The 576,716-nt window shown below is 44.1% G+C and overlaps 1 protein-coding gene across 16 annotated transcripts; it reads right to left on the bottom strand.

The window, feature by feature from the left end:
- Window positions 1-168,818: 168,818 nt before the first annotated feature.
- Window positions 168,819-458,116, bottom strand: LRFN2 (leucine rich repeat and fibronectin type III domain containing 2). 16 transcript variants are annotated; one of them, XM_039532847.1, is made up of 8 exons: window positions 457,932-458,116; window positions 457,544-457,610; window positions 457,281-457,413; window positions 428,363-428,464; window positions 368,367-368,438; window positions 236,955-237,177; window positions 223,818-225,210; window positions 168,819-170,537 (listed from the first exon to the last, which is right to left on the bottom strand). In XM_039532847.1, exons 7-8 carry the CDS (start codon window positions 225,188-225,190, stop codon window positions 169,619-169,621), a joined length of 2,292 nt encoding a protein of 763 aa, XP_039388781.1. In that variant the 5' UTR covers window positions 225,191-225,210; window positions 236,955-237,177; window positions 368,367-368,438; window positions 428,363-428,464; window positions 457,281-457,413; window positions 457,544-457,610; window positions 457,932-458,116; the 3' UTR covers window positions 168,819-169,618. The 16 variants fall into 16 exon arrangements, with proteins under 16 accessions (XP_039388781.1, XP_039388779.1, XP_039388782.1 ...); XM_039532845.1 differs by having other exon boundaries at window positions 236,969-237,177; XM_039532848.1 differs by lacking the exon at window positions 236,955-237,177.
- Window positions 458,117-576,716: the final 118,600 nt, after the last annotated feature.

The following is a 576,716-nucleotide window of genomic DNA, read 5'->3' as shown; positions in this document are numbered from 1 at the left end:
CACCCTACTCCATCAGGTTCCGACCCAAGGCCCTTCAAAACCAGTTACTCTGTTACAGGGCTCAGGTCTCCATACCCTCAAGCACATCCCCATGGCCGCTTCCTGCCCTTTATTCTGTCTCTGGCAGTTCACCTGCTGGTTGCGGCGCATCGTCCCCTTCTGTTGCTGCTGTCAACTGGCTTCCCCCACCATAGTCACAGTGCTCAGCCTTGGCAGTTTGGAGACCCAACGGCTTCTGGGAAGAGCCTGCTGCACACAACCAGCCGAGACTGAGCTGAGATGCTTCCTTTTGTATACTCCCTCCACTGTGAGCATGCCCAGGAAAGGTGAGTGGGCGTGGCTTCTTGGGCCCAAATCAGTTTGTTAACCCTTGCGTTGCACCCTGTCCCAAAGAGAGCCTAGCTTTATTGTTGGCTAATGAGGAGGTCCTGGTTGCTTATGAACAAGAGATGATCTGTAAATGTTAAAGGCATCCCTTTATATCCCCTACATCGGTGTTTCTCAAACTTGGAATGCTGCTTGTGTAGGGAAAAACAAACCGGCCCGACCAGCCAGGGGCTTTCCCTACACAAGTGGCGTCCCAAGTTTGGCAAACACCGCCCTACATGGAAGAAGATGGATTGGTATGAAGGATATTTATTTGGTACTGGGGGACTTGACATACCAAAAATGATGTCAATTGGCCTTGTCCCCTAATGCGCATCAAAGAAAGGTCTTCCACGTACTTCAATAGGCTATGGATCAGGGTCTAGATGATGGCTGGACTTGATCCATTTTATGACCATTGCAATAATCATGAGAGCTCACCAAAAAATGTAAGTATGTTTTGTGAAAAAATCAAAATAATCATTTTTGCCTTGTTTCATTCAAAATTTTTCATTTTCAATGACAAATTTTAAGAGTTTCATTTTGTTGGGGGGAAATCTCTGCATTTTCTCTCACTTTTTCATTTTGTTCTACATTTTCCCATTGGTATTGATTCCCTTCCCTGACTGAGTGAAAACTGACCTTTATAAACTATGTACAGTTCCCCCAAAGTAAATTTAAACACCAAAAAATGTTTGTGATTATATGAATTTGAGCAGCAGGCCTGACAGTCACTTTCTGTGAACCTTGGTGTGAACAGAACTTGGGCTGCATGGATGTTAGAGAAAAATGAATGGAACGGGATGCAAACACAGTTGCACTATAATCCTATTGAAGTGTCACCAGAATGTCTATGAATCATTGTGGCAGTATTCATCCAGTTCTGTTAATAATTGTCCTCCTCTTCACATGCACAGCTTGAAGTAAAACACATGCTTAAGTGCTCTGCTGAATCAGGGCCAGTGGATGGGGTTTCTGATTTAAAATCTTTAGCGGCACAAGTATCTTTGAAATAATCCTTTTTCCCCACCCCATCAAAAACTCCTTCAGACATCACATATACTTTCAAAACTTTTTGCTGAGAGAAGGAAAATATTGTATGCTTTAAAAACATGGAAAAACTCCAAACAAATGATTAGGCAGAAAACTACTTCTAAGCACTTTCCAAATTTTGGTGCATTATTCAGAAAGGAAAAACAAGAACACGCCTTTAAGGCATTGATTGTTACATATAAACTATCCATACGGTACTATATACTCATGCACATACAAATGTTATGTTGGAAGATGAAAGTTGGCTATAGTCACTGAAATAAGTTGAGTTTTGTTGACAGAAATTAATGGTGTTATATTTGCCTCCCCTCCTATCCCATTGTGTGATTGGCCCATTTGATGACAGCAAATTTATTTCATTATGTAGCTGTGGTTTTGGTGGAAATCAAAAATCAAATCAGCAGCATGAAAATCAGAACAAACAGGGGAACTGGATAGCGCAGCGAAGCGGGATGGGGAATGCATTATTTTACGTACAGATCAGTGCTTTGCACCTGGCTCAGCTCAAGGGCAAAACAAAAGTCACTGTTTTCTGTAAGCTGGTCACTGGCCTATGTGAACTATTTGTAGTGGGGCTCTGGTTTCTAGGTCAGCTGTGAGCCATGCAAAATGATGTTGACCTAACTTACATCAGCCTACAGCCACTACAGTTGTAAAATCGCTTGTGTGTGTGCACCTCTGGGCCCTTGTGTCGGTGGTGCACGATCTCACCAGGAGCGCTTGTATGGATTGTATTGTCAGTGTGGGGCATTGTGGGATGGCTCCTGATAGCCACTACCAGTTGATGTAAGCAGCATAGTGTCTACCCTGATTCTACATTGCCCTAATTACACTGACTGTGACTCTATGCCGCTCGGGGAGGTGGGGTTTCTAAATCGTTGTACAGAGGCACTTATGTCGACGGGAACCAAATTTAAGTGAAGACACTTCCACAGCTAGGTTGACGCAAGGCAGTTTACGCTGACCTAACCATGTAGTGTAGACCGTGCATTAAGTGGTATCCTCAGCAGAGTCCATACACTGAATGGGCCAAAGTGACTGAGCTGCCTTCTCAGCAGTAGAAGATGGGGTCTTTCCATACCAGGGCTGAACACCCTACTGTGACAAGACTGCCTGATCTCACTATCCTACCCTTTATCTACCCTTAACAACTATTGGAATCAGTTAACTATACACCCCTACTCTGATGTCAGTTCACCACCATGCCACTGACTCTCCTTCCCCCATCATATTCCTCCTCCTTTCGCAATGTTGCACTTCAGAACAGTCTCAAAGAGCCCTAGGCAGCTTTGGGAACTGTTACTTTGAGAAATAATGTCATCCTTTTGTTAAGACCACCAGCCTTGAAGGCTAGGTACTCATTTGCAGTTGGTTAATGACCTACCTGGAGGTTTGAAATTGTGTCTCGCCTAAGGGCTAAAGGAAAAATAAGTTTGATGATCTGATCCAGGTCACATCAGAGAGCCACCATGCAGTGAGAGTCTCATTTTGTCACAATAAATAGTCGCTGCGTAGGCGCAGCCCAGGACTGGAGTAGCAGGAGATGTGTGTGGGCTGCGATTGATGTGTATTTCAAAGCTGTATGGAGCCCCAGGACTAGAACAGCAGGGTCTGCTGCAGGTCACAGGGTACATTAGCAATGCTACAGTACAGGAGATTTGCACAGCACCTTCCTGCCCTACAGCTGACTCTAGTCATGGTTTGCAATCCTTCCCTCTCATAGGCACCAAATTCACACTGCAGTTTTTAAAAATATATATAAACCACAGTGGTGAAATCCTGGCTTCACTGAAGTCAGTGGCAAAACTCCCATTGACTTCAGTGGGGCCAAGATTTCACCCCAGCTTTATGAATCTAAGGCCTGGTCTACACTACGGGGGGGTGTCGAACTAAGGTACGCGACTTCAGCTACGCAAATAGCGTAGCTGAAGTCGAATTACCTTAGTCTGAATTTCCTACCTGTCCAGACGCCGCAGGATCAAACTCCGCGGCTCCCCCATCGACTCCGCCACCGCCGTTTGCGGTGGTGGAGTTCCGGAGTCGACGGGAGCGCATTCGGAGTTCGAACTATCGCGTCTAGATTAGACGCGATAGTTCGAACTCCGAGAAGTCGAACTCTCCGCGTCGACCCGGCGGGTAAGTATGGACCTACCCGAAGGAGAATCAGCATATTATAGTGTACTGAATATGGGCCTGGGAGGCAGGAGTATCTGTTCCCATCCCAGGTTTGGCACTGAATTCTTCCATGAATCACTTCACCTGTGTGTGTCTCATTTTTCCGATCTGTAAATTATCTATCTTGCAAGGATCTTGTGAGGATTAAAGAGTTAATGTTTGTACAGTGTGTGTAAAGGTAAAGTGCAAGGGATCAGTATAGACTACTTTGAATCTTTCTTGGTAATCCAGCATAAGCTTTCATTTCTTTATCTTTTAACCAGCTACCCACTCAAATTAGCAATGGTCTTTTGCTCCTATCTGTTCAATGAATGATGCTCAGCAATCTATAAATAATTCAGTCAGGAATGGCCTTCATCGGGAACACGATGAATGAACATCCCTCAAACGCTATCAGAAATCAAAATGTAAAAAGAATCGCAGGGAAAACACACATGTTAATAGACACTGGTTAATAACATTGTCAGCGCAAAATAGCTGCATATGCCTGACTATACAAATGGGAAGCAGCAGGAGTCTAGCTTTCAGATGGTCAATTTTATCTTATCTAAAACACCCAGTCCCATAATAACAAGCAAAGAACATTCTTTGGTGTAATAAAAGCCAATATTCAAAGCAACAATTTTTGTCCAGTCCTTAAATTGCAGTCACTGTCAGAGGAGCAATTTTGTCAGATTTAGAAGTGAACTAGTATTGGAACCATTTTCCTGTCATCTTCCCTTGCTAAACTTTGGGATTCAGGTTAAATGGGATGGGGATTTAAACTACATCAAGTTTAGAATTAGATTTGCCAAACCTAAAATCACCTCCAGTTTTGCCCATCTCTGGTAGAAATAGTACCTTCTTATTCAGCCTGTCTGGCACCTGGATCCATGTATGACTTCTCTACTGGAGGACACTCAGGAAAATTAATCTGAATTAACTAAAGGTGTAAATTTAAAGTGGATTAGTTAAACCGCATTCAATCCCTGTGTCAATACTTCCAAAGTGAATTAAACTAAACTGGATTAAGGCCACCTTAATTTGAATGAGAGTGTCCACCCAGGGGTTGAATGCAGTTTAACTAATCCACTTTAAACTCACATCTTTTGGCTTGGTCTACACTTCAAATTTATATAAGCATAGCTATGTCAGTAAGGGGTATAAAAACCCCACACCCTTGACTGACATGGCTGTGCTGACAAAACCCACAGTGTAGACACAGCTATGCTGACAGAAGAGTGCTTCTGTTGACATGGCTAACATCGTTTGAGGAGGTGGTGTTCCTACACTGGCAGAAAACTGTGTGAATAGGCTCTCTACATGAAGTTGCTATGTCTACATAGCTATGCCAACCTAGCTATGCTAGTATAGGTGCTGTAGTGCAGACATAGCCTTTATTAATTTGGATTAATGTTCCCAAGTGTCCTGTGTAGACAAGCTCTAATAGTTAAAAATATGTCTCACAAGTCTGGCAAATTTCAGAGCTCCGCCAGCCTAGGAGGTATTCAGGAAGGCGAGCTGGAATCTAGGTCCACCTGAACCAGTCACTTTGGATTTTGATGAACCAAATTTGTGTAAAGAGCTCAGATTACCAGACATCATGTTACCACCTTGCAGATGTATACATGGAAGTGCTATCCCATGTCACTGTAAGAGAGGGAAAGGACCGTTCTACTTTCTCTGATCTTCTGTGAGTCCATATGTACCTAGGGCTAGATTCTGGTCAGGGTTATGCATCTATAAATTCAGAGTGATTCTATTGACTGTAACTATGATCAAAATCTGGCCCCTAGTCTTCAGTGTCCAGGTTGGTATTTTTCTTTACTTTTGGTTTTCCTCTATTGCAATGGGCACCACCCATTTCAATGCTGTAATTTTCATAGATACCATCCATCGCCCGCACACACACACACATGTTGAAAGTAGTAATTCCAAAAATGACATCAAACTATTGGACAGTTTTGAATATCCAACAGTATGAGTGGCACCAGCATCCTTGAACAGTGTTTCCAGAGTTTTTGAGGGAAAAGTTCAGTGCCCCTATCAGTTCAGAGTGCTGTGGTGATGGGGCAGGTGCAGCAATTGGATTATACACACAGGCTATGTCTACAGTATGAGCTAGGGATGTGATTCGATGAAAGCTAGCACAAGTATAAATGGTAGTATAGCCATGGTAGCATGGGCAGCAGTAGCACAGCTTAGCTGTGCCAAGCCCGCACCCTCGGGATTCAGGCGGGTTTGTACATGGCACAGCTAAGCCATGCCACTGCAGCCTGTGCTACAGCCAGGGGCGGCTCTATCCATTTCACTGCCCCAAGCACGGCGGCACGCAGCGGGGGGCGCTCTGCCGGTCACCGGTCCTGCGGCTCCGGTGGACCTCCCGCAGGCTTGCCTGAGATGCTCCACCGAAGCCGCGAGACCAGCAGACCCTCCGCAGGCACGCCTGCGGGAGGTCCACCAGAGCCGCCTGCCGCCATCCCAGCGACCGGCAGAGCGCCCCCCGCGGCATGCCGCCCCAAGCACGCACTTGGCGTGCTGGGGCCTGGAGCCGCCCCTGGCTACAGCAGCTACACTACTGTTCAGACTCACACTAGCTCTCTTCCAGCGAGCACACAAGCAAGTGTACGTGAGCTGGGAATCACATCCCAAGCTCCTAATGTAGACATAGCCACTGTTACCCATTTGGGTTGGTGGAATCCCCGTTCCCTCGTCACTAGTAACGGTAACAAGACCGGACAGTCTTATTGTAAATTTACTTACCAAGAGACTAGATTTTGGCTGGTTCCTACACAAGTGCTCCGGGATGGGAAGCAACAAGAAATGTCTTCCTACACTTTCTTCAGTGTAGCCAGAGAGCTAAGATCCCACTAGACCCCCCTCAATACTAGCTGCCTGAAAAGGGGCAGGGTGAAGGTATAGTCGTGTAACCCCTTCCACCGCCATCCTAAAGAGCCAGTGGAGCCAGCTGGATGTCGAGTGGGGAGCACAGAGAGAATCCTCTTGGATGCAGAGCAGCCGTTCGGTACCCTTCCAGCTTGCCAGGGGCACCCTCTAGCTCCAAGTGTGCCCTCTGCTGGATGGATTGTCAGACTTGCTCAAATGTGTTGCCTGCCTGTGGCTGTAAGGCCCAGTGCTACAGCTAAAGTGAGATGCTCCTTATAAGAGATTGGAAACTGTGTTTTTTGGAGCCAACAGTGCTGTGTCCTCTCCCCACAAACTTGCACACTGCAGATTAACTGAGGACCATGATATCCATGGTGTTTATGCAACACTCACATTCCTAAAATGTGCCAGTGATATTTAAGGGCTTTCTGTCTCACACTGGAACCCCAAGTTTTACCCACATGCTTCACATCTATTGTTCACCATGGTGGAAATTCCTTACCAGTTCCCAAGCAACAATACTGTAAAAATTGTGCTTATTTTGTCCTCTCTGAGTATTAGTCCAAGAAACTTGCCTTGAATTCCTTGATTCCTTTTTTCTGACACTTTTGCTGATAGTGTCTGGCAGGAACATTCCCCAATGTACATTGTTTCCAATGCTCCCTGTAGTTCACATCCTTATCCCTGGAATCAAGATTAGAGACCTGCTCCATCCTAATGCCTAGTGGAGGTCAAGGTCAGTGAATGTCAGAATGCAAAGATCTGTGGCTTTATACATAAAGGCCACAGGCACCACATTCAGCCACTGAATGTTTAATATGCAGCATGGGACAGAGTGTAGGAAGTTTTACTCCAGAAACAATGGTCTCCACCTGAGGAGTGAAAGGTGCAGCTTTACCAGAGGAGAGACTCACAATCAAGTGTGCCATCCCAGACTTTACAGAACCATGATACAAAAAGCTAGCTTTGAGCTTAATGGAGCATATTTATGATTCAAAGGAATTTCATGTAAGCCTCAGTCACCAGTCTATAACTGTACATCTGTATCCCGTGGCAATTAGCTGACTGTATAGCCTAGGCCTGATTTTGTAAAAGGTTTCCTGTCCCCCATGTATTTGAGCCTACAGTTTTGTAATTTTCTTAATTGTGTACAAAAAGCCTCAGACGTCCAACTTCCTAACTGTCAATGAAACCTTTCCATTTACTTCAATGAGCATTGGATCATTCCCCAAACCAAGCAGCTGGACATCAAAATTTGTGGGTAGACAGGCCCTACCATGTAGCCTGCTCCAGGAGCCACTAGGGTGGTTCTGTGCCACGTAAAGAGACCTTTACAGGGAGCAATTGGCATTACGTTTGCTTTGTGCCACTGGCATCACCCCTGATGCACCAGAGAATTGGGCCCATGATATTCTCTGTGGATAAAAACTTCAGCTGGTATATTTTAGTGGTGAAGTCAATGAAGCTACATTGTTGTACACCAGCTGAAGATTTGACTTTCTCTTCTCTTGTATTATCTACAGGCAATTGCTTGAGTCTGTTTATTTTATAAGACATATTTTTAAGGTTACCCAGAGCTTGGGATGAATGTCTTAGTTTAGTACAGCACGAGTTTGGATACATAAATAATTAAAGAAAGTAGGAACTGGATAAAATTTTGTACTATGAAAATAATCATAGAATCCTAGAAATATAAGGCTGGAAAGGACCTTAGGAGGTCCTCTAGTCAATCTGCCTGCACTGAGGCAGGATTAAGTATATCATCCCTGAAAGATGTTCGCAAGGACAAAAAACGGACAGGAAATTTCCTGGGAACAGGCTATCTCTTGAGAATGTTGGTACTTCTTGATTCTGGTTGGGAGAGAAACACAACCTTTCTTGTGGTTCCAGCATCTGGTCCCTTCCATACCCTTAGTAGTTACAGAAGTATGGTGGAATGAAAATTAATGAAAACATGAATGTTAATGGTAATTTCAAAACAATCTATAAAGCTTTTAGGCTTATCTGGAATGAAGGTCTGGGTCTCATTTATTGGCACCATTTCACCCAGGGTGACTTGATAGTGCAAAGAATAATTTGATCATTGCTGCTAGGCGCTCGATATATGTTGTCAAACATGGCTTTTCTATCAAGGACACTGCCTTAACAAATGACATGCCAATGGGCGATGAGCATTTGACAGTGCCCGCTGTGATAATAAATACTGCATGCTTTATAATTGCAATAGCTGTGAATTGTCTTCAGAAAAAAAATCTTCCTCACCAATTATAACTTGTGTATTAAGTATTGCAGTTATTAATTACAAGGTATGGGAGAAGGAAAATGTAATTATTCCTACCTTCTGTTTATGTGTTCGCAAGCTGAGTCAAAGAGCATAATTTAAGTAAACTTGTGCTGACTGCAGAAATCTTGTCTTCTGAGACGCGGTGTGCCCAAGTGGTTAGCAAAGGGTAGTAGGAGTCAGGAAATTTTGAATATTATTCCACTGACATGCTGCATTCCCTTGTACAAGTCGCTTCTCCTCTTTTAACCTGCCACTTAAATTGCCTTGACACGGGCAAGAAGATGCAACTAGATCATTTCCTAGTTCTTGTCAGCCTCTAATTTCTATATTCTCTCTGCAACATTTCCCCCATAGGTGAAATGGAGATAGTTCTATTACTAATATGAAAACCTTCCTGCTCCTCGGAAGATTTAGTAAGAGGTTGGAGTGTTTTTTGGTAGCAGATTAAATTTTTTTTTATTTGACAATATCTTGAAGACTATGCTGCACAAATTAAAAACAGTTCAAAGTTCGGTTTCAACAACAAATCTAGCAACCAGGCCAATTAACACTGCAGAATTTATGCAATCTGGGTCAAATTCTGCCTTCACTTGCACAGGTGCAACTCCCATTAATGCCAACAGGATCTGCATGCATGTGAATGAGAGCAGATTTGTCAGATCTGATGAGTGCTTGGATGGGAAACCTTCAGGGAAGATGCAGGTGCTGTATAAAGTCGTATTAATAATTCACTAGGGTGACACTCTTCACTTTAAATCCTGCTCTTGAAGACGTTTCCTCATGTGCATAACTAAGTCCCAATAAGGTCAATGACAATCCATGTGAGCAAAGTTACCTATGTGAGTGTTTTCAGGTCACTACCTAAGTCACTACCAAACCTATCATGTATAGCTGTTATCATTAAATGTTCAGGCTTGCCATGGCTATGAGGCCTGTGTGGAAAACCATGCCTTTTCGGGTACTTTCTCAAAACATCCTATGCCTTTGTCTCCCTGGTCACCCATCACATGTTTACTTTCTATGAACATTTAGGGCCTTATTCTCAATTAAACTAAGGCCCTTTTATACCACTCTGTGTAAAGGGGCATAAAACCAGGTGCAGATTACACTTTTGCCCATTTTAAGGTCCCTCTAAACGTCCAGAACAGTGTAAAGAGGCCTGAGAAAAAATGAGAATCAGGTCCTTACAAATTTAACTCTCAGTCAATGGACTGATTCTCATTTATCTTCAGTGGTATCTGGATCAGGCCCTATTAGCCAGCGTAAAGGAGTATGGAAGAGTGACCTGTTTTTTAAAATATTCTAAACTAGTACTGACGTCTTGCTCAATGGTTTTAAACATGTTTAGTTGCAAATAAAGGATGGCTTCCTTACAACAACTTGTGACTTTTCATACTGTCTCTATTACAGTTGGGACTTTTGCCATTTCCTCCATTATCACTGCATGACTTCTTCTCATAACTTCCCAAGACTACCACCCAGCCTTCATTATGATGCTCAAGCCTAGGAATAGGAGGCACTGGGACATCTCAGAGGAGGGCAGGTTAGGTTAGGTTAGGGGAGATCCCTCTTTAAGGATGAGATGCAAAACTGAGCTTCTCACAGTGCTGAGCATTAAAATCTCCACAGTATTTTTTGCAAGAGTACATGTGTCAATCTGGGTGGCCTGCTCAAATTCAAAGACAGGTCATTACATTCCATATACCTAAATTCTTCCATCAGTTTCAATGGCATGTTTGGTATTCTTCACTGCCTCTCCTAAACAGTTTAGTAGTGTCGCTGTGCTGGGTGTTCCAACAAAGAACTGGATGCATTTCAGTGCTGGAGGAAAGCAGTTCTTTTGTACAGTATCTATAGTCTGTAAAGCTCGCAGTGATCCCTGTATCTATTATCAGCAAGACATGGCATTGAATCAGTTTGTTTTCAGAAATCAGCATAGCAGTATAGAAGGGCCTTTGCAGCGTATCACCCATTCTCTTGACCCTACACAAAGGTATAAAAAGGCTGATGTGTTTTGTAGCTGCTGGAACCTGTATCAAGTTTCATATGAGTGCCAGATAAGAGTCAGTTACAATGTTCTAGCCTGCAGGTGACAAAGACACTAACGACTATAGTGACTTCGACAATAGAGACAGGAAGGTGGACTTACCTAGGTCTAAAAGGCACCATGGGAGCTTTAATGACCACAAGGGGTCGGGACCTTAGTTTCATTACTGGTATGAAAGAAGGCACTTCTCTCAGCACCAAACCACCTAGCATGAAGCTGGAGCACTGGTTCAGTACTGCCTTGGAATGGGAAGAGAAGAGCGCCGCCCACTGCATCACTGACATAACAATTATGTAACATTATGATGATGATGAATCTGTTATCTCCCGGGAGCACTTCCACCTCATGTATTAAACAACTTACAGAGAATAATGTACAGCAGGACACAATAGCTCTAAGGAGAATACAATTAAATTTGTTCCTCTCTCTAGCTACATAGCAGCAATTTAGATTCTTGTGAGTTTGGTGCTGGTGCTAACTGCCAACTGGTTTGAATCTAGGACTGGTGGGCAGAGCCCCTCAAAATGATGAAAGGCCCATCTCCTCTGATGAGGGAGAGGCTTCAGAGCCCAGAGCTCAAGCAATTATGGGGATAAAGAATGTAGGACCAGGAGTGAGGATGCAAGTCACAGGAAATCCCAGAGTGACAAAGTTCCACTATTCATGTAGAGAACAAGTGAAGACATGGCAGCGGCATGACCGGACCCATGCCCTCTATGGGTAATTTAGCTTTATCTCCATGGCCCATTCATTTCTTGGCCCCTCTGCTGAGGACCCCAAGAAAGGAGTCACCTGTGGTACAGGGAGGACAATTGGCTGCGAGGAACCAGACAAACATCAGACTCATTTTATCACAGGTCCCTAAATAGCGTTCAGATCATTATAACTTATGGTCACTATTGATCTGGCCTCAGTTTGAACTGGCACCCCCCGGCACAGTAGCCTGTTTGGAATCCCATGAGCCATCCATCTCCAATGCCCCTTCCCCCCACATTGCTTCCCAAGTTGCACCGGCTGAATTCCACTGGCAGGTGGGAGATGAACAGAGTAAGGAGGAGGAGGCAGAAATGCCTGGCTGTCTTTTTCTGGAGTGGATTGCAAAATCAAAAGCTGCTCAGCAAGCAGTTGTACAGCTATAGCCACACCTGGGGTCTCCCTGCTGGCTGATATATCAGTTGCCAAATATATTATTTTTGCCTCAATAAGTCTGATTTTACAACACTTATTGGATTCATCTTCCTTCCCTTCCCACTCTCACTCTCTCCGAATGCACCTGAATACATTGCAGCACAGGGACTCCCATCAGAAATATGTTGTCAGATAATTTTTCATATACATTCAATGTTAGTGTAAGATGCTGGGTTGCCCCCACCTTGTGTCCAAGGTCCTGTATCCACAGAAGAGGAACACTAAGAGCAGTGGCAGTGCACGGCTTCTCCTCTCACTATCTTATGCTTATGTGCCCCACCCTTGACTTGATAGGAACAGCTCTCAAACATTAGTGCATAGTTCAGTCTCTACGATCCATTCAACCCCTGGTCTGTCTGCTTAGATTGCAAACAAGTGAGCCAGTTGTGGAATAGTGTTTATGTGCTATGAATACTTCCCATTTAAGAACTTGGCTGAGAACCACTAACTCATTTCACATAGGACACACAGTAGGTGGCCACAATTTGGGGTTATTCACTTCCAGCCAGGGCAAGATTGAGACCAGTGACTAAAGGTGGAAGGCCCAGAATCCCATTACACTGCTCTACAGCCAAAATGCTTCTGAATTCCCACTTTAGATAACCCTTTTTTTTTTTTTTTAAAGTGTTATAAACACAGGAGGTGTATTATTATCATGTAAAAAAAAAAAAAACACATGAAAAGACCTTTTTTTACAATTTTATAATTAAAAACTCTCTACTACACATAATACATACAATAAAAAAAAAAAAAATAAATATCTTAGAAACAGTAGCCAATCCGTTGTTTTAATTGTCATATTTGAATTCAGCACATCAAAATACATAATAAATAGCACATTTTATCTCTGAAGCAGACGACTTCTCAAAAATTGTAGACCAGTGTTATTGAAGTTCTAGCAATGTTAATGTAAAATCAAACTGGATATTGTTCCTTTTAATTAGCTCTGATTGTCATTTATGGCATAATCAGCTAGGAGTTTCATTTGCATAGTTGCAAGTGTGTCTGAAAAGTTCCCCCCAACCTGCCACCCATGAGACACCTGGACAACAGCTGTCATGCGCAGATGGTGTTTGTCAGATCTAAGGAGGTGAGAGGCAGATGCATATTGAATATTATGAGCTAAATGCTGCATATTGACTTTCTATATGAAAGGTGATGTTTAAGAGCACTTGAAACAGAGTATCCTGCTGGGATGCATTTATTATATACTCTTCATGGCAATATTTTAGAATGATGATGATAATATCAAGCAAATCTTACATTTTATAGGCCAGGTAAAGACTCAAAATTTTGAAGAATGAGTTCCAGATGGAGTCTTACAGCTATATGGACATTTTTCTCAACTGTCTCAGTGATGGAAAGGGTTGAGGTTCATATACTAGGTACCTAACTCTGGACACCTAGGGCCAGATTCTGATCTCAGTTACTCTGGCAAAATCAGTGGAATTACTCTGTATTTACCCCCAGTGTAATAACTAACAGCAGAGTCTGGCACCTAGTGATGACATAAATTATCACATGGGAAATTCTGGCTTAATTCTATGTATAATTTCTCTATATATTTAAGCTTGTCAATTACATTTCTGTAGTGCCTCTCAAGGATTGAACTGTATTTATTATGGAGCTGCCACTGCACCCAGGGGAGTCAATGGCAAAACTCCATTGGTTTCACAAGGACAAGAGCAGGTTCGCTATATGCTACAATCCTGATCTAATGCCCATTAAAGTCAGTGGGAGAATTTCTATTAAGTTCAATGGGTGCTGGATCTGGTCTTACATCCAGAAAACACATATACAAATCACCATCTGTGAAAGAACATGAGTGATTTAATACGTCATGGTAACAGTATAGTTTAGGAGAGGAACTAAAGAATATTGCATCTGATAGAAATGGCATGAGCTATCTAGCAGAATGTGGTTAATACCCAGGTAGGAATTGAGCCAGGATGTTGGAACCAATCTCTCTAAAGTGCTTTGATGACCACAAATAATAAGGTGGCTCCCTCTACATATCTCATCTGCAAGATATCTCAGACATAAAATGCCTTGCCAATTCAGCACTGATGCAGAGGAAGAGCACCATGTCCTGAATCTCTGCTCCATGCAGTGCTTTCTTAGGGTGGCTCTCGTGCAGGTTGTGACCAGACTTAGTCCTGTACAGCTTGAGAAGGATGATGTGATCCCAGCCTTAAGTGCTATTGCAACAGCCCGAAGCAAAGCTCATCCTCTGTCTATAATTTATGATAGTCACATATTTTAAATACCCTTTTTAAAATCTCTACTCTCCACTGGATTTTACCAGCAGCCTTTAACAAAACAACCATGTGCTGGTAGCTTCTAACTGATCCCAGAGGAAACTTTAAAGGAGAGATTTAGATCAAGAAAAGAGATAAAATTCAGGAGGATCCTCAAGTAAACATCCCCATTCCATGTAATGACTATCTGCTTAGTACAAAGGACATGCATAGAAGCCCTTTATCATTTCTATATAGATTGCATCTAGATGTGGCTTTATTTTTAAGTAGACATTTAGAATTCCCCTGATTTCTTTCTAACTCTGCAAAACAAGGTTACTTCCTGTAAATGTCATCAGACAATCAGATCAGCGTGTGAAAACAAGGGAAATAAAGCCTTTGGCTTCATATGTTGTAACTCCCTTTCACTATTAGCGTGTCTAAGAAGTGTGCAGCATGGTTCTTGAATTAATCATACGCATACACACACAGGGCTAGACCGGCAGGTCCAAGCAGCCCAGCCAATGTCTTTTTATCAAGGCACAAGTTGTCAAGGGCCAGATGATGCCCTCCAGCAGAAATATCCACCCAGGGGCCAGGAATCAGTGTGAGGCTCGCCCTTCAGAGTGTCTTCTGAATTAGTCCAAGCAAGAGCAATGGGGGGTTTGCTGTCCTGTCAAAGAAAACAAGGCCAGCTGCCTGGACATCAGGGATATGTTAGGAGCACAGGCCTATCTGTGCAGAGACCTGATGGCTTGGCCCTGCCCTGCCCTGCCCTGGATCCGTAACTGCTTCACTTCCTCCGTACTTCAGCGTTAGGGAACTCCCTAACTGATGCTTGTCCCTGGTGCCACCTTTAAGTGCTGTATTAATTCCCTTTGTTGCTTGGGATGAGTACTGAGGATACACATCACCCATCACTACTCCTCATTCCCCGCTTACTGACCCTTCTGCATTGCCTGGGAAATTGCCTCCGGACCCTCATTCAGAGTAGAGAGTGGGAAATCGGCACATGGAAGGTCCCTTCTGCATGTGCATGTTGTTAAGGGAATGATCTGGTCCTGAGTCATGTTTGGGAAGGAGCTCAAACCCTTGCAGCTCTTCCCAGGGGCACAGGGGTGACACTGGCTAGAAATGGTTTGGAAAATAGATGCCATTTTGTACAGTCCAAGGGAAATAACTGTCCTTTAGAAGCCAGAGATAATATTTCTGGCTGAGAATAGTCCATGCTCCCCATAGAGGGGATAAACTCCACCAAGAACGGAGTTCTCATCCACTTTCATTGTGATAACAGGTCTTTACTTGCATGTTTTTAGTTGTAACCTTGTTGTCCAATTTTCTGATGAATATATTTTCAAAGGTAACATATTAAATGGCTTTCCCTTCTCCTTTCTGGTGTTTCTATTTTGTTTTGGGGGGGGTTCCTTCCTTCCTTCCTTCTTTCTCTGTCTCTGCTTCCACCTTTATCTTTCTAGATTATCTATTGGTCCCTTCTGGCTGTAAAATCTATGAATATACTACCAGCTTCCGGACTTCCCTGACGTTGCTTTACTGAGGGATACAAAATTTTCATCCTAAATTATTAAAGGTTAAAGTTGTTTTCCCAGCATTGGTGGATGGTTTTAGAGAATGGTGATTGTTTATAGCTAAATAATTTCCCCTACTCCCTCCCCCACAACACGGATGCCCTAAAAAAAGTGTGATTAATTTTCAGTTTGCCCTTTCTTTAGCATAGCAAACTTTCACTTTTGAGGTTTAATTTGACTCTGTTTTAGGATGCAACAAAAAGTTAGTGGAAGATAAAAGGGGCATATCAAGAAAAAATATTCAAAGTGAATAATTTAAGATCGTATCCATAATTAATGGCATTTGGAAGGCTTCCTCTGGTGCTCTAATCATAGCTCAAAATGTGCTAATTAGAGCAGTTTGGTGCAAATCAGACCATGCAGGTGTTGCACAGCAACTTCTGTTCTTTCTAAGAAATGCTCCTGTAGCTGGATCTCCCCACATCAGCGTTCACATTTAATAAATGTTTCTCCATTTAAAATATATTTGACAGCTGCCGAGCTTGCTTGTAATTATTACCTTGTTAAGCTTGGTTTGATCATGGATGCTGAACAAAATCAGATGTTTTTAATATAGAAGGTTGGTGAATATAGTAAACGTTGAAGCATCACGTAGCAGCCACTGGGGATACAATTAGTAGTGACGGGATGAAATTAAGACACGGAAGATCCTGGCCCTGATTCAGTAAAGCACCTAAGCACATGCCTGAATTTACGCATAGGAGTAGTCCCACTGACTTCAGCGAAATCACTCCTATGCTTAAAGTTAAAGACATACTTAAGTACTGTTGTCCCTGTGGTAGCAAATGTCAGGATTTTGGAAGCCTTCTTTCCCATTTGGAGCATAAATGCAAAGCTATTCAACCAGCATCACATGGTATTGGAAAGAATAGGTCACCAGTCCTCCTTCTGTGTTGTTCCTGTGCAACACAAAGGAACCTATAAAAGGTTGCCCCCCCTATCCCTGCATAGAGAAGAACGAAGATGCTTAAACACTGATGACTTACTGCATACATCACTTTTCCGTATATCTTGCTGAACTGATGCCTCTGTCAGAAAATTTCCTGGCAGTAAGCTCTATCAGGCTATGGAATGGTCTTCAGGGGGTAGGTATGTGAGCCCAATTACTTGGGGCTAGAGCTAGGTGAAGATTCCAGAAGTAGTCTACCAGCCCAGACCCATTTTGGGCACTAAGGGGTAACCCATCAGCTAGAAAAAAATTCATTGCTACCACATATTAGGCACATATCTGGTGGTCATCGCCTGGATGGCTGTACATGCTAGAAGTGATGCAGGTTTTCTTTATAACAATGTTTTTAAGCTTGCATCCAATCTAAAATATAAAATCAAAAATATAAAATCACAAAAGGGGCCATAATTCACAGAAAGATAGTTTAATTTTGACCAAAATTGACAGAAAGCTTCCAAATACAGTTGATAATGCAGCTAAGTACTACAAATAGTACTGTTTTGGAAAGTTTGGGAAATATTTAGCCTCAGGTGTTCTATTTTATGCATTTCCCCAATTTTTTTCCCCTTGGGTTAAAGCAAAAATCTGTAGTCACACGACAGTATAAGCTTGTTTGTACCATGTACTACATCAAAATATTTGCCATTATTTGTAGAATGGACTGATTTGAGAAAAAGATTTTCTGTCTGCTATTTTTATGAAGCAATGCAGATAATAAGATCCCTTCTCCTGATTAGAAAACATATTTTTGATGTTATCTGCTTGGCAGGAGACATATTTCTAAAGCACACATGGCACAACTGTGATTAACTTTTTACTGTCACCGAATACAATGACAATACATGTAAACTATTTATACAACAGTAATGACTTTTAGTAGAAAGGCTATAGAATGTCTTGTATGAATATATCATGTAAATAATGAAGTATAACCCTGTACACTTATGTAACCCCTACATATAACTAGGAGCTACTGACTGTCTAATGCAACAACCCTTCAAGATATATTAATTTGCAGATAGTTGAAACACCTCGTCTCCCCAGAAGCTGTGTCTGATGTGTTCAGTACTGCGTTGCAACACTTGTCACTGGCACCGTTGCATGCATGGCAGGGATTGGCAGCACACCCAATTTTCCCTGCGGCATTTGCATCTCCTTGTTGCACAGGCACTTTCCCAGCCACACTGCACAAAGGTGAGGATGGCTTCTGGAGCACATGACAGCCCCATCACATTAGGAACAAGATGTCCCGTTCTATATACATCAGCCATCCATTACTGACAGAGGACATTTGAAAATACTGAACTGTGGCATGATGCCATATGTATGACTGACAATTTGCACATTTCAGGTGCTGCCTGAAGAAGTCTATTGTTGGTGGAAGTTTCTCACTTGTTTTGTTCTTAGCAAACAACTCATAGCACACATTATCCAGAGATGCTTGCATCTTACTACAATACAGCGAAGGTACCAGTGAGTCATAGGCTTTTCCTGTCTCTTCCTCTATCTGAGATGGACTTCTCCCAAGACGTTTCAAACTCTGCATGAGCTCTGGGTGCTCAGCTGCTGTCTCCAGCCATTTCTTTTTTTCCATGCCACTGAAAGCTGAAGTAGATTCGCATACACTGAGAGCCTGGATGTTTGGCAGCATAAGACGCATGTCCATTCCCAACTCCATAGCCACTCTATATATGGGAATGAATCTCTTCTTTTGGTCAAAACCAGTTTAGAATAGAATTCATCTGGCCCAAGCATAAACAATATCTTGGGCATATAGATGCAACATCTGAATCCAAGCTCCACATTTGCACCCTGCTTTCTCTGAGTGTTTGCTTTGCGTTGGCAACATGCAAGAACGTGCATGAATCTGCTTCCTCGTGTTCTGCCTTAAATTCTGGTGTTGCAGAATGGTTGCCAGGCACTACTTTTACTGCTCATGTGCTGTTGTGAAACTGACTGGCAAGGTATACTTCACAGCCAGGTAACAATCTCTATTCACACTTCACGTTCCAGTCACCGAGGAGAGAGTTTGCGTTTGATTTGTTCTTTGAATTTGAAATCATCTTCAAGTGGTGCTTTGATAATGGTGTTTACACAGTGGGGTTACAAACTTCTTGCATTTGCACGTTTCCCCTGAGGGCTCTCTCACCAGATTTGATTGATTCTTTGTTTGCCATAATTGTCATCAATAGCAGCAGTGTATTGACATTTTCGGCCTAGGATAATGTTCAGCAGCTGGTCAGATAGCTCCCCAAAAGGTTTGCACTTGGTAGTTTCAGTGCACGCCATCTGCAGAAGCATCTTGAGAACAATAATAGCTATTGTTGGCTCACTGGACACTGGTATCTCAACTATTGACAGATTTTTCTCCAGCCAAGACAATGTGTTGCTTAGAGATCCATCCAAGTTGAAGAGGGAAAGGATTGAACCTGGGGCCTTTGGAGTTTAATGCATGAGCCTCTACCGCATGAGCTAAAAGCTAACTGGCTGTTAGCTAAGGCTGTAGAGCAGACTCATTTTATCTCTTTCTCTATGTGGTCTCGGTACCACTAGATGGGACAGAACACCACACCCAGAAGGTGTGTGGGTGACACCAGCTCATACTTCATCAGACCCTGGATCTCACCATCTCTGGATGGGCAAAAACTGTCAGCTTGCTGAATATCAGATAATCAGTAGTTATTTCTTGTGCTTTCTGCTTCTTCTCTTGTTCAATTGTTTTGCTGAGAATACCACATGATTTAAAATTATGCCTTTTTATGGGGTCAAAGAGGTCTACTTCACCACTTTGCAGGCTACTGGCCACAAACTGCTTCATTTCTTGTGTGTCATTCTCTGTTACAATGCACAAATTTTCTGCAGTTTCAGGTGGGGCTACAGTAGACGTTGCAATGTTCATAAGTGGCTGTGTGTTGTCTGGGTTTGTTCCAGGTTCAGTGCTAAAAGGATTTGTCATTCTTTTACTCACAACTTTTAAAATCTCTTGGATAGCAGTTTCATCTGCAGCCATGCGCTTTATGGTAGTTTCTTTCTGGTGATCTGTTGCTGAAGGCTGCATTCTACACGTTTGTTTTTGACATAGCTGTCTTAAAATGTGCAATCAGATACACAAGGTACTTGGTCAGAGCCTTATTATTTGTGCAAAGATGCTGATTCTTCCATCAGTCCTTGCTGACAGATTGCTCAATGGCCATGTTATGGCATATACCATTGAAGGGTCTGGCAATCTGGTATCCCTCTCCCTATAAACTAGGACACAATATAGATCTGACTTCTCAGAAGGCTGACTTCTGCTACATTTACACAACCCCAACTAGCATAATTCACATGACCACACTGGAAGACAAGTGGAATCATCTCTTCAAATGTCTCAAGATCTATGGATTTGTTATTGTCTCTCTTTGCTGCTATGTAATCCATCAGTAATTGGGAGAAATCCGCTACATACAAACTTTTCAGGTAGTTTTCCCAGAATAGAAATGTAAGTGTCCATGAGCTGGTGGAGTGACTGGACACTATTCATGAAACCTGTCAGAGCTGTTTAAACATCAAAAACATTTTATAATTAGGAGGTAGGGATCCTATTATTTGCATAAGTTTTTAAAAATACCAGACAAGAATTTTTTCCCCCAAATCAGTCCATTCTACAAGGAATGACACATATTTTGATGTATTACATGGTACAAACAAGCTCATACTTTCATGTGACTAGTCTTTTTTACTTTAACTGAAGGCAAAAAAGTAGGGGAAAATGCATAGGATATATCACCTCAGGCGAAATATTTCCCAGACTTTCCAAAACAATACTATTTTGAGTACATCACTTCTTATCAAGCTTTTAGAAGCTTTATGCCAATTTTGATCAAAATTAAACTGCATTTCTTCGAGTTACGGCCTTTTTTGTGATTTTTATTATTTTTTCAGACTGTATGCCCGATAGCATTTAAACATTACATGATATAGAAAAATTGCACCACCAGATATGTGCCTTACATGGGATAGCAATTAAATTTTTTTCTAGCGGATGGGTTCCTTAACTCATTAATAAAACTTCTTTTTAAATCTAGCTGCTAGACTAAAGAGTATTCAATAAAATTCTAAAATTTGTTATGACTGTTTAGCATTTGCTTTCGGTTAATATTCTAATGAACAAGCTTCCCTTTGTGGAAAAATCTATAGGATTTAGCAGTCTGAAACCTATCAGATATTTTATTTATAATTGTAATGCCTAGTTGTCCAAGGTGAGAGGAGAGCTTTTTTCTTCTACATGCTGTACATAACTATAGTAAAAGACAATTCCTGCCTTCGAATCTATGGTTTTGATCTTGTAAAGACTAACACTCACGCTTAACTTTACATACTCAGAATAGGCCCAGCCTTTCAAGAGGTGAAACACATACTCTAGCCCTTGTTTCTCAAACCTTCCAGGGACCTATTCTAGCCTACAAAACAGACTTTGTGTTTCCTGCCTTACTTCTTTTACCCATCTAGTATTTAACTCTTTCCCTTCTGAGACCGGTTGAATTATTCCCTGAGAACAAATCAGTTGACAATTGTTTGTCTTTGTTTGTGATTTATCTGTGCACAGATCATAATTTGTATTAGTTTATTAATTGAAATTATTTGACAAATTTGTTCTAAATCATTTCAACCATGCAGCAAATATTCATGTGAGTGTTTTCTATTTGGAACTTGCTACTTGAGCTGCGCCACATGGTAATGTTTCTGTTTCCTGTCTACATGACATAACTAGAACTGGACAAAATGTTGTTGAAAGAAAGAAACAAACAAAAAATTATTTGGCTTGAAACGTTCTACAAAACTCCATTTTTTTAATTTTAAAAAATGATTTGAGGAAATGCTCCCCAACATTTTTACTCTCCCCCATTTTCCAGGGGAGGGAAAAAGGTAAACAAACCAAAACAAACCCCTTTTCTCACAGTTCTTTATTCACTCCCCAGGAGACAAATAAACATTGACAGAGATTTTTCCCACCAAAACAAAACAATGTTTTTTTAAAAAAAATTAAACCTTTTTTTTAGTTAAAAAAATCACCCAACATTAAAATGTTCCTTTTGGTCAAAAAGACATTTTTTCAATCACAAAACCTCTACAATGAAAAAATTGTGACCGTTTATAGACATAACCTCTATAAACAGCTTCTACTTTCACCTTGTGTGAAATATGATTCATCATGAAAAAGAACATCATTCTTTTATTCAACAAAACCTTGCTGTGAGCTCAAAACTTGCATTACTCGGTCCATTTGTTTGAATACAATATCATTTAGCAATAAAAAAGAAAAGGCACAACATTGGTGGGGTGGAAATGGGATTCAGTTTATCAAGCATATTTGCAAATAATGTTTTTCTACTCTTTGCTAGGTTCTAGTCTCTTCACCCAATGTATTTACTGTTAATAATCTTTGAAATCTTCCTATTTCTGTCTGCCTCAGCTGACTCTTCAATTCTGCTCAAATCTCATCTGAAAACATCTTTCAATCCTGATACCAAATAGGCAAAAGTACTCAATAAATATGTATGTTCTGTATTCAGGGTATCCTGAATCAGAATGATGTATTCATAGTGTTCATGAAATATTTTCTATTCCATCAGTGACAAGGGAAGATGTTAAACAGCAACCATTAAAGTTAAACATTTTTAAATTTGCAGGACCAGATAACTTGTACCTAAGAATATTAAAGGAATTGGCTGAGGAGTTCTGTGAAATATTAATTTTGATTTTTAACAAATAAATCTGGGAATGCTGGGGAAATTCCAGGGTACTGGTAAAACTCAACATTGAAACAATGTTTTAAAAGGGTAAGGGAGGTTGACCTGGGATGTCTGGTAGCCTGACATGAAGCCTGGGCAAAATCATGGAAAGGTAGATATGGGATGCAATCAGTAAAGAATTAAAGGATGTTAGCATAATGACTTAATCAATACAGTTTTATGAAAAATAGGTCTTGTCAAACAAACTTGATAACATTTTTTGATGCACTAACAAGTTTGGTCGATAAAGGTAACTATGTTGACATACTATACTTAGTCTTCTGCAAGGCATTTGATATAGTCCAACATGACCTTTGGATAATAAAATCAGCACTATACAGAGTTAATGATAATGGAGCAAATAATTAAGTAATCGATTTGCAAAGATCTAGAAGATAATAAGGTGATATGTAAATGTCAGTATGGATTTGTCAAAAACAAATCATGTCAAACCAACCTGATAGCTTTCTTTGACAGGGTAACAAGCCGTGTGGATAGGAGGGAAGTGGAAGATGTGGTATATCTTGACTTCAGTAAGGCTTTTGATACTGTCTCTCATGACCTTCTCATAAACAAACTAAGGAAATATAACCTACATGGAGCTACTATAAGGTAGGTGCATAACTGGTTGGAAAACCGTTCCCAGAGAGTAGTTTTCAGTGGTTCACAGTCATGCTGGAAGGGCATAATGAGTGGGGTCCAGCAAGGATCGGTTCTGGGTCTGGTTCTGTTCAATATCTTCATCAATGATTTAGATAATGGCATACAGAGTACACTTATAAAGTTTGTAGACAATATCAAGCTGGGAGGGGTTGCAAGTGCTTTGGAGGATAAGATTAAAATTCAAAATGATCTGGACAAACTGGAAAAATGGTCTGAATTAAATAGAATGTAATTCAATAAAGACAAATGCAAAGTACTCCATTTAGGAAGGAACAATCAGTTGCACACATACAAAATGGGAAATGACTGCCTAGGAAGGAGTACTGCAGAAAGGGATCTGGGGTCATAGTGGGATGAATTAGCAGGAGTGTTGTAAGCAAAACTTGAGAAGTAATTCTTCCGCTCTACTCCGTGCTCACTAGGCCTCAACTGGAGTATTGTGTCCAGTTCTGGGTGCCATATTTCAGGGAAGATGTGGATAAATTGAAGAAAGTCCAGAGAAGAGCAAGAAAAATGATTAAAGGTCTAGAAAACATGCCCTATGAGGGAAGATTGAAAAAAATGGGTTTGTTTAGTCTGGAGAAGAGAAGACTGAGAGGGGACATGATAACCGTTTTCAAGTACATAAAATGTTGTTACAAGGAGGAGGGAGAAAAATTGTTTTTCTTAACCTCTGAGGAGAGGACAAGAAGCAATGAGCTTAAATTGCAGAAAGGGTGGATTAGGTTGGACATTAGGAAAAACTTCCTAACTGTCAGGGTGGTTAAGCACTGGGATAAATTGCCTAGGGAGGTTGTGGAATCTCCATCATTGGAGATTTTTAAGAGCAGGTTTAGACAAATACCTGTCAGGGATGGTCTAGATAATTAGTCCTGCCCTGAGTGCAGGGGACTGGACTAGATGACCTCTCTAAGTCCCTTCCAGTTCTATGATTCTATGAATGCAATCTATATGTAATTGATTAGAAATTGATTAAATGTTAAAGAGTAAAAGTAATTGTAAAAGTAATTGTAATACAATTGTAAAATTGTATTCATCCACTGGGGATGTTTCAATCAGGATCCTGCGGGGATCTGTTCTTGACCAAATGCTATTTATTATCTTTATCAGTGATCTAGAAGAAGAAATAAAATCATTACTTGTAAAATCTGCAGATGTCACAATTGGGGAGTGGTAACTAATGTTGGGGCACCTCAGTTATACAGACTGACTGAATCATTTGGCAACGTGGGCCTTTTTTGAACAACATGTATTGTAACACGGTCAAATGTAAGGCCAGACTTCTAGGAGCAAATAATGTAGGCCTCCCTTATGTTACCTATCAGCTCTGTGTTCATGGGCAACTAGGTCGCAGTACCCAGCCTCTCTGACTCATGAAAAATCTTCCCCCTTCCCAGCTTCTTCTTGAACGAAAGCTGATCAGAAGAAAGACTTACAAAAAGCAATGAAAAGGCAGTGGGAGACACACCTCCGGACTAGGGTGACAGGATTAAGGAAACTCCCCCTAGCCTCATTTGCATCGAAGATGGGACAGGGAGGCACCCCCATTAGCATACAGAATGGAGAGCAGAGATTCCAAGGCAAGAACCGCATGGCACTCTGGGACCAGAAAAGCAGGGAAGCACTGCATGATGGGGGGATCTCTGCTCCAGATGTTAATGAACCCACACCTACACACACCCAGCTCAGTAGTTATGAGACCAATTCTAGTAATAAATCCTTTATTGGTATCCAAAATACTGAAGCTGCCTAATTGCACGGTGGGCTCCTCAAAGAAACACCACCCATAGCCAGGAATGAGCAGTTCCTATTGTCTAGCCTGAACAAAACAACTTTGGTATATTCCCTTGAGCCATCAGTTTACCCATAAACAAATCTAGTGTTCTCCCCTGAAAAAACCCCTAATCATGCTCAAGTAAGTGCTCTGATGCCTGGATCCAAAATCTGCATCAGTTCCATTGGGACTTCATCTTCTCCTGACTGATTGGGCTGGGGGCTCTGCCTGACTCCTGCACTCCAGACCCTCAGCTACCACCACTACCTGGGACCCCGATCGATTCAAGTTTCATGGAGGGGTGAGAACCCGTCTCTCTCTCTCTCTCGCTCTCTCTGTACAGACTTCTGACCCTGACTTGTGTGATCACGTATAGTTTTCTAAACCTGACTTTTATAATCAAATTTAAGTTAGATTTAAAATTATAACTGTTTTGTTTGTTTGGCTCCCCTTGTATGGTTATTACCTGGCAATAAATAACTTTCATGGTTAAGCTGGTTGCCTCTCTCTCCCCTCCCCCCTCCATGGGTGTTTTTTGGCTTCCCCATTCTCTCTGCAGCAACGTTTCTCATACCTAAGCTAAAGATCCCTGCAGTGCCCAAAAATCCTGTGGGGTTTGCTCTTCCAGTGGGTTACTGCCAGAACAATTGTGATGTGAAAGTGGGGATAGGGACATGCTGAACCTGGGGCATATGAGGGTGGCAGTTTGGAAGTGCTGCTCGACCCAGCCTACTGAGTCCAGGGACATATAAGGGGTCAGCTTGGGAGTGCAGATTAACCCAGTCCTCTCAGGCGTGCTCTGTTAATGAGTGTGTGTGTTCGTCTGATTCTGAGGCTGGAGGAACCCAGCCCTGGGCAACCCAGGTCCTCCTGGATAGCTCCATTGGGAGGAAGCTTGCAGAAGGAAGAAGTAGAGCTCTGTATGAGAACACAAGTGACACAAGCAGTACATTGATAAAATTACAGAAACCTCCCCCAGCCAGAAGAGTAACCCTAATAAATGAGCATACCCCAAAGTAACAGGCAAATCTGATAAGACTTATCAGAAGGGGAACTGTATCCTGGAAAGGATTTAGAGGGCATAGAAGATAACCTAATGAAACTGAGCTTCCACTGTGGTGTTGTAGGTAAGAGGGAAAATGTGATCCTTGGGCATATAAATAAGGGAATAAGAAGTAAGAATAGACCATTATGAATGAAATTCTGTGTCCAGTTCTGATGCGCACACTTCAAACAAAAACTGGAAAGGGTTCAGAAAAGAGCTACTATAAGGATTCTAAGTCTGGAAAACGTGCCTTATATGTGAAACTGAAGAAGCTCGTATTATTTAGTTTATTCAAGAGACGGTTTATAGTGACTTATCACAGTGTACAAGTGCCAACATGGGGAAGAGATTTCTATAGTAGGTGGCTCTTAAATCTATAAAAAAAATAAAATAAAAAGCATAAGGAAATCCAGTGGTTGGAAGCTGAAGCTAGACAAATTCAGACTAGACATAATTTTTAACAGTGAGCATAATTAATCAATGGAATAACTTACTTACGGATATGGTGGATCCACCATCTCCTGCAGTCTTTATTTAAGGTCTGGATGTCTTTTTGAAAGAGACACTCTCTCTCAAACAAAAGTTATGGTCTTCATGCAGAAATTATTGGGTAAATTCTTTTGGTCTGTGTTAGGCAGGATGATCCTAAGATCATCTGGCTTTAAAATCTATAAATCTATGACTCTTTTCTCTCCAGGCCACACTTCTTAATCTCTCACTTCCTCTGCTGTTATTATTATTTAACTCAGTGTAAAGTATTTGGGAACACTCTGTGTTTGAAAGACAGTGTGCTATATAAAGGAGAATTCAAAGTGAGCTTGAAAGCAAAAGAGACATTGCTGCAGTTGCACAGGCAGCAAAACTTTCTAGATATTCTGGATCTTTTTTCATGGCCAGCGCTGAAGCCAGGCTTCCCTCTTAAGCAGACAGACAACTCACTGGACGGATTATCTCACTAAATGATAGACATGACCATGTCATCCTTTCCTTGAGCACCAGAACTGTCTGCTGCACAATCAGTCTTTCTGGACCATTGGGGAGTTAAGGAGACAATGAACAGTAACAGCTATAGTGAAAATATTGGCTGTCGCAGGGCAAAAATAATAACACAACCCATTGTTGTTAGAATGCTCTGCCATTTTCTGAGTGCTGTGGAGCATATGGGTCATTTAGACCTATTGCTTATTGTCTGCAAGGTGGGCAGGATTGCCTCAATAAACTTGATCTACCTCAGTGATGGGAGGAGGATAGTTCTATGATAAAAAGCCCACAGATGTCAGGGATGACTATTTAGTGTACTGGGAAATAACAAGTTGGCGGTGGCCAATCCTGGCAATGCTTACTGACTTCCCCTACCACCTGTCACATACTCAGTGCATATGTTCAGTTCTGCCTGTGCTAGAAGGGCTTTAATTTATGCAGTTCATGCTGAGTGTCTTAGTTTTGTTTTTAACCTCTTTAGCCTCTTTCTTGATACTGAACGTGCTAGTTTCCACTGTTTCACTGGAATGCCCATGGAATGGGGAATGAAGGATCAGCAGTGATGCAGTTAAGGATGATAGGAAAAGATCCTAAATGGTGCATCTGTCTCTGTGATTTACATCTCAGAAAATAAATCTGAGCCTGGTGGGGAAGGTGGGCCCAGGCAAGTTTAGATTTATTACCAGTGGGTGGGTAGGGTTGCCAACTTTCTATTGGCACAAAACCAAACAACCTAGCCCCATCCCCTTCCTGCCCCTTGCCCGAGGCCCCACCCCCCACTGACTACATTTCCACTCCCTCAGTGGCTCGCTCTCCCCTAGCCTCACTCACTTTCATTGGGCTGGGCTGTGGGAGGGGGCTCTAAATTGGGGTGCGGGCTCCAGGGTGGGGCCAGAAATGAGGGGTTCGGGGTGCAGGAGGGGGCTCCAGTATGAGAAAGGGAGTTGGGGTGAGGGCTCTGGCTGGGGTTGTTGGCTCTGGGGTGAGGCTGGGGTTGAGAGGTTTGAGGTGCAGAAGAGGGCTCCAGGCTGGGGGGTGGAGCTGAGGGATTCATAGTGTGGGAAGGGACTGCAGGTTGAGGCAGGGGGGTGGGGTGCAGGAGGGGGTGAGAGCTCTGGTATGTAGCCGGCAATAAGGGGTTCAGGGTGTGGGAAGGGTCTCTGGTTATTACCTGGCTGGGGCAGGGGGTTGAGGTGCAGCGGGGGTGAGGGTTCTGGGCTAGGGGTGTCGGTAGCGGGGTGCAGGAGGTGGCTTTGGGTTTGGGGAGGCTCAGGACTGGGGGTTCGGGTGCAGGATGGGGTACAGGCTCTGGGCTGGGGGTGTGGAGTCTGGGGTGGGGCCAGGGATGAGGGTTTGGGTGCAGGGCTCTGGGTTTGGGGGGGCTCAGGGCTGGGGCAGGGGGTTGGGGCTTGGGGTTGGCGCGCAGGCTTACCTTGGGCTGCTCCTGGGCGGTGCTGCTGCGGGGCCAAGCCAGGCTGCCTGCCTGTCCTGGGGCACCACGCTGCGCCCCAGAAGTGGCCAGCAGGTCCGGCTCCTAGGTAGGAGTGGGGGACAGGAGGCTCTGTGGCGCGCGTTGCTTTCGCCCACAGACACTGCACCCCCCCAGCTCCCATTGGCCGAGCCGGTGCTTGGGATGGGGGCAGCGCGCAGATCCCTGTGGCCTCCCAACCTAGGAGCCAGACCTGCTGGCCTAGCCTGCCATGGCTCCGCAGCACCACCAAGCAGACTTTTAATGCCAGGGTCCTTTTTTGACCGGGTGTTCCGGTTGAAAACCAGACACCTGGTCACCCTATGGTGGGGCTGCTTGCTCGCTTTCTTTCTTAAATCACTGTGAATTTTTTTGTGATTTTTTCCCTTTTAAGAAAGAAAGAAAAGTATGTGGCTTCTGGCTAGCAAAAATTCTGAAACATCTCGGTGCCAGATTTACACAGCTTTACATGTGCCACTGCTGATCCAGCTGTGCAGCACATCACAGTGGAGCAGTGATAGGTGGATGCTCCAAACTAGGATCTGAGGTCCAGTTCAGATAATTAACTCAAAGATCAGATGTTAATGTGTCATGTTGAGTCTCCTCTTGGATGTGTAGGAATGGGCTAGAAATCTCTGATAAGCAAGCAAATGAGTCGATGAGGCAGAGAAATACAGGACACCTCCTCCATAAGGTAGGCGAGGTCTAGAGAAAACTCTAGAAGGCTCTTATAGGGCTTGTCTAAACTAACACTTAGTTCTCAGCAAGCTGGGGTGTGAATGCACCACATGTTAGCCAGCCATGCACTGCATCTTGGTGGATCCCTGCTGCCATGCATTCAAAGTTCCATAGTGCTCTCTGATCTATTCCCATTTCAAAGCAGGGTAGATCAAAGTACACCAGGAACTCTTAGTGCATTGCAGCAGGGTCCACATGGACACTTAAGAGTGGGCTCTCACAGCCCAGCTTACAGTGAACAAAGTGTTCATTTACACAAGCCCTTACACTCACACTACAGCTATGTCTACACTACAGATCCTATCATGGCATAGCTATGCAGGCATAGCCCCCAAGTGTAGACACAGCATACACTGACAGAAGGAACCCTACCAGTGTAGGAACTCCACCTCCCCAAAGAACATTGGCTATGTTGACAGAAGCACTTTTCTGGTGGCATACTTGCATCTACACTGAGGACTTTTTGGGCATAGCTGTGTTGCTAGGGTGTGTCTATTTTTCATACCCCCAACTGACATAACTATGCTCATATAAGTTTTAACTGTAGACCAGGCCTACATCTGATATTTCTCTTTTCCAGATATACCACAAGAGCCAACCTGATTGTGGTGCACAGGATTATATGATGCTATTTTATAGATACTGTTTCTTAAATAAAAGAATTCCGCCTACCTCTCTGCTAAGAGTCAGGGCTATGAGGAGATTCAACTCAGATGATCTTTGAATGAGAAGTACATTCTGGTCTTTCATTCTCCTGAGGACACAATGTTCTTCCTTTATTTGTCATGCAGCCTGAAATTGCATCTTTCGCTCTTTGTGCACAGGAAACAAACAAGAAGGAAAGACAATGGCTCTTGGCAGTTGTGATGTGGCGGGAAAAGGGCTGAAATGCAGTGGTTTGATGGAAAGCCACAGCAGGTATGTGCCGTGCTGGGTATACAGCTAGGAGGTGTGATTCCCAGCCTGGGTGGACAGAATTGTGCTAGCTCGGTTCAAGATAGCATGCTAAAAGCAGCAGTGTGGACATTGCGGCTGGGTGGTGGGGTGGCTCAGGATAGTCGCCCATACCCAGGGGGTCATGTGCGCTTGGACTCAGGCCTCGATGCAACATCCACCTTGCTGTTTTTAGTGTGCTAGCTCGAGTCTGTCTGCCTGCACTGAGCATCACACCTCCCACATGGTGTGAACTGACCTTGATGGAAAGGCCAAAGCACTATAACAAGAGCATGGTGTAACCCAAATAAAGACGTTTACATTTTGCCTGTTTGTGCTGCGTCTTGCTACACCCAGTCGGATTCACCCCTCCATATGTAGCATGCCATTTTTTTCATGGAGACCCAGAAAGAGAAAGTAAACGGCACAGTCTGAAACATATTTGCTTTCTCACTGCCCTGCTTTGAACTCTCCGGCTTTTGCCTGTTACAGGGAGGAGGCTGGAAAACTGGAGATGGTACAGATTAGGGCAGCCAAGCTGCTAGAGGTTGTCAGGAGTTAAAGCTATGAAGAGAGTGGGGAAGGAAAAGACTTGCACTCACTGGAAAAGATACGAAGCCACTGTGATGTGCAATGTTTCTGAAGGGTTACAGAGAAGGTGAATGTCACAAAACTATTTGAGAGGGTCACAGGCTCAAAAATAAGACAGACAGAACGTGAGGTGAAGAACGAATCTACAGTGTGAAGGAAGCTCAAGTGACCTCTGCTTGCCAAGGGAAATGAATGTGTGGAATGGATAAACCACAGCAGTGTGGTGGGGTTTCTACGCCACACAGGTGAACACAAGTTAACAGGATACTGAGAGATCAATTCACCCGGTTTGCTGCATCTGGAGGGTGTGTCAGGCTTGGCTTGTTATTAAATCCAGCTGGGGAGGCGCTGTCTCTTCTTCACAAGAGAAGGAAGTGAGAACTATGGGACAGGCCCAGAGGGACCCAGGAGAGAAGAGCCCAGGAGAGATGAGTTAGAGAGTTTCCTCTTTCTAGGAAGGGCCTGGAGAAGACAGAGTGAAGAAAGCCACTGGGAGAGAAATAATCCCTGTGCTGGGTCTTGGAAAAGGGAGAAGGCACAGAGAGGCAGTCCTGAGGGGCTGGCGTTACAGCAGAGAAAGGAGAAGCAGGAAGGATGTAGGGAGAAGTCAGAGGCCTGGGAACCAAGGTAGAGGCTGTGTTATGCTCAGGCTGCAGGAAAGCAGCACTAGCGGCTTGGAGGTTGGAAGTTGCCCAGGGAAACAGCAGCAGGTCTGAAAGAACAGACCTTGCAGATTAATACAGGGTCCCTGGGACAGAACCCAGAGCAGAGGGTGGGGCTGGGTTCCCCTACCAAGCATGAAGCAGAGCTGCACAAGAGTGACATAAGGACTATTGAGCCGAGGCTGAAGATGGAGCCTCAAGGATGTGCCAAGGAGTAACCCAAATGGAAACAGAAGGATCTCTTGTGTTGGGATGGTTTTAGACTTTGAGGGTATGTCTACACTAAAATTCAGAACCTGTGGCTGGCCCGTGCCGGTTGACCTGGACTTGCAGGGCTGGGGCTTGCGGGGCTATTAAATTGTGGTGTAGATGTTTGGGCTCATGCTGTAGCCTTGGCTCTAGGATCCTGTGAGGAGGCAGAATCCCAGGCTCAGGCTGCAGCCTGAGCATCTACACCACAACTAAACAGCTTCTTAGCCCAAGCCCTGTGAGCCTGAGTCAGCTGCTGGGCGAGCCCTGGCTGTCTAACTGCATTGTAGACATACCCTTAGCAGGACCTCGGTTGCTTTGCAAGGGGTGGAAATAAATCATGATCTGTGCCGAGGGCTGAGGAAGAGGCAGAGCACCACAGGACCAGCACGACTGTTGGCTGGGGACATTAAAGAGGAGAGAGCCTGCTACACTACACTCGGCCATGTGGGCACTCCCGCGATGAGTCTACTCTTCACCAGGCAGCCATGGAATCAGGGAATTGAAACAGGGCTATACAGCCACTGATAAAGGAAAACTCTATAAAGTACAAATGCTAGAAAGATTGATATCATGGTGATAGATCAAGATAAATTACATTCGTCTCCATTCAGAGTGTGTGTGTGTGTGTGTGTGTGTGTGTGTTTTACATGTTTTTTTTCCTGTCTGCTGTCTAGGAATTTTATTACATATAACACCATGGCATTCTTGAAAAAAATTGGATTTGTTTCTTCTGGAGAAGAGAAGACTGAGAGGGGACATAGCAGTTTTTCAAGTACATAAAAGGTTGTTACAAGGAGGAAGGTGAAAAATTGTTCTAGTTAACCGCTGAAGGTAGCAGTGGAAACAAAGGGGCTTAAATTGCAGCAAGGGAGGTTTAGGTTGGACATTAGGAAAAATGTCCTAAATGTCAGAGTAGTTAAGCACTGGAACAAATTATCTAGGGAGGTTATGGAATCTCCATCATTGGAGGATTTTAAGAACAGTTTAGACAAACACCTGTGAGGAATGGTCTAGTTATTACTTAATCCTGCCTTGAGTGCAGGGGAGTGGACTAGATAACTTGCTGAGGTCTCTCCCAGTCCTACACTTCTATGATTCAATGATTCTCATGGCCTACCCCTTGTCCAGGGGTGGCCCAAATGTGGTCTATGAAGCTCCCTGAGCTCTGCAATGTTACCTTGGCTACCCTTATCTTTGTTACAGAGTTTGTGGTCCTTGGAGACCAAAGGGCCCAGCATACTATGTTCCTACTTGATCCCAGCAGAAGCCTACACACTCCATGTCTGTGTATTAAAGGACAAGGGTGGTTGCAGGTTGCTCCATTTTATATAAGTAAGGTGAAGCTCTGGCTCTTGTGACATTGCCAATGGCTAAGTTTGATGGTGTGATCACCTATGGTGTAGTGCAAACCCGGAGAGTTATCTTAGGTTAGCATTACTGGCCTCTCAAATTCAGTTTTGTTGGGTACTACCAGCCAAGCTGATTCTTCCAACTTCAGCCCATTTCTCTTAAATTTGTAGCCACAGTTAGTAACATCCCCTTTTCATTGACATCAAATCTAAAGAGACACAGTTGTGCACAAGGTAACACATAACACAGAAAAGTCAGTCATAGATTTTTCCCATTTCCATCTACCACCTCAACCTATACCTACACAGTCAAGATTGGCGGGGGGGGGGGGGGAGAAGGAATCAGGAGGCAAGTGTCAAGGTGACCAAGAGCAATGTGATTTGTCTTTAGAACCTGCAGAAGCTCAGTTGATCCAGCCCTCTTACATAGGAGATGCTCTTATTGTTTGAGAAACAGAAAGCACGTTCTGAAGCTGTAGCATTCTGTCTTCAGGAAAATCTATAACAGTTACAATAATCTGCTAAAGAAAAAAGAATAACCCAGGAACCTGGCAGAATCCTTGTCCCCAACCATGAACATTGTGTTCTATTTAAAAATTCAGAAGGCACATTGGCATCTAATATTAGTTCCACTCTTTTACTAAAGAGATTTAATGATCCACAATTTAATTTGAAGTGAAAGTATCCCCCACACAACTCCTGATAAAGTCTTTTGGAGACCAAAGTCAATATCTACGGGCCTTCTGAGAAGCAGCTATTGATTACCTGTCTAAGCCAATGATCATTAAAGGCCAAGGAGATTCAGCAGTACATCTCACTATTACAAAACCTTGCACCTAATAAAATTGGCATATATTGACTGGTCCATGGTGAAGCCCAGAATGTAAATAAATTATGTCATCTTCTTCTGAGAACTAATTGAAATGTTGTAGCATTCAACAACCTGTAAGCTATTAACATTCACAATAGCATTAGTGTTCCCTGATCAGAGTGGAGAGGCATTTCAGGCCGTGGGGAGTGGGTGTCTTTGTACACGATGGGCATAAACATGCCAGATTGTAGAGCACACTGACTCCTGCCCATTAACATTCTGATCTTTTGTCTCCTTGAGATTGTAAAATAATGTCATCTTGTGTTTTCAGATCTCCTGTCATCTGAAAGAGCTTGGGAAACTGCATATAGTATTTGCATACACAGGAATCATTGCATCTCTCTCGAAAATGAAGCCACTCACACAGTTATTTTGTCCCTCTCTGGAATGCAGTAGCTGTTTAACAGTACCAACAGTTCAAGGCAAAAAGCGAGGGAGAATAGAGTATCCAATTGAAGCTGCATGAGGCACACGAGCTGTACATGACACAAGCTAGAATTCAGTCGGGGATGGACCTAGCTTCTCTACTTCTGCAACAAATAATACATTTTAAAAAAAATCTAGGGTCTTTAATGACTCCATGTGTGCAGGACCTGGTATCTCGTCCGACAGACAGCATCCACCAGCACTATGGTAGGACACTACTTCAGGACTGACTGAGGTGGAAATGTGTCATTTTCTGAATCACCAACACCATGTTCTTCAATACCTTGGAGTGGGATGGGGTGGTGGGGGTTGGGGGGTTTGGAGGCCTTCCACACAAGCACTGATTTATTTCATTCTTGCTGATCATACGAGATTTGATTAGGTGATAGGCCAAGGTGGCATAGCAGCAGATTCATACCTTGACTTGATATTTCAAAAGGTAACAAGCCTTCTTAGATAAACATAAGGGTTGGATGGGGGGGAGAAGGCTGTTCTGGGAGGCACAGCCTTCCCTACCCAGCCCTTAATACAATTTTGCAACCTCAATGTGCAGGGCTGGCTTTAGGAAGTTTGGGGCCCAATTCAAACAGTTTTGATGGGGCCCCGGCAGGGATGACTAAAAAAAACCACATTAAAAAAACCACGTGGGGCTTGTACTCACTCGGCGGTGCTTCGAGTCTTCAGCGGCACTTCGACGGCAGGTTCTTCGCTCGCTCCAGGTCTTCAGCGGCACTGAAGGACCCTCTGCTGAAGTGCCGCCGAAGACCCGGAGCAAGTCAAAGACCCACCGCCGAAGTGCCACCGAAGACCCGGTAGGGAACTGGTTGTTAAGATTTTGGCAGCTCATCACTGCCTGTGGCTGATTTTATTTCTTAAAGTTTCAGAAAAAATTGTTCAGCCATTTCTGGGAATGAGACATGGGAGGGAATACATTACACCTCTACCTTGATATAACGCTGTCCTCAGGAGCCAAAAAAATCATACTGCATTATAGGTGAAACCGTGTTATATCAAACTTGATTTGATACGCCGGACTGCACAGCCCTGCCCCCCCGGAGTGCTGCTTTACCACGTTATATCTGAATTCGTGTTATATCGGGTCGCGTTATATCAGGGTAGAGGTGTATTTTGTTGATGTTAAAAAAAATCTTAAAATTGTTTAATTGGGGAGCGCTAGTGCTTCTGTATTTTGGACCATGGACATGAAATTTGGCAGGGAGTTATTCTGGTGTCAGGGATATGGCTTCGCCATGCCCTTGAAAAACTGACCATAACTGTGGCCAAGTTATGAGCCTTTGAGAAATTGCAGTTTTCACATGCTCAGTAGAGACTGTTAAGAGTTCAGCAGCTAAATTCTCAGAAGAGTCCATCTGCAATGAGCATGCTCCATCCCTTCACAGCTCCTAGGTACCAACCAGATTGCACATGTGCCGTCACCACAGAGTGACTGAGCATGCTCCATGCTGAGAATGCATCTTCTGAGCAGGGCTTTCCCTGCAATTGCTGCTCCCAGTTGCTGTAGGGTGCTGTGGCACCAAGCACCAGAACTGAGAGTAGGGAGACTGTCAAGCTTTAATCTTCCTTGCTGAAAGTTTCCATGCAGAGACCTGGGAGAAAAGAAACCTCTTTTTGAACTCATTGGCTGAAGGAAACCTTTCCTTTTTTCCTCTTTGTTTTGGCCATGCCCTAGAAAACCTCAGTAACTCTAGCTCTGTCTCACATCAATCTTGATTCAGTAAGATACTTAAGCACATGCCAAACTTTGAGCGACTAAGTAATCTCATTGACATCAATTGTTTTATTTGTGTTTTTTTAAATTAGTCACATGCATAGGTGACTAGTTGAGCAGTGGCCATAATCTGTCACAGGGTGTTATGAAGCCAATTCAGCAACGGGGCTTTGAGAAACACTGGTGTCTGGGCATTTACCTAAAAACACATAAAAGTCTTGAATCAACGTTGTCCCTGCTCTAGTTTTACTGATAATAATTATAGCTATGGAGTTTTACCAGCAAGGAAGCTGCCCAATTACTCTCAAGGGAAGAAGGACCCTATATTGAAACTCCTTAGCCTTATTCAAACATGCTGAAGCCTCTCCTTGTGGGCTACTAAAAAGCTTATTTCTCTACTTTAGTTTTGAACATTAATCCAGCCCAGAGAGAACTGACGATGGCTTTTTGAGATTAGAAATATCAGCAGAAAATGTATTTACTTATTTAGTATTTTGATGTGGAACAGGAAAAGCTCATTATGGAATCAGGCCCTGAGCCTCATAATCTGATGACATTTTATCTCTTCTAGACAGTTATTCTGAACGTTTAAAATGTAACTGTTTGTGTGCCACAGGGAATTACAGCGTGGCGGTGGAAACAGGGTTTACTCAATGGAAAATGTTTCGAATCCAGTTCCTGTAGTCTGAAGAGAACTTTTGGAGGGCTAGAAAACTCATGTTGTGACAAATAAAAGTGCTAACTCCTCCTGTCACACCTGGAGAAATGGTCTTTTCCAGCAAAAGCAGAAATCTAAACAATCAACCCCTAAATGTACAATTAACAGCCAGTTTTCAGACTTTGGGAGGGGCCAAAAGAAAGTGGGGTCAGCTGATTTCAGGAAGCCAATGAAAACTGCAGGGACAGGGATGAGGTAAGAAGTACAACAAAAGCATACCAGTGGGGGACACTGATCAGAGAACCCCATTGCTCCAGAAAGAGATCAGGGGAATTGGTGGAGCCAAGGGTACTGGCCTATGTGACCACTGATGATGGAGTGGGCCCAAAGGGACCCTCCCACACAGACAACAGTGGTCCGGGCACCAAGAAAGGGAAAGTCCGAAAAAGGAAACGGGGTTGACTAATTACGTGGGAAAATGTAAGAAGGGCAGGGCCAATGGTTGAGCAAAAAAATGCCAGAGATAGACACTGGGTAGAGAACCACAGACAGCACCCACTGCTTGATGAAGAGAACGGGATGAGTGGAGCTGAGAGGATGAATAGGACCTTGAAGGGGGTTCTACACACAGAAAAAAACAATGATCTGCTGAGGACACAAAGGTCAATTAAATGGTGGAGGACAAATAAAAAACAGTAGCAGAAGTGAGACTTTAGGGACAAAACAAGGGAACCATCAGGGGTCACTGCTCAGAGAATCCCCAGCAACATCCCCTGCTCACAAAAGAGACTAGGGGGAGTCAGTGAAGCTGAAGGTGCAGGACTGACAACCCCAAAGATCAATATCCTCTCTACCCACAGCCCAGGCAACAGAAGTGCTATCTTTCCCATGCTGTGTTCCTAAAGCTCTGCTCCACCTGCTGACGGGTCTCAACCTTGGCCTGGAGAGAACAGCTCCAAGGGTGAGAGGGAAGTGTCTACCCCCATTTAGTCATTAACATCTTTGCTAAGGTTCCAAAAAGAGGAATAGCTAGTACCAATTGTGGTGCTTCTTTAGTGTCTGTCTATCTTTGGTATTTCTATGGCCCCCATCACCATAGCATCTGAGCACCTCACAATCTTTAATGCATTTATCCTCACAGCCCCCGCTGGGGAAGCAGGGCAGTGCTATTATACCCATATTACAGATGGGGAGCTGAGGCACAGATATGTTAAGTGAGTTGCCCAAGATCACATAGGAAGTCTGTGGTAGAGCACGGAATTGACCCTAGGTATCGCAGTCTTGGACTAGTGCCCTAATCACTATTATCCTGCTTCTCTACATGCACCCACCCATTACAAAGAGCATGCAAATCACGGATATGTTTCATACAGCATCCTCCAAACAGCAATCAGAAGGTAACAACTTTTATTCATTGCTCTTCTGGGCACTTGATCAACCACACTTGATCTGTGCTCTGGGCAAAATAGAGATGCAAGACTCTGTCAAAACCCAGTTACCCAATCCATGAAGTCATCCAGTCCCCTCTTTACCACAAATCCTGTTTGTTACTGAGAGAAAGGTATGACACAGGGTAGGACTAGGATGAGAATGAACTTTATTTCCAGGCCCTAGTCACTTGACCTGGTTGGTGTTATAAAGATTAATTAACCCCCCCCCATAATGTGTAGTAGTTACCATAGCAGTCACCTTATAAAAGTGTGAATCTCAGGTTGGGTGATCATTATTTGCTTGTGGTAGACTTTGTTTTTGAAAAAAGAAAGCAATGAAAGAAAGGCTCAGAACAGCAGAAGTCAGTAACAGAGATCGTAATTGTTCTGTATCTCCCATCTGAGCTGCACGGTGACTCATGGGAAGCTGAGATAAGGTTGGTTTGTGCAGTAACCAAGAGTCTTTCAGGATCTCAGTTAAGGAGGCACACAAACATCCTGTGCTTAATTGAAAGCAAGCGTCTACTGCAGGAAGGCTGCACTCAAGAGATGAATCTGAAAGGTGAAAAAAGTAATTTCCAGATAGTGCGAGTTGTTTAAGCCAAAGTTTCAGAATGGTCTGCTGCAGTGATACAGCTCCAAATCCAAATATTCGTGGATCCCATTATCTTGGTACTCACTAGCTTTGTTCCAGTGTCATAGCTCCCCTGGTTAGAGACCGCAAATGGCAGCCTTTCATCTTGAAAGCTATGTAATTTTGATAACACCAGGACCAACTTATTTCCAGAGGTACAGTCATGCAGTACCTACTGTCTTCTGCACAGTGCCCATTGGCTTTGCTTATATAGTAGCTCTTAATTTCTTCCTCACCAAGCTAATTTTTTTTATTTAAATCCATGCTGTATAACTCAGTAAAGTATTTTTGGGATACAAAATTAGGGCCAGCTGCTGCAAATCAATGGGAGTTGAGGATGCTTAGCACTTTGCGTGATCAGGCAGCAAGATTGTATTGTCTGGCCCAGGGAAATGCCACATCAGTGCCTTGGCCTTCAAATCAGTGAGGAACCAAGGTTGCAAAGGCAAATTAAAGTTCTGAGGAAGGAGAACCCAAGGGATTTCAGCTGCTTTCCATCTTCCTATTGAGTTGCATAAGTGATGAGCCCCCTTCTGAACTGCTGCCATTAGGTTGTGCAAGATGGGCATCCACCCATCTCCAAGCATCTGGGCTTAAACAGGCTTTAGTAGTTAATGGTTCTCCACCTGTATGCAGGGGTGAAAGTAGAAATAGGGACTTACCGGTACGGGGCTGGGTTGGGGCTGGCTCTGGCCCCCAGAAGGAGTGGGGATGGGGGGCTCAGAGCCAGCCCCAGCCCGCCCTGTACCGGTAAGTTCCCTTCCCCCACTCCCTCCCCCGCCAGCATAGCAGCGGCAGCTGGGGGCTCCGGCAGCTGTTTAAAGGGCCCAGGGCTCGGCCACCGCTATCGCCCCAGGCCCTTTAAACCGCTGCCGGAGCCTCCAGCTGCCGCTGCTACTCCAGGGCTCCGGTGGCTATTTAAAGGGGCCAGGGCAGTAGAGGTAGTGGGAGCCCCAGCCCTTTAAATAACCCCCAGAGCCCCACTGCTGCTACCCCAGGGCTCCAGCTGCGGGGCTCTGGCGGCAATTTAAAAGGCCTAGAGCTCCAGCTGCTGCTACCCCAGGACTCCGGCAGCAGGGCTCCGGCAGCTATTTAAAGGGCTGGGGCCATAGAGGCAGTGGGAGCCCCAGCCCTTTAACTAACCCTTGGAGCCCTGCTGCTGCTACCCCAGGGCTCTAGCAGCGGGGCTCTGGCGCCAATTTAAAGGGCCTGGAGCTCCAGCCGCTGCTGGGAGCCCCAGGCCCTTTAAATTGCTGCCTGGGGAAGCCGGGCCACCCCGGTACGGTGCACCGGCTCTTGCTGGTACATTGTTCCGGGGCGTACTGGCTTACTTTCACGTCTGCCTGTATGGATCCAGAAGAGCAGAGCAGCCCCCATTTGCTTCTGCGCAGGATACGAGCACATCCCATTGACTTGAGTGGGAGAAAAAGGCCCCAGAAGTTAAACAGAAAGGAAAGGTGCTTGTACATAGCTGTGACAGCAACTTCTGAAGAGGAAAAAGTGAAATGTCATCACAAGTGTGTCAGAAACAGAGTGCTGCTCTCCAAGCTGTGGTAGAAACTGATTTTATATTGAATTTTCTCTCTCTCTCTCTGGTAGAATCAATGCAGACTTTTCACAAGGTGAGCTCTGAAATAGAGATTGTTAAACGATTTTCTGCAATGCTTCAAACCTAAAAAGGTCTAACGAGTGTAGAGAAATAACAGGTCACAACTGCCTACACCCATCGGGGTTTGATTTCTCAGTCTACTTTGCTTGAGGACGTGCATGCAAGTAAGGGATTTGCATATATGTACAGCTAGGGAAACACACATTACACAAGGTGCCAACACTGTGGCGTATGTAGGTCTGCACATGCAAAGTAAGCACTCAGTTGTACACCAAGTGTTTCTTAACCAAGCATGGGCCTTTGAAAATGTGAACCGGGTTATAGGCCTAGTAGGTCTTTTCTATCTCTGCCCCTGCAGTTCTCTAATTATTTGTAAATCTGACTTTAAATTCTGTATTCTCTTCTAGTTAGAGTCTTATAATGCCCTCAACCCCATAGTATCTGAGGACCTTCCAGTAGTGCGTTTAGTAACGTGACTAACACCTGGCAAATGTGGTTCATTCTTTTTCACCTCCTTTTACCTCAGCCGCACTTGATCTGTGCTCAAGAACCTTTCTTCTCCATTTCTATTGCAGTCCAGCCTGCTACTGGCTGAACCCTCAGCCTGTGAACTCATCCCATCAGGAATCTTCTGACTTCCTCCCCAGTATCGGACTCTGCTCCTTTATTTCCATGTTCACCAGGGAGTTCAGGAACCATGATGGTGACATTTTAGACCCCCCTCATTGCTCCTAACTTCCTGGATGCTTTTTATGACCAATTGTCCCTTCCAATCCAGGCTTTACACCCTCACTCTGGGCCAGATTCTAATACCGTCTCACTTACACGATTGAAAATTCACAGTATTGCCATTGAAGACACCAGATTTATTTGGGCGTAACTGAGATCTGAATCTGGCCCCTCTCTACCTCTGATCCTGCCACATGAAAAAATACGTCTTCAACTTTGTTTTCCCTAACCGGCAACCCTGTTTATATACATCTAATATACATACCAGGAAACATGCTCCCCGGATGCTACCCAATAGACCCAGTGCCTTGTGAGATTCCAGCTACATGAGCACAACTACATTCCTTTGAAAGTTGCTGATGTTTGGTCAGCCATCAGTAAGGTATCAGACTAAGGATATGTCTTCACAGCAAAAGCTGTGCACAGGATACCATACCTGAGCTAACTTGAATTCAGCTAGCATTGGTAACACTAGCAGTGAGGACAGCTCTGTATGGCCTTGAGAATGGGCTGGTAAGCTGACCCAGGGTCCATGTGGTGGTTTTACTAACTGTATATAAAAAACACGCTGTACTATCTTCACTGCTATTCTTATCCGCACTAGCTGGATTCGAGCTAGCTCAAGTAGGCATAGCTTGTGCATAGCTTTTGCTGTGCACATGAAACTAGGCATCCTGAGTCCTAAGGCATATCCTAAAGTAAGTCCTTGCTCAGCCACTGCCTTCTTTTGTGACCTTGGGCAACTCACTTAATCTACCCTGTAGCTCAGCATCCTGCCTGTAAAATGGGGATAGAGCTTTCCTACCTCAGAAGGGTGTTGTGAGGATAAAATCCATTCATGACTGTGAGCCTCTCGGATATTACAGCAATGAGGACCATATAATTCGATAGACAGGGCTAACAGTGATTTACAGACACAACAATGATATCCTGACAACTTCAGGGTTTCTCTTTTACTACGCAACCTAATATAGTTCATGACAAAGATCCAAGCCCCACAATGAGCCATATCATGTCCTTGCTTCTTTATTACACTGGTTCCAGAAAGTCCTTCGCTGCACTGTTTGACTCATAAGACAACTGACATTTGTTATGGCTGGCTTTGATAAAAGTGTGTTAATACCAACTGGTTCCCAGCAGTACATAGAGGCTGCTGCATTGTCCAAAATTATATGCTTGCGTTGTAACATTGGAAGCTAAGTTGATTCGACTGCAGGCAGCTCACGTAAACAATCATGAAAAAAAGCCATCTTAGGGAGCAGTGGGCAAATTGTGTGGGGTTTTATTTCTCTATCCAGGTGGAGATGAGGTCATAGTTAACAGCAAGATGGCTCACGAAGTTAGCTGCCTGCAGGAATAGATCAGGGGCTTACCGTGCTGCCAAGCTACTTCATTGGGGATTTCAGAAGGGAGAAGAATGTGCGTGATGCTTGTCCAGCAATTTACAGAAGAAAGCCAGTTCTAGCTCAATTAAGCTCACACAATATTTAGCAACAAAGATCTAGTTCCACTTGGGTGCTGGGACCCTAGCTTCTGCTCAAGCAAATCCCTCCTAAATTCAGTGTTTCTGTGAAGCCTACAAACAAAACAATAGAAAATATTAGTGCGAAAGAAAGGGAAAATAACACCTTCTGCTCTGGATCTCCCAATATGTCTTGTTTTTCTGTGTTCTCTATGGCAAGGACTGTTTCCTGCATAGTATTGAGCACATTGGCACTGACGATCCAATAATAATAATAATAATTAAATGCATTACAATTTGCATGCAATGAACCCTATAGATGAGGCTGAGAATGCTTTTTCATTCTAACTGTCTAATCTGCATGGCCTCTTCTTAAGCAAAAGAGCTGGATTTGTTCTGAAATTTCTGTGCAGGGTACGAGTTAATCCCATTGACTTGAGAGGGAGAAAAGGGGCCCAGAAGTTAAACAGAAAGAAAACGTGCTTGTACATAGCCAGTTTCATCCTTAGTAGGTATACAGTATGAACTCGATTGAAGTCAGTGGAATTACACCAGGGATTAATTTGGTCACCCATGCTCACTCAGTCATAGCCCAAAGGTGTAGTCAAATAACAGCTGTTAAAACAGCTAGAGGATACCATTATGAGATAGTTGTGATTTGCAGGGAATTCACCTTCTTCTATGACTGTTTAGTCCCTATTGTAAGGTTACCCTTTTATAGGAACTGTTTTGCTCAGCACACTTTTCTGGGGACTGCCTCTCTATATTTGGCAGAGGGAAGTGGCTGTAGCTTTAAAGCATGACCTAGCAAATTGTATGCTGGACATAGATTCTGGAGAACTGAGTTCTCCTCTCAGTTGTGCCATGGGTCTTCTGGGTGACCTTAGGCAAGTCACTTCCCTGTTCTTTGCCTGTTTTGCTGTCTGTAAAATGGGGATAATGGTACTGCCCTCCTTTGTAAAGCACTTGGAGACCTACTCAGGAAAAGTGCTCACATTGCACTCAGGGAGAAAAGAATTTTTGATTACTCTTTCAGTACATAAAGCTGTGTCCCTGACACAAAGGCCAGCCTCACACACACCACATCTCAAACTTTTGCATCAAAACAAGGGGGCTTCTCAAAGAAAAGGACACCAGAATTTTTTTAACCTGGGCAAAACAATGTATTTTCCCAAACCTTGTTCTCAGAAATGGCTGAACTGTTCTGGCTGAAAATTTTCAGATATAGTCAACCTGAGGCAGACACCTGGCATAGATATTTTCAGGCCAAATGGTTAAAGTTTGGCTAAGTTATAAGTAGATCTGCTCAAAACTCGGAATTTCCATTCCAAGGGAAATGCTGATATTTCAAAATATCCTTGTGAAATGAACATTCAGAAAAAGTTCGAGATGACCTTATTGAAGCCCTTCCAGAGGTCCCAGCAAAACACAGGCAAAATGCTAGGATGTGATAACCCCGAAAGATGCCATTCCCAAAAAGGAAGGTTAAAGAACGCAAAGGCAAGTAGAGACAGCCATGCAGCCAGAGATGATAGAACAGGAAAACTCGATTAAAACTTCCCATTCAGAAGGCCAAAAATGTATAAATAATCCAAAACACTGGAGCAATGGGGCATTGTCTTGTTGTTGGTGCTGCATTTATTCTTATTTTGTTGCTGTTCCAAGTACTAAGGTGATAATTAAAGCTCTGGCTCTGGCACTTCTCAACAGAATAAAGATGCCAGCAGTGAGGACAGATGGAGGGAGAGAAATAGACAGATAAATTCTCAGGCTATAAGGAAGGCTTTGCAAAAGCCAAGTTAGTGAGACTGACACCTGACAGAAGGAGACTTCTAAGCAGGATGATTATAGGGACAGTATTTTGTTATGAGCCACTTGGAACCAGAGACACAACTCATTTCACACAGGTCAGCCATCAGATGAGAGATATTATCTGTCTTTATCTGCTAATTATTCCAACTAATGACTTCCAGGATGTATCCCATTACTGTTCCCGAATTCTCCGTCTCCCACTGCTCAGGACCCCTTTGAAATAGCAATCCTTAAGGTAAGCTGTGACAGGCTTGAAATTCAGTGCCATTTACCTGAACAAATGAGTATCTTCAAGTGTTTGTTCTTCATCTGTAGATCAAAGAGATCTTACCAGGGCTTAAGCTTCCCCCCAACAAAACCCACCCTCCCTTAACAATTAAATAATAGTTTGTCCACTTTCATGTCTGATCTCAGCATCAGTCAACTGGGTGCATATTCACATAGCTAATACGGTCACCCCAAACTTGTGGCGACAGCAACATCACTTATTCCCTCTCATTCTCTGTATATCTATGCATCTGTCTTCATCCCTTCCTGCTGCTGTTATTTTGTTTTTCCTTTGCATTTTGTGACCTGCATGTGGCCAAAGTAAACATCTCTAATTGGGAACTGCCTGGATGTTTGCCATTTGCCTCTCTTCAGAGCTGTCTCTCCCTTGACAAGTCCTGCTTAATATATTCAGCTGCACATTTTCCACATGATCTCTCCGCCCCCCCCTCTAGATATGGCTGTTTCTGCATACGTCTGGGAATTGATTTTCCTTTGATTTACTGGGTACGAGGGGATTTGCCCTCTTATTGGTACCTTTTTTCTTGTGAGTCTGGCACATTTCAGCAATTCCAACACTGTATGGTATATTATAGATGCTGCTCATTTAGTCCTGTTCTCTTTAGCGTCTTGGCTATTTGGTCTAATTATCTCTGTAATAACTCTGTCTTTAGGGCTTTTTGCCATTCATTTTTTACTGAGGTGCTTTATTCTTTATATGCTTTTACACACCTGTTGGTCTCCCATATGTAGTTTCACAGCTGTGTACAATTAGCTTATTCACATGCATTACAGGGGACCTTCACAAGAGGAATGAAAACGTAGCTGTCTGGGTGGTGTGTGAGTGGCATTTGAATAGTGTGAGAGGAAGGTGTATTTATGTGAGAAAGAGTGGGTGTGTGTGTGGGGGGTGCACATTCACGGTAAAAGGTAAATGAGTGTATGCGAGAGAATGGTATGTATGAGTTGTTTATGTGAATGGGGGATGGCATCTCAGTTTAAATGACACCTCAGGAGATCCACTGATGCTGCAGGATTTGGCTGGTGCTTGGTTAAAAATCTGTCATGCTTCTCTCACAAGAATACTAGTAATACTAAAATAGCAGCCAAAGAGGGCTCTTGCATTCCTCATCCCCCATTAGCTGCAGCCTGTGATAATACCTAAAGCCAGGCGTGGGTTTATTGTTCCTATAATGTGTTGACAAAGCACTTGTGTCCAATTATTAAATGTGCTCTGCAATTGTGTTGCTTCTTGCCTGAAGCTTTGCTCTTTGAAGAGTGTCCGTGGGTTGCCAGCAAGGAAGCTCACCTTGCATTTCTTTGTCTGAGAGGAAATGGGAAGCCGTAGGATGCTGCTTTATTCCTCCCTTAAAGCCTTGTGTTGGGCTGTCTCATAAAGAGAGTTGGACATGGTTTTCCATGGTTCTCAGCAGGGTCTCTCCTTGGATGGCCAGGAGACAGGGTTTAAAGTCAGGAGGTGCTGGGTGAGCACAGCTCCCCTTTCTCTACTAGAAGCAGTGGGAAGCTCCCACTTCTCTTCCGGTCTTGGGAAGCAGCACCCCCCAGCTTCACCCTCTCCTTTATCTGATATGGAGAGAGCACCTTCTCCTGGTCTAGTCTAATTTAACCATGGCCAGAATCGGCCAGTTGAGAGCAATGCGGAGCACACCCCTCCACCGCTGTCCCAGCAGGATGGCTATGCACCTTCCTTTTCTATTGTCCATAAGAAATGAGTTCTGTATTGACTCTTAGCTCCCTCATTATTAGCCCTCTGTTCTCAGAACTTCTCACCTTTTTTTCTCCCCAAAAGAATAAAACTTCTCTAATCTTAGAGCATGGTCTACAGTTAAGTCTGGGATTGAGAGCAAAGAGAGCTGGGTTATTTTCCCAGCAATGTCAGTAGTTAGTTGTGGGACCTTGTGCAAGTCATTTCACCTTTTCGTGCCTCTGTTTCTCTACCCTCTACAGAAAAGAAAATAATGAAACTTACTGCCTCACTAGGCTTAACTTGTTAATGTCTGTAAAGCTCTTTGAAATTCATGTGCTGAGATGGGCTTATGAAACCAGCTGCAAAAGTTGGATCTGGGCTTTGAATTTGTATATGAGGTCATGCAAGACGGTATCAGAGAGAGGATAAGAAAATTGGCCTCAATAAAGGAGCCCCCCATTCCTGGACTGAGCTTCTCTCAGCTGGAATTGGCTCTTTGTTGAGTTTACTTGCTGCTGCTAGGACTGAGGGTTGGAGAGACGTAATGGTTTGGTGAGCTTGCCTTGTAGTAATGCAGAGAGCAACAGCATTTTGCTGTGAATGACAGCACTTGAATGCTGTTTATCAGTTTTATGGTAAGGAGATATAAAACATGTGGCTTCATCACTTCCATGGGAGTGAGGAGCTGGTAATATTTGCAGTTAATAAAACATGTCTGCCAGAGCTTGATGTATATCTTGTAGCTATAGGTCGTGACCACTAATTTTGCCTGGAGGCCTGTATAGGGCAGAGAGCAAACTGGAATCATCGGGATAAAACATCCGGAATAGGCTTTTATAGGTGATTAACCTAAGCAGAGGGACCAAGTTTTGCATGTCGACTGACAGCATTTTCCAGTGATTACAGTGGTGACTCCAGTTGCGTGAGCAGTATTTTCTGTTTCATCATTTTCATTCTGTGAACTATTGGGTAAAACACTGACTCTCTTTGTGGCTCAGTTTACCCACCTATGAAAAGAAGATAGTATTATTTACCTATCTTGCAGGGTTGTTGTGACTCTTCATTGTTCCCAGAGCAGTTGAGACCTTTGGACAGACGTTTCTGTGGAAGTTGGGTTGCCTACTGTCTAATCGCACAAACCCAAACACCCTTGCCCTGCCCCTGCCCCTTCCCTTCCCTGAGGCCTTGTCCCTGGCCTGCCCCTTCTCCGAGGCCCTGCCACCAGCTCACCCCCTCCCCCCTCCCTCCATCACTTGCTCTCCCTCATCTTCACTCACTTTCATTGGGCTGGGACAGCAGGTTGGGGTGTAAGAGGGCGTGCAGGCTCTGGGCTGAGGGGTGGGGCCAAGGGGTTCGGAGTGTGGGAGGGGGCTCTGGGCTGAGGCAAGGGGTTGGGGTACTGGAGGGGGTGCAGGTTCTGGGAGGGAGTTCGGGTAGAGACGGGGCTCAGCGCTGGGGCAGAGGGTTGGGCCATGGGAGGGGGGGTGAGGGGTTCAGGCTCCGGCCGGGTGGCGCTTACCTTGGGTGGTTCCCAGAAGTGACTGGTATGTCTGGCTCCTAGGCTCAGGGTGGCCAGGTGGCTCTGCGCACTGCCCCTGCCTACAGACATGGCCCCGGCAGCTCCCATTGTCCATGGTTCCCAGCCAATGAGAGCTGCGGAGTTAGCGTTCAGGGTGGAGGCAGTGCTCAGAGATGCCCTAGCCACCCCTACACCTAGGAGCCAGAGGGATGTGCCAGTCGCTTCTGGGAGCCGTGTGGAGCCAGGGCAGGTAGGGAGTCGTCTTAGCCCCACTGAGCTGCCCACCTGACTTTTAGTGGCCTATTAAAATCTTCCAGATTGGTTTCAGTAGCCTCCAGGAGATCGAGGCTGATTCCAGGAGACTCCCAGCCAATCCAGGAGGGATGGCAACCCTATGTGGAAGTATCAATAATTATCTGGGGAAAACCACAGTGCAGTGTCATTCCGTTCAGTGAGCTCCATGGCTCACCTCCACCTGCTGCTGAATGTCAAACAATATGAAGAGATGTCAACCTGGAAAATGAAAAAGTAGCCAGCATGCTGTAAATTCCTGTGGTCAGAAAGGATATATCCAGAGTCACAAACCATCAGCTTTGCTCACCTCCATATCTTCTTGAGACTCTATTCTCTTTCTAGCCATCACAAGTGTCTGAAAATGTGATCATTCTCCCGCTTTGTAGATGGGACATGCCCCATGATTTGTGAGGCCTCAGGCCACAAGGGGTGAGGAAATCAAGCTGTGACATGCCTCCCCTTCTAGACCCATTGCCAAAAGGGAAGAACCTATTAGCCCATGCTGAGTAAGTGCATGACCATGGAGAAAGGAGTCAAAGGCATGGCAATCCCCAGCAACCATTTCAGAAACCCATGCCTACAACCAACTCTGTCTGTAGGAGATCAGCAGCTCTTTAGCAAGTGGGCACTGGATAGCCCCAGAGAAGGATTCCCAGGTGTAGCAGCACCAAAAGAAATAGCAAGGGATCCCACTTCCCTGCTTGGCAAAAGTGTAACTGGGAAGATTTGCTGTCGCTAAGAACTTTGGTAGCTGGTGACAATAAGAGGGAAAACTCTGAACTGTGCGCACCCATCCTCTTAAAAAATGCAGGGCTTTAAATTCATTACAGGCATGTTCTACAGCCTGGGGAAGTTTACTGAATTGCTGTTATTCAACCTTTTTTTGTTAGCTGTAGATCTTTTGATCCGGCTGTGCCAGGAGAAGTGTCTGAAGGATGAGAGCCGAAGAGGGAAGGTAAAATTGAAGCAATGTCACTAAGCAACTGATACTATGTAATGTAAAGAAAGAGGTCAGGATTAATCAAAAAAGGATAGAAAAGGGGGAGCATGTAACAGACACTGTCAAATAGTTACGCAATGGTCTATAATGAAGGATGACAAAGCACAAACTTGAACCTCCTAATAATAATAATAAAAAGAGCTTCTCTGTTATGAGAGAAAAGAGATTCCAAGGAGTAAGGGATCCAAATATTCATCTAATCAAATTAGAAGCCAAAATATAAACAAACAACCAGGTGTTCTCAGAAGAAGAGTCAATGGGATCTATTCATGTTCCAGGATTTTAAGTGCCTGTAGTTCCAGGGCTTGTTTACACTGTCACTTCACAGCGCTGCAACTTTCTCACTCGGGGTGTGAACCCCCCCCCCACCCCGAGCACAGCAAGTTTCAGCGCCGTAAAACACCAGTGTAGACAGTGCACCAGCACCTCTCGTGGAGATGGGTTTTTTAGAGCGCTGGGAGAGCTCTTTCCCAGCGCTGTGCCGTGACTACACAAGCTACGTTAAGGTGCTGCCACAGCAGCGCTTTAGTGTTGCCAGTGTAGACTAGCCTTTAGGCTGAGATTTTCAAAGGGGCCTAAGGAAAATACAGTCAGTTGGGCACACCCAACTCTCATTGTATTTCCCTTAGTCTCCTTTGAAAATCCTATTCTTCCATTATTAACAAATTAAGGGCCCTATCCTGTAAAATGCTCCACTCCCATTATGTCAATAGGAGGTGAGGGAGCTCAGCACTTTGAAGGAGGCAGTTAGCACCTCACAGGATCAGTCACTTGGTAATTAAGGTCTAGGATGTGCTGTTTGCATGCAGTCCCTCAGAACGGGAGGTGCACAGAAGCACTGCCCCTGGGGGAGCGCTGGGAGGCATTGTGCTTCAGAGATTAGGTTATGCACTGAACATAAGAACTGCCATATTGGGTCAGACCAAAAGTCCATCCAGCCCGTATCCTGTCTACCGACAGTGGCCAATGCCAGGTGCCCCAGAGGGAGTGAACCTAACAGGTAATGATCAAGTGGTCTCTCTCCTGCAGTCCATCACCACCCTCTGACAAACAGAGTCTAGGGATGCCGTTCTTTACCCATCCTGGCTAATAGCCATTAATGGACTTAACCTCCATGAATTTATCCACTTCTCTTTTATACCTTGTTATAGTCCTACTCTTCACAACCTCCTCAGGCAAGGAGTTCCACAAGTTGACCGTGCGCTGCGTGAAGAAGAACTTCCTTTTATTCGTTTTAAACCTGCTGCCCATTACTTTCATTTGGTGACCCCTAGTTCTTGTATTATGGGAACAAGTAAATAACTTTTCCTTATTCACTTTCTCCACATCATTCATGATTTTATATACCTCTATCATAGCCTCCCTTAGTCTCTTCTTTTCAAAGCTGAAAAGTCCTATCCTCTTTAATCTCTCCTCATATGGGAACCATTCCAAACCCCTAATCATTTTGGTTGCCCTTCTCTGAACCTTTTCTAATGCCAGTATATCTTTCTTTGAGATGAGGAGACCACATCTGTACGCAGTATTCAAGATGTGGGCATACCATGGATTTATATAAGGACAATAAAATATTCTCTGTCCCCTTTTTAATGATTCCTAACATTGGCAAACTTTGCCACTTCACTTTTTACCCCTTTCTCTAGATCATTTATGAATAAGTTGAATAGGATTGGTCCTAGGACTGAACCTTGGGGAACACCACTAGTTACCCCTCTCCATTCTGAAAATTTACCATTTATTCCTACCCTTTGTTCCCTGTCTTTTAACCAGTTCTCAGTCCATGAAAGGACCTTCCCTCTTATCCCATGACAACTTAGTTTACATAAGAGCCTTTGGTGAGGGACCTTGTCAAAGGCTTTCTGGAAATCTAAGTACACTATGTCCACTGGATCCCCCTTGTCCACATGTTTGTTGACCCCTTCAAAGAACTCTAATAGATTAGTAAGACATGATTTCCCTTTACAAAAACCATGTTGACTTTTGCCCAACAACTTATGTTCTTCTATGTGTCTGATAATTTTATTCTTTACGATTGTTTCAACTAATTTGCCCGGTACTGACATTAGACTTACCGGTCTGTAATTGCCGGGATCACTTCTAGACCCCTTTTTAAATATTGGTGTTACATTAGCTATCTTCCAGTCACTGGGTACAGAAGCCGTTTTAAAGGACAGGTTACAAACCATAGTTAGAATTTCCGCAATTTCACATTTGAGTTTTCAGATCTCTTGGGTGAATGCCATCTGGTCCCAGTGACTTGTTACTGTTAAGTTTATCAATTAATTCCAAAACCTCCTCTAGTGACACCTCTAGTGACACTGGGGAAGGAACCTTCTGTCAGCACATCCTCAGAGACACAGGTCCTCCTGCACATCCCTGGTTGTACTTAGGTGGAGGGAGTAATTTCTGACAGTCTTATGGGGCACAGAATATTCTCCCCTCCCATCCTGTGTGGCCAGTCAGTCCTGCTGGTTGGGTTGTGGGAAGGCAGATTCATGGCTCTACCTGCTTCCTGTCCCATGAGCATCTCAGCTTGCTGCTCCTCAGAGGCCGTGTCTGGAAGACAGCCCCTGAACTCTCCCAAATCCAGGAGCAGCAAATCAAGTAGCCCTTATGTGGCCATATGTGGTGGTGGTGGGAGGAAACCTTCCTACCTAGCTGAACAACCATTTAAGGATGAGGCACCATTTAGTCCCAAATAATTACTGCCCAAGTTTGCAAAGACTCAGGCAATGTGAATAACTTTATTTTCCTCATAGGAGTTGTCCCTTTGATGTCATTGGGATTACTTTGGTGAGTAAAGTTAATCACGTGCTTCAGTCTTTGCAAGATCATCTCCTAAAAGCAGAAGAATGGATCTATTAGGGATACCCTCAACCCTAGAATCATAGAATCATAGAATATCAGGGTTTAAAGGGACCTCAGGAGGTCATCTAGTCCAACCCCCTGCTCAAAGCAGGACCAATTCCCAACTAAATCATCCCAGCAAGGGCTTTGTCAAGCCTGACTTTAAAAACCTATAAGGAAGGAGATTCCACCACCTCCCTAGGTAAGCCATTCCAGTGCTTTACTACCCTCCTAGTGAATTTTTTTTTACTAATATGCAACCTAAACCTCCCCACTGCAACTTGAGACCATTGCTCCTTGTTCTGTCATCTGCTACCCCTGAGAACAGTCTAGATCCATCCTCTTTGGAACCCCCTTTCAGGTAGTTGAAAGCAGCTATCAAATCCCTCCTCGTTCTTCTCTTCTGCAGACAAAACAATCCCAGTTCCTTCAGCCTCTCCTCATAAGTCATGTGCTCCAGTCCCCTAATCATTTTTGTTGCCCTCCAGTGGACTCTTTCCAATTTTTCCACATCCTTCTTGTAGTGTGGGGCCCAAAACTGGACACAGTCCTCCAGATGAGGCCTCACCAATATCAAATAGAGGGGAATGATCACATCCTTTAAATCGACTTCAGTACCCACCTGCTGAAGTGAAAAAAACAGATTGACAGAGCCAGAAGAGTACCCAGAAGTTACCTACTACCAGACAGGCTCAACAAAGAAAATAACGGAACGCCACTAGCCATCACCTTCAGCCCCCAACTAAAACCTCTCCAGGGCATCATCAAAGATCTACAACCTATCCTGAAAGATGATCCCTCACTCTCTCAGACCTTGGGAGACAGACTGTCCTCGCTTACAAACAGCCCCCCAACCTGAAGCAAATACTCACCAGCAACCACACATCACAGAACAAAAACACTGACCCAGGAACTTATCCTTGCAACAAAGCCCGAGGCCAACTCTATCCACATATCTATTCAAGTGACACCATCATAGGACCTAATCACATCAGCCATGCCATCAGGGGCTTGTTCACCTGCACATCTACCAATGTGATATATGCCATCATGTGCCAGCAATGCCCCTCTGCCAAATACATTGGCCAAACCAGACAGTCTCTACGCAAAAGAATAAATGGACACAAATCTGACATCAGGAATCATAACATTAAAAAAACAGTAGGAGAACACTTCAACCTCTCTGGCCACTCAGTAACAGATTTAAAAGTGGCAATTTTGCAACCGAAAAGCTTAAAAACAGACCCCAAGGAGAAACTGCTGAACTTGAATTAATATGCAAATTAGATACTATCAAGTTAGGCTTAAATAGAGACTGGGAATGGCAATTAAACACATTGAACCTATTTCCCCATGTTAAGTATCCTCACACCTTCTTGTCAAACAGTCTTAAATGGTCTATCATGATTATCACTACAAAAGTTTTTTTTCTCCTGCTGACAATAGCTCATCTTAATTAATTAGCCTCTTACAGTTGGTTGGGCAACTCCCACCTTTTCATGTTCTCTGTATGTGTATATATATATATCTTCACTATATGTTTCTATGCATCCAATGAAGTGGGCTGTAGCCCACGAAAGCTTATGCTCACATAAATTTATTAGTCTCTAAGGTGCCACAAGTACTCCTGTTCTTTTTGCAGATACAGACTAACACGGCTGCTACTTTGAAACCTTTAATGAAATGATTTCAAAAGGAGAGAGAGAAACCTTCCAAAACTCAAGCTGTTGCAATTGGCTTTGCACTGAAAGGAGGAATTCTGGCAGCTATGATCTATCTGATTTCATTAATGAATGTGTAATTGATGTAATAAGAATAATCTATTTGTTTGCATCAGGGATGGGGGGGAGGAGATGTATAATATGGGTATTTATAAAGCCACTGAAAATAAAATTAATATAGGCCTGATTCTGCTTCCTGTACTTGCACTGACTAGTACCTTACTCTGAGAGCAGGGGGAACACTGCAGAGTTACGTGCTATGCCACATGAGTAAGGGGGGCCAAATGTAGCCTTAAGAATTCAGGTTTGGTTGGACAAAATTTCTCTTTTCTCATCCATTTAAACTGAATAAAATGAATATACTTGTAGAGTTTTGGAAGCCGACTTAGTCTCTGGACTCACTTAATAGAAAAATGTAGATTCTCCTCTTACACCCAGTGGAATTATTCGGCATTGAGAATGATGGAAGTGATTGGAGAATTGGACACACAGAGTCTGTAAGACAGGACATTTACATATACTGTTGCTCACTGGCTTAGCCTCCGAAGATACCTCACTTTCAGGTCTTACTCCAGCACAATATGTAATAATACTAGTTATACTGTGCAGCATCTTTCATCTGAGGCTCTCAAAGTGCCCTACAAACATTAATTAATGAAATCTCACAGTCCCTTAGAGTGTTATATCTATTTTACAGATGGAGAGACTGAGGCACAGAGACAGCTGGGGAGGGGGGTTAGGCCAACATTATGAGGAGTGTCCACTAGTTTTGATTACCTCTGTGTTTAGGTGCCCAACTAGAGCCTGATTTTCAGAAGTGCTGGGCATCCATAAAGCTTTTTGAAATGAATCAGTGCTCAGCACCTCTGAAAAATCAAATTGAATGTGTCCCAAGCTGGGCATGCAAATACTGAGGCACTGAAAATAATGACTTGCTTGAGTTCCCACAGTGAGTCAGTGGTGGAGCTGGGGGGAAAAAAGAAGCAAGGAGTCCTGAGTAACCATTGGGAGACCCTGCTAGACACATAGCCTGAATCGCAGACAACAGCAATAACTTGTTCCCACTTTATGTCACTGAGGTTTCTTATAATGAAAGACTGAATGTTTCTTGAGAGCAATGATAAAATAGGTTGGGAATTTGTATGGTCAAATTTAATCCCCAGAACACACCAAGTAATAGAACTCCCTAAAAATAGAGGTTTACATTTTAATGGAAATGCTTAAAAGCTCTTACCTGGGACCGATACTGATCCCAATTACTCTAGTGTAAATCCTCAGTAATTTTTTATTTCATTGGAATTACTCCTGATCTTTACCAAGATAACTGAAATCAGAGTCTGACATATCCATAAATTACTGCCATTCCTTGCTTCATATAGTGAGTCCCTAATATTCTCGTTGCTTTTCCTGTTTTGTATTTCTCCAAAATTATGTAAGGATTTTTTCCATTATCCTGAAGCTTTTTTCCTGGTCACAATCCCAGTTAGCGGAAAACACCCCTGCTGTGATTCTTTGTTGGTATTCTCCCAGAACATGTTGCCATGTTTGAAATAGGCTGGCATCTTCTTGTGCCACAGATGCATTCCAACTACTGAACTGATTGAAACTGACAGAACATTTGCAGATAGCTAACCCAGAATATTATCCCTCACTGGTGCTGTTCGTCCCTGGGTTGTGCCAGAATTGCCAGACCTGTTTGGAGTACACTTAAGCCTAACTGAGTTATGTTTATCCACCTGGATATGAAAAATGTGTAATCCTCTCCACTACCTATGTTGTGACAGTGCTGCACTTGGATTGTCGGAGAGATTCCACTGTCCCAGGCAAGAAAGTGAAATCAAATGGATATGGCTGTAAATGGATATGAGAGGGGTGTAGGTTTGGCTGCTTTGATTCTCCCTCCTACTTTCACTAATGCTTATTGCGCACACACTGAAAACAACTGACTATGTGCCTTATATCAGGTGGTGGTCACTGGTTTTGAGTCTTCCCATGGTTCACACCACTAGGTTCAGTCACCAGATCCTGGAACTGGACCAATATAATCCACAGAACAGTGGTATGGATCTTTCATTGGGAGTAATGAGTTTTCTGACAGCCATATCTGATCACAGAAGCGCTCCTAGTATGACCAGCTATGGGATACCCACCCTAGTTGTAGGGTAAGATGTTTTGGGGCTTGGGAGGAAGCAGGCTAGGCTCATTGAGTTTTCAGAAAATTAAGGGAAAGCCAGGGATAAAGTTGTGTTGGGACAGGCCCCTAAAAGTGTCCAATAAAAGGGATTCATTGCTTATGTTATCCAGGGCAGATGCAGGGAAGTATAAATTATACCTCCTTGTGCCAGCTAGGGTCACTGCGGCCTGTGGCTGATTTACCAGGAGGGAGGGCCGGGACCCAACTTCTGCATTACTGATGAAGATGGGACACATCTCCACCTTATAGCTGGGGCTCAGCAGGCTTTTCGCCGATGGAGAGTGCTAAAGAGATGCCATAAATCAGTGCTTCTTGGCATTTTCCTCATCATGTCCACATCCTGGCCAGTGTTACCTATATTTTGGGTTGCTGCATCTGTCTTCTGGCAGGTTTTCCTCCTTTTGCCCTAGTGAATTGGTCCCTTCTTTGCAACCCAAAAAGTTTATATCTAATTTCTATTCACTTCTCGTGATCCGAATATCAGCATTGTCCACAGTGGAGAAATTCTATAGGCTCATGAGAACATTGTGTATTGATGTACCAGACTGCTTTGGCTGGGGAGGTGACCTGTTCATTCTGCTCTAGCTACTGGTTTCAACCATTCTCTCTGAACCCTGACTGTGCCATTCCTGGTGGCAGGTTTTATTCCATCCCTTTATTACCTTTTCTTTGGAGCTCCTTGTGCACAGATTTTAAAGATGTCACCAGCCCTTTACTTCTCAGGTCAAGCCTGAGAATTCCCTTCTTTGTCTCATAGCTTATGTTTGTTGGCTTGGCGTTGCCGATCAGCACTTGGCATATACTTGCGAAGTGCCTTAACAAAGATATCTTAGCATGATGCAGTATTGTTCTAACATTTGAATCAGTTCTGGTCTTGATGATTTTTGGCCTACTCTCTAGTGGATGTTTATCCAATTTCCCATTACTGGCAGCATCCGCTCAGGAGAGACCTAATGCTGGAGTAGAAGAGGGGACAATTACAAATCAGGGCAGGGTGCACTGGCATTGCTATGTGTAGGGAGGCTAGGATGGGAATAGTAGAGATTTTAAAGAACTGGTACAGCTGTTGGGGGATAAATGGTGGTTGAGTAGTCAGGAACTGCAGAGCGTGGCAGGGCCAGAACAGCTTGCACTGGCAGAGTTGTGTTGAGAAAGAAGAGCATCTTCTCTCATTATGCCTGGCTTTTGACATGCTATCAGACCCTCACCAAAATTGCAAAAGCAAAATGAGATGTATTAGCAAGCAGCAAATTTGGGTTTGAGCCCCAGGTTCAGTCTCTCACATCCTATGGTGGTGAAGGTCTGAGAGAGCTTTCTTGCCAGCATTTGTTCCTGCAACAGACCGTCACCACTTGAGGAAGTGAGAGACTTGTTTGGCAGAGACAATGCTTTGAGACCGAAAGGGATCCAAGCTGTAGTATCAGTGTCCTCAGGACTTTCCCTCTGAAAAAGACAAATCTACAGAGGCAAGGCAAGGGAACTATCTGAGACTCATCCAAGGTGTCTTGCTGTCTCCAGTGTGACAAGCCGCAGGAGAATCAGAACACATACCAGACCCAGAGGCAGCTCAGCAAAGAGGCTGTGTTTCTGGAGTGGAGCCTGACAACCCTTGTGTGTATCAATGCTCGCTCATTCGAGCTGTTTCAGCCACATTTCTGGTAAAGGTGTTTCTCCATCCTGACATCCCATGTGAGACCAGGGAACATCTGTGCCCTGACAGAATGCCAAGCCACATGGGTTCCTCAGAAAGAAGCTGCCAGCTCTGTCTTTGTCCACGCTAGAATGCCACAATGATTGAGAAATGCCAGGGCTCATTGGCAGCAAGGATACAGGCTATGGATGGCACTGTGTAGTGGGGTGACCACCCACTCCAGCCTGGAAGGGATTGGAAAAGGCAGAGGGCAAAGTAAAACCCTGGTTGATTGGGGGAAGTGGCTGCAGCTGGGGCCACGCCCCAAACTGAGCAACAAGGCCTTATAAGAAGGCCAGGGAAGCCAGAAGGAGGAGTCTGTCTCTGCATTTAGAGAGAGATGGGCCTTGCTGCAGGGAGCTAGAGACGAAGTACCTGAGTGGAGCAGGGCTGGGGACAGGTTGAGGAGCTGGGGAGCTCCAGCTTGGAAATCCCCAGGCTGTGGCCTAGCAGAAGGCCAAGAGGTATTAGGGGTTGCAGAGGGCAGCCCAGGGGTAGGCCAAGGCAGCAGGTCCAAACCCTCCTTGCCAATGATGAGTAGGCTGATACTGCAGTCTGCCCAGGGCATGGGGCTAGATGATGACTGGCAGTAGCCTGATAAGAACATAAGAACATAAGGGCACCAGGGTCCTGGGAGGGACATGGGGGCCAGAAGACAGGTGGATCACTGGCCTGCAGAGGGTGCTCCTGGCTGGAAGAAGAGCTAATTCCCAAGGACAACCAGCAGGAGGTGCCACAAGGGTGAGTCTGAACATCTACACACAGCAAAAGAAAGAGCTGGGTCCTTAAAATCTCAGTGATGAGAGTGAATGGTCAGGAAAGCTGAATGTTAAGATACCTTTTATATAGTGTGCTAGCTGGGACAGTTGAGAGCCCTCAAAGAGAGAAATGCTGCATCAAAATGACTGGACTGGCATGTTGAGTATTCTGCATGTTGAACAGTCTGCAAGAAGCTGCAGATTCCAGGAAGGGCTCAGACACAAGGCTGTGGGATGCTTGTTGTGTTCCAAGTCAGCGGATGACTTAATTCACTGGTCAAAGTATTGACCTACTGAAATGTGGACAGCCATCCATCTCTTCAATATAAAGGTGCAGCCCACAAAAGCTTTAATGTTCCAGCACACAATGGTCCATCTTGATTGAAGATGAGGCACTGTTATGAGCATCCAGTAATTTATCTTATCTCCACCTCTTTGCTCTAGAAATTAGGGGTAAGTGAACTTGTTCATATAAAATAGGACCTGACCTGAAATTTCACGCAGAACTCAAGCCATCCCATCTTTTAAAGTACTGGTAACTCTTTTCTTATTTGTTTGCTTTTTCATAGGCTCTGTACTTAGAGGTTTTAGCTTTCTCCTCCCACTTGTGCTCACTGGATGGATTCCTGGAGCACAAGCTCTTCTGGGCTGGCCCTGAGATTCCAACATCATCATGTTGGGATGAAAAACCCACAGAACTGAAGCTTGTGATACTGAGTGTCTCTTCTTCAAGATCAGACACAATCAGATGAGAGGAGTTGGGATCTTTTCTATTCTCTTCCCACAGCTTTCCCTCCAACCGTCTCTTCAATCCTGAATACATTTGAACATTTTTCTGGGAAATGTAAGACTTAATAATCACAGGTTATTTATTTCTGAAACAAATGGAAAGAATAATTAAGGGACAGACTAATATCTGATGGAGACCTTCTACTGGAGATCCCAATGTCTCATCAGAATGAAAGCTGCAGCCAAATTCCTTTAAACTTTAAAGCGAGTAATTTTTCAGTCTACTACACGTTTTCTCTCTTCTTTCTTCTGAGATACCTGACTTCTGTGATGCCTTCTAAAGTCTAGAGGGCTGATATTGAATTCTTGCCACAGCAGCAATGTACACAAGTAGCTAAGCCATGTATATTTGTACAAAGTTATTTGGAAGCTAGCTGGGCCAGTGTTGTTTCCTTATGGTCTTAATGCTGCGTAGAGAGCAAGGATGCAACACCGGGGAGTCTAAGCTGTATATTGGATCTGCTCAGATACCCTCTAGATTCCCTTATACCTAGCACACAGATGGCTTTAAATGTACTTACTAAGGGCCTAGTTCTGATTACCTTACTTATGATGAGTAGCACCTTGATACACATGTGAGCATTTGTATAAGGTAGTATTCAACAAGATCCAGCCCTTGCTTAGAGCTGGGTTGTGAAACCCTGACATTAATGAGTATTCAGTCCCAAGAGTAGACACATAGCCTTCAAAGGCTCCCCAACACACAGCCTTCAAAGGCTCCCCAACACATGTACAAGTTGGCTGCACAATCCAGTCTGTAGACACACACCAACTTCCCAGTGTGTAACTGACATCCTCCTCGTGTAAGCATCACCTTGGAATTTAGCGGGCTGAGTCTATCAAAGCACAAGTGAGTCTAAGTTCATGCCGAGGGGCCAGAAGAGAGAAGTCTGAGAACATAAGTGATTAAACACTGGGGGAGGGGAGTAGGAAGGTGTGAGTTAGCATAGATCAGTTCTGCTCTTTAAAGGGTAGTTTACAGTAATTTAATGACTCCATTGACCTCAGTGGGCTTTGGATCACATCCTAAGATTCCTTTAAACTCAGGTAGATAGTAGCAAGTGGGTGTGGCCTAGAGAAGCATGAATCTATAGGAGCTAGACTATTTAGTCATCACCTCTGAATTTGTCCCTAATACTGATGTAATACACACACACTCATCTCCCTATATCTATCTACACACTCATATCCCAGTCCTGCTACCCATACACGCATTTATGTCTAGAAACCATGGTTGAGCCATGTGCCCAACTACAGCACCTTATTAACTCTAACATTCCCAGAGAGCCTTGTATCCCCAGCAATGACATGAAAGCTGCGGGGGAAAAAACACCCTCACAACTGTATGTCACCATTAAGCATAAAAAAATCCCACAGAGACATTCAGCTTTTTATTTAAACTTCAAGGAAAAGCTACCTGGTGGGGGGGGGATCAAAATGGTGAAATAAATTACAGATTTTGCTAGGTTTTGTGATTCACTTTATATTTAGGTTGCTGTTGGACAGCAGAAATTATTACTCACCAACTTGCATAGCAAGGATCTTGTCTGACTTTGACTCTAGTTAGGATTTCATGTAAGCAGCTGAGAGATTAATTCTCTTGCTAAGCAACTGGCTCTGGGGTTTCAAGGGTTGTCTGCTGAGATGAAAATAGTGAAGATCTGAAGGAATTTATCTGAGTTATTCATCTTTCCCTATCAGTTATTTTTTATAAATTATTTATATTATGGTAGCATCTAAAAGTCCCATTCTTAATGGGGGGCCCATTTATGCCAATGTAATACAAAAGACAGTCATTGCCCCAAAGAGATCGCAGTCTAAATAGACAAGGAGAAACAGAAGCATAGAGAGTTGCAGTAACTTGACTAATGTCACACTGCAGGTCAGTGGAAGAGCTGTCAGTAGAGCCCACAGCTATTCCCAGTTCTGTGCCTTCACCACTAGACCATGAAAAATTGTATCATACAATTGTTTGCTTAATGTTTGCTTAATGTTGCTAAACAATCTTAATGTTTGCTTTGTCTCTGCCAATCTCATGATGATGCTGCTTCCAATGGCAACAAAGACAACTCTCAGATCCCCTTGGCCTTGGGAGCACCTATGGAGAACCATTTTACAGATTCATAAACTGTTCTAATTAGTGTTCATTTTCATTCTGTTCTAGCCAGGAGCTGAAGCAAATGTGCCCAAATCCCCTAGGAGAGGCTGTGTTTGTGTTAATTCTGTCCCAGCTGGGAAATGGGAAGTACTGGGGAAAGCCTTTTCTTGTGACATCTCCAGTCAGATCATCTGAGAGGTTCAGATGAGCATCCTCGTCACTGCTGGGTGCTTCTCTGAACCTCAAACGTTTTGAGGTTCTCATCAATACATGAAGGCATGGAACATACTTTCTCTCCTGTTAAAACTGGGATAAGAGTAGAGAACGAAGCCATCTTTATGATGGTCTTAGACAATGAAGTAGACACTCCAGTGTATTTATTGGTGCTCATGCACATGTGCTCTTTGCTTCCCTGTTGCTTCCCCTTATCCATTCACAGCAACAGCAACTTCTTCATGACACCACTACACAGAAAATTCATTGTGCATTCTCCTCGCTGGTGTAATTATCCCCTGTAATCATCATCATTTCCAGGCATCACTGCTGGTTTCAGAAATGAAAAAGCCAGCACAACTTTCATATAATCCTCCATTATTAAATAATGACCCAAGAGGAACGTGCAGGCCAAAGAGGCATTGTGCTGAAAGGAATGCACAGCCAGTGAAGGGGCAGAGGCCTGAGATATGCACAGGCTGTAATTGTAAAGGTCCTGGAGCAACACATAAGCAAAAGGGGCCAGGGGCCTTAGAACCATAACATCTGAGAAGCAAGGGCCAGGGCTTGTGACAATATGTGCGCTGTTTCTTCAAAGCTGTAGCAAGATGCCAGGCAGCAGAGGGCTGGGAAAGTAGAGCAGTAGAGGGCTGAGGAAGCTTCTAGGTAGAAGCTCTGCAGTGCAGCAGAGAGGGAGAGCAGCTTTAGGGATTATGCTGTTTTTCCTTATTCTCCAATAGGTCATCCTCATTCCGTGTTCAGAAAAAGCCGCGTTCCCAATGATTCTTCAATGGTTTCACGCTGAAGGGGCTCTTGGTTCACCCTCAGCATTCAGAATTGCTTCCAAGTTTAGATTCTGCAGACTTTGGTGTTCATAACTAGGCTTTCAGTTTGGGACCCTCGCCGGTGAGGTGTTAGCTCTGTGCTTTTCCAAGAGAGGGAGGGGTGAGCTGGAGATCTCCATGCCCTAACAAAACCACTTGTGGATTTCTCTCCCTCTCTTCTTTCTCTCTCTCTCTAATTGGCTACTGATCTAGCTGTCCTTCCCTAGGGCATTATTTTTCCCCATCTACAGTAATTGCACATATACCCTTGTTCATTACCTTAGTGCAGCACTTCCCAAACCTTTTCGGACATAGAAAGATTGCCTCGTGGACACCATCTCCTCTCCCTTTGTCAGCCACATAACGTCCCCATGGCGCTTCCAGCAATTACTTACCTAGAAAAACTAATATTAGTAAGGTGCTTAATATGTTTTGTGTCTAATATTATTTAGCAGCTGGAAACAAGGAGGTGGAGCCAGCACCATGTGACCAGGCTGCTCTCTGCAGACCGCTAGCCATGGCTCTGTAGTCCACACATTTGGAAATGCTGCCTTAGATAGCTAAGTAAAATTGCCCTAGTATTTACAGCATTCCCTGTCCTACGTGTATGGAAGACAATGTTGTTATTGTTTTACCCTTACACTCTGGCTCAGATCCTCAAAGAGGGGTGGAAGTTAGGAGCTGAAATACCTTTGAGGATCTGAGTCTCTGATCCCGTGATGATGGGTACCACTTTAAAAACCTGGATGAATGGCTGCATAGATAGGAAATGCTGCAAATACAGAGGAGGAATGATCAGCCTCTAGCTATCTCAGGGAGAACTGGAAAGTTTCAGAGCATGGTTAGCTCGACCTCTGAACTTTGTGTCTGTTTAAAACAACCTAAATAAATAAATAAATACATAAATATTTCAACTCCAGGCAAGAGCAGATTGAAGGAACTGTGCTGATTTCAGGGAAAGAAGTTGAAATATATCATGTGGAGGAGGGCTTTGGTTTGAAGCCTACAAACAGGTAGAGACTAATTGTTGGCAAACTGTGCACCTCTAAAGAAATAAAGCATGGGGACTTTTAAAATATAATAATCTTCTAATGTGTTATGTTGAAAGGGGACACTGACAGGTACTGAGTGTATAGAAATAAGTCTCGCTGCCAGGACAACTGGTGCAAAGAGACCAGACTTCATTTTTAGTCCTTTTTTTGTTTAGTCCTATATTTGTGATGGGTTTTGTCTCAAAACGTTCCCTGTTTTCCTACGAAATAAGAATGGTAAGTTCACACAAACACTTAAATATGCAGTTTTACCGCAAATGCAGTGACATTTCTCTGCAACAGTTGAGATTTCTTTGGTTTTGTTTTTACCTGTATGACATGTGTAAACATTTTCCTATTAGTTCCAACATGGGATTTAGCCTAATTTTTACCCTGGCAAACTGGATTCATTGATGATAAATGTCAGCTTTGACAAAACTTGTGAATTCTTGTGAAAGCACACCCAGACTTTCACTTCTTCATGTTAAAATTTGCAGAGTAAAATTCAGTTTTCTGCATCAAGTCAACTACTCTTTAAAAAACTACAGCTGTGTTTATAATTTCCATTATTTGTAATTATAGGACCACTTAGAAGCCACTAAAGCAACTCTGCAGCAATGCTGCGAACAATATTTTAGAGATGCTCTATGCATATCCTCATCTTCATTCCCTGCGGCTCAGGGAGCTCCACACTTTAAGGATCAGGCTCTTTATTCCCTTAACGTATAGCAAATTATTTCCCCCTATATTTCAACTGGAGCTTGAAATTTAGTGCCACTTCCTTGGGGGTTTTTTTGGTTCATCTTCCTCCTTTGGCGCCTAGGTTGCCAGTCAGAGTGGTGCATAAGAGTGCAGGGGTAGAAAGGAAGAAATCCCCCCCCCAACCGACTGAAGCAACCCACTGTGGCCCCACCAGGTCCCTACCAAAATGTGGGGGCAGTAGGGTTGAAGGATCCTACTGTGGCAGAACCTCTGAGCTTGCCCTGACTCCACCCTCACAGCAGTGTGCAAAGGAAGCTCTCGTGGATCTAGGCTCCATGCCATGGCGGATGCACAAATCCAGCTCCCCCTTGTACATTGAACTGCACCAGTTCCATCACCAGGGAGACATCCATAGTTAAAGAAGTGGGGGCTAGGTTTTCTCTCTAATGTCCTCAGTCACGTCAGCTCAGGGAAGAGATGCTAGCTTTGCCTCTCTCTGCCAGCTTCTTAAGCCCAGAGCACAAAGCACTATAGCTCCTACCTAAACAGTGGCAATGGGAGGCTGCAAGAAATTTTCCAAAGCTGAAGTGCATCTCAATATGTAAATAGTCAGAGCAAATAGTTTGTGGGAGATCGGTATGTGAAAGTATATATCATCATTATAAAAAATGATATATTTTTAACATGAGAGGGTGAGACCCCAGGGCTGGAATAAACTAGATTCCACTGTTTAAACTACATTATGCGAAAGTGAGGAGGTGGAAAATGGGAGAAGAAATACAGTAATAAAACTGTTGTGGAAAGGGAAATCGTATGAACCGAGCCAATCATTTCCCCATGTGCATCAGCAGCAACTATTCTCGGATACAGACTTCATTTTGGCTTCATTTTTTTTTTTAATTATTTGAATTTTAAAAAGGAGTTTAGTTTTCTGTTTCAAAAAATCAAGTCAAAATCTAAATAACCATAGCAAAAGAGACAGAGAAATCACCACAAATGAGAATGGATATGGAGAATTTAAATTACAATGGGATTTGGGTGCCCAATTCCCTTTGGTCCCTTGGAAATCTTTACCTAGAGCTCTCTCTCTCTCCCACACACACAGATGTTTTACTTCTGATGCATTGTATCTGAGGTACATCTGCTAATGGTGTGCTGTGGTTTTTTTCTTTTCTTTAAAAACAGGTGCACAGGGGTGAATTTCATCCTATGTAGAGGGCTGGCACAAGCCCACTTAAGGGGTGCTTACATTTTTTGCTGGCCCTCTGCATAGGGGTGAATCTTCTTGCTAGGTTTCAATAATTCTGTGCATCCACATCTGTAGGTTACAAACAGTGGTGTATTTACACTCCTGTGAGACATGCATCAGTATTTCCAATTTACAGGTGGGGAAACTGAGTCTTGGAGAAGTTAAGAGTCTGGTTCTGTTACCATTGAAATCTATGGCAAATCTCCTTTTGTATATCAACAGGAGGGCTGAATGAGGATGTGATACAACTGAGAACAGGTGCCAGCTCTGCAGAGTCCCAGGCCTGTGCTGTCAGCACAAGCCCACCTTTCCTTTGACATACTGTCATAGGGCTGGGGCAGAGGGTTGGGGCACTCCAAAATCCTGTGTCTCACTGTTACACGTATGTGATGTTTCAGAAGATGGTGACTTCACTCCCTCCATAATACTCCCAGCCAGATTTGCAGTGCTGCCCATTGAAGGGGCAGGAGGAAGAAATTTCCTTCCTGACCTCCTGTGGCAATGGAGTTATGCCCTGACACATGAGCATACACAATTGCAAAAGTTATTAGCGGTGATAGAATTATCCAGGCTTCTTAAAATCCAGATGCAGTGTTTGTTAGGTCATCATCCCATGGCATAAAATCTCACAAGCCTGACTACACATCTCTCTCTTGGTCAACAGGTGCTCTACAGAGGCATGAAAAGAAGCTGCTGCATCAGAGCACTTAGAGCCTTTCTCTTCTTTCTCTTGATTTCTGGTATTGGGGGGAGGGGTGTATTTCACATTCAGTGATTAGCAGGGAGAGGGTTAAACTGTCCTGGAGCAGATTATCTAGCACAGGTGTCTGCCCTCATTACAGCGGTTGCCAGGGAACTGAGCCATTGGTAAGAGTGGCTGGGCTCAGCTATGCCAATGACTGTGTATCAGGAGAGGGCTACAACATGAAGGTATCAAGGCCATTCTGTCTTTCTGTGGATCAGGTCAGATTTTAGTTTAATCTGCTGCTGATTATGCTCCGCCACTTGCCACAGCAGCAGTAGCAATGCATGACCAATACAGCAAGTGTGATGGAAGTAGGTCACCAGTCTTAGCAGTAACTTCTATACCTGCCGGGGGACACAGACATCTATCTGATGGTTATAGTGATGGGGAGCAATTTGTTCCTCCCATCGGCAGGGGACACTCAAATCTGAGTGGTAGAGAAAATGTAAACATGCTAGAATAACCAACAGTAAATATGCATGTGTACTGAGGGGGTTTGGGTGCTCTGGAGCCTAATCCACCCTCACCTAGCATACATCTGAAAGGGAGATGGATATTTTGAGTGGGTCTGAGAGGCACTCCTTGCAGGGGAACCTCCAAAGTCATAAAACCACCATTGGTGGAACAGTATGAAGATACAAGCATGGGTGATTCTTCCCTTTTCCCTGCCTCTCTAGCCTAGGATTGCAAACCCTCCACGATTGTGCTGGAGTCTCCAGAATTAAAGACTAATCTTTAATTAAAGATTGTCATGTGATGAAACCTCCAGGAATACGTCCATCAAAACTGGTAACCCTAGTCTAGCCTCACTCATGAAAAAATTAGTCCCAAATGGTGGGTGGCCACGATGCAATGACTTTACATCGGACAATATATGACAATACAGATAGGGAGGAAATGGAAAACATTTTTTAATCAAAATTTTTGACCAAAAAAGTTTCAAGCAGCTCTATATAACATTGCATCAGGAAATGGGGATGCAACATCATGATACAGCCCCACAAAAAATGGACTAAATTATAGCCAGGGTAGTAATAGTTAATACTAACAAATTTTGGAAGGGATATTAAACTTCAATATTCAAGGTTTAAACCAATCTCTAACTGTTAAGATATCATAAGACCTTATGTTGGGGTCAAACTCTGAAATATCTGATGCTGACCACTGTCAGGGACAAGGTACTGGACTAGATGGACCTTGAGACTCACTGTTCCCATGCTCCTAATTATGACAAGGCATGGATAAACCAGTCTGGATAAGTTTCAAGTGAGAACCCAAGAGCAGTTTCAACCCTAGCATAAGAGGGTTCAGGCCAACAGGAATTCTGTCCACTTCCACCAGGGCTGAATTTGACCAGTAAACTTTATTGTTCTTATTTGAACTAAACTGCCAGACTTTCAGTGGTTCTTCCATAACTATTCCAGGCTGCTAACAATTTGCCATAATGTTTAAAACTGGTGGGGCATGGATGGCAGCGATCTGGATAAACTGCAGTTGCCAACTGAGTTTTCACCGTCGGTTCTTTAAGCATGGCAAGAAAGATCAATATGAAATGCCCTACTGAGAATGAAGGACTGTGGGATTGTTTGTATCAGTGTTCATAAAATTCAGTCATTATTCTCACATTGAAGAGGCAGAGATATGTCAGTAAATTGCACATTTGGTGGGTAGAAAGTGTAATGGGATGATGAAGGGATGATGTTTCAGTTTCCCTGCAGTCATAAATGACGGGTGTGGATGTCATAAGATGCTAAATCAAAGTATTGAGCAAGGGTTGGGGTTTTCACAGATGAAAGTTATTAAATCTGTTCTGATGGCAGACAAATTATAGGGTTACTTATAGAAAGGAGGCTGAGGGAAGAGAAAAGAAGACAAATGCATCTGAAATGCACATCTCAAGCCTCTCAAAGCTATATCAAGGAATACTCAATTTCCAGCTGTTGAGCTACTCATTGTGAATAAATTATCTGATGGGTTTAGTCCTTCTTTCTGCTTCTGAATCATTTGTGGTCCAGTCTTGGTTGCAGGGAATGTTTTCATTATTCACAGGTATTACCCAAATAATCCGAATGAACATTGTACATGCCATGGGATCTTCACAAACTATTCATTTTGACTATGATCTGTGGAGGTGTCTGATTGGTTACCTGACTCACATGGTATTGTTTCATCTGCCTGATTGGATTAATTAAAATTTACAAACAGAAAAAGATGAATACTTTGGTTTGCAGCAAAAATACCCTTGTTTACCTGTGAATACATCTGTATGAAGAAAAATCTCACCTGCCCTCCCCAAACTGTGTGCAGGAAAGAGAAATCGGTCATGCCAATAGCAAACAAAGAGCTTGAACAGCTGTTTTGAATTTCAATAAATGTTTGAGAATGCTGAGCTTTCATACCAGTATTATGTGGATACATGCACGGATAATAATGGGAAAGACTCTGAGCTCCAGAGCTTGGGTTTGGATAAGCACCTAAAAATTGTGGGGTCTGAGTCCACTCTTTTATATCAGTGTAAATCAGAAGCAACTCAATATATGCCAGTAGAGTTACACTGCTGTAAAACTGGTGAGAATCAGAGGCATATCTGGAGCTTTTGGGTCTGCAACACTGGGCTGAGTGTTTCACAAGACCAGACTTTCCCTTCTGGTTGAACCAGATATACCACAAGATCAGTTCTGCTCAGTGGGAATCTGACACTTCCACTCTCCTCCTTACCACAGAAGTGTGCAGAAATAAGAGAATATGGGGTATTTCTGCATCTCATCATCCATGGAAATGCTGCCTCATTGACTGCTTTTAATGTATTGGGCCCTGGTTCAGCAAAGAACTTAAGCTTGTCCTTTAAGTCCCATAGAAGTTAATAGGACATAAGCAAAAACGTCAAGTTAAGCAGACACTGAGGTGCTTCACTGAATTTGAGACCTTGTTAAATAAACTGTGATGCTACCCTTTGTATATCTACCATTAGTTCCATGTTTTATTTGCTGAGAATTATACACAACTGTCTGTGGATTGCATTTGAAAATCACCTCAGTATTATGAAGAGCCAAGGGAAACAGCATGGTAATAATCATAATTAATGGCCTAATTCATCCTTGGTTTAGCTCCATAGAAATTCAGTGGAGCTACACAGAAATCAATTTTCCCTATTATTCTATATTAGACCCCCCCCAGCAGATATGAGATGTCATACAACCACTTAAAATAGAATAGAGTATTATTATCCTGCCAATTGTGTGCTATCTAGACAAATAAGATTATTAGCGAAGCAGTGTGAAAGAGGAATAACTTCACTGAAGTCCATGGAGTAATTTAAATCAATGTAAGCACAACTACAGCCAAACTCCCAGCCCATGTTCCAAAAGTTTACCGTATAGCTCAGACACAGATCAAACACAGATAAAATAATACATGTTGTGCTGGCATGAGCAGCAGGTATAAAAAGGGTGCAGAGGTCATTATTGAAAGGCTTAGCAGAGGAAGCTTGTGCTGAGTGGGAACTGGAAGGCAGAGAAGGACAATACAAATAAATAAGGCTGCTTCCAATTAAATGATCAAAAAAATTCTTCATTAGGATCCATTTTTTCATGCATATCTGCCAGGTCTGGCTGCATACTCTGCTGATTTGCCTCGGGTATATTTGTGAGGTAGTAAGAACTGAGGCTGGGGCCAGGGAAAGAAAAATCCTTACAACATGCTCTGATTTCTGAGCAGTTTCTCATGGCTGTGAATACTGTCATCAGAACAAAAGATTGTCTGAAATCATGAAACACATTACTGTTGACTGCGGCAAAAAACAGTCCGAGAAACTGCCAGCAAGGCTGAGCAGAGGACCAGGTTCCTATCATACCCAGAGGTGACTGGGAGGGATGTCAAAATGTTTTGGTATCAAATGTCTTCATTTAATTAAAACAAGGGGAGGAGGAATAGGTCTAACTAATAAAGCCTGCATCCTCCCAGCTTCCACGAGGCCAGCTGTTTCTACAGACAAACTCAAATGCCAAGCCAATTTTTCAATAATGAAACTTGCTGTTCTGGCTTAGCTGATCTAAAGGTTCCCGCTCGCAGGCTTCTTGCTGTGTCTCAGAACTTATTATTAGGTATAATTAGTCTGTCCCGATTCCAGGGATCAGAGCTGGTCTGTAGCTACTTTAAGAAGCAGACTTACCAACAAAGTTTATTGAGGGGCGAAAATAAATAAAGCAGCAAACACAACAATTTTGTGTAGTGTGTTTTGTGCAGGTTGCCTGCCTAATTCAGCTCTCGTGCCGATGTAAATCAGGAATAAGGTCATTGAAGGTGGACTCGACCGGTGCAGAGCAGGATTGTGATTAAGGAAATTTAAAGTCACATCCCTGGTCCTCTGCTCAGTTGATCCCGAACTTCTCTCTTTTGCTGACGATATTGATGGCTGTAAAATGCTACCTAATCAGAATTCTCCACTCATGGCATGGATAGTGTTTACACTCACTTTGCACAAGTGGCTATGCAAGATTGTACAGAACCTCACCCAATAGGGCCTGGTCTATGACTAGGGCTCCTGGGCACTCCGGTAATACAAACAAATAACAATCATGCAAAACAGAGAAGAATCACCCCCACCCCCACACCTGTGTATCTAAAATTGTGACAAGAGAGCAAGGAAGCCAGTACTAGAGAAGCAGAAAGAACAAAGGGAATGGAGAAAGAGACTGAGCCAGTCTGATCTCAGTTACAGCTACGTACATCTGGAGCAGATGATCTCAGGATTAGGCCCGAGAGCAGTGGCATGTACATTATGGGTGAACAAACCAATTCAGATAAATTAGGAACAATCACAAATCTTTGTCCTTTGAGGGTTTAAAAAAAGTCTGGTTAATGTTTTCATATTAATTCCCATGTACTTCTGTCCTTCTCAATGTTTGTCTAGAGGTAGAAGTAAGTGTGAAGGCCCAGATCCTCAAAGGCTCCTAACTTCCATGGAAGTTATAAAATACCAAGGGTAAGACTATTCAGATGTTAAGCTGGCCAGTTAGGGGAAGGACCAACAACAGCAAGTTTCTCCACTGCTGTTATAATTTATGTGCATTACAGGAGCACCTTGAGGCCTGGCCAAGATCAGGTCCCATTCTACTAGGCAGTTCTCAAGACAGTCCATGCCCCAAAGAGCTTACAGTCTATGTAGGTAAGGCAGACAAGGGGTGGGGGAAAGGAAGTATTATCTTCATTTTTACAGATGGGAACCTGAGATAGAGGAGAGGCTTATGAGACTTGCCCAAGGCCCACAGGAAGTCTGTGGGTGAGGAAGGAATTGAACCTAGATCTACCCGAGTCCCAGTACAGTGCCATAATCATAAGACAATCTACCAGCTGTACTCTTGCATATAGTTCTCTCAATCAAACCAAAAAAGGTAACTTTTGGCTCAGGCTCCCATGTTTTGGCTGGTTCTCTGAACTAAACTTTCTGAGATCTGTTTGTATGTCCTAATACGGGCAGTGCAGTGCCACAGGCAAAAGCTACTGTATGTAGGAAGTAGCTATGAAAGTAGTCACTGCTGTTTCCAGCAAAGGGAGATCTGGGCATCTGCCACTTTTCAAGTCCACAGATTTCTCAGATTATCCTTTGAGGGCATTCCCTTTCAATAGTGTACTGCAAAATAAGGTGTACAGAGATCTTCCATGGAAAAGTCCCTATGGCAAAGTCTTAACTTTTTTGCTGCTTAATTGTCATCAACAATTAAGAGTCCATTGAACTCAATGGAGCAATAAGATGTTCTTGGAACATTTAACACCATTGCAAATAGATAATTCCTTTAATTATTGATAAAATATTTGGCAATATTTGGGGAGGGATTATGTGTGTGAAGGCGGGGAGAGGGATGAATTTGGAGCTCCTACAAGGGGGTCTGATTAGAGCTGGGTAGGAAACAGTTTTCCTGATCCACATGAATTTTAGAGATTTTGAACATCTTTCACATGCTGAATCAGGACAAAAAGTCAAAAACTAGAAAATTTTCATGAACCAAAAATCTGAATTTTTGGGAGGGGGTTCAATCATAATGTTTCATTTTGATAATTTTGAAATGTGGAATTATGATTTTGATCTCTCTAATTTTTTTACGATAAATTATCAAATGTTGAAACAAAAAGTGATTTCGACACAATACTAAAATGTATTAATTTTGATTTAAAAAAAAATCAAAACTTTTTCAAAGTTTTCTTGAAATGGGAAATTTGTCAAATTTCCCCTAACAGTTTCTGTTTCATGTAATTGGCATTTTCTGATTTAAAAACATCTTGTTGAAAAATTCCCAACCTGTTCTCACTCTGATACAGTGATGGCTGTTTAAGGGAACAGTTTTCTTCTCCGGCTTTTTAGTCCAGGAGTAACATAATGAAAATATATTTCTATTCCATGATTCATTGCAAATTGCAGTATGCTAGTCATTTCAATCATGCAAATTGCAGAATGCTAGTCATTTTGACATTCAGAATCAAAACCTTAACTGATTGACTGGTGTAAATCAATGTAGTTGTACTGAAATCAATGAAGCAGACCTGATTTACTCCAGCTCAGAACTAACCAAATATGGGTAATGTGATTTGGCTCTGTGCAAGCTTCCTCCACATCTCTTTGCCAGTGATGCTCACTCCTGCCTTTCCCCCACTACAGTTGTGTTCCTGTGCATCCAAATGACTGCCAATGCATCTCACTGTTAACCTGCAACAAGCACCCTCCAGTAAGAGGTTAGTAGGATTTGCCCTGTATAAATTAGAGCAAAATTTGTCCCCTAGTCTACACAGTGCTGCAACTGTATCCTTATCAGCATCCAAAAGAATGAAAATAAATAGAGAGATGTTGTCACATAGTGTATATTGTCCAGATCCTCAGCTGCATAAATAAAATCTGTTCTCCCAAAGTTGTTTTCCTGCTAAGCTTCTCCTGTGTTCCAGGTATGTACATTATAATACCGCAGAAAACTGATATGAGACAAAACAAATTCATTTTGAGTTGAATGCCACGTTTCATTTCGGAACTTATTTTTCCATTTTGTTTCACGTCATTTTCGGGTATTTTTTACCCTTTCTAAAAAATTTAGCAACATTTTGAACAAAAAGTGGAAACCTTTCAAAATGGTTGAAATGAAACATTTTGGTTTTAAAATGGTCAAAATGAAAAGAAAAGTCAAAATGTCACATTTCAAAATGACTGAAACTAACAATTTCAACATTTTATTTTTTCACCCATTTTTTGAGGTGGAAGGGGGTAGGGGCTAAACTATTTGATGTAATGGACCCAAATTCATGAATAATTTCAGTGCACCCAAAATACTTTTTCCACCAAATTTACTATTTGCGGAGGGAATTCATCCAGTTCTATTGCTGAGCTCTGAACACTTTAGAAAATCTCACCCTTATTTAGGTGCTTAAATGGGAGGCGAGCCCATATGAAAATCTGGCCCTACATGACTTGATCCACAGTCTGTTTTTTTCTGTATTGATGGTGAACTAGGACTGTAATCCTCTCAGGACTCTTGGACTCTGTTCTCAGCCCAGCTCTTATGTGCCAGCTCTCCATCTCCCCTACTGTAACAATCACTACTCATCTTCCTCTTAGTACCACCTTCTCCAATATCATCGGTGCTACAGATTATTTTCTGCTCATTGCACAACTTTTAAAGGCACACTCAAGATGGGGAGTTTGCAGGGCTGTATTTTGGGAGGAGTTAGGACAAAGCAGGGTGAGCGTTTGAAACAAAAAAAAATGCTGGAGAAATCCATGGTTTAAAAAAAAAATGTATCCATTTTATTTAACAGCAATTGCACTCAGAGCTGCTCTTCTCCTTGAAAAGAACATTAAATAGTTTGGGACATTGATTCTTATAAACTTTTCATAGTTGGTAATTCTTGTAAGTGGGTTTCACTGTATTACAATGCCTGAAAATGCTCCCAAGTCTCATTACGGTCCCTGTTAGCTGAACAGAGTCTGCTCTCCAGAAGCATAGTTGGAGGTAGCTCTGTGTAAATCACAAAGTGCCTACAAGCTGGGCCTGCAGCATAGGTAGCACTTGCAAGCACATGTGAATTGAGCAGTCTAGGTACCCCATTGGTGAGCAAAGTTATTTACTAACAACTTATTCCTACACTGCACTTTGTGATAAAGTGTGGCGAAAGCCTAAATAGCTATTTAAAACATGGTGACTTTTTACTCAGCATACCTGCATCCTTTGTGTGGTTGAGTCGCATCTGTGAGATCTACTGACAAAATCCCTGACAAATCCTGAGAGATCCACATAGCCAGTGAAGTTGTTAGGAGGGTCAGTTGAATTCTTGCCTTCCTCGTGCATCATCAATAGACATGTCTGATAAATTCTGACTGAAGTATTTCTATGTCTAGTAGTTCCAGAGGGAATGCAGATTGATTCTCAGAACAGTGATTCCTGCAATTGGAACAGACCTGATCTGAAAGCAAGCAAGAGAAAACAAATATGGGAGCTCTCCGTGTCATTTTTTACAGTCACTTTGCTGACCATGCAGCGCGTGAGGGAAAATTCTGTCCCAACTCTGTGACACAGGACACTGGTAATGTGGTAGCAGGACTGCTAAAGTGCACTCCCAAGAAGACTCTTCAGAGAGATCTCAAGTGAGAATTAAGCCATGTGGAGATGCCCACAGCTCCCAGATTTTCAAAAGAGCTGCTCTCTGATTAGGTGTAAATAAAGGCCAGATGTTCAGAAGTGCTCAACACCCTGCGTACTGAGATCCTTTGAAAATCTGGCCACTTATTTTAGTGCCTAACTGGGAGAAGAGTGCTCTTGAAAATCTGGCCTCCGTGGAGGGTGCTGAGGTCTTTAAGGGCAGGTTCTCAAGAGTCCAGCATGTCCCTGTCAGCTCCAACAGACTCCTCACCCAAACTCTTTTCCCTCAGCACTGAAGTCACACAGAGAAAAATTATCTGAAGGAATGAACACTGACATATCCTGTGTACACCACCCCACCACGACATTTGAGAACATGCACATTTTTACAGGTCACCATGTTTTCTCTACAAGGTATTGATTTACTTAAGATGACTTTAGTAGATTAAATTACCTGTAGACAGAGGATTTTAGGGAAGTTTATAGGAATAAAGAGCAGAGTGTCCATAGTAGAACTTCTCCAAATGTCACAAGAATTAAAACAACCCTCTCAGACTATGCTCAATGCAATATTAATAATAATTACTAATACTATTACCTCCACAAGACTGCTAGGTGCTTCATGGAAAATATTTAAAAGACGGATTCCTGCCATAAAGTTCTTGCTATCCAAATGGTGGCACTTGACAGACAAGTGAGGAAACTGGTCTGCCCATCCTTACGCCACATGCTTCTGCGCCTCTTTCTGATGTCCTAAGCTCTTACCAAACCCAACATAACAAATCCTTCAGTTTTAATGGCAGTGACTTGAAGGCTGAAGTTTTATTGCAAAGTATTGTACAAACTGAGCGACAAATTATCCAAAGCTTCTTATGCAATAGCAAAGCACCACTGCCAGCTTATCTGGAATTGGCTAAGGAGCCTGTCAGAGGCTGTCAGAGTTTCATCTCCAAGCTCATTTGAAATCTGTATTCTGTATTTGCAGTAATTTCACCTGTTTGATTCTGTGGCTTTTTACTTTCAGAGTTGCTTCAATATTGTCTCTGTGGTTAGCATACTGGCTGTTGAGTACCAAGTATCAGAGAGGTAGCCGTGTTAGTCTGTATCCACAAAAACAACAAGGAGTCCGGTGGCACCTTAAAGACTAACAGATGTATTTGGGCATAAGCTTTTGTGGGTAAAAAACCCACTTCCATGCATCTGAAGAAGTGGGTTTTTTTATCCACAAAGCTGATGCCCAAATAAATCTGTTAGTCTTTAAGGTGCCACCAGACTCCTCGTTGTTTTTGTGGGTGTTGAGTAGAACTGAGGAAGCTGTGGTGTATAAGAAAACTGCAGTGATTACTTATAATCCGGGAAGTATAGATACATATTTAGTCTATAAGAACACATATTCCTATTGCTTCATCCTGAGTTCAAGAATCTATCTATCGATATATTCTTCATATACAGAGTCTGGTGCTCAAAGCACAACCATAGGAGTCAGGAGATCGCCTAATTCTCCTACTGACTTTAGAAGTGCAAGGTATTATAATACCAAATAGTGATATTTCAGGGGACCAGTGGCACAAGCAGCCCCAAAGCTGGAGGAATCAGTCATTTCCTCCTTCCTAATCCTTAGGTGGCTCTTCTGCCACTCCCACTTCCCCTGTGCACAGCCATCAGCTGTTGGCACAAGGAACATAGCTGGTGGAAATCCCTGCATCCAGTTGATTCCTAGCTACTGTAATAACCACTGAGAGCCCATGGCAGCAAACACAGGAAAGAGAAGCCTTCTGGCTGCTCTAACTTCTGCTGGGGGCCATGCCAGTGCCAGGGGACCTATGGCCAAAGAAAGGTTACTTAGAGTGTGTCTACGCTGCAATTAGACAACCGTGGCTATCCCATGCCAGACTCCTGGGACTCAGCCTAAGGGGCTGCTTAATTGCGTTGTAGATGTTCAGGCTCAGGCTACAGCCCGAGCTCTGGGACCCTCCCAACTCATAGGGTCCTAGAGTCCAGGCTCCAGCCCGAGTCTGAACGTCTACATCAGAATTAAAGAGCCCCTTAGCCCGAGGCCTACGATCCCAAGTCAGCTGGCCCAGGCCAGACAGAGGTGTCTAACTGCATTGCAGACATACCTAAGTCACCCTTGCTCCCACCATCCTCCTCCGATTTGCTCAGGGGCATAGTTGCGGGCTTGTCTACACTTAAAACGATACAGTGGCACAGCTATACTACTGCAGCTGCCCTGCTGTAGCACTTCAGTATAGACAGTACTTACACCGACGGGAGGGACTCTCTCACTGCCTTGCGGCCCCTCTGCACATTAATGAACTTCATTAATTAAGGTAAATAGGAATGCCCTAGTGACTCAGACTAATGGTCTGTATAGCCCAGTATCCCATCTTTGTCAATAGCCAGTTCCAGATGCTTCAGAAAAACAAATCCTGCCATAGGGGACAACCTGCCTTAAGGAAAGTTTCTTCCTAAACCCCAACAATTAGAGTTTGGAATATACCTGGGAGCCTAATGATTTAATCCCTTCCAAAGCTCTCGTTTATTTTTTTAAATATTTACTACAGTGACTTTGGATATTCTTGGATACAAATATCTAACCCATGTTTGAAGTCAACTAAGCTTTTGGCCTCAGTGATATCTCATGGCAATGAGTTCCCCAGGCTAATTGTGCATTATGTGAAAAAAAATCTTTTTATTGGTGTTGAATTTGCCCATTTTCATTGAATGTCCCATGTTTTTCTGAGAGAGGATTAATGGAGGTTCAATTGATTTTCAATATACCAAACAAGGTGATTTCTTGCCCAACGTTGCAGATTTAGATAGTATGGTTAAGCACCTGGACGTTTAGGTTCTCTTTTTCTATCTAATGAATCTCTCAACTACAGCTGGTCAAAATGTTTCAAAATTCAAAAAAAGAAAGTGGGATTGTTTCAAAACAAACATTTGCAAAGAGCTCCTCTTCAAGCCTTTTGAGTTGCAGCCTCCATGGCTCCTGGCCATAGTTAGTGATAAGATTCTCTCACTTCCCTAGGTACTAACAAACATGCAGAGATTGGGCCAGATTCTCTTGTCTGTCTCAGGCCTGGTGTACACTAGAAAATTAGGTCAGTTTAACTAGGTCAGTCAGAGATGTGAAAAATCCATACCACTGAGCCACGATGTTAAGTTGACCTAACCCACAGCATAGACAGTGCTCGGTCGACAGAAGAATTCTTCCATCGATCTAGCTATGGCCTCTAGGCTTTGTTTTTCCATACCAGTGACAAGCAAAATGTCCATCTAGTTTTACTTCGATGCTGCAGTGTCTTAGGTGGCGTGATCTGCATGCCATGTTGCCCTACATGGCAATGGTAACCATTAGGAGAAGTTACCCCAAGGAAAACAACAGTGGCTGGAAATCACAACTATCAAAAGTGGCAGAAACACAACTGCCTTTAATTCTCAGCATGTGGATTGTGCTGCCAATACTCCTGCACTCTACAGTCTTTACAATACATATTTCTGAGGCTGGCAACAAAATACCAATGACAAGTGAACATGTCCTTAATATGCTGATTGCATGCCAACCCAACCTTCCTCAGAAGAGTCTCCATTCGTCAGAGGCACCTCTGTGCTTCGTCAGTTTTAAGTTGAGGCACGTGCATCACTGTGGGGAGAAAAAAGGAGAGCAAGAAAACCATAGCCATAGAATTTTATTACATCAAAGCCTATGAAAAAGTCACCTTGCTTTAGACTCTGGTTCCTTCTTCCCGCCTTGTTCTAAAATTAGACAGATCCATTTCAAAGGGAGCCATCTGGGTAATCCTGAGTAAAGTGAGAGACCAGACCTGACATTCTCACAAGTTCAGTCAGTCTGAACAAGAAAACCATTTATCTTTTTCCTCCCTTGATATGAAGAAGAAAATATAAAACAAAGAACAAAAATGTCTGGGTCCTCTTGTGAGGCAGAGCGGGGAGTACCATTGTCATTTTTCGCCTGTGTTGCATGGAGGCTGTTTAACCAGCAAAGGTCTGATTTTTTTGTATTTACAATGAGATATAAACCACTGGCATGGCAGACATTCTGCACGTTATAAAGAACTGATTCAACAGTACCTCTCTATTCAGAAACACACATAAACACACGTTTAAATGCTTTCCTGGACTGGAATCTAAAGAACCCAGTGTAGGTGATGTTTTCCAGAACTCTACATCTCATATAGAAATGGGATCCACACAGATGTCTTATTGCCCCAGGAACAGGGGAATCTTTTGTTCTCAAGTTTTCAATATTTACACCAGAATGATTCCACTGAAGCCACTGCCGTTGCTCTGGATTAACACTGGTGTAGCTGAGAGCAGATTTTGGCTCTAGGGTTGCCAACTTTCTAATCGCACAAAACCAAACACCCTTGCCTCGCTGCCTGCCCTGCCCCTCCTCTGAGACCCCTCTCATGTCCCAACCCTTCTCTGAGGCCCCCTACCCCCAGCTCACTCCATCCCCCCACCCCCTGTTGCTCGCTCTCCCCTCCATCGTTCGTTTTCACCGGGCTGGCTCAGGGGGATGGGGTGTGAGAGGGGCTGAGGGCCCCAGCTGGAGGTGCGGGCTCTGGTGTGAGGGGCTGAGGGGTTTGTAGTGTGGGAGGGGGATCAGGGCTGGGGCAGGGGGTTGGGGCACAGGGGATGAGTGAGGGCTCTGGCTGGGGGTGCAGACTCTGGGGGGGGGGTGGGGATGTGGGTTTTGGGGTACAGGAGGGGGCTCCAGGCTAGGGCTGAGGGGTTCAGAGTGTGGGAGGGAACTCTGGGCTGGGAAGGGGGTTAGAGTGTGTGTGTGTGTGGGGGGGGGGTGATAGCTCTGGCTGGGGGTGCAAACTCTGGGGTGGGGATGAGGGGTTGTAGGATGGTACTCCAGAATGGGACCAAGGGGTTCACAGTCAGGTGGCTCCTGAAAGCAGCGGCATGTCCCCCATCCCATTCCTACTTGGAGGCATGGCCAGGCAGCTCTGCATGCTACCCCATCTGCAGGTGCCGCCCCTGCAATTTCCATTGGCTAGGAATCATGGCCAATGGGAGCTGCAGGGGTGGTACTTTGGGTGGGGGCAGCGTGCAGAGCCCCCTGACTGCCCCTACGCATAGGAGCTGGAGGGGGGACATACTGGCTGCTTCCCAGGAGCCACATGGCATGGAGGCTAGCAAGGAGCCTGCCAACCCTGCTGCATGGTGCTGCCAACTGGATAGTCAGTGCTGACCGGAGCTGCCAGGATCCCTTTTCGACCAGGTGTTCTGGTCAAAAACCAGACACTTGGTCACCCTATTTGGCTCTGAAGTGTTTTCTGTGCCAGAGCAGAGCTTTGGTCCATCTAGGACAGAAGTTTTAATAAACATTTACTATTCAGTTCTGCCACCCTTATTTAAGTAGCATCTTACTCTGTGAGTAGGCCCACTGATTTTAATGGGAGTATTTGTAGAGTAAGGTTCTGCTCATTGCCAGTAGCTGGCAGAATTAGACCTTAAGGAAGGAGGGGAATTGATTAGAGCAGCTCAGGGTGGGAGGATATAGCTAAGAGTAATAGGCAGTGGTGCAAGTGGAATCCTTTTCTTACTGGTATGGGGGGAGAGGGCAGCAGCTAACAGGGGCCACATGTCCCCCTCATGTGACACTTCATGTGACTCCTCCCTGCCCCACCCCCAGCCTAGGGCCCCCACACTCTCCCCATCCCCTTCCAATGATCCATCCCCTCCCGCTTTGTCCTCCTCCTGCTGTGCCGGAGACTTCAGAACTGCAGTGGCGAAAGGAGCAGAAAGTGAGGCCACTGGGCAGCCCCAGGCCCGCAGCTCCTCCAGCTTGCCTGTACCACCTCAGCCCTTCCACACAGGGTGTCCTCCGTCTGTACAGAAGCCAAATAGGGTGGGTGAGGGTCACAGCCAGTAAAGCTGCCCTCACATGCAGCCCCATAACGGGTTGCTTGTGTCCATGCTGCCCAGAATCCTTGGAGGATTCCTTATGACTGCATAATACCGGCTGGATCTCCCACAGGGGGGTAGCCCACCTGTGCACCTAATACCACAGGGCTGTGTCTTAAAAGCACATCCCACCCAATGGTCTGTGTCCAAATGGAAAATACCCGCAATCATGAAAAATAATATCTGCTGCCTTGGTGGTTTCTTCTCTTTCCCAAGTGAAGGTGCTTGTCACAGGTGGAAGGCGCTCCTTGCACACCTTCCAAGCAGCTTTGTTGTCTGCCGAGGGGAGTTCAGCTGAGCTGCCCAGCAGAATGTTCTGTGGATGCTAGTCTGGGCCATGCCATTTCAGCTGGGAGCAGCCTGAATGCCGTGTTTTGTAGGCGCTTTACCCAGAAACACAATGCCTGTGTTCTTCTGAAACATTTCAAGCAACAGATGTCTGGTTTCACCTGGGAACAACACTGTCTCTTCCTATTGACTCCTCTTACTAGAAATGGGCAAACTGCTTGGGTTAAAAGAAGAGCCTGAGCAGAACTCAAAACAAACCTGAGGTGTTCTGGACATCTGAAAAAAGGCAGTTAAAAGTTGTTTCCTCTTTTTATTTTTTAAATATTTTTTTGTGTCTGTCTCAGTGTGAGGGGGAGTCCACCCCTCACAAGGCCTGAAGGGGTTAAGTGGGCCAGTTAACTGCCTATGCTGCACCTGGAGGAGGAGCCAGGGAACAAGGACTAATTAGAGAGAAGGCTCAGCTGGACAGGAACAGGAAAGGACTATATTAAGCCCAGTAGCTAAGTGCATCTGGGGGCTGCACAGAGGGAGTTAGTCATTGTCAGGGTGAGCAAAGAGACAGTAGAAAATAGCCCAGGGGATACAGCAGTGAGGTTTAGGATGGTGCAGACTTTGATTGCTTGTTGTAGGGTTCTGGGGCTGGAAACCAATGTAGAGAGCAGGCCTGGGTTTCCTGACCAGCCAAAGGGGAAGTGGCACCATTAAGGGGCAGTGAATGGGAAGACTGTCTGGGATAGTGGGTCCTGAAAAACTTTGATGCCCTGAAAGGGGAGGTTTACTGTGACCTGGCTGGCAGGCCAAGCCACAAAGTGGGAGCAGTTGAGCCCTGACAGAGCAAGACACAGAGAGTGATGGAGTGCATCTGCAGGAAGAAGCCTGGCAGATCTAATCCCTGGATATGGCCAGGCGGAGACATCACCCAGCATGAGCAGAACAGCCTTGTAACATTGAACTTCTTAGTTTTGGAGGTGAATTGGTGTGAACTGCTGCAGGTAAGGAGTAACATGTTTTGGTAGAGCTCCTTTGGGGCTCAGGACTAAAACAGCAGAGAATATTGCAGCTTGGAATCGAGGTTCATTGGCAGAGCTGGGCAGAGGCTAACAGTGGAATAGCAGAGTTTGCAACAAGATCAGGATTCTGTGGGGAAACTTGCTCAGCAGGACACCTGCCTGCTCTATGCCTGGCTGGAGCCAATTCTATCATTCCCTTGAGTACTAAAGCTTCACTCCAAATTGAATCTCTGTATAATCTGTCCTTTTTTTTTTAAAAGGATGTCCACATTTTTTCCAAACAATTTCCCAAAAGCTTATAATAATCAGAAGCTTGAGTGTGACCTTTTTCCTTACCAAAATGATTGTTCATTGCTTTGTAAAAATGCACACTGGTATGTTATTGTACAATTGTGCATAGTACATGTCTTGTTCCAATAGATTTGGTTGTGGTTAGTGCTGGACTGTGAGCACCTGCTTATAATTATAGGTTGTTCAGCTGTATACACCTGTTTGTTATTGTTGGGGCATGTTGGGTTCTGTGTAGTGGATTGTTTTTATATGGTGGCTCCTGAGCTTTGCAGACCTGTTTGTTGTTGTAGGGTTGTTCTTGGTGCATGCTGGGTTCTGTATGCTGGTTTGTTTTTTTTATAGGGTTGCTCATGAGCCCTATGCATTGCATGCATGATGATTATTGCAAGGGCAGCAAAGAATCCTGTGGCACCTTATAGACTAACAGACGTTTTGCAGCATGAGCTTTTGTGGGTGAATACCCACTTCGTCGAATACCCTCTTGCATCCGATGAAGTGGGTATTCACCCACGAAAGCTCATGCTGCAAAACGTCTGTTAGTCTATAAGGTGCCACAGGATTCTTTGCTGCTTTTACAGGTCCAGACTAACACAGCTACCCCTCTGATACTTGATTATTGCAAGGTTGCTCATGTGAGATGGACTTTGCACTGCTCTGTTTCTATAGGACTGGTCATGAGAGTATTACCCACTTGGTGTGGGGCTGATGTTTACCAAGTACATACAGCTATAACATTTTTGCTTAACAGCTAAATAGAGCAGATACTCCACAACATCCCATCAATTTAAATGCACCATAGATGTAGGGGGGGCACCAGTTACAGAAGATGTAATACAAAGTATATATTTGTAACACACAACTGGTGTCTACTTCACAAAGGCTAGAGATTTGAACTGTGGAAATGACATGCATGGTTAAGCCAATTGAGACTCTCTGTTCAAAGTGCTACTGAGCAACTATGGTAGTAATATGGATGTTATGACTGAAAATGCAGATCATAGGACAGGCAACCTGGGGAAAACAGGGAATACATGCATAGATACAATTCACGACAAAAGGAGGAATGGAAACGACTGGAGGAGACTGCCCTTGAAGGGCATGGAAAGATTACACTAACACAACAACAGTACAGAAGCCTGCTGAGAATCAATTAGATGCTGCACTTGTTAGAGCACCGGTGGCATTTCCACTTGAAGCTTGCATTCTGGGGACAGCTCTAGCCAGAGGGAAATGGCTGGTATTTCAATGCTGAACACAGTTAAAACCCTCAGTCAGAACTATGTTTAGCTCTTTGAGTTTTTCTTTGTTGGAAGTAGAAGCGAGGGAGGCAGAGGAAAGGGGAGGGGAAATGGGGGAAGGAGCTCAGATACTATGGTGATGTGTACAGAACACACACACGACTCCCATTACTAGAAGCATCAAACAGACCAAGTCCCTCCAAGCTAAGAGTAAATTATCTCCGCCTAGATATTCCAGGTGCTATCTTGCCATTATGAGATTCCTTTAGCCTTCATTTAAAAAAAAAAGTAAGTTATTTCCAACACCCCTGTCCCATGATGAGCATATCTGAATGACAAGCCAGAAAGGCAATAACCATCTTTCACAACTTGGACATCTAGGTTTATTCATAAATCATAGTAATCCATACTGAAGCAATAAACTTTTTAGATTGGTAGCTTCCTGGAATAACCCATCTCTGCAGAGGCCAGAAAAATCCCCTCTGCCCAGCACTAATAGAGCAGAAGGGAATGGTCAACAGCTCTTTCCTCTCACCATCACAGAGGAAGCTGCACCAAACCTCCTCCACAAATATGACTCTCTAAATTGTACAGAACTGTGTGCCCTCCTCCCATTTCATTTGACAGCTCCTTCACAAACAGTTGTTCAAGTCAGGGAAAGAATCATTTTATATGCAGGGGCTCCACATTGTTTCCATATTTATCCTCGATTCCTATTCAAGGGTCTGGTCTCCGCTGTTAATCACTGTATTTCTTCATAAAGGAAAAGAACGAGGAGTCCTTGTGGCACCTTAGAGACTAACAAATTGATTTGGGCATCAGCTTTTGTGGGCTAAAACAGGTTTCTCTGCCACAGGTGCCCCTCACAATCTGCCACAAACTTCCTGTGTGATCTTGAGCAAGTCACTTAACCTTTCTGTCCCTCAGTTCCCCCATGTACGTATCCGGGGTAATCCTAGGCATAATAGGCCAGGAGAGGCTAAGCCTCCCCTGCAGCCACTGACCTGCCGCCTTGGAGCGTGTGGATGCCTGCGCTGTGGTGGCCCCTCCTGCACTCTACTCCTGAGGTCCCCTCCTGCTTTTCCCAAGTGCCCTTCCCATGCTCCACCTCTTCTTATCCCTGCTCTGCCCCTCCCCCGAGACCCCCATTGCCCACTGCTTCTCACTGAGTAGTCCCTCCCCTCTTCCTCCAGAGGCACCCATTACTTGCTTGCTGTGTCTCTACCCTCCACCTTCCCTCCCCCATGGATCTCCTTCCGCTGAGGCCTGGAGAGGAGGGATTCACAACTCAGCGAGTGCCTTGGCGGGTGCGGGGGGGCATCGGGAGTGAGGGTGGAGTAGAGGAGGGAGTCAGGACTCAGCGAGTGGGGGAGGCACAGGGAAGGGAGTGCAGGAGAGGAGGGAGGTGGCAGGGGGAGTAGAGGAGGGATGCAGCAGGCAGTGGGGTCTTGCGAGAAGCGGAGGGACTTGATGGATGGCAGGGGTCTTGGGGAACAGAGGAGAGGAGGGACATGCCCATGGACTTTGGGGGAGGGGCTGTGCATGGGTAGGGCCTTGAGACAGAGCAGGGGGAGCTTCTGGCACTGAGGCCAGCCTCCCCAAATACTAGAGCCACGTGTTGCCCATGCTTAGACATATCGTGAAGATAAATTCCAGGACTGACTATGAGGAGCTGAGATACTGTCATAGATTCCACAGACATGCCTTGATTGGAAGACAGTTGCTATCTGAGAAACTATTGCTATTACCCTGGATTTAGAATGGAAGATAACATCTGGGTTTTATATACCATAGTGTGGTAAATGCAGATCGCGTTACTTAAATATTACTTTCTCCAAATCCATAAAAAGAGGTATGTGGCTTGCTCCACAGAAGCAGGGAGGATTCGCCTGGGGCCACCCATTGAGTCCGTGTTAAAGCTGGGATTAGGACTCGAGTGCATAGTTTCCAGTCCTATGCTCAGTCTACTATGTTTCTGATCATTCTGTTTCCACTCCCGAGTGAAATACTGAGGTGCATCAAAAATGGAAGGCAACACGCAAATGTTAATGGAAGTTTTATGAACTCCAATAATAAACAGGGGCTCAGTTTGAGGTGAAGGTTCGGTTCAATTTTATTTTTATCCAATCCTGTTCCACCCATCCCTGTATCTACACAGTACCCCGAAGAGTCTGTTACTCTGAATCTGAATATTGTGCATTCGGAAACATGCCGTGCTCTAGGAAAGACATTCCAACAGTACCCACATGATTAAGAGAAATGCCACCACAAACCACCTAACATATTCCTCAAATTACTGAAGCTAAGTGTATACACAATCCATAATTAATGAGCCCATTTCCTGTGTTAATGGTACAGAATTCAAGAGAGACTAGCCTGCATAATGGAGTTAAAGTCAAGCTAATTTGTTTGTGAGATTATTGCCAACTCAAAATCTCCTTCCCAGTTTTGTTATGAAGAGGGGGTGGGGAAGAGCAGTAGACACTAAAGTAATCAATTTAACTTTATTCTTGTCGATCTCTGGCCATGCTGGGGAAACTAAGCAAGTCTGTGGCTGCACAGCTGTACCCCAGGTTGGGTCAATATGTAGCACAAATGTCTGCAGGACTGGGTCGATGGAGAATGTCAGTGCTCAGGTTGGGGTGGGAATGGAGGGCCTGAGCAGCTCTGAGGCTGAATCAGAATTGATGAAATGTTAATGGGAAAGCAAAGACCACAGGGCTGGTATGCTGTGTGAATTCTGCCGGGCAGTATTTAAGGGCTAATAATCAGCTGTGGGAAATTGGTGTATTTTAGATTCTGGATCTTTTTAAAAAAAAATATGAATGGCTCTGTCCCATCCTTCTCATTCCTCCCTCCTTTCCCGTCTTCTTCCCATATACTCTGTCCTGTCAACCATGTTCCCTTCCCTCACACATACAGTGGGGCACAATTTTGTCAGCAAATGCTTTTTTCAAGGCTTCAAAACTGTTAGTAAATACAGGTTAAATTCAGTGCATCATTTTGTTTGAAAAAACCTGGAAAAAATAACTGGAAAGGTCAAAACATTTTGTTTTGACATTTCCAAAATGAAACATTTCAAGCTGAAACATTTTGTTTAGACAGTTCTGAAATGAAATGTTTTGACTCTTCATTTTGAAACAGTATTCTATTTTGGAATTTAGCTATTTCTTTTAAACAGGTGAGAAAACACCCAGAAAATGACCTGAAATTAAACAAAAACCAAACAATTATTTAAAAATCAGTTGCATTTGAAACCAATTTTTTTCCACTTCAGCCTCCTATCTGAAACATCCCTTATTCACTCACCTCTACTCCTACTCAGATTTTCCTGCTAACACTCCACCATCCCTTCTGCTCTTCTTTCTTTCGCACATGCTCTCTCCTCAGAGCCTTCCCTCAGTGCTTTCCCTTCTCACATACATCTCTGCTGCTTGGTGCCCTAATTCACACTCACACCCCACTTCACTCTTTGAGATTTGAGAAGGGCACATTTTGTACTGAATTCCAGTTCCTAGATGTGTGTGGGCAAATTTTGCTCTTGACTTCAGTGGGATCAGGATTAAGTGACGTGCTAGTGCAAGGTTCACAGGGCTGGTGACAAAAGTCCTTTCTTTAGCCACAAAAAAGGCAGGTGAACTTCCCTCAGTGCCCTGCTAATATTTCCCTGCTTTGGTGAGAACTGGAGCTAGTTGGAAGACTGGGGCTTTTACCAAGGAGAGATTTCTAATAAAAAGCCATTGAAAATGTTTTGATTCTCCCATGGGAAATTTGGAACCAATTTGAAACAAGTTTTCATTTCAAATCAATTTTGAAACAAAATGACAATTGTTGTTTTGTTTCAGCTGAAAGTGTCGTGTTTTTCTTCAGTTTAAAAAAACTGAAACAAAATGATGCTTTAAATCAAATGAGACAAATTGTCATTTTGATTCAGCATGTGAAACTTTTTTTTTAACTGGGAAAAAACCCAACATTTCTTTCAACTTAATGTTGGTTTTGTTATTTTCTTTTGACATTTTCCACTGGAAAAGCATTTTGTGTGTATTGAAATGGACACTTTCCTGTGAAAAGTTTCAGTTTTTGATGAAACTGCATTTTTGGCAGGAAAACTTCCCGCTTGAAAATTGGCGACTAGCTGTGCCTGGACCACTGGACTGAAGGAGTAGTTAAACTCCATAATCCATTTTGTCTTTCAGGTCTGTACCAAGACAGTCCTCATGGGGGGCCAGTTTGTGACAGTTGTGCTGGTGGTTTTATGACCTGTCCACTTGGCTGAGAACGACCAATTTGTTTCACATCTGCTCAAAAACTATTGTCAGATGGGAATAACTTCTGGTCACTACTGACCCAGATTAGATTTGCACCAGAGTCCTAAAAGTGAGAGACTCCATATCCCATTATCAATCCCTTAAGCAAAAATGGTTGTGTATAAAAATGTTTTTTTCCTTACACATGCCTGCCAGAAAGCACAACTATAACAAACTGCCTCAAACTGCATTGGGAGGTGGTGGTAGATGGAAATGTAGCCATAATGGACCTCTGACTCTTCTAGTACAGAGAGATTACATGGTTTTGAAAGGCAGGAAATAAGGTGAAGTACAAATATTGGTGTTACTCCCAGTTAACACTAATTGCTGACTATGAACAGCCTCCCTATTCATGTTTGCTGGTGGACAGAGGAATTTTGCCGAACACTTAAAATTACTTTAATCACAGGCTTTGAAAGGCTCACATGGTAATTATTTTCTATCTACTGTGAATTTCTTTTGAGCCCCATAATTGCATGACAGATGACTAAGTAGTTTTGAAACTTAGCTCACATCCTTCATGTTGACCAGTAATAAACCTGAAGATAATATCCCAGAGTGAGGCGTAACCATAGCTCTGTCTGTTAGTCCATCTACTCCTCTTACATTTGTGCATTTAGAACCTTTGCCATTTATCTTTCCCAACTCAGATCAAGTGGACTTAGAGAAATCAATGCTTCTGTGCTGTCTCTGAACCAATATTTTTTTCTGTGAAGTAGAGTAATGCCTCTAAAAATGGATTACAAACTAAGGGGCAGGGGCTCAATCTGGATGTCATTGGAGTCAATAGCAAATATTGCATTGGACTTCAAGGGGAGTAGGATCAGTTGCTAGATCTGTGTCCTATTAGCTAGCATCACTTCACACGGGTCTTGATGAACTTTTTCATCCATCTCCAATCCTATGGTATTTTCAACCTTTCACTTCTCATCTAAGTTTCAGGTTCAAATCCTCTGGTTTTGAATTTTCAAATAATCATAAACTGAGTTTCATTAAGCTCTCTGTGTTGGTTCAGTCTCCCCAGAAAAATAACCCTCTGAAAAAATGAATTGGAAAACACAGCCTAAAACTGCATGCTCATCCAGAAAGAGCAAAAAATTTCATTTGAATTGTGCTCTAGGAACTCTAGTTGTGTAGACTCAGTGGAGGGAGGGTGAACTCGTTGTGGATCGTACAACAAAGGCCTAAGCATGTGTAGCGTATTCAATATGAGTCTTAACCATGATGAAGTCAATTTACCCTTATTGCTATATGAAGCAGTTTATGAGTGTACTAGGTGGCAGAAGCAGCAGCTGAAGGTAAACCTTTGGATGCTGATGGTGCTGACACTGTTTTGTGCAGTTTTTCTTTTCTGTTGGTGACTGACTGACTTACTCCACCGACCTCTGCTCACACCTGCTCTTAGTCTCTTCATTCAACCAAACTCATACTGCCCTCCATGCTCCTCTCCATCCAAACTTTCTTCTATCATCCCCACATCAGTGTCCCAGTCTCCTTTCCTTTGTTTTCTTTTAGCTCCTCCCCATTTAAGATCCCCACCAAGAAGAAAAAAAACTATGCAGAACTTAAACAATGCTTGCAACCATCATGTGAGTTCTGCTTCCATGTTATATCCTTCCCCCCGCCACCCCTCCATGCAGTGATGAGCTGCCAAAGTCTTAAGAATTGGCTCCCTACTGGTTCTTCAGCAGCAGGTCCTTGACTCGCGCCGGGTCTTCGGCGGCACTTCGACAGCAGGTCCTTCAGAGCCACTGAAGACCTGGAGTGAGTGAAGGACCCGCCGCCAAAGTGTCGCCGAAGACCCGGTAGGGAACTGCCCAGTGAGTACAAGTCCCCTGTCCTCCCCCATCTGACCCCCACCCACATCCTGCCCCCAACTGCCCCCTTCAGAACCTGCAACCCATCAACCCCCCCTGCTCCTTGTCCCCTGACCACCCCCTACCCAACCCATCCCCTGACTGCTCCCCCAGAACCTCCGCCCCTCCAACCATTTGCTGCCCCTTATCCAACCCCTCCTCCGAGCCCCGGCCTGGACCCCTTACCATGCTGCTCAGGGCAGCGTGTATGGATACCGTGCAGCCCGCTGGAGCTCACAGCCCCACCCCCTTACCATGCCGCTCAAAGCAGCAGGAGCTGCAGAGCTGCCCAGAAGTGATCCAGACGCTGGTGCCTGCGGCACGGCACGCTGGGGGGGAAGGTGGGGAAGGGGCCAGGGGAGCCTCCCCAGCTGGGAGCTCAGGTGGGCCAGATGTGGCCCGCAGGCCACTGTAACAACAGAAGAACCTCCCTCTCCCAATTGCCCACCCCTTTAACAACCAGTTCTAAACCAGCTTAGAATCTGAATAACTGGTTCATGCAAACCAGTGCAAACCGGCTCCAGCTGACCACTGTCTCCATGCCTCATCATTTGCCAGTCTAGTTTAATTAGACTGTAAACGCTTTGGGTGGGGACTGTTGCATATTCCATTTGGACCGCTTGGTGGTAATGACCATAATTAAATTTAAACATCCCTGTGGCAGGGAAAACACCACAGCAACCCATTGCTGTAGCATTTAATTTCAGAAAGGGGGATTACACAAAAATGAGGAAGTTAGTTAAACAGAAATTAAAAGGTAAAGCACCAAAAGTAAAATCCCTGCAAGCTGCATGGAAACATTTTAAAGACACCATAACAGAGGCTCAACTTAAATGTATACCCCAAATTAAAAAAAATCATAGTAAGAGAACTAAAAAGTACCACCTTAGCTAACAATAAAGTAAAAGAAGCAGTGAGGCAAAAAAGGCATCCTTTAAAAAGTGGAAGTTAAATGGTGTCCCTGGCCTCTGTTTGCCAGAAGCTGGGAATGGGCAACAGGATGGATCGCTTGATGATTACCTGTTCTGTTCACTCCCTCTGGGGCACCTGGCATGGACCTCTGTCAGAAGACAGGATACTGGGCTGGATGGACCTTTGATTTGTCCCAGTATGGCCATTATGTTATGTACTGTGCACAGCACATTGGTGTCCCATTCTTAGCTGGTGTTTTAGGTGCAACCATAATAATAAATAAGCATTTGTCAAGGTACATGCTGTAGAAGTGCAAGTACTAGACTCCAAGTGGTATGTAGTTCTTGAGGTCCTTCATTTCCTACAGTGTGTCATGTGGCTTAGGTAAAGATGTTTCTTAGCTCATCAGGAAAGATGCTTGAAGAGCTAAAAGCACATATTTTAAGACGTTAAGTACCCAAAAAGGCACATAATCAAAAACTTAACATTTTTATTTGTTTAAAGTATTTCAGTTGCTGCTCTGACTATAATAGAAATGGCTAGAGCAACTTAGTATGCAATTCTTGAAAATGTTACCCTTATCTGTCAGAATGTGGGAAATTGAGTGATCTTTTAGATGGGGCTGTTTTCCCCCTTTTTCCACCAAAGGACCATGAAACAGTGGTGACATCACTTCTTAATGACACCAAAAGTGAAGGTGGCCACTCAAAGATTAATTCATTGTAACTGATGTCCATTCCCCACTTCTTTTTTGAATATATTCAATGAAAAACTTCCCCTCTATTTAAAATTTTGTCAATTTGTGGCTTTTGGGTTTTTTTTTTAAAGTTGACAGGCTGTACTCATTGCTCTCAATGCAGCCAGATCCCTCTCCCTTTGCCTGACCCCAACTCCCTCTCCATCCTCCAAAGATGACTACGCTCCAGGTCGCCTTTGGTGACAATCCATGCCATCTCAGGTCATTGTATTGTCTACTGAGCTCTTTCCAAAGCTTCTTTGGCTCCGATGCTATCTCCTGAGGAAGCACAGATAAGTACTGTATGAGTTTTGAAGATGACAGACAGCCCCACACAGAAAGGCAGATCTGCTGAGGTCCAAATATGATTATTTCAGAGAAATTAGACAGCATGTTAGGGTTCATCTGGGGAGCTATTAAAGCAAATTGATCTATAACTTTAAAAAAAGATTCAGTCAAGTATGTCTTGAGATTTGGGCTCATTCACCCATATATAACAAAACCTAGCAATGGGCAAAGCTCCAGAGTTCAGGCTTTTAGATGCCAACCTGAATTATCAACATTTTTTAGACTAGCCCCAAATTCCCCAGTTCTGGGCCCTCGCTCCTCAATCCCTACATAAAACTCTCTCCCTGAAACAGTCTTTGGATGCCTACCATCTGATGGCAGTTCTTCTGGGGGGCAGGCTGAAGACGAGAGGCCCAGTATCCTTCTATAACAGTACTGGGACAGTTTTGCACTTCAAAAGGTGACCACCAGTCATTCCACTCCTTTCCCCAGAGTCTTCAGGGTGCCGTTTGATGAACTACCTTTACCCTGAGGCTGACCAGCTAGCCCACTCCTCTTTTATTTAGCAGAACCCAGCAAATCATGCTGGGTCCCACTAATCTGTCCCTGTAAAGTTAAAAATTCACACAGGCGCAAACTGGCTTTCAATCCCTCGTAAAGATGGACTCTCATCGCTTTGCCATTGTCTCATGTCTGACAAGGGCTAATTAGTAACCACTATGCATCCCTAGTTTATCTGTGAGAGACACTGCATCCATCTTGGAGCTATTATCTGTTTAGTCTTTGAGAGAAATAGTTTGGCTGTCAGCCCTGGATGAATGGGGTTTGGCTATAGGAACTCAGACTGTTGTTCATAGCAACAGCATAATTAACAATGCCTGTTCCTTGTCATCCAAGAAGCACAGATGCACATCCTCCAAAACTATTATTGGAAACTGCAATCCCTTCCCCATCTTGGTAAACATCACCCTTGGGAGACAGGCACCCCATTCCTGTCTGGTTCTAGAATTAAATGCCATTTTATTCTCTCCAGCCTTTGCTTATTTCCAGGCTCTGGTGGCTTTGGAGACTCCATCCCCTGCAAAGGATGACGATCACCAGAAATTTAAAATATACAGCAGAAGTACAGCCTAGCTCATTTGCAGCTGCTCTGGCTCAGTCCTTCTCTCTGTGCAAAGTTGGTTAGTTTTAGTTATTATTTTATGTTGTTTGTTTACTTCTGGCTCTGAGCTGTTCTTGAAATTAGACTCATTGTAGCAGTATTATGTGCAGACTGTCTGCTGACTGTGTCAGACTGAACTACATAATATTTTATGTTGATTGAAAGAGCATATACACTGCCAGTAATAAGTATTTGCTGCCCTTGGGCCCAGCTCCTGCAATGTATTACAAATCTCGGAAACGTGGTCATTACTTTGTCTTAGCTGCAAAATTACTTTTATTGAATTGCAGTTAAGGAAACCTATTTTTTAAAGAGTTTTGCACATTTCTCCAACCTCCTACATAGGACTATAACAATGCCATTTAACCTCCATGAAATTCTGGGGCTGGATTTTTCAAATAAGAGTCTAGAGGTGTGACTTCTCTTTAGGACTATGTGCACTAGGATAATGAAGAGAAGAGCAGGTTGAATTATTGGTTAGGAATTTTGCCCATGTACAGGGTAGAAAATCATTCGTGAACCAATTCTGAATTTTTTCTATTGCACCTTTTATTTGTGAGTATTTGCTGTCTAGTTTGGACAAACAATTTTCAGCCCAGGAGTTGTTCATGATTTATTTTTCTACAACCACTTGTTATATAGTCAGGTTTTGTGACTGGTCACTTGAGTTCCATGGGATTGTTTCTGCTCCATAACTGTGTAGCAGTTTGTGTTTTGTGATATGTCACCTAAGTTATCTGATGTGTTGTGCCCTTGTTGGCTAAATGAAACATTTTTTAACAGAAGAATAACAAACAGTGAGCAGGGCACTTTTCAGAATACATTTTTCAGATGAATAACTCTTCTTGGTAAATTCATGAGCACCAGGCAAATGGTCTGAATATTCGTTAATTAATTATATGGGTGCACAAATTACAGCAAGCCAATATTTGCCCCTCCTCCGTGGGAACATATTGCAAACAATATTGTTTTTACTATTTAACCTGATCTAATGAAGATACAGGAAATCAGTTCATGCTTCTCTGAAGAGACTAATTGCCACAAAGATTGGCAAGCCATGTCCCTTCTGATCAGAACTTGGGGAGTATAGGTGTAATGCCAACAGACCCATTTAACTCTGTCTCTAGGTGGTCTCAGTGCCACAAGATGTGACAGAACACCACACCCAGAAGGTGTGTGGGTTACATACTTTCTCTAGCTGAGGAAGTCCCGAGCTTCAGAGGCTTCCCAGTTGAAATCCTGGATGAGCCCCCACTTGTAACGCTGACAGACCCTGGTTGTCAGTGGGTGGTATTGAACTGGGGACCCCTGGAGCTTAGTGCAAGAGCCTCTACCACATGAGTTAAAAGCCAACTGCCTGTTAGCTAAGGCTGTAGAGCAGACTCATTTTCTCTCTCTATGTGGTCTACCGGTGCCACTGGATGGGACAGAACACCACATCCAGAAAGTGTGTGGGTTACATAGGTACATGTGAAATGGAAAAATAAGAAATACAAATATTATTGGAATGCTTTCAAAACTCCCCAAAGGATCTGATCTGTCAAGCACACATTTCCTATACAAGATAAACCAAACATTAAAAGCCGCCATGGAAAGATCATCTTTGCTATGTGTGTTGTGAAGTTCTCCCTGTGCAGAAGAGCAGCACAAGACCACTTCAGATGCCTTGGGATTTAAGTGGTGTATATAGTCCTTTAAATAAGGTGTAAGTGGGAATTTCACCCACAAAAAGGGACATTTATACAAACTTTGCCTTGAAAAGAAGCCATTTCATGTTGGTAAATCTCAGTTGGAGACCATGCCAGTGTTGTGTTTTCTGAGTACCGCGTTTGCTTGATTGGTGGTTCTGGTTTATTGCTCTGTACACTGTTCTTAATGGGTTCTTTTAACAAGATTGATTCCAATAATAAAAATGAACTGGACAAGTGAGATGGCTCTTGGTATTTTTTCCAACCAGGAATTTGTTTCCAAATTTGATCAAGAGGAACTGTAACTTAATTACGAGGCAAATAATTCATCCTTCGGCCGGCAAGTTGGCTTTTTATTTTCTTCCATGTCAAACAAAATAAATGAAAGAGGTTTCTGACTGAATCATATCACTAAAATAACAAAGGCTGAATCCTAAGAGGTGCTGAGCAATTGACTTCTGTGATTGGCGCTTACCCATACCAGTAGTTCCATTCTAGTCACACAGCTAGCCAATGGCAGAGCTGGGAATAGTGCCCAGGAGTCCTGGCTGCTAGTCCCCAGCTCCACCACTGATCTGTACACACTCTGAATAAGAAGAGTCTTGAATAGTTTTTAAAAGCTGTACTTCCACTCCTATGAAAATTCATAAGTCTTAAATTTATTTTAAAGCTGTTTTATGTAGATTAAATGTGTTTTGTTTAGCAACTTTCATTATAAGCTCAGTGTTTTATTATTGGTGTGATAGAAATAATGTCTTTTTTGTTACAAAAGCAAAGATTATAATAACAAAAATGTTACTAATTCCTTACATCAATACAATAATAAATAATCCCTTATTTTCCTCCAGCACCTTTCCTATTGCACAGTCTGAAAGTGCTTTCTGGGCTGTGGGTCTGGAGCCTGATCCAAAGCCCATTGGAGTCAGTGGAAAGGCTTTCACTAATTTCAAACAGCTTCAGTACAGGCCCTTCATTCTGTTACCTTGTTATATAAACTTTACACCACTGTGACACCTCCGCTATTAAGGGAGTTACCCTGTGATGTGAAATCAGGACTGTGACCTGGGGTGCAAGGATCACTTTAGCCACCCCTGAAATGCACCATCTCTGGGGTGGACACATAACGTTCAATACAACAGGGGAAAGTGACAAGTAATTCAGCCACCTGAGACTACAGTTGAGCTGGTGGGGGATTAGGTAGGCGGCATAAATCACGGGAGTTGGATCTTGTAAAAATAGTCTAGCATCTTTCTCCTTCATTACAACAAATAATACAAACCCTTTAAATGCTCCACTGCATTTATAATCCATATCTCTAGCCCACTGTTGTCACTTTTTTTCCCCTCCTCCCCACTTTGGCTATGGCTTTTGAACAGCACAGGGTCAGCAAGATTACAACCTAAAATGAAAAGGAGAAGAATAGTTGTATTTTAGGCACTTTCTCTCTTGCCATTAAAATTTGTATACAGTCCCTTTAACAAGGCATAAACATTATCCATAGATTATAGAAGCAGGCTGCTGCACTGCCATACTTTGACCTTTTATACAATTTATATCCATGTGGTTATGAATTTTAATGTACTTGCTCTTGTGTTCTCCTGCCCTAGTGTTTATGGCTCCTTGCTGGCTGTTAAGGACAACAAGGGAGCACAAGAACTAGCCACTTAAAGACCTGGAACTCCAGTTAAATAGTACTTGGGCCGATGGATTTCTTTGATCAAACACTGCACCAGATCCTGTTTGAGATGGTAGGATCTACTTGCTCAGTTCCTGAAACACAACAAACAGCCTCCTCAGCTGGGAGGACTCCCAGAGAGCATGTAAAGTGTGACACATTTCAATAACCAGGGAGTAACTGGCATACAGAGCCCATTTTACGTGGCACGCCTACTCCTGTCTGCAACCTACTCACACAACTTAACATTGGCAAATCGTTGTTTGCCAGTATAAATTTCCCACTGTGTGGCCTTTTGTTCCATTCAGGCTGCTTCCCTGCTCTGTTACAGCTGCTAAAGGAATCAAACTGGTTTTAATAGAATTATTTTGTTAATGTTTCAGAATTGTGCATGATGCTTGTTTCTAAAGCAGTTGATGAAATACAGGTGGCACTATGTATTTTCATGAGCATCTGAGAACAGGGGCCATCTCTTCAGTGGAAATATAGAGGGTTTAATTCTCCACTCCACGATACCACTCTTATTCTCTGACATCAGGGGAGTTACATTGGGTAAATCTGATATAAAAGAGTGCAGAATCAGTCCCTCCATCTGTGCCCATTTGTTTGATTTGACTGTATAAACAGTTATGGCTTTAATGCCATAGGCTTGTGCAGGGCTGGCTCCAGACCCCAGCGCGCCAAGCGTGCGCTTGGGGTGGCATTTTGCCGGCAGGGCGGTAGCCGGCTCCGGCGGACCTTCCGCAGTCATGCCTGCGGGAGGTCCACTGGACCAGTGGACCTCCCGCAGGCATGACTGCAGAGGGTTCGCTGGTACCGCGGCTTCGGTGGACCTCCCGCAGGCATGACTGCGGAGGGTTCGCTGGTACCGCGGCTTCGGTGGACCTCCCGCAGGCATGACTGCGGAGGGTTCGCTGGTCCTGCGGCTTGGGTGGACCTCCCGCAGGCATGCCTGCTTGGGGCGGCGGGATTCCTAGAGCCGCCCCTGGGGTTGCGATAGATACTAATTCAGTAGTGAGGGCAATTCCATGGGTGTGTCGCATATACAATGTGCTATCTAGTCGTGCATATCCTGGCAGATCCACGGATAGAACTCCATTCTCTTTAACCCCTAGCCTCTAAAGTCTCTCAGACCCATACACAGGTGCTGGAACTAGGGGTGCTACTGCTTGAGGTGGTTTCCATTAGATACAGGGTTTACAGTTTTGGTTCAATGGCTCTCAGCACCCCCACTATACAAATTGTTCCAGTGCCCAGAACCCCATTGTATGCCGTCTTTCTCTCTCACCTTCTGGTTTCTTCTCTCACCCGCACTCACTTTTTTTGCCTACTCAGACACAAACCTCCCTTTATTCTTACCCCACCACACACCTTCCCCTCTCTCTCACTCTCACTCCCACACCCACACTCCCTCTATCTACCCTCTTATCTTTATGCAGTTGCCTGGCTCACAGTCCCCTCCTGTCACCCTTCATTGCTTCTCGATTGGAGACACCGTTGTCTAATTCTGAACCTCTACTTCTGGTACCTCTTGTTTTGAAGGGAAGGATTTTTCGATCTCAATGGCTTCTTTATAGCATGTACTGGAATTGAAATATTCACACTTTTAAAAAGCTTTTGCAGTTGTAATTATTTCACTCGCCTGCCAGGGGGACTGCAAATGCCTTTTTTTCCTCTTGGGTTCGTTCACTCTTAATCTGCTGTTTGTTACCCACAGTAGAATTTGACCCAAGGCTTCCTGTCTCATAGTGATTTTGACATGGCTTGCACATATGCCAGCTTCACGTATTCCGCCTCAGTACAGAGGAACCATATAGCTTTCATACTTTAGCTTTTTTTTTTTTTAAACTAGCTGTGCTAGCGTAGGCTCTTGTTGGTGCCTAGACAACATGGGCTGGTTTCTCCAGTCTGCCAACGCCTTTGTGCCTCACTAGGGGTGAGGGTGCTAAAAGGAAGGAGGGGTGAAGAGCTGGGATGCCCTGGCAGGGGAAGGAAAGGAGAGAGGAACCAAAAGCTGCTATTCTGATCCTCCAGTGCTATAAGATAGAGCTGCCCCTGTGCACCTCAAAGTTGCATTGGAGGTTGGTGTCTCAGGGTCAGGAAGCCACAGCTTGGATGGCATGGAGAGCTGAGTACTGTGGTGCTGGAATCTAGATGCCCAAGGGATGGGCATCTTAGAAATGCATCAGAAGATGAGTTGAGAGAATCTCGTGACCCAACTGTTTAGTCAACTTAATATGTTTGGATGTTCAATTCGGATTCCCCAGTATGCTGAAAGTATGCTTCCTGGATTGAAGGTTATTTTATAGGATATCCTGCTGTAGAGTTTGGGACAGCGATTCTGTGACAAGTCAAAGAAATTATACAGGTCCTTTCAGCTCTTATTAAAACTCAGTTGTTTTACCCAACGATCTTCCAGAATTAGTTACCTTTGCTTCAGACATGTCTGTCCTTCACGTAGTTGCTTATTGCAAGCCAAGATTAATAGTTCTAACTAATATCCTACTGTATGCAACAAACACCTAAAGCATATGATGATCAATGGCTACATAAGGCTGTCAGTATGTAGCTGGATGAATCAGTTGGTTTCCTTATTTTCACACAGTCATGGAAGTTAAGGTGACAAAGCTGTTAGGTCATTCAGTCAACTTGATAGTGCAGAAACACACATCCTTTGGTGTTTTGTCAAGTTTATGTGTAAGTGTCCCAAGGGATGGCCCTTCTTCCATCATTGATCACGTGCATTCACCTTTCCTGGCTTTTGGTAGGACAAGAAACCTGAAATGTTGAAAAATGACACTATTTCTGGCCTGGTTGGAAGCAAAAAGTAGAAGAAATCTTGGGTGAAAACCTGTTGTCATGGAGTTTCCAGGAAAACAGGTAAAAACAGACTCAGAAAAATGGGGTGGCCCAGATAACATCAATCCTACCACCATTAGGCTTGATTCTCGTTTATGCTAAGACTTCATTTATGCTAAGACACCATGCTGGCCGCATAAAATTGGACCATAAAGTGGTCCTAAATTATATTTACATGCACTTTAAAGTTCCTTTACACTGCCAGGGTATATCTACAGTGGAACTGGAAGGTGTAATTTCCAGCTTGAGTTGATATACTCTAGAACTGAGAGGAAGGGGAAAGGAAGAAGGTCATTGCCCCTGCCCCCTGCCTTTACTAGCAGGGCCAATTTTTGCCCCAGATCCTTAAGTGGCCCCCTCAAGGATTGAACTCACAACCTTGGGTTTAGCAGGCCAATGCTCAAACCACTGAGCTATCCCTCCCCCCTAGATATCCCCATGTTGATATCCCCATGTTAGTTTTGATCAACTAGTATACAAAAAATAGCAATATACCTGTGGCAGCATGAGCAGAAGGATGGGCTGGTTGCCCTGAGTATGATCCTGTCAAGACCTTAGGAACACAACTCACATGGCAAGCCTCTCCTGCCACTCACACAGTCATAGCTACACTTCTGGTCAAACCCATGTGCTAAAAAACAGAGCTGGTGTGGGTATGTCTATCTGAGCTGGAAATTCTACTGTCTAGCTCCAGTGTAGATATACTCTTAGTGTAAACAATCAGCCCCAAAGGAATTTTTGGCTTTGACTTTAGTGGGATCAGGATTGAGCTCAAAGATTGGATAAGTGTTCTGGGGAATCTGAATTGAACATCCAAACATATTAAGTTAACTAAACAGTTGGGTCACGAGATTCTCTCAACTCATCTTCTGGTGCATTTCTAAGATGCCCATCCCTTGGGCATCTAGATTCCAGCACCACAGTACTCAGCTCTCCATGCCATCCAAGCTGTGGCTTCCTGACCCTGAGACACCAACCTCCAATGCAACTTTGAGGTGCACAGGGGCAGCTCTAACTCACAGCACTGGAGGATCAGGAATAGCAGCTTTTGTATCGCCAGATCAACTCTCATTGGATGACTTAACCAGAGGCACTGGGACTATTCCTCTAGCATCTGCTGGCTTCAGCCTTTTCCAGATCAGCAACACCAGTGTTCACGAAGGGTATACCTACACTTTATTGGGAAGCGAGCCTCCCAGAGTGGGAGAACAGTCTCATGTTGGCAGGGCGCAAGCTAGTGCACAAAAAATAGCAGTATGGACATTGCCTTGGGTTGAAGCTTGGGCTTTCAAGTTTAGGGGGTTGGGTGGGCTTGAGAGCCTGTGCTCCAGCCTGAGTTGCAATGTTCATACCTCAATTTTTAGTGCAATAGCTTAAGGCCACTAAAGCAAGTCCTGTCTATCTGCAGATATACCCTGAAGAGGAATCTTAGAAAACTGCAAAAATGCAGCATAAAAATGATGCCAGTAGCTACCCCAGGCAGAGAAGGGTATTTGGATTCTGGGCTTAATTAATATTTTGCCAAAATGCTAACCAGCATGTAGCATTATAACTGTAACAGGGAGGACATGCAGAGGACAATCCACAGTATGCTAATGTATACGAATTAGGACTCCTTGAAAGTACACTATATTGCCTTCACAGTGCCTCAGCTTTTTGCTATTAGCATTTGTCAGATTGGTTTGGGAGCCTTGTTCAGAAATACTTTACTCATGCTGTTTACTCTGTAATATTTTTCAGAGGCTGACAGTTAACCTTGCCACTCAAAACTTCCTTTCTCCACTCTGCCACAGGGCACCTCATCTGCCCACATTTAACCCATCCATCTTATGTTCATTTGTCCTAAAGTATTTTTACCCCAGGCCATGTGTTGCAGCCACTTCCCTGGACAGAGGAGGGCTAGAAAAGACATTCTTAACAGCCCATCAGTAGCACCCCATATTTGACCACAGGAGTGGGGCACTGTAGATTCTCTATAGGGCCAATCTGCGGAGTGAGAGACCCACTCAAGAAACTGAATCCCTATCTCCCAGGTTGCTATAGAGTGCAAATCACTTGGGCAGCATAGATGTCCCAAAATTTGGGGCCAGTCCAGCTTCCATTGAAGTCAGAGGGAGATGTGCCATTGATTCCAGTGGGAGCAGGATTTGACCCTTAAGATATTTTTCACTTCCAGTCCTGATTACTGGGTATTGTTAATATAGGCAGAGTAACAACATCCACAACACACCCCAGAGGTAGCTGAATTTGAGTAATGGATGAATTATTTGGGATGAAAAAGATGGTACTAGATTTGGACAATCAGTTTAGATCTAAATTCTGCTCCATCCCATACAGGGCTGTCGTCTCACAGCTTATCTCTACAGATCATTTATATCAAAAGTGCATCATCAGGGAGCAGAAGTTATAGCGGATGTGATTTATGACAGTGAAGTTAATCCCAGCATTTAGATCATCCTCCCCACATCTTTATTTTTCTTGTCTCGCTCCCTGGTTGAGGTCCCAGATGACATCCCATATTTGGACCTTAGATAAGCTGAGAGGCGTGATCAAGTGTCCACCTGGGAGGAGAACACTCTAGCCTATGCTCACCCCACCATCCACAATAAAAGGTTTGATAAGAAATGAACTCTAATGATCAATGGCTCCATGTCTAGTTGGCAGCCAGTATCAAGGCGAGTGCCCCAAGGGTTGGTCCTGGGCCAGTTTTGTTCAATATCTTCATTAATGATCTAGAGGATGGTGTGGGCTGCACCCTCAGCAAGTTTGCAGATGACACTTGTCATAAACAGAGAGTTAAGGGTTAATGTCTTTTACCTGTAAAGGGTAAAGAAGCTCAGTAAACCTGGCTGACACCTGACCAGAGGACCTATAAGGGGACAAGATACTTTGAAATCTTGGTGGAGGGAAGTCTTTTGTTTGTGCTCTTTGTTTGGGGGTTGTTTGCTCTTGGGACTAAGAGGGACCAGACGTCAATCCAGGCTCTCCAAATCTTTCTGAATCAGTCTCTCATGTTTCAAACTTGTAAGTAATAGCCAGGCAAGGCGTGTTAGTCTTATTTTTGTTTTCTCAACTTGTAAATGTTCCTTTTTGTTGAGAGGATTTTACCTCTGTTTGCTGTAACTTTGAACCTCAGGCTAGACGGGGGGGGGGGGGGTTTCCTCTGGGCTATATGAATTGGATTACCCTGTAAAGTATTTTCCATCCTGATTTTACAGAGATGATTTTTACCTTTATTTCTTTAATTAAAAGCTTTCTTTTTAAGAACCTGATTGGTTTTTTTCCCTTGTGTTAAGATCCAAGGGGTTGGATCGGTGTTCACCAGGAACTTGGTGAAAAAGCCTCTCAAGGCTGCCCAGGGAGGGGAAGATTTTGGGGGGACAAAGTGATCCAGACACTGAAATTTCTGGATGGTGGCAGTGTTACCAGATCTAAGCTAGTAATTTTAGAAGTGTCCATGCAGGTCCCCACATCTGTATCCTAAAGTTCAGAGTGGGGGAGGAACCTTGACAACACTAAACTGGGAGGAGTGGTAGATATGCTGGAGGGTAGGGATAGGAAACAGAGGGACCTAGACAAATTAGAGGATTGGGCCAAAAGAAATCGAGGTTCCACAAGGACAAGTGCAGAGTCCTGCACTTAGGATGGAAGAATCCCATGCACTGCTACAGACTAGGGACCGAATGGCTAGGCAGCAGTTCTGCAGAAAAGGACTTGGGGGTTACAGTGGACGAGAAGCTGGATATGAGTCAACACTGTGCCCTTGTTGCCAAGAGGGCTAATGACATTTTGGGGTGTATAAGTAGGGGCATTGCCAGCAGATCGAGGGACATAATCATTCCCCTCTATTTGACATTGGTGAGGCCTCATCTGGAGTACTGTGTCCAGTTTTGGGCCCCACATTACAAGAAGGATGTGGAAAAATTGGAAAGAATCCAGCGGAGGGCAACAAAAATGATTAGGGGGCTGGCGCACATGACTTATGAGGAGAGACTGAGGGAACTGGAATTATTTAGTCTGCAGAAAAGAAGAATGAGGGGGAATTTGATAGCTGCTTTCAACTACCTGAAAGGGGGTTCCAAAGAGGATGGATCTAGACTGTTCTTAGTGGTAGCAGATGACAGAACAAAGAGTAATGGTCTCAAGTTGCAGTGGGAGAGGTTTAGGTTGGATATTAGGAAAAACTTTTTCACTAGGAGGGTGGTGAAGCACTGGAATGGGTTATCTAGGGAGGTGGTGGAATCTCCTTCCTTAGAGGTTTTTAAGGTCAGGCTTGACAAAGCCCTGGCTGGGATGATTTAGTTGGGGATTGGTCCTGCTTTGAGCAGGGGCTTGGACTAGATGACCTCCTGAGGTCCTTTCCAACAGTGATATTCTATGATTCTACAAAAGCACAAGCTTTTTTTTAGTAACCCAGTCAGAAAGGGAAATAAGCAGTTTGGAGAAGAAACAGTTACTTTGCTCCCTGGCTGAGTGCAGGTTTTATTCATTGGCATGTTGTGTCACTTCCTAGTTAACAAAGCAAATCTTGGCCCATAGAACCTGCCATGGCACGTGGTAGGTACATATGCTGCTGCTCAGTCATAAAGTATCAGGCATCCATTCTTGGGCTGTTCCATAGTATTTTTAGCCAAGAGAAATAATTTTAAGAAGCTGAGAGGTTTTTTGATTCTCCCATAAATAGTCCATACGTTAATCCACGGTTTTGGGATTGCATTTGCATTTTCAGATTTGTAATCCCCACCCCCCTGAACTGTCTCCTAATGATTGTCTAGTACTATTGGGGTCCTGGTCTATGAGTAGGGCTCCTTGGCACGATGGTAATTACAATAAATACTGTTGCTCACACCCAGGCCCCATTCAACAAAACACTTAAGCACGAGTTTAAAGTGAGGCACACACTGAAGTGGTTGGCTGAATCAGAGTCCATGTGCTTAAAAGGGTGGGGGAGTTTAGCAAAAATTAACTACACTAGCCTATTGCATAAAAGCTCATGCGTTAATTAAGTCAAGTTGCATTTTTGCCACCCATGCTGACTGAAGTCCTTCTAGGTGCCTGATTATGATGATTTTTTTTTTACTTACTAAGTGCCCTAGATGTGCATGGTGCTTTGCAAAATAAATAATGAAGTCCCTGCCATGACAGCCTTGCAATATATGGCTGAAAGTGACTGGTGATTTGGGGTGCCTCAGTTCTTAGAGGCCCAACTTGAGAGATGCAGTAAAGGGGCCTGATTTTCAGAAAGTGCTGAGCACCTGCCCTCACAAAATTAAGATGTCTCAAACTGAGGCACCCAAATCACTAATTACGTCTGACAATCTTAGCCATAGTATGGCCCTAATCTTGCAGTTGGATTTGTGCAGGCATATGGGCCTGCCTGAGTGGATCGAATGGAGGACCTTTTGAGAACAAGAATGCATGGAAGAGATAACAAATATGAAGGCCCCTCCCCTGCCATATTTTGGGGCCTATCAAACACCATTGCATCACAATGTTGGCTTGTGACATCATGGGGACCTTTTCTTGCCCAGATCTAGTCACAGCTTGCCGATGGAATAGTTTGTCCTGCTAGGATACACTCAAAGAATGGCAAACCTATGTTTGCTTGGAGTTAAGAGGTCCTCTTTAATTTGTAAAACTAGTTCTGCCATTATCCTCCCTGCTGTTCTGAATGCTCTGTGTAGATAATGACTTACAAATAAAATATGCTCCCATTAACAGAATTTCTACAAATGAGCAATGAGACTTGCAGGAACTATCCTGCATTTTGTTGGTCCAGGAGGAGCCATAGAATTTATAACTAGCTTTATTTACACCTGATCAGTGGCCGGTACCCAGAGTAATTTTTTTATCCTTCTCTGGTAATCATTCTCAACGAACTACCTGCAGCCTTGTGCATGTAAGCATCTCTGACAGGAATGGAATAATGTATTACTAATATCAGAAATGCCAATAAATAATTCCATCACCTGGAAGCCACCAACACTAGCAGGCAAATTGCAAAAGCTGATAAGCCTTTGTGATTCTTTTCCTCCTCATAATAATGTGTCTGCTCTAGTTGGAGGTTCAAGGCAATAAATGGTGTTTGCAGAGAGTCTTTTAATTCTTGACAAGTGACACTGTTTCCTAACAAAGCTCAGCATTGTCAGTGGAAAGGAACATACTGAAGAGGCTGGCAGCATTAGTGCCCCATGGGGTCCTTGGAGCTCGGCAGAGCTCCCACTGGTTTGATCTAGTTGCCGTGAAAAGAGAGTGAAAATGAGATGGAAAAAATCCTATGCAGACATGAAATAACCATCAGACTGAATTAAAAATGCACAAACTCTCTCACTCACATGCATACTTCTCCTCTTCCCCATCCTGCCTCCTTCCCCACATCCAAAATCTTTGCACACTAGGTTAGCCGCACATGCTGGGAGCACTTGGATATTTTTGTTTGTTCCATCACTACCTTCCTTGTGAAAGAATCCATCTGGATCTTGCAAGGAGCTCTGGAATGCTCAACTCCTACTGCTCTCGCTGGGAGTTGAGGGTAAGCAGCCACCTCTCAGGCCTGGTCCACACTAGGACTTTAATTCGAATTTAGCAGCGTTAATTCGAATTAACCGTGCACCCGTCCACACCAGGAAGCCATTTAATTCGACATAGAGGGCTCTTTAGTTCGAATTCTGTACTCCTCCCCGGCGAGGGGAGTAGCGCTAAATTCGACATGGCCATGTCGAATTAGGCTAGGTGTGGATGCAAATCGACCTTAGTAGCTCCGGGAGCTATCCCACAGTGCACCACTCTGTTGACGCTCTGGACAGCAGTCCGAGCTTGGATGCTCTGACCAGCCACACAGGAAAAGCCCCGTGGAAATTTGAATTCCTTTTCCTGTCTGGCCAGTTTGAATCTCATTTCCTGTGTGGACGTCGTGGCGAGCTCAGCAGCACTGGCAGCGATGCAGAGCTCTCCAGCAGAGGGGTCCATGCAATCTCAGACTAGAAAGAGGGCCCCAGCAGGGACTGACCAGGAAGTCTTGGATCTGATCGCTGTGTGGGGCGAGGAGTCTGTGCTTTCAGAGCTGCGCTCCAAAAAACGGAATGCAAAGACCTACGAGAAGGTCTCCAAAGCCATGACAGACAGAGGATACAGCCGGGATGCAACGCAGTGCCGCGTGAAAATCAAGGACCTGAGACAAGGCTACCAAAAAATGAAAGCGGCAAACGGACGCTCCAGAGCCCAGCCCCAGACATGCCGCTTCTACGAGGCACTGCATGCCATTCTCGGTGGGTCTGCCACCACTGCCCCACCAGTGTGCGTGGACTCTGAGGATGGGATACTGTCGACGGACTGTTCCTCGGAGATGTTCGCGGACGGGGAAGATGAGGAGGATGAGGTAGTTGACAGCGCTTACAACGCTGATTTCCCCGACAGCCAGGATCTCTTCATCACCCTCATTGAGATCCCCTATCAACCCTCCCCAGCCGTTACCCCGGACCCTGAATCAGGGGAATGATCAGTCGGTAAGTGCTTTAAACATGCAAACATTTTTTCTAACAGAACAGGAATATTAACTATGCGAAAAGAAGGTCAATATATATGGGGATGGAACAGAAATCCTCTTGGGAGATTTCCAAGAAGCTCTCCTGCAGGTAATCGAAAAGCCTCCTCATGAGGTTCCTGGGGAGAGCTGCCTTATTGGGTGCACCGTGGTAGCACACTTTTCCGCGCCAGGCTATCATCAGGTACTCCGGGAGCATTGCCTCCACGAGCATGGCAGCATAGGCCCCTGGTTTGTGCTGGCTTTCACGCAGCATGCGCTCTCTATCTGCCTCAGTGACCCTCCTCAGGGTGATCTCGCTCGGAGACTCCTGCATTTAATTACAGTAATTTGTGTACTATTAGTATTGGGAGTGCTTCACTGTTCCTTTGCATAACAATGAGCGTCACTTTACAGCCACGTGGTGGAGGCTGCAGAGTGGCATTATACAGGGATCTTTCCCAGGGAACAGACGCGAGGGGGTGCAACAGGGGCAGAGTTTATGCTTTCAGGATTGCCTGTAGCAAGAGGACAGTGGTATACATTGACTTTTAAGCAGCCAAAAGTTTTTGGCTTACCATGCCTGGCTGCTCCACGGATTCTGCTGTCCCGCCCCGCTTGTCTGGTCTGCAGTGCAATCCCCCAGGCAATGAAAGCGAATTCTGAAAATTCGAACTTTCCCTGAGTGAGTGCTGTGCATGGTCTTGTTCACAGAGACTGACTAGACTGTTTCCTCTTTGCGGAAATGTATCTTTATAAGGAAGTCAATCCCTTTTTCCCATCACACAGTTGCACCTGTATCCTGACCTGCTCCAGTATGCCCCTCAGAGAGGCTGGCACAGATTAGGCGGCGCAAGAAAAAGACACAGGACGAGATGTTCGCAGAACTTATGGGCTGCTCCCGAGCCGAGGCAGCCCAGCAGAGCCAGTGGAGGGAGAACCTCTCCCAGCAGCAGCGCTCACACAGCGAACGGGAGGACAGATGGCGTCTGGAGGACCAGCAGGCGACTCAAACACTGCTTGGACTAATGAGGGAGCAAACGGACACGCTCAGGCGCCTTGTGGATGTTCTGCAGGACCGCAGGCAGGAGAGAGCCCCCCCCTGCAGTGTATCTGCAACTGTCCTCCCCCGCCACAAAGTCCCATACCCTCCTCACCCAAAATAACAAGAAGGAGGTGCGCCAGGGGCCGTGAAAACTGTCACTCCACCCCAGCAGAGTGCTCAAGTACCAAAAAGCTCTCATTCGCTAAATTTTGAGAAGTCCTTCCCTTCCTGGATCACCCAAGCCCAAATCCCAGTTTCGTTCCCTCACTGTGTAGTTGATTATTAAAAATAGTTTGCTGTTCATTACTGTTTCCGTCATGTTTCTTTACAGAAGACTTTGTGTGAAGGGGGGGAGGGGTTTGGTAATTGCATAGGACGGTCACCATTACCTGGATACATACACGGGGGCAGGATCTACAGCAGGTCACACACACATAGTGCAGTCACTAGGCACCCTGGTCAGTCTGGGAGGAGTTTTTCATGTTCTACGCATAGGCGGAAGGTGCCCTGCTCCAGCTATATTTGGAGCTGGGTCTCTCCCCCGCTCCTGCCTGGATCGGGCCCTGGCCCCCACGGGTCTCCCCCCCCCGCCCCGCCGTGCTCCGTACCTGCCTGACAGAGCGGCTCCCCGCAGAAATGCTGTCTGGTGCCCCAGGGTCCTAGCGCCTGCCATACAAAAATGGCAAGGCAGGCTGCCCTTACCCTGCCCTTCCACCATAGCCCTGAGCCTCTCCAATGCACCAAACCCTCAGCCCCAGCCAGAGCCCTCATCCCCCTACACCCCTCACCCCTTCCTACGCCCCCAGCCCAGAGCCTGCACCCCTCACCCCTTCCTTCACACCCACCTGTAAATGTCCTGCCCCCAGTCCTCCCCCGCCACAAGGCCACATAGCCCCTGCACACAGAGTCCCGAAAAGGAGGGATGGCAGTCTCCGTTGAAACAACCAGTCCGGCAGTGCAGACCGCTCTAGGGGCAGGAGCCTGTCATTCCTCGAGTGTAGAAGTGGTCTGTACATCACTGCACACCCTACCCACCACAGTCTGCGTCCCTGTTTCAACCCTTTAACGCGAATTCATTAGTAAAGAAAACGTTGCTAATTAAAAATATTCCATTAACTTTATTTTTAAACGTGTGTTGGAAGGGGGGAAACGTGGTGAACGGGGTATGTCACCGCAGAAGAAAGTCAACAGTAACTGAAGCAGGGGCAGGTTCAGCTTCTCTGTAAAGAAACTGAACAGTCACAGGTTACCCCGCTCGCTGAGGAACCTAGCTTTCAAAGCCTCCCAGATGCACAGCGCTTCCCGCTGGGCTCTTCTAATTGCACGGGTGTCTGGCTGAGCGTAATCAGCAGCCAGGTGATTTGCCTCAACCTCCCATCCTGCCATAAAGGTCTCCCCCTTGCTCTCACAGAGATTGTGGAGCACACAGCAAGCAGCAATAACAATGCGGATATTGCTTTCGCTGAGATCCGAGCGAGTCAGTAAGCTTCGCCATCTCCCTTTGAGACGTCCGAAAGCACACTCCACCATTCTGCACTTGCTCAGCCGGTAGTTGAAGAGCTCCTTGTCACTGTCCAAGGCGCCTGTATAGGGCTTCATGAGCCAGGGCATTAGCAGGTAGGCTGGGTCCCCGAGGATCACTATAGGCATCTGCACATCCCCAAGAGTTATTTTGTGGTCTGGGAAGAAACTACCTTCCTGCAGGCGTCTAAAGAGACCAGAGTTCCTGAAAACACGCGCGTCATGAACCTTGCCCGGCCACCCGACGTTGATGTTAGTAAAACGTCCCCTATGGTCCACCAGTGCTTGCAGCACCATTGAAAAGTAGCCCTTTCGGTTAATATACTGGCTGGCCTGGTGGGCCGGTCCCAGGATAGGGATGTGAGTCCCATCTATAGCCCCACCACAGTTTGGGAATCCCATCGCAGCGAAGCCATCTATGATGACCTGGACGTTTCCCAGGGTCACTACCTTTGAGAGCAGTAGCTCAACGATTGCGTTGGCTACTTGCATCACAGCAACCCCCACGGTAGATTTGCCCACGCCAAAGTGGTTCGCTACTGACCGGTAGCTGTCTGGCGTGGCAAGTTTCCAGAGGGCTATGGCCACTTGCTTCTGCACACTCAGGGCTGCTCGCATGCGGGTGTCCTTGCGCTTCAGGGCAGGGGACAGCAAGTCACACAGTTCAAGGAAAGTGCCCTTACGCATCCTGAAGTTTCGCAGCCACTGTGATTCATCCCAGACCTGCAGCACTATGCGGTCCCACCAGTCCATGCTTGTTTCCCGGGCCCAGAATCACCGTCCCATAGCATGAACATGACCCATTGCCACCATGATCTCCATGGCGCGGCGTACCATGCTTTCTGAGAGGTCTGTGCCACTCTGAGACTTCATGTCCTCACCACGCTGCCAGAGCCTCCTCGCCCGATTTCTCAGCATCTGACTGTTGAAGAGGTGGACGATAAGGTGCGAGGAGTTGACAACTGCCATAAGTGCAGCGATGATCGCAGTGGGCTCCATGATCGCAGTGGAGTGCTGTGGCGTCCGCGCAGTCACTAACAGGAAAAGTGCACGAATTGATTTCCCGCCGGCGGGAGTGACGGTTGAATGCTGACAGTTACCCAAGACCACCCTCGACACAGTTTTCCCCCCAGCATGCATTGGGGGGAAATCCCAGAATTCCAATGGGCAGCGGGGAGTGCGGGAACTGTGGGATAGCTTCCCACAGTGCACCGCTTCCAAAGTTGACGCTGGCCCTGTTAGTGTGGAATCACAAAGTCGAATTAGTGTCCTTAGTGTGGATACACAAATTCGACTTCGTAAGGTCGATTCCACAAATTCGAATTAAATTGAATCGAACTACTCTTGTAGTGTAGACATACCCTCAGGATTAGGCTCTTAGATTGTTAGCTATTTGGTGCAGGAGCTGCCTCACTATATGTTTACATGTTGCCTAGCACAACATGGACCCTTCTCAACTGGCCCATAGACTTTACCACAATAAACATGATAAATAATAACATAAATATCAAGTATTTAAGATGGTTAAATAGGTTTGGATAAAAGAACTGACCCAAATTCCAACCCTTTTTGGATGTTGGTTGGGACTGTCATTAAGCAAAATCAAACTTATGCTGTAAGTTAAAGTTCTGTGCCCCTTGATTTGATGTTCCCTGGTTTGTAGCTGGAATGGGAAGAGGCAATGTCCATATATAGCAAGAGAGGATGTTGTTGTTCTAGTATTTCTGACTCAGTAAAATCTGGATCATACTGGACAGTTTGCAAGAAAGTCTGCTCTAGAGAGATTTTAAATGGGACTTGGCACATGTTTCAGGGAGAAATTCAAGTCAGCCCAACTTAAGGAAGAGCCCTTGTTCTTAGAAGCAATCCACAGAGGGTAAGTGGATGGAGATGACTCCCCTACTGGGGAAAAAGATGATTAAAAGAGCCCTGGACTTTAGAAACCCAACTCTGAAATACCAGGAGGAAGAAGGTGCCACATGCATGTAGAAATAGCCATTCAAGAAGCACACACTCTCCAGAGCTCAACCACAAAGTGCGTTGAGATGAAAGGGGCTGGGTTTTCTTCTCCTAATTCCCTGAACTTTGTACTTGTCATCAGAACCCAAACCTGATCTTCTCCATTCTCATCTACCCCAAGTCCCTTCCTACTCCAAATAGGGATAGAAAAATTCATTTCAGCCTCTAAACTAATGTAAGGGGTAGATTTTTGACTTTGTGCACAGCCCAGGCCAGTGGGTCGTGCATGAAAAACCCATTGCTCTAATTGCAGTACAGGAAAGCGATTGTTCACTGTGTTTACATTGTGGGACATTTCTTCTCTGCCAGTTGACATTTTCTTGTGCATTTTCTCCTCTCTGGCTCATTATCCAGGAATAATAACAAATAATAATTATCACATTAAATTCATTTGTCTTTTTCTCTTTGCCTACTCACACTGGTCTCTGTTGCTCTGGGTTGTTTTTTTTTTAATTTACAGCGGGAATTTTGATTGCTATGCTAATACTATCTTACATTTAAATACTTAAGACTTTTCATCCTGAAGCATCCCAAACCGCTTGGCATATAAATGAATCACTTCACCTGCCTCTGAAAATGCAGCCATCTGGGGGGTGAAATGTAGCAGCTGTTTAGCAGTACCTTCCATCACCATGCCACAGCTTAGAGAAGGACAGAAAATACAATTACAGGGGCTAGATTTGGATCTAAAATTTCCACCACTGATCTTTGTGCACTGATAAATTCCCACTGATTGTGTGCAACTGCTTTCACATTCTGTCATACCATGTCTTTCTAATGTTCTATGTTTTGCTACTGTCCTCTGCTCTTAGTATTTTGAATCCACTAGTATTGTGATCATTAAGTTCAAGTTGTTCTCCTAACTGTTCTTAGGTCCAACATAACATTTGACCTTGTTGGGTTTTCAACTTGTCTGATTTAAGATCCATTACACCAAATCCTATCCCTGCATGTTTGTAAGGTAATGGAGAATCAGGTGCCAATCCTATCTTAGGGTGATAGGTGCAGTACCAGCACATGAAGAGGGCAGAATCAGACCTTATAACCTTTTAATCAGAGACGTTTTCAACAGGTGCTGTTCAGATCCATATTTGGCTGGGGTTTGGGTTTGAAGCTGAATTAGGCCTGGAGTTCAAGTGCCACAGCAATGAAATGTCATGAACCGTCTCTTAAAATTTTGCTCCAAAATCATGTAATGATCCAAGCTCCACTTTTTCAATTTGAGATTTTGGTCATCTAGTGATGAAATCTGGTGGGAATGGCCTTTCCTGTGCATTAGAATCAAATGAAAAACGGGCTCTTTCTGCTCATTGGAGCTGACTCTGAGTATGAGTGTGGGAGCTTGAAATTGAAACTCTCCTCAATCTGAAATTCTAAGGGTAGCCTAATTAGAGTCCTGGTTTTGGCCCATTGCCATTTTCAGTCTCATATTTTTCTCTGGGCAGGGCCTTAGTTTAAACTCCTGTCAGGTTCACTACAGCCCCCTTGCCCACACTCCCATGCCGCAAATAAAATATACAAATTAGGATTTACAATGTGATAGGGTGCAAAATTGCTCCTAACCTTTTCTCACAGGAAATAAATGAGACTGGAGCTAAACAAAAATTGTATTTGTCATTTGATTAAAACCTTTCCCAGTCCATGTAATCCAAATGACTTTATGAATTACTGTCATCAGGGCTGAGGTTTGGAGGAAAGATTCCCAGAAGTCAGAAAAAGCAAGAGAGAGCAAGGATGAATGGTAAATCTAAAACTTAGTGGGGGAGGGGGAAATAGGTTACCATCATCTCCCCACCTGTGGCATTTACAGAATTAGACAATTGTCTGTAAGGAAATGGGTTGTTCTTATCTACAAATAGCAAATGACAGCACCTGGGAAAATGGCCAATCTGCCAACCTCCCCTTTGTGCTTTTTCAGAGTGAATTTAATGCTGGCAAAAGGTGCTAAACCAATGGCCCTGGAGACCCGAGGTCCTCTGTTGGGCCACAGAACAGGTCCAGAATACACCGTAACAGTGCCAGCTTCCCGCAGGCCACCCTGCAAACATGCCTAAACCCTAAGATGGTGCTACCACCTCAGTGCATCAGGGAGGATCTTAGTCATCTTGGTCCATTCTATCATGGGTGTGTCTTCTCAAACTGCCAACAAAGGGGAGATGATGGTATTTTTTGTGATGGAGACTCCTGACCCACTGGAGGGAACTGGTATTAACTAGCCCCCTTGCTACCACTTTCAGCAGAGGCCATACATCCAATAGGTCACAAAGCCTGACTTAGCCAGTTACCCAGAAGTGGGCTTCGGGGTCTGAGTTGAGATGAACGGCCCTGGAGATGCTTACATGAGCGAATGGATAACTTCAATCGCCAGTGATTGGCTATGGTTGGAGAGGCATTTCTATGATGCTTGTCATCGTCTGAGCCGTTCACATGTGTTAATCTCTGCAACTCTTCTGGGAGATTGATCAATATGCTGCGCATAGAAAGACAATGTGGTCCAATGGAGATTGTGGTTTTAAATCCCAGCTCTGACCCTGACTTCTGGAGTGACCTTGGACTTGTCACTTCACCTCTGTTTCCCCTCCCATCTTTTGTCTGCCTTGTTTATTTAGGCTGCAAACTCTGCAGAGCAAGCACTGTCTCGTGTGTGTGTGTGTTTGTGTGTGTGGCGGGGGGTGGCTGGCACAGTGGGGCCTAGAGATGTTACTGGGATACAAATAATAATCCTCATTTTCCAGGTGTGCAACTGAGAAAGAGGCTAGGGGGCTTGCCCAAGGCATGCAGGAAGTTTTGGGCAGGATCAGGAATAAGACCCAGATTCCCTAACACATAGTCCCATCCCTTGCGCACAAAAATATCCTTTATCCTAATCTTGCACCTTTTACCAATGCTAAATACTGTACAAAAAATTTATAACAATCCATACAGCCTTAAACTGGTGAGAAAATATGGAAGCTTAGTGCTATAATCCCCAAGTCATTTGCCTTGGCCTTGATTTGTATGCTCCGATGTCCTGTCTGTTTGAATTCAGAGCGTTTATTTGGTAGAGCAGGTTCATTTCTCGTTTTTTCATGTTCTCAAACTGTTTGTATAATGACATTTGCATAACAGAGATTTTTCCTTGCTTCCTCTTCTTCCCAAATTCTTTCACTTCTCATGAAATGCTATTTTGCCTCTACACCTACGATTGCCTTTCATGTACTGATGTGTTTCTAACTTAAGCACCCATACTGCTTACAGAGAACCCTAGCTGGTTTCTAGCCAGCACTATATGATATTGGCTGTAAGCCTATTGCACTTAACAAAACCTGTTCTTGATGTGAAATCTAAACCACAGGGTGAATCTTGCTGGGATCCCACCGGTCACCTCCTTTTATCCAGCATTTCAATGTCTTTTAGCTGCTGATTTAACAGCTAGCAGGAATGAGGTCATTCTTTTTTATTTCCCAGGTTTGACGATGGTTTAAGCCTGCAATTTAGCAAAGGGCTCATGCCTTTTTCTTTTTTCAGTGTATTAGCATTGTCTTTATAGAAAGAAAACAAACTGCTTGGAGGGAGAGATTGTGGGTGGGTGGTTGAAGCAGAGGCTCGGGAAACAAAAAAGCTCTGGGTTCCAATCCTATTGCTGCCACGGACATGCTGGATAAGCTGGGAGGAAGTCACTTAAACGTCTGTGAAGCAGACATAAAAACATTTTCTTCACGGGGTTGTTGTGAGGCTTAATTAGTACTTATAAAGTGCCTTGCACTCCTGGAATAAAAGTGGCTACATAAGTTGTGTATTTTATTTATTTATAATTTTACTTTATTTTATTTCTAAACCCTCTCCCTCAGTTAGGAGAGGCTTTTGGGTAGCCAGGCAAATAATTAAAAGCAGCAATAAACACCTCTTTTAAACAAAAATCCACACCGTATAAATGTGGTCAGATTACAAAACAGCTGTGAAAATAACATGAAATCTAGGACAGCTTTGATTTTTCCAAAACCAAGGTTCTGTAACTGCCTGTTACCTAGGGGCTTGGCTACACTTACAAATTTGCAGCGCTGCAGCAGGGTGTGAAAACACACCCTCTGCAGCGCTGCAAATTGTGGCGCTACAAAGCACCAGTGTAGTCAAAGCCCCAGCGCTGGGAGCCACGCTCCCAGCGCTGTCCGTTATTCCCCACAGGGAGGTGGAGTACGGACAGCGCTGGGAGAGTTTTCTCCCAGCGCTGGCGCTTTGACTACACTTAGCGCTTCAAAGCGCTGCCGCGGCAGCGCTTTGAAATGCAAGTGTAGCCAAAGCCTGAGACAAAATCATGTCTCCTGATATGTAGTCAGTTCTTTAAAAATATCCTTGATTATGCGAATGCATAATCAAGCTTTAGCTAACACCTATAGGGTTCTGCATGACATTTGGATAACCAAGACTGTACTGTAAGGGCCTGATCCAGTGCTCACTGATGTCATTGGAAGGACAAGCAGCAAAGAGTCCTGTGGCACCGTATAGACTAACAGACGTATTGGAGCATGAGCTTTCGTGGGTGAATATCCACTTCGTCGGATGCATGTAGTGGAAATTTCCAGAGGCAGGTATAAATATGCAGGCAAGAATCAGGCTAGAGATAACGAGGTTAGTTCAATCAGGGAGGATGAGGCCCTGTTCTAGCAGTTGAGGTGTGAACACCAAGGGAGGAGAAACTGCTTTTGTAGTTGGCTAGCCATTCACAGTCTTTGTTTAATCCTGAGCTGATGGAAGGACAGTCATTGAATACAATGGACATTGGATCAAGCCCTAAAAGAACAGCTTATGTAGGGATTTTACGCTTCCTAAGCATAATGGGGGTAGGAAAACCGCCCCCTATCATAAAGCGGCTGAAGTGGTTCTCCCCCCCCCATACTTGGTCAGGAGACACACTGATTAAGCGCCGACCAGGTGTTTACCACTGGAACACGCTGTGCATAAAGCACCAATCAAGAGAAGGGGCGAGAAGTTGGACTGAGTTAGTACATGCGCATAATAGGATGATTTATGTAACCAATTATAATAAAAGGACGTGGAAAACCCCCGTTCGGGGCGCTCCACTGGAACAGATTGACTGACTTGGCTTCGTTATTGCTGCAAGCTTAAGTCAGTATTTCCCAAAGTGTGGGTGCACCTCCTCAAGTAGAATCAAGCAGTAGCCAGGGGACGTGGGTACCACTCACAGATTTTCCCTAAAATCTTAGTTTGTTTTTGTTTTTAAGTCCCTAGCCATCATGGTGGCAAAGAAAACCTTGAAAATGTAAAGCATGTGTAACGGATGCAGCATAGTACGCCTGAGTCTGCAGAGAAACAAACTTGCCCCCATCGAAATTCTCTGCTCCCTGTTTCTAAACATTCAGTAACTCCCTAGTCAAGCAATGCATTTTAACACTCCTCTAACTTTCTATTATCCGATCTGCATGTTAGAATCATGGGAGTTAGAGTAGATGCTCAGACAGCAAGGTGATCAATTCCTTAGAAATCCTAGGGACAGGTAAGCAGACAGATATGTAGCCAGCTAGCTCCGGTAAAGATCTGTTCTCGTCCAGTCTAGCTCTATGCCAATGCAGGGCAGTTTTCTTAAGGGTTTTTATCTAATATTTTTGCCAGTCAAACTTTAAAGTAGAGGCCGTAGCCGTGGGTGAGCCATGGCTCACCCACTTAGCATCCAGGCCCACCCAAATCTGAGCAAGAATGTAGTGCTGCCACACCGGCTCGGAGCATCACTCAGGGTGGGCCCCTGAAATCTGGGGCGGAGCTATGCGCCCACCCTTCAGAAAGCTACGCTCCGGCAGCTCTGCCTTGCCATGTTCTGAGCCGCCCCCTGCACGTGCCCAGTTTGGCAGGTGAAGCCCTACGGCTGGGGGCACCAGGGCTAGGAAGAGGGCCTGGCATGAGGGAAAAGCTGAGCTAGCCCAGTCTGTCATTGCGCATCCACCTGAAAGTTGGGACCAACCCAAATTTCCACTCCTAGCTACACCACTGCTTTAAAGTCCCAGGCAATAGATCTATCTTGGTTTCCCTTGAAACTAACACCACTCCTCTCTGAAACACTGTTCAATGCCATTCTGCAGCTGTGACATCTGTGTGGCTTCCCATTCGTCCCCATCCCCTAGGAATTTCACATCAGTGGCACAGATAACACTCTGACTTAGGCCCAGTGATCTGGATGGGTGAATGTTTTTCACACTGTTCGTACTCCAGGTACTGGATATAATCAGAGAGGGGCCTGAACCAAAACCCAGAGAGCAGAGCATTCCTGAACCTTGAAGGGGCTGAGAATCCAAACCCAGATCCAAATGTCACACTCTGGATCTGATTCTGACTGGTACCTTAGACCTTCAATTACACCTGTGCATAGTGAGTGCAAAATGCTACCATACCAGAATGAGGCACTTGGCTCCTTTCTCTGTAATGGGCTGTGCCTAAACAGTTGGATATATAGAATCATAGAACTGGAAGGGACCTCGAGAGGTCATCTAGTCCAGTCTCCTGCACTCAAGGCAGGACTAAGTATTATATAGACCAGTGGCACTCATGCTTTTTTACTGGTGACCCTTTTCACATAGCAAGTCTCTGAGTGTGACCCCCCTCCTTTATAAATTAAAAACACGTTTTCATATATTTAACACCATTATAAATGCTGGAGGCAAAGCGGGATTTGGGGTAGAGGTTGACATATCACGACCCCCCCCCATGTAATAACCTCGTGATCCCTTGAGGGGTCCCAACCCCTAGTTTGAGAACCCCTGATATAGACCATCCCTGACAGGTGTTTGTCCAACCTGCTCTTAAAAATCCACAATGATGGAGATTCCACTACCTCCTCAGGTAATTTATTCCAGTGCTTAACCACCCTGACAGTTAGGAAGTTTTTTCCTAATGTTCAACTTAAATCACACTTGCTGCAATTTAAGCCCATTGCTTCTTGTCCTGTCCTCAGAGGTTAAGGAAAAACAACTTTTTCTCCCTCCTCCTTGTAACAACATTTATGTACTTGAAAATAGTTATCATTTCCCCTCTGTCGTCTTCTCCAGACCAAACAAACCCAATTTTTTTCAATCTTCCCTGTAGGTCATGCTTTCTAGACCTTTAATCATTTTTGTTGCTCTTCTCTGGACTTTCTCCAATTTGTCCACATCTTTCCTAAAATGTTGCACCCAGAACTGGACACAATACTCCAGTTGAGGCCTAATCAGTGCGGAGTAGAGCGGAAGAATTACTTCTCATGTCTTGCTTACAATACTCCTGTTAATATATCCCAGAATGTTTGCTTTTTTTTTTTTTTTTTTTGCAACAGTGTTTCACTGACTCGTATTTGGCTTGTGGTCTACTATGACCCCCAGATCCCTTTCTGCAGTACTCTTCCTAGGCAGTCATTTCCCATTTTGTATGTGTGCAACTGATTGTTCCTTCCTAAGTGGAGTACTTTGCATTTGTCCTTCTTGAATTTCATCCTATTTACTTCAGACCATTTCTCCAGTTTGTCTAGATCATTTTGAATTGTAATCCTATTTTCCAAAGCACTTGTAACCTCTCCCAGCTTGGTATCATCTGCAAACTTCATAAGTGTACTCTTTCTGCCATTATCTAAATCACTGATGATGATATTGAACAGACCGGACCCAGAACCGATCCCTGCAGGACTCCACTCATTATGCCCTTCCAGCATGACTGTGAACCACTGAAAACTACTCTCTGGGAATGATTTTCCAACCGGTTATACACCCACCTTATAGTAGCTTCATCTAGGTTGTATTTCCTTAGTTTGTTTATGAGAAGGTAATGTGAGACAGTACCAAAAGTACCAGACTTACTGAAGTCAAGATATACCATGTCTACCGCATCCCCCCTGTCCACAAGGCTTGTTGCCCTGTCAAAGAAAGCTATCAGGTTGGTTTGACATGATTTGTTCTTGACAAATCCATGCTGACTGTTTATCACCTTTTTATCTTCTGTTTGCAAATTGATTTGCTTAATTATTTGCTCCATTATCTTTCCGGTTACAGAAGTTTAAGCTGACTGGTTTGTAATTCCCTTATTGTCCTTATTTTCCTTTTTCTAGATGGGCACTATATTTGCCCTTTTCCAGTCTTCTGGAATGTCTCCCGTCTTATCCATGATTTTTCAAAGATAATTGCTAATGGCTCAAATATGCAAATACAACATCTGGCTCCAGAGCTAGGAGTGAGTGGTTCTATGGTAAAAGCACTAGCCTAAGCTACAGCTCTAGCACTAGCCTAGAGCTGTAGCTTAGGCTAGTGCTTTTACCATAGAACCACTCACAGTCCTCTTGTCTGACCAGAGGCAAGTCACGTACGTATCTGTAAAATGGTGCTGAGACTTCTCTACTTCGCTGTGATGCTGTAAGGGTAAAATCCATTCGTGATTGTGAGGCACTCAGATATTATTGTGATGAGGGATATTTAAGTAGGTAGCTTCCAAATTTTCAAATTGGACATATTTTTAGAGACCATTTCCAATCACATCTGCAACAAATTGCTTAGAGTTGGAATTGTTTGGGGGGTATTTATTATTTTAAATGGAGATCCTGTTATGTCTCCTAAGCCCTCAGGTATTTGCATCAAAAATGCTATTTGAAGGGATTTTCCCCTCGTTTCTCGAACAATGTCAATTTGCAATTGCTTCTGATTATTCCTCATCAAAAGGCTCATCTTTATCCTAGGACTGTGTTCCAATTCCTTATTTTCCCCCTTTCTCTCTGACTCTGCATACATTTAAAGCCTAATTTCAGCTCCAAACATCATGCTAAATGTTATCTGTTCCTTTAGATCCCTATTTAACTGTTCTTGTCTTAATTTCATCTCTTGCAATTGTAACTCATTATTCAGGTTATTCTCACAAGATTGATTTGAGTATTAGGGGACCATTTACTTTTCTAGTATAACAGCCACTTCAGGTTATAAATTCTGACTGTAAGGAGAAAATGTGCTTATCAGTTTTGTCATCATTTGTGAGAGACAGGATTGGGTTTGTGCTGCAGATACTTTCATAGCTGGTATGAGCTCTGTTCCTTTATTTTCTGTGGATAGTCCTTTGCTGCTGCCTCTGCTGCATATTAAAAAGTAGATGAAGTCAATGGGCCTTTACTGCTGTTTTCTGATGGGATTTGACTGTATGCCTGAACTGAGATGATCTTCCTGTTACAAACCAACTTTCAGACTGAACTGCTACTTTAGGGGATCAGATGGCTCAAGTGGCTGTAAACTGTGGTTTATGCAGCTACTGTTTGGAAATGTTATGATTTTGTTTTGTGTCCTGTATCTTTAAATTTCTGAGTCTGCTGGAGGCAGCTGCCATTTTATTTTCAGTTCAGCTGCAGCATGTTCCTTAGGAGAGGCATACAGTGCTCTCAGTTGTGGAGATCTTATTGTCTTGTTTTCCCTTGGTCTACATCGTTAAGATGCAGTTACATAATTGTCTATGTGGAAATATGTAACCATAATGTGTTATGGAATCTCACTAGGTCACTGAGTTGAATGCAGTTCAGTTCCAGATACTAACATCAGTCGGTGCTGTCAGGGACTCGAACCCCGACAGCGAAGTTCGTTGTCTGACCGCAGAGAGACAGGCAACACCAGCAAGGTCCGATCAAAAGTTCTTTATTGACAAGTGCACGTGTCAGTAAAAGAACAGCTCGTATCCGAAGAGAACCAGCCGCCTCTTTTACAACTAAGTATAGGTTATATAGACAGTTCCGTCACGTCACAAATTATTCATTTCACACAACCCCCCCTTTGGTTAGTAACAAACCCTAATAACAAAGCACATCTGTCTTTCTTTATAATGTAAGCAAGGTGTGATGCCCTAGCAACTTTCTTATCAGCATGGTTGCCAAGCACCAGAAACTGGAAGACAGGAGTTAACGCAGCTGGTAATGTGAGGAATGCACCTCCCTCTCTTATCTCACTTTTTCCCAGGGCTTTGTGAAACATGCTGCTTCTCAGTATTTTTCCACGCTGGGATTACCCAGAAACCTCTGTTAGCCTGACTTCAGTCAGGTTGGCATAACTGGTTTTGTGCTACATCTTTATTCAGGCCTAACAGTGCTAACCTAGTGTGAAATGGGATGGTAGGAGTCTCAGTCCAGTTCCCAGTAAGCTGGTGTTATACTGCAAAATCTCTCATCAGAGAGGGCACCTTTGCTAGCAGCCTGCACTTTCAGGGCATGGAAAGTGAAGTTCTTTCTTACTCAAGAGAGGTGATCTTGCCAGGTCACAGCTGAAGCCCAGCAGTAGGGCAGGATGGGGAAATCTCTCTCTTCCATGGATCAAATAAGGACTTCAGCCTCCAGGGCTGCTGATGCCTCACCATCCTTTCCTCGGCATGCTCACAATTTATAGTGTCAATTGCACGTAATGGGTGAGATTCTGAGAACAAATAGATATGGCCCATGGTGATGGGGAACAAAAGTGGCTTAACTCAGGCAGCTCAGAGTGTCCCTCTAAATCAGGGGTCCCCAACGCAGTGCCCGCGAGCACCATAGCACCCGCGGGGGCATCTAAATGCACCCGCGTCCTGGGCGGTGGATGCTCGACTGCCGCCATGGTCCTTCGTCTGGCACCTGCCAGACAAAAAGCTTGGGGACCACTGCTCTAAATTAAGACCGCCTAGCCTGGCCTGCATGGCTCAGAAACCAGGGGTGCTGCTCAGAATGGGCATAGCAGAGCATAGCTTCAGCCCTTCCCAAACCCGGTTTCTTCCCCCAGCACATTGCTTGCCAGGACAACTAGCCAGTGCAGCCTACAGCTGTTTTATGCAGCGCCTGCTCTAGGGGAATTCTTCATGGACTTTACAAGGATCTTTTATGGCTCCTATATAGTGCCACAGCTGCAAACAGGGTGTGCCATGAGAGTAGGGTAGAGAAGTGCTTCCAGTAATGGGCCAAAAACCTGCAGGTTTTTAGTCAGGTAAAACTGCCATGGGCCCATAGCTTGACAATGCAGGTAGTGAAGCTTCCATCACTTGCCTCTTGCTCTTTACATGATAGGTTTGTCGTCACTGGCAGCAGAGTCTTAGCAGTTTTATGAGGTGCTTAGACTGATTCCAGGAGGTGAACTCCATAGAAACATGTATCCTATTTAATTGTATATTGTTATAACTGACGTGCTCACACCATTCAGGCCCTAACAAACCCTTGAGGAAAGGCTTCCTTTGGCTATTGCAGTACAGTTATGCTGCAGTGTCATGCTCATGCAGCGCAGTGCCATGTCATGTCATGATGCAGTGTTGTGTTGCAGTGATGTTATCTCAGGGCTCAGGGTCATTGCATGGTCATGCAAATGTCACATTGCAATATAAGGATATTAGAACGGGACCAGGACAATACTTGATGTTTCAATGGATACAATGAGGCTCCAACATCCACCCCTCAAGGTCAACAAATAGTTATTTGTAGTTTTCATTTGCAGGTAACACTGTACATATACACAACACTTTATGGGAAGAATAGAGACAAAGGGCTTGATCACACTCCATTACTCCCGGTTGACACCAACATAAACTGGAATAATCCAAGGGTGAATCAGGCCCATTGTGTCAGCCCTGAAAAGATTTACAATCTAGATTGGCCATTGTCTCAAGGTTTCATCTGACCCTCAGAATCAGTTGAGAGATCCTAAGCAACTCTTACTCTGGAGATGTCTGCTGGAGGCCCTGGTAAGATTTCTTGTATGTGCCTTCTATTTAGACCAGGGTGAATTTCACCCCCATGCAGAAAACAAGCACAAGGCCTATACACGATGTAAGTCCAGCTTAAACCCTGAATTCATCACATGTAGACCGGGCCGGCTTTAGGCCAATTCCCCCAAATCAGGCCCCGCACCCTAAGGAAGAGGGCCTAACTTATTAATTTTTACTCACCTGGCGGCTGTCTGGGTCTTTGGTGGCAGGTCCTTCACTCACTCCAGGTCTTCAGTGGCATTTTAGCATGGGCCCTTCAGTGCTGTGGAAGACCCAGAGCGAGTAGGACCCACTGCCGAAGACCCAGATTGCAGCAGAATTGGACCCCGGAGTTCTTAAAGCCAGCCCTGCATGTAGAATATCAGGGCAAAGGCCACATACCACATTAAACCCACTGATGTCTTTAGGCTCTTTGCACAAGAGTGAATTTTGGAGCTTGTGTGGGCATTAGGTGGTGCAGTAGGCCTTGTGCTGCCCCTCTGCACAGGGTGAATTTCACCCATCTGTGAGTCTTGCCCAATTTTGGCCTCGCTTTCGTATCAGCACCACCTTTCTGCAGCATTTTTTCTCCTCAGTTTTGTCTGTTTTCTGTGGGCATTGAACCTAGCCTAGTTTAATTTTTGTTTATGATGCACAGCATCCCAGATACTGTTGAGAGATTGGCATGCTATAAATTAATAGATAAAAATGTATCCATGTTTACAGCTGAGTGTCTGGCACTTGCCAAGCAGATAATCAAGAAGCTCTCTGCTTCCAAGCCTTCTATTCTTCTAGTGGATTGCAGGAAGGACCCTGGTGGGGACTGAAGACCATTGCACAGGGAATTTGAGAAGGCTGGGTGCAGCTTTTTTACCTGATTTTTGAGAAGCGGCCTGTGATTTTTAGTTTTATTTATTTTTTATTTTTTTGTGGACATAACTTTGCATCTACAAATTAGTGACTCCAAATTCATTGTGTGTATATACAAATGTTGCTGTTACTGGGGAGCAGAACACAGGCCTCTCTCACTTGAACTAAAGGGGTGACTCCAGTAATTGTAATTGGCAAGCTTTGATCCAGTCACTGGGGTGTGACCTGCTCTCTCACAGTCAACTAGTATATCACAATAACGCTTAGATGTTTAACTACCTGGTGTGTGGGTGCAATCAGGTATACAGATAGCTAAGTGTACATGCAGTTGAACCACAAAATTGGAGGCTGGTTTTGTAGCTCCTTTTTAAAAACCTGGGCCTTAGAATTGCCCCAATTTGTAAAAGGCTCCAATAATTTTCTAAAGTAATCCCCTCTATATGGTTATCCACTGCGGTCTTAATTGAAAAGCTGGTTTTATGTGACTGATTGCTTGAGAACAGCTGACACTCATAAAAGGAAACATTGAAGATCTTGTTAATGACTTGTTGTCATTTTTCCCCTTACGTTCTGGGGCTGGGGAAAATAAACAGTTACTTGGTTCTAAACAGAAGGGCCCAGCAGCCTTCCCCAGATTGCTGATGCCAAACTGAAATTGATTAATTGGAATGCATTACATTGGAAAAAAGCTGTGCACATTTACACTGTGGCTGCATTTGGAAATCCACTGAGTATGAAATATGACATCTCTGGAAGGGAAGGGCAAAGCAGCAGAAATGACTTTGCCCAACACAGCTCTCTTGTCAATTATTTACAGGATCTAACTCTGCTCAGGTCTTGTCAACGTAGTGCTTGCAATGCCAATGGCGGCCCAGCTACCCTAGGGCTCCCAACGTTGCTGATGCTGCTAGAGCTGAACCTGTGTTAAGGATGGTGGGAAGATATTGCAAGATATCCCTGGTGTGGATGAGATCTAAAAGAGAGGGTCCCTGGAGTAACAAAATTGCATTAAAAGGAGCTGATGAGCTTATTTGCTGACCATCTGATATTATTCCTTGGAGATATTGGGGCAGATTCTCATTTGCACTAATGCTCTTCACATTGCTGTGCCAGTGTAAGCTGCTTTAAAGTAGGTATAAATGTAATACAGTTCCCAGCTCTCTTTACACTGCCAGAGTGGTGTAAGTTAAGGGACGTTAGTGTAAATGAAAATCTGTCCCATTTTCTCATGAGGATGTAACGGGAATTTGTATGATCTTTGGGACAAATTCAGAGGTGTACGCCAGCGTCCCCATTGCATTACTCCAGCGTCACACTGGGGAAACTTCAGAGTAACACGTATGCCAAATGGGAGTATTGCAATGGCTAATCAGCTTCTGAGGGAGCAAAAAAAAAAAATGCTCAAGCTACAGTGATTTAGCTTCAATGAGATTCAGTTGGTCTCCAATCAGAATAAGAACCTATAAGCCACAAGGCCCTTTGCCCTGCTCTGATGAGACAAAGGGGCTATACAGCTGACCTAGTTACAATGAACATTATGTAATATTTGTATTCTGGTAGTGGTAGAAGCCTCCACCTCTCTCAGGGCCCCACTACATGTACATACACAATAATAATCTCTGCCCTGAAGAGTTTACAATTTAAATAGACTAGACAGAGAGAGGAAATATTATCCCCATTTACAGATGGGGAGCTAAGGCATAGAGAGGCTAAGTGGAGTGGAAGGAATCTTCACGTGCTGTAAAGCCAGTGTAGCTGGCTGTCCACTATCCCTTTAATATCCCTCAGAGCAGGGGGCATACCTGGTAGCGGAGTGAGGGCCAGAGTGTGCTGTGCTCCAGCAGTTCCTGGCTTGTGGATGGTCACCTTGTGGCTGTTATAGTCCGGTTATGGCATAGAACAGCCCTCTCATACTGCTCTGAACTATGGCCCCCAGGCTCAGGGAGCTGTAATCCGGCTGCAGCTGCACCACCTCTACTATGCCCAGTCAGACTGGGTACAGCAGAGGATTGAGCCAATAGTTTTTTAGGTGGTCATACGAGAAATCATGGCCCTTGGATACTCCCATGCCAGTTCAGCTACACTTTTAAACATGCTTTGCCTAAAATATTTGGTTTATCCAGTTACTTGTGAGAAACTGTAGCCTGGTGCAAAGTCATTCACCTACCAGGTGAGGTGGGAGTGGAGGAACGACAAATGGGCTGTCATTGTCAGCAGCTCTGCTCTGAGCACAGCACTGGGAGTCGGGAGACTTGGCCTCTGACACTGATGTATTGTGTGACCTTGGTGCAAGTCACTTAACTTCTCTGAGCCTCACGTTCTGTACTTGGGGAAACCTTCCTAATTTTGTAACGCTCTTCCTTGAGCTCTCTAGATGAAAAACACCTAGAAAAGTGCAAGGTGGTGGTGGTGGTGTTTATATGTGCCTCCTTAAAATGCCATTGATCTAGGCCACCACCAACAAATGCATTTATTAGTATTCTTTATAAGTATTCCTAGGGCATTTATCACCATAGTACCTGAGATCCTATTTACTCCTTTGAGGAGTGAGGAATTTCTCAGAGTATTGAAAGAAGATTAATGTTAGGAGACACACCAGTAAAAAGCCATCAAATTCAAATTTGAGGCTGATCCCTCCGGGGGAAATTTTCAGTGTGGTGGGTGAGGATTTTGCTACATGACTCTCATTAATGAACAGCTAGATACCTGTACATTGCACTGTAACTGTCCCCTCCTTTCTCAATGTGCAGAGCTGCAGATACAGGGCACAAGGCATACACTGAAGATGGAGGGTGATAGGCTTAACTAAGGACTTGTATGGTTTTAGATCAATTTTTGTCAGTCTCAATTTTCCCTTATTCTAGTATAAAGAGATTATTCTACTGTTGTTCTAATATGAAGAGATATGCTAGAGATTGAAAATTGCTGGGTTGGCATCTCCAGAGACTGAAGGCTTCTATTTTTCCCACCTAAATGAGTAGCAGACGTATGAGTATAATGATGTACTGCATGGGTCATCAGTAGGGATTTTTAGTGCTGCAACATAGACCTCTACCACGTAAGCACGAAGTAGGCTCTTATCCTCAAAGGAACTGACCACTAGAGGGGGATGTGACGTATAGTTTGCCAATGCATTGTCTTCACTTTTCCAAGTATGTCCCGTCCCATCCCTCTCATGGCAGGACCATCTTTAGGGAGGTAGATCTGTCTGCAAGTCCCCTTCAGTCATTGGCCAAACAAGGCCGAATTCAAAGCAGTGATGTAGAGGAGAAAGCCCTTGTGTCCCATTACCAGTCATCTGAGTCTATGTAGCTCTCTAGTTTGCTATAGAAAAACAAACCGTGTATGGCAGTTTATAAAACTTGTATATTATTTACATGCTAGATTGGAACAGCACCTGAGGAACCATGCTGTTCTCTTGGGTATAAAGAAGCATTCAGGCAGTCATTTAAAAAACATACTGTGTGCGCAGTTAAGAGCTGTTCCAGTCTATCAGTTAAATCTGCAGTTATACTTTTAAACACGGGTTATTTACCCATTAAACGTGAACTGCTGGTGCTATCTTGGGTAAATACTTTGAGGTGAGGTGGCAACACTATCTCCACCTTGTGGTGAATGTGGGTATTGTTGAGTTTGCAAACAGCCACATGCCAGATTCAGGAGTCAGAAATGTCAAATCTCACTCATTAGGTGTGTGAGCCTCACTCATTAACATGCTATCTCACTCTCACACATATTCCTAAGCTTACCTCACTCATTTTGAGTAAATATATAAAGATTTAAAATATTTTTACTCAGGCGCTGCAATAGACAATACATCTAGAGGCTCAAGCATGGGGCTTAGGAGCTTGGAAAGACGCTTGTGTACTGTGGTAACTATGGGGACTACTGCCCACATTCTATATGTGTATGAAAGGAAGCTGGGGGGTGTGTGTGTCTGTATCTGAATACTTGGCAACAGTCCAAAAAAATGAGTTCACCCAAAAAACAAGCAAGACTTGATCGACAGTTTGTGGGTTTTGCAAAATACAGTTCAAAATTTAGATCACACTGGACAAATTCATGTGCTAAGGGATCCCCATCCATCCAGGTGTTTGTTCCAATCAGCAAATAATTGTTTTTATTAAAATCCACTAGTTTGCACTTTATATAGAATTCTCACGTGCCCTAGATTTTAGAATGAATTAGGACATTGAAGTGTTTCCTATGCAATATTAAGCAGTGTACATTTTAAAACAAACTATTAAGTGCTAGTTGGATTAAAAACCTGGACTACTGGGTGTTGCCAAGGTCCAAAGATGAGAGTCCCTGTCTTAAGCAATAACCTAACACACCACCAGGAAAGCCTCACTCTTTGGCCTTGTATCTCTCTCTTTAGGGCTGTAAATCTCACTCTTAAGGACAGTCCATCCTTAGCATCTCTGAGAAGTGATATGTTAAACTAATTTAAAGTTCACTTAGATTCCCTTATCCTTCTACTTATATCCATATATTGATATATACATGAGGGTATGGGAGCCTAATCTGGTGCAACTACTATGCTGATGATATAGCAAGAGGTTTAAGTTAAATGAGGGGTGACCTATGTAAAATAGCCAATGGAGTCTGGATATTAACCCCTGCCATGTGACACAGAACATTTATAACCCTGAAGCATGTCATGTGATGTGACTAGAACCAGGAAATAAGGATCAGGCCCTTACTATGGCTTCTGTTTGTCAGGGATATCAGAAGTAAGCTACATCTTTAGGAAACTGGAACCAGTGAAATCACCTGAATCCCTCAGTCTGGCAGAGAGCTTGGCAGACACCTGGAAGAGGTGGCTGCAGACCTTCCAGCTGTTCCTGAAACAGAAGAGAAAACGGGGGAGGTGAAATCCTACCCATTGCTACATGTAGGGGTCCCAGAGGCATTAGAGATCTACCATGCACTCCAGTGGGAGTATTCAAGGGCTGAAAAATGCTAGACAAAGTTATACCAATACTTTGATCCACACAAGAGGATCACTTGGCAAAGACAACTTTTCTTTACAAGAAACCTGCTGCTGAGCACATTGACCATTGTGTTCCAGCCCTGCATAGTAAAGGTAAGGCATATGAATTTGGAAGGTAGCAGATGAACTAATTATAGGCCCAGTCATTGCTGTAGTTGATGATCAGTTACATAATGATAGTAAAAAATCAGTTGGAAGAAGAAATGTTTAACCCAGGGGGCATGAGAGAGAATGTTCCAGGTTACCCACATACCTTGGTAGTCTAGTGTTTCAATCCACAGTTTAAGGATACTTGCAATTAACATTACAAATCTTTCTTAGCATGTAAACTGTGTAAATTGATGTCAGGTTTATTTTAACATTAAGATTTGCATGAACCAAATTAAAACTTGGCATTGGTTGCATACATTATATACCTGATGTCAACATACTTGAAATTGTGGCTTGTGCGCATTTTATCTAGGGCCTGATTTTCAGAGGGACTGAGCAACCACAGCTCCCACTGAAGACAGCCCCATGCATATACTTATTACCTGGGACAGGGGATCTCAACCTGGGGGTTGTGACCAGGTCATTACCACTCTGTCCTTTCCATAGTGCTAAACGGAAGGGGCTACATCAGGGGAAGGCAACCTATGGCACGGGTGCCGAAGGCGACATGCAAGCTGATTTTCAGTGGCACTCACACTGCCTGGGTCCTGGCCAGTGGTCCAGGGGGCACTGCATTTTAATTTAATTTTAAATGAAGTTTCTTAAACATTTTAAAATCTTATTTATTTTACATACAACAATAGTTTAGTTATATATTATAGATTTATAGAAAGAGAACTTCTAAAAAGGTTAAAATGTATCACCGGCACACACAAACTTAAATTAGAGTGAATAAATGAAGACTCGGCACAGCACTTCTGAAACGTTGCCAACCCCTGGGCTAGATCATGGCTAGATGTAAGGGGTATTCAGTGAGGGCAGTCTTGGTATACAGAAGAGTTCAGAGGCATTAATCTAGGAAATAGCATGGTCTAGTGGCTAGAGGACTAGCCTCAGAGAGGACGGCTGGTTTCTAGTCCCAGCTCTGCTTTTCTGTTTGATGTCTCAGTTTTCCCCACCTGTAAAATGGGAATAATGATAATTACATCCCTTTGTCAGGACCTTTACAATATGGGGAGGAAAAATGCTGCATTGTCAAGTGGTATTATTGTATAGTGCCATGTACACTTGTGGAGCCATGTAAATAAAATAACTTAGATCCTTGGGATCACAGATAAGTCAACATAAATCACTAGTTCAGCTACCTAATAAAAACTTTGTAAAGCTTACATTTTGTCAAGTGGAAAAATAAGCTCTTCGGGAGAGTATTTCATGGGTTTTTTCCCCATACAAACAAAAATGTTCTAGCTTTTAATGAAATTTAATTGGATAACTGAATAAAAAGGAAAGGGTGGAGTCTAGTGTTTTCTAGTAACTTCCTATTAATATATTGTTTTTAAAATCCTGCACACACCAACAAAATCTAAAAATCCTTCCCCTGCAGGGGGATGGACAGGCTGAGGGAAGGGAAAGATGGGTTGGTGGTTAAAGTATAGGCCTGGGAGTTGGGGTTCTGGATGGTATTCCTAGAAATGCTACCACCTTCCTGTTTGACCTTGAGTAAATCACTTCCCCCGCTCTTCGCCCACCTGTAAAACAGTCAGTAACACTTACCTATCATTAATTTCTGTAAATCTCTATGAGATGGAATTGCTTTTGAAATGCAAAGTAGTATATTGTTACTGTAATTGTTTATAATATCGTAGTCGTTCCTTTCTACCTGCCATGGTCCTACATGCCTTTTCCAGAAGTATCATCCTTTGTTTTGTTGTTAAAATGCAGTTGGTGTGTACTGGTAAAAGCAGTTACCCAGGAATTGTGACATCTACATCCACTACAGTTAGAATTTATTGCTGTAGAGCTGTTTATGCTTTTGTTGTCTTTGTTCTGCACCTCATTAAGTCTAGAAGTTTGCTGTTTGTTGGAGGCAGCTACCATTTTATGTTCAGTTCAGCTGCAGCATGTTGTAGAGGAGAGACATATGCTGTGCTCTTTCCTGGCATTTTTGTATTTTGCTTATTTCTTATGTTTCCCCTTTATCTATAATAATAAAAATAATAAAAATTAATTAATAGTCATTAGGGCTGAAAGTAGAAGGATATTTATGCAAAAACACAGCACAAATGTGCATCTCTTCTTCTCTGTATTTTCTTTCTGATCTTTTAGCAGGCAAAGCAGTTTGCCTCCTAATTCATTTAAAGCTGCTCTTGTGGGCCTGCTCAAAGCCCCACCAAAATTGGCAATCATGCAAACATACCATTTGGAGGGTGAATGGAGAGATTCCAATTAAGGGAGAGATGGGCCAAGTTTGCATTTGGAATTGTGACAAGGCAGATCTCAGCTGTGGTTAACATTCTGATCACTTGGGGTGAAATTCACCCTAGGGCAGAAGTCCAACAGCGCAAGGCTTATTATGGGTGGACTTAAGTAGCGCATAGCCTTCACACAGGGTGGATTCAACTCTCAGGACCTGATCCTGCAATGTGCTAAGTATCTTTGAAGAAGTACACAACACCCTCGGTTCCCATTGAATTTGCTGGGAATTTGCACCTCTCAAAGGCACTCAGCCTTGTGCAGAATCAGGATCTATATTCCTGATTATAAATGTGTATATTCTGTCTGGCTTTGCAGCATCTTGCCTTCATTAAGTACTCCTCAATAGCTCTGTTTTCTGGATACTATCTCTGCAGGATTTTCCTTCCCCCTGCTTGCTCCAGGCTGTGATGATTGATTCATATAGCACAGAGCTGTGCTTTGCAAGCTCAGTATTAGCAGCATTATTACCATGTGCATAGTATGTAATTCTAACAAACTTTACGTAAACATTGAGCGCAAGGGGATGCAGTGTCTGCTAATTGGAAATCTCCAGGTATCTCTTTTTAATGTATTATTAAAAAGGAAACACTCTTTCTTCTTAGAGGCTGGAGCCAGATCTTATTTGCATTGTGCATCCACATCAGCTCATGGTTGGTTAAGTCGATTCATTATTGATGATGGCTGAGTAGGTTTCGTACAACTGGAGACACAGTTAAGATCCTCTCCCCCCAGTAAAAGCCTTTGTTAATGCATGGCTAAGGATGAGAACTTGTATCGCTTTGTAAAATGCGGTGGGACCCTTTGGAAGGAAAGGGCTCTAGAAATATACGATATGGGGCCTCAGCCCTCCTCCCAGGTTGAAGTTCACTCCAAGTCCTATAGAGAGCCAGCCAAAGGCTTATTCACCACATAAGCCCCCTTAAGCCCACAAGGGCCTTAAGTACTGCACAAGCTTTTTTGCTGCCCCTCGGCACAGGGAGGAATTCCTCCCCCAGTGAAGTCAGTGACAGTTTTGCCATCACCTTCAATGGAAGCAGAGTTGGTTCAATTATGTTCTTCCCCACTGTGAGACAGAAGTGAGACACTGTGAGGCAGTTGTTTGCGTTCTCCTCTCTGGGGAGGGTATATGAATTATGGAGTGGGTGAATAAAAAATGTAAGTACCCCTCTGCCATTCAAACGGCACCTCAGGTGGCCCAGTAGGTCTAATGCAGGGGTGGGCAAACTTTTTGGCCTGAGGGTCGCATCGGGTTTCATAAATTGTATGGAGGGCCGGTTAGGGGAGGGGGTTGTGGCTTGGCCCCCACCTCCTATCTACTCGCCCTGGGACTCCTGCCCCACCCAACCTCCCCTGTTCACTGATGGACACCCTCCTCCCCCCGGACCTCTGCCCCATCCACACACACCCACTCCCTGTCGCCTGACTGCCCCTGGACCCCCGCTGCCCCATCCAACCCCTCCTCTCATTCCTGACATCCCCCTCGGGACCCCCTGCCCCATCCAACCACCCCTTCTCCCTGTCCCCTGACTGCTCCCAGAATCCCTGCCCTGAGTGCCCCCTGCTGCCCATCCAACTTCCTGTTCCCCCTGACTGCCCCACCCCCCAGAACTCCCCTGCCCTCTATCTAACCCCCGCTCACGGCCTGCTCGGCAGGCCTGCGAGCCAACGAGGGAGGGAAGAGGAAGCGGGGACCCACCGCGGAAGAAGCGGCGCCGCGCTGGGGAGCGGCCAGGCAGCCTACGCCCCTGCCCCGCGCCTGCCCCCTTACTGTGCGACCGGTGGCTGTCGGCGCTACATGCAGCACAGACACCGCGTCAGGCTGGGCTCTGCAGCTGCGCTGCCCCAGGAGCTCACAGCCCCGCTGCCCAGAGCATAGCGCCTTGGCGGAGCGAGCAAGCTGGGGCTGCAGGGGAGGGGAGACAGCAGGGGAGGGGTTGGGGCTAGCCTACCAGGCCAGGAGCTCAGGGACCAGGCAGGATGGTCCCGCAGGCCAGAAAGGAAAGACGAATAGAATCAGAAGGGCTCAAAGAAAAAGATGGAAGCTAGATATAACCGAGATACAAAGAGTAAAACAGGGCTGTGGGTCAGAGGGGAAGAGTCAGAAGAGAAGGGTGAGTAAGTCAGGATGTGAGGCCAAGCCTAAAGCTGCAATCCTACGGAAAGCTAAAGCAGGCTCTACTGTATGGAGCTACAAAGGGAAATACAAAGTGAAAAAAGCCTCGTCTGGGAAAGAAAAAATATTTCCAAACTGTTCAGTAGAAGGTTGAAATTTTTCACAGAGTTTTTTTATTTAGAAAATGTGCTTTTGTCAAAACCAATTTCAACTAAAAGTTTTTCTTTTATTTTTCTGATTAGGAGAATCAAAAAAAGTGTTGTTTCCAGATGTCATTTTGTTTAAATTTCATTTTGAAATGAAAAAAAATCACTTCAGCACATTGACTTGTTTCAGTCAAAAAAGAACACAATTTTCCGTTTTGACAGTTCCAATTCAAAACTTTTCAGAATTTTCCTTTGTGAAGAATTTTCAGTATTTTGACTCTTCATTCTAATTTGAAATGGAAAATTAGGTCTAATTTCTAGATAAAGGAACATGCCATTTTTGGAGCCGCTATACTATTCAGTAAAAGCAGAGAACCGGCAACTCTGTACATTGAGGCACAAAATTACTTCTGAGTTAGGGAGAAAGAAATCTCTACTCAAGAGGATAATTCCGATAGCCATACCAGTGAGCCTGTACCTGAGGAGGGTCGGAAGTGAGGGCAGGACTGAGCTGAGCTGTTGGAGAAAAGAAACTGATAGCTCTGTTTCCAGCCCATAGATTTTGCTCTGGTTTTACAGTATTCTATAAAGTGTTTTCTTGTTCCCATAAACTATCACAATGCTTTGAACTCTTAGCACCTTTCATGTGAGGTTCTCAAAGCATTTTGCAAACGCTGATTGATTCAATGGCACAACTCCCTGTCAGGTTCTGTAAGGGCCAAATCCAAAGCCGGCTGAAGAAACAGAAAGATTCCAATTAATAATAACTGTATTACCATGGCACCTAGGAGCCCTTCCTCCAGGCGCTTGCAGTTGATTAAGCTTTTGACTTTGATGGGCTTCCGCTCAGGCCTTAAATGAGTTTCATTATCCTCATGTTACAGCTGGGGACACTGAGAGGTTAGGTGACTTATCCGAGGTCACACAGAATTCACTGCAGGATCTGGGGCTATCTGGACACGGGTGTCATTGCAGGCTCAAGGTCCTAGTGAGTCATTGCCAAAACTCTAAGCAGAACCCAAGGCTCCCAAACTCTGGTCTCCTTATGTTACCACTGGACTGTGCTCCCCTCTCTGAGCCCAAACTAAAGAACAGGCAACAGGTGGTAGAGGCCTCATGAAGTGCCTGGTTCTACTCCCTTTGGAGTCAGTGGGAATTTGGCCAGTGACTTCAGTGGCAGCAGATCTAGTCTTAATTCCTTGGTACCTGTGTGGATGCTAAACAGGAGATGCAGGTGCTGGTATTCCAATGGCAAAATATGCTAACGGACTCAGCTTGTAGACTTTCCTAGGCTTCTGCCCTGTGGTCTACAACCTTTCCTCACCACAGCTGTTCTGAAGATCACACGGGCAGAGTAATTATGCAGATTTCTTTGTTTCCTCATCTTAAACCATCCAAGAATGGATCATTCTTATAAAGTGGTTGCTATGCAGGGGACAGAAATGGAGCAGCATTTCATGCTGATTGGGCACACCTCATTAGGTCAATGACTGCCGTTGGCTTGGCCTCTCTACAAAGGATAATTTGTACTGACAACAGTTTTGTTTTGCCACTTACCAGTCAGCAGTGGCATCAACAACAAGGCCAGTGAAATAAATGAGGAAGGAAAAAGAGAGCTCAGACACAAGCAGCTTAAAATCATATAATATCAGGGACCTCAGGAGGTCATCTAGTCCAACCCCCTGCTCAAAGCAGGACCAATACCCAGACAGATTTTTGCCCCAGATCCCTACATGCCCCCCTTAAGAATTGAACTCACAACCTTAGGTTTAGCAGGCTAATGTTATCCCTCCCCCAAATATGTATAGATATACCTGGCTCATAGAGCTGGAAGGGACCTTTCAAGCTCATCAAGTCCAGCCCCCTGCCTTCACTAGCAGGGCCAAGTACTGACTTTTGCCCCAGATCCCTAAATACCCCCCCTTAAGGATGGAACTCACAACCTTGGGTTTAAGCAGACTAATGCTCAAACCACTGAGCTATCCCTCCCCTGCAGAAGTATTAAGAAAAATACCCACAGAGCTGGTTTTTAATTTTATTAAGTGCCAATGATGGCAATTTTCTATCTTAAGTAACAGATGACTGAGCAAAGCATTATGAAGCACTACTTAATAAAATTGGAGACAGGCCACAAATGCTTTTCATGCAGTCTGAAGACAGAGTTCAGTGGAAAAGCCAGAGACCAATATCTCTCTCCTTTTCCATTGTTTTTTTTTTCCCCACTGTATAAAGCTTATGATGGGGTCCCTCCTGTTGACTTCAGCAGGAGCTGAGGCTGCTTACCACTTTGTTGGAAAGGGCCTTATATTCAGAAAGAAGATGGGAGTTAAATTTGGTTTGCAATGATCGTGAAGAATAGAAGTTGGGACCTACAAAGATAAGGTACTAGAGTAAATAGGCCATTGCTCTGATCTGGTATGATAATTCCTGTGTTCCTTAAATATTTCATTTGAGTTCACTTAAAATTTACTTGCTCCAGGTATTGGTAGGTGCCCATTGTCATTCAGTCTGGGTGCCCCATTTATGCTGTTTAAGAAATATTGGGGATTGTTGCAAAATAAAGGGGGATCTTTGAAAAGCTTAATTGTTTCACTTGTAAGTACAGGTGCCAAGTGGAGACAAACTCCAAAAATATTTTGATCCATATTTCCAGGATATGTAGATAGGCTAAGACTTTGATAGGAACCAGAGGACAGAACTTTCTCCAATACTTACTATTGTTGTTATTTCATTTGTATTGCGCTAATGCCTAGGAGGCTCAGTCATGGACAACGTTTCCATTATGCTAGGTGCTGTACAAACTCAGAACAGAAGACAGTCATCACCCCAAAGAGCATACAGTTGAAGTAAACACAGAAGGCTTGTCTACACACACAATTTGCACCAATTTAACAGAACTGGATAATTTGGTGATCAAATTGTGTATAGCCCAGTGCATACAGTTCACAGCAAATTTTACACCATAAAACAATCAAATGATATATTGCAATATAGTATCTGTCAAAAAGATACCATATGGCTATTGTTCTTTTAATGGAAGTGTAAGACTAACATTGGTTAAAAACCGTTAACTTCTTGTAATGGGAAATTAAAAAAAAATTGCATTGTTTCAAAAATTCCCACTAAAATTTTAGGCATTTTGATGAAATTCAAAACAAAAAAAATCCTGGTTTAAAAAAAAATGGGTTTTGAAAACCAAAACCTGAAATTTATTACCAAACCCCAAAACTTTTACGGTAAAATATCAGTTTTGGGTTTCTATTCTTTTGTCAAAAAATTGGGAAATTTTGACTGAAATGTTTTTTTTTCCCCTGGGGAAAAAAGGGTTTGACACAAACATTTCAACCAGCTCTATGTATGCTATGTGCAAACTGTGGGCCAGATCCTCTACTGGTGTATAGTCGTGTACCTACTTTGGCTTCAGTGGTGCTATATTGATTTATACCAGTAGAGGATACCTCTCTCAGCTGTAACAATAAATGTTTATCTTTATGGTTGGGGTCTGAGTCTGCATACGCACACACCAACGAAGTAAAGGAGAAGAAAGGGGATGATATTTGGGGGGCAAAGAGGGCTGTATACAGATGTCATTATAATTAAAGCTGGCTGAAAAACAGACCTTTTGTGTTTGTTGGTAAGTTTTTGAAATGAAAAATAAGTAGTTTTGGATCAGAATGAATATCAAAATTTTCAGTGCATTGAAAATTCAGAAAAAGGTAGTTTCAGGTCAAATGTTTTGTTTCGACAATATTCAAGTGCTTTGTTTTGATTTTGAGCTTTTAAAAAATTGATTTAAAAAAAAATGGAAATTCATTTCAAACTGAAATAAAAAAAATCATTTAGAAAATGTCAAAACAGGCTTTTTGGAAGCTTTTTAAAAAAAATTTCTTTTAGTTTTTTCCAAAATGAAAACTTGGCTAATTGACGCACACCCACAAATCATTTCAATGACACCAAATCTCTATCTTTTTCAGAGGAAAAAATTGGTGCTAAAATTTCACCCCCTCCAATTATAATGTATATCCTGGCCTAGATTTTGCCCTCTAGAGCAACAGAGTAAATTTGCAATACCTCCATTATCCTCTGCTACTTCACGTTTACACCAGTTTAAGCAAGATTAGGATCTGGTCTCATAATCGTTGCTTGAAACTATGCAAATGTTTAACCCAGTTTACATCATGGTTGTGATATGTTTCAAATCTATTTTTGTATATAATCCTAAAAAGAGAAACTTTTTCCCCTCATTTGTGCCATTTCTGAGCCTTTTTATTTGTCCTAGTCATCCCAGTGTTTGTTTCCTTTTTTATGTTCATTTCTCCAGACTTGCCCAAGGTTTAACTTTTATGTCAGTATCTGCATGAGCGAACCTCCGCCCCCCCGCCTTTGTTTTTTATAACTTACCCATGAAGAAGGCATGGAAAGCTCTCACTCTAAAAGCATAATTTGACTCACAGTTTGATAGCTATTGCCATCTCAAAAGCAATCTCCCCATCACCTGTATAGCAGGGGGGGGGGATAGCTCAGTGGCTTGCGCATTGGCCTGCTAAACCCAGGGTTGTGAGCTCAATCCTTGAGGGGGCCATTTGGGAATTGGTCCTGCTCTGAGCAGGGGGTTGGATTAGACAATCTCCTGAAGTCCCTTCCAACCCTAATAATCTATGATTCTATGTGTGTGCTCATATAGGGCTGGATTTTTTTTTTTCCACAGGCACTGAGCCCCCACATTGACTTCAACTGGAATTGTGGATTTGTAGCATCTTTGGCAATCAGGCCTATAGTGTATGTGTCAACATTGGGCTAACCTGGCTCAGTCCTTATCGACTGTAAAGCCTTCACTCACCAATGAAATGCAGTCACCTCTGTGATGGAACTAGCAATAGTGCTACAGTGCACCAGGGCAGAAGATTGCTGCAACTGAAGCTTGTAGGGGAATTTAGGTAGAGGAGTGTGTGTACACCCACAAAGACTCCCTCATAAATCAAAGTATTTAGGAAAGCAAAACTGTTACTGCTAGATCCTGCACACCTGCGGTGTGGAGTGCTATGTATACACATGTAAGGTAAAAAGGGGTGAGCAGGATGGGGCATGCACGGGATCCCACTCTCGTAGTAACAAGAGAGCTGCTAGTCCTGCTACTAGGCAAGCACTGAGGAAAGGAAAGTGGGAGCAGGTAGCTATGTGCTTTATCGGCATGACAGGAAGTGCTCTTAAGCCCTTCTCTGTGCACGTCCTATCCTTTTTGTGCGTGTAAGGGAGAGGGAATCTAAGACATACGACTGCTAAATATAGCTGGCTGGCTACGCTAGTGCTAGAGTTGCCAACTTTCTAATCACACAAAATTGAACATCCTTGTCCTGCCCCCTGCCCTGCTCCTTCTCCGAGGCTCCACCCCCACTTAATCCATCCCACCCTCACTAGTTCATTTTCACCATCCTGGGGCAGGGGGTTGGGGTACAGGAGGGGGTGAGGGCTCCGGCTGGGTGAGCAGGCTCGGGGAGGGGGCAGAAATGAAGGGTTCAGGGTGTGGGAGTGGGTTGGGGTGCAGGAGGGAGTGTGGGCTCTGGCTGGAGCTGGGGCTTTGGGGTGGGGCTGTGGATGAGGGGTTTGAGGTGTAGGAGAGGGCTTCAGGCAGAGGCAGGAGGTTGGGGTGTAGGAGGGGGTACAGACTCTGTGCTGGGGGTGCAGGCTCTGGGGTGGGGCCAGAAATGAGGGGTTCAGGGTATGGGAGGGGGCTCTGGGATGGAGTGCAGGGGGGTGAGGGCTCTGACTGGGGATGCAGCCTCTGAGGTGGGGCCGGGGATGAAGCATTCAGAGGGGGCTCAGGGCTGAGGCAGGGGAGGGTGTGGGAGGGGGCTCAGGGGTGAGGCAGGGGAGGGAGTTCAGGGTGTGGGCTCTGGCTGGGCAGCGCTTACCTTAGGCGGCTCCTGGAAGTGTCCAGCATGTCCTGCTCCTAGGTGGAGGGGCTGGGCGGGGGGAGGGGGTGGCTCTGCATGCTTCCCATGCCCGCAGGTGCCACCTCCACAGCTCCCATTTGCCATGGTTCCCGGGCCAATGAGAGCTGCAGAGCTGGTGCTCAGGGTGGGGGTAGTGCGCAGAGTCCCCTGGCTGCCCATTCGCCTAGGAGCCAAACGTGCTGCACACTTTCGGGATGCTGCATGGAGCCAGATAGGAAGCCTGCTAGCCTCACGCCAACTGGACTTTTAACGGCCCAGTTGGTGGTGCTGACTGGAGCTGCCAGTGTCCCTTTTCAACTGGCTGTTCCGGTTGAAAACTGGATATCTGGCAACCCTAACTAGTGCGTATCCTTTTTTGTGACCACATGATGCCTCCCCCCGCCCCCCCCAACTGCTCTGGTGCTGTGCGCCATCCAAGGGCTGTCAGGCGCAAGGGCTTCCTGTGAAGTGGCGTTACCCATCCACGTGGGATCATAGGGATTGTCTTTCCTCTGCTCTTAGAGGCTCTCCTCATTGCTTGAATGTTCCTAGCATGTGAGGAGGGCACTCTCTAAGTTACCTTTCACAAGGAGTAAACCGACATCACACAAACATCAGAGAGGGATTGGCCCTTATCATATCAGTAATCCTGGCTAATTCACACCAGATGGCTCCAAAACACCCACTGGTGGGAACAAGCCAACTTCCTCCTGTGCCAGTAGGGCACACCCTCACATGCCTGTCTGGCCTCTGAGTGTCGAAGTCCCGGGGGTGGCAGAGGCGAAGCCAAGCTGCTCCCATTCAGAGGAGCCCAAAGGCCATTGTCAACTGGCGTGTCTCATCGCATTACTTGTAATCTCCTTGAAGAGGCTAGTTAACCTTAAACCTTTTTCTGTCCTGTAAAATCCTGTCTCCTTAGCACGGAAGGCAAGATGCTATCTAGTTAATGGCTTAGAAGATAGGAATACAGGGGATGTCACACTGGCGCAGAACAAAGGTGCAATCTATTATACTAAGCTAAGAGGTGAGGTCTAACAGGCAGTGGAAAATGATGGGAACACCAGAGTTTGAGTCATTTAACACTGGATTGCACAGAGCGCCAGAAAAGGTACTATGGGGTACCACCCGGCACTGTCCTAGAGATGGACTTTGTGATCTAGCAGATCTTAAAATGTCTAATTCCATAGATTCCAAGGCCAGAAGGGACCATGGTGATCATCTAGTATGACCTACATAGCACAGGTCCTAGAACTGCCCCCAAAATAATTCTGGGCAAAGCATGGGTGGGCCATGGCCTGGGTTAGGGGAGGCATAGCCTTCCCTGGCCTATTATGCCCGTCGCCTGTGGTTCTAGAGATGCTAATAGATTGAATTGCTTTGTTGGAAATCATGTTCAAAGAAATAGGATTTACATTTGGACCTGAAGGTGGTCAGGTTGATGGTCACCCTTAGATCCTGGGAATCAACTGCCCACAGTCAGGCCAGCCCCCAAGAAAGTCCTGTCTACTTCAGATTCACCTTTGAGATAGACTAGTCCCTTTTTTCGAGGAGCAGAGCTGCTGAGGGCAGGCAAAGATCAGGAAGGCAAGGCAGTGCTCTAAGGATCCTGGTCCCAGAACATTGAGGGCCTGGTGAAAAGGACACCAAAGGCCAGATATACAGAGATGTTTATGTGCCTGAGTGCAATTAAGTGTCTAGTGAGGTTTTCAAAAGCACTTTAGTAGGTTATACAATGAGGAATTTGAAGGTCAATGGGAGTTAGGCATCTACAGTACTTCACTTAGGTGAAAATCCCACTAGGTGCCTAATCTTCATCTTTAGGAGCCAAATACCTCTAAAAAGCTGGTTCCGAGATCACAAAATTGGAATGATCTTCAACAGGGAGACTATGCCGTACAAAGGGGATACAGCCAGGAAGACGGTTCCTGGGCAGTGCACAAGCTGCTGCATTGTGAACCAGCTGCAGCTTGTTTAAGCTGATGCTCTGAGCCCAAGGTAAAGGGCATTGTGTTGATCTGGTCTGGAGGTAACTAAAGCTTGTGTGAACAAGGCAAGGCCATCACTGGACAGGATGGGATGTAATCCTCCAACAAGCAATATGGGGTTTGTGAGCAATGCTTTGTTGAAGAGCCAAGGAGTACTCTCAGCCAGCGACTGTTTTAACAGTTTGGGGACATGCATCTTAAACTGGTGGACACATCGACTCCCATGATATCTTTGCAATTTTAATACATATGCTGTGCACATGGGCTCCAGCAGTTACAGTGCCTGGCTATGGACCTTGAGCCCATCCCTCAGGGTAGGGTTAGAACCACTACCCAACTAACTGCTCCCGTGGCAAAGTTGATCTGCTGTCTCTTGTACCAGGTTCATCACCTTTCCCAAGGCCCAAGCACTGCTGCAGTGCGCAAGTCACTGCAGTGCGAAACAGTAGCACAGGGGCTAATATTGACATTTCTCAAGACTAAGTAAATCCTCATTCCTCTGCTCCAGGAACTAACCCTCAGAGCTCTTGTGCAAGCTAATGCGCTGAGCGATTGGGCTGGACAATCCTATTTTGCTTCCCTCCATTCAGAGATCAAAGGCAGCAGTACAATGCTCTGGTATTTAATACGTCAAGCCCTCCTGCTTCAGTGGCATCCACTTAAAGGAATATATCAGCTAGTGGACTAGACCTGTTTAAGAGATTATTTTCCAGGCAGCAGAGCAGAAGACAGAGTGAAAAGCAGGGAAGCCCACTTAAAAGGAGTACTCGACAGAGGGATACATTTGACACTCAGTTATCAAATGCACCAAACAGGGATGATTCACTGGGTGTAATGTACTCACTGATATTGACTTGACTTTAGGGCCAAACTTTCTTCTCCCGTGCATAGTGTGGAGGAGAAAATCCATATAAATTTAATCGGAGACACAACCATAGAGGGGAAAGGTGCAGGGGCGGCTCTAGGAATTGCGCTGCCCCAAGCAGGGCGGCACGCCATGGGGGGCGCTCTGGCTGTCACCGGTCCCGTGGCTCTGGTGGACCTCCTGCAGACGTGCCTGCGGAGGGTCCGCTGGTCCCATGGCTCCGGTGGACCTCCCGCAGGCACGCCTGCGGATGCTCCACCGAAGCCGCGGGACCAACGGACCCTCCACAGGCACACCTGCAGGAGGTCCACCAGAGCCGCCTGCCGCCCTCCCGCAGCACGCCGCCCCAAGCGCACGCTTGGCGCGCTGGGGTCTGGAGCCGGCCCTGGAAAGGTGGCTACCAAGCAGTAGCCTGCCACATCACAGAAGCTGAGCTCCATGCAGCCATGGCATCTTGCCCTGTCAGGGAAACAGGGAGCGGGAAGAGATTGTAGGAGGCTCTGTAGGGAACAGCTGCCCTAGGTGGCATGTTCCATTCCCAGAGCAGTGGACCTTATGATGGAAGTTGCATAGTACATTTCTGCCCTTCCACTTCAGCAAAGCAGTAGCAACTTGCTTTTGGCTCCCCCTTGTGTCTTCATCATGCTGATGCCTAGAGGTGTAGTGATGGGCGTATTAGCAATGTCACAGGCCAGAGCTGTGATGAGAATGTGAGTGGGTGGAGATGTCTATTGGTAGCCACAGGTCTTGCCTTCCTATAAAAACTGCAGCCCAGATCCTGCAAGGAATTTAGACACCAAGCTCCTATTTAAATCCTCTCAGCAGGCCTGCCTTGCCCTTCTGCTGCTGTTCTTCTCTTGCACTGGCCCTGCTTCCAGCAGAAGACCATGCAGTGAAGTAGAAACAACTTAGGTCTGTTTAATGTCAGATGTCTGCCTTCAATAGGAAGGGGCGATTATGGGTGATAAAGATTTGGAGGTTAACGGGACTCTTGAAATTCAGCCAGCTCTGATATGGAAGGCACGTGGGAACTGTTTAACCATTCAAGCAATGTTAAAGAGAGAGGGAGAGATTAGCATATCTGAGCCTAAGACTGGCATCGAGGAGCTCCTGCAGTCTTCTCTGATCTCTGGCCCTGATCTCTGTGGTCCCCGGGCAGTTCATTTAACCTCTCTTTCCTCTGCGGTAAAAATGGTGATAATACTTAAACTGGCTGACAAGGTTGTCCTGAACACAAATATTTACGATGCTGAGGAGAAGCCCTCTTGGCCTCTGGCTCCATCCTGTCATTTATTTATATTTATTTGGATTTAAATAATAAAAAGACACTAATGCAAAGGCTCTAAGGGGCTGGCGGTGTAATTGACACTACAGCGTGATACCCCAGCAGCATTAAAAGGTGAACATTTAGACAAGAAATCAACTCAATTTGGCTCACTAACTAACTACAAAAAAGCTGCTTTCTATCACACCCACATTGTTCCAGGACCATACTCTACACCTTCTCAAAACCCCCTATCAAATAGATGGTTTTTGCAGCATGTCACCAAAATCAAGCTATTTTGATCCAAGGCCTGTTCCAGCAATGCAAAGGAAATCACAAGCGTCTCTAACAGGCATTACTGGCTACTTCTCACCTATTTCTTGTCCGTATGCTGTGGGTGTGTTCCTAGGTGGGCTGAGGGCATGGCTAAGGGCACAAATGAGTGGTAGTGAGTGTTCCACAGCTGGCAGAGCAGTCCCGATGGAACTACTGTAGACAGCACAGAGGACTGCTGTAGCTGGTTCACCCTTTGGTTGGGCTGAGATTCAGAAGCAGCCACCTTTTCCCTCCACATCCCCAGTCCTGTGCTAACTGCTAAGCATGGCCCAACCAGAGCTGTGGATGTGGCTTTCTCTGTTGTTGTTGTTTGTTGTTATGATTATTATACCAATTCCATCGCAGCCTGTTTGCATGTTTGCTATATATAGATGGTATGGTGTAGAGTCCTAGAAATGCAGGACTGGAAGTAGCCTTGAGAGGTCATCTAGTCCAGCTCCCTGCTCTGAGACAGGACCAGGTAAACTTAGACCATCCCTGACAGGTGTTTTTGTCCAACCTGTTGTTAAAACCTCCAAACACAGGGATTCTACAACCTCCCTTGGAAGCTTATTCCAGTACTAAATTATGCTTGCAGTTAAGTTTTTTTTTCCTGATATCTAACCTAAAGCTCTTTTGCAGTGGATTAAGCTAATTATTCTTGTCCACCCTTCAGTGGACACTGAGAACAATTGATCACTGTCCTCTTTATAACAGCCTTTAACATATTTGAAGACTCTTATGAGGTCCCCGCTCCCTCACTGCTGCAGGATATTTCCTTTTGAGTAGTAAATATTATCCCCTCTTCAATACTTAACACTGGGGTTTCTGTTGTTTTCTTCCCTTTGTCATATATTGGTGGGTTGGGGTTTTTTTTGGTTTTAGGAAATATATGGATGAATTTGGAATTTACTGAAATAAAACAAAGATTTCTTCATTAGAAGAGTAGCTCAGGAAAGACATTTTCTTTGTACTAGACACCTCCTATCCTCCCTCAAGGTTCTCTTAACAGAAAATAGCCCTCTGGAATCTGTCCGTTGTAATTAAAAGAATAAATCCACTGCCAATGTATGGATGAACATGGTCATGTATTCGACTGGTGTCTCAAAGCCTCCATCCCCTGGAGAGGAATCTGTAAACCTGATATGTGAATGAAGGGGAGGTGGGGTACCCCCTTGCTGCCAGTTCTCACTCTAAGCATGGTCAAAAATCCATGGAAATCAATGGGATTTGTTTTATTGATTTCAATGGGCTCTGGACCAGGATACCTATATGTAAGTCATACCTTGTGAATACAGGGAGAACGTGGAACAATACTACAGGAGTGGAATCATTTCCATCTTACTGTCACTTCACTGTCTGTCTTGTATGGGATTTGCATCACAAGTTAGGGTTTGATCCAATGCCCACTGAAGTCAACAGCAAGGCTGCCATGGGCTCCGAGTCACATCTTTAATTTCCTGAAGTCTATTTCTTTCTCCAGTGAAGTCAATGGAATTTTGGTAATTGACTTTAATGGGAATAGCCGTGGGCCTGTAGTACCGAAGATGTGTAAGAACGTAACTCTGCTGAGTAAAATTCAGTTTCACCTCACATCCCATGATGCAATAGCATGTTACAAAGTACAAATTCTTTCGTAAGTATTGTAACGTCACTTATGTTAGAATGAATGCTGGGCGAATCTCAGTAGGTTCATTGGTGTGGTTAACAATTACAGAGTTGGGATAATATGTGGTCAGAGCTTTTTGACACACCAAAATACAAACTGGATTGTAAAAACAGGCTCTCTTAAGAGATTCCTGACATTCTCTTTCCCACTCGGGTTGGAAAAATAGCCCCTCTCTCCATATTTCAGCACCACTGCTGTGCCAGCAACCAGAAACACATAGATCCACCAGGACAATTAAGACAACTTTATCATATCCATTTTGGGCAATGTTTTAGGGCAGGTCTTATTTTATCCAAGCCTGAGGGTATGTCTCAGCTCACCCCATACATACCCAGTTCCATCACACACACATATGTATTCTGCAGGATTCATCTTTTGCTCGGTGTGTCATATATGTGGTGTTTTGTTGAGGTGTTGGGGGGTGGGGAAAAACATTCTGGGATTTTTTTTTCAAAAATCTGAAAAATATCAAAATTTCAAAATGTGAATGGAAAACTTTTGAGAGACTGTTCAAGTGGCCAAAAAAAACCCTGAAAATTTTACAATAACTCCCATTTCAGGAAATCTTGATGAGCTCTAATGCTGTGGTTCTGTTTTGCTCTAGACATTTACACCTCCCCTGTCTGAGTGGTATGCGACTTCCTAACACATTCTGAAAAACAATATTGGGGTGGATTTTGCTTTCTCTCTCTTCCTCTCACTCGTGCTATCTTTTGGTTATTGTGGGATAGCTAATTTGGAGAAGTGAGACTCACAGTTCACTCTCCCTGTAGTTGCGATGCGTGGTGGCTTGAGTTTCTTGTGAGGCACAAGTTCCACAGGTGTGGGCTAGCTCCCAGATTCTGTCACACACAGTCACAAATCTCTCTGAGTGTGCCTACTGGATTGGGCCCTGCACAGCTGGAGGAGGAGGTAGTGCCTCACTTAAACACAGGGATTATAGCACTTAATACTCAGATGTTCATTGGGCCAGAGGGAGAGAAAATGATTCTGTGGGCTAGTGGTTAGGGCAGTCTCCGGGGAGCCCCAGGTTCCAGTCTCCGCTGCAATGATTATGTAAGTATTTTATACAAAGTGGAACTGCTTCAGCAGGAGATACTGAGAGCCCCTCCCTAGAAGGCGGGATATGTGTATTCAAAATCTCTGATCCTCATCAGTCAGAGTGGGGATTAGTGAGTGCTCTAACCACTGGGCTATTGGGTTGAAGGAGACCACCTCCACTTCCTCTGTTTTCTTCTGAGTAAAGAGCGACCTGGCTTAGGCACCTAACTCCAGGAGAGGGTACATGGCGCTGAATCCCACACACAGGAAGGCACCTCCCATTAAGCACCTAGTTCCTTTTGAGGGGCGAGGGCTAAACCCCGCTGGTCTCCTCAGCATTTGTTATTGGCTAGTGTAGGTGGCTTCCTGTTCAGCTTGCTGGCTGTTTGTGAATTTCATTCTTAGGCATCAAAGAATCCTGTGGCACCTTATAGACTAACAGACATTTTGCAGCATGAGCTTTCGTGGGTGAATACCCACTTCTTCGGATGCTTGCACCCACGAAAGCTCATGCTGCAAAACGTCTGTTAGTCTATAAGGTGCCACAGGATTCTTTGCTGCTTTTACAGAACCAGACTAACATGGCTACCCCTCTGATACTATTCTTAGGCATCTAAATCTCCCCATAGCTTGTGTGGGGAGCCTGGGTATCTAACTCAGGGCTGTGGATTCCACTAGGTGCCAGGGCACCTAAAAGTTAGGCATTGCAACCCTGGGTCTGTCGTCTTTGTGGATCTATCCTTACTGACTTGTTTTTTCTGCTTCTAAGTCCAACTGGATTTTTCCAGGGTCAGCATTTTCCTCCCTATGTATGATGGGCCAGATGCTGCAACTGGCATAAACTGGCCTACTTCAATTGAGGTCACACCAATTTACAGCAGCTGAGGATCTGGCCTGATGCCGCTATTATTGCTGATGGTATCGTAAGAGAAGCCTGCCTTTGAAGATGATGAGACACAGCCAGAAAAACAGAGAGTGACGCTAAACTCAAATACAGCCGAGTTTGGATGTTTTTATAAAGTCTTGCAGAGTTCCCTCCACAAACCATTATGTCCTAATTGCCATGCTAATGTTATTTTATATTGTAAGTGCAGCTCCAGATCCCTGTTGTTACAGCACCCAGCGGAATTAGAGCAGGCACTTAGCTTCACCACGTTCCTTGCTGTAACCTTTTCATTCCGTGATTATTATTCTGCCGGTGCGTGCTTGTTCATTATTACTTAAAGGTATCGTCTCTTTCGCCAAGATGAGTTGCAGTTGTGTAAATTAGAGCCATAACTAACCTGGTTCAGTGCTGAAGCAAGCACCTTTCTTCTGACAAGTTATGAATTAAGGGCTTCTTTTTATTCCCAGTGGAAGGAGCCTTTCTCCTTCATGTCTAATAAGGGCAATGCTGAGGTGGATTTAAAAGGCTCTTTTCCATGAAAGGGGTTTGATCGGTGATGATCTCCTCTAATCTGAGAATAGCAACAAACTGAGCATTAGGCCTGGATTACAGATGCACGGTTGGCTTCCCCCCCGGTTTAAAAATTCATTTAAGATATGCACCCTCATGGGATGACAGCAAGGAAATGCCTTTCCAATTAGAATTTCAATTTGATTAATTATTAGGTAACCCTATCTCTGGTAACTACATTCCTGCTGCAGAAATTTCCTCTGCATGTTAGAAATGAATACAGTATTGGGTAGTGTTGCTGTGGCTGCGTTTTGGCAGCCCAGATAGTGGTTTTTTTTTTTCTCTTTTGAGTAGTGCAGTACTGACCATTACAATTAAGGAGCCATAACTGCTTCTCTTCTAACTCTCCTTCAAAAGATGGTGGAATTCTTTACTGCAGATAAATTAGCCAGTGAATTTAGTCTCTTTTTTTAATTCATGAATCGGTCACTGACTAATCCTAGTTTTAGCAAATGTTTTCATTATTTGCAGGTAATCTGGATGAATGAATATCAGCCCACGGGTCGTTCATACTCTGCTCACTTTGACTGTTGCTCTTTGCTATTGATGATTTGTGATTGATCATGTTGCTGTTTCTACACCCTTGCTGGATGATAGATACTTTTTAAATAGGTGGAAAGCACAAAAGAAATGGTGACTAATAATGACCATTCTTTCTCATACAGCAGTTCTGTGACTTGTATGCAAATATACATAGTGGTAGGAAGAACAACCATTCCCCTGACATTCCTATCAGCAAGAAGCATTTCACATGAATGTTTGTGAATAGAGACTAACAAGGGGTACACTAGAACCAAACAGATGTTAGGAATCTGAGTGATTTTTCACAAACACTGGAGGCAAGATCCTCTACCCTCTTGAACCCCTTTGCACCAGGTAAAAGAGCAGGCAGGGAAGAACTGCACAGTGGAGTGGGAGTAAAATGCTGCCCTCAGTGGAGAATTTTGCTCTGGAGGTGTTTACATCCACTTTCCACTCACTTGACTCAGATGTAAATGATGGCACAAGGTGCAAAGAAGTGGAGAATCAAGCAGCCCATGCTTTTGCAGTGTTTGACCAGTTATTCTCCCTGGGAAAGACTTTGGCACTAGTCCATCCCCTTTGCCAATCAGTGGCAGCTGGGCATTCATGGCATGAAGCTGGCATAGCAGCTCTGTCACCTGCTCCTGGCACCTCTGGTGCATGCCAGGTGTGGCAGGTGTATGGCTAGACATGTTCTGTTCTGGCAGTCCTGGACCAGCTGAATGGTTTCTATGTGGCTGCCGTAGTGGATATAATTTAGAGCAGTCCTGTATCTACCCCAATTTACACAGGGCGCTTGTTACATTAGTATAAATCCAAAGTAACTCCAGTAGAGTTACTCCAGATTTCAACTTGTATAGCTGAAAGAAGAATTTGGGCCCAATTCTAAGCATCAGAATGGCCCATTTACACTGAGCCCACTGGAAAGTTCCTCTAACTGAAGCCAATGTTCTAGACCTGGCGCAAGCTGGATTTAGGCCAGGACATGGAACTGACAATTCTTTAGCAGCACTGATGGATGGTGTCCTCTTGTCAATGCGTAGAGGACAGACATCCTTTCTCATCCTCCTGGACTTCTCTGCAGAGTTGAACACTGTTGATCATGAGATGTTGCTGTCTCACCTGAGAGAGATGGCAGGAGTCCAAAGTAATGCACTAAAATAGTTGGAGTCGTTCTTGGAGGGATGCACCCTAATAATAGTGATGGGAAACTGTACCTCCACCACTGTCCCCTCACTTGTAGGTTCCACAAGGATCTATTCTCTCTGGTTCTTTTCAACATCTACATGCAATCACTAGGTGAACTGGTCAGACAACATGGACTCAAGTGCCAGCAATATGCAGGCGACACACAGCTCTACCTATCCTTCACCATATATGACCACAGCACTACCACCAAGATGGCCCAATGCTGGGATGAGATCAACTCATGGATAAAGAACAACCGGCTGAAGCTGGACCTGAGCAAAACAGTGACACTGGTGGGCAGAGGAAAGTATTTGGAGAAATTTGCAGCCATGGTGCAGTTTCCTTTGATTGAAAGTTCACATCCACAATTGGTCAATTCAGTCTGAAACCTAGAGGAGTATTATTGGATTCTTCGTTGATGCTGAACTCTCACATCACAGTGGCCCTGAGTAAAGCTTTCTACCATCTCCAGTTGGCTGGGAGACAGTGTCACATTGTGGCGGATGAAGACATGGCCTCAATTGTTCATGCTGTCATCACCTCCCTGCTGGACTACAGCAATGGCATTGTAGCTGGGCATGAAACCATCAGTGCTTAGGAAATGCCAGTTAGTACAAAACGCTGCAGCACATCTCCTCTGCAACACAGGCTACTGTGAGCGTGTCACACCTGTCCTCTGCTTTCTACAATGGCTTCCCATAGAATTTTGAATCAAGTTAAAGGTCCCAGTCCTCATCATCAAAGCTCTCCATGGACTGGGCCCAGGATACCTATCAGACTGTTTAAAGCTCTGGGATGAAGACCATGGTCAACAATTCCATTCCTCTGGCCAAGTGGAACTCTCAACAATAAGACTAAAGCTGGGGAGCGAGAACCTGCTCTGGTGGTGGTCTGAGACTGTGGAATGAACGCCCCAGAGAACAAAGGTCCATTACAAACCTCACCACTTTGCACTCCAAGTGCAAGGTGCCTTTCTTTGACCTTGTCTTCTCTAATATAAATGCATAGCAATAAGTATATATAAAACATAGAGAGAGAGAGAGAGAGAGAGAGAAACCACCTATCACAATAAGTCATTCGACTGCATATGCTTGTTCTTCTGTGGAGGGGATGAGAGAACTGATCCCCCATGACAGATATATAGTTTTGTTGCTTCATGCACTACTGGAAGGTACACAGATGCTGTGGTGATAAGTGAAGTATAAACACCTGAGTAGATTAGAATAGATGATGATTTTGGAAACTGTCCATGAGCGGATGAGGCCTCAGAAATACATGAACGCCTCACCTTTCTGAAATGAGATCCAGGTCACCTACTCAGGAGACTAACCTGGAAGTGCCACAGCAGTTGTAATCCATATTAATGCCAAGTGCAATTTACCTGCTATTGCTTTAGTTGTAAATCTACCTACCTGACACTGCTGATGAACCTTTTGGCAATGTGAAAACTAGGGCACAAGACAGATGATCCTTCAATAAATATAAGGTGTGCATGTGGCAGTTTGTACCCTCTATGCTTGCCCCCTTTTAAAGACCATGTTAAATGTTGTACAAAGCATACTGTGCAAGGTATCATTTGAAAACTCATGATTTGCTGAAAGAACTACTTGTGGCACCTTAGAGATTAACAAATTTATTTGAGCATAAGCTTTCATGGGCTACAGCCCACTTCTTCGGATGCACAGAATGGAACACACAGACAGGAGATATTTATACATACAGAGAACATGAAAAGGTGGAAGTAGCCATGCCAACTGTAAGAGGCCAATCAATTGAGATGAGCTATCATCAGCAGGAGAAAAAAATCTTTTGAAGTGATAATCGCGATGACCATAGAAGGTGTGAGGAAAACTTAACATGGGGGAATAGAGTCAATTCGTGTAATGACCCAACCATTCCCAGTCTCTGTTTAAACCTAAATTAATTGTATCTAATTTGCATATTAATTCAAGTTCAGCAGTCTCTCTTTGGAGTCTGTTTTTGAAGTTTTTTTTTGTTGCAAAATTGCCGCCTTCAAGTCTGTCACTGAGTGGTTAGAGAAGTTGACGTGTTCTCCCACTGATTTTTGAATGTTATGATTCCTGATATCAGATTTGTGTCCATTTATTCTTTTGTGTAGAGATTGTCCGTTTTGGCCAATGTATATGGCAGAGGGGTATTGCTGGCACATGATGGCACATATTACGTTGTTAGATGTGCAGGTGAATGAGCCCCTGACGGCATGGCTGATGTGATTAGGTCCTATGATGGTGTCACTTGACTAGATATATGTGGACAGAGTTGGCATCGGGCTTTGTTGCAAGGATAGGTTCCTGGGTTAGTGTTTATGTTGTATGGTGTGCGGTTGCTGGTGAGTATTTGCTTCAGATTGGGGGGCCATCTGTAAATGAGGACTGGCCTGTTTCCCAAGATCTGTGAGAGTGAGGGATCATCTTTCAGGATAGGTTGTAGATCTTAGATGATGCGCTGGAAAGGTTTTAGTTGGGGGCTGAAGGTGACGGCTAATGGCGTTCTGTTATTTTCTTTGTTGGGCCTGTCCTGTAATAAGTGACTTCTGGGCAGGGCCGGCTCCAGACCCCAGTGCGCCAAGCGCGCGCTTGGGGCGGCGTCCCGCGGGAGGGCGGCAGGCGGCTCCGGTGGACCTGCCGCAGGCGTGCCTGCGGAGGGTCCGCTGGTCCCACGGCTCCGGTGGACCTGCCGCAGGCGTGCCTGCAGAGGGTCTGCTGGTCCCATGGCTCCGGTGGACCTGCCGCAGGTGTGCCTGCAGAGGGTCCGCCGGAGCCGCGGGACCAGCGGACCCTCCGCAGGCACGTCTGCAGGAGGCCCACCGGAGCCGCGGGACCGGCGACCGCCAGAGCGCCCCCCAGGGCGTGCCGCCCTGCTTGGTGCGCCGCAAATCCTAGAGCCGCCCCTGCTTCTGGGTACTCTTCTGGCTCTGTCATTTGCTGATCATTATTGGCCTGGTAAAATGTGTGGCAACATTGTTTGTTTGTAAAGATATAAGCTTCCACTGTATTATATTACCCAGGACAGGTTCCAGAGGGCAGTCACAAAGTTCCACAGAGACAAAAGGCTACCTAATGCCTCACCAGGTGTGACCGCGTTCAAAGGGACCATCACATGATTAAGTGGCCACTCTGACAGGCGAGAGGGTGTGGGCAAAAGATCTACATTTTGACAAGGAAGCAGCTTAAGGTTCCTGGCCACACTGACCTTCTGTCTCCTGAACATTAGCTGGAGATGAATCTTGCACGAGAAAAGGGCTAAAAGAAAGGGCAGATGCCCCAAACCATCTCTCCCTTGCTCTCTCCCCACAGCATTATCAACTGCTGAAGAACAAAGGAAGCAGGATTGGACTGGGGAGGGGGAGGCGGGGAATCCTGCCTGAAAGAGCTTCAGCCAGTAAGACTGCTGGAACATGTGGTGTGAGAGACCTTTGCTTTGTATCCATTCAGCCTGTAAAGTTAGGTGTTGGTTGTATTTTACATTTTATTTCCTTGTAACCAATTCGGATTTATATGCCTCATTACTTGTAGTCACTTTAAAATTTATTTTTCTGTAGTTAATAAATTTGTCCTGTTGTATCTAAACCAGTGTGTTTAGATTGATGTGTTTGGAGAACTCCATTTGCGATAACAAATTTTGTGCATATCATTTTCTGTTAATAAATGATGGACTTTATATGAGCTTGTATTGTCCAGGAGGGTGCTGGGCAGTACAAGACCCACATTTCTAGGGGCAGTCTGGGACTGGGCATTTGCTGGTGTTGCCCTGCAGTGTAATTCAGGAGTGGCTGGCTACATCACTCATATTGTATAGCCAGGAATGATTTACATCCTGGAGTCTGTGTGAAAGCAGACCAGGAGTGGTTGCGCTCACAGTGAAGCAGTGTAAAAAGCACCCTAGGCTGGAGAATTGAGGGGACACAGCTGTCCATCAGTCCAGATTGTACCTTAGGTAATGTCACAGTGCACTTTTTCTCTTGAACTTTATACATTCCTCCATGAAAGGACGTGGGTGAATGCTAAACCAACTAGGCTGTTTTGTTCACCAATTTGTAAAGGTATATTGTTGTCCTCAAAGTGTCCACAGCTGGACTTTTTAAAGCTACCAATCGAGAGTGAATAGCTTGAAAACACCCCAGAGGCTGACATTTATTCACACCCAGCTCTTTGGGGAATAATTATGGATACCAAATACATTCTCATAAATTGGGATGGTTTATGAATGATAAAAGGGCTCAATTCACTTGATCATTTACTTGCCCTGAATAATTCAAACATTTCTAATTGAAACCATCAGTCATCGAAGTCAACAACGGAGTTGCACCAGGGTAATTTAGAGAGCAGCGTGGCCCAGAGTGAGAGAACTAGTCAAATTCAGCCTGGCTGGATTCTTGACTAGGTACGTATAGAACTTTCCTAACCCAAAAGCATGAACTGCTAAAGCTCTCTAGCTCGGGGTGGGAAAACTGCGGCCTGCAGGCCAAATCCAGCCTGTCAGACCTTTCAATCTGGCCCTCGAGCTCCTGCCGGGCAGCTGGGACAGGGGCTTGCCCCCCTCCAGCCAGGGAGCGGGGTTGGGGGGGGCTTGCCCTGCTCCATGCTTACTGTGGCTCCCGGAACTTCCTGGCTCATCCCGGTGCCCCCTCCCATACTCCAAACCCTCTGCTTCACCCCCAGCACGCAGCCCCCTCCTGCACCCCAAAACCCCTCAGCCCTGTCCCCACTCCAGCGCCTGCACCTCCAGCCAGAACCCTCACCCCTTCCTATATCCCTGCCCCAGCCCAGAGCCCCCTCCCACACCCTGAAAGCCTCATTTCTGGCTCCACCCCAGAGCCTGCCACCCCAGCCAGAGCCCTCACCCCCTCCCACACCCCAACCCCCAATTTCATGAGCATTCATGGCCCGCCATACAATTTCCATATCCAGATGTGGCCCTCAGGCCAAAAAAGTTTGCCCACCCCTGCTCTAGCTAGAGCTGTAACAAGCCCATAGCCTCTGTGAGCTGCACCAAGGGGGACCTGGCGCACACAGCTACCGATGGGTTATACAAGCCTGGCCTCAATTTCATGCAAACTTGAGCTTTAAGATTGTTTCTGATGGAAATTAAAATTGGATGGGTCTTACTGTCAAAATTGTTCAGCTGAGCTGAAGCAAAATGTGGTGATTTTGGCTCAAAGCAAACCACATGATTGCACACAAAAGCAGCCATATTTTGCCCACCTGTCTCTTGGCTGCTACCCTACACTAACAGCTAGGCAGCACTCTGGTGCATGTGGACAGTTACATTTTGCTCACTGGCATCTGCTTAGTCATTTCACGTTTATTGCTATGGCAGGGCAACAATGCCCGAAGCACTGGGTGAATGTGTCTGGGCTGTGTTAAGCAGGAGGTCAGACTAGATAATGTCCCGGCTGGCCTTAAAAATCTGCAAACGCTAGTTACACAGTAACCTACTCATACTGTGTGTATCCTTTATTCTGCCAGACATTAACATCTATACCTTCTATTTCTATAGTGCAGTGAAGTCTCCTGTTAAGCAGAATCATTCTTATTCATGCCTGGTCTACATGCTCATCCTAAACGGTATGGGTGCATGCAGCATGGAGAATATTTGCCCTGGTTTCTTACACTCTGCAAAGCCATATAAGAAAGGTACTTGCTTTGAGGGCTTTTAAAAAGACTGAATCTTCAAATGTGATGTCTTTCCCCGTCCCCTCCTCCCCCCGGTACATTTGACTTCTGTGTCCCATGACTCCAGGAGCCACACAGAAGACACTGCATGGACTTAAATCAGAAATGTTCTCATGTCTCTGCACACACTCTGCCATGTGCTACATTTTTTATCTGCTCCGGCACTCTACTCCCAGGAGGCAAGGCCTGGTTTTTCAAAGCGAGTCTTGGCAAACTCTGAGGCAGAAAACGCAGAACAAGATGAGTCACTCAGTGCTCATTTTAGTTCCATGTTTACTGCATATTTACTTTTTGTTTGAGTACAGATTTTGAAGGGAGTATTCTGCTTTTTCATGCCTGTGACATGCCAGACGTGCAGGATCAGGAGGGCTGGCTAGCTTCTCTGTAACGCTTTGGGCGCGCAGGCATTGGGGATATTCTGTAACAGTCCACTGCAGGCTTTCTTGCACCTGTGTCTGAAGCATCTGGTGCTGCCCCCTGTTGGAGACAGGATATTGGGCTAGATGGACGTTGCATCTGAGCCAGTCTGGCAGTTCCTATGTTCTTTTAATGTCCGTGTTTCTCTCTTTGACCATAACTCATTCGGTGCAGGGCTGGCTCCAGGCACCAGCCAAGCAAGCTCCTGCTTGGGGTGGCAGGGGGCAGCATTCTGTCCAATTCTTTTTTTTTCTCTGCTTCGCTGCTTCGGCCGCCCCACAGGTTTTTTCTTTTTTCTTTTTGGTTTGCTGGTCTGGCCGCCCTGTAGGGGGCGGCAGCGTGGAGGAGGGGAGCACCCTGCTGGGAGCAGTGCCAGGTCTGTAGCAAGCCCGGCAGGGCAGCCTGCGTCCTTCCCAGCAGGCGGTGTGGTGAGTGCCCTGCTGAAGGAAGCCCTGGCTGCCCCCCTTCTCTCTCTCTCTTTCTCTCTCTCTCTCTTCCCCCCCCACTAGCCAGGGTGTGCACTCCGCTGCCCGGGGCATGTCTGCAGGGCTGGGAGTCCCCCTGCACCAGCGCTCCAGCTGGCCTGTGGGTGTGTGTGTTTTTGTTTGTTTGTTTTTCGCTTGGGGCGGCCAACAGCCAGAGCCGGCCCTGATTCGGTGATCAAGTTCTGGGGCTACCACTTTGCCATTTCTGTGATGTGTTGGGTACAGGCTCAGGGCATCCCTCTTCCATGCAAACAGAGGTGTGTACATAGTCTCATTTTTTGGTGCAGCGGCATGTTGGATATATATAGTGAAGTTCTGCTTCCTGGTGTATTGGGTTTACCTGATTAAGGATTCATACTTCTCTCTGTCTGTGACCTGTTCCATGTACAGGTTTGAAGGAAGGAAGAATTGTTACCTCAGCATGAGTATGGATTGTAGTTCTAATCCATAAATCAGGATCTCAGCCTGATGCTAGCTGGAGAAGGGAAAGTATGTGCATTACCCCAATGGTAAGAAGCAAATTTAGCAGAGTGTACGTCTCTGTCTCTGCCTTCTCAGCATCTTCGTTTTTACATCAAGCTAGTGACAGCGTAAACAGGGCCAATGTCCCTGTAAAAAATATAATCTCGTCTTCCTTCTCAGACACCTGTCTTGTAGCCTGACTCATAAAACATTACAACTGGTAATTAATTGCACGGTATGAAAATATTCCAGTGCGGCTCGTTCCAGGGAAGAGAAGTGGGACTATTAATAAATTATAAAGTGATGACTTTTTAAATGTGCTAACCACAATGGAAGAGAACTATTTATTTCTGTGAACGGAATTGTTAAAGGGATACATTCCATGAGTAGTGGCATGGAACGTATTAGAAGTATTAAACAATAGCACTGCCTGTTATTAAGGTTGCTCAGTACTTCCTATTATAAGACCATGTTTTCAGTTGCTTATAACTTTGCCAAACATTACCCATTTGAATTGAAGTTGTACATGCTGGGTGTCTGCCTGAAGCCGAATATTTTTGGGAAAGTTCAGCCAAAATGATTCAGGCATTTCCTGAGAATGAGGCCATGGGAAAATATGGTGTGTTACCCTGTTAAGAAATTAAGACCTTGTTTAAAATGTTCTAGAATCTCCCTGCTGTGGAGAAGAGGTGTGAAATTTGGCAGGGGATGGCCTTTGGGTCAGGGATGTGACTTTTGCTGCCCCTGTGAAAACACATCCAAATTTGGCCACATTATAAGCCTTTGAAAAATCACTTTTTTTAAAATCATGGTTCACACATGCTCAATAGAGGCTTCTTCAGTTTTAGCAGCTAAAATCTCAACACTGAGGTTGGACAAAGGGCAGGGAGAGAATGGATTGGCTGGAGAAGGAAACTGAAAGTGCAAACCTGTTGGAGAGGGTAAGAGACAAATCTCACAAGGAGCTGGGATGCAGGAGACAACTCGGATTGGTTTTGCAAAGAGAAATGGACAAGGAGCTGGGGCATAGGGTAGGGGAAGACAGGTTGGATGAGGAGCCCAGGAAGGGAGGCTGGGACTAGAACCAAGTGGCGAAGGAGGGGAGAGAGAGAGAGAGGACCAAGCACTTGAAGTGGGGGAACTGAGATTGTCTAGACAAGGAGACTGGGGACAAGGAGTTGGGGTGGGAGGAAGGGAACTCTGATTGTGCCAGGATATTGGTTTTGGATGAAATGGGGGAGAGATTTGAGATTCGGACTTGGACAGTGAGCCGGGTGGGTGAGACTAGGATTGGCTGGGCAAGGAGACGATGGCCATGTCTACACTACCAAGCTTACAGTGGCACAGCTGTACCGATACCGCTTTGTTGCTGTACGATCGCTCGTGTAGCTGCTCTATGCCCATGGGGGGTGAAGACAGAGAGAGAGAGCTCTCCCATCAACATAATAAAACCACCTAAATGAGCAGTGGTAGCTATGTCAGCAGGAGAGCATCTCAACCAACATAGCTCTGTGCACGTGAGTGCTTATGCCAGTGAAACTTACCTCACTCAGGGGTGTGATTATTTTTTACATCCCGGAGCAACAAAAGTTTTGCCAACATAAGGGGTAGTGTAGACATGGTCTAAGACTAGGATGAGAAGCCTGAAGAAAGGTGACTGGAACTGAGTGAGTAATGAGAATGGGACTGAGGGCTTGGCTACACTTGAAAGTTGCAGCGCTGGTGGAGGTTTTCCAGCACTGCAATTAGTAACTGTCCACACCTGCAAGGCACATCCAGTGCTGCAACTCCCTGGCTGCAGCGCTGGCTGAACACCTGGTCTGCTCGGGGTGTAGCGAGTGCAGCGCTGGTGATCCAGCGCTGCTCATCAAGTGTGGACACACACCAGCGCTGTTATTGGCCTCCAGGGTATTAGCAGATATCCCAGAATGCTTTTAACTAAATTACTGTCTTTGTTTTGTTATGCAGCCTCTCTTTGTTTTGTTGTGAACTCGGAGCTCCGGGAGCTGCTTATCAAACACCTCCTGTTTGCTGTGATCAGTCCGTACCTGACTGAACAATCAAATGAGATAACCCCTGTGAATGAGGCAGGCAGGGAGTGAGTGTTTGCTTGACAGAAACAGCGGGGGCAGAGGGGAGAGAGGGAGTCCGTTGGATGCAGGCTGTTTGCAGTTAAGAGTTAAGGGTAAAGGATCGGGTACATTTTCTGATTTTTCAAGGCAGGAAGCTAACACACAGTGTTGGCTCCAAAAATCCACTCTCTCTCTCTCTCCCCCGCTCCCTGTCACACTATGCCCCACCCCACCCCCCTCTTTTGAAAAGCATGTTGCTGCCACTTGAACGCTGGGATAGCTGCCCATAATGCATCACTCCCAAAAGCGCTGCAAATGCTGCAAATGTGGCCACACACCAGCACTGTTCCTACACAGCTGGATGACCAGCGCTGTAAACTCCCAGCGCTGCAACTCTCAAGTGTAGCCAAGCCCTGAGATAAGGAGCTAGAGTAGGGAAGACAGGACTGGGACAGGGACAGCCAGAAGAGGTGAAACTTGGGGCAAACAGGGAGAAGAGTCTGTGCGCACTAGACCACACTCCCCTTTAGAATCTGGAGTGGAACCCAATATTCCTGAATCTTGCCATTATTTTAGGATATCTTTGTAACCCACTGGCAAAGATTGTATCTCCTCCTCCTCTAGTGCTGGTCCACATAGAAGATGACAGCTGCTCTTGCTATCAGTTCCTCTGTTAGCTCAAGTGACAGAGGTTTGCACATTGGATCTAAAGGTTCCACCCCACTACTGACCCAGGTCCGGGTCAATTTGATGCCACATGATGGAATTTCTGTTTTTTTTCTCAGATTGCCTTTTTGAAAAAATCTAGAAAATTACACACACAAACTGTGTTAAAAGAACACTGTGAAAGTTGCAAAGTCAAGTACTCAACAGTTCACAAACACTAATATTAAAAGTGCTTGTGGAATTTTAATTCACCTCCACAGACATGCCTGTTGTGTATGCATTACAATATGGTTTTTAGTTACATGATCACATATTTTCTTTTTTTTTTCCTGACAAGACCTCTGGTTCTTTCAGCACACAGGATGAATTTGGGACTGGATGTACTATTTTGTGGGTATTGGGACAGGCAGTTTGAGGCCAGCCCCAAATTAAAGGCCTGCCCCCACCCCCCACTAAGGCGGGGGCAAAATCACTAGACCCAGTTCACAAGTGAGTACATGCTCAATGGGGAAAAGAGCAACCGGGGTGAGGTCAAAGTTTAAAAACCAGGGAAACAGAGAGGGGCACCAAGCAGAGAACTCCTGCCAGTGCCCATTGCTCCTCCAAGGTGTCCAAAGAGTCAGTGGACACTGCCCAGAGGAACTCTTCCTGGTCACATGGGACTAGAAATAGGCTCCACAGTCACAGAGCCCCCCCCCTTCCTTCTCCTGGAGTGATGGATCGCCAGTGGCAGGAGGAGGTTGACAAGGAGCTCCCTTGACTTTGTGGGGCTAGGGCTAGGGTGTAAGTAGATCAGGAGGTGTACAGAAAAGTGGTACCACATCCAGTGTACTAAATGCCTCAATAACACCAAGGAGGGGGAAACCAGAGAATCACTATTCTCGCAAGAACTCACACAGGAAAATGATAAAAGACAAAACCATGATATCACCTATGTGTGAACACAAAAAGACTCCAAACTTCAGCATTGGAATTGGTTTGCAAACTTGACACCATTAAATTAGGTTTTACTTTGTGTAATGACCCATCCACTCCCAGTCTTTATTCAAGCCTATTTCCCCATGCTAATTTTTCCCCCTACTGTTACTCACACCTTCCTGTCAACAGAAGGGGACGGGCCATCCTGATTATCATTAAAAATGTTTTTTTTCCTCCTGCTGATAATAGCCCACCTTACCTGATTACTCTCGTTATAGTTAGTTTAGCAACACCCATTTTTGTGTGTGTGTGTGTGTTCCTACTGTATTTTCCACTGCATGCATCGCATGAAGTGGGTTTTAGCCCATGAAAGCTTATGTTCAAATGAATTTGTTAGTACTTGTGGCACCTTAGAGACTGCTTGTTCTTTTTGCTGATACAGACTAACATGGCTACCACGCTGAAAGCGATTACTCTATCTCTGACCTATCAATCCTCATCCTCGAAGGAAACCTGCACAGCACTTTCAAGAGACGAGCCTGGGCACTTAAATTCATACTTTGCTAGACACTAAAAATCATGAGCTTAATTAAGACCCTGGATTTATGGCTTGTTACAACAATCTGTAACCCACTAAACTCACCTTTTGTCCTATCCCTACAGGAATGTTAATGGGCCACTTCACCTTGTAGGCTCCCCCTAGTTTTGCATAGACTATGTGCTAACTGCTTACCTGTTTCATCTTATATTTAACTGTGCCACTCTCAGTATCTTTCCCAGAGCTGAAGAAGAGCTCTGAGTAGCTCAAAAGCTTGTCTCCATCACCAACAGAAGTTGGTCCAAAAAAAAAATTACCTTATCCCCACTTATCTATCGAGTGTAATGGTTAAGGCAATTGATTGCTGCCCCAGAGAACTAGATTCTATTCCTGTCTCTGCCCCAGAGTTTGTTTGTGATGCTGGGCAACTCACTTAAACCAGACATTTCACAGGTAGCCATTTCTGTGTTCCTCATTTTCTGGGTGCCTGAATTCAGACCTTGATGTCTGATTTGAGGAAGTGCTGAGAAGTCACTACTGTAAATGGGAGTTGTGCTTTGAACATACAAAGTGCTTTGTAATACTAGTTACTATGGAAAAATCAAGTTCCAAGTTGGGCACCCACAATTAATGGATACTTCTGACTTTTATCTCTCTGTTTCTCATCAGTAAGGTAATACTGTAATACTCATTTCACAGGAGTGTTTTGAAAATAAATTATTTTAATATATGTGATGCACTCAGGCCCTACAGTAATGGGTGCCAAAAAAACTCATGAGGAAATTCATAATTGACATCAGAGCAGGGTTTGAATGGTGCTCAGTAAATAAGGCCCATGGCCACACCTTGAACAGTGAGACTAATCCATACTATTGAATAGCTGTTCATGAAATAAGCAGTGTCTATCCTCTGCACTCAATAAAAGAGGGGCCCTGTGGGAAAAAAATAGTATGTGATAATCCAATTAAAGTCTGTATCATAATGCATATACACAATGGGCCCAAATTAAGGTTGCACAAGCAACCATAATTTTGGTATTTCCTAACTTGTGAATGTTTGACTTGCAATGTTAATAATGTCCTGTTAAGTTTTTTGTATGTAATACAAAAATCAGATTGCACATGAATAATTTCAATAAATACATTAAATCTAAAATAAATTATAGTGAAGTGTTAAAAAGGATAAATGCTTCATGCATCAAAAAGGGAAGCTTTAAAAATTGTTTTATGGTTATTCCCTTCAAAATGAATAAATAATGCAAAAATAAAACTCCTTTACAAAGCCAGGGGACTTTATATACCCACACACACACACACACACACACACATTATATATATATAGTGGGTTCCTGATGTTTCAATAATGTCTCTTTCGTGATTCTTACATAAAATACAGATGTAGAGCAAATGTTTTTTTAAAAAAAAAACACTAATCTTTCTTCACTCCAGGGGTGCTGGAACAATTTGTATAGTGGGAGCACTGAGAGCCGTTGAACCAAACTGTAAACCCTGTAGATGATGGAACCCACTTCAAGCCAGGGGTACCCCCAGAACCTCTCATTCCAGCACCTATTCTGCTCTTCCCTTTCTAAATTACCACCACAGATGGGTGTCATTTGACTAATACAAAGAAAGAGCCCTCTGGAGCTAACAGTACAAAGGGAACTAGAAGTACAAGTTTGTTTTCTGGTCAATTCTCCCCACCCCAGTAGAGTCCTGTTTTTCTTGCTCTTTCTTTTCCCCAAACAATTGGTTTGGGTTGTTTTTTTTTTTTAAAAAGATGCCTAACACTTTATCAATACAAAGAGTTCAATTGCTGCCAAAGTTAATACAGTTCATTCGCTGACTACAGGACCCTTCCCTGGAGAATATGCTTTCACTGGGATTTACTTGTATCCTGGGGTGGGGGAATAGGTTACACAGTTGTAATGATGTTTTATACAGCAATGGCCCAGACTGACACCCTGTATCCAAACATTCCAGTGGTTGCTGTCTCCTGGCACACAACATGAGCACCTCCCAGTGATTGCAATGGGCATCATGTGAAAAAGGGCCGGGGAGCTTTGGGTAAGTTCATATCCAAACCCAGCCACTGGTTCTTCAATTTATTTATTTATTTTATTTTTAATTCAGCCCATTATATCAAAATGCTGCAGAATAGTGGGGAAATTCATCCCTAGAGCTGTACTCTACAACGCTAGACAATGTGTCCAATTGGTATGATTGTCAATTACTGATCCACAGACCAGCTGCTATATAGATAGAGGATGTTTCGGCCATCTCTTTCTCTCTCCCCTAATATTTCATCACAGAGTAATGTTCCTTTCCCAGCAAGACCAAAAGAGAACACACAGATCTACAGCAATTAGTCAGAAGGTCAGAGAGCTCCATACATAGAGTGGTGGCACTTGCCAGCTGTTGGCAGTGCAGTTCCAGGCATAAGCACCTTCCCCTCTTTGATCTATTAGGGCCTAGTGACAGCTGATGCTGGGGGATACTGTACCTTTGAGGATTCAGGCATAATTAACTAGGGCTAGACAAACATACCGGGAAAAAAACAGCACTCTTTTATTGCAATGAACAACTTCAAGCTATTGGATTTCATTTGTCTTAAGAACTAAAAAAACAGCCTTAACTAAAAGGGTTTAAAGATGAAGGATGAAGTATCATGTTTAGGGCAATTTCAAAGCAAAACATGTTGGATCTTAATAATAAGGATTGTTAATTTCATGTTTGGCATGTTATTAAATATATAGCATCACTCAAGTAATAATTCGTAAGTGCACAGAGGAAGCAGCTAGAGCAAATGCCAGAAAAATACATTGAAACAAGTAGCATGGGGTACAGTATACACCATATGGTGAGTTGTATATTACCCATGGGTTAATGGGTATAAAGCATTGGAAACAGATGTGACATTCATGCTATTCAAAGACTAAGATGTTTTCTTTGTTATCAGATGGAATTATTCATTAGCCCCCCAGGTTTGAAAGTGCTCAAATCATTGCTACTGGAGTGATTTACATCACTTGGCCAGACAACGCTCAGGGCTCTGTTTGGTTAGCTGGCTTTGGAGCATGTCTGTTGGGATACAATGGGAAAAAGAATTGAACAGAATCTGTCTGAATATTCATTTGAACACTCTGGAGGAAAACAGTCTCTGTAGCAAGATGTAACAATCTGAGTACCAGGATGCTAGTGCCATTCAGTCTTGAATCATGCAAGACCGGGATGCCTTTAAGTTTCACCTGTGTGTTGTTATGGGCGCTGGCATTGCTTACGACAAGGTCACCCAAAGTGGGGCCCAAGCACTTAAATGAAGCTTGAAGAGTTCTAAAACGCTTTCTCCCTATAACTGCAGGGCAAAGGGAAAGCAAGTCCTCTGTAATTTTCTATTGCTGGGGAACTTATCATTCATCAAGGAAGATACAGTCACAGTTATGCTGTGATTAAAAAAACAAAATTATATATAGCAATAAGAATATTATGTACAGCTCTTGGGTTCCTGTCAAGGTTCCAGTGAGTTCTTCAATGGCACAAATTTTGGGCATCTGTGCTTCTTGTGTTATAGTATAAGACTACCTTGTTTTTCAGCATGTCAAAACGTGGGCTCCATTTCATAATGGAATCTTGCCCTGTTCTTTGAAATAAAGGGCATGGTACATTTTTAGAAACAATGTCTATATTCCCACCATACACGATGTCAAAAAAAAATGTAACTTCCACGATTTACTTACATACACGCACTCATACGCCCAGCTGTCACTTAGCATTTCCAAAGGCATCGCTTTGGTGTCTGCACCTTTAACTGTCCAAGCTGTCTTCTATGGAAAGCTCTTCTCAGGCTGTGATGTGTATTTTACTATCTAAACCAACTGACACTTGTATTTAGAATACAGTTGCTCATAACATATTCAACACTCTGCAGCCTTAAGTCATGTGCTACTTTGTGTGACAGTATTATTACCTGAGGTTTGTAAAGCTCAGTCTCAGTTTAGGGCTGTGGGAACAAGAGGCCAGATTCAACTGCCCCAAACCCAGTGGGTATTGTTCCATTGACTTCAGTAGCAGCTGGATCAGGTGATCCATGAAGCGCTCTTTCAACCCAAATAAGTTTGTGTGCGTATATAACTTCACCCACCACTGAAACTGAGCCACTTCAGAGGTGGAACTTGGCCGTTTTAACAGCAACAGTACCCAAAAATATAGATCAAGCAGTGCAGAATGAAGTATTCAACTGAAAACTGCAGTAAAGTAGGGGTATGAGGTCAGAGTTGGGCTAGGATGTGCAGCTTAAAACCACTGATGTCGTGAAAAGTGCTATGTGATCTTTAATGTACATAAATCATTAGAATGTTGATTCTACATTTCATCCAAAAGACAGGTCTTCCAGAAACACAGTGTTCCCTGAGTTAGCACACTGGAGCATTACTTTAATACTGAGTCAGGGAGAAGAGTGCCACCTGTTGCATCATCAGCGCTACTTCATTCAGCACTTGAGTGTTGCTTGGTGGTGTCCCAGCCAAATATTGTCCTATCCCAGCCTCATAAGATCGGACAGGGTTCTGTGGGTGCCTAGCGCTTTGGAGCTGTGCTCTGGCTCCACTCCAGCTCCAGACAAAAACCTGCAGGTCCACTGCGCCGGAGCTGCTCCGCGCTCCAGCTCCGCTCCATAGCCCTGCAGGTGCGGATCTTGTTTACCTTTCAATCAGCATTTGCAAATATGTTGAGCCTCAGCCTTTAGTGGTAAATGAATAAAAATAAGAATTAACAATAATCAGTGCTCTTCTGGTTGTTACATTGTGGATCTTAATACCTGGCTCTTTTGGCATGCATCCACTTCTTCAAGACAGCATCTGTTGAGTTCTTTTCTCTGATCTTCTGCAAAAATAGAACAGGGTTTTTTTCTCTTTAATAAAGAGGAGTGCATTGGATACTGCTTTTGAATTTTCATGAGGGTGAACACTATTAATATTGCAAATGAACTTGACAGCTGAATTCGAAGCACCCCAGCTGCCATGTTTAAAGGAAAACGCAATGTAATAAAAAATAATAGTCTTACCACTGCATATAATAACGAAGAAAATTAAATTACTACACAAAATTCTTTAAGTGTCTTAAATACAATTTAGAATTAAGTATAATTAACAATAATGGGAAGCTGTCATCTGGACAGCTGGCTTATATAGATTAAAACACAAGAAATGCAGCTCCCATTTGAATGCATGAGAAAAGCAGAAACTTTCAAAGCCGTTGTAAAGTTATATTAAACATTTTTTTGTTATGTGAACATTGATAACATAGGGCATGATCCAAAACCTATTTAAATGAGTGGAAAGACACTGGACTTTGGATCAGGCCCTTAGACCACTGTTAAACTACATTGGTAAAATTAACCCTTAGAAAAAATAGGGCTTAATTTATCACTTTTTCTTCCTCCCCTCATACATGCTAAAGGAATCTGAACTGCTTGATTCCTAATGCCTGGTGAAATTGTGGCCCCACTGAAGTCAATGGGAGTTTTGCCATTGACTTCATTGGGCTCAAGATTTCATCCTAAATCTTCATCAGAATGGCCTTCCTTTAGGAAGTGGAACTAAACAGTCAATTCCCAGTTAGAGAAATACGAATGCTAATCACTGATATTGAGACAGGGAAATGGCAACTTGTTTCTGAAATCTGTTCTGGAAATTCATTAACAATCTAGCTATTAATAATAAATAGTAATAGATCAGCTGGTGTCAATTGGCATAGCGCTATTGATGTGGATGAAGCTATGCTAATTTACAGCAGCGGAGCATCAGACCCACTGTATATCTCATATTTGAGGCACTCTGTATACTGGGGATCGGCAACCTTTGGCATGCGGCCTGTCAGGGAAATCTGCTGGCGGGCCAGGACGGTTTGTTTATGTGGCGTCCGCAGGTTTGGCCGATCGCAGCTCCCACTGGCCGTGGTTCGCCGTTCCAGGCGAATGGGGGATGTGGGAAGCAGTGGCCAGCACATCCCTCAGCCCACACCACTTCCCGCAGCTCCCATTGGCTTGGCATGGCAAACCGCGGCCAGTGGGAGCTGCAATCGGCTGAACCTGCGGATGCTGCAGGTAAACAAACCGTTCTGGCCCACCAGCGGATTTTCTTGACAGGCCGCATGCCAAAGGTTGCCGATCCCTGCTATATACATTACTTAATCAACTCTCACAACACACCATGAAACATCAGGACGTTAGCTATTAGTCTTGTGCACCGAACACTACACAGCAACGCACAAGCTGCCTAGTGTGTTCAAGTCAGTGGGAGTTTTCCTACAGCAAACAGTTCAGGATTGGGTCGATACAAAGTATTATTATTAATGACTGTAGCTTTTCTTTTAAAAGGCATCTAAGGCCTTGTCTACACTAGGAGGGTTTTGCTGGTATAGTTATACTGATAATAACTGGCAAAACCCTCTAAGGGTGGATGAAGTTATACCAGTATAACTGTGTTGATATTGGTATAGCTTATGGGGAATGGCATAAGCTATACTGCTCTAAGTACAGTTATACCAGCATAACTGCATCCAGGCTAGGGCCTATACCAGCATAACTGTGCATGGGTCTGTCTACACTGCAATCAGAAGGTGTGATTGCAGCATGTGTAGATACACCTGAGCTAGCTAAATCAAAGCTAGCTTGAGCCACAATAGGAGGGAGCACAGGTAGCAGCACAGGATAGCCCTGCTTGCCCAGGACCTGAGTACATGCTCAAGAAGCTAACCTATACCACCCCCTGTGCTGCTGCAGCTTCATGCCTATTGTTACTCAAGCTAGCTAGATCAAAGCGAGCTTGGGTACATCTAACATGAAATCATACTTCCCACATGCCGTGTAGATACATCACACTCCTAACTGATATAGCCAAGTTTAGATCAGGTTCTCAGAGCATGATATTCATCCTTATGCAAAGGGCCTGTTCACCACTGAATACCTCTGATTAGAGATGAATTTCACCCAGAGAAAAATATCTTTCAGCACACAAAACAACAAAGAGAGAAAATGTTTCAAGGTCTTTTTCTTTCTTTAAAGATATTAATGCTTCTTATTTAGGTTTCAAAGCAAAACACAAGACATTAAAACAAATGAAAAGAAGAAAGTGGTTTTTTTCCCCAGGAATGTTTTGTTTTTACTGTACATTTTGTAGCAAAAAAATAAAATAAAATAAAAGGAAAATAATATTCTGATCACAGGGATGTCATTGTCTAAAACTCCAAGTAAAAAACATGACGAATACAAGATCAAGTACATAGCCATGTCACAATATATCTCTGAATCTTTAAAAAAAATACATAGAGGTTTTTTTGTGGTTTTCCTCTGTGCCTTACAACCTTTCTCCATATGCCTGTTATAAAATAATAATAATAATGATGTGCAATTTCAAAATGCTTCCCAGCTGACAGATCACTGGGAACAAAGAAATAAATAAACAAATTAAATAAAGACAGTTGCTGTAGCCACCAAAATATTGGAAATCACATTAAAGTCACTATGGACAATGGAGCCAGGTGGATGGACCACGTGCACCCACAGCATTCCCAGAACCGCAGCAATGCTTCCCCAAAAGGAACTTGAAAATCAGTTTACAAGCCATAAAGAAGAACCACTGGTCTCAGGTAGCAAGTACTTTTGCAAGGGATGGGACAGAGGTCTGGGAATAGGTGAAGGGGCATGATGCAGGTGACACTTGGGAGACCATCTATTCTGAGACATCCAATTCTAACTTGTTTTCCGTGGCTAAATAGGAACATCCCCGCCATTACACTTACAATCCCCTTAAATGCTCAGAGACCTGCACTTCCTGCAATGCTACTGATACAGCCACGCCCTGTTGTGGCAACTGACTGGACAAAGAGCTTTCTGTTGCAAACGAGCTAAAGTCTGCATTTTCTTTATCAGTTGAACATAGTGACAGAATAACCTTGGCCAGCAGCAATTTGTATTAATAATGTGTAGAGTTCACCAGAGCAGCGTTTGTTTTCACCTCTCTCTTGCCTTTTATATGAATTCTTGAATTTCCCCCCCCCTCTGGGATAGCAACCCCCCCACTGATATGAATAGCTGTTGCAATCTGCCTTGACAAGCAGTGACCATGAAGGAGATGGAAGAAAGATGATTATTTTTAAAATTTATTAGCCCCCTAGATTTCATTTTCCTAGGACATAAAGGGTGGTGTTGAAGGCGGGTTATACAGTACACATCAAGAGTTTAATCTTTGTACATATCCTTGGTTTCATCACAGGGATTTGATGAGAGAATAAAAACAAAAAGGAAAAAAGAAACATCCCTTTTTCCCGCAAAAAACCACCCCAACCAAAAAACCCCTCAGCCCAACAATGGGGGGCGGGGGAGAAATCTCCATATGCTTTTGATAACACCAAGAGATTCAGCTGAAAAATTGATCTATTCTGTCCCCATAGATGCCCTTAGTGTAGTTCTGTGATGACATGTTCAATTACAGCCAGTGACATACTTGCATCAGTCTTCTATCCATGGGAGTGTATTTCACAGGTTACCAAAAAGGGAAGGGAAAAAACCCCAAACCCTTTGAATTAAATATGTGCTGCTAAACCCACTTTAATCCGTGTTTAAGCTTGTTTGTCGGATCACCGGGAGACCAGGCGACTTTTGGAAAGCAACGCTAAATACGACTGGTAAATTCCTTGAAATGTTCACACTCAGTTTTGTTGGGACCGGACATTAATGGGGCCACACATGCTTATTAGCATTTCATTACCTTTTTTCTCTTTTGTTATCTTATTTTTTTTATTTACCTCTCTCTCTCTCTCTTTTCTTTTCTCCAGTGTGGTTGAGCATGTTTCCTCCCCCCCTTTTCATTTCCATGGCTTTTCAACAAAACCAAATTCTATTACATTTGATGTAATTAGGGAGAAGCGAGGAGGGAGAAGCTGTTATTTACACTGTGCTTTCCATTACCCATTCTGAACTCCCATAAGTCCCTTTCGTCCCTGCTAAGTCATTGTCATCATACTGCAAGAGCATGCCGTTCACCGAGAGGCTGCGCTTTGTCCAAATGTTCGTTATCTTTTTTGGGTAGGTGCAACATTGAGATGTGGCAAAGTCCCCCATGTCAAAAGAATGGCTACGTTTTGTTTTCCCCTCCAGTGGTAACATGAGGAGACTACGGAATTTTGACTCCTGTTGGCCCAGAAGCGGCTCTTTGTCCGAGTGGTGGGCCACTGTGGAAGTTCTGGAGTCTACCGTGTCCTCCTTTTTCTGACATTTCAGTTCCAGGGAGGCAAAAGCTCCCATTAGCCGATCAATGTTATGTTTTGACCTAGAAGGAGGCCTCCACTTACTGGACAATGTGCCTTGTTCACTTTGGAGGCTATAATCATCACAGTCGCGGCTATTCACTGAACTAGAAGAGGAGGAGATGCTGCTCTGTACAGATTCACAGTTAAACTCCATGAGTTCATTTCTTACCACCACTTTGGGGTTGACTTGGGGCAGGACCCCATTTTGAACGGGTTGAGCTCCATTAGTCTGTGAGTAGACATTGCTGACATTGGCCATCTTCCCCTGGGAATTGTTACAAACTTTATACCGGACCATGAGTATGACGATGAACACCAGTAGAGTCGCCACAATGATGCCTCCAATGACTAAGATCATTGTCCCACCCAGGAAGTGGCTGTGCATGGATTGGCACTGAGGATAGTCCTCTTTGGTGAAGAACTGGGCACACCCCACGACGTTGGTGGCTGTGAGTGTTGTGGCAGTGTCATCCCACATGGCCAACACACAAAGGTCATAGCCCGTTCCAGATACAAGGTTGTTCACCACAAAGGCTTTGTTTGTAGCAGGGATCATCCTTTAAGAAAAAGAGAAAATTAGGTTAGGGTTTAATGGGAAACAGATACACCATTTGTTAATTACCAGTGGAGATGGGCCTGATCTGTAAAGTTCAGACCTAGATCCAAACTTCCTCAAAGGTCAGGGGTGCTCAGACATACGGTTTTTCTTCAGGTCCATCTCTCCTGTACTTACAGAAGGGAACAAGAGTAAATAAAACCAGTCTGGCCTGATCTTCCCAAAGTATTTGTATCCAAACTCAGAGTGTACATGGTGTAACCAAGGCTGGGTGAACAGCTCCAGGAACATAAAGCTCAGCCTGTATGAACCAACCCTGACTGAGTCTGCCAAATGATCCTCAACTTTGCTCTGCTCAGGACCAGGAGCCTTGACATTGTTTCATGAGGGTCAGGAAATTTGCATTGTGCTATGATGATGATGATGTTTACATTGCAATACCAACCTACAACAGACTGCTTTTGGTGCATATAGGTGGCAGACAGCCATCTTTCTCCTTCTCCCTACACTATGAAGGATGGATCCTTGAAGTGCAGAGATCTTATCTGCTGGAAATTTCTGCATGTGACCACCTTTCTCAGATAGGGTGGAAAAGAAGTATCTGCAATAAATGCAGAGGCAGGGTGAGAAGGTGTGAGACTGGATTAGAAGAGCAACTTTTTTTTTTTAGTAAATCCAGCCAAAACCAAACAGTCCCAACCGTGCAACAAATGAATAGGATATAAAACCAAAATATATGCCTGAGTTGTGTTTGTAAAATATGGAGTTGTGAATGGGAAAAGACAATGGGCTTTGCAATATGGGTGGTTGCTAATGGGTCTAATCCTCTGTTGTTGTGCATTTTAGGCAGTAATTTACACTAATGACCCTGGAGCAAAAGCACCATGAAATCAGGATGGTAGTGTTCTACCTACAGCCACTCCGCATTCACCGTTACACTGGTATACACGATGGCACAAAGTGCAGGGCAGTGGAGAACCAGGCTTATGCCCGGTTTACGTGTTCTACATGTAACTGAGAAGCAGCCTTTACATTTTTTATCATTGTCTTCAGACAGCATCCTGATGGTTTAGAAAAAGGCAAATTAAATATAATCAGCTTGAGTCTCATTTATATCTCAGGCAACTTAATGTCACTGTAGCGCCCAATGCCTGCGCCCCCCTGCTGGCCGCCGCCGCGCGTGGTTGTCGCGCTGGGGTCTGGAGCCGGCCCTGACTGTAGCTTACTCCCACTCTAAGGCCCATTTCCACTGCTAGAGTATTTCTAAAGTGGCTTTAGACTTAAAGAGAATCAGATCCAGCCATTCAAATCTTGCAGTCTTTCTACAGGCAAAATCCCTATTGACTTTTGCCTGAATAAGGCCTGAGTGGAAATTGAGAAAGAATTTCAGGATTTCACCCAGAGTAACCTGAGATTTGAAATATAAAACTATGGAGCCAGAAACCATCTAGTTAAGAACTGCTGGCCGAGGTTTGTTGCTGACAGTTGTGTATTGATATACTGTCATATTGTATGACTGGGTCAAAGCTAAGACCTTCAGCAGACTCAGATATAGACAGGAAGTCTTTGCCTACTGCATCCCTCTCCCCTTTGTTCTGCAGCTTCAGCAGATTTACCATACTGGCAAACAACAGGAGCAATTATGTGTAAGGTATTTACTTTGTAGCTGATATTCAACAGACACAGCTGATGGCATCAAGGCACCTCATTACCTACAGTAACAACCTTTGTGTGACTCTCCACCCCCCAGATCTCTAGCATTTGGTCACAGAAGACAAGGTTAAAATACAAAATGATTGAGAAATTCACACACAGCTCTTTCCCTGGTGGCATTCCTTCACATGTGCTGTGCTGTCATACCTCACTAGCATTCCATGGATGACAATGGTATCTGCAGAGTATTCCTGGAACATTAAGTAATAGTAGATGTGTTCAACCAGACATACCGGTACATGTAATAATCGCCCGGATGGCATGTGGATAATGCCTGAGCCTGGCTGTTTACATAGCAGTTCAGAAAGGTGTGTTCTTCCTGGACATGCTAGACCAGAATCTCAGGTGCAGTATGGCTGCTTTGCACTACACTGCCAGTGTAACCTGTCTCTAAAGCCAGTGTAACCATCTCAGGGAGGATCATTTCCATGTACAAGTGACCTTCCAGCAGTAGAGCAGACACACAGACACTTACACCACTCAATCATCTGTTGCCAGGGTAGCAGGGAAAACAGCATGGCCAGAAGAAAGATGGTGTAGTTGTCATGCGCCTAAACCACGCCAATCCTTCAGGTGTATTTTGGGCTTGGGTAGCCATTGCAGTCAGCACAAATTAGAGCCGCCCACAGGCTGTTCTATCACAATGCAGGGGCACCAGCCTGCACAGAGAAGCAGCAATATCAGAGCAGTGTAAAGGTGAACATTAAGCCACCTTTGCATGCGTGTGCACGTGCACGCGCGCACACACACACACGTCACAACTTGGGTCTCTACAGTTTGGCCACAGCTGAGGATCTGGCTCATTGCTTTTAGAACACTGTAGGCAAAGTAAGTATTGCCCAGAGATGCCTGGAAAATTGGGCCACCCAGCAGGTGCATTCTAATTTCTACCTAGACATACCTGGTACATTTAGTATCAGAGCGGATGTGTTCTGCACAGACACAGGCAGGATACTCAGGAGCACCTCAGGTACATTCAGTAGTGCATCAGGAGTGCTGTACCTGCCATCTCTAGAATGGTCAATGACAGTCAAATGTTCAACCTAGAGCCGCTTCTGAATGCGCTTCCCCCCAGTGGTTCTAGAGGCATTATACCTCCAGCCACCACAACTTGGGCAATGTTCCTCTTCAATGCATGTTCCACACCACTGCCTGGGATAGCCATACTTTAGTCCTTAGAATACAATGCCACTGGGGCAGAGATCATAGCATCTTCTGTGTTTTGCAGATTGCCAACCACCCTATAAACAATAATAGTGAAAAAAAGCACAGCAAGAAATGGGAGATTGCATTTGTTCAGATTTTACCATTGGAGCCCTCTGCTAAGTAACCCAGTTTGCACATGTACATTCACGTTGGCCAGTTACTCTTGCTGGCTAATACTGTATCTGTCCTTCTGTGGAGTCTGTGTCAGTGATTAATGTGCTTCTCTAAAGTATTCACACGCCTCACTCCCACACTTTCTGGCCTATGTGGAAGCAGGGACATAGTACAGGTCTCATAGACAAGCCTGGTCTCATGAGATTTCCTCCTCAGCTTGCAAAGACATTATGATAAGTCTAATTTCTGAATGCTGAGGGGGTGAGGCACAGAAATCAGTTAATGTTTGCAAAGTGCCTTCAGCTCCTCCAGTGAAATCGACTATTGCTATTGCTGTCTAAACCAAACTGTAGCCCGTTAGTAGCCTGAACATAGCCCTAGGGATGCTGCCCAGCTGTGGTTTTAAAGAGCCCTTTTGGGTCTGAGCTAACTCCCCTTCCATTGAGTGCAGTGTTCCGTGATTAACAGTGCTCAAAGTGCAGAGCAGCTGTGAAAGACTCCTCCACGTGATGGAGCAAAGTAAAGATTGAAGTGGCATCTCACAGCTACCCGTGTTGTGGATAATCAAAGAGTCATCAATATCCCAGAGTGAAAATGTGTCTACATTGATTTTAGGTATGGGGACTCTTAAGTGCTGCCATCAATCACAGCAGACTAGTAATAAGTTTGAGGGAGGGAGGATTATTTCAAACAGAGTATCATGAAATACTTTAAAGATTGGGTAACTTCATGAAAACAAGATCATCCTCTTCAGATGCAAGAGAACTGGTTCTGAGTGTAGTTGCTTAACCCCTACAGTGCTTGAACCTACTACTTATTTCCACGCTGAGCTGTTCTATTACAGGAATATTCATCTGACTGTCATGCAGGGTGGGACATCTGAAGTACATTTATAGAATCTTACGTAATCCTTGGCTTTAGATGCATTATGGAAAGATGATCACCTTTCCATAAGTAAGGTTGCAACCAGGTTCCATTATAAGCCTATTATTAGCCTTGATGCAGCTACAGCTGTGCCTAGCAAAATTGACTGAGCTTAAAAAATACTAGATATCCCCTGAAGGCTATGATTTTTTTTCTGGAAAGTTTGAAGAAACTTAACCAAACTGCATTTGAGTTCCAGGTCATTAACAAATCGCCCTGCATTGAAATTTTGATTAGTTTCTCATGTTTCTTTGTGCCCCTCTTGGTGAAATAGCTAATTGCTGCCTCTTCAAACATTTCGCACAGTTAAATCTCCAGGAAATTTCCTGTCTGGTCCATATTTGAATACCATAGGTTATAAATGAGTAAAGCTGTTAAAGCTTGTTATATGTAACTGTAATGATTATGGTCCCTTTAGATGAAATTCCCCTATGTGTGCACCTGACAAATATAAGCCTTATATACCATTTAAATACCATTTTGAGGGTTTAAGTGGGACTTAAATGGTGCATAGGCCTTGGGATGACCCTGTTGATCAGCTACTCTCTGGTGGTTTAGAGAGAATATAAACATCCACTTTGGCTATGTGTACACTCACGACAGAATGTAGAGTACAGACACTGCATGCTCAGCTGGCACGGGTACAAGCAGCAACATAGATGGTGAGATATGGCTTACGCAAGTGCTCTTCATGCCCACGGTGTTTATCCTGCCCAAGCAACTGCTGGAAATTTCCCCACTGCCAGAGCCTTTCACTACGACGTGTAACTACACACATAGTACCTATTCGCTACATGCCACCCTAAGTGTAGACATCACTCGGCTTGATAAAGAATAGTAGAGGGAGTCAGTGGAATTCTTCAGTACCACATGCAGTGGTGTCTGGGGAGGGGGGGGAAATCTGGACATCTTTAAGTGCTCCTAAACTCTGCAGAACTGGGTGAGCTAGGAGGAGTTACAGATCTTGCAGAGCTCCTGAGATCCACTTCACAGAAGAGGAATGGAGGACCCTGTAGAGCTCCTGAACTCTGCATTGGCCCCATTTCAGAAAAAGCCAGCAACCGTACAAGGAAATAAACTGGCAAAAAACTATCAATTTTAAGCTAAGGTTGCTACTGTGCATTTCCTTTTACAGTTAAAGGAGTCGAAGCCTTTAAAAATCTGGTCTGGAAATAAACACTCTGGGAAAGGCAATAAATACTCAACTACACTAACAGTTCAAACAGTCTCTTTCACACCGAATAATCCAAAACCAACCTTACCTCATCCCTGCCTAGACAATCCATTTTATAGGAGTCCACTGGCAACCTAATTATAACAAGCACAAGTTTGGAAATTATTGCCATTAACCCATTCCCTGCCAACTCTTGGCTATGAGCCAGACACCGCAAAACACCTCCTCTGGCCAAATCATTTCTATATTTCTTCCCTTGCCCTTTTCCCTCTGGGTAGGAAGAGCAGACAAATAACTCCATCATGTTAATGCAAGGATTCAGATAACTGATACTGTACTTAAGGCTACTACTAAAGTCTCTCACTAGAGATTAAAAATGTCCCAGGAAATTAGGAGATTCTCCCACATAGGAGTCTGCCTGCTACGCATTTGCAAATGCTGTCTTTCCAAAATGAAATGAGTTTGCAAGTCTCAACTTCAGGATTGTAAAAGACTGGAATCGCAGGAGGTTTTACACGTCAAGACTGAGGCACGTTGGAAGAGCTTTGTGGGAGCCAGAAATGGAATAGCAAAGGTGCTATAGAAGAAGACTGAAGTGCATTGGTAGATCTTTGAGGGGAAGAGGAAAGCATGCATGGCTCCCGTATGGTTTATGCCTGCCTTGGTCCAATGCTTTTAATCTCTTATTTTGCACGAGCACTAAAATGAACGCATCACAACAAAACAAAATGGCATCTCACCTCCCAATGGTCTCAGCTCCCCTTTTTGAGTTCAGCCCTGACTTGCCCCCAGCACTCTTTCCTCGCTGAGTACATACCAGCCAATCTTGTAGCCACAGCATAGTGCAAACAGCTTTTGTGATATCTTAGCTAGTCCCGTGGCTTCGTTTAAACAAATTAGGAAATAAAAGACTTTGAAAAGCCAGCAGCAACGGTTAATTCCCAGGGCTTCTGTGGACCTCACTTTCATTCCTGGCTAGCAGGGACATGTGTGGAGGGGCATGTGGCCTTTTGGATGGAGCACTGAACTGGGACTCAGAAGACCTGTGTTCTAGGTCCTACTCTGTCAGTGACCTACTGGGTGACCTTGGTCAAATCTCTTCAGTTATATGTGCCTCATTTTTCTCATCTGTAAAATGGGGATAATGATACTGACCTTTTTAAAGCACTTTTCTACATAGTGTTTTTTATCAGTAGATCTCATAGGTATGTATGTATTATTATAACATAATATACAAATGTGCCCATCCCTTCTTTTCAAGCATTAGGGAGTACCTGTGGGGAACTTAGGGGTTAACATTCCAGCTGATGTGTGTGTGGAGCAGATGGATTAGGGGGAAGATAGATCAGACTTGTTGAGTAGGTTATTTCATTCCAACTTTCCGTCTTTCTAGGGATAAGATACCGATTATTCTTAGCCTGAAGTTGGCTGCAGTAATCAGAGAACTTGAGCTCCAACATCCAGCCCCTGAGTATGATTGAATGTTAAGAGGGAGAAGCATTTAATGACTAATTGGATCTTTGTCAAATGGAGCTGCAACATTTCCCAGGGCAAATGCTGAGGGAATGCAAGCTAGCTTGTGTCAGGGCAAAAGGCTAATGAATGCAAGAAGGCTAAAAGTTTGGCCAAACATACATTTGTCTCAAAGCTTTACCAGTTCTTGCTGTAAAGACATCTCTTTTTAAATAGCCCATCCCTTGAGTCCTAGTTTAGTGCCCTGTTGATATCTCCCATGTGACTCTTGTGTGTGTTAGCCATAGAGGTCCACTCCCTGCATTTCAGTAAGATTCCCTTTAAGATCTTATATTCTACCATCGAAACTGGAGAAGAAATGACACAGTAGATCATTTAGTGTAATAGCACTAATAGCACCACACCTTCACCTACCCCATCTTCACTGTTCTTACATACACCCACACACACACACACCTATTCTTTCCCTCCACTTTTCCTTCTCCCCTTCCTAAGTGTGTGGAGGAGGCGGGTGAGAAAGAGAAAGGGAAGTTGGAGGAGAGAGATAAGGGAGAGAAAGGAGTGGGGGAGCCCAAAATAAAAAGTAGAAATTTTTCTGTTTTTGAGAAATGAACCAAAAACATATTTGAACTGAAATAACCATTTTCAGAAAGAAAGAAAGAAAGAAAGAAAGAAAAGCTTTGTTAAATGACAGTTTCACATGAAAAAATTCAGTTAAGCAAAACCCTATTTTTGGCAGGGAAAAAAATTCAACAAACTCTACTTGGGAGCATTGACGAGGGTATAAGCAGGGTGGGGTGCTGCACTATAGATGGAGTTCCCAGGACGAATCTGGGCAGCATTAAAGTCGGAATGAGCTAAAAGGGGAACGGTTCAAGAAGAAGATATGATAGGAATAAAGTTTTTGGGGTGGAAAAAGACTGGATTAATAGAAATTCGGCTGAGGTAGTGGGAGAGCAGAGAATGAAATTCACGCTTGCACAGCGGGCCAGTACAAGGCCTTTAAGCCCTATAGAACTTCAGTGTTGCACAGACCTCGCGGTGGCAGACAGAGATAGGAAAAGGGTGAGAAAGTGAGAACAGGTAGAGCAAGAAGAACCTGAAGAAGGAGCAGGTGAGGTGAGTGAAGATGAAAGAGGGTGAAGCAAAGAAGGTGATTAGAGTGGAGAACATAGTAGAGTCAATGCAGTGGGAAGCTGCAGAAAGACAAACAGACATAATGTAGCAATCAGCGGGGTAAAAGCATGCAAACGTGCACGTGAATAGCAGCACTCAAAATGATGGAAACAGATCAACGGGCAGCTGAATTATGATCAAGGTCACAGAACCTGATCAAGACACAGGTGAACCCCAGTCAGTGCAGGTGAAGTAGCTTTGTGTGCAAATATGAGACTATTAGGAAGGCAGAGGACTGAAACAGTGCAGTGGAAAGGGCCTAGCTCGGAGCATGCCAGATATTTTAAGGAGCATGGGGATAATGAAGATCAGAGGGGGACTGGAGAGATCTGGGCCCCAGTAGGAGTGGGTGAGTCAACTTTTCGCTGCACCTCCAGTGGGATGGTATTCCTCATTGTTGCCAACTCTTGTGATTTTATTGAAAGTCTCGTGATATTTGGTGTTCTTCAAGCCTCAGCTCCTGGAGTCATGTGATAAGGTGAGAATTTCAGCTAGCCTTTTAAAAAAAAATAAAGTGTGTTTCTAATTTTTGTGGCTGCACAGAAAACATGACCTGACTTTATCCTAAAGGATCAAACCCCAGCAGAAAAATAAAGAAAATACCAACTTTTTTTTCCCAGTTGCATTATTTGGGGGCCTGACATGATTTTTCAGTACTAGCAGTTGACATTACTGATGAAGTGAGAGAGAAAGTTGCTTATAGGAGGATGCTAGGACTTGGAGCTTCAGTAGTGAGTGGTACAAGAAGCACTGTACATAAGGGACGGGACAAAGTGGGAGCTGGGTCCACTTCCCTCTGGAGCCCTGGGGAAGAGATAGTTGGTATTATTGATGATGGGCCCAATTCTTCTGCCATCTACAGCAATGTAAGGAAATATCTGGCTGAATGTTGAGTGGTGTACAGTGTTCCTAAACGGAACAGTGCACCCAGAACCTCTCAGCAAACATTTGCCCAGCCACTCACCAATAGACTCGTGAAGTTTCTCCTTTTAATATTTTTCCTTATTTTACAACAGCCTTAATTTTGCCTTGTGATGGAACAATCATCACAAGAGCCAAAACCCTCCCCACCTTTCTGAATCCTGTCTCCTCATCACTCACACATCCAGCCACTCTTCAGAGAATTCATCTTGTCAGATTAGCCCCACAGTACATGTCATCTCATTATTATTTCCTAATTTGATTATGCTCTCTTTTGCTCACTTGGTAGAAGGCGGGGGGAGGGGGTGGTGGAAGGAAAAAGTCAAAGACAAGTTATAAGCCTGGTGTGAAATAATGAACCAGAGCAATACACCCCCTGAGCTACAGGGAGGAAGAAAGACACATCTGATACTGTATTTTAGGGAACATTAATTAATGGTTAAATCTATTAGGTGGTTGGATAGTGTTCTAACAGAAGGAGATAGAACAAAGCACTGGAAGAACATAACCTAGGCCTGTAGGGAACAATCCTGCACTGGCTGGGAAACAGAGTATATATAACCTGGTGAGTTCCTTCCATCTCCAGGTTCCTTTGTTCTATGATACATTTCTTCCACTAGAATTTTCTTCAGACTCTTGCCTAGAGCAAGGAGCCACAAGCCAGCTATGCTGGAGAGCCACTTCTGACTGAATGGAGAGTCACAAAACTCACTATGTAACAACCTGAGTAAACATAAGTCTGGGGAATGGTGTTCAGCTCCTTGATGTGACCCGTCCCCAAGTTTAGGTGTTTGTGTTCTGGGTTTTGGTTCAGGCCCATTATAGAGATGGGTCCAAGCTTCTACCACACAACCTAGTCATTCCGAGCTTCTCCGAACGTCCTGGTTTTGAATGAAAATCGAGCTTCTTGCCCTTTCCCTTGACACACCTGGCGCTGGCAACTGTTGGAGATAGAATGCTAGGTTAGATGCAGCCCTGATCTTATCCAGTATAGCAATTCCAGTGTTCCTATGTGGAAGTATGAAAATACCAGAGCGGTTGCCCTTAGGGGGAAGCAGAATTGCCAGAAATATCACAGAACAGACTGACCTCAAGATCTCCTCCAGCCTCACTTAGCAAACCAAATTGCCTCGGAGACGCTTGAATAAATAGCTGACTATTTGTATACCTGTGTGAATTAACCTGTAATTCTGACCTTTTTAAGGTTCTCCTGTAATGCTCCCATGAAAAAATAAGCTTTCTGGAACAGGAAATGTAGCAAACTCATCCCTGCCTAGGAACTTTGTGGCTGTTACTGTACTACAAACCTTACACACACACAGAACTTCAAAGCAGCATGGGGAAGACACCTTGGGCTTTCCCATTTTAATACCACCATTTCATGGCACTTGAACTAAAGGAGAATCTCCACTAACTGTGAGCAGCATAGGTGCTGGGACATGGAATTGAGCAGTTCTGATTCCATCCAGTAGAGGACAGCAGAGTACACACACACCAACCAGTTCATCTGAGAACGCTCCACTCAGGTAGGGAGGCTAGCAGAGTGGCTAATAATGATTCAAAAAGTGTTTACATTAAAAATACTGGCAAAGCATTTAGGTTTTGTTGTCAGACGCAGGTAAGCTACAGGTATGAGAATGATTTCTGCATGAGTGCCCAAAACATGGTCTGGAAGATAAATTAGCCTGCAGAGTCCTAAAAGGAGGCCAGTAGCTGCTCCTTTTCCTGTAGCCACAGGGTGAGGATAAAACTGACCAGCTGCAGGTTTTTATTCATTGCTATTGAACTCAACAAATAGTTTTAATTGATCTATTAAGTAAGATTTAAGGCTAGACAAATATTAAGGCTGTGCATGTTTTACTTCGTATACAGCTGTATATACTGTCATATACACACAGCGGGGGACTTGTGCTGAAGCCCTCAACTCCCACTGTAGTCTATAAGTCATAGCCCATGGGCTAAACATGCATCCTGTGACATTAGGGAACTTTTCCTGAGGCCAGCTGAATTCATTTTGGCAAGGATTCCTCTTGCACACTCAGACTAGCTGTCTCCCTTTAACTCGTGAGTGAAATGGTTATTTATCACAAAGGCAAGAGTAGACCACTGGGAGGAAGGGCCCTGTAGGTATATAACCAATCGTTCAAATCAGCCACTGTGCCAGACGACTGGCAGATAGCTAATGTAACACCAATTTTTTTAAAATAGTTTCAAGTGGCAAACCAGGCAATTACAGGCCAGTACGCCTAACTCCACTACCTGGCAAATTGGTTGAAGTGATCATAAAGTACAAAATTCTCAGGCCCATAGATGAACATGATATTTTGGGGAAGAGTCAAGATGGCTTTAGTAAAGGGAAATCATCACTGACAAATCTATTAGAATTCTTTGAGGATGTCAACAAACATGTGGCCAAGGGTGATCCAGCTGATATAAATGTACGTGGACTTTCAGAAATTCTTTGACAAGGCTCACCAAAGGCGCATAAGAAAAATAAGCAGTTATGGGTTAAGAGGGAAGCTCCTCTCATGGATCAGTAACTGGTTAAAAGATATGAAACAAAGGGTGGAAAGAGGTCAATTGCAGCCCCCCCCCCCCCCCCAAGGATCTGTATGGAGACCTGTGCTGCTCAACATATTCATAAATGATCTGGAAAGTGGGGTAAACAGTGAGGTGACAAAGTTTGCAGATGATACAAAATTACTCATATTAGCTAAGTCCAAGGTTGACTGTGTAGAGTTACGAAAAGATCTCACAAAACTGAGTGACAGGGCAACAAAATGGCAGATGAAATTCAGTGTTGTTAAATGTAATGTAATGCACATTGGAAAAAATAAGCCCAACTATACATATAAAATGATGGAGTCTAAACTAGCTGTTACTGCACAAGGAAGAGATTTTTGAGCAATCCTGGATATTTCTCTGAAAATATCTGCTCAGTGGCAGTCAAAAAAGCTAAAAGAATGTTAGGAACCATTAGCTGAATACCATGTGCAATTTTAGTCACCCCATTTCAAAAATTGTATTAGAATTGGAAAGTGTACAGAGCGGGCAACAAAAATATTTGGGGTATGGAACATATGAAGAGAGATTAAAAAAACCTGGGACTTTTCATCTTAGAAAAGAGATGACTAAGTGGGGATATGATAGAGGTCTATAGTCAAGAATGATGCAGAAAAACTGAAGAGGGAAGGCATTATTTACCCCTTCACACAGCACAAGAAATTAACAGGCAGCAGGTTTAAAACAAAGATAAGGAAGTACTTCTTCACACAACTCAGTCAACCTGTGGAACTTGTTGCCAGGGGATACTGTGAAAGCCAAAAGTATAACTGGGTTAAAAAAATTAGATACGTTCATGGCGGATAGGTCCATCAATGGCAACCAGCGAAGACGATCAGGGACACCACCCCATTCTCCATGTGTCCCTATCTGACTGCCAGAAGCTGGGACTGGACAACCGGGGATGGATCACTTGATAATTGCCTTGTTCTATTAATTCCTTTTGAAGCATCTAGTACTGACCGCTGCTGGAAGACAGAATACTGGGCTAGATCTGGGTTGATCTGACCCATTAGGGCTGTTCTTACATAGACACATCAAATTTGGATATTCTCTGAGTAAGTGCCTGAATACAGTTTCATCCTTTTACTCTGAGGTCTAATAGTTAAATAAAGCATTTCACTGAAATCTGAGACGCTGTCCTTCTTTGAGAATATATTTTAAAGCACAGACTAATTGGAAAACATAGCATGGGGGCGGGGGCAGGTAATATATATTATTGAAGGGAATATTGAAGCCCTGCTAGGTCAGAAAAGCAGCTTTGATTTACACATACTGTAGGGGGGAGATAAGGTGAATTAAACACCTAAGGCTAGTTTAATGGTCTTGTCCAGGAATATGTTCTTTTATTCAAAAGTCTCAGACAGATTAACAGCTATTCTCACAAGGTTACAGTAAATTGACAAAGTCACACCAGTAGCCCAAAGACTGTGACATATTCCTTACCCCATGGCACTGGGACAGACATGGAGGCTAATGGGAGAGACAGGAATATAGCCCCCCTGAACCTCAGTTTGGTGCTTTATCACTAGGCCACAATGCATTGCGGGGAAAAATAACATAGCCAGTGCTTGTCAAGTCCTCTACTTCCAGATACTGACTATATATATCTATACCTAAGTACTTACATGGTCCTCCTCTGACCCAACAGCAGAAGACAATGTGCAAAAGATAATTTTGAAGTGTACAGCAGATTTCTCAGCATTAATTGTGGACTGACTCTTGGCAGGATGAGCTCAAGTGAGCTTTGTCAAATTGTATGGATGGGAAAATGGCCAAATCAACACTGGACAAAAACTCATTCTATTTCAGAGTTTCAAATCAACTGGCTAGCCTGGATGACATTATATTAAGAGGAGACTGAATCATGGTTCCAATCTCTATGATGGAAGAGTACTGCTTCGTGAGATTCACCCTGGTGTTGTTCAAACTAAACACATTTTGCAGAGTTAGTTTTGAGGCCTAATATGGATACAGGTGTTGAACAGCTGATCAGAAATTATAAAGAATCACCCTGCACGTGATGATCAATCACTGCAAAATTTAGATATGCCTTGTAATCTGTGGATAAAATTAGACCCGGCTCTGGTTGGTCTCTTGATTGACTTCTAGTCTCGATACCCCGAGGCATTCAAAGTCACAGCTATATCCTCATCCAACATTAGAGGGAAAGTTGAGGAAGTCATTTTGCACATTATGGATATCCTTTTGAAGTCCTTACAGATAATGGAGAAGTTTGTGAGTAATTTCATTGAAAGATTCTTTACAGACTGTGGAAGCAAACACATAAGAGCTTCCCTGAACTCTCCAAAGAGTAATGTAAAGAGAGAGAGTTTTCATTGGTACTTGAAACAAGCTTTCAAAGCCACTAATAGTGAGGGAAGGGACTGGAAAACAGTTGCCAAAGATACCAACTTGGGTGAGGTAATATCTTTTATTGGACCAACTTCTGTTGATGATGGAGACAAGCTTTCGAACTACACGGAGTTCTTCAACCTGAAGAAGAGTTCTGTGTAGCTCGAAAGCTTCTCTCTCTCACCAACAGAAGATGGTTCAATAAAAGGTACTACCTCATCCACCTTGTCTCTCTAATATCCTGGGACTGATATGGCTACAACAACACTGCCTACAAATAGGGTTGCCAACTTTCTATTTGCAGAAAACCAAACACCCTTGCCCCACCGTGTGCCTACTCAGAGGCCCTGCTCCTGGTCACTCCATCCCCCCTCCCTCCATCGCTCACTCTCCCCCACCCTCACTCCTCGCTCATTTTCACCGGGGTGGGCCAGGAGATTGGGGTGCGAGAGGAGGTGAGGGCTTTGGAGTGGGGCTGGAAATGAGGGGCTTGGAGTGCTTGGCTGAGGGTTTGTGCTAAGGGGTTCGGAGTGTGGGAGGGAGCTCCAGGATGGAGCAGAGGATTGGGGTGTGGGAATGGGTAAGGACTCCACCTGGGGGTGCAGGCTCTGGGGTGGGGCTGGGAATGAGGGGTTTGGGGTGCAGGAGGAGGCTCCAGGCTGGGGCAGGGGGTTGGGGCATGGGAGGGAGTGTGGGGTGCAGGGTCCAGGTGGCACTTACCTCAGGTGGCTCCCAGGAAGCTGCTGGCATCTCCCTTTGTCTCCTAGGCAGAGGCGTGGCCTGGTGCCTCTGTGCTCTGTCCCTGCCTGCAGGTGTTGCTCCACAGCTGCCATTGGCTAAGGTTTCCAGCAAATGGGAGCTGCGGAGCCAGCGCTGGATGGTGGAGCAGTGTGCAAAGCCCCCATGGCCATTCCTAAGCCTAGGAGCCAGAGGGAGATGCCGGCAGTTTTTTGGGTGCTGTGCGGAGCCAGATAGGCACTCTGCCTGCTCCACTGTGGGTGGCCAACTGGACATTTAACAGCCTGGTCAGCAGTGCCAACTGAAACTACCAGGGTCCCTTTTCAACTGGCCTTTTCCATACATACAAAGTTACTAAGGGTGTACTGCTCAACTATACATAGAGCTTCCGGTGAAATGCCTACAAAACTAATTCTCTTAAAGGAAATCTGCTGTAAGGTTCCCTTCCCTAGCTCCAGATTGCATAACTGAAAACAAGGTGCAAAAACACCATAAAGAGTGTAAACAGAAAATGAAACAAAATGCAGATCAAGTACACGATGATACAAAGACCACATTTTCCAAGTTGGAGGATCTTGGCTATATTGCCAGCCCTAGAACCAGGGTTCGGACAGCTGGACGCATTCTATAAAAATGAACACTATGTCATCCTTAGAAACTTGTCAAAAAACTCATTTATGCTGAGGAGCAAAGAGGGTGGGTTGTTCCTTGATTCGCAATACTAAGCAGCTAAGACACATACTATCAGAACCTAGTTACGATGCCTCAGAAATTGCTTTGGACTTTAAGCTAGACTCTCCCATTTCTAAGGAGGAGAAAAGAATACCCAATCTTTTCATTCTAGCTCTAGATTGGATGCTAATTTGGAATTTTGAATAAAGAAGATGATCCGCATATTCATACTAATACTAAAAGTGGAAGAGTTGTGGACGCTTGTTAGAGTTGACACGTTTTATGTTAAAAAAATAAAGTGAAGAATGGGGAAGAGTGTCATCTTGTTGGCATTGCATGGATCTGTCAGGAAATGCAGAGACAGGAGGATGAAAGTTAAAGAGGCACAGAGTTTAGGGAGTTTCTGAATAAGATATTGAATATGGTTGTTGGTTATATCCATTTACATGCTGGTGTAAGAGCTAAACAAAAGCATTAAATTGAAACTCAAGCCTCCCTGCTTCTTCATGAATACATCAAGCAGTGCACTTTAAGGTTCTGATGGTTTAGTTCATGGTCTAGCTCTATGATCCAGCTTGCCATCGGGTCTTTTGTCAATAGGAGCATGTGATCCATATTAGGCCTTGGATTCATCAGATCCAATAGCCAGTAACAATCCTTTAGGTGAAAGTGAAGAACATCCCTCCCTGCACATTGATGGGGGCTGAGGTGAAGCCTGTGTCTTGCAGTTGATGAAGCAAGAGTTTCTATTACCTTTGCCAATGGCGACAGTGAGTTGGGAGGAGTGAAGCCCCATACCCCCAACCCAGCCTCCACACCAACTGGTGTTGGATAGGAGCAGAGGGTTGCAGATGATGCATCTTCTTTAATGGTCACTCAGGAACCATGCTCCCCCTGTAGTTCTTGGGCCCAGTTTTCCATTGCTCCACTCTTAACTTTGATCATGTCTCAAACACAAGTGTCAAAGGTGACCACCTCTGCTCCCTGTATTGGGGGCTGTACAGGGCCTGCCCAGTTCCTGATGTAAATGAGAGCAGCCTGCTCTGATTTGTATTCTGCTTTCAAGGCATCTTATGAGCCCTGGGAAACAAATAGCTGCAGCTCCGTGCACTCTGGCTGTGCCCCCTCTTCACCCTTGGCCCCCTATGCCAGGCCAAGGAGGCCCTGGTGCAAGCATTTTCAGACAGCCATTTTCACTCTTATTAAGGCCCATTTATGCTGCTGCAGTGGCACAGAGAGGCCTTAGGATAACTGAGAATCAGACCTACTGTGTCTGCACCAGGCATCTCAGAGCTACGGCTGGGGTGATATCGCCTTCAGGCTACCCCTAAGACTGCCTTATAAAAGTACCATACAGCCCTCTGTGTTTAAAGAGAAAATAAGCGTTAGAGAGTTAAAATTTAGACAGAGCCTTTCATTCCAGTTGATGGAGTAACCTTTCCCACTTCCTTACCAGGGATTTCCTTCAGGGTTTGGGGGGTTTTGTTTCTAAAAGTTTAACTAATCCTTTTCTGTTCTCATGCTTCATCAGTGTGACAAGGGGAGGCAGACAAACAATCAGCAGAAATGGAACCTGCAAAACTGCTGAATAGCAACATTTGCTGAACGGGGAGAGGAGAGTGGGGGCTGGGTCCAGGCCTCTAGGATTGGAACACCCGGGTTGTTGTATGGCGAGCACAGCAAGGGAGCGAAAGTGGGAATGGTTAAGTACAAGACTCCTGCTCTAATCACAAGTAGACCCGCTGCCTCCACGTAGAATCGACGGCTTGGTACCAGCCTTTGAAAGTGGCTGTATCTGTTTCCAGGTTAATTGGTGACACCATAAGCAAAATACGTTTTATTCATGATGCCTTCACAAGCAGAATATATATGTGGATAAATCTGGTGTCCAAGCAGAGTGAAGTCTGCTTCTTTAACAAACTGCATACAACAGAGCATAAGTGTGTGTGTGTGTGTGTGTGGTTACACACATTGTATGTATGCATGTGCATTTGCACACTTTTGTGTGTATGTTCAGTGAGAATACTTTTCTCTACATAGCACCTTCTGTGACATTGCTACTTACCCTTACGCTGTACGCCTACAGCCACCATGTAACAGGCATAAAACAACCAGTTCAGGTATTGTGTAAGCTTATTATGGCTGCTGCCTTTCCCACAGATGTTACAGATCAATGTGTTTTGTGTGTTCATTGTAATTAATTAGTGTCAGGCAGAAGAAACTACACTTAATACAGACAAAGCCAGGCCCTGCCCAGAATGCCTCTATTCCTCTTTTATCAGTGCCAATAAACCACAAGCAAGTATCCAAGGACAGAATTTGGGCCTTAGTTTCACTTAGCTACACACTGAATGAAGGTATAATTCTGATTCACGGTGATTAAATACCAATGAAATATTAAAAGGATATGTAATTAGTGTTAGCACCTCCACAGGGGAAAAGGACTTGTTCTGTAATGGCTAAACTTCACAAGTATCTTTTAGAAAAAGCAATTGCTTTTTAAGGAGCATGCTGGTAATTTGTGTGTGTGGTAACACTGAAGAAGGGAATGGACAGAAACACTCTTACCACCACAACTGCCAGTTTCCCAGACATGTGAAGATGTGCACAAATATTCAGGAATACGCTTAAACGTCTAGGGCTCCCCCACAAGACTTTCTGGTGAGTTGCTCAGTGAAACTATGGCCTATAAACTCTTCAGTCCTTATCTGTGGCACTTCCCTTTTATGTGCCCTTATGGTTTTGCAGACTGGGATTGTGGGCCTGATCCTGTCAGCTCCCGTGTGCCTCGAACAATGGGATGAGTGCCCTGAACAGCATTGATTTCAGTGGGAATGATTATGTCCAGAATGACATTGCATTAATTAATTAATATTAGTCCCTTAATATTCTATTCTGTTTTTTAATACTTCACCCATCACTGTGGTATGTGAACACCTTCTAAAAGTGCATTAAGTGACATGACTAGCATCTGTCACATAACCACATTAAAGACCATAGGATGCTCCGACACTATGCAAAGGATGTTCCAGTGGTTAGTGCACTAGCCAAAGACTTGGGAGACCTGAGTTCCAGTGCCTGCTCTGCCACAGACTTCCTGAGGAAAGGAGTTGTTCTGTATGTGAATCATGACTGGAGGACATCAGTAACTGAACCAGAGGTGAGGGTCTGCAGCCTGCATTGTGTAGGAGGTCAGACTAGATGATCATGATGGTCTTCTGACCTTGAAGTCTATGAGTCTATGTCTGCTCCTGCTCTCTCTGAAGTTAGCGGGAGATTTGCCATTTTCTCCAGTGGTAGAAGGATCAGCTCCCTAAACTTTTGGATGCAGTTCAGAACCTTTCAGGGTTTACTCAGTACTATTCAGCCTACAGGATAAACCTGAAAGCTCTATGAGCAAATCCTCTAAGTAGTGCCCAGCCCAAGAAGCCAGGCTGAGCAAATACACAGGGGCTGCATTGAGTAACTCTCTCCCACAGTTTGTGGAGCCGCTCTTTGGAGGCCATTACAGCCCAATAGCTGGTGTAGGAGCCCTTATGTGCCACTCCCCCCTCAACTCCCAGGGGGTGGAGGACATGAAAGCTTTGTAGCAAGCAGGGATTCTTCCCCTTGCCCAGCCTGCCAGCACTGGGCACCTTCCTGTCCCCTGCATTCCAACATGCATGTGATTTGTACAGAGCTCTCCCCCAACATGCAGCCTTTTAACCCTTGCTCAGCAGAACTACACTGATTCGGTTCCTCTGCAGCCACAGTGCAGGGGATGGACTCACAAGTGGCAAGGAAACAAGCAGTCTCTTTTTCCTGCCCATCATCCTGGATTTGTTCAGACCCATCTCGCATCAGAATTAAACTTAGGGAGACGGGTGCTCAAAATGCTTGTTTCTGAAGAGCTTTTGTTTTCGAAGTTAGGAAGTTCTGCGTGGCTGCTGGCTTGAGACATGAGATGGACACTGGGCCGGCTCCAGCTTTTTTGCTGCCCCAAGTGGCAAAGGAAAAAAAAAAAAAGACAAATCTGATTGAGCTGCCGCCGAAGTGCCACCGAAGTGGAAGAGAGGGTTTGAAGGACCTGCCGTCGAAGTGCCGACGCCAACTGAAGCGCATCAATTGAGTTGCTGCCAAAGTGCCGCCGAAGAGGATGAGAGGGACTGAAAGATCCGCCGCAGACCTGGACGTGCTGCCCCACTAACGGACAGAGTGCCGCCCCTTTCTATTGGCTGCCCGAGGCACCTGCTTCCTTTGCTGGTGCCTGGAGCCAGCCCTGGATGGACACAAACTATTTGATCCCAGAGCACATTTCTCAAACTGTAAGACTGGTCTCTCCAAAGAAGCTCCAATCTCTTTCTGGGAGCGCCTAAGTGGCCATAACTTCAGAAGAATTAGGAACAATCTTATAAGATATTTTAGAAGGTCAAGCTGCTGTGCCCAACAAGTAGTGATCAAAAAATCAAAAGACTGTTACCCCAATTCTGGGCTGTCCTCTGGCCACTCTGTTCCATTCCAGCGGTGCAAAGAAAGCCCTAAACCTGGTGGATTTGGCTCCCGAAAGTTCTCCTTTGTGTAGGTGGATCATTGGCTGGCACAGTGTCCATGCTGCAGCTCTTACTCTAATATCCGTGTTACTGCTTGCATAAAGGGCATGGCTGGAGGAAAGGGTGCAGCCAATGTTTCCCTGCACCCCATTGATCCCCAACTGCCATTGACTGGATAGCACAGAGAATCTCCAGGAGTGGGGGGAGAATAAAGAGCACATTTACAACCCCTCCCCCTTAGCTGCACCAAAGACTCCTTGGCCTCAGCAAAGGATCTTGCCCTGTGTCTAAATTGCAAACACAACAAGAAATATTCTGTGCAAGTTGGATCTTAGTTTGCTAGGATCCACTTAATGGGCCTCCTGAAAAAAAGCCTAAGGCCTGGCTTAATAGATTGCTACATGAATAGCTCTACCCAATTGATAAATGATACAGCGCGTATCTGATCTTGCAAGGTGCTCTCTCCTCCCCATGCTATTTGGTACCCTGCTTCGTATTTTGCAGGATCTAACCCCCAGTCCTTGTAAATGCCAATGCCTGATGTTGTCATCAGTCCCACTCAAAGCAATTTTTGCCGTGGGTGGGACATGAAGGTATAAGCGTATTGGCAATTTTCTATTATAACTGTGTCAGCTATGATGATTTTGCTGTATCATCAAGTAAGGAAAGGTCACGTGATACTGGTATTTGATCAGGACTAATACGACACATTAGCTGTACAATTGCTGTGGCATAAATGTCATTTAAACTAAGGCTACGTGTACACTATGAGTAGGGGTGTGATACCCAGCTTGTGTGCACACACTTGTGCTAGCTGGATGAGAGCTAGCACAAGTGTAAATGGTAGTGTAATCACAGTAGCATGGGCAGGGGCAGCAGCAGCAGCATGGTTTAGCTGTACTGAATACAAACCTGCCTGAACCTCATAGGTACCCCTAGTCAATAGTGTAGACATAGTAGCCTAATAGTCACTCCTATTCACACAAGATTAGGAAGGTGAAGTTTCAATACAGAAGGTTGTTCCATAAAAGTGCAACCTTGTATGAGATGTTCACTTTCACTGAATCTGTTAACTTCAGGACATGTCATAGATTGACAAGCTGACTAATACTAAGTTTTCACACTTCTGAATGGCTGATTCATAGATTTTAAGCCAGAAGGGACCATTATGGTCATCCAGTGTGATCTCCTGTATCTAAACACAGGCCAGAGTATTTCACCCAGTGATTCCTGCATTAAGCCCGTAACTTCTGGTTGAGGTACAGCACATACTGTAGAAAGACATCCAGCCTTGGTTTCAAGACATCAAGGAATGGAGAAACCATCACATCCCTTGGATATTTGTTCTAATAGTTACCCTCAATGTAAAAAAAAGTGGCATCTTGTTCCAATCCTCATTGAATTTAAGTAACTTATGTTCTTGCCACTAGATCATTATGTTTATATCAATAAAAGTATTTTGAGACTAGGAATGGAACAAAATGGAGTTTAAATAAGGGGAGGGAAGAACTAGAGACAGTGAATTGTGCTAAACAACAGTAGTTCAGCTGATTTTTTAAAATTATTATTATTTTGTCTTCCGATTACTATAGCAATGAAGACCCCAGAAACACCTAACATGAATGGATAGCTAGATAGAGGGAGTTTAGCAGAGACCATGGAGACTCTCAAACTACTGAGAGATAGCACTTAACATAGCTTAAGGAGGTCTTAGGCAGTCTGGAGGCAGACAAGAGGTACAGAAAAACGGGTGCCCAGGCATAAGTGCCGTTAATTTGCAGATAGCACTCTCAAACCCAGGGATGGCTCTGTCTTCGGAGCTTATGCACTTAACTATTATATTATTATTATATTTATTATTTGTTGTGTAATGCCTAGAACTCCAGACATGGACCAGGACCCCACTGGGTGAGGCATTGTACAAACACAGAACAAAAAGATAGTCTTTGGTGTTTTAACATATTCATTAAAATTAATTAGATTGTGGGGCTAAGTTTTAAGGTGCTGTACCACAGTTCTGCATGCTGGGGAAATCGGTATCACTCAGCACAAGAGTCAGTGCAGTAGACTCAAACGCCTTCAAAATAAGAAATGACATTTCAAAGATCTTGTTGCTTTGATGAAATAAAAGATAACCTTTATTCTTCACTTTCCTTGAATCAAGGTCAGCAGCATAACTGTGATCTATTGACGATGGCCTAGGTTGCTCATTGAGCAAGAGATACCGCATGGTTGTCAATGATTAATATCTGTATTTCACTCACCTCAGAGCCATAACTCACTCAATGCCAGGGGCGGCTCTAGAAATTACGCCGCCCCAAGCAGGGCAGCGCGCTCGCCGCCCTTCCCCGGTCCCGCGGCCGGGGCAGAAGTGTCTGCGGCGGGTGCGCTGATTCCGCGGCTCCGGTGGAGCATCCGCAGGCATGCCTGCGGGAGCTCCGTCCGAGCCGCGGGACCAGCGCACCCGCCGCAGTCATGCCTGCGGGAGCTCAAGCGGAGCCGCGGGAAGAGGGGACCCTCCGCAGTCATGCCTGCGGCAGGTCCGCTCGTCCCGGGGCTCCAGTGGACCTCCCGCAGACATGACTGCGGAAGGTCCGCCGGAGCCAAATGCCGCCCTGCCGGGACAATGCCACCCCACGCGCCTGCTTGGCGCGCTGGGGTCTGGAGCCGGCCCTGCTCAATGCTTCAGTGTTTGAGAATGATGGAGCATCCCTGGAACAGATAAACCCATAAATACTCTCCAGCCACCAAAATATTGCTAGTTCTCTAGGGGGTTCTTTAAGATTCAGACAATAGCTTTCTGTTTAACATGTGCACATAGGGGGATAGGAGGATGGACACAAATCTCACACTGAAAATTAAGGGAAAATTAATAAGGGTGCATTAGCAGAAATGACTGATTAGTGTCACACACCTTCATTATTAGTCACTTTTAAGGAGAAGAAATGCTAGACAGAAGGACATCATATATATTCAGCAGCATCTGTGACTGGCAAGATACAGTTTTTTGCAATTTTGCTAAAAATCATACTTTGAAGTGTGGTACTTGTCTGAAAAAAAGCATCTTTATAAAAAAGATCACCTTCTTAGGTAATCGAACTGACTCCTGAGAGGCCTACTATCAATCACATCATTCAGAATCATATCTGCTGACTGTAGTGACTAAAATAAACTTTCAGCTATCAGAGAGTACTCTGGATTCTCGCTTGACTCAGGTGTCATCAAACAAATTGTTAACTATGTTGCAACTGCAGAATATTTATTGCAGTTGATGCATGAGCCAGGAAGATCCCAGCTTGACTCTCAGATTCTGAGCAATGAATTAGTAAGGCTGGTAGTTAGAAGAATAAATCATAAACAGAGCAGATTTAATCTGGACTCAGAGATAACAACATGGAATATTAAAATTATATATTTAAAGTCCCTTTTCAGAGTAGAACTGCTTTTACTAGAAGATTCTCTTTTGGTTCTAGGTTCACTAGACACACCCCAATAATACCTATACATAAAGCTGACTGGGAAAAGTATTTCATTTTCCACAAAACTTTTTTTTGTTTCCATTTAATTTTTTGTGGTATTTTTCAGGTTTTCTTTAAGAAACTCAAACCTGAAATATTTTCAGTTTTCAAAAACCAAAAATTAAAAAAAAATTGTTTTCAGATTTTCTATTTTTAATGAAAATCTGAAAAACATTAATGAAAATTTAATCAAAAAGACTTTTTTCATTTAAATATAGTGATTTTTTTAACCAACTCTACCTATAGATATTTAAAAATTAGTGATGGATCAACCATGAAAAGTTTGATGATTTCAGCTGGGTAATTTCTCCAAAGTTTGGGTGCTTATCCAATATCATTCAAGCTGCTTTCCAGACTTTCTGGGTCTGCAAAATAGGACAAGACATTCATAGATTCTATGGCCACAATGGACCATGATGATAATCTAGTCTGACCTCCTGTACATCACAGGCTATAGAACTTCCCCAAAATAATTTCTAGGGTAGATCTGCCAGGAAAAAACCTCCAATCTTGATTTAAAAATTGTCAGTGATGGTGAATCCATTGTTCCAATAGTTAATTACTCTCTCTTAAAAATTTACTTGTTATTTCCAGTCTGAGTTTGTCTCATCTTAACAGGTTCTTTTGTGAGATTTCTAGTAATTCTTACTTCCAGAGTTGGCCAATTATACAAAAAGAAGTCTCTCTCATACTATTTCTGTACAGGAAAAGAGCAAATACTGACTTGTTAGAGAGCCATGTATATTGAAATTGCCCTTGGAGGCAGTAGGTGTTATTATTTATAGTACCAGAGTGCCTAAGAGCACTAGCCATGGGCCTGGCCCCTACTGTGCTAGGTGCTGTATGAACTCCTCCTGAGAGCTGGAGGCACTGCACTGAGACCAGTATTGGGTATCAGAGTTGTAGTTGCCATTCAACAGGCAACAAATACATAGATAAAGTCAACATCCTCCTGAGCAATGAACCCAGATCCCATATGCACATTCAGCTAGTACTGCCTAATGGAGATGGGGTGAGCATAAAACAGCATCCTTACCATCCAGAACTATTTGTCCCAGAAGAATTTGGGTGCTCATCTAATCAGGTAAAAAATGACAGCTAGAGCCCTGCATGGATACAAAAATGTGTATCCGCATCTGATCCACAAAAATTGTCTGTGGATGATACAGTGATACAGGGCTGTGCCAAGCCCCCGCACCCCATTTCTCCCCAGAGACCTCCTGCCCTGCCCTCATCGTACCACCTCGTGCCCCGCTCCAGGTAGGAAGGCTACAATGCATGCAGACACAGCCCAGACAGAGAGCAGCAACAACTACGCTCTTCATAGAATGCGCCCTTGCTGCCCACTAGTTTAAATCACAGCCACACCTCTTTCAAAGTGGCACTTGGTCAGTCCCTTCTGGGCGTTGAAGTTTACCTCCTCCATCCAAGCAACCGGGGGACTACAACTCCCAGAATGCCCAGAGTGCTATCCACGCTGCTGCTTGATTCAGAGTTGAGCTGGAGCCTGCAGGTTGGGTGAGTGTGTGCTGCAGAGCCCTGTGAGGATACAAAATTTGTATCTGCAGCCGAGCTGCGATCCACAAAAATGGTCCATGGATATAAAGCGGATACCCGCAGATTTGCAGGGCTCTAATGATAGCATGTGATAGATCCAGCCAAATGCAGCTAACACATCTTGAATAAAGACGATCTGTGCTGAATTGTCAACAGTCAATCCATAATTAAAATAATTGTTCAAAATTATCTGACTGATTTTTTTGGCTAAATAATAAATCTGGGAAAATCAAAATCTGGACATGGATATAAACACAAGCAGAAAAAGAGGCTCAGTTACAGATACATGATTTGCTGTGACTTATTGGCTCAGCTGTATCAGCATCTCTGCTGATAGCCAAAACCCAGAAGGGAATGAGATAAAAATAATAGGAAGAAAGTTAATCAAACTTACTTAGATTTGGTTCACATTTTGTGAGGGAAATGGGTTTTTTTGTAATGCTCAAACCAGTGCTCCTACTTGTATGCATCCCTTTTTGTGTCCATATAAGCATCCTTTTTCTGAGCTTTCAATCTTTATTCCTCTTTCTTTAGCTAAGTGCTGTGTAGTTGTGTTATCTTTTTGTTTTTTAAATTAGCATTAGGACAACACAGAGCATACCGGATAAACAGCATGCGTGCCCGTCTCTGCACTAGCTATATGGGATGTACACTGCATGGAAAAAGGAGAGAACATTGTGCACTGAAAATAAAAAGACAGTCAAAGTACAAAGAGGCACTTCATGTTCTGCTCATATGCAACCCTCAATGGGAGGAGAGCAGCTGGGATGGAAGAGGCTGAAGATGTGTAACACCATCCTTCCCTGACTTACTGCTGCAAATGGATAGTGCTGAGAATGGTGATGGCTCCCTGAATGTAAATCCTAGCAGGAGATCCTGGCAGCCAGGATTATAGCACTTCAACACATAGTTGAGCAGCTCTGATCCTCTCCTGTAGAGGGTAATGTTACTCATTTCAGTTCATGGCTTTATTTTTGTAGACTTGTGTAATACAGTACAAGAAAAGTATTTCACATTTATATAATGATCTTTTTCAGGGATCTCAAAGCACTTTGCAAGCATTAATACCAGATGGAGCCTCAGAATACCTATGTGTGGTAGATAAATATACAGATAATAGGATCGGCTGAAAATTTTGAATGAAATATTTTCCTAGTGGAAAATGGGGATTCTCTAAATCAAAATATTCTAAGGGAAAAGATCAACCTTGGTTTGATTTTCCTGACAGAAAATTCCATCACAACATTTAAGTTTGCGTCAGCTTTAATTTCTATGTCGACCTGAATCTTCACAGAGGTAGTTGTATTTGTAGGTCCCTTGTGCCCCGATTCTGCACTATGATCCTTTCTCCATAGCTAGACAATATTTCTCATTATGTACTGTAGTCTCTCCCTCTCCCATAATGCACTATAACAGCTCAACCGTGACATGAGAGAGAGAGACACACCCCCCCACATGCCATGGTGCATCATGGGAGATGTAGTCCAGCTGGACAGAATGGCCCATAGGGGAGAATAGAGGCATGAAGAACGTGGTACTACAACTCCCATGAGGCCCTGTACTGGCTCAGGGACAAAGATTAATGCTGACCCAAAAGGACGTTTCCAAAAAACCATATTGTTTTGACATTTTCGTTACATGAAAAAAAAAATGATATTTCAACTTTTTATCCTCATTCTGGACAAAAACAAATGTTGCAACATTGGAATTTCCCCTGGGACAAAAATTCCAATTTTTATCAGTTCAAAAGAATTATGAAACAAAAAGATTGTGATATATGTACTGTTTCTTTATAGCCATTACAGGAAGCCAGACAAGAGGTATCTGGCCGATGGTTCTAGGCAAATGCTCTATAAGGAAGCAGAGGGAGCGAGACAGTAGCTTTAGGAATAAGACTATATTTTGTTCTGTTCCTTGTTCAGTGTTAGAAGAAACCAACTCCTGTGATTATTTACCATCACATGACAAATCTCTCTTCTTTTGGTGGCTGAACTGAGGCTCCAAAGCCAGAATTTTCAGATGGGCTCAGCACCTCCAGTCAGGACCAGATTTTCAAAAGAGCTTAGCTCCTGTTTAAGAACCAGAACAGGAGGCCTGATTTTTAAAAGGTCTCAACATTTTGGGTGTGTGATGGGTGCTGTGCTATTTGAAAATCTAGCTCCACAGATCAACAGACTTACCCAACATCACACAGGAGTGAGTTTGTGGCCAAAACCAGGAAAAGAGGCTGGGGTTTTGATTCTAAGTCTCTTGCATTTAATGTCCCTCAGCCATGTCTTTAAGCAGAAAAAGAATATTGTCTTGTTTTGCTATCTTCAGATTCTCTTTCTTCCCTGAACATATTTAATCCTTCTGAATTGGAGTAGTACAAGTAATGGTGAAAACTGGGCATGTTGCAGGCAGGTCCTGTGCAAACTCTGTATCCCAGCTAGCCCAATACTGACCAGAGAGTGTCAAAGAACTGCCACAAGAATGGCTCCGAATAAGATTCTCAGGTGCAGAGGGTAGAGCATCTTCAGTGGCAGGATGGGAAACATTACCAGAAGAGATCAGATGGAATTTGATACTGAACACGTTCAGGTCTAAGTGCAATCCCAACTCCTCTCTGATAACTCCTTGGCATCTTGCCAGCACCAAGTCACAACCAATGAGATTGGGGGCAGGAAACAGAAGGAATAAGAAAAAACAAAAAACAAAATCCCTCCCAAACATGCATACTGGGAACAAGGGAGACAGGAAGAATGCTACCATTAAGGTCAGGCTCATTGTTGTCTTTAGTAATCGTGTGATGCTAAGATACCATGTTGGCAGGCACCTTAGAAAAAGCTAAGATAAACTGCTACATGGGTAGTAATGTAAATGAATGGGGATCGTGATATACTAACAGAATTAATTTAATTTAGAGCTGGTCAGGAATGGTTTTCTGATGTAAAATTCACTTTCTGCAAAATTGAGATTTTCTGCAAAATTTTGGATTTTTCCATTGGAAGATCATTCCCAGTGTCACAGCTCCCCCACTCCTTGGCAGGTGCAGCTGAACTGACAGGCTGCTGGGGAGTCCCAATGTCCAGGTTCTCTGGTTCTGGGACAGCCCCCCAGGTGGACTGCCTCAGGGCTGGAACTATCAGGGGTTCCCCAATTTCCCCAATGCTCCATCTGGAGGGCTGCCAGGGCTCTGGGAAGTACAAGGAGCCTGGGGAACATTTTGAAAAGTCTGAAGCAAAATGCCATTTTGACTTTTTCAAAGTGAAGTTTTGAATTTCCCATTTTATAGAAAACTTTGATTTTTGTTCCATTTTTTTTTAAATGTTGGAATTTCCCATGCAATGGGAATTCCAATTTCTGGCCAGCTCTACCTGAATTATAATCTGATCTGGAATTTGAACTCAGGTTGCCAGAAATTAAGCGATGTAGCTACCACTTGAGACAGCTTATGTTGTGCCTCCACATACTACTGTGATGGGTACCTTAGAAATGCATGTAACAATCAGCCCAAAATAATTATGTTGAATGCATGGCTGATTCTCCATAGCTAGTTTCATGTGTTCCTTTCCTCTCACTCCTCTTATTCTTCAGGCTTTTGAAAGAAGACCTGGCAATAATGATGATACAGCTATGATAACGTTTGCCTATAACCTCTAGTTCAGGTGCCTCAGTATTTGTCCGAATCTGCCTACGGTAGTGGTAGCAGGATTTATATAGTGATGGCCTAATGCACGTAAGGAAAATGCTAGCTCTTTTCATTTGAGAATACAGTGGAAAAGCTCTTATTTATTTAAATAAAACTTGTCCCTTAAAGTCATAAAAAGGTTAAAATCAAAATTATTTATATTATTTATTAGAAGGAAAGCTGTATTGTTCTGCCTTGTAGCAAAAATATCTATCAGCTTTTGCACAGTGCCTCTTGTCACTTTTTCTTCAAAAATTACCCATACCTCTGACCTTTCAGGTGTTCTTCCGTATGCACCACCCAGCTAATGAACACATTAATAAACATCAATTAAACTTGCTACAAATACCTGTAGCGGCTGTGACACAGAGATCCCTCAGCAAAAGTTCTCTTGTTCTTTACAAACTCTTGTCTCAGACTTGACAAACTCATTACACAAAACACATATCTTGCAGGGTATTAATCCATAAAAGGTAACATGCAAGGTGCATACAGAAAGTTTGTAACTTATCAAGGCTCATAAGCATTGCAAAATGTATGTAACGATAATATTTAAGGAACAATGTAACTATACTGAAAGTTTGCCTTATGGTCTTGGAGTAAAAGTCACCAGGGATAATATGTCTTGGGATGGCCCATTCACGCGGAAGGAAGTTGTCACTCTTCCCTGGTGAGCTGGTGATGTAATGAAAGGCTCAGTTGTCTAGCCTTGCTCCATCTCAAGATCATCAATGGAAAACTATCAGAAACAACTGCAACAATCAAAACTACTTGGAGGTAAAAACAAACAAACCAACCAACCAACCCCACAACAAACATTACAACAGACAGAGGATCTCCCTGACTATGAATAGAGACAAAAAAAAACCTATTTCAGTATAACGCAGAATGGGGAGAGGCACCGTGGATCCATTCAGTGAGGAAACATCTTGTGGAGCTGGGGTGTTTTCATGAAAGCTTGCATCCTGGTTCCTTGGAAGCCAGCCAGCTCTGCAGCAGACTGAACTTTGGGGTAGGAATCTACTTTATTAGCTAGGGAAATTAATTTTTAATATGTATAGGCCTTAGTTCGCATTTTGCAATTTTGTTTTATATTGAAATCATTTGTGTCCATCACACTTTCTTGTTTCTAGTCTATCTCTACTCTTTCTTAAATAAACCTACTTTTGTTTTATTATAAGGGCTCATACATACTATGTGTCATACAGGAGCAGTGGTTTAATGTAAAACTAGTAAGCTGGGGCACACTACTCTTTTGGGGGCAGCAAATCTTTGAGTAGACAGTGTCAGGGGCTGGATATCACAGGAGAACATTTCAAAGGGATCGGGATGCACCTGTTGCTAACACATAAGGCAAAGGCAGGTCTGGCTTGGCCTGGAGGAGAGCGCTTGAGTGGCTGACAGGCTGATAGTGGTAGGGCGCTAACACCCAATCACCACAGGCAAGGCTACCTCTCACTAGAGGCAAGAGGTGATAATGAGAATTCGCAGTCCGGGGCACCCAAGAAGTCTCCCAGCACCACGCAATGCAGAAACCTCCAAGAGAAAATCCCAACAGAAAGCACTTAATGATGACTAAATAAAATGATTTACAGTCTGATAATACTCCAGAACTGGCCTAACTATCTGATTAAACTACAGCCAATATAACTATCCAATACAAGAGGGACTGGATGGAGAAAACAAAGCAAAAAGGTATGAACAAGGTGATTCCTTTTTGACCACTATAGCTTTGACTGGCCAGCCTCCATCTTGCCACATTCTCACCAAATCTTTGTTTTTTAATTGTGGAAGCAGTTGTGATACTGTATGATTGAAATGTGACTCTTTATATAAATTATATTGCCACTGTTTGACAATTGCAACAAATCTTGTACAAAAAGTGTGTCATGTAAGGTGTCAATGGAAAAGTTATGATTTGCTAAGTATGATTATCCTATTTATATGCATGTATCTTTTTTGTATCTGAAGTTATGAATATTGGCTATATACCTGTATCACCATTGTGTTTGTTCCTGGGGTAACACCCACAAGGTAGTTTACATCCAGCCTAGTTAACACAAGGTGCAACAACTTTTCAAGCTTCATTTCCCATTAAGGACACTTAACTCTCACAATGGGCCATAGGAGAAACTCATCCCACTCAGCAAGTCTTCTTGTGGATGCCTGAGCACATATATGGCCAATGGCTACCCCCCGTGAGACAGCAAGACATGTAAGGACATGTGCTATGCTCATGCGACCCTGGACTCCATCTTGTGCCAGTAAGTTTCCACAGACAGGGGCTGTAGGCTTTGTTGAGGACAGTAAAATTCCAAGCACATGGCAGAGGATATAGAAGACCCCTGAAGCATCTCCATGTTGCCTCTTTCCTGCTCTCATTCTCTGGATTATGGACTTACAACTAAAAGAAGAATTCTGAACTATGGACTGAGGCCCTTCCAATCTTTTGGAAATTACCAGAGAGACTTTACAAGCCAACAGTCTATAACATTTCTGCTACAAACCTGATACAAGGACATTGCCAGTACTGTGTGTATATAGTCTATTAACCATTTCTAACTCTCTTCTTCTTATCTCTTATAAATCAACCTTTAGATTGTAGTTACTAAAGGATCGGCAGCAGCATGATTATTGGGTAAGATCTGAGTTACATATTGACCTGACTATGTGGCTGATCTCTTGAGATCCGAAGAACCCTTCGTTTGATTAAACTGGTTTTCAGCTCATCAGAAAGTCTAGTGTCTGGGTGGCGAAATAAAGTGCTGGAATGCCATTTTTGACTTCTTGATAACCAATGTGGTGAGACAGAAGTTTACTTTTGTTACTGGCTGGTAAATCTAATGATAGAATAACCACCACTTTGGGGCGAGTCTGACCTATTTCTCAGCAGTTTGTCCTGAATCTGGTATTCTCAGTTGTGACACAGTGAGGCACAGTGATAGAGCTCTTAGTGCTTTATTATAATATTCTGTCTGACTTCCCATTCATTCTTTTGTTCCCTATCCCAGACTCCTTTGTCATCCTATGTTTTTGTCCCATACCTGGTAATTGAGTATTTATGTGTGTGTTGTATAGGAGTTCAGCGGGTGACTTTCCGCAGTTGAATAGTGCTAAATACAGATCTTCTCTTGCATCCATTGCTTTTTTGAGTAAGTTCTTCTCTATACATACTCCACATTCAGCTAATCCATTACCTAGAGGATATCTAGGACTTGATGTCTCATGATGAAATTCAGACATTTTAGCAAAGTCCAGGAACTCCCTATTTTTGAACTGTGGTCCCTTGCCAGTTATTACTGTCCGTGGAATTACATGATGTGCACATACAGATTTAATGTGCCTGACAACTGTTGCTGCTGTGGTATCTTCAAGGCTAACTACTTCTGGGAAACTGGAAAAGCAGGTCCATTATAACCAGGTGGTCATGTCTTCTGAGGTTGAACACGTCAGTTCCAGCATTGCCCCATGGAGCGGCAAGTTGTTTGTGCCATATCATTGGTTCTTTCTGTTGGGAATCTTTCTACTTCTGTCACATTCCACACCTGCTCAAAGACATTTCTTCAATGTCATTATTTATCTTTGGCCAAACCACAACTTCTCTAATTCTCCTATTTTATTTGGTCATTCCTAGGTGCCTTTGTGTATGCATTCCATTCTTTCCTTTCCGGTCACTATGGGAACCACAATCTGTGTCCCCTTCAAGAACACTCCTACGATCACTGAAAGCTATTTTTACAGTGGGAATAGGCAGGTGGGAAATGCTATTTTTCCCTTCTTTACTTACTGCTTGTACCACAGCTTGCAGCATTTCATCTTTAGCTGTTTCTGTCTCCACTTCATCCCATATGCCTAGAAATACATATGGCACTTTTATCAAGTTCACATGTATGTTTACTGCTTTTTCCAGATCAGGCTGCGTATTATCAGATGGAGGATATGCTTTTGAGATTGTCTACCATTACTAAGTGGCATCCACGTTGGAACTCTAGGGTGACATGCTTCTGCATTATCAGTAGTAGTCACTGTATCACGGGTGGTGCTTCTCCAAGTCCCATTTTGTGTATTTCGGTCAGTGGTTTGTGATCAGTTTCTGCTTTGAAGTTACGACCAGAGAGAAAATTGTGAAATGCCTTGTCTCTTTTTCAATTTGTGCCTACATCATCTCTGCAGCTGTCATAGCTCTGGATGCATACAAGCCTGGCAGCCAATCAGTTCCATGACACCGTAATAGTACAGCTCCGAGCCATCCTTTTGAGGCATTTGTCGAGAGTTTGATGTCTTTCAATGGGTCAAAAAAAGTGCAGCACTCAAGGTGACGTCAGAATGTGCTTTAAATCATTGAACTTTCTTTCATGGATTGGCATCCATGCCCATCCAGTGACTTTGTGGAGGAGATGTCTTAGTGAGCTGTGCAAGCTGTATAGTTAGGTATGAACTTGTTGATAAAAGGCAAGTAGGCATGTTGAATTACAATTGCCTTTTTATGTTCAATATTGTCTGAATCTTTGATTCATTGGGCAAGGTTCCCTTTGAGGTCAGTCTCTTTCCTAAGTATGTTATTTCTGTTGTTTGAAATTGACATTTGGCCTTATTCAGTTTAAGGTTATTAGCTCATACAAATTTCCAGTACTCTCTTTATGGTTCCTGATGTTCAGTGACAGTGCTTCCTCAAATTATTATATCATCAGTGAACATTTTCATGCCTGCTAGACCCTTTAGCATCTGGTGAAATACTTCTGAAATGGAACATATTTCAAAAAGCAATCTTAGAAAGCAGCATCTGCCAAATGGTGTGTTGAAGTGCAGATCTTGGAGCTCTCATTGTCCAAGGGGATCTGCCAAAATCCTGCTGATGCATCTAATTTGTTGAAGAATTTGGCTCCTGCCATCTCAGGCAATAGTTCACTGCTTGTGGGCAAGTGGAACTGTTCCTTTTTATGTTGTTATTCAGCTCCTCAGCATCCATACACAGCCGTAAGTCCTCTCCTTTTTCTCTGTGATCACTAAGGCATGAACCTAATCTGTTGGTTCTTCTATTCTAAGTGCCATTTGTGCACATTTTATAATTTCCAATTTTTGAGTTTTCAGTCCCCTCCATTATTGTACTTAAGAACAAAGACAAGGAATCCAATTTTGCCCTTCATACATACATTTTCCTGCTTTCACTGCACATTTTAGTATAGTGGCTAGGCTAATTACAACTTCTACATATTTGCCTGAATGCTGAGAATTTCCTATATTCATTCAGGTGGCCACATCACTGGCATTATTTTCTGCTTTCTGTTTTAGTGTCACTAGCCAATTTCCTTTCTGTGAACTTTTCCCATGCTGGTTTAGTTATGGTCCTCACAATCATACGCTCCGTGCCTTTTTCTAGGCTTTTCATTTGTGTTTCTGTTCTGCTGTTTTGCATGTACATCTTGCCCTTTCTAGCGTCACATCCATCTCTCTTAGTAACCACTCACAGACTCTTTTTTATTGTTACACCACAAGGACAATCTCGTTTTTAAGGAGAGTCTCTTAATATACCATATTCATAGGATGGACTTTTTAGTTTGAAGTCTATGACAAACTCCTCTATACTCTCCCCTTCATTCTGCAGTCTCATCCTGAACATCTCTCACTCATAAGTAACATTTTTTCTGGGGGGGGGTGTTCTTTATTTTTTTGCACTGATCCACAAACATTTTCATTATTCCTGCAAATTTTTTCTCTGTCTCCCCACCAACCTCACTATGGAATGCATAGTACAGTGGAGTCACATCTTACGCAGGGGTTAGTTTTTAAGTCAACGCATAAGGCGAAAATCACATATAGTCAAAATTACCCTTGAAAATCCCTTAAATCGCCCATAGAGTACAGTATACTGTACATGGTTTTGTGTATACAACCCTGTACAGTAATATGTATAAATGTATAATGTATACAGTAATGTACAGTATATAATAAAGAGTACATATGCAAAATATAATTTTACAGTACTGTATTTTTAATTACAGTGGGTAGTCAGGATTTGATGTCGATCCAGGAAACGGAGGTGACAGAGAGCTTGGGTGACGGAGAGCGAGTAGTAGATGAAGTGGTTGGCTCTGATTCAGCTCGAGAAGTTGATTGCGTAGGCTCATCTGCTGCTGGCTGTTTTTCTTTGAAAAACATGGCGATTGGCAACTGTCGCTGTTGTCTCTTGAGCTGCTCAAACATTTCTTGATACAGTCTCAAATCGTCCATAATACGACGTGTGATTTTGAGGCTTCATTCCATAGAGGGATCATATTCAGAAATTAAATCATTCAAGTGTTTCGCTGCTTGGAACACTTCAGCAAATTTATGAAGATTCCAACTTGCTGGCTCTTCCCGTTCGTCGTGATCATCTTCATCTTCTGTAGACGATTTTATCAGTTCCTCTAACTCTTCGTTAGTCAATGTTTCTCTATGGCTCTCAGTTCTTCAATTTCTTACTCAAGAATGTCAACGAAGCCATCACCACTCACTTGCCTGGCCACTTGAAAAATGCATTTCACTTCTTTGTCAATGGTCGGGAAACCCTTAAAATCATTCACACATTCTTTCCATAGGTTTCGCCAACATGCATTGACTGTTTCAGGCTTGATTGCATCCATTGCCTGTTTAATAAGTGATGCAATCGGCAATGTTGAAGGACTTCCAATACTCCATCACATTAAGATTGGGATCAGCATCCACAGTGCTACGTATCCGTGAGGACGTAAGTCTTTTGTATGTGGCCTTTAAACAGCAAATCATGCCTTGGTCAAGAGGTTGGAGGATGGAGGTGGTATTCGGGGGGGGGGGGGGAGAAAGACGACTTCAACGTCGTTATGTGCAAACCAGAGTGCCGCAGGGTGGCCAGGAGCATTGTCTACAATCAACAACACTTTAAAGTCAAGTCCTTTCTCTTAGAGGTACCGCTTGACGTCCGGAATAAAACACTTGTGGAACCAATCCAGAAATAATGCTGCTGTCACCCAAGCCTTTTTATTTGATTGCCAGAACACAGGCAGGAGATTTTTGTTCTTGCCTTTTAAGGCATGGAGATTTGCAGCTCTGTAGAGCAAGCCCGGCTTTATTAAATGCCCAGCCGCATCGCCACAAAGCAACACAGTCACACAGTCTTTAGCTGCTTTGAAGCAAGGGGCTTGTCTTTCTGATTTCGAAATATAAGTGCAGTTGGGCATTTTTTTTCCAGAAGAGCCCAGTCTCGTCAGCATTGAAAACTTGTTCCGGAAGATAGCCCTTTTCTTCTATGATTTTCTTTAATTGTTCGGGGTAGGCTTTTGCTGCCTCTTCATTGGCAGATGCAGCTTTACCAGTAGTCTGCACGTTTTTGAGGTTGAAGTGGTTCCTAAAACTATTAAGCCAACCGTGGCTGGCTTTGAATTCCTTTCATCAGAAGGCTGTCCCTCTTCGGCAGGAGGTTTGAACAGTGCGTAGAGGCTAAGAGCCTTTTCTCACAACGTGTTGCCATCGATGGGCACACGTTTACGATTCATGTCTTCCAGCCATACGTTTAATGCCTTTTCAGTCTTCACTAAAGTCTTATCATGCACCTGGCTCGTCACCTTAGCAGTTATTGGAACACTTGATGCCACAGCTTGACGAATTTCTCTCTCTCAAATCTTGATCACATAGATGCTAAATTCATTGCAGCCATATTTACGCACCATGTTGGAGACCGACATACCATCTCTCAATAAGTCCAACACAGCCAGTTTTTCCTCCAGCGTTGGAACAGATCACTGTTTCTTCGGTTGAGCACCAAATGAAGTAGTTGGCTTGTATTTAGGGGCCATGTTTAATGAAAAATACATATCTTTAAACACTAGAATCACACTCAGCACAGCAAGATGCTCACACTATGAAAGGCAAGTGGGAACTGAGACCGACTGAGGGAATAGCAGATTCATGTCTCCCATCTCACACTCACTCTGGGGCATACGCTCATTGGATGGAATTGCCCGCACTATTTACAGGTGTCTTCTTTTTTTTTTTTTTTTTGCTGAGCGCTTGTTACGTTCCAGGGAGGCCCCGGCCCTCCCAGGGTGCTCTGTAAGAACGAGGCCCACACACACTGTGAGTTATTGGCTTTAATGAAGGTAACGTGACATATCTGCAACGGGGACTCCAAGCGTTGCTGTCACGGAGGCGGGGAACCCAGCGCCCTACAACTCGGCCTGGTTCAAAGTCCAAAAGCAAACACAAAGTATGCTCATATTTATACAAACAGCAGCAAACCAGCTCATACATAATGCAATAGGAACTCTCCACCCTCCGGGGCCGCCCCTTTGGCCAACAGCCTAGGGGCTTGCCACGCAGCAGTTCCAGCCGGTTACGGCAGGTGAAAACTAGCATGCTGTGTCCTACAATAACCGGAGGCTGAGAAAGCGGAACTGCCTAAGCTAGGCCGTAACAAAATCTTCTGTGGTTCCCATGCCTCCTACAGCGCTTATCGTTGAATTCGCGTAAGTTACATGCGCGTATGATGCGACTCGCCTGTAGACACCTATCTGTGCCTATCACTGTTAAGAGAAGAGGAATCTTTTGCTCATTCTCAGTCTATTTGCCCCAGTAAGTTTCATATACTGCTCAAATCGCTGTATGAACCATTTCCAGGCACATTCAACATTTCCAGGGAGTCTCAGGTCTGGTGGGGGAGTTGCTTGCAATTGCATGGGCTCTAGAGTAGCCATTGCAATGTTATCTTTCATGGATCTACCAGCACGCTGTGTTTTCCACTCCTGGAACCATGTAGTATCTTACTGACGAGTGAACCAGTGTCAAGATAAACCCTTTATTGGGAATGGAAAGCATGTGCAGAATAAGGTAATAAAACTCCCTACTGTTCTGTGTAGCTGTAGACTGTGACTGCCCTATCAGGAACTTCTTTGTTTCTGCACCAGCAGCAAGCATGTGACAGGAAACCAAGGACTGCATGAAGAGTGTACAAGAAGCTTTACATCATTACACGTTCTGGAGGACTTTTCTAGAGCACAGGCTCCTTTCCTAGGAGCTCAGTGAATGATGCCACACAGATCCCTCTCCTTGGGTTAAACCATCATATACTTTCCCCTATTGATGCAGTGTACATTCTGCAAACCACTTGTCCTAGCCAATGAAACTACCTCCATTTTCATTTTTAGTCACTGTCACTTTCTGAGGCTCTTACCCTAGCAGTGTGCTATGGGGCCATATCAACCCCAGCTGCATCTCTGCAAGTCAATGGAGCCATTATACCAGGGCTGAATTTGAGCCATTGTATTTGGCTTTCCAAATATGCCAGAGGATGTTTCCTTCCCTTCCCCCACACCTGCATGAAAATGGTTTCATTTTATTGTAAATATGAAAATGTTTCTATAGTATTATTGTTATTCATTATTTGGATTACAGTAGCACCGAAATGCCCCCAAATCAGAGACTGGGGTCCCTTTGTGCACGGTGCTTCCACGCTTACTAGGCTTACTAGGTTATTAGTAGATCGTAAGACAAGAGACGACAGATGGCTACAACAACTACATGAGAACAGGAATAATCTATATTGAGCTTTAGAACCTTCCAGCACCCTCACCTATTTCTTTCTTCACCGTCTAAACTTTGGGCCACCTTTTGACTTTAGTACAATATAGAACAAATGTCTTCTTTGTCATAAAACCATTCACTGGACATTGAAGCATGCCCCCTGTAACAGTATGTTTAGCGTGAATCTTTACTGCTTCAAGATTTAAGCTCCTCATACTGGGTGAAATTCTCCCCTGTGCAGAGCATTAACACAAAGCCTATGCACCAGTAAAATCTCATTACACCCTCAAAATAGGGCTTAAGGCATATGTGGTGCACAGGCCTTATACTGGCCCCTCAGCAGAGGGGTAATTTTCACCCATTCTGAGCAAGCACACTTTGCCCTTGAAATTGGCATTCCCCATCTCAGCTTGATTTTTTTTTCTAGGGCTTTGTCCTGTCTAATTTTAAACCTTTCAAGTGATGGGGTTTCAACCATTTCACTTGGGAAATGAATTCCACCGTTATTATTTGTTAAGCTCCGTCAATGTGCTCAAGGCACAAAATAAAAACAGGTTCTGTCTCCAAGAACTTATAAGTCTGACACACAGGATACACCAGGGAAGCCAGAATGAGGAGTTAAAGGCTGTGTGTTCTGACGGATGGGGCACTGGACTCAGAGTTAAGGTCTGGGTTCTGCTCCCAACTCTGCCACTCATCTGTTGTGTGACCTCTGGCTAATCACTTCCCCTCTGTTTCCCCGACTAGCCTTTATCTGTTTTGTCTATTTAAATTGTAAGCTCTTACAACTGTATGTCCCTTAATATAATTCTATATTAAGGAACTGCCTCTTAATATAGAATTGTCCAATGCCCAGAGTCACAGAGCCCTGATCATGGTAGGGGCCTGTAGGCATTACTGTAGTACAAATGATTAATAATAACTTGGAGCCACTAATGCAGTATATGCAGCTCTTTTGCTACAAGGCAACCTGTCTGCATTTTGTGCTTTGTTTCAGAAGCAGAATGTTAGAGCTATTTGCTGTGCTCTCTCTCTAATGTTCATTTTACGTGGAGACTTTATATTTGTTCTTTCCTTGTTTTCCTTCATCTGAAATAAAAGACATCTAGACTGAAAATGGTATTTTCTATTAATTATCCTATTCTTTTAAACATATTATTTGTATTTCAAATATCACTATATTTTTTCTACATATGCAGACTAAATTTCCATTTCCCCTCCTATTTTAGACATAGGTTGCACCTCAGCATAAATTGAAAGAAACGTCCCTTTCCTTTACTTTGGAAACTTTTATCACACTGTGGCTCAAGATTCTTCTCCCAAGGACAGTACCAAAGATGGCATCCCAAGATAAGGAATATAAATTAAAGCTTTGCATGATCCCAGCTAATTCTCAGTTATTCTTGTGGCGGGGGGGGGGGGGGTGGAGAAACACATTTGTCATAATTCTGCCTCTTGGAGTCTGTTCTGATAAATGTTTGGTCACAGATGTTTGACAAGTCTCTTAGAGACAAGTGTTTCTGATTATCCCTCAAAATTATAATAAGGATATTCGGGCTACTTAACTTTCTCTCTGTCCCAATGGCAGTGGAAGAAGTTTCTGATCCCATTTGTTTTCACTCTCTGATTTGTCTCCTGCCCTTGTGTCATTCCTCCCCCTTTCAGGCAGACCGATATGACACTAGGCACCCTGTATTCACACCCTACACACTACTGTGGTAAATATTTGTGCACCATCTGCCTTGTGAGGTCTCAGATGAAAGCTAATAACACACTGTTTATGAATATCATTGTAAAATGCATATGTTAATGTTATATGTGAAGTTATGAATTCCCTCTGTTTGATGTTACTAGAACATGTTTAAAACAAGACAGCGTAGCCTAGTTAAAGGCAAAAAAGAGATCTGTCCTAGACAAAAGACTGTGGGTTTACCTCGATTTACATATTAGCTATAAACAAAGCTATCAAGCAAATCAGTGGGTATTATCCTGATCCTGAACTCAAGGGACAGAGAATTAACATCCTTCTGTACCCCAGAGAGACACAGGAAGCCTTCCTGACTTGACAAACAAAAACAATAACTTTGGAGATATAAGGAACAGAGAGAGACTCCATCTTTATCCTTCACCTTAGGAGACAAACAAACCAAGCAGTTTGACCTCTATGATGGGTCCAGGCCAGGCTAGCCAGTAAAAAGCTGGAAAGGAGACTGTGGGTGAGAGAAACCATCTTGAACAAAGACTGTAATTTGCTAGATTAAGTTTTACACTTTTAGATGTGTGTTTTCACTTTTACTTGCTTGTAACCATCGCTGCCTTTATCTCTTATTTGGTATCACTTAATACATGCTATTTTGTTAATAAACTTGCTTTAATTTTACTGTAAACGAATTCAGTGCTGTATTTGAAGGGAAGGGTGTATTTACCCTAGTTAAATTAATAAACTGTGAGGTACAGGGCAACTTAATAGCTTCAGTGACTGCACAGTGATAGGGGCTGCGAGGAGTTTGGGGACTGGAGTTCACAAATTGTTACCTCCTAGGCGAGGTTTGGGCTAGGAGGGCCTTGAGGAGTTTTCTAGTGAGGAAGACAGACTGGTGTGGCAGGGAGCTGACACACAGCCTACTCGCCAGCAAAACTTATTCTTGCTGAGGCAGAGAGGTAACACAGTGTGTGCTCAAACTCTGCGTATCCCCAGCAGCATGTTACAATTGACTCTGTACACTTCAGCCTTCCCCGCAGCAGCGTTATTTTTTAAAATATTCTTTGTGCACCACCTAAAAACCCCAACTGTGATGGGGCTTATTGCTTTGAATTCGTCTGTTGCATCCCGGAGATGGAAGCTGTTATCTGTATTACTTTTTTATAAATTATCTGTATTACTTTTTTATAAATGTTATGTAGCTATCTATCTGTGGGTTTGGTGGTTAAGGTATTGCTGGTTAAAAGGTAGCTAAACCCTGCAGATGTCTACTAATAATGGTTGTATACAGAATTCAATTCCCTGGCTCTCAAAGGATCAATACTAGGAATCCACTGTGTGAAGAGGAGAAACTCTCTGGAGAAACGCATAAACTAGTCTGGTCAGCTTTGGTTGCCCTGCTCAGAACACTAGGGGATCTTCTGGCATGAACTCTGAACAAAGGGATATTAGAATGGATAAGAAGGCTATCTTAAGGTGGCTTCAGGGAAGAGAAATGCTGGCTGGGGACTGCTGAAACATGATGCTGCAGTCAAAATGTGAGGTGAGCCACAGAGTCTCACTCTGAGAGATGTATTTCAGTGTCATATAGGAGAGTTATAAAAGAATCACCCACTTACTGGGACCTCAGTTTACAGATAACTATAGTTCAACCTCAGAGATGGAATTACAATGATGGATCACTGCAGAAGGCAAAACTCAGGCTTAGTCAGACATCTAGCAGAGCTCCTTGCATGTTTAAATATAAAATGTGAAAATCAAACACCTTGACTTTCATAGTAAGCTCTTTGGGGTAGTAACCATTTTTTGTTGTGTGTGTGGACACAGTGCTTGGCACAATGGGGCCCCAATCCCTGACTAGGGCTGATAGGTGCTATCACAATTCAAATATAATAATTGTTTAGCACAGCATGCTGAATTACTCTCAAGCAGTCAAAAGTATGAGGAGAAATCGGCACATTTGGAATTCATTGACAGCTGCACAATGGTACGCCTGGGTTCTCCTCCGAGCTGTGATTCTCTGGGTTCTGTTCCCAGCTTTGTGCCACTGACTCACTGAGTTACCTTGGGCAAATCACTTAACCACCCCGTGCCTCAGTTTCCTATCTGTAAAATAAGAATACCCACATCACAAAAGTTTAAGGCTGATTGAAAACCCATTGATTTCAATAGGCTTGGGATGAGGCAGTTAGTAAGTAGTTAACATTTGTAAAGGGTTATATCAGTGCCATGTATTATTATTTTATATGCATATGAATGGTATGAAAGGTGGTTACCAGTAAAAAGTCAGCATTTTGCAATAGTTACCACATAGAGCAGCCTATGAGATGCCATAGCTCTTTCCTATATTTAGAATAGGAAAAACTGTAGTAACTATGTAGCTGTGGGCTGGCTTATTCATATTCACAAATCCTAGGTATACGTTAAAACTTTTCACTTAGACATGAAAATGTTGAATCACCTGAAGCTTAATCAAAATGGCTCATTTTAGCATCAAATGTGTAAAACACTATTATAGGTGTGGACAGCTCCCGTCACTTGGGTTCAGAACAGCTAAGAAGGGATATGACAGATGTTGTGGGCAAAAAGAGTCTCCTCAATTCCCCCCCAAATAAAAATGTTGAGCCTTTGATGAGCTAAATAAATAATTAGCCACCGAGCTAAAACAGAATCACCTCAGTCTTATAACAGTCTGGAAACTAATTCTGATTTCACTTCCATCAGTGTAACACTGGCTTTGGTGGAGTTGCACCTGAGTAACACTGCAGTGACTGAGATCAGAATCAAGCCCTTTGACTTTTTGTTCAGCTCCCGAGGCAGAGCTCAGAGGGACCATAGTAATGTACTAAGTCTTGATATACATCCCCCAAAGTTGCCAATCGTTACACTTTAAAACAAGGGCTAGTACAGTAGGGTTTAAATATTTGGAAAACCAGAGAAATGTGCCGGAGAAATGTGAAGTCTTCTCTATCTGCCTGCCTTTCTCATACTGGTTCTTAAACTGGTGACCATCACTGCAGTATCAGAGTCCTCCGTCCACAGACAGCTGCCATGGGTAGCAGTAACGCAAGCTTCCCCTACTGTACTCTGTGTGCTTAGAATTGTCTCCTCTGGGGATAAGAGCGGAGTTCGGTCTGTGGCCCATTCAGTCTTGGGTCTTGCTGCTGTGACTGACCCCCAGGAGAGTTGGTTCTTGTAAAGTGGACGCTTGTCGTTATGAACTGGACTGAGGTTCCAACAACTCATTTCACACAAGCCACTGAACAAACACTAGATGGTCACAACTTCTTGTCACTAGCAATCTGGAGACTGCTTTGATGATGATGAGGTGTGGGCTTTCCCTGGATTCATATATGTGCTTATTTATTTTGGCAATATCTACCAATCACCTGTTAAATGCAGTGATTCCATTGCTGACATAATAATGCAGCATTTGCCATCTCTGAGGTATTTCCCTCTTCTTTTCTCTTCCTTTCAGATTTCTTTGTAGTACTGTGTCCTTTTCTAGGCATGAGACAAAACTTGTGTGGAGAGGGGGAAAAAAAAAACCAACCCTAAGATCTAACAGATATGTCCCTTTGAAGCACCGTAATGTGGCATTTAATACCCCAGAAAACCTTCAGCAAACCCTCAGCATACTAAAGCGCCACTGGAAATTAGCCCAAACCACTTTTTGAGCTACTTTGAAGCAACCTCCAGAGGTCCCCGGCAGGCTTCCTCCTGTCCTGATTTATGAGGATCTCACTTCACCTCAAGGATGAGATTCCAGGAGAGGCACATTATTATTATTTTATAAACGTACTACCTCTGCCTGTCAAGGTGAAATGATGAATACTGTGTCTTCATCTTGTTGGCTCTAGGTTTTTAGACTATTCGTCCCTCACCAACTACTTTTGCTAGCAGTTCCTTTGTCTGATGCTTAGATGTTGGAAGTTGAATGGTTAAGGGGAGAATCTTCTGATTCAAGAAAGGGCCACACAGTGCAATGGGATTGGTGCGCATCAACTCTGGATGGAGGGGAAAAGTGAAGAGGTCCCACCATGCTAGCTATGGATGCTAGAGGATAGCTTGGTGGCTAGGCACTATGGCAGGTCCTGGGGACCATGGGGACACTCAGGTGGGCTAGAAAAGGGAAGAGGTGCAGCCAATCGGTCCACAACTATAAAGAGCCACTGTCCACATCCACCATGTATAGAGTGGTCTGGCCTCAAAGAAGGATTCCATCCTTCTATCACCTGTGGAACTCCTCTGTGCAAAGCCACTTGCTCATGATTTGCTTAGGAGAGAAAAAAACATAGCTTAACTAACTATAGCCAGTGCACCTCACCTGTGATCTTAGGTAAACAGAGTCAGGCATGCTTAGGCCTTGGATGAGAGGCCTCCATGGAGTAAGCATGTGTCACACAAAATGGTGTTAGTATTTGGATGCTAGCACTCTTTTCTGGCATTGCCACTCCCTGGTCCTGAGGGTGCTATGCTGTTGGATGGCTGAAATGCAACATCAAGTTCCTACATATTTTCAGTATTCTAAAGAATCCATCATCCTAGTCTCTAAGTGCTTGTTATTAACAATCCATCAAATGCAAGAATAGATGTATTAGTCTCATTGTGCTGTGGAAATTCTAACTCAGTTAATTACTTCCTGCCTAGCTACAAGTTTCCATAATTGCAATTGCTGAAGTTATTCTTTGCTTTTGAATTTTAAAACATTGGTGCATTGGGTTTCTGGTGCAGAGTTGCTGCTATGACCTAACAGAGATGTGGCTGGGTGTCAGTGATTGGTTTAGTGAGCTCTCTTCTCCTAACCTGTAAAATGTTTGCAATGAAAAGAGCTGTGTAAATGTAAAGCATTACCACATTGTTAAAGTAATCCAAACCACTCCACTATTGTTTAAACAGGAGAGAGATGTGGAGCCATTTATTCATATTTTAGAGCTTAAACTGCCAGGTGGGTAGGTAGGTAGGTAGATAGGTAAATAGAAAGAAAAAGTGTTCAGGACTGTATACAATAAATTTCTCAGTCCTGAATGTATAGGTTAGAGTGCAATGCTACAGAAATCCATAATTTGTACTGTTGTTTATATCACCCTTTATATTAAATACTGAAAAGTAAAACTGGCCTAAAATCTATCATAAATGTAATGGTTGTGGAGTGTTTTTAAAATGCATGTGTTTTAAGCAGGAGTACTGTCAGTTTCAGGATAACTGCACCTGTATTCCCCTCTCATGGTCCACCAAGGTCACCCACTATAACTATAGACTTCCGGCTCCCAGTCATCACCTCCCTTAGGTAGAGACCTGCATCTCTCTTCCTCTTGACTTGGGTTTTCCCAGGCTGCACTATACTGACTACACTGTGATATTCCCAGCAAGCCAGACTGCCTAAACAGGCCAGTGTCTGTGCTTTGCTTTCTCCCCGGAGGCTAGGAACAGCATAATAGCCCACAATTATAAGTTACCACACAGCTCTTTCTAAGCACATTTATTCTTAAGGTGAAAGCATTACAGAGAAAACAAATTAAAACAACAAGTGCTCCTAAACCCGTGCTAACAGATTACCAGAGATCACCCATCAGTCTTATGGGGCCCTGGTAGGTCAGGTTCTTCTAACACTTCCGCAAGGGTTCCCCTCTCCTCCCCTCCCCCACCCCACCCCACCCCACCCACTTGGACAGAAGGTCCTGTCTGTTTGCTGGATCAGAAGGAAGATCCTGAGTCAGTTTGAACTCAGACTATTTATCCAGAAGTCCTTACTTTGTCAGTTGGTCTCTGGAGAATCTAATCTGAACTTGCATATGCAAGCCTCCCCAAGCAGTGATACTTCTGTAGGGACAGGGTTACAACCTGACTGATTTGCCTTACTACTCACCCACTGCTTTTGGTTCCTAGAGGAGCAGGCAGCCTTCCCCCATGGAGTAGAACACAATCATACATAAACCATGGAACAGTGGACCACAAAGATACTGCGGGAGGATGCAATATCTGTCACCTCTCCCCACTCTAGAGGTTACATTACAATCCCAGCCCAGAGTAATATGTAACTTAGTACATTAAGGGTTTTCAGGGATATTGCAGGAAGTTGCCATATCTGTCACATCATCATTGCTTTAATCCAAAATACAACCAACAAGCTAAATGTGGCCTGAGAAGTTCTACAGCAATACTTGCAAATATTTTCATCTTTTGTAGTAGTGGTAATAGTTAATATATTACATTATGATGGTGCCCAAAGTCTCAAATCGGAATTGCGGTCCCCATTGTGCAGGGTGCTGCACTAACATAGAAAAGAACCCAGGTCTCCCAAGGTCTAGGCTAGTGCTTTAACTGTTGTGTCTGGGTAGGGAACTACTCTGGAAACCTGGGTTCTAGTTCCAGCTCTGTCACTGCGCTGGGTAAATTGTTTCCCTCTCTGTACTTTTATTTGCCCTCTCTCCCTCTGTTTGCTGATTGTAAGCTCTTCAGGAAAGGGCCTTGTGCAATGGGGCCCTAATCTCGGCTCAGTGCACTAGATTCTACTGTAATACAAAACCACATAATGGTTCCTCCGATCTAAGTTTGCTTTAGTAATGGAGCATATTTAAATGTGCTTCATGTTGTGTGCATGCGTGTGGGGAAGGACCAGACTGCTGAACACAGAATCACATAGCTTTCAAAACGTCCCCAAATTCACCTGGCTCCTGCCCTCGTAATTCCCACTGGCTTTCTCTGATATGACAATTACGAAAATTCCTGCTCACTTTTCAAATAATTAGCTGTCAGAACGGAAGCAAGCAGCGGCGCCAGCTGCTGCTACCTTAGCTCACCCCTGGCTGCTGCATGGAACACCGTCACACGGCCCAGTCGGGGGCACTGAAGCCCCAAAGCAACGATTATTTCCATCTCACTTCCAGCCAGCAGGTGCCATTCTGCTTGTTTACGGGGTTATAGAGGATTTCCAGCAGAAGGCGATGCCAGTTTCACAGGAGGGAAGGAAGGAGGGGAAGTGTAGAAAGCAAAAAGCACCAGAGCTATAATTATTCTTACAGTTAAAAACATTAATTTGGTAGGAATCAGAAAAGGAATTGTGAGCAACCCATGTGGCTCTCCTAATCTATACAGCCTGTGTTCTTGGATGCTGTATGTGTCAAAGGGGGTCTTTGCTAGTTTACATGCTATTGGGATACTTAGGTAGCAGAGCTTCTCACAGCATTCCCTACTTTACTATTCTTACGTATAGAATGCAATAGGGGAGTGTTGCACTTTGTGGACCTCAAGAAGAGCTCTGTGTAAGCACTTCTCTCTCAAACACACAGCAATAGAAGTTGACCCAATAAAAATATTACCTCACCCATCTTGTCTCTCTAACATCATGGGACCGCCATGGCCACAGCGCCACTGCATACAACACTTGGCAGATGTGAGACAAGGGGCCAGATCCTCAGCTGGGGTAAATCAGTGCAGCTCCATTGACTTCAGTGGAGTAACACCGATTTACACCAGCTGAGGATTGGGCCCAAAGTCTCTGCCCTTGTAAGGTGTTGAGCAGCTTTAGAGGTGGGGGACAGAGGAAAGAAAAAAAGATAGAAAAGATGTGTCTTGAGACCATTTTGTTTCGTTTCTCTGGCATCCTGTATTTCTCTCCTCATTTGCTCTGCTTGGTAAAGACATTCAGGTGAAAACTTAGGTCTTTTCTTCCTATGACTTCTGCCATTTCTACTGGCATATTCCCCACCTGACATCACAATTCCCCCTTTTGGGCTGTTGTCTCAACAGCTTCAAGCTGTGGCCATAACAAGGTTGTTACGAATCCAAGCTGGGAGAACTGTGAAGGGCAGGAGACTGGGCGTCCGGATTCCTGTGTTCTGTGACGCTGCACTGACTGGCTTTGTGACTTGGGCCAAGTCCCTTAAGCTCTCTTGCCTTAGTTTACATAATTTAAATATGTGTACGACACAGATTACCTAGGGAGGTTGGTTGTAGAATCCGCATAATGGCAGTGGGAGAGGGGGGGGGGTTAAGAAAAGATTAGACAAACACCTGTCTAGGCATACTTAATACCTGTCTCAGTGCAGGGGGATGGACTAGATGACCTCGAGAGGTCCCTGCCAGTGTTAAATTTCTATTATTTCTGTGATTGACTATAATAAGCAGGTGGAACTGAAGAACTCCTAAATGTGTACTGGAATCCACAGTAAAAAGTATCTCTAACTAGGCCAGTGCTAGTAACCTCTACTGGATAGATGTTTTCTGTTGATTATCAAATGGCATAACAGTAGTATGAGGCGTAGAAGTGGAGAAAGAAAATCCGGTTTCCTCAGGAATCTAGTGTGGTGTGGCACCTAGGGGCTCAGGAATGCAAGCAGAGTTTAGGCTGCTACTTCTCAAATGCCAGAGCCACAGCATGCAACACTGGTCACTTGGCATATTTCATAAAGATCTCTTTCCTACAAGTCTGCCTATCTGCTGCATTATTTATTGCTAATGAAACACCACACAACAGAGATCTTGTGTCCAACAACAAAAAAATCCGCACATAACATAAATGTGAATTAATTAAAACACTTAACAACAAGGGAGGAGAGAACTTCACATTATTTGCTTCCCTTGTAAGATGATGCACCTCCCTCCCCATTGATTGAGTTGGTGTTGGTCCTGCTTTGAGCAGGGGAGTGGACTAGGGGTACCTCTTCACTACTCGCCATATCAGTGGGTAGCAATCGATTTCTCGGAGTTCGATATATTTCACGTCTAGATGAGATGCGATATCGAACTCTGAATGCGCTCCCGTCGACTCCGGAACTCCACCACCGCGAACGGCGGTGGTGGAGTCGACGGGGGAGCCGCAGACGTCGATCCCGCGCCGTGAGGACGGGTAAGTAATTCGAACTAAGGTACTTCGACTTCAGCTACGCGAATGCGTACCTTAGATCGAACCCCCCCCCCAATGTAGACCAGGCCTAGATGACCTCCTGAGGGCCCTTCCAACCCTGATATTCTATGATTGGTTACTGTTGTATCTTTCCATCTGCCTTTCTCTACCCACTGTCTGTTGCCATAATTCACTTTGGAGGGCAAAGTAATCCAGGAGACATTAAGTACAATGTATCCCATGCTGAAGGACAGGGCCAGCTCTACTGTTTTCGCCACCCCAAGCAGCGTGCCGAATTGCCGCCACTGACTGCGGGGGCAGTCCGTGTGCCGTTAGGGCGGCACACACGTTTCCACGGCGGTGGCAGTTTGGCTGCAGCTTCTGTCTTCAGTCAGAAGACAGAAGCTGCACCGCCACGGACAGCTGAACATAGAAGCTGCTGCCGAATTGCCGCCACCGCGGAAACGCACGTGCCGCCCTAACGGCACACGGACTGCCCCCGCTGTACACGGTGGCAATTTGGCGTGCTGCTTGGGGGCAAAAAACACACAGACTGCTGCCCCTTGCAGATTGCCACCCCAAGCACCTGCTTGGAGTGCTGGTGCCTGGAGCCAGCCCTGCCAAAAGAGTCTATCCTAAAGGGGAGACACCTGAATAGTCCAGAGACAGAAGAGGGGAACTATGAGATAGCTATGTGATTATAGATCCATCCGCCCCCCAAACATCCCACTGCAAATGTGTCCTGCGACTGTGCATAAAGCAGCAAATAACTCCTTGAAAGCCCCCCCCCCATCTTCCCTCCTTGTTTCTGTGCTGCTCCCTACAGTATCCAAGTGTGGGGAAAGCCCTAGTGTATATGGGCTTCAGGCACAGGCAGCAACCTGCCAGGCCAAGCTTTGTTTCCCTGCTCCTGTGGCACCAGCTGGCCATGACAACACATGGCAGCCTCATGGCTCCAACAATTAATGGCCTCCAAACAGCATGTATCTGAGTGGGGAAATGGAGAGCTGGGGGGAGAGGGTCTATAAGAGAAAGGGGACCAAAAAAGGAAAAACATTAAATGGAAAAAGAAAGCAGAAAGCGAGAGGAAGACAAAGCAAAAACCAAGACCAGTGAAGCAGAAGCAGAAGAGGCCACGCAAGAGAGACAGAAAGCTTTGTTCTAATCAAAATATATCAGAGTAACTCCACCAATTGACACCAACAGAACTAAGAGCAGTCAAGGTAAAAGAGGAAGACAGTGGCCACTGCATCCAGGCATGGAGTAATAAGCTAATGGTGCCCATCTGCCAATCTATCACAAAGCAGGGGCTACGACATATAACCCGTGTGTCAGGGTCTCTTTAAATACTACCGCACTTGCAAGGTGGCAGGTAGCTGAGTGCAGAGCCAAAGAAGAGACTTTTTGGTGTTAAGAGTTATTTACAAACGCCATTGACACAAAGGAGATTTGGCACAATGATCACAGTGATGCAGAAAGGGTGGCATGTGGTCTTACATCAGGGAAGGCAGGTTGCTCTTTAAATGCCAGAGGTAATGCCCAAGATCATCACTGCAAATTAAGACTGATCAAGTCACCTGTGTCTGTAAACACAAGCACTGTACAATACCCTTACCCAGGTGTCGGGCCATTCTTTCAACCTTGTCCTTATATCACTCCAAGGCAGTAGAACACAGCTAATGTACTGTTGAGCTAGACCTAGGTTCGCTGCAGCTGTGCATCAGAGGCCTGATCCTGTGTTCATTGAAATCAATAGGATTTTTGCTGTTGATTTCAATGGGAGCAGAATCAGTCCCTGGGCAGAAATTACAGGTGCACATACAGATTACTGGGCTGCCACTTCCATTAGTCCTAATAACGCCAGCACTAATGAATCAAGAGCTGAGATTCGGATTTTGATAACCTTTTGCTCCATTCAGTCAGGAGAGTTGATGGGAAACATTTCTCATTACTTCCCAGGTCTTTTAATTTTCATGAGGTCATTGGAGCCCTGCTATCCCATTTGCACAGCCTGCAACATGTGCAGAGTGACCCTGAGAAGACAGCGGAGACCTACAGGCCAGAAGAAAGGCATAACATGATCAGTGTTGTATGCAATTGTCATTGAGATCAATCAATAGTTTGAACTTACAACAGAAGGCTGGAGTCCCTCACTCTTTCTGTTTGAAAATGAATTTAATGTTAATGAAAAGGGCTGAGTGAACAACGCAGCAAACTTGTCCTCAATGCATATAGCATTCACAGCAGCAGGGCAAGCTTCCGCCTTTCAGAGCCCTGCCAATGCGTGTCAACCCTGTCTATATATCTTAGATGATTACAAAGTGCCTATCGCTGTGTTATTTAAACACTGAAATATTGTTTAGCATTTACACAACACTTTATAGAGTCCAAATACTGTACAAAAATTGTATTTTCCAGGCTTTACTACCATGCTCATGACTATGACCTATGAGTACCTGTTAAAGAAAAGCTAACTAATATTAGCAAATTAACTATGAGAAGTAGAATGGGCGAATAGACAGGTTACTGAACTGGAGCTCAGGAGGCCTGGGTTTGGTTCCTATCTCTTGCACTGACCTGCTGTCTGACCTCAGGCAAGTCACTTCACCTTGCTATGCCTCAGTTGTCCTCTCTGTAAAGTGTGGATAATGACACTTACCTTCCTTTATTAAACACTTTGAAATCTATGGACAAAGTGCTAGGTACAATTAATTCCTCCTCACAGTGTCTTTGTCAGATAGAAAGCAAAGATCATTGTCTCCATTTTACAGATGGGGAAACTGAGGCACAGAGCAGCAAAGTGACTTGTCTAAGGCCACTCACCAAGTTGGCAGCAGAGCCATTATTAGAATTCAGGACTCTGACTTCTAGGCCTCTGCTCATTCCTTCAGGCCATGCTGAAGGGACCATTTCTGACATCTTCCACTCCTTCTATTCTTACCACATCACCCAGTCTCCTCCAGTCTAACCATTAGATGGTATTTCTTGCATCATTTTTATTTTTTCTGGACAGTCTTTTCTTCATAATCATCATCAGACAGTCTACATGGCTAGCTCTTGCATTAAAAGACAATCTTCTGGCCCACCTGTTTTCACAGCTGCTGCCTCAGACCTCCAGGGAAATCAAGAACTTAAACACCACTAGGCCTTACCTCTAGAGTTGGTCCTCAGGGGAAATTGGGACTATCATATGTTGATCCCTTCTCTTCCTAATATTCTACTGCTACTTAGTTTATTATTCCCCTTTCACTCTACCCAGCTTCACCTGGTGGTGAAACCCAAGGTGAACACCAGTTCTACAGTACGTTAGCCAGAGCAAAGCAAATAATGTCCATCTAGTAATTGATCTGATTAATTTAACATATTTTTGTTTGGATAAAATATATGATCAGATAGTGATTTCCTCAGATTTATTCGGTATTTGAATTTTTCCACATTTTTTACTCTATGGATTTGATTTCCAGTATTCAAATTCTGAGCTGTGTCACTTAGTTGTGAGCAGCCTGATACATCACATGGTAATGTTTCTGTTCTTTGATTGGCTGAGCTCATAAGAACTTCTGGCTCAAGTACTTGCATGTGTTAATTTAAAATTCGGTTTCTACAAACATTGGCATTTGCCATTTGAAATCAAAGATGAATGCAAGCGGGACGTGAGCATGAACAGAGTGAAAAGGCCAAGTGAGCACTCACCAGATATTACAGTAGCTATCAGCAGGCAGGTGAGGATTCAGCCTAAAAGCAAACACCCTTTGCTTTTGGGGAGTGCCTCCTCTGACTCTAAGAGTGCCCCAACTCCCACTGAAGTCAGGCCCAAAGATAATATTCACAACCATCATCATAGACAAAAAATGCATAGCCCCTGTGTTTTGACAAGGGATTTCCCATTAGGTACCATTTAGCCCAGTACACCTGCTATTGTGGTCTTTGCAGCACAAGGCAGAAAGGAGTGGTTTCTAAAGATTATTTGTTTTCATCACTAGTGTAAACATACTACATCAATCTTACATTCTTTCTTCCCAGAGACGAGAAAAGCAATAACACACAGCTATTTTTCCTATTTTGTTAAGGCATTTCCTACTACTTTTTTAACACCTCAAATTTACAGCATCTTTCCTTTTCATGTGCTTGCTTCCCCCCTGATTTATTCCTGTTTTATACCGATGGAATGCCACTGAAATCAAAACTGGTGTAAAGCTGGAGTAGCACTGTTGGTTTATCAGGCCGTACATTTTTGGAGTGACGTTATGAGTCTGGTTCTTCTTTCCATGAACATTAGTGTAAATTACAAAAAGCTCTAGTAACAACATCAGTGACAGAAGTGTAAAACTGGTGTAAGTGAGAGGAGAATAAAGCCCCAATATGGTTCAAGGTGCCAGATTGAAGAACTCAATGGATATCACTTATTCCTTGGAATAAGTAGAACATGGGCTGCAGACAGACAGGACAAGCTTTCATCCACACCACTTCCCTCCATACCAGAATGCTTCAAACCTGATCCTGGTTGAGGGTGGCGGAGTGGCAGGTGGGCACCTCTACATGTGGGAAAGGAATTTAATTTTCAAGCAAAGTAATTTTTGCCTTCTTTTCCAAGAGTACCAACAAGGGTGTCAACTGCAATGATGATTTTTTTCCCCCCAACATGGATGTCAATTAACTATTAAATGGTCCAGTCAGAACCTAGATACTGTAGTGATCAGTACTGTATACAGGTAGATAGATTAGATAGACAGACCTACCAAATAGTAAGGAATTTTTGTCACCAGCATATTGGGTCAGATTCAAACCAGTGACATAACAATGACAAGCTACATCATCCATTATTAACCCAATCCCCTTCCCCCCATATGCCCATCATCTCAAGTTTCAAAGGAAAAACTGGCAGTCACATTTACCTGTAAATTAGAACTTCATCATCCGAGCAGTTATATTGCAGCTGATACATTTTAACCCTGGGGGCTGACTTGCTCACCGTCCACTTGACCAAAGCTGAGGTAGTTGTCACCTCTGACACCAAGACAGTCCTTTCTGGTGGACCTTTCGTCTCCCCTCGATTGGACTTGCTGGAGCTAGTGATGTCAGAAAGCCTGGATTTGGGTGGGGCAGCTCGGCCCGTACCGTTGCTGAGGTGTGGAAGCTGCACGATCGAGAGCTCAATGGTCGCGGTCGATTCTCCAGCAGCATTGGCTGCGATGCACGTAAAAGTTCCATAATCCTTGGATGTCGTGATAACGATATCTAAAGTACCATTATCGTAGACTGCTGTCCTCGAAGAATTCCCAATGAGTCGGTCATCTGGAGCCACCCAGTGAATGACTGGGGATGGGTCCCCGATGGCTTTACATTTTAATGTGGCAGTTTGCCCTTCTAAAACCAGCAACTTGTGAGTATGCTGGGTAATGAGAGGTGGCTCACAAACAAATTCCTCTTCCCGTACATACCAAAAGTATCTTCCCTTTAGATTTGGAGGAGAAGCACAAGTTTCCATATCATCATCTCTTTCAAGCCGCCTTAACCACAGCAGCTCACAGTTACAATGCAGCGGGTTGCCTCCAAAGCTAAGAGACAGAGGTGGAGAAAATGGAGTTGCTTCTAATGGAGATATTTGGGACCTGGCAAATATGGGATCTGGGGGGAGCTTTTGAAGTCTGTTAGAGGTTAGATCCAGTCTGGCCAATTTCTGAAGATCTGCAAACGTCCCCTCTGTAATATAATCTATCAGGTTATGATCCAAGCTAATCTGGTGCAGGTTTACCATCTTCCTTATAGATTCCCAGGGGATGCCTTGGAGGTTATTGTAGGAAAGATCCAAGTCTTCCAACGTCACCAGAAAATCCTCAAAGGCTTCGTCCGAGATGCTGCTCAGCTGGTTGTTATTTATTATCAAGTGCTGAAGGTTAATTAAGCCTCTCAAAATATCCTCTCCAATGTTGGGCAGCCTATTGCTGTCCAAATGCAAAGACCGAAGGCTTTCTAGATCAGCAAAGGAGTAGGGTTGAATGTAACTGATGGTATTCCTGGACAAAGTGAGGTCAACAAGGCCAGACATGTTGGCAAAGTCCTGTCGGCTGATGTTAATAATGAAGTTACCCCCGAGTCGGAGTTCAACAGTCCTTCGGTCTATGTCTAGTGGTACAAAAAGGAGGCCCTTGGAGGGACACAGAGTCCCCAGCGACTCTGACAGGTTCTGACACACACAGTATTTGGGACAAGCATTGACCGCAACTGCCATTCCAAACACCAGGATGCTGCAGAGCAATTTTTCCATGGTAAATCACGCAGCAGTACCTGCAAGAAAGGAAGAATTACAATTGAGTCAGCAGCTTTTCCAGTCATGCTTTTTAGCTAATATCTTCCCCAAAGAACCAGCTGATGTGCAGTTTCTCCCAGTCATGTGGGAAAAGCTGGGACTGGACAATAGGGGATGGATCACTCGAAACTGCCCTGTTTTGTACATTCCCTCTTAATCATCTGACAATGATAACTGTCAGAAGACAGGATACTGGGCTAGATGGACTATTAATTTGACCCAGTATGGGTCAATTTCTCCCCCATAAAACACTTTTTTCTTTTTCTTCCAGATTCTGATGGTGATGTTTCAAATTGGAGTGGAATAGAAGTTATCCAAAATGACTATTCATATTTACAGACATAATGGTTTATGTCTGCTCATGAGTTTTGATGACTAACTGCTCTTTAGCTATATGGTAACATAACAGGGTTTACAGTTAAATATTAGGTAGCTGGATGAGGACATAACCTATTGCTGGGCAGTGCTCTCACTTAAAATCAGCGTGACTTCAGTGGGAATTATGCATACTTCTCTGAGGGCAGAAGGTGCCCACTAGTAATTACACGTCCCTGCATAATAATGTGGAGTTAAACTTAGGGTCAAAAGTTATAATTTAGAGGATAAAAATAGCCACATATTTCCCCTTCAGTTATATGATAATTATAGTGTAATTATCTGGCCAGTCCATGGGGGAGGCTAGTTCATCCCCTTCCATGGCTAAACCCATTGGAGGCAGCTCAGGGAGAGGAAGTCTCCTTTAAAACTCACTGCATGGAGAGTCCCTTCAACCTCACCCTGCCATCTCACCCAGACGTCACCCCCATGGAAAAGGCTGCAGATCCCAGTGTAGCAGATCCCCAGGGATCTGTAGGACATCTGTGCTGGCTCTGGCCCGTGGCAAACCTCCCATTACCCTGATTTCCTTGCAGTTCAGACCCTCTGGGGTTGGGATTGCCCACTGGGTCTGAATGGAATGATGTGCATCCTCCCTGACCTGCCCACTCCCCCTTGGCCAGCCAGTCTCTACTCCCTTCCCCTGTGCAGTTTCCAGACCCACAGAATGGTCTTTGTGGGGACTTGAAGAAGGGGAGCGGTGCTGTGGAGACAGTTGAGTGCCCTTCCATGCAGGAAAGGAGAGAACCACATGCATAGATTCCTCTCCACGTGCAGAACTTGTTGGGGGGGAAACTATCTGGACCTTGGTAATTAACATGGGCAAAGGTTACTGTATAAGTAAAAACGGGATCTGAGACATTGGTGCCTTGAAATTTAAAGTGCTTCTAGAGTATCTAAATTATACAGTAGCTAGAACTTGATTTCTATTCTAAAACACTTCATAGACTCATTCCGACTTTCTGTGTAGACCTAATCTCTTTCTCTCTTCTCCTGTCCCCTGCCCTCTTTTCACATTCATAGTCTAGAATCATCTTCCTTTCTATCCCTTTGGTCTGTTGATGTCAGTGCCTTCTCCCCTTCATCTTCTGTTGTCCCTAACATCTTTCTTGTCTCTCCCTGCCTCATTGCTTCCATCTGTTTCGCAAATCTCATGTGCAAACATATCTTGCCATCTTGATCTGCTAGAAGCATTAATTCAAAGAACAAACAAAACACACTTACAGGAGATTGATTCAGAGGGCTAGATCGTGCCTGGAACCACATGCCTCTGCAGGGGAGTAAAAACACCCCCAGATCCCTGCATGGACTATCTAACCCTTGGGTCTGGATGCACATGCCATATGCCTGCCTACTCCCTTCATTCCTCCTCACCCCATAGCTAGGGAGGGATAAGGAATGGGCAGTCCTCCCTCTACCCCAGGCCGAGAAGCAAGGGGGAAGACGGGAGGGAACTGTTTCTCCGAGAGGTGTCCACGAACTGTGAAGTCACCCAGGGTTAACTCCCAGGGAGGTGAAGTTTACACACCTGTCCCCTGCTCAGGGCTATGCCTTAAAGCACAAGCCAGCCCTAAATCACTGACGGGAGGAGTTCACCTCCATTTGACCTTCATCACCTCTATTACATAACCTCACACCACTATTTGTGACCGTAGGGGCATGTAGCGCCCCTTCCTGATCACAAAGATGCCTCATGCTTTCAGTACTCTTTAGTAGCATCCTTTGATAAGGAAACCGTATAAAATAAGAAAGAAGACATACTCATGCTATATTGGTTCCTTTTACAGGCCCACGTTTCCAAGGTGGCTTCATCTGATTTAATGAGAAGACATCTCAGAGGTTTGCTTTTGGTAAGTGATTGAAGTATTTATCTCCACCCCTGCAGCTCATCATCTTTTATACTGAGTAACATCAAGCCCTTTGTTACATTGTCTGCTCTGAAGGAAGAAGTAAACAAGCTTAACCAAGGAGGGAAGAGTCCACTCAAACATTTACCTAGAGTAATTCTGACCCTGCATATTTGTAGGTGATAAATAAATCATTTGGGTCTAAAAATGGCTTGGAGAGATGTTACCACTTCATACGCTGTGATTTCACACAGCACCCTACAGAGCGCTGCAGTGTTTATTAGCACTGGAATGCCATTCGCCCCTGAGGAACCATCTGACACCAGGAACACTTTTCAACAAATACAGCTAGCTATGCATTTATATCTACTTCATCCAACAGCTGAAAAGACCATTGTCCACCTACTATATCATAATGCAAAGAAGAGATCCAGGTTGGTTAATAATCCTCTGGCATAGGAAACCAAAGTCTATCACATCGATGAATGTTTTCCAATTCTCGCTCAGAGAAACAGCTCCTGCTCCCATTACAGTCAATGAGAATTAGGGCCCAGAGTCATTTGTTATTGTAGGACTGCTTTCACTGTTTGTATAACAGGACTCAAATCCTGACCACTTGGGTGCTAGAGCATTGGGAGGCATTGCCAAATTATTAACTGGGTTAAGTACATTCTGACTATCCTGTATCTATGCAGATTTTATTCCACTCTCATCGCCAAGGTATCTGAATACCTGAGTTTCTCCTTAAATTGTTTCTGCAGTTTCAACTGGGTACAGATTCTTCTGCCCTAAATTGTAATACAGTGTTCATGTGCACCGAAAACAGCTGTTGTACTCTGCCCAGAGGTGGCTGCATTTCACTAGTGGGAAAAAAATTTCTGGTATACTGCCTAATACAGCATGTATACCAGTAGAGAAAGAAAGGAGCTATACAAATGTAAAAGTATCCCATGTGCTGAGCTGTACACAGTAGGGAATTTGAGGGAGGTGTGAGGGGGAGGGGGCATTGGGATTTTTTTCTTTAATGGCGGGGTTGATCAGCGATGTTAGGATACTAGCATTTATATAATATTATTTTATGGGGGGGAAGGATTGAAGCATCAGTAATTGCTGAGCTTTACAAACAAACATGACTGATGGTTTTTTTAAAAAGGACTCAGTGTCGTTTTGCCTTATATATTAAATAAGGAACTAATAGTTAAAAGAGGTTTGTTAAGACTTAGCAACTATGTTATTGATGCAAATCTATGGCATAGTTAGCAAAGCTCTATAAATATCCTTTATATTATCATCAATTGCTAGTTTTCTACAGAAAATAGGCTTTTTGAACCTTAATTATAATTGTGCTGTGAGGCCTTAATTTTGTACATTGCCCTACCAGCTGAAACAACAAACAAAAAGCAGCTTAAAAAACAATTTTGGGGAAGATCAATACAGTTAATTAATAATAAGCCCTTCCCCAGCTTCTCTCTTCCCCCACATCTCCAATCCCCAAACATATATTTGAAAATATAAACGCGCACTTAGGAGCAATGTTTCCTTTAAGTATCCCAATTACCTAACTGCCTTTTTTCCTTTCTTTTTTGGATGCTGCTAAATATCATAGCAATTTTGGGAGACAGTCGACTGAGAGCATCAGAGTGAAACAGGTTTGCAAAAACAGGGGCAGGAACAGAACTTAATTATGGAAAACAGGCATTGATACACAGAGAGGAGGCTGTGAAACAGGAGCTTCTAAATGGCAATGCAAACCCCAATGGAGAAACCATCTGTGGAAGATTTGACAGCTCATCTGCTGTGTGTCTATGTGTTTGAGAGAGAGAGAGAGAGAGAGCGCAAATGCTTTTACCAGCAGAAGGATCAATAGCATCTTTAGCAGGAGTGGCATATCATGGCAGCTGTCATTCTGACTGTAGTATGCTATTTGGAAGTATGACTGTATTAATTATTTTCAGTAGAAAGTCCCAGCCATTATGATATATCACCAGCACTGGTATTTTGGTACCATAGACTTCCTTGTGATGCTCTACCCTAGGGCCCATTTATGTAATTTTTACCGAATAGTACCTTACCCGTAGGAATAGCCTCATAGACTTCAGTGGAGCTGCTTGTGAGAGAACAGTGAGCACTCATAATGATAGTGGCAGATTGGGCTCTTAGTGATGAGCTGCTAAGCTGGAGCCCAGTGCATTAGCATTCATTCAGTCCTGTGCTGGCTAATGGAGCTTAGACTGCTCTTGCAACAGCAAGGCCCAGCAACAAGCTTGTAGGGTTTCAGGACATGTGCGTTTGCTCTCTGCTGAGCACTAGGAATCCATGGTACATGCAAGCTTTTTTATTCAGGTTCTGTATAAGGCTAGAAAGTTAGTCAGTTAAGGTATGGATAAGGCTCCTCAAGGACAGAACGTTGTGGGGTTCCCAGTGCAGTTTCTTCCCCCATGCCTTAGATTTTTCCCGCGGGAGGAATGGAGACTTCCAGCCCAACGTTTGGATGAAAATTCAAAAGTATGAACAGTAACCAAAGCTTATTGAAGATCTCCCAAGATCTAGGCTCTCTCGTGATGCCCTTGGTACTTCCTGGTTTCAGACGGAATGGGTATAACAATGAGAACTCCCTTCTTCATGAGATATGGTGATTCCACTTCTGGTAGCAAATGGGCTTGGGTAAACTAATAACCACCCCAAATCAGGAGCAGCAGAAGGCCCCTAAAAGTGGGAGGGCCACAGGTGCCCAAACCATGGCCCTGCCCCCTACGCTGCCCCTTCCCCTCAAGACCCTGCCCCCCCCCACCCGCTCCTCTCAGCCCCACTGCTCGCTTGCCCTTATGGACAGTAAAAAGGGGAGGCATGGCCCCCTGGTTGCGCATTCTGGCGCCCCTACCCCAAACTTTAAAACCTAGTTGACCCTCCCACACTATATATAGATTTTGGGATTCCACTTCCATTAACATTAGATAGATTCAATCAATCTAATCTTACTGGAAGTGGAATCCGAAAATCTATATATATTGGAGGTGTCAGTTTAGGCTTTGGGCAAAATTTGGCCTGGTTCTTATTTTACTCAAGCCTGTTTGCTTATCCAAAAGGTGCAGACCCTAAATATCCTATAACCCCCAGCTCCACTCATATCCAGCAGCAACCATTTCATAGAATGTTGATGGGATCCTGGTGATATCTCCCTCCACTGATTTACATGTAATAGATATCTATCAGCCAGCCAAAGGGGCAGCCTCAACTGCAAGTCTGTAAATCTGACAAAGCTCCTGTCTCAGCACAGGATGAAAAATAACCTCTTTAGTACTCTTATGACACGTCTCAGTATGAATTAATGTGAGCACAAGGCATATAAACCTTAGTGTTTTGTATTCAGAATTCCCTTTTAAAGACAACTCTTGAGATTTGGCATCTCATTTTAGGACCGTCTCCAAGGCACTTGTTAATTCTATATTCATTGAATTTTGCATAGAAATTCCAATCACCTTTGCATACAGTGGCACCAGTTCATGACAAGGTAACTGCCTATTCATAGCTGTGGCTATTGTATACATGTAAAAAGAGAGATGGAGGGAGAGCAAGTTCCAGCCTGCTACTTGCTAGTACTGTGGGACCCAAGGGTTAAGGAGTCTAAGGGCAAGATTGGGCCTAGCTCTATGCAGTGACAGGGCTAGGGGGAATGGGGAGGATGCAAGGAACCATCCCTTCACCCTCTTTCAGCTCTGCACATGGGCAGGTGTAACCTCTGTCTTTGTGATGCGGGGATGTGATTTTCAATACAGCTTGGTATTGGCTCAGCTCAGTGTGATCAAAAGCACCCCTGTATTCACACCCTATGCACCATGGGCATAATCTTTGGACAAAATATGCCATGTGAGGTATCATTTGAAAACTAATAAATAGCTGGTCAAGAATATGATGAAATGTATGTAGCACCATTTAGTTATGGCACCCCCCTATGTGATGTTATTAGCACATGTTCAAAACCACACAGCCCTGCCTAGGGAAAAGTTGTTAAAACAGGTCTGTCCTAAACAAAGGAACGTGTGTTTACCTCAGTTTAAATATAAGTTGTAAACAGGGTCCTCAGACAGCGAGAGGGGAAGACAGGAGACAAGGAAAATCTGCATTTCAGGAAACAGAGGAGAGAAGAAACAAACTCACCACCAAACACCATGTTGCCTTCTCTACTGTTTGAATGAATTTTAACTAGGGGCAACCCTCAGGAAAATGCATTTCAAATGGTGACAACTATACAAGTGAGGGGAAAAAACAGCAAGTTATGTCTCCCTGTGCATCTCTTTGTTTTCCACCTAAGATGACAAGTAAAACAGCCTATGGACTTTGGGAGCAGATCCTGATCTGAAATTTGGTCAGCAATGTTACTGGGAATTTGTGGTAAGAATTTCACCTTGAACCAAGTCTAGTTTTTTTTAACGTTTAGAAAGTGTTTTCTTTTTATTTGTCTTGTAACCATTTCTGACTTTAAAGCCTTATACCTGTACGCACCTAAAATCTCTCTCTTTGTAGTCAGATAAACTTGTTTTATTCTTTAATTTAAACTAATCCAGTATTGTGAACCATTTGAGTAACTACATTTAAGGTAGCTTACTGCTGTATATTGATCCCCTTAGAGAAGCAACAGACCTAATAGGTCTGTACTGTCCAGGAGGGGTCTGGATAGTGCAGAACATGCTTTTTGGGGGGAAAATCTGGGTTTGGGAGTGTATTGGGGAAGTGTGCAGGTAGTAACCAAGGCTGCGGGAAGCCAGAATGTGACCGGTGTTTGATGACAGGCTGCTGGGGTCAGAGTTGCTGGACCAAACCTGTGGCTATTCACAGATGCTTAGGGTGGGACCTGCATGCCGTTTGCAAGGAGCCTAGAGTGGGAACTACAGCAGCAAAGCAAGGTGAGGCACCCCAGGTTGCAGGGCAGGAGTGACACAGTTCCTCACTGGTCTGGATTGAACTTTGGAATGTCATACTCTGCTCCCAGTGACTTCAAGGAAGCATCGTTAGGCCAATGCTGAACCCTTTAGAAAATTCCACCCCACAATGCAAGGCCTGAGGGAATCTGGCACTGGAAGTGGTGTGAGGAACACCATATGATGCAGAACGGGTGGGACCCTGTCTAAAGGTGTAGAGCAGTGGTTCTCAAACTTTTGTACTGATGACCCCTTCCACACAGCAAACTGATGAGTGTGAACCCCCCTTTAATAAATTAAAAACACTTTTTTATATTTAACACTATTATAAATGCTGGAGGCAAAGCGGGGTTTGGGGGTGGAGGCTGACATCTCACGACCCCCCAGCTCATAACCTTGCAACCGCCTGAAAGGTTATGACCCCCAGTTTGAGAACCCGTGGTGTAGAGGATGCTGCCACTTGCTGGATTCCCCTAGTGCTCATAGAAGCATTTCCTTGCTTCAGACACAATGGGCCAGATCATCGGCTGCTTTACACCACTCTAGAATGGTTCATCTATGGGGAGATAAAGCCTATTGCAAATTACTTCAAATAATGAATAAATCTGAGAATTACATGAGCCGCTCCAGAATGCTTTCGGAAAAGAAAAAAAGGGATAAAATCTGGCAGACGAGTTATTCATTATATAATGACTGTGTGCCAGATGTCTGCAGCTTGTGTGGGTGCACAAAGGTGGGAAGGGGGCTGACAGGAGCCCCAGATACCTGTGCAGGCACCAGATTCAGTCCTAACTATTGTGTTCAAAGAGCACAAGGACTTCTGGAGGTTTGCACTGGTGTTTGGGGAGGACGGTGCCACTAAGGATGTGGTCATGGCTATGCCCTCCCTCTGCACCGGACAGCACAGCTGGCCCCACCTGGTATGTGTGTGTTGGGGGAAGTGTGGTCTGTACTTCCTCAAAGCATGCAGCAGATACCACTCTGGCTTGTGCTCCTCTAGAGTCTTCACAGAAATGGTGTCTGAGTTAGGCACAATGTCTCAGAGAGCTCCCACTGGGGTGTGTGCAATTTCCCATCCCCGCCTACCATAGCCTTATGTCTTAAAGGCACAATCTAGCCCCTATGTATACTAATAATTCTGTGTCCTAGGAAGCAGAGACTCTCTAAAGGCCTTAGGGTTCATGGTAGATAACTGAGTTCCCAGTGTGATGTGGTAACCAAGAGAGTAAATGCAATTTTTGGACATATAAGCAAGGGAATACCAAGTAGGAGTAAGAGTTGGTGTTACCTCCTTATACAGCATTAGTGGGACCATAACCAGAATACTTTGTCTAGTTCTGGTGTCCGCACTTCAAACAAGATGTTAAAAGAGTTTAGAGAAAAGCTACAAGAATGACACAAGGTTCTGGAAAACCTGCTTTACACTGAGAGATTAAAGAAGCTCAACCTAATTCAGTTTGTCAAAGAAAAGGTTAAGAGGTGACTTCAGCATACCATATAAGTACCAGTCTATAAGTACCAACATAGGAAAAGTTTTCTGATAGTGCTCTTTAATCTAGCAGACAAAGGCATAAAAAGATTCAAAAGTTGAAAGCTGAAGCCAGACAAGTTCAGTCTAGCACCAAAGTGCAATTTTTTAACAAAGAAGGTAATTAGCCATTGGAACAAATTGCCTAGATGTGTGGAGGATTCTCCATCACTTGCAGTCAAGACTGGATGTTTTTTTTCTAAAAGAGATGCTATAACTCAAATGGAAGTTATGTATTTGATGCCAAAATTACGGGGTGAGGTTCTTTAGTCTATGTTATACATGAGATCAGACTAAATGATTATGATGGTCTCTTCTGGCTTTAAAATCTATTATTCTAATTAACTAGATTTCCAACAAAATACCCAACATTTAGGAAAATGAAGCCCTTTATTTGTATAAGTTTAGTCCTAAGGTTTATTTACTACAGAATAATGTGTGTACATGTGCATATTATATACACCCCCCCCCTCCAGCTCTATGGATCTGTATAGATATATGGACATTTTCCTACCACTGCAGAGGCCTCAGGCACCTCGGTCATTCCTATTCTCTTCCTATGGCACACAATGGTTGAGTCTCCTGTGGGCTGTAATACTTTGATGGGGGAGGTGAGGGATAGCTTAGTGGTTTGAGGATTGGCCTGCTAAACCCAGGGTTGTGAATTCAATCCTTGAGGGGGCCATTTGGGGAGTGGTCCTGCTTTGAGCAGGGGGTTGGACTAGATGACCTCTTGAGGTCCCTTCCAACCCTAATAATCTATCTAATCTTGGTTGTTGGGCTTAGTGCACAGGTGCTGGTGGCCTGTGATATACAGGAGGTCAGACTTTATGACCTTCTGGCCCTAAACTCTATGACTATGCCACCATGCAAAGAACATGACCACTTTTTCATGTGGGAGAGGAGGTCTTGTGATTAAGAACAAGAACTTGACACAAATTTTGGTTAGCTCCTGGCACTGCCACTGAATTTGCATGTGATCATGGCAAGTCACTTAGGCTCCAATCCTGCAAATACCTAAACACATGCTTTACTTTAAGCCTGTCAGTAGTTTCACGGACTTCAAGGGGACATCTCATGTACTTAACGTTAAGCATGTAAGTAAGCATATTTATGTGGCTCAGTTGCCCAGATGTAAAATGGAGATAATAGTTCCTTTCTCCCACCCATTGTCGGCCTAGCTTATTTAGACTATAAGCTCATTGGGACAGGGGCCGTCTCTTACTATGTTTATGTGCAGCACAATGGAACTCTGATTTCGGTTGGGTCTTCTACGAGCTAGTATAATACAAAATAACTAACAGCGTTAATTGCATGAACTTCAGTATTTCTCCAATCTCTGTATAATCCGCAAATCATGGAAAAAATATGTTCATGCACTTGTGGCTGTCACTGCTATGCTCTGCCCTTACCAATGTGACTGATGTTTCCATAGTAACTGAAATGTGTCAAATAGAAATGGAAAAAAAACCAGGAAGGGTCTGGAAACCTCACAAAAACCTATGAAAAGAAGAGAAATCAGTAATGTTAAACTGCCTGGTGGTGCATGGGGAGGACCGCAAAGTTTATATTGTCACCTGCACGACTTGCTCATGAAAAATGTAGCCATAGTATACTCGTGACCATAAAACTTTATAGCTGCCCACACTGTCATGGGACTCATTCATGCCATTTGCTTCATTTGAATTTTGTTCTCTTGTTCCCATCTTCCTGCAACTGTTCCTCAGTGAAATACTTTAGTTACTACGGCCACAGCTGAAGACATTTGGGATTCTGCCTGAGTGCGGGCATCAGGACTGGAAGCATCTAGGGATGCAGTGATCAATCTGGGCAGAGTATAGTGAAGTGCACGCAGAATAATAAAGTTAGTTCATGGGGTGGTCTGAAACATAGGACAGTTTCTGTGACAGTTATTATCAGGACTGTAGCGGGTTGGTCAAGGCTTAAAACAGCCCAGGAGAGGGCGGTGGCTGGGGCAAGCAGCTCCCAGGCTGATTGGGGAAGCAGGCACAGCTGGGGGCCACACCCCAAACAGACCTCAGCTAGCCCTTGTAAAAGGGCTCTTTGAGCCTCTGGCTCGCAGAGTCTCCTCTAGCTGTGGAGAGAAACAGGCCTGGCTGCTGGGGAGCGTACCAGGGTGCCTGAGGTGGAGCAGGGCTGGGGAAAGGCGAGAGGAGCTAGGGAGCTCCTGCCTGGCAACTCCCCAGGCTGCTGGCCTTGTGCAAGGCCAAATAGGTTCTGAGGTTGCAGGCGGCAGCCCAAGGGTAGGCAGAGGCAGCAGGTCCAAGCCCCCCTTGCCTGTGATGAGTGGCTTGTACATTGCAGTCTGCCCCAGTGAACGGGGGCTAGATGGTGACTGGCAGTAGCCTTATACAGAGGCGAGGTGGGGGTAGTGGGTGGGGGTTCCCCTGGGTGGGGAGACCAAGAAACCATGGGGGTACTGCCAGGAGGCAGCTCGCAAGAGAAGGGGGCACCGTGGTCCGGGAGGGACACGGGGGCCAGCGAAAGGTGAGACACCAGCCAACAGAGGGTGGTCCGGAGGCTGGAAAGCTCATTCCCAGGACGACCAGCAGGGGTGAGTTGTCACCTTGCTACAAGGACCTAAAATGGGTTTACTAGCAATAGAACCGAGTCATTTAGTTCAGAGCCAGAACCAAGTACGAACTTCAGCAAAGTCTGGGTGTTTAGAACAGGCGTTCGGTTCAATCCAGCACAAAGATGGGGTCAGCTGCCAAGTTCAGGGGTGTTCAGATCTGGGAAGCCTGGTTTGAATCCATAAGAACACAACAAATTCTTAAGCACAAGTAACTTACAAAATAAGATTCTGGTCTCCCCCGCCAGCCTAATACTTGACAGAGCTCTGTGTATGCTGTCCCTAGCTATGATCACTGGCTTTTATATGCCCTAAACTCACCCCATTTCTACCACCAAAACCAGTGCAATACATTCAAAAAGCTCATAATCATGCGGTTAGTTGCAGGGATGGGTCAGATGTAATTCAGATACAGCTAGACAGTCCTAAAGCACCAGGCTATCAGCTTGGTGGAACATACATTATTGTACACACCACAACGTCCTCGGTGCCGCAGGCTTTCGGCTGGGGAAGCTGTGATCTGATAGTAGCTTTTCTACTGGAATATAGGAATGTGTAACACTGAGAGTCTCTGGCAGGGAAGCCGCACAGTTTTAATGCAGACAAATGGTTTCAGCCTTCTGTGTCTCCCAGTCTATTGAGACATCACGTTCTCTCCATCTACTTTAGCACGTTCCATTCACCTTAAAAGAATGAATCCATTTATTAATGGGCTGGCACAGTTAACTCTTTCCAGTTAGGTGCCTGGTCACATTTAAAATACAAATAGAAACCTAGGGCACTTCACCTATGGATGATGAAAGTGGACAACACTTGAAACACAGCCACAATACTGACTCACACAGCACAAGATACCGTTTGGTTCAGCTCAAACACCAGCACAGCATTTTAGTCACACACCTTCAAGCGCTGTATAAGTGACCTCCAGAAATGCACACTGGAAGCGGCCCTCATTTATGATGTTCCTCATTGTGATGCATGGGGATCTTATTCGAGGGGGATATTTTTGGTAAAAGAGTGTGTGTGTGCGCGTGTGCGTGTGCATAACAGGGCACTGCAGAGAGGTCATTCAATTTAGTGGAGGATTTCAATAGCTCAAAGTTTTGTTTTGTTACAATTCAGAATGAAAACCAATTATTTCTAAATTTTCCATGAAAGGGATCGGAGCATTGGCTCCAGGGCAGTGTACATGGCTAGCTGTCTCAGAGACATCCAACACCGAGGCAGCTCAACAGGAGGGCTGCTGAGAAGCCAGGTGGGTGAGCTGAGAGGAAACCTGCTTTGCATCGGACCTCTGTCTGGTTTCCATTGGAATAGCATCAAAATTGAGCCATCGCCACAAAAAATTGTGATTTTTGATAAATCAGCTAGGGCTGTCAAGTGATTAAAAAGTAATCACAATTAATTACACAACTAAAACAATTAATTATGATTAATACTAGAATACCATTTATTTCAAAATTTTTGATGTTTTCCACATTTTCAAATATATTGATTTCAGTTTCAACACAGAATACAAGTGCACAGTGCTCACTTTATATTATAAATATTTGCACTGTAAAAATAAAATATTTTTCAATTAACCTAATACAAGTACTGTAGTGCAATCTCTGTCATGAAAGTTGAACTTACAAATGTAAAATTATGCGTAAAAAATAACTGCATTCAAAAATAAAAATGTTGAACTCTAGAGCCTACAAGTCCACTCAGTCCTACTTCTTGTTCAGTCAATCGCTTAGACAAACAAGTTTGTTTCCACAAGCAGGAGATAATGTTGCCCACTTCTTGTTTACAATGTCACCTGGAAGTGAGAACAGGAATCCGCATGGCACTGCTGTAGTCGGCGTTGCAAGATACTTACATGCCAGATATGCTATAGATACATATGTCCCTCATGCTTCAACCACCATTCCAGAGGACATGCATCCATGCTGATGATGGGTTCTGCTTAATAACGATTGAAAGCAGTGCAGACCAACATATGTTCATTTTCAGCCTCTGAGTCAGATGCCATCAGTAGAAGCTTGATTTTCTTTTTTGATGGTTCAGATTCTGCAGTTTCCGCATCAAAGTGTTGCTCTTTTAAGATTTCTGAAAGCATGCTCCACACCTCATTCCTCTCAGATTTTGGAAGGCACTTCTGATTCTTAAACCTTGGGTCGAGTGCTATAGCTATCTTTAGGAATCTCATGTTGGTACTTTCTTCATGTTTTGTCAAATCTGCAGTGAAAGTGTTCTTAAAATGAACAACATGCTGGGTCATCATCTGAGACTGCCATAACATGAAATATATGGCAGAATGCAGGTAAAACAGAACAGGAGATATATAATTCTCTCCCAAGGAGTTCAGTCACAAATTTAATTAACACATTTTTTAACGCACGTCATCAGCGTGGAAGCACGTCTTCTGCAACGATGGCTGAAGCATGAAGGGGCATACGAATGTGAAGCATATCTGGAACATAAATACCTTGAAATGCTGGCTACAATGGTGCCATGGGAACACCTATTCTCACTTTCAGGTGACATTGTAAAAAAAAGTAGGTAGCATTAATTCCCAAACATGTAAACAAACTTGTTTGTTTTAGCAATTCACTGAAATAGAAGTAGGACACAGTGGAATTGTAAGCTCTAAAGTTTTACATTGTTTTGTTTTTGGGTGCAGTTATGTAACAAAAAAATTCTACATTTATAAGTTGCACTTTCACAACAAAGAGATTGCACTACAGTACTTCTATGAGGTGAACTGCAAAATACTATTTCTTTTATCATTTTTACAGTGCAAATATTTGTAATTAAAAATAATAATATAAAGTGAGCACTGCACACTTTATATTCTGTGTTGTAACTGAAATCAATATATAGTCAAAAATGTAGAAAAACATCCAAAAATATGTAATACATTTCAATAGGTATTCCATTGTTTAACAGTGTGATTAAAATTGCGATTAATCAATTAATTTTTAATCACTATTTTTTTCAAGTTAATCACATGAGTTAACTACGATTAATTGACAGCCCTAAAATCAGCAAATTGCAAGCACAACAACGAAATGTTTCTTTGGAATTTTTTTCAACCACCTTTTATACACTAAAGTTTAGGCTGAACTTTTCAAAGCTACTTATGGCATATAGATGCTCAATTCATGTTAATGAGTATTGGGCATCCAAATCCCTTAGGACGTTGAAAGCATCAGCCCTAAAGAGTAGCCAAGCTCTCTGTGTCCAAAGGGTTACCTTTGTTTGTACATATGTGTATTTGCATAGTGAGAATGAGTGGAGGGGATTGAATTGTTGCACTAAGTTCAGGGGCACCTCTAGCTGAATTGCCACTGAATCCATGGGACAGGCTGACCTCCTATAGGCAAGCTGCCGAAGGCAGCCTGCCAGCCGCCCTCGCAGGGATTGGTAGGGTGCCCCCCGCGGCTTGCCGCCCCAGGCACGCGTTTGGAGCGCTGGTGCCTGGAGCTGCTGCTAACTAAGTTGCACTGTTTATTTACATTCAAACAAATGTCATGTTGCCCTTGGGTTTCCCTTTTAAATATATTAAAGGCCAAGAAAGTTTGTTAATGCAGTTAAGGTTGCCAAGTGCTACTTCATGCCCTTCCTGAGTGTTGAAAGTGGCTAAATTTAAACTTCTGTAAAACAGGTAATACCAAGTTAAGGTAATGCCAATGGCGGCTGCTCCATTCATCTCAAGGGGTGTTCTTTCCCATCTAGGGGTATCAGCACTTGTGGACCTGCACTACATACTGAGCATGCCTGTTCTCAGCTCCTCCCCCTAGTCTCAGCACTGTGTCCTTAATGCATGCACGGAGCATGCCCACTCAGTCCCCCACCCCAGTCTCAGCAGTGTGTGTCTGGGCCACGCACCAAGCATGTCCAGCACAGACGTATGACCCCGAGTTTAGACTCTACCCCCAAACCCAAGGAGGCACAGCAGATTTCATGGCACTCTGAATATGCATGTGACTCAGAACATTTAGAAAAATCGGCTACAAGCCACTGCCCCACTATAATTAATGTTCACACCCTGTATTCTCTGCAATGATACCGCTTAGAACTTGGACTTTGACTCCGGGAAACACAGAGGACAGAACAAAAGAAATATGAGCTTAAAATTGTATTCAGCACCTTGCCTCTCTTTCTAATGCTGCAAAAGATGGAAAACTTTGTTAGAAGGAGATTCACCTTCAAAGTCAAAGGCGGCCTCACCAATCCCTCTCCAAGTTGTAAAGTTTAGTGTTTAAATCACGGATGTTATTTATCGCTATGAAGTTAATTCAGCCCCACAGCATGACTAAGCACATATATTGTTCCCCCAACAGAGGGTATTTTAAAATAACAAACCAACCATAACTGGTTTCCCTCTGAATGACAGGACCCCTTCCTAGGTCTGAAGGAGCTGACTTTTAAAGCCATGCATAGGAGACTGCAGTGCTAAGCACACCACCAAAAATGTGGGTCAAAACCAGGGCCGTCCATAGGATTTATAGGATTTATTTATTAAACTGGTGCCCCTATGCCCGACAGCAGCCCGGGCTCACATGTGTATTTTAGGTAAGGGTGGTCTTTTGAAGGATTTATTTAAAAAACCTATATGTCTGAAAATCTAAAAATCTATGCAAGGATTTTTTAGAGATGTGAGTTTATCATCTTCAGCAACACACTAATGAAATATTTTTAAAGCAAATTTTAAAGCAAGCTCCTGTAGACTAACATGTTCTGAGTAATTACAGCAATGCACAACTGTTTTTATCAGTAAATTCAGAAACTGACAGTATATACCTGCGGGTTGGCAAATGCCTGTTAAATGGCTTCAATGTTGTGCTAACAGGTCTGGCAGGCTGGATGGCTCTCTTACTTTTAAGTACTAGATCCCCTTCGGAGGAAGACTCACCAGGCTGCAGCATCCAGTTGTGATGGGAGCCTGCAGGAAGGGTCAGAACAGGGATAGGAAGAGGAGGGAGGGTGGACACTCAGACCCAGAGGTGCCCCAAATTTTCAGGTGCCCTATGCAGCTGTGTATGCTGCGAATGCCTGGGGACAGCTCTAGTGAAAACCTAGCTAGCAAGCTGGACCTCACAAGTGACACCTAGATGTGGAAATGATAGGCGCGCTAAGGCCCCGATGATCAGAAACAGGCTGTTTCAACAGGCATGATTTTGCAGATAACTGTATTCACATTATTTCACCTTCCATGAGCAGAGAGCACAATCCTTAGCACTTAGGCCTCCAATTACCTGACTTGAGGGTGCAACGAGGTGGTTAGCTGTCCAGTGAGTAATATTTGTGCCTGAAATTACACACAAGGACAGCTATTTGCGGGTGTGCAGAGACAGAGCAAAGAAAGAGGCCGTTTCTAAAAATCTGGGTCCATACATACATTTGTTGGGGGAGAAAGAGAGAAATTCAGAATTTAAGGCAAGAAGGGACCACCAAATCATCCAGTTTGACCGCCCATAAATCACAGGCCACCAACACCACTCAGCACTCCCACATTAAACCACTGAAATTAGAGCAAAGTATTTAAGTCCTCAGTAGGCTAACCTATTATATGCCAAAGGCAGATGAATGATAGGCAGCATCTCTAGACCCTTGCTTATACATCAGGCTTCCCGTCAGATCCACCAATTACAAAATGCTTGTTCGTGATACCAGGGAACTGACCACATCAGTCTTCATTGTGGTTGCCTTTGCTAAACTGATTGGACAGCATAGACAGAGTAGGGCTGCTGGTAGTCTCTGGCCTGGGGACAGAGGATTCCATTCCCCCAGTTAATGCAGAGAATCCCTCAGCAAGGCCTATCATTCAAGCTTAGCATAAGAGTAGGGTTGCCAACCCTTCAGGATTGTCCTGAGGTCTCCAGGAATTGAAGATTACTCTAATTAAAGATTGTGTCATCTGATGAAAAGTCCAGGAATACATCCAACCAGCACTGGCAATCCTATATAGGAGCCAGGATTTGACAAGCACAGAGATCCTCCAGTGAAAGAAATGCAAAGCCTCACTTTCAAGAGTGTCAACTGCAAATGAATTGATTTTGTTCCCAGACCATTTGCAAGTAAATTCTCTTTGTTACTCTCACTGCTTAGACCTCACCCCCTAGCATATGTTGTTGGCACCTGTGTTTATTACTTCATGTGTATTACTGTGCATCTACTGTATCTTCATCAGATTTGTATTTGAGGTCTCATGAATCAGCTTGTCTGAGCCCCTTTTACTTTCATTTATCCATTTCATTTATTTATTTGGTTCTTTATCACTATCCTGGATCTTGCTTCATCAGCACAGTAGAAAAGTGGCTACTGTGGCCCTTATTCACCTACACAGATAAATAAATAGCGAAGGCATCAAGTGGATCCCTCAGAAACATCCCCCACCGAGTGACGTGATTACTCATCAGCCAGACCTTGTTTCCTCCCTTGTAGCCAATTCAGAGCCTGCTCTCATCATTTGAGCCCTAATTCCCTGCTGTTCTGAGCAGGAACAGCAACTCCACAGGCGGCCCTTTATCATAGGCTTGCTCTAATTCACATAAATGGCTCTATGTACTGCGATTTCCAAGCCACTTCAAAGAAGGAGAAGATTATTAAGGTTGGGGTCCTTTCTGATATCTGTGTTTGCTATTTTTTCTTAGCCCATGGCTAACCCCTGTGGAAAACTCCAACAGAGTTTCTCAAAGGCTGTATTTGTTCTTTTCCCACAAACTGCATTACAGTTTTCCTTTGCTAATGTGTAAAAAATATTTTAAATAGGCACTGTCGAGAAAAATAAATCATACATTAGAGGAGTTTTCTTACTGGTATTGCTAATAAATAAACCTGCTTTATAGTTCTATAGCTTCGTTTTATCCATAGCTCCCAAAAGCACCTTAGAAAGACAGGTCAGTATTATTATCCCCATTCTAGTGATGGGAAAAACAAGACACAGGGAGATTAAGGGCAACATTTTCAGAAGTAGTTGCCTTAGGTTTTTGAATGCCAGATGTAAGACCCTTAAGTGTCTCCCCATGAGCACCCGAGAACCGAGGCACCTAAATAATTGTCCTAAATAATTATTTGCTCAAGGTCACACAATATATCAGTGGGAGAGCTGGGAATAAAACACAAGTCTCCTGATTCTCAGCCCTGTGCCCCATCAGTGGACCAAAGGTTTCTCAAGTCTTTATCCTGAAAAAAACCCTTTAAATACTCACAGAATCTTTTCTGATTCTTAGGCACTACCCTAATAACAAGACTCCCCTGGCTTTCTAGGGGAACTCCCATCTCCTATATTTCTAACACCTGAATAACTTATTCTTAATGCTGGTGACCATCTCACATCTATTTATGCTGTTGCATTTTACACTGTGATGTAGAATCACATCGGAAAGGGAAATGAGGAGTTCTGGATAATAATACCACCTAGCTGTTATCTAGTGCTTTTCATCCATAGATCTCAAAGCATTTTACAAAAGAGGCAAGTATAATTATCCCCATTTTACAAATGAGGAAAGAGAGGCACAGATTGCTTAAGTGACTTGCCCAAGGTCTCCTAGTAAGCTGGTGGCAGAGCTGGGAAAAGACCCCAGCTGTCATGAGTCCTAATCTAGTGCCCTCTCCAGTAGTCTGCACAGCCTCCTTGCATCAGAAATGTCACTACAGTTGGAGTTGTCACCTAGACAACCAGCAGCACATACAGTTTTCCTTTAATTGTAGTAAAAAAAAAAGAAAAAAAAGAAAAGAGAGAGAGAAACAGTGTAGCCGAGGAACCTGAGCAAGGGCTTAGGAATTTAGACTCAGTCCTGACTCACTGTATGGCATTGGGGAAGATGATTTAATTGCTCTGTGCCTTGGTTTCCCTATCTGTAAAACAGGGGTCCTCATACTTATTTACTTCAGAGGGATGTATTGAGGACTAATTAGTTAATGTTTGCACAGTGCTATATAACTTAAGTATTATAGGACAGGAAGTATATTACACCACCAAGAACATGAAACTGGGGAGTCAGGACTCCTAGGTTCTCACTTTGGCGCTGCCATTGTCTTGACATGCAACCTTGGGCAAGGCTTACTTACTTCTCTGTGTCTCATTTGCCCCATTGCCTCTCCTCTAAGATGGGGATAAATATACTTACCTACCCTCCATTAAATACAGCTTTGTCAAGTACTTGGAGATTTTATATGCAAGGTGCTGTACACTGTAAGTACATAGTAAAACACAGTTATATAGAAAGGAGGATTAAGTATAATTAATGGATTCTGGAGCCTTTCATCTGCTAAGTCATCAGTTCCAAATCAATGCAAGGTTTGTGTGAACAAAGAAGGCATAGTCTTCTGATGGCTATTACAGGGCTTAGGTAACATGAATTGCCGGTTTTCAGTCTAGCTGCTGTGTGATAGGTGCGTGCATCACAAAAGCTACCATCCTAATTACAGTGTTGCCGACTCTTGTGATTTTATCTCAAGTCTCATGATATTTCGGTGTTTTTCTTAAAGCCCCATCTCCTAGAGTCATATGAATATGTGTGAATCTCAGCTTACATTTTAAAAAAGGTAAGTTTCTGTCCCTCCTGGTTGCAGAGAAAAGATTGAAACATGAACCGAGTGCACCTTGAATGCTCAGAAACCTGACTGCAAATAAAAAGATGAAATTAAATTATATAAAATCTCACAATTTTTGAATGCTCAGCATTGGCAGTTCTGGAACTGGTACTAACAATCACCCTTGCTGGTCCATGGAGTCACAACTACCCTTCTCCAGCAGAATGCCTTCAGGTGAAGGTAGAGGAACATTAGCAGCGGGCAGGATGAGGGAAGCTTGCACTGCTGTTACAAATGCTGCACTACATACTTCACTCCCTAGAGGTCTCAACATGGCACAAAAGGTGGGGTGGGGGAACCACTCCTCTCTCTCAAGAAAGGAAGCGAAAACATGTGCTAAAATAAAACACATAAAATCACCATATTCCAAATAACAATTCTACTTCACTTCGCGGTTCCTGCCCACCAGCCACAGGATGACAGTCTGATCAGATAAGACTGGCCTGCCGCTGTACACTGCATTAAAATGTATATTACAAACAACAGGCTCCATTACCCAGGGATTTTCTTGCTGCATTCCTAATATTGTCTTTCTGCATGTTTTATCGCTCCTCATTTCTCCGCGTGCTGTTTGCTTTCTAGTGCATGCAAACACATCCCTTTATTTGTTTCAACCCTTATCCGATTCCATCTACCTTCAGCTAAGTAACCTGGTTTATATCTCTGTATATGCATCAGTCCCTGCTTCCCAGCTCTGGAGCTGCTTTCTGATTGCCTCTTACTGGCTTCCTCCTCCACACTTTTTGCATCTCACCACCAGCACCCGCCATCGCTTGATCACTGATATCTTTGAAGTGTGCCATCAAACTTAAGCCCAATTTAATTATGTTTAGACGACTGACCTCTGTGGTCCCAATTTATGAGAGATATTTCCTTAACTGATCCAGGGCCACATCCACATGCTGCCTGTTCCTAACAGGACACCTGACAAAACAGGCAGTCATGTATTATCTGTCCAGGCTGCTTCCCACATATCAGTGGTTAATTGCATTTATTTATTCACTTGTTTCAGTGTATAAAATGCACCCAAGCTGATCCCTGGATTTATGTGCATGATCAAAAAATGAAGACAACCTAAATGAAAAATCTCATTTCAGAAGAGCTGCCCAACTTACAACAATAACTCCCATTCCACCACTCAAGTGTGGCCTCAAAGAACAGATTGCGTCAGAAAAATTGCAAGGTGCCCTGAAGATCAATACACTTGTGCTCTGTCAGACCAATTAGAGAAATAAATTCCAGAGCTGTGGGACACTTAATATCTTCTGGCATCATCTCACAATCTGGGAACTTTCAGTAAAACTGTCCTGGCTGCTCTTATCTGTTTCAATGAAGCATAGAGAGATGGTCTCTAAGGTAACCAGGATCCAAACCATTTAGAACGTTTATGGATCAAAGTGAGTACCTTCCACTGCACCTAAAACCAAACTGGAGGCCAGTGCGGTGTATGAAACATGGGTTTAATATGCTTGTGAGAGAAACTCCTGTAAGCAAGTGTGCAGAGTATGAAACATGGGTTTAATATGCTTGTGAGAGAAACTCCTGTAAGCAAGCGTGCAGCTGCATTCTGTGCTTATGGAAGTTGCTGAGTGTCCTTCGAGGGGAGTCCTACTTGGAGCAATCCAATATAGAAGACATCCCATCTGCAGCTGGGAGCACCCCAGAAATCTGAGGTGGGAACTACAGCTCTGATAGGAAAGGCTGAAGCCTTCTAGGCAAGCAATGGTGGAAAAAAAAGGTGCACTTGGTGACCAGTGAATTCTATGGTGTCTAAGAGCAGCCAAAGATCCAATAGGATACAGACTAGAGCTGTGTGTCAGCATATTGGTGATACTGTATCACTTACATCCTTCTGTCTCACAGCAGCCTCCAGGGCCGGCTCTAGGTTTTTTGCCACCCCAGGCCAAAAAAAACAAAAAAAACCCTTCCATGAACACAACTGCCAAAGCAAAAAAAAAAAAAAAAAAGGGTGGCGAGAGTGCTGCCCCTGGAATTGTGCCACCCCAAGCACTTGCTTGGTTTGCTGGTGCCTAGAGCCAGTCCTCACGTGTACAATGAATAGGAAAGGGGACACAGCGGATTCCTGTAGTGCTCCAAATAAGAGCCCTTGAGATCTCTTTGAGAGAAGAGTGCAACTCCATCTTCCCCTGCCAGGATCTGCAAATGCATCAACAATGTATTATGGTCAGCTGTATCCAGGGCAGATGTGTCCTTCCTGATGACTCATCCAGATTTAAGGCAAGATTTAAAGGGGACAAGAGAATCTAAGGATTCCAGATAAAGACCAGGAAAGAGATGGGAGGTATCGAATCATACTTAAGAAATGGAAAAATAACTCTTGGATTACCTACTGCATTCCTGGCTCCTATATTCTCCAGTGCTTTGTTCCATCTATTTGTAAATGACCACGCAATGGGGCTCCCATCTCTTCTCTTCGGGAGACAGTTCCAGAGCATAATACCTCTCAGAATCAGGAAGCATTTCATGACATTCAGCCTAGATGTTCTTTTGATCAGAGCCACCCCATTACACTCACCCTGGACCAACCTAAAGATTTCACCCGCTTTTGAGTTCACACTCAAATACTACACTTGAGTTTATTCCTTTTAGCTGCCACTTAGCAAGTCAAGCTGAGGTGGGTGGGAGGGAAACTTTCACCCTGCAGTGAACAGCTGCTGCTTCTCCTGATCATCTTCGCCCACTCATAATGCCTCTTGCCAATCGGCCTTTGGAGGATGTTACTCATTTGTTCTCTCTTCTCTGGGCCAAACCCCAAAATCCTATTAATCTCAAACTGGATGGGAGTTTTGCCTGAGTAAAATCCGAGCACGGTCTTGAAGGTTTGGCCCTCAGTCACTAGCCCCTTTTAAAGGTCACAGAACCCAAGAACAACTTCCAAGCTTCCCTATGCGGTTGTGCTAAACTGGAACCATGTAGCACAAGCCTCTCTGTTTTCCTGTACGGCAAGGCTTGGTGGTGCTCACGGACACTGAGAACGTGGTCAATGAATATAGCTTCTACGGCGGTAGCTGGTGTCATTGAGAGGATTCCAGTAAGTAATTTACACATGCATGCACAAACAAGCTTCGTAAATCTATGAGCCAGCTGCATGCCACTAAATCATCACAGAAACGAAGCCTTTTGTGAAGATGAACTCTGCATTACTTGGCTTCAGAGACGATTTTCCTTCCCCCGCTCCCCACTGAATTGTTTGCTTTTCCTTCAGGATTTCTGGCATGCACTGGAGCGTAATCCTGCTTCCTGACCTAGTCATCCTCAGCAAGGTGTTATTGCCAGAGTCTTTCACCTATATGGTGGTAGTGAATAGTTACTAAATTGGACCAAATGGAAGGCAAATGTGGGTAAGTCATTGGGCGGAGAGTTAGGTGATCTGGACTCCATGCCTGGCTCTACCACTGACTTGTTGTGTGATCTCAGGTAAGTCACTTCCCCTCTCTGTGCCTTATTTCCCCTATCTGCTAAATGGGCATAATGTTACCCTTCTATGTAAAGTACTTTGAGACCTACAGATAAAAAGTGCTATGTAAGACCTAATGCTCAGATTCTCAAAGGTATTTTAGATATATAACACCCATTGATTTCAATGGGAGTTAGATACCTAAATACCTTTGAGATTCTTGGTCCAAGTACATGACTATTATCAATTAATTCTATTAATGCTTCTGCCATCTATTCAACAAGAGCTGTATTTTCTCCATGTAATTCCATTCCTTCTCCCCTCAATCTCCCACCCCACTTTTTAAATCATGGACAGACAGGCTGATTTGGAGCCTGCAGGATCTTTCCTGGTTCAGCCACTATGGGCACTAGAGTGGGACACTGAAACCATTGCTTCTGTGATGGTCCCATCCCCGGCTAGCTGAAGAAGGAAGACACAAAACGTGATGCCTGAACCTGGGTCTCCCAAGGCACAAGGGATAATGATATCCAGAGGTCATGGAATGAGCCACTTCCCCTAACACACCGATTAACAGGAAGTTAATCTTAGTCTCAACATCAGTCCTGTCATAAAATACAACACAAATCTGGAAGCAGCAAGGGCCTTTGGTAAAATGTGATGGCATAGGCTATTTTGTGCATGCCATTCTAAAAGGGATCAGGTTTCTGTCTCTGAATGAGAAGTAAAGTTTGCATATGTGGGTAAAATCACGGAAAAGCCATGAACATCGTCTGTTCTCACACACACACACACACACACACACACACACACACACACACACTTTTCTTGGCTTTGTAAATATTTCCAAGCCATTTAGCTTAGACGCACAGCTTATTTCACCAAAAATGTAGCTAAGACGGTAAAGGGTGTGGGTGAGTGTGTAAACTAGTGTTAACATCCCAAGTTAATAGCATACAGACAAGGTGGCCATGACTGATTATGTAGGGTCTCAGATACCAGTGTGATGGTGCAGTACAAGAAGCTAGAAAGGAATGAGCAGAAGAGCAAATGTCAGGTTTCTGCCAAAGTTTACACTATTAATTAAATGAAGACTTTAAAAAAAACAAAAAAACCCACAACTCTCACATTATGCAAACTGATTTAAAATCTTAGTTCCTTCCATTTAAGGGGAATTCTTGACCCCAGTGCAGAACCAGAGTATCTGGGCTGTATAGTGTCTCCTTGGACTTAGGCAGTTTATCACTTTCACAATAGACTTGGAAGGCAATGGAGATAACAGCTAGCCCAGTGCATCTGTAATAGCAATGAACCATATTACAAAGGCCATCCACTTCTAGTGAAGATCATTAAATCAAAACATCCCTCATTATTGCAAGCAGCCCTCCTAAGAAAGTAAGCTAGTTACTTTCCTCATCAGTCATATTTCACAGCTACAAGATTAGGTTCCAACAAAAGGTAAAGAAACACAATCTCTGTATCTTCAATATTCCACAGATCAAGATGAGGTCCACTTGTGCTAGTTGGTGAATTATGGTAAAATTATTGTCAGAAATCAATCCTCTGTCAAGATGACAGCGTGACTGCAACCAAGCAACAGTTTGGAAAGCTAGGATCCCAGATTTGTGCTTATTGCCCACTTTGGAAATCAACTTAAATTGTGCAATTTGTTTGCAATTTAGGACAATACTGGCAGTTAGTGAATTGCCATTGTCTCACTTCTCCACAAGCATGGCTTTGATGGGAGGGGTGCAGATTTCCTCTTGCTATTTTTAGCAGAGAAGGTGGGATCAATGAGAAAACAAGCTTTTCTCCAGCTAGGAGATAAATAACGAGTGTCGAGTTCCACCAGACTTGCTGGCCTATCACAGGTCACTGTCTGTATTTCCAATGGTAGAAGTTCAGCCCTTCTCCTCATTGCAGAAGCATCCTATGCCTCAACCAGGTAACTTTCAATGGTGGGGGGTGGAGAATGAAGCTCTTTTCTGGGATGAACGGAGGATATTGCCCTCCTGGGAGAAGGTTTGGAACATACACTCCATTATGTACCATCTGATTTTTTTTTTATGGGTAGGAATTCAACAAAACAAAACGAAACAAAAAACACTTTTTCAGAAGTACCTGTGAGACAGGGTTAAAAGCCAGTCATGGCAGGGATGATTAAATGATATCCAGACAACAGAATGAACCCAATCAGAGGTACAGGATGATATCCCCTACACACAACCCCCTTCAGTTTGAGCACAGCCAACGTCAAAGCAGGTGCTCAGATAATACCCCGATGAGGCCCAGATTGATAGAAAGAATCATTTGAGAGAAAGAGAAAGAGAGACAGATACCAACAGAGTTAAAAACCAATATACTGTACAGTTGACATCACTTGTAAGAGTACACATTAACTGCTTCATTGCTGCCTAACATATAAAGTCTGTTGTAATAATTGAGCGACAACAGTTACCTAATTGCATACTTAACTGTAAGAATTGAGTGAAAGGTCATAAAGTGTCACAATAACCTATACTAAAATGTTGATGGGAAAAGGTGCAAAAGGGAGACTGAAAGACTGAATTAATCCAAACAAAAAAAAAGCCTACCAAAATAATTCAAGAACAGTGTTAAGATCATGCCTGCTAAACAGTAGAATTGTGGGACTGGAAATCAGTGGACCAAAACTGATGCATCGGAAATGAGGCCTCATTGGTAAACAAACTAATGAGGGAATGGGCTCTTCCATCCACCACTGCCTTTTGGGAGTCTTAAAAAAAACACTGTAGGGGCAAGAAGGACTGCAAGCTGTCTAACTACAACTACTGTCTGGGAGACAGGTCAAACAGAATCACGCTTTACCATCATGGCTGTCACCCCCACCATAGCTTGGAACTCCAGGATCCACCGTAACGTCATTGGGCCTTCATCATCCTGATCCTGAGAGATGTCCTCACCAGACTGGGCCAGACGGAGGAACCCAGATGACAATGACTCCTCCACAGCCTTTAGCCACTGTCTTTGGCTAAATACCAAACACCATCTGGCATGGGAACCTTGGATTCCTACAGTCGGCCCCCCTGATCCTCCTGATGTGTCCTTTTTCTTTCCCATCTCTCCTTTTTCCTTCTAATGACAGTCTGGCTTAGCCAGAAAAGACTATATATTTTGCAAAACTGCTGTAAGCCTGTGAGCAAAGACCAAAAGCAATGCCCTAAACAGCCCAACTCTGGTACAAGTTTGCCAGGTCTCAGTGTAGCTGATAGACAATGTGCCATGGCAATGTTTCTCCAGCAGTGAGGTTGCAAGTGAGAGTCAACACCAGAGACAGAAGATGTATTTTCTATCTTTGCTGTTCTTTTCTCTCCCTCTTGTGTGTGTTTGTCTTGTTTTGTCTTCTAGGAATTTGAATTGGACTTTAAAAAAACAGTAGCAGCAGAATCAGCTCCAGCTTATCTCAGCTAACTTCTCTTTTCCCCAAAATGAACAATTATTACCATCTTTAATACCATCTAGAGACTATTAAATGGGGATGGGCTCCTTCTAAAAACTCTTTATAGCTAAAGAGAAAACAAACAAAGCCTATTGTTAAAATGAAAGCATTACTTAATACTTTACATGCTTTAATACTTTAATGCTTGAAATGTTTTTTCTTTTTTTCCTTTATCTTTAATGAAAGATTAAAGAGATTTTTAATGGAGTGTTTGCCATCATACTAAGCAAGCTAAGGTCTCTGTATATCAAATCTCAAACCATGTCTAAAGCTGGATAGTGAAAGGGTCATGTTAACACGTTTGACTCTTTGGGTCTATTTATTCCATCAAAATTAATGCAATGGGTCCCTGGAAGCAAAACAGTGCTGCCTCCTGTACTAGGTACTTCAACACTGAAGTGTCAAACAATCCCAGAGCATTCACAACACATTTCATTTCATGAATGCAGTATGGGTAGGTCTGCATCTAGCTGTCTTGCAGCCAAAATATGTGTTTTTCCACTTTCTTTTCTTTTAATTCAAAACCTAACCTCTTCAGGTGTTTTGCTGAAGAATAAAAGGAAATCAAAGTTCTCAGAACAAATTGTCTATGCCTTAAGGCCAGGGATGTCCAGGAATATACAATCCTTAAAGAAAAATAAAAGAAGGACGTACTTCTTTATCAGTACAAGTCAGATGGTTTCCAGAAACTGCTGCCCACAGCATCAAATATACTGAAACACTATGGGCTTCTTAGGGCTCAGGAATGCTCACAGTCTGGAGACTGGATTTATGTTTCAACATATCCCCTGTTGCTTATCAAGGGCATGTGCAAGATTAATCACAGGGCAAAGAGCTGGAAGGAACTGCAAAAGCTCTCCGCCATACTCCTCCCAGTTCTGCCGATGTGCCTAATTCACTGACTTCCAACACTCCCTGATCCTTCAGTGCTTGCTGCCTCCTTGTGAGAGGCAGCTAACTGTGCAGTGAATTGGTGGTATAGAGTAGGAATTCACTAAGGACTGGACTGATTTTGCCAAACTGTTTTTCTTTGGCTAAATCCTGAAATGAATGAGAGTTTTTGACTGAGTAAATATAGAGGAAATCTGTAAGGATTTGGGGGCCCCATTGATTTCAGTGAAAAGTGAGCCTTACTAAGGATGCAGCTAGGTTTTCAGGTTTCAATGCCTTGTTCATCAATCTACATTTGAAGCCATGTCTCACAAAATGAAGTAAACAATCCCCTGGGCCAGCCTAACAAAGTTTGATATCTACAGTTATGCTTAGAACATGTGTCTCAGCCTTGAGGTCATAACGAGACTGTCAGGCCATTGGACCACCCTGTCCGCCCAATATTGCAAAATGGGTGGGGAAAGCCATCTAGATAGGGTGGGAGTCCCGCAAAGTGGGTAAGGACCCAGTATTTAAAAGGTTGAGAACCCCAGTTGGAGAATATATAGGGGAATAATAACTGGTTCTACTTCCTCTTCATTTATTTAGTCAGACCTGAAAAAATCAAAAATAAATATTTGTTAAAATAGTTGCCAAAGGACTGGTTTACAGAGAGCAGAGTTCTTGGGGAAAATGAACATTAGGAGTCCCAGAGGCATCAGATAAATGCTTAACCATTCATGGACTCCTTTGGGGGCATTTTCCACTGGTCTGCCTTGAGGTGGAAAAACACTGGTCACTATCCATGGTGCTGAACTAATGCCAGGCATCTTAATACCTGCCAGGTCTGCTCTCACTGCTGTTGTCTGCAGTCAGTTACATAGACTGTGTAGCACTGGGGCAAAACGGACAGTCTTCAGTGTTTTTAAAAGAGTAATTTCACAGATGGATCCAAGCAGATTTAAAGAGAGGCTGATGGGATTAATTTAGGAGGGCAGATTAAAAAAAACCAAACTCTAAATCTGTATAATGTGGCTAAGCAATAACTAAGAAGGGAACAGATTACCTGCCTGCAAATAGTTGAAAGCTGTAAACACCAAAACACCAAGGAGGTAATCATTATCCTTACTCATTATCTCTTAAATCTTAGCCTTGGAAAATAAACCTATGATTGTTTTCACTATAAATTTATCTCAGTGTGGTGATGTTATATAGGCACTGATCCTGAACTGAATCAAACAAGGTACAGAGGAACATTTCAAAGGGGCTCAGGGACTGGGGTACCCCTATTATTAATCTGAAAGGCAAAGTAAGGCCTGACATAACCCAGAGGAGATTGCTTGGGTGGCTAATAAACTGATGGTTTCAGGGAGCTGACACCCACTTAAGCACAAGCAAGTCTCCCTCTTGCTGGAGGATATGGGGGTAAACAAGGTCCTGGGCATCCTGAGAACCATCATAAAATGTCTCCCAAAGAAGTGATGGAAACCCCAATACTAAGACATTTACAAATGGGCTGGACAAAAACACTGAAGACTATGCCACAGGACACAATCCTACACTAGCAGAAAGATAGACTTTATGACCTAATAGGTCTCCTTAGTTGCTCATTTCAATGATTCTTTTATAAAGCATATTTTTCAATGGCCAAAACATCAGAAGAAATCTTTCTTTAATACAACTTCACACTCATGCTGTTCATTCTTTGGGGCATAACCTCCCCCATTAATGTAGCCTACACACTCATGCACACATCAAATAACATGTCAAAAGATAAGAGGAAAGTGGAAGAACTTCGGTGACATTTGACATTTTCAACACAGAAGTAACAAACAAGTTACATTGTAGCTGAATGTTAGAAAGGCCATGGAGAGCATGTTTCTTCTCACCAGTGTGGCCCTGAGAGTAAGTTTAATGCAGCCGGATATTATGTCCTCTACTAATATCTCCTGGAATGACAGGAGATGGGGATGACACTTCTCAGCTCTTTGGAGACCTCAATAAAAAGGTCATAGATCTTTTAATTTATGATTTTTAAAAGATCAGGGTCAACTTTTAAAAGAGAATGGCAAGATGGCCACCCGTGATTTTAACAGTATGTCATCTCCAACTGGAAATGAAAATGGCAATGTGGCCATTTACTTTACTTTTTAGAAAACATTTTGAGATCCCTTTAGAGGCTGCAACCAAGAAACATAAAAAATCTTACTGTGGCCTGAGGGTGGCTCACTACAAAGCCATGTGCTAATAAAACCTTACATTTATAGTTCTTTTCAACCAGAAGAAATGGATCCCCAGGCACTTTAGAAACTATATATACAGGAATAATTTCACCTCATACCCCACCATGGAAATGCACCTGCCTCTGGGGTGGGATAGGGTATATGATTTGCCTGCACTAGTGTTGTTGCACAGCATATAGGGTAGGTAAGTAGGTAGGAACATAACATAACATATATTGAAACTGCAAAGTGAAGCAGAAAGTAAATACCCAAGTTGGGCTTTAGGCAGGACACGTGAGCTAAAACAACCATATTCTTGCAGAAGGTGTCATTAGATCATCAGTGACTCATTGAAGAGACAGCACATCTGCAATAAATTATGTCCCAGCATCTCCTTGAGGCATTGGTTCAGTATAGATACATAAGGAAAGGAAAAGTTCAACCTGTTATCTCACCAAACACCACTTCCTGCACCACCCTAGGTTTCCCCAGGAAGGTCTCTCAACCCATGACTAGGACCAAGCATTCTCTAACATCATCAGAACAAATTTTCACTGAAAGGATAACAAAACACCACCACCACCACCACACATTATTCAGTGATGATAATCCTTAATATCCCAAAGCACTTTTTAAACTATAAGTACATGGTAAGAGATACTCGCATACAGAAGAATTACTTCACCCATCACTGACAGTGGACCACCTCTGTGGTTAACTGTGGCAGCTGTTCGGCAGTGCACAGCAACACTAACCGATGGTTTAGGGTAGGAACTGCTGAAGAATCTAATTGAAACTACACAGGGAATTTTGGTTTGGTATGATGGAAATACCAAAGTGGAACATAGATAGGACACCCGAGTTAATTCTCCAGCACTTGTGGAAAGAGCCATGGTAATTGTTCAAGACTTCAGATTTACATCTCACAGCACCAGGCTGGGATACTGCTTTATTCTAACCCAATCATCTTCTACACAATTTTGTCTTGATCTATGCTGTGGTTTTCCATTAAGTGAGTTGTCCATTTTCGTCTAACTTGAAAAATATGAAACAACTCTCATAAATCAGCTTATCTGTTGAAAGATAAAGTTTATTGAGAACCCATAGCTGGTGTAACTTTTAAAAATTCATTTTGGAGGCTTCCCTTTTGCAGTTCTAATTTTAACAAACACTGCTTCCTGCAGCAGCCTGAATAACCAACCAGTCACCCCAAGAACAGATTCATATTTCAGAGATTACAGTCAGTAATATTGTAACTCCAAAAACGTATTCATCAGTAATTCCATGGCTTTACTGTCATTTTTCACACGGAGTTTGGATAATGCCTGATATTGTACATATCCCATGTCATTTAAATGTGTAATGCAATAGCTCATTTATTAAAGTATGCCATTACCTCCTGTAATGTGCTCATGGATTACAACTAGTATTTGTGAGCTCCACGTACTACAGATTTCACATCTTTCCTTTGCAGGTTTCATTACTCCCCTCTCCCTCCCTCCAGCCTTCAGCCCCGTAACCTAGCATATTCACTTCATTTCGTTCAACAGGTAGATCCATGCTACTGAATAACAAACAGAATTAATTCCAAAATTCAGCTTTATGTAAATTCCAAGGAGACTTTAATCAAATGAAGGGATTGGTATCTGAATCTCAGTTAGGTGAGATGGAGAAAAAAGGATATTATTGTCATTCATCGTTAAAGCCAGTCACCATCAATTCTATCATGACATAACAGAATACTTGATAAACCCTATCTGTTAGTGGGGCCAGTTTAAGCCTGTAGCTCTCATTGTGTGCACTGGATGATAAAATGTACCCAAGAGACATGCTGCTGCCAGGTTTGGTTGCCTACAGTTACTTTGTTCAAGTTTATTTTCTATGGGCTTTCACTTCCACGAACCATCTAGCATTAAAATACATAATCTTGGACTGGACTTTTTTTTAAAAGGATGGATGCATTGTAAATTTAGATGTGCAAACCATAGTTAAACACAACTGATCTTGAACCTATGGTTACTGTGATAACTCTCTCGTGTATCTTTGCTATATGTCAGTAATCTTAAGGAAGTGGCAGCTAGTAGTTAAGGCAGAGGACTCAGAATAAGGAACTAGGGTCCATTCTGCTGTTGATTACCGTATTTTCCGGCGTATAAGGCGACTGGGCGTATAAGACGACCGCCTAATTTTACAGTTAAAACATAGGTTTTGGCCTATACTCGCTGTATAAGACTACCCCCAATTCCGAGGGGGGGAGCCCAGAGCCTTTTAAATCCCAGCCGCGGCCGGGAATCAGAGGGCTGTGGGCTGCCCGCTGCAGTGGGGAGCCCAGAGCCTTTTAAATCCCAGCCGCGGCCGGGAATCAGAGGGCTCTGGGCTGCCCGCTGTTTATACCCAGCATATAAGACGACCCCCGATTTTTAGGGGTTGTTTTTTTTAGTATAAAAAGTCGTCTTATACGCCGGAAAATACGGTACATGTGTGATCTCGCACAGAAAAGATAGGACTTGGGAGACCAAAGCACCGTTCCCTGCTCTGCCACAGACTGCCTGTGTGACCTTGGGCGAGTCCCTTAGTCTCACTGCCTTAAATCCCCATCTGTAAAACAGGGATAACAGCCCTCCCTGTCTCATGGGGGTGTTGTGAGAATAAACACATTAAAGACTGTGAAGCACTTTGAGTCTACTGATGAAAAGCTTTGCATAGGAGCCAGGTATTATTACTGTTATTTTGTTTCTATTCAAATTGTTTTGTTTGTTTCTATTCAATTTTTTCCTCCCTTTCTCCCTCTCCCACACCTTTTCCAGTGGCAAGAAATTGGGGAGGGGTGAACCCTAAAGCTGAAATGAAGCAAAAAAAACCCCATTTAGAAACAAAACCATTTTTGCTTTGATTCATTTAGTAAACATAAAAACAAAACAGAAACCCATACACCCCACCCCATGAAAATTTATGAGCCAAACATTTTTTTCCAAACATTTCCATGGAAAATACTTACTATTTTTCCACCAGCCCGACTGAAAGGCAGTGGGCCCAGTGGAAAGAACGTTGGACTAGGATTCAGGAGACCTGGATTCTATCACTGTCCTTCTGGGTGACTTGAGGGAAGTCACTTCACCTCTCTGTATCATCTGTAAAATAGGGGTCATGATTCTGACCTCCTTTGTATAGTGCTTTGAGATGGACTGATGAAAAGCCCTATCTAAGCGCTAGGGAGTGGTGTTATTATTATTCCTTACACAGGCAAATCTTCAACTGAAGTTAATATGAGTTTTTCCTGAGTAAGGGTGGAGTAAATGCTAGGTAGGAGCCCGAGGATTTGGACCACAGTGTGGATATGAAGGTATCACAGAAGTCAATACTACAGAAGTCACTCTAATACATGGTTCCAAGTTATTGCCACCTTTCCCTCTCAAAGGATATGGTTTCCTCTCTCAGCTCTGGTTTCGCAAATGGTAACAAGTCTTAGAATGGAAATGGTGGGCTCATCTTAGAGCCAACCTCAGCACTCACAAAACCATTGCATGATATCACTACAACCAGCGGTCTGTTTCAGGGAGGCCTAGAGGCAGCTGCAGGCCAGATTGATGCTTATGTGATTGTATCTTGAACAGGAGCAGGAGGAACGAGTTCATTTGGCGGAAGCCTGGACAAACAAGAACTGGTCAGTGAACCCTAGAGGATCCCACTGAAAAACAACAGAAACTCAACATAAAAGGAAAGTTTGACCTTTATACCTAGCTCCCCTGGAGAAGTATTAGAGTAATTCTTGCTCCTCTACAATGTCAGTCAACAGCTCCATCTGCTTTAGATGCAAGACAAGCCCGTATCCCTCATTGGGAGATAAAATAAGGAGGAAAAGGCCAAATGCTTTGTAAATGCTTCTGCTCTCCTGGAGAGGATAAACAAATGTCAGGCTGACACACCTGACATGCAATTTTTATCCATTAAATAAATGTTAGTACATTATTCCTTTGGTCAATTTGGATGACACACAGAACTTGCTCCAGCTGGGAGGTTTTAGTCTTTGATCCAGATTCACTCTTCAAGGCTTAGAGGGCTCACATTACCGACACCTGCACCCACTGGAGCTGCTGTACCTAAGGTGGGAATCCAGTTCACTTGCAGAAATAGCACTACCACCCTCTGGCAAATGTTCCTCTAGAGAAGCAACTTTGAAATCCAAACAGGACCCATATGACCCTCACCACTGCAGGCTGCCCAGGATAAGTGCTGGCTGAATCTCCATCATGGTTCTGCTGCTTCCTGGGCCACATTCTCCACTTTTGAGGCTGCACTGACTGGAATGGAGACTGCAGGTGAACTCTGCCAGCACATGCTGGTGGAACTCAAGGGGTAAAATGGGATTTGCCTGGTTTCATTGTTAAATGTGGAAGGTTTGCATCATATTAAAATCGTGTATAGGAAGATGCGGCCATCCATAAGGCTGCACCTGAACAACCACTAAGAGGCCTGTGGTTGACAACACAATTCAGGGCCTGACTTTGTGGACTAATGGTCAGGCAATGGGCAGCCATGTCACAATTCTGGATTCCAAGACGAGGACTCAGTCCCTTGCTCTTGGAACAGCAGAGGTGAGGAGCATACAGCAGACAATACTCCCAATCCATAGGGAAAGGACAGTGCATGTTCCACTGCATTACTCTTCAGAAGATGACTCAGTTTCTACTCCCCAAAGTAGTAGTGGCCTGGGGCAGTCATACTTGACTGTGGGCAGGATGCAAGGATGCTCCTGCCAAGAGAGTATCCTGTCCAAGGTGCTTCACATTGCCACTCAGTTCTTTGAACAGAAGTCAAAGAATTTTAAAGTCCATGCAGTGTTAATATTTTGCATTAATAAAAATATTGCATCCAAGGATCTCAAAGCAATCTACAGTCAGTCATTAACTAAGCCCCAGATTCAGCGTATGGTAGGCAGGTTCTACTATACTGGTTGTATAGAAGGATGAACTGGGCTACCTCCTTGTAATTTCACCCTTAACTCCTAAATGGTGCACAGGACTTGTTCTGGCCCTCCGCACAGCTGTCAATCTCACCCTTAGTGACCTGAACCATGACACACAGTAGGGATGGGTACATTTGGGAATAGAATCCAGAAAACTCCCACTCCTTTACTCTACTCATCACACCACTCTGCCTCTTTGTGTAATAAGGAAAAAAATGGATCATTGTACATTTTCCTTTGCATTGTTTGGCACGTTAAATGAAAGTTGCACAGTAGGGCATAGTGAGTAAGAGCAAGAGTGTATTGCTACTTAGGTAGTCAGTGATCTCCTTAGGGAATGTCTTAAAAATTAGGCTGTCAGGTGAACAAAACCCTCCTAAGCTACTTAACTCTACTCTTGCTCTGTAAACATATTGTGAAACCACGGACGACCTGTCAGATTTACTTTGGAGTAGCTGAGAGTCAGTGCTCTTTTGATGACATCTTTATATTAGAAGTTGGCATTAAATCTTCTTTCAGAAAACACTTATTTGGAAAGATATGAGGAAAATATCTATCTACGTTCACTTTTCCACTGGTGCCCCTACAATCTTTCTGCCGGGCCCACCGACACCAAATTCCGGGGCCCAGGGCAGAACAGTCAGTGGGTCCCCACACACGCATAAGCTGTGCCCACATGGACGTGTCCCCCTGACATTTGGACAGTGCTGCGCCTGCGCTGGCTGGTGCCCGGCAGTGCTGCCGGCTATGCTGGTGGGCATCCAAGGATAACAGGAGAGGTTCCAGAAGACTGTAGAAGGGCTAATGAAGCACCCATCTTTAGAAAGGGGGAAAGGAGGAGCTGGGGAACTAATCGACCAGTCAGCCTGACTTCAATACCAAGGTCCATTGATCTGTCGGTTTCACTCAAAATAAAATTCCCTTTAAGGAGAGAAAGAGCTAATGAATTCTAGCTTCAATAGTCGATTATCTACCTTTAATGTCATGTCATCAATGGTGAAAATCTGATCCACAGCACTGTTCTCCCCTCCCCACGGCACACCGGCATCACTTGGCGGCCCATTCAAGCTGTCTGTTTCCTGTCCAGAGCCAGAAACTTCATCATGTCATAAAATACCAGGATCATCATAGGCCATAAAGCTGCAGCTCACTCATCATGCCAGCTGCCTCTTCAAGGCAGTCCACAAAAGCCACCCACCTGCTGCTACTGCTGACCTTGATTTTGATTGATATGGATGTTGGTTGATTCTAGTCAACATACTTCCAGAGGGAGAAGAGACCTTGAACAGAACACTCAAGGAGGGTTATTGCACGGGACATATTATTTCTCTCTCATCTGAGAGAACGGAGTGACTAGTGGTTACGGCAGAGAACTAAGAGTCAGGACTAGAGCTGGTTGGAACACTTCTACGAAATATGATTTTTCATCATAGCCAAAAACATTGCAGCAACATATCAGTGTCAATGACATTTTTGATGGTTTCTGAGATCCAGGGCGCTCTGGTAACTTCTGATGAAAGAGAGGGGAATGAAAACCTGAGCTTTCTGCTCCATAAATAGATGTTTCAGTGATGTTCTGCAAAAAAAAACTTTCAAGAGGGTTGGGTTTTGTTGTTCATCAGAAGAAAAACAAATTTAGAAACCATGAAAGCCTTCACAAAATTGAATTGTCAGTCTTCAGCCAGCTCTAGTTAAGACTCCTGCATTCACTCCTGGCTCAGCTGCCCACTTAGTATATGATACTGGGTGAGTCACTTACCTTCTCTATGCCTCAATTTCCCCCATACATGAAATGAGGTTAATAATGCATCTTGTGCTTCCCTCCAAGTATTGTTGTGAGGTTTAATTAAGTCAGTATTTGCAAAGTCGCTTCAGATCTTTCATATCAGTTCTTAGCATTTTTCATCTTTTTAGCTTTTCAAGATGAGACAGCAGACAAAAAAGCACACAGAAGTTGCAGCAGCTTTTCCTTTGCTTAAACTTTCTGGCTTTTACACAAAAAAGTCCTTTCCAGCCAGCATTTAGCACTCGCTATTTGGACCATTCTCACTGCATTTTCACAAAGAAACTCGAAAGCCGACATAAGGCTCTCCCGTGAACAGGCTCATGGTTTTCTGAACACCGCTTGCTTTTCACAGTGCCCACAAGAACAGCCTCTCTTCTGGTGTTTTGGTTTTGGATGCATCAGGAAGCGCAGTGGCGCAGAGATGAGGGAAGACAATAGGCAGGGCTGGGGGACTTAATCCATTGTTCTGAATCTCAAACAATGGTCATCTCAAATTCAGTTCAGGTGTTATGGCAAGGATACACCAGGATGGAGTGGTGAATGTGAGGGTTTTAACTTTACCAAATTTGGGTCATGCATCCCTCATCATGTCACACGCTAGGCAGGGAGCTGACTTTTCCGTCAGGCCCATGGAGCACCACATTTTTCAGCACATCCATGGACATGCCTCTAATTGGATCACAGACCCAGCCCCACTGAGCAAAAAATGTGTGTGGAAAGGGTTCAGGGTGGGAGAGCATCTCTCAAAAAGATTAGTATTCCCCAAGTTGTCATTCCCTACTGCTTGCAGCCTCCTCCCTCATGATTTGGCCTCTGCTCTGCTCCCTGCATTCCTGCTGTGCTGCTCTACTCTTGGGCACAGGAAGCAGCTGAGTGAAGGATCTTCATTTCTGCTGCATGTGCACAGGGCATTTCAGGTAACAGGATTCTAGTCAATTTCAGCTGGCTGTTAGAACACGTGCACTGGAGAAGCTCTGTCTCAGTCAATTATCCCAGAGAAGAAATGGGGAAAGCACGTGTCCCCTGGTCTTCTGATAGTCCACGTAAGTAGATGCTAGGGCTGCAAATGACCTCATGGCTCATCTAGTGAAGGGGTTCTCAAACATCATTGCATCGCGACCCCCTTTCGACAATAAAAATTACTACATGACACCAGGAGGGGGGACCGAAGCCTGAGCCAGCCTGAGCCCCAGGTCGGGGATGGGGAGGCAAAGCCAAAGCCCAGGGACTTTAGCCCTGGGTGTCAGGACTCAGATTACAGGCCTCTGCCTAGGACTAAAGTCTTCAGGCTTCAGCCCTGGGTGGCGATGCTCAGGCTTTAGCTTTGGCCCCAGGCCCCAGCAAATCTAAGTCAGCCCTGGAGACTCCATTAACATGGAGTTGCGACCCACTTTGGGGTCCCGAACTACTGTTTGAGAGCACACATCCAATCTAGCCTGTAAACACTCTTTCCCAGTGCAGGGGAACCTCCAGCAGTACAGTAACCCCTAACGCTAGGCTGTTCAGTATGGACTCTGGACAGCTGAATGTCACACACTAAATCACCTAAACCACTTGCTAACAATCCCTAGCACCACTCTTTCAAGGAACTGCAAGTCAGAACCAGCTGAAGTCCTGTTTAATGTGTCAAGCCAAGATCCTTACAATATGGTCAAAAGAATCAGTTCCCTGGGTTTTCCTCCCCTCCCCCCAACTTGGCTATGGTATCTCTCTGTTCATTTAGAATTTGATATTTTAAACCTCAGGATATGGGTGCTGACTAAAAAGTCATTGACACTGCGGGACATTTTCCCTATGAGGGGAACCACATGAGTCTTCCCATCACAGAGCTAGGCTTCCGCATCTGACCTCTTAGAGTAAAAACATTGTATATTATTGATAGCATCCAATTTAGAAGAATAACCAGCTGCCTGCAAAACACGCATGTAACATGGTTTTACATTCATTATTTCTTCCAAAAGACATTTGCTAAAGAGGCCTGACAAGAGGATATTAAACATCAAGGCAGCTTGTTCCCCATCTTTGGGGACAGAAATCGTTCATCTCAACCCTAGGGAAAAAAAGAATGTTTAATTTATCAGACAACACTGCAAGATGTTATTTACTAGTATACAGGATGTACAATTTATTCAACAAACCGTGAACATTTTAAACCTGTTCACGCTCTTCCGCAGCATAATAATTAAAAAGACAGCTTGGATCACATGTACGAGGCAACAGAGCATCTCAAGGAGAATCACAGGGGCCAGTTTGGTGGGCTTTCAATTTATCGTCTTCTTTTCTCTGCGTGGAGATGGAAAACATAACTCTGGACCAGCTTTCTTCTCAACACACCAGAGCATCTGGGGGTGGGTGGGTAGCATATTACCCAGGAGGGATGGAATGGGAGGAAGTAATAACATCCACTGGTGTGGAAGAGGAGGATATTATCTTAGAGAAGATAGAATTGTCTCACAGGCCTAGGACTCAGAAGATATGGGTTCTGTTCCTGGCTCTGTCACTGACCTGTTGTGGGACCTTGAGTACCCTGTTTTCTGCTCTGCTCATTCCTCCCACCATTAGTCTCTGTCTGTTTAAATTGTATCTGTGCACAATGGGAGTCTTGGTCCCAGTAGGGACCTCTTGACTTTACCTTAATATACACAAATATATAAAGGCTCGTGGGGGCATATCACCAGTGCAGATTCAAATAGAGTAACAGTGGTGAGAGTGAGATTTGGAAACATGTCCTCCATAAACAACAATACCACAACAGACTACGAGCTGTGCCCTATTCACTAAGTTGTGCTAGATAAATACACACAACTAAACCCCATGCCACCAGAAAAAACATATCCAGTGTACTTGCTTCCTGTGTTATTAATACAAATTACAAGGCATAGCCAAGTATGTTTAGTTTGACGCAGGAGGTTGAACTGAGACTGTCTCTAAGGGTGCAGCAATTTTCTGAGGTATCGCTCTTCTCAGGTTACCCCTTTAAACATTTGGGGTTCAAACGATCTTCCCCCCCTGCTAATTATCAAGTAGCTGACTGATTGATTGCTTATAACTGGCAGGTGTCTAACTGATGACAGGAAATGAGACTGGCACTGCAGGAGTTTGATGGGTTAAGAGGATTGAAGCAGGAAAAGCAGAGCTATTATGCTTTCCCTTCATTTAGAGGTGTGTGTTTGCTAATTGAGGAGTGCCAGCTTTATGGTGTCTGCAAGGAGTCAGATGTGGGGACTGTGAAGCACAATGAGCCTGATTCACAGCAGGCCCTCAGTGCCTTTGCACAGAGGAAAGCAGCTGGACAGCTCTCCCCAGGAAATACCCCAGGTACAAGAGACACTATGTAGAAGCCTCAGAACCAACCCTGCTGGCTCTGTGTCCTCCCTCCATTACAGGCAGACCCAGTAAAGGGGCTGTTGCATGGTGGGCCAGTAGCAACAGAGGAAGTAGCTGGTGTGTTTGTATGGCTTGGTGCTTCTGTGCCCTTAAGGTTACCTAATCTGAGGTGGGGGCCAAATTGGCTTCTAGCAGCCCTGGAACTGGAGAGATGCCAGCTGCTTCCCATCTGTCCTTGCACAGGTGCCAGTGCAGCGATGAATCAGGGCCCAGAACATGATGTTTAAAGGATTTTCATCCAAAAATTGGGTTCTGTTTAAAATAAAAAGTCACTCGGTGGAATTTTGCCAGTGCAAAAAGGAGTCTTGAAAACAATTGGTTTGGATTTGAAATACCCCAGCATTGTTCTGGGAACCGGAAAGTGAAAATGACTAGAAACACAAAGAGCTAGGTTCCTAAGGAGAACTGAGGCACCTAACTGCCCCTTTCGGGGTCTAAATCCAACATTTAGGCACCCCTGACATTCAAAGAAACCCTGCCCAACTGCCGCCTAACTCTATAGGCACCTAAACTCAATATGTGCTTAAGTTTTTATCAGTTACAGTCTCTTAGGTGCCGGTATTTCTGCCGCTGGGCACATGCACAGCCACCTAAGTCCTGACAGCACTGAGCAGCTTGGCATGAACTTCACACCTACGCCCTGGCAGGATTCCCAGTATAGACATTCCCCAACCTATTTCATGTACAGGGCCCAAGCTATAGGTGTGTCAGGTTAATTGGCCACCAAAAATTCCACCTACCGTATTGGATCCTGCACAAAACTCAGGGGTTAGCGCACTTGGGATGTTGGAGACAAGGGTTCAAGTCCCCAATCTAGAACTGGGATTTGAAGCCAGGTCTTCTACCTCCTATGTGCGTGCCTGCCCCATTGGGCTATGGGATTAGTAGGGTGGGTCCTTCATCTTGAAGCCATTCCACTTTGCATAAAATACTTAAATATTCATTGAAGCACAGACTGGAATCTGGGTCTCTCAGGTGAGTGCCTTAAGTACTAGGCCATAGAGTCACACTCACTCTCTGGACCAATCAATATTTTGTTATTTATCCAAAGTGCAACAACTTCAGAGAGATTGAGCGACACCCATAATAGAATATCCCATTGGTAAGGGAACTTACCCAAGATGTGGAAGACTTCAGTTTGAATCCCTGCTCCCCATCAAGCAGAGGTAGGATCTGAACTCTGGTGAACTGGATACATGCAAGGGTGAGGTCACCATTTCATCCTGGATTTTTCTTGAGAAAGAGTTGACCTGGTTTAGGTACTTAAATCCAAGAGAGGATTCACAGCTGTGAATCAGGGCCAGAGATAGGCACCTAACTCCCTTTGATGCGTGGGGTTTCTTAAGCCCCACACCACTCTCCCCAGTATTTCCTACCAGCTAGTTTAGGTGGCTTCCCACCTGCAATGCTGGCTTCTGTGAATTCCATTCTTAGGCACCTAACTCTCCCCATGAGTTGCATAGGGAGTCTGTGGACATAACTCAGTGCTATGAATGCAATAGGTTGCAAGGCATCCATAAGAACATAAGAAAACCAAAGGTCTCAGACCCATCAGATCCAGTCTCCTCACTGTCCCAGCCAGTGCCAGAGGGGCCATGAACCTGACAGGCAATGATCAAATGATCCATCTGATCTCTCTGTCATCCATCTCCATCTCCTGATCTCCAGAGGCTAGGGGACACTCCTCCCATCCTCCTCCTGGCGCCACCAGCCTTTATGGACTTAGCCCCCATGAATTCCTTTAGTCCTTTTTTACCAGTTTTATAGTCCTAGCCTTCACAACCTCCTTCCTCCTGGAGTTCCACAAAGTGACTGCACAACCTGTGAAGAAGAACTTTGTTTGTTTTTTTTTTTAATTTTATTTAATTTAATTATTAATTTTTTTTATATATTATTATTCTAAGTAAATAACTATTCCTTATCCACTCTTTCTCAACATCACTTTCACTTTTATCTCTATCATATCCCCCTTTCCCCTCCCCTCTCCTTTCCAAACTGTCCCTCTCTCCCCTCTTTCTCCCCTCCTCTCATCCCTCCTCTCTCCTCCCCCCCTCATTTTTTTTTTTTTTCTTTCTGAACCTTTCTAGTTGCTATCTTTTTTTTTTTTGAGGTGAGACCCACACTCTGTACAGTATTCTAGATGTGGGGGCGCATTATATATTATATATAATATAATATATTATTCTCAGTCTTATCCCCTTTTTAATTATTCCTAACATCCTGTTTGCTTTTTTGACCGCCTCTGCACACTGCGTGGACATCTTCAGAGAACTATCCACGATAACTCCAAGATCTTTTTCCAAACTTTAGGTGCACAACACTCAGTATTGTAAGGCCTAAGTCCCTCTTGCGACTAGAGCTGTACAAAGTTTTTCAGACAAAAATAGTTTAGTCACAAAAAAAAATAATGTAGCTTTGGGTTGACCAAACCTGTTTGTGAATTTGAGTTGAATTCAGTGAATCATTTCATACAGAAAAAATGTAATTTTTTAAAAACCCAAAATGTTTCATTTTGACATTTTCAATAAACGTTTCAACTTTACATTTCAAAATGATTTTTATTTCAAAATGTAGCTAAATTTTTTTAAAGGGTAAACATGAAATCTAAATGAAATAAAATGAGAAAAAAAAAGTATTTGGGCCACACAAAACATTTTGTCCAATCCAATTTTTTTTTGTTTCAACAGAAAAATAAAATTGTTCTGGATTGACCTGACACAGTTTTTTTTTTTTTTTGGTTTGGCCACTGAACCAACAAAATCAATTATTTGCTCAGCTCTACTTGTGAATCTAGCCCGAAATGAAAATGACCCATCTAGTTTCACTGTTCAGGCTGAGTGAAGTGCAAAGAAAAAAAAAAACAGCATCAAAGGTAAAAAAAAAAAATAATTGGATTTTATAATGCCCACTGATTAACAGTCTCAAGTGTCGTCAGGAGCACAGGTAAACAATTTTTAATTTTCTATACAGTGGTACTGTGAAGATATTGTATCAAAGTCTGCTCGAGTTATTCATGCATATCACCCAATTGAAGCCCACAGGATTACTCATCTGAGTAATGACAGCAGAAGGTGGCCCTTTATTGGCATGACTTTCGGATAGCTGCATTACTCAGGAGTGCCAGTAAAACCCACATACCACAACATCAGGTATTCCATTTACCTCACATTTTAGAGAGAGAAAAAGTTATTCTGGAAATATTTTAGAGTTGTAAAAACTTGATTACTACTATTTTTCGTGTCTTCTCTGCCTGTAAAACCCAGTGTTTTAGTTACTGTTCACAGCTCTTGGAGTGATAGAAAGTCAGTACTTATGCATTTTGTATTCCCATAAAAATTATTTACACTAGAGTGTCTACAAATCAGGATGTTGCAGTTTTAAGGTCAGATAGCTCTCACAACCTGCCAGAGCTAAAACACACATGCTGTGCATTTCACAGCCTCACATCCCTTCTCTCCAATGGGACACAGCAGGTGTTTCTAGCCCTGAGAAGGGACCACTCAGACCTGAAAAGCTGTCACTGGTACAGAATTGAAACCTGTCACTTTACCAAAAATCACTGGCGTTAAGGTAGAAAAGAAATTACACTGAGGGAAAGAAAAAGTGGGAAGTGCTCTGGGCCGGTTTTACATATATACACACACGGGTATCACAGTGATATGGGGCCTGTGTATGAGAGCAGAGTTACTCTCTCAGGACTTGACATTGTCACGATACAGATATACCGCTGGATTATCTGAAATGGTTAGAATCCCAAAGCAGCAACTTCTTTCTTAAAATTCAACATATATAGTAATAAATGAATTGCCCAAGTGCACTATGTGCACCCCAGACACCAAACCATGTAAATATTTCTTGGATTTTTGTTCATTAAAGCATTACAGAGCATCATTGGGAATAGCACTTTTTTACTCTATATATCTACTCCCTGCAAGGCTTTCACTCCTATTTGCTGCATTTGCTGACACACACACACACACACACACCCACCCCAGATTTTACTCCTATTAGCCCTGCAGAGCCAATATCATTAAAGGAAAGTGAGCAAGATTCTATTTTGCTTCGTGCATCAATAAAACTGTCAACTAAATTCTGATTGCAGAGTCTTTACTGGTGGCCATGTAAGGGAGGTAGAAAGATACCAGCATGATTTTCCAATCCAAGGCTAAGTTTGCAGTACTGTCAGGTAGAAAAATCATCTTTTGACTTATAAACTGAACAATAATGTCTCTGACAATTGCGTTCCCATCTATAACCACCCTTTACAAAGGAAGCCAACAACGTTTGGAATAAGATAGTTGCTTTAGCAGCCAACAGCAGTTAACCAAACAATAAAATGACAAGACTCTGTGGTTATTTAATTATTTAGGACATAATATGCTATTTTATTTGACAATCTGTTTGCTATGTGGATAAACTGTAAGGCTGAGTAATTTTTCCTGATGAAAGAACCAGAGCATCTCCTCATTAAACAACCTCACTGGCATAACAGCGGCATGATGCAACAAACAGAAATGACCCATTGAAAAGAATGGAGCACAGATGACTGGAAGTTACAGAAAATACAGTGGAAGATGAGCCTTTCCTGAGATGAGCACAAAAGGCGAGAGGGAGAGTATTAGGGAACAACCACAGCACTGTAGTCTGAATGGCCAGAACAAATTAGATTGATGGAGAATAACCGAGTGGTGGCATTGCATGTTCTGACTGGTTGAGACAATCTGCCTGTGACACCAAATGGAGGCCAGGAAAATCACCACCGACACTGGCTGAGTTACTCTGGTTTCAAGCTGGGTCAACATCAACCAGTGATTTTCTGGTATGTCCTGGAGCAACTATGCCAAATGTTTGTAGAGCTGACCATTGCCTCCGCCCCCACCCCCACCCCCTCGGAAATAGTAAATTCACAAAAAAATATATATCTATATCTTTCTATATATCTATCTATCTCCATTTTTCAGGGAACCAAAATTATTTGGGTCAAATTTGGCCAAAAATTTCAGCTGGGAAAAAAAAAAAGACCTTGAAAACAAAATATCAGAAACGTTGAAATGGAAAAATTGTCAAAATGCAGCAGTGAGCTATTTAGTTTGGAATGTTGATTCAAATAGACATTAGAATCATTCATTTTGTCTGAATGAATATTTTTAGATTTTCATGTTGGAAAAAAAAATCTGTTTTGGCTCAAAATGAACTGGTTGTTTCTCTGAATTTTTCATTTCAGCCACCAAACCAAGAAAAGCCATTATTTGCTTTTGCATCTGAAGAAGTGGGTATTCACCCACGAAAGCTCATGCTGCAGACTTTGTTGCTTTAGATCCAGACTAACACGGCTACCCCTAGATCCAGACTAACACGGCTACCCCTCTGATACTTGACATTATTTGCTTAGCTCAAATAGCTGGCCACCCATTGCTAAATCCCAGTTATAGACAAGGGAGTAGGTTTCCACAGTGTGTTCTTTCCCTTTGTAAAGTGCTTTGGGATCTTCAGCTAGAAAGTGCTACAGGAGTGCAAAGGATTATATTTATATATATAAATGACAGCAGACATTTCATGTCTCTCTGGTTTGCCATGGCCACATTGTACATAGAGACAGTAACACACAATAATATTTAGCTATATTATAGTGGCTTTCATTTGAATATTTCCAAGTGTGTTACAAAGCTGGGTAATTATTGTTATCCTCATTTTACTGTGGAGAAACTGAAGCACAGAGAATTAATTTGCCCATGGTCACATTATGAGCCAATGGCAGATTTGTGATTAAGAGCTAAGTCTTTTGCTTCCTTGTCCTGTTTTCTAACCATACATCCAAACAATAAACATGCAGTGTTATATTGCAGTGTAATATTGCATCATTCTCTTCACTTATGCAGGTGCAGCAGTAACAATAACATGAGTTTTTATTAACTCACATTTAGAAGTGGCCTGAGGCTTTGTCTATGAATAATGAACTTGTGTGGCCAAACTAGTCTCTGGGGTAACTCCCCTGTAACCAATGGAGGCACACCAAGGATGAATCAGGCCCATTATATCTAGATGATCTCTTGAGGTCCCTTCCAACCCTAGTAATCTATGATTCTATGTCATTGCTGGGGAAAGTACCACACTGAGAGGCCCTGGAAAATGAGGTCTACTGTTTATCCACAGAACTGGGACAGCATGGCCAGCAGCAGTGTGAGCCTTCCACACACTGACCAGTGTGGTGTGGTGTGGTGTGTTCTGGATGGGACCCCATTAGGGACGTCTGTTTTAGGTACAGTATTTCTTAGGGTAGGTCCATACTTACCGCGCGAGTCGACACGGTGAGTTCGACTTCTCGGAGTTCGAACTATCACGTCTAATCTAGACGCGATAGTTCGAACTCCCCACACGCTCCGGTCGACTCCGGAACTCCACCACCGCGAACGGCGGTGGCGGAATCGACCTCGGAGCCACGGAGTTCGACCCCGCCGTGTCTGGATGGGTAAGTCAGTCGAACTAAGCTAGTTCGACTTCAGCTACGCTATTCGCGTAGCTGAAGTCGCGTACCTTAGTTCGACCCCCCCCATAGTGTAGACCAGACCTTAGGCGCCTATTACTGTGGTATTTAAGCAGGTGAAAGGATAGCTCAGCTTCTCTACTCCTTTAATCTTTGCCTTTGAGTGACAGGATGTCCTATTATTATTGGGACCATCCCAATATTAGGGGCTGTGTCTTACATAGGGCTTTATCTCCTCCATGGGACCCCTATTATATCACCCCTTCCCAATGTTTTACACTTGCTATGTGGTCACCCTAGCCTTATCTGAGACTGCCAACAAGGCTTCCACTTGGTATCAACTCTGACATGGACACCTGTTTGTTAGAACTTGACCAAGACCCCACCAACTCAATGCACATAGACCAGGCCAATAGCATTGACCCAGCACCTACGGGTATAATGCTGTTGGTCCCATTCTCAAGCTCTCTAAGTCACCCAATCAACCATTATACACGTCTTAAAAGGTCAGATCCATCTGCTTCAGCACAATTCTCTAGGTCTCCTCCAGCACTCTCACCCTGGGGCTTCGGTAAGCCTCATGAATGCAGCCAGACAATCAGTCCGAATGAGCAACATACAAAGAGTGCCTGGGGTCCTGCTGCAAACTGTGATCCCTGCAGCTAGTTTATGTCTCATGTCACGGCAACAAAAGATGTCTCTTCTTTGTGCCGCGCCAGGAGTGTGCTGCCTCTATTATGTGGCCAACTGCATAATATTCCTTGTGAAGATATGGCTATTCTTTGAGACCTTAAATTTCCTATTTCTCTCTGCTCATGGGAGAAGTCAGTACACAGTCTTCATTCTGCTTCTTCCAACTGAGAGCATCTGATGTTAACCCTGCCCCCCGCCACACACACCACATTATTAGGCAGGGCTTATACTGATGCTAAGATTAAACAGTCAGGCACATGGGAAGGATCAGGATTTTGTTTAAATTTGGATAATTTTTTACAAAAAAAATTTGGGTAGAAAGGCAATTTGCAAATTTAGGTAGATAATGTTGTCTAATGGCTGAGGGGGTGTGGTGTCTGGGAGTGAGGACTTGTTGGTCGTATTCCCAGCTCTGACAATGACTCACTGTGTGGCTTTGGGCAGTTCACTTCATCAGAGCTTGAGCCTGAGCTCACTAAAGTCACTGGTGAAACTTCCATTGACTTCTCTAGAGCAGGGTCAACCCCCGTGCCTCAATTTACCCATTTGCAAGATGGAAATGTTAATATTTATGTTTCTTCCAGGGCTGACGTGAGCCTTAATATTGATTGGAGTGCTTTGCTGTCCAAAGATGGAAGAAGTTTAAGTGCAAAGCAGTATTTATTGTTATTAGTAATATAATTACTAATAAAATTAATCAAAAGTTGTCCAAGAACTAGCCAATCATCTTCCAAAGCTCTCCTTAATGCAAAAGTCCTCACAAGAGGACAATAATTCTATACTGCAGAACGTTAGGCATGTTTGGCTTAAATGTAATCAGTTGATTAGCAATCATCCAAGGAAAACCTCCCTTTTTAAAGAAAGTGACAAAAACCCACCTACAGTTGGTTCGTACAAGAGGCAAGAATATCAGGCTGTGACGTTACTGGGACCATATAGAATATGGTTTGCAACCAAGGTCCTGTAGTGGCACCAAATCTTATGTAAAGGGGGTCATATAATGTGTCTAAGACCAGGTTATGGGTTGCTGGTTATGATTATGCTGTCTGTGTGCATGTATTATTTTTAGTTGAAGTTATGAATATTGGCTCTATACTGTCTGTATTTCAAGTTGGTGCTGTGCTTCTGGGAAACATCCCAGACAAGTTGGTGTTAGCTCTGCATAGCCTGCTTGATGGCCCATTAAGGACCATCGGCTACACAATTGACCCATGGAGAGAAGGCAGACATGCCTTGTGACTCAGCAAAGTATGCAGGGACTGGCCCATGTGACTCCAGACTCCATTTTGCTGTAATTTTCCACAGTAAGGACAAAGAGGTTCTTACACCTGGAAGAGCCTATATAAGGCTGATGCCTCATCTCCATCTTGTCTTCAATCCTGCTTCTTACCTCTGGAGGGACTTTGCTACAAACTGAAGCTCTGCACAAAGGACTGATGACCCATCCCAGTGGGGGATGTACTCCAGAGACTTGATTTGAACCTGCAGTTTATGCCATCACTGCTTCAAGCCTGAACTAAGAACTTTGCCATTACTGTATGTAATTGATTCAATTTAACCAATTCTACCTCTCATCTCTACCTTTTTTCCTTTTATGAATAAACCTTTAGATTTTAGATTCTAAAGAATTGGCAACAGCGTGATTTGTGGGTAAGATCTGATGTGTATATTGACCTGGGTCTGGGGCTTGATTCTTTGGAATCGGGAGAACTTTTTTCTTTTATTGGGGTGTTGGTTTTCATAACCATTCATCCCCAGGACGAGTGGGACTGGTGGTGATACTGGGAGACTGGAGTGTCTAAGGAAATTGCTTGTGTGACTTGTGGTTAGTCAGTGGGGTGAAACCAAAGTCATTTTTGTCTGGCTGGTTTGGTTTGCCTTAGAGGTGGAAAAACCCCAGCCTTGGGCTGTGACTGCCCTGTTTGAGCAATTGGTTCTGAATTAGCACTCTCAGTTGGGTCCCACCAGAACTGCATCGTCACACAGGCATAGGAAATTTGTACAGTACATGATGTCCTCTGACCATGTTCAAGGAAAATACAGTATACTTTAATGACGATACCTGAGCCATCATCCCTTGGGCACTGAGCTGCCAACGGGATGAAGGCCATATAAAAACCTAGAGAGAGAATCTTTTAAAATAAAACCACACAGATGTTGCCTACAAATCACCACAGGATTATTTGCATTGTAATGTGGTGTTTTGAGTGTGGCAGGCAAACAGTTAATGGGATTAACCGGAATTGTTTGTTCAAGCCAACTCAGTGAAATGGAAGATCTACTACAATCTTGATTCTGCTTCTATTCTTTCCCTAACTAAGCTCCCCACGAGTCCCCAAGTACACATTGCATCTACTCATGCCCGCTCTGTTATGCCAGGACTAGCTACTATACTTAATATTAAGTATACATAATAAGATCCATCAGCTGGAAGCTGAAGCTAGACAGTTTTGGACTAGAAAAGAGGTGCAGCTTTTAATAAAGAGGGTAATCCACCACTGGAACTATTTACCTAGGGTTGTGGTGGATTCTCCATCCTTTGTAGGCTTTAAGTCAAGACTGGACATTTTTCTAAAAGATAAACTATAGCTCAGATGGAAGCCATGGTCTTTATGCAGAAATTACTAGGCAAGGTTCTATGATCTGTGTCAAGCAGGTCAAATTGGATGATCACAATGGTCCATTCTAGTCTTAAAATCCATGAATCTGTGTTCCCCCAACTGGGCACCACACTAATTGAACTGATACAGTGCCACTACGCCTCTGCAAAAATATCCTGGGAATAGTCAGATGAAGAGTTAGAAATGTGATAACATACAATAATTGCTAATTAGTAAAACAATCAATACAGCCCACATCTCTTTCACCTAAGCTTTTATACAGAGCTCCCGTCGGTAGTAGCTGAGTGCCAAATACCTGCTGAAACAAACTCTGACCTTCTCAATCCAAGGGGAATATTCTAGGCACATTCTCTGTTTGGGACTCCTAGCGATGTGAAACCATACAGATATTAGCTCTAGCTGCAATAACTCATTAAATTCTATATACTGTGCTACCTTGAGCCATGTGGATCAAGGGGGATTATGGCCATAAGTGCCAGACATTCTTCATCAGATTTAACATTCTACTGTGTGAGGGTTATTCTGGGCCCTGTCAGCGCATCTCTCCTTATATAACTCCTGTTTCCTCCTCCAGTTTCGCCCTTCTCACCCAATCTTAGAAGAATTAATTTAATGGCCAAACTCTGCCTGGATCACCCCAGTGAACACCCCATTCCAATCCCCTACACCAGCTGCCAAATCTTTCCCTAGGTTTCCTCTTGCTTTCAGTGACACCATCGCAATTGGCAACGCCTGCCTGCAACTCTGATGATAAGTGCTTCCAACCTGCCTCTCTGCCACAACAGTCTCTATTCTCCAAACAGTATGCAGGGTACTGGACCGTCTGGGTACTCACACCTATCACCTTACACAGGAACCTGCCCAATCTAGAGGTGTCTCCAGTCTTCACATTCATCAAGTGTTATAATGAATCTCTGAACCCACAACACAATGGATGATAACATATACTTATTACACTTCATGCAACACATTACCTCCACTGCTCACAGTAATTTACACAGATGGAAGTGGATATCTGTTTCTCCGAACATACCTACGGCCCTTGGTTACAAGGGAGTTTCTTGGTATTAGGCCTCTTCTGGATGCGCATGAGGAAACAGTCCCTGGAGCTACCCAGCCAGGGACAGATTTCTTGAACTGACACCAGATGACAAAACAGAAGAGTGCCTTATCTGGCAGCGTAAATCCCTTCTGGCTGCAAAGTAGGTGACAGCAGGAACTAGGGTGAGGAAGGGGATTAATTGGTGTGTGTAACACTGCAAAAAATGAGAAGTCATCCTGCTTTGCAGACAGGAACTGGGGGTGGGGAAGAGATACAAGGAGAGAAGAAGAGTTCAAAGCAAGGACTTAGTACTAGACATGCTGCTGCATGATAGAAACTTTAGTGCACCAGAGCTACACACTAATACTTAGCTCTGATACAGATGATTAAAGTGAGGCTCAGAGGTGAAATGCATTGCCCAAGGTCACCCAACAAGGAAATGTCCAAGCTAGGAATAATAGCCAGGTATCCTGACTCCCAGTGCAGTACCCTAACCACTAGACCATCCCGCACCAAAATAAACTAATTTATTTGGGACAAAACCACTCTTGATTTAGGGCTCACACCTACAAGATGGTGAGAATCCCTGTGAGGTACTGAGCATCCTCAATGCCTATCAGCTCCAATGGATTAAGTTACAGGGGTGATCCCTTTGTGTCTTGGACATCTAGTGAGGATGGAACCACTGGTGCTATCCAGACAGCAAGGAACAGTGGAAAACCCAACAAGCCTTCCTAAGATGCTCTCCAAGAGGGGGATTTTCTGTTTTGGAGCCACCTTATGGCTTCTTGAATATTTAATTACTGCCTCCTTTCACAGAGCCCTCCATGTAGATCCAGGCCTCATCCCATTTCCTTCCACACACATATATTGCCAGAAAGTTGTTTGGGGGCTTTGTTGCCCACTTTCCTTCACTCTACTGTCTCAAACTTAGGACTTCCCACTTTGAATCCATCTGTCTAGGTCATTGTATATCTTGCTCTGATCCCTAGTGTTGCCTGGTCCACCGTTATCTTAAGAATTATATATGCCGCAAGTAGTGATGCCTAGAGTCAAATCTGCCCAACACTGTCCACTGCCCAAGACAAAAAATTGTTTCAGTTCTCTACAACTTTGACAAAAGCCAACTGTTCAGATTGAAGTTTCTCAACCTGGGATTCTGTCTCAGGTTGAATTTTTTGGGGGGGAAACAGTTCAGCTGTGCCAGAGAACAAAATACAGGGAAATATGATGCTTTGCTCATGTCCATATAGATTTAAAACAGTTTCATTGGGAAGCTCTACCATCTCCATGCTTTTGGGAAAGGGCTTGAAATCGGCAGGGAGGTTGTCCTGCTATCAGGGATGGGCCTTTTGTTGTGTATGTGGAAAGCATGAAGGGGCATATGAATGTTTAGCATATCTGGCACATAAATATCTTCACATGGCACTTCTGTAGCTGGCATTGCAACGCCTCTTCTCACTTTCTGGCAACATTGTAAATAAGAAGAGAGCTGCATTATCTCTTGTAAATGTAAACAAACTTGTTTGTCTTAGCCAGGGGCAGCTCCAGGCCCCAGCATGCCAAGCACGTGCTTGGGGCGGCATGCCGCGGGGGGCGCTCTGCCGGTCGCCGGGAGGGCGGCAGGCGGCTCCGGTGGACCTTCAGCAGGCACGTCTGCAGGAGGCCCACCGGAGCCGCGGGACCGGTGACCGGAAGAGCGCCCCCTGCTGCATGCCGCCGTGCTTGGGGCAGCGAAATGGCTAGAGCCGCCCCTGGTCTTAGCAATTTGCTGAACAAGAAGTAGAACTGAGTGAACTTGTAAGCTCTGAAGTTTTACATTGTTTTGTTTTTGAGTGCAGTCATGTAACAAAAAAATAAATCTACATTTGTAAATTGCACTTTCAGGATAAAGAGATTGCACTACATACTTGTATGAGGTGAACTGAAAAATACTATTTCTTTTATTATTTTTACAGTGCAAATATTTGTAATAAAATAATATACACTGATTCAAATTTCAACACAGAATATAATATATATGAAAATGTAGAAAAAACATCCAAATATTTACTACCTTTCAATTGGTATTCTATTGTTTAACAGTGATATTAAAATTGCGATTAACCATGATTAATTTTTTGAATTAACTGCAATTAATCTACAGCCCTACAAAATTTCAAAAATTCCATATGCACTAATTGTGCTCCAGTCCCTTACAGAGCATCTACATGCAGAATAGACTCTGTATGCAAAATCCCCACGGAGGGACTGAGCATACTACAGCCCACAGCTGCAAGGGCTGAGCGGGGCCTTCCATGCAATTGCTACTCCAGGCTACCAGGGCTGCTGTGGTGCCAGGCACCATAACTGAGAGCAGGGAAACTGTCAGTGACCCCACGGAGGCAGTGAGGAGGAGGAAAGTACAGAGGGGTGAGGAGCAGAGGAGAGAGAATTGGGTGAGATTCAGGTTGGGGGCACAGTCAGGGCCGGTGCTTCCATTAGGCGACCCTATGCAATCACCTAGGGCACCAGGATTCGGGGGGCGGCATTTTGCACACTCCCCACGGGGTGCACACGAGCTTCGGGTTCCACTCCCGTCGCGCCGCCGAAGAAGGACCCTCCGCCGACGTGCCGCGGAAAACAGCGGCAGGCAATTGAGCTACCGCCGACTGCCGCTGAGTATTTTTCAGTTCACCTCGGCAATGACTGCCGCTGTCACCTGCGGCATTTCGGCGGAGGGTCCTTCTTTGGCGGTGCAACAGGAGCAGAACCGGAAGCTCCCACGCCTCGTGGGGTGTGTGCAAAATGCCAACCCTCTCCCCCCGAATTCTGCCTAGGGTGCCAGAAACTCTGGCACCGCTTCTGGGCCGAGTGGCAGGTGCCGAGGTGAGAGGGAATTGGGGCATGAGCAGAGGGGAAAGAGGGGTGTGTTAACAAGAGTGGGGTGGGAGCAGAGGGAGGGTAAGAGAGGTGTGGGGGTTGTGGCTGAGAGACATTGGCAAGAGTTGGAGACAGGGCAAAAGCCCAAGGTGGGGGGAATATCATCAGGGTAGGAGATGGGGAAGGAGGAATAGGAGCAGGATGAGACAGCAACAGAGTGGTGGGGGGAACAAGGGCAAAAGGGTCTGTAACCACTGGAGAACACTCTCCTACTGAACCTGGAAGTGGACCTATTATTCCTAAATCTCACCATTCCTTTGCTGTCAGCAAATAGTTGTGAAACCCACTAGCAAAGTGTGTCCCTCCATCCCCCTTGTGTGGTAGACCCATGCAGAATATAACAGCCTACCATTACTTCCAGTAATTCCATTAGCTCAAGTAGTAGAAGACTGTGCTGTGGATTTAGAGATCCCATCTGATGGCCCAGGGCGGGGTGAGGGGAAGGGGAGGTTCAAGAGGATTCCACAGGGTGAAATTTGTTTTGTTTTTACATCTTATGAAATTACATTAAAAAACCAACACTATTTTAAGGTTGCACAAGCAAGCACTTAAAAGTTAGGAAATGCCAGAAGATTGCTTGTGCAACCTCAGTTTCACCCCCTTGTGCCTATGCATTATGATTCAGACTTCAATTACATAATCCCAGACTGTATTTCCACAAGACCCCTGCCTCATTCAGTGCACAGAAAAACCTGCTCTGGGCATAAATCAGAGCTGTGAAGGAGGCTGTTTTCTGTAGCCACCTCATTTGGAGCAGAAGTTGGATGGTGTGTAGTGAACGAGGCAAGAAAGTGCAGAAAGAAAAAGGATAGTTTCATGGTTAAGGCAGTTGAATGTTCCCCTAGAGAACTGGATTCTATCCCTGCCTGCACCACAGCTTTCCTCGGTCATACAAACCAAATTTTTTTACTCATGATTATTGTGTTCCTTAGTTTCTGGGTGCCCCACTTGAAACTTTGGGGGTCTGCTCTGCAGAAAAGCTGAGTGCTCACAACTGCAACTGAAGTCAATGGGAGCTATGCTTTGAACATACAAAGTGCTCTAAAATGCCGATTACTCAGAAAAACAGTCTCAAATTGGGCACTTTATAATAGTGGATACTTTTGACAACTTTGCCTTGATCTCTGTTCCCCCGTTCCCCAGGTGTAAAATGGGAAGAATAAAGAATTTCACCTCTGATTGTGCTTGTGGCAAATATTCCTCCTTAGTTATGATAATCTACATGGGAGACTATGTGCATGCCTCAATTATCCCCTCTCTTAAATTGTGCATTGCTCACTGAAGTCAGTAGGGGTTGTGCCATATAGTTGGGGGCAAGAGAGAGCCTTGCTTTAAATGGCATACTAATTTACTCTCAGAAAGCTGAGTGAATGGAGGGGAGGGGAGGAATATCTGCAAATGTACATGATTACATTTGTGAGAAATTATTCCTCGTGAATTATTTACTTGACTTTGGTCATAAACCAGATGTCCCCAACCTCAAGAGATTCTACTCAATTCACGAAGAAAGGAGGACGACGATAAAAGAAATATCCTATCTACAGCCATCACTGACTGACAATGTTAGGCCAAGAGGAGCAGCATCCCAACCTCTCTGGACAGCCAATAAAAATCAGCAGAAGCAGTGGTGGTGGTGAAAAATATATCAGAGCTTGCTCTAGAATCCAGTGAAACCCGTGGGAGTCTCTCTGTTTACTTCAGTGGGCTCCGGATCAGGCCCTAGCTGTGCTGATCATTACTGAAAGCTTATTATCTGCTTGGTGAGTGCATTTTCTAAGCGGTTGCTGAAGTGTATCTTCCTTGATAATTGCCAAATGAGGGCTTTGCGCATTACTGTCACTTGCTGCAGATGGTCTGGATTAATGTGTCTCCACTGATATCTGTGTCTTCCTTCCAAACCAAAGACAAAGATTTCTTTTTAAAACATTTTGAGGTTCAACTGTTGCTATGGCAACAGATGCTTATTTTTGTGATGTGGGAAACAGAATAATTTTCATGGTGGCCTTAACAATCTGCTCCAGTCTCCTTCATGCTGCAGTGGCTGTTCCGTGGCCATTGCGAAATCGGTTGGTGGATCTCAGTCCCTTTCATAGGGGAGAAACATCCAAGATGCAAAAACTATCAGGATTATTGACACAGACTGGCCAGTGTCCCAGCAGAGGAGTCAGTGACTGCAGAGGATCGTGGCGATTAAGACATCCTTTCCCTACTAGGATTAAACCCTTCAGGTCAGAGTTGAGGCAAATGGATGAGTAGGCATTGTCACTTCCAGTGCTGTTCCACATACTGTAGATAAACAAAGGATTTCTGCTTCCAGGGCTGTCAAGCTCGCTCACCTTTCATGATCACTAATGGGAAATCAGTTGAGATTTGCATGTCCTCAGTATCACCAGTACACTTCTTTAATAATAAGACCTAACTTTTATATAGCATTTTTCATTATTCAACCTCAAAGTGCTTTACAAAGGAGCTCAGTATAATTCTCTTCATTTTACACATGGGGAAACTGAGGCAGAGGTAAAATGATTTGCCCAAGGTCACCCAGAGGTCAGTGGAAGATAGGGGAATGGAAACCAGGTCTCCTGAGTCTCAGTCCACTGTTCTATCAACCATGCCTAGATACAGATTTAGGGGTGAAGTTCAACCCTGGGCAGAAGGCCCCCACTTGGATCATAAATAAACCCTATTTTGTGGTCTTCAATGAGACATAAATGGTGCATGGGGCAGGTGTTGCCCCTCTGCACAGGGGTGAATTTCAACTCTAAGGGTGAAATCTTACTCCATTGAAGTCAAGGGGAGTTTTGGCATGAACTTCAATAGGCCAAGCACTTCTCCCTCCGTACCTAACTTTAGATAAATGTGTTTGAAAATTCTGGCCTAAATTTACTAGAAAATAAACAAACCTGTGCTAAAAATTAGAAGCACAAAATATACTTTCATAGGTTAATTTTGGAAAAATTCTGCATTTTACTCTTTGTTTGTGCAACAAACCCCCTCTAAAACCAAGGTGCCCATGCCAAGATTTAAAACCCAAATTTAAAAAAAACCTCACCGTTGTTTTTTTTTAATGATTTTTTGTCTTTGATTAAATCCCTGGGTTAATTTTAAAGAGTGACACTATAAGCCCAGAAGCCATAATCCCTTTAGTAGTTCAATATGGTTATGAGGGGAGAGGATGTTAAATGTGGCAGCTAAAATGCTAAGCTGAGTAATCAGTTCATTAGGAATTTGCTCAATATGTTTGCCGTCTGCAGCTGAAGCATGCAAAACCAGACTTGGATAAGTCAGCAGGTAGTATAGTGCACGGACAAGATAAACTCCTCAAACACTGATTGACGACCCTAGGATTTCAGTGGCACAGATGAATATACACACACAAATGTATATATTTTATCTGCACAGAACACCCCATAATAGAAATACTTCTAGCAGACAGGCTGTTGGGGTGCAGGGATTCTGTCCTCAGACAATCTCAACAGTGGCAGTAGAAGCATGCAAAGGTTTGGCAGCATTGGGAGAAATCCAGAGAATTGCTGAACTGGATTTCAGAGCTGGGCAAATAATGCATTTTCCAGGTCACTGGCAATTCCAAAAAAAATGTGTAAAGTTTTGTTTTTGGTGCAACCCAAAACTATTTTTTTTAAATTTTCAGTGAATCAAAAAAGTCAAAAAAAAATTTTCAAGCCAGACTGAAATGAAATGTTTCATTTTGAAATTTCTGAAACATTTTAAAGTTTTTTGGTTCAGTTTCAAAACTATTCCCTGAAGTCAACTAATTTGTGAATAGTTTCGCATTGACTGAAACTGCATTTTTTGGGGGAAATAAACTATTTGCCCAAAAATCTGTGTGCCCAGCTCTGCTGCATAGCCCTTGAGGCCTGATCCACAGCACCGTGACATCAACGCGAGTCTTTCCACTGACTTCAGTGGGTACTGGATCAGCTGAACACCTGTTGTTAATCGCAGTTGCAGGTGCTCAGGTCCTCTGAGGAACTGCCTCTGTTTGGAGGAACCTCCCCCTTTGCAAACAAAGAAGTGGTTGCTTCTCTGAAGCCTATTCCATGCCTTTTGAGATCACCCATCTTCCTCCTTCTCAATCCAGCAGGTGTATCTCTTCCTGACACCCTGGGGACCTTCCTTCTTTCCTCTGACCCAAGTTCCCTCTCTCTGGCCCTCATCTCCCTGACTCCAAGAGGTCACTATCTTTGCTAATATCACATTGTTGATATTCACATGCAGGGCTAGGAATTCTGTGCTCTCATCCTGCTGGGCTCTTGTTACTTGCTCTGTCTAGGGGCAGGTCTACATTTTGAGCTGGAGGTATAATTCCCAACTGGAGGAATACCTGTGGCTAGCTCTGATTGAGAGAGAGCGCATGCTAAAAATAGAAGTGTATCCATGGCAGCACAAGGGGCTCATCTCCCCAAGTACATACCCCATCCAAGACACTACGTATGTACTCGGTGTGGCTAGCCCCTCCTGCTACACCTCCAGCTCAAAGTGTAGACACACACTAAATGTGCAGACTACACCCAATAAGAGCCACTCCTCTTTTTGACCCTTAGGGAAGCCCCGGAAATAGTGAAATATAAAGACAACAGTCAGACCAGCAGGAGTGGCTGGACCTCTTGGGTCCCTGATGAAGGAACAAGGCTGGGTGGGAAATGGAGAATGGGACTGCAACAGGGAGTTATAGATCTATGGGCCAGAAAAAGGGTTTTGTTTGAGATTTGGGGTAAGGTTCAAGACAGTTCTTCCTTGTTCCCAATCCCATATCTCTTTGCCCATTTTTAAGGGCTTGTCTACACAGCAAGTTCGTGAGCAGCCAGCTAGTGCATTTAGATTCACGCCCTGGCTTGCCACACATTAAAGTTGTCATGTAGCCAAGCCCTTAATCTCAGTTCTCTGTATTGTTTTCCACTTCACCATTGCAGAAGTCCATCACTGTAGTATCTGGGAGATGCCCCTCCCCCTGCTCACACATGCACGAGTTCTGCACACTGCGCTAGCTCCATCTCCCATACCAGCATCACCTAAGGTTGTGATCCTGATCATCCTGGCCCTTGGTGGGTCGGGCCCTGGCTCTCTCAGAGATCACCTCTCGCTCAAAGACCTTGCCCTACTACCACAATTAAATTCATTAGCGACGCTGTGTGCACTGTAAGAGTTGCATGTGCAGGGAATCAGGTATTCTCAGCAGCAATGGAACTCAGCTTCCTAGCAGCTGTACCAAAATGATCATAGACCTTCTCCCACTCCATGCAAGAGGCACCCTGCCCATTAGCCAAGCCACCACCCTGTCTTCAAGTCCCTTTTTTAAACCTCAATTGAGGCCCACAAGGAGTGATCTTACAATTAAAGTGAAGTGACTTGCCAGTAGTAGACACAGGAATAGAGCCCACATCTCCTAGCCCTAGCCACTAAACCATGCGGTCTCCATTTCTGTTTCAGAGTAGCAACCGTGTTAGTCTGTATCTGCAAAAAGAACAGGAATACTTGTAGCACCTTAGACTAACAAATTTATTTGAGCATAAGCTTTCGTGGGCTACAGCCCACTTCATCGGATGACATGCATCTGATGAAGTAGGCTGTAGCCCACAAAAGCTTATGCTCAAATAAATTTGTTAGTCTCCAAGGTGCCAAAAGTACTCCTGTTCCATTTTCTGTGTCCCCCTTCACTGACTTCCTATTGGAGATGTGACAGCATTGGCCATCAGTAATTACTCTAGAAAGTCTTGTGATGTGCAATCCACCATCTCTGTGTCTATAATCTTTGTCAACATGAAAATGAGCCAGCAGCAGAGCCTCTTTGTATAGCACACATGCTCCTCCATTAGCATTCATCTAATTCTTTGCTCTTGTCCCACTGTGTGGAGTTAATTTAGACTCGTAATAGCTGGAAAGGTCAATCTATAAAACTCCCCAGGTGTTTCAGTGATCAAACCCCTCTGGAGGCTTTGTTTTTGTAACCAAGATTAATGAAAGAAGCTATGAAGGGGAAATCGGAATGAAATATAAAACTCAACGTCATTGCTTAGCATGATACACAAGGGTCATAAAGAAAGGATGGATGGGTTGTGGGGAGAGAGAGGAAAATGGTGATTAGGTGGCAGCAGCACCGCACTCCTTAGCGCAATGCCTCTGGGGAGGAAGAAAAGAAACATGACAATATTATGGTCTCACCAGGACACAATGACCCTTCAGATCACCGGAGGGAATCTCACCGAGGAAGATAATTCCTCTGAGGTCTCTGACAACTTGGCATTTCCAAATCCCATTTGCCTCTCTAATCACTCACAGTGAGTCACTTGGACAAATTCTGCTCTTAGTTACATCAGTATAAATCTGGAGTAACTCTGCTGACACTAGTCTGCACTGGTGCAAATGACAGCAGAATCTGACCCTCTGGTTTATAATTTAAATAGTATTTAAAAAAAAGAAGATGTTCACAGTTTGTTTAAAGTGTGACCACAGAAAGCTACATCGGCGCCTCGGGTGGCTAAAAACATACCTGTGGAGGTAACTATGTAACAAGTCACTTTCACGGGTATGGTTATATCGGTTTGTAAGACTCAGGCCTGAAAAGGAGGCAGCGCACAGCTATGTCGTCCCAGGAGGAGCCCTGGGAAGAAGCTGGTATTCAGAGATACAGTTCTTTCCCTGCTCATGTGGGAGGGGGAGGTAATGTACTGCCCATCACACTCACCCAGCACATCAGGGGTCAGAGAGATAGCTCTACCTCTTCCCCTCTCAAAGTTTCTCCATCCCTTTCTACCCACTGATCCTGAGAGACAGCCTCTGCTCTCCCCCAGCAACCAAACTCAGGATCCTTGTGTGACGTTATGTGTGACGTTGCACCCCATAAGGCTTCATGGAAATGTGCTTATGAATGTATATAGGATATAACTGGAACATGTTTTAGGCTACAAATGCCATGTAACATATCTATGTAAAGGTTAGGATCCACTGAACATATTCATCTCATTTGTATGCATGTGTCATTGTTGTATTGGAAGTTATGAATATTGCCTGTGTACTTGCTTGATTTCTAAGTAGCCTTAGTAAAGCATTTGGTCAGCTTCTTGAGAAAGGAATGTGCAAATTAAGTGCCCAATCAAGAAACATTTAAAGGACAATGAATCTTGGAAGGCTCCAATAAGAAGTCTACCTGAGGACGTTCAGGGTAGCATGTAAATAATGGCTGTTGCCGCTTAAGACTGAGGCATGCATGGACATGTGACTTGCCCATGTGACTCCAAAATGCCATCTTGGATCTGTACTTGGCATAGGAGGGAGGAGGGAGTCTGCACATACAAGAGAAAGTCTATTTAAACCCTTGGGAGACCTCTCCGTTTTGTCTTCGGTTGGCTCAAGAGATAGCCTCTCCACCCCCAAGGATACCTGAGAGAACCTGGAACAAGGGACAGTAACTACAAGGGGTGTGAGTGATTGCTAGAAGGAGACTAGTCTGTAAAAGGAAGCTTACTGGAACACTACTGAGGGTGAGATTTTGTCTGTATTCAGTTTTCTTACTGTATTAGACTGCTACTTGCGTGTTTTATTTTATTTTACTTGGTAATTCACTGTCTGTTACTACTTGGAGCCACTTAAATCCTACATTCGGTATTTAATAAAAACACTTTTTACTTATTAATTAACCCAGAGTATGTATTAATACCTGGTTGAGGCAAACAGCTGTGCATATCTCTCTATCAGTGTTCTAGAGGGTGAACAATTTATGAGTTTACTTTATACAGGGTAAAAGATTTATTTGGGGTTTAGACCCCATTGGAAGTTGGGCATCTGAGTGTTATAGACAGGAACACTTCTTAAGTTGCTTTCAGATAAGTCTGCAGCTTTGGGGCACGTGGTTCAGACCCTGGGTCTGTGTTGGAACAGACTGGCGTGTCTGGCTCAACAAGACAGGGTGCTGGAGTCCCAAGCTGGCAGGGAAAGCAGGGGCAGAAGTTGTCTTGGTACATGAGTTGGCAGTTCGCAAGGGGGTTTCTGTGATCCAACCTGTCACCCCTTGAAGCTCCAAGGGAGAGATGGGAGAATCTGTTACCCATTACTTCCCTATGCAAACATGTAGCACCAGGACGCAAATCTACCCATAATTAGGTGCCATTCCTAATTAGTCTAGTAGTCCATCAAGTCCTGCCTCTAACAATGGTCAGTAATCAGTGCTACAAAAGAAAACATAAAACCTTCCTCATTCACCCAGTAAATTGTGCAGTGTCCCTACATGGGTGGAAAATTTGCTTCCTGACCTCTCAGCCCCACAGGCAATCAACTTTCACCCTGAAGCATAAGATTTTATTACATTTAGCATGCATAACAACAGCTGATTTTATTGGGAAGAACAACCGTTATTACAGTTCAACAAATGTGTCTCAGTCAATTTGTGTTTATGGAACACACTGTATTCAAGAATTAGGGCAACTAAATGGAGCCTAGGTTTAAAAAGAGAGTGGAGTATTTTGGGATTTCACACTTTTTTATTCCATCATAATGTTCATCAAAATCTGAGAGTTTTGCATGAGAAAAGACTCAATACAAACTAAGATTTTGGTGTATGTGCTGCATTTATTTTTCATGTAATATCAGTGGGTTGTTAACAGTTGTTAAACTGAGGGCTAACCCTGTGAAAATAGAGCATCTTGTATGTAATGGAGAAGTTTGTGATCTCAGTTGCACCAGGTGCATCTGGAGTAACTCCACGCGCAGGCACTTGTACTGTTTTAACAGAGATCAAAATGAAGACCCTAGTCACTGGAGTGGTGGTGTACTCTGAAAAATAGCTCTGTATAAACCAAGAAGTTCTGTGTTTCTCTCTTTCAATGTATGCATATCAAATTTGCTTAATTTATAATAGTTCTGATCACAGGCGCCAACTTTCCTTGGCGCCAGTGGGTGCTCATGCCCCCCCTGCCCCAACTCCACCCCCTCCCTGCCCCTATTGGCCCCCTCCCCAAATCCCTGCCCTGGCCCTGCCTCTTCCCCAAGCACGCCACGTTCCTCCTCCTCCTCCTCCCTCCTGCTGTTTTGCAGCGCAAGCGCTGGGAGGGATGGGGAAGAAGCAGGACTCGGCGGCGCGCTCAGAGGAGGAGGCAGAGTGGAGGCGATCTGGGGCCCGGGGTGGGGCAGGGAGCTGCTGGTGGGTGCAGAACACCCACCAATTTTTCCCCGTGAGTGCTCCAGCCCTGGGACACCCACGGAGTCGGTGTCTATAGTTCTGATGAGGAATCACTAGAAATACGGAAACAAGATCATGGTCTTTAAAAAAAAGCATCTACCGGTACTTCCCAGCTAGAGTTAGGTAACTTAATGGGGAATTTCCCCTGTGCTACTCCAGTAGCTCCAACCTGACCTGCAGGAACCATTTCTTTATTAGGCAGTGAGAAATAGTTAATCCCCTCTCAGTCAGGAGGAGACTGGTTCAGATCAGAGGAGAACCAGCACCCAAACTGCTACCCAAAACCCAAACCAAATCCAAATTGAACTTTACATGTTTAGGTTAACCTTGCCTTCCCGCAGTGTTTTTCTTCAGACTTCCAGGGGGACCTGAAATAGAGGTACTGTCAATATCAGGAGCAAACTTCTTTACAAGATTTCCAGCCCAGTTTTGTACACTCCGGGTTTGGATAGTTCAAATAAGATTTACAGAGTCACTCAAACTTCCAGATGCCTATCCAAACCAAAACTCTGAACCACTGAGTTTTACCCATTGCTAGTCTCCATAGTCACTCAGCTCTAGTTCTCTCCTGAGTAAAACAAGCCAGCTATGCTTAGTTGTGAGGTATTTATGATGTGAACTCTTGAGCAACAGGGATTGAGAACATACCACCAACCCATTTCACTTGAGATATTCCAAATGGATCTGAAGTCAGTTCTTAAGTGTGAAAGACTGATGCAGTCACCCACCATGCAGCCCACCTGCTGTGCCTCTTAAAAAATCCACAGTCCTGAGCAAAACACATGGCATTTTTCACTATTAAGCTGCAATGGACTAGGAGCTAGATTGTGTAGTTTTATTTGGCTGAAGGGGGAAGTAAAGCTCCTACTACCCCTGGTTCAGCATTCCCAGATCTTGGATCCAGACCTGATCTGAAGAATAGGCCTTCCTCTCTGACAACAACCTATTGTGAGCAAGTGGTAAAGGGGCAGAGGGAGGGGTGAGACGACCTTCTATTCGCTGGCTCGGGTGACTGACCAGACATGAGGGAAGAAGCTTGCACTCCTTCAAAGACTGCAGTAACTTACTCTACCATCCCCAAGCAATAGGGGATCAAGGAAGGAAGTGTGCTGCACAAGGGCACCTCCCCTCAGGACTATTTCTTGGGTAGCACAAACTATACCTTATTCCTCATCAGGCCTAGTGGTGCTGGTGTATAGCTTCTGCTTGTGTTTGTGGGTTCAAATCCCCCTGTGGCTATGGCAGGGGAAATGATGATTGATCCATCTTTAAGGGTTTTTTTGGTGTGGTTGTTTTGCCTGTGTTATGCAAGAGGGCAGAATAGATGATCGCAATGGTCCCTTCTGGCTTTTGAATCTATGAATCTATAAATCCTTGCTTAGGGCTAAGGGTAAAATTTTCCCTAAAGACATTGTGAAGAGTCTGTCTTTCCCCACTGAAATAGTAAGACAAATGCATCTCTGTCAGTCCATGAAGTCAATGTGGATACAGCAGGGATGAATTTAGGCCACCACTGCTCAGGCAGAAAAGACAAGACTAATTTCCCCACATTTTGGATTGCATCTTTATGATGGAGTGTTTCTGAAAGTCTCTGTGCCCTGCTGAATCAGGTCAGGAGAAGAAGTGCATCTCTCTTGTCTCAGCTGGGTGCTGGGAGCATTTAGACTGCAGCTATGGGCACGTGCAGTGTCCTTGGGAACTTGTTTTGTTTATTGCCTAGAAGGACAGTCCCTAGGACTTTCAGATGATCTTCTCTGATGGAACGACAAATTATTTGATTTCCATACCATTGGGAACATGCAGCCAGCCCAAGCGAAGCAGCTAGTGGTGGCATATCAATACATCCAAACAGATTAGAGGAAGATAAGGGAGACATTAATATGAAGAATGATATCACCTTGGATGTGTTCAACAACAGAATGGCTTCTTCATGGAAAGTTAGATGATAAACTATGAGCTTCCAAGAATATATTCTCCCTCAACAGTAGGAACACAATGGCTTCACATAAAAACAATGCTATTGATAAATATCAGCAACGTGAGCATTTAAAGTCACATTTCCCACAATGCGGGATATGCACGACTAGTTGGGGAAACTGACAAGAAGACCTTTAACAATATGTCTGGATACAAGGGTGAGTGTGGTTGATTTATTTTCCTGAAGGGGGCTCAACTTTCAAAAGTTTGGAAAATGATGATCTAAAGGTTTGGATAATGGCAGATACCTTAAATTTAAGAGTTACCTAGAATAATCCCAAGCTATATAAATGAATAAATCTTGCCCACCCAAGAAATACAACCCTGTACTTTTAACAATGCATAAGAGCACCACATAACATTACAGCAAGTGACAAAGAATACAATACCCAATGGAAAATGATGGGGGAATTTTAGATACAACTAGGCTGAATGTAATAATTACTCATCTTGGACTTGGCCCAGGACACAAGAGGTAATGCTCCAAGTCTTGCAAAAAAAAAGTCATGACAATTGTGGACAATAATTTGAAGACCTTGGTTTTGATGAGGCACCTAAGAGTTCAAGGCAAGGCAGTTTAGTACCCCTTGGAAACACTGGTTTTCAGGAGGGAAAGTGCCATGCAAAGAATCAACAGAACCTTGGTTTTCCCTGGAGGACACTCCTCCCTATAGTGGTATAGATGGACTCTGCTTAGTTTATAAAATCTGATAAGCTCCAACATCTCAGTGAGGTAGGACTGCTTAATGAGAGCTTATCTGGATGTATCAGGTCCTCTTATCTGGAAGCTATGCTAGACATGTAGCAAGAACACATTGTGATATTTCTAGGACTTTCCAACTGCAATTAGGAAAAACAAGTTTATGGTAAAAGAAGTGTATGGAAAATAAGGGGGGGTGGGAGAGAGATAGAAAGAAAGAAATAATGAAAGACCCATCACTTGAATAATCAAAGCTAAACTGAACAAAATATTGAACAAACTAGTCCAGAAAAGCACTGATCAACCACTGCAGGGAATGATAACCCTGGATTGGCCAATAGTGATGGACTTGATGATCTAATATGGCCTTGTCATCTCTAGTTTCTACTATTAACCCAATTGCTCTATAATTAACCTAAAATACATGATGTAGCATTATCTCCTGAGCACATGAAGCTTAGAACAGCGAACTTAACCAAGAACCAAACCAAGAACTCCTGAGTAATAGTCCTAGCTTTTCCATTGACATGTTCTGTGACCTCAAGCAAATCAATTACCGGTACATCTCATGATTCCTGTTTTCCCATCTGTAAAATGATTTTAATCTTACTTGCCTAAATCATCTAGGTGTTGTGAGGAGTTAGTCGGGGCCAGATTGTGAACCCCTGATACATGCTGGTGAGCAACTATTGAGAAGGCTAATCTTATTGATTTTTATGACCTGTGTATTTAACTATCCACCAGTGTGGGCAAGGGGTTCACATCTGGCCCCTTATGCTTGTTCAAAATGCTTCCAAAAAACTGTACAGCAATTCCTAGGACTGGACTCTTTTTCAAAACTCTTGTATTTATGAGAAAGAAGAGGTATGGGATTAAGTAATGCCATTATAGCATAAGGTGCATTACTGGACTCTCTTCCCCAGTCCCTTGGGCCATACTCAAGCAAGCTGGATGATGGAGAAAGATTCTCCCTGCAAGGTTGTGATTACAGCTGTTTGGAAGTCAACAATTATCAAACAATTTAATGGAGTGATGAGTTCCAAAAACATTTTCATTTGGAAATGATGAAATTACAAAGGTTGACATTTTCAACCAGAGAAAATGTCTACCTTTGAAATATCAGCATTTTTAACCTTTCAAAATGTCAATCTGAAATGACACGTTACTTTTCAAATGTTCACATGGTCTGAAAATTTCATTTCAAACCCTCTGTCCATTGGGCAAATTTTTCAGACTTTTTTTTAAAATAACTCCAGCTGTGATTTTGGGATCTGTGGCACATGGCTGGCCTTATAGCAGAATGGAGGAGAAAAGCACATCAGAATGATGGCTTACTGTATCACAACTGTGCCCACAGGCCCCACCTGTGAGCAAGACTCCATTGTGCTAGGTGCTGTACAAATACATATTACAAGACATTCGCTACCCCAAAAAGCTCCCACACTAAATAAACAGAGAGCAGGAGAAAAGATGCAGTATTATCACCATTTTACTGACAAAAGAACACAGACAGAGATTACACAACGTAGACATGGTCACATAGGAAGTTTGTGGCAAAGCCAGGAATTGCACTCAGATCAAGCAAGTCTCCATCCAGTGCCTTAAATAAAAGGCCACCCTTCATCTCTTGAGAGCTAAGATTCTTTTGAGCAACATAATGGGAGGGGAAAATAAAAGGAGCCCCGTATTTCAGAGGTAACTGTGTCTGTGTGATATTAGAGATCCAAAATGAGATTACACCAGCAATTAGACACCTAACTAGTTCCATAGAACTACACTGATAGGACAGAGTAGAACCCCCACTGCCCAACCATTAGTGAACACAATGTCAACCCTTTAAGTAGCCAAAGACCAAGTGAATCATGTGATGAGTACTTCACCTCTGCCTATAGTTGACCCAATTCTTCCCACAGTCTGCCCTGGATTGCTGTGCAGTCCAGGCAGCACTGGCATTCATAACCTTTCTGGTAAGAGGACACTGATGCCGCCGCAGTGTTCATGCCCTTGGAATACCCAGCCTACCAGCTGTTGCTTCATTCATATTACATGAAGAGTCACAGGCAGCAGGAAACAGTGAAATTAATCCTGACAGAGGCATGAATAAAATGTAAATCTCTCTCTAGAAGGAAACATTTGCAGGAGAATACGAAAAAAATAATCAAAGACAGGGAAGGGAGGGGATTAGGGAGCAGAATCGGCAGAAGGCACACCTGGCTCTGCTAGCTTCCTTTCCTCCTACTGCGAATCAGGCTCTGCAACAGCTACCAACACACACAGCAAGACACCACAGCTGGGAGGGAGCAGAAAGAGGTGAGAACAGCTCAGAGAGTGAAGAAGCAGGGCACTCGCAGCAGAGAAGAATTGAATACTAGCATTGCCGAGCGCAGCACGCTGGCTTGCTCTATTTGTGGATTGATGGGAGGGAACATGATCTAAGTGGCCAGAGCAGTGGCCCTGCAGGGATTTTATTCCTGGCTCTACCATACACTCACTGTGTGATGGTGGGTAAGCCACTTACGCGCTCTGTGCCTTAGTTTACCCATCCATAAAACAGAGCTGATAATATTTTATATACTTCACAGGGACCGAGGCAAAATTAAGTGATCTGGTTCAGGATCCTTGGATAAAAGTGGTTCTATATTTGTGAAGAATGATTATTAATTGATAATAATGAATTAAATTTATACAGTCCCTTTGAATCTCAAGAATCATCACACTTCTTGGAACATGGGCCAGATTCTGCTCTCAATTGTACCCATACAACCCCAGTTGACTTTAGTATAGATGAGAGCAGAACTTGATCTTATAATTTACAGGGGTCAATCATCCTCCTCTGAAATGTGCAGGGATGGCCATTCTGTGACAGCCATACTGCCTACCAAGCCGAGTACAGGAGAGGGAAGCGAAGAATTGCTTTTGCAGTGGAAACTACAGGGGGGAATTTTAAGTAGGCAGAATGTAATTACCTGAAATAGAATCATACATTATATACATCACACCATTCCCCATTAAAGTTTAAAACCTGACTTGCAACTGAGGAAGCTAGAATGAATTTCTGTGTGCAATTAATTTTGCCCTTCTCTTTAACAGAATACTGAGAATAAGGGGCAGATTCACCTTCCCGGAGCCGTGGTACAATCGGTCCATAATCACCTCTCCCCCTGCCATGTCCAGAGCTGGCCAGTGCAGCCACAACCTGGGTGGGGGAAGCCTAGATAGGGTCAGGGCCAGGCTGGCTGGGAAATATGTGGAGTCAGAACATTTCCTGTTGGCAGGTCATCCCAGGGCTTATCTAGAGAAACAGTTAGAGCACAGCAGGCTAGTGCCAGGGGGAGTTACATCCCAGCTTACCACACATTAACTATCTGTGTGGACGCTGCTGTCACACACTGAAGTTCCCTGATGCACTGTTTTTTCTAGACAAGCCCCTAGTGAATTAAGTTGCAGGCCTTCACTCATCCCATACTGATTTTTTTCCACACCTCCACCGCCATAACTGTATTATTGTAGCCTTCCTGGTGCTATCAAAGGTCCTTATTATTTGAGAACTTCATTAGCTCAGACATAGGTTAGGGGTTTGATACAGGAGTGGTGAGATTCTGTGGCCTGCGTTGTGCAGGAGGTCAGACTAGATGATCATAATGGTCCCTTCTGACCTTAAAGTCTATGATTCTATACTTCTGGGGGAATTTTGTGCCACTGCGCAGGCGCAGAATTTATGTTCCCCACATATTTCTTTGCTTCCCCACAGAAAAATGACTGACAGGGAAGCAAAGGAAAGCCATAAGAGTGGTCATGTGACCCTCTCCAGCGGTATGTTTCAGGTGCCCAGGGCAGCCAGCAGAGAGGTAAATCACGGTGGGGCAGGAGGCAGGACTGGGGAAGACCCGGCTGGTGGCTCCTACCCTGCACTGGACTCAGCTGCTAGTCCTGGCTGGGCTGGGGAGGACGGGATTTCCTCTTCCCCTGCACGGCATCTGGGTCCAGGTCAGACCCATGCCCAGATTTCTCCCCCAACTGCAGGAAGCTCTGCAAACTCCTCCCTCCCACCACCCCCAGCTTGCTGCACCCATCGCTGCAGGGGGAAGGATCCCTGTGCAGGGAGCTTCTCCCCCATGTGCCAAACCCCTGTGTATCCAGACCCCCTCATACCCAGACCCTCCCACCGAGTCTCACCCCCACCACTCAGAACCCCTCTGATGAGCCCCACTCCGCCTGCACTTGGACCACCCCGATGAGCCATCTGCACCTGGATCCTCACCCCACGAGCCCCAACCAGTTGCATTTGGATCCCCCCACTCCCCAAGCATCTGGACCCCGCAATGAGCCCCTCACACCCAGACCTCCCTGCCGAGTTCTATCCTTCCCAAACCCAGGTGACACTCCTCCCCCCACTGAGCCCCAACCACCTTCACCTGGACCCCCCTACAGAGTCCTATTACCATTGCACCTAGAACCCCGCCCCCAACAAGCAAGCCCCTGTGCATCAAGATCCCCACTGCACCCAGATTGCCCCCCACAGAACCCTCTCGACCCACACCTGGTTCTCCCACACTAAACTCCTCCACACTTGATCCTGTGCTGAGCCTGCCTGCCCAGACCTGGTGCACCTGACACAGAAGGGCAGGGCCCTGGGGTGTTATGGCAGGCCCGATCCTTGCACTGTGTCAGGGTTGGGTGCAGCCTCACCACTGAGTCCATGTCCTGGGGTGGGAGTGGGGAGCTGCACAGTGATCTCCCACCTCTGGGCAGCCAGTGATCTGTGCTCCCCAATGCCATGCTGGAGCCTCCACATTTGTCAAATTTGAAGAACGTTAAAATATTGTATGCAGAATTTTAATTTTTTTGGTGCAGAATACCCTCAAGAGTAACTTATATTGACCCCTATTACCCAGTGTCTGAGACCCTCACAATCTTTAATGCATTTATCCTCACAATGCCCCTCTGAGGCAGGACAGTGCTATTATCCTCATTTTACAGATGGGGAACTGAGGCACGGAGAGGCTGTACAGGAGCAAGGACTTGACCCCAGTAGCTTAAATTGTAGGATACTACCCTGACCACTGGATGGTCCATCCCTTATTCCTGGATAAGGACATAAAGCTATAGCTCTACGTATATCAGGGACCCTGCATTCAGCCACTCTTGAACATCCCTCATCAGAGGTGCCCCACAGTCACAAAAATGTAAGGCTGGTAGGGAATTCGAGAGATCATCGAGTCCAGCCACTTGGGCTGTGGCAGGACCAAGTAAACCTAGACTATCTGTGACAGGAGTTTGTCCAACTTCTTTTTAAAAGCTTCAAATGTCGGGGACTCCACAATGCTTCAGAGGAGACACTGGACCCTACAGCATTTCATAAGAGGCAAAGAGCATCCCCTACAATGGGTTATAAGGCAAAACTGGCATACAAAGTGGATGGGACTGAACCAATAGAAATCAGGAACCGACCTGACAGGAAAATGGGATCAGGCTTGTGAATCCCTACAGTTGGTGGCTACCTTTCCCCAGCCTAAGATTTGATGCTCTAGAAAGTCAGCAAGAAAGAGATTAAACAGGGGAAGCAGATAAGAGAACGACTCATCTTGCTTGTAATTTATACACTGCAGCAAAAACAGGGATTAGTAGTTGAAAGAGGAGAAATCTCCTACGTGCCACATCAAAATGGATCCTGATACCTGCTCTAGCAGTGCAGAGCAGCCAGAAAGCCAATGAACAAGGTCTCTTCACAACTGTTCGGGGAGGGTAAAGGGAACCTCAAGTCCCGTAAAGCCGCCACAGCAGTTACTAAACCATGCCTTGCCCAACCCCATGAATAAGGGGTGGGACCAGGAGAAAGGGAACATGGATGAGCCAACTCTATGCCCACCAATCCCTGACTCCTGGAGTAGCCCTTTGGAGCTTTGGGCAGCCAGTGTCAAGAAGAGTAGCCTCAGTACCCTCTTTACATCGGAGACCAAACTGCTTGCTGGCTAGTCCCATGATGGGGGAGGTCATAGCAGTAACTTAATGCCACTTTTCTCCTTATCCTTCCAAGCTGCAGTGAACATTTTCGGGTTGCTGCTCAGCAATAGGTCTGAGTGTCTGCAGGGAATGCTGATACTTCTGTTTTCTGAACCGGTTCAAAACCTGCCCTACAAAATACTATCCTTATATAAAAGGATTGTTACTTTAGAGTAAGATATTTTCCCCCAACTATTGATACATACTGAACAATCACAGTTCAACCCCTAAAGAGCCAGAGGTTTGTTTCATTGATAACTATAAAAAAACAAAACAAAAACAACAACAAAAAAAAAACTTTGAAGGCTCGTCTGAAACTTAACCAGCAATACTATGTGTTCTAGAAGTTGGGCAGGCCCTCTTCCAGCAAGAGAGAGTCCATTCTCATATTGCTCACACACCCTGCTTTCCAAAAGAAATCCAAGTGTTTTAATACTGTTTCAACATTTTCTGAATGAAACTTTTTGATTTTTCAATTCAAAATGGCTTTTCCTTGTGAAATTTACCTCACATTTATTGAAAAAAAAAAAAGGTTAAACTCGAAAATGAAACAAAAATGTTCACTCGACTCAAAATGAATTTTCTTCAACTTTTTTGGTTCACTGGACATTTTTATTTTTTTTAATTTCAGGACCACCCCAACTGAACACTGTTTCCAATTTTGAGTTATATTGAGTGAATAAAAAGTTATTCACACAGCTCTAATCAGAAATGGTCCAATAAGAGCTGTTCTTTCAGTATACTGGCACAAACCATGTAGCTGAGGTGCATAATGGGTGAAAAAGTTAACCAAATGGATCTATCTTCATATGAAACAGTTTTACTCATCCACAGTATAACTGGCCTGATTCTCCAGCACCCTATACCTTGAAGTCATTTGCACCTACCAAATGCTACTACATCAGAATGGTAGTGTTTGCACCCAATGTTACACAGATGTAAATTACTGATCCAGTGTTTTCTGCAGCTCCTATTACATTTTAGATGTGGAAGACAAGGCAGAAAAGGTGTCCTATTCACCACCTTTTCCTACTTCATCAGGGCATTAAGTGAAGCTGGAAACACTTGCACAGCCCTACAGAAGGGTTCGGGAGATGCAGGACTCCTCCACACCTTTGGCCTGGTTTAATCTGAAGAAAGATCTACATTGGACTTTATTCGCAAGTTGTGGCTTTGAGCTGAATAGGAGAAGAACTCCTCTAACAGGGAAAACAGAGCAAAACTGAAGGACAAGTCATAAAGTCATTGAGATGGAAAATTGGAAAGCAGTATAAATAGGCTCTTTAGAGGAAAATAGGTCTTCCCTGCTATAGAGAGAATGAACAAACAATAGAAACTCATGTCACTAAGGAAAACACACTTGTGGAAAAGAGGTCTCTTTCCTTTTCAGTTGCAAAGCTTTCATTGGGAGGCAGTGGTGCACAGACAATTAACCATACTAGGCTCTTCAAATGTTTTAATCTCTTACCAGATTTGTCATCTTTTTTTCCTCCACTACAAACTAGCGTGGCATCATTTTCGGTGGTGAACATTCAACATTTGCAACCTTATTCACACTTTTTTTTGGTTTAAATGTAGTGGGGTTTCATGTGTAATTTATTCTTGTACAGCACCTTGCACCTAAGGGTCTCAAAGCGCTCACTACATCAGCTAGTGCAAGTATTTTTTCCCCCAATTTATGGGTAGGGTAGGCAATAATAGAGAGGGGCAAAGTGACTTTCCCGGGGTCACACAATGAGTGAGTGGCAGCACTGGGAATACAACTTATAGGTGGTTGAAAAGTTTCAAAATTCAATTTTTTTTTCCAGAAATGTTCACAAAAGTCCCCATTTTTTAAGCCAGCTTTCCTGACTCCCACTTTCATGCTCTAATCACAGATGGGAAATCTGAGGCACAGCAAGATTTGCATCTTAGGCCTAGTTCACAGTGTGTGCTATATTTCCTAACACCACTTATGGCTAGAGTCAATGCTATTGTTCTGCTACTCTTGTCATTGATACTATTCAACATTTTTATCAGTGAGCTGGAAGTAAATACAAGATCGCTGCTGATAAAATTTGCAGATGACACACAGATTGGAGGAGTGGTAAATAATGAGGACAAGGAGGAAGTCACACAGAGCAATTCGGATCACTCGATAAGGTAGGCCCATTCAAACAAAGTGTGTTTTAATGCAGCCAAATGCATTTAGGAATAAGGAATGCAGGCCATACCTACAGAATCGGGGACTGTAATCAGGAAAGTCTGTACTCTGAAAAGCATTTAGGGGTCATAGCGGACAAGCTAGAGAACAAACACCCAATGCAATGATGCAGAAAAAAGGTCTAATCAGATCTTGGGATGTATAAACAGGAGTAGGGAGGTGATTTTATCTCTGTATGCAGCATTGGTGAGACCAGTACTGGAATGCAGCATCCAGTTCTGGTGTCCCCATTTTAAAAAAGATGTTGAACAACTGAAGAGTTGAAAGAGACACAAAAATTATTTCAAGAGCTGGAGCAAATGTATTCCACTGGGAGACAAACAAAACAAGCTGAGCTCTTTATCACAAAGATTGAGAGGAAACCTACTCACAGTGTATTAGTACCTTTACGATGAGAAAACACAGGAACGAGAGCGTTCCTTAATCTAGAAGAGAAAGGCAAAACCAGGACCAATGGCTGGAAGCTGAAGCCAGAAAAACTCAGATTAGAAATGAGGCACAAACGTTTAACATAGGGTTACCAACTTTCTACTCGCACAAAACCGAACATCTTTGCCTCGCCCCTCCTCCAAGGCCCTGCCCATGCCCCACCCCTTCTCCAAGACTCTGTCCCCTGCTCACTTCATCCCCCCTCCCTCTGTCACTGGGGCCCAGGAGCGGGTCAGGGGTGCAGGCTCTGGGTGGTGCTAACTTCAAGCAGCTCCCGGAAGCAGCAACAGCATGTCCCCCCTCTGGCTTCTATACGGTGGCGTGGCCAGGCAGCTCTGAGTGCTGGCCGGTCCGCAGGCGCCACCTCCGCAATGCCCATTGGCCGCAGTTATCAGCCAATAGGAGCTGTGGAGGGTGGCACTTTGAGCAGGGGCAGTGTGCGGAGCCCCCTGGCCACCCCTTTATGTAGAAGCCAGAGTGGGGGTATGCTGGCTGCTTCCTGGGAGCTGCACGGCATGGAGGCTAGCAGGGAGCCTGCCAGCCTTGCTGTGCAGCACTGCCAACCAGTCAACGGCCCGGTCAACAGTGCTGACTGGAGCCGCCAGGATCCCTTTTTGACTGGGTGTTCCGGTCAAAAACCGGACACCTGGTCACCCTAAGTGATTAGTCACTGGAACAAACTACCAGGGAAGTGATGGATTCTCCCTCTTTTGGAGTCTTCAGATCAAGACTGGATGCCCTTCCAGAAGATATGCTTTATCCAAACAAGTTACTGGGCTCAATAACAGAATAACTGGGTGAAATGTAATGGTCTGTGTTATACAGGAGGTCAGACATGATCTAATGGTCCCTTTTGGCCTTAACTCTATGAATCTATGATTCAGGGATAAAGAATATACTCACCTCCCTTTTTAAAGTGAATTTAGGACCTGTTATACACCCAGGGCAGCAGATAGGCCATGAAACTGAGGGGGCAAAGATATATCCAACATACATATTAAAATGAAACCAAGGCCTTTTCCTATGAGCTATAGGTGGCTGGCACATGCTGCTGTTTATACAATTCTGGTAACACTGAACCAGAATATCAACAAAGATTATCTGACTTACTTGAATAGTCTTGTCTACTTTTTCAGTCAAGTTACCCACAAGCATAAGCGGGATCAGGTCCTGAGAAAATACTTCAAGATTTAGTCCACTGTTATTACTTAAAATTGAAAGTTTAAAAAGAAAATCTGATGCATTTTTCAAAATATCCTCTGGGTTTACTGCTTGCATTTCACCCAGTTTGGACAGAGAAACTAGACTCATGCTAGTGTCACTGTGTTTTTTTTCTAGGCAGTTTCACATTCTAGGCCCCACTTATCAGATCTGACACCTTACTGTTGCTTTTGGGTTTCAGCTACTTAGGGAATTTCATCCCTCAAAATCTCCCATTTTCACTGAAATTTTAAAAACACTCATGAAAGTATTTCCATTTAAAAATACATCTATCACTCTGTCTCTTTCCTCCCTTTCTTTTTTTAATAAAGTGAGTAGGGCCCTACCCGATCTAACAGCACCTCTTTAACAAGGCAGAGACATTCTACCCTGTGCAACATCAGGGGATAGTAAGAAGCTATTAACCGAGTACAAATACTAAGAAGAGAGGCACTTTTAGGGTCTTCCAAGGGGGGTGAGAGGGTGAACAGCCCCCACAGGTTTAATATCTAGGGAACAGAAACCATCATCATCTTCATCTTGTGAATTTCTTTTATAAGAAAAGCAGGTGGAATATAAAACATTTCTTAGGATGATAATGAGAAGTACAGCTTATAAGATGGGGCATCAGGTCAACCTTAAGGCACTTTAGCTGAAAAGAGACAATTTTCTTGTCTCCTCACATCACTTTTAATGAAAAGGGCTTTATTCTACAGTCCCATTTTTGGTTTGGGGCTCCTCTTTGAATGATTTTTTGGCGTGCACACACAAAAATATGCAAAAGTTTAAATTGCAAGAAGTCCTCTGGAGTCTAGTAATGGACTCTGACATTTTGACCCTTCCAGGACTGAGCTGGTTTGACAGGCTGTATATTTCAACCCCTACAGCAGATTTATTGCATAACCAGTCGCCATCTATGCACATTCCTTACAGAGGAAGTTAGTTCTGAGAAGTACGGTAATTTAGGTGCTTTTTGCCATCTCCTTCACCCTTATGACAGATATCAGAGGGGTAGCCGTGTTAGTCTGGTTCTGTAAAAGCAGCAAAGAATCCTGTGGCACCTTATAGACTAACAGACGTTTTGCAGCATGGGCTTTCGTGAGTGAATACCCACTTCTTCGGATGCAAGACTTATGACAGAGAGGCTCAATAGTTAGCTAACCCAAAACACTATGCAGATAATGAAGAATAAGGTGAAATTCTTTCCTGTGCAGAGGACCGGCATAAAGCTTATACATCCCTTACATTCCAGTGAAGCCCCATTTTGAACATTTAAGTGGCCTTGCGTTAGCCCACTTCACAAGCATGAATTTCACCCGTTACTCAATAGTTGGGAATGGATACCAGCCACAACATTTGGATCCAGATTTCAAACACTCCAAAATTCAGATTTAGTTTTGATCCAGACTTTGTTTTCAGCCCATTGTAAAGGCAGGGACAAGTGGTCTCCTAAGTCATTGTTTGGATTTTTAGGACCCCCTTGCCCCCAGTTTAGGGGTGATCAGATGTAGAGTTTTAGTTCAGACTCAACCATTAATAATTTTGGTAACATGCACTTGTCATACAAATAGGGTGACCAAATAGCAAGTGTGAAAAATCGGGACGGGGATGGGGGGTAATAGGAGCCTATATAAAAGAGAGAGACCCCAAAATCGGGACTGTCCCTATAAAATCAGGACATCTGGTCACCCTACATACAAATAAAAAAAATCAAAAGATAAATCTCATGACAAAGACTTCAGCAAGGTTGAACAAATAATCCACTTTTGCTTTTCAAAAGTTAGTAAGAATCAAAAGGATAAAGAATGAACGTGATGAAAGTGAAGTTCCTTGGATTCAAGTAAGAGCTGGAAACACCCTGTTAAATCAGTATGTTATTTATTAATAGAGCATCTTTTGCAAGTGTGAAACTGCTTTAAGAATTACAAATTATCAGCTAAATTATTTCATTTGATCTGATCAAGATCTACCCTACATTCCAGAGAGGATAATGTAACACTACATACGCTACAGGGATTGTTCACTCAGTGCTGAATTTCTGTCACCTCGGGGCTGGCACATAGCGGCTATTATGACATCAGCAACACTACAAAATGTTTAGGGACAGATTCCTTTCTGCACTGAGATCCACATGGCACAAAAGATTGGCAGAAAGGGGTCTCAGGGAGCTATTAATGGTGCCCTGATTCTGTGGGCCAATTTGTGTGACCCCTAAGATGATTGACAACCACCTTGGGCCTGCTCTAACTTATGTCAGTTGTGTATGGTCTCCAAGAGAGACAGAGCAGAGCAGATCTGTTGCACCCCCATCTCCATAACATCCCCTGCATGAAGCTGAAAGTGAAGCAGTTGAGTGTGAAGCAGTCTGTACCAAGTGAGAACCTCCCTACACCAGAGGAGTTCTCAGTTGGCCAGATTCCAGCTCCTTTCTGCTACCTGAGAAATGCAAAGGAGCTAGATGGGAGAAGACAACCCAGCCTTTAAGTGACAAAAAGTCTCTAATATCCAACTGAAACTGACCAGCTTTACAGTGTTTGCACCAGAAAAAATAAGGGAGAGAGTTTCAAAAGTGACAGAAATATTAGAAGCACAAGCCAATGGGATTTATGCTCCTAAATACCATAGGTATTTTTGAAAATCTCCCCCTAAATCACTGACTATCCCAAAACTCAGCCCAATTTGACACGAAGGGCTTCAAGCTGCACAGCAGAGGTGTGTTGGGTGCATAAGCACAAGGTCAAAGGTGATGAGTAGGAAAGGGAACTTGATCCAGGTTACTTCAGTCGAGGAAGGATCACATAACTCATCTACTTGTTCTTTTCACCATCGATGACCCTGCACACACACACACACACACACACGCAAAACAAAAGTATTAATCCTTAACTAATATCCTATCCTAAAGCAGCCAGCTCTGAAATTAAAATGTGGGACAGATGCTAATCTTAGTTCCACTGATGTAAATCCACTAAAGTCCATGAAGTTACTCCACATTTACACCCATGTGACCCATGTAAGACTGTGGCCCATTGTCTGGTTTAAAAAGAAAGACATCTCTTTGTGTAGAGTGGCACATACAAACGGGTAAGTGATCCAAGCATCCCTCAGGGAATTTATTCTAAATTGTCTGCTTTCTAGATCTAAGATGGGAAACAGCTGCCTAATAATATATCTGTATTCTAATACCATCTGCTTAGACTGAATCCCTCTAACAAACCCAGGCTGCCCATGTGCAATACATTTCTGAAGTTTCAGCCTCTTTGGGTGAACATGACGGGGATTTATTCTTTCAACCTGGAGAAGGAATCGCAAAGCATTAGGCCATTGGCCAGCTGTTGTTTATTTGTGAGGTTATCTTATCTCTGCCAAGCCTCGGCATTCCAGCACATCACATAACTCAGCCCCCTTCCATTTCTCGCCTTTCCCATTACAGGACATTAAAAGTTGTCCTGTTAAATCAGATCAACCCAAATAAATACCTTTAAGAGAAAAGATGAATCTCAAATGCATTTTTAAAATAGCTTCAACAAGACACTTCGCTCTGAGTAGAACAGCAATTGATTATTTTAAAACATACCGTAGTTATTGAGGTTTAATGACTCTGAAAGGAACTAGCCCCTCAATTTTCAAAAAGCAGAGTGACTATTGTGTTCACTGCTCATATACACAGCATGCTGAACTGTTTAGCACTTCCACTTTCCAGAAAGAGATTGTTTATTCCTCAAAGAGGGCTAGATCATGGCATTTGGACACAGCCCTGCTTTAGAGGCCAATAAAAAGCTGCACCAGTCCAGGAGCAGCATCTGGAGATATTCTGCCTCAAAAAGGCAAACTGCCTTCTAGAGCACTCCTGGGGCACTGGAAGGGAAGAGCAATCTGCAACCCCCCTTTAAGCAGTGTAGCATACTTCCACCCTACCTGTACCGCTGGCCAGCTCAGGTCAGCCACTGGCTCAGCCTTCGCCATACTCCTTGCTGCCCTCTTTCAGGGAAGTTGATCCTAGGGTTAAGAAACCCAGCAGCAATTCTAGCTGGCCTTTACACAGACTGTGTAATGTAGGGGGAGGCACCTTACTTTCTGCATAGGATTCTTGCCCATAATGCGAGTCATTCTGCTATTTTATAGCTAGTAAGCTGGGCTTGGATAGCCAGAACAAGGTAGCTACACAAATCCTTACAGGAAGATTGCAGTGATTCATTTTAAAAATCAAACAGTGGTTCCTCAGCCCCCATTGATCAAAATGGACAAATTCCCTGGGAGCACCATTACATTTCATAAACACATAACTGAATGCACAGTAACAACCAAGCAATTCTTTCTAATGGTGCTAGAAATGGTTCAGCACAGACTTGAAGGGAGACCCAAAGAATTCCCAGTCGTATAGCTTCTTGGAGATTCACTTTGTTAACAGCACTCTTTTCTCAAAGTCAAGGGGGAGATGCTCCTTTCACTGGACCAGTTCATCAGCTGGTGTAATTGGCACAGCTCTGTTGAAGTCTTTTTCTCTCACTCCCTTCTGAATGGTCTAGTTCCCATAAGGCAGCTGAGACGAGTAGTCTGCAAAGGAGACTGGCACACTAAGGGGTTGTCTACATTGGAGCTAGAGGGCTAATTTCCAGCTCAGGCAGACCCATGCTAGCTTTGATTGAGCTAGCACAATAAAAATAGCAGTCTAGCTCTGGCTGCATGGGCAGGAGATGGGCTAGCATCCCATATGTACGCGGGTGGCCAGCCTGTCCTGCTGCCCATGCAGCCACAGCTACACTGCTATTTTTAGTGAGCTAGCTCAATCAGAGCTCACACAGGTACGTCTACTACAGCCGGACATTACACCTCCAGCTCCAGTGTGGACGTACCCTGAGAGCTGCAGCGCTCCTGCACCCCCAGTCGTAATCTGCATCATCGGACAGTCAGGTCAGCAGGTTTCCATTCTAGTCTATTGTTAGTCATTCCTTTTTTAAACTGTTAATAAGTGCTGGGATTGTGTTATAACGGACTAATGTGCGGAACTCCTGCTTTGAGTGTTGTAGCCAAATAGTCAGTATATCCTGAGCCACAAAACAATGAGTGCTGCAAATCAGGCAACAGGAATAGAGTTGAGATCTCCATCTAGCAAGGACACAGCGATTTTCTCCATCTTGTCCACTCTGCGTATGTTGCTTGTCTTCTTCGGGCCTGAACTGAAGCCCATTGAGTTCAAAGGAATTCGGATAATGCCCTTAAATTACAAGCTCTTTGGGGAGCATCACGTCTTCCTATGTGCTTCAGCCCTGACTGGGGCGTTTGATACAATTAGGGCCCAATTTTCAGAAGAGCTGAGACAAACTACTGAATCTTCAGGGCTTCAGTCCCTCACTGACCTGGAGAAAGATCTTTGCTCTGATATTACCACATGCATCTTCCTCAGCAGTAAGTTGCCACCGCTCCCATTCTTTTGTCTGTGCCCTGTCGTGGTCCAAGAGAACTCCTGGCTCCACTTGGCATTCATGGCGGGCTGTCACTCTGGCAGGCTTTGCTCAGGCATCCCCAGTGTCAGCTGGAGGATGAGGCCATTCTAACAGAACTGCACACAATAGAAGACAGCCTGTGAAGTGTGCAAAGTGGAGGTAGCTCTTGCAGGGGGGGATTCAAAAGTCCTACAACTGCCCCAATGGGGGAAACCAGGGGCTGTGTTTGGCCATACTAGCACAGCAAGCCTGGTCTTGTCTGCCCAAACTGAGAACAAACTAAAGTCTTAACACATCAGGGTCTCAGGATCTTTCTCACCTATGCTGGGGTTCACAATGCCACACACTATAGGCTTGTCTACACAGGGAAATTCATTGTGATTAAGATGGGTGTGAATTTAAAGCAGAATAACTGTTCCTAATCAACGACCTGTGTGGGCACTCATACCAGAGTAAAAGTGCCTTATTCTGAATGATCTTCAGGCGCTCTTATTCCAGAATGAAAGCATCCACACAAGGAGTTAATCAGGATAGCTATTCTGGAATAACTCTAGCTGTAGACATGCCCCTCTCCAATTCTCTGATTCTATACACACACATCAGATGCCTGTAATAAACCTCTTCATTGGGACAAATTTTGAACTTGAGTTACTAGGAACAGATTTGGATCCATTTACATTTTCAGTGTTTAAACTATCCCCTACTAGGTATACTCCAGGCACATAACTGGATTGTTAAAACCACATAAAGTACTTCTTCAGGCCCTTTCATAAAGCATTATTAACCAGCACACTGACATAGCCTTGTTTCCCAAAGGTGCCCTGTAGGAGCACCTTCCTTTCCCCCCTTGCTTTTTGCTGCTACATGTTATCCAGCTGGATAATAAGGCTGGTTGGTTTTGTTTTTTTTTTAAATTATTTCATTTCTCTCCCTGCAGGGGATAAGAGAGGCTATGAGCTGCATTGACACCCTGCCAAGAATGAGTAGCACTCAACTTGCTTGGGAGCTTAGCATTTGCACTGTGTGCTCTGATGCACACGTCACAATGTTGTGACACTTCAGATTTCTTCCCTTTCCTCAGACACACACTTTCATTGTGGAGATACTGGGAGACAAAAGGTGAAGTGAGCATGGCTGGGGATCTTTGAAATCGCTGGGGAAAGGGAGATGCAGAAAAGAAAAAGCAGAGCACCACCGAGACCAAAAAGAAACGGAAACGGTAACGGCAACTGACCCCCAACATGATATCAAATGTTATTGCCCTGTAAGGAAACTGAGCATTAGAATGTAGTGAGAATTAATTCTAGAAGGTAGCTCGTAGTAAACAGACAGCATCGCACCGTAGGTCAAGGTTATTTTAACTGAAAGTTGAAATAAGTGACCCAAGATTTTTGCCTTATTTCTTATTTTATCCAAGAAAGGTTAATAATATATCCCTAAATGTGAGTATTTGGGGAGTCTGGGTAACTCAGGTGGCAATAACTCAAAACTTTCATGGTTGCAGGTTCTCTTTTCGCATCCTGGAAAGATAAGAAAAAATAAAATAAAATAAAATAAAAGATCGTTTGTCTTGAAAGAAAACTAGCTGCAAAAATGTGAAAGCGAGAAATCATCTCTTAAACACTTCAATTCTCCTTTCAGTGCTTCACGCTATTCAGAACCCAGAGCATTTTTCATTACATTATTCATGAAAATTGTTACAAATTTCTTTTGTGTCTGCACAATTTCGCTTTTTTGCAAAATTTGACAAAATTGGGGTTATCACACTGAATTCAGGCAAAGCACAGGGAATGTGCACATCTTCATAGCAAATCCATTACCCTGCTGACATTACACCATTTTCTGATTTTTAAAAAAGCAAATGGTTTGTACAATTTGCACAAAAATAAGCAATTTTAGATTTTGCAGCAAAAGGTATAGATACGCGGAGTCCGAGTGTTTCTTAGAAATCTAATCAGTGCCCAGTAATGTTCCTTCCTTACTTATCCATATGATTGACAGCCTTGCAGAGTTTTCACTAAGTTTGAGGGTACAAACCAGTAAATAGCCTCAGACTTTGTTTAGACCAGAATTTATAGGTATGGTATCAGAGTGCTAATTAACACATTTTAAAAGTCTACTGTAGACAAGGCATGTTGCCTTTAACATGTGCTAAATCATCAAGTTCCCAAGCTTTAACTCACTGTGAATTCAGGAACAGGAGAAAATTAAGACAATACAATTGTACATTTTACAATTTACAATACAATTGTCAATCCAGACTCGTTTCACTGAAGTCAATGAAGTCACTCCAGATTTACATGACTGCAACTGAGATCAGAATCTGGCCCATCGTGGTTTAAATATAAGGCATGTCCTTTATTTATCTGATTCTAGGTGAAGTGGAAGGAGACTTTCAGGGAAGAGAATATATGGAGAGAAAAGATGAATGCATGGACTTTGCAAAAACCAGCAAATGACAGGGCATTTTGTAGCATATTCCCACTTGCTTTTAAACTCTCAGGTGACGCTGGATCATGCACAAGTCAGATATTTGTAAACGCTTTTGTGAATGCATTCTAAATAGCATGGTGTTCTAGTATAACAACACCCTCCCCCCCACTGATCTTAATTATTATTTGAGTTAGTTTATTAATGATGAGAATATATTTGTGCATCTCCTTTCATCCCAGTACACTTCTAAGCTTTACAAACCAATGTAACCAAATTCTAGCAAACTCAGCAGTGTGCTGTCTGTGGATCCAAAGGCTTGCACTGCACAGCTCAGAATTAAAAAACATGGGCTGCATCTGGCCCATAGGATGAATCCATCCAGCCCCTAAATGCACACGGCAGAACACAATGACATCTTCCGCACAGCATGACCTTGCACATACAGTAAGCACGAGATCACACCCTGTGGAGGATGGATCCCATTTTGGACCACCTAAGGCACGCAAGTGTAGAATTGAATGCCTTACTAAAAATACCATGGCACACCACTAAGGAGACACCAAGAAACAAATGTACCACTTTGCTGCTGCCTAAGCCAGGGATAGACCCAAGGATCTTCAGCACAAAACCACAAGACTTGAGCTCAAGGAGCAACATCATTAGCTAAGAGTGAAGTCACAGCCTGCAATGCTAACTAGGGCAGGCCTCTAAGAGGGAGACATGTTAACATGCACAAACCTAGAATTACACATAGATGCACATCAATGCTACAAACCTAGCACTCATTTGTGCCCATTTTCTTGCTATAAACAGTCCTATGTACAGCTCCTTGCACTATTTACTCCTTTTGCATGTGACATTATTTCTGGGAACTGTGTGACAGATTAGAAGTGTACAAATATGTGGATTTACAGCCCCTCAGCACTTAGTTATGCCCCACAAAGCCCCTAAAGATCATTCAGTGGTGCTGGAATAGATGCAGCCAGTTTATTGCCTACTCTTCTACCACGCGCTGTGATTTTGCGGATAGGTGATGATGTGAATTTCCTGCTAGAATTTGGCCCAGCGGATATCCAGGAATGAATTCACCCAACTCTAAATGCAGCCAACTCTGGGGTGGAATGAAGCATCTATTTACCAGTGAACAGCAACACTACAAAAGAGGTTAGCCTTGGAAGTGAAGAATATCACATATTACAGATTCCAATTCAAATAATAAAGTATATCTGAACAAAAAGTGGTTCAAATACGTTGGCGTAACTTTATTTTTATATATTCATTTTCATGCATTGCTGCAGTTCATGTGGTTGGATGGGACCAGAAACAAAAGTTGGAAAATAATATGGGAAAAGATGGTCTAATGGACTCTAACAGAGGCAAGGAGGTACTGGAAACCTCGTCAGAAAGCCTGATCTTACAGTATTTCCAGTCCAAAGAGAGGGAGGAAAAGTTGGGATATGCTTCAGGAAAAGCAGCCAAGCTCATCAGAATCACACCAAGGTTTTCCCACTGAGATACTGTCTAAAGAGGGGGTTACAGGAAATGAAATGGACTTGTACTGTGGTTGGAAAGTGACAGCTAAAGACCATCTGTGTCACCACTATCCTTCATGCATGAAGCATTCTTGGTCCTCTGCTGACAATCCATCACATGGTATAGCTGGCTGGTCTCAGAGGAGGATGTGACGTGAAATCACTATTTCCTCGAACTCTTGCATAGAAGGGAGAGATGAGTAGGAAATGGACCATTAAAGACCTATGGGGAAAAAGTTCTCTTCCTCCCCATTCTTCATCCACTAGCAGCACAGCATTTAGGGTATGTTTACCCTGCAATGTACGTTCAGGGTTAATGGGACCTGTGTTAAGGAACCCTGGGCTTGAGCATCTACACTGTATTTTAACTCTGTGTTAAGACTTTTCTAACCCATTCTCAAACCTACGGCTCTGGAGTCCACACTGCAGTGCGCAGACCTGAGGCAAAGTAACAATATGCCAGAGATCCTGGCAACCCCCACTCCCCTAAATGTGGCCACTGTAGACGTAGGACCATGGTACACTCTGGGAAAACTTCACTGCCCACCTTGCAGGTTACCAGGAAGCAGCTCGCTTTGCAAAAACGCTTGAGGGGTTTGCGCTCCATTGCAAATCCAGGAGGCTCTCAGTGCCTGGCAGTGTGAGCACAATATTCCCGTTCAAGAACAAAGGACTGGAGAGGTGGGAGGATAAGAGTTGGCAGCTGGAAGGAGGGAGCGCTCTCCCCTGGGATCTGACTAGGGCTTGTCTACACTTAAAATGCAACACCACTGTAGCGCTTCAGTGTGGACACCAGCTATGGCAACGGTAGGGATTCTTGTATGTAATCCACCTCCCCGAGAAGCAGTAGCTCAGTTGATGGAAGAATTCTTCCATCAACCTAGTGTTGTCTATACAGAGACTAAGGTCAGCTTAACTACACTGCTCAGGAGTGTTAATTTTTCATAGCCCTGAGCAACGTAGTTAGGCCAACCTAATTTTCTAGTGTAGACCAGGCTTAGGGAGGTCAGACTGACAGAGACACAAAGCCTGAACAATGAGGTTCACTACAGCTTGGCCGGGCTCTGGGCTAACCAGAATAGAATTAGGTTAGCCTAGAGAAATGAAGGTTAAACCATACCCTAAGGACTTCTTATGCTGTCTTCCAGGTGACTAATAAACCCTGTTTTAACAATGCTCTTGGAGTGTCCCTGCAAATACTTGGTCAGGTGCATTAATCCCTGAAGAGTGTACAAGTATCTTCCAGGAATCTGGCTAATTTGGACTTGCTGAACATAGCTCATGGGATGAAGCTGGAATCCCAGAGGTTCAGTCTGAAGAGGCAGTGCAGGTGCAGGGACTACCCATTAGGAAGAGCGTGACCCTGTGGGGGTCTGGCACATTGAAGGGATTCCTCTTAGAGACCGTTCCAAAGCTGGGGGCATAGCAGCGATCCTGTGGATCCAGGACTGCATGGTATCCTGGGTCTTGGCAATCTCTACACTATTCAGACAATAGAGGGTAGCAGTGAAAATGTTCAGATTGCTGAAAGTTTCATGAACATAAACCCAAATATTGACTGGCCTGCAGAGTCACTATTCATCCTCCTCCTATTTAAACAGATCCAGTCCAGAGGAAGAAACCATGTGACTTGAGTGACCAGCTGCACAACCTGAGTAACGAATTACAAATACATAGAAGAGAACAGTTCACAAACAGCCTACAGGCTGTAAAGCATTCCTCCAAGCTTTTCAGTGATTATCCAGGAGTAACAAATGCTTTCAAAAGAGCATCAGGATTGGGTCCGAAACAACTTGCAAAGGATGAAATTCATCCCTCTGCAGAGGGGGCAGCACAAGGCTTGAGCCCTACTTTAACATAAGTGGTACACGAGTGTGACAAAGTAAAACTGTGGCTGGCCCTCTATACATGGGTGGATTCCACCCTAACGGTGGGGGAGTGGGGGAAGGCCAACTTCACAACAAATATAACTCAATGAATACTTGCAGTGACTCTAATGCCGCTTGCATAAGATCTTTCAAGACATTGTCCTACTACAAATGGGCATTTATGCTCCCACGTGTGGCTCTGGCACCCTGCTGCAATTGTATGATTTACCCTAATGCTGAGTTCTGTGAGAGTTATTTATAGGAAGAGCTAGTGAAGCTGTGTCCTTTGATTCCACACCATGGGCTCTTTAATTCATGGGCTGCAGCCAAAACCCCAGCAAAGAGTTTACATTGCCTTATCTCAACCTGCTGCCATGCAAAGTGTGCAAATGACGCATGTCACCATCACGGAGACACAGAGCCAGCAAGCTAATCCTTGGCTCCTACGGAACTTGCACAATGCAACTGTGAACTAAGCAAGAGGGCATCTGACTGACAAATGAAACCATGGAAACCATTTACCAAGAGCAAGCAGCCCCCACAGAGTTATGTAGTACATTATAGTCAACAGAACCCAATTTTACAAAGGTCTGAGAGGACATCCAAAAGTTTTCTGAAATGGTAGGTTGGTGAAATTTGAGGAACGGGAAAAATAACCCACCCTTAGGCTGGGATATATAAAGGCATTTCAGATTCCTACAGTGAGAGAGAGGTAGGTAAAACTGAAGTTCTACTGCATCCACACGTATACAGTCCATAAAACATACAGAGGCTGATTCAAAGCCCTTTGAAGTCAATGGAAAAAGTCTTCCACTGAATTCAGTGGGCTTTGGCTCAGGGTCTTAGTTACTATGGAGCTAAATCAAGTGCATTTAATAGCAAGGAAATTACTAACATCAAGGAAATCACCCATGAGGGCAACATTATCATCGCCACCAAGCTCAGTTCATTAGCCTTATCGCCCACACAACACAACACACAAGTGCTCTCAGATTATTTGGCTTCACAAGAGTCTTCCTTTAGTTCCAGCAAAGAACCACTCGACACCTCCAGCTCCTCACAATCACACCCAAGCACAACAGCCAGACCCGCCCCCATATTGCGGCGGTCAGAGTGAAAGGTGTGCATTTGAGAGAGACCTTGCAGTACAGGGCAAATGGAAAGCAATGAAGTGTACATGTGATGGTGCTGGGAGCCTGCAGGGGCTGAAAGGCATTGCAAGGCACTCTTGCAGGGCTCACTCACCCCGCCAGTAGTCCTTTGCACACCCCTAAAGGGGTTTGTCTGTCTGGAATTATAGCCATGTGGATAGGTGGCAAGGGGAGTGGAGGGAAGGTCTCTTATGCTGCAAATGTTAAGGAACGTTAAACATTTAGAACTGAACCTGTAGAAGACTCCCCCTTTCCCTGATCCCCACCCCACCGCCTCACCTCCTTCCATGCTTCTCTTTGTCCTTGGCAGCCACTCCCTCCCTGTACAGCTTTTGGACCTGAGCACCTTTCCCCATCCCTGACCTCCCCCAACTCCTGGTCCTCAGAACCATCCCTCCAGGCCCTTCCACATCTTTTATTTCATTTACATCCTGCCCCTCTCCCTCCATCCTACCCTCTTGTCTACTGCATCCATCCTCCAAGGACCTCATGGGCCACTGTACTAGCTTTCTGGCCTCCTTGTCCCCTCCATGCCATTTTCCTTGACCCTTTTAATCCCTTCCATTCTCCAGTCTCCTGAATACATTCCCAGTTCCCTGTCCTGTACCAGGGAGGGGTCTTGTTCCCCAGCCCTTATGTGTCCTGCCTCAATGGCTCCACAGCTTTGCTCCTGAAACAGATCACTAATCCAAGCCCCTCATCCAAGCAAATTCTGTCTCTCCTTCTTGCTGCCCCTCAACCCCCAGCTTCCCACAGATTTACTAAGCATCAGCAGTGGGAATCCCAATCTAATGGACCTGCTACGGATCTTCACCAAATAGAGAAGGCACCTCCGTAGCAAAGCTATTAGAACTGATGAACAGGGAACTTCACCTGCAAGTGTCTTCCCCTCCATGCTCTTTATTGCTGTTAGGGACTGTGACAATGGCATGTGGAAAAAAAAAGATGGGAAGGAAGATTTAGAGTCAAGAGTTTAAGGGCAGAAGGGACATCACATCATCTGAGCTGACCTCCAGTATATTACAAGCCATCAGCAACATCTAGCACCTTACACACTAAAGCCAACAACTAGAATGAGATCAAAGTATTACAGCCCTCAAAAACTCAACTATTGCATACCTCAGACAGAGAACAGGATGGACTAAGGTGCACCAACCTAAACTTCCCGGATCAAAGAGCTAATGGCTCTGCTAGGGAGAAGATTTCTCAAAATGATGAGTATCCTGTGCTTTGCCTGAGAGGATCCCCATTCTGATCAACATTATCAAGTCTATCAGACTGTAGCACCCCACTGAAAAACCTTATCGGTCCACAGGAGAGCTGGGGAAGGGTGAAGATTGAAACAGACTGAGGGCTGGCTGATTCTCTGAATAGATTGCAATCCGAATATCTGGCCACTCCGAGAAACACAGACAGCAGCTCAGGCACTGAGCTGGTGAGGGGTAGAGATTATGGCTGGACAGCCAGGATGCAGATGACTTCAGTTTCAGGCAAAACTACTGCACTCGCTGGCCTATTTCCCACCTCCACCCCCTCAGGTAATACTTTCCTGATGCTGCCATGGCTCCCTCAAAGCAAGTCATTATTTGTTTTTTATTATCTCTGCCATGTTTTAAGTATAAATAAGTTACAAATGACTAATTCCTAAACATTGCAACTGGAGTGCTTGAAATCAACACAATAGAAAGTCTAAACTGCTCCTCTCTGCCCTCTGTTCACCTTTTAATATCACATTATGGATTGTTACTCCCCTCCCTCCTCCTCCCCCTCCCCTCCTACTGCAATGTCATGTCATGAAAATAATTAAAATGCTCCTGGCTGTTTTTAATCCTCCATACTAGACACTTTTAGGGGGGAAACAGACTTTCAGACACTGTTGATGAAGCCAACTATGAACCCAAAGGGCTGCTTTCTTGCTGACATACAGGAACAGAGCAGCCCAAACAAAAATACAATACACAGTTGGAAAAATTGTGCTCCAGGCTGAAATTTGGCACAGAAAGGTCTGAGCCCAGGAGAAAGTCTCTGTTGTGTGCTTTCAGAAAGTGAATGGGGTTCAGCGATTTCTATTCTGGTCCACAGAAGTGTGAAATGAACAAATCCACATTTACCAGGTTTGGACTGTTTTCTCATTTGCCACCCGTAAGAATCATAAATTGATTTGGTTAAAAAAAAATCAGTTGGGTGAAAGATTCACCACAAGGTAGATTCAATTCCGGGCAGAGGGCCTAAATAACCCTTGTGTGGGCTCTACACTGCCCTCCATTCTGTGCCATGGATGGGAGCACAGAAGCAGAAATTCCAGCCAAATGTCACCTTGGGGATTAAGTGGATTTAAATGGTGCCTAAGCCTTGTGTTGGCTTGACAGCTGTACACCTGGCCAACACACCAGGATTGAACTGGGGACTTGAGAGCTAAAAGCCAAGGTTCTGTAGCTGGGGACTGTAACAGACCTATATCTTCAGTGGATCGGCACAGAGACGCACCTGTATCACAGAGTCCCCAGTGGCTTACACTGGCCCTCTGCCCAGAGGTGTATTTCACCTCATAATGGCTAAGGGGAAAAGGTAAAGAAGAGGAATGGAGGCTAGGAGAATTGTCTACACGTATCTGAGATTTTAAAATCACAAGAAGGGAGAGCATTAGTTTAGAATGGCCAAAAGGAGGGCATGGGGTGAATTTGAACAAAGGAAAATATAGGATGAATATCAGGGAAGATAGCCTAACACTGAAGTTTATGAGACTGTAGAATAGTCTCTCATGGGAAGCGATGCTGGTAGCCCCCTTTGCTGGAGTCACTTAAAACTGCTCTGGATAAAAGGCTGGAGAATGTAATTCATACATTCACAGAATCAAAAGCCAGAAGGTATCGTTAGTCTGTCCTCCTGTACAACACGGATCATAGACCCTCACTCAGTAATTTCTGCATCAAGCCCATCACTTCTGTTTGATCTAGAGCATGTCTTTTAGAAACACATCAGGGGGCTGAGGGGAGGCAAGGGGGGTAAGACAGCCAAGGCCTTTTCAAATGCTAATTTCTTTGATTAGCCAAGCAAAAAGTTGAAATCATTTTCAGGCCTTTGGGGGAACAGAAGGGATATTACTGCTAAGTTATTTAATCTTGGCTACTCTGCATGTGTAACAGCAACCTAGGAGAATGTTTACCATTGATACTAGAATTTCTTTTAATCATTTTCTAAATAGGCATTTATATGCTATGCCTTAATGGCTCCAGGAAAAGTCATTAGCAACTACTGGGGACATAATCCATGGTACCAAAAAGTCCCTAACCACATACTTCCCCTACATGATGCACAATTTTAAGAGTCCACAAATAACCTTTTGAATTATAAAGGCACTAGGCTGAGAGAATATAGACCACAATCCTACAATCAGAGCTACCTGGATGACCTTGTGTGCCCACATGGTGCTACACAGAAATCAAGGGTCTGCCTACAAGGATTTGATTGCAGAATTGGGGTCTTATCAGCTTCTTTCTCTATAAACATGCTGTTATCCTCCAAAGAGGAGGCCACTCTCTAATTCAGATCAGTATCCAAATGTTCAGGTACATCAAACCTTTGGGCGGTCACCTATCTCCAACAAACACTGAGAAAAATATTGTAACATTAGGGGTAACTGAAAGACTGAGGTGACACCACATTTAAAAATCCAACACACTAGTGCAGCCACAGCCCTCACGCAGAAGTGTCTTCCTCAATAGGCAACCCACCACCAGCAGCACCCCCCAAAGAACAAGCTGGCACTTACAGCATCTTGGGTGTTTCCATTCCCATCACCCCTCCCTCAACTGCTCTCTCAGACACCACCCAACTGCAATCCAGCTAGTGGAGGTGGGGAAGCCCATTACAATATCAATTAACTCCATTATAGTGGTGCTGATTTAAAACATTTAGATACCTTTGGAAATGAATATATATTTAGACTGAATTGATATAAGGGCTCAATCCCCCAGAAAAATCCACACAACTGGGATTGAAGGAGGAATTGATAATTATTAGATCGCAATTGTATCTCAGAAATTATGGGAGTAGAGACTTAATTATGGTCATTCTTGTCCCCAGGGTTAAACTGATTCCCACATCTGAGGCCAAGAAAGATTCTCTTCCACCTCAGATGACACTGGGAGGCAGAAATGGCCCTCCCTTGGAGCAGGGATCAGCCATGGATATTTCCCCACTGATCAGTTTCCTGCCATGGAGAGTGTAAGAGGTGCATTAGTGCTGCCTGTTCCTTCAGTGCTTCGGATTCTGGGGCTTTACAAAACCATGCTGAGAAATGACGGAGATGACACAACAGCTGGTGCCTTCTGACCTATGCTGGCTTTCTTCATGAATCCAGCTGTAAGTACACAAGTTCATCACTTCCCAGATGCTTTGGGATTTAACAGAAAACATTTAATCTGAAATCGCTTATTTAAAATAAATAAAAAAGTTTCCATAGTGCTTCTGCTTCTCTGAGTGCTTCCAACTGGTTTTCTTTTCTCCTCAATATTCCATCTATTTTTTTCAGCTCTTTGGAGCGGTTACCCTGAAAATAGTATCAGGTGAGCTTAAAATGGTTCTTAGACTTGGTGTGCACAAAACTCTCAACATTTGCATTAGCTGGACTGATGATTTCATATGAGGAGCCTTCACTATGGGTTTTTTGGCACCTTCATTTCCAGTCCTGGCCAAAACCCAGAAAAGGAGAGATGTCAAAAAGATTAAAAACAATAGTGGAACTTTTGCAAACCTTAAAAAGATTCAAGTTATGGCTGAAGTTCAGGGTCTAATTTAATATAAACAGGTTCGGCCTGGCCTTCCTTGAAGCTTTGGCCAGAAACTAAACATGATGGGCCATGTTCTGATTTATACTACAGCCCTATTACACTGCAGTGGAAGTGTAAAGGGGGTTGAAAGTAGGTGCCAGTGTAATTTGCTCTCACTTTAAGGCTCTTTTCCATTGCCAGAGTGGTATAAAGGGTAAATGAGAATTAGGATAAATGAGAATCTGGCTCCATGTATCTAAGGTTCCTCCTGCTTATGTTATCTGTTCTGCCAGAAAATCTGATCACCTAGCAAGATGCAATTTTGATAGACAATGTTAGCATCTTTATGCCGTGATGCGTCACTACATGATGACCTCAACTCTGAGTTTGGGCACACCACACATACTATCTTAATATTGCAACATGAGGACACAATATTATCACATTGTGATGCTTCATTCGGATGCTCAAGAGAAGTCTAACTCTCTAGAATAGTCCTGCGAGCTGGGTGTGATGTGTCTACAGGACAGATCTGTAAAAATAAAAAGTGATTGTCCTACAAAATTTGAGGGCTGCTGGAAACCATAAATAAAGCTTTCACAAGCCATCAGTTGTGATGTTACTTCCCATGACTTGTTACATCAATTGCAGAATATGGTGAGAACCTGCTTATATGTGATTATTATTGGTAGGTGTTCATGGCAAAAAAAAAAAAAGGTAGAATAGACTTATAAGGGAAGATTAAGAGAGCTCAACTATCACTAAGACAGGATCATTGTCTGTGTTTGAAGATTAAAAACAAGGAGGGAGAGTAATTATTTAGGGTGATCCAAAGGAAGAAAGATAACTGATTGGGGGGGTTATAATGGGGGAAAAGGAGATGGAACCGCACAAAGGAAAATTTAGATTGAAATCAGTGGAAAAGCTTCTTAAAGTTGAGCTATGAAATACCCTCCCAATGGAAATGGATGGAGTCTTATCACTTCAGGTATGTAAAACAGAACTAAGTGCAGCGCTGGAGAATGTAATGTAGGGAACAGTCTTCACCGGCTGAAGGAGAAGGCGGGGAGAGACTAGACTGAGGCTACGTCTACACTATGCAGACACAGCTGTGCCCCTACAGCTGTGCCGCAAAAAGGTGCTCAGTGTAGCCGCTCTTTGTCAGCAGAAGAGAGCTCTCCCACCGACAAAATAAATCCACCCTCGAGAGGCACCCTTTCACACCCCTGAATGACAAAAGTTTTACTGACAAAAGTGCAATGTCTTTTTTATGGTTTTCTATAGTACCCAATACTGTGATATCTCAGCATGTTCATGGCTCTTTCATCTTTGCTTTGCATGATTCTATTCTTTCATGTTTAGTGATTAATTGATCAGTGGATCTGTTCTGTGTGGCAAAAAATGGCAAAATTCCAGCCCCTTGGATGGTATTGGGAATTGCCCTCAGGCACTGGGAAGGTTGTGATGTTTCTGAGTTAAACTGTGCCACTTATGCAGGAGGGAGTTTTTCTCCTGTGAAATGCCTTTCTGCTTTCTCAAAACACAGTTCAAGGCTGGAATGAGAAGTGCTTTGACTGTGCGGGGCAGGAGGGTGTGGAGGGGGGGGTTGTATGCCTGTAAAAATCCAAGAGCTCTCTATATGGTAAAAGCATTCCAATATCTCAGACCAGGAAAAGACACCATTTCATTACTCTGGGCCTTTACGATTGCTGCTCATTCAGATTCAAGCACAGAGAAAGTAGCACTCAAAGTATTTTGTTTAACAATCAGTGGCACTAAATTAACAGCCTCCACGCACACAAGGAGAAAGATGTCTCTATTCTCTAGTAGTCAGCGATGGGTGAACTGGTTTTGAAGGAATCGGAACTGTAGGGCTAAGAGGAAAATGGCAAAGAATGAGAAAGGAAAGCAAACAAAAAGCTTGCTCCCTGGCCTCTTGCTGTTTCCATCCTCTATAGGATGTTTATTAGACGCCCGGGCCACAAGGTGCTGAATGCCCTTAGCACTCACCGAGGAGTCCATAGGCATTGAGGGCACTCAGCACCTAGCAGAACTGAAGCCTTTCCCAATCAACTTCCTGGGACTGTTTTACTAAGGATCAGAGTGTGCCACAGGCCTGTGTTGGGAGGTGATAAATAGAATTGCACGACTTCCAAGAAAGCTCTGAAAATGGTTGCTCCTCAGGAAGCACAAGCCTCTCCCACTACCAGAGTTACCGCAAACATGGCACCTTCCTTTTGGATGCTGCAGTTTGTTGCCCTTGACATAGCTGACCAGGTCCTTGAATGCAGTACGAGAGTTAGACCACAGCGCTGTTGCATCCTGTGACTCTCGGTGGCGCAGGGAGAGGGCAGTTGATGTACTCTCCCAAACTCAGCAGCTGTGATAGCATCTTGCTCTTGTTGAATGCTGTGGAGGAAGAGGGACAAGGCTCTTTGCCTCCCCCCTTCTCCCTGCACAAGAGCCAGACGCAGTAAGAGGCCTTACGTGTCTAAAGAGCCGAGCAATGTAAAAATGATCAATAAAAATCACTCCTTTGGCAAAAGCCAAAGGAAAGCTGGAAAATGGGTTGAGGAGCAAAACAGTGACAGTGGGACACGTCATTTACTTATTTACGTTTAAGGTTGGCACCCAGCTCTGATGAAAGGAGGGACAATTGTACTCAGGCCCTGAGCTCAGAGGGGTCCCCAAAATATCTGTGTAGATAAAGTGAAATGGGAGGGGGGGCAGAAAACATGAAGTACCAGGCCCCCACAGGCTCGTTGGCACTGTTGAACATCCTGATAACAAGCAGACATGTAAGCCCCAAAACACCCCACAAAATGATGCCCCCTGGTATTTCTGATGCAGCTTGACTAGGAAGTGTTCACACTCGCCTTATGATTTCTCAACCAAGGAAATTGGAAGAGCTCCTGATAACCCTCTGACCTTCCAGGCGCTTATCTGAACTGGACACCCAAAGCACTCGGCGGTTCGCTAATGGCTATTCTATTCCGTTACTCTTCTGTCGAATTGTTAGCCACCAAAAACAGCCTGTATCCCAGATGTGGCAGTGCCTAGACAGATGGTGCAGTGCGATTTTCCTTTGGGGGCATTTGATAAAGATATCTCCTTTACTCGGTTTGGGAGGAGACACAGACTAGTGGCTAGAGGAGTGGGAATCTGGACTCTTGGGTTCTATTCCCAGCTCTGGTGCTGAGTCACTGGGTGACCTTCAGCAAAATCAGAGAGGCCAAAATGTTCAAAAGTAGACACTGATTTGGGGCATTTAAGACATTAAAGAGGCCCGATATTCATAGGTGCAGAGTGTCCACAACACCTATTGAAAACATTAGGATCTGGAGGTGCTCAGCACCTCTGAAAAAGAAGGCCCTAAATATTTCAGTTTGGGCACCTAAAAACAAAGTACCCAAAAATCTAGGTCTATTTTTGACAATTTTGCCCTTAAACCCTCCGCTTCCCCATCTGCAAAACTACACTGTTAACACTTCCTTGCCTCACAGTGGTGTTGTGGGGCCTGATTGACAGATGTTTCAGAGCGCTCAGATATCTCCAGGTTAAAGGCACTATAGGAAGTGAAAAGCATCACCAGCACTGTGCCCTAGTCAAAAGACTCAAAGTCTACCCACCAGCCCTGCTGTCTTCAGACACTACGTAACTTACGTTTCAGGGGGCCTGGTTGTTTCAGTTCAGCTAGAGGCAGCTAAAAGCCTCTGCGTAGAGTGAGAAAGCTGGTTTTATGCTGACACTGGATTAGTCGGAGATGAACCGCTGAGAGCAGCGCAGCAGAGGATAAAGCTCTTACGTATGCAGCTCTAGATTAGGCCCTGTAGGATAGTACAGCTCAGGGAGATGGGCAGCCTGTGCAAAACAGGTGCATTGAGGGTCTGTGCCACACAGAGAATGCTCTTCTCCTTCGCATCCAGGTCAACCACCACAGTTGGCAGAAGGGGACGCTGCAGGTTCACTCATGGCCATAGAATTGATTTGATCGTTGAATTTATTGAACAGATATACAGTAGAAAAAAGTCTAGGGGTCCATGTGTCAGATCCATAGCATAACTGCCTATATGCAGAGGTGCCACTCACTTAACCCTGAAACATAAGTGCCAGAAGAGACCAAGTCACAGTTGCTGATTCAGTAAGATGGCCTGGTGGGGGCTGTATCATCTTTTCTGATGAACCACCTTCTACCCACCCCCATGATCTTAGGGACAGCCACAGCTGGGGGGAGGAGGGGCGGCTGGCTATCTTATTTTCTTGGGAATAATGCAACCATTTCAAGCTCATGTTGATAAACTCTTAAAATTCCTTCTAATATACAGAACTTCCCACTCTACAGGCTAAACTCAGATTTAGAGAGAGTTTTTTAGACCAGATTATAATCATGTAGTCTGACCTAGTGGATAAAACTGAGTTCCTATCAAAAAGATACTCTCTTCTAACTAGCAAAACTCTAAGACTATGGAGATGTGCAGATCTCCATTCTGTCCCAAGGGTCTTTCACATCCAACATAGCATTGAAAGAGGGTCCTATATAACAGCACGTGTGTGCACATAAACATACATACACTTACTGTAATATATAGTGCTGAAATACTGTAGGATATTGGGACCTGAAAGGACCCTGGAGACAAAATGGAGACAGAGAGAGAACAAAATAGAAACAAATAGGTAACGCTTCCATTTTTAGATGTCACAGTGAGATAGGTGGAGATGAAAGCCTATTATTTTGATAAGAGCTTGGCTCAGCAAGTGTCTAGTATTCTGCTTCCTGATGGCATTCCTGTTATCTCATAGGCAACATTTTCAGGATTGCAGTCAAAAGCAGTTTCCTGTGTTTACTTTCCTATTTGTTTCAAACCTATGATTTTCCCCTTTTCTCCCCCCTGTTTTCTTCAGAGATACAAAAAAAATCCACAAACGCTTGCCCGCTTCAATCCCATGGAGCTGAGCTTCAGCCTGGTAGATTTGGGGAGTTCTGCAAGCGTGAAGGCAACAGGCCCTCAACCTGCCCAGCTGCCGTCTGACCCTGTGTATTAACCAGCTGAACAAACAGTGAGGCTTGGATAATCAGGAGATAGCAAATCAGTATTTTGATGGGTTCTGACTAGGGATGGGTGAAATGGAGGTTCAGTTGAGCTAAGCACTCCAACAGTCAATATTTTTTCCAAAACTCATGGGAATGCAAAAATGCAGCTGGAAATCTCACAAGGGGCTTCCTCATATGATGTCTGATCTTTGCTTCTTCTCAGCAGGCTGCTAACACTGAAAAAAATGTGTCGTTCTGATAGCAGCACCCCCATGATCTGGCTCTGGCTGGAACCCAGAAGTGCAGAGACATTACAAAAATGAAAAAAAAAAATCTCAGCATGTGACCTGGGTTTGATTTTAAACACCCTGAAAGTTTGGGGAAGTTTAGAGCTGGGCTTTGGCTTTCTCCTCATCTCCAGTTTTTATTTCATTAGAATCGCTGTTCTTCCCTAGCTGTGACCTAGTGCAGATAACACTCGTAGCGGCGAGTCTTACTCACAAGATGTTTCTGCACCTCAAAGCTCTTTGAATTTTACCTTTTAATTTTCTAAATGATAATGTACCCATATTGCAAGGCAACAGAAACAGAGTGAACAACAGTACATCGATTCCCAAATGCCAACATTACCATCATGTAAATGAACCCGGGAGAACTCTATTGCTGCACACATCCTGAACTTCTAGCTGTGTCCATGCACAAAACAGCAGAGTCTATTTCCATTATCACTTCAATCAGATGTGTACAACAGGATTATTCCTTTTTCCAGTGGACCATGCAAAAAATCTATATCAAAGGAACACTGGAAAAGTTGATGGGCCCAAAATTCAAACCGACTTGTCCCTACTACCTGTTTGTTAGTTTCATGTAAATCTTTTCATATTTTTCTTTCAAAATGAAAGCTTCAGGACACCACCTTTATTTTCCTGAATACATAATTACCAGGAGCTCAGCTTTTATATACAAACCTCAACTATTGTGCTGATGAGCATGCTAAAGGACCTAAATAGTCAGACAGTTCTGACAGGCTAGTGTACTCAATCAGCACTCATAATTAGTAGCAGTAGTGATACTTAGCTTTTAAATGGGCATTTTTGTCCATCAGTTTTGAAGCAATTTACAAAAGAAGCAAAGCGTCATTACTACGGTGGTCAAAAATTTTCCACTGCAACTATTCAAAAAAATGGATTTTTGACTAAATACTTTGAGAGATCAGCATCTGTTTTCCACTAAAATTTCAACTTTGTGTCAAAAAACAAACACCCAATAGCCAAAACCAAAAAAAGTTGATCAGAAATACTGCCATAGAGCTTAATGTAATAAAGATGGCTACATATTCTCATTCTCTTCTATCATCTGGGTTCCCTAGCCGGACTACATCTCCTGTGAGGCACTGCAGTAGCTCAGCAAGATAGGAGATCATGGTGCATTATGGGAGATATAGTATGGCAAGGGAGCCTGGCCCACCAAGCAAACTGGCAGCATGAGTCACCTATACAACTCCCATGAGACACACTGGAGACATTTCTGACTTGTTTGTTTGTTTTTCAGGTGAAATTTTTCAAAAAAAAATTTTTTTGCTGAAAATGCAAAGTTTTCCATAAAGAAGGTTCATGTTTTGTGATACCCTTGTTCACTCCTGGGGAACTGAAGCACAAGGGGGGTGAAATGACCTGCTCATGGTTGTATGCTGTTTCGGTGTCGAGGCAGGAAGAGCGTTCAGGTCTCTAGAGTCCCACTGCAATGTTGTATAACACGTAATCAACAGTAAGAAGTTAGAGTGTGCAGCCCAGCAATCCCACAACAGTCCAATGTACACACCTCCAGCACTCATGAGCTCTGGGAACTAAAGCCTGGTTTATAATTAAGTTTTTACCACTTAACTCCGTCAGCATTAAGGAATGTGATTATTTGCGGACATAGCTATGTGGGTAAAAGTCCTAGTATAGATGCAGTTACACCAGTAGAGATACAGCTATGCAGTAACTGCTGGCAAATGATCACTGTTGGAGGGCTACCACTGTGTGAAGGCGCAGAACCGCTGGCGGTGTTAGCCCTTGGAGGAGAGAAACAGAACTGCTGCACAGGTGGAATCTAATAATTCCATTGCCCTACTAGATAACCAGGGGGCTTTGGCCTTCATTTCCCCTGTCAGTAAAATAGCTTTTCAACATCCCAGGCTGCATATGAAGTATTGCTACTGTTGCTTTAGCCTATAGTCTTTGCATTACTATGATCTCTCTTGCAAGACTGTAAAGCAGAAGCAATTCTAATGAAGCCATTTGAGTTACACTAGAAAAACCCAGTGTAAGAGGCAACAAAACTGGGCCCCAGCTGGCATATAACTTGGTGATTTGCTAAATGCTTTGGGGGATCCCTTCAGTGTAAAGAATATCATGTAAAACTAAATTCTATTCCATTCTGTAATTTAGTCTAATGAATATTCTACTTTCCAAAGCCAGGGGCATTCTTCTTGTGACACAAGGTCCATTACATCAGGCAGAATGTGGTAAATAATTTGCAAGACTTAAAACAGACCCAACATTTAGCAGCCGTTTAGCTTCAGAAACTCAGATGCTCTACAATGGTGGTTCTCAGCCAAGGCTACATGTTCCCCTTGGGGTACGCAGAGGTCTTCCAGGGGGTCAGGGGTGGCTCCAGGCACCAGCACACCAAGCACGTGCCTGAAGCGGCAAGCCGCAGGGGGAGGGGGGGAGGCCTGCTGGTCGCCGTGAGGGCGGCAGTCAGGCTGTCTTCGGCGGCATGCCTGCGGGAGGTCCGCCGGTCCCGCAGTTTTGGCGGCAATTCGGCGGCGGGTACATCGAAGGCGCGGGACCGGCGGACCTCCCACAGGCATGCTGCCAAAGGCAGCCTGACTACCGTGCTTGGGGCGGCCAAATACCTAGAGCCACCCCTGCAGGGGGTACATCAACTCATCTAGATATTTGCCTAGTTTTAAAACAGGCTACCGAAAAAGTACTAGCAAAGTCAGTACAAACTAAAATATCATATGGACAATGACTTGTTTACACTGCTCTATATACACTGAAATGTAAGTACTTTATATTCAAATTTATTTTTATAATTATATGGTAAAATGAGAAAGTAAGCAATAGTTCAGTACTAGTGTGCTGTGACACTTTTGTATTTTTATGTCTAATTTTGAAAACAAGTGATTTTTAAGTGTAGTTTTTAAGTGAGGTGAAACTTGGGGGTACGTAAGACAAATCAGACTCCTGGAAGGGATACAATAGTCTGGAAAGATTGAGAACCACCGCTCCACAGAGCATAATGCTGGATCTGTGCTGTTAGATGACCACTGAGGGCTAAGCACTAATATAACCAACTCCAAGACTCCATTTTATTAGTATTTATTGTCTTAGGGTAAAATTTCAAATCCAGATTTTCAGTTCTGAGTCCTATACTATGCCCAATAGATGTGACACATTTGCAGCAATGGTAGAAATATATAATTGGACTGCTAAGGAGTTGCAGAAACCAGCCATTAATTTACCTGGCTTACCTGCCTGCCGACTTTGGCAGGACAAGCATGAATACGGTGGGCAGCAAGGGGTAGGATGAGGAATTTGTTTTAAATCAAGTTATGTAGAACCTGCCAGCAGAACACTGCAGTAAAACCAGAGAATTTATATTTCTAATGGCTCCCGCGGCCCATCTTTCTTTGCTGGTGGGATGTATTTACTAGCCTCTGTTATGTAGTTCAGGTTCAAAAACATTCCACAAAGGCATGTTTTAGCTGATAAATCTCTTCTAGGAAAGCAAAACATCTTTCACTGAGTAATTTAAAATACATTAGCAGAGTTATTTGTTGCTTACTCAAGACACTGAGCGAGGGCTGGGGTGGGTTTTTTGTCCCCCCCGTGTTTTCTGCAGAAACATGTTCAGCTAGGGAATATCGTATTTATTCCCAGTACCTTTCACTGGGAAATATAGGAGTTTCTCCTACAAACAGAAGCGCCCACATAATACCAGAAAAGACTATCACATGGGATTTATGATTCACCTGAAATAAGTACCAGGGTGGGATTCTCATGGGAATCTGTTTTCTCCAAAGATTTGTGGCTCAGATATTAGACTACAGAAATTTAAACCTTGGATCAAGTGTTCAGTTTATTTAATCTTAACTGAACGGAGTCCCCCCAGGCTTCTGAGGTTTGCCTAGTACTAAATGTGCAACAAAATGAACAATCCCTTCCATACAGTATTCATTCACCAAGGACCTTGTTATGGCTGGAATTCAGCCCCTTAAATCACCCAGACTAGTTATTTCTTCTTATTTATTTCTACTGTGATAGCTGCTAAGGACCCCGGTCAGGGATCAAGGCCCCACTGCACTAGGTAGAGCTGTGTGAGTAACTGATTGTTTAATTTGCTGGCAATTTTGAAAAAAGAAAAAAAACAAAATGAATTTTAAATTTTTTTTTTGGCAAATCAAAAAGTATTGCCAACCCTAATCTAACCTAAAGACAGAACCTGGCAAAAACAGTGGGCCAAGTGATGCGCAATAGAAGTTATGCTAAAACAAACATCCTTGAAAGGCAGATGTAAAGCAGTAACACCATACTATAAAGGCAAAAGTATCAAGAAAGTAGAACAGTTCGCCTACCTGGGCAGCACCATATTGGCTAACAGAGGCCTCCAAGGAGGAAGTGACATCAAAGGTGGGACAAGCATACAGTGTGTTTACTAAAACAATGTCTGGAGATCAAAGCTATGCAGCAGAAGAACAAAACAGAGAATGTTCATCTCAAATGCAAATCAGCGCTAGCATACAGCAGCCAGAGTGGGAGAGCTACCAAAAAATGTTTGACAGAAAAGGACACTCCTTCAAAAATAAGTGCCTTTAAAAGATTCTGGGCATTGGTTGGAAAGACTCCCTCACCAATGAAGAGATGCATGAAACTACCAATCAGCAGCTCATTTCCACCAGAATCCGAAAGGATGTATTTGGGCAGGTACTTCACAGGCCAACACACAGGCTTGCATAGGAAGCTATTAAGAGGAAACCAACTGGTGTGAGGAAATAAGGGTGCCCAAAAGAAACTTTCAGAAGAACTCTTAGCAGAGAGGACAGAATAGTCAATCTCAACACCATAGAGAAGGTGGAAGTGCAGTTAATGACAGAGGGATGGAAAAGACTAGTTTCTGCCCTCTCCACCAACATTGGCATGAGAAGGATGTAATGAAACACCCTCACCAATGAAAAATCATGAGAATGGCTTAAAATGCGTGAGATTTTAAAAGATTGTAAACTTGGGGTTCTTCTCATTTGCCTTTTGTTTTTTGAGACCTTTAGAGATCAAGTCTTCAAACTTCCCACTATAACTATAAGGGCTAGAAACTTTTTATTCATGATGAAAACTGTAATTCTCACATCAGCCCATGACTCCAGGAACTGGAGCTTGAAATAAAATAATGAAGGTCATGAGAGTTGGCAGCCCTGGGATTTGATTTGTAGAGAATTCAACCACCTTCATAACTATAGGTCAAAACCCATCCTGACCATTAAAGTACTGCAAACAACATTACAAAGTAAATAGTATGGACCAAGTTTTGCTCTGAGTTGCACCAAACTTGGCCCACAGACATTTAGATCTGTGCATGTGCTGGACTGAGCAACAAAGGCACGAGAGAGAGAATGTGTGTGGCGGGGGGGAGGTGCTAAATAAGTGCTGAGAAAGAAACTGGAACAAAGCACTGATGCAGATAGTAACCCAAAGCTGCTGATCCATTGTACCAATCCTCCCCTTCCCCCAAGGTAACATGCCATGAAAAAATGGCTTCTGTGGGAGGAAGGGGGAGAAATGAGTGTGGTTGAGAAAGAAGTAGGCATTGAGCAGTGTGTTAATAAAAGTCCTAATAAACCCTACTCCCCCTTCAGCAAAGCCACCAGTATTCATAAGAACCCATTCTCAGGAATGGAACAAAGTACTACATTGTGCATGACCTCTTTTACACCCACCGGACAGATTTTCTCTCACCACAGTTCAGAACATTAAGGGAAACCCATGATTGAGGGCATACGACCAATTATAAGGTGGCTTTAAGGCTCTCTCTATTGGAGAACACATAAGCGTACACCTTTGTAAATCCGGTGGTCAAACTGGATGATGGAAAAATGTATCAAACAGAGAAGGAATCTGTCCATGCTTATTCATCTTCAGCACTGGCTATTTTTAGAACAAGAAGCCCAAAGCTGCCAAAGTGAAACCCAAAAAGGAAAAAAAAAACCTTCAGTGTGAATTGAATAACTTCCCAGTTTTGATTCATAGAGCTCTAATATAGAGCAAATTTTAATTTTAATGTGAGGCCCATTTCTCATGTACACTCAGACCTCTAGACTGTCAAAATGGTGTAAAGGACGGCTTTAGTGTAAATGAGAATCAGTCCCATGTGTCTCAGTTTCTAAAGAGCCTGCAATCACCCCAGTACATGGGCACATAACCAATCAAGTATGGCTACAAGGGAACAGTAAATATGGAAAAAGTAGCATCTTCTAGAATTCCTGAGCCAAGGAAACATTTGATAACCCGGCACAGGATTATTATTGTATCTCTTTCCTCTCTTTGAGTATGAGAGTATTACTGAAGATCTAAAATACACAAGATGCCTGATTCTTCAATCATGCTAGGACCTGTCTTTGTGGTATAGCAATGCACACTAGGGGGCTGGGATTTCCAAAACACATCAATGTGCTGCACACTAACTGGCCCATGTAGACTCCGCTGGTGTGAATAAAAATAAGTTTAATTTTCACCAGCAGGGTCTATGGGCCAGTCAGTGTACAACACATTGGGGCACCTTAGAAATCCCACCCTTCTATGCACATTGCTGCATCACATAGACAGGCCCTAACACTCACGTCACTCCATTGACTCTGGTGAAGTTACTCCTGATTCACACCAGCAGGACAGTGGAATAAGCCAGGATCTGACACCTCTGCACTGTGCGCGGGATGGGGGAAGGGGAGTTTGCAATCTGACACGGTTCTCAACGCATCACTCAGGTTCATTTCTATTTTCCCTGCAGCCACAACCTGTTTCCTAACTGACCCACTTTGGAGTTGGAAGCCCTGATTTTCCTCTCCCTTGCACCTTGATAGCATTTACACCTAGGCAAAGTCAGTGTAAAGTTACTGTTACCAGATCAGAATTATAGTATTTACACCCTGATTTGCAGAGATGTAAATGATGACATGAGGAGCAAGGTACTAGAGACTCAGAGCCTTAATATGTGTGTGGGGGGGGGCAGAAGTCTATTGAGTTTTAACTGGTAAATTACATATATTTCTGGAGGAAGCATTTATTTTGGGACTGATATGCTAAGACATTTCATTAGCCAACACTCACTTTTCCCTTCACCAATCCAACACACACACACAATGAACTTTTACTAACCTCTGATGATGAAAAATTAAAGTAATCCTATTTGCCTGAATTTTAATAAGATCAGCCGTACCCAACAGATAATTGTCTATTTATTAACAGCCAGTGCAATATAAATCTATTTTTTCATTTAAGCTTAGAAAATTTAATTTTTGTTTGCTTAATAATCAAATGCACTGTTCTTGACTCCTAGTCATGGTCTTACTAAATTAGCAGTTACAGTGCTCCTCTCCCATTAGTGCAATATATTATTTGTTCTGGCCCAAATCCTTATTCAAGTGAAGCTTAGTGAAATCAACGGGAGGGGTACATGAGTGAGGCCTGAGGGTGACAATTATACCCCACAGGAATAACCCATGGAGGAAGGGAGCAGAAACTCCATGAGCTTCAACTCCGAGGGCTCTTAGAATTCTCCTGCAGGGGGGAGAATGGCTGCCCGCCCTCCCTCCAGTGGAAGAACCTAGGGGTTCCAACCCCCAGAGTCAGGGGCGGCTCTAGAAAATATGCTGCCCCAGGCAGCGCGGTGTGCTGCGCGGCGGGTCCCCTCTTCTGGAGCTCAGCTCCACGAGCCAGCGGGAACAGCGAACCTCCGAGCTGCCGCAGTCATGCCTGCGGAGGTCCAGCCGAGCCGCGGACGAGCGCCTCCGCAGTCATGCCTGCGGCAGGTCCGCTGCCCGTGGACCTCCCGCAGGCATGATAGGCAACAGCTTGGTTTGCTGGTGCCTAGAGCCGCCCCTGCCCAGAGTCATCAGCATGGAGGTCACTTGCTCTGCCTAATCTGATGTACCTTGACAGCACTCTTCCTGTGGGAGTCATGCTGTCAAGAGCCTCCCTCTGCTGCCCCCACGTGGTTTACACAACACCAAGGGTAGAGCTGCACAACTTACTGCAGACTGTCTTTAAGGGGTAAAGAATTTCATGCAGCTTGGATGCTCCCCACTTCTGCCCTGTCCCAACCCTATAAAAGCTACCAGCCCAGTCCCAGTCCTGTCTCTGACTTTAGTAGTCAAGCCACCATCTTGAGCAGCCCATCACGTTATAGTTCTGATCCCTGATTCACTTTTCAGTTCTTTGCTCTGAAGGGGATACAAAATACTTCCAGGATCCAGAAGTAGGAAGTGTCAGCGTCACTTGATGATGCTGAGTAATACTTTACTCCAGGAGTAGCCCCATTGATTCCATGGCTCAGCATGAGCCCAGGTATCAGAATCTACTCCTAAGTCAACGTTAGCGTGGGAATGTATACAACAACAATCTAAAAGCATACACAAGTTAAACCTCAGCAAGGCTCTCTCAGAGAAATCTATACATTCATTCACTCTTGCTTCGGCTGCAGCAGCAACATGTTGCTGCTGAGGTCATTGTGCAGAAAATCTCATGGGAAAACTTTGCTCTCAGGAATCTCAATCCAAGAGCCCAGACGTTGAGAACAGAAGCTGAACATTGGATGTTTCTTCACAATAAATCCGAAAACCTTTTGAAAGCCACTTGCAAACTGCACTGGTTACAGCAGTATCATGTTTTGGAGACTTGGCTTCCTAGCCACAACTCCCACTCCCAGGAACAAAGCCAGATGCACAAATGCCCAGCAACTTCAGGCCACCTTTTACAAACACAATCATCATTTTGGGAAGGACAAACGGCACACCTATCTTCTTGGGCGGCTTGCCTCCCCAAACAACAACAAAAACCAGGGATGCGTGTGTGTTTCCCTTCTTTGTAATTCTGATGGCAATGATATTGCAGTGCCTGCCCCCAGGAAATAGGGGAAAAGAATAAAATAGCCTGGAGGGGTTGACAGCTGCTTATGAAGCTTCTGTATTGTTGGAAATATAAAATATAATGGTATTTTCGTTATAAAAAGGAAATTCAGAGCAATATCAAGTCATTTGCAAAGTATTAGGTCTTACCACCTTCTAGCTTAGAGGGACAGCTAACTCCTTTCATAGCAATGAATGTACTACACAGTATCCACACTGATTTTTTCCCACACTCCTCGGTGGCAGCAGTATGTGGCTTTTGACGTAATGCATGGTTTTAATAAATAAAGTTTATTGGGGAGGAATAAAGAAAAAGCAATTTCAGGCCTCTCTCTGGTCTCAGACCTTTTTGCCCATTGCTTATTTCAAAGGGCATGCCCCTTATTAGACCCAGAGTCTACATGGGAAGCAGCAAGTCTGTCGAGGAAGAGTCTTGTGTGGTAGAAAGAGGGTATAATCTCCCCTCTGGAAGGTTGCCCATGTAAGTTCAGCACTGCCCCTAAAACGAGCACTGCCAGTTGGGGAGGGGGCATAGTCAGGCAGGCTAGGGTGAGGTGCTGAAACCACTTGGCAGAATTACCAGAGGATGGTGACAATGGTATCCATGCCTGGCCAGATTAATCTGTTTTGGGCCCATGGAGTTGTAATTTCCACCTCCCGACACCTGTATCAGGTCCATTGCATATATCTGTGATGAGGAAGCAGTGATGGATGAGGAATTATCTTTATCAGCCCACACATGGTCCATCCACTACTAAGCCAGCATAGAGCCAGAGATGGGGGCTGGCTCTTCATCCCAAATGTTGCCAACTCCTCAGCTGGGTCAATCTCTTCACTCTGCAAAACCAGAGTGGAAATCTCATGAGAAGACTCTCTAATGAGCTTTCCAGTATTTCCTGCTTCTTTCTGAGCCATAAATACCCCCAGAGCAGCCTATCTTATGGTAGTTCAGCTCTTCTGTTTCCAGTTCCACGCTGACTCACTGTGTGAGCTTTGGCAAGTCACATAGGCTACAGATTTCAGGAACAGCTTCTCATTTTGGGTGCCACAATACTGAAATTTGACCACCAGCCTTTCTTTGCCTCAGGTCCTGATTCTTTTCTCACTTGCACCAAATTACATATTAGTGTGGGTACTAATTTAAACTAAATAATTTAACAAAATTTAAACAAAATTATTTAAACTTGATTTAGACAGAACCAGGCCTTGAGTTTTCTCATCTGCATAACAGGGCTAATAATATTGACCTATCCCACAGAAGCAATTATGAAGCCTAATCCACCAAATGCTTACGATATGTATTTAAATCCTTGCAAGAAAGGTGTTGTAGATGTGCACATTTTTATCCTTCCAATATTATACAATGGAATGGGCATAGATACTTGCACTCTGAGACACAAGGAATTGGGGCCTTTCTGCCCTAGAAAGAACACTGCATTGTGTTATATTCTATTTCAGGTGATTATTCCGTCACATAAACCAACCACAGTCCTAAAAACAGAGTTAGAGCATAGATCAGAAACATTAGAGATGGAACGGACTTGATATAATAAGTCCATTTTTCTGCCCAGCAGAGTGTGTCCCTTGACAGGGAATGTACCGAATTCTGCATTTGACTTTAGCCAAACAAACTAGGTTAACAGTTTACAATAAAAGGTATGATTTTCACAGATGCTGGTCACCCAAAGCTCCCACTGTGTTAGCTGAGAATTGGAGGGGACCAGCACTTCTGAACAGGGCCGGCTTTAGGAAGTGCGGGGCCCAATTCGAACATTTTCGGCGGGGCCCCGGCAGGGATGACTAAAAAAAAAAAAACGTGTAAAAAAAAAAGCCTTTCATTTCTTAGCAACCAGTTCCCTATAAAAAGTTCTGCCACAGTATGTATTTTTTGTACCAATAGGGTTACCATACGTCCGTATTTTCCTCCCGGATGGCGATTTAAGAACCAAAAAGCCTGACATGTCCGGGAAAATACAGATGTATGTTAACCCTACCTAAAGTTCTTTTTTAAAAAGATGGGCCTGAACTAGAAATGAGCTCCACCACTCCCTGAGGGTGTGCTAGGGTGCACATATGTGGGCCCCAGCTGCTCCCTGCCCACCTCATTGAAGCAGGTGTGCAGGGTTACTGCCCTGGGAACTGCAGGGCACCAGTGGACATGGGGCTGGCTGGAGGTTGGGGTGGGAGGGGGCTGGAGGTAGGGTCTGGCTGCAGGCTGGGCAAGGGGTGTGGGGCAGGCTGGAGACAGGGGGTGTGGGGTGGGCTGGCTGGCTTCAGGCAGGGGGGTGCGGCAGGGGTTGGCTGGAGACAGGGCAGGGGGTGCAGAGCTGGTGCGGGCAGGGCAGGCGGTGCGGCAGGGGCTGGCTGGAGACAGGGCAGGGAGTGCAGGGCTGGCTGGAGACAGGGGCTGGTGCAGGGCTGGAGGCAAGGCAGGGGGTGCGGGGCTGGCTGGAGACGGGGGCTGGTGCGGGCCAGGCAGGGGGTGCAGGGCTGGCTGGAGAAGGGCTGGCTGCGGGCAGCGGGTGCAGGGCTGGCTGCAGACAGGAACTGGTGCAGGCAGAGCAGGGGGTGCGGAGCTGGTGCGGGTAGGGGGTGCAGCAGGGGTTGGCTGCGGGCAGCTGGTGCAGGTACAGGGAGTACAGCCCATCCTGTATGGTGAGTGCCCCCTCCTCCTCCCTCCCCCACCAGGGTAGCAGCAGCAGCCTGGGGCTCAGGGGCTATTTAAAGGGCCCGGGGCTCCCCTGCTTCCACTGCCCCAGCCCTGTAAATAGCCGCAGGAGCCCTGGGGAAGTGGCGGGTCTCTGGGGGCTATTTAAATGACCAGGCAGCAGAGGCAGCTGGAGTCCACCCCCCGGACACCCCAGGGCTCTGGGGGCTATTTAAAGAGCCTGGGGCTCCCCTGCTTCTACCGCTCCAGCCCTTTAAATAGCTGAGGGAGCCCTGGGGAAGTGGTGTGGCTTCGGCAGCTATTTAAAGGACCGGGGCAGCAGAGGCAGCTGGAGCCCCAGCCCTTTAAATAGCCCCCGTAGCCCCCTGCTACCCCAGGGCTCTGGGGGCTATTTCAAGAGCCTGGGGCTCCACTTCTTCTACCGCCCCAGCCCTTTAAATAGCCACGGGAACCCTGGGGAAGCGATGGGGCTCCGGTGGCTATTTAAAGGGCCAGAGCCCCAAACTTTTTTAATAGCCCCCACAGCCCCACCCCAGGGCTCCAGCAGTGGTGCTCTGGTGGCAATTTAAAGGACCTGTGGCTCCAGTCCCTGCTGGGAGCCCCAGGCCTTTTAAATTGCCCCCTGGGGAAGCTTTTGCCGGTACGCCGTACTGGGGTTTGGGCACGGGGCCCTCTTAGGGGCGGGGCCCAATTCAGGGGAATTGGTTGAATTGGCCTAAAGCCGGCCCTGCTTCTGAAGATCAGGCCATAAGTGTGTCTATTCCCCCTCCCCCACTCCCAAAGCATTCACTCCCTCCCCACTTTGGATTGCCTTGTTTCTAAAAAGATTTGCATATTGCATTTTAAAATAGATCAGAAACACTTGAGAACAGAGCAAGTAGTAAGGTTGGTCAGAGATGAGACACTGGCTTCTGTAACTTTCCAGTTGAAAGACAAGGGAAGAGGAATCTCAGAGAAAATACAATGTAACATTTGGAAAGGAGGAATCACAGACACCTCAAGCATCTCTGAGTGATCACAAGCTTCTGTCCTGCTCCCCTGAGAACTTTGGCAGATCCCAGGTGGCCAGGAGGCAGCTCTTCCCTTAAAATGTTTTATTTTTCCCAGATCACAGGGATGCAGTAGCAGGGGATGTTTTAGGTTTAGACTGAAGAACACAGAGTGAACAGCAGGGGGGAACCCAGGATTGGAACTGCAGTGTGTGTGGGAGGGGGCGGAAAGATCAGCAAGGAAGAGGGGGCTGTGGATCACAAATGCGGTGCACTGGCAGAACACTAAGATTGGGGTATCCAGACAAGGGACAAGCAGAGCAGAAATACCAGGCTGTTCTGCAGTTTAGGACTGAAGTGCATTAGCAGTGTAGGGAGTCCAGGACTACAGCAAGAGGAGCTGAGGTTCAGGATTAACGTGTGTAGCGAGGTGGCCAACCCGCTCCAGCTCTGAAAGGGTTAAAAGCCAGCCTGTGGAGAGAGCTGGGGCTGAGAGCCAATCAGCAAGAGGTAGGAGGCAGCCAATCAGAGCTAGCCAAGCTGGTATAAAAGAGGACAGACTAGACGGGGTAGTCAGTCTCTTTCCAGCCTTGGAGAGAGATGGACCTGGCTGCCTGAAAGAGCAAAAAGAATAGGAGTACTTGTGGCACCTTAGAGACTAACAAATTTATTTCAGCATAAGCTTTCGTGAGCTACAGCTCACTTCTTTGGATGAAAGAGCAAAGGTAAGTACCTTGGACAGAGCAGGGCTGGGGAAGGGCTGGAGGAGCTCTGGGAGCTCCAGCCTGGCAAACTCCCAGGCAGAGGCCTGGCTGTCAGGGCTGGAAGAGGTATTAGGGCTGTGGGGAGGCAGCCAGGGGAGGAAGATGCAACAGGTCCAACCTCCTGGCTGATGATGTATGGGCACTTCAGACTGCAATTTGCCCCTGAGGGAAAGGGCTAGATGAAGACTGGCAGTGGGTCACTGAGGCGAGGTGAGTTTAGGGGATTAGGGTTCCCCAGAGAGGGGAGGACCCCAGAGAGGGTCTGGGGGCACTGCTATGGGGCAGTACCCCAGAGAAGGGCACCACAGGCCAGGAGGGATGTGGGGCCTGAAGTACAGTGGTGGAGATTGAAAGCAAGCAGGTACTGGTAGAGACACACTTGCCAGCAGGAGGTGCTCTGGAGCTGGAAGAGCTAATTCCCGAGGTAGCCAGCAGGAGGTGCTGCAGTGATGAGTGCCCACTGTGTTACAACGTGCAACAACAGAACACTGGAGGTGTTTGCAGGAATAGCCATCAGGGATGGAACAGCAGGGGCACTGCAGGTATGGACTTTGTTGTATGGGCAGAACAGTCAAAGTGAGGGAGGCAAGGGAAGCGGGCAGAGCTGTGCATTGGCAGAGCAGTGTGCAGGCACAGCAAATCTCTTATCCTCCCCTCTTCCTCCCCCCCATGCATGACCTTAGGTCAGGGTTCTTATTAGAGACACCCTTTCACAACCAACACATTCACACCCAAAAAGCCCCATTGCAGAAAAACCTCTTTGGCATTCTCTCTTCATGTTACGCCCTGGTAACACTTTAAACCGATAATGCCTGGCTTTGTCTTTTCCTTGTGGCATCAAGCATAGTTAATGAGATGAAAACCTCTGAGAGCAAGACATGCTCCCCTTCACTAGCCATGTCTGGAGGAGTGATCTGCAGCACACACCAACTTTCACTCACACACACACGTTGGTGCAAATCTCACCCAGCTGTCCCTGCCAGAGAACTCCTTGCAGCTGCTATTGAAGATTTCAGTTATTTTCTTCAGGCAGAAGGTGACCTGATCTTTTAATCCGGCTGACTTTCCAATATGACAAGTCAAATCAGCAGAGCTCATCCGAAGAAAGTTTTTTCCATGAAGCTCAGTCAATTGAGCTCCAGAAGCTTCCTCCCTCTGTACTCCCGAAAAAACAACAACTCCTTCTCACAATTGAACTGTAATGTTCATTCCAAAGGATTTCTAAATGCTTCACACACTATGGGCTATATTGGGGCAGCAGGAGCTGCAGCCCAGGGCATGCCCCTGGCAGTTCCTGGAGCCATTCTGTCTTCCAATCATTGGAGCAGGCAAAGTGCTTCTGGGTGCACCTGGGGAAACATGCAGATGTGCATCTCACTCCTCCTTTCAGGAAGTGCAGTGTGCACTCTCCGACTGACAGGCCTGTTGTGCCAGCCAGCGGCCAGTATGGTGGGGCTATGGCTATGCACCCACACTGTCCAGGCATGCTTCCATTGGGGCATGAAGTCACCAGCAGTTCTGTGACAGAGCTAGAAGAGGCAAGAGGGTCCTAAATCAATGATGGGATAATTTCAGAAACCTGTCAGTAGAGACACAGCCAAGGTGAGCTGGTCACAGAGAGAGGTTCTGCGTCACCATCCCTCTGCTCTAACCACTAGGTCACAATGCTTCCATTGAACAGGCCCTTCACTCAAGTAACAAGGAGCAGCATTCCTCTAATGATGCGGATATGAACTCTAAAATCCAGTGGAAAGAAGCAGCTATTAAAATTCTGCTGCATGATGGAGGAGAGCTAGAAATACAGCATCTCTACAGATGAGCAGTCAGCCCAGAGATGGCAGCAGCAGATGGAAAAAGGGAGATTTAAAGAGGGGGGGAAATGGGGATTTTATTTCCCAGCAATAAACAGTCTGACCTCTTTGAAATGAAATAGTCTCAGGGCCCACAATCTGCTAACTAAGCAAGTTGCTACTCCTTGGAGAGATAAAAGATCAAAAGAAAGGGTTTTGATTAAACTCAAAATGGCCTGGAATGTTAATTAGTTTTCATTTCTGTCCAGTGGAGACAAACTAAAATAAAGACGTTAACAAGTGTTTTATTCTGTGAGCTACTGCTAATATAAAATCCTGCTGAGCAGGCGCTCACTGCTACAGAGACTGAAAAATGCCCAGACCTCAATTTAAGCTCTTCACAGACGAGTGGCACCTGTCACTCACCAATGGACAAGATGATTGAATAAACAGAACCCCTCGGTTTGAATAATAGGAGAAAGACACTGCCTCAAACTGTTCTGCAGGACAGAGGGACCTTTCCCTTAATGAGGTCATGAGCTAGTTTCCCCAGGCTCCACACAGCAAAAGTATAATGACATGAAGAACGGCCATACTGTGTTAGACCACAGGCCCATCTAGCCCAGTGTCCTGTCTTCCAACAGTGGCCAATGCCAGGTGCCCCAGAGGGAATGAACAGAACAAAGTAATCATCAAGTGATCCATCCCCTCTCGCCCATTCCCAGCTTCTGGCAAACAAAGGCTACGGACACCATCCATGTCCATCCTGGCTAATAGCCATTGATGGACCTATCCTCCACGACTTTATCTAGTTCTTTTCTGACCCAGTTATAGTCTTGGCCTTCATCACATCCTCTGGCAAAGAGTTCCACAGGTTGACTGTGTGTTTTGTGAAGAAATACTTTTTTGTTTTAAACCCGATGCCTATTAATTTCATTTGGTGACCCCTAGTTCTTGTGTTATGAAGAGTAAATACTTCCTTATTTACTTTCTCCACACCAGTCATGATTTTAAAGACCTCTATCATATCCCCCCTTAGCTGTCTCTTTTCAAAGCTGAAAAGTCCCAGTCTTATTAATCTCTCCTCATATGGAAGCTGTTCCATACCCCTAATCATTTTTGTTGTCCTTTTCTGAACCTTTTCCAATATATCTTTTTTGAGATGGGGCAACCACATCTGCACACAGGATTCAAGATGTGGGCATACCAGGTATTTATATAGAGGCACTATGATATTTTCTGTCTTATTATCTATCCCTTTCTTAATGATTCCTAACATTGTTAGCTTTTTGACTACTGCTGCACATTGAGTAAACGTTTTCAGAGAACTATCCACAATGACTCCAAGATCTCTTTTTTGAGCTGTAGCAGCTAATTTAGACCCCATCTTTTTATATTTGTATTGAAGATTACATTTTCCAATGTGCGCTACTTTGCATTTATCAACATTGAATTTCATCTGCCATTTTGTTGCCCAGTCATGCAGTTTTGAGAAATCCTTTTGTAGCTCTTCACAGTCTACTTGGGGACTTAACTATCTCGAGTAGTTTTGTATCATTTGCAAATTTTCCAACCTCACTGTTTACCCCTTTTTCCAGATCATTTATGAATATGTTCAATAGGACTGGCCCCATACAGACCCCTGCGGGACACCACTATTTACACCTCTCTCCATTCTGAAAACTGCCCATTTATTCCTACCCTTTGTTTCCTATCTTTTAACCAATTACCAATCCATGAGAGGACCTTCCCTCTTATCCCATGACATCTTACTTTGCTTAAGAGCCTTTGGAGAGAAACCTTGTCAAAGGCTTTCTAAAAATCTAACACTATATGCACTGAATCCCCCTTGACCAAATGCTTATTGACCCCCTCCAAGAGAGAAACCCTCCCTGACCACATCAGGACGATGTGCACAGAATATCTCCTTTGCTCTTGCAGTTTCGTTTAGACCGTGGAATTTTTGAAAAATAAATTGTAGAAAAGTTTAAGTAAATTCATTGCTGGTAAAGGTACCAGACTGAGTGTCCTGGAGACCAAGGTTCTCTGTGTAATCTCAGAATAGGGACAATACAGGATATGGTGCAGCAAACTTCCCTCACACTACACCATCAATGTGCCTCAATCCTGACATGGAAGGGTCTGTAGGGTGAAAGTTGTCATGGTGCTTAGATCCAATTATGATAGGCATTCCAGGAGTGCCCTATACATGAGTGCTATCTGTGTATGTGTGTCAATACTTACTAAAGTGTCAGTAGATGGAGCTCAAGCATATGCAGCATTGTTCTTGCTCTCACCTGCAGGACCAATAAAATGGCCTGCAAATGGCTTATCTGCAATAGGCACCTTCTCAAAAACATGACAGACTCTCTGTGAAGAGGGCTAGCTTATATTTTTAAATAATTTCTGTGGGCCTGATTTGCAAAGATGCTGAGTGATCTCAGCTTATATGGACTTCACCTGGAGTTATGGGTGATCAGCAACTCTGATAACCAGCTCCTGGGCCTACTAAGATCTACATATTCCCCTCATTCCACAGTAGAGCTCCCATGGATAATAATGGGAAGCCTACACACAGACAAATGGTGGAATGGTCCTTATACATCAACTAGACCAGGGGTTACCAACCTATGGCACACATGCCAAAGGCGACAGGCAGGCTGATTTTCAGTGGCACTCACACTGCCCGGGTCCTGGCCACCAGTCCAGGGGGCTCTACATTTTAATTTAATTTTAAATGAAGCTTCTTAAACATTTTTAAAACCTTATTTACTTTACATACAACAATAGTTTAGTTATATATTACAGACTTATAGAGAGAGACCTTGTAAAAACGTTAAAATGTATTACTGGCACACGAAACCTTAAATTAGTGTGAATAAATGAAGACTCGGCACAGCACTTCTGAAAGGTTGCCGACCGCTGAGCTAGACTTACATGCCCTGATCATGAGCTAGTGAATATCAGTTCATGACTGGCCCTACCTGCTACGACTGTGTTCAGTATCCTCCGGGGGGCGGGGGGAAGGGGAAATGATGCAGGAAATTTTTAGAACCAAATCACCACAAGTCCTTTTTTGTTAGGCAATTTGCATAGGCAGCTACATACAGACAAAGTTGCAGCAAACTGCAAATTAGATGCATAATAGCACCCCAGAGGCCCTGAGTCACTACTGTTTTACTCCATTTCTTTTGCATGTAAAAAGGTTTTCTTGCAATAACATGGGCTAAGAACTTACTCTTTGGGAAAAAAAGCTAGACTAGCGCAGACTCAATCTTTCATGCGGACCATATAAATATCCTAAGCAGGCCAGAAGACTGGAGTCTGACACCACTGAGTTAGCTAGATACTTTCTCTAAGGCCCATTTTCTCTCTCTGACCTTACTGCTGAAACAGCCAAAGAGATGCCAATCTGTACCAGTTGTGACAGTAGGTTGTGTGATGTGGATACTATCTCATTAGAGACTAAATTGGAACAACCCACACATTTAATATAGTGTAATGGTCATTGACCAGCCTATAGATTTCAGATTCAAGCATGTTACTTAGAACTGAAAGTCTCAGTATTGCATTACTATGGCCCTCAGCCATCCAGTCCCCCTGTTTAAGTAATTAGTTAAAGAGAGATCCTCTTACTAGATCCACACAGGCATCGAGGCAGATTGACCTGGCAGATGCACCAGTGACTGCCGCATGAGAACTGCTGAGTGATTGTAATGCCAGGAGTACAAGGCTGAAAGGTTGCCCTTGCCTGTGAATTGCACTCATGGCTCATAGCACACAGTCAGCATCTGTGTGACCCACATCCAGGTTAGTCTGGAGAGGCAAGTGATCCTGCTGATTGAGTAGCTGTGTCACACTCAGCACTGAACAAATGCTCCAGCGTAGCATTGGGAGGTGCTCAGTTACGGATGATGCCGCCCTCTTTGGTAGGAGACATACAACCAGCAACCTGACCACTTGTGGTCATTAGAAGTCCCATGGCCCTTTTCATAACTGTTGGAATGCTAGCCCCCGAGTCCCAGCCAGATTGCCTTAGCTGTTCTGTTCCACTTCAGAGGAACCTGCATTTCAGGGGTAAGAAGAGCTTCCTACACAGTTTGTAAATCCATTGCTGCAGTGTTTTTGGGTTCTTTCTGGGCATCTCTCCCCCCCCACCGCTCGGATGGCTCTGGGCCACTCTCATAGTTGCACAGGTGACCAAGGGTGCTGGAACTAGGAATGTGGCAGCAGGGTCGGCGCTTCCATTAGGCAACCCTAGGCGGTTGCCTAGGGCACCAGGATTCGGGGGGCGGCATTTTGTGCGCTCCCCATGGGGCGCACGGGAGCTTCCGGTTCCGCTGCCATCATGCCACCAAAGAAGGACCTTCTGCCGACGTACTGCGGAAAACAGTGGCAGGCATTTGAGCAGCTCAATGACTGCCGCTGTCATCTGCGGCATTTCAGCGGAGGGTCCTTCTTCGGCGGCGCAACAGCAGCGGAACCGGAAGCTCCCGCGTGCCCTGTGGGGAGCGCACAAAATGCCATGCCCCAAATTCTGCCTAGGGCGCCAGAAATCCTGGCGCCACTCCTGTGTGGCAGCACCCCCTGGCTTGAAGTGGTTTCCATCATATACAGGGTTTACAGTTTTGTTCAGTGGCTTTCAGCACCCCCACTATACAAACTGTTCCAGTGCCACTGCAGGTGTCTGATTGCACAGAGTTGGTAACATACCTTACCATGTGCTACAACGAATCATTTCATTTAGGGGCAGCTCTTTCCCACTACTCTGTGGACCTCAAGGCTCCTCAGACACTACAGGACTGCACTGTTTCACTGTGGATGTGAAGGGGAGGATTTGTGGATCCCATACAAAGGCTGTCCCCATCCTGCATGTTATGGAACCCACCTCTGCATCCCATAGAGCGGGGTTTGGAGTGTGAGGCATGGACAGAGATAACGGATCTGATGCTATATGTATCCGCTGGCCATTACCTGTTGTAGAACAGGGACAAAAATGCTACAGGAGCAGCTCTGCTGTCACGCCACACCCTGAGGGGCAGGATTCTTTCCCCCCGCACTGCTGGAGAGAACTCCATGAAAAGCACAGCTACTAACAGTTCACTGGAGTCCAAGGAGTCTCTACTGCCTTTTGGTTTAGAGTGGTGTTCATGATATGTCAAAGCTCTATATACAGTGATGAGTCACACTGGCACCATGAGAACTTGGCTGGCAAATGCAGCAGCCATTCTGTACTCAGAAAAGCTCTCACACAGCCTCAGGCTCTAATCAGCCATTTTACTGGGAAAGGGAATTGCCGCCAGAAACTTGGGGTTATCCTCAACTCTTTACAAAGTGTCATCTTCCATCTAGACAGGTAGCAGTGAAAGACAGAGGGGGACCTTGATTTAATGCCTCAGATGAAGAATGCTAGCACTCTGCCATTGCAGTACCCCCTACCGCTTGCAGCGTAACATTAGCTAGGGCTGCTGCCTTATGTCCTGCCATGAGGCTGGTTCTGGAACTCCCTATGGCTATGGGTCTCAGACACAAGTGTTATGATTCAGTATAGCCATACAAATCACACCAGTGCCTACTGTAGTAACAGTAGTATCGAGAAGCATATTCCTACCTGCAGGTGGGCCACACTGAAATGTACCGACATGCTCACCAGTCCTCCTGTGCTCAACCAGAAGTGATACAATGCAGACACTCAAAAGCAAAACAACCCCACTAAAAACAAGCACATCCATCTGTTAAATCACAATAAAAGCCCTTGTAGCTGAAAGTTTGTGTGGTATTTGCTTTATAGTTAATGGCAAAATGGTTCTTTAAAACAAGAGCAAAGTGGCACACATTTTTTAAGCAGTACTTCTTCCCATATAGACACACAGCAGCCAAAATGTATTACCCCAATATAATGCCTCCACTTCTGAAAACAAGCATCTTCAAGCAAATTAGAGTAAGCTGTGTGTTTTAAAACATTGAAAATAATTATCAGCGTGTCGTGTCCCCCCCTCCAGTTCTCTCTTCAGAAAAGGGAGAAAAGTCAGGGACCCCATTAAATCCATTGGTAAGTTTGCTCTGTCAAGCTAATCAGCCTTGGGAATGCTCAATCATCAACAGGCTAGGTCCCAACAACTAGATTTAAAAGTGAACCAATACTGTTAACAATGAACAAACGTTCATGTCACAAAAAGTACCCTCTCACCCAAGTGGCACTCTCGTTATCACAGCAGAAAGGCCAGTCACTGAAGACTAATAAACTCCTCCCTCACCCAGGGGAATATCCCCTCCAGGTCAGGGTTGTGGTTCTACAGATGCACTTAGTTTCCATCTCTGTCAACCCTACAACTATCAGCAGTGCTGACTCCATTTTTAGAAAAATAGATAGAAAGATGGGCCAGTCTCTTCCTGCAAACTGCGGGGGAGAGTGAGGGGAGAGACAAGAAAACATATCATACACCAGAAAACAGGTCAGGGTAACCAATGATTCCATGTTCTGCAAGGGTGCCTCTTTGGGTATTAGAGCCACTCAAATTTGCTTTACTGTTTTCTCAGCCACACCACTCATGAGCTGACCCTCTTGCCCCATAAACACATATCTTGTATTAAAGTAATTTATAGTGATAGCCCTCAAAACATTCAGAAACAGTCTGAAATGTGAAGGTCTTTATCCAAAGTTTTCAAGGTCTCCCTCCTAGCACCTTCTCCCAAGTTGTGTATGAAACCTCTACCCTCAATTCCTTTTCTTCCCCCCAACCTCCACACTTTCATTTTCTTGATGTCCATTTCCCTTTCTCTGGGTGAAACTCACCTCTTTTAAGACTTCAGTAGGACTTAAGCAGTTCACAGGCCTAACACGGTGTGACAGCTAGGTTCCAGACACTCTAGCAGGAGAACAGAAGGTTTAAACCTCAAAAATGAGCAGTTGAATTGCAACTGATTGCATACGGTTTTATCGTACTATAAAAGTATATTGAGTAGGGTCTTTTATGAAAGCTTGTAATGTTCTGAATGTGATGGTCATTGGGAAATATGTATAGAGACTGTGGTGATCTATCTACGTACTGATGTATATAGAAAACTGTTTTTATAATCTGTAGTACAACTTCAACTACATCTCATAGCAGGGAAGGGTACCTCCCAAGCCAAATGTCTACATGAAACCAGCTCCAGGTAACCATCCATTGTCCAGCCCAGGAAGAGAAAATGATGGGCCATTCGAATTAATAAGGCGGCATTGAGATTTCCTGTCTATCAAATCAAGAGGGAATTTCTCCAATCTGAATAACTGTGGACATGGGAGCAAGGGGGAGGAAAAAGACTTTTTTTAAAATCAGGCTAGGGACTGAGAACTTGAGAGTCTTGAGGCAGGAAGCAGCTGGTGAATGCTGGGTCCCCCTCTATAGCTAGCTGATGCACTAAGAAACTTGTAAGGCAAAAGGTGACTTGTATTAGAAAAAGGATTTTATCTAATACAGAAGTGTAATGCCTTAGGTTGCATCCTTTGTTTATTTTCTGTGTAACTTGTATAGGTTAGCTCTCCTTCGCTATTTCATCTTTGAATCTGCGGTGTTTCTATTAAATAAACTTTGGTTTATTTTTTGTCCCAAGCAGGTCTCTGTTCTGCAAATTGTGTAACATGCAGGGGTGAAAGTAAAATTGACTATTACCAGTACAGGGTTGGCTCCGCCCCCGCAGAAAGGGTGAGGCCTCTTCCAGAAGGTGCGGGGTTAGGGGTCAGCATCCCCCAGCCAGCCCATCCGCGCTGCTTGGCCCACACCACCCGGGGCTCTACGGGGATTTAAAGGGCCTGGGGCTCCGGGCACTGCCATGGTAGCGGCGGCGGCAGCCAGAGCCTGGGCCCTTTTAAATTGCCGACCCCAGGGCAGCTGCTCCTTTTGCCACCACCCCCCCCCCACCCCGTTGGTGGCTGGGGCAAAAGGGGCAACAACGTTAAAGCACTGCAGGGTCCTTTGCCACAGCAGCACTTTCAAGTGAGCTGTACGGGCCAGTACCGGTGGCCACCTTTTACCGGTACACCGTACCAGCCCGTACCGCCTTACTTTCACCCCTGGTGGAGTATATGCACCAAAGTTAACTGAAAACCGGCAGACTGGTTTCAGAACTACCAGGGTAACAAACTACAGGGGAACAGTCCAAATGTCTGGTAGTTAGGCACTCAGGAGAGACATGAGACTGGAAGGACTGTTGGTGTCACCCTGTAACGAGTAACTAAGCTGGTGAACACCAGGGTGAGACCTTACGCTTGTGGGCTGGCACAGAAACCTCATGTGGGCCCTCTGAAAGGTGTTGAATTTCATCCTCTGTGGAATCACACTTCTGATTCCTCAGGTCTTTCAGTCCCCAACAAGTCCCCTGAAGCTCAACTCAGTCCCTTCTCTCTGGCCCCATGTGCATCTCTTACCTATAGTGAGATCACATTGTGTGTGTGGCAGGGAGAGGAAAAAGGGTTAAATGGCAGAAACTTCCTCTTTGTTCGACTCTACCTAGCTTGTCCAAATCAATTCTCTCACCTTCTGGAGCTTCCATTTCTCAGACACCGCACACCGTAAACACTCGTCTCCTCCCAATCTTCTGATCATGAGATTAGGTGACAAACATTTTAGCTCAGATTGCCAGCTCTGCTGAGGTCCAGGGATGATTTTCAGCAGAAGTAGGATGTCCATTGGAAGTCACGGAAAGAGAAGTGAAGTATTTATCCAACCACTGTCAACCCATAATTGAAGGTTTGGGTTCACTTCAGTGAGATTTAAGATGAGGGTCAGGCCATTTTATCTCTTCCCCGAGTAAGCCTTCCCCTTTCCCATTCATTTATAAAACAAAACTAACCTGTTGTATGGCTTATCAAACTGAAACAACATGTATCATTAGCAAACAGAGTGAGTAAGTTACCTTAGTCGAAAAAGACATTGATTGAACAATTTGTATTCTAGATCTCATGCATTAAAGCTCTCAGAAAAACATTTTACACATGTGTAAGTGCAGGTTTTCTATGCTTACAGAAAAGTCTTTCAAGGCTGTGGCTGATAGAAAAGAGCATACTGTGTTGAATAGAGATGTTCTACCCTAGAGCATGTGTATTACCGTACTTTAAAATGGTCCTTGTCTGTGGAGCCGCACTAAGTATTTTAAAAAGTCAATAAATACTTTATAGCAACTTTTGTCAGTAGATCCCAAAGTGCTTTGCAGTCTTTAATATATTTGTCTTCACAACACCCACGTGATGCACTGCTATTGGCTCCATTTTACAGATGGGAACTGTGACACAAAGAGGCTAAGTGATTTGCCCAAGGTCACTCAGGAAGTCTGTGACAGAGCAGAGAATTGAACCCTCATCTCCCAACTCCTAGGAACATGCCCTAACTGCTGGACCATCCTTCCTCCCGTTACTGGTGGAAGACATTCGACTGGCAGCCTTGGATGTTATAACCTGATCCTGATTTCATTTACCCTGATGTACTTGACCATTGGACTTGAGTGGATGCTTTATTTATCCACAAAAAACACACAGCAATGCAAGCTTCCCATGCATTCTCCTGCCATAATCCTTCAGTTCATCAAAAAGTTCCAGGCTGTAAGCATGTACAGTAAAGTTATGACACAATCACTGTTAAGAGACTGGTCTTTCTTTCTTATCCCTATCCACATAATATGGATCAGAGTGACAAAAGATTATACCCCACAGAAATGGACCGAGGCAGAATCCAATATCTCCAGCTAAAAATAATGCAAATCCAAACACTTGTATCAAGTCTTGCCTTGCATATCATACAGAGCTCCAATCCCACAATAAACGCAGTCACAAAAATACAATAGGCCCAAGTCTCATCTTATTTATACCAGTTTTCAACCTCAGTTCATTTAAACAGATTCACTCCTTACACCAGTCACATGAGAGGAGAATAAGGCAATATAAATTAGAACATCCATTACAGAAACCAAACGCAGACTTCAAACAACTTCTTCAAATGCAGCCTCAAGTTATGATGCTCCCTGCAATGCAGAAGATAAGGATCAAATGCTCACAAATAGGAGGCAGGAAGAAGAGGAGGTTACACATGGTTAGGTTCTGGCCAATCCAATTTGCCATGTCAGGCTAATATGCTATGGGTCACATCTCTGACTCTCCTTTCCTCTAGGGAATCAATGGTAATACCACCAGTTTGTTGCTAGAGCCAGCTTTCTGGTGAGGAAGATGTTAAAGGTCAGAATGCATACATTCATCTGCTTTTCTCAGGACACTTTTTTCTTTCCTTCTCAGTCAGTGAGCATAAAGTGCTGCGGGGAGATGGAAAGCGGCTCTTATTTTGTTGACTCTGCTCTTTTGGGTAAGTTGTGGGGTCTCACTGCAGTGGCTCAGAGGCAGGCAACTGAGATTGGATGCTTGCCAGCACCTGTATTTGAATCTGTACAATTCCTCCACCTACCCTAAAAGGGGAAGTTGGAAGGCTTTTCCTTTCATAATGAGCCAGTCATTTACAACTCCAGATTTCTTCTCGTTTACAAATAGTGCAGAAACTGAAGACACTGAAGTCAGAGGGCTAGTGTACACTACCGTGCTGCACCGATGCTGCTGCACCGCTGTTGTAGACACGCTATGTCCACAGAAGAGAGCTCTCCCATCGGCATAATTACGCCACCTCAACGAGAGACGGAGCTATTTCAGCAGGAGAGCGTCCCCTGTTGATATAGCGCGGTGCGGACACCGCTTTAAGTCAATGTAACGTATGTTGCTCAGGAGTGTAGCCTTTCACACCCCTGAGCAACGTAAGTTACATCAACTTAAGCCAGTGTTTTTAAAAGTTTGGGTCATGACCAAGCACTGAGGTGAGGCACATAAGGCACTGGGTCGCCTTGCTCAATGATCCAGCGGCTCTGGCCAGCATCGCCAACCAGGACAAAAGTTCCATCAGCGGTGCTGCCCAGCTAAGGCAGGCTAGTGCCTACCTGCTCAGACACTGCACTCTGCCCCAGAAGCAGCCGGCAGCGCTGCCCCCTGCCCCAAGAACTGATTCCACACTCCCATTGGCTGGTTTTTAGGTCTCTTTTTAGGCAGGAGGACCTACGTTTTTTCCTTGCTGTTGCCCTGAAGCTCTGAGCCACCATGGCATTCAGCATGGTGACCACTATGGAATCCCATGTGGTCACAGATTTATTACAATATACATGTCATCTTCTGTTCCTACATAAGAAGAGATAATGACTTTTGACATCTTTATTGGCTGCCCCTTGTTGCCACAATTATTATAAAAATGCTTTGGATTATAAAAATTGTTTATCATCAAGTTCTAGAGATCCAGATGGCTCAAGGGATTGGAACCTTGACAGAGACTACATAACTGGCCTGAATCTTTCCCAGATCAATAATTAGCAGATGATTGCTGCACTCTGTTCACTGGTCTATGAGAAAAGAGCGGATGGTCTCACTTCAGTATCTAGGAGACATGTACGCACCGCATAAAAAACACTGTCACAAAAGTAGGGCAACAACAAATCTGTGGCCTCATACCAACTCAGACAGCATGAGTATCTGGTAAACCCACACAGTAGGATCATAAAGAATAGCACACCTGACTCTGAAGAATTAGGGTCTCTGGGATAAAGGGGGACAAGGGCTACCTGGGCAGTTCTGCACCTAGTCAGCAGAGGCAGTGGTGCAATGCAGGCACACACATGCACACCCCCACTCCTACTGGCAACAGGATGGTTCACTTTAAGTGTCCATCTACAATTTTGATTGCTTATCTGAACCACTTAGGACTTCAACAGAGTTCAAGCCTTCACAGGAACAGGCCCTTTCTTCATGTCATCACCACATTGTGAGACAAACAGAAGACTTTTGTCCAGGGAACATGCCAATTTCACCTAAAACATTTTGACCCAAAGCAGGAAAGCTCTCCCAGGCTACCCAACTCCCCACATAGCCAGCTCCCTAGCTGGCCAGAGGATGGGCTGCCCGGATCAGCTGGCTGAATCCCTAGTCTGAATTTTAAAAAGAGCAAGCTTTTGTTTTGGTTCTTCCCAAATGAAATTTTCCTAACATTTCTGTTCCATGGAAAATTTCACATTTTTCACATATTGTTCCAATTCTGAACGGAAAAAAAAAAGTCAGATGTGAAATTTCCTGCAGGGTGCAAATTCCAGTTACAGTGTCATTTTTGGTATTTGCTTCTAGTCTTGCTTAAGATACCCAGAGTAGAACCCGCTTCTTCAGTACCTGCCTTTTGGGTCTGATCTGCAAGCAGGATGTGTAGCAGCTTTTGAAAACTAGAGATAATGAAGAAAATACTTCTGAAATATTTGAAGTTCAGAAAAGGCTCATTTCAGACATAGGCTCTAACTCTGGATGTAGATTAGGGTCAACTCTTACACTATCAAAAGGCATCCCTCCATCCATTTCCTGGTGGCAGTCACATCAAAGAGGGAAGGGACTGAATATGTCAAACAGGCTAACCTGCCCTCTTGCTCCCAGAGAGGGTCGCTCCAAATCAGGTTGGAGGCACACAGGATGGTAGTGTTTGGAAGCGGGAGGATTGTGTACTGCTGCTGCTGACAGTGCTGTACCTCCTCTGGCTAAACAGAAGGCTCCATTCTCTAGGGCTATCAATCTAGTACCTTTCTCAAGTTCTCGGATACCGGAGCTGGGCAATTTTTTTTTTTTTGGTTCAGCCAGCAAACCAAATAGTCAGGAAAAATAATATTTGGTTCAGTTTTGAAAATGGTCTCAATATGTCAGCCGGTCTATTTTGGTGCACACAAAATGATTCATTCCAGTCAGGTTCAGCAAAATATGTATAAGTGTGCGCCCCCGCTTATAACCTTTAGCCCTGTGGTTAGGGTACTTGACGGAGTGGTAGACCCACATTTAAACCCCCATTCTGGAGCAGGGATTTCAACTCTGATTCCCCCCTTCAGGTGAGCATCCTAACTGCCAGGCTGTAGGTTATGCTGGGACGGGTTGTTCGGAGTCTCTCCTATTGAAGCTGCTCCATTTTGCATCAATTCATAAATATTCATTGGGTCAGAGAAACTGAGAATGACAGTTTTCTGAAGCTGGCCCTAAATTTTTTTCCCCCTAGCCTAAACAAATTGGGTCAAATTCATGAATAGTTCCAAGTACATTTTTAAGCAAATAAACTAATTGTCTGATTCCTCCCCCGCCCCCCAGCTTTAATATTTTCCCTCTTTGAGAAGCAGTTTGAGATCAACGGATGAAAGGTGCTACATGAGAGCTTGGTGTTTAATTTTTGGTTGGGTTAATTGTAATAATAATAAACAAGGAAAAATAAATTATTCCGTTTCAAATTCATAGCATTTGAAATCACCTCTGTGCAAAGGGGGAACTTGAGGTCTGTGCACAAATTAAACCCCATTTAAGCTCTAGTTTGAGAGGTTATATGGGACTGAAGTGGTGCATAAGCCTCACATCCCTTTGCACCAGGGTGAATTTCACCTACAGTGAGGATGTGTCTAGATTGGGTGGGAGGGGAGTCAAAAGCCCTAACTTGAACTCAACTTTTTTCCTAATCTAGACATCTAAATAGGGATCTCTGATGGCCAGAAAGTTTGATGAGAAGAAAGAATGGCCTTGGATATGAGAACTGAGACAGAATAAAAGGCAATTTCATCCTGTGGACAGAACAATAATTCAGAAAGTCTGTTTGTGGGAGGAGGATTTTGTAAATTACTGTGGATAGTTCAATACTTCTAACTGTGTTAGAGTCAGGTAACATTGTTCTTTCCTGTAGAGTGGATGCTTTCCTAAAGCTACTACTAATCATGAATCTGACAGCTTTCCTGGCCTCTCCTTGACTTTCTGACATGAATCTGTAGGTTTCTTAATCATTAGAAGGGGCATCGTGTAAAGATCCTGGCGTTGGGAGCAGACTACAAACATTGCCACAAGGAATCATCATGTTCTGTGATGAATGAAGTGAAGACTAAAGAATACCAATGAGGACTGACCACAGGAGAACCTAGCAAGTTTGCATGAGAAAAGGAACCTGTATCCATTTTCTCTTGTTTAGGAGAAGACGACTTCATACCTCCAGATGGATATGGACCAAGGTGAAGATCTCTCTTTTCACTTGAAACCTTCAGAGGAATAAACAAAATCCACTTTTAATAGCAGTAAACACCAAGTAATACAGAGGGAGGCGGGGTGCATCACTGTTATTTTATATAACATCTCTTGTAGTTGAAATACCACCAAGTACAGGGCTGCTTAGTGAAACAACAAATCAGGCCTCATAAATCAAGCGATTATATTTCAGTACAGTTTAGTAGATTGCCAACCACTTTAATCTGAGATTTTTTTCTGCTACTTTGGTTTACTCCTTAGCTGTGAACCCTTTTTAAATATTCCTGGAAGGATTGATGCCAACATCAGAAACGCAAGGAATTCCAGACCAAACTAACTTGAGTGCAGGAGGGTCACAGGCTCCTTGAGTTATGTACCAACAGCCTCCCATATTAAATCAATCAGGTAGTGCTTTCATTGCACTTAGCCACTCATTTCATGGAGATTTATTAAGATGGTGAACAACAAGTGAATAAATACCAATTAATTACCAAGGGTGTATTTATTGAATGTTAGGAACTCTGTAGCAGACATGTACCAGTTTGTGTAATTATCAGAATCCATTCAATAGCTAAGGAAACCCAAATCCATATTTTATTAATCAAAATGAAGAAAAACAGAATTCCGTATTAATCTATTTACCACAGGAGTCAATCTCCACATACCCTCTAGGAGAGCCCGGGGGTGGTGGTGGGGACCCAAACTAAAAACACGAACATGAAGAGATTCATAATGGTGTGTTATAGCTAAACACACAGATATTCAGTTTACAGTAACAGAACCAGATAACATCTGACATGTGAGGAGCTGGTCTCTAGGCTCATCAGAAAACTCCTTCATAGCATGTGAGGGGGGGGGGGGAAAAAAAACCCAAACAAAAAAATCCAAACCAACCTCTGTCTGTTCATTGTCTCTGATGACAATGGCAAAAAAACCTGCCTGCTGGAAAATAAAAGGCATTAAGCAAAGGAAACTTTTGAACTGGCATACAGAAAAGCTGAGGAACTTAATCAAATTGGGAAGAGGTAGTGTCATACTACAGATGGATACAATACAAAATGCCGTCTGGCCTAGGGAGTGAATCAGTTAGGCACCAATCTATTTCTAGGTCTCAAACAATAAAACCAACTGTTTTGTGAGGTGGGGGGGAGGGAAGAGAGAGACAAGGGGAAAATGCATACAATCAACCAAAATACTCCCAGTTGAAGTCAAATGGGACTATTTACCACTGACTTCAATTGGAACAGAATTAGACCACTTTTGAAAGTCCCACTTTAAGGATGCTTTCTCAGAAGGACAACTGGTCATTAGGAGCTCAGCTCCCACAGATTTTAAGTACCAAAATAGAGGGTTATTTGAAAATCTGACTGTAAATTATCACCACCTATGGTCGCAAAATTAGTGGTATCTGAACATTTGTATGAATTAAACATTGATTGCTCTTGTGCATGTGAAAAATGAAGACAAAAGGAATGTGATCCCAGTCGTTTGAAATTTGGTTTCTAGTTTACCGAAATCTCTCTGAATAGGTTTCCCCACCGTCACCCAATATTCATCACCTCTTCTCATGATGTTGGCAGTATTAATGCCAACTAAGTCCCTCTCTGAAACAGCTGAGTCTCAGGGAAGCCAGATTTTAAAAATTAAAGAATGTTTTTATTTTTTTTATCATCCATCATTGCTGAGCTTTGAAAGACTTTGGAACTTGAAATGAATAAGAAATATTGTTTAAATCTGAAAAGCTGGCTTCTCTGAAATAGCCAGATTTTTATAAGCAACTTGGAAGAGGACTGCTGATAAGAATCAGAGCAACCAGAGGTTTCAAAGACAACACCTGAGAGACTTATGGGTTTTGAACTCTTGCATGTTTCTAAAGCCTTTACTACTAATGTTATTTTCAAAACTTGAGGGAATTGGGGTGGGGGAGGAAGGAGACTCTTAGGTTCCCTCCTTCCACCCCAAACATTTTTCTTAGAAGAAAATATGTAGAAACAGGATCATTTAATGGAACAGTGCCAAGATAAATCATCTGCCCCCAAATTTAGACCTGTGTTAGTAAAAGCAACATTTTAAATGATGAAAAGTGAAAGGATTTTAACATTTTGTACTTTTCACTATTTATGCTGCTTAATTACCTTTGGTCAATTTGATCAGCAAAACTACACTGGTCAGTTTCACTTCCTGGCTCTACCACACACACTGTTAATGGATAGTGAGAGACAAGGAACCATCCTGAGGCTAATCCCACAGGGAAGGAGGAGACTCCACAGAGAGACAGGACTTGCTAGACTTGGAGATAGGTCACTCATGGTGTAGTTGCCTGTTAAGACCTAAGTACCCTAAAGACCGGAGGAGTCTATGGTAAAGATGGGCCTCCAACTCAGCTAAATGCTAGCAAGCTCTGGCCCAAGGGATACGGGTCAAGGCATTACATTATTTGTTTTTAATATTTGTATTAAAACAGGGAAGATGTAGCATGATGAGTGGAACTGGAATCAGAGGGCCCATGCTCCCTGGAGGGGCTGTTATCGACATGAAAGCAGGGAAACACAAGCAGTGGAATTAGGCTGGAAGTAACTCCACCACACAGAGTTAGAGCAGTGCCCAGGGTTAAATAAAGTTTCACTTATTCAACTTAACCTGCATTCCGATTTGCTCTGTGCTAATAAAACACAGAAAATGTTTATCTGATTTTTAAATAGAGCAAAAATTTAAAAATGCCAATATTTTCTGGCTTGTTTCCAATTACCACCAGCATGGGTGCAGAGGGACTGGAGGCAACAAAGATTCAGTGTTGTCAACTCATGTTTTTATTGCGAGTCTCATGATATTTAGTTTTTTTCCATAAAGCCACAGTTCCTGGATTCGTGCAATAGGAGAGAATCTCAGATATATTTTTTTAAGTAAGCCTTTAGCCCTCATGGTTCAGGGGATGTCATGTTCTTCTTTACCAGACATGGACTGGTCGCAGAGATTGCTTATACTAGATGTGATCATCATAAGATCCTTTAAATGCTCCGCTAGCTATGACTAAGGTTCGTTTAACTAGGATATGTTACACACAGCACCACCTAGTAGCTGAGCAGTATTATACAGGTTAGCATTTCATTACAGGAGAAAAATTTAAAAATATGATCCATGTGCACCCTAAAGGCTCAGAAACCTAATAAAATAAGCCTAAAATGTATTATTTTGCAAAAAACAATCTTATGCTTTTTAAGCCAAACTCATGATTTTATAAGGCCTGAGTGTAAGGTCTTATGTTCTAGAAGTAGAGCAGGGGCTACATGACTGATGCACCACCCACAAGGGAGAAAGTGGGCAAAGAGCAGGTTGGGGAGTATCTCCATCCCTCTTATCCCCACGTGCTAGCCAGCAGAGCTGGCTGGACACACGTGCGGGAGCATGCTGCACCCTACGAAGAGCTGTAGCAGTTTGCTTCTCCTCCGTGCAGCAGGGTAGCTCCAGTGAAGTTGTGCTTCGGAGGGGTACACAGTCTTGCTGAAAGTAATTTATAATTACTCAGGTATGAATTGTTCAAAAACTTAGTCTTAGGGATGAGATGCATCTTTTTCCCCTCTCTCCATTTAGTGAGACAGAAATCTCACACAGACAGGTCTAGTCAGTGCTGGCTCTCTAGAAAGAGCCCACACAAAAGGCATAAGGCTGCTCTTTTGCATCTCCTAATCATTCATGACAGACAACGATGGAAAGCAAGAGCCAAGCAATGCAACTCAGGTGAATTAAGCTAGCCTGATTTGCATATTACGAGATGAAGCTCTTCATATCGCTCCCATGAAGAAAGCTATCATTGCAAGGAGCGGCCATTCCCAGCTGTTATTTGCCAAGCCAATGCCATCGAGATGGGATGATTTCACTTAAAGACAAAGGGAGGGCAGCTACTTTTTAAATGATTGCTATAATTTTAAAACTGAATGACAGTTAACGTCTCCTTCTTCCCCTACAGCACATAATTGAAGCAATATCACCACCACCTCATTAGCAGAAGCTGTAAGCTTTGAAAATATTCCTTAAAGCAACACTGATACTGCTTGGAGAACTTTGGGAAAAAAACCATGGTATTTAGGAGCAAATTTAGTTATGTGTCACATTTTCTGACTCAAACAGAAAATTGCATTATAATCGATAGTAAGAACAGCAACAGCATTCTGCAGCTAAAAAAAGTCTTTTGATTACAGGAATTGCCCACAAACTGGGCCTGATTTTCAGCCATGCTGCTCCTGTGGCTTCCATGGACTTTAAATGGAGGTCAAGATGCTCTACAGCTCTGGGAAAAAAATGCATGCCTCAGGATTGCCCTCCAAACATTTCCATTAGTCCAGCAGCATACACGTATGCTCTAGGGCCTTCTAGCTATCCCCCAAAGCAACTCCCATTGGCACACTTTCTTGCTTTGGAGCTCACTTGCTCTTGAAATCATAATCCTTTACTTGTGATCTCAGAGTTTGCTTTGAATCAGTTATTTCTAAACCCCTTTGGATACTGATGATGACTTCAACTAACAATAAAGCTGATCAAACCTTGTAGCCAAAGACAATGCTGTATCTAAGCAATATGGGTGAAATCTTGGCCCCTACTGAAGTCCCTGGCACAGCTCCCATCAGCTTCCATGGGGCCAGGATATCACCCCATAGGTACAAGTACACCACTACCCATGAGGTCATCATGTTGTGTCATGACGTGGAACATCACACAGTGCGCTGAATGATATTTGGATTAAGATACAAGTGCCTTGAAACCAGGCCAGAAATGCTCATGGGTGTTAGCAAAGGGATAGCCGCTTCCTGAGTCTACTGGGTCTCTCAGACTTTTCCTGTTGCATCCCTGTAATGCCTCCTTTCTTCAGCAGGTGGCATAACGCAATAACTGGGATTTTCCAATTCCTAATATGGTATAAGCATAGGAAGCCAGTGAACTGCTAATTAACAATGCTCCTGTTTCTATGCAAACATCTGTAGATACTAGATATAAAAAGAGAGCCCTATCAGGCCATCTAGTCCATTTCCCCAGTCTCTACTAATGCAATTTTTTTTCCCTGAGGTACATTTTCTAATGATTTCTTTACCAGTCTGCTTTGAAAGTCCAAGGATTGGGATTTCCACCAGCTCCTTTGGGAGACTATCCCCAGCCTAATAAATCTCAGTGAGAAAAACCTTTCCTGATGTTCAGCCTAAACCTTGTGGTTTTGTCCCCTGGATTTTTCAGGAAAACCAAGAGAAAACCATGCCAGGTGCCTCAGCACATTTGTCTCTAAGTAGAACTCTGTCTCCACGTTTTCTGGGAGGCATCAACACTTCTTCAAATAGCCCTATTAATAAGATAATTGACACAGGCTGCTCCTAGGGGGCAGCTTGGGGTTTTTGACACCTGATTACAAAGGAGTCTAAAACAAGCCCCCAATCTTGCTTGGAGATACATCAAGAGCGTTAGAGGGGACACTCCGTGCCCCAAGGAAAGAAAGGGCAGCAGAGCCAATCCTTCTAACATGCACATGCTCAAGGTCAAGATGTGATGGTTAACACCATGTGTCTAATAGCAGGCAGGCTCCCCTGTGTGCATGCTTCATTTATTTCAGAGACCTTCAAGTCAGCCAGAAGACATTACAGAACACAGGCTAAGAAATTCCCTCTTGGACCCTGGGAGTGCACATGGCATGACCCAGTCTTTCCTTGGTTTTGTACAATAGATAAACAACAGCTGAAGAGCTATGAAAACCTAACAAGAGAGAGACATATCCATGGAATTCCTGGGAAGAGAAGCAGCCTAATGAAACAGCATTTTCATATCTGAGTACATCAGAACCATTCTGGATCATGGGTAAATATATGTCTACTATTATTTTCATCTCTTATTTACACGTGAGTCTCATAACAGGAAGGGGAAAGGAAGGAAAGTTATAGTTAAGGTACAAGGCTGGAGGTCTGGAAACCTTTTATCCATTCACAACTTTGCCAGATTTTCTGAGTGACCTGAGGCAAGTCACTTTGCCACTCATCTTAATCAGTGGTACTACCCCCTGCCCTGGAAGTTGAAGGGCTGAATTCATTAATGTTTGTAAAGTACTTTGAGGTCCTTTGAGGTGGAAGTTGCTCAAGAAACAAAGTACTTTGACCCAGATTTGTAAAGGTAATTGAGCCATTGCTGTGCTCAGTGTCCCAATGTGTAACCAATTTACAAGCCTAAGCCTCTTTTTCCAAAGGGATTTAGGTACTTAGAATCGCAGGCCCAGGCTGGTAAGTAAATTAGGAGTTTATAGAGAAACAGTAACTAACAGTAGCTATGGAGTATAACTTCCATCTAAAAAGGAGTGAAGCCACATAAGGGCTAATTATCCACTCCAGCCGGAGAGCATGTTAATGCCAATAACCGCTCATGATCAGTGATGCTGACAGAGCTAGTCAAATTAGCATTGGTATTGCACTCTTAGCCACTGCCAGGAGATTACTGACCAGTGCCACTGAAAGGGCTTTCTGCTTCATGCCCAGAAACAAGTAGTGACCACTGCTTCCCCAATGCAGCCCCATTCTAAACACCAGATGCAGAACGTGTCCAGCTCTGAGTGGAGCCAAAAACCACCTGGGGCAGTCAAACCAGCAGAGTCAGCATCAACATGGGCACTGAAGTCAAGCCTTGGCGCCTTCAGTGCCCCAATGGGCTGCCCTGGGCAAACTGGAAAAAGTATAGAACAGTCACCCAGCGCAACTAGTCATTTTGCTGTCACTAGTTAACAGTCTGCTCCACCTGTGTGGTATTACTTGCATATCACAACTCAAAAGGTGCGCATGGCACTTCGCAGACTAATGAAATATTCCTGCCCTAAAACGTTTACAACCTAAAGTACGGAACACAGCAGGGGATGCCAACAAAGAAAGAAGATGGCAGCATGCACAGTGTGGGTGTCCATGTGTGACTGTTAAAGAGTTAAATAAATAACACTACCTCACTCTTGTCAGTCAGTCAGTCAGTCAATCTCAAAGCACTTTCAAAGAACAGTATCATTATCCTCATTCTGCACATAAGGAAACTAACTGAGGCACAGGGAGAGGAAACCACTTGCCCATGGTCAATGAGTAGGCCAGTGGCAGAGCTGGGAACAGAAGTCAGTCTGAGTCCCAGTGCTCTTTCTACTTAGTGACACTGGCTAGATATTGTAACTTAACCCCCCCCCGCCAAAATCCTTACTGGAAAGATTTTTAAAACTAGACTGGAAAGAAAACCAGGAAGCATGCTGCCAGTTTCACTCCTGTATTGGCCCAGGGAGATAGACCGGATAACACAATGGGACTTTTCCATCTCTAGTTTGTATGACTAATTACAGCACTAATGATTACACTGTGAATTGCCAATTACTCACCAAAACTACTTCCCTTCCACCAGTCTTGTTAAGCCACACAGGAAACTAAATAAAGTCATGAATGAATGATGTAACAGACCCCAGTGATTCACAAATCACTGGCTTTTATGGATGGCATCAAGGGTAAACCTTCTATATTTTATGACCACTACTGTACTTGTTTCTCTTATGCACTGCATATACTAATCACAATGATTGTCTTAGAAGATTTATAGTTGCTTCTCATCTTTACTATAGTTATTAGCAGCTTCAAAAAAAATATATCAAGAAAACAAGTTAATATGAGACCAGGAAATTCAGAGCAGAGGGGTCAGAAATAGGAATTTTTCCATGGGCTGCAACTTTGTTTATCTGAATGTCAGAGGGACACACACTCAATATATTTGTGTAATTAAAGTGAATTATTAATGCAACTAATAGACATTAAGGGACAAGACCCTGTTTTGGGTAACTGAGGCTAGTATGCACTCCACATCACTAGGAGTTGGATTCTAACCCTCACAATACAGATGAATGCTTGAAAATCTGAACTGGCCACTAATGCCTGTGATTTGGAAATTGGATTGTGTTGCTGCTGCAGTTAAGGGAAGTTGTATCAGAAGGTGGAATTTAGCTCAGGGACTTAAACTTTTTTCCTTTGTATAGAAAATGTACGCATGAGCACATATGCGGGAAAGAGATAAGCAACTAATTTGTAGCATGTAATTAGATGAACTTCACCTGTTTTCCTGATTGCAAGTTGTCCCTAAAAATTTCCTGTTTTCCCTCAAGTTAATTTAATGAACAATTTTGACAATTTTTGGCCTGGCTGTATCCAGAATTGTCTCTCCTTCGACCTTCCAAATTTGGCCATTGAGCTGGTCTGCCAAACAGGAGAATGTATGTTATCCCCCTGACACAGGAGTGTAACACTGAACAGGTTTCAGAGTGGTAGCCGTGTTAGTCTGTATCAGCAAAAACAACAAGGAGTCCTTGTGGCACCTTACAGACTAACAAATTTATCTGGGCATAAGCTTTCATGGGCTAGAACCCACTACATCAGATGCATGGAGTGGAAAATACAGGAGCAGATATAAGTACATGAAAAGATGGGAGTTGCCTTACCAAGTGTGAGGTCAGTCTAACGAGACAATTCAATCAAGAGTAGGATTCCAAGGGAGGAAAATAACTTCTATAGTGGTAATGAGAGTGGCCTATTTCAAACAGTTGACAAGGTGGTGTGAGTAACAGTAGGGGGAAAATTAGGTTTAAATTTTGTAATGACCCAACCACTCCCAGTCTTTATTCAGGCCTAATCTGATGGCGTCCAGTTTGCAAATTAATTCCAGTTCTGCAGTTTCACATTGGAGTCTGTTTTTTGAAGTTTTTTTGTTGAAGAATTCCCACAGTTAGATCTGTTATTGAGTGAGGGAGATTGAAGTATCCTGGAGAACACTTCAGTCTCCCTGGTCACTCAAAACACTTGCTCTGAAGCAAGTTTCAATTCTAAAGTACCTCTTTAACAGCACAGCTTTTTCAAATCGACCAGTTAATCGCAGCGCTGGCCACCTTTTCCAATTTGAGGAAATGTTTAAAGTGCAAATTTTCCTCCTTACTGCTGGTAAAATTTTGCTCTTCAGCAAAGCTGGGTGAAATGTTTGGTTAAATAATAAATTCACCATAAAATGCAATTTCAGACCAAAGCTGTTTGTGAATTTGGGTTGAATTTTGGGTCTGAATTTAAAAAAAATGGAAAGTCAAAATAGATTTGTTTCATCATTTAGATGATTTTTTTTATTTAAAAAATAAACAAATCTAGCTAAATTTCTAAAAGGTAAAAAATCAAACACTCAGCCATAATGAAATTAAAACAAAAAAAAGGTTTTGGGTTAGAGTACACATTTTGTAGAATTCCAAATCCCTTTATCGGAGAGATTTTTTTCCCTTCATTTTGGCAAGAATCCAAACTGACACTTTTTTAAAACAAAACTTCCTCCACCCCACATTTCCATTTGACCGCCAAACTGAAAAACATCAGTTAGTTATTTACTCAGTTCTACTGATGAGCCAATATAGCAAGAGATCCACTCAAATATCCTGGTCCCCCTATCTGCGCTGAACTCCCAGCGCCTTACAAGCAATGGCAGACAACCTGCAAAGACTGAATGCAGCAATTTTAGCAGAGTCTTAAGCAAGAGGATTGAGGTAACATAACCTAACCAAACTATGGCTTCAGACTGACATATCACCTCTCTTCCAGTGCAAGAGGGTGTCCTATAGTATGTTGTCAAGTACAATATGTAATGATGTTTTAAAGTGACTCAGATGATGGGGCTCCCACCACTTTCCTTTAGGCTATTCCACAGCCTAATAGACTTTGATCTGGGAAGGGTTTTCTTCTGATTTTCAGCTTAAAATGTATCTTGCTGATTTTCACCACCTCCCCTTCCTCCTTAGAGACCGTGGAAGTTAGAAAAAACACTACTGGATGGCCAGACAGAGGTATAAGGTTGGGCTGGAAAGAATAAAATAGCAGCCCAAAACTCTATGATATTTGGGTTTCAGAACAGTGTGGGTTATTGTTTTAACATACTAGTGTCCTTCCTGTCCAGCTTGCTTTGGTCACAGCTTGTTTCACATGGGTAGTCTCTGAAAACTGATGCTTTCCCCACATGATATTCCTATAGTGTGACACTCAGTGAAGTGAGACATAAAATGTATCACTAATACAAACCACAATATTCCAAAAGTAAAGTACTGGCATAGTCAGAGATGCACTTCAAAGAGCATGAGGGAGGGGACAAGAAGAGTTGGGAATTGCCTGCCCTTGGATGTCAGACCATCAAATAGCATTCCATACTGAAGAGGAAGATAGCTAAAAACCAACAGCTGCTCATAGACCTGAACAAGATCATTAGCACTACAGTCACTTAACTTTCTTTGGTGCCTCAACGCTCCATCTCTCTCCGCTTTATGCTTTTTTCACCCTTCGCGCCCCTCGTCTGTGGTGAGCCCACTTGCTGTCTTTAGACTGAAGTTAAACAGCTGTGGCAAAATTAATTTAGGGGAAATGACACCCAAACCACCATTTTCTACCCCTCTCTCTGTGTGTGCACTTTTTTACCATGCTCATCACCTTAGCACCCCGTGCCAAATGATCTCTCCACTTCCCCGCCCAGGTTCATTCATATGTGGTGAGCAAGGAGTTACATCAAACAATTTGATTTTCATCCAAATGCTGAAGGGAATCTGCAATCACGAGCCAAAGCACATCTAGCACTCTGGAACTTTGGTTCAGAGATGCACCCAAAAGTCTAAATTCCTAATCAATGCTTATCTGGAACTCTAAGCATCTTTGGCCAAATCCATTCCTGGAGTAACCCACTGATGTCAATGGCGTTGCACCAGAAATGAATTTGCCCCCCTTTTTGTCTGCAATACAGGCTACAGAGGGTCTTGAAAAAACTGGATTGGAATCTCTTTTGCAAGATTTCTGGTACTGCTAGTTAGAAAAACAGCCTGGGAGTAGCCATTAGTGTACTGTTTGAGCATTTCCAGCTCGTATCTCGGCTAAATCCCACAGACAGACGCACCTACACACACAAAAATAGGATATTGATTTAAAAAAAAGTTAAAGATTAACAAACACAACATGGTTTAATGGGTCTTATTTTATCTAAAACAGGTTGCTCATCACCATGTGTAATATTTTTTATAATATGACTGCACTGAGAGGATCGGACTAAATAAAGCTATTTCACCCCCATTCTTCTGTATCACCTCATGAAATACTAATATACTGGCTTTGTTTGCATCAATCAGTGAATGGCATTGCCCCCTAGTGACTGGCCCACAGAAACAAAGAAAGGATACTGTTGCTACTGATGGAACCCTGTGTTCTGGAAGTTGAGGGACAAGGATTTTAGCTGTGGTTCCCCACAAATGTGTACTATTTATATAGCATTCATATTTGTGGGCTGTAACTCATGACTGTTGTGGTAAATCTCAGACATTTGCGCTAGAGCGTAGTATTGTGGTGCTAGCAAAGAGCCAAACTCTGCAAGTGCTTCATGAGCGGAGTTCCAGCTGATTTCATTGTGACTTCCTAGATGATCTGGTGGTCCCTTCTTGCCATAAAACGCTATGGCTATGTGGAGTGCTTATAGATTCAGGCCCAATGTGACTGAAATACAGCTCTTGGGGGTTAGAAATGGCAGGCACTGGGAGTCATTTCTAATTACCAGTTTGGAAAAGTGTGCCCTGATCATCCAAAGAAGCCCCAAGTTTGCCAGCATGAAACAAAAGCACTGAGTGTTAAGGTTCAGCAGTGAGAAGGAAGCATGGCTAAACCCAAAATTCTGTCAGGTGACCTAATTACCAGCTCCCCCATATATATGGTATGGGAAGGTACTTAACTTCTGGGCCTCTATTTCCCCACCCCTAAAATAGGAACAGTGATCTCAACCGCTCCCCCCCCCCCCAAAAAAAAAGGATTTAGTGAGGATTAATTCATTAATATTTGCTAAGCACTTTGAAAGCCTTGACTAGCAGATGTACCAGCAGCGTGAAGCGTTATTACTGTAATATGGTACTGGTGTCATATCTCAACACTAGTCTAGAAAAGCCCGGCATGCTAAGATGATGTTGGCTTGGGCAGTATAGTTTACAGCAGATGGAGAAGTCATTGCTCTCCTTTTCCTTGGTTGAGAGGGATGAAATCACCTCTTTTGGTTGATAAAAAATGGTCCCTAGCACATTTAAAATGGGATCGCTTTGGGATTTATATTCCCATTTCAAGTGCAGGATAATGCACACCATGCACCAGACAACCTTTTTAATACAGAGGCTGCTGAATTGCCATATGCAGTTCTTCCTGCACCTCAAGAATTTTCTCCACCTGTCATCCCTTGTTTGCGCTTTCTGTATGTATCCACTCACACAGTGGCACCAACTGTTAAGCCTCGAGTCTGGTCTTTGAAGTTCCTTGTTGATCATTCTCTCCACCTCAGTACTGCTAGATTTCAAAAGGCAGCACTCTCCAGGGGTTAGGAATGACCATCATCAGCCTCACTTACTTTGACAGATGGGACCCAAACTCACAGCTAGGGTATAAAGCTTTCATTACCATTTTCCCTCATACCAGGAGCCCTGTGAGCCGTAAAGCAACTTCAGCAGTATTTTTACAACTTGGAGAACTGGTTAAACTTTATATCTCCTCTGTGCATAACCATCCACAGGGAACAGACTCACTAGGGCAAGACGAACAACGGAGAGAATAAAATACACATTCAAAGAAAGAATGAATCTCTTTGTATGACTATGATATGCCCCAAACTAGCGTGGAGACTGTTCAGATCATGGTTGAATTTCATCAGGAGTTCGGGGAAGAGTTTTGGCTATGTTAGATTATTAGTAGTGCTGTTCCAAAATAGAATGTCAATCCTGTGGGATATTCCAGTATTTCAACATTTGTTCCAAAATTGAAATAGTGAAAACCATCAAAGAACAGAAGTTCAAGAACATTTAAATATGGAAACATTTTTCAGTCAAAACAAAAAACATTGTTTCAAACTTTTCCAATTAAAAAAAAAAGAGTTAGACATTCTTAAAACACACACACACACACACACACACACACAAAACCACCACTCTACTTCATCAGGAAAATGATTTGGTTGAAAAAATGTTTTACCAGCTCCATTAGGTAGTTATGTCCATCCAACTGCCAGCACACAATAGTTCCTTATAGTACATTCTATTTCTATACAACTCTTCATTAATATCCAAGCACCTTGCAGACATTGGCATATTAATTCTTTACCTCACTGTAGTGTTGTGAGAATTATCCCCAGTGACAGATGGGAAACCCAGACACACAGCAATTAAGCTACACAGGAAGCATTTTGCAACACCAGACCATGAACCCAGGTGTGGTGTTTCAGGAAACCCAGACAAACGCCTTAGCCACAAAACCATCCTTATCTCTCAAGTGTTTTGTCCACCTGAAAATATCCCACAAGATGGCATTGCCAGCTCTTCCCTTTGGAGATTATTCCACAGTCTAACAGATCTCACTGTTAAGGTATGTATCCTGATGTACAGCCCTTTGCTTAATGTTTAGTACCAGTCAAAGCCATTGAACTCAATCAATATTAATTATTAATTTAGCCTTTACTGTATTTGTATAGCAAAATGATTTGTGATTCTATTCTGATTCAGTCATACATATCAGCTGGTCATAATTATTTCTCAAATAGTTTAGAGAGAATTTTCACCATGATTCAAACATGGGGCAATGGTATGGACAACCTTTGTTAAGTGTTTTGAGAGCTACTAATGAAAAAAGTGTTATACAAGAGCTGGGTATTAATATCACTAGTCATGATTTGCTTTTCATTGTATGGAGTGATTGGCCACCTAAGTCTCAAGGTATATTGTTTCTCCTTCCTGATTGGATGGCTGACGCCTTTGAAAAGGGGAAAAACTACAAAACAAGGAAGTGATCAGCCAAAAATCACTGGGCACGAGTTCTTAAAGCTTTTAGGATTCACAAATATTTTTTGTGAATGGAGTTCAGTCATCTGGATGAAAAACAAGATAAGGCTATGAATCATAGTGAACCAAACATGCTGCTTTTATTCACAAAATTACTAATGAATTTTTGTTTTTGTTTATTTGTAGGGCTGTTGATTAATCGCAGTTAACTCACGCAATTAACTCAAAAAAATCACAATTAAATTAATCACGATTAATCGCAGTTTTAATCGCACTGTTAAACAATAGAATACCAATTGAAATTTATTAAATATTTTTGGATGTTTTTCTACATTTCCAAATATAATGATCTCATTACAACACAGAATACAAAGTGTAAAGTGCTCACTTTATATTATTATTATTACAAATGTTTGCACTGTAAAATGATAAAAATTAGTTTTCAATTCACCTCATACAAATACTGTAGTGCAATCTCTATTGTGAAAGTACAATTAACAAATGTTGATTTTGTTATATAACTGCTCTGAAAAAAATGTAAAACTTTAGAGCCTACAAGTCCACTCAGTCCTACTTCTTGTTCAGCTGATTGCTAAGACAAACAAGTTTGTTTACATTTACAAGAGATAATGCTGCCCACTTCTTTATTACAATGTCACCTAAAAGCCAGGTGCTTACATGCCAGATACGCTAAACATCCATATGCCCTTTCATGCTTCGGCCACCATTCCAGAGCACATGCTTCCATGCTGATGATGCTCGTTAAAAAAATAATGCGTTAATTAAACTTGTGACTGAACTCCTTGCGGGAGAATTGTATGTCCCCTGCTCTGTTTTACCCACATTCTGCCATATATTTCATGTTATAGCAGTCTTGGATGATGACCCAGCATATGTTGTCCATTTTAAGGACACTTTCACTGCAGATTTGACAAAACTTAAAAGGTACCTATGAGGTTTCTAAAGGTAGCTACAGCACTTGACCCAAGGTTTAAGAATCTGAAGTGCCTTCCAAAATCTGAGAGGGATGAGGTGTGGAGCATGCTGTCATAAGTCTGTAAAGAGCCACATTCAGATGTGGAAACTACAGAACCCAAACCACCAAAAATAAAAAATAAAATAAATTAACCTTCTGCTGGTAGCATCTGACTCAGATGATTAAAATGAACATAAAACAACAAGGGTCTGGTGGCACCTTAAAGACTAAACAGATTTATTTGGGCATAAGCTTTCATGGGTTTAAAAAAAAAACACACCTCACTTCTTCACTCCTTGTTGTTTTTGTGGATACAGACTAACACGGCTACCCCCTGATACTTAAAATGAACATGCGTCGATCTGCACTGCTTTGGATCATTATCAAGCAGAACCTGTCATCAGCGTGGATGCATGTCCTCTAGAATGGTGCTTGACGCATGAATGGGAATACATCAGATGACATTGTAAACAAGAAATGGGCAGCATTATCTCCTGCAAATGTAAACAAACATTTGTCTGAGTGATTGGCTGAACAGGAAGGAGGACTGAGTGGACTTGTAGGCACTAAAGTTTTACAGTGTTTTATTTTTGAATGCAGTTTTTTTGTACATAATTCTGAATTTGTAAGTTCAACTTTCAAGTTAAAGAGATTGCACTACAGTACTTGTATTAGGTGAATTAAAAATACTATCTTATTTTTACAGTGCAAATATTTGAAATAAAAAATAAATATAAAATGAGCACCAAATACTTTGTATTCTATGTTGTAACTGAAATCAATATATTTGAAAATGGAGAAAACATCCCAAAATATTTATATAAATGGTATTCTAATTATTGTTTAACAGCGTTATTAACTGCACAATTAAACCTGATCATTTTTTTTTTAATCGCTTGGCAGCCCTATTTATTTGTTCTAATATGGGCCTGATCCAAAGGAAAAACTCCCATTGACTTCAGTGGGATTTAGATCAGGCCTTATATGACCAGCACTAACAAATTTTATACTTTCACCCTAGTTATACCACCTTTGGTCGGTGCTAAACAAGTAGTTGTCTTTTTGCTGTTCGCAGACTTCAAATACTTATATGTAACGTTTGTCTCTCCCTGCTTAACCGACACATCAACAGTGATGCTAATATGACTTTGCAGCTTGATACTTACTATACATGCACTCGTGTTTGTTTTCACGTTAGACGGTTATCACATCAGGAGTGCTGCTGAGTCCAAAGAACCCTGTGAAGAAAAGGTGAACAATTCTCTCTTGCTCCAACTGAGAATATGGCAACACTCAGACACCAGAAGTGTACCCCTAGAATATTGACATAGGTGCTGGAACTAGGGCTGCTGCAGCACCCCCTGGCTTAAAGTGGTTTCCATTATACACAGAGTTTACAGTTTGGTTCAATGGCTCTCAGCACCCCCACTATACAAATTGTTCCAGCGCCCCTGCATATTGATATATTATTATGCAGTTAAGGAATGTTAAACATGTTTCATTTAAAAAAAAATGAAAGTGTGTGATTACAGTCAGAGGAATGATTCTGAAGAGGATGTTGTGTGATGCTATATTTACTCTTCCAGAGCAGCACTCTCCCTCTCCCCCGTCTTCTTGGCTTGACCAGATTGCATACACAAAATAAATAAAAGCAGCACTCAATTTAAGAGTCTAAAGCTATTTTTCCAAATTGCCAGCTCCGCAAACTCAGCATCTAGAAGATAAGGAAACAAACAAAAACCAAAAAAAAAAAATCACACTGTATTCTCTTCTTCTCTAACATCACAACCCATAATAAAGATTCGGCAAACAAAACAGTGCAACTTTGGACTTCCACACTGCGGAGTCCCTTCTGGAAGCAATGTAACTCAGGAAAGAGATTCTGGAGATGATTCTAAGTTTCCAGGAATTTAAATTTGCTGCAGAAACATGGCAATCAAACAGCTTTTTAAGGCCACAAGCTCACTGTTCCCTAAGCAGGCAATGCAAGTCATGTTTGGGAAGAACAGCTTGGCAGAAGAGTTCGCTGGTGGTTTAATATTACAGGTCAATAAAAGCAGATAGACAGACCTATTACACATACTAAAGTTGTTTTTTTTTTAAAACAGCCTCACGATTTATATAACAACTTTTATGAAATTTCATTTTTAGACCAGCAACATGCCCATTGCAGTCCTATGCTAATGCAGCATATGGCATTAAAAATATTTTCCCCAAACAAAGTTAGATTAAAAGCATCAATTAAAACCTCAGTCCATAAGGGCAAGAGAGTAGGGTCTAGACAATAGTGGACTGGAACTCAGGAGATCTGAGTTCTGTTCTCAGCTCTGCCACCAACCCCAGCTCAGGCCCAATCTCTAATGGTGTTCATACAGTGCCTAGCACAATTGCCACCCCTTCCACCCCAGTATCAGCTAGATCACTAAGGTGCAAACTGCAATACAAAAAATCATCATGTTACACATCCAGAATGTGTCATGTGATAGGATCTGACCAGTGAGCACCATTGGGATGAATGCAGCAGCCATTTTGACTAGGGTGACAATGGTTTGGGGGTTATTTATTTAAGTCTTAGAACTGAGCTAGTAATTTTTACCTTCGCTGTTTCATTTTGCAGTAGGGAACTGAGGGAGGATAAAATTGACCATTGTGCGGAAAGCCATAATGAGGCCTATGCACCACTTTAGCTCTGTTTTCTACCTGTTCTGTACCTTCAACTCATGCCGGTCCTCTGCACTGTTGTGAATTTCATCTTTTGAGATCGTGGGCTATTAGTGAAAGGGCATCATATGGCAGTTTCCACGGTCAGACTCATAGGTCCTTGTTATGCCATTTGCAGAATTAGACAGGAGAAGGATTATCTGTATATATTTTTAAAAGTGCAGTGTGCACATATTCAAGGTATTTGATTGCTAGCACTTATAAACCTATCAATGCCACTCCGTTAGGAAAAGCATAGACACAAGATACCGTATATAGATGGGCCTGTCATGTTTAACCTGGCAATAGGGTTCCAGGTTTTACTGGGATTGAGGGTTTTTTTTTTAAATTGTTATTATTAACTGGTGACTAATCTGAGTCCTGATGATAAAAACCCTTTATGTTCAGAGAAGGGAAAATAAATAAATAAGCCCATTTGTTCCACTTACTGATTCAGAAAGGTGAAGGAAAGATGGAAAGGCTGGAAATAAAGGAGAACACACAAAGGGCTTGAATACATTTGTCATATTTGTAAACAAACTTAAACCGTTAGAAGTGACAAATAAAACAACCCACAATGGCTCAGGCAGGGATGAGCTACACACACAACAGTGCACTTGAAAAAAGTGAGGTCCTAAGCCCTTCTTTATTTTCAGGGCCGGCTCTAGGTTTTTTGCCACCCCAAGCAAAAAAATTTTTGGCTGCCCCCATCCCCAACCCTGGGCTCTCCCCCCCACCTGTACCCCCCCCGCCACCCCAGCCCTGGGCTCTCCCCCCCCCCCCACACACACACACGCCCCGTGCTGCCCCAGCCCTGGGCTCTCCCCACACACACACACGCCCGTGCTGCCCCAGCCCTGGGCTTCCCCTTTCCCCCTCCACCAGTGCCCCCACCCACACACACCCTGCTGCCCCAGCCCTGGGCTCTGCCCCCCCCCCACCAGCACCCTCCTTCCGCCGCAGCCCTGGGTCACTGGTAACTCGCTCCCAGGGCAGGTCATTCAGCAGGAATTTTGGATGTGCACAGAACACAGACAGGATTGGTTCCCATATGGTTACAGAACTGCAGTAAAGAGGAACAATTTTCAGCTTGTGTGATTGGAGGATATCTGGATTCATATTATAAGACTGTCCTCCATAAATGAGGAAAAGTTGAGGTGCCTTTATTATTCTTTTGTTCCACTCTTTCTTTCTATGGGGAATTTGCCAATGCAATATCACTGTCTTCCTTTTAAACAAATAAAACAAAAACAAAAACAAAAAAGGCAATGGCTGTTGAAAATAGCAATTCCAGTCCTAAAAACCACTGGGAAGCATTTCTTGCTCAATTTTATCCTACTTTTTCTACAGCAAATTACAGTGGATCAGTATATTTGATTTGGGGAAAAATGAAGTAACAGCTGCCCAAATTGAGCTTGAGCACTCCTGAATTTTGAGGTGTTCAAATCTGGAAGGCAGGTGCTAAATTCCCTTTCTGAATATTAGCTAAATCTGGAAAGGAAAAGTCAATTTCTGCTTCCATGGCTCAGAAGTGGAAATCCTCCTAAGTGCCTGGTACTGTATCTAAAGCTGCCCAGGTCCAGTAGAGCCTCCCCTCCCTTACTTTTCATTTTAAATTCTAGTGTGATCCACATACCTCCCTTGCTAGGCTTCAGATAGCGAGGGGTACTGTCCATTTAGTCCATCCAATTCCTTCTTTGGGGGCTGCAAGGTGAGGTCACACCAGTATCCCTAATCCAGTCTGGTGATGTCTTCTGAAGGGAATATCTGAGCCAAAGCCTTCTACTCGTTAGGCACACTTGTTCCCCATTCACAATGCCACCCCACTCTAGCAGTGAGCTCTCCATTCACAGCAAGCTGCAGCATGAGGTTTCAGCTACCATACTCCCTCCCCCTCCCTTTCCTGTTGATAGCAGCCAAGGGAATGCTGGGAAATGTAGTTCTTTCCCTGCTCCAGGGCTGGCTCTATAGGCAGGGAGCTAACCAAGGAACTACAGCTCCCAGGGCCCCCTGTCAGTTCTCAGCTCCCAGGCTGGATCCCTGCCAGCTACCGCCCCTGCAAATGGGCTGCCCCAAGCACTTGCTTGCTTTGCTGGCACCTAGAGCCACCCCTGTTTATTTTAGCCAGGTGCTCAGACTAAGGTAATAAGGGCCATATAACTAACTTTCTTCCCCCATCCTATCAAATTTCCTTCTTGGTCCCTTCCCCAATCCCTTTCACATCTCTAACCTGTGACTGATCCTCCTGCTTTTCTGACCAGCTACCAATCTGGCCTTCTCTTTGCCAGAGCATTCATGTCGTCACAGCTCCACTGTGCCTACTGGCCCATTCGTAGCTCATTACAAAGGCCATGTATCTCCTGAGACATGCTAGCCCCTTCAACTCCCAATGACTTGAAGGCAATCAGCACCTTGCAGGATGGGATCCAAGAGACTACAGAGCACAGGTGTAATCTGGTCTGGGGGGAGGGGGGAGGAGATGAGAGAGAAGGGGAATCACCTCTGAGAGAGAGCCATGGCCCCATTCTGCAGTAGCTGAAGCTTCTGAGTGGTCATCAGGCCCATCCTGAAGATGGCAACACTGGAGTAATCTAACCTAGTAGTGAGACGCAACAGATCTGGCTGCTGTGGCAAGGCCCCTCGCACCCAAAAGGAAAGGTTGCATTGTCCCTGACAAGTGTAGGCAAACACAAGTGCTCATGGTTCCTGCTGCTACTTGGTCATGTGAGATTATAAAATACCTACATACATCACAGTGGTTTTTCCCTCGAGCACTGAGATTTTTGGAGCAACACATGCAGGATATTTGGGTCAGAGGGAGCCTGCAAAACCCAACTGTCCTAAGGAGGATTTCACTTCCACAAGAGATGCTGGATTTTTTTATTATTTTTTTAAACTGAACACTTCTAGCACAGATAAGTCAGCTGACCTGACTGGTGGGAGAAAGTACAGGCCGAACTTTCAGAGCAAGGAATCAATGTTGTACTGTAATTTAAAAACCAATATACAGTAAATATCAGGCAGCAGTAATGTTCACTTATATCTCTGAGTTAACTCACACAAAATGCCAGTCAGCAGTCAGTTTAGGAGGCCTATCAAATTGTCTCCACCCAAGTAACTTATGCTCTGTCAATATGTTTTTTTTTCCTGTGTGTCTTTTTGATACATGGTGTTTAAAGTATAGAATGTGCAGAACTGTCTGATCATCAGGCATATAAACCTACTCCCAGTAATATGCATGGAGGGAATAGGATCAAATGTTTATTGAAATGATTGGGAAGGATTTGTTTTTTATCTCTGAGGAGGCAGATGTTTGTTATGGGTTGTTTTCAAACCAGATAGAGCACACTGAAAGAACCATGACACAGGATTTCTCAGTTTCTCCCTTTGCTACTTAATTGCTCCTTGTTTTCATTCAGCACCAGAAGGTCTTTTACTGGATCCCTTATTAAATCTACATGTTAACAGCTAAAATCACTTATGGTGCAATGAGTCTCTCCTCCCCAACATACGCAGATGCCATCCACCCACTAATACCAGAGCCCACCTCTTCCTTGGCCACAGATGATTATGTTTGAAGTTATCACCCTATTTCCCTTTCCTCATTCCCATCAGCAGGCAGCCACAAAGGAAGGATTGTTATTTCTACTTGGTATGTTGTTTACTTAACCTCATCTGATGCATGGCTAGAGAATAGCTATGGAATCTGCACATCTGATGCCATTTTGGACTCTCTCCCATCAGAGGAGATGAATGCAAGTTATGATACAAGGAGTGAAAGATCACTCTCTCACCTACTTCCTATAGCTCGGCCATTTCTCAGATGACTACTTCTCCAATACTGCTCACCCCAGTCCACATGTGTGTTCTTATAGCTGCTTTTAGAAGTTTATCCTTTACCCAACAGTGTGAAAATCAAAAGGACTCAGACAAGTTCTTTAGAATCATCCAAATGAAGCATTGCAGGATTTCATCACAGCTTTGTACATAAAGGGACCATCTTCATCTCTGATATAACTCCACTGACTTCAAGGGAAAGATTTGGCCCAATATTATCCTGCAATGAGCTTTCACATACTTTTTTTTTTAAAGTGGATTTTCAGAACAACAAAAAAACAACTGAAATGCAGAAGCAGCTCTTAGTCATCATTTACTTTTGACTGACCTCATCCTTAATCCTGCTTTTCCTTCTTCTTAGACACTATACTGACATGGACTGGGATGCACCAGTCCAGCCTCTTATGTTGTAACCAACCAGAATCCAAGCCTTTGGATTTGACTGCTATTCCAGGGTCTCTCTCCTTATCTTACCCCTGCCCATCACAGCTACTGTGACAGCACAACACCTGCCGGTAGGATTAGAGGCCAGCTCAGAGGAGTCATGCCCAGAGGCCTTTTAAACAACATATTATAGACCTTATTGTACCCATAATTGCCACATCCATAATCCCAGCATCCATACCAGCTACCCCTTTAGCAGGCCTGTTGGCTCTTAGCAGGCACATCTAGTTATGCCATTAGTTTTTGTGACCTGAAGCAAGAATTCTGAGGGAAGACTTCCAGAGACACTTACACCTCACAGAAAACTTTGGCAAGACAATTCTGCTTTAAATGCCTGATCCTGTGACGTGCCAAGCATCCTCACTCACCTCCTTCTAAAGTCAATGGCAGCAGACTGAGCATTGTATCAGACTCTTTTCTGTAGGTCTCTTCTCTTCTGTTTTTAGTAGACATTTTGTATGGGGAGATGCTGTTTGGTTGGCACAGGTTCATTTGTTGCAACTACTACCCGACCTGAAGACAAAACGATAGTTTGTTGCAGTGGAGATGAGGGTGTTGTCATAAACATTCAGGTGGGAAATAAGGCAGCAGGAAGAGATTGGAATCCAAAGTAGTGTTTTTAAAATCCCATTTCCATGCAGACAGAGAGTGGAAAAAAAGAAAGATGCGCCTGGAGAAGTAAAGATGTCTCTAAAGGACATATTTTTCAGTTTTCTGTGCAGCCTCGTTGTGGGCCTTTTAATGACATGTTTACATCTGCTAGTTTCACACAGGGCTCTGGCAGCCTCCCAGACAGAAGGTAATTTGGGTTATTAGAATCAGAAGAACCTACTACAATCCCCCTCCACCCAATGTGGAGGCGGGCTATATGGGAAAGTGACAGCTGGTGCCAGAATAAGTGTTTTGTCACACTGAGGTTGACTTGATTTTTGTTTTTTTAAATTATTATTATTACAGGGCCCTGTGCTGGTAGCCCACCCTGTTTCAGAGGAAGCTAGCATTGTACAGTAAAAGTGGATCAGCACCTTGCCATGATTTATATATCTGGGCCATGAAGATATAAATCCAGACATTTTAGTGAGAAACTTGGTCATGATAATCATAGAATCATAGGACTGAAAGGGGCCGCAAGAGGTCATGTAGTCCAGTCCCCTGCACTCATGGCAGGACTAAGTATTATCTAGACCATCCCTGACAGGTGGTTGGAGGTTTTCCAAGAGCAGGTTAGACAATGGTGGAGATTCCACAAGCTCCCTGGGCAATTTATTCCAGTGCTTAACCACCCTGACAGTTAGGAAGTTTTTCCTAATGTCCAACCTTAATCGCCCTTGATACAATTTAAGCCGATTGCTTCTTGTCCTATCCTCAGAGGTTAAGGAGAACAATTTTCTCCCTCCTCCTCACAAACTTTTATGTACTTGAAAACTGTTATGTCCTCTCTCAGTCTTCTCTTCTCCAGACTAAACATCCCCATTTTTTTTCCAATCTTCCCTCATAGGTCACATTTTCTAGACCTTTAAATCATTTTTGTTGCTCTTCTCTGGACTTTTTCCAATTTGCTCACATCTTTCCTGAAAGGTGGTGCCCAGAACTGAACACAATACTCCGGGCGAGTTTAAATGATAAGTCAAACCTTAGAGGGCTCAGGGAAAAGGTAATGGGATACAGTAATCAGCCCATTGGTTTTAGGTCACTGATTCAAGTTGATAGGCATGGCTAGAAGTTACTTGGTGGCCTTCGTGAGAGGTGTTGCTGCTTCTCAGTCTAGCTCCTAGTGGACAGGTGTCCACAACACATTAAAAAACCCAACCCTACTGAAACTAACCTAAGTGAGTGACATCCTTGGAGTCTCAGCAGAGATCCCAAAATGTGGGCTGAATAAGGAATGAATCATCTTTCTAACCCTATATGTGATCTTTGTAGGTCAGGTCTGACATAGTAAGGGAGGAGATTGCACTGCCACTGCCCATATTGTACCTTTTGAGTCGATAACTGGCAGAATTTAGTCTCCAGGGCTGTCGATCTGGTACCTTTTCTCAACATTAATTCACTTTAAAAATCTATTTAAAAAATCCCCACCTACGCCTATTAAGACTTGATTATTTGAGTCAGCTTCTCCACACATGGAGGCATATGGTCTTTGTATAAATACAAAATCCATTGTGAAGCACATCTTTTTTCTTTTGGCACACTCCCCAAAATGGACCTGCCCCTGCAGCATTTCAAACTTCAGCCAGACAGACAGATGACTCTTTGCAAAAGGACAGAACGACATGACTTATAAGGAATTGTCAAAGAGTTGTCAGCTCTGATCCCATCTCTGAAGAGCAGGGAAAACAGACACTGCTGCGGCAATGCTAAATGCGTTGTTTATATTTCCCATATGGGGGAAACTAAATCCATATTTGAATTTAAACAAGAATCACTAACGCTCTGAACAGTGGGAGAGGGTGAGGGCAAAGCAGCCAATAGTGGCTTGGAGGGTTGACTCTGTTGCTCTCTGCACCGGATACATCGGCATATTAAGCAGCACAAACTGTACAGCATTAAGATGCAACAGAAAATAGTTGTACTAGAGAGGAGAGAACAACACAGCGTACGTGAGCAAGAATCTGCATAGTCTGTATGATAGAATTCATCTGAAGCTTTTTATATTAAGCCAGCCTACAGAGATTCCTCCCACACCTCCACCCCCCAGCTCCATCCCCATTGCAATACTTTTCTTCCCAAAAACTACTGGCTAATTTGGATGAGATTTGAAGCCTCCTTTGCTTTACATGATTGTTTTTAGCCAGCTTCATCACAGAGTGTGTCAAATGGCACAGACCACATACGTGGCAATTTGTAAGCACTGCAAACTAATCACCCAAACAGTGATAACAGTGAAACTGTAACAAGCCTGAGTTACCAGCCTCTCCCTCCTTCACCGTCCCCTCAAGTCTTCATTATAGTGTTCTCTCCAGTGGAGACCGTTCTATGCAAAGTCAACACCTACTGCACAGAGGTATTTGAAATGGCATGGTTTCCCCCTAGGGATAGGAAATAACTGTGGTAATTGTGTGGTACCTGCTGGCAAGTGTTGACTTTGCAGTGGTGACTACTGTATTATAAAGTTAATTCTTTGTAGACTAATCAATGCATTTGTTCTGAACTGCACCAAATTTTAAGCTACTAATATCATGTCTTCCAGAGCTTGTCTCTTCTTTGAGTATAGTGCAAAGTTACCTTCTCTATTAATATCCACAATAAAGTATGGAAAATAACTCCACCGGTCCTGGTGCCTCCTTGGCACCTCCCTGGAAAAGAGGTGAGATGAGCCCCTGCCCAAAGTGATTCTTGCTGCAAAACCAAATGTTCTTTGTTTGTTTTGGGTGTGGATTAGTTGGGATTGTCACTGAGTCCAGAATGCTACAGTATACTAGCTGTCCAGTTCACATTTAGAAAAGAAAAAAAGTATTTCAGTGTGTCCAGTCATTCTATTTGAACTTGCTGGCTACATGGCTGATCTCCACTTTTTTGTTTTTAAATTCTAGCAGAACAGTTTGTTGTACAGGTATTAAATGTGTGTGCTTGATATTACTCCACTATATCACTTACATGTCCCCACCCCCCAAATGCCCAGCTTGTCAGATATTTGACTCCCTGCAAGAACTGGCAACATCGGACCGACATGACATGGTATATACCTGCCAAAGTACCCATCCCCCACCTGTCCACCTTGCCAGTCTTGGATGCCCGGCAACAACAGCACCCCCCTTACCACCAACCATCGTGAGACAAGACACTGAACCTGGTTCCAGCTTCCCTCCTCCGCCCCTCCTCTTCTCCCCCATCTGTTCCTTTACCTTCCATTTCTTCCTATGACATCTGCCAAGGTCTCTGTTCTTGTACTATATGTTTTTATATGCAGAGTTGATCTGTCCAGCAAAGTTCTTCCTTAGGTTTACAGGATTTATTATTCCTCCAGGAAGCGTAAGTGAGTCACATCTTACTCTATTTTTCAGTTTTGCCTCTAATCCAAACAAAATTATTATTCTTCCCTCCAAACCCCTTTCAATCTGATCACACTGGAGATTTTTTTTTTAAATTGCCATCAACACTAAAAAAAAAAATTCCTTTGAACTCCTTTTCATACCGAGAGGGAAGCAGAAACCAAACTAAGGTTCATTTTGCAACAGAAACATTATCTAGGCTAACAATAAAGTTATACATTTATCTAATGCCTTTAAAATCCATCACAGAAGGGTTCCCTAACATCGAAGAGGTGAGTACGTCTATAAAGAGATATGAATGTGTATCTATATAGATGTATAAACAACCTAGCACTTACCTTTGAGAAGTAACATTTATCCCTGGTTCACAATAATTTCAGACAGGCACTTAGACCCTCTTTCTATGCCACGCATCGTTTTTCAAAAGGAGATAATATCAGACAAAATCCTAGGTTGATCTCCGGCTTCCCAAATCGCAGACTAGCATTGCTGGCAGATGGAAGCTGATTTAGTGAAGTCCAAGTGAGTGAATCCCTGAGACTCCTTATTCAGTAAAATCCAAAGCACACTTACACACACACCAAAAAAAAAATAGAAGTGAATAACTTGCTCTTTTTCTTGCTTGATTTAAAAACCCCAGTCTTGGAAGGCTAAGCAGCCTGCAGGCTTTTCAAGGATTTTGATCCCAGTGCATCCAGAAGTACCACATGCATTTTGGCATTGCGAGTCTTCACATTCATATTAGCAAGCTCATCTTGTGTGTGTGTGTGTGTGTGGAGGCACTGGGATGAGGGGGACGACAACACGGACAGGGGTGAGCGAGAGGGATACACACACACACGCAGAGCTGGAAAAAGGAAAAAAAGCAAACTGGAGTGATCTCACAAAGTGCTCTAGATGGCAGAGCCTGCACAGCTTGTAAGACAAGCAGTGTGGGGAAAAAAAATCCACACACGCCACCCTAGCAAGCAGCTCCAGGAATTCTTCTTACCTCTTCTGCTGATATAACATACAGCAAGTGCTTTATGCTGCATAGGAACCCTGGCAGACAAGTCAATATGCTCTCACTACTTCTGAAATAACAAAACGTCCAACGGGAGAAAAAAAACAACAAGGGAAAAATAGATGCTAAAAATAAAGGTACTCAGAAATAAAAGTGTCTTGGATGGCAGGGGGGAAGAATACTTGGTGCCATAGGAGCATGCAAACCCCTGCTCCTAACACAGATTGGCTCTGTAATTATGTGGCAAAGCACTGCCTTCCTAAGCCATTGCATAATAATAGAATCCTAAGCTGGGCAGACACTGCCTGACATGCTAAATCCTCAGAAGCAACATTCAACATTTGTTGGCAGAAAGCATGTCAATTCCCCGGGATGGGGGGGGGAGGGGGCACTTGGGGAGAGGTGAAATTTTAGAGGGAAACACACAGGCTGTAAAGGGCTGTTGAATGGCAACTGTGCCAAAAATGTTACTACCAAGGTAGTTATAAAACAATCTAATAGCACTGTCAGTTCCATTCATATTGTTTAATAGTAGAGGAAGAATATTTCCTGGATATATTTCAGTAGCTTCAGTGCCAGCAAGAGGAGAGGGCAAAGGGATTATTTTATTTTATTTTGCATGCTGCTGGCTGCAAGTAGATCTTCCTTTGTACTGAAAGGCATAGGAATGTTTAATCATCATCATCAGCCAGGGGGGTTGATAGCCCTTTCAGGTAACAGCCCGTCAAACCTCAACCTTGTATCATCTTTCTTCTGCTTCCACTGCCTGATGAAGTCTCTTGTATGCATCTGGGGGAAAGCAGAATGCTAGATTAGAAAAGGGGCTGGGGAGAAGAGGGTTGGTTTATAATGTACTTGCAGGAAAGAAATACAAGTACAGCTTTGCAGTGGCATCTTAAATAAGAATCACTTTGCCAGATCAGATCCAGAGCCCCCCCACCCCACCCCCCGGCCACTATCCTGTCTCCAATAGTGGCCAGCACCACATGCTTCATAGCAAGTGCAAAAAACTCTCTAACTTCCACTAAGGCGGCGGCAGCTTATGCCCTGGAGAATGACCACCTTCCCCCATTCCAATGACACACAAGATCTGAATCCACTCTCACGCTGGTATAACTTCACTGAAGCCCATGGAGATTCACCAGTGTGAAACTGGGGTGAGATCAGAAACTGGTCCAAGTCATGAAAGGTGTGGTTTTCCACACCCAGCCATGGTAGTGGCCAGTCTGTCTATTGCTTCTCATATGCATACAGAGGGCAACCAGGCAATGGGACCAGCAGAATCAGTTGCATAATAGAAATGGGTCTTCAAAACGCGTCAAGCTTTCCAATACAATCTTGTTGGCCTTCTAAAGTGATCGCAAAAGTCAAGGCTGCGCATCTGAGATGCTCATAGTGACGTGTCACTGTAGACAGCTCTGGACCCCCTCAAATAGCCTCTTCTCCTGATTCCCTGGGGTGCCCTCAGTACAGAGAGGTGATCATAGCAGACACCAGGCAGAGTTTCCACACAGAGATGTTCCCTGTATACTATGCTGTGGGATCAGCGTAGGTACTTACACTGGTACAGTGAATACAGGGGAAACAGCTGTATGTGGGATACATTTCACTTATGAGCCCATGCTACACATGGTATCAGTAATAGTGAGGCCAGTCCTGAAGTTCCTTTATCTTCACTCAGGCAAAACTCCCACTAAAGTCAGGGAGTAGGGAAGGCTTTAGGATTTGGCCAGATCTTTTCATTTATAGACCTCAAAGTATTTTAGAAGGATGGGTATATTAAGTAAGTATCTGCAAAGAGCCGTTCTCCTCCCCCATACCTTTGGCTTAAAATCTAAACAATGGTTTTCATTTGCTAGGAAATGCCGACATTTCAAAATTTTCTTTAGTCCCAAATCAGAAGGAAGAGTCAGTTTCCTGCAAAAATGAAAATTCTGAATATATTTCATTTCAGAAGCATCAGTACAACCTTATCAAAATGCTTCGGATCACTTCAAAGTCAAAACAACGAAGTTAAAATGATGTCAGTATAAGAAAATATAATATTTACTATTAATACAATACTCAAGTCAAAATGATAAATCGGGCATATCAAAACAAAATAGTTGGTCATCAAAAATATAGACAAATTTAATAAGATCCTGAAAAACATTTGGATTTAATCTAATTAGTATTTTCTGATGGAAAATGCTTCTGTCAGAAATTTTTGACCTGATCTAGATAGCAGCAGCAATGTGGTAGCATGCTGAGACCATGGACAGAACCATCTTCTATCTGTTGTATGGCTATACCTGTTCCCCCTGCCCTCCCCTGCCCCCGAACACACACTTCTAAGAGCAACACTGAGGGGCCCTGCAGGGAAAACACCACCAAGATTTTCAATAATAGGTACCATACCTAGAAATATCTAAGTAAGTGACCTGATGTTTTAAGGATGCTGAGAAGCTGACTGAAGTCAATGATCAGTTCTTAATCAGGCCACTTATTTAGATCCCTATAACATGGATTTAGGAGCCTGAGAGACACCAACTTCTGAAAATCTCGGTTCATGTGTTTCAAATGGAAAAAAATTAAACCAAAGGCATAATCACATACGGTTCTTACAAAAGATGTGGCAGGGCAGCACAGACAGAAAACAAGTCTCTTGATGCTATCAAGGACTAATAATAGGACTATGCTTCCAAATCAGACACCAAAGCACTAACCACAAAATGTCATTGCAATGCCAGAAATCAATGAAGTCCATAAAAATCTCTCACCAGCTACCAACTGTGGACACTGAACTTTGATAACAGAGAGGTTTCTTGTTCAACGTGTAATACCAGATCTAGTGTCAACACCCAATGAAGATTTGAATGAGATTACATCAGGGCAAAGGAAACACATACTTTTGTAGTCGTCAAGATGATTCCACATGCTGCAAACATCACTCATCTTCATGAACATGCAGCTAACATGTGCTGAATATTTTACCACTGTGATTGACAATGCAAATTGTCATGGGCATCTGGAGATCATGTGGTTCCACTTCTCCCATCCTGGAACCCTCCCCCCCCCCCCCATAGAATTGGTCTGCATGGACTTGAAGTGGATGTTTAATCAATGGCTGCCAAACAACTTCATTTATTGGAGGATTGGTCCAAAAACCACAGATCATCACTGGCTGTCTTGATAGAAATAGCTACATGGCTGGTATGAAGTAAACCCATCTACTGTCAGAAGACTAGAAATGCTAGTAGAGATTACACATTTCTTGGACATCAGGCAGTTGAGCAATGTATGAGTCCCTGAGAGTTGTGCACACATGAACCCACTAGCATAACATTTTTCCCTATGGGTTTAAGAACAGCTCTAGCCAGGGCACAAAAAACTGACCGTGCCATTCTGTAACAGGGTGACTGTTCCCTTCAAAGTGCCTGAGACTTCTGGAGCAGATGAAGGCCAAGGGAAGGGCAGAGGCAGGTGGTGGGAGAAAGAAAGATGGTCCTGGGGGAATAGTTAGTGCTTCTGGGGGTGGGAGAAGAGAATCTCTCTACTGTTCCTGTAAGGGCCCAGGATCAGGATCCTTGTAGTGCAGCATGAGGGGCTAAGGCACTACCTCAGGCCAGAAGGGGGTGCTTTCGGATGGCATCCACCCACACCTCTCTTTTCCCTGCAACTCATTAAGAGGAAAATCCAGTTCTCAAGTCTGCAGCCACAATGGTTCAATGCAGAACAAGTATAGTTCCACCATGCAATGGAAAGGACTGGATTCCAGGGAACTGGGCAGATGGTGCAAGGAGCTCAGCTCCACAAGGAAAGTGGTGGTGAGGCACAGGCAGTGCAGGGCCAGAGCCAGAAGAACCAGTGTTGTATGCATCTTCCAGTACCCCGCCCCCTCCATACAATGGGACCAGGATCCGATCCCATTTTTGCTCTATGGGGCAAGATTATTTGGGTTCCTACCAGGCTGAAGTGGATGTGTCCAAAGTTTTATAAGAAGATTTCTTGCAAGATTTCCAGCCCAACCCTACAGAACCAAGGCATTCTGATAAACATCCGGGACAGATTATCTGTTGACATAAATTGTTATAGCTCCACTGAATTCAACTGAGCTGAGATGATGTAAACAAACTGAAAACCTGGCCCCAGATCATTTGGTTGCTTAGATGGATTGATCCCAAATTTTAAACCTTTGCAGAAATTCACCCGTCACTATTCCTTTCTTCCTCTTGCCTAGGATCAGCCATGATATATTTAAAGATGCACACACATTCACAGCCAATATCATAGACACAGACTCATGCTATAAGGAGTCATGTTCTGCTGGTGGTGTTTTTCCCATTATAAATGGTGTCCTAAAATGGGGCTCAGCTTTTCCATATTTTTATTATTGTAGCACCTAGGTATCTAGGTCATAAATCAGGACCCCGTTGTGCTAGGGACAGTACAAACACACACAAAAAAAGAGACCGTTACTGCCCCAAATAACATATGTTGACATGGTATCTTTAATCATTGGAATGTTCCCTGGTCTATTGTGATAAAGGATAACAACTATTAGTGTTCTCCTTTAACTCAGTTGGTAGGAGTTTGTGTCACATGGTTCCATGTTCAGTCTCCAGTTATGACCCTGGTATGTTGTTGCCATGATTTGTTACTAAAAAGAAACATATTGCAGGTTGCCTCTGCCAGACACATGGTTCACAAAATTAGAAAAGGCCACATCACTATTTAGAAGCATGGACAGTTTGACACGCTAAATCTGGCGGTGGACTTGCTCTATTGGTTTAAGTACTTTAAATCCAGGATGGCGCAGATGACAGAATATTGTGAAGTTGAATACTAAAAAGTTTTCAAGTACAGTTTGTAGATCCAAACAATCATTTTGAAACATTAACTAAACATTAACAGCCTGAGGGTTCATTTAATTTCAAATGACTAAGATGATTATGGTCAAATTAGAAGGCTCCAAAAGATGTTCTCAGATGCTCTGCAAGAAACATAGAGCATTGTTTTTATCCTCAAGATATTCTCTCCAGGTTGTCTCTCTTCAGCCAGACCTTACAAACAGGAGGAAATGTGTGTTTCCATTGACACTGTCACATATCCAGATCAGTGGGTGAAAATTAATACTATTTGAGTAATAGGCTTAAAGACCAATAGGGATCGTCACAACCATCTAAATCTGACCCCCTACATAACACACATCATATAATTTCATCCAATGATTCCTGCATCAAGCCCATCCAGTCTTGATTTAAAGATTTCCAGTGATGGAGAATTCACCCCCTTCTCTTGGTAAATTGTGCCAATGGCTCATTACCCTCACTGTTAAAAATCCACACCATATTTTGTTAGAGAAGCAGTTCTGGTGAATTGCCAAGAGAAGCTCAGAGTGGTAACAGTTACTGTATTTGGATTTCTCTGTCCAGCAAATGTGGGGAGAAGAAAAGTAGGTGTTTCTCCAAAACACGCGGAGTTGTTTTACTTTGGAGTAAGAGTGCACTTGGACACCAGTACAATTTATTTGCTTGAAAGGCTTTTGTAATGGTCACCTGTTTCTGCACAGCATGTTAATCAAAGTGGAAAGCATCTTTGGCAATACTTCAATTCCTGTAATTTCTTGGAGAAACAACTACTTTTCTTTGCAGCTGGAGGCAACGACATCCTACATTCTGCCTGACAGGGAACAAGACCTTGCCCTCATCTTGTTTACAATTTAAGACTGGGATTGCCCTCAACTGCTGTTGCCACTAGGTGCTCCTCATACTCAGCGCCTCATGCACAGGCACTCATTGGCATAAAGGCATAACACAGGAGTGTTGATAAGAGACTGATTTTTATTTCCTGGCCCTAGTCACTCCAAATAAGTCAATGTTGCAAAAAGGGTATGTATGCCTGTCACCTGGCAGGGGATCCACTGTCTGAAATAGCTCCTATTTACACTCATGTCACAGAACGGGATCTGTTGCAAACAAACCACTAGCAGTTTGGACAGTGAAATTTTACTGGCAAATTCTGCAACTACTTCTTGTTTATGATCTGCTTCACTTTTCAATACTCAGGCACTATTCCAAATACAGCTGCATTTGTATTTTCAGCACTAAAAGGGAATGGCTAAGTTTTCCACTTAAAAAAAATCCCTAGCTGTTAAACCAAAACCACAGCAGCCAAGACTGAAGAGTCAACATTTTCCAGTAGTTACCATACCACAGGATCTGATCATGACAGATCAGAATTAATCTATAAATTTATATTTATACGAGATTAATTCTAAACGTTATACTAACATAATATAAGCCCTGTCTATGACATTTGACCAAGATTTTGCATGTTATTAGGCTCAAACAAAAGAGCCAGCAGTCTTGGAGTGGGGGAAGCTTAGATGGGCCAGGAAATAATTATTATGTGGTAACACCTTCCAAAGGATTTTAAATTTCAAAAGGGAGAGATACAAACTAGGTACTGGCGCTTTAAAATGAGTATAGTGAAAACAAGATCAAAAACATGTTCCAAGTGTTAGGTTTTGAGAATGTTTTTTTGGGAAATAACACTAGATCTAAATGAAGGGGTCCTAGCAGATAGTGGGAGAAATGGTTATTGTGCAGAAGACAGGGCCTATCCCACCATCTACACCAGATGCTACATCTGATCAAACATCCCATTGCTGAAAACTGACGTAACCTATACCTGCATGCCCGAGTCACTAATAAATTCTGTCACACCTCTAACATCAAAAAGGGTAACAGACTATAAGGCATTTGGAGCAAAGGGGGAGGATGACATGACACTAGAGACTGTCCATGATATGCTGCCTGTTAACAAACAGTAAGGGACAAAAGGGACAAGCTGGAGGAAAAAGGATACATGTGCCAGAAAGATAAAGGATGGCTTATTCCCCTGGAAACCACATGAATAGGGTCTATCTAGAGTAGCTTTGGCAGAGTTTAAGGCTCGATTTGTCATCCATGACTTTCTTTTGTTTTTTCCCCAATATATTAATAAACTTGCTTTTTGTGAGATCAGAGTCTCAGATTATTTTCAAGATAAAGTCATTGCAATACATCCTTGAAAAGAAGACAAGCATTTGCAGAGATGCAATGTTGAAAGGAATACCAAGTAGAAGCAGGGAGATAGTATTGCTTCTGTATATTGCATTAGTGAGACCTTACTAGAACGCTGTCCAATTCTGGTGTCCACATCCTTTTAGAGTTCAGAAAAGAGCCTACACAAATGATTTGACGTTTTGGGAGGCAGAGGGGATCGACCTTCATTGAGAGTAGCTTTTAGTGTAGCGGACTAAGGACATAACAAATTCAAGAGGCTGGAAGCTAAAGCAAGACCAAGTCAGAGTAAAAAAAATTATTAATACAGCACCTTAGTCATAGGCCATTGTGCATAAAATTCAGATTAAAAATAAGGCTCATTTTTTACTGTTAGGATAATTAAACATTGGAAAAAACTTACCTAGTGATGTGATGGATTCTCTAGAGCTCAGTGGAGAAACTTTGACAGCTATATTCCATCAGAATATGCATTTCCACTGAAATCTAAACATCTAGTGAAATCAGGTAGATTTATCTGGAATGTTATTTAGGAAAACTCCCAAAATAAGGAGTTCCAACAATGTTGAAATGGACTGTTCAAGAACGTTGGAATGAAACCGATTTTCTGTTTGGAAACAACTTTGTTTCTTAATATTGTATATTACACACTAATACAAAATAGAAGTCTCAAAATCAAATATTAAGTTAGTCAAAACAAAATGTTTTTAATGACAAAACAATTTAGGGAGGAGGGGCAATTTTTTTTTGAAGGATTTCAGAATTTTTAGTTTTCACTGCTGTTCAAAACAAAACCAGATTTTGAAATCTCAAAGTCTTTTGTCAAATGGACTTTCTGTCCTCTACCCTGTTTTGGTATTCTCCATCACTTGCTGTCTTTAATTTAAGACTGGATACCTTTCTAAAGTACATGCTCTATTGTTGGGTGAGGTTCTGTGGCCTGCATTATGCAGAAGTTCAGACTAAGTGACCATAATGATCTTATAGTATTTGTGTCATAGATTATAAAAAGGTGGGTTGGGTGGGTGAAGAGAAAAGGGGGAATGTGAGTTATTCTGCCTCCCCGTTGGGGGAGTGGTGGCAATAGGTTGGTTCTACAGAACAGCACAACATTTCTGTGCATTGGTGCAAATGTATAGTGCTGTGTCCTGTCAGTATTGTCCCTCAGCTCTCAGTTTCCCTCCATTCTCTTAGTGTTCTGTATCCCACCACCACCACCATTCTGACAACCCACCCAGTTAACTCCCAAGCTCTATGCTGCCTTGTCTCACCTCCATGCTGTCTATTCCCCTACCACCACCACTCCATTAGGTCCAGTCTTCCCAGCAGAGGGTGTTTGCTACCCTCTCAGCAGTTGTGTCCTCTAAAGAGCTGGTGGGAGTCCTCTGCTTCAGCTATGTGCTCCAAGTCTGTATGAAAATGGAATTTTCCTCCCTACTTCTTGAGACTCCAGCCAGCAGGAGGGAAGCTGCACTCTTTCCTCTGACTCCTCTGCTGGAAGAGTCTAGTACTGCCTCCACTTAGCTGCTGAGCAGAGCGCTGATCTCAACTCAAACCAGGCTATCCTGTAAGGAAGGCGGCCGGAGTGCTGAGCCTGCTGCACACAGCAGCACTTTTGGGACTAGAACGGGCCTCCCCTTTCCTCGTCTCCACCCCAGGCTCAAGAGTGAGGTAGAAATGTGCCTACATTTTCTTACCTCTTGTGAGAGGCATGAGGAAGAAAATGGTACCTATTATGGAAACTTCAGTTGACGTGAGCCCTTAGGAAATGCTACGTAAATCCAGGCTGTTGTCAGCAGTGTCATGAGGAAAGCCACTGGACCAGGACGATTGGGAGGAGAGACCAAAATCTACTGTTACATGACAATTCATTTCTAGTCTGAACAGGGAAATAATATGGCACCTCAGATTATCGTTAGTAATGAGACCCTAATTGAAATCAGGGCCCCAATGTGTTAGGCCCTGTACAAACATAGTAAGAGATACTCTTGGTCCCAAAGAGCCTACAGTCTTAACAGACAAGACCAGTGGGTGAAGGAAAGGAAGGATTATATTATATCCATTTTACAGACAGTGAACAGTGACACTGAGAAGCTAAGTGGCTTGTGCAGGGTCACAGTGGTAGCCTTTGATAGAACCAGGAATTAAACCCAGATCTCCAGGCCACTGCCTAAACCATGAGTCCATCATTCTTCTCAAGAACACAGTAAAGTAGTATGTTGGTATTTTAAGGATGATCACAGTACATTTATAGACCTGATCCTTAGAGGTGCTGCATGCCTCCTTCAGTGCCTGCAGTTTTCAATTGACCTCAGGGGGGTATGTCTATCTGCATTGTAAACCCAGGTTTACAATTGCTGGATCCAGGTCTCAAAACTACGTGGCCACAGCCATACTGAAAACAGACTTTCTGCTTCTGGGAACCCAGGTGTAAACTGCATCAGACCTCAGGCACAGTTGGACTCTGGCTCAGACCTGCCCTGCTAGGTAGGTCCTAGGGCTCAGATCCTGAGGGATTACTGACCCAAGTGAAAAAGATTTGCATGTGGACAGTGTGTGGGGGAGTTGGGCTCAAACCTGAGTCTGAGCTGGGTGTACAATGCAGTGTAGACATTAACCATAAGTCCCACTGGGTGTCAGCCCCTTTCAGTATCAAGCCTGGTGCTTCTAGTTATTATGTCATTTTGCTCACAAGTACTGAAGAAGCTGTATAGAGCCATAGCACTTAAACAACAAACACATAACAGAGAATTTTTTTCTCTTCTCCTGTTTTAAGGAGTCCTTATCACAAAGGATGAGTGGTTGCTGGGTGATGGGTCCAGTTTCAATACCTCAGTATTGTAGTATCTAGTATGAAGACACTAGAGATTCAGCTTTTAAAAGAAGTTGTTGAAGGTGTCAGCATGTTATTTTGATTCTCTGCTTCCCTCCCACTACACCCCTTTTCACCCCATATTAATAAGTTTATTCATGAGAGGCTGGAAGCTGTGGGGATGAGCCTGACAATACTTGGACAATCACTACTCCCTAGAGCGCAGGACTGAATAAAGTTGATTGACACAGCTATGAATATTTAACATCTTATAAAGAAATACAGGAAGGCAAATTAAATGAGCTGCTTGTGCTGTCATTCTTTTCAGCTCACTGAGCCCTCCCTTGTGCTACCTGTCCTGCTGCTATTTGAAGTATCTCTGGAGATTTCACATTTATCTAATATTGTTCCTTGCAAGTTCACTCCCCAGATCAGCTTAAAGAAATAATAAATTTTTTTAAAAAAGGACTTGATACTGATTGGCTATGGTCTCCACATCACAGTGACATTGTGGAGAGGCAGCTCACAAGAAAGCTCTGGGACTCGAGGTAAAACAAAGGTGATGAAGGACCTGCAGGCCTGTAATAGTAGGGAAAAAGAGAACACTCTGGGTTTGAAGCAACAGCACAGATAAATATTAGCCAGATGTGAAACAAGAGCATTATGAAGCAGCTACAACAGTTACTAAGGGCCTGGAGGGATTAATTTATATGAAAAGGTGAGTAGAAATAATGATGTATTTTGATGACCATCATTTTATGTATGACTGAAGATTGAACAAGGGACCTCCAGAGCTTCAAGCATGAAAAGTTTCTACACTTTGAGCAAGCTAAAGAATAAATCCCGTATCTGTAACAAACTCATATTCTCTGTGTGTCATATTGTTCAACATGTGTCACCTGATACATATTGAACAATGGATTACCATATGGCTTTCCTCCAAATGATGGGGATAAGATAACTGTGTACACAAGCATCTGAAGGGTGTCAACATCAAGGATGGAGAGGAACTGTTCGAGGGATTGAAGGAGGTACAGCTAGGAATTATGGGACGAAATTAAAGCCAAATGTAACATTTACTCTTGATAATAGGAAAGATGTTCAAAAATATGACCTCTGTTAAGACCATGGAATGCTCTCCAAAGGAGGTGTGGAAAGCCCTATTGCTAGAGTAATTTGAAACTGGAGTGGACAAAGCCAGCTCACAATAGGGACCAATTAATTCTACAGTGTCCATTGATGAAAGTGATTATAAGTTTTAATGGTCTTTTTCATTAATATGATAGCTCTGGAAGGAAAGAGATACAAGCGCCAGGGATGGACAGAGACCTCTAGAAACTGAAGTTAAAGCAGAGTGTGTCTCTGCCAAATAGGTCCTGATCCAATGCCTATTGAAGTCAATGGGAGTCTATCCATTATGTTCAAAGCATGATGGATCAAGCCCTTAGTAAGCAGTGCTTTGCTCAGATTAATGCATTACATTGGCTCTCTGTGGTTTAGGCACTAGCTTCCACCCAGGGTATATCTATATTGCAATGACAGAATATTATTTCAGCTGGAGTAGACATACCTAATTTAGCTTGTATCTAGCTAGCTCAGGTCCTGAAGCAATGAAGCTGTGTCAATGTGGACTAGCCCTGCAAGTAGTTACCCAGGCTTCCTGGCAGGTTTGTATAGCCTGCATTGAAGTGCATGCTGCCATGGCATCACTAGATTAAGTGTCTACCTGAGCTGCAATCACATCCTGTGACTGCAGTGCAGACCCATACCCCTAGTATCTACTTTGAGTTTGGGGTATTTTTCTAATTATTTGACAGCTGGCTACTAAAAAGAAACACTTCAACCAACCGCACCCTGTTTTAAATGGGAGAAAGCTGGTGGTAGGGCACCTTCCACGAAGGATCTTTGACTCTGGATCACACATCCACCCCTTGGCATGGCAATCTCAGTGTAAAGACATGCCTTTCCCCTCTCTGCCGTGCCCAACTTTCAGCCCAATAGAGGAATCAGAGAGGAGGTGGCGTTTAGGAGAAGCAAGGCCAGCAGTGCCCAGAGGTGTGTTCTCCCTCCGCCTCCCCCCTGCAGTCACTCAACAGCAATGAAACAGCAAACTCTGCAGGCAGTCACCACCAGGCAGAGTAATAGGGAAAAGATCGAGAGAGAGAATCTGACTTCAGGCCCGAAGTGCATGGGAAAGTGCAAGGAGGAGACCCCGAAACACATCTCAGAGCTCACTGCAAGTTCCTTGGGTGGGGGAAGATGGTAAATGAAAAAGGGAGAGAGAAAGCAAAGACACACACACGAGGGTAGGAACAAAGGGAACTATGGGGGACCAGACTGAGTGGAGGGGGAATATCAGTGGAGCTGGGAGCCAAACATAAGTGGGAATTTCAGGTGGAGGTGGGAGGACTCAGGGTTGAGGAATGGGAGAGGAGGCAGGAGGAATTTATAGTGGAAGGAGAGAGTCAGAGTGAGGGAAACAGAATAAGGAAGTCATGGAGAACTCAAAAGAGGAGCCAGCAAAAAGGAGGCATCAAGGACCAAAAAAAGTACTTCTTGTCCCCCTCAACTTTGGGGCCAGAATGACTGTACTCTTGGACAGCTCACAGGCACACCTCAAGCCTGGGTTATTTTCCAAGGCTGCATGCGTGAGGCTGAGCTGATGGCTGTGGGGAGGTCAGACAAGACAGGCCATTTGTGAGATGGGATTGAGCAAGCCATCAGTTTGAATTCTTTCTTTCAGTTTTGTATTTTTGCACAGGTGAACAAATAAATATAACAAAGCCAGTCTGTGCTACAGGAGCTAACCAGAGGTAATCTATTCAATTGGGAGAGCTGGGAAACTGAAATTTTATTTTAATTTATTTTTCATGCCACAGCATTCAAAACAGTCTCTTTAGTGAGAAATTATATTTAATGGAATTCAACACTATTCCCCTTACAAAACAAAATTAAAGACAAAAATCCTCCCTTGGTAGTAAATCCAGAATGTTTTCTGCGTGTCAGATAATAACATACATTAGGGGGCCTGATGCATCACCAAGCTCAAAATTATTTCTGTTTGCACATTGTGTGTGTGTGTGTGTGTGTGTGTGTGTGTGTGTGTGTGTGTGTGTGTGTGTGTGTGTGTGTGTGTGTGTGTGTGTGTGTGTGTGTGTGTGTGTGTGTGTATAATGCATGCAGACAGAGATTTTAAGTGGTTTTTTTGGGGTGCAATGTGTTTCTTTTGATCATACATGTCATTCCTAAATATGTCTGAGGAAAACAAATAAAAACAAATGCTAAAATTGGAAAGGCAGATTCTAATTCTGGATTCCCCCAAGGAGCCCTATCACTTCTATTAGTGTAATAATTAAGCCTTCCCACTTCTGCCCTCCGTTTCTATGCATGGAGCTTGGCACTGCACCAATGCCAAGCACTGGCAGAAGAGCATGGCATTCTTGTTCAGAGAACATTGGCACTGAAAAGGGTCTGCGCTGCACTGCAGGAACTTTGCAGGGACAAGACATACTAGTGTGTGAAGGAGCTCTGACTCTTACAGAAACTCCATCCAAAAATTGTTGTTCCGAGAACTTGAAGGACTATTTTGTGATTTGGCCTAGATGCCCACACAGGGGCATAAGAGCTGATCACACATTGCTGTATTGGTTACTTAGACCTTGTTTCCAGGTGTGAAGTAGTACACGGATGCACATAAAGACAACAGGAAGTGGGTGGAGATGTGTCCAGCACAAGTCAGCTGCCATGGGGGATGCCATTATCTGTTGCTGAATTAGGCCAGCAGCAAAAATCACTACAAATATATCAGAGCAAAAGGTACACAGGGAGGGGAATGTTTGAGGCAAAATACTTCTTGGGGTTACTCAATAGGTGGTTTCAGCTTATGCATTACCACATGGCTAAAAGGTACAATCTAGTCCTAGGGTTGCACAACTGAATGCTCTAGAGTCAAGTAGGGTTGGCAACAGTCTAATCACACAAACCCAAACACCCTTGTCCTGCGCCCTACCCGATCCCTTCTTTGAGGCCCAGCCCAGCCCCCCTCACTCCAGCCCCCCTCCCTCATTGCTCGCTCTCCCCAACCCTCACTGCTCGCTCTCCCCAACCCTCACTCACTTTCACCAGGCTTGGGAAGAGGGTTGGGGTATGGGAGGGGGTGAGGAATCTGGGCTGGGGGATATGGCTCAGGGTTTGGGAGTGTGGGAGGGGGCTCCGGGCTGAGCCTGGGGAAGGGTGTTGGGGTGCAGGTTCTGTGAGGGAGTTTGGGTTCAGGAGGGGACTCAGGGCTGGGGGTTGGGGTACAGGAGGAGGTTTGGGTGCAAGAGGGGGCTCAGGGCTGGGGTGCAGAAGGGGGGCTGGCTTTGGCTGGGCAGTGCTTACCTCAGGTGACTCCCGGCAGTGACCAGCATGTCCCTGCGGCTCCAAGGCTCAGGGATGGCCAGGTGGTTCTGCATACTGCCCCTTCCTGCAGGCAGGTCCCATTGGCCACAGTTCCCTGTTCCCAGCCAATAGGAGCTGCAGAGTCAGTGATCAGATTAGAGGAAGCACACAGAGACCCCCTGGCCATGCCTCTGCCTAGGAGCTGCTGCCAGACATGCCAGCTGCTTCCGGAGCAGCATGGAGCCAGGGCAGATAGGAAGCCTGCTTTAGCCCCACCGCAACATCGGACTTTGAGCAGCCTAAAATCTCCCAGATTGGCTTCAGTAGCCTCTGGGAGATAGAGCCCAGTTCTGGGAGATTTCCAGCCAAACTGGGACAGTTGGCAACCCTAGAGTCAGACCATGACAAAGTGAAGTGGCAAATCTGCCCCTTTGCTGTATTGTAATGCCTACATACATTTAGTTACAAGATGACATGCTACTTTTCTTATGATACAAATATCTTTTAAAATGCTTCCCAGAACCTTAGATATTTATAACTATAGTATCTTGTAATTTCCCACATTCCCTTCTTGTATATTATACTTACACTATTTTCATTTTCACTACAGGCCAGTTTATTCTCATTGACTACGGCCAACATTTTCAGAAATAGGCACTAGATCTGCATGCCTGAGTTTCTGAGTGGCCAACTTGACACTGCATGTGTTTCATTTTTGCAGAGGGTCCTTGGCACCTCTGAAAATCAGGCACAACAGGCCACATTTTCAAAGGTCTTTAGGCACCTAAAGATGCAGGTAGATGGCTTTCTAAATCCCTACAAGTGTCTAAGTGATTTCAATGGCACTTGAGCACTAACCTGCTTAGGCACTTTTGAAAATCCCATTAGGCGCTTATCTGCATTTTAAGGTATCTAAATACCTTTGATAATCTGACCCAAGTTGTCCAGAAACCCAACTTTAAGCCCTGATCCAAAGCTCATTGAATGTAAAGGAAAGATTTACCATTGACTTTGATGAATTTTTGGATCAAGCCCACAGCGAAATAATTTTGGCCTTGGACTTTTTATATGGGAAGTTCTCTCCTCTCCAAGCTATGTATTTTAATAATTTAGTAAGCAACTATGTGCACTACTATGTATTCTCTCTTCAAGGAGCAGCACAGCCTTCTTTGGCTGCAATTCAGGTAATGAGCCAATTAACTATTAATCTAGTTTACCTGCATATTCACACAGGCCAGAGCTTTCCTTTGGTTCAGTTCAGAGGATGAGGCAAGCATCTACAAAGCTAACCCAGCTGAAGATATAGGAAACACACACACACACGATCATCATCCACCCCCCCCCCCTTAAAAATTCAGGTACGTATCTTTTTTGCCTCTAGTTTCCATTCAGAAGTAGAAACAGATAGATGAAACATTTGGGCAAGAGTTTTCCTTGCCTCTTCCAGAACAGACTGAAAGCCAGTCACCCTGATGATAAATTAGTACAGACTGGTTCTACTGGCTGGCTGATTGCTTAGAGATATCGAGGCTGAAAGAAGGAGCTGTGTACTTATGCCCCTGCTGCCCAGTTGCCCGACAGGGCTAACTGGCCACAAAGCACACCCTAACCCAAGAAGGCTTGCCATCAGAAGTGTACGTGTGAGGTGAGCAGTGGCCTGCTGCAGGGAGGAAAGCATGATGAAGGCTCAGAATGTAAGGGTAGATGGGTTAAGTAGAATCTTCTCAAAAATTCATCTTATTCAGGTAAACACCCAAACATTCAGCCACTTAGCTGAAACTCAACCCCAAACATCCAGCTACTTAGCCTATCTTAGGTTCACTAGAGGAAACAAGCTTAACTTCAGCTGTGGTGTTGCTCTCAAGATTCTGCTCAGATTTTTAAATTAATCATTTTAAATTAGTCATATGAAAATACAAATCCAGATTGGTGCCTTCAGGCTGAATTATCTGCAGCTTAAATCTTGGGATGTGGATTTATTTTTTTACTGCCCATATGCAGACACCAGTAATGTTTTTTTAAAGTCAGCACATCCAAAGAATATGTCTATGTGCACAGAACAAGAGTCCGTTTGGAATGTTCTATCAGTTCTTTGGGCTTTTGGGGGGAAAATCAAGAGTGTCTGCAATAGTGTAAAAAAGCAACAACTGATCCTAATAAGCATAAACCATGAAGTGTTCAAATCCAAATTTGCCCCAAAGTCAACAATCTAGCCAGTGTCAATACCTCCCTTCAGCCCCCATGGACTCAACCTCTAATAGTGTGTGCCATCCATGGAGGGAGGAGGTCACACACTGAAGCTAGGGTGTCTTTTTTTTGTGGGGGGGGGGGGTTCAACTGCATGACTTTGCAGGGGAGGTGGTGTCTAGATTTGTTTAAACAAATTTTAACACTGCCCTCCTACCTCTCAGGAGAGAGCTCTAACCACACTGAGCTATGAAATATTCTGATGTGGGACTCTCAGCTTCTCCTGTTGAAGCTGTTCCCCTGAGGATGAACAACAAATGAATGACTAAGTATTAATCCACACTGGAAGAATCACTGGGCCAGAGAGTGAGCAAGAGTCTCAGTAGTCCAGTGGCTAGGGGACTCATCTAGGAGGTGGGAGACCCTGGGTTCAGTCCCCTTGCTCCAATCACTCTCATTATTTATCCACAGGGAAACAACTTCAACAGGAGAGACTGAGGTAGCCCCCACATGAGCCTATCCCATAGCTCAGTGGTTAGAACACCCCCCCCTTTGGCAGAGAGAGGGTACTTGAACCTCCACATCCCAGCTGAGTGCTTTAACTACTGAGGTAAAAATGTATAAGGTGGGTGATAGCACCACCTCCCCCAACCCCCCATTTTGTATGGAGCAAGGCAGGTGCTGAACTCACTCCCACAAGAAACACTTTAATCACCTAAGCTGCCTGACTCCAAGCAGCTGGTTCCCATTCACAGATCCCTAGCAGAGAGAAGCTCTTAAGGGTTGGGTGGGGGGGGGAAGCTAAGTTACATGACTTCAGCTACGTTATTCAAGTAGCTGAAGTCAATGTACTTAGATCTACTTACCACGGTGTTGTCACTGCAGTGTGTCGACGGGAGATGCTCTCCCATTGATTCCCCTTGTGCAGGGTTTCTCAAACAGGGGTTGCCGCTTGTGTAGGGAAAGCCCCTAGTGGGCTGGGACAGTGTGTTTACCTGCCCCGTCCTCAGTCGCTGCTCCAGGCCAATGGGAGCTGCTGGAAGCAGCGCAGGCCGAGGGACTTACTGGGACCCTGCCCTTATGCTTTTCGTTGAGGTGGAGTACTGGAGTCGACGCTAGAGCCATCGGTGATCGATTTATTGCATCTCTACTAGACACTATAAATTGACCCCCGCTGGATCGATTGCTGCCCGTCGATCTGTCCAGCAGCGTAGACAAGCCCTAAATCTGAGCTGCAGGGAGGCACCTATCTCCAAGAGAAAGGTGGGCTCTATAACACACCCCTCTCACCAGCATCTCCCATTGGCTAATTTAGGCAACTGCCCGGCTAGTGTGCAGGCTTTTGTGACTCACCTTTAAGGTGTCGATCTCACCCCATTCATTGTATAGGGAACCTCAGCACCTAACTCAGTGTTGATCCTGTGATTTTCTAGGCGCTTAGAAGTTAGGCTCTGTGATAACCAGCATCCCAAAGTCTAAGTCCCATAGTTATTACTAAATAATTCATGCATATAGCAAATTGGTAGCTACATGGTAAGATCTTGTCCAAAATTAGAACCACCTAAAGTGTCAGACAATTCGGGGTGGGGGGAGGGGAGGACACTAAGGTTTGAGAGAACAATGCTTACGTGTTTTGACAGAGTTGAGGAAAGCTATTTGGTTGTTTCTGTGCATTTTTCTGATTTCAACTAAAACTGAAGTAACATGAGCAATGCTTTCCTTATAAATTCTACCTATGTCAAAAATATTACAAGTATTAATCTATTTTTCTTGTATCCCATGTGAAATATTTGCAAAGAAATAAAAAAGGCTCAAAACGTGTTAATTTGGCATTTCATTGCAAATTCACAGTGGTCCCATTTTTACTTCCTAGCAGAATTGCTTTCTTTGTGAAAAGGAAGTCCAGTGTTTTGTATATTTTTGCTGCCAAATTACAGTTCTCAGATTTTCACATTAATGGGAAACTTCAACGTGTGTAAAAGCAAAATTGTGAAAAATTTCACAAAACTAATTTCTTCTTGTTGCACAGGCTGATTTTTAGATCACAGAGGTTAATTGAGCTTTGTATTAGCATCTAAAACAAAATTGCCCCCCTGTCCCCAAAAAACCCCTTCTTCGGGTCATCAAGTGCTATTGATAATTGCACAGAGCTTATTAAATAGCTCACATCACAGATACAGCCAATCTTTCTAATCACACAGAGATCTAATACCGCAAATTATATTATAAAATCAGTGCCGCATGTGTTCTTTATTAATCAGAAGTGTGAGAAAGGAAGACCCTTTGCTGGGAAGTAATTAAACTGAAATTGAGGTCAAAGATGACCTGTAGGAATAGCATTTGGTGAGAGGGCATTAAGCAAGCAGGGTGGAAAAAAACAAAAACAAAAACAAAAAACTTCAAAAAGGCCAATAACCACATTATGATTGAAATTCAACCTCCATAGTCTCATCCTTTCTGCTATTAACTTGTGCCAGAGCTTGAATCCTCCTCAGGAATATCATATCAACCACCAATATAAACGGATGTGAGAACGTATTTTTTTCACCTTTATTGCCTGAGCTCTGAGGGAACCTAGAATGATTACCGGCAACAGGAAAAGGAACTGGAGGAAGAGGGATGCTTCATTTTTATATTCTATAAGAACTAGCATAATACACCCATGATCTTTTAAAAATAAAAAAAAAATACAAACAGCCCTTTGTTGTGTCTGTTTCCATACTAAAAATCGATTGGCTCTGTGTTCTTGTCACAGATCTTCTGCTGTAATAGTATTCTTTCACAAAGCCGACATAGCAGCCATCAGAATGAAAAAGGTAACTTGGAGGAACACAAGATTGTGTTTGGGTAGACTTTTAAAATTAGAAAGGGAGTCCAAAGGGAAATCTAGTCAAATGGATGGGGCTGGATGCCAAGAGTGAGCTTTGGAGGGGGAAGTTTGTAAATTCAGCGGGCAATCACAAGTACAAACTTTCTGATAAAACTGACAGCAAAGTCCTTGTCATAGGCAGGAAACAAGAGGATGTTCAGCTCACAGTCCACCTTAGAAAGGTACAGTCTCTTACCACCTCCATTTTCTAAATGTCACACAGGGAAACAGCACATGTGGAAAAACTATTTTCACGGCCCCCAAACTCAGTGAATAGGCCCAGTATGCATGTGTATAGTAGGTCTGTAAAGAGACCCCATGGGAAGGGGTGGAAGCGCCATTGCTTCAGTCATTTAAAACTCCACTAGACAACACACTGGGAAACATGCTGTAAAGAACAAACCTGCATTGACAGAGGGAGGGAGAAGATTGAGCTGGCAGCCCGTTCCATCTCCACTTTCTGTGTACAGTCCAATATAAGCCACAGGTTTAGAATGACTAGGATTCAGCCTTTTCAGATAGCAGAACTGGTATGATTCTCCTGTACAAGCAGCATGTGAGGGCTTGCCTATGGGGTGTGCACTCATGCATAGTGGAGAACTCAACTCCATTTGAGCCACCTATGGGACAACATAAAGGAGGCAGGAAGGGGCAGGTAGGGGCAGGTGGGAACCACCACTGCAAACACCCCTGTCATCTTTTCCCTACCAAGGGGGCTGCACAGCCTACCACAGCTCTTGAGCTGGAGGAGGCTCTGTGCAGCAGCTCAGCACCCATTCTTCATGGGTCAGGCAGAGGGGATTTTTCCCCACTGTCCCCTTGCACATGTACTCAAAATGCAGTGCGGGTACTTGGGCCAACCACTGGCTGGAGGATTTTAGCAAGTGTATATATGCATTTTACGTACAATTATATATGGGGACTGAGTACTGTAGGTAGATAGCTTCCCTGCATATACTGTGTGTGTAGGCATGCACACCAGTGCACATATACTGAGAACTGCAGCAGTGCGTACGTCAAAGAACACAGCTATTTACTCTCCACGGGTGAAATTCACCCCTATGCACAGGCTCAGCACAAGGCCTATCCATTACTTGAGCCTTGTTTTGAGGGTGTGCACACTTCAGGGTCCATGACAAGCTACAGAGCCGACTTAGGTAGGGGGCAAAAGTCTACACAGAGTTTACTGAGGCAGTTCCCCCAACCTCCCTGGACAAGGGATCCCTCCAACAGTCTCATTAGGCCCTTCAGACCTGTCCAAGGCAGCACAGACTTCCCCACAGTCTCTTTATAATAAAGCAAAGAAAAAGTCCTATGAAGAAAACAAACTCAGTAGCCCTGAGCCAGCCTACCTTCTTCCTCCAGGGAGCTCTAGAAGTCAGCAATCTCCACAAAAGGGCTGGGCTGGGCTGGTCCTTTTCTCAGAGAAAAAGGAACAAGAGGCTCGCTCCCTAGTCAGCTAGCTACTGAGCTATCCTCTTCCCTTGTTAACTTCCCCTTCATTATCTCACAGTCAGCACAGGTGTAGCAAGGCAGGACTAAGTGAGCCCATAGCACTCGTTAACCCTTGTGTGGAGTTAGCATACTCCAACACAGAGGACTTATGTGGTCATAGGCTCTCTGCACAGCAGGGGAATTTCATCCTATAAGGATGAACTTGACAGAGACTTTGGCATATTGCCAACATCTACTGCAGCTGGATCATGAACCAAGTGAGTCATTTGATCAACATGTATTACAATTATTTTTGTGTGTCCTATTTATGGAGCAACTGGTAACCAAAATGTGATAAACAAAACAAAAAAACCTTCTCTTTCTTCTCACACATTGTTGAAGGAGAAAAAGCAGGCCATATGTTAAGTCTGATTTTCATGACATTTTCTGTGCTTGTCGATTTTAGTAGGATCTAGGGAACACGTTTGATTTGAACTTTATTAGACCTTATATTCAATTTTTGTTGTCACTTCCAATATACTTCTATTACACTCATAGAAAAATGTCATCTTTTTCACTCTATTTGCAAAACTAATGCCAAATGTTGTGCGGTAGATAAAGTGCCTGCTTTATATGCAGAACTAACTGGGACTTCTTACAAAATAAAGGTTGTTACCATCAGACTAGCCTGAAATCAGAGTGAGGCAGGAAAATGGCCCTCAGCCCTTCTTCCCCTCTGAAGAATCTATACTACAATAAGTTGCAACTTAATCCTTCATTAGCTAAACATTTGCTGCACACTCAGCACCATGGGACAGTGGAAGGAACACTGTAGGAATTTGTATTAAAAAAATTAATTGCTTGTTTGGGCCTTTTTGCAATTTGTTGCCTTTGCTTTGATGGAACAATGTGGGCTCCCTCTTATGTCCAGTGTAATGATTACACATTGCTTTCAGCTCTTCATTTAGAAACCATGCAGCCTGGCAGCCGAAGTGCCTGAAGTATGTTTCAGAGGTAGATTGGGTTCAAAAGCTGTGCTGTTTGTTCATTTAATTTACAGTTTCCAGTACCCCTTTCTACCCCCACAACCACTACCTACACACTGGCAAATAGATCACCATATTTTCAACACTAAATTATGTACAAGAGCTGTGTTTACTGGCCACGTCAGACATACCATGAGAACAGCCTTTTTCATAACACAGAAACAAACCATAGCCCCTCAGGACTTTACGGTTCTTGCTCTGCTGCTTGCAGTAGTAACCCAGACCTTTGTGGCAACAGCAGGGATAGGACTCAGAACTCTCTGCTACCACAAACACAGGGTTCCATCACCCGTGGGAAGAGAGAGAATCCCACTATAGCTCTGATTCTACCCACAGAGAGCAGTAGAACACAGACAGCCTGTTAGTTCTACTTCCTGCCCCATCTGAAAGCAGGCAGTGCAGCACCATTCCAAAATTAAAAATACCTTCCCCCAATAAACATGTTAAATTGTTCCATCCGTAGCAGGAGCTCTTCAGGGCAGCAGAAAGGCTGGGCAATACCTAGGTACAATGAAGTGCAAAAGATCATGTGCAACCGAGGGACAGAAAATGAGCTGCCATGGTGAGGAAAAGAGCACAAACAAATGTTCTCTTAGAGTTTGTCATTGAGATGAGGGCCCAGGGTCATATAGTTCATGGCCAAGTTATACTCAGCTCCTCCATGGCTGTGTAATGGATGGAGGATGCAAGAGCCTTTCCCCCATCCTTGCACCCTAAGTAGGTACCGGGCACAATTACAGCCTCCACAATCACTTGAGTCCAGCAGCATCAGCCAGCCTGAAACAGTCATGGAGAAAGTAGAATCATGACCCCTGCCCTTAAGGGTGGCATCAGCAAGTACCTACCCCTACTACATGCTAGGGAGCCAGGAGGCATATGACAGCCACAACAGACTCCCCAGGGAAGTATGATAAAAGCCGCAATATAGCAGTGACCTTTACATGTTCTGTGAAAACATTCAACTAAGAAGCTTTAGGTATTTGTGGGGGAGGGGGGTTAGAGCTAAAGACACCACCTGGCTGCCACTCGAAGCACAAATCATTTCCAATTATGAAACATTGTACATTTATGCCTCCTATCAAGAGAGCCGCCCATAGTCAATGTATTTACATATCTGCCTGGCCTCAAAGTAAACAGACCCCTCTAGAGTAAATATAAGAGAGTAGGAGAGAAGCCCTCAAACTGCTGTCCATCAAGGACTAAATGCCCAGTGAGCTCCTGCTGGTGTCTTTGAGAGCTGCCTGGTCATGTGGTGCTGGCTCCACCAGCTTGTTTCCTGTAGCTACATTACATTAAGCATATGCCTTTGCTGCACAGTGAACAATATAGCACAGGGCACTCCATCCACCTAAAATAGCAGACATCAGCATGGAATAATTGCAATTCATTTTATACTGGCATGGCTTCCTAAGATAAGAGATCAAAACCTTCTTAAACCCAAACACCATGGATGCAGGTAGCTTTCAACAACAACTGTACAGGGCTGTAGACCCCAGTGAGAGACTCCTGCAAGTTAAAATTAAGACTGAGTTCAAGCTTGCTCCCAAGTTCACTCAAACTCACATATTAAACTGTTCATGCAGAAACTGACTTCCTGGAATAAAAAGGCACCACAAGCTCTCTGCCCTATTCCTTCTGCTGTTAACATATTGTTGTCTGCAATTCAACAGCTCTTCAGTTCAAAAGGCAAAATTTTCAGAGACAAGTGCTAATAATGGCCTTCACCACGCATGCTCTTCAGATGTAATTTCCCTCAATATCTGAGCCCTTTCTCTTCCATAGAAAATACTGATTTTTAATCAGAGAGGGAAAATATCCAATATCATTCCGGTAAGACTGGAAAAGATCATTTATTTTATAGTAGATGTCTTTTGCTAAGGCAGATTTGTTCCCAACAGAAATATCTACATATTAAGATGAAGTATGGTTAGATGGTGAAAGACCAGGTTTAGGAGTCAGAAGATCTGGATTCTAACCGCAGCTCTGTTTTTTACCTGCTGTCTGAGTTTGAATTACTTAAGCACCCCATGCCTCAATTTCCCCATCTGTAAGAGATAATAAAACATCCCTCCTCCACAGGATTGCTGTGAGCCTAACTAGTTAGTGTGAGGAAAGCAGTCTGATGTCTTCAGCCAGAAAGTGCTATAGAAATGTATTTAAGAGTTTGCTTATATACAAGGTAATTTAAAGAAAGTATGGCACTTTGGGTTCAAACACTCATTATAATTAGTGATGACCACTAATTGGGCAAAACAGAGCAGAGTTTACCCACATTTGAAATAAGATTTTCCCTAATTCCTGAGGTTCAAGGAAGTTACCTATTGTCTTTCATTGTTTTTCATTATTTTATACACCCTCAACAGAAAATTGGGTGCATCAGATTACTGAGAGGAAGCCTGCTTTGGGGACATTTTCATGACAAGTCAGCAGACTCAAGGGGTAAAATTCTCAGCTGGTGTAAGTTGGCATTGCTACATAGAAATCAATGGAATAGTGCCAGTTTACAGCAGTTGAGAATCTGAAGTTCAGATAAGCTTAAGTACCTGAACTTTTGGGTGCTTATCTCACCTGAGTCTGACTTCTGAACCTTTTGAGGATCCTCCTTCACAGCTCACAGTACTTGAGAATGAATAAAACAGGGCTTAATTGTTATGCTGCTGCAACCAAAATAGCAGACACTCAAGATGGAGAAGAGGATGCAAAAAAATTCCCAGAAAACAAAACCTACTGGAAATTAGAACTTCACAGATGAAAGAGACCACAACATTGCTACAATATCATGGCAGGTGGGGCAGCTTAGTAAGTAAGGCTGCACTGCTATGCACTGTAATTCCACTTCAGTCAACAGAGTTGCTCATTAAATCAATTGAATTAACTTAAAGCAGTGGGTTCCTCTATTATAACTTATTTCAAGTGGTGAAGATATTGGTGTGATGCTGAATCATGCTGTGCCATTTCCCCTGTCTTCCTATATTTTATTTTAAGATTTTATATGCATACTGTGTTAATATGCATTGATTGTTTCCACCATGCTGACTGTGTGCAGAATATACATTCAATTCACATGCATATCATTAAGAGGACCTCAACCCTCAGAAGTCTAAAACTGAATTACATGCCTTTAGTATTCAAAGGGCATGAATGGAGGCCAATAGTCCTCTTCCTTTCCCTCTCCACTGCAGGATATAAAGGCTGGTGAAGCACAGAATTCATTACAGTCCAAATATTCAATATCTGGGTGGTCCAGATGGGACTGGGAATCTCAGTCGTATGACTCAAACTTCCTCTGAATAAAGCTTAAGCAGATTTGAGATGAAAGGATCAGGTCCCAAGAGTTTTTGAAGACATTTTTTTTCCAGCTTTTTGACAGCTCTAGTCCTTGGATGAAGACTAAGCTTTTGAAGTAACCGTCTATTTCCTAAACATCACCAGTAATTAGCTACATGGATTAACATAAGGCAATTGCCTATCTCCCACCATTTGCAGGTGTTCTGCTATATACTTCAAAGAAAAATCGAGACAGTGATATCACTGTATTTACAGTTCATTTGAACGTTAATATCCTCTTTTGATCCTTAATTAACAGAATAGAGTGAGAGACAGGAACTGTCTGATTACATTCTAACAATAGATATGCAAAAACACAAATATTATCTATCAATATGTCTCTAAAGGTTGAATCTGAGTCAATTAGCCTGCAAGTTGCTTAGCCCTTTCTGGCCCCATGTCACACATCAAAAGACAGAATTTCCACCCCATGGGCAATTGAGATATTTTGACATTTGTTATCCTGAATCTGAATAAGAAGTTGTTTGGTTTGGTTTTTAAACAGAACACTGTTTTCTTGGGAGGCCCAAGATACTTGCTGGTGGCTCAGCCACAAGGAGACACCATGGTGCAGCATGGAAGACGTAGTCTGACTGGGGAAGATGGCCCATAATGGATACTGAGGACACAAGAGGCCCAGAACAACAATTCCCATCAGTCACTGCAGCAGCTCAGGCAGCCATTAATGTTGACCTGAACTGAAACATTTAGTTTAGATTTTCCTGATGGAAAATTGTAAACACTGATCTTTTCAGATGGTAAATTTTCAATTTTGATGAATCTGCATTTTCCTACAGGAAAAAGTTTCATTTTAAGGTTATAGTAGGTTTAAGCCCTAATATATACATAAAAATAAAGATGACTTGGAGTTATCAAGTTCAAATAAGTTGTGCAAGATGTAATCTTTGTCATTATCATTCTCCTCCTTCCCTCCTTTTTTCATGGTCATGTGTTTCATCTCAGTTTAGATTCTGAGCTCTTTTAAGGCTTGGAGGGACCATTCTGATCATCTAATCAGACCTCCCGCATAACAAACCATAGTACCTCACCCAGTAATTTCTAGATTAAAACCCATCACATCTGTTAGAGCTGGACCATATTTTTTGAAAGACGTCCATTCCTTATTTAAATACTGGAAGTGATGGAGAATCCATTGGAGCAGGGACTATATATACACATGTGTATTTGTACAGTCCCTTACACAATAGAGACTGATCCTATTAGGACCTCTAGGTGCTGCTGCAAAAAACAACACTATAAAAAGGGGGTTTGTTTTTAGAAATATGGTACATTAGAGAGTAATTCCTTTGTGAAATGCTTTGATATATACAGATGAAAAGCACTATGTAAGAGCAAAGTATTGTTATGAGGTAGGTGAAATCTTGTTATGGATTGAGTTAAGACACCATTGAAATTGGTAGGTGTGAATTCATATTTCAATCAACATAACTGTAAACATAAGCCCCCACCTAAGACAAAAGGCATATTTGAAACTACCCAGGAGCTTTTGCTGAGTATTGTTTCAAGTAGGTCTGTGGGGGAGGAAGGTAGAAGAAACAAAAACAGAGATAGAGGGACAGGTTGAAAGAGCAACTGAAAGAACAGTGGTGTCTGACCCTGGAAGAAACCTGGGAAGAGGTTTTTGGATCAGGGTTGTAGGCTAAAAGGTGCACCTGGTGCTGTGAGCAAAAGAAGATGTTTCCTGCTAATTGATTCCTTCTTCATTCAGAGACACAGGACTTTGATGTGGCTTTGTTTATTTACAAATAAAATATCAGACTCCACCAATTTCTGCTCTGAACTGGAACACCCACAAGGCTGCACACTTTGACTAGCCACTTGGGTTGAAAAGGGGCAACAGTATTATTATTATTATTGCTGGAGCACCTAGGTACTACTGCAGTATAAACAATTAATAACAATGTAATCATCTAATTATCTAGAAATATACTTAAATGGCATTGAAGCATAAACAAACTTAGAGGCTTAAGTTTTCCAAAGTGACTAGTGATTTGGATGTCCATCTTGAGATGCCTTAAAGGGGACAGATTTTCAGAGAGTGCTGAATAATCAGGCATCTTGAAAGCATCTCAGGTTGGTCATCCAAATGTACAGGCACCCAAAGATCACCAGTCCCTTTGAAAAATTGACACTGCAATACCCTGTTTACATTTGCTTGGTTTTTTTTAAAGCTATTGACCAAATTTTTACTTTGGATGTGCCCCTTCAGCATTCTCTTTTGTTCACTTAGAAACCTACATGCATTTCAGGGCAGGATTTGCCTCCAAAATCACAATTGCTGATATGCAAGAAATTCACGTTCTGAATAATGGGGTTTTTTATATTGGTCCTGACTTGACACATGCATTTTGCCCATTTCCCATGTTCAGTTATGGCTATCTCTGTTTGTAAATTATGTAAGTCATGGGCTGTACAACAAAATCTTAATAAATGTGATTATTGCAGGTGGTAAAGAGCAAAACCTTTTTTTGAAAGGTCTTGCATTACCGTGTGCACACACACACACGTCAGGGGAATTCTGTGCCTCCAGGTGAGTTGTTTGCAGAGGCAGGCAAAAATGCTATTTCCAATCCCTAGTTATCACTACTATGTAACATAGGAATTTTACCTTCTCAGATTCTTCACTTTGCTCAGCAAAACCTGAGAGATAAAATCTCATTCTCATTTTTGACATCTAAACTTCATCTAAACTCTTAGGCAAATTTGTTTGTTTTGTTTACAGTTGAGGAGGTTTTAGAATAAAGATAAGTTCTGCCCACCTCCTTTGCAGTGACTGCAGTTCCCATTTATGACTCTCTGTCAACAAAACAGACATTAATTTCTGGCAGTTAGAGTCAATATCTGATGTCATTCTCCCTATTTTATGTAGCTGTGTGACTGTCCCTCATTTTATTCGTAATAAAGGTGGCTTTTATGTGGCCTGCACAGCATTCAATTCAGAGAAGCACTAAATCAAACAAAATATTAAAGGATAAAAAAAAGATGTTATTTTATAAACCCCAAATGAGGAAAGAGGAACTCTAGTATCTGAAAACTAGGATACTTCTGGCTGTAGCCTGTAATTGCAGCCAGATGCTTGGATGGTGTCAACCAGCATAGTCCTAGTGAAATCTGCAGATTGCTGATTTATGCAAATTAAAGATCTGGCCCTCAGCATCTGGCCAGCTATCCCTAATTTTAGATGGATTTCCAGCATTCCTTACAAACTCCTTTCTCAGAAAGGCTCTTAGGGGCTGCAGAAACACCTGTCCAAGGAGATGCATGTGCTAACCAATAGGATATTTCCAATTCATTCCTCCAACAGAAGACCTTTTCTGAACATTTTCAATGCAACAACCCCAACCCCCAGAAAGACATTTTAACTGCTTGAGGAGTCAAATATTCTATCCATGTCTGCTGAGCAGCGGCAAGCAAGAAATCCTGAAGCAGAGACAGGTCCAGGGAATGAATATTCAGAAGTTCTGAAGCAAGAGGACTAGGTTCTAATGAGTTCTCCTGCTGTCATGTTGCCCCAACATGTCTCCTCAGCATTTGTCTATTGCCCAAGGGAGCAGAGAAATATGCACAACCACAGTACGCTCCGCCTGAGATTTTCAAAGCCATTTGGGGGATTTTAATGGAGAATATGTCCCGCTAGATGGCTTTGAAATTCTCAGCCTCACTAGGGATACCCCCATAAACCAGGTCCTTCAGAGTTCTCTCTGTTATAATGAACAAGAGATATATAATAGGGCAGAAGGATCCTATGTGAACAAAGGGTATGTACCATTTCTGGGCCTTCTTGTTTCCTTACTTCTGATCCATGCTGAGAAGCTGAAAGCCACAATTGTTATAATTTCAGGGGCAGCTCAGATGATGGAAAGGTGGTCATAGAAAGAACAAAGAAAGTCATGTGAGGGTGGCAAGAATTCCACCATCTTTTGGGTGAGGGCTGCCTGCCAGGCATGCAAAGGAATGGGCTGACTCACTGAGTTTGTATTAGTACACTGGGAGATAAGCTTCCACAGGAAAAGAATCAATCAATTGGCATGGCACTTAGATTTCAGAATAGATGTAACCCTTCAGGATTTATAATGGTAAGACAGGTTTTTTGAATTACAGATAAACTATTAAATATGCAGTTGGCACGCAAAGCTCAAACACTTCCAGTCTCTAACTTTTACATATTAATCTTTAAGACAAAGCTGGACAGCCTTGACTTATATTCTGTGACATAATTCATGACATGGCTAAGGGGTCCATTAAATAAATATGAAGTGGTCACAAGTGATAAGAAGCTGGACTTGTATTGTGGCCTCATTTTCAGCAAGTACAACCGACAATAGATTTTAAACATTAATTAAAATAGAAAAAAGCCACTGGGCTTTTTAAAGAACATAATTCTCTTTGCACTTGAAAAGCTTCACTTATCTGGAAGTTCTTCTTTCTAGATCATCTAGATCCCCTGGACTAGGGATAGGGATCCATTGGGTGGGGCTCTCCAGGCTAGGTTTAGTGTTCAAAGGGGCAGAGCTCCCCAGGCTAGGGAAGGGTTTCCCAGACTAGAGCCATGGTTCCAAAGAGTAATCCCCAGGATAGAAATAGGGTTCAAAAGGTTGGGGATCCCTTGGGCTAGAGTTAGGGATCCATATGGTGGGAGTCATCGTGGACAGTTCTCTGAAGAAGTCCACGCAGTGTGCAGAGGTGGTCAAAAAAGCAAACAGGATGTTAGGAATCATTAAAAAGGGGATCGAGAATAAGACTGAGAATATATTACTGCCCTTATATAAATCCATGGTATGCCCACATCTCGAATACTGTGTACAGATGTGGTCTCCTCACCTCAAAAAGATATACAGGCACTAGAAAAGGTTCAGAAAAGGGCAACTAAAATGATTAGGGGTTTGGAGAGGGTCCCATATGAGGAAAGATTAAAGAGGCTAGGACTCTCCAGCTTGGAAAAGAGGAGACTAAGGGGGGATATGATAGCGGTATATAAAATCATGAGTGATGTGGAGAAAGTGGATAAGGAAAAGTTCTTTACTTATTCCCATAATATAAGAACTAGGGGTCACCAAATAAAATTAATAGGCAGCAGGTTTAAAACAAATAAAAGGAAGTTCTTCTTCACGCAGCACACAGTCAACTTGTGGAACTCCTTACCTGAGGAGGTTGTGAAGGCTAGGACTATAACAACGTTTAAAAGAGAACTGGATAAATTCACGGTGGTTAAGTCCACAAATGGCTATTAGCCAGGATGGGTAAGGAATGGTGTCCCTAGCCTCTGTTTGTCAGAGGATGGAGATGAATGGCAGGAGAGAGATCGCTTGATCATTGCCTGTTAGGTTCACTCCCTCTGGGGCACCTGGCATTGGCCACTGTCGGTAGACAGATACTGGCCTAGATAGACCTTTGGTCTGACCCGGTACGGCCGTTCTTATGTTCTTATGTTCTTATCCCCAGGCCAGGATGAGGGACTGGCAGACTAAGGTTAGGGATCCATCAGTTAAGATTCCCCAGGCTACAATTCGGGTTCCAAAGGGGAGGACTTCCCAGGGTAGAGAGTATCAGAGAGGTAGCCGTGTTAGTCTGGTTCTGTAAAAGCAGCAAAGAATCCTGTGGCACCTTATAGACTAACAGACGTTTTGCAGCATGAGCTTTTGTGGGTGAATGCCCACTTCGTCGGATGCAAGAGTGGAAATTTCCAGGGGCAGGTAAATATAAACAAGCAAGAAGCAAGCTAGAGATAATGAGGTTAGATCAATCAGGGAGGATGAGGCCCTATTCTAGCAGTTGAGGTGTGAAAACCAAGGGAGGAGAAACTGGTTCTGTAGTTGGCAAGCCATTCACAGTCTTTGTTTAATCCTAAACTGATGGTGTCAAATTTGCAAATGAACTGAAGCTCAGCAGTTTCTCTTAGAAGTCTGGTCCTAAAGTTTTTTTGCTGGAGGATGGCCACCTTAAGATCTGCTATTGTGTGGCCAGTGAGGTTGAAGTGTTCTCCTACAGGGTAGAGAGACACTTATAGTTGATAGGGCTCCCTGGACTAAGGTTAGGGTTCCAAAGCGTAGAGCGTTCCAAGCCAACACTAAGCATACAAATGGTAGCTCTCCCCTGGATAGAATTAGGGTTTCAAAGGGTAAAGCTCCCTGGGCTAATCTTTAGTATCTATAGGATTCAGCTCGCTGAGCTAGGGATGGAGTCCAGAGGCTATCGTTCCCAAGGCTAAACTAAGGGTGCCAAGGGGTAGAACTCCACGGACAAGGGTTAAGGTTGAAAAGATCCCTGGGTTAGTTAGTGATCCCAAATGAAGGACTACTCTGGATAGAGTTAGGATTTCATAGGTAAAGGATCCACATGCTAGGGTTAGAGTTCCTATAGTAGGGTACATGGAGCTAGGGTAAGAGTTCCTAGGGTTAGGGCTCACAGCCCTAGGATTACCATTGCTAATCTGCCCTAAGATTAGGGTTCCTATAAATATGGGTACTTGAAGCTAGGGTACTTGAAGTTTGGATTAGGGATCCTATAGATAGGGCTCTGCACCCTAGCGATAGGATTCCTATGGGTAGATTATTAGGAACTCGGGTAAGAATTCCTTTAGGTAGTACTTGGAGCTAGGGTTAGGATTCCTTTACGTACGACTTCCTGCCCTAGGGTTAGAGTTCCTATCTGTAGGGTTCTTTGATCTAGGGTTTGGATTGCTATAGGTAGGGTACTTGGAGCTAGTGTTAAGTTTCCTAAGGCTAGGATAGTTGGAGCCGCAATTAGTGTTCCTACAAATAAGGTTAACCATGCAGTAGGTACGGCTACCTGACCTAGGGATGGGATCTTTAGGGTTAACGGACAGGAAGAAAGAATTAGGGCTCCTATGATTAGGGTGCTTGTGTGATGTTATTGACATGAACTGTGACAGTATAGATCACTGTTGCAACCAAGGTCCTATAGTTGCACCAAATTTTGTACAAAGGAGGTCAAGTAAGGTGTCTATGAAAAGGTTATGATTTGCTGGTTATGATGATGCTATGTGTATACATGTATCATTTTTGTATTTAAAATAATAAGTATTGGCTCTATACCTGGATTTCAAATGTTGGCTCCTGGTGTAACGCCCACAAAGTAATCAGCCAGATATGCCATGTAAGATATCTGCAAAAATATTACAATTTGCCAGATATGATAACCTTTAGATGTTTGTATAGCCTTTGTATTATGAGTTACAGATACGTATGTATGTCTGTATTTTAATCTTGTGCTATGCTTCTGGGTGACACCCCACACAGTTTGGCATTAGCACTGCCTAGCCTGCTTGATGGCCCATTAAGGACCATCAGCTATACAAATGACCCATTGAGAGAAGGCAGATACACCTTATGACTCAGCAAGGCATGCAGGAACATGCCTATGGAGAGAATTCTAAGGCTTCCAAGCCATGTCCTGGGCAGCTTCTGTTTGAAACAAAGGAAGCACAGGCCACATGTCAAGAGACTATAAAAGGCAGCTGCATCTTCTCCATTTTGTCTCCAATCCTGCTTCGTACCTCTGGAGCAACTTTGCTACACACTGAAACTTTGAACAATGGACTGAATGACGCATCCAAGCTGTGGATGTACTTAACTTAAGCCAGCAGTTTTTTCCATCACTGCTACAAGCCTGAACCAAGAACTTTGCCATTACTGAATGTAATTAATTCCATTTAACCAATTTTAACTCTCATCTATATTTCTTTCTTTTTATGAATACACCTTTAGATTCTAAAAGGATTGGCAACAGCATGATTTGTGGGTAAGATCTGACTGGTATATTGACCTGGGTCTGGGGCTTGGTCCTTTTGGATCGGGAGAACCTTTTTTCTTTTACTGGGGTATTGGTTTTCATAACCATTCATCCCCACAGGGAGTGGCGCTGGCAGTGATACAGGGGAACTGGAGTGTCTGAGGGAATTGCTTGTAGGCCTTCTGGTTAGCCAGTGGGGTAAAGTGAAGTCCTCTCCATTTAGCTGGTTTGCTGTACCTTAGTAGTGAAGGACCCCCAGATTTGGGTTGTAACTGCCCTGCTCTAAGCAATTTGTCCTGAATTGATACTCAGGGCTCAGTTGTGTCCCACCAAAGGCCGCTTTGTTACAGCTTGTAGCTAGCGTGGGTTTTATGGGTTGGGAACTTGGATTGAAGGTTAGGGTACCTATTTATAGGGCTCTCTGCTCTAAGGTTAGCATTCCTATAGCTAGTGTACTTGGAGCTAGGGTTGGGGTTCCTAAGGGTATGACTACCTGATCTAAGGTTATAGTTAGTGTACTTGGAGCTAGGGTTGGGTTCCTATGGGTAGGGATCCATAACCTATTCTATCCTATTCCTATGGCTAGGGCTCCCTGAACAAGGGTTGGTGTTCCTATGGGTAGGTGACTCAGAGCTAGGTTTAGAATTCCCATGGGTAAGACTCCCCAACCTAGGGTAAAGTTCCCTAGGGTAGGGCTCCCCAAACAAGGGTTAGGGTTCCTGTAGCTAGAGCTCCCTGACATAAGGTTAGGGATCCTATGGCTAGGGCTCCCTGGCCTAGGGTTAGGGATACTGTGGAACGGTGCCCACCCTGCCCAAGCATTATCTGCCTCCCCCAAACAGCGGCGCACCCCTTGCCCCCTGCCCAAACTGGACCCATCTCACCCTCCTCCCCAGACAACAGTGCTCCCTCCACCCCCTGCCCAAACTGGACTGGTCCCACCCGTTCCCCAGACAACAGTGCCCCCCGCCTGATCTGGAGTCATCCTACCCCCCTCCGCAGATGATGGTGCACCCCACCCAACCTGGTCCCCTCCTGCCCCGTCCCCAGACAACGACATCCCCTACGCTCCCCACCCAACACGGACCATCCCATTCCCCTTCCCAAATGACCAAGCCCCCTCCATACCCCACCCAAACTGGACCTGTCCCAACCCCTCCCCAGACTATGGCATCCCTCCACCGCCCATCCAAACTGGACCACTCCGAACCCTCTCCCCAGATGATGGCATCCCATATGACCCCTGGCCCAAACTGGACCCATCCTGTCCACCTCCCCAGATGATGGTGCCCCTTCCTCCCAAACTGGACCTGTCTGACACCCCTCCATAGATGACAGCACCCCCCCAACCCAAATTGGACCCATCCCACCCTCTTTCCCAGATGACATCACCCCCCCGACACCCAAACTGGACCAATCCCACTCCCCTCCCCAGACGACAGGGCCCCCTAGCTGAAACTGGACCTGTCCTGCCCCTTCCCCAGACAACGGCAACTCCTCGCCCTCCACCCAAACTGAAGCTGTCCTGTCCACCTCCCGAAACGATGGGCTCCCCCAACCCAAATTGGACCCATCCCACACCCCTCCAGAGATGAAGGTGCCCCCCGACCCAAACTAGTCCCATCCTGCCACCTTCCCTGACAACAGCACCCCCATGCCACACGCCCAAACTAAACCTGTTCTGCTCCTTGCCCAGACAACGGTGCCCTCCCACCCAAAGTGGACCCATTCTGTCCCCCTCCCCAAATGACAGAGACCCCTCCACACCCTGCCCAAACTGGACCCTTCCTGACCCCTCTCCAGACAACAGCACCCCCTCCGCCCGAACTGCACCCATTCCTCCACCCTCCCCAGATGAAGGCATCCCTCCCCCACCCACCCTAACTGGTCCAGTCCGAAATCCCTCCCCAGACGACGGTGCTCCATACATCCCCTCGCCTAAACTGGACCCTTCCTGCCCCCTACCCAGACAACAGCTTTTCCCCTGAACCCCACCCAAACTGCACCCATCTGCCCACCTCCCCCAATGATGGTGCCCCTCCACTCAAATTGGACTAATCCCGCCCCCATCCCCTGCCAAAGGCACTCTCCCACCCTCCACCCAAACTGGACCCATCCCATCCCCTTCCCCAGACAATGGTGCTGACCCCACCCAAGCTTTATCTGTCCCCACTCCCCACACAGCAGAGTCCCCCCTGCCAAAACTGGACCCATCCCAACCCCCTCCCCAAATGACAGTGTCCCCTTCGCTCAAACTGGATCCATCCTGCCACCGTCCCCATAAGACGGTGCCCCCAGCCCAAACTGGACGTATCCTGCCCCCCTCTGGAGATGACAGTGCCCCCACCCAAATTTGTCCAGTCCCCTCACCGTCCCTTGACAACAGAATCCCCACCCCCAAACTGGACCCTTCCTGCCCATTTTCCCAGATGTCATCACCCCCCAACCCAAAATGGACCCTTCCCATCCCCCTCCCCAGACAACAGTGCCCATTCCGTCCAAACACTATCTGTCCCCCACACATACACAGCAGTGCCCCCTCTGCCACCTGCCCAAACTGGACCCATCTCACACCCCTCCCTAGATGAGAGTCCTCCCTCCTCCAAAACTGGATCTGTCCCACCCCATCCCCAGATGACAGCGCCCCCCCCCGCCTGAATTGGACCCTTCCCATCCCCCTCCTGCCTCCCTCCACCTGAACTTGTCCAGTCCCCACACCGTCCCCAGACGATGGCGCCCCTTCTGCCCTGCACCCAAAGTGGACCCATCTCACTCCCCTACCCAAATGACCATGCCTCCTCCATACCACACCCAAAGTAGACCGGTCCTGACCTTTTCCCTGACAATAGCACCCCTTCTCTCAAACTGGACTCATTCCACCCTCCTTCCCAGACAACGGTGCCCACCTCGCCCAAACTGGACTCATCCCACCCCCATCCACAGACAACAGCGCCCTCTTGACCCCCTTCCCAAACTGGACTGGTCCCATCCCCAGAGAACAGCACCCCTGCCTAAACTGAACCTGTCCTGCCCCACTCTGCAGATGAAAGTGCCCCACACAAAAAACTTTTCCCTTCCCACCCCCCGCCCACAGATGATGGTGCACTCTGCCCAAACTGGTCCCATCCCGCCACCGTCCCCTGACGACAGTGCCCCCATACCCAAACTGTACCTGTCCTGCCCCCTCTCCAGACAATGGCACCCCCCGCCCAAACTGGACCCGTTCTGCCCCTCCCCAAAAGACAACACCCTGTACACTTCCGCCCAAAGTGGACCCTTCCCCCTCCCAAAACAACCAAGCCCCCTCTTTACCCCATCTAAACTGGACCCATCCCAACTCCGACCTAGATGATGGCATCCCTCTGCCACCCACCCAAAATGGACCAGCCCCAGACTACACCACCCAAAACTGTCTCAGCCATGCTCTGTCTCACCTTTGGGTCCAGCCTAACAGAGGTGTCTGTCCCCAGCCTCTCAATAGTAACTTCTCCCCCCATGCACACAGGAAAGGGAGCTGGCTGGTGCCCTTCTATAAAGGGACTGCTCTGTGCAACGGAAACGAGCCTATTCACAGACTGCAGGCTGGGAGCTTGCTGCTTCATTCAATGCATCACACATTACAACAGGGGGCAGGGACAAAATCCTCACTGACTAAACAGGATGGAAGGGAGGGGGCAGAGGTGAAAGTAAGCCATACTGGACTGGCTTCCCAAGGCGGCGATTTAAAGGCCTGGGGCTTCCGGCAGTGGCTGGAGCCCTGGGCCCTTTAAATTGCTACCAGAGCTTCGCTGCTGGAGCCCCCGGGTAGCGGAGGTGGCCGGGATCAGCAGCGATTTAAAGCGTCTGGGGCAGTAGCAGCAGCCAGAGCCCCGGGCCCTTTAAATTGCCGCCAGAGCTTCGCTGACAGAGTCCTGGGGTAGTGATGGCAGCCGGGAGCCCCCGGGGCTCCGTCAGCAATTTAAAGGGCTTGGGGCTCCAGGGCTCAGAGCTCTGACTGCCGCTACCACAGCGGAGCCCTGGGCCCTTTAAATCACCACCGCAGCCCCCGGCCGCCGCTGTTACCGCAGGGCTCCAGCAGCAGGGCTCAGGTGGCAATTTAAAGGGCCCAGGGCTCCGCTGTGGTAGCGGCAGTCAGAGCTCTGGGCCCTGAGCCCTGGGGCACCCAGCCACCTCCACAGCTGGTAGCTTCAGCAATAATTTAAAGGGCCTGGGGCGCCTAGCCACCACTAGCACAGCTGGACCTACGGGCCCTTTAAATCTCACTCTCTCTACAATCCAGCCTCTCCTGGCTGAGACCACGCCGCTTCCAGTTGAGGCCCCGCCCCCTGCTCAGGACTCTGACATACCGGTAAGTCCTTTAAGTTACTTTCACCCCTGGGAGGGGGTGGAGCATGTCACCATGCCATAATATCCCTCCCTATAGGTAGGTTTCTCCACCCTAGGGTTAGGGTTCCTATCGGTGGGGGACTTTTGGCTAAGGTTAAGGTTCCTATGGGTGGGCTTCCCCACCCTAGGGTTAGGGTTCCTAAAGGTGGGGGTCTTGGGGCTAGTACTATGAGCCCAGCCCTAGGGTTAGGGTTCCTGCAGATAGCGGACTTGGGGCTAGGCTTAGGGAGCCTATGGGTAGGGGACTTGGGGCCAGAGTTAGGTTTTCCATGAGTAGGGGTCTCCACCGTAGAGCTAGGGACCTTATGGGTAGAGAACATGGGTTAAGGGTTCCTATGGGTGAGGTTCCTGCCCTAGGGGTAAGCTTTTTATGGGTAGGGGTTCCCTCCCTAGACTTAGGGTTCCTATGAGTAGGGGACTTGGGACTAGGGCTAGTGTTTCTATGGGTGGGGGTCCCTGCCCTAAGGATGGGGTTCCTATGGGTAGGGGACTTGGGGCTAGACTTAGGCTTCCCATGGGTAGGGTCAGGATTTCTATGGGTAGAGGGTCCCCATTCTAGGGTTAGAGTGAGGGGGGGATTTGTTAGCAGCCTTCAGCTACCTGAAGGGGGGTTCCAAAGAGGATGGAGCTCAGCTGTTCTCAGTGGTGGCAGATGATAGAATAATGAGCAATGGTCTCAAGTTGCAGTGGGGGAGGTCTAGGTTGGCTATGAGGAAAAACTATTTCGCTAGGAGGGTGGTGAAGCACTGGAAGGGGTTACCTAGGGAGGTGGTGAAATCTCCATCCTTAGAGGTTTTTAATGCCCGGCTTGACAAAGTCCTGTCTGGGATGATTTAGCTGGTGTTAGTCCTGTTTTGAGCAGGGGACTGGACTAGATGACCTCCTGAGATCTCTTCAAACCCTAATCTTCTAGGATTCCTATGGGTAGGGGACTTGGGGCTAAGTATAGGGTACCTATGGGTGGGGTCCCCACCCTGGCATTAGGGTGTCTATGGGTAGGGGACTTGGGCTTATGGTTAGGGTTCATATGGGTGGGATTCCCACCCTAGGGTTAAAGTTCCTATTGGTAGGGGACTTGGGGCTAGGGTTGAGGTTTCTATAGGTAGGGAACTAGGGTCAAAGGTTAGGGTTCCTATGGTAGGGTCCCCACCCTAGGGTTAGGATAGGAGACTTGGTGCTAGGATTACGGTTCCTATGAGTAAGGCTCGCCTTCCTAGTTTTGGGGTTTCTATGGGTAGGAGTCCGTGACCCAGGACTATCTATTGTATGGGTAGGGTAATTGGTGGTAGGTTTAGGGTTGCTATGGTTAGGGCTCCCCAAGCTAACACTTGGGTTCCTATGGGTAGGACTCTTCATTTCAGGGTTGAGGTTCCAATGGGCATTGTATTTGGCACTAAAATTACAGTTCTTATGGGTAGGGCTCCCTACCCAAGTGGTGGAGTTGCTATGCATAGGGCAGTTGGGGCTGCACTAAGGTTTACTATGGGTAAGGCTCCCCACCTTCAGTTACCATTTCTATATTTAGGTCTCCCCCTCCCAAGATTGGGGTTCCAATGGTTAGGGTACTTGTTGCTAGGAGTATAGTTCCTATGGGTAGGACTTCCAAAACTAGGTTACCATTCCTATGTGTAGTGTTGTAAGCTTGGGTTTCCAATGGGTAGCGCTCTCCCGGTACGGTTAGTGTTCCTACAGGTAGGGCTCCCAGGCTACTGTTAGTATTCCTGTGGCTATGGTACTTGGATCGAGGGTGAGGGGTCCTATGGATGGGGCTCCCTGACCCAGCATTACAGTTTTCATTTGTCAGGTACTTGGAGGTAGGTTTAGGGTTCCTATTTGTAGGGTACCTGGAGGTATGGTTATGGTTCCCATGGGTAAGGTACTTGGATCTTGGGGTAATGTTCTTTTGTGTAGGGTATCTGGAGCTGGGTTAGGATTACTATGGGTTAGGCTTCCTAACCTAGTGTTAGTGCTTTTGTTGGTAGGGCACTGGGAGCTCTGGTTTGGGTTGCTATGGGGAAAGCTCACCGTGCTACGGTTCCCAAGTGTAGGGCTCCCAGGACTGGCATTGAGGTTCCAAACGGTAGGGCTTCCTCTGCTTGGTTGGGGTTCCTAAGTGTTGGGCTCTCCAAGCTGGAGGTAGGTTTCTACAGGGTAGGCCTCCCAGGCTATGGGGTAGGGTTTCAAAGGGCTTTTGAGGATAGGTAGAGGGTTTGGTCTGGTAGAGTTCATCTGGTAGAGTTTACATAGTGCAGATGTCCCCTAGCTAAGCACAGTCATTGGGCTCTCCCAGCTAACATTACAGGTTTAACATGTAGGGCTCCCTGGGTCAGGGTTAGGCTTACCAAGATTACAGTTCCCAGTGATCTGTACACTTTGTAACCCAACCATGGCCTAATTTTCCTTGGGCCAGTATCTTAATCCTCCTCTGGGGCTGGCTATTGGCCTCAGGCCTAAATCTAATTCTACTCCCCCTACCCTTTGTACTCGTAACTCTGGTCCATTACCTGCATCTTTTGTAATCCTAAACCTAGTTGAGAGAACAGAACCCTCTGTATCCCTAACCATACACAGGGGAGTCCTACTGCCCTCTGAGTTAATGTCCCTGTGGTGAGGTTATCTTGTCCAGGGAGCCCTAAGCCTCACCATACCTAGGGAGCCCTACTGGCCTCAGATCTGACTCCAGCCTGGGGAGCCACTCTCTTGGTAACCCTAACACCAACCTATTGAGACCTACAGCCCTAAGGCCTAAGCATAGCCCAGGCATCCTTTCCTTTGTAACCCTAAGCCTAGCCCAGGGTGCCCTACTGGAGTCAGGCCTAACACTGTTTGCGGGAACCCAGGGAGCAATCCTGTTCCAAGCACCAATTCAAGAGCAAGGAGAACTTCCCTCCTTGGAATAATATATTTTTTAAAAGTGTCAGACTTTCCTATGGGATGGAAATGTCATTTTCTAACCAGCTTTACTTAGCACATCCCTCTGAGTGCAACCGTTCAATCCCCCTTGTATTTGACTGGCATATTCTTAACGGCTACATGCATCACCAGCATCTGTACAGTGCTGCGTAACATATGAGCCTTCAGTATCTGAGCTTCCTGTGAATGACATTCAAGAAATGGGAAGGACAGTTGGTAAAGGCACTAAAGAAAGAGCATGTGGAATGAGTACAGTCTGCATCCCTCCCTTCAGCACACTGCTCACCTCCCTTGTGGTGCACTGAGGAACAGAAGATTACTCAGAAGGCTGGTAAATGACACTGAAAGATTCAGAATTTTCAGCTGGCGAGGCTTAATGCACAAATCATTAGGAGGCAGAAAAACATTTGTCTGTTTGTCCCTGCCCAGCATCCCCAATACATTAGTTTCACCCAACAACCCCCAGCATCAATAGCCCAAACCTATTGCACACACAGATAGCACTGGGAAAGAATACATTATGCACAGCTGACCCTACTCCTGGGTTTACTTCCTACCTCCATGCCTACTGTGCTTCTAGCTTTGGTGTAACCCAGTGTTCTGCATGTGTTACATGTCCCCCTCTAGTGCCTGATCCACAGCGGTTTGAGTACATGACTGCTTCTAGCTAGATAACTTGGGTCCTTTTGTTCAAGTTATGCTTTTAATGCTGAAGATCCTGGGTTCAAAACCCAGTGTTGGCTTAGCAGGGTTAGACTCATAGGGCTAGATTCTCAAGAGGCCATAATATGGGCACAAATGGCCAGTAGAGAATTCCTCCTATCAGAGGGGAACTCACTGCTTGCAGAACTGCGCAGCCAAGATGCACCATCACCACCCTACTCCCAGTGTAGGGAGTACAATTGGGGCCGGCTCCAGGGGTTTTGCCACCCCAAGCAGCCAAAAAAAAAAAAAAAAAGCCGCGATCGCGATCTGCGGCAATTCTGTGAGAGGTCCTTCGCTCTGAGCGGGATTGAGGGCCCCTCCGCCGAATTGCCGCCGAATACCTGAAAGTGCTGCCTGCTCCGGAGTTGCTACCCCAAGCACCTGCTTGATAAGCTAGTGCCTGGAGCTGGCCCTGCTGGAGGCCAGTAAGAGGGTAGGAAGAAGGTGTGACAGAGCAGAGCTCTGCTACCCTAATCACCCGCTGCTGATATAAGGCCCACTAAATCTCTTCTAAATTGCGCCACTTGCATAGAGCAGCCCAGCAGCTTCAACAAGTATAGCCAGATCTGGGCCAGTGCAGGCTCCCTAATAATCTCCAGTCTCTTGCACTGAGCAGCACTGTACTGCAGGAAAGTCAGGAAGATAAACGTCTACTAAAGAGGGGATGCACAACACACACAAGGTTACATTAAGAACAGGAAATAGAAGCTCTGCCTCAGTTCTCCCCCTCCCCATCCAGAAGGATATGGTAAGCAATATAAAATCTACAAGTGGCAAAGAGGCCAATGGCATCACAGCAAAAGAGTAGACAGCCACAACAGATGTTGAGAGAGCACATTTCACCCTAAGCAACCATAGGAGGCTTTACAAAGAAAGTGCATACAGCAGCAGTGAAATGCAGCCAGCTCTGGGATGAGTGAAGAACAACCAACCAGTCCACAGCACACTGAAAAAGAGTGAGGATTGGGAAGGCTGGATTTTTGGACAAAGACGCCAGGGTAAAACACCTGCTTTTATACCTAGTGTCACAGAACTTAAGTGTCTACAAAGAATGGTGAAGAGTTCCGTTTCTCAGGTCAGAACTAAATGACCCCACCCACAATCAACTGAACATCACTCAGAGCATCTACCTCTAGAAGCACACTAAAATATTCTGAAGGCAGAGGCCGTAGCAGTAGCAACTGGAAATCTTGACCCCTTGCCATGTGACAACAATTGTGGTGGATTCTCCATCACTGTCCACTTTTAAATCAAGACCGGATGTTATTCTAAAAGAAATGCTCTAGTTCCAATAGGAATTAATTTGGAAGAGTCCTAGCAGCTGTGTTATGCAGGAGGTCAGAGTAGATGACCACAGTGGTGCCTTCTGGCTTTATAAATGTAATCTATGACCCAGCCACATGACCAGGGCAAGGAAATAAACATCAGATTGGCCCCAGCATTCCTGGAGGCACCACATTCCTGCGTAGTGCTAGTTGAGAATTTTCATTCAAAATGCCTTTTAGAGAAAGTGGCCTTTCAAAAAAAATAAAAATTCAAATTTTCCAACAAAGGAAATAAAACCTTTTGATTGTTCAGTTATTCTTCTCTGCCCTACCCACACCGAACCTCCTCCTCTTTTTCTCCCCCACCCCCCTTCAGTGGCAATGTGTAGCAAAGGGAAAAGGATGGGAAACCAAAAACTGAACTCCCCAAATGCTTGGTTTTCATTTTTCATAAATACATTTTTTTAAAACATCAGGAAATTCTTAATAAAGGCAGGAATTTCTGGACTTTTGGGGGGGAAGGGGTGTGAAATATAGCATTTACTACCAGTTCTACTCTTATTACAGGGGTGGCACTAGATGTAGAAAAAAAAAAGCTTGACTTGTCTAGCTGCACTGAAGGGAGAGAGCAAGAGGAAAGTAAAAATCTAAGGTGTGAGAGAGGAAGGCATGCCCCATCCCCCTCTCTGTTATGCTTTACACATACCGAGAGCAAAACATGTTCTTTCATTTCAATGACTTACTGTAGAATGAGGAAAACAAAAGCATAAGGCCTCAAGAAAAGCGAGCAGAGTCTTTGTTCCTTTCCGTAAAATCTTCCATCTTGAATTCCCTCCCACCACTTTCTGCTAGCAAACTTACATTTAGGGGTGTGCTACCCAGAACCACCATATACTCAAGTGTTTGAATCTACACTAGGAAGATGACGAGATAAGTAGACCACACCAGAATTTCACCCTGCATCTTCTAGGACATCTAAGGACTTTTCTTCATGGGGACACTCAGAAAAGAGAAGACAAATCAACTAAGTGTATGAAATCACTGTGCACAAGTTAAAATGTGTTAAACCTCCATGTGGTGTTTTCACTCAGGAGCAAAGTGGCCCTAGTTTGCTGTAACTTAATCCTAAATTGCCTTAAATTTCTTGAGTGTTCCCACGTGTAGGCGTGCCCTAAGTGTTTCGAGTTTGATTTTTTTCTCACTAAGCCAACCCCTTGCTTGATTTTCAAGGAAGTATCGGTGTGGAATTGTTTAGCCCACTGAGACATCCGCTCCTCCTCCCTCCCTTGTGTGGAAAGATCACTGTCATGTGGGATTTTTTCCATTTCCTTTTAAAAGTCTGCTTATTCAGAGTGTGAGAGGAGAAAATGAAACCAAGTCTTCCAACCTCTTCCACTTTGCAAAGTCTCCTTCTTTTTGTCCAGCTGCAAAGTAGCAGCAAAGAGCTTCTACTTTCCCAGTGATGGATTTTGTTTTCTAATCATGCTTTTCATGTTTAAAATTAGGAAACAAAATATTTTATACGCTGGGAATTAAAGAACACAGGATGGCTGAGATTTATAGGCCAGTTTTTGTACTCCTGTAGCTCAGCAGTAATTGTAGAGAATTCTCATATACCGTGACAAACTGAAATACCTCTAGGGGGTTCATCTGTCAAGCAAGTTCATCCACTTCTCATCTGCTTTCTGAATGAGATATGAAAATGAGTCTGCTACATTACTTCTGCTGTCAAAGGAAGGGATAGCTTCCATTCCCTTTAAGTTGCAGTGAAAATTTTGCTTTCTGTCTGTGAAGAAAGAGTACACAGGGTCTGCCGGTATCCACACGGGATTCACTCTGTCCCATATGCAGAGAACAGGGAGATATGTTAAAAGACTGGGGGAAAACTTTTAAGTACATTGGACCTGAAGGAATAACCCATTTAATTTTCACTTGGTGTTTTCCCTTTTGAAGTGCTGTGAGTTAGTTTAGTGCTTATGAAAGGTGCCTGACAGCTTGGGAAGCCACAGTTCTCTCTAACCACAGAACAGCAGCAGTGCAGGCTAGGCAGTTCCCACCACCATACCATATAGTGTGATCTCTAATTGGGGGAGGAGAGTTCAGTCTTTGCTGGGGGGCCAGTTGGAGCAGTGGTTTTAGGAAGGATGAAAAAGATTTAATTAAAAACTAAACCAAGAGAAACATCAGCTCAAACTAACCAAGAGAAACATCAGCTCGTTTCACAGACAGCATTGACCAGCCATCAGTGTGGGCTTGTGGCCATTGAGCTGGAGAGCAGTTCAACTGGTGGCCTACAGATGGAAAAGACTTCATACTCCATTTCCTAGTCCTCCGTGTTGCTTTCACTAGATTTTCATGTTTTATCTTGCCAGGTTTGTTAACTATTGAAGCTCCTTCCCAGCCTATTGTCTCCCTCTCTCACAACTATTATCACCCCAAATTTTACACCACCAATCAGCAATAAGGAACAAGCAGGTACATAACATATCTACCATGGCAATGCCAGGGAAGGCTATCACCCCAACATTGTCCTCACCTAACCCTTAGTTCTTTGCATCTCTTGCAAGTTCTAGCTGATTTAGGGTTTGATCCTGCAAGATACTGAGCATCCTCATGCTTTGAGCTGTGAGCTCCTCAGAGCAGGGATCCGTCATTCTTATTGCCCCTAAGATGTCATGCTTATCCATTGTGCTGAATAGATACTACATAAAAACGATCCCCCTAGCTGTACGATCACAATGGTGACTTTGACAACAACATGAGATTATTCTGTCGGTAGCTCCCCCTCTTTCATACTCTTGTCTGATCACAGCAGTGGCAGTATCCCATGGGGAGAGAGGTGGGTCTTGCAGATAACTACAGACTCCAATGGGAACACAGTTAGGTCAGTGCTGAGCACTTCTGAAAATCCTGTCCATTATTATTCTCAAACTTGAATTTATCCAAGTCATCAGGGTTAACATTTGTCCATATACAAAAAGTTCCATAGGATCTTCTGTTTTCACAAATGGTCAGGACCTGGGTTTTTATCTCTCTTTGGAAAGAAGGTGTTTCCAGCAACACAAGTGCCACTTATCACGATGTTGAGCACTGGTTCAGAATGGACAGGAAAGGGCTGGTTGGAAGGGACTTGCTTATCAATGACCTCACACCCCCAGAATCACACACACACACACTTATCAGTAATGCAGTGTTATTGTAACACCTTATTATTACAGTACCATGTGCACGGTATTTTATGGACCAAATGACAAGGCCTTGCCCAGAGGCGCTTACCCCCTAAAAAAACTCAAACACTAAATCTTAGTTAAAGCTGAACTGGACCATTGCATATTTAAGCCTGGTACCCAGCATCAAATTCCCTTGCTGTAGTGGTTTCACTTTGCACATGCTCAGCAAATATGCCTGTACAACATAAACAGACACGCCCACATTTTAAAAAGTGCTCATCAGTTACAAACAAAAATTAAAATGGCAATATCATTACAGGAAATGAAAGCACCAGAGACACATTTAGACCCTTGGGCACTGAAATGTTTAATTTAAAAAACTAAGCGGATTCTCTCTGCAATAATGTTATATTATTATGTTTATTACTCTCTTGCTCCTGTAGCAACTTTTTTCCTATAACCATAGATCTCAAACTACTCACATTACCATGATGATATAATTTGTAATACTTAGCCATCGGGTAAGCATAATTTCCTTTACAAATTGCATACTTATGCTCATATGGTATATTCTCTCTCTGAAAGACTTTTTGGTTTTATCTACATACCTGCAGTTCACATGGACTTTTTGAAATGATAAGCCACATTGTGTGTACTTCAGTTATTTAAGCCTTTTCTTTAAAAAAAAATGTCTCTGTACATGGAAATTATGCCACTCAATTGCTAAGCAGTAACGGTTATTTTACTTTAAATATAGAGAAGGCGAACACTGAGAACTATGGCCCTCTGTTGTGCAATCCTGCAGCCCTAGGATTTAAGGAACTATCCATCCCTTGCCTAGAAAAATGTGCTGAAAAAAAAAATCTAACTTTTCATTCAAAAACACATTTATTATTCTGTTAATTTCACAGCTGTGAAGAAAACCTTGACAGCATGAACCGAGTGTAACCAAATACAGTACCATCCACATGTTTCGTGCCATCCTCACACTCAATAATGCTTAGGAAGCATGAACTACCTGATTCAATTCAATGGGTGTTAACCCTGAAACATTGTGATGCTGAATTTAAATATCACTATTATTAATTCTCTCTTTTTTAGTGGAATCATCAGCAAATGCCATTATCTAGCATACCCAAACTGCCTTCCCAGATGCCAGAAGTTCTCCCAGGTAGATGCCCAAAACTCCAGCTTCTCTCCTGACAACACATAAGCGCATTGTAGAAGTTCTCAGTATAAAAATCAGTTGAACAACAGAAAACGTGGACACACCCCTGAAAAATTGAAGTCAATATGAACAAAGCTCTGGCTACTCTCCTGAATGTATTGTTCATTTTTATAGCTATTAATTCCCGTTTATAACCACCATTTAAAAAAAATACAAATTCTGTGGCTGCTTCATTTAAATTATCTGCCACAGCAGAATTCCAAAATATCCACATACCTTGCACAGAATTAAAGGTCATCTCACACTAGAGAACAGGGCCCTGGATTATTGCAAAGGAGCCTGACTATGGTGTGCTCGCCAACACATATGCGAACATATGGACTTGTGCGCACTTTGAACAGAGTGCCCAGTGGTGGCTTAATGCACAGGCCCCCCAGGCTCCATGCCCAGGGACCCCAGGCAATTTGAGTGTCTCTGAGGAAGTGCCCCCACCACCACTGGAACTGTGGCCCTGCACCCTGCTCCTCCTCTTCCCCCAGAGCCCCGCCCCCTGGCCAGGCCAGAAGCTGGACTTGAGCCATGGTAAGAGCCACCCAGGGAGCCCGGGCTGCTGTGGGGAGCCCCAGATCCTCCACCTGCCCTAAGCAGCAGGCTGGAGTGCCCAAGAGCAGCCCATGTCTCTGCCCCCCAGGGCAGGCAGAGGGTCCAGGGCTTCTCACAGTGGCCCAGACTCTGTGGGTAGCTCTTACTACTGCCTGGCTCTGGCTTCTGGCCTGGCCAGGGCCTTCGGGGTGAGGGTAGGAGGTAGAGAAGAAGCAGGGGGCGAGACCCCTTATCAGTTTCCCCACCATGAAGCACAGCCCCTACACCACTCTGCATCTGCCTGAGGCTACTACATTCATGTCAAAAAGTGGGCAGGCCATGGTCCCCCTGCTCCTTCTGGTTCCAGTGCCCCTGGGGTATGGGGGGCCCAAATGTTCTTTGTGCCCAGGGCCCCAATAAATCTTAATCCACTTCTGAGAGTGCCACAGGTGAGTATAATAAGAAAAGCAGAGAATTGGTAGGGCTTTGTATTGTCTTCAGAAGGAAGGAAGAGTACCATCTACCAAGCCTACTTTGTGTAGAACCTGGACTCTGCTTGGCTGTCTCCCATCCAAGTATAGCTTGTAAAAATCGTACACAGTCATCATAACCTATGGTGCAATGGCTGCAGGATGGAGTTCTTAATGCGTAAAGTGCTGCTCTAGCGCCTGGCCATAAGTTGACAAACATTACTCTGTGCAAACACAGCAGATACTTTTCTAAGGTCACGATTTGTCACAGCAGACAACTCTAACTTATATGGAACTAATGAACTGCAAAGTTTCCCTATTAAATATAAAACCAAAGCTGTTTGTTGATTGTTATCATTTAAAAAGCAAGCGGAATGAGCCAATAAACTATTTTTCTGGCCTTTCTCTAATTTAAAACTAAACCAGCATAAATGTTTTGAAGTTCTACCAAAAATATGTATCCATATAGGCATGGTATGTCAGATGACTTCAAGCTATAGCAAATGTTATTATGTAAGGACTATAACCTGCTTCTCTCTTGTACCTAAAATTCATAAGGAACAAAGGCTCAGATTTTAAAAACATTAGAACTATACAGTTTTTTTTTATTTCTAACTAAGAATAGACAGGCTAAAGTTTTCAGACCTTTCTATGAGATTTGGGTAATCGGTTTTATGATTAGAGATCAAAATCATCTACCCTTTGGATGGTGTTGCATGGTTTCTGAATGCACAAAAATGTATTTATTTTCCAATTATTAGTAGTATCCCATGGACACCTAAAGACCCCAACCAACATCAGGGTTCCATTGTTCTAGGCACTGTACAAACATATAGTAAGAATCAGTCCCTGCCTAGAGAAGCTTGAAATCTAAATAGACAAGACAGAACAATAGAGGGGAAAAGAATATACAAGCAGAAAAATGAGAATCCAGGCCAAAGATAGAGATTTGCCCAAAGTCACAAAGGAAGCCTATGACAAAGTCAAGAAATAAACTCCAATCTCTTGAATCCCAGTCCAGTGTTTTAAACTACAAGTCCAACAAAGACTATAATTTGTCAGGCAACACAAACACAGAAGTTGGGGGGATGATATAACCTGTAGTCTGTGATGCTGGTAGACAAGGTTCCAGCTCTTGCTAAGACTATAGGTAGGGTGACCAGATAGCTAGTGTAAAAAATCAGGACACTTTTTTCCCCAGGGTGAGGTGGGGAATGTAGCTGTGTATATACGACAAAGCCCCTAATATCAGACTGTCCCAATAAAATCGGAATATCTGGTCACCCTAGCTGTAGGTGTTGGCTGAGTAATGACAAATTCATAGCTGGAAACCAGATGAGCTCACTTGTATGTTAATATTGTTCAAGATAGGTGCTAGACTTGTAAAGATGCATTTAGTGTTTAGACTCTATAAAATGCTTGCAAGTTGCTGCATTTATTAATCTTACTTGCAATGTCTGTATCCCATGCTATAAAGTAACATGTACGTTTTTCTTTATAACTGTAAAAATGCCTGCTCTGAATTTGTGAACCCAGGCAGGAGGCGGGTTCCCCTGCCCATCAAGAAACACTATCAAAACTCAGTGGGCCATATTGAAGCATCATGATACAAAGACTGGGCTAACAGCCCTCTCAAAGCCATGAAGATACTACCTGCATGGAAGTTCAACCCATCAGCTTGAATTCTGGAAGAAGGAAATAAAGATAGCCAACATGAACATTCTTCATCTCCTTGCTGTTCGGACTCTCACAGAGCTAGAGGTAGGAAACAGAAAGAGAGATCCCAGAGTCAGTCTGGGTTAGCTCTAAGAGACATCTAGTGCTGGCAGATTACTACATCTGTCACCTTTTAGTACCACACACTAACTCATTTGTGACTATATGTTGCCTGTTTTAACCTGTAAACTACTCATTTCTTTTTCCTAGTTAATAAATCCTTAGTTAGTTTACTATAGGATTGGCTACAAGCATTGTCTTCGGTGTGAGATCTCAAGTACAAATTGATCTGAGGTAAGTGACTGGTCCTTTGGGACTAGGAGCAACCTGAAGCTTTTGTGATCTTTGGTGTGACTCTTTATCACTAAGTTCCGCTCACCTGGGTGGAAAGACTGAAATGCCCAAGGATTCAGTCTGTGACTCCATGGAGAGACTTGTATAGTACTTCAGGAGTTCACATTTGTTACTGGCTTGGTGAAATCTAATGATAGAACCTACCACCCAGTTTGTGGTGTTTGCCCTCATTTTTGACAATCAGCCCTGAGGTTGGCACCCCTGCTTGTGAACCACTCCAGACAGGATAACCACTCATCTCCTGAGTTCCAGTCCAGGGGCAAAGTATCACTGATTATAAATTGTTATCCAATATATAAACATACAAGTCAAGAGAAAACTGATATAATACGTAAACCATTTACAAATCAAAGGAAATGAAGATAACTATGACGTAATGGTGACAAACCAGCCAAGTGCAAATCCATAAAATAGAGTTTGTGTCTTATCAGAACAGATCCAGTGTCAGATCCTTTACTTTGATCTTGTCATGTCTGGGAGTTATTTCATACTAATAAGTCCAATTCAGGCTCCTTCAAATTTTTGTTCCCCCCCACCCTTCTTCTAAAAACCTCTATAGGCACCAATACCACACTCTAGACAACTATTGTCTAAGAAGAAATACACAGATAACAATATGATACAAAGGTCTGCTCATGAACACCACCTCTAGTAAACATGATGATAAAATAAACCCAAACTCCTTCAGCCCTCAGCCCATCCCTGTTAAGAGGTATGTAATCCAGAAATCATTTGCAGAGTACAAAAGCAACTTTTTGGCTCTACAAAGTTAAATAATCTTGCATGCAAGTGGATGGCACCATTTATATTAGCTACATATAGTCACATATATACAGTTATACCTCTTCTATAAAAAAAAGATCTGTGACAATTCTCTTCCCAAAAGACTGGGGGTGCTTTTCAGCATGCCTAGGAGGTTAACAAAACTGGGCTCTGGCAGACCAAGATGGGGAGAAAATTCCAAATTCTAGGACCTCTCAGAGAATACAGTGGGAGCAGTATCCTTCCATGTATATTGGGGGACCCCCACCGTAAGTGCCTCTGCTGATTTTAACTGACCAGTGCTTCAATCAAACCTTGGAGGACATATCTGAGTTTTTGGGAACCAAGAATTTTGGTTACCCAGGGCTTGGATATGAGAGGTGTGACTGTGACAAAGTTAGTCAAATCCACAGTGGTAGGGCAAATCTCAACTCCGTTAAGATAGTTTTTTGAATACTTGTAATAAGGTTTGTCCAGAATCTATATACATTTTAGGATAACGAGTCAAATTCTGCCTTTGCTTCAGATTTAGCTCAACATAACAGAAGTTTTTAGACCTATATATTTTGTCCCATATGACCAATATTAGTTAGGGGCAAGGATGCATAACTTGTGTAATTTTATGTATATTACGCAAGCTCCTATGTAAGAAGAAAAGTGAGGTTTGGATAGACATACTGGACCAAAAAAAAAAAAAATCACTGCTACACTGCTCTCTCTGAGGCACATCAAGGTGTTTTGTACATTGCAGAACCCACTAAGCAGATGAAATGGATCAGTAATTTACACAAAAGAAGGGATCGCAATCAGGTTTTGGAGTTAGGAGAACTGTAACAGACTGCCATCTTGTAGACCCTGCTTCTGTTTAACAGGAAGTAGGCTAGAGAGAGAGAAACATGGAGACAGAGTTTAGGGATTTTCCCTGGTAAGACACTGAATTTGGTTTCATTCATTGATGCAATTGTTAAATAAAAGCATTTTGCTGCAACCTGAGATTCCCTACTTCCTCATAAATGCTACAAAAAAATGTCCCTGGAGATGAGATTTTGTACAACACTTTAAATTTAGGTGCTAAAATCTCTTGGATATGTTTATGTTACAGGACTGTGAAGACATCAGACCCAGAGGTCATTCTTCATTTTAAGAGTTGAATCATTTCTTTTAAATTTTCCTATTGAAAGTGGGATAGTGACAATGGCTATAGGGAATGATCAGCTTCACATTTAATTACTCAATGGGTATGTCTACACTGTAATTAAAAAGCCATGGGCTGGCCAATGCCAGCTGACTGGGGCTCAGCCTAAGGGACTATTCAATTGTGGGGTCAACATTCAGGCCTGGAGCCTGATCTCTAGGATCCTGCAAGGTGAGAGGGTCCCAGAGCTCAGGCTGAGCCCTAATGTCTACACCACAATTAAACAGCCCCTTAGCCTGAGCCTGAGAGAGCTAGTCTCTAACTGTAGTGTAGACATATCCTAAGGGGTCTGTAAAAATGGTCTCTTTGACTCCAGTTTTCAACAGCTGTGAATAGCATTTTGAAATGACTACTAGGATTTTTTTTGGTTTCAACCCAAAAGCACAAACCTTGGTGATGGCTGCTAAATTTCATTCTGACTTTTACAGAGTATAGTCAGAAACTAAACTCATGGGGTTGAAGGCACCTGTGAACCAGAAGAGTCTACTTACCTAGAACACTTGTTACAAGGAGCCCCTGGAAGAAATAGTGCCTATTTAGTTAGAAAAGCAGCCTAAAAAAAGCACAACAAGGTGAAACAGTTTATTAGCGATACGCCCAGCTCCACAGGGTAATAGTTGAGTTGAATCATCTTTTGACCTGTGATATTCTACTAATGCTTTATGACCTGAAAGTTATTTCTCTCTATACAAGTTTATACTGTGGCTATACAGTGTATTTTATGCCAAACTGGCTAGGGTGTTATACTGTGGACCTTATGTGCATCTGCACAAAAGTGGAGAAAAATAGGACAGGGAACAAAGAAAGAATTTTAAAAATCCACAGATCCTCATAGTTACAGCATCTATAAATGTGTTTATGATAGAGGTGTGAAAAAACAGGTTTTATCAGACTTACCCCACATTCATCTGTTTTGTTCTTAGTTGCTGGTTCCTTCTTTCAGTGAATTTAGTGTTGGTGAAAAGTGCCACATTAACCGGGCAAGGAAGCGAAGACTTACGTTTAGCCACAGGAGTGATAAATGTAGTATGGAGAGCTGCAATGCAAGCTTCCTCATGCTGCTCCGCCCTACCTTTCAGTGTTTAACATCCACACCCGGTAAGTGCTTGGGGAGAGAAAGACACCCACAGGACGAGAACCTCAGTTGCTGAGAGTAGCTACAGAAGTGTAGGATTGCTGTGTTAAACTCTTCAGGGTTTGGGATGTGCTTTTAAAGCACACGCAACTCAAATGTAGATAATTCTCCTTAACTTGTTCCTTTGGCCTCTGCTATTGGGACAATTCAAGCAAGAAAGCAAGCTGACCCTCTGAATGCCTACGCTTATCACACTCCAGCTCCCCTGTGACAGCACCTAATGAGGTGCCTTTGGAATGGGTAAATGCACACCTATGGGAATTATTTACACTTCTCTTCTACTGGCGTGGATACAAGACAAGGATTCATTAGACACAACGCGGAATATAAAACTATTGCACCACAGATGACAAGTCTTGTACTGGGACTTTAATCCTAGGATTTAGAGATTTAAAAGGCCTAATAGGGGGTCAGTTCCATTTCCCTGCCAAAGCAAGAGTTGAAAAGAGGAACAATAGAAAAAAACCAACAGCCTTACTACCTTTACCCCTCTAGAAGGTGCGGTGCAGGAGGCACAGGCGATAAATAAATGCCGAGAGCTTGGATGTGTTGGGTTTGCCTATGTATTACTTCCAGATGTCAATCACAGTCAAGAAAATACCCTTAATATTTGTACTGCAGGAGCACCTGCATGCCTCAGAACAAGATCCACTATGCTAAGCACTGTGCAAACACAAAAGGAAGAGACTGTGTTTGCCTGAATTAGTTTACAATAACCTTATAAAAATATATCCAGAACACTCCTGTAACACGCACACACACAAAAAGACGACTATTGCACTGAGGCAAGTGTGGTCTCCATTCAGAACTACTCTAGCTATATGCCACCAGAGGATTCCTCAACACTGGTGTGACCTTCTCATTGCTGTTATGCCAGATTTAGGGGCAGTTGGCACTGGGAATGCAGCATAAAGAAAACTCAGCACAAAAGAGAATCTGGGACATAAATACTTATGACTCAGATTGTAATAGCTTTGCATTATATAGTACCTTATACCATGCTAGTCCTACTGAAGTCAGCGGGATAACTTGCAGAATAAGGGATTCTCCACCATGAGTAAAGGAATCACAATCTGGCCCCAAATGTGATGTATGTCTATCTCATGCTGTTTGGAACGGCTCACAACCATGGGTGCCTGCCTCAGGGCAGACTGTCAAAAACAGGACAGACATCTCAAACTGGTGGTGTGTTTTATAATTAGATTTCACCAAGCCAGTACCAAATATGAACTCCTGGATCACTATACCTGTCTCACCATAGACTCACAGACAGTCCTTTTAGACTCTCCAGTCTAACTTGCTACCCAGACAAACTGGACTTAGTGATAAATGCTCCCTTACACACCAAAAAGCACACCACATTCAGATTGTTTCCAGTCCCAAGAGACCAGTCACTTACCCCAGATCAACTGTACCCTAGATCTTACATCAAAGACAAAGCCTGAAGCCAATCCTGTAATTAAGTTTATTACCTATGAAAAAGAAAAGTTATTTATCGATTAAAGCAAGCAAATACAAACACAAATGAGTTACCATCTAAATCCTAAGAGTGACAGAGTTGTAGTGATCTGTCAATTCAAAGTGTCTTTCAGGGCAGACCCAAGGGGCAGCCCTGGGGATCTCTGGCTTCAGTTTGATGTCTCTAGCCCTGTCAGAGTTCCAACAACCAAAAAGATGGAAAAATTTCCTGTGATTTTGTTTTATTTCCTTCATTCAGCTTCCAAGTCCATAGGGCAAGCTTCCTTGCATGTAGTTAGTATTTCCAAGGTGGGATAGGGCCATTAACCAAGCCTTTGTATTGTAATGTTCCTTGGTCTATCTGTGATATTCCTTCTGGATTGTGTGTGTGTGTATGGAGGGAGGAGGGGTGTGTGTTCCCATGCCTGGATTCACAAGTTCATAGCAAACATTTTCAAAGTTATAAAGCAATATAAGTCCATATTTTCTTATAGCATGGAATACCAACATTACAAGTGAAATTAATGCATGCAGCTATTTACAAGCATTTCATAGATTCTAAACATTAAATACATTCTTATAAGACTAATACCTGTGTTGAGCAAAACTAACACACAGGTGACCTAGGTCTCCAGCTATGAGTATGTTAGCACTTAGCTAATGCCTGCAGCTTGGGCAAGAGTTGGCACCTGGTTTGCCAGCATCACGGTCTGCATGTTGCCATGCACGCTTATGCTTTTGGCTCCTATCTTGACTGCAGAAGCAGAAGGAACTTCACTGAGAGTCTCTCAGAGATGTGCTTTATGGCTCTAATCATTATATGGACTTTCTTTATATATAACAGAACAATCTGTGAACCTGTGCACAGTGTTGTAAATATAGAGCAACTGCTTATTAATGCTGGAGGGGAGAGATTTAGATTTAGAGTTTGAAAACCAAATGAAAGTTGTAAACCTAATAGGCCTGGGGAGCTGTCAGCTTGTTTTTAATCAGACCTCAGCCTTACTGTTGGGCCAATCATCCATGGCCGATTGATCAAGGTAGAAAGTTACCATGTCTCTCTCACATTAGACAGGCGTAGCAGTTCTCTACTTAACCTTCTGCATTTTGCCAGCCACTTCCTGGGGAGAACTGACTCACTGGAAGGTGGCATTTGGGGAGGGGGAACTAGGGTGACCAGACCGCAACTGTGAAAAATTGGGATGGGGGTGGGGGGCAATAGGAACCTATATAAGAAAAAGACCCAAATATCGGGACTGCCCCTATAAAATCAGGACATCTGGTCACCTTAGGGGGAACAGCAGCAGACAACCTCAGGTGTTCTTACAGCTAGGGGCCAGCATGCAGGTATGAAAACACAGTACCAGGAAGCTGAGGGGCCAGCCAAATTTTGCATTGACCACACTGGATTTTTCCATGTATGTGCATCTCCTACATTGTGGTGTACACGTGAGTGTGTGTGCAGACATCTAGTCATTTATTATTACATATATGCAGGGTGTCAGATTGTGACTTATGCAATAAAACCCTGTAATGCTAATGGAAAGTTAGTAAATTTACAGCACAGGAGTGGCTGAAGAAGAATTTCTACATTCAGGGCTCACCTCTAAAGAGTTTCTCATTAATTCACTTATGAAATACAAATACATTAACTATGTTTCACAAACAAATCAGAGATACTTTGCCACTGGACATAGCTGTCCTCAGATAGAATCAGATCATCATGGCATTACAGAAATTAAGGAAGGAAAGGACCTATTAAATCACCTTGCTCATCTTTCCTCCTCTAAAGTAGGATGATTCCTCATAGTACATCTTCTCTACAGTGGAGAATGTATCTTAGGCTTTGTCTATACTGGGAAGTGAAAGACAAAACTTTTGTCGTTCAGAAGTGTTACTCCCCTCAACACTCTTCCAAGACAAAAGTTTTGTCGATGACGAGCACTGGTGTGAACAGCGCGCTCCTGCTGACAACGCTAATGCCGCTCATTGGGGATGGACGTTTTTTGTCAGCAGGAGAACTCTCTCCTGCCAACAAACAGCAACTACACCGCGTGCCTTTTAGCAGCATGGCTGTAGCAGCACAGCAGGTTTAAAACAAACACAAGAAAGTATTTTTTCACGCAACACACTGTCAACCTCTGGAACTCCTTGCCAGAGGGTGTTGTGAAGTCCAGTACTATAACAGGGTTCAAAAGGGAGCTAGATAAATTCACGGAGGATAGGTCCATCACTAGCTATTAGCCAGGATGGACAGGAATGGTGTCCCTAGCCTCTATTTGCTGAAAGCTGGGAATGGGTGACAGGGCATGGATCACTTGATGATAACCTGTCAGTTCATTCCCTTTGGGGCACATACCATTGGCCACTGTCAGAGAACAGGATACTGGGCTTGCTGGTCCTTTGGTCTGCCCCAGTACGGCCATTCTTGTGTGTCGCTAAAAGCTGCGTAGTGTAGACATAACCTTAGAAATTGAGTTCCTTCCAATAAGTGACAAACTTCAGGGTGAATTTTCAAAGGCCCCAGTGGAAATTAGATACTTAATGACTATTGGAAGCCAATGGGAATTAAGCACCCAATTTCCATTTGTGCCTTTAAATATCTCCCCCTTTTTCAGTTTCAGCCCACGGATAGATGGAAATCTTTCAAGATTTTTCATAAGTGGAAAATAAGTAGGACTTGGAAGTATCTTCAGGCCTAGGAATATAGATCAGTTACCAGCATGGATTCTGTCTAGGCTAGTGCCAGAACTCATAGGCTAGATAGCCACTGGTTATTTCTAGGGAAGCTTAGGAACTGGACAGGTGTCTCTGTGTATGTATTATATACAAATGCTCATTACCTGCATGGAGATCATTTGGGAGAAAAGATAGCCTTAGGGCTAAGACATTGGAGTGGGAGTTAGGAAACAAAGAGATCAATTTATGGGGCCAACAATAAACACAAGATTTGACCGTCCTGTGGTAGTTCGCCATACAATGAGATCTCCCATTACTTTGGCTCCGTAGATCACTAAGACATTAAAAAAAAAGCTAGTGAAAAATCTACATATATGTACTATGACCCTAAGAGCGTCTCAATGCCAAGTGAGTTCTGTAAACTCCTACCAGGAGTGAGACACTCATTAGAGCCAACACATTGCTGTCATAGTGTTTATCTGTAAAGAGCATCGTGTGTGGTATCAAATGAAAGCTGGTGACATACTGGTCATTCATACCATTGTGTGACATATATATGGCTGGGGTGTAATGAAGTATGTATGTGTGCTGGAAATATGTTTCTTAGAATAAGTTTTGGATAAACAAGACTGGATAAACAAGTTTGTCCTAGACAAAGGAATGTTGCTTTGCCTGTGTCTATGGCTACATATACACTACACGTGCTACAGTGGTGCAGCTGCAGCGCTTCGGGTGAAGACACTCTAAACCAACAGCTTAATTATTCCACCTGCCACAAAAGGCGATAACACTCTGTCAGTGGGAGAGTTTCTCCTTCCAACATAGCTATCTACACTGGTGCTTAGGTCAGTATAATTTACATCACACAGGCATGTGAATTATTCACACCCTTGATCAACATAAAAATTACACCAAAATAAGTTCTAGTGTAGATAAGGTCTATAATGTAAATTGAGCAGGATGATGCCAGAGACAATGGACAGTTCATTTACACCAGAGGTAAACACCATTTATCAGGACAATGAATGAGGAAACAGCCTAGCATCAGCACACTGGAGGATACCTTTCAGTCTGAACCCTAGAGGGTCATTCTGATTCTTGAGACAAAGCCAATTAACTTTGAGGAATATAAGCAACAGGACATCTTGTTATCCATCACTGAGGGAACAAAGATTAGTGCTTTTTGCATCTAGGAATGGGGGAACCCCAGCGAGGAGGGCTGATGGTGCTGAGAAGCGGCTTTAGATAAGAACTGTTTTTTAGACAAGGATTGTAACCTGGTGCGGTTTAGCCAATAGAAAGCATAAATCATTCTTTTGTTTTTATTTGTCTCAGGATCATTGAAATCTCTGTTTATTAAAAAAAACCCTATTCTTGTTTTACTATAAGTTCAGCTCAGTGCTGTTATAAATGAGGTGTGCATCCTCAGCAAAGCCAGCAGGCTGGGGTGTATTTGTCTTGTTGGCAACAGCAGACTTGGTAATTTCTGCAAGCATCCACTGCTAGGGGCTGGATGCTCCCGGGAGGCGCTCTTCTCAGGAACTGGAGCACCAACAGTTACCGGCCAGGCAAGGAAAGGACTGGCAGGGTCCTGAGGCGTTTGATGGGCTTGCTAACAGACAGGAGTTTCAGGGAGTTGACTCACAGTTTAGCAGCCACTGTCTCTCACTGAGGCAGAAGAGTAAACAAGGTGACTTACAGTTCTGGATGCCCCAAGGAAGTGTCACATACAAACGGCAAATGACAGACATCTTCTGATCACTACTTTGAGCTAATTTCTTAACGTTCATAAAATGCCTTTGACAATGGAAAGTTGGCCATTTTTTAACTGCACTACGCAAACAGAATGCAGAAATAGGCAAAGCTGGTAACAATGGTGTTTGCTTGTTATTTTGGGGTATGCTCATTTATTAGGGTCACTCTTGGGGGGGGGGAAGAGGAGAGGGTTGTATTTCTATCAATGTACTGCTTGTGTCACTTGTTTTCTCATATGGAGCTCTGCTTCTACCTGCTGCAAGTTCCCTGGCAATGGAGCTATCCTGCCCTAGGTTCCCCAGGGCTGGGTTTCTCTAGCCCCAGAAGCGCACGCGCACACACACACACACACACACACACACACACACAGCCTGTCTGAGAGGACTGGGTTAATCTGCACTCCCAAGCTGACCCCTTATATGTCGCTGGACGCAGCAGGCTGGGTTGAACAGCACCTCCAAGTGGTCACCCTTATATGCCATTGGTACCATACCAGAATAGAGCACGCCCAAGCAGACTGGGTCGAGCAGCACTTCCAAGCTGTCACCCTCATATGCCCCAGGTTGAGCACGTCCCTATCCCCTCTTTCATGTTACAATTGTTCTGGTAGTAACCCACTCGATGAGCAAACCCCACAGGATTTTTGGCCACTGCAGGGATCTTTAGCTTAAGTATGAGGAGCGTTGCTGCAGAAAGAATGGGGAAACAAAACAAAACACACCCAGGAGAGAGAGAAGCAACCAGCTTAATCATGAAAGCTATTTATTTCCAGGTTTGTTATTTGTTGCCCAGTAACCACCATAGAGGAGCCAAACAAACAAATAAATCAGTTTTAAATTTAACTTAAATTTGATTATAAAAATCAGGTTTACAAAACGATAACTGATCACACAAGTCAGCGTCAGAAGGAGAGAGAGCGAGAGCGAGTGAGCACACTGGGTTCTCACCACTCCATGAAGCTTGAATTGATCAGGGGTCCCAGGTGATGGTGGTAGCTGAGGGTCCGGAGTGCTGGAGTCAGTCAGAGCCCCCAGCTCGATCAGTCAGGAGAAGATGAAGTCCCAATGGAACTGATGCAGATTTTGGATCCAGGCATCAGAACACTTACTTGAGCATGGGTAGGGGTTTTTGTAGAGAAACAATGGTTCAAGGGAGAACACTAGATGTGTTTATGTTTAAACAAGGGAGAACAACAGTTGTTTTGTTCAGGCTAGACATGGGAGCTGATCATTCATGGCTTTGGGCCGTGTTCCTTGGAAGGAGCCCACCATGCAATTAGAGAGCTTCAGTATTTTGGATACCAATAAAGGATTTATTACTAGAATTGGTCTCATAACTACTGAGTTGGGTGTGTGCAGGTGTGGGTTCATTAACATCTGGAGCAGAGATCCCCCCCATCATGCAGTGCTTCCCTGCTTTTCTGGTTCCAGAGTTCCATCCGGTTCTTGCCTTGGAATCTCTGCTCTCCATTCTGTAAGCTAATGGGGGTGCCTCTCTGTCACATCTTTGATGCAAATGAGGCTAGGGAAGCTTCCTTAATCCTGTCATCCTTATCCGAGGGGTTTAGGTGTCTCCCCTGCTGCCTTTTCATTGCTTTTTGTAAGTCTTTCTTCTAATGAAGATTTGGTTCAAGCAGAGTCTTGGGGCAGGTCTTTTGTGAGAGTCAGACAGGCTGGGTACTGCACTCTGGTTCCCCAAGAACATGGAGCTGCTAGGTAACACCATTTCCAAGCACTAGTTTGCAAGGCAGGGACTAGATCCTTAAATGATTTGATCTTTACTATAGACTATGCTTTTCAACGCTGAATCCCCACTCTGCCACTTTGAGTACAGAAAGTGGGGGCCCGCAAGGATTTTAAAAATTAATACTTGCCACTTAAGGCTTGTATTAAACTCCCAAGCTTAAAGCTTTTCTCTGACCTTGGCTTGGTAAATGCTGCCACTACCCAAATGCCAAAAAAAAAAAAAAAAACTAAACACACACACACACACCTTTGGACCCAGGAAGGAGCACTTGGGAATTCCTCCCTGTGGAGTACCCTCAAGCCCTTTCAACACCCCTCCACTCCCCCCACCTCCCAGGGAAGAGCTGAGAAAGAAAAAGGAAATTAGCTGTTGCTACCAGCTAATCAAACATGCACAAACCTCTAAGGACACCAAAAATTCAATCCTATTCTAAAAAAAAAAAAAGTATTTTTTTAAATTAAAAACAAAAACAAAATACATCTGGAATTTAGGCTTTTGCTAGATTTTAAAAGAGCAATTCCAAAAATTAAGCACCCAAAATAGCTTTCTTGGGAGTTCAGCTTAAAGGTTACAAGCAAACAAAAGCCTCTGGGGTTAGCACAGAGGAGATCCACAAGCCAAAATAAAGAAATAAACATGAATGCATCTATCTAAACATTCCTAATTTACTTACATATTTGAGAAGGTTCAAATAAGTAATTCTAGGTATGAGCTGGTGATTTCTCATACCTGGCTTAAAGCTTTACACAGCATTCCTGCTTATAGCATTGTTGCTCTGGGTCTCCCTCTCCAGAGAGCAGACAAAGGGGAAGATTTTTTCCCCCAATTTTAAACAGTTCTAGCCTTCCCATTGGCGCTTTTGGTCAAGTGCCCACTCCTTTCCTTTTACCTGTGGGCTTGTTAACACTTTACAGGTAAAGTAAGCAGAGAACAGACACTAAGAGGGATTTTACAGCTAACTGGCTGGCTGGGCATCCATAAAAGAGAGCTACCCCCGCTTCATTTATCACAATGCTCTTACAGAATTAAAAAAAAAAAATGACATCTCTCACTGTTAGTTGCTCTGTAACCACTGGACCATTAAAAGAAGCAAGCTGCACCGTGCTGTCTCTTCGAAGGCAAGCTTAATTTTATTGCTTCAATAGCACAGGCTAATGATCCAGCACTGGCTTTCTGTGCTGGACAATGGCTCTATTTTACACCGCCAGAGGTCCTCTTTTGTACCCTCTATTACATTTCTTTCAGCCTTCAGAGATTTGCTTTTGAGGGATCAAGCACAAATCCCTGTTGATATACTATAAACAAGCAGTCCCACAAAATCTCCCTGAATCTATCCTAAGGTATGTCTACACTGCAATTAAAAATGCATGGGTGGCTCACGTCCGCTGAGTCAGGCTTGAGGGGCTCAGGCTAAGGGGGCTGTTTAATTGCAGTGTAGATATTCAGGCTTGGGGTAGAGCCCAAACTCTGGGGGCCCTCCCACCTCACAGGGTCCCCAGAACTTGGGCTGCAGCCCAAACATCTACCCTGCAATTAAATGGTCCCTCAGCCCTAGTCAGCTGGCATTAGTCAGCCATGGGTTTCTAATTGCAGTGTAGGTCTACCCCTTGTCTCTCATACAATGATCTGAGCCAGCAGGATTTTCCTTAACATACAGCACAGCCTGGGTGCTGAGCATTTCCTCATCCAAACAATATTTACAATTAGCAGGCTTTATTCTCCTGCTTGACAAGAGCGTTTCTTTCCATGGTTTATTGGGTGAATAATGTGCATTTATAATTAGGTTTTTAAATGCATATTAAAGACCTAATTGACTGTAGCAGCCTTTTGGGAGGCACTTTACAACTGTCTCCTGTCAATACATATTTAGGCATATAATAAAAAATCCTCCAGTGATTTCTTGCTGCACTGACCATGATCCAAGATTTAAAACAACATGGTCACTTTAAAGGACTAAAGAAACACACATAACAGCAAGAGGAATTAGTCTTGATTATATGTGAATTACACACCATTAGTTTTTAACCTCATGATTGCTTAATCCCCTGCAATTTCCACACCACAGTTTTAGTTAGATTTCAGAATGTCCCTGGCTTTGTGGTGATGGATCCTAGTCAAGTGCCCCTTTCATTAGGGAAAAATCCTGGCCCTAATGAAGTCAATGGCAAAACAGGTTTCAGAGTAGCAGCTGTGTTAGTCTGTATCTGCAAAAAGAACAGGAGTACTTGTGGCACCTTAGAGACTAACAAATTTATTTCAGCATAAGCTTTTGTGGGCTACAGCCCACTTCTTCGGATGCAAGACAGACTTCAGTAAGGCCAGGAATTCATCCCAGGCATAGAAGGAAGTTACACAAGGATGTCCATTCAGAGGGAAACTGACTAGGATACCAATCAGTTACTTTTTTGCAGCCCTTCCTTGCCTGTTTGAAGTGCTAGCACCCTGATCCTATTGATCATCCAGAGACAATTATAGTTATCATTGGTCTGTGTGTGTGTTTAGGTGCATTTTATCAATCCAACTAAACACGGAGATGGAAAGGAGGGTATGGGGAGGGAATGAAGGAAGAGAAGCTAGCAGAAGTAATCAGAAGCTGTTGTTCTAATACCGATGCTTCTTCCCAGTCCAACAAAAGTCATTTTCCTCCCTTCTCCCGCAACCCACAAATTAGACCGTATACAAAAGCACGTTTTGTTGGATCACTTCTAAGCATGTAGGAGTCCAGCAGGCTGCCATCCAATGCAATTTACTCGCACCTGTTAAATTATCCACTAAACAAAATAGGTTGGGGGATATTTTGGTAGAACTATATTTAAAAAAAAAAATCCATAGGGGAAATCCATTAGTAACACCGGAGCTGTGGCCTTGTACAATAGACTATTACTCCCCATGTTTCCTAAAATGATTGGGAGGAGAGAGAATACTACATTTAGCACCTGTAGGTTGACCATATATCCCATTTTGGCCAGGACAGTCCCTTTTTTAAAATCCTGTTCTGGTTGTCAACTTTATTATTTTTTACATGCAAAAAATGAGCATTTGTCCCATTTGCTCTTGCCAACTTGATGAGTTGGCAAGAGCAAACGGGACAAATGCCCAGTTGTGTCAAAAAAGTAGGGTATGGGACAGAGGAACATTGGGGGGGAGGGGGGAGCAGAGATGCCAGCCCCATTGTGGTGGGGGGGTAGGTAGGGCTGGGGGGTAGGGGAGAAAGGCAGTGTTCTCTTGCATGCAGGGGACCTCAGGCAAGTGTGGGCAAACTACGGTCTGGGGGCTGGATCTGGTCCACCAGCCATTTTAATCCAGCCCTCTAGCTCCCACTGGGAAGCGGGGTCTGGGGCTTGCCCTGCTCAGGTGCTCCAGTTGGGAAGCAGGGTTGTAGGCCACTCCGCATGGCTGCTGGAAGCAGCAGCATGTCCTCCCCTCCAGCTCCTTTGCATAGGGACAGCCAAGGGGCTCCACTGCACATGCTGCCTCTGCCCCAAGCACTGCCCCCGCAGCTCCCTTGGCTGGGAACTGCGGGCAATGGGAGCTGCAGGGGGGGTGCCTGCAGCAGGGCAGCGCTCAGAGCCGCCTAGCCACACCTCTGTATAGGAGTTGGAGCAGGGACATGCCGCTGCTTCTGGGAGCCACTTGAGGTAAGCGCTGCTCCGAGCCTGCACCCCCACCACCATGCTGAACCCCCATGTTCCCTGCACCAGCCCAGAGCCCCCTCAACTCCTCATTTCTGGCCCCACCAAGGAGCCCTCACCCCCCCCAACACACACACTGCAACCCCAATCTCATGAGCATTCATGGCCCACCATACAATTTCTATACTGAGATGTGGCCCTTAGGCCACAAAGTTTGCCCACCCCTGCCCTATGTGATATTCTGGCAAAGTGACCCATATGCATAGTGTATCTGGGCCACATTTTGGACACAGAACTAAGGTGCAGATTCTGTTCCTACTTACATCAGCTCAAATCCAGACTACCTTCCGTGGAGTAACTCCAGATTCATACAGATGTAAATGAGAGCAGAATTTGAGAGTCAGTCAAATTAGGCATCTGCTGAGCTTGGCCCTATCATCTTATGATGTGTACTTATTTTTCCTCTTGAATTAGAAAGCTAGTCTCTGATGTGGACTTTGAAAGAATAAACGAGGATCACTCAAGCACCTACTGCTGAAAGGAGTGTAAATACTCAACAGCCGTACACTCTAACGAGCACTGCACTGTTCATGTTATGGTGCTTTCAGGGGTTGGTCTGCAGAAGGATAGAAACAAATGGAACCCTTTTCAGTTATCTCCTTGTGCCTAGCTTTTACTATGATGGGCTATTACACTGCATGAATTTTGCCCTTGTGTCCTTTTCTCTTTCCTCCACCTGCTTCCTTTCTGTTTTTGTCTTTTTAAACTTCTGGGATGGACAGCTGATCCCAGCTGTTGGACTATTTCATGCTGCTTTCTCCAATGCTTCTCTGCAGGCATTTGCTCCTGTTATACAAACGTGACTGCTGTTTCTGGCCAAAATCTGTTTGTGTTTATCTCCCCCTCAATTTAGTTTTTAATATGAATTTTAACTCAGTGCTATAGAGAAGAGGCTGATTGACAACCCCACAGACCAGAGCATCATGTGCATAGAGACTCCCTACCGGTTTGCCTCAGTTCTGACAAGCAAAGCACAGCCAACTCTAGTGCAGAGTGAAGTTCAGTCATGGCTCATTCAATCCTTGGTCTCTCTTCTGAGCTTGTCAACAAGGGGATTATTAGGTGTTCAGATCAGCTGTGGTCATTAATGCACAAGAAAGGTCATCCACATGTGATTGTCATCACATCGCCCAATGGCAGTGCTTAAAGATGGTTAAAATTTAAAAAAAAAAAAATAAAAAAATTCCAAGACACTTTTTTCTTGGTCAAGGAAAAAAGCCTCCCGCCCTCCTCTCAGGCGCGCACACACACGTTTTTTTGTTGTTGTTGGTTTTTTTGGTAAAAATCACTTTTTGGAGGCAGGGGAGTCTGCTCTCCCACAAAAGTAAAATTGTCAGAAAAAGTAGTTTAAGAATTTTCAAAACAATAGTATTCAAGTTTTCTATATACATTGCCAAAACAAAAAACAAAACAAAACAACCAAATTCTGTTGCAGGTTTTCAATGACTGATACTTGTCTTTTTTCTGACCACCTCTATTGGGGAGTAGTAAATATCCATCAGGAAAAAAATATATTTATTCCATCCGAGAATTAAAACTATTCCCCATTGTTCCATTTCTCAGCCTCAGAGGAAAAAGTTTAAGAAAGGAAGTTGTGCTAAGAGGCTTTTGAATATAGAATGAAGCCATCCAATATGGATTTTCCCAGCAGTTTCATAAAATCCATTTACCAGTACAACTGAAAGATTTTTTAAAATGCTTGAGTTTACTCCACATCAATAAGCAAATGCCAATATACACCCCATGTAGTAAGGACAGAGACACTGGAAATGGCCAGTGCAGTTTCACAGTCCAAGCAGAAAGAATCGTAGAAGAAAAATATAATAACATGGTCTCCCTATCTCTAGTCCCTGTTTTTATTCCAGTGCATTCCCTGTATATTTTCTAAAGCACTCTTAAATCTCACTGATCTATGTGCATGCCACCCAGATACCCCCCTTGTCTCCTTTGCCCACTTTAGATTACTCTGGGCCAGACTCTCAGTGTAAATCAGCACATCTCTGTTGAAAACAATGAAACTGACACACTGACTGAATCCAGACTATTGTGTGTGTTTGCGAGGGGGGGAGGGTGGGGAAGAGAAGAGATATCACCCTGGCCACTTTACAATGCCTTGCTGTAGTAGCTTCCACCAGGTCTGCCCACATACAGCCTTCCAGCATGCAAGCCGCACCCAGAGTGTAACTGCAACCTGCCAGCTACACCTTGACACTCACCAGCCTTGGCTATACTGCAGGGTGACTCCAACACACCCACAGTCCTGCATTTCCACCCTCCAGAACTGTACATCCTGTACTGCCCAGCCCCTCCTAGACAATACAAATACTGTAATGGAATAAGGCTAATGGAATAAACTGGCATGTTATTCCTGTAAATAGTTTCCCCAGACATTTCAATTTAAACCCATTGGATTAGATAAAATAGTAAAACAGATTCACTACAGAGAAAGATTTTGAGTGAGTATAAGTAATGAGGCATAAGTCAGAAATGGTTAAAAGAAAAATAAAAGATAAGACTTACTAGTATCTACTAAAGAAACCAACGGCGTTAAAAGCAAGCTCTCTCAGCACGTTTCCAGTAAGGCAGCGGTTCTCAAACTGTGTGTCGGGACCCCAAAGGGGGTCCCAACCCTGTCTTAATGGGGTTTCCAAGGTTGGCATTAGATTTGCTGGGGCCTGTGGCTGAAGCTCAAAAGCTTCAGCCCTGGGCGGTGGGGCTCAGGCTACAGGCCTCCCAACCATGGCTGAAACCCTTGGGCTTCAACTCCCCCCCCCCGCCAAAGGCAGTGGGGACTCAGGCTTCAGTCCCTTCCCAGTCTGGGGTCATGTATTACTTTATTGGGGGGGGGGGGTGAGGTGAGGTCAGAAGGGGGCTGTGGTGCAAAGATTACTGACCAAACTCTTCAGGTCAGAACCCCTCCAGCCCGAATTCCAATGTGTGTTTCCTTTTGTCCTCTGAGGTGCAGAGAGAATGTGATGGACCGGGAGAGAGGGGCACGCCTTGGGGTGTCTCTTACACCGCTTTATATCATTTCAGTCCCTCTCTTGAAAAACATTTCCAGTTGAGACCCAGGAGCCAAAGAGTTTATGTGGATATGTCCTTCTGTTTTTTCCTCCACTTGTTTGAACTCCCCCCGCACCCCCACGCTTGAGAATGGTTTACTGCTGACATACAAATGAAGGCAAGCACACATTCCTTCCTTTGTTTAGGCCAAACCTGTTTGCCAACATCTGTTTGGGCAGGGCTGTGGGGCTTGGCACATGTGTTCCCACCACCATACAGGGGGAATCTTATGGCTTCACATACAGTGTTGCCATATATATTTCATCTGGACAATACTGACCAACAAATTATGTTTTTTCAAATGCTACCTTACAAGGCATACCTTGTACGAAGCTTACAATAGTGTGTAGAGTGTAAATACAAGGGTGTATTTAGTCACAGAAACTTCCTCCATTTCCAGCTGCTGAGGATCTGGCCCTTCGTGCCAGATTTCGGGCTGCCCCATATGCCTAGAGTAGCCTGTTACTCAGGCTTCTCCTTTCAAAAAGCTTTTTAAAATTCCATCTCATACACTTTGTTTTCTTCTTCTCTCTCTCTTTTTTTTTTTTTAAAAAGATAGAGGCAAATTTGGAGAGGTGTTAATATTCTTTAGTCAATGTGTATTATACTGCACCTCATCTATTGTGCCTTGGGGCAGGGATCCAGTATCTGTTTGGAACGTATCACTTATCGCACTGTGCCTGATACATTGGCAGAGTCATGTAAATAAATAGCCCATGGCTTAGGTCACTATACAGCTTGCATGCTGAATAACTGTAAGGCAGATTAGTGGCTGTATACCCAACAGCCAGCACTAGACACGGTCATTAGCTGCATCAGACCCTATAAAAGTTTCCATGCCTTCTTTCAGTATACAATTCTTTCTGTAGCTTACTTATTTACCCATCATCTCCAAAACACTTATAGGAGCCGAGGGCTGCCTGCAAGCAGAACCATTTTAAATGGTGGCATCAGACAGAAAGCTGTGCTCCTACAAACAGTTGCTCAGCCCTCTCTTGCCATCTGTGGAGAGGAGGATATTATTTAAGCTGAATTTGCCCATCAATGCAGTCACCCATATTAGTAAAGAGCATGGGTATCATGTCTGTGCCCTGCAGTACTGTCTTAAAACAGACAGCCATTTCCTCTTGAGCTTTTGTACTTTCCCTGTGAGGTACAGCATGTTGCTGCTGCTGGAAGGGGCCGCCCTTTAGGCTGTTAACCTCTGCAGCCTTGTCTCATGCTCACCAATTGCGGATTACAATGCCAATCCCTATGCCTACAGGCAAGCTTCACTTGCGGAGGATGATGTTGAGAAGCATGACCTTTTCCATCTCTAATTGCCGTGGCCTTGAGAAGCCCAGCCTATGGCAAAGTGGCGGCTCATGGCAGAGCATTACATCTTTGCAAGGAATTGCAATTTTGTGATCTAACAGCTTGTATGTTAAGCGTATGGGGTCAATGCATTCAATTGGCAGGCCAAGGGAAAGTGGAGCTGGAAGAGATGAAGAAATAGCACCATGACCTTTGATTGCTTCTAGCAGCTAGATCAATTGGCCAGACACTGAGATGATACTGTGCTAGCAGGATCAATGGATGCACTTTACATGGAGGAATGTGAAACAGGGTAAATTGGACATTAGACAAAACAGAATCCAGCAGAGTGAGCAATTCTGTTCTAGCTATGAGAATAAGCTAGATGGATAAGAGTCGGGGGGAGGGGCAGCGGTGAAAGAAGAGAGGGAGGAGTCTGGTGGAAGGGATTTAAAAAAAGAAGTTTCCAACCATAGCATTGGAAAAATAAACTAAAAACAGAATACTTTGGGGGTAAAATAGTTTTGCCCTCAAAGATGCTCTCAGTATCTGGAAATGTTGCAAACCAAATCAGCATGCAACTTTCTCTGCTTCTGGTGTTTAACAGAAAAAAATCACCACCTCTGAACGAGCCCAGGCTTTGGGGAAGTTCTGGATCGGCATTGTGAGAAATGGCCCCCATCGCTATGCAAAATGTGTATTGTGATGTGCAGACTAAGTGCCTTTATCTGAAGAGAAATTGAAGAGATAGTTTAGAAAGGAGACATACAAGATAATGGGTGCCATAGAAAATTTGGCTCAGAAACTTTAGTTCACTCTGTGTCATAATACATGAACAAGGAGATATTCAGTGAAGCCCAAAGATGGAAATTCAAAAACAGATAAAAGGAAACTAACCAGACTGTCCCAGTCTGTGCTCATGCTGGCTGCCGCTGCTTCGGTTTCCCCCTTGGGCTCCTCAATAATCCCACGAAGACTTTGTCTAATGAACTAGCCCCTGAAAGGGTGGTATTAACAAGAGTTCAAAATGTAAACACACTCCCTTTGGTGGTATGGCCACCTGACTGGATCCCTCAGGGTTCCAAATAATATCCACCACTACAACACAAAGTTCATATGTTTAACTGTGGTGTCTCCTGCTAGTCACGGGCTCCACCCTGTGACAGAACCAAGTTTCCACACAATACAAAATTAGCAGGTGGAATTCATTGCCACAAGATATCATTAAACCAAGTGCTTAGCAGGATTCAAAAAGAGGATTAAATGTTTATATCAAGTAGAACAGAATTAGAATAGTAAATATTAAAAATATGAACAAGAGTTTTGAAAGAAAAAATCTCATGGTTCAAGACATACGCCAGCCACTAATTAACAGGGGTTCACTGGAAACTTTTCCTGGGGACAGGATATTCCCTAACTTGGACCTTCCTCTGATGATAGTTGCATCTTCCTCTGAAGCAGCTGCTGGTCACTTTCAGAAACTGGATTCCGAACTAGATGGACCATGAGTCTGAACCACTCTGGCAATTCCCACATTCATCTCCTCTGTAGTTGGATTTCCAGTTATAGCAGAGGAAAACTGCAACACCACTCACGTGAAGAAAAGACATACAGCAGAATTAGGAATTTGACTGCTCAGAATTCACTAGGAGAAACAAGTCCTTTAATCTGAATTAATAAACTTCTCTGAACCTTTACTCTATCCTTCCATCCTTTGAGGTTTAAAAAGTTCAAGGTTTGTTTATTTATTTATAAAACTTGGCCCATAAACGCCTAGATCCAAGTACCCCTTAATTTGGGGGAAGTTGAGATCAACAGCTAGGTTGGAATCTGAACTTCATGGCTGATGCTTATCTACATACGAGTCAAAACCCTCGATCAGCAAATCCAGTTTTGGATTCAAAACTATGGGTAGACTTTTCAAGCCATCTCTACAAAGAGCATACATGTTGTAATACTGCCACATATGCAGAACAATAGGTACTTAAGGTCATAATGTAGAAGAGTGGCCTGTGACTTTAGTTGCCCAATTTGACACAAAGCTTGAGTGGTTCTCAGTTAAATACCTCAATTCTAGAAATGGTCAGGAAATTTATTTCCTGTGGAAAAAAAAATTCCAAACTCAAAATTTAAATTTAAAATTTAAAATATTTGTGCCAAGCAAATTTCAAAGTCCCAGGTACAACTGTTCCAATCAGAACCAGAAGCAAGAGGCAGAAATCACCAATCAGAACCATCAACATTAGATAGAGTAGCAAGTATCAAATCCTTGCAGAGAACTGGTCAAGGTTGATCCATAGAGTAAATTCAAGGAAGCCATGATCTGCTCTTGGATATTACTCAGGGAAAGGTTTGATTCATCCAACATGTTATTTGTGGAGAATTATTCACTCAACTCACATGTAGGGGAAGCTTCCCCTACTGCTGCCTTCCCTATAGCTGTTCTGTAGTCAGGGCCGGCTCCAGACCCCAGCGCGCCAAGCGCGCGCTTGGGGCGGCATTTTGCCACGGGACCAGTGGACCTCCCGCAGGCAGGGCCGCCCAGAGCCCGCCCGCCCACCCGGCTGCAGCCCCGGCCTCTCCTCCCGCCCGCCCGGTCCCGGCCCGGCCCCTGCCCCTACCCCTGGCGCAGCGGGCGGCGGGGCCTGGCGCCCCCCCCGCTCCCCGCGGGTGAGGGGGGGGGCTGTGAACTCACGCCGAGCGGAGGCGCGCCCAGCCCGCCCGCCCCTCACCACGCGGACCGGGCGCTGGCTCAGGGCTCGCCAGAGTCTCGCGCTTGATGCGCTGAGGCTCCAGTGCCCGCAGGCATGACTGCGGAGGGTTCGCTGGTCCCGCGGCTCCGGTGGAGCATCCGCTGGCATGCCTGCGGGAGGTCCACCCGAGCCGCGGGACCAGCGGAACCTCCGCAGGCATGTCTGCAAGAGGTCCCCCGGAGCGGCGGGACCGGCGACCGCCAGAGCGCATGCCGCCCTGCTTGGGGTGGCGGGATTCCTAGAGCCGCCCCTGTCTGTAGTTAAATACTAGGTTTCATTCTCCATGGAGGTGTAGCCAGCACTTAAGTGAATTTAGTACCACTGAAAGAAGTTTGGGGTGTTTATTTTAAACACAATCTGCCAGCAGTCAACATTTCAAGGTTTCCCCCTCTCCCCTCACAAGCAAAGATAAGATGAATATTTTTAAACCTTAATATTCAAAACAGCTTCTTGAAGAGATTTATTGGAGGTACCCTCACCTGGTTTGTCCAGGTGCTTGTACACAGGGCTCTTACCTTCTCTTGCTTCCAGTGCAAACAAACTGAGCTATGCCTTTTAAAAAACCACACACACTAAATTACACAATATTAATTACAACTAGCAAAGACAAGTTCTATTGCGGCTACTTACAATTGACAAACGACGCATGAGAGCCATGGACAATTAGTCATTAAAGGACCCATCTAATGCCATTCAGGCCACATGACAGCTATAGCACTTAAGTCTTCAGCTATAGCAAGCATTACTTAAAGCTTATTTGCTTGTATGTATATGAAGCTGTCAGGGCATACTTTAAAATTCACAACAAGGAAGTAAATGTTGCCAAATCTTGAGTTCACTGAAGAATAAATAATAGATTCCTTAAATATATATATATATACACTCTGGAGAGAATTTAGGGATGGTTTATAGTGCCAAATAGTCATCCCCACAGAGTTAATCCCCGTCCACAGGGAAGGTACAATACAGTGAGAAGGAGCATAAGCTTACCTAAAAGCACACCAAGCCAGTTTGCCTCAGCCGTGACCTGAAACAAATGTTTCCAGAGCAGAAAGAGGAGCTCAGTTTCTGAAGCCTGTTCATTCCTTGGCTATTCTGCTACTACTGTTTACACAGAGGCAATTAGCACCAGCTCTGGTGGTAAACAGGCATCCATATCACACAAAACTAATGGAGACTGGACTGCAATACTAGCCACTCATTGCACACATGCCGCTAAACAGAAATGGGGTCCACCAAACTGGACTAGATTTGAACGACACTTCGTGCCATTGACCGGATTGCTTCAGAGAGCTCTTTGTCCTTGCTTGCTAGGGAGACATTCTACTTTAATAGCACACACAGCAATGTAATGGTTTAGGGTATCTAATCACTCGTCGTATTCTCCCCCAGAAGTAGATGCAACTCAGTGGAGGATTAAGTAATCCCGGTGAGGGGTGTGTGTGTGTGTGTGTGTGTGTGTGTGTGTGTGTGTGTGTGTGTGTGTGTGTGTGTGTGTGTGTGTGTGTGTGTGTGTGTGTGTGTGTGTGTGTGTGTGTGTGTGTGTGTGTGTCAGTTTTCCATTTGTAAGGACTTTCATGGATTCTCTAAGGTGACAGGCACCAAGGTCTCAATTCATCCCTGCACAAGTTGCAAAAAGGAAGGAGAACTGCTGAGGAGAGTTGAGCTCCTGGGTCAGGTTAATTAAAGCAAAATTGAAGGCCTCCCTAGCTTGTACCCCCGCTGCAATAGCCCCATGGAAGATGAAGGATGGTGTAGTGTTTAGGCCACTAAACCTGAGTTGCTGCATTGTGTAGACAAGCCCTTTGAAATGCCATGGAGAGAGGTGTGGCACCCCTCAAAGGGAGCTTGGCACACAAGTCTACTCTATTTGTGGATGTAAACCTTTTCCTGGAATTAGGTACCTATGCCAGCCCCAGTTAGTAATGTTTCACAAAAAAATAAACCAGGAGGAGGAGATGGAGGAGTCACCACTGCCACCCATATACCTAACAGCCCATTGGTTAGAGCTCTGATGTGGAAGACCCAGGTTCAGATCCCCATTCTGCATCATTCAGAGCAGAGACTCGAGTCCAGAGTCAATCTGAGGGCAGAATGCCCTAATCATTCTGGGTTATTCAGAGGGCTCACAATATGTCCTGCTGAAGCTGTTCCACTCTGTATAGAATACTTGAATATTCATTAGGCCAGAGAGAGAGAGAGAGAGAGGCACACACACAATACTCCAGTGCTTATAGCCCTTAGACCCAAGTTCAAGTCCATGAATATTTAGCTAGGCACCAAGCCCTCATCTCTGTACCACAGTTCACCCATCTGTAAAACAGGCATAACACTGCTTCCCTACATCACAGGAAGGCTCTGAGGTGCTTTGATACAACCCCTCATGGGGGCTTATGGCTACCATAGATAAGTCATGGGAGCACTGCAGAATATCTGGGACAGAAACATCCCAGCCATGCCTCTAGAACACCTACTCTAGTGGGAGAATTCCCAGGAAGGGGTGGGGGGGGCAGGGTTGCTGTTTAAATGCCTTAAGGACTCTTGCATAAAGAGGCCACATGGCACTGCTGAATTTCTCTGTATGTGAATATATAAATAAATATGCATATTAATGTTACATATCTATACACACAGTACTGTCACCCACTCTTTGGTTGGAGGTTTCAGAGAACTAAAAATTACCATTTCTACCTTATTCTCTCCTTTTCTCAGCAAAGCAGTACCCCATGGACTACATAAGGATTGCTTCTGAACCAGTGAAAATGAGTCACTGAAATACCTACTAAAAAACCTACACCCATCCCACCCCTTTTCCAGGGCTCCTGCTCACTCTCCACGTCTTGTATGTTGTTTATCAAACAACGTCATGTATTGGAAGCGTCAGCATGTTTGCAGAGTATTTTTAAGTCATTGGTTTTACTTAGCAAACAGCAATGGCAGATCTGTGGATTGTGGGCTCAGGGACCTTGCCCAGAAGTGCAGAAGCCACCTCCTAGACTGAAATATTAGGATGAACTGGTGATTCTCAAGAGGGTTGTAGAGGAGCCAACACACCTGGCTTTAGGTATGAGATGTGAGGCCACTAAGTGGCAATAGGTCATTTGCACAGAGCAGTTCTTAGTGTTTCTCTGCAGCAAGCTGATATTGAATACAAATAAAGGTAGCTATCTAAGGTTTGTTTTCTTGCCCCAGCTACATTAGAATTGGATCACTCTGAACATTTAGGGTGCAATTTTCAGAAGCACTCCATACTTATCTAACTCTCCTCCTGCTGAAGTCAGTGGTAATAAGTACTTTTCAAAATCCTACCCTTAGAGTCCAATCTGGCAGATGTTTGCATTGGGACACTCCACAGCCAGCCCAGAAGAGCCCCATACTAGGAGTGCTCATCTTCAGAGCACTGGGAGAAATTTTCATTTTGAGTTCATGACGTGTGCTGAGCAACAGTCAATCCAAAGCCACAAAGTATATATTTGTGAGGGAAGGAGAAAGGGTGGGGGACAGGAGTGGCACACTGAACATAGGAATTGCCATGCAAGAACAAACAAACAGTCCATCTAGTATGGAATCTTGTGTCCGGTAGCCAATGCTGAATTCTTCAGAAAAAGCCATAAGACTATATGGGGTGAAAATGGGAAATGTTTTCCATGCCCCTGTGTTGATCAGCTTAACCCTAAATGAATACTCATCTTTAATCCTAGTAAATAGCACAGCTAATTGAATAGTAAACAGATGTGACTATTTTAACGTATAAAAGCAATGAAATTGGTTCACTATAATTTATGGGTTCACGTGATTTGTTATTCACAAGTATCCAGATGACAGCAGAGTATTTGTGAAAATGTTTGCAAATCCCAAAAGCTTCAGAAATTTTTCAACATGGATTCTTGGTTCCTCCAAAGTCCCTACCAATAATGCATTATCTATCATTCATGACTCATTCTCCTTATTTTAAAAAAGTCTCAGTCAACCAATCATGGAGTAGAAACACCACTATGTGACTGGAGATGACCAATTCCAAATACCAACTAGTGAAAATGAACAGTCCATTGATTACTTTGGATGAATAATTTCAGACTATGGAAAGACTAAATCTGAAAAAGAATAAGCTGCAGTTTGAGAATGATTCACTAACCAAAGCATTGTATATTTGCAATTAATATTATTTGAAATAAATAGTTTGACCAGCTTTGCTCTGTAGTGTAATGGCAGATGCTATAGGTGTCTAATCCTCCCTTCCGCCCCCATTCCCTTTAATCTTACTAAGCCATTTGTCTAGGTTTCTTATGGTCATCTGTTCCAAAGATGATGGCAAATATGCTTTATCAAGTAGGGCACAGTCATAGATATACTGCAGCTCCTCATTCAGTATGGAAAAAACATGTTTAACATGTATGACATGCTATTCTTTAGGAAGAATTGCAATTCAGTACCTAGTTACATAAAAGGCAAATCAAATTGAGTGCTATGGCTGCCACTTACCCAAGAGATTACAGGTCAAGGTTTCCTTACTAAAGCAGTAGTTACTGCAAAGGACCAGGAGACAGTAATTGTGTGGGGGGGTCTATGCCCAACTCTCCCACTGATTCATTGTGCTACCACCAGCAAGTTACTTAACATTTGCACACCTCAGTCTCTCCTTCTGAAAACAAAGAGGATATCTAACAGGGGTATTGTAGAGATTCTTTTCATTCATTTTTGGAGAGCTCTTGGAGATCCTCTGATGAAAGGTGCCATCTGACAAATTTTTAAATATAAAAAAAACCAAAAACCCAAACCTATTAATGTAGGACTTATGTACTTGCAGAACTAGATTTACTCTAAATCCTGGTAAGGCAGTTTAGATTAACTTGTTGGACTTGTGGGTTAGGATGAGAGCAGGGCTTTGACTGTGGAGGTATGCATTACTGCATACAGTAGGTTTGCATTACAGGGCTTGCTTCAAAGCCCATGAATCCTCCTTGTTTGCAGGGAGGGAGGTCAATCCCTCTCCCTTTTTCTACCTACACTTCTGTGCAGAGTAAGACGGAGTTTCATGCTGGCTGTTTGTACTGGGGCCACTGAGCCAGCTGGCTAGCTGCTATCGCCTTTGACAGCTGTTCTTAACACCTAGCCTGGAAATTTCCAAATGCAATAGTGCCTCTCTGAGTTTGAAGAACTAGCCTAAAAGAGGATTAAGGAAAACAAAAACAAAACACAAAAGCTATTACTAAACAATGCTTGTTCTCTCATTTAAGCATAGAAAGATTGCCAGGTGTTTAGAAACCAAAGCAGCAGTGTAACCAGCAAAAAAGCCAATTCATCCCAACAACTGTCAGTCAGCAATTCTACACACCCCTCTGTAACTACAGTCATTAAGCACAAGTACAAGTCAGACACATGCAGCTGGTCATTAAGATCTCTGGGCACTAAACCTCACCAGTAATATCACAAGCTGAAGTAGTGCAGAATGCAATAGGATCTGCTGCTACTGATGGGACTGGAGCAGCGCCAGCCCTCAGTACCCTTTGCGACCACTGAGGCACTGTTATTTCTGTAGTACAGAGAGAGAGAGAGAGAGAGAGAGAGAAGGCAAAGAGCAAGGACAAGTGGTTTTGATGGGACACAGAGGCAGCATCTAGGGGTGTCTGTGCATACTCCTTACTGCCTCTGCTCCTGTGTTTGAGATACAGCAACAAATGCATGTGGTGAAGAGGAGACAGTGGGGAGGATTGTGTCTGGTCCCACTTGTTGTTAGAGAAGAAAGGAAAGTGTTCTGAGCCTGCAGGATCATGTAGGGGAGGTAGAGGACACTCCAAGCCTGGCAGTGTCAGGTATGAGTGTGTTAAGAGGGTGGGGGAGGTTGAGTTATGGAGAGGTTCAATCAGAAGAGGAGAGGTTTTCAGCCTAGGGGACAGCAGTGTGTGTTGGGGGGAGGGAGGTTACAGTGTTGCTAACTGACAGTTGTAAATCTTGCAATCGTTAGTGTGTTTTCCTTAGAGTCTCAGCTCTCTGAGTCATGAGATTTCATGACACCCTCAGCTTCTAAAAAACAAAAGCATAATCTAGTCCCCATGGTCCATCCTCCCCCCCAAAAAAGTGCAAAACTCAGAAGGCAAATAGTATGTTTTAAAAAACATCCGAATCTTTTTATGACGAAGATAGTCTTATAAGTTTTGGGGGGTTGATTCATGGTGTTTGCATTCTTGGGGTTGGCAATTGCTAGGGATGTTTCTGAGGAGATGGGGTGTGGGTTAGAGGGAGTTCAGGAGGGTTGGGAGCCTCTGAGTTGCGTGGGGGAAATCGGTTGGATTGGAGAGCAGAGCGAGACAGCATTGAATGTAGCAGGGAAACAGGTCAATTGATGAATGGTTGTACGTGCATATGAGAAAAACATACAGTGGTAGAAGGACATGAGCAGGTGGCAACATAAGAGCTAGATTAGCGGGGAGAGTTTGGGACTAATAGCAAACAGTGAAAAGGTTCACAGAAGGATGAGTAATTTTTTTCCTCCCACCCTGCCCTTCACTGTGTCCCAGTTTTTCCTCTTTCTAGAAGGGGCAGAAGATAGCACTCATTTCTCTTTCCACTTCCCCCATGGACTCCCTTACTACCCACCCAAATGACACTAATGATTACTGTCCCATTTTCTACTTTGAAAATAAAATCAACTTGCAGGGAGGGCTGGAAAAAAGATTGATACCTGCAAACTCACCAGTTATTTTGGGCACCAGACCCCACTGGAACATTAGCTGTGACAAAGAATCATTTATTTTTTTCCCTTTTATGCCAGCTTATATTGTTAATAGGAACAGAGCAAGCCCCTAGTGTTTAATTAACCAACATGGCAGACAGACAATGACACCTTAAGTTGATGGAGAAAGATTATTGTGCAAAGCACATATCTAAGCCACAGTAGGTGTAGCAATTGCTTTTCCACTTGCTCTGTATTTTAGTATTTTTATAGCCCTGTGGAAAAACCTTGACTCACCGCAGCTGTCTCCTCATGGCCAGGTGTGGTATTGCAGTCTCCTTCCTCCATTGCCTCCTGGCAAGAGTCACTCTGGTGGTCTGCCTCTTCTCATAACTCAGCCCTCCAGTCAGATCACATTTTGTTTTCATCCCTTTCAGGGTAATAGGAAGTCCAATGTCCTTACATCAGATTTTGGTCTCCAATTCTGAACCCCATCCCTTACACACTTCCATACCAAGGCTTTCAGAAGCCCTTATTCTCTCTGAGGAGGGGTTTCTCACCATATTCCTTGGTAGCTAGTAGGGGAAGCAAGGTCCTCCCTCTCCTCTGGGTTCCAGCGTGGAGATCCTATAAAAAGGCAGGCAAGGTACATATATTCAGACCCACTTCCTGCTGCCTCCCTAGGCTTCTTCCTTTGTCAGCTTGCAAAATAGGCCTTTCCCACCAGGGCTGGCTCCAGGCACCAGCTTATCAAGTAGGTGCTTGGGGCGGCAACTCCGGAGCAGGGCAGTACTTTCAAGTACTCGGCGGAGGGTCCCTCACTCCCGCTCAGAGCGAAGGACCTCTGGCTGAATTGCCGCAGATCACGACTCTTTTTTTTTTTTTGGCTGCTTGGGGTGGCAAAACCCCTGGAGGTGGCCCTGTTTCCCACAGTCCCCTCCTGCATACCTGTATTTCAGTCAGGCTCTCAGAGGTTTCAGACTTCAGCCCTCCCTCAGGGCCATGACTAGCTAGCAGGATTCTCTCCTGGAATTCTCCAACATATTCCCAAACAAAAATACAACTTTAAACCACTTCAGTCCTTCACGAGTCTTCCCTAATACTCTGCTCCTTATTTCTCTCTGAGAGCAGGAACTCCCCCACCTCCTCTTTGCTAGGTCTCTTCCTAAGCTTTTCTGTCTTCAGACTCCTTCTGAGGTGGCCCTGCTAATTGACCTACTTAACACCCCACCAGGGATCAAAAGGAATGTTAATTGAGTTCTGAAGCTCCCATTAATCCTCTCGGTACCAGTGTGCGGTATACACTCCATCACGAGCTCCCATTGCTGTTATATCTGAGCACTTCACAATCATATCGGAATGTGTGTATCCTTACTTCCCTTTGAATCAATAAAGTATTATTATCCCCATTTTATAGATGGGGAAACCGAGACACAGATATTAAAGTGACTTGTTTTAGGTCACATAGGAAGTTTGTGGCAGTACTGGGAATTAAACCCAGATTTCCAGAGTCCTAATCCAGTGCCTTACTACAAAATTTGCCTTCTTTCCAAACCCTATCAGAGTAGTCACTCCTACCCCAATTTCCCCATTGAAACTGCAGGGGGAATGTAGGCAGTGAAAAAGAATTATCAGAGTTGCAAGTTGGCCAGCACCTTGCTTTTATGAGAAATATGATCATTAAAATAGGACCATAACTCCCCCACAAGTGGATATGGTCTCTGTTTTATCCCTGTGTCATCTCCATTAGCTGCACAGCACTCCTCATTATAAATTAATAAACAACATGCAGGGGGCAATGAGGGATTTTTTTCTCCCTTTATTGGATGGGGGAGATGACACAAGCAACTTCTTCTTTACCCTTCTATGCCAGTGCCCCCGGCCAACTGGGCACCCCTGGAAAAATGGGTGCCCCCACAGCCCAACCCCAGAATGGGGCAGAATGAGGGTGGGAGTGAAATCTAGTCTGGTCAGTGAAATCAAAGGTTCACCCACCAGAGCTCACTGCAGGAGGTGGGCCACAGTGAACAAATAGCATAGGTTTGACCTTCATCTCATTGCATGTATGTTTGTTTGTTTGTTCAGTCTGGTCCTGAGTCTCCCCGCCCTGCAATCTGACAGTCATTTACACAAGCACAGAGCAGGTGTAAAACACTACCAGATAGAATGTTGGCCTTTCCTCCCCACTTCACACAGGTGTAGATGATGACACAAGTTGTAAGGCAGGGGAGCCTTGTTACATGAAGTTTAAATTGGATCCTGGTGCAGAAGTGAATAATCATAGGACCCAAACTATATGAATGCTTAAATCTCTCCCACCCCTAGAAACTGGTTATGGAGACTAGCTGCTAGATGTGAGAGTTGTCTTCACTGCACCCTGCCTGCATGAAGATAATACAAATAGATGGTTTCTCTGGTGTGGCTAAGCTGTGTTACATGCAATGCTGGGGTGATAAAGATGGCTTTAAATCACCTTTTCAGCTCCTTAATCCTGGCCAGCTCAGGACTGGGCACTCTTCCAGGGCAGATTACAGCAGTCATGTAAGGTCCCACTGCTAAGTCCTTGAATAGACTCAGCAGCTATGGAGGGGACTGCTGACTATGCTGTAGGCATGAGGCAGGAAGCTCTGATACAAATCCAAATTTCCCCAGAGTTTAATAGAACTTGGACCCAACATTCTGAGTCAGATCCATCTCTAAATGTTCCCCACTTTATTTTGTAGAGGCAGTGAGGTCTTAAATCACATGAAGAACTCACTATAGCAATCAATAGTGTGACCTTATCTGGAACACTGTGTACCTTACTGGCCATTCCTTGTCAAAAAGGCTACTAAACTAGAGAGGATTCAGAGAAGAATGTCAAGCACAGTCAAGGATCTGGAAAAAATTCTCATATGACACTGATTGGGATTGTTTACCTTAGAAAAGAGATTAATAAAAGGAACATGATAAAAGTATATAAAATAATGAATGCTCTAGAGAAGGTAGGTTGGGGCTCCTTGGCTCATAACACAAGAACAAGGGGTGATTTGTGGCAGAGGAAATACTTGTTCACACAACACATTGTTAGACTGTGGAACTCATTGCCACAGAATGTCATTGAGGCCAAGAATTTAGCAAGATTCAAAGAGGGATTAGATATGTATATAGATAACAAGAATATCCAGAGTTATAATAATTAATGATAAAAAAAATATTGGAAGGGATATAAAGTCTCCCGCTTCAGGATTTAAGCTGACCTCTAACTGTTAGGGGTTAGGATGAGACCTTCATAGGGGGAAGATTATCCTACATCTGCCTAATGCAAGTAATCTTGCACCTTCAGTGCAGGCTATTGTCAGAGATAGGACACTGGACTAGATGAGTCTGAGGCAGTCTGGAAAGACCTGTATTCCTACAGAAACTCTGCAATTAAATCTTTGCTGAGAAACTGAAAGTAACTATGATCTTTTTAAGTGATAATTAATATTGTGTGGATTAGCCTAATGCAGATTAACAAGATTGTGCTTCATGGTATCTGTATTCAGTTTGATCAGAAAATCTCTTTTCTTTCTTGCCCGCACCTCTCCATTTCTTTTCCTCTCCACTGCTCTTTGTCTGCATAGAACAGCTTATCCAGGCCTTGAAATGTCCAGTGGCACAACATGTTTGGGAAACCCTGGGGGTGTTCGGTGTGAATGAAGTGGGGTTAAGGTCTTTTCACCCAGTGTTCCCTGGCCAAAAGCAGGGAAAGCACATTAGAATTGGAAACACTCTATGCAGAGTATACCGTGCCAGGCTCCCAGGTGGCAGTTAGAGCCATTATAAACAGCTCTCATAAAAATACGTGTTCTCCAGTAAATATGGATTTTAATTTCAAAATAACTTTCAAGACCTTTAGGATGTTAGAGAATGTCAGGAGTCCTGTCTGTGCTGATCATGCTTGCTGAATTATCATCACAGGGCCATAGGATACAACTCCCATCCCCTTGAGGTATAATGCAGGACTTGATTGTGCTTCCAGTCAGCTGCTCCAATCCTTGGCCCCAGCCAGCTTTGCCAATGAACCTCGGATGCAGAATGCACTCCCACTCCAGTGCTGAGACCCCACCCTGCCAACAAACCTCAGTTGTGATCTATGATAACCCTTGCTGTTCCATATCTGGGCCTCCCCTGAGCTGGGAGTGATATTAAACTGTATTAGCTGTAATGTGATGAGAACCTGAAGAAAACCTCTATGGCAGAGATTCTCAGACTGTGGTCCGTTCAAGTGAGCTCCATTCAAGTGGTCCACGCATAGTTCCCTCTAAGGTGCTCACCTGGGCAGCCGCACATGAGAGAATGAAGGGCCACCCACCTAATTAGTGGAACTGCACAGGCATGGCTCCACCAATTAGGTGCCTGGACCCTGGAGAAGATGCACATGTAAGGTGAGGTGGTGGCCTTGGGAGGAATACGGGGTAGATGGGAGGGGGCAGTGGGGTCAGAAGAGGGGGTAGGGGGAATTTGGGACATATATTGCTGTGATGGCCAGAGAAAGAGGCGACTTTCCCAAGCTCCATGGCTGCGACTGCTGGGGAGAGACCCCCTCCTCCTTCCCAGCCCCAGCTCAGGGTCTGCTGCATCAGGGAGAGAGGGCACATATATCACATTAGAAAGGCCAGACTACTGATATTAAAATATGAGGTGTGTGCTTTTATCTGTAGAACAAAAAACCTGTTAAAAACAAAACTTAATAATAATAATTAACAATAGTTAGCTAACAGTACAAACAACATTTGAAAAAATCATTAAGCCGAGACCCTCAGCAATTTTCAAGTGGTCCATGGAGAAAAAAAAAAAAGGTTGAGAATCACTGCTCTATGGCTATTACTGCATCTGACCCAAGCCGAGATATGAACTCAGATCTGCATCAAAGGCTGGTGCACTAAACTACTGTGCCACTGAGCAGCCCATGCAGAATTTACACTCACTGTGACAGCTTCTGATCATGTAACAAGGCTGTAAATTCTGAGCAACTCCACTGATAGCAATGATAGGCACGGAGCAAGAGTGACTCTGACTGCTGATATGAGCCCAGCGTGGGAAACTGGCCCCAGAAATGCAGACACATTCCTAGCTTCTAGGTCTAATTAAGTGACAGCTTGTTGGTACCACTGTTCCAGCCACTAGCCTGCTGACTCACAAGTGCTGCGTACGTGATGAAAGATGCACTGGTGGAGTGGCAGCCATCTGTCGGAATATGCTAATGTGCTGCCCCTTTAAACAACATGGCCACCTTTCAACAAATGGCGGACAGCAGTCAAGTGGTTTGAGGAAAGTGTTATCTGTTTTTTCTAGTGCTCTGAGATCGCAGGCATGGGTTGGTGAGTGCTAGTAAAGGTGCTTGTTTAACAGCTGTGGAGAGTGAAGTCCTCTCTCTGCAGCAGAGATATGGGCAGTGGCCTATGCTGGCAAAGGAGACGTGGGCACTAGTATGAGCAACCCAAGTGTCCCCCACACCATGACACTGTCATGCCAATTTGCTTCAAACTGGGCCTGAATGGACAAGGCCAAATTCATCACTGAGGAGTGGAGTAACCTTATGGATGAATCTGGCTCATCTCACCTAGTGGCAAAGGGATGGTCAGTCTTCAGGACCCATTCAATCCTTGGCCTCTGCTGAGTCTGCCGTAAATCACATCAATTGTAGTGTTTAATAATTATACCTAGCTCTTATATAGCACTTTTCATCAGTAGAGCTCAAAGTGCTTTACAATGGAGGTGAGTATCATTACTCCTTTTACAGATGGGGAAACCGAGGCACAGAGGGGTGAAATGACTTGCCCAAGGTTACCCAGCAGGCCAGGGACAGAGCCAGGAATACAACCCATCTCTCCTAAGTCTTAGTCCAGTGCCCTAGATGCTAGGCCATACTGCCCTTCCAACACCAACTGACTTTTTTCCAAAGCCCCCAGATATGAGGGTTACTCTCAGTCATACTAACTTTGTTCAGTGACCTAGACTATATCTACACTACAGCACTTGCAGCTGCACCACCATAACGCTTCTGGTGAAGTTACTCTTAGCCATCATGGGAGAGCTCTCCTGCCGGCTTAATAACTCCTGCTCCCACAAGAGGCGGTAGCTAAGTCAGCAGGACAGGCTCTCCTGATGACGTAGTGCTAGCTACATCGGTGCTCAGGTTGTTATAATTTATGTCACTCAGGGATGTGGATTATTCACACCCTGAGCGACATAAGGTATACCAAAGTAACCTGAAGTGTAGACGAGGTCCCAGAAAAGAGAGACTCTCTATCCCATTACTATTGCCAGAGACATCCACCCCCTCCTCTTGCAATGCGAACAACAAAATGTTATCGTTCAGGAAACCAACAGTTGCAACTAGCAATCACCACTGACATTGATTAAAAAATCGCTCCCATTAGGTAGCCATGCAGTGCAAAGATATATGCAGGAGATAAAACATCTTCAGATAGCTCCTGTTTTCCTCTTTCATACTTCATTTACTCCTGGGCATTTGATCAAAGATAACAACCAGACTTCCCAGAAATCCAAAGCAAAAGAGAGAAGGAAACAAGACTAACCATTTGCCATGAAACTCTAAAGAATGGGGAGAATGGCAATTCAGATAATGCTCACAAATAAATGTCAGAAATAATTACCCAGGATCTGCCAGCGGCCCTTTCTAGTTCTCTTGCCAAATGCATTGGTTTCCAAGAATCACCAGGCTCAGATGAGCTCAGAGACACAGTGAAGCAGGAGAAATTATCTCTGAGCTTCACTAGGCCCTGCTGCAGCCCAGGGCCGCCCAGAGGATTCCGGGGGCCTGGGGTCTTCTGCGGTGGGGGGCCCTTCCCTTCTGGGACCTGCCGCCGAAGTGCCCCGAAGACCCACAGCGGGGCCCTCCCCGCCGCCAAATTACCGCCGAAGCGGGACCCGCCACCGAAGTGCAGCCCGGTCTTCGGCGGTAATTCGGTGACGGGGGACCCCCGCCACAGGTCTTCAGGGCACTTTGGTGGCGGGTCCTGGAACGGAAGGCCCCCCCACCGCCGAATTACTGCCGAAAAACTGAGCTGAACTTCGGTGGCGGGTCCCGCTTCGGCGGTAATTCGCCCGCGAAGACCGGGAGCGGAAGAAGCTCCTGGGCCCGGCCCCACAAGAGTTTTCTGGGCCCCCCGGAGCGAGTGAAGGACCCCGCTCGAGAGGCCCCGAAAAACTCTCGTGGGGGCCCCTGTGGGGCCTGGGGCAAATTGCCCCTCTTGCCCCCCCCCTGGGTGGCCCTGCTGCAGCCACTTACACCTGTGCAAGGTGGGTGTAAAATGCTGCCAATAGTATGACCAGAGTTTTCTGAGTCACTAGCACTCTGCACTAGTGCAAATGAATGTATTCAGCAGTGGAGAATCTGGCCCTTTTTAAAAAAAAAACAACAAAAACTTTGCCTCTGGGATACATAAGGTGGTTTAAACAGAATTTTAACAGCCGCGAGGAACAGCCACAGAGGTCTGCTCAGTAAGGGCATGTCTATACTACAAAATTACGTTGACTTAAGTTTAGAGGACCATGTTTCCCAAAATGAAAATGCTGCTCCTTCCCCCCCAAAATGTTCCTCTGCATCCCCCTAGAGGGACACACCCCACCTTCTTGGCAAAACTGGGCATTTGTCCCATTTGCTCTTGCCACCTGGTTCTCAGCTGGCAAGAGCAAAAGAGACAAATGCCCAGTTTTGCCAAAAAAGTCAGGAGACCTGGGACACGGCTCAAAAAGGGGACTGCCCCAGCCAAACAGGACATAGGGTCACCCTACCTAAGTTATGTTGCCATACCACTGCAGCAGTAATTAAATCTCTTTTGCATGTCCACAGTTCACGCCTCGTGTCAGCAATGCGTGTCCTCACTAGCAGCACTTGCATTGCTGCAGAGAGCAGATATCCCACTGTGCAACTCGCTACCATCTTATACCAGGGTGACTAGGAACATGATTTGAACATCCATAATGCTGTGTTCGCCAACCCGTAATTTCATCTGTACCCCATAATGTTTCATGCCTCTTTTAAAAAATTCCAGCAAACCCACGTGTCCCTCCTCATTGTCCACCATCTGTGTCAGAAGCATGGATCCTGCTGTACACTATTGTAATGAGCATTGCAAGCACGGGACACCTCATCCTGCAGTATTTGCAGAGCCACCTAGGAGCGCAATGATTCCTTGGAGACTAGATTGGGACATAGAAAGAAAACAAGTCAAAGTTGTTGGCGGCATTCATGGAGCAGCTGCAGATGGTGGAGTGCCAGGTCTGGGCCTGAAAAACAGGCACTGATTGGTGGGATTGCATTGTAATGCAGATTTGGACGATGAGCAGTGGCTGCAAAATTTTTGGATGTGCAAGGTCACATTCCTGGATCTGTGTGCAGACCTCACCCCAGCCCTCCAATGCAGCAACACGAAAATGAGATCCACACTGACAGCAGAGAAGCTAGCAGTGAGTGCTCTGTGGAAACTTGCAACATCCGATTGCTACTGATCAGTCGGGAATCAATTTGGAGTTGGAAAATCCACCATGGGGGTTGTTGTGATGCAAGTGCTCAGGGCCATTAATCACCTCCTGCTATGCAGGACTATGACTCTGGACAATGTGCAGGACACCGTGGAGGGTTTTGAAGCAATGGGTTTCCTGAACTGAAGTGCGATGACTGATGGCATGTATATCCATGGGTGGCAGATACCATAGGTTGGGGGAGGCTGTGCCTCCCCAACAGCCAGGCATGGCCCCGCCCCCTCGCTATGCCTCCAGGCTCCCCTCTTCCTGCCTGCACTGTGTGCGGCACTGCACAGCTCCAGTCCCCCTGTACAGTGGTCATGGCTCAGGCTGCGAACGTGCATCACCCGTCCTCCTGGCGCTCCGGCACTGAGGGGGGCTAGCCTGGGGCAGGGGCCAATGGCTGTGGTGGGGAGGGGAGGTCTGGGCTCCAAGGGGGGAGAGGGGGAAGCAGGGCCGCCCAGAGTATTCAGGGGGCTTGGGGTCTTCGGCAGGGGGCCCCCCATTTTGGCGGTAATTCGACGGCGGGGGGTCCTTCCACTCTGGGACCCACCGCCGAAGTGCCCCAAAGACCCGAGGCGGGGGCACCCTGCTACCGAATTGGCGCCGAAGACCCGGCACGTCGGCGGCGGGTCCCGGGGCGGAAGGACCCCCCACCACGGGTCTTTGGGGCACTTTGGCGGCGGGTCCCGGAGCAGAAGGACCCCCTGCCGCCGAATTGCTGCCGAAGACCCGGAGCAGAAGAAGCTCCGAGGGCCCGGGCCCCACCAGAGTTTTCCACGGCCCCCGGAGTGAGTGAAGGGGCCCGCTCCAGGGCCCCCGAAAAACACTTGTGGGGGCCCTTGTGGGGCCCGGGGCAAATTGCCCCACTTGCCCCCCCCTCTGGGCGGCCCTGGGGGGAAGTTCATGGAAGGGGCAGGGCCTCAGGTGGAAGGGGCAGGGCTGGGGCTAGTCCCAGAGTACATCAACAGAAAGGGCTACTTTTCCATGGTATTGCAAGTGCTGGTGGATCACCATGAACACTTTACCAACATCAGTGTGGGCTGGTCAGGCAAGGTGCATGACATGCTCATTTTTAAGAACACGGGGCTTCAAAAGTTGCAAGCAGTAACTTTCTTTCCACACCGGCGGATCACCAGTGGGGATGGTCAAATGCCAATAGTGACCCTGGGAGACCCACTCTAAGGCCTGATCTACACTGGGGGGCGGGGGAGGAAAATCAATCTAAGTGACGTACTTAGACCTACTCACCGCGGAATCAACTGCTGCCGCTCCCCTGTCAACTCCGCCTGCACTTCTCGTGGCGCTGGACTACAGGCATTGACGGGAAAGCACTTGGGTATCAATTTATCGCGTCTAGACAAGATGCGATAAATCGACCCCCACTGGATTGATCACTGCCCGCCTACCCTTTACTCCTATGGCTCATTGAGCCATACATCAGCTACCTCAACAGCACCAAGGTTTGCTTCAACTACATGCCCAGCAGATGCAGAACGAAAGTTGAATGTGCCTTTGGTCATTTGCAAGGTCGCTGGCTCTGTCTACTCATGAGATTGGACCTCAGTGAAAGAAAAAATATTCCACTGCATAATATCTGTGAAGCAAAGGCAGAAAAGTTTCTGCCAGGATGGAGGGTGGAGATGGAATGGCTGTCTGCTGATTTTGAGCAGCTGGATACAAAGGCTATAAGAAGAGCTCAGCTCGGAGCTATTCGGCTCAGGGAAGCTTTGAAAGACCATTTCAATAGTGAGACACAGTAATGTGTGTTGCTGGAGTGTGCTTTACCTGGCGCTGCTCTTTTGCACCGTGGCATGAACCTTGTAATGAGTGCCGTGTGTGTGGTAATGTAATAGTGCAGATGCACCTATTACTATTATCTGTGAATGATAGCCCCAGACAGCATATGTTGTGAACGAATAAAGATGAATTAAGTTTCCATAAATAGGCTTTTATTCCATACCCATGCAGACACATTTATAACTGAATTAAACAGTAAATAAAGGGGAAACCGCTTTTGAAGGGGAAAGAACAGTCATTTTGCAAACACATATTCCAACTGTATCTTTCATAGGTCAGTGTATGTTCGGCTGTGATTGCCTGTACTCTAGAGGCACAGCAACTGGAGGGAGTGGCAAGGGGTCCTCCCACTTTTTGAAAGTGTGGGGGGTCTGGCCTGGCCTGTTCACTTTTCATTGGGGCAGACTGCTCCCTTCCCCTCCTCTTCACCAGAGGCTGCCCCTCAGGCCAGACCAGCGTGAAGCCCTGCCGGTGAGCTGTGTGCAGACCCTCCACCTGCCCAAAGTGCAGGGGGGCTGCTCTGAGCCCCCAGCCCATGTCCCCATCCCCAGGCTCCCCGCCCAGCTGAGGGCAGGTGGAGAGTCTGCAACTCTGCCGGCTCGTCACAGCTGCCCATGCCGCTCTCCCCGACCCGGCTGGGGGAGGGCGCACCTTGGAGCCGCAGCCTGGACAGGGAGAACCCCGTGGTCAGCTGTGGGGAGCCTGGGTCCCGCCACCTGCCCTGTGCAAGGGCCCAGGAGACAGGCAGGGGGCTGCTTTCATCCCCCCCGCAGACAGGGGCTGGGCTCCCCAGCCCCGCTCCAGTTTCTGGCTTGTGGGGGGTTGCCTCAGGGGGAACAGGACCCCCCATGCCCCCACTTTTGGGAAGGCTCTGGCACTCTTGGTGTACTCTTAACCAGGGTGCAGCGGTAGGGGTAATGCAGCATATCCCCAGACTCCACATGGAATGTGCGGGGGATAGGGATACGGAGGTCCCAGAACACAGTTTTCTATGGACTTCTGAGGGAGGCGAGCATGGGTCTGTTGAACCTGAAGGTCAGCAAGAGTCTTCAGCATGTCTGCTGCTTGAGACGTGCTAGCATCTCCGGCTGCATACCCCTGTCCTTTTCTTGCACCTTTCTTCCCTCCGCTCTATCCCTGTCCATTCTGTCCCTGAGGGTGAGCCTCTGTGTTCAGTATCTGAAGTAGCAGAGGCTTGCAGGATCTCTTGGAACATGTCATCCCATGTCCTCTTCCTTCTCCTGCTGATCTAGCGGAGCCACTCCACTGGTGTGGATGAAGAGACCCTCAAGGCCACATTTCCAGCTGCCATACAATGTACAGAAGTACTATTGCGAGTTGTATTCACAACATAAATGGAAACTTGGTATATTGAACTCACTCCCCTTGAGGCACACAAGTTGCCAGCACTACGTTCTCACTTCTCCTTCATAAAGCATGGTGGCATTCTCAGGCACAGAGAGTACAGCCCTAGGGGGAGCAGGTGAGTTGGGGAAATAAGGAGTGGGGGCAGCAGGCATGAGTATGTGTGTACAGAGCAACTGAACTGAACACCTGCACTGTTTTCCAAAGGCAGTGGTGATTTTAGCTGAATACCCTCAGGAGAGAGATAATGGAGGCTGAAATGGAACAGCTCCTGCAGGCATCTGGCTGCAGACTGGGACCCTATGCTGCAAGCCTGTGTGCTTCAAAGGTGCCTGCTGAAGTAGTTGCTGAGTGGTGCGGGAAAGTGTCCTACCGCAGAGGAAGAAATAAGGCAGCCCTCCCCAGAAACCTTTGGCAGAGGATTGCAGACTACCTCCAGGAAAGTTTCTGCAAGATCTCTACAGATGATTAATGGGACATCCTAGTGGACATAAACAAACTACTGTATTCCTCAGCCCCTCCTCTGCCTAACTCTACAGGGGAATGAAAAGCAGATAACAATTCTATCTCCATTGGTTGTTTCACTAACTCTTCTAGCATAAGTAAAAAAGAGTAAATCATCCCTGCAATTTCAAAGCAGACTGCATACTTACCAGAGATTCCTTGCCCTTCATCAGGCTCACCCATGCTGGACTCTAGGGACTGGCTGGACTGCCTAGTACTCAAAAAACAGGTCCTGGCTCGCTGCGGCTCTGGATCCCCCAGTTGTCTGTCCCCCATGCCCCTCCTCCTCTTCCTCATCCACCTCCTCTTCACTGTTCACATTGGGAGCCTGTAACTCAGGCTTCTCTGAAGTATCCCTGGGGTTTTGGGGGTGGTGGTGTGGTCTTGTCCGAGGATGGCACGCAGTTCTCAGTAGAAGCGGCAGGTCTGCAGTTCCACACCAAAGTGATTGTTGGCCTCCCTTGCCTTCTGGTACACCTGCTGTAGCTCCTTGGCTTTCCCGTGGCACTGCTGTTGGTCCCTCATGTAACCCTTCTCCTCCATGCCTCAAGCTATGTATTCATAGATGTAGATGTTTCTATGGCTGGCTCAGAGCTGTGCCTGCATAGCCTTTGCTCCCCACAGACCCAGGAGATCTAACACCTCCTGTGTACCCCAGGCAGGAGTGCATCTGCCGTGTGGAGCCGGCATGGCCAGCAGTGCAGTTGTTAAGTGAGTTCTCCAAGCCAGGCAACCTGGAAATTCAATTTCAAAATTTCATAGGTCTTTAAAGGGAAGGGGAATGTACCTGTCCACTCAGCAGCAGAGTTCAAAATGGTGACCAGAGTGGTCAAAGTGGGGCATTGTGGGACACCTCCTGGAGGCCACTGAAGTCAACATAAGTAATGCAGTGTCTACACTGACACTGCATTGACCTAATCTTTGTGCCTCACATGGAAGTGGAGTTATTACGTTGGCTTAGTGGGTAAGTTAGATTGGTGGGAGCTAAATTTAGTGTAGACTCTTATCTGGTTAGGTCAACGTAAGCTGCCTTGCTTCGGACCTAACTCTGTAATGTAGACCAGGCCTAAGACTGTTTGATGTTTGTTTGATGTTTTACTATTTTAAGGTCTTGGAGAAAAGATAGACAAGAGGGTGGAAGTTCTCTGATCCCTTCTGCATTCTTCCTGAGGGAGTTTTTTTTTTTTAAAGGGGGTAGCTTCTGCCTCACGAGGGCATTCCCTAACTCCCACCACGTGCACCCTTTGTCTGCAGTTTGGTCAAATATCTGTAAGGGGTTAATTCCCAATGTATCTTCCACAAGGAATGGGCTTTTCACTGCACATTATGTCCCCCTAACTATAGAACCATTTCTCCATTTTACTCCCTTTCCCCTTCTGCCCCCACCTCCAGCTTTTTTCCACTGCAATCCTTTGGAGGGAGGGAATAATTAGACTACCCTTTGAGTTTTATTGTTATTATTATGGTTTGACAGCTATCAGGGAGAGGGGCAGGGAAATGGTAGTGACCAATCAAAAAGTCCATAAAAGCAACAACATCCTCTGCAAAGTGACTAGTGAAGAGAAGCTTCTTAGGGATTTGTTTAAAATTTGTTTTTGGTGGGAGCGACAGCTTCGGCAAACCTTCTCAGAACCCAGGAAAAAAGTTAAAACCATCCGGTTTAACAGAAAGGTTTATGAGTAGGCTTAAAAGGATTAGGATTTTATCAGTAAATGTTGGTAAACTTTGAGTTCACCATACATAGGCAAAGCAATGAAAAACATTTCCACAGATAATCAAAATGTACAGAGAGGCAAAGGGAGAAAAAAAAAGAAACGTGTTAGGGTTTGATTTAAGGATTTTTACTTTGTATATTTTGACTGTGGTGAGAATTTGTGTTTTATGCAGTGTTGTAGCCATACTGGTCCCCATGAGGTAATAGCTTTGATTGGACTTTTCTCTCACCAACAGAAGTTGGTCCAATAAAAGGAATTCCCTCACCCACCTTGTCTCTCTAATTTGTGTTTAACGGTCATAAAAGGTTTATCTTTTTGAATATCAACATTCAGTGTCATTAAATAATTGTTGGACCTCCCCATAAATTCTCGCAGCTGTAAAAATTTAAATTGATAAAAATAAAAAGGCTTAAAAATGGACACCAATATTACCTGTCGAAATTATAAATAAAATTGAATTCTGCCAAGATTATTTATAAGCCTTGGAAACATCATTGAAATCTGTAACTGAAGAGTAATTCTGTAGCATGATGTCCTTAGCACGCTCAGCAAGTTTAGGTCCTGTGGGACCCTCTAGGGGCTGTCAAACAACTGGAGCTTGCTTGTTCTTCCAGTGGGTGCCCTAATTACAGCCATAAGGCCTATGGGAACTATTGACCTTGCTTCAGGGCTGGTTTACACTAGGAACTTACATTGGTATAGCCATATAACTCCCAGTGTAAATAGTGCTAGATTGATGAAAGAATTCTTCCATCAACCCAGCTACCGCCTCTCAGGGAGGTAGTTTACCTATGCTGAAAGAAGAACCCCTTCGGTCAGAGCAGGTCGTGTCTACGCTGAAGCGCTGTAGTGTTTTAAGTGTAGACATACCCTCAGACTAATAGCTGGCTGTAGCAGACGGAGAGTTCCTCTCATCCTGCTCCTTTAGAGATGAAGTTGCTTCTTGTCTCACTCTCCAACCCCCTTTTTTAGGCTGGGAAAGGGGTAATGGACAGGCCTGACATGCCTCTCACATGTTTGTATCTACTTTGTCAGGTGTCGGTCTCCAAGGCACACGATCTAGGTATCAGTAGGAATTAAAGGCCATAAACCAGTTCCAGAGAGGAACACCACTCTGTTCTGACAGGTGTTACTCCTGGCTGGGGGAGATGCTGTGGCAGCTGTAGAACTCCTCTGCTAGAGAGAGGGACACATGCAGGCGTGGCCAGCTGGTATCCCCCTAAAGGCCACAAGCAAACAGCCACCAATCCCAGGCCAGTGCAGGGTAAAGCAAGCTATCAGCCCACCAAATTAAATTAGAGGCAAGGCATGGGGAGGGAGCACATATTGATGGATAGCTTAGGTTTGTGAACATTTCATGCAATTGTTTCTAGGCCTGGGGTGAGAGTGCACAGGTTTAGCTGAAACCTCAGAGTGCCTGATTGGGGGTGCAGGGACTCAGGAGAGAGGCCGAGGTAGCTACCTGCGCTGGTCATGCAGTATGGACAGAGGGTCTTTTTGTGTGAAGTTGGTATCAATGATAGGTTTGCCTCTTAAAAGTGGGAATTATGGGTGAGCTGACTAGTTAATAAAATTCTGGACCACATGATTCAGTCCAGTCCTCTAGGAGGAAGGGTCAATTAATTAGTTTTTATTATTTGTATTACTGTAGCACCTAGGAACTAGGGCCGCACTGTACTGTTGCAATTCCTGAGAAAACAGGAGTCTGCACTCCTTCCTGAACGGACAGAGACAGGAACTGACCTATTCAATTCTAAAAACCTGATTTTCTTTAGTAAATGCACTGCCTCTTTGCTCTCTCTCTCAGCTACCCATTTATGTGCTGTTCTGAGCAATCTGCAGTTTATTTTCATGTGCTCCTTTATCTAGAGGCTTATTTTCTACCAACCCCGCTGCCTGCCTCTACTAAGGAAGCTTAGCTGGTGGGGACAAACGGTGGGGTCCATGAAGGGACTTGGGCGTGCGTTGCAATGCTGAGCATCACAGCACCTAACTTCTAGGTATCCAGAAAATCACAGGAACAACGCTGCTATCCAGGAAGCTGAGTTAGGTGCCCAGGCTCCCTGTTCAATGATTGGGGAGAGACAGGCACTTAAGAACATAACCCACAAAAGCCAGCATGGTAGGTGGGGAGCTGCTGACCACAGGGAAGTGTGCTAAGCTCCTCCCCTCTCCCAAAGCACCTATCTCTGCTAGCAATCCACAAACAGGACTCAGCCGCCTTTAGTCAGGGGAGAGGCTTTGAGCCCCCACCCCCTTCAGAAAGGTGCTCTAAGCACTGAGCTATGGGACATTCTGATGTGGAGCTCCCCTCAATCTCTCTTATCAAAGCCATTCCATTGCTGATCAATAATGAAAAAGTGATTCGAGTAGGTGGACTGGACCCTGGGTCTCCCACCCCTGGACTATAGATTCATTCCCCCTCATTCGAGCCCAATGACTATTCCACTGTGAATAAATAATTAGAGTCACCTGGGGGCGGAGAGAAGAAAGCAAGACAGAGCACACCAGGAAGAACGAATATCTCTAGCCCAGGAGTCAGGGCACCCACCTGGGAGGTGGGAGACCCAGAGTCCAGTCCCCCTGCTCCAATCACTCTTTCATTATTTATTCACAATGGAATGGCTTCCACAGGAGAGACTGAGGGAGCCCCACCATTAGAATATCCCATTAGAATACCATCCTGAGACCCAAGGTCAAATCCTCTCCTTCTGTGACAGAGGGAGAAAGGGGAATAGAACCTGGGTCTTGCACATCCCAGGCAAGTGCTATAACCATTGGACTAAAAGTGATAAGATGGGTAGTGGCATTTTCTCTGCCAATGGGATTTTGAATGGAATCTATTCCAGTGAGTTGGGTACCTGGATGGCCAGACTAGGGCAGCAGTCCACACACTCCAGGGTGTAAAACTTAGATGCCTAGCGAACTTTTGCAATGGAAAGTTAGGTGTCCAGTGAGTTTAGGTGCCTACAGGGTGAGGCGACAGCCAAGCAAGAGTTTCATGGATAGCAGTGGTGCCACACATGGGGACTTAGGCACCTAATTATGGAGTTGTGGTTTCTACACACCCCTGCACACACACTACTAGCTTATTACAAGAGACTGCTATGTAGTGCTGGACATTTTCTAATCCTCTAAGGGAACATCCCTGGTTACATGGGCTGAACTAGCTCAGGTGGATTACGGGTCTTGAAGTCCAAAGTGCTCAGACTCTCTGGAGAGGGGTGGGGGATGATGTATTTGGGCCAATTCTGATCCCATGGGAGAGGTGGTCACTGATGTCAAACTGCTTAGGAATATTGTGCATGCAATGTAGTTTTAGCTGTGTTGGTCCCAGGATTTTAGAGAGACAAGGTGGGTGAGGTAATATCTTTTATTGGACCAACTTCTGTTGGTGAGAAAGACAAGCTATTATCTCGCCCACCCACTTCTCTAAGGATATCTTGACTGTTTGCTTAAGGATCAAGGCAGCTGGCACAGGTGCGGTCTCTGACAGAAGCTTGCTTGACGTGATTTTGGCTATGTGGAAACCAGGGTCAGATTCATTCCTGGGGTAGCACTACTGGCTTTAGGGATGAATTTGGCTCTGAAGGAGCAGAGGTTTATGAAAACAAGAGGAGTTTTTGTATGCATATAGCCAACCCTGTGGGGTTTGGTTGGCGTTATGGTCACAGATGTAGCTCATTTCTCCCTTAGGCTGAATTGGCCCATCCATCCCATCATGTGAACATTTTCCCCCTTTTACTTTAAATACCATCTCTGAGCCAACACAATGTAGGCCAGATGATACTCTTAACACACACTTTGACCTGAAGCTGAAGCTCTTAAAATGTATCATAGCAGCCCCCAGAGACGCCCTCTTCAGAGGAAGAGGGCAACAAAAACAATGGCTGGGAATGCACAGATTCCTGCAGTTTTATCCCATGTGGGACCCTCTGCTCTTCAGATGCAGCCTAGGACTGTACATTCACTGCTGATTTCAGGTATTGCTTTGTGCAGAGTTTTACTGTACTTCAAGGGCAAGAAAGAAGACAGAGTAGATGATATTTAGCACAACAAACATGGCTAGGAAACTCAGCCAACAAAATCCAGTTGATGGATGGCACATAGCCTCCTGCTGCATGCAACTCATACTTAAAATGCTATTCACATGGGCCCATGGCACAAACAGCTCATCTCTTGCATTCCATCCCTTATAGAAAAATGAGGCTTGCCATACTGTGTCAGGCCATTGGTTCATCCTGCCTCAAGCAGCAATGGGGCAATACCTGATGCTTCAAATGGCCCTGGATACTGAACAAGATGTGTTAGGTGCTGATGTTCTGTAAACTACACAGCAAGAGACTGGAAAAACATGCTGCAATGTATCAGTTAATAATCACAAGATGACCGGTAGTAACATGGGGAATTTTAGCTTGACCACAAGTTGCTATGGTAACTATTTGACATAAATGTTAATAAGAATAAAAGGAAACTAAAGAGATACCCAGTGAAAAATGGGGCACCCCTAAATTAATGGGGCATGGAAGTATGGATAAAGAAAAATGGGTTGGGCCCATTATCCATACGTATGAGCCTTAGCAGGCAAAAGGTGTTGCCAGGCCTGTGTGTTGGAAGGGGGACATGCACAGGGAGATGCCAGGATGACAACCTTGGGTGATAATGATGGACACTCCTAGGTCCCTCAGAAGGAGATACCGTAAAGTTCAAACAGAGGAAAACATCCAGCCCCAAAGCAGAACAGACCTAGGGCCCGATTCTCCTCTCACACTAATATGTACCTCTTCTGGTTTACGTGGGTGTACGTGAGAAGCGAATCAGGCCCCTATTGTCTCTAAACACAATGACTCTGCTACATTAATTTAACAAAGTAATACTGCCCAGTAAACAGCTCCCCTGTCTTCGGGAATGTTATAAATGGCTGTATTCTAAAAATATGAGACTAATTAGACATCTGTTGTTCCCCAGTTTACACTGCTTTGTTATTCAGCCTGCTTTCTTCCTATGCTCTTGTTGGCACATGGAAATAATCTAATCTTCATGCTCAGCTTCAGACCTGCCACCATGCTGCCCCTTATGCCTGGTGCAAAAATCAAGTCCTCCTCCACTCGTCCTTCAGACGACTCCTTGAAACCCACCTCCTCAAGCAGCCCTCCTCAATAACAGTGTGTTGTCTTCTGTGCCTTTGTCTTGACTTAGCTCTCCAAGATAGGGAGTGCGTCTTAGCAGCATAAAGTGCTGTGTAAATGTTACAGAGCTCTATAAATGTTTTGCAATAACAACCTTTTTTTTGTTGTATGTGTGGGGAGAAATAAAGGAGGAGGGAGGGGAACAGACAGTTAACTCCACAGAAGGAAAATTGTCACCTGCTTGAAATTAGTAAGAGGATCACAGAAGCACAACCAGATGAACTCATAGGAAATTATATCCTGAGCTTGTTTCCAGCATTTCAATGTGACAATGCAGCCTAATCACACTGCACTATGTGAGTCCAAGTATCAAAGTGATGATAATATCTATATAGATAACCTTTTATGTACCCATATCCATGGTATCAGTAGGCACTGAAATAATGTCTTGATGAGAAATGGGAAACATCACAAAGCAGAATCAATGTAATTATTTTGTTCTGAAAAACAAATACGAACAGGTGGCAGCCCTGGCTGTATCCTTGGCCTAGTTAAAAAATTGAGGGGCTGAGCTGTGAATCACCCTGTGACAATTCTCCTTTCTTAATAGCGGTGCTGTGCCTTTGAAGAGGCAGAGCTCTAATCTGTCCTAGTGGGAGGTCCTAAGCCTAGCACATCCCTTCTGGTCAAACATCACCAGCTGCTGGGTGATGTTATGGAGCAAGCAGCAAAAAGTCCTGTGGCACCTTATAGACTAACAGACATATTGGAGCATGAGCTTTCGTGGGTGAATACCCACTTCGTCGGATGTATTAACCCACGAAAGCTCATGCTCCAAAACGTCTGTTAGTCTGTAAGGTGCCACAGGACTCTTTGCTGCTTTTACAGATCCAGACTAACACGGCTACCCCTCTGATACCTGACATTATGGAGCAAGTAGCAATCAGAGGAGTAGGTTGTATGTATTCAGGCTCCACCCCTTCAGCCCTGTGAGAGGATTGGGAAAGTCAGAGACCATAGGCCAAACTAGGGGAGAAGTTAGCCGAATAAAGGGTCTAAGAGACCTAGAGAAGGGAGAGGCTTTGTGAGGCCCAGTTGGGGAGCTGGGAAATGCCTACAGTGCCAAGTCTTTGGGTTTGTATAGCTCCTGGGCTGCCTCTCACAGAGAATAAACCCACTTTGGTGGTATCACCCTTGCTCACTTTCACAAGCATGCATTGGTTTTAGCTATCTGACACCATTAACTTTGATAGGAATGAAGGGGAACTTGGCTAATTTTCTGCTCCAGCTCCCCAGGATTTGAATACAACATCTGATCAGTGCCCAAAGCCTGTTGTGAGCAAGCCTATCACACATAATGGAAATAGCAGTTACATTAGAAGGGAGACTCAGAGAATAATATGTCAGAAAGTCCAGACTAGGAGTTGGCGGAAGAGGTGAATAGGATCAATTCCACACGCACACACAAAATGTGGGGGGAACCCAGTAATTATATTGTGGGGGGGAGAAGGGTTTAATAGAGTGTGTGTGGGGGGGAATTGAAATTCTGTTATCATGTGACAGATATAGCAACTTACTGGTAGCCAGAGTAAACAATCCATACAGATTTAACACATGACAGTCCTCAAAAGGAAAGAGTTAATCAGTTCTGAAATTCATTAAAGCCCATCACCACCTCTTCGGATTATAAAATCTTTGCAGCCCCAGGGCTCAGGCTGGGTACAAAATTTACCCTGATCAGCAAAAGTCCTGTTACACTCAATTGCAGCGGAACCCCTAAAAATATATATAGCCAGTAGCACTAAAAATAAATCAGTCATTCTAGAGTGACCACAGCTCTCTGCAGCTTTTTAGATGACAGAACTGTTAACTAATCCTCCACCAGTCAGGGACAAGGGAGATTCACAGGGCTGGGAATTAGACAGTCACCGTGGCCTCGTTTCACTGTTTCTAGACTGGGGAGAAATGAGATTCAGGAGGTGTGTCGTCCTCCCCCCCCCCCTTCTGCCTGGAACTAGCAAGCAAATAAAACTTTGTTTGAATAAGAAAAGTGCCAAAGGATTCCTGGCACCTTCTGAGTTCACTGACTTGGATGCTATTCCTTGTGGGAATATGTGACAACAGACATTAGTCACTGCAGAAGATATTAGCATGGCAAGCCAGCCCAGAAGTGCTTGTACTCATTCTTTTTGCCTTCAGTGCAGACCTCTGTCAATAAGCAAATCCAAATGAAGCCAGAAAACTAGCATGTCCCTTGAGAATGGAATGTGCTTCTTATTTTGATTTTTCTGGAAGAACGACATTTTTACTTCAAGGTGCATCTTTTCATGTTGCATTTTAGTTTGCATGGAGTCTAACAAACTGTGCACATTAACTTTGTCTGGGCACATTTTTACTTAATGTAATAGCCAGGTTAATGTGACTCAATGTGTTGTCACTTTATGAACCTCCCCTATAATCCTGCATTCCCATTTGAGCGGCTGGGAATTTGTACCTCTATGCAGTGCTCTGTAGGACTCCAGAGAGCTGAAAATCAGGGTGCTGCAGAGATGAAAATCAGGAACCTAAGTCCCAGGGTGATGCTATAGCCAAAGGGGCTAATGCAATCATTTGATGCATAATCAAATGGATCTCTAGTAGGAGTAGAGAGGTTATTTTAATTCTGGTTTCGGCACTGGTGCGACCATTGCCGGAATACTAGGACTATCTGGTGCCAACAATTCAAGAAGGATATTGGTAAATTGGAGAGGGTTCAGGGAAGAGTCATGAGGATGATTAAAGGATTAGAAAATATGCTTTATAGGAGAGACTGAAAGATCTCAGTCTATTTAGCTTCACAAACACAAGGTTAAAGAAAAAGAATGAGAAGTACTGTGGCACCTTAGAGACTAACAAATTTATTTGGGCATAAGCTTTTGTGGACTAAAACCCACTTCATCAGATGCATGCAGTGGAAAATACAATAATACACACAGACAAAAAAAAAAAAAATTGCTATACCAAAACTCTACAACACAATCAATGAAGGTGGGCTATATCATCAAAAGAAAAAAAAAAAAAATGTAATAATAATCAGGATGGCCCATTTCACACACAACAAAAAAGGTGTGAGTAACAGGGAAAAAAAATAGCAAAAAAAATAATTTTTAGTTTGTGTAATGACCCATCCAGTCCCAGTCTTTATTCAAGCCTAATTTAATGGTATCCAGTTTGCAAATTAATTCAGTTCTGCAGTTTCTCGTTAGAATCTGTTTTGATTACAGTCTATAAGTACCTACATGGGGAACAAATATTTAATAGGCTTTTCAATCTAGCAGAGGAAGGTACAACACAATCCAATGGTTGGAAGTTAAAGCTGGACAAATGCTGACTGGAAAAAAGGCCTGAGTTTTTAACGTTGAGAGTAAATAGCCATTGAAACAATTTACCAAGGGTAGTGGTGGATTCTCCATCACTGGCAATTTTAAAATCAGGATTGGATGTTTTTCTAAAAAAAATATGCTCTAGGAATTATTTTGAGGGAAGTTCTATGGCCTGGGTGATAAGGAGGTCAGACTAGATGACCACAATGGCCCCTTCTGGCTTTGGAGTCTATGAATCTATTGTCAGCGATGGACTACCGATATTGTCACAATTCTCATCTATGGCTGCGCATAGGACTCTGAAGTCAGAACTCTAATGCACTGAGTTGGCCACACTGAGGGCATGGGAAGTCGGTATCTATGATATTTGATGATGCAGCTCTGTGGCACCTTTCATGTGCAGTCTGGAGACAATTTCATCCATCCTGTTCAAACCTGTTACATGTTGCTCTTGTCAGAGACCACCAGTGAGTCCTGTTCTGAGCCATTCGCTTGAGTTCTTTGAAATTGATGCTAACCTGATGGGCAGTCTCTAATGGGCTATTTCTGAAGTGCTTATACTGATGACCCATCTTTCTTTTGCCCTGCCTCAGCTCCCCATACAAGATCTGTTTTGGGAGACAATAGTCTTCCATCTGATGATGTGTCTGATCCACCTAAGTTGTGCTCTCAATAGCATTTCCTCAGTGCTGGTGTCGTTTGCTCTCTCAAGGACCTTAATATTGGTCACTCCATCCTGCCAGTGAATACTCATTATTGAGCAGAGGGAGCACATGTGAAATTGTTCAAGCTGCTTAATGTGCCATCTCTAAAGAGTCCATGTCTCAGAACCCTACAGGAGAAACGTTAGGACCACTGCACTATAGATCTTCAATTTGGTGGAGAGAGACAAATGCTGTGTTGGTTAAGGACTTTTGTTTGGAGTCGGCCAAGGATGCGGCTGACTTTACTGATTCTGGAGGCAATTTCCTTATCAAGAGAACCACCACTTGAGATGGTGCTGCCCAAATTCTTGAACTGATGCATATTTTTCAGCTGTGTGCCTTGGATGAAGACGGCTGGCTCTGGGGCATTGGAATAAGGTGCTGGTTGGAACAAGACTTCCGTCTTCCAGAGATTGATGGCGAGACCAAAGAGCTGGGATGTTTCAGAAAACATGTCTACAATGACCCAAAGGTCATTGTGTCTATGGGCCATCAAGGCACAGTCATCTGCAAAAAGTGCCTCAACGAGAGGATATTAATGGGATGAGATTTGTGAGAAAACTTGGGCAGGAAATTTGAGTGAGAAAGCCACTCTTTCAGCTGTGGAAGCCTGATTCCAGCAGCACAAAAGATTGTTACAGCTGGGGACTTCCTTAGCCTTGTCTTGCTCTCCACAACCCACAGCACACTGCTGAACCACCTTCAGGGTCTTGGAAGCGCAAATTGATTTCCTCCACCCAGTCCACTGGAACAGTCTTTGTATGCTAGAGAAAGGCAATTTCCCCATCTTGCCGAGGGTAAAAGATCCATCGGGTACCCTCACCTGGTTAAAGCCCACTTGTCAAAGCTGTTTACTAGGGTATGGCTGTTGCATGCAAACAGCTACTTGGAGCTATAGGTCAAAGCTGGGTGTAGGTGGGGACCAAAGTGGATGAACTACTCCATAAGGAGCACGACGTGTTCCTCTGACAGAGGTACTACCCCTCCCTAATAACCCCCATACATCCCATAGACACTGTGCCTTTATGTAAGGGGTAAGTCCATAGACTTCAGTGAAATTTCACCAAGGAGGAGTCTAGCCAAGTTTGACTGTACTCTCCCACAAACCTTATATGCTCAGATAACTCCAAGAGAGGCTTATTACACACAGGGCCAAACCCAGCCCAGGTGCCACTTCACCAGTTATCCACCTAACAGATGTGGCTAGAGATCTTGCAGTGCCTGATGATGAACCTGCCAGTCACCAGAAGAAATTCTAACCCTGGGACGTTTTAAAAATTGCATACATCTGTCAGTGATTACGTGTGTACTGCATGGGCTGCAAGTTCTTGTGCTCCTGATTTCGAGGGATACAATGATGGACAAATACTATGGAGAGAGGACTGGATAAAAAGAAGGAGATATTGTGCCCTAATTGGAGAGAGGGGGGTGGATTTGATACCCCCATCTAGAAAGGCTCAAAAAGCAAGCTATTCAGCCCATTGCAAACCTAAGCAAACAGTAGAAGACTAAAGCATGGCTTGTGGTGGCTGCAAACAGCAGTTATGCAGGGTGCATCTGTAAATCAATTAGTTTTTTCCTTTAAGCGTATTGAAAGGTATTTTTGTATGTTATCCAAATATTGACTCTTCATGATTGAAAGTGCCACTTACGAAGGAGGCCTCCTGCCTCTCAAAAGACATCAGGGTTAACAAGTAATGAATGGCACTGATAGTGTTTGTCATCCATAAAACTGTCCTACAGTGAATGAATTACTGCCTTTTATCAGTCAATATCCAGTCCTTTGGTATCTGTATGCTTCATAGGCCTTCTCTCCTCTGTGGCACTCATTGCATAGTTGTTGTGTGAAATCAAGTGTTTGCCAAACTTTGTTTTGGGGGTGGCAGGTCTATATATAATTAAACAGCCAGCTTAGAGGCAAAACTCCCTGTAAAATTCTCCTGGTGCGCACTACAGGTTGTGATCCTTATATAGGCCCAGATCCTCTAAGGTATTTGGGCACCTGAACTTTGAGGGTCTAAGCCATAGTGACTTTCACTTGAAGATCTCAAAGGGCTTGACCAAAGGAGGTCCCAAGGAGCCCATTTTGTAGACGAAGAAACCAAGGCACAGGTGAAAAAAAATTACACACACACACACACACACACACACACAACTTGCTTAAGATGACACAGTAAATGAATGGCAAGGACAAGAACAGAATCACATAGTCTCAATCCCCAGTTCCAGGCTTGAACTATTAGACAACACAGCCTCTCGTAATTCAATGAAAAGCCACATTGGCTAGTTGCTGAATAAGCACAAATCGGTTTCAGGATTTCAGTGACATAAAAGAGAGGTTGAACAAACCATTTCATCTGAAATAACTTGTATTTTGGTTCAAAACTCAGACTGAGCCTTAACCAGGAAACTATTCTGTTCTCCCTCCTCTATTGGAGTCAGATTCTCATTGTGCCCATCATTATGACATCTAAGCAAAAGTTAACCCGTTTCCAGAACTTGTTTATTTTTTAAACTTTTAATGTGCCTTTGCAGTTGCTGATTTCATTAAGAAGTGATGCACTAAATAAGAAAAGAAACTCTTTCACAAGTATGTTTGATCTAGCTGAAACCATGAATTGCTCAAAACTCAGATGAGAAGGCTGTTCCCATGACGCATTGTCTTCTTGAAAGGGAGATGGTGGGGGAAGTTTATACAGTAGCGGAACTATTAACAGGCCGTGAGATAAGGGTTATGGCTCTTTGCTACTGGGCTCCTCTACCTTGGTGGGTCCTGCACTTATTGGCAGATTTGCTCACCTCAGTGATCTTCCCCACAGTCTGGATCAAATAATCCTGTGTCTGATCAGGAGTTGGGAGGTTTGGGGGGGGAACCCAGGCCCGCCCTCTACTCCGGGTTCCAGCCCAGGGCCCTGTGGATTGCAGCTGTCTATAGTGCCTCCTGTAACAGCTGCACGATCCTACACCTCCCTGGGCTATTTCCCCATGGCCTCCTCCAAACACCTTCTTTATCCTCACCACAGGACCTTCCTCCTGGTGTCTGATAACATTTGTACTCCTTAGTTCTCCAGCAGCACACCCTCTCCCTCTCAGCTCCTTGCGCGTCTTGCTCCCAACTCCTCACACGCACTTCCTCTCCTCTGGCTCCCCCTCACCTGACTGGAGTGAGCTCCTTTTTAAACCCAGGTGCCCTGATTAGCCTGCCTTGATTGGCTGCAGGTGCTCTCATCAGCTTGTCTGCCTGAATTGGTTCTAGCAGGTTCCTGATTACTCTAGTGCAGTCCCTGCTCTGGTCACTCAGGGAACAGAAAACTACTCAGCCAGTGACCAGTATATTTGCCTTCTAGCAGACTCCTGTACCCCACTGGCCTGGGTCTGTCACAGCTAATTAACCTTAAAAAAAAAAAAAAGCAGCTATAGCTCCCTAACAATAAAGAACTGGTTAATGTTTATGTGATCCATTGGACTACTCTCCATTGGAAGGAATTGGAACTGCTTAACAGTGTGTCATAAGCCCTGTATTGCTAACAGCTAATGGAGAGTCTCCTTTAACCTGTACAGGCTTTTGCTTTTACAGGAGAAAGAACTGAATTCTACCCCCGCAGCAAAATTCAGAGTAGCCATGGTGTGTAGCATAGTGACTGTCGTGAAGTTTGAGAGAGCCAGAGCTATGTTTTTTCAATCTTTTGCATTGCAACAACATACAGAGACTGAAGAGAGAGAATGGAAAGCAAGCGCAAGAGAGGACAACCAGACAGGGCCGGCTCCAGGCACCGCTAAGGAAGCAGGTGCTTGGGGCATCCAATACAAAGGGGCAGCACTCCGTCCACTCTTGGGGCGGCCCGACCGGGTCTTCGGCGGGAATTTGGCGGCAGGTCCCTCAGTCTCTCTCTTCCTCTTTGAGCTGCCACTGAAGAGGAAGAGAGGGATTGAAGGACCCGCCACCGAACTGCCGCCGAAGAATGGAACGGCGCCATTGAGCTGCCGCCAATCTTTTTTTTTTCCCCTGCGCCGCTTGGGACAGCAGAAAACCTGGAGCCAGCCCTGCAGCCAGAGCAGCAAGCAGATGAATAAGATCGATCATCGTAACTCCTCAACAAGGCCAGGATTAGACTAGCTACGCAGTTTGCACTGAAATTGACATCTTGTGCCAATAGGCGAATTAAACAAGATACGATTCCCAAGTTCTCAGAGATGAGCAAAACCAATTTTGCCCTTTTATTTATCTACTCATTGTAGAGTATAGAGAATCCCCAGTGTAGTTGTTCCGGGCATATTAAATCACTGCTGAACACATCACCAGTAATGAAGCCCAACTCTACCTTCTCGGCCCGCAGACTTCATGTCTTCTCCTCTGTCATACCTGTGCATCCTGTTTGTCTTCATGGGGGTTGCACAGCTGTAAGCGAGGGCAGTCTGGCCCTGCCACTGGAACTTGGCCCATAAAGCTGATAATGGATGGGCCAGAAGAGAATCTATTTCCCTCTCCCCTCGCTATGTTTTTATTGCTGCTTGAGAAATCTTATTTTTGCCATTAAAATCATGAGCTCTGACTGAGTACTCACAAGAAGCAGGTATAGAAACAGGAGTGGCTGCTTCCTGCAGGTGACTCAGTGGGGGAAGAGGGGAGGAAGTCTACCCAAACCTCCATAGAGAGTGAGCCAAGCTAGCTAATGTGTGATCCCACTGAGCCCAGGCTCAATGGACAGCAGAGCTAATCCACTACCTTCCCTTCCAGGAAGCTATGGCACAGCTGAAAGCTGCTGTGGCTAAGACCCCCAACCCATAGTGAGTCAGAGAGAGGAATCCCTCCCTGGGAAAGGAACATAAATGTATCCCAGAGAGGTATGATGATTTCCTCTCACACATACATCTCAGAGGAAGAGGCTGACCCCTAGAGAGGGCATGCCAAACCTGGGGGAAAAGGGGGCTGAATCCCTCCCCCACCTGACAACAGGTAACTAGAGGCCAGGAGTTACTGCTTGGTTAAGAGCAGATTTGCAGTGGGCAGGCCTCTCCTGACCACCCAATCCATCAGGGGGAATGGGGTGCTTCCTACACCATCGCAGAGTAGGCACTACCTTTGTATGAGGAAGTTAGGGCATAACGGGAAATATCCACAATAATGATTTATCTTTCGCCTTGCTGCAAACACAGGAGGGCTTGCAGATTATGAGCAAGGTTCACATCACATAGCTTTCTGGCTACTCCCAACGTCCCTCAGACTTTAAACTGCTGGATTTTATTACAAAGGTCAAGTTATTGCACAGGCCAAGAGCACCCATGGGTGCTCGTGATCATGCTCAGCATCTAAAGGTTCAATGCAGTCCTAGAGTGGAGAGTGGCAGGCACATTGGGTATGTGAGGGTACGTCTACACTACGGGATTATTCCGAATTTACATAAACCGGTTTAGCAAAACAGATTGTATAAAATCGAGTGCGCGCGGCCACACTAAACACATTAAATCGGTGGTGTGCGTCCACTGTCCGAGGCTAGCGTCGATTTCTGGAGCGTTGCACTGTGGGTAGCTATTCCCTAGCTATCCCATAGTTCCCGCAGCCTCCCCCGCCCCTTGGAATTTCCGGGTTGAGATCCCAGGGCCTGATGGGGCAAAAATCATTGTCGCGGGTGGTTCTGGGTAAATGTCATCAGTCACTCCTTCCTCTGGGAAAGCAACGGCAGACAAGCATTTCATACCTTTTTTCCCTGGATTGCCCTGGCAGATGCCATAGCATGGCAATCATGGAGCCTGTTTTGCCTTTTGTGACTGTCACCATATGTGTACTAGATGCCGCTGACAGAGGCGATTCAGCAGCACTACACAGCAGCATGCTTTTGCTTTTGCATGACAGCAGAGATGGTTACCAGCCATACTGTACCATCTACCATACCATAAATTGGTAATAAGATGATCATGGTTACCAGTCCTTTTGCACTGCACCATTTACTGCTGTCATAAGTGCCCCTGGCTGAGATCAGCCAGGGGCGCAAAAGCCAAAATTGGGAATGACTCCCTGAGTCAATTCCTCCTTTTTGGTATGTAAAAATAGAATCAGTCCTGCCTAGAATATGGGCAAGTGTACTAGAGAACCACTGTATCAGAGAACCAGAGAGCACAGCTGCTCTGTGTCAGATCCTGCATAAATTATGAGCTGTATGCCATTCACAGGGGGTGCTCCTGCAACAACCCCACCTGTTCATTCCGTTCTTCCCCCAGCCTTCCTGGGCTACCGTAGCATTGTCCCCCCACTTGTGTGATGAAGTAATAAAGAATGCAGGAATAAGACACAGTGACTTGTTAGTGAGAAATGAGTGGAAGGCAGCCTCCAGCTGCTATGATAGTCCAGACAGGACATTAAGCAGTGTGGAGGAGAGGAGCCCAGCATCCCGCTGCTAGTCCAGGGGCAATTGAATCTTTTCTTCACACATGAAGGCTGTTGCTATGATGAGGACGGTTACCAGCCATACTGCACCATCTACCAGGAAAAATTAGGGCCAGGCGCCCTTGATCGACCTCACGGATGCTAGTCGGCATGGTTACCAGTCCTTTTGCACTGCCCCATGTGCCAATAGGCTGATGATGACGATGGATATCAGCCATATTGCACCATCAGCCACCCATGGCCGGGGGGGAGCAAGGATGTTGGTGTTGAGTGCTGCAGCATCGCGTCTATCTGCAGCATTAAGTAAAGATAGGGTGACATCTTTAGAGTCAAGAGAGGATTGTTTTCCCTTTCACTTCTGGGGGTGGGTGGGGGGGTGCGTAAATTGCCGACCTATGCCCTGACCCACCGCGGACACTGTGTTTGACCCTAGAAGCATTTGGAGCTCAGCCAAGAATGCAAATGCTTTTCGGAGACTGCAGGAACTGTGGGATAGCTTGAGTCCTCCAGTCCATGAGCAACCATTTGATTCTTTGGCTTTCCGTTACGCTTGTCACACAGCAGTGCACTGAGTCCCTGCTATGGCGTCTGTCTGGAGATTTTTTAAAAATGATTTTGAATTTCGTCTTCTGTAACGGAGCGCTGATAGAACAGATTTGCCTGCCCTTACAGCAATCACATCCGCATGGTCCATGCTGGAGCTCTTTCTTTATTTTGATTTTTAACTGCATCGCCACACATGCTGATCAGAGCTCCACGCTGGGCAAACAGGAAATATTCAAAAGTTCGCGGGGCTTTTCCTGTCTACCTGGCCACTGCATCCGAGTTCAGATTGCTGTCCAGAGCGGTCAGTGGTGCACTATGGGATACCACCCGGAGGCCAATACCGTCGATCTGCGGCCACACTAACCCTAATCCGATATGGTAATTCCGATACTAGCGCTACTCCTCTCGTTAGGGAGGAGTACAGAAACCGGTTTAAAGAGCCCTTTATATCGATATAAAGGGCCTCTCAGTGTGGACGGGTGTGGCGTTAAATCGATTTTACGCTCCTAAAACCGGTTTAAACGCCTAGTGTAGACCAGGCCTGACTCAGGGACGCCTGGATAAACTTTTATTTGCAACAAGGATTGATTCAAGAGAGGATCAGAGCCTGCTGGATTCACTGCAGGTTGGCTGGCAGGCTAGGAGTACTGCCAGCAAAAGAAAAATAGAGAACCTACCCCTCTAATGCTGGTTTGTCTGGAGACCGAGTTAAGTATAGAAGTGGGTATCTCACTCACTATTCATAAATTGGGAGGAGCACTTCACTTGGCTAGAGAGTCTGGGGCCTCCAACAAAATTATTTTGCATGAGCCACAAGCTTGGGTGGTCCCTCAAATAGGTATTTTGCATGTGGCGGTTAGTTGCCACTTCTTTTAATTTACCCTTAATAGATTGGGTCTGGCCATGAGTGATGGAGGATGTATTGATTGTTGGACAACACAACTCAGTGCAATAGGGCTTCTTGGAAAAGAGAACTGGATGACAGAGTTGGACCTGAAAACTGATTCAGATGCATTGGGGGGGGGAAGCATCGGGTCTGGGGATTCCACCAGGACAAGTGGCACCCATTGCGTTTAGGAGAAAGAGTGACAATTCTGAAGTAAACACTCAGGCAGTGACCCATGTTGTTCACTGACAATTCTCCACATCATTCAGAGTATGAGGTGGGTGGTATTTGCAGGATGATGGTGGGAGCCAGTTAGGAACCCATTTTGGCACAGCTAGACCTCTGGAACCATAGTTCTTGATCCATTTTGGCGTAGTACAAATCAACTAGCATCTTGAAATTTCAGGAATATATTGTTTACATAATATTGCTTATTGACCAGCACACTCTAAACGAGGGATACTGGGTAGCAGGTCTTATTTAGTCTACTGGGGGGAGGGGTGGTGTCTATCAGCCTAATAAGGGGTCAGCAAGGGAGGCTTTAGATGAGGCTTTGGAATTTCAGGTATCCACTGGGATTGGGGAAGAGATCTGACATCCTGAATTTTAGAGTGTCCAAAACAATTAAAAGATGGTGATGCGAGTCATAGTATTACCAACATGTAGGGGGACCAAGAATCACCCAGTCAAAGCAGTACAGACTTGCCAAACGGAAGATGATGGTAGCAGACTATACCTTCCTCATGGGGAAGGAAGTTATCTAAGAAAAGGAAATTTCAGTTCATAGAGGTGTCAAAGAGCATGTATTGTTGAGGCTCCCATGGTGGAGGGGGATCCAGGATTGGAGTGGTCACATCCACAACATAGCTTGGAATACAAGTCCCATGGGTTATGCCTATCAAGAGTAGCATCTGAATGCATAAAAGGTATAGAGCATCCAGTTGGGAAGGTAATTCAGTAGTCTAAAAGTGCCAAATTGTTCCTATTCATCCCTTCCTTTGGGATAATGTGAATGGGTCACAGGAGTGGTGACAAATGTGCAGGCACAATATTGTGCATTAGGCCCATACACAGGAGGCCAGTTCCCTAGGGAAGTCCATTGCTGGACCTCTCTGTTGAAGTAGTTCTGGAGTTGGCATGGATGAGGCCCTGCTTGTGGGGCAACAGATGCCTGTCATAAGTTTGTTGGGCAGGGAGGGTCATATGAATGGATCAGTGTGCACCTGGGGGAAAAGCAGTTTAGGGATTTTGTCAAGGAGTAGGACAAAGATTAGGGGTGTAGTCATATCTTCCCAGGAGTAATTGTAACCTGGCCTGAGATACCACAGTGGAGTTGTCTGGCAGGAGAACTGCTGGGTCATCATGAGTGGACAAGGTCAGGAGAGAGGTAAGTTGACTAGCAACTAAAATTATGCCAGTATGAAAGGCTAGCAATCGCCTATCATGAAATTGCATATCCAGGGCCTATGTTACTCAAAGAAGAGGTGGTACATCTCGCTGACTGGGAGGTGGATATGACTGGCCACTATTAGGGAACGAATGGTTAACAAATTTGGGGAAGGAGGGAGACAGCCAAGCAAACTGCTTGTGCCTCCTCAGGGTGAGTACACAGGTAATCATTCAGTAGGGATTCAGTTTCCTGATCAATCAGAACAGGAAGCAGAGTAGGAGAAGCCATCTGCTAAAAAAGGTGCGGAAAGGGGTTGGGTTCCTAGTGTCTGGTACAGCAAAGGCACAGCCCCCTTCCTCACTCCCTCTACCTCTGTGGAAGGGAACAGTGGTAGGCTCCCTCCAGTGGTGCAAGGACCAGATGTGTGTGTGTGTGGGGGGGCTGAACTGAGTCCTCAGCCAAGTGACACAGATTCCAAAGAAAGAATGACCTGTACTAGGCAAGTTATTGCCAGATAGGGCCCTAATGTGTCACTTGGTAAGACGATTGCTTAGTTAAACCACATTCCTAGTGTCTTGGCTGTGTTTCTGTGATGGTCGGGACAATATCTTATTTTTGCGTTAAAGTACTGTAATTAGAACTGACTAAGTACTCAGAGGGAGCAGATGTACTGTGTGAGAAGTTGGAGTTTTACAGCCACTTCACACTGCAACTGCATACTAACCCCTTAGGGTATGTCTATCCTACAATTAAAAATCTACAGCTGGCTAGTGCCAGCTGACTTGGGCTCACACAGGGCTATTTAATCGCTGTGTAGATATTCAGGCTCAGGCTGAGGCTGCAGCCGGAGCTCTGGGACCCTCCCACCCTCACAGGGTCCTAGAGCCCAGACTCCAGCCCAAGCCCAAAAAACTTACACTGCAATTAAAGCTCTCCTTAGCCCAAACTCTGCTAGCCTGAGTCAGCTGGCATAGGCCAACCATGGATCTTTAATTGCAGTTTAGGTACATCCATAGCCATTCAACTCTGCCTGTGCCCTAAAGTTGTTTATCACGTCCTAATTAGGCTTCACTACACAGTTGCATTGGGTGAGGTGATGGTAACACTGACTCTCCTCACTCATTTTACAATGCTCTGACACTCCACTGATGTCAGTTCACTTTCTCCTGATTTCTACCAGTGTAAGTGTGGGGAACAGGGCCGGCTCCAGACCCCAGCGCGCCAAGCGCGCGCTAGGGGCAGCATTTTGCCGGCAGGGCGGCAGGCGTCTCCAGCGGATCTTCTGCAGTCATGCCTGCGGAAGGTCCACCGGAGCCGCGGGACCAGCGGACCTCCCGCAGGCATGACTGCAGAAGGTCCGCCGGAGCCGCTTGCCGCCCTCCCAGTGCACCCTCCACAGGCACGTCTGCAAGAGGTCCCCCAGAGCCGCGGGACCGGCAGCGTGCCCCCTGCGGCATGCCGCCGTGCTTGGGGCGGCCAAATTCCTAGAGCCGCCCCTGGTGGGGAGAACCATGCCTGTTGCCTAGCAAACTGTGCCAGCCAGAGTTAAGGAATAACTCTTTCCAAAACAGTTGTAAAAGATAACAAGGAACTTGAGCTGCTCAGGGCCCTAAGCAATTGCTTAGTCTGCTTATGCCTAGCACTGGCTCCGCTCCTCTCCTCTCCCAGCATGAGATCTATGCTGCAGAGAGCATGCATCTAATGCTGGGGGACAAGAAAAGGGTTTGGATAATAGAGTTATGGATAAATGGGAGTATGCTATATATGAATCTATCAAACAGTCCTCATGAAAATCTTTTCAGTTAATATGAGTCTATCTGTAGATTGCAAGCTCTTCAGAGCTTTTGTTTTGCTATTTTAGAGGCAACTTGCAATACAAATAAATATCACATTTTAAAAAAGCCTAAATGATGATATCGTCTCTTTAAATGTCACAGCCTTTCCCCATCTCCATGAGGTAGGTAAACAGGCTATGCAAAATTGGCAATCTTTTTTCCAATTATGATGTTTCATTCCAGGCTACGTTATAGCCACAAAGTTTCAGGGCGAGATCCTCAGCTGCTGTAAACTGGTGTTGCCCCATTTAAATAGATTTACAGCAGCTAAGGATCTGGCCTTCAGTTTTTCTGAAGTGATAGTTTTCCCTCACTGAAATTGGCAACATTCACTTATTTTGTGTATTTTGATGTGAACACTGACCTTTGGCAAAAAAGTTTTGGATATTCAAAGTTTCAAACATATTTTGTTTTCTGCTACACCATGAGAGATTTGAGTGAAAAGCCTCAGTTTTTTTTTTAAATACATACACAGCTGCTTATCTTTACATTTATGTGGCAGCCCACTGATTTTATGGGGACTACTCAGTTTGCAGCATGGTTGCTTTTTGTTGTAAGTACTTCACATTGCCTTGGAAGAGTTTGTTATTCCCATTTTAGAGGTGGGGAAAGAGGCACAAAAAATTTCACTTGCCCAAGATCACACAGCAAGTCAGTAACAGGGACCTACCTTTCACCTCTAGATGTGAAACTAACTATACAGTTTTCTTATACCATCCCTTTTTCTTTGCTGTTAGCACTTCCTGTCTATTGCATTAATAACGTGCATTTTTGGGAAACAAGTGCTGGCAAGCTGATAATAAGTTTCCTTTGTACATTAACAAAATGAAAACTACTAATTTGACACAGGTGTTAAAGTGAATTCATTTAACACTGAAAAATGAGTAATTATTAGGACAAGACTCTGATCTAAAGTATAAACCACTATAAAAATGTCTATACGATTAGGAACCTTAATTTATACCTACTGCAAAAATAAGTCATACAGCAAGTTAATGAAAATATGTGCAACATATCCATTATTTTAATTGTTTACTTACATTAGTGTTACTGGCTTTTTAAAGAATTAATTAAGAGTCCAGTCTCAATTCTGTTATCTACAGAGTTGCAGTGCTGGCCTGGACCTCTGCTAAGCTAGTTTTCTTATTTCATTTGTGCTTGAAATTGTTTCCAACTGTATTATAGGTCATAAATGAGGACTGTAACGAGACAGTGATACTTTCCTTTATTACTTTAAAAAACCAAATTACCTGCTTTAAAATGGGGGGAGGGGAATTACAAGCTTCTGTGCTACAAAAGCAACGCATTAGGTAGCAAAATTTTCCACATTCCATGCTGGTATAAGCAGCTGCACACTGAATTATAGTCAGTTGGGTCTATATATTGTGACCAGATGTGCAAAGCTATGAATTTTCACCAGTGAAAACGGAGATTTCCACTAGTCTTGAGGGGAATGTGACTTTGGCCAAAGGGGAAATGTTGCCATTCTCTGGAGAGTGAACACCCCATTTTACCCTGTGGAAAGGTTATTTCTTAAGAGCCTGATTCAAAGCTTATTGAATTCAATGGGAACCTTTCTACTGATTTCAGCAAGCAGGAGATCAGGTCCTAATTGCCCAATTTGGGTTGTTTACACCTACCTGTTAAGTACATGCTACTGGTCAGAGACAGAATATTAGACTAGATGGACCCTAGTCTCTCCTAGGAAAAAAAAGTGTAAATTTCCCCACTTAGTTTGTTGGAGGAAAATTAACCCTTCACATTAAAATTCCACCCTGTTGCTTCAATTTCTGTGGCCATAATAAAAAATAAATAAAGCCACAAATTGCTGGGCTCAAGTGTGTTCACTTAAGAAGCAGAGTAGAATAATTCCCTTCTCAGTAGGAATTACTCAGTAAAATTCTCCCACAGGTCAGACTAGACTATCAGAATACTTCATCCTGGACACAAAAATCTATTGACCCAATAGAGTATCAAAGAAAGAACTGGAGAAAACAGGTAAATAAATGGTTCCAGCTTGTGTGCCCATGAGGTTCTCATTCTCTGAGGGGTTATCTTGTAAATGTGCTTTAAACCTCAATTCTCCGTATAACCTTTAGAAGTTGTCTAACTGCAGCCTTCTTTACTTTCTCTCCAAATGATAAAAAGGAAGAAAAGTTAAAATAGGCCATGAGATGCTAGCAGACTAGGTTCCCACATAAGCTAAAGTCCCCATGTTTCAACTAAACACTGACAAAAAGCATAGCAGGAAATCAGTCTGATTCACCTGTGTTGTTGTTGTTAAAATAGGTATTAGGATTATAAGAATGTGTTTAGACTGTATTTGAATGCTTGTCAGGTGCTACATGCATTTTCCTCACTTATAACATCTGTATCCCATATTGTAAGGTGTAATGAGGTTCACTACTCACACTGGTGCACCTTGTCATAGCTCAGCTGTGGAGCAGCTTGCCACTAGTCGGACACCTCTTCCTGCTGTCACTCAGCCCATTGTCTCTGACAGGATGGATCACAGAAACCCCCTGGGAGCTGCCACCTGATGTGCCAAGACTATCTCTGCTCCTGTTTTCCCTGCCAGCTCAGGACTCCAGCACCCTGTCTTGCTGAGCCAGACACTCCCGTCTGCTCCAACGGAGACCCAGGGTCTGAATTATTTGCCCCAAAGCTGCAGGTTTACCTGAAAGCAGCTCACAGAAGTGTGTTTGTCTTTAGCACTCAGATGCTCAACTCCCAATGGGGTCTAAACCCAAATAAATTCATTTTACCCTGTATAAAGCTTATGCAGGGTAAACTCATAAATTGTTCACCCTCTATAACACAGAGAGATATGCCCAGTTGTTTGCTCACCCAGGTATTAATACATACTGAGTTAATTAATAAGTGAAAAGTGATTAAATACAGAAAGTAGGATTTAAGTGGTTCCAAGTAGTAACAGACAGAACAAAGTAAGTCACCAAGCAAAACGAAATAAAATGCACAAATCTATGCCTAATCAAACTGAATACAGATAAGATCCTCACCAGTTCCAGATTAGTCTGAAAAAGGGAGTAATCTCCTTTTAGCCTGGGTCCAGCAATCACTCACACCCCCTGTAGTTACAATTCTTTGTTCTAGTTTCCTTCAAGTATCCTGGAGGGTGGAGAGGCTCCTTCTTTAGCCAGCTGAAGACAAAATGGAAGGGTCTCCCAGGGGTTTAAATAGACTCTCTTGTGGGTGGAGACCCCTCTCCTCACTCCTATGCAAAGTCCAGCTCCAAGATGGAGTTCTGGAGTCACCTGGGCAAGTCACATGTTTATGCATGACTCACAGTCTTTACAGGTAGAAGCCATTGTCCACATGGTATCTTGTATGTCTCCAGGAAGACTTATGTGGATTGGAGTATTCCAAGATGCATTGTTCCCCAGGTGCTTCCTGGATTGGGTACTTAACCTTGCCAATTCCTTCCTAAAGAAGCTGACCAAATGCCTCACAAAGCTTACTTAGAAACCAAGCAAGTATACAGCCCATATTCTTAACCTCAAGTAAAAAATGGGGTGTACAAATAGGATGAATAGATATAGTAGTCCATAACTTTTACAGAGATATGTTACATGGCACAGGCAGCACAAACCATATTCTAGTTATGTCATATTCCCATAAAGCATTATGGGGTACAGCAGCACAGTCTCAACCTCACACTCCAGGACTCTGGGTAGTCTTTTGTAATTTGGCCCTCTGGCCTGGTGACTTTAGTTCTGCCCCTCCATGAATCTGTCAATGTCTTTCAAGACAAGCTGTCCCTTTCCTGTTCCAGGCAGTCCCGCCTTTCTATATCCAAGACTGTGCCACTTCCCCAGTAGCTAGTAGGGGAATCCAGGCCCACCCTAAATTCCAGTTTCTGGCCCACACTACACTCTGCAACTATGGTCTGTCTTACTCCCAAACCTGGTTTCTAATTCCCTGGCCTCTGACCTATTTCTATCTGCTGGGTGTACCAGCTGTCCAAACTTCTACTCCCTGTAGCTACACTGTCTTCTTACTAGACCCTAATCGCTAACAAACCTCCTGCCCATCAAGGAGCAATTGCAGATTACTTCTCCCTGCAGCACTTCTCTGTTCTCAGCTTTATAGAAGACCTGCCTGTTTCTGCCCAGGTGAGCTTCATCCTTAATTCAACATTATTGATCCCTGATTACCCTCTAGGTTCAGCCAATGTGGTTAATTGGTCCATCTAGCCCAGGGGTCTCAAACTCAAATGACCCCGAGGGCCGCATGAGGACTAGTGCATTGGCCCGAGGGCCGCATCACTGACACGCCCCCTTGCTGCCCCTGGCCCCACCCCCAATCCACCCCTTCCATGAGGTCCCGCCCCTGCCCTGTCTCTTCTCCACCTCCTCCCCTAAGCGCGCGGCTCCCCGCTCCTCCCCCATCCCTCCTGGAAAGTGCTAAGCGCCACCAACAGCTGTTTGGCGGCTTGGCGGCGGGAAGCGCCTGGAGGTAGGCAGAAAAAAAAATGAAGAGTAATATAGTAGTATAGTATTAAAATATAGTATGCTATTAAAAGTCAATTTATTAACTTTTTTATTAACTTCTTTAACTGTAATGTGAAACGTCAGTGCTAATTTTGACAGTCATTTCATTTTTGGCCACTTAGCTGGCAGCGTTTTGCATCAACCAGAGCATCAATATTAGGTTTGATATCCTGAGACGAAACCAATCTCAGTGTTGCTTGCAAATGTTCATCAGTGGGCCTTGACCTTAACACAGATTTGTTAATCTTCATGGAAGAGAAAAACTGTTCACATATATATGTACTTCCAAACATTGCCATTATCCTTGCAGAAGCAGAGAATAACATGGGAAATCTTTCTCGTGAAAGAAACCTGTAGAATTCTGGAATTCCAACATCTGTATACTTCTGCTTCAAAATCGTGTCACACTGAAGCTCCACTAACTCCATCTGCATTTCCTCTGCAACATTGTCAATTTTAACAGCAAATGGTGTGGAAAAAAGTTGAAAATGTGGTTCAAGTGCCTTGAAATCTTTAAACCGCACATCAAACTGTTTGTGTAAGTTAGAAATGATCTCTGCATATTCTTTCAAGGATTTGGGTTCAACTTTTCCTAAGGAATTCAGAGTTGAGAAATGGACCAAATTGCCAGCAGTCAGCTGTTTCCCCCATAAAGTAAGCTTGACTTTGAATGACTTAATACTGTCATACATCTGTGTTATCACCTGTTTTCTACCCTGAAGTTTCAAGTTCAGTGCATTCAGGTGATCAGTTACATCTGTTAGAAAAGCAAGGTTGCAGATAAAAGTGGAATCAGCAAGCTGTGGAACCTCCTTGTTTTTCATTTTCATGAAGGAATCAATCTCCTCTTTAAGTGCAAAAAAACACTTCAAAACATTTCCACGACTCAGCCATCTAACTTGAGTGTGATACAGAAGTTCCCCATATTCACTGTCCATACTTGCTAGAAAAGAAGTGAACTGTCTGTGATTCAGCCCTCGTGCACGTATAAAATTAACAGTTTTAACAACTACATCCATAACTTCTTTCATTTGTAGACTTTTACTACACAGGGCTTCTTGGTGCAAAATACAATGTATACTGGTGAAGCTAATTCCTGGTATATTGAGGCTGTTCAGTTTGGTCTTCAATAATCCAACCACACCAATGTTTTCAGAGCACATTGATAGCGCACCGTCCGTAGCCAAAGATACGAGTTTGTTCCATGGCAGCGCAGCTTTTTCAATGCACTCTTCCAATCCTTGAAATATGTCACGTCCCGTTGTGGTACCCTTCAGTGGCATTAAGTCTAGCAATTCTTCAGTTATATTCAAATTGCAGTCCACACCTCTAATGAACACTGCACACTGTGCGGTATCTGATACATCTGTACTCTCATCAAGAGCAATTGAAAATACTTCAAAGTCTTTTGCCATTTGAATCAATTGTTTTTGCACATTATCAGCTAAATCCGTTATCCTGCAGGCAACTGTATTTGCAGACAAGCTTATGCCTTCAAAAACTTTCTTCCTATCAGGACATAAAATTTCACTGGCCTTCATAAGACATTCTTTTATGAATAAGCCTTCTGTAAAAGGTCGCGATGATTTAGCTATCATTTCGCTTATCACAAAACTTGCTCTTACTGAATCTTCGCTAGACTTGTTAATCCCTGAAAATAAATTTCTTTGCTTGGCAAATGCTGCTTTAAGTTGCTGAACGTTTTCCTCTCGGATTTTTCCGGTGAATGCATCATATTTTTCATGGTGCATCGTGTCATAGTGCCGACGCACGTTATACTCCTTGGGAACAGCAATCGTTTGCTGTACAAATAAGGCATTGAATTTTATCTTTTACCTCTGTGAAAAAATATAAATTCTCCCATTTGTCTTGGAAAACTCTCTTTTCTTCCATGAGTTTTCTTTTTTTTGACGAAGTCATTTCCAAGCAGTTTTAATAAATATATACACTCAGTAATGCACCTCACTCAAAGGACAAAACACGCACTTAGATTTACTGCCTAAGGCTCTGGGAGGGAGTTTGGGTGGGGGAGGGGGTCTGGAGTACAGGCCCTGGTCTGGAGTTTGGGTAGGGGAGGGGGTCTGGAGTGCAGGCTCTGTGCTCGGTGCAGGCTCCAGGCTGCGGCAGGGGGTTGGGGTGCAGGCTTTGGGACGGAGTTTGGGGATAGGAGGGGGTGCAGGGGTGAGGGCTGTGGGGCTGAGGGTGAGGGGTTTGAGGCATTGGAGAGGCTCGGGGCATTGGAGAGTCTCAGGACTAGGGCAGAAGGGCAGGGGAAGGGCAGCCTGCCCTGGACCTAGTGCAGGGGGCGCTAGGACCCTGCGGCAGCAGGTAATGCCGGAAGCCGGCATAGCGGAGGAGTGGAGTCAGCGTGAGCTCCCGGGCAGGCTCCCGGGCGGTGAGGGGGCAGCAAGTGGGGGCCGGGAGACACTGGGGGGAGGCGCGTGGGAGCGGCAGGTGGGGCCAGGGGAGAGACCCAGCCCCAAACATTGGGGAGCAGCGCGCGGGGAGCTTAGGCACAGAAAATAACTCGGGGAGGGGGGCGTGGGTGAGGGGAGTTTGGCAGCGACAGGAAGTAACTGGGGGAGCTCTGCGGGCCGCAGGGAAGAGCTCCGAGGGCTGCATGCGGCCCGCATGTTTGAGACCCCTGATCTAGCCTGCCTTAACACCCTCAGGAAAGGTGTGGAGTGAACACCTCGTCAGAGAACGTAATATTTGAGCATTTGGACTGTAAGCCTCCATAATTGTGTAAATCAGAGAGGACAGAGACATTAACTAGTGTGAAATGCTTGTCCCCAGCAGAAGTGTTTGGTTTTCCTTATTGGGCAGGACATATCAACACCAGACAAACTACTGTGGAACGTCAAAGAGGATACAAGACTTTGTTGATTGTTCTCCCCTCCATGAAGATGAGTCATGCCAGTAAATTCCTCCTATCAATGAAGTTTGCAGCTCAGAGCATTGTGGAGGGGGAGGGAATAAGAAACCTCTAACAAGAAGGAACTGCATCTCTGTGCTATTTGGATTCTGGAGGGGACAGGTTTCTAGGCATAAGCAAGGCATCCCTGGCAATTTAGCCTGGGTTGATCCTAAAGAACATATAGAACTTCTTAAGTATAGAAGCTTCTATTACATTCTGAACCTTAAGATTGTAACTCATGTGTTTTTACGTATTTACCAGCTTTAGTGTTGTAATTAACTCATTTCCTTTTCCTATTTCATAAATCTTTACATGGTTTATTATAAGACTGGCTACCAGCATTGTCTTTGGTGTGAAATCTAAGGTGCAAGTAATCTGGAGAAAGTGACTGATCCGTTAGGACTAGGAGTAACCCGAATATCACTAAAACAACAAGGAGACCTTGTAGCAGCTTAGAGATAAGCTTTTCTGGGCTAGAACCCACCTGATCAGATGCATGAAGTGAAAAATACAGGGGCAGGTATAAATACATGAAAGGATGGGGGTTGCTTTACCACATGTGAGGTTAGTCTAATGAGATACAGAGTAACATGGCTACCACTCTGAAACCTATTACTGTGATTCTTGCTGTAAGGGACCATCTGACACAAAGATAGGCTTACCTGGGTGGTAAGACAGATGGAAGTACCCAAGGAGACAACCTTAACATGGAGTCACAGCCAGTTATAGTGCCTGAGGAGTTTACACTTGGTAATTGGTTGGCGAATTTGAAGGCCAGGTCTACACTAGGTAATTAGGTCAGTATGACTACCTCGCTTAGGGGTATGAAAAATCCAACCCCCCAAGCACTGCAGTTAAACTGACCTAACCCCCAGGGTAGACAGCACTAAATTGATGGGAGAAGTCTCCCATTGGCAGAGCAACCACCTCTTGGAAAGATGAAGTACCTATGCCAACAGGAGGAGCCGTTCCATTGGTGTAGGTAGCCTCTTCACTGAAGTGCTACAGCAGCATTTTAAGTGCAGGCCTGCCCTGAGTGTAGATCACACAGCCAATCTGGGGCTTGTGCCCTAGTTCTTAACAGTCTTCCCTGAGGTGGGTACTCAGTCTCGAGTCACTGCAGGACAGCTTGACAAGCTTAATGTGCAATTTCTTGGAGAAGAATTTCTGGTTAAATAAAAGGTTACATAATTAACTCAGATAACCTGAAATGGTGGGTAAGAAAGATAGTCCTGTCCTGGATACACTTGGATGGTGCTTCCTGCCCCTGAGTTATAGACACTGGAAAGGGGAAAGCCATTGGAATAGGAGTGCACTCTTCACTGAGCAGAGGCAAGCTACTTGCCAGCTCAAAATAAGCTAGCACAGGGGAAAGAGTTACAACAGGCTGAAAGAAGACAAATAGTCCCTTGTTTACAAGAGATCCAGAAGCCCCTCCCCTGAGAAAAGCAGGAACTGTGGCTGCAGAAGTTGTACTGGAGCATTACTTAGAGCCCATTTACTCAGAATTGGTGCAGGGAGAGGAATCTTCATGCTTCAGGGCATGAACCAATCATCAGCTGGAATCAGGAAGTAATTTCCCTCAACAAGGCCAGGTCTACACTACAGACTTATATTGGTATAACCATGTTGCTCGGAGGTGTGAAAAATCCAGATCCTTGAGCGATGTAGTTATACCAACCTAGCCCCAATGTAAACAGCACTAGGTCAGTGGGAGAGCTTCTGTCAACATAGCTACCACCTCTCCAGGAGGTGGATTAACTATACTGACAGGAGAAGCTCTCTCATTGGTGTAGGATGATCTTCACTTAAGTGCTACAGCAGCACAGCTGTGCTGATGCCTCATTTTAAGTGTAGACCTGCCCCCAGACCGCATTGCCAGATTAGACACACAAAGTTTGATTCACACTCTTAAAGCTGACTTACCTCTCCCAGGCAAGTCCCCTGATTCTCTCTCCCCAACCCTCCACAGGTGCCTTGAGTGCAGAGATGTACTGGGGTATTCTTTGGTGGGAGGAGGCATAGCAGAGAATCCCTATGCCCCAGCTATCCCTGACTGCTGTGACCATCTATAAGGGCAATTAACAATCAGGCACAAGTAGGAACATCTCCTGAGGCTCTATTAGCCTGCATGCGGGGGAGGGGTCTAAACTAGCTTCTAGCACAGGGGTTGGCAACCTTTCAGAAGTGGTGGGCCGAGTCTTCCTTTATTCACTCTAATTTAAGGTTTCGCGTGCCAGTAATATATTTTAACGGTTTTAGAGGGTCTCTTTCTATAAGTCTATAATATATAACTAAACTATTGTTGTATGTAAAGTAAATAAAGGTTTTAAAATGTTTAAGATGCTTCATTTAAAATTAAATTAAAATGCAGAGCCCCCCAGACCGGTGGCCAGGACCCAGGCAGTGTGAGTGCCACTGAAAATCAGCTCGTGTGCCGCCTTTGGCACACATGTCATAGGTTGCCTACCCCTGCTCTAGCAGTTCCTATTTAGGGAAGAATAAAGGTCATGTAAAGTGATCATTGCCCCCCTCCTTGGTCCCTGTACCACTCTGCTTGGGGGCAAGGGTAAATTTGGCCCATTATGTAAAGTTTATGCCTTTCTCTGAGACGTCGGACATTGGCCACAAGCAGAAACAAGATTCTGGAGTGGCTGCTCCATTGATTTAGTATATTCCTAATTAGTTTTCTTAATACTGTGCCCCTTTTGCTACAGATTATGGCTGTTAAGGAGAGACATGAATACATTGCCAAGCTCTCTAAGGACCTCCAGTTTTCTTCTACCCCTTAGCATTAATTCTCAACACTCTCAGAATCTCACCCTATCAGACAATGAAATCTGACCCTGTGTCTTGGGTAACTGTCTCCTCCTGATGAGCAAAGATAGAAGAAAAAGCCTGTTTAATAGATCTGCTGTTTTTACATTCCGTTTCCAATTCCCCACTATTATTTCTAAAGTGGTCCAATTTTCTCTCTTGCTATCTGTAGCTCTCAACCACAAATATATCTGAAAACCCCTTTATGATTACCTTAAATCATCCTTGCAATTTGACTTTTGCTATTCCATTTTACTCCTCAAATGACTCTTTTTAACTCAGCTCTGTTTATTTTTATGGCTCTCTGCAATACTCCTTCTGACTGGATTGTTTATGCTTTTTTTCCTTATTATTTAAGACTTTACTGGGAAACAACTCAGCTGTGGCTCATCCAGCTGTTCGCTTGCAGCTATACTATCCCCCTGCCTGTGATTTTTTTGTCAGCCCGCCTAAACTGAGCTGGATTGATGCTTACATGGGAGACCTCAAGGCACTGTGGGAAGTAGTGCTGGTGACTCAGTAGGCAATCCTCCATCTGAATCAGTATCAAACCAATGCTCCGGAAGCATGTGGGCAACTACCATGCTGCTGGAGGTGCTGTCTTTTGGAAGAAACGTAAATCCAAGGTTGTAACCACTTGTAGTCTTTAAAGACACATGAAACTTTTTGTTAGAGTAGGGACTTTAATTCTGCTCTCCTGACTAAATTCTAACTGGGTGATTGCACCCTGACTACCAGTACCAAACATTCCTCTGTACTTTCAGCTATTTTTCATTTACTGCAATTATTGTATAGTGTTACTACTGTATGCTCTGTTTAACAGCCACTACGTTCCACCTAAGAGGCAGCTTCATTTCAGTGATGAAGTGATCCCTCTATATAAAGGGTGTATACTTTAGGGAAAGCTTTGACATCTCTGAACAAAAAGGAGCTGTCTAGATAGCCACTATAATTTCCAAAATGGTAATACTTTTCATAGAATTACCTGAAAACAAAACCAAAAAAACCAAACATCACATTATTAAGATTGAAAAGTCAAGCACTCAAAAGTTTAGAAATTCCAGAATTAGATTGCCAATGCAACCTTAATTTGGCCTTCTTCAGCATATGCGTTATGAGACAGTCTAACTGTTTTGGCTGAAGTTTTCCAAAAAAAGATTCAGTCTCAGACAGACATCAATCATGGAAAATTTCAGCCTGAATGGTTACTATTTGGCAAAGTTATAAGTAACTGACATCAGGGTCTCCTTATAGGAAGTGTCAGGAAACCTTAACAAGCAGCACTACCACCCTACCTATAATACAATAATTATTATTTATATGTTGGCTTGAAAGGATTAGATTTAATATGTCAATTTCACTGTACAGACACAAACTGATGGGAAAATATTTCCATCAGTAATAATTGAAATGAATTGATAGGCAAAGTCAGAAAAATGTTGCTAGAAAACTTAGAGTTTAATTAAAGGCTATTTACTTTGTATATTTTGACATACGATGTGGACAATTTGTGTTTTAATGGTTATAAAGCTTTAACTTTTTTAATCTCAATCTCTACTCTCATTAAATTATCATCATCTGACCCACCCAGTCTGACCTTCCATAATTTCTTCCAGCTGTAAAATTAAAAAAAAAATCAATGAAATACTTAAAAACCAACATTGATATTATAAAATTAAATTATATATATAAAAAATCAAACTCTGCCAAGCCTTTTTATGTGGCATAGTATGAATACATGGTGATTCACAAAATAGCAAGTGGTGTAAGTTGCAATAAAACTTTAAAATAACTTCAGTGGGAGTGGAGGACACTCAACTCACTTTGCAAGGTCAGGACCTTAATTGGATCAAAATACAATTCAAACATATTGTAATGAATCTGTGCTCCACATAACAGATACAATTACCTGATAAATTACACACGCCTGGGGAGTAGAGACTAGAACCTTGGTCCTTTAGTTCCAAAAACTATGGGCTTCTACTGCTTGAACTAAAATAAACCTCTCCAAAGTGGGAATAGCAGCCAATAGCTTATCTTCCCTATTTGCCAATTATTAGAAGGCAATACGACACACACAACTACAAGGAGACATAAGACTAGTCTCCAATTGGTGCAGATGTATATTTTAAATATATATATATTTACCCTTGTTGGATTATCTTTCAACAGTCTCATAGAAGAAATACATTTAAAGGATTCTGGATGCTGCTTATTTTTAAAACCCTGCTCATTTTCCTGGCTAACCCATGTTTGCTACTCCAAAATTTGCAAATAGCATGCTACATTTTCAGTCTATATTCAGGCTACGCTCCTGTTGACAAGACTCCTGATCTGAACGAAAGCTTTGCCTGAGTAAGGACCACAGGGTTTGTCCCTATACTTATTCCTCCAATTCAGCCATTTTATATGTGCCATGTGCGCATTCAGGACTAGACTCATAATTAACTGACAGAATCAGTTAGACTGGCACAAGCTGGCCATAAGGAGTGGGGCTTACACCTGCCCAGGAAATACCCCCCGCACAGGAGACTTCTATCCAGGTGCAAAGCCAACTCTGCCACCTCTTCAGGAGTCCTGGGCACAAGGAACAACCCACGTGTTCTTACACTTCAGCCATTTTGCACGGTTGGCACATGAAGTTATTTCAATTGTGTGGGAGTTAGGACTACACTCAGGGGTGTCCTAGCCTGTGCCAGGGGCTGAACTGGGCCCTGAGGAGGGGAATCACAAGCTGCCATTTATCCTTGTGCCATGGATGAGTTTCATTTTTAGTCTGCAAAAATGTCTATACCATGCAAGGGGCCATGAACGAGAAACGGAAATAGATTGGGTTGTGAGCGAACAAACAAGCTGAATATGCCTGATTTCATCTCAGTGTAAAAGCTAAGCAGGTTTGGGCCTCTTAGCATTTTGGATGAATGACCAACTGTGAGTAGCTGGAGGTCCGAGTTTTGTTGATTCTGTGTGCCTGCTCTTAACGATTTCACATGAAGAGCCTTTGCTTCGGCTCAGTAGGCAGCACTACTACTTTAAGATGAAAAGGTCCTTGGGTCAGTTCCTCACTGGATTGGATCCCTCACAAATAAGGATAATCCCTCATTTGATGCTTTCTCACTTGGTTGCTTGCCTGTATTCTGGCTTGTCATCTTTACATACTCTTATCCGAAAGCATGCTGTGCTTAGGAGGGCAGGAACAGAGAACAGGGAGAGCTAGGTCCTAATCCTAGCTCTCAAAGGCTTGCTTGTGTCAATCAGTTAATCAATGGCGAGGTTGCATAAATCACTTAATGTTTCTGGTCCAGTTAGGTGCCTAACTACTACTGAAATCAATGGGAGTTAGGCTTCTAAATGCCTTGGAGGATTTGTGCCTTCGTTTCCCTGTCTGTACTCCACTGCAGATACAGTGTGCATGTGCATGTGCACTACTCTATCAGACAGGAAAGTTGTAAGGCTGATTTCATTAATAAAACCCATTTAAGAGTATAAGATTCTAGGAAGGAAGGAGATATGCAAGTGCTAGGTATTATTAGTGTTTGCTGTTTTGATGAAGTGAGCGGTTACACAGTAACAAATTTGTGTAGGTGCTAACAATTTTTATTTTTCAACATTAAATATCCTATGACATATTTAATAAATGTAGCATGGTGTGCATATTTCCTTGACCAAAATTCCTTTGTTTCCCATTTAAGCAGTGCACTAGTCACAGATGGTAACTGCTTTCCACCCCAGAAGTTGCTGCATTTTAGTGGTGTTGAATATGTTAGTATAAAAAAAATCTCTTAGGGAGCCTTCTGCATGTTAAAATTGGATCAGAGTGTCAAGTTAGTGCCCAGTTACTCACACGTGCAGTGCCATTAAAATCAGTTGGATGACTTGTGTGAGTAACTGCTCACCAGTTTGGTCAAGGGCTTCACAGTCTAACCCACTATTTTTATTAAAGAATTTGTAACATGGCAAACACTATAGTTAAGCTTACAAATGATTTCTGTTATAACTCCTCAGATTTTGCACGCTCACAATTTTCTGAGAAATGTCACCTTTGGAATGAAGTGTTTCATAGTCCCGTCCCCCCCTCAGTCCAAAAGGAAAGCTCCAGCAAAATCCATCCATCCATTTTAAAGTGTCTGCACAAGGAGGAAGAGGTGTCACATTTCCCATTTTAAAAACAAACACATCTAGCCGTATTTTTTTCTGATGGAGCTAATGCAGCTGAGGTTGGATGTTTGAAATTGTGTAGGTGAAAAGTCCTTACCGAGTACTAATGTCTTGCTAAATATGATAAGAGTTGATGAAAGGCACTCAGAGACTGTGGTAATGGCCAGCATTAAAACCCCATAGATACATAGTATCAAATCTTGTTAGGCAAAAATGGTAAGACCTAGGGACCTAAGGGTGAAATTCATCTCTGTGCAGAGGTCTAGCAGAAGGCCTAAGCAGCACTCACATCCCACTTACGCCCTCTACTGAGAGTCCGTGTGGTGTACACACACACACACACACACACAGATTTGGCAACACTGACACTTTCTGCGAATTAGTGGTGGGGGGGAGGGGAAAACATTGAAACAGTTCAATGTTTTCAGTTTGAAACAACTTTGTTTCAAAATTTCCTTTAATATTAATAATAATAATAATAAATTTAAAAAAAATCAGAAATGTGAAGTGATCAAAATTGAAATGAAACATTTGATTTTTGTCGAAATGAGAGTTTGTTGGACCTCAAATGAACCTTTTTTTCCAATTGGTCAATTCACAAACAATTTTTGGTTTTGGTCCAACTCAAACCAATTCCCTTCCCCCTCCCCCATGTAGCCCCTCACCCCTCCACATTTTAGAAATTGCCAACAAACCCAAAATCCATTATATATGCATCTCTATTTCATAGACCTTGGGCTGGTCCTCTGCATGGGGTGAACTTCATCTACAGGCAAGCTCAGTTGATGCTAGAATTCTTTTGCTGTAGTGATAAGACATTAGGATTGTCCGTACTGGCTCAGATCATGAATCAGTGTGTCCATCATTTTGCCTCTGACAGTGGCCAGTACTAGTTGCTTCAGAATAAAGGGGTAGATATAGGTGTTGTTTTCATTACCTGTGTGAGTAGCCTCAGGGTTGTGGATCTGGATGATGTATCTATCGATTAACATTTTTATTCAGTTGTAGTTATGAATTGCAGGTCCCTTCAGTTCCAGTGCTTGTGAAATGGTGCATTAATGTGTGTGCATTATTTAGGACAGGCCATGGTGTGACACTGCATTGCAAAGGCTAGATTTGCATAGGTAATGCTTATTTGTCTGGAATGTTTTATATCTAAAACTAAATATTTTTTAAAACAAAGACCACCCTCTGTCTGGGGAATAAAATGCAATGTGAATTTTACTCATCTGTCCCCTAGAGCAAAGACAGTTTGCTTTTATTATCCTTGCCTTTCCCTAACTTGCAACATTTACTCTCCTCATTTGGACTCCCTGCATGACTATATACCATTTGTATTTGAGGTGTCCTGTCAGCACTGAACTGCCCCTGAATCACCCCAAGGTTTGAATGTTAATGAATGCTAAAGAGGAATGGATTTCCCCCACAGCTGCCTATTACACCCATAGAGGCATCAAAAAAAGAATTCACCATGATGAATAACATTACTCTGGATACCAAGGAAGGCCAATTGATTTGGAAGTTATTATAAAGTGCTGCCCAATTTCCATAGACTATATAAATCCACATAGAATAAACAATCTGCTCTTACACTGTGCCTACTTAGGACTGTTAATGTTAACTGAGCTAGTATTTATTGCTTTACAGCTCCAGCACAGACTATGATGATTTTATTTTATATCAAGGACAGCAACAGGTATTTAATTAAAGTGTATTGTTGGCTTCTCCTATTTAACAGCATAAAGAACAGGGATTACAAATAAAAATGGAAGGGCAGATCCTCTGCAGGTATAAATCAGCCTAGCTCTATTGACGTCAACAGTACTATTCTGATGTACACCTGCGGAGGACTTGGCCTGTGAACTACTGTACTTTATATAGATGGATTTGCATTGACTTCAAGCATTTTCTAATAAACATATTGCTGCAGGCCCAGGCCCCAGTTCCTGTTTTTCTATCTGCTAGAAAACAATGGGCCCAACCCACAGAATTCAAATCTGGACAAAGACGCTAATCAACCTGCATTTCTGGCATGTCCTGACCTGGCCGTTGGTTCAGCACATTGGAGAGATGCGGCTGTTTTCAAAATGTACATCCAGGCTCAGGTTTCAATGGACATTTTCCCCATGAATATTTGATTCTGCTACAAAAGACCAGGATCCTGGCCCTTATTTAGAAGGTGCTTTTAGCAAAGCAGATCTCTTGTGAGGGGAAGAGGAGGTAACATTGCATAAGAACACAAGCAATGCATAGCTTTCTACTTTCATACCTCTAGTTACTAATTGTAGCTCTTTGACCTAGTGTTGTGGGGATCTGCTCCATTCGTCCTGGAAGGAAACCAAGATCAATGAATATGACTTGGTCAGCAGCATGATAAACAGTCTACAAGGCAGAGAAGATCCATCAGGAAGCAATGATACATGAATAGGCGGCAGGACAGCTGAACATAAGGCATCCATAGTAGGAAAGGAGAACTTGAGGTAATCAACGGAAGCGATTGTGGTTAAGCAACTGGCCTGGGACTTGGGAAATCTGTGTATAGTTCCCAGCTCTGCCACAGATTTTCTGCAGGACCGTTGGTAAGTCACTTTCTCTCTGTCCCTCAGTTCCCCACCTATAAGATCGGGGGTAATCATGCTTCCTTTCTCTGTCTTACTTATTTAGATTGTAAACTATTCATGGCAGGGACTGCCCCTCAATAGGAGTATGTACAGTGCATACCATAATGGAGCCCTGGCTTCAGTAGGGCCTCTAGGCACTGCTGAAAGAATAAATGAGCAGAAGAGATATCTGCAGTCCTGACCCAGTTAGCCCTGATCCAACAAATCACTTTAAGCATGACAGTAGCGGAGCTGCTCAAAATTCCTCATTCAAAAATGTTAATTTTTAACCAAAAAATAGCATTTTTGTCAAAATTAGAAATTTTGGCAGGAAATTTCTAGTTTCAGGCTTTTTGGTGTTTCAATAAAAACTCAAATTTTTGAACAAAAACTTACATGTTCATCTTTTTGTGTGTGCATGAGTGGGAGCAAAACCACTGAGACCAGGGCTTCACCCATGCTATGAAGGCCACTAGCAAACCAATTCCAGAAGAGTGTCCATTTAATGCCTCTTGGCATGTGTCGGAGAAAAACTCAGTTCTTGCTTTTTCTTTGGGTGCAGCAAAAGCAAATACTTTATTATTTCTCCAGTAATTACAATAGAAGGAGGGGGTGCCCTAGGACACAGGGTCGCCCCAGTCCCAGACAGGTCTCTCAACAGGTAAACAATTACAGCAAGCATTTATACCTTTGTTACAGACAATAACAAGCAATAATACAGACAATAATGAGCAACAACTGCATTTTGTTTATACATAAGCCATTCTGCTATCTTATTTGTTTTTACTTTTAGGAGACGCCAGTCTACATATTTGGTTATCAGTTGCAAGGTCGTAATAACTTCTTACACAGTTCTTTCCCTCTTGCTTCACACCATTTTCACTTTTACAAGTTTTACATCATTAGGGTTACAGTGTGGCCTAACTCTTGCTAACTACTAGCCTGACTCTTGCTAACTGACTGACATGCATTAAGATCCCCTTCAAATCCTTGTTAATTCTTTCCCTACTTCCACACATGTCTTCTCTTGTATGCCGCATTACCCAGTCAATGGCAATGTTGAAGAGGATTGCAGACATGACACACCCCTGACGTACTCCTGTTTTGACTTCAAAACTGAGCTCACTGTAATCAACACTGCATGTAAAATTGAAATAGAAGCTTTTGATGACGTTGCTTGTAAGGAAAGGAATTCCATATGCCTGCAGAATGTGCCATAGGCTGGTCCTGTGAATGCTATCAAAAGCCTTCTCAACGTCTATGACATTTATGTAGAGTTGCCATTGCCATTCTAAGCACTGTTCTATTATGTTTTGTAAAGTGAAGATCTGGTCTGCGCATCCACGCCCTTTCCGAAAACCAGCTTGCTCTTTTCTGAGAACGCTATCAACTGCCTCTGATAACTCCATTGGTCCACTCATCTGGAACTTTTTCTCTTTCCCAGACTGATGTAAATAGAGGGGCCAGGATAGATGCTGCTAATTTAGGATTTACCTTGAACAAGTTATCCTTGCCAGGAGCTTTCCCATTTCTTAAGGATTTGATGGCTTGAATGATCTTCCTTAGTTGGGGTGTGTCTGTGTTGACATCAAGATCTTCTTCTGCCTCTTGGATGTTTGCTTCCTCTTGAGGTGGCTCCCTGTTGAGCAATTCTTTGAAATGCTCTGTCCAGCACATTTCTTGTTCTTTTTCAGTTTTTATTAGGTGCCCTTGTTTGTTCCTGATGAACATGTTTGTTGGTGTCTGCTGTTTACCACTGATAAGCTGCGTCATTTTGTAGACAGTTCCTTGTTCACCACGAGCAGCTGCATCCTCTGCTTGTGTTGCCAGATTATCAATACAATGCCATTTGTCTGCTCTCACAAGGCGTTTGACCTCCTGGTGTGCCTTGCTATACTGCTCATGGTATTTGTCCTTTAGCTTCTGGGATTGTGTGTCTAAAACTTTTCTTCAGGGCTCATCTGGTTTCTATGGCATTGCACGTGCTGGGTGTAATCCACTCCTTCCTTCTCCTCTGCCTGTAGCCTAGACAGGCTTCACTGCTCTGTTTATAAATTGTTGTTACTTTGTCCCACTTCTTGTTGATCTCCTCATCTCCATTCCCCTCCTCTTCATCAAGGTCTGCAAGCGCTTGAAACCTGTTCGTTAACTGCAGAACAAAGACTTTCTGTATTTCAAGGGACTTTAGCTTGTCAATATCAAAACGTCTCTGTCCCTTGTTTGGTGGACCCGCACTTCTCAGTTTTAGCTTGATGGAGGCTGTCACACAGCGGTGATCGCTGCCAACATCTGCACCCCTGCTCACTTTCATATCTGTCAGTGAGTGTCGCCATTTGCCATTGATCATGATATGGTCAATCTGGCTCTTATCTCTGCCATTTGGAGACCACCATGTCAGCTTGTGAATTCCACCATGTTCAAATAGGGCTCAGAAATATGGACAATTTATACCAAACATACTAAAAGACTGAACAGTTTTCATGTCAGATGCCTGTGTAAAATTCTTTGAATAAGATGGCAAGAGAGGGTGACAAATGTGGAAGTGTTAAAGTATGCTGGTATGTCATTCATGGGAATGTTGATTAGTAAGAAAAGACTCAGGTGTCTTGGACATGTCAAGCAAATGCTGGATTACAGGATCCCGACAGGAGTGGTGCCAGAGTTTCTGGTGCCCTAGGCAGAATTTGGGGGGTGGCATTTTGTGCGCTCCCCACGGGGCGCGCGGGAGCTTCTGGTTCCACTCCCATCGTGCCACTAAAGAAGGACCCTCTGCCGAAATGCCGCAGGCGACAGCGGCAGTCATTGAGCTGCTCAATTGCCTGCCGCTGTTTTCTGCGGCACGTCGGCAGAAGGTCCTTCTTTGGCGGCGCGATGGGAGCAGAACCGGAAGCTCCCGTGCATCCCATGGGGAGCACACAAAATGCCGGCCCCTGAATCCTGGCACCCTACGCGACCGCCTAGGGTCGCCTAATGGAAGCGCCGGCCCTGGATCCCGAAGAGTGTGCTGTACTCTGAAGCTCGTGAAGGGTCTAGAAAGAGAGGCAGACCTCTGCACAGATTTCAGGATGCATGCAAAGGTGATTTAGTATCCTTTGGAATCTCTGTGGATGACTGGGAAAGGAGTGACTGGTTGGTGGAGTCAGCTTGTAGATGGAGCGAAGCGTTGCAAGATGGAATGTATCAAGCTTTGTCATGACTGGTGTCGCAGGAGGAAAGAATCTTTTATTTGGATTTAGAAAATTTCTAGTGCACGGGTGTGCCCTACCAGGGGCGGCTCTAAGAATTTGGCCGCCCCAAGCAGGGCGGCATGCCGCAGGGGGCGTGCTGCCGGGCGCCGGTCCAGCGGCTCCTGGTGTCCTCTTGCAGACATGCCTGCGGAGGGGCCGCTGGTCCCGCGGCTCCGGTGGAGCTTCCGCAGGCATGCCTGCGGGAGGTCCACCCGAGCCACGGGACCAACGGACCCTCCGCAGTCATGCCTGCGGGAGGTCCACTGTCCTGCGGCTCCGGTGGACCTCCCGCAGGCATGACTGCGGAAGGTCCGCCGGAGCCGCCTACCGCCCTTCCGGCAAAATGCCGCCCCATGCACGCGCTTGGCGCGCTGGGGTCTAGAGCCGGCCCTGTGCCCTACCTGTGGATGGGACTGTCGCTCGTGCATCAGACTCAGCAGCCATCAAAGAATTCATTGGTGCATACGCCATGCTCTGTAAATCTTAGCACAACGGGGGGCCCTGGCCCATGATTGGGGGGCTCCTTAGTATTACCACTGATAACTAGTATTAGATTAATACAGATAACAGTTTTGTTCTTGGATATCCAGTCTCAGTGCTTTGGATCTAGGAGTTTATGGTATCCTGCAACACAATATTCAAAATGACAACATACCTGTGACATTCAGAGTTTTACAGCTCACACTCCATGTTTTGTCTGCTGTCACGTGGATTCATGCTGTCATTAGAAACATGAGCTAAGGAGTGCGTGTGGAGCAAGAGGACTTGTAATGTCCTGGCTTTTGTCAGTTTGCAGCTTGCTACTGCCTGTATTTAAATGAAATATAGATTTATTTTTTGCACTGAGTTTCATGTTTGTTCCTAACGCAAAACCAAACCATCCACAGAAGGTTATAAAGCATGTAATGCTCGCCCAAGAGATGACCTATTCTCTGCAAGAATATCTTGCTTTGGCTTCTGCAAATGACTAGTTTGAATCCACTTATGTATGTATTTATGCATTTTGAAATGCTTCTCTTTTGGTCTGTTTAATACATTTTCTGGGTCAGGCTCTGTCTTCACAACCGTATTCTGGGCCAGTCAGATGGCATCTCAGACAGCATTTGGTTCACACATTTATGTCTCCCAAAAGATCGTAGTACCGCCTGTTCAGCATTAAGATTTCACTGCATGCTTGAGTTAACGTTTCTTTAAACCCAAAGCAAGTAGTGATGCTACTTAGCAGAAACAGCAAGGAAAATTCACACACATACACACACACAAAGAACCACCAAGCAAGAAGCACAGTAAATCCATCTTCTAAGCATGATATATGTGAAAATTCTCTCTTTAACGATTAGATTAGAAGGAAGGAACTTTACACACTAATAAATGTAAACACGATGGGGCTTTAAATAACTTGCATTTCAGTTGTGCCTTTCATTCAAGGATCAGAAAGAACTTCATGAATATTCATTCATTCTGCTTCCAAAAAATACTCGAAGCATCATTTCATCCTCATTTCACAGAAGAGGAAACTGAGGCAGAGAAGGTTTTTTTTAATGATTTGACCAAATTCATCTGGCAAGATCATGCCAGAGCAGGGAATAGCTCTAATCACTTATCAACCCACCCCCAATTACAATTGGGTTATCATTACACTTAGTTTTTTTTAAGCAAGCGGGTTAGTCAACAGTCATGCGTGGTCTGCTGGATAGGCTGCTGGAATAGGATTTGGGAGACCTATGTTCAAGTCCCAGCTCTGCTACTGCTTTTCTTGGGCATGTTATTGCCTCTCTTTGTGCCTCAGTTTCCCCATTTTACAAATGGGGATAATGATACCGACCTTTTCAACCTACTGATGAAAAGTGCTACCTAAAAGCTAGGGATTATTGCTGAAAGTTCAGTATTAACATAAGGGAAATTCCTTTTTTTATTAAGATGTGCCACAATATTTTTCTCTTTCAAAACAGTGTATTATGTTATTACTGTGGAATGGCAGAGAGATCACATTCAGTACCCTAGTACACTATGCTAGGCTGTAACACTACGCCACTGAACTGCCTCCTTCTCTTCCAGCATGCTAAGAATGTGCAAGGCTGCTGCACAGAATACCTGCACTTTATGATGTCACATCTGTAATATCCAGTCCTAGTTTCTCACTTCCTAATGCCTGGTTTGGGGCTTGCAGTGCCTAAAGCAAGAGTGATTGCTGGCCATGTCAAAGCCTTCTGTTGCTCAATAACTACCTCAATAGCTGATTAATGAGCAGCAAGGATGCTCCTAACCACCAGGAAAGAAAGTACAATCCATATATGTCACTGCCAACAACAGCCAACATATCCAGGCTTGGGAAATGCTGAGGGGTTTGCTGCTGGTATTGCGGCACCCGAAAAGTAAAGGGTAAATGGCCATTTAAAAATGTGTGTGAGCTGGGATCGGGCCTGGTGTATGGTGAAAGACAGTAGAAGGACAGAAGCGAAGGGGCTGCTGTGGTGTGGCCATGTATGTGTTAAGATGTTTTGTTTCAGTACTGTACCTTCAGACCTCTAACTTCTCTTCTGTCTGCAGCAACTGGCAGCCATTTTGTGCTCAGTACAGTGCAGACTGTTACAGAGCAGACAAACACACACACACTGGGCTCTGGTACTTTTGTTCTTGCTTGTTTTCTTAATCTAAAATAAAAGCCCATCTGGTTAAAATGACCACTATGCTTTTTTTGCTTATAAAGCATGATCAGGGCCGGCTCCAGGCACCAGCTCAGCAAGCAGGTGCTTGGGGCGGCCAAGGGGAAGGGGTGGCATGTCGGGCTCTTCGGTGGCGGGTCCCTCGGTCCCTCTCGGAGAGAAGGACCTGCCGCCGAATTGCCGCCGAAGAAGAAAGTGGCACGGTGGAGCTGCTGCAGATCACGGCTTTTTTTTTTTTTTTCGCTGATTGGGGCAGCAAAAACCCTGGAGCCGGCCCTGAGCATGATGCTGTGGGCAAACACAGAGGAACTTTTCCGAGAACCAGCTCAAAGCAGCCTGGCAGTGAAATGGAACTTCACTTTGCTCACTTTCTTTCATACGAATGCTTTGCAATGTTAAATGATACAGGTACAGATCTAAATAAAAGGACACGGGGCCCAAACTGAAAATTAATTGAGTTCAAAATTTCACAGAACTCACGGGTGTTTGGAACTGTGATTTTGGTTCAAGTCCATCTCTATAAGTAATAAAAAATGTCCGGAGAAGAGAAATTGAGAAGCAGGGAGAGAGAGAAGTTATGGTTCCAGTTCAGCTCTGAGTCCACCAAACTATGCAATAGCTAACTAACATAACCACATCATTTTACTACCATTAACTGTCTTCCCTGTCTCCTCCTTTTTCTTCCCTTTCTTTGTCACACTCACTTGTTGCACCTCTTGTCTAAGATTAGATTGCATGCTCTTTGGAGCACATTGTTTCTTTCTATGTGTTTTAGCACAAATGAATTCTGATCTGAATGGGACTGTCACTACTGAAATACAAATACTAAATTATAATAATGTAATTGTGTAGAGAAATACAAGGAGGCTATTCCACACAGAGGAAACCGAAGAGGAAAAGGCTCTCATACAAACAGGAATGAGGTTGTGGGAGGGACAGAGAGAAAATCAATTCAAAGGGCTAGATTTTCGTATTCACTCTTGAGATGAGTTGCTCCTTACTCAGTGAGTAATATCATTGAAATAAATCAGCAGGACTATCTGAGGAGCAACTTAACTTGAGTAAGGGTGGCAGGATCTGGCCCGAATGAGCAAGGGGAGCAGCAGAGGGAGACAATATCTGTGAAGTTTGGCTGGAGCAGATGCATGGAGGTTTCACAACCCAGCAAGGCAGTTTTGAACTGGACCCTGAAATGAATGAGGAGCCAGTGGAGACAGACAGTGTGCCAGGAGTGATGGGAAAACTAAATGAGAGGCAGAAAATAACACCGGGCCTTTTGTCACAAGGAAGCACCTTACCACGGAAACTAGTTTGTTTAATCCAGTGAACTAGTGCTCAGTGTCTATGACAGACTCCCTCCCTCCGGATATACTTCCTGTCTGCAGTGCAATACAAGAAAAGGATTAGTTTATGGCACAGGGACTATCTTGTTATCATTTTCCATGGTGCCGCTCTGGCTTGAGGCAGTGCTTCTGCAACCCTAGGATCATATCTCCTCTGTGTCAGGCAGAGATACGACGACAGATGATACAAAGCGTGAAGTGCTGTTGTCGTCAACCTATGTGATTTCCAGATCCAGATCGAAAGGGAATATATGTCCCAAGAGACTACTGATCAAACTGAAGCCAGAGTCTCTGAGATGTGCTGCCTCCTGCCTGTTCCAACGATAAGGTGAGATCCACAGTTCTGCTTTATAGGTTTCTGCAGAAGGTCAGTAAAAGCAAAGTTCTTCTTGAACTTCTCACTCAGCTCTACCAGTTACCAGACTGAGCCCTCAGGTGAACCAGCAATGGCATCTTCCCCCTACTCCTGCATCTTGTGACCTCCCTCCTTCTCCTTTCCATGCCTTGATGATGGACTCCAACTCCAAGACCAGTTTCTTTGCTAGGTCCCAGAGTCACACCTGCCAACTCATTGCCTACGCAGTGTAGAAGATGTAGCCATGTCAGTCCCAGGATATTAGAGAGATAAGGTGGTGAGGTAATATCTTTTATTGGACCTACTTCTGTTGATAAGACAGGCTTTCAACCCACACAAAGCTCTTTGTCGGGTCTGGGAAAGGTACTTGGAGCATCACAGTTAAATACAAATCTGTTTAGCATAATTAGCACATATTCTAAGGGACCATTCTTGGTAGAATGGCCCGTTAACACCTCTTTAGTCATAGGAGAAAAACAGGGGATTGTGGATTTATTACAACAATCTGGGAGTGGGGTTGCAGTGAGGACCAACAGACTGGCACCTGCACTCTCAAAAACCTCAGGCGCCCTGTGGTGTATACACATTTAGCTGGGAACCACAGATTCATCTAATCAGTCATCCCTCTGTGCTGTCTCCAGTCCAATGCAGATGACTTAGCAGGCACATAGAACTAGTCAGTTAATCACTGTGCGCTCATGGGTTTTGATCACTCATATGGAATGAGTATGGTTCTACAATCCACACTGGTTACTGTAGGTCATTGTATTTTTTTCTTCTTGGGATGTCGGACTATTTCCTCTATGCTCCCCATTCTTGCTCAGCTGAATTTAAATTGAAAACATCCTGCTTTTGTTCCCCAGACAACTCAACCAGATTTAATTCCATCTCCATATCCCCTGGGAACTAGATTTACTGTATGCACTCATGATGGCTGTCATTGTGAGCTGCACACCAGGAATTGCTTGACAAGAGAATTTCTTTTGTTGCTAGACTAACTGACCCACATCACCAGCTGACAGCCCCAAAATGAGAGTCAGCCTTGAAGCACTCATGTGTTTCACAGACAGATTCTGCTGGGGCGTAGGCTATTCTATATAAGTTTTTATATCACCCTTGTCGCTCTAATATCTGTGCACCTTCCAGCATTCTCAGACCCCTGCAGTGGAGGGTGTAGAGAGCAAAATGCTCCAACTTCTGACTTAAAACCAACCTAAGTGAAGTCTTGTTTAATGTTTGCATAGCTCAACTTTCTTATATTTATTTATTTAACGCATTTGTAGGCAAGTAGCCCCAGTGTAAGTGCTCATCTCTAACTGTTGTTGAATAAAGCCCACAGTTGTTCCCAGTGCCTGAATGGAACTGAGAGATCCCATGTAAATTATTCATCACAGATTTTGTGCATGCATTTGTCTAGATTGCTCCCAGAGTGAGGGAGTCCTGTGTTTCTCATTTATGGGACTTTGAGGCTATCAGAAAGGAATCCATGGGCGGTGGGTGAACCCCCCCTTTTGGGAGGCTAGCCCCTGACTCCTCTCCTTCTGCCAAAGGCCCAGCCCCTACCCCCCATCTTGCCCACCAGAGCCCTGAGCCCCCTCTTCTCCACTGCCGGAGATGCTCCAGACGAACTGCCCCGGGATACCAACTGCCCGGAGCATTGGCCCGAGCTGCTGACCAGGTGAGCTCTGAGCTCTGGGCCGCTGGCCTGAGTTGAGCCCCCCGCCAGTTTCAAGGTAGAGGGGAAGCCCCACCCTCGGGGCAGAGCGTGGGCAGGGACACGGCTAGGTGAGGGGAAGGTTAGCCTCCCCTGGCCTATTATACCTGCCGCCCATGAAGGAATCTTTTTCTAGTGAAGTATCAATAGATTGACTCTACCATTGTAGACGTGCCTTCTAAGGCTTGAGCTACACTACATACTTCGCTCAGGGGTGTGAGAAATCCACACCCCTGAACAATGTCGTTATACTGACCTTAACCTTCCGTTTAGACAGTGCTGTGTCAGCGGGAGAGCCTCTCTCACTGACATTGCTACCGCCTCTCGCTGAAGCAGAATTACTAAGCTGATGGGAGAGCTCTCTTCCATTGGCTTAGAGTGTCTTCACCAGAAGCGGTGCAGATGTGTCCAAGTCCATTTGCAGAATCGATCTGCTCTAGCTCTTTACAGGGAAGATAAAGAAAAGAGCTAGAAGGGACTGGCTGGTGCAGGGGATTGATGACACTCCAGTGGAATGGCTCACCTCTGTCTCAGATGCTGCCCAAGTTCACTCTCATGTGATGGCTGTGTCAAGCTGTCCTGCAATGGCTCAAGAGCTGGAATACCAACCTCAGGGCAGACTGTTAAAAAGCAAGACACATATCCCAAACTGGTTGTGAGTTCTATACTTAGATTTCACCAACCAATTATAAAGTGTAAGCTTCTCGGGCACTATAACAGCCTTAACATGGAGTCACAGACAGTCCCCTTGGGTACCCCTATCTGTCTTCCCACGCAGGTAAGTTTGCCTTTGTGATAGATGGTCTCTTCCTCCAAAACTCACAACAATATTCAGGTTACTTCCAGTCCCAAAGGATCAGTCACTTATCCGTGATCAATTGCACCTTAGATCTCACACCAAAGGCAATGCTTTTAGCCAATCCTATAATAAACTATCTAAAGATTTATTAACTAGGAAAAGGAAATAACAGTTATTTAAAGAGGTAAAAGCAGGTGAACCTACACACACAAATGAGTTACAGGCTTAAGTTTCAAAAGGCAATAGAAGCTTCTGTAATAAGCAAGCACTATATATCCCCTAGGGCTAACCCAGGCTAAACAATGGGGATCTCTTGCTTATGCCTAGAAAACCTTGCCCTTGAGAGTACAAGCAGCATAGAGATACAGTTTCTCCTTGTCAGGGATTTCTATTCCCTTTCCTCCTTCTCTGAGCTGACAGCTCAGCTGATGGGGAGAATTCACTTGCACCACTTCTCTTTTGGGGGCCTGAGGGTGGTGGTGTGGGGGAAGCAATCAACAAAGTCTTTTGTTCTCTTCAATGTTCCATGATAGCCCATTAACACCAGGTGAACTTTCTCTATGGGGAAAGATATAACACCTTTTGTTGTAGGCCAGCATTTCACACAATTAATGTTTCTCACTTGTCTGGTGATTTACACAGCTACCGAGGCTTACAATTCAAATGCTTAAATATTATCTCACACTATGGGCTACAGATGTTATGAGATTAACACTTGCGCAATTTACAAGCATTCAATAAAGGCTTAACGCTAATCACATTTTTATAACTAATACCGATTTTAACAATAGTAACACAGAGGTAAACCAGATTAATTCTAGCTCTGTATTTGTCAGTATCCCCATGATGCAAGAAGACCTTGGCATAAGCTAGCACCTGGTTTGCCAGCATCATAGGCTGTTCAGAAGCCTATATGAAATGAGCTGCTGGTTCTTAGTACACTTCCTAATGGGACAAAAGCCATCATCATAGCTGATACCTGATTTGGCAGCCTCAGCAGAAAAGCTGAAGACTAAATGGACTGTGGAGACCGCACATTTCTTTCTCACTCCTAGAGACGGTCCCAGCAAGGAACGTAGGGAGGAGTAGTGCAGGGAAGGTTGCCCAACTGCACCTGTTTTGCAGCTGTATAGTATATGGCAATGTCCAAGGCTGGTCACTTGTCAGTTTACCTATTTACCCAATGTCCACTGACTCCTTGGACTCCTTCTCAGAACACCACGTATCGTCCAGAGTTCTCTGCTCAGTATCCCCCTCTGCATCCCTTGTTACATAGCCACGATCTTCACCCCCATTCCTGTTTGTTCCCCTGTATGTACTTAAGTCCTGGTCCTGTGGGCCTTCACGCACTTGCGGGGGCAGCTCTTACATTCTTGGGGGCTCCACTCGCCAATCCCAAGCTATTAATGCACTAGCCATTTTCACACCTCTGTTCTTGTGTGGCCCCCTCCTCACTTCTAGCAGGGAGGTCTTTGCTGTTACTTTTTCCGTGGCACTGCCCTGCCGCTTTCAAAGGAAGGTCAAACAAGCTGGCAACATTTAGTGCCACCAAAAACACCCGAAAAGATGTAAAGAAAGCAGCCTGGAGCCTTTGGATGGGGAAAAGAGGTATCTCAAAATAAACATTGACATTGCAGCACAGGTTTTCAGAGTAGCAGCCTTGTTAGTCTGTATTCACCCAGCAAACTGGAGGAAACCCCAGTCCTGGCTTCCCAAGGAAACAGTTTCTTTCTCATGGTAGAATTACACTTTCTTTTAATCGTGTGGGTTTGTTTTAAGCAGAAGTAGGAGTAACAGTAAACATCTATCAAAAAGAGTTTAATTAAAATGTTAAATACTTTGCCGAAGAGAAATCTCCTTTTCCAGCAATAAAGCCTCACTACAGAGTTAATTATTTAAAGTAATGTATTTGCTTCTCTCTGTCTGTATATGAGAGATTAACATATTAATGGGAATGTAATTATGTTATAAAATTCCTTTTTATTTGCACTATATTTTAAGATGCAATGTTTCAATGAAATCTAATTCCTTTCCCCGCCACCCTTTTTGTAACCTCAAGAGCACAAAGCCATAGTTTGTAGCATTGTTGTGGTAGAACAGAAGTTCTGTGCACCATAAAAAAGGGAACTTTTCTTATTCCTGTTCTCCAAAGGTCTTGAATTCATCCTTTTGAAACTTCAGAGCAGGCTTTCTTGTGTGTTTTTATGAAAATATTTTTTCTTGGGAAACTAGCTGACTAAGAGGATACACAGCCTTTTCCCTTTAATTTTAACTCCAGCTCAGCTCAACAGTAAATTGTTATTGTTTGATTAGAGTAAATGTCTGTGTCCTGTGTACAATACATTTGCTGGTCTTCAGTCCATTTCCCATTGGACATGTGTCCATGTCACTAAAACCAGTACACATTGCATCCTTATTGGCAGTCATGCAGAGAGGCCAAGGGCTGAATGATCCATGGAGACTAGATAACTTTCTTTCACTAAGGATAGTACCATCAGTTCATGTTTGTAGCATTATGGTGGGGGGGGAGAGGGAAGAGAGAAACTTTCATTGTTGCTGTACCCATTCTGTAGCTAGCCAGGGACTAGAGGACTTCAAAAATCTGCCACCTTTCACCGGCAGAGAAACAAACATTAGACAAGGAAAACATGTTTAATGACTTATTCTCAGTCACATAGGCACAAACAACAATGGAAGGATTTGAACAGAATAACCTATTGGTCAGGTTGTCATCCGCGTGCAAGACTTCTAGCTCCAAAACACAGAATTCTAACACTTGAACTAAAGGACTAAGGGCCACATTTTTAAAGGTATTTAGACTCCTACAAATGCAAAGAGGTACCTACCTGGATTTTTAGAAGTGACTAACTCCCACTGATTTTATTCCTACTAGGCACTTATCTGCCTCTTTAGGGCCTAAATACCTTTGAAAATCTGGCCCTAAGTCCTTTAGCTGGAAGCAGAAGCAGGCAGAGAAGAAGGATGATTATGGAACTAGCCCAAGACACGAGAAAGCTCTGATCCCCTTTCTGCAGTCTTCTCCACATCCCTTCTTTCCCTACCCTTATCTCTCTCTCTCTCAGGCTGCCATTCTTTTCCATGTACCTTCAGCTTTACAGTCTGTTGCAAGGCACATTTCCTGAACATCTGCAGACCCTTCATTTCCCACTAGGTGGCCATTGTTGCATGTGCTCTTCCTGTTGAGGCAGGAACAACTAGAGAGAGAGCCATGCTCCGTAGCTTCTAAGCATTGGCTCTGCTGTAGGAGGGGACTTCCTTTTGCCACCCTTCTACTTTGTAGAGGCAAAGGAGGACATTTTTCCTTTAGGTTCAGCAGCATGCCAGAGTCTAAGGGTTTCAAGAAGACCCTGCAATTGTGGGACCCAGAACCACTGATACAAAGTCAAGGGTGATTGTCCCCTGCAGTGTATACTCCAGTGCTCTGTCCAGTCTAGATTTAGTCATATATAATGGGTCTCCCATAACTTCCACTCAGAAACAATTTCACAGTCAGCACTGCAAAATTTTCTGGGAAGTTGAGCCACTATTTTCCTCAGTTTCAATCTAGTACTCCTAGCTATGTGTCACCCAAAGCAACTTGTCTCTTTTGCATGTAGGAATTTAGTTTGAAAAGGTGCCTTCTCTCACATATCTGAAACATCCCGCTTTGGAAATGCAATTCATGATTTCCTGGGGCGGGAGTGGCGGGGATTTGTAGCACCCAGTCCTGTTTCATCCACATGGGTTTAACTCCAGGTCAGCAGACAAGCCCTTGGAAACACAAGCTACAGTCAAATTCTAAAAATGGATACATCCAACTATGGAAAATAATGTAAAGGTTAAAGTTAGGTTTCAATAAAATAAGAACCAGCTAATAAATAGCTGGAAGAAGAGAGGGGACCAGAGATGAGCAAGTGCATGAAGGGCTGATACTGTCACATGTAAAACATCAGCTTCAGACAAAAGTCAAGCAGGAGAGGAACGCTAGTTCAAAAGTGCCTGCTCCAAAGCTCATTGTAGTCAGTGGAAAGTCTCCCACTGATGTTAATGGGCTTTGAATCAGGGTCCAATTCCCCAACAATTCAAGAGGGAAGCAGATAGAGATGTGAACAGCAATAAAAGATAGCATGATATGAAGTGTGGGAGGGAATGAAGTGTCTGTCTCTATCCCAGTTTGGGTGATTACATTGTGCCTCCTTAGCACCCAACCCCTCCTGTGTCAATAAGGGAGAGGTCGGAGTTGCAAAATTTGGATCTGAACATTTCTATATTTCAGGGGCAGAGAGAGACTGGATTTAGGATTTTGCTTCAACCCATTAGGCCTTCTTTATACTAGGTGAAAATTCCCTCACCATCACGTATACTGGGTCTGGTGAACTGGAGTTAGTAATGTGAAGAGCTGTAGTGTAGACAGAATTGCTGCAGCTGGCACCATTTTCAGCACCGTGTTGACCAGTAGATATACAATTCCTAAAACTGTCTTGGCCACAGGATTCTGTCTGCACTAGGGCTCTTTGATTTGTTAACACTGGCTCAAAGGGAATTTCTACACAAAAGTCACCAGCCTAGATAAAGTCTTAGGGAGAATAAAGGCAGCTGTGAAGTTGTCATCTGGATTTAAATATTGTGTTGCACAGGTGTCAATCAAAACCAGCCAGTTACCAACGCATCTGGATAATTAGAAAATGTAAGTAGCCATTGGGAGCTCAGAAAAATCCTTACATTTTAAAGGGCCCTCTGTCTTTGAGAAAATGGTTTGTATAAATATCCTCAATTTCTAACTTTTCTCCCCTAAGCACATGACCATTGACCTAACTCATTAGTGCACTGGGAGGCACTGCAGTGCTGTTTTACAACACCCACCCCTTCCTATTTTAATTATAATTTAGTTCAGCCGATTTATTTATTCCATGTATTTCCCATATTTTGCCACTATATGCACATCACATTCAAAGGGTAAAGTACATTTTATTGCTTATCTTTTCTATCTCATCTTGTTTTGGGGGAAGTGTCCTTCCCCCGCCCCCCGCTTTCTGCTGCAGCAGACACATTTCTCTCTTGCAGCATCTCCTTTGGATTAATGGTGTCCGTCTGCAGCACGCCTCTAGGCAGCAACTGCAAGTGCCTTTTGAAGCCATGTCAAATGAAAACCGCTCCTTAGATCTTAAGGGGCGACTCTCCACAGAGAGAGCAACAATATTCCTCAGAGACACAGAGCTCAATGGTCATGGCCTCGCTCTCACTCTCTCTTTGCAATGAGGTGTTCAGAAAGCCTGCCAAAGTGTATCCACACAGGGCCAATTATCACCATTACCATCAGTAAGATCCATTTTCCTCCTAGTTCAAAGTTCAGAAGAGAACTAGCATCACCTTCAAAAGCCTTTCCACACTCCTTGTCCACTGGGAACAGATTGCACGGCAGACAGGAAGTTCTCTGTATGTCCCATGAGCCTTCGGTCTGTTCTCTTTGATGATGCCGATGGGAACATATTGTCAGTGTATACAAAACTCTTTGCTGACAAACTAAGCAGTGACAGTAAATAGTTACAGATCCTACAGTGTACAATTAGTATTCCAAACATGAAATTAATTTGCCTGGGAATATAGAAACCTTGTAATTTGTTTCACTTTTACTTTATTGTCAGTTAGGATTCATTTTCTACATGATTTTATGGTTGGATAGGATTCATTAGAAATTTCCGCCAAACTACCTCTATAAAAAAACCTCTTTCTATTCTTTTCACTGCAAATATTGTGCTGGCTTTTCTTCTAAAAATGAGCCTTAACTTGAATCTATCCACATACAATGCTCCGCTCCATAGCCTTAGGATATTTTTTATAGTATTGTTTTAATTTTCAGCTCCAAAGAAGATGTTTCTATACAGGTACTCAAATGAAGACAAATCTTGTTTGAAGACTAGCAAAGGCCCTCTAAATTATATAGCGGACAGAGCAGTCTTTATATTTTTTTTTAGTGTTAAATTTTCCAAACTTGGCTTTAAGTTACTTTGTTTAAAAACTTTCTGACCCATGATTTCTAATTACAGAAACAAAATAAAGTTTTAAAATTCAAATGGCATGATGGCTTATTGTTCATATTATTTTTCTTTTGTATAATAATCCTTCTTCAGAAGTGAGATATGTATTCATACTTGAGCTGCACTTCTTTGTTACATTTGCTTTATCTCAGTTTTTTTCACAGTGGCTACAATTGCTTTCACTAATACAGACGCCTGCATCCATGCAGACCTCCATTGTCTTAAATGGGGCTCTGCTCAGGAACAGGGATCTTGCTGCGGGATCATGGCCTTAATTTGTTATCCACTGCACAACAGTGGTCAGTGATGGATGTGTAAATACTAAGGTATAATACCTCTGGCCACTACCCCAAGCCTAGTGTACCTCACTCAGCAGTACTTTATTAAGGTTATAGAGTAAACTATACTTATACTTATCTCATGATTGGTTCATGCCTTGAAGTAGCGCAAATAGTATACTGGAGAAAAATAATTAAAATTTCATCTCCCTTTCTCTCTCGCTGCTGCTGTTGAAATGCAAAAGTCAGCAAATTTTGTCCAGTTCTAGAACTGAATGAAAAAACAGGCTAATTTTATTTTTATTCCAATACTTCCATCCTGTTGTTTTTTCCCCTCAGAATTTGATATGTTGATGAAAAAAATTGTTAAAAACACACACACACACACGAGAATTTTGACCATCTCTACCCAGATGTGAGAAGTCTGTCACTGAATGTAATTGATTCTTTCTTGTGTAATTTATATACAGTAAGGTTTTCTAGAATTCCAAACTAGGAATCAAAACACTATAAAGTTAAATTAACCCAAAACCAACTCTGAAGAGTTCAATACTTTTTTTTCTAAAAAAAATATTATCTCCTGGACTAATTCCTCATGCACTAAAACTTTCCTGGTGGCATCCAATTAACCCCTCTTTCACCTTCCCAGTGGGGTAGTGTTGTCAAGTGATTAGAGAAGATGTCTGGGATTTGGGACCAATAAGCAATATTCTTGGCTCTGCCTTGAAACCCTGACTGACCATCAGCAAATCATTTGGTTTCTCTGTGTTTCCGTTTCCCCATCTGTAAAATGAGGACCATAATAATTTGTGTAACGGGCTTTGACATCCTTGGGTAGAAGGTGCTATAGAAGGGCAAAGTATTGGTATCGTCCTTGTTATTGGGCTACATTCTGGTAAAATGATTCTCATTCTGTTTTAAGCTTCCTGCCTGGCTGAATAACTAAGGGAAAATTATACACTGCCCCTGCCTTTATGAACTAGGAGGGAGAGGAAAGAATTTTCATGAAGCTCCTTCGCCCTCTGTGCATCCACATTAGAGCAGAATGGGAGACAATCCAGTGCCCTGTAGAACACAAGATGGGGGATTCAGCTGGTGTAGTAGTCCCCTATGTGCTGCCATTGGTGGGAAGTGTAGGTAGCTTTCTAGAGAAACAATAAGGAGCACTCCAGAGTGCATGTTTCCCTGTCCCCTGGTCAGCCAGGATGACTCAGGGACCTACCACCACTCCACTCCCTTCCCCAGTACTCTTCAGACTCATGAAGAGCGCATTCTGCCTCAAACTTGGCGCGACTATAGGGCCCAGTCTTGTTCTCATTGAAGTCATTAGAAGTTCCTCCAACACCCATTGTTTTCCACTGGGACAAAGATCAGGCCCTCAATTTGTAGGTTATATAATACACTTACCCACTTTATTTTGATTTTTTTAATATTGACTAAGTTTTCTATTACTAATATATTATTAATCCAGTCTGCAGCCTTTTGTCAATGGGGGGAAAAAAAAGTCAATACAAGCAAAAGACCGTGCCCCAACAAATAAATAAATAAATGAAAAATGATTGCATCTACAAGTTCTGAAAGTCAATGCACTTTATGAGCATTTGGAGTTCTTTTCTGCTCCTCTGATTAGCCAGTCAACCTGAAAGGCAGCCGTGTCAGGGAACTGATATTCAGCTTTCATTCTAATAGTCAGGGTTAAAGAAGAAATCTAAGACTAGGTAGGGAAAGTCCCAATTTTGGTTTTTTTTTCTTATATAGGCTCCTATTATCACCCCACCCCCATCCCGATTTTTCACACTTGCTGCCTGGTCCCCCTAACACTTGGAGAGTGGAGAGGATGGGCACCCTCATTATAGGGATTACTGATTAGCGCGTGGATATTCATGTGAAACTGTTCCCCTGCTACATTCACTGAGGGGTGGGTGGGAACTGTGCACCCTGATCTATTTAGAGAGGAAAGATGTTCCAGTGGCTAAGGCAATAACATGGGGACTTGTGAAATCCAGATTCAGTTCCATGAACTGTGATGCACTTGCTGTATGACTGTGGACAAGTCCCTTAGTGTCTCTTTGCCTCAGTTCCCCATCTGTAAAATAGGGGTAACAGCACTACCCTACCTCATAGGGGTGTTGTGAGGTGCTCAGGTTATTTGGGTGATGGGAACCATATTCGTAACATTGTTAACCTGATCTATTTGGTGCCGCTAGGATCAGATCATCATATCCTTAGTCATATTGAATAGTAGCTTAGACTACAATTTAATGGGAACACCTTATAAGCAAGGGGTTCAGAATCCGGCCCTTAGTTATTAGAGAAGGACTCAAGCCATATAATTTTACTCTAGATCTAGATATAGCTTTTAAACACAACAAAGTTTGAGGGTGCTGGTTCACCTCTTTATAAAGCAAGGAGTTATTTGCAAAATTAGGATACACATTTTGGAGTGTTCAGATCCAGGATTTTTATTTACACATGCATCTAATACTAATCCTTTAGATTTACTGTGTGGCCATGTTTAATCCAAGAATCTCAAAGCACTTGATAAATATTCATTAATTCAGGCTCGCACCACTGCCAGATAGCTAAGGGGTATACTGTTTATATTACAGATGGGTAAACTGAGACACAGACAGGTTGAGCAACTTCTTGAGGTCATGCAGAGAGCGAATGGCAGAGTGGTAACACAACACAGGAGTGGTAGGGAATGTCTTTTATTCTATATTTAAATTGTGCCTAGCACAATCTCTGATCTCAGTTGGAGCCCCCAGTGACTACCATAATACCAATATCATACCAATTATTAATAATACAATTATTACTAAATCTAAATTCTGAGGCCTTGTGTACATGATGGAGTAGCCCTGAGTCAGCCATTGGTAGCCTCCGTCAGTGTAGCTGCACCAGTGTTGAGCCCTAAGGTTATGTCTACACTGCACACTAAGGCCTGGTCTACACTAAGGGCGGGGGGGTCGAACTAGGGTACGCAAGTTCAGCTATGCGAATAGCGTAGCTGAACTCGAAGTACCCTAGTTCGACTGACCTACCCGTCCAGACGCGGCGGAGTCGAACTCCGCGGCTCCAAGGTCGACTCCGCCACCGCCGTTCGCGGTGGTGGAGTTCCGGAGTCGACCGGAGCGCGTGGGGAGTTCGAACTATCGCGTCTTGATTAGACGCGATAGTTCGAACTCTGAGAAGTCGAACTCACCGCGTCGACCCGCGCCGTGAGTATGGACCTGCCCTAAGCCTAGGCTCTGACTCAGATTTGAGCTCAAGCCCTCTCTTCCATCCACACACAAATGAGTGTGACTTGGGTCAGCAAGCACTCAGAACCCAGGTCCTAGGACCCTGCTATGGGAGTGAATTCTCCTTACAAGTGATGGAAAAAATGACAGGCTAATGCTGGACCAAGTACTCTTTCCCTTTACACTATGGCAGGTGTTGTGAAGGCTGATGACAAACAGGACCCTTCAACACCACCACCACCCTAGATACAGGAGGATTAGAGAAGAAAGACGTGGTAAAATGAAAATGACTTTGTGTGCATGTCTCCTTCCCTGGAAGAGTCTCTTCTCTTAGAGCTTGATCTAAAGCTTACTGAAGTCAACGGGAGCCTCTCTGTTGTTTTCAGTAGGCTTTGGATTAGGTCCCTAGCCAGGGCTGCCATTAAACTCGCTGGGGCCCAGGTCTGAATCGGGACAAAAAGTTGAAAAACTGACCCTTTTGGCAGAACAGAAAGTTAACAAAATATTGAATCAGAAATGTTAAAATAAAACATTTTGGGTTGAGTCCAAATTAATCAGCATCCACCCAAACCACCACTCTAACTCATGGGAATTGCAGATTTTTTGCCCCATGCCACATTCTCCCTTATGGGCCAGGCTCCCTATCTATCTCCCCCGCTGTGACTTAGTTTCTATGGTGCACCATTGGAATCCCCAGGGAGACCAGCCATAACAAGAAGGGAGGGGGGTGAGGAACACAAACTCCTGTGAGGTACGGTACCTGGATTGCTCAGGACAGACATTCATGTTGAACCAACCCAGAATGAAATGTTATGTTTCAATCTTCCAAAACTTCAGCAAAACAAATATTTTCCTATAGAAGATTTTAGAGGAAACCACCTTCCTGACCAGCTGTATTGTGCACATTGCTCAAAAGACAGAGCAGTTCAATATATTTGTTTAAATTATATCAGCATACTTACTTCTAGGCATTGATCAATATGATCTGGCCAGATAGTGACCCAAAACTTGCATCAAAACCTGTGGAAGTTTGTGTAACTTTCTTCTTTTTTGTTTGTTTGTGCTTTGTGTCTTCATTTCTAACTTCTACTTTTCTGTGATCCCACACCAAACAAAACTCTGGTATCAGGGATTTGAATCAGAGCACAACTCCCTTCCCCTTGAATTCAATGTGGGCCCTTTACAAAGTTCTGCAGGAAGAGAGGGAAACCTGCACTGGGGACTGAACCACCACCCAGCTGCTGCCAAAGATTAAAGCCATAAATCCACTTTTCCCCATTCTCTCCTGGTGCACTGGGCAGAGCTCCAGCACACCTGAAGATCCAGGCCCCTGTTTCAGCATGAGAACAAACAAGTGCTCAGACTGATATCATGAAGACAGATGTGTTCCAAATACCAACGTTAAAAAGAGTCTTTCCAGCATATTATAGCCTGCATTGGGCTACCAGCAGTGCTCCCGCCCCACAAAGAAAGAAGTCAGGTTGCGTTTTCCAGGAGAGGCCAAAGATTGTCTACTAAGGACCTTATCCAGTTCCTTCCCTCATTGTGCTGGACACTAAATTACAGGACAGCAAAGATTGCTGCCAAGGATCAAAAAGGCAGCAAGATGAAAGTAATTTTTCGCTGTATAAGTCAGAGTATAGAGCATAAAAAGCTTCCCTTAGCCATTTGATTAGAATAAATGTTCTCCAGGCATAATAAAGTAAGCAAACACTCTTGGTTTCTCCGTGGTATATTTTATTTCTTTGCTTCAGTTGGTGTTGTGGTTTCTTTTTCTTTCGCTCTCTGACCTAATTAAAGGTTCCTGATATTTCATCCACCATATCTTAAACATTTCAAGAGTGCCTTTGTGATTGTAATATTCTTTCTGCTTGCAGGAGAGTAAATAAACCCCACAAACTGAAAAATCGAGGGGTTCTTATTTTTCAGGTTTCTTGTGGGTGTCTACCCTTCCAAAGCACATTATGGTGTGAAAGGCCAGGTGCCAGGAACAGGAAGAGACCACTAAGAGCAAATTAGCACAAGCCTATTGGAAAGATCACACTCTTAACATGAGCGTGGTGTGGCAGAGCTCTGACCTTGCTCCCGTGGGTCCTGAGCTTCTAGGCGGTTTATGCTAGCCTCAGTGGCTCACTGTGACCCTCCACGTAGCCCTTCTCTCTCTAGGGCCAGGGTTACAGTCAACTGAGCCCTTTTCATCATAGGCTGCAAGGAGGTTGGTGAGAGAACTCCCACAGTCTCTGTTCAGTCTCCTGTCCTGATAAGGACCTGACTTCCCTTTCCAGGAGATGTTCCTGTAGTGATGGGTTGGGGGGAACCCGGGCCCGCCCTCTACTCCAGGTTCCAGCCCAGGGACCCTAATGGTAGCAGTTGTTGGCAGCCAACCTTTCACTGCCAGAGTTGCTACATTTCCCTGGGCCACTTCCCCACAGCTCTCCTGCTTCTCCCTTACCTTAGGGCTCCTTTAACGATGGTTTGAGGGTGTCTTCAGTAACCAGCCCTTCAGCCGCACTTCCTCTCCTCTGGCTCCCTGGCTCCTCTGCCTGACTGGAGTGAGCCCTTTTTATAGTAACAGCAGGGCCTTAATTAGAGTCAGGTGGTCACATTAACTGAATGGCCTCACCTGACTCTTTACAGGTTAATTAGAGTCAGGTGTTCTCATTAGCCTGGAGCAGACCCTGCTCTGGTCAGTCAGGGAACAGAAAACTGTTAATCCAGTGACCAGTATATCTGCCTTCTGCTATTCTGCTGTACCCAACTGGCCTGGGTCTATCACAGTGGACATTGCCCATTTGTATAACGAGTGATGGGATAATGCAGTGTTATATGTACTCATACACTGCAGAGGCCCAGTCTTGCGGCTAGTTAATCATTTAGTAACCTCTGATGTAGAGACCTGAGTTCAAATCCCTTCTCAAATCAAAACTGTGAATAAGATGGTTGGCCTTTTGAGTGCTATTAGTCGGGAATCGTTTGTACAGGACAGGATGAAGACTTATTGCTCAGGACACTTAAAACTGGACAAGGATCTGCAAAAGGTTTTATAAGGAGCAATCTTATACTGGCAGAGGGCATAGAATTAAATGAAGTCATAGGTCAGCAATGTTTGGAATAGTAGCAGGTGAGGATTTGGGTATATTTTGGCTGAATGTGGGGCAGGGAATGCAGCACTGCAATAACAAGGGATATTTCAGGTTGGAATCAAAGTGCATTAGTAGAGCAGTGTGCAGGGAGAGATTTGCACAGCAGCTGTTTGCCTTATGTCTGGGACAAGCAAGTGCTATGAGACACTGACTTTCATGATCACTAACATTCATTAAAAAAAAAGAACGAAGAAGCTTTCCCCCACCCTGGCCTGCTACTTCCATTACTAATTCTCATGTATGTGTGAGCCCCACCAAGGGCTTCTTCTCCACCAACAAAGACCCCCTCCCAGACTCCCCCACTACTCCCATTTCCTTCTCCTATTCATAATGAGCCCACATACCTAGGAATTCAATGCAATCACATCTCTGTGCCCCTATAGTTTTACACAGGCCTAGTGTCTTTTCAGTGAAGTATAAAGCTGTACAGTGATGCCATAACAGCTTTTGATAGAAGCTAATGAACCTTCATAGGTACACTTTTACCACAGATATGGGATATCAAGGAGCTGTTTAATATAGTCAAAGTGACAGCAATTTAAAATTCATCCTTTTGCATTCTGGCCGGCACCCAGGCTGCCTAAACTAATTTCACTACATACAGTAGTTAAGCAGCCAGACATTATCAGACTGTTTTTATATATTAGTCCTGTGTTTATTTTCAATCAGCTTACATAGCAAAGATAACCAAGGCAGAATGTTTCGAGTCTGCTTATCCAATCTTCATCGGCTGCTGGAGATATAGCGAGCTGACTGAAATCTGAACAAAGGGGAGCGTGGGGAGGGGTAAATGCATTCTTATTGGGTTACTCCATGTCACTGCATCTCTTCCTTGAGCTAAACTGGATTTTATATGCTCCCCACCTGCCTTTGAATGAGATTACAGGCTCTCAAGCTCTTTTAGAGGAGCCAAGACATTCCATTTTAGGGCCCACCAACTTCTGTACAGGAGCCCCACTGCCTCTAACATTCAAATCCTGCCTGATGCGAGCTATACGATAAACTTAAGGGTGTGGAGCCAGTGATGAGCTGCCAAAATCTTAACAACCGGTTCCCGATAAAAAGTTCTGATTTAAAGGGGGGGGGGACTGGGGGAGACATCCTCGTGGGGCCGGGGCCCCCTGCAGGGCCTGGACCAATTGCCTCACTTGCCCCCTTCCCTCCCCTCTGGCCAGCCCTGGAGCTTGCAGCAGCCCCCCCGCCACACACACACACCTTGCTGCTGGGCCATTCAAAAAGCGGCAGCAGGACGATTCCAGAGGTCAGCTGAGCTGCCCAGCTGATGCCCGTGGCTGGCCACACTGCAGCTGGGGGGAAGTGGGGGAAGGGCCGGGGGAGCCTCAGCCTCCCCAGCTGGGAATCCTGGGAGCAACAGGATGGTCCGGCCCGCGGACCAGAGTTCTTTGCCCACCTCCTGGCCCTTTAACAACCGGTTCTCCACAGAGGTCTAATTTTAGCAACCAGTTCTTGAGAACCTGTGGGAACCTGCTCCAGCTCACCGGAGCCCCACAGTATAGGCGGAAACTCAGATTCAGGGTACTCAGCAAATGGGGCTGCCATGGGAAAATGTTCAAAGGTTGGTGGTGGTAGTAGAAAGCTGGATAGAAATGTGATGGTCGAGTACAAACTAGAGAAGAGAACCTGAAGATGTTTAAAGGAACATTACATATGCTGACTATTTACTAGCTATCTCTATAAGAGTATGTCTCCAGAACGGGGTCCTGGTCTATGGCTGGGGCTCCTAGGCACTATAGCAATACAAATAATAGATTAATAAAAGAATAATACACTTGGGGCTGGGGGCATAATTCCAAGCTCAGAGAGACACACCCCCACTAGTTCTAGCATACTGAAAATAGAATGTAGTTATGGCCGTGTGAGTGGCCGGATGGACTAGTTGGTTCCACGTACATGCCTAGCATCTCTACTGGGTACATACTCAGGGCAGCTAACCCTCCCACCACCTCAGCTATGCTCTATTTCAAACGCTCTAGCTCCAACAGAGATTGCATGAGTAAATCTCTGCGAGCTGGAAATCACACATCCAGCTCAACATGGAGACATAGCCTTAGGGTTTTATATGGCCACTTTTCATTGTAGTATCTGAGTGCTGTCCACACACAAATCAGCAGAAATAATGAAGTTAAATTCCTAGCAGCTCTTCCTTTTCAGGGCAAAACTCTGCCGGGACAGGTTTGTTGGGTGTGGGGGTTTGTTTGTTTGTTTGTTTTGTTTTTGGGGAGGGGGTGGTGTAGGGATATAGAATAGAAGGAAATTTTCAGCTAGAACTGGTTGAAAAAATTTAATCAAACTTTGTTTCAATGAAAAATGGCTTTTCAGCACATGAACATTTCCTCAAAAATCTTTTGTCTTTGTCAAAAAAATCATGTTTTCAAAAGAAAAGTTCAAAACAACAATTTTTTTGTTTGAAAAATTTCATTTATTTCCCCCCACCACCACCTTCTTCTCACTTTCTTACTTGTCCTCCTGTTTTCCACCACCTACTGGAAGTGGGAGAAGAAAAGAACATAAAGTATAAGAGTTACTTTCTTTCACTTCTGAAACATCTTTTAAAAAAAAACCCACCCAAAAAACAACTTTTTTTCTTAATTTTTCCTTGTGATAGAGGGGAGAGAGAGAGAGAGAGAGAGAGAGAGAGAGAGAGAAATGGAGACACTCCAAAAAATCAAACTTAAAAACAATTCAAACCAAAATAGGTTGCTTTGTTTCATTTCAAATTTTCACAAAAAAAAAAGAAAAAAGAAAAAGGAAAGAAAAAAATCCTGAAAAATGTTAAAGAACAGTTCTGTGTGTGAGTGTAAATAAAATTTAAAAAAATTCAACCAGTCCTACTATTTATCTCATCTAAACCTCTGATATTTTTCCAGCACTGGTTTGAACCCTATCTTCTTACTCTTCTACCACCTTCCTTCTTAGTCCCGGTCTCCTCTAGATCTGAATCTAGTGTAGAACAGTGGTTCTCAACCAGGGGTCTGTGTATTCCTGGGGGTATGCAGCGGTCTTCAGAGGGGTACATCAACTCATCAAGATACTTGCCTAATTTCACAACAGGCTACATAAAAAGCACCAGCGAAGTCAGTACAAACTAAAATTTCATAAAGACAAAATGAGAAAGTAAGCAGTTTTTTCAGTAATAGTGTTTTGTGACTCTTGTGTTTTTATGTCTGATTTTGTAAGCAAGTAGTTTTTAAGTGTAGTGAAACTTGGGTAACAAGACAAATCAGACTCCTAAAAGAGGTACAGTAGTCTGGAAAGGTTGAGAGCCACTGGAGTAGAGAATAGTGTGAGCAGTGAACTGAGTAGCAGGAAGTCAAGATTTCTAATCTCAAATCTGACACTGACTCCCTCAATGGCCCTGAGCAAGTCACTGTACTTTTCTGCATCTCAATCCCCCCCGCACCACCACCATAAACATCTCTCCCTTACTGTCACAGATATTGTAGAGTGCACACCAAGCAGTAATAACAATTGTATTTCCTACTTCACAGGGGTTCTGTGGGGATGAATTAATGAATTTTCATGACTGGCCAGGCTACGGTGTGAAAATTCTGTTTGTTTCTCCTTGATGACCCCCCTCCCTTGGTTCACTCTACTTCCCCATAAACTAAACACCCTCCCCACCTCCCTTCAATCACTGCTTGCAGAAGCAATAAAGTCATTGTTGTTTTCAAAGCTTTTCTGATGCACACCACGCCCTCCTGTACTCTTCTAACCACCCTGGTGTCTGGCTGCGCGTAATCAGCGACCCTGCCATAAACATCTCAAACATCCAAATGCACATTCTACCACCATTCTGCACTTGCTCGGCCTATAGTTGAACAGCTCCTCTCTACTGTCGAAACAGAACAGAGTTCCTGAAGATGAAGGCCATGTACCTTTCCCGGCCATCCTGCCCAGTGGTCTGTGATGGGATGTTTTTAACTGATCGCCATATTTGGGTCGGGAAGGAATTTTCCTCCAGGCAGATTGGCAGAGGCCCTGGAGGTTTTTCGCCTTCCTCTGCAGCGTGGGGCACGGGTCACTTTCTGGAGGATTCTCTGCAGCTTGAGATCTTCAAACCGCAATTTGGGGACTTCGATAACTCAGACATAGGCTAGGGGTTTGTTATAGAAGTGGATGGGAGTCTATGAGTCTATATGGGTTCCATCTATCGCCCCACCACAGTTAGGAAATCCCATTGCAGCAAAGCCATCCCCTATGGCCTGCACATTTCCCAGAGTCACTACCCTTGATATCAGCAGCTCTTTGATTGTGTTGGCTATTTGGATCACAGCAGCCCCCACAGTAGATTTGCCCATTCCAAATTGATGCCCAACGGACCGGTAGCTGTCTGGCGTTGCAAGCTTTCACAGGGCTATCACCATTAGCTTCTCAACTGTGAGGGCTGCTCTCATCTTAGTATTCTGGCACTTCAGGACAGGGGAAAGCAAGTCACAAAGTTCCATGAAAGTGCCCTTATGCATGCGAAAGTTTCGTAGCCACTGGGAATCGTCCCAGACCTGCAACACTATGTGGTCCCACCAGTCTGTGCTTGTTTCCTGGGCCCAGAATCAGCGTTCCATGGCATGAACCTGCCCCATTAACACCATGATGTGCACATTGCCAGGGCCGGTACTTTGTGAGAAGTCTATGTCCATGTCTATGTCCTATTCACGCTTGTCACCGCGCTGCCGTCGCCGCCTCACCTGCAGGGGCGGCTCTACAAATCACGCTGCCCCAAGCAGCGCGGAGAGCTGCGCCGCCCTTCCCCGGTCCCGCGGCGGGTCCCCTCTTCCCGCGGCTCCGGTTGAGCTCCTGCCGACGTGCCTGCGGCAGGTCCACCGGAGCCCGGGACGAGCGGACCTGCCGCAGTCATGCCTGCGGGAGCTCAACCGGAGCCGCGGGAAGACGGGACCCGCCGCAGTCATGCCTGCGGCAGGTCCGCTCGTCCCGGGCTCCGGTGGACCTGCCGCGGGCATGCCGGCGGGAGCTCAACCGGAGCCAAATGCCGCCCCCCCGGGAAACGGCGCGCTGGGGTCTAGAGCCGCCCCTGCTCACCTGGTTTCGCTTTTGCAGCTTCTGGTTCTGCATATAGTGCAGGATAACATGCATGGTGTTTATAGTGCTCGTAATTGCCGCGGTGATCTGAGCAGACTACATGTTCCCAGTGCTACGGTGTCTGTGCTGAAAAAAGGCGCAAAATGATTGCCTTTGCTCTGATGGAAGGAGGGGCAACTGATGACATGGTTTACAGGGAATGAAAATCAACAAAGGGAGTGGCTTTGCATCAAGGAGAAACACAAACAACTGTCACAAAGAATGGCCCCCTCAAGGATTGAACTCAAAACCCTGGGTTTAGCAGGCTGTTGATTTCACAGAGGGAAGGGGGAGCAAATGAATACAAATGAATACAAAACAAATCTGATCTATTTCTTGTTTTGATCCACTCCATCTATCTTATATATCTTAGGCTGGCAGCAGACAGTGCAGTATGACTGCTAGCCATCGTCATCTCCTGGGTGCTCGCCAGAAGATGGTGCAGTATGACTAGGGAATGACCTGGCTGAGTCACTCTCATGTCTGCCCAGGCGCCCCTGACCCACTTCACCGTGGTCAGCTAAAAGAGCACCGAGGAGTATGACGCCGATGGCTACCAGTTGTAATGCACCATCTGCTGCCAAAAGGCAATGAGCTGCTGCTGTGTAGCAATGCAGTCCCACATCTGCCAGCACCCAGGAGACGTACGGTGATGGTGAACTGAGCGAGCTCCATGCTTGCAGTGGTATGTCATCTGCACAGGTAACCCAGGAAAAAAGGCGCGAAACGATTGTCTGACGTTGTTTTCACAGAGAGAGGGAGAAAGAGGGGAGCCTGACAACATGTACCCAGAACCACCTGCAACATGGTTTGTGCTGCATTGGGATCTCAACCCAGAATTCAAGTGGGCAGCAGAGACTGTGGGAACTGTGGGATAGCTAACCACAGCTACCCACAGCGCTACGCTCCGGAAGTCGATGCTAGCCTCGGTACTGTGGACGCAGTCCACCGAGTTAATGCACTTAGAGCATTTTGTGTGGGGACATACACAATTAACTGTATAAAAACGATTTCTAAAAAAACGACTTCTATAAATTCGACCTAATTTCGTAGTGTAGACATTCCCTAAGTGTGTGTGTGAGAGAGAGAATTATCCTCTACTGAATGGAATCAGAATTGCCACTAATAATAAGCCCTTAATTTCTGACAGGGATTCTCCTTAGGCTCAAATAGCTGGGCCTTGTGCTTTTGCAGCAGTCGGATCCACGTTCTCTCATCACTGCCAGCATACAGTTCCCAGCAGCCAGTTATGCATTTTCGTGACAAACCACAACACCTTGTATGGCAACAGATTTGTTACAGTATGTTAGGTGTCTCTGGAATTCATTTGTATTCTTGGCTTCATTCATTCACCTTCCTTGGTAACTTATTCCATATGTTTATTACCCTCTTATAATCTGCTCCTTCCTTGTTTACTCCTCAGGTCTTCATTACCTAAATTAAGTTTTTTGACTCCTACACTCCTGTGAACAATTAATCTCCATCAGCTCCATCAGTCCTCCCCCTTCTCTGTCTCACTGTTCCTGCAACCCTCGCTCAGGCTGCCTCCATGCTCCCTGACTAATGCCAAGGATAAGCCCCTGAATGGCAGAGAGCTAGCAGAGGGATGTCTTTGATGGATTGGGAACAATACTGAGGCTTGCATGAGCTTGGAGGCCGCCAGTAGGCCATCAATCTCCTGCCCTCCCCACAACAATCATTTCCCTGTTTGAAATGCTTAACCTGCAGTTTGTGAGGCTTTATTCAACTTAAGGTGAAGTGTTAACACTGTGTTTAAAAAATGAATGAAGTGGGAGGGGAGACATGCAGCTAAGCAGCAGCTGGTAGCAGCAGCCCCGCCTCTTAGGCCCTGGAATCTCTTGCTTTCTCAGAAATCAGGGATGGCCAAACCAGCTGTACCAAGGAGTATCCTTTGCATTTACATACATTTGTAATTTTCATTTAAACACTCAAAAATATGTTGCTTGGGTAGCAATGATGTCCCTTTTATGGGGCCAGATCCTGAAGGACCTTCTCTGGTTTTACTCAATCAAATCCCCCACTGAAGCCAGTGCACAAGTATGGAGTACAAGAATGTGGGGCCCAGATCGTGCCATGAAGACACAACACTTTGTAATGGACAGAGACTTCCAGAACTCCCCTGTACAGGGAGGCCACATTGCTCACTACTACATTTACTGGCGTGGTGCAATTTACTTCTCTCCCTCCTCAATGGCTCTAGGACTCCATTGGGTGGTGCTTGGTGGGGGAAAAGCCATGACCCCACCTCCTATTCATTCCTATCTTGTCCTTTTGGGACACCATGCATCCCCAGGTAAGCAGAGCAGGACAAACCTCGCACTCCCAGGAATACAGGGGCAATTGCATCCATCCCTTATGTGAGCTGTGCCAGTGGGGAGAAGGTTCTGTAGGACCAGGCAGAATCTGACAGAGTACATTTTGCGGGATTTGGCCCTATAACAGCATCTCTCACTAGTCATATTATCTGGGACCAAAATCTGGTAAGACTCCCATGCATACTGGCCCCGTCATAAAACCCACACACAGCAGGAGAATTACAGGGTAGACGTTTACAGCCCCAAACCTCTTTCTATCCCAAAGCCTTAGAAATGGTTGCGCTGCAAGAGGAAACAGTGCTCGGAAACAGGGACTAAGGATCAGGAGCAGAGTGGGATGAATTTTTTCCACACAAAACTTTTTTGGGGTGAAAAATGCCGATCTGTCGACACCAAAACATTTTGCAAATACACGTCAATTGTGCCAATTTTTTCGTTAAGAAAAAACTTCAAAAGCAGAATGAAAAAAAATGAAATGGCCAGATTTGACATTTTCTAAGTGAAATCTTTCAATTGTTTGGGTTGAAATTACTTTTTGTTTCAAAATGTCCTTTAATTTTATTTTTTCAATTAAAAAAAACTGTAAAAACTCAACATCAAGATGAAACACTTTGATTTTATTGAATCAAACGTTTTGTCTGACCCAAACTATTTTTCTTCTGAATTTTTTATTAGCCAAAAATACTAAAAATTTGGTTTTCATTCCTAAGGGGAATGCTTTTTTCCATAAAAAAACATTTTCAGTGAACCAAAAAATTCAACTTTTTTTTTAAACTTAGCTCTAGTCAGGAAGAGTAGGCCACATATTTTATCCATATGTCCCCCAAACTCAGCAACAGCGATCATGCACACTGCATACCACCCAGTAGTAATGCCAACTGGAATAGGGGTGTATTGTGAAACTACTGCAGAATGTGTGCCATCATTTAGGAGAGCTGTATATGTTGCCCCAGTTTTATCTGGAATCTCCCTTCAAATTCATGAGGTGAGTCCTCACTCTGTTCAAATACTGAGCCTTCACTTTTCATCCCGCTCTGGGAGGTTTGAGCTATCTAAGGGCAATTTATTTTATGTTCTTGATTCAGTTCTTTCCATCACCCAGTTTCTCTGTGTCTTGCCTGTCCCAGGCTCTCAAAGCACTTTCTCTATCTGATCTATTGTAAGTGTTTTGATAGAATGCTTCATAGTAGCATCTAAGCACTGAAATCTAATCCAATCCATCAGCACAACCTCTAGCCACTTTATAAACATTAATGGTCAAATAAAGTTACCCTTTCTCAGACTGAAATCAATGGGAATACTCATGAAGCACAAGACTACTCAGCAGCAAGTCAAGATGTCAGAATCTGGCCTTAAACTCAAATCCTCATTCTTATTCTAGAGGTGGGGAAACTGAGGTGCAGAGACGTGAAGTTGCCCAAGATCACACCTGGCAAGTCAACTGGAAATATTGCCCAGGAGTTCTAACTTCCAGTCCCCTGCTCTAACCAATACATGTGAGAAATCTAATAGCTGTACAAGGAGTTGACTTGTGTTTAATGCATGCTATTTATTCTGACTTGTGTCTTTGGTAATAAAGGTTTTAACTGTAAAAGAAAAGTCCACAACCATAATGTTTTGCTTGCACTTGAAATTCTCCTTCTAGATTAATAGAAATCGCTTGTTTGAGTTCCCCAGCAACAATCATAATAATAAAAAAAAGCTACCGCTGATCAGCTTTGTTCTCACCCTTCAGTTATAAGGCAAGTGTGGCCACAGACCAGCTTTTAAGATGCCACACGCTGCATTGGACCCTCAGGATGCAACGTGTCATCTTCTGTCCCAAATGGCTACAGTACAGAGTGCCAAGATATGAAATGAATCACAGTAGGTTTAAAAAGGTTATAAACTAATATTCAGAGGCACTGGTGCCTCCTGGAGTCCTTTGAACAATTCCAAGACATTCCACTGGTAGACAGCACACATTTTCTGTTTATGTCTCTTATTTTTTTTTAAAGAAAATGATTCCTAAGGACATTTGCATGAAATCAAAAATGTTTGTTCTTAAATTGTTTGGCTGCTGCTGCTTATTCCTAACCTGCTGTCATAATCTTCTGTTGAGACTTCACAGTTTAATGCTGAGGAAATGGTTATACTAAATAGAAGACTGTAATTGATTATAATTAGAGCTGTGCACATAACCGATTCTTTGGTTCACTGGCCATATGGAAAAATGAAATTAAAAAAGAATTGTTGCAGGTCAACACAAAAGAAAAAATTCACATTTTTTGGTGAAACAGGAAGTTAAAAAAAATTAAAGTATTCTGGATCAACCTAAATATTTTGTTTACCCCCTGAACAAAATGTGTTATTTAGTTTGAGCCTTTTAACTTTTTTTTCCAATAAAATTGAAGTAGAATTTGAAAAATAGCCATTTCAGATAAAAAATTCTAAACATTTCATTTTGAAAATGTCAAATGACACATTTTAAATTTTTCAGAATATTTTGTGTTTGTTTGTTTTCCAACCGAAGCAATTTGGCAAATTTAAACACAAATTTGCGAAGTGTTTTGGTCAAGCGGAATCTGCATTTTTTGTTGACATTTAGGTGAAAATGTTTGTGTATGTCTATTTATAATAGTATTTTGTATTTATACAGCACTATTCAGTGAAGAAGTCAAGATACTTTACAAAGGTGGGTAGGTTTATTATCCCAGTTTTTACAGATGGAAAAAATGAGTCACACGTAGTAGACGTGTCTTTTCCAAAGTTGCACAGTGAGTCTAGGGCAGAGCTGGAAATAGAACCCAGGAGTCCTGATTTGTCTGAGCCCTGCTCTAATCATTAGACTATGCTGCCTCCTTGAGGGGAGCAAAAGGGAAAAGAATAGATTGCAAATGGTTCAGCTTTCAAATATAGCACCCAGTCCAGACAGAGGGTTTATACTCTTTTGAAGTGTGTGTGTAGCTAGCTATACATCTAATATAGATAGAAAGATACACATATATATAAATTAGGGAGCAGGGTCCAATTCAGGAAAGCATCCTTATTCAAGATAGCAGTTAAGCCTGCACCATTGAAAGGCACATTTAAATGCTGTCCTGAATCAAGGTCCAAGTTTACACCCATACTTTAAAATCTTGACCGAGTCACTAAAAGAGGGAGACTCTTACTAACACGTTAACTAATTAATATAAGGGTTACTTAGTAGGTGATGGAGCTATGGCCTTAGAAGTCTAATAAGAGTTCCTATTTACCTCATCCGCTTTGAGAAGAACAAAGAGGCACCCAATTAAATTATATAGGAAGCAAATTGGTCTAGAATCGTTTAGAGTGCAGTACTGGGAGTCAGGCAACCCAGGTTCTTTTTGTGGCCCTCATATATGCTGTGTATGAATATCAGTAACTCTACTGCTATTATACAATGATTTTCATCAATGATCTCAAAGTGCTTTACAAGCATCATTATCCCTATTTTACAGATTGGAAAGCCAAGGCACAGATTGTTTCACCTGTGTGTGGGGCGGGGGGGGGGATTTTCTCCATAGAGATAACACACACTTTAGCAAAGCGTTTTGAGATCATCAGATGAAAAATACTGTGGCTCTTACTCTCCACTCTGTTTACACTGGTGTAATTCCATTGGGCTAGATCCTCAGCCAGTTGAGCTACATCTAGCAGAGGATCTAGCCCACGGACTTCAATGGAGCTATATCAGTGTAAAACCAGTGTAACTTATGCAGAATCAGGTGCTATGGTAGGGATTTTTTATACGAGCCAAAGTGAATTAGGTGCCTACATCCCACTGAAATATAATAGGACTCAGGTGCCTACTTCCTTTTGGCTCCTTTGAAAATATCAGCCCATGATGTAACATGTTGTCATTATTAGGGTTGTTGATTAATCGCAGTTAACTCATGAAATTAAAAAAAAATAATTGTGGTTAAAAAAATTTATCGCGATTAATCGCACTGTTAAACAATAGAATACCAATTGAAATTTATTAAATATTTTGGATGTTTTTCTACATTTTGAAATATATTTATTTCTATTACCAGACAGAATACAAAGTGTACAGTGCTTACTTTACATTACTATTTTTTATTACAAATATTTGCACTGTAAAAATGATAAAATAAATAGTATTTTTCAATTCATCTCATACAAGTACTGTAGTGCAATCTCTTTATTGTGAAAGTGTAACTTAAAATGTAGATTTTTTTTGTTACATAACTGCACTCAAAACCAAAACAATGTAAAACTTTAGAGCCTATGAGTCCACTCAGTCCTACTTCTTGTTCAATCAATTGCTAAGACAAACAAGTTTGTTTACATTGATGGGAGATACTACTGCCTGCTTCTTATTTACAGTGTCACCTGTAAAGTGAGAACAGGTGTTTTCATGGCACTTTTGTAGCCGGTGTTGCAAGGTATTTACATGCCAGATATGCTAAACAAATTCATATGTCCCTTCATGCTTCAGCCACCATTCCAAAGGATATGCTTCCATGCTGATGATGCTTGTTAAAAAAAAATGTATTAATTAAATTTCTGACTGAACTCCTTGGGGAAGAACTGTATGTCTCCTGTTCTGTTTTACCTGCATTCTGCCATATATTTCATGTTATAGCAGTCTCGAATGATGACCCAGCACGTGTTTGTCTAAAGAACACTTTCACAGCAGATTTGACAAACCACAAAGATAGTACCAATGTGATATTTCTAAAAGTAGCTACAGCACTTGAACCAAGGTTTAAGAATCTGATGTGCCATCCAAAATCTAAGAGGGACGAGGTGTGGAGCATGCTTTCAGAAGTTTTAAAAGAGCAACACTCAGATGAGGAAACTACAGAACCCGAACCCCAAAAAAGAAAATCAACCTTCTGCTGGTGGCATCTGACTCAGATGATGAAAATGAACATGTGTCAGTCTGCACTACTTTGGATCATTATCGAGCAGAACCCATCATCAGCATGAACGCATGTCCTCTGGAATGGTGGTTGAGTATGAAGGGACATATGAATATTTAGTGCATTTGGAATGTAAATATCTTGCGTCACCAGCTACAACAGTGCTATGTGAACTTCTCACTTTCAGGTAACATTGTAAACAAGAAGCAGGCTGCATTATCTCCTGCAAATTGTAACCAAACTTGTTTGTCTGAGCGATTGGCTGAAGTAGGACTGAGTGGACTTGTAGGTTCTAAACTTTTACATTGTTTTATTTTTGAATGCAGTAATTCTTTGTACATAATTCTACATTTGTAAGTTCCACTTTCATGATAAAGAGCTTGCACTACAGTATTTGTATTAGGTGAATTGAAAAATACTATTTCTTTTGTTTTTTTACAGTGCAAATATATGTAATAAAAAATAAATATAAAGTGAGCACTGTACACTTTGTATTCTGTGTTGTAATTGAAATCAATATACTTGAAAATGTAGTTAACATCCCAAAATATTTAAATAAATGGTATTCTATTATTGTTTAACAGCATGATTTATCACACGATTAATCACAATTAACTTTTTTAATCGCTTGACAGTCCTGGTCATTATTTTATGTGGCAAAAGACAACACATTTAAAAATCTGTGGAACTCATTGCCATTAGGGCTCGTCAAAGATTATCCATCATAACTGTTTTTTGACAGAAATTGAGGTTTTGATAAAATGCTTTTTTTCATGAAAAGATTCCGCTTTCTGTAGACAATTTCAGTTTTTCATCAAAAAAGCAATACCAGAAAAAAAAATCAGTCTTCAGATCCTTGACAGGTGTTTGTCCAACCTGTTCTTAAAAATCTCCAGTGATGGGGATTCCACTCCTTGGAGCCTATTCCAGAACTTAACTATCCTTATAGTTGGAAAGTTTTTCCTAATATCTAACCTAAATCTCCCTTGCTGCAGATTAAGACCATTAATTCTTGTCCTACCTTCAGCGGACATGGAGAACAATTGATCACCATTTTCTTTATAAGTGCTCTTTACATATTTGAAGAATGTTAGCAGGTCACCCCTCAGTCTTTTCTCAAGACTAAACATGCCCAGTTTTTTAACCTTTCCTCGTAGGTCAGGTTTTCTAAACCTTTTATCATTTTGGTGCTGGACATCTTTTAGTGCACATCTTTCCTAAAGTGTGACATCTTTCCTAAATTAGTGCACATCTTTCCTAAAGTGTGACATCCATAATTGGACACAGTACTCCAGCTGAGGCCTCACCAGAGCTGAATAGAGCAGGAGAGTTACCTCCCGGGTCTTGCATACAACACTCCTGTCAATATGCCCCAGAATGATATCAGCCTCTTTCACAACTGCATCACATTGTGGACCCCTCTTGAATTTGTGAGCTACCATAACCCCCAGATCCTTTTCAGAAGTATTATCATCTAACCAATTATTCCCCCTTTTGTAGCTGTGCATTTTATTTTCCTTCCTTAGTATAGTACTTTGCTCTTAACTTTACTGAATTCAGACCAGTTCTCCAATTTGTCAATCATTTTGAATTCTAATCCTGACCTGCAAAGTGCTTGTAACCCCTCCAAGCTTGGCGTCATCTGCAAATTTTATAAGCATACTCTCCACTCCATTATCCAAGTCATTAATGAAAATATTGAATAGTACCGTAACTAGGACTGACCCTTGTGGGGCCCCCACTAGATACACTCTCCCAGTTTGACAGCAAACCATTGACAGCTAGTCTTTCAGCCAGCTGTGCACCCACCTTATAGTAATTTCCATCTAGATCACATTTCCCCAGTTTGCTTATAAGAATGTCATGTGGAGCTGCATCAAAAGTCTTACTAGAATCAAGTTATATCACATCTACTGGTTCCCCCCTATCCAATAGGCTTGTAGCCCTGTCAAAAGAAGGAAATCAGCTTGGTCTGGCATGATTTGTTCCTGACAAAACCGTGCTGGCCATTCCTTATAATCCTATTATCTTCTAGGTACTTATAAACTGATTTGTTTAATAATTTGTTCCAGTATCTTTCCGGGTATCAAAATTAGGCTGACTGCTCTATAATTCCCCAGGTCCTTTGTTTTCTAAAGATAAGTGCTATGTTTGCCTTTCTCTGGTCCTCTGGAACCTCACCTGTCCTTGAGTTCATGAAGATAATTGCTAACTGTTCCAATATTGCTTCATCTAGTTCCTGAGGTACCCTAGGATGAATTACATCATGCCACCTTGAATACATCAAGTTTATCTAATTTTTTTAGCTTGTTCTTTCCCTATTTTGGCTTGTGTTCCTTCCCCTTTGTTGTTTATATTAATTGTGTCGAGTAACTGGTCACCACTAACTTTTTTAGTGAAAATTGAAGCACTAACAATAGGCATTAAATACATCAGCCTTCTTGATGTCATCAGTTATTAGCTCTTCTTCCCTGCTAAGTATCCTCTTTCATGGTGCAGCATGGCCATCCGATTACCACAATGCACCATTGTCCCTCCCCCGAGGTGAGATTATGGTATATCATTGCAGATGTAGGCTGACCAGGGAGTCCATCCTATAGAGGAAAATGGAAGCATGAAGCTGACAAACTACAACTCCCATGAGGCACCACACTGGTGGCAATTCAGAACTGAAATATTTTGTTTTTCAGCCAAAGTCTTTCAGATTTTGATGTTTTGACAAAAACATGGAATTTTCCTTGGAAGAAAACCCATTTTCTGACCAACTGTAGTTGCCACTACATAACACTGAGTCAAACAGAGAAGTCAGACTTTCAAAAAAATTACAGCACTTATGTGAATAAGAATCATGTCTACAGTGACCATTAGTTAGGATAAAAATTATGAGCACTCTCAAGCCTCATGCTTCAAGGCATAAACTGATGTCCAGCTGGGAGCTGGAGGCTATCAGATTAGTTGAGGTTACAGGTCTGATCTGGCAAAACAACTATTTTCTTATGCTCATTTCCAATGTACTTTTTCAGGTGTATAGCCTAGCTTTTAAAAATGTATCACAGTGAGATATGCTTGTGGACCAAACTGGCTATATCTTTAGAAAAGATGCTGTTCATCTTGACAGTTCCAGGTATATTGTAGCTAGTTTATTAGGTCTCAAAATGCTATTCACAAAGAGAGAAAGACAGTGGGGAAATAGAATATTTCATCACCTTAGCTTTGCACAAATTAGAGGCTACTTTGTTCAACTCTTACTTTCACTGGTGAGCAATTAGGGCCTGATCCACAGCCTGATAAAGCTAGTGGGCACTTTTTCATTGACTTCAAGGGTCTTTGATTAATAGATTCTAAGGCCTGATGGGAGCATTATAATCATCTAGTCTGACCTCCTGTATAACACAGGATATAGAATTTCACCTAGTGATATGGATTCAACGCAGGAATCAAGTGCCTATGGATAAAGTCTTACTCACATGTGTAGCTGTTTTGAAGTCAACGGGACTGCTCAGGTGAGTTGGTGTTCACCAACCTCTGTGAAGTTTGCACAATTTAGCCTTAGGAAAATTACCCATTGCAGTCAGTGGGCATCAGCAACAAGTCCAGGCTGTTATATAGGAGAGCTATATAAAGGAGTGCATGTAAAGTGTATATGTAGATAGAGAATAAAAAGATCACCATTTACTTGCATATAAGAACATGTGGCATTGTCCATAACTGAGTAGGTTTGATCAAATTGTTATTGCTATATACGCCATGTGATGGTCGGTGCTCGTTGGAAGCACCACCTAATGGTTAAGATGTTGGGTCCTCCTTAATGCGGAGGGGAGTTGGTAGAGGAACCCAGCCCTTCTACTCCACCTAGGTCTGGCCCAGAGCCGTATAATGGTTAGCAAAGGTCTGGTCCCTGGGCCACTTCCTCCCATCCACTCTATAATCCAAGTTTTGCAGCCTAAGGTGAACAGGTGATAGAAGAACATACTAACTGCACCTTCAGTCTGTCCAGATCCAGCAGGCAGGGTCCTCTTCACCAAAGGAAGCCCCCTTCTCAGGAACTCCCAAGGCAGGTCCTTCTCCCTGCCTGGTCAACCCTATCTGAGCTGTTTGGCTTTCGTTTAAGCTCTCTCCTCCATCTGGAGCATGCTCTGCGGGTGTAGTGGGTGGGGTTATTTGGGCCCAGAGTTGCTCTTTGGAATCTGTTTGCAGGTGATGGGGTATATAAACCCCACACCAGAACTAGAGGCCAGCTGATACTGCAACTGAACTGGTGCTGGACTGGCGCTAGCGCAGCAGCAGAGCAGCCTTATTTTTGGGGGGGGGAGGGCTGGTTTTTTCGACAATAAACCTGGGGGCGCCGTGCCTGCCCTACTACTAGACTTTTTGTGGGGTGGGGGGTTCTCATCGGGTCTGCTGGGTCAGCTATCTTCGAAGAGCTGGGGCAGCACACAGAGGGAACACACGCACGCAGCTGAGTGATATCAACATTGGAGAGAGCAGAGCACCATACCGGTACAGCTCTGACAACATGGGACACAATTTAACTGCAAGTGTAGAAAAGGCCATACCAGGCCAGAAACCATGGTTAAAACTTGTGATGTTGGGCACTATAGAAAAACCTAAATAGACGGAATGAAGAAAAGAAGTAGAGCTGAGATGGGATTTGGATCTGTAATTGTAACACTTATGAAGGACTTGGTTGTATTCATTGGGTGGTCATAATGCCGGAGATCGCATAAGGCCATCTAATCTGTAAACATCTTGCATGCATGACATGCATCTGACGAAGTGGGTATTCACCCACGAAAGCTCATGCTCCAATACATCTGTTAGTCTATAAGGTGCCACAGGATTCTTTGCTGCTTTTACAGATCCAGACTAACATGGCTACTCCTCTGATACTTGACATCTTTAGAATGAATCATTAGGAAAGAAACTAATAATTTTATTTTACTGTGCATGAGCAAAAGTTCTGAATAAGTGATCTAATTGTGAGATGGCCCACTTCTCTGAAATCTCATTCACATACAAAGTATGTGAGAAATTATGCTAGAGGGAAGAGGCAGAGGAAAGGAAAATATGTAGAACCACCAAGTAATCTTTATAATGAAATAGCATTTAAGCAGGAACAATAGTTAATTTAGCGTGATTGGCTTTCCCTTGGGTTTTTAACTTTGTTTTATAGTTGATTTGTTGAACAGAGGATGCTTAATTGCTTAAGGAGCCTGGATCTTATTTATTTCTTAAAGGCAAACTGAAAAGTAACTGAAAATATCTTCCGATCGTGACCACATCTCCTTATAAAGAAGAGTAAATCACTACAAGAAAATGTCTTAATGATAGTTTTAAAACTAATTAACCAGCAGGAAACTGCTATCTTTAATTTTTGGATAACTGAGCCTGAGACATTAGAAATGCTATTTAAATGCATGAGAAGAGCAAGAGACTTTTAAAGCTACCATGTATTTCTATTGCTTTAGACACCTTGTGGGAGTGTAAGTTACCAAAGGAAGGATGGTCTTAGGGAGATAAATGAACCACAATGTGCTAGGCTGTGTTAGGCTGAACTCATATCTTAGTGGGGCAGGCATTTCTCTATTACAGACTGTAATTTTGGCCTCTAGCACCCACGCTAACCAAACCTTGGGTCTCTCCACACATCCATTCAATGGATCTCAGTTCTGACCTCCAGAAACCTCTGGTTGTTACAGTCCTAATTGTCAAGCACGCTCTTACTTAATGTCTGTGTTCCCTTCCTGTACAATGCTTCCTTTATGAACCACCAGGCATTGTGAGATATGCCATTTGATGCTTATTGTCCTCACCACATTCTCCAAGTGAAGCCTTAGCTGGCCAAAGCCATCAAAAGTTCAGATTCTGACATCACTGTATTTTATAAGCCAAGCATGCCCAACCTGAGATGGAAGACCTCTGGAAAAAAACTATTTGCTCCAATGCAAGGAGGTGGTGTTGGTGATTCAGAAAAGTAGGTGCTAAATCAGTGCCCCAACACAATGCCAGGGGCACTGTGATCCTGGAGCTGCTGTCTTTTCAAGCAGATGTAAAGGAGAGGCCACTCTTCTGTCTTGTTTGTAACTTCTGTGTCTGTTGGTGACTTTAGACCAGTGGTTCTCAAATTTTTGTACTAGTGACCCCTTTCCCATAGCAAGCCTCTAAGTGTGACACCCCGCCCCCCAAATAAAAAACACTTTTTTATATATATATTTAACACCATCATAAATACTGAAGGCAAAGCAGGGTTCTTGTAAACGTCAATGAGCGTGGCACACATAAGTGTTCAAGGGCAGAGTGTTGTTCAATACCATAGCTCCCTTCAGTTTGCTCATCTTGAAATCGCTCCTGAAAAATGAGTCAGCTTTGGGCCATTCTATGCATGAATATTCGGTGTGGTTTTGTAAGGAACAAACAGCCGTAAGATGGCTGCTGCCATCCTCCAGTGCAGTAAATGAAAGACTCAAGTCATGCTGTTGAAACAAGATTGGTTCTGGCTCTTACTGCAGAGAGACCATGCAGTAACATGTTAGGAGGGGAGAGAGAGAGATACAGTCCATCCTAGACCTCAGGAGTTTTCAAAGAGTGTGTGTCAGTATCACTCAATATGCTAAATTTGTACTAACATAGCGGTTAAGAAGCTGAACTCCAGTTTAAGTGTCGTCTGACAAGACAAACATGCTCTGCTGTCTCCTCTTATCTTGTGAATGCTTTATCTCTGGAAGAGGGGAACAGCAGATGTGCTTCCAGTCTTTCAAATCTAGTCTTTATGTTGGAGCTAGTGCTCAGAATACATCAAAACTGAAAAGAGTCTAGGAAAATGGGACAGTCTCAGACTTCCTCTGAGGACATCTAAATCATGGGTGGCAGGTATCACAGGCCAGGGGAGGTTGAGCCTCCGCAAACAGCCAGGCTTGTCCCCACCCACACTCTGCCTCAAGGTCCCCTCCTGCTTCCTGCTCTTCCCCCGTGGCCCCAGCCCAGGCTGTGCCTCTTCCCTGAGAGGCAGGTTGGCCTGTGACACCTGGACTCAGGCTGCCCGGCTCTCGGGCCGCCCATTGGGGGCGATGGGGTTGAGGAGTGCTGGGGCTGGCTTCGGTGGGGGGCCATGGAAGGGGCGGGACCTCAGGCGGAAAGGGTGGGGCTGGGGACTAGCCTCCCCCAATGGGCAGTTCATGCACAGCCCATGATCTGAATAATGGGTAGTTGTTGTCCACTCAATTCTAGAAGGGGAAGAATTTCCAGAACTCCAGGTCTAGTGGGTAGCAAAACTTTTTATTTTGCTTTATGTATATTCCAGTTTTGACCCAAGAGCAGTGCATATACAATCCAAACACAGCCAAGCAAACCACTTTCACACACACTTCTTTGCAGCCCTTCCCTCTCTCAATGTTCTGCAGATCACATTAACACCCCAAGGAATCCAACATGACCTTTTCCCAGCAAGTTACACAGGGACTTTTCTAATCATAAGGACTAAATGAAGGGAACAAAGTATTTAGATCAATCTGTGTTCCAGTTAAACAACTCACTGGGATTCTGCCATCTTCCCAATACAGCTACACGACAAGATGCTTTTTGTCTTATGACAAGTCGGACTACGTAATTTGTCTACCATTGTGGTTGCATTCCCTCCCCCATTCCAAATCACTGTGAAGACACTCACTGAAGATGTGTATAGTTTGATCCCAAAGACTTTCTGGGGACCTATGTTCAGTCAAGATGTAACCCAGAGACACATCCAAGGTTTGAATGTCTTGAATGATAGTCTATAGCTACTGCAACCATCAATGGTAATGATATCCACTCAAGTTATCCTTCCTGCCACTACTCTACGTAACATCAGGGAAAATACCCCATGTTAACTTTTGCTGAAGCATTTGCACAGTGTTCACAGTCAGCTATATGCTTTACAGGTACATATGAAGGCATGACTTCTGCTGCAATAGTGCTTACATTCTAAGTACCTTGGAAAAGAGTCACTGACCATTCCCTTGAGCCTGGGTATTTGCATGTCCATCCTTCCTTCCTGTTTATTTCTGAATCTATTTTTTGGAAATTGATTTCAGGCTTTGCTAATAGTATGCTGACCTAGTAGTTGCTAAATAAGGGTTATATTATGACTATTACAGTTAGAGGTACGTGGGGGCAGGGTGTCCAAGGGGACGAGTAGTGGCTGGACTCGTATCTGGACAGAGCATAAGCAGAAATATTGTCTCTGGGTTGCTGGGGCAGCAGCAGCACTTACAACAAGACAAATCCTGTGAATGGATTCTGCACCTCCCAACAACTTCAGCATAGAGGCAGGTTGCAAGAAAAGCACATGCGGAGGACAGGGGAGGGTTTCTAACAGTGGGGAAGGCTGGCAGTAGAACTTGTGTCAGGAAAATCTCCCACTTTGCCACCTCACCCAGCTGGCACAAACCCTCCTGAGCCCTGCTAGACTGTCCTGTAGATTTTCACCAACAGCCAGGTTCAGTTTCCAGGTACCATTGTAGCGGGTTAAGCATGACTGTAAGTTTGGTGATAGTGGAAAGGTGCCAGACTGACAGCTCCAGCCTATGAATCTGTCACCTCTTTTCTTTTTTGTTTCCTCGTGGTTTTATAAACTTGTCTCCACTGGCTGTCAAGATGACAATCCCTATACGTCACTTGTTACCATTTCTTCCCTTCTGGCAGGTCATTTCAAGTGTTCAGAACACAGAGCCCAGCCCAGAAACAAAAGGTAAATCGCAGTCAGCGAAGCAGCCACTTCAATGTGATAAATGCTGTTTTCCAGGCTCAGCAAATTCAATCAGCCTTTTTGAAAATGACCTTTCTTAACACAACTGTAATCATCAAGGAACATCTCAGTGTCACAAGGCAGCTGTTAAGCATGTACTTTTTACAGGAAAGGCCCAGAGCTGGCACTTACCCTGGAATAATAAACACAAGACAATGTATCTGATTGAAACATTTATTCTTCCATGTTTGATTTGTCCAGGCTTGTCTTTTCCATTTGGTTTCTTTAAGTGGATAATTTATTCTGCTGCTGGTGGTGTGTATGTACATATATGTGTAAAGGATTGTGAGAATGATTTAGAGGCACATTAATATTCAAATGTGAATTAATACTATCCCAGAATTCTGCTTGGATTTGGGCAGACAAAAAACAACTGTAAAATTTGGGTCCAGAAATGGGTTCAGATACTGCAACAGCCACCTTCAATATTAGGGGGTGTTTGGATCTGGGGTTTTAAGATGGGATCACATTTAGTGAGTGAGCAGGAGGAAGAAACAGTCATTTATCCTAACAGAAAAGGGACCATTCTGGAAAGATCTCTCCTCTGTGAAGTGCAGCATTGAGGAGAATGTCCACACACTATTGCGGATTTAGCTATTTATCTGAGTCATCCGGCCAGTGGGTGGACTCACCATGCATGCCTCCTGCATGCTAACACAAATCAGATGGGAATTCAGAATATCATAGTCTGTTGGCAACAGTTCAGCCCGGGAAGTTACAGTGCTATGGCTGAGCCCATTGGAGCTGTGCTAAGATAGTCTCAGATTGAAGGAGCTTTTGCATGTTTTTCAGCTCCATGATGCAGAACACAAATCCTGTGGAATCTGTTGGTATTTCTGATTCTTTCTTGTTCCTTTCCAGGCCTGCTTTTGTAGTGTGCAGCTCCAGCTGTGAGAGGGGGGACAGGTCAGTCTGCTCCTGTCCTCACATGCTACAAATGGCTGAGTGCTGAAATGCTGCTTGGCCTCAGATGAATGATCTCTTTTGATGCAATATGGCCAGGGAATGAACACAAGTTGATCTAACATTGACTCATATTCTCAGGCATTTCCTCTACAGTGCACCAATCATCCGGATGTATCAAGGACAGAGACTAGCAGGAAAGTTACAGGCTGGTCCCCGCTTCTCATCTCATATCAGTGTAAATATGGAGTAAATCCACTGAGTTACACTGGTGTAAAAATGATGTGTCAGGAAAATCAGAACCCAAAGACTCAAAGGGAGAATCAGGCCCACAGCATTCACACTTGGCTAGACTCTGACACCTCTATTCACACTTAACTTCTTGAATAAGCCTATTGATTTCAGTGGAATTAATAGCTGCACATGGTGCTTCTCAATGTAAGGGTGGGTAGAATCTGGCATTCTGTAGTCATGGAAGATCTGTCTTTCACTATGAGGAGAGGGAAGGACAACAAAACCTATTAAAAAGACAGATGGAAGAACACACATCAGTTATTACTCCCAATAAAGATATCACACATGTAGGATGCTTGCTGAGAAAGTGGATTATTCAGACTCACTGCTGGTGTGCATCCTGGGCCAATGGTTGCTCCAACATTGTGGTGGTCTACATCTTCTCATGACTCGCCCCGCAGGTCACCATGCATTTCCACCCTTCCAGAGTAACAGAAAGTTCAACTACAAGTCCATAAATGTTCCAACTCAAAAGATCCTCCTGCTCCTTCTTGGGCTATTCCTCAGCCCATCCTTGAGACTCTGTCTTCAGCCCCACCCTGGGCTCAGTAGTGCTTATGTCACACTTGCATGCACCCCTTCCTCAGGGTTGGGGTGAGCGAACCCAGACTCACCTTCTGCTCAGGGGTCTGGCCCAGGGACCTTATATTAAGCAGCTAGGTCTATTCATTCAGACACACTGGTGTTTTCCTGGGCCACTTCCTACTTCCACGCCCCTTCTATTGTTTCCCTGAAGCCTGTGCTTAACAGCCTCTCCTCTGGTTCCCAGGCCTGTTTTCTCCCTAGGTCCTCCCAGTTCCTCCTTTCTCTGCTAGAATACTGACCCCTCAGGACTGCCTCTCTGTGCCTTCCACTCTTTCCAAGGCCCACCACAGGCATTAATTCCCCCCGAGTGGCTGCCTTCAGTTTGTCTTCCCCAACTCCCTACCTCCTCTCTCCCAGGCGTCTCTGCTGGGCCTGTCCTACAGCTTTCACTTCTTTCTTCTATGAAGACCCAGCTCCTCCCCAGCTGGGTAAAACAAGTCAATCCTGACACACCCTCCCAGAGCAGCAAGCTGATCTAACTGAGCTTTCAGGCTCCTGTTAACCCTTTGTTCACTTGAGTGGGGTAGACACCCCATCACAATTCCCTTGTAGCATAACATGGTATCCTTTATAGTTGGCACTTGTATAGCATATTTCATCCAAAGATCTCAATGTGCTTTACAAACATTGATTGACGAATTAGACAATGGCTCTGTGAGGTAGGGTATTGTCTCCATTTTAAAGATGGAAAAATCAAGGCACAGAAAGGTTAAGTGACTTGCCCATAGTCATAGTGTAAATTAGTGTCAGAGCCAAGAGTAGAACCCAGATCTTCTGACTCCTGTGCTCTAACTGGTAGATCACACTACCTCTGCATCACTGGGTAACTTGATACAAACTTCCACTGTGTTTCCTGCAATTTCTGGGATTAGAAGAACTGTTTAATTCAGATGGCACAAAATTGTTCAAACAAACTAAATCTTTTGTAAGAACTCCAAAAATCAAAATACCTGGACTGATACATGAACCTTAAATCACCTCCCTCTAGTCCGCAACTCTTAATAAACATGTTATTGGAAGATTTCTCACTTGCTGCTGGCAGTCTAAGAAAAAGGCAGCATGCAGATAAGTAGTCATGTATCAGCACAAAAAGACGTCACTCCTTATTCTTTCTTAGCAGACTCCATTATCACTCCCTTAAGCAATAATGCACTGAGATTTCCCCCACCCCCCCAACAAAACACACTATTAACTGAATATTTCATTAAAAAACAAAGAAACCATTACATGAATGCACTAGCAAATTAGTCCCAACACAGAGAGAGTGCTGCTGACCAATCGTGTATACAAAATGTATCACCTATTTCTCAGTAAGGCTGCATTTAGCCTGTTGAATAGAAGAGGACACGCAGGTAATCGCAAGGAGAGGCAGTGTGGTTTGGGGACTAGAATGTAAATTTTGCTCCTTCCCTCTAGCCATTGACCTGGATCCTCTCAACAATGTTCGACAGATCATAAGGGAGGGCACTTTTTATAAATCAGTCTGAGGCAGCGCTGATGTTAGTACCCTGTAATCTGCTACAAATAGTGCATGCTGCTGACAAAGTTCCAGGCTCCCAGTGAGAAAGAACATCATTCATTTGCTCTTGTGGAACTGAGGTTTCAGTCCGGCCCATCTCTATGGAAGATGTAATAGTTTTAGGTTCCAGACACCGTTGTTTTCAAGCATGCAGTGTAAGTTTAGTCACAGCTTGAGGTCAAATCCCTTCATGTCCCAAATACCTTCAATTCACACTACTCTGGATATGTTTATTACACCCTCCAAGCCCGCTGCTTTTCCCACATGTCAGCACCCAAGCATGGAAAGTATATCTTCCCATCTGATCCCCTGGGCCATACACTTTATAATTTTGAGCCCACGAGGAACCACTCTGATCATCTAATCTAACTTCTTGCTAACACAGGCCAGAGAAATTCATCCAGCAATTCTTGCAATGGAGGAAATTATTCATCCCTACTATAAAAGTGAACTCTATTGAGCCCAGTTATTTAATTATTATTATTTATGTGGCATAGCAACTAGAGGCTCCATCCCAGACCAGGCCCCCATTGTGCTAGGCTCTGTACATACATTTAAGAAGACATACACAAACAGTGTACACTCTAAATAGACAAGATTAATATACGATGGAGCAAACTACAATATTTTCCAGTTCAAGCTTTCAAATGCAATAGCCCCTTGGGATGACCGGCTGAATGCAATTTAAGATTTGAAAGGCCACCTTTATTACTTTTAGCTACAAATATTTATGAAAATTTTACCGTAAGATTTCCATGCTCACAGGGCCTCACATACACATGCAAGTCAAAGAAAATGATGCATGCATATCTGAAGGCATAATGGCTTGAGTATCAATATGGTGTTTCTCTTGAAGCACAGGAATACTACTCAACTGACTCCTCTGCTTCATACTAATATATGAGTAAGGTGTAGAATGCCACGTAACCAGCACATTATAAAACAGGCTGGCCATCCATGTTTAAAGCACTCCTATCAAAGCCCAGGCATTATTTCATGTTCAGTAAGATCACCTAAACCCTGGGTCAGTATTGCCAACCCAAAGCATTACAAAAAACCCACGAGATATTAAAATAATAAATGGTTGGTTCTTTTTCTTTGCCTTGTGGTTATTTGAGCCTTTTGGAGCCACGTGTTCAAACTTTGTCTGCAGCCACAGGAGGCCAGAGGTGCACTCATTTTTAACAAAATGAAAGCTGAGATTGTCTTGACTCCAGGACTTTTAAGAAAAAGTATAAATATGTGACTCATGATAAAACTGCCAGCATTAGCAACACAGCAGGATTGAGCAGGTTTAACAAGAGGGAGCACCATCCTTTCGGGACATCAGTATCTTGGATTTGGCATATTCTTCAGGACTACCATTTCCCTCCCTCATTTTTTCCAACTGTTATGTCATCTTTGGCAAGCACAGGACATTTCTGGAGCAAGCTGAGCTATCTATGAGGCCTGGTGACATAAGTTTTATTATAACTCGTCAGGGCACAGTGAGGTTCTCTGCTCTCTCTCGTGTGTGTTTTTTTCTTAACTATAGCATGTCTTAAAGAGAGAGACCAACTTAGGCTAGGAGCACCCTTTAAAACTTCTGCTGGAAATCTACATTCCCACTGTCTAATCTATGTCATCATATAGGTTGAATCTAGTATATGCCATCACTCTGCATAGACTGGTTTATAAAACAGACATCCCTGTCTAAGAAAACCATGTTGGCACTTTCTTAGCAAAACCAATTAAACAAAGCTCTGACTAGTAAGTTCCTGTGGCTCTGCACACTTACTGAAGCCTTGCCTTTTGGTGTGGATCTCACTCACCCCTTTTTGGGAAGGTGGAGGACACCAGCTCCTTGCTTAAAGTAATGCTATCTAGTACCAATGTTCAGTTTGAAAGGAAAGTAAGGCCTGGTCTACACTAGGACTTTAATTCAAATTTAGCAGCGTTAATTCGAATTAAGCATGCACCCGTCCACACCAGGAAGCCATTTAAGTCGACATAGAGGGCTCTTTAGTTCGAATTCTGTACTCCTCCCTGACGAGGGGAGTAGCGCTAAATTCGACATGGCTATGTCGAATTAGGCTAGGTGTGGATGCAAATCGAACTTAGTAGCTCCGGGAGCTATCCCACAGTGCACCACTCTGTTGACGCTCTGGACAGCAGTCCGAGCTTGGATGTTCTGACCAGCCACACAGGAAAAGCCCCGGGAAAATTTGAATTCCTTTTCCTGTCCGGACAGTTTGAATCTCATTTTGTGGTTGGACATCGTGGCGAGCTCAGCAGCACCGGCAGCGATGCAGAGCTCTCCAGCAGAGGAGTCCAGGCAATCTCTGAATAGAAAGAGGGCCCCAGCATAGACTGACCGGGAAGTCTTGGATCTAATCGTTGTGTGGGGCGAGGAGTCTGTGCTTTCGGAGCTGCGCTCCAAAAAACGGAATGCAAAGACCTACGAGAAGGTCTCCAAAGCCATGAGAGACAGAGGATACAGGCGGGATGCAACGCAGTGCCGCGTGAAAATCAAGGACCCCAGACAAGGCTACCAAAAAATCAAAGTGGCAAACGGATGCTACGGAGCCTGCCACCACTGCCCCACCAGTGACCGTGGACTCTGACGATGGGACAGTGTCGACGGCCAGTTCCTCGGCGATGTTTGCGGACGGGGAAGATGAGGAAGGGTTTGTGGAGGACAAGGCAGGCGACAGCGCTTACAACGCTGGTTTCCCCGACAGCCAGGATCTCTTCATCACCCTCACGGAGATCCCCTACCAACCCTCCCCGGCCGTTAACCCGGACCCTGAATCAGGGGAAGGAGCAGTCGGTAAGTGCTTTAAACATGTAAACTTTTATTCTTAATATTACAGGAATCTGAAGTATGTGAAAAGGAGGTCTCTATATATATGGGGATAGAACAGAAATCCTCCTGGGAGATCTCCACTAAGCTCTCCAGGAGGGAATCGAAAAGCCTCCACAGGAGGTTCCTGGGGAGAGCTGCCTTATTGGTTGCTCCGTGGCAGCACACTTTTCCGCGCCAGGCTTTCATGAGGTACTCAGGGAGCATTGCCTCCCCGAGCATGGCTGCATAGGCCCCTGGTTTGTGCTGGCTTTCACGCAGCATGCGCTCTCTATCTCCTTCAGTGACCGTCCTCAGGGTGATCTCGCTCAGAGACTCCTGCATCTAATTAGGGGAATTACTGTAATGTTACGCCTGGTCCAAAGTATTTTTAAAAAATCTCCAGACAGACGGCGTAGCAGAGACTCAGCACGCTGCTGCGTGACAAGAGTAATGGAAAGCCAAAGAATCAAATGGACGCTCATGGAGGGAGGGGGGACTGAGGACGCAAGGTATCCCACAGTTCCTGCTGTCTCCGAAAAGCATTTGCATTCTTGGCTGAGCTCCAAATGCTTCTAGGGTCAAACACAGTGTCCACGGTGGGTCAGGGCATAGCTTGGCAATTTACGCACCCCCCCACCCCCAGAAGTGAAAGTGAAAACAATCCTCTGTTGACTCTTTTACATGCCACCCTATCTTTACTGAATGCTTCAGATAGATGCGATGCTGCAGCACTCAACCCCAATATCCTTGTTCCCCCCCCATGGGTGGCTGATGGTACAATATGACTAATACCCATCGTCATCATCAGCCTATTGGCACATGGGGCAGTGCAAAAGGACTGGTAACCATGCAGACTAGCATCAGTGAGGTCGATCAAGGGCGCCTGCTCCTAATTTTTCCTGGTAGATGGTGCAGTATGGCTGGTAACCGTCCTCATCATAGCAACAGGGGGGCTGAGCTCCATCAGCCCCCACCCTTCATGTGTGAAGAAAAGATTCAATTGCCCCTGGACTAGCAGCGCGATGCTGGGCTCCTCTCCTCCACACTGCTTAATGTCCTGTCTGGACTATCATAGCAGCTGGAGGCTGCCTTCCACTCATTTCTCACTAACAAGTCACTGTGTCTTATTCCTGCATTCTTTATTACTTCATCACACAAGTGGGGGGACAATGCTACGGTAGCCCAGGAAGGCTGGGGGAAGAACGGAATCAACAGGTGGGGTTGTTGCAGGAGCACCCCTTGTGAATAGCATACAGCTCATAATTTATGCAGGATCTGACACAGAGCAGCTGTGCTCTCTGGTTCTCTGATACAGTGGTTCTCTAGTACACTTGCCCATATTCTAGGCAGGACTGATTCTATTTTTAGATACCAAAAAGGAGGAATTGACTCAGGGAGTCATTCCCAATTTTGGCTTTTGTGCCCCTGGCTGATCTCAGCCAGGGGCACTTATGACAGCAGCAAATGGTGCAGTACAAAAGGACTGGTAACCATGATCATCTTATTATCAATTTATGGTATGGTAGATGGTACAGTATGGCTGGTAACCATCTCTGCTGTCATGCAAAAGCAAAAGCATGCTGCTGTGTAGCACTGCTGGACCACCTCTGTCAGCGGCATCTAGTACACATACGGTGACAGTCACAAAAGGCAAAACAGGCTCCATGGTTGCCACGCTGTGGCGTCTGCCAGGGCAATCCAGGGAAAACGGGCTCGAAATGATTGTCTGCCGTTGCTTTCCCAGAGGAAGGGATGACTGACGACATTTACCCAGAACCACCTGCGAAAATGGTTTTTGCCCCATCAGGCACTGGGATCTCAACCCAGAATTCACAGAGACAGACTAGACTGTGTTCATTGTTCGCAAAAGTGTATCTTTGCAAGGAATTCACTCCCTTTTTCCCATCACACAGCTTTGACTGTCTCCAGACCTGCCACAGCAACCCCCTCACAGAGACTGGCAAAGATTAGGCGGCGAAAGAAAAAGACACGGGACGAGATGTTCACTGAACTTATGGGGTGCTCCCGAGCCGAGGCGGACCAGCAGAGCCAGTGGAGGGAGACCCTCTCTCCGTACCAGCGCTCACACAGCGAACGGGAGGAGAGGTGGCGTGAGGAAGACAAGCAGGCGACTCAAACGCTGCTTGGACTAATGAGGGAGCAAACGGACACGCTCCGGCGCCTTGTGCATGTTCTGCAGGACCGCAGGCAGGAGGACAGAGCCCCCCCCCGCCGTGTATCTGCAACCGCCCTCCCCCGCCACAAAGTCCCATACCCCCCTCACCCAAAATAACCAGAAGGAGGGGCGCCAGGGGCCGTGAAAACTGTCACTGCACCCCAGCAGAGTGCTCAAGTACCCAAAAGCTCTCATACCCTAAATTTTGAGAAGTCCTTTCCTTCCCGCCTCACCCAAGCCCCCGGCCCAGTTTCATCCCCTAACTGTCTAGTTGATAATAAAAAATACTTTTCTGTTAATTACTGTTTCCGTCATGTTCTTTTAGAGGAGACTGTGTTTGAAGGAGGGGAAGGGGGTTGGTAATTGGACAGGACAATCACCTTTACCAGGGTACAGACACGGGGGCAGGATCAGCAGCAGGTCACAAACACAGTGCAGTCAGTAGGCACCCTGGTCGGTATGGGAGGTGGTTTGCAGGTTCTGTGTGGGTGGGGGGGTATGTGACTTTGTAGCGGGGGAGGAGGGTTACAGATCTCATGCAACGGTCCCTGTCCTGGACCACAGAGCCACGCAGCAGAGGAATCTGTATCCGTCCTCCCCCGCCAAAAGGCCACATAGCCCCCGCACACAGAGTCCCAAAAAGGAGGGATGGCAGGCTCTGTTGAAACAACCAGTCCAGCACTGCAGACCGCTCTGGGAGCAGGAGCCTGTCATTCCTCGAGTTTAGAGGCGGTCTTTACATCACCGCACACCCTACCCAGCACAGTCCGCGTCCCAATTTCAACCCTTTAATGCAAAGTCATCAATAAAGAAACCTTTGTAAAGTTACAGTGGAAGATGTATTTTATTTTTAAACGTGTGTTGGAAGTGGGGGAAGCGGGGTGGACGGGGTATGTAACTGCAGATGCTAGTCAACAGTAACTTGGTAAAGAAACAGGGGCAGGTTCAGCTTCTCTGTAAAGAAACTGAACAGTCACAGGTCACGCTGCTTGCTGCTCGCTGGTACTTGAAGAGTTCCTTGTCGCTGTGCAAGGCGCCTGCATAGGGCTTCACGAGCCAGGGCATTAGCGGGTAGGCTGGGTCCCCGACGATCACTATAGGCATCTGCACATCCCCAAGAGTTATTTTGTGGTCCGGGAAGAAACTAACTTCCTGCAGGCGTCTAAACAGAGCAGAGTTCCTGAAAACACGCGCGTCATGAACTTTGCCTGGCCACCCGACATTGATGTTGGTAAAACGTCCCCCATGGTCCACCAGTGCTCGCAGCACCATTGAAAAGTAGCCCTATTTCTCAGCAGCTGACTGTGGAAGAGGTGGACGATAAGGTGCGAGGAGTTGACAACGGCCATAACTTGCAGCGGGCTCCGTGCTTGCAGTGCTGTGGCGCCCGCGCTGTCACTGAGCAGAAAAGTGTACGAACAGATTGCCCGCAGGCGCTTTCGGGGAGGGAGGGCGTGATTGATGGTTCAATGATGACAGTTACCCAAAACCACCCTCAACACATTTTTTCCCCCAGCATGCATTGGGGTGAAATCCCAGAATTCCAATGGGCAGCGGGGAGTGCGGGAACTGTGGGATAGCTTCCCACAGTGCACCGCTTCAAAAGTCGACGCTGGCCCCGTTACTGTGGACTCACACAGTCGAATTAGTGTATTTAGTGTGGATACACAACTTCGACTTCATAAGGGCGATTCCACAAATTCGAATTAAGTTGATTCGAAATAGTCTTGTAGTGTAGACATACCCTAAGATGGATTTCTCTGCTTCTGCTGGATTTCACTCCTGCTCCAGATACTGTTTATTGTACTACTCTAGACCTCCTCCCCGGGGGGATTTTATTTGTTTTGTCTTTGGAACTCACCACATTTCACTAACTGTCAGAGTGTTTCAGAAACCTTTCCCAGAGGAGGAGAATCCTAGGCTAGTCTGACCTTCAAATCACACAAGTTAAACACTCTGCTATATACTGTCAATACACCATGTATTTTTCCGGCTCAGATAGTAAACATTTCCATAAAGTGTACTTAACAGAGTCCCTTTTCCAAGTGGCATTACTTCTTCTGTTGGCTGTGGGTGGGAAAATATCATTTTTATTTAAATCGGAGAACAAATTAAGAGCTCCCCTATGCTTCTTTCCTCTTCTATCCAGGTCCTCCTGGCAGGCAGGGAGCAGCACTGGGTAAGGGTGGAGTTTTGCTGTGGACCCCATGTTTTTTAAAAGTTGGCAGCACAACATCAAAATCTCAAAAGTTTTTGAGAAACAGTAAACTGAACTTTTTTGAGTTCAAGTCTATAAAAAGGTTTTATTTCGATAATTTCAAATGTTTCATTTCAATTATGACCTTTTCCCCTTTGTTTAGGTCTAAATTTACTAACACGTTGAAATGAAAAGTTGCTCAGAAACTTTTCATCTAGAAAATGTCAAAACAGGCTATTTCAACAATTTCACAGTGTTTATTTCCAAATGTATTTTTAAGTCAGACTATTTGTTGAAACTGACCCTGTTTCATGAACAGCTGCAGTTTCAATGAATTGGTACTTTGTGGCAAAAAAATAAATAAAAATTGTTGTCCAAAAGTTCCCAGCCAGCTCTAGTCTTAAAAAAAAGGTAATAATACCAATCTCCTAGAACTGGAAGGGACCTTGAAAAGCCATTGAGTCCAGCCCCCTGCCTTCACTAGCAGGACCAATTTTTGCCCCAGATTCTTAAGTGGCTTCCTCAAGGATTGAACTCACAACCCTAGGTTTAGCAGGCCAATGCTCAAACCACTGAGCTATCCCTTCCCCCCACTTGTGTTTTTCAAATGTTGCCCTACATGACCATTGATTACAAAGACTTCCAAAACAGGTCTTCTGCAATGGGCTGTCACCCCACTTGGACTTACTCCTAATTTATATTGGGGTACATGAAAGGAGAATCAGGGCAACACAGAGTATCACTGTTACCCGCCCATCCCCTCTTCTAGGAGCCTGGGTCTAGGAATATGATGGATGCAATCCAGCCTTCCCACAGTCCTTTTGATGTTGGCCTCTAGAATATCTTCTGAGAGTTGTAGGGACTAGTGTTCTGCATACCTCTTCCAGGAAAGCTTTGGTGGCCCCAAGCCCCAGCAGAAGACAGAACAGTGTTGAGGGCTTGGAAGTTCTCAGACATTGCAGTTCTGTTCTGCTCTCACCTCTAACCAATAAATGTTGCTCTCTCCCATATCTACAGGTGCTCTAAGCTACAGGCTTCTTCCTCATTCACTTCAGAGATGTTAAAAGAAACATCTGCTGAGACCACTGTGACAGTCCATTAAAGGGCAGAGATTAAATATTTACTAAAGGGAAAGACACAAACCTCTACCTCAGAGATTCTCAGCCTTTATTTCTTTCTGAGTTTGCCTCCCGCCCCCCATGCTTGGGCAGCAAGCTGGGCAACTGCCTGGGGCCCCTTGCCACAGGGGCCCCCGTGAAGCTACATTGCGTAGGCTTTGGCTTCAGCACCCGGGTGGCAGTGTTCAGGGCCCCGAGCTTCAGACCTATATGGCAGGGCTTTGGCTTTCTGCCCTGGGCTTCAGTGAGTCTAATGCTGGCCTAGGACCCTTGGTTAAGAACCACTGCTCTAGCTAATCTTTCATTGAATCTGTTCTCAGTTTATGCTATTATGGTTTGTGCTGAGGTCTCTAGATTTCTTTGCCAAGGAAATATATCAGCATCTGTAATGGCAAAATATAGTCGATCCTTACAAAGTTAGAAAGGAAATGGAGAGACAGAGAGGGAGGGAGGAAAGGATGGATTGATGGACAGATAAATTTGCCATAATCCTTTATTCACTTTTTGCTGTCTCTGATCCCTAGAGCTGAGCTGTTAATGTGACATATATCAATTGCCTCACTAGCTGCAGGTTATTTTTTTTAATAATAATAATCTAATTATTGGTGGAGTGTGAATTGTCTCCAGAATACCAGGCACTTGGGGGATGAAAACAAAATTAAACTTCTCCCGATTCAAGCATAAAAAGATAAGTCAGGGCAGAACAAAGAGTGGAATCATATATTGGTAGGATTATGACACGTGAACCATAAGAGAGGACAGATTCTAGAAGCTACTGTTACACTTGAATAAGTCCCTTGACTGTCCTACCAAGGGTCTTCAAATGGAAGGGCCTATTTAGTTCTTTGAAGTGGGGCTGGCTGTACTTGACCGGAAGTGGCCACCACCCTATTAGTAAAATTCTGCTTAACAATGTTGGACCTTGGACAAGTTGCTTCACCTCTGATTCCTTCCCCTCCCTTTGTCTGTCTTGGCTATTTAGATGGTAAACTCTTTGAGGCATGGATTGTCTCTTGTTATGTGGATTTACAGCACCTAGGACCCATTCTGTTGGAGGTCTCTAGTCACAGCTGTAATGTAAATAATCAAAATAATAACAAACCTCATAAAATTCTTTTTTTGTTCTGACCTCATCCTCCCACTCCTCTTCTCCTTCTCCATCTGCTGTGTCTTTTTGAAATTTATATTGTGAGCTCTTTGGGTCAGGGAAATGCCTTATTGTTTCTCTGTACTGTGCCTACACACTGTATTGTATATTTAGCACTGGTGCAGCTGCTGCTGGAATGCTGTGTCCAGTTCTGATGCTCACAATTCAAGAAGGATGTTAATAAATTGGAGAGGGTGCAGAGAAGAGCTGCAAGAACAATTAATGGGTTACAAAACCTGCCTTACGGTGATTGAGGTCTTTGAGTCCTATTTAGCTTAACAAAGAGGAGATTAAGTGGTGATTTGATTACAGTCTAGGAATATCTATCTAGGGAACAAATATTTAATAATATGCGCTTCAGTCTAGCAGAGAAAGGTATAACATGATCCAAGGGCTGGAAGTTGAAGCTAGACTGCTTAAATGACTGCTTCATGGAGCAGCTGGTACGGGAACCCACAAGGGGAGAGGCGACTCTAGATTTAATCCTGAGTGGAGCGCAGGAGCTGGTCCAAGAGGTAACTATAGCAGGATCGCTTGGAAATAGTGACCATAATACAATAGCATTCAACATCCCTGTGGTGGGAAGAACATCTCAACTGCCCAACACTGTGGCCTTTAATTTCAAATGGGGGAACTATACAAAAATGAGGGGGTTAGTTAGACAAAAGTTAAAAGGTACAGTGACTAAAGTGAAATCCCTGCAAGTTGTGTGGGCCCTTTTTAAAGACACCATAATAGAGGCCCAACTTCAATGTATACCCCAAATTAAGAAAAACAGTAAAAGAACTAAAAAAGAGCCACCGTGGCTTAACAACCATGTAAAAGAAGCAGTGAGAGATAAAAAGACTTCCTTTAAAAAGTGGAAGTCAAATCCTAGTGAGGCAAATAGAAAGGAGCACAAACACTGCCAACTTAAGTGCAAGAGTGTAATAAGAAAAGCCAAAGAGGAGTTTGAAGAACGGCTAGCCAAAAACTCCAAAGGTAATAACAAAATGTTTTTTAAGTACATCAGAAGCAGGAAGCCTGCTAAACAACCAGTGGGGCCCCTTGACGATGAAAATACAAAAGGAGCGCTTAAAGACAATAAAGTCATTGCGGAGAAACTAAATGGATTCTTTGCTTCAGTCTTCACGGCTGAGGATGTTAGGGAGATTCCCAAACCTGAGCTGGCTTTTGTAGGTGACAAATCTGAGGAACTGTCACAGATTGAAGTATCACTAGAGGAGGTTTTGGAATTAATTGATAAACTCAACATTAACAAGTCACCGGGACCAGATGGCATTCACCCAAGAGTTCTGAAAGAACTCAAATGTGAAGTTGTGGAAATATTAACTAAGGTTTGTAACCTGTCCTTTAAATCGGCTTTGGTACCCAATGACTGGAAGTTAGCTAATGTAACGCCAATATTTAAAAAGGGCTCTAGGGGTGATCCCGGCAATTACAGACCAGTAAGTCTAACGTCGGTACCGGGCAAATTAGTTGAAACAATAGTAAAGAATAAAATTGTCAGACACATAGAAAAACATAAACTCTTGAGCAATAGTCAACATGGTTTCTGTAAAGGGAAATTGTGTCTTACTAATCTATTAGAGTTCTTTGAAGGGGTCAACAAACATGTGGACAAGGGGTATCCGGTGGACATAGTGTACTTAGATTTCCAGAAAGCCTTTGACAAGGTCCCTCACCAAAGGCTCTTACGTAAATTAAGCTGTCATGGGATAAAAGGGAAGGTCCTTTCATGGATTGAGAACTGGTTAAAGGACAGGGAACAAAGGGTAGGAATAAATGGTAAATTCTCAGAATGGAGAGGGATAACTAGTGGTGTTCCCCAAGGGTCAGTCCTGGGACCAATCCTATTCAATTTATTCATAAATGATCTGGAGAAAGGGGTAAACAGTGAGGTGGCAAAGTTTGCAGATGATACTAAACTACTCAAGATAGTTAAGACCAAAGCAGATTGTGAAGAACTTCAAAAAGATCTCACAAAACTAAGTGATTGGGCAACAAAATGGCAAATGAAATTTAATGTGGATAAATGTAAAGTAATGCACATTGGAAAAAATAACCCCAACTATACATACAACATGATGGGGGCTAATTTAGCTACAACGAGTCAGGAAAAAGATCTTGGAGTTATCATGGATAGTTCTCTGAAGATGTCCACGCAGTGTGCAGAGGTGGTCAAAAAAGCAAACAGGATGTTAGGAATCATTAAAAAGGGGATAGAGAATAAGACTGAGAATATATTATTGCCCTTATATAAATCCATGGTACGCCCACATCTCGAATACTGTGTACAGATGTGGTCTCCTCACCTCAAAAAAGATATTCTAGCACTAGAAAAGGTTCAGAAAAGAGCAACTAAAATGATTAGGGGTTTAGAGAGGGTCCCATATGAGGAAAGATTAAAGAGGCTAGGACTCTTCAGTTTGGAAAAGAGAAGACTAAGGGGGGACATGATAGAGGTATATAAAATCATGAGTGATGTTGAGAAAGTGGATAAGGAAAAGTTATTTACTTATTCCCATAATACAAGAACTAGGGGTCACCAAATGAAATTAATAGGCAGCAGGTTTAAAACAAATAAAAGGAAGTTCTTCTTCACGCAGCGCACAGTCAACTTGTGGAACTCCTTACCTGAGGAGGTTGTGAAGGCTAGGACTATAACAATGTTTAAAAGGGGACTGGATAAATTCATGGTGACTAAGTCCATAAATGGCTATTAGCCAGGATGGGTAAGAATGGTGTCCCTAGCCTCTGTTCATCAGAGGATGGAGATGGATGGCAGGAGAGAGATCACTTGATCATTGCCTGTTAGGTTCACTCCCTCAGGGGCACCTGGCATTGGCCACTGTCGGTAGACAGATACTGGGCTAGATGGACCTTTGGTCTGACCCGGTACGGCCTTTCTTATGTTCTTATGTTCTTATGTTCTAGGCAAATTCAGACTGGAAATAAAGCATAAATAGGATGGTTTTCTCACAGCTCTGCTCTAGGAATTATTCTGGGGAAGTTCTCTGGCCTGTGTTATACAGGAGGTCAGACTAGATGATTGCAATGGTCCTTTCTTCGCTTAGAAACTATTTGGAACCCCTATGCATTACAGGTAATAAATAACAACAATAAAATGTAGCACAGTAAAGTGGTGCCCATTTGTCTTAGTGGAAAACAAAAGAAGAGAGCATAGGGTGTGATTTGCAGATCTCAAGCACCCCAAACCCTGGCAGAGGCAAATATTTCCCAGCAAGCTTTGTGGTGACATTAATGAGAGAGAGAGCGTGAGCATAGAGGACAATGTAGAGTTTTCTCACAAGAATAGCTACTTTAACAGCCCTACAGGGCTTCCACGATCAGGCCATTTCGGGCAGGAATGTAATTTATAATAAATGATGTCCATAAACCCAATGAATTTGCTACTTCAGATGTTCACACTGATTTACATTTAGAACCTCTGTGATAGCTGGAGAGCCTGGCAGGATAGCAAAGTGGCATATTTCGTGAGGAGCAGCAGTCTCAATCACAAAGCCTATGGGAAACATAGATGTCATGGCAATAAAATGATTAGTATACAGAGGAACAGAAGGGCACTCTCTAGCCTGTTTTTAATCTTTTAAATAATTCTGGCTTCTGAAGGTTAAAGGGGTTGGCAGCATGAGACACCAGAGCTTTGTAGACACCCAGCTCTCTCTCTCTCACTCACTTTGATTTCCTTTTGCTCTCCTGATAAGATTTCTATCAGGAGGCCTGATCTAGGCAAAGGCAGTAAGAAATAGCTACCCTGTAATCTCAATAGGTCAGGTCATTTAGGAAGGCTATTGGCCATTATGGAGGGAAATTACAAGGCAAGGCAGAGGTTCACAACCAAGGTAATTCTACCTTTTTCCAGTGGAAGGCTGGTAGTAAGTGCTCCATGTTCTGTGATCATCACAGGTGGAGATAAATGTATCTGGTTCTTTGTTGCTCTTAGGTCTCTGTGTACCATAGAGCTTGATATTGCGTATTTTCCAGCACAAAGGACTCCTCCTTGCAGATAAACCTTAGTAAACTGGTCACAGACCATTCAGTTTCTGCCTTGCTTGAGTTCTTTGTTACATGGGTTGGTGAGATATGGTCACAACTGGTCCTTGGTTCAGGGTGCACTGAAACTTTGGTCCACTGACTCCTAAGAGACGGCCTGTTGTCATTCTAATTATATGAGTTATGTTCTCAGATAGCAAGCAATTCAGCAAGATAATTTGTGTACAAGCAAATATAATTTTATGCATTTATGATTATTTTTTAATTTTAAAATATGTATATGTGAATCAAATAGGTTAATTAGTTTCAAAATAGGATCAGACATTTACAAATATCTGGAGTATTACTGGCTGGGACAAAATCACAAGGCAAGGCAGAGGTTCACAACCAAGGTAATTCTACCTTTTTCCAGTGGAAGGCTGGTAGTAAGTGCTCCATGTTCTGTGATCATCACAGGTGGAGATAAATGTATCTGGTTCTTTGTTGCTCTTAGGTCTCTGTGTACCATAGAGCTTGATATTGCGTATTTTCCAGCACAAAGGACTCCTCCTTGCAGATAAACCTTAGTAAACTGGTCACAGACCATTCAGTTTCTGCCTTGCTTGAGTTCTTTGTTACATGGGTTGGTGAGATATGGTCACAACTGGTCCTTGGTTCAGGGTGCACTGAAACTTTGGTCCACTGACTCCTAAGAGACGGCCTGTTGTCATTCTAATTATATGAGTTATGTTCTCAGATAGCAAGCAATTCAGCAAGATAATTTGTGTACAAGCAAATATAATTTTATGCATTTATGATTATTTTTTAATTTTAAAATATGTATATGTGAATCAAATAGGTTAATTAGTTTCAAAATAGGATCAGACATTTACAAATATCTGGAGTATTACTGGCTGGGACAAAATCACAAGGGCTTTTAATCCTCATGCTTCCGAGCACAAGTCAATCACCATCTGTGATCAGGAAGAAATCTCCTCATAGTAAAATAAATGTTGATTGGGGGTTCAAACCATCTTCTGAAGCATTTTATTAGCCAATGTCAGCTGCAGAACACATGATATGATAGGCCTTTGCGCTGTCCTGGTACAGTCCGTAACTCTTCTCCATTAGAAAGTGACTTCAAAGTTTAGTCTATATGCAGACTTCTCCTCACTTTCCATAGAATCAGCTTGCCCTGAATTCCTCTAGGTCTAAAACAAAACTAAGGTAACAGAGTGCTTTGCACAGAGTCATCCAAGTTCCCTTTTTCAGGTTGTCAGCTATCACACAGAATGTCAGGTTCGGTGCAAGAGATTGTGTGAAGGGCAGGTGTCCCCAGGAGAGGATAATAGCTGGAATAAGTCACTGAGCACCACTTAAACTGCTCATAGTAGCAGACTTTGGTAAGCAGCACTCATACAGGAGCTCGCTGCTCATGTCCCATAGTCTCTCAGCAAGGGAGGGAATTAGAAGTAATAATTGAACAGATAAAGAAACCAAGATAGATTATAATATAAATATGCAGTTTTATAGTACCTTTCTGTAGAGGACGCTATTAAAAACACTGTACAAATATTGGTTAAATTAAACTTCATAATAGAGCTGTTAGGAATTTTTCACCAAAAAGTTTTGTTTTGTTTTTCCATTGGAAAACACCAATTTGTTAAAAGAACGCTTTTTGCAGAAATCTATCCATTTTGGGCAAAATGTTCATTGAAAAGGGTTATGAATTTCTGGCCAAAAGGAGAGTGAGACCCCATACCCAATAGCCTGGTGGTCAGGGCACTCACCTGAGAGGTGAAAGGCCCTACTTCAAGTGCCTGATTTGGCTATAGAGTCAGTCCACTCTATTTTATAAATGTCCCCCACATTCATGAACCCCCCCACCCTGAGGAGCCCCACTCTCCTTGCACCTGGACCACCCAGATGAGCCACCCATACATAGATCCCTACCCCACCAAGCCCCAATCAGCTACACCTGGATCCCCACGCCAATAAGCCCCACTTCCCCAGCAACTGGATCCCCACTGAGCCCCTTACACACAGACCCCCCCGACGAGCTCTTGCTGCCTCACTCAGAGCCCCCCTACTTAGTCCCAACCATCTTCACATGGACCCCCCCACCAAGTCCAATTACCATTGCATCCAGAACCCCCAACAAGCTCCTGTGCATCCAGATTCCCCCTCCCCCGCATCTGGATCCCCCACTGAGCCACCCGCACCCAGATTGCCCCACCCCGAACCCTCTTAATCCACATGTGGATCCCACCACACTAAGCTCCTCCACACTTCAATCCTGCCCTGCTGAGCCTGCCCGCCCATGCCTGGTACACCTGGCATGGAGGGGCAGGACCCTGGGGGTTTTCTGGGGCAGGCCAGGTCCTTGCACTGAGTCAGGGATGGGTGCAGCCTCACCGCTGAGTCTGTGTCCTGTGGAGTGGGGAGCTGCACAGTGATCTCCCACCTCTGGGCAGCCAGTGGCCTGTGCTCCCCAGTGCTCTGCTGGAGCCTGCACTTGTATTTGACAAATAAAATTTGCAGAATTTTGCAGAATTTTAGAATATTGTGCACAGAATTTTTAAATGTTTGGTGCAAAATGCCCTCAGGAATAAAATAAAAGTCTTATTTAATACTTTACATTTCAAACTAACTGTTTTTTCCTTCTTTTCTGTGTCTTTAATAAAAGCTTAAAGAAAAATTAATGGAGAGTTTCCCATGGCAGTAAGCAGGCTGAGTTCTCTGTATTCCAAACCCCAAACCTTGTTCAAAAAACTGTTTAATGATAGGGTCACACTGACACCTTCAACTCTTTGGGCTCCATTTATTCCATCATAATTATTACAAGAGCATTCACAAAGGACATAGGAGACCCAGGTTCAAGTCCCTGCTCCAAATCACACAAAGTAGGTACTTGAACTGAGATTTCCTACCTCCCAGGTGAATGCCCTAACCACAGTCCTCTCATGTTTTTTCACAAAAATTTTCAAGAGGCCTAGTTTTGGTCTGATGCAGAAAGAAAAAAACATACCAAAACCTCATGAAACAGAATTCTTGTTTTCATGAAACAGAATTCTTGTTTTCTGGCCAGCAACACCTTATAATGTTTTTTTGATGAGGCACATAAGAGATGCACAGGGATAACTTCACCCACCAATGCAATGCTGCCACCTCTAGAGTAGAACATGGCAGTTGTCTAGCAACACAAAGCTACACTTCAATATAGTTAGGAGAAACAAGTTAATACCATCCCTAGATTAAATGAATATTGAGGTAGACAGAATGTAATTCCCTGAATTTTAATTTTCCAGGAGACTGGGATTCACTTGTCAAGTTTTATGAAGAGTGGTTGGGAGTTCAGTTTAACAACTCATTTGATGTACGCAACCTCTGGTGTTCTTAATGTACCAAGGGCATGGGTTCAGTATTGATGCAGCTGGAAGAAGCAGAGGTACATGTAAATGAATGCGTGCATCAGGTATGGCCCCTTGGTCTCCTAAAATATGACCAACATAATTCAGAGTCCCAAAGTATTAGTGCTTCTGGTCCAGCAGGCACCATGGTCTTTATAGTTAGCATTTCAAATATTAATGTGATATGATTACATTTGTTAACTAACTAACTAACGATCAGAGGATTGAGTTCATAGGGTTTGATTATTTAACAAGGAATTGATCCAGCACAAAGCAGCCAGAAGCAATATTTACAAGCCCCTTTGTTGGGGCATAAATTATAGTGGCCTAAAGCCTCTGACCAACCCCAGAAGAGAGAAGAGAAGGTGCTTTAGAGCTGTTTGGAGGGGAAAAAATCTACTAGAAATGTAGATTAAAAAGCATGTTTTATCAAGAATTCTCCACGGAAAGTTTAATCTTCTCATCAAAAAAGCTTGAAAAACAAGAATCTCAGCCAAAAATATGAAAAAGTTTCTCTCAGGAAAGCTAAAATGAAATATTTGTTTTTTGGGTCAGGCTGATCTGAAGTCAAAATATTTCCATTTGACATTAAACTGTGACCATTTGAGCTGTGGCAATGCCTCATACGAGTTGTTGTTCAGGTGTCTCATGCCTCCATTCTCCACTATGAACTGGGTTCACTGGATTAACTACATCTCCCACAGTATCATCTCATGTTGACCTGCTGTGATGCATCATTAGAATAGCATGGACTGGATATGTTGTTGGACATACAGTCAGGGCTGGCTCCAGGTTTTCTGCTGCCTCAAGATTGGCGGCACTTTGGCGGCAGCTCAAAGAGGAAGAGAGGGACCGAGGGACCCGCTGCTGAATTCCCGCCGAAGACCAAGAGGTGCCGCCCCAATAGCGGATGGAGTGCCGCCCCTTTGTATTGGCCACCCCAAGCACCGGCTTCCTTAGCTGGTGCCTGAAGCTAGCTCTGGATGCAGTCTACTGATGGAGCCAGACCATATAAAAGGATTCAGGAATGAGGACCCTGAGGGTATGTCTATACAGCAAAGAAAAACCCATGGCTGGCCCATGCCAGCCAACTCAGGTTCACGGGGCTTGGGCCTGAGCTCTTGAAACCTCCCACCCTACAGGTTTTTCTTTGCTGTATAGCCATACCCTGAATTACAATGCCCAGGAAGCACCACAATGGCTAAACATGATGCAGTTTAATGTTGAAATGTAATATTTCCAGTTGGGAATGCCAAAACATTGCAATTTGATTGAAAGTGTCAATACAAAAGGTTTAGACAAGCAAAAAAAAAAAGGGGGGGTGACAATTTTTTTTTAAAATCAGTCCTATTAATAACTACTACTCTCTCTCCTCCTCAGCTGTGTAATTGTGAGCTCAGAGAAGCTGAGGTCTTAGAACCTCTCTCTTACACACAGATTCAGTCCATTGTAATGGATTTACCTGAAAAGGGACTTTGTTGAATTTCACCCATGATTAATTCAGAAATAGGCCTGTTTCTCATTTACACAAAGACTATTTTAAACTCAGACTTTAAGGCCAGAAGGGACCATCGTGATCGTCTAGTATGACCTCCTGCATGTTGCAGGCCCCAGAACCTCACCCACCCAGTCCTCAAATCATGATTTATAGACTTCAAGTTACAGAGAATCCACCATTTACTCTAATTTAAACCTGCCAGTGACCCTGCTGCAGAAGAAGACAAAAAAAAAAAAAAGTCTGGAAATCCTTATTCAGTTTGACTTAGTAAGTGTCCACTGAGCCAACTGAGTAAGGACTTCTGAATGTGCTTTTCTGAAAACAAAAAGAAGATGAGAGCAGACCATTTACTTGTAACCCACAGAGCACAGCCTCTTCTATACACAGTAAAGAAGCTTTATGTATAGGCCTGATTCTTAAAGTATATTTAAAGCCACTTTACAGATTAAAGATTGTAGGGGAGATGTTCAAAGGCTGTTAAGAGCCCCTTTCCATCTAAAGTCAATGGAAATTAGGGACCCAACAGTCATTTGTGCCCTTGAAAATCTCATCCTGTGTCAATCACATTTAAGTAACTCCATTTCTTCATGCTTCAATATCAGTGACATGATGGCAGAATTTTTGAAAGACTTCACAATCCATCACTTACTTTCCGCCACTCAGCAGCTGACCTTCTAGTGATCTGTCTCACACGGTCCATCCATCTCCGGCTACAATGAGCCTCCCCCATTTTTTCCATAATGGCTGGCTTACGGTTATTTCCATCTCTCTGACTAATGTGACCCCAGTACATACGTTTGTATCTGGTTCTTGCAGAGACGCAGACCGTCATGTCTGAAATCATATTTCTAATCTAGGCATGTGTCTTTTTTTTCCATCCAGGAGATATGGGAGTCTCTCTGCCAGCACCACATTTCAAAACCTTAAATTTTCTTCTGGTCAGCAGCATTTACTTCTTACAATTCACAGCCATAAATCACTATGGAAAAATATAGGCTTTTCACCCATCTCATTTTTGTACATGTCAAGATGCTTTTCCCATGCTTTCATAAGGGAGGCGCATAATTCAACAAGCCATCCCTATTCTCCTTCCAGTTTCTTTGGAACAGCCTCCTCGCTTGGCTATATATGAGCCCAGAAATTAAAAAATCATCTGCTGCCTTTACAGCTTGTTCATTAATTATGTTGTCTGCTAGCATCCTGTTTTTGTTAGTCGTGTCAACTTACATGCGTTTTGTGTTTGTCACATTGTGGAATTGTATTTGCTCCCATATTAAAGCCCCTTTATATGACCAGAGTGGAGACAGACATCCTAGTATAAATGAGAACCAGGCCCTATATGCAGAGATGAAGAACAGAAAGACAGAGATCTACGGAGATCAGCCTGCCCAAAAGCCCATTGATACATGGTGCAATAGAAAAAACTCAGGCAGATAAATGGGTAGAAGAAAGTGATGTACAGAAAAGGAGTGGAGGGAATGAAGAGAAAACTGGAATTTAAAAGCTTTAGAGATGGAAGTGAATGGTACTGCACACCAGTTACTGGGAGAGGTGGAAGTAAGAGGAGGCAGTAATGGGGAACAGTGACAGATAATGGATTATTCCAAAGGGCTCCAACTATTTTTGAAAGGTTAAGTAAGCTTCACGACTCCACTGTGAAGAAACGAGGATTCTGCCCAGTTTGAAGATGGGGAAACTGAGGCACAGAGCCCTGACACGGCGTACTCAGTTTGACACAATGAATTGGTCATGGAAATTTGAACCCTGAAGTGTGCCAGAAATGGGAATAGAACCCTGGAGTATTGAATCCAACCCTCAGTGTTCTAGCCCCTATGTAACATTCCCTCCCCTCACCTGAAGGGGACAGGGAGATATTAATACAGAGTAGGTCCTGGGTATTAGAGGCAGGGCAGGGAGCCAGGGTAGTGAGCAGTGAAGTGTCCTTTCTCAGTTCAACATCCTCCTCACACTGTAATTTGTACCTTGCCATGCAAACAGTACTTTTTTAAAAACAGATATATAAAATGTGTATCTATTTCTTCGAGTATCTTTGTCTTTTTACCAAGTCCTGGAATCTGCACGGAGCATACAGTAACTGGGTATCTTTTGTTCCACAAAGATTCTCACAAGCCATCCCATGATGCCAGAGCCACTCTGTTCAGCACAGCCTCAATGGTGCTGTGCCTTTTCCACTTTTTATAATGTTTATAATCTTCAAAATAAAATTACATATAGAAAGGGGAAGGAAGGAGACTGGGGGCAGGGGAGAGGGATGAAAAGGAAGGAGACAGGGAAGGGAGAGCAAGGGAGAGGGAAGACTATCATCTCACTATGTATTCCCAGAGTCTGAGGCTCTACCGGCACATCTGTGCACACAGCATTCTAATCACATGCTGTTATTTAATGATTCCAAACCAATACTGAATCCCAAGACCAAAAGGCATTTTGCAGAGGGCAAAGGGGCATGGCCTACAAATGCTGAAGCAGCAGGAACAAAAAACATGAAACAAAGTATCTTCACAAAAGGAAGGACCATCTTCCATTTTTCAGCACCATAATCAACCAGAAAGGGCACAAAAGATTTCAGCAATATATTGCGGGCTTTTCCAAAGGTCCTAGACCAGCATGGAGAATCAGTTACCTGCTCACTTTGCTATCTATACTTTCAATAGAAGGACCAGCGGGCCTGGTTGCATTTTCATTCATAGCAGTGTAATCTGGAATAAGTCAGGAAGTTAATGTAGTTACAGTGGTATAAATAGCATTGAAAGTGAGGTCAGTACCAGTTCCTATAAGTAACACATCCATTCCACACCCAGGGTGATAAAACCACATACTATGCTACAATATAACACCCTGCATAGACTTGCTCTCCCATCTTAATCATATTACAACCATAACACCTACATGTCCCCATATGAAATCAAGGCCCCTTTGTGCTAAGTACCGCACATACATACATTAAGAAGCAATCCCTACCCTGAAGAAATTACTATCCATTTGGATAAGGCAGATA

Source organism: Mauremys reevesii, linkage group 3 (assembly GCF_016161935.1).
Source record: "Mauremys reevesii isolate NIE-2019 linkage group 3, ASM1616193v1, whole genome shotgun sequence".
Classification (NCBI taxonomy): Eukaryota; Metazoa; Chordata; order Testudines; family Geoemydidae; genus Mauremys; species Mauremys reevesii.
The sequence above is the reverse complement of the archived record's forward strand: the minus strand, read 5'-3'. Positions and strand labels throughout refer to the sequence as shown.

Bases quoted from the DNA above. Each gene is read 5' to 3' on its own strand.
- LRFN2 (XM_039532847.1), bottom strand. From the start codon at position 225,190: ATGGAAAAATTGCTCTGCAGCATCCTGGTGTTTGGAATGGCAGTTGCG. The intron at 170,538-223,817 runs GTAAATGTGACT...TTTTTCTTAAAG, and splicing joins GATGAAGTTCTAATTTACAG to GATGATCCCTGCTACAAACA.